Here is a 576,716-nt window from a genome sequence, read left to right on the forward strand (position 1 = left end):
GGCTTCTGATGTGAGAACCTAACACTCTGATACCAATTGTTTCAAATATAAGGTAGGCTAGGTTAATAAGAGGAGAGGGGTGAATTAGGAACCAATAAACTTTAAACCCTATTCACTGATTAATCCTTCATATATTATTCTAATCTAATTGCATACATGAAAAAATGAAAGCAATAACATTCATAACACTTTGACACAAGATATGGTGACCTAGAAACATTCCAAATAGAAAGTAAAACTAGGGCGGGGATGATACTCACTAGCTTTAGTACTGTGGTATAAAGTTGGCCTGTTAAGGATTATAATTAACCACTTCTAGTGATTTGTCCTGTTAGGAGCAATAAAGACTATTAGGTCCACCTTGTTGAAGAATTTACAAACATACAATGAAGTATGCACTCTCTTAGGAGATTTAGGAAAAGAATGTTAAGTCCACCTGGTTAAAGGATTTTGTTGGGACAACTCATTGGCTAATCTTTGATCTATAACCTTTATTTGTTGAATGAGATTCCTTGAATTGCAATGATCACCTTACTATAATAGATAAGTCTCTATTATACCATATATTTCTTGTAGCCTTCTTCAATTTGCACGTCTTCCTTCTTCACATACTCATACTTGATTACTTCTTGGATATGATACAATACATTACATATATACCAATCCACTCAATTACTTACTAGAGTCGGCTATAATACCAAATTCATCATAATTCACGAAGTCGACCCATTTCTATAACTTCAATTCTAAAGAAAAACTTGATGATGTTGTAACACTCGACAAACACTGTCAACATTCAACAAACTTTGGCTCTTGGTTGAAGTTGAATCTTGGTCCATACTAATCACTTTGAGTAGCATTAACTTAGTTATCATTGTATGACTCGGTGAACATTAAGAAACTTAGTAGATACCGAATTACTTAGTTGACACTACATGGCTCGGTCAACATTGAATTCACTTTGTTAACACTACGAGCTTGGTAGATATTGATATACTTGGTTAACACTACGAAGCTCAGTTAACACTAAGATCTTCATCACTTGTACTAGAAAGCTTGATAGACTCTACTACACTTAGGTAACACTATGCTTTGCCTTTGAAGCTCGATAGACATTGTAGAACTCAACAAGCATTACAATCTGATTGTTTAGCTCGGTAAAAATTGAAACACTTGGTTATCACTATTAGATGAATGATAAGATCAGTAGTGACTATAGAGCTTGGTAGCAATGAAACCAACTGACAAAGTATCAAGTCACCAATGGACAAATTGACCTTAATTGTCAACATAAGCATCCTCAATGAAATCAGTCTTCAACATATCAACCTCATCTTGGATATTGAATCTCAAACCATTAATGCATCAAGCTACCTTCTCCTTTAACCATTCTCTATGCCCAGATTGAATAGTGAACCCCTCGAAATATTCTTTCACAGTCATATCTTTCTGTTTTAGATTTTACAACCTCTTAAACAACTCAAGTTCATAATTAGCAAGAATGAACTTAGCCTTCAATTTAGTTAGCATCAACCTCCATATAGTGATCTTCATTCCACCTTTCTCCTCTCTACCACTTTGTAGTTCTTTCCACCAAAGAGCATCATGTCCTTTCAACTTAGTTTGTGCCAACCTCACTCTGAGTGGATCTCCAATATCGTCTAACTTAAAGTAGTCTTCCAATTCACCAATCCAATCAATCAAGTCTTCACGATTCAATGTACCTAAAAAATTAGAAGCCTCCATCTTATGCTTCAGCTTCAATTGAGATCTAGGTCTAGTAAACTGACCAATTCTATCTCCCATAGGTCTCTCCACATCATCAGTTCAATCCTTACCACTTGATCCAACAGCTTCAAAGTCTTCAACAATTTCCTCATAACCATCTTTAGTAACTACATGTTAAGGTACACTACCTATAACACTTATGATCTCAGCTATCGTATCACTCTTCATCAATGCGATCTTCTCTAAGAGCCTCACTTATACAACATCACGGAGATCATCAATCACCCTGGGGTCTAATCTTCTTGGAGTCATCTTCTGAGATTCTTTGCAATCCCAAAGCAGTAAATCCACAAGTCCAGAAGATCAATCAGCTCTACAAGATCAACCTTCTCTTCCAACCTTCACCCAATTCCTAGTGCAAACTGCCTCAAGTTTGATGCTCAGTCTACACACTCAGGAACAACTATGCTCTAATACCATCTGATGTAATAAGAATCTGAGGTACCCCTATTGGAGGTAATTTGGATCCCTGCAAATAACCAAATAATGAAAATACAACACAAGATACATAATCTGATACCAAATGTAACTCTTTAATAATAAAAATAATTGCTTACACGCAATGTGCTCGACTGTAAGGCCTTTCAAGTTTTGTCCAAATAGAACAACATTTACAAAAATAATTCTACAAGATACCCCAAGATCTAATCCCAACACTAGCTACTCTAGATCCATACTAATAGAAACCTTTGAGGAAGATCTAAACTTGCGCTCACAAGCTCACCAAGCAATCTCCTTGCTTCCCAAGCCTCAACTACTAGCCCCTCTCAAAATTCACTCTTTAGCCCCATCCTCTTCACCAAGCTGGATGAATCACCCTTAAGACTCCACAAGGCACTCCTATTTATACTAGCCCATTACAAATTTAAATAACCTTTACATCAAATATATGCATAAGCCATAAGTTAGCTACAATACTCATTAAATACCTACAACCCAAATTAAATTCCAAATAGTTGACTCACAAATAACTCAGGCAATATAAAAACCAAGACATAGTCGAGTGTCAAAAACCACCATCAAGCATCAACAAATCCTCAAGCATAATCAAGCTCCTTCATTGACTGAGTCACTCGATCAACACAAAAACTGAACCAATAGAGCTCCCCAGTATATGTTGAGTTCCTTCTTTAGTGACCGAGTCCCTTAAATGATCGAGCTACTCAGTCAACACTACAACCAAGCATCACTGAGCTCCCAGTGCATGTTGTGTGCCTCTTACAATCGAGCACCTCCTCCTTCTTTGACCGAGTCCTCCAACTCCAAGGTCAAACCACACCATCCTACAAGATTGCTAACCAACCAAGGATGCTCTTGGATCATACTCTCCCCCATTGATATCAATGAAAAAGGCATCATTATGTCAAATCACTAAAATTAGTTCCCCCAGATTCCAATTGCTACTTGACTCGTCATTCTTTTTATGATCTTCATTTTGGCCTCCATAAGATCATCTGTTGGATCTTCAACCATGACCTCTTTGACCTTGCTTGCTTTCAAACTTCTTGTTTAACTTCTCTTCCACCCTTAAAGAAAAATAATACACCTCTTCAATATTGGTCATTCTAACCAAGCTTAGTTCTTCTTCAATACTTAGCCTTAACCTATTAAGATAACATACAATTTTTTCCTTGTAAGCTTCCACATGCCAGATTCTAATGAGGACTCAATAGAAATCTTATGTATATTCCTGAACATATCTCCCTGCTTGCTTCAACCCTTACATTGTCTTAAGAAAATTAAGCTCATAATCAATGAGAATGATTTGGCTGCTTAATTTTCCACCATCTGATCCCATATTGTGATTTTCTCCTTTCCTCTTCTATTCATTTGTAATTAAATCTCCTACCACCAATTTTTTGCATGTCCTTTTAGTTTGGCATTCTTAAAGTTGACCCTTTTAGGATCTACACCATCTTCATACTCAAAACATCTTCTAAATTATTGTTCTAGTTGATTAGTTCTTCTAGGTTAAGATTTCCCAAAGATGTGAGACTTTGATCTTGAGTCTCTTTCTAATCCTAGGAATAACCCTAAGAACCTGTCCTTCGAAGGGTCCTCAACTACTTTTGGTGCTTCATGTTCGATTTGCTCTTCTTCTTCAAATTCCTCCACACTTCCATCTCTAAACATAATATTCATTTATCTAAGTAGCCCCTCTTGCAATTCTTGCACTTGCCTCTAAAGGGCTCTAAAACTCTCTTTTGTCGCACCCATAACTCTTCTACCATGATCCCTTTGTAGAGACATTTGTGCACTTATCACTCAAATATACAATGACAATCCTAGCATGTAAACTAAGTCACATTTGATAATCTATTTACACACTCTAGAACTTATGCTCTGATACCACTCAATGAAGGGCAATCCCCTTTTTAACACAAACACAAACAAAAAAGTAGAGAAATAATAATAACAAGAACAAGAAACTTGCTCTCTATTATCTCCAATGAAATAGAATCACAATACTCTGAAATACAACATACATAACCACATGGATGTTTCCTTACAATATTTTGCAAGCCAGAGTCATGATATACATCCCTTAGAACTATCCTAAACAACCCTAGGGACCTTCTTTATATAGGCAATTTTTGATTTCCCAAGAAGGCTCTAGAATTTTTAACTTTAAATTTTGACGTTGATCATCCCTAAAATATTATTATTCATATTCTATTACATTACAGTAGGCCCCAACAACTTTCAAAACTCAAAAAAAAAATCTAAAAAAAATTCATTTTCTTAAATTTCGGATAGCGCAACTTTAAGATACGATAACTTATCGCCTGTTGACTTGACAGGCTATTATAACTTGATTTAAAAATGGTGCAAATGACTCTATAACTGTTAATTTACATAACCTTTAACTAGTGAAGATTTGACCCCCTTTAGGAGTCTCTAAAGCCTTCAAAATTGAGTTTAAAGTTATTGTACCTTGCTGCCAACACCAAAAAAATTCATATCTTCGAAACTAGACTTGATCTTGCAATAAAACTTTACTAGCAGATTGATATATCCAAAGTGAACTTGTAGGTAAGAAATTAGAACATTATGAGTTCCAACAACTAACTTACCAAAATAATAAGTTTCTAGAAATAACAACTCTACATTGAGATAACCATTATTAACAAACTAGATTATTTTTGGGTGATGCATGATTGCCCTTACACCATAGATGCTTCTTGCATTAAATATAATGCAAAATTAGAAAAGAAAAAAAATAAATAACACACATATTTAGCATGGTTCACCTAATATGGGCTACATCCATTAGACAAATAGTTGTCTGCATATTTTTTTATTCAACAAATAACAAAATTAAAATCTGATGCTTTCATATCACACAATCACTTATTTATCAAGCCTTTAGAGGTGGTTTACAAAGTTAGTTAACAAAATTAACCCTAACCCAAAATGAATATTCTCTTAATATTTTCCTTGTACTTGTACACGTACTCATATTCTCTTATGTACAATAATTTGGAGCTCTTTAGGCCCTCATTATGGTGGTGCTTTGCACAGACATTATGACGACTATTTGGGATGACTCCTCTCAATGAGTGTATGATACTTACATGATCAGTTGCCACATACCAAAAATCTAGCACTTAGGGACTAGTTAGATTTGAAACCAACTATCATTCAAGATTCTTATCTTGATATTCTCTTTGAAGATTCTTATCTTAAAATAACATTCCAATGTAATATTTTTTGTTACATTAATGTATATATTTTTCAATTAAAAAAGTTTGTGAAAACCTTTGTAAGATTATTGTTTATACATAAGTTTGCACCCTTGCTTGAGGTATGACCCTCAAGTGACCTAGTGTAACATGGAAATGACCTCTAAGTTTGGGACTTGCACTCTGAGGTTGAATCTCTGGAAGGTTGACTTCCTTACAATCAGGAAGCATCTAACTACACTTTGAAGGAAAAGGGAGAAGGAGATGCAGGAAAGCAAACTACCTAGTCTAATCTAAAGGGGGTGATGCACCTAATTGAAATGGTTGCAACTCTATCCATGTATGCACAACACATCAATGAAAAGCCTAGATACACTAGTCTTGACTCTATTCTACTCTCCAAGAATTCATATGTAGGTTTAGAATTGATCAAGTGCTAAAAGGAAAGACATCTTCACAAACACAACAATCATCAATAGTTTGTACATAACATAAAAACTTCAGAAAATAGAAAGAAATATTCAAAACAAGGAAAAATACATGCACGAATAGAGAATGGCAAGAAGAGGTAAAGAAGGAAGCTATCTCATTAATGGAAGGAAAAGAATATGGTTACAAAGCTTAAGAATACTATAAGTAAACATGATAGAACAAGGAAGAACCCTTTACAAATATTTACAATTGCCTTTTATAGAGTTCAGGAATAAGTTTGATATTACATTGAGTTCAAACTCTAACTAGGTAGAATTGAGATTGTAGAGAAGAAATAATTGCTAATCAGAAGGAAATCTGATTAGGTGTACATTCCCATACAAAACATTTGATCCTTTATGTGCAAATATGGGTCTCACAAATAGAAGCGACAACCATTAGTGCTCTAAATGGGTAGATGGATAACCAGGTGGTGATGGAGAACATCAATAGGTGGTTACAACTAATCAAACGATCTGATTGCCATCGCTAAACTATTGTTTCATGTTTGCAACTATGCCAAGTAAGCCACATCATCAAGTCAACTGGATTGACCATCAATCTCGCCATGTAGACCAATGCCCTTGAAGTATCCTGCCATCTTATCCAACATCTATCTATTTGTTGACCATTGACTACTCTTATTCACTACTTTGCAATTGTTTTTTCTATTTGACTACTTGACCATGCGAAATTGTGATTGCCTCAATTTTTGTTGATCACTGCTTCGTGGTCTATCTTTTGTTTTTAGCCACTAAACATGTGACTGAGTGCCCATAAGATTTGACCTCGTATATGACTTCAATCACATGGTCACCGCATCTTACTAACATTTTTGATTGCAGGAATGCCCTTAATTTAGTAATTCATGCCTTTGCCTCTATGACCATGCAACCACCATAATTGTTGCTTCATAGTCAAAACCATGAGTGACATTTTAATCCCAACAACCAAGGGAACAAGGTTTACCTTAGGCAATCTTTATCATTTCGCTCAATCATGACTTATTCTCTGGCTGGCAAGAAATGTTGGTGACCTAGCGATGATGGGACTTAACTACATGAATTCCTTTGTTCTCCACTTCACAACTGTTTATCCTAACTGCAGACCAAACCCTATGAAGTTGTGACTATCACTTCTTAATCACGATCGCTTAGTCATGACTGCTAGCCTCGCATCCTCGCTAACCACTACAACTAGGCAAATCCCATTGACTAACTGCCATCATGCAGTTGTGACTTAACTTTTAATTGAGGCCTATTTCAATAGAATATAGCAATCTAATAGATATGCTTCATTCAATGAATTAATTTGAAAACCTTATTTGTCTTAACTACCAATTACCCATATGACAATGTGACTTCATACGCCCAACCCACCATGACACATGTCAGCACTTCACAATGAAAACCATGGGGCAACATTTAACCTTGTGACTATACCAAACCCGGAGTTAAGCTAAACCACTTGTGACTGAGTGAAAAAGGCATAAACTAAACTCCTGTGGTTAACTTCACATGGTCACAACTTGAAAATAGTTAGAGTTGAAACTACCCATGACCAAGCAATCAAAGGGGAACTAATTGTTTGAGATAGTTGTTTCGCACTATCATAGGCAAAATTGATGGTTTAGTTATAACCGTAGCGACAACGCGATGGAAGTAGTTACAAGGTCATGACGTAAAACCTTAAAAGGGTTATGCCATGAAATATAAAAGGTTTCGAAGGCCTAGGGACCTAGGGATATAAAAGATATAGCTAAGAATTTTATGTATCCCCCATTGGCCTGCATGGCAATAAATGAATAGTATAATGAATGCAGACATGGCTACCACCCCAATTTTCATGAGATTGGCAATATTTGGAAAATAAGAGGGGGCAAAAATGGTCAACATTTTTGGCAACTCAAAGGGGATGCTTGCCTGCTAAGCATGGACTAGTGGCCTTAAGCATTCCATTGGGCTATAGAGTCACAAAAAAAGGAATGTTGTCCTATAAATAACCAAAAATTATGTTATCTTTGCAACTACAAAATTTCAAAACTTTGTTATCTTAAGAGAGATGGCCCATGCTTGTGCACTTCTTGGAAAGATGGAAAAAATTGAAAAACACCCACCCTACTATATATAGAAATTTATAGAGAGAATATCAAAAAAACCCATTGACTGGCTTGTTGAAGTAGTTGTCCTTCCTCACAAGCTAATTTCTTCTCCCATGCACATGGGTAGCTGAAAACGACAACAAGTGTGACAAACACACTGCTACATGAAATGCCTCCTTCCCAATGTTGAAGACAATGAAACTCTCCAACATAGGGACACTGTGGACCTAAGCAAAACATGCTTGCTCTTCTTTGTGAAACTCTGCCTTGTGCTCTGTAATGATCATGACTAGGGGAAACTTGCTATTTTGTTGCAAAGCTAGATGCCGTATGGGGCATCCTCTTGATGGTATTGGGTCTTGGCAATCAACCTTGACTATGTTGATGTGCTTTGCAATGGTAGCATCCAACTGATTTGGAAGTGACTCCTCTTCTTGTGAAGAAAATAACTCCACCTCGTCTTCATGTTATTCATGAACCACCTCCTTTGGAGCTGCTACTATGGTGTGACTCTGCACTCGTTGCTGCTGCAACTCATGATCATTTGATGAAGGAGTAGATTGTTTCATGTCCAAGGATGAACAAAACATCTCTAGCTCATCCCAAAAAGTCTCCTTATCAAAATCCTCCTGCTTTGTTGCAGTAATATGCAGAGACCGAGGGACAACCTCATGCATATCAACATGTTCCTCCTCAAGGATAGAGCTATCCCTGAGGCTCTCTTTTCCATCCTCCACATCATGGAGGACTATCTACTGCAATGAATGATCTTCTTCCTCAGGTTGTAGCATATCCTCATTTTCTTCTAAAGGCTCAAAAGCCATGCCTTATTCCTTAAGAGAAGGAACAACCTTTTCTTCTTTTTCTTCCTCAAGAAAGGAGGGGAGCATTTCAAATAAGAGGATTGGATCCTCTTCTTTTACCTTAGTAGCTACTTCCTTGTTATCCTCAGTAGGTTGCAACTCCTCCCAAAACTTCATACTTGGGCCATCAGAAGTACATACATATGGTCCATCCTTAAAGAGTGGGATGAAAATAGGTTTGGGAGGCTCATGACCAGGCCATCTTTCTCACATGGGGAGTGGAGAAGTTATAGCAGAAGGCTCTTGTAATGGAGGGGGCTTTTTGAAGCTTAGAATGACATATTTTGGAGAAGGGTCCGCCTCTACTTCCTTGGTTTGAAAATGAGCTGACTGGAGCCTCGTTTCCTCTTCTCTTGTTGTAGCAACTTGCATAGCAAGTCTCTCCTCCTGATGTCTCTATTTCTCCCTCTCTTCTTCTTCTTGTTTCTTCTTTTCTTCTAATTGGAGAAAACCCTCTCGAGCCTTGTTGAAGATGTTATAGGTCTCCTGTACCATGTTGTAAATATGAGGATCATTTTCCCACATCTCCAAGTCACTACACATCACCTCCAACCAAAACATCATGAGGGGCCTCACATAATCAAAATACCCCATGAGTGAAAGCTCATAAGGATTATGAACTTCATCAAATGTTCTTCCCAGCTTAGAAAAATCACAACCCAAATCAAGGATATGGTTGCAGAGCTCAATAAACTTGAACTTGAGATCATTATAATGTTCTATGGGAGACTGGGAAGGCTATTCACAACCAAGTTGTGGCTAATATAGGAGTTGGGAGGGCTAAGGAATAGCCTCTTCATGATATGAGGGGGAATAGTAGCTATTTCTATGAAATGGGTCCATGGTTAAAGCTTCATAAAAAGTTACAATTTCATAGAAAATTTTGGAAATCACAAAAGATCAAAGATAATCTTTACATACTAGCATTGGATCTATTTAAAACCAATAGAAGTCTAGAGTTTCCATAGTGTTAGATTAATGCCTCCAAAGGTTGATGGCACCAAGAAAAATACCCAATTTCTCAGTGAATTAAAGATCAATTAGCTAACCAACGGACTTGTGTTGCTAAAAATATCTATCCCACCAGGTGTACCAAAAATTGTTGACACAAAAGTTTGCACCTTTGCTTGAGTTATGACCCTCAAGTGACCTTGCGTAACATAGAAATGACCTCCAAGTGTGGGACTTGCACTTTAAGGTTGAATCTTCAAAGAAGGTTGTCCTTACAATCAAGATGCACCTAACCACACTTTGAAAGAAAAGGGATAAGGAGATGCAGGAAAGAAAATTACCTAGTCTAATCTAAAGGGGGTGATGCACCCAAGTGAAATTCTTGCAACTCTGCCCATGTATGCACAACACATCAATGAAAAGCCCATATACCTTAGAATTGACTCTATTCTACTCTCCACGAATTCATATGCAAGTTTACAACTGATCAAGTGCTAAAAGGAAAGACAACTTCACAAATACAACAATCATCAACAATTTGGACACAACATACAAACTTTAGAAAAAATAGAAAGAAATGTACAAAACAAGGCAAAATACATGCACAAAAAGTGAATGAAAAGAAGAGGTAAAGAAGGGAGCTATTCCATTAATGGAAGGTAAAGAATACAGTTACAAAGCCTAAGACTATTGCAAAAAAAATGATAGAACATGGAAGAACCCTTTACAAATATTTACAACTGCCTTTTATAGAGTTTAGGCATAACTTTGATATTACATTGAGTTCAAACTCTAACCAGGCAAAGTTGAGATTGCATAGAAGTAATAACTGCTAATCAGAAAGAAATCTGATTAGGTACACATTCCCATACATGAGATCTGGTCCTTTACGCGCAAATATGGCTCTTACAAATAGAAGTAGCGACCATTAGTGCTTAGAATGGATAGATGGATAACCAAGCAATGATGGAGAACATCAATACATGGTTGCAATTGATCAAAGGATTTGATTGTCATCACTAAACTTTTGTTTCATGTTCGCAATTATGCCAAGTAAGAAAATCATCAAGTCAACTGGATCAACCAACAAACTCACCACATAGACCAATACCCTTGAAGTATCCTACCATCTTATCCAACATCCATTTGTTTGTTGACCACTAACTACCCTTACTCATGGCTTCACAACTATTTTTTTCTATTTGACTACCTAGCCATGTGAAACCGTAACTGCCTCATTTTAAGTTGATTGCTGCTTCGAGGTCTATCTTTTGTTTTTAACCACTAACCGTGCGATTGAGCACCCATATGATTTGACCTCATATATGACTTCAATCGTGCAATCACCACAGCTTACTAACATTTGAACTTAACATTTGCAATTGCGCGAATACCTTTTATTCATGAAGTCGTGACTTTGCACAACTTTATGCCTTTTAGGCCTTTACCTCTGCATCCATGCGACCACCATAATTGTCGCTTCATAGTCAAAACCATGGGTGACATTTAATCCCATCGACCAAGAAAACAAGGGTTACCTTAGCCGTTCTTTATTGCTTCACCCAGTTGTGACTTATTTTCTGGCTGGCAAGAAATGTTGGCGACCCAATAATGATGTGACTTAATTGCATGAAATCTTTTGTTCATCACTTCGCAACTGTCAATCCTAACTGTGGACCAAACCTTGTGAAGCTACGACCATCACTTCTTAACCGTAATTGCCTAGTCATGACTGCTAGCCTCACATCCTTACTAATTGCTGTGACAAAAAGAAGCCTACAGACTAATCGCCATCGCGCAATTGTGATTTAACTTTTAACTTAGCCTATTTTGATGGAATACATCGATCCAATAGATATGCTTCATTCGATGAATTACTTTGAAAACCTTACTTGTCTTAATTGCCAACTGCCCTTGTGATAATGTGATTGCATATGCTTGACCCACCATAACACATGTCACCACCTAATAGTCAAAACCATGGGTCAACATTTAAGCCTGCGACCATGCGTACAAGGGCATTTGCTGCTTCACTATCCAAATCTTGAGTTAAGCTTAACCACCTATGACTGAGCAAAAAGGCATAAACTAAACTGTTGTGGTTAACTTCGTGTGGTCGTGGCTTGAAAACACTTAGAGCTAAAAGTGCCCACGACTAAGTGATCAAAGGGGAACTAACTGTTGAGATAGCTATTTCACATTGTTGTAGGCAAAATTGATGGTTTAGCTATAATCGCAGTAACAAGGCGATGAAAGTAGTCACAGGGTCACAACGTAAAACTTTAAAAGGGTTATGCCATGAAATATAAAAGGTTTTGAAGGCCTAGGGACCTAGGGATGTAAAAGATATGGCTAAGAATTTTACATATCCCCCATTGGCCTAAATGACAATAAATGAATAGTATAATGGATGTAGACATGGCTACCACCCTAATTTTCATGAGATTGACAATATTTGAAAAACAATGGGGGGCAAAAATGGTCAACAATTATTAATCCTATAATTTTCTAAAATCTACATTTCATATAGTGAAGAAATACTAACATAAACATATGTTTTGCTAATACATAATTTAAATGATAAGTTTACAATATAAATTGATATTTTAAATAGATCCATAATTAATATATGATGTTTGTCGAGAAAAAAAACTGTAGAACAATCTATATTATTAATTGATTTAATTTACAAAAGACATCTTAAATTCAAAACTAATAACATTTATGATTTCACAACTCATAAAAATATACAAAAAAGCGTAACATATAAGTCTAAGAGCATCTCTCTCATCATTGAGAACATTTTTGTAAAATGCTAATTAAAACAAGGTTGCAACTAAGTTCCTCCCCAAAAAAATTTAAAATATGAGTTTGTGAAATTAAAAATTATACATATTTTTAAAATAGATAATATATATTTTTAAAAATAATTTGAATTAGTCATAGTAAAGACTATATTTTAGTTCTTGAATATTTAAAATTAAAAAATATTAATATCTTTTAAAAAGTTAAATTTAAAACTTAAATTTATAATTTAAATAAATTCATCACTATTTAATATACAATTGTTGACTTCAATTCTATAATATAAAAAATATATTATGAACTTTTACATTTAAATATATTCAATCTTCAAATACGATATAGTTTTTATAATAACAAATTTAAAGCGTAATGTAACAGAAAAATAAAATTATTGGACCACTGCAATAATTTTCAAAATAATAATAATAGTTAAATTTTAGTGGTAAACTTTAGGATGACTGAGAAATTTGCCATTATCTTCAAAATAATAATAATAGTTAAATTTTAGTGGTAAACTTTAGGATGACTGAGAAATTCGCCGTTATCGCCTTATTAGCCGAGAGGCTCCTTCAGTGATATAAAGGACCTCTGATCTGTGAAGGATCAGAAATTCGTGTAACATCTGAATCAGAAATCTTTGTAACATTTGAAAATATACTAACTATTAAAAACTATTTAATGTACTCCACACAAAATTTATTTAAGTTGTTATCAAACCGTTGCAGATAACTTCTTTTGAAAACCACCGAACAGATTATTTATTTGGTTTTCATTTAATAACCGTCACTCTTGTAATCTCTTGAATTTAGAAATTTGCTTCTTGCTTTGGAAAATTTGATTTGTGTTCAGAAGATTTGAGGTACATAAAGTTTTCTGATGTTTCTTATAACATTTGATCATATCTATTGAATTTAAAGTTAATGGTTTTCTATTTTGGTTGTGAATGTGATTTCTTGGTTCAGAAGACTAGCATAGACGAAAAGAGCATCCAAGACTGTAAGAACCTGAAAGATAAACAAGGTTAGTTTTTCTTCACAATAACTTTATTTGTGCTTGTCCAAATTTGTAATATTGCTTACCAAAATCTGATACAGATAAAAATTTCTTATACGTTCAATGCTTCCAAACAAAATTTTCAAAAAAAAAATTACCTAAGAGAACAATGAAAACCTAGAACATTTAGAATGCAATTTATACTTTTTTATAAATTAAAGCTTTGATATCTCTCGACTTTCTCTATATATATTATATAAATATATAATATGTATATAGCTAGTTTTTTAAACCAACTAGATTGATAAGAAATTTTCTTGTAAATTAATAATTTTAAATAATTTGCATGTCACTAACATCAAAATCTAAAGTTGTAAAAAATATTAATGAATTTGAATTGGTCAAAGTTTTAAAGTTTAATCACTAGTTAGATTTGCTTGTTGCCTATAGTTCTTTAACCTACGACACAAACTAAAAAACAAAAAATTGCTCGCAACTCTCAACATTAATTGAAAGTAAATTAGTAAAATACCAATCTGAAAGTAAGTTTATAAAGTTAAATTTAAAACTTCAATTTATAATTTAAATAAATTCATCACTATTTAAAATACAATTGTTGACTTCAATTCTATAATATAAAAAATATATTATGAACTTTTACATTTAAATATATTCAATCTTCAAATACGATATAGTTTTTATAATAACAAATTTAAAGAGTAATGTAACAGAAAAATAAAATTATTGGACCACTGCAATAATTTTCAAAATAATAATAATAGTTAAATTTTAGTGGTAAACTTTAGGATGACTGAGAAATTTGCTGTTATCGCCTTATGTTTTAAACCAACTAGATTGATAAGAAATTTTCTTGTAAATTAATAATTTTAAATAATTTGCATGTCGCTAACATTAAAATCTAAAATGCTGAAACTGAGGTTATTCAACAATTTGTGGATGACACCTTCCTATTTGGAGAATCTTCAATCATGGAGGTTGAAGCTTGGAAAATGATTTTACATAATTATGAAGAAAGCTCAGGGCAAAGGGTGAACTATCATAAAAGCAAGATTTATTTCTTTAACATTGATCCTTCACTTCAAAGAAGGATTAGGAAAATCTTGGATTACCAATCCACTTGCCTCCCAGACACCTATTTAGGCCTCCCCCTCACTACCAAGGAGGTGTCTAATGAATTTTGGAATTCGATAGTGGAGAGAATTCAAAAGAAGCTTGTAGGTTAGAAAGGGAAGATACTAAGCAATGCTGGAAAACTTCAACTGATTGCTGCTGCCTTTCAGGGAATCCCTATTTATTTCCTATCCATATTTAAGATTAATCTTAATATGGCCGAGAAAATTGAGAGAATTCAAAGGAATTTCCTGTGGTCAGGGATTGAAGAGAAAAATAAATTGAATCTGGTCAACTGGGAGGAAGTGTGTAAACCAAAAGCTAAGGGGGGGCTTGGGATTAGAAGAATGAAAGACCTTAATAAAGCTCTCCTTACAAAAATTGGATGGAGACTGGTAGAAGGAAACATGGGGTGGGGAAATATTATGAAAGGTAAATATTTGTCTAATACCTGCTTTCGATGGAACTTGTATAATAATAACCTCCTGAGTGGTTCAAAGATCTGGTAGAACATTGTTAGAAATAGAGGATTGCTAAGAGAAGGATTGAGGTGGATTATGGGCAATGGCTTCAATATAAGGTTTTGGGAAGACAGGTGGACGGAGGGGAAACCGCTGGCTTTGAGTAAATTTAGTGGTTTAAAGGAACTTCTTAAAGAGGACATAGGGTTTAGAGTGGGAGACTACATTGATCAAGGGAGGAGATGGAAGAAGCTGTTGAAGGAGGATTATCTGTGTGAGATAGGTATTCTCATAGAGGAACTGGAAGAACTAATAAAGGAACAGAGGATCCTAATGCTGCCACAAGAAGACATTTTAGCTTGGGATTTAACTCCGACTGGGAACTTCACTGTCAAATCTGCTTATACCCTAATGTTCAGTAAGGAACTATGCCCAACTACGTGGAGTAAGGTATGGATCAGTAACCTTATACCTAAGATTAATTTTTTTTGGTGGACGGTTCAACATGGAAAAATCCTAACAATCGATAATTTGAAAAAAAGGGGATTCTACATAACAAACCGTTGTTGCCTTTGTGAACAAAAGGAAGAAAGTATTTACCACCTATTCATTGAATGTCAGTTTGCGGTTGACATCTGGACTAAGGTTTGGGAAAGATTGGGGGTGGTATGGGTCATGAAAGATAACTTGGGACAGTTTGTGGATAATTGGGATTGCCCATTCCATCATCCAAGACTAATCCTCTTATGGAAGTTTATCCCACCATATGTATGCTGGCACACATGGAAAGAAAGGAATAACAAGATATTTAGGGGAGAAAATAGGACGGTTGAAGTGGTTTTTGGAGTGATGAACAAACTGTTGAAGGAAAATATAAGAGTAGCTAAATACAAGATGCCAAAGGAGGAACCCAGAAGACTTGAAGGCATTGTGGCTGAGAATTGGGGTTGTCAAGAGGACTTCTTCCTTTTTGATAGCTCTGTTAGGAGGAGGAGACAACAGACAATATGGATACCACCCACCATCACACAGTATAAATTGAATTTTGATGGAGCTGCGAAAGGAGGATAGGGAGCGGTTGGTGGTGTGCTGAGAGACATGAATGGTGATGTTCTATTGGTTTATGCAGGGCAGGTGGGGATTGGTAGCAATAATGTGGCAGAAGCTATGACATTATTATGGGGTCTACAACTCTCTAGGGAAAGAAACATTTTAGAGTTAACTATAGAAGAGGACTCCAAATTGGTGATCGACTGGGTAAAGGGGGAGGCAAAATTGGGATAGAAGATTAGAAATATCATCTTGGATATTAAAAATATATTGGAGGAAATGAGAATGGTCCACCTGCAACATATCTACAGGGAGGGTAATCAAGTGGCAGATGCTGCAGCTGCTATGGGGTTAAATGTTAGGGCAATCACGTGCTGGAAAAATTTAGTTGATATCAACAAAAATCTAAGGATGTTGATATTCAAGGAAAAAGGCGACAGAATTCAAAATGATGATTACTAAATTTAAAAGTAAGGCCAATTTTGGCGAGATGGAGAACTTTGTCGCTAAATTTAACTTTAGTGTTTTGGAAATAAGAGATAGACATGGCCGTACAAATGACAAGTGGAGTAATTATGAATTAAGAAATTTGTCTTTTCGCAATTATGGTAACTCGGGGCAAGCTTGGAATCACTTCCCAAATGGAAGTATGATAGATATGATGGATTGGGATGTTAGAAATCGACGGGGAGAGAAAATTAGGTTTTTTAATACCCACGAATCTCATAATAAGATGTTATGGGATTTTGGTGCTCATCATACACGGGTCTGTAATTTCGATCCCTATTCCCCCAAAGGATTAAAGCAAGAGAGCAACCACAGAGAATTGGAAAGCAATAAAGTTCTGATGCGTATTTCTGAGGAAGAGCGGCAGGATAGTGGAGAAATTAATATGGGAGGTGATATGAATTGGTTGGAACCAACAAGACTTGAGAACTTCAAGGACAGGATGGCGACCTGGTATCTCCTGAAGGAAGGGGGTTTTTTGCCATATATGTTGTCCATGGCTGGGCACGATGAAAATTGTGTATTATAGTTTGTGAATAATTGGGATGATAGGAAGGTCACAATCAATGACATTACTTTTCAAGTCACGAAGGAGGTTATTGCCATGGTAACATGACTCACAATGAAGGGAAAAAAGTGGAAGAAAGTCACCAAAGTCTCGGATGAGAATAGCATGAAAAACTTCTTTGCAGAGAATGAGGAGTCGATTTGCTACAGAGGAGGGTTTAAAAGGGATAAGCTACCTGAGCCCTGGGATGATGTGTGTCTGGTCCTGATGAAGTATCTCACCCTGGAAGGTAGGTTTGGAGTGTGCTATTACTATCATTTTCCCTTGTTGAATCATTTTAGAAATAGGGATTTCATTTCCATTCCATTTTTTCTTCTACATTCGCTTGAGGATATGATTAAGGATGTTAAGGAAAAAAAAAGTGAAGGCCTAAACTTCACCATTATTCATCAGGGGTTAATTTTTCGTCTGTATTAGTTCCACTTAGCTTTATGTCCCCCTAGAGAGGTTGTTGTGAAAAACCCTCGCCATAGTAGGATTTCCCCCCCGAGCTCCAATAAGGGGACAAAAATCCATACTCCTAGGCCATCTCCTAGTAAGGATACTAAGAAAAAGAAAAAACTTGACATAGCCATAGAACAAAAGGGAAACAAGAAATTAAAAGTTGATAAGGTGGTAGAGGTCGTTGGAGAGGATTCTAGTGAAGATATTGGGGGAAAAGCAAGAAGAAGGTCTGGTAGGCTAGCTCAGTCCCAGGCTAGGGGTAAGCAGAAGTCTATTAGATACCCTGTTGAGGAAGTTGAAGAAGATAGCTTTGACAATAACAATGACAGAAGGGAGGAGGAAAGCATTTCCAACTCTAAAAAGGATGATGGTAATGAGGAGGGGGAAAAAAGTTTCAATTCTGGGAGCATTTTCATGGATGACACTCAAACTCAAGTGTCAGACGACAAAGAAAGGAATACTGAGACAACCCATGTTTCTGCTAGCTTCTCACTTAAACCCCTTACTTTTTGTGATGAGACGAGCAAAAGGGATAATTCCCCAATTACCATTTCTTCCCCTGTTAAGGAAAATTCGAAGATTTCTTCTAACCCACGGGTGCTGCAGGATAAACCAAAGGGACAAAAAATGAAGGAGGTTGCTGCTACAAAGGTCGAGGAGCATAAAGAGGAGACGATGACGATGGAGGAGCATTACAGAAACCTGGAGGAAAGAGTCAAAGCTTTGGAGGAGGGGTTTTTCACCTTCTCCAAGTTTGGACTTAAAGTTACTCATGCTGCTGCAACTACCCTCCAATTGCTGGCACAGGAGAAGGAGGAAGCTGGCTTGGACATGGAGGACAATAAATTACTCTTTAAGTTCCTTGTTGACGACTGGGCCCAAATTCTTCTTCATGCAAGAGGAAAAGGGAAAAAAAAAATCAAAGTCTTTTTTAATTTCTGTTCAGTTATGAGGTCCATGGATCCAAAGACTTTATATACTATTATGACAGTTATAGTTTTGCTGGTTATCAGCTGTAATTATGTTTTTATTAGGCCTACGTGCCTCGTTGGACTTTGGTTAGTTGCTAGGGTTCCTTTCTAGTTCTAGCTCTCTTGTTTTAGGTTCTTATCTCTGACTGCTGGTTCTCCTGTTCTTGTTGTCTGTTTTTGCTACTGGTTGGTAATGTGCTGGTTACCAGCCTTTTGACTGTTAAGGGCCGACCCCCTTGCTTTTGGTCGCTTTTAATTTCAAAAACATTAAAATCTAAAATTGTAAAAAATATTAATGAATTTGAATTGGTCAAAGTTTTAAAGTTTAATCACTAGTTAGATTTGGTTGTTGCCTATAGTTCTTTAACCTACGACACGAACTAACAAACAAAAAATTGCTCGTAACTCTCAACATTAATTGAAAGTAAATTAGTAAAATACCAATATGAAAGTAAGTTTATACCATTTATAAGTTTATACCATTCAAATTGAATAAAAAACTGCTCTAATTCAACTCTCAACTTATACCATTAAAATTGAATAAAAAACTGCTCTAATTCAACTCTCAACATTAATTGAAAGTAAATTAGTAAAATACCAATATGAGAGTAAGTTTATACCATTCAAATCGAATAAAAAACTGCTCCAACTCAAAAACATTTTCTTTAGAGTTGTGCAAACAAATGAATACAAAAAGACTAAAAGGGCGCTCCCTTCTCCCACCAAAATAATATATTAAAAATAGAAATTCTTCTCTTCCCTCGCCCGCCCACTTCATATTTGTCTGAACTCAATTACTGTTGACATTCAAACCCCGATGCAAACCTAATGCTAATACTACCGAATGCAATGTGGGTGCGCCTCTCTTAATAAACGAACTGGATTCCGAGGACGCCCAAATGTTGGAATGAAGATTTGTTTGAAAAGGAATTTAAATCTGTAAGTTTAATCGAGACCCACACGTTCAATTTGATCTGAACTTTGGTTTCAATCTATAATTCATTTATTCTCTCGTCCATTTACCTTTTACATTCTAAGGAAGTTTAAATGTTGCAAAGGAAGCTTTTGCCAAAAAGGCAGCGGAATATATAAGTTTGATCAATACCCACGCGCCCAATTTCATCTGAATTTAGTCTCAATCATATGTTATGTTCGTTCATTCATCTATTAGCCTATTTGAATTCTAAAGACCCAAATGCTTAAAGGGAGGTATTCTGCAAAAGGCAATAAATTCTGTTAGTTTAATTAACAATCACATGCTCAAGTTCATCTACATTCAGTTTAGCTAAACAGTATGTTTATTTGCTGAAATTTTCACCTATTAAATTCAAGGGACATCCAAGTGATTTGAAGAAGATCTTTTAAGAATTCATCAACGTGTGCAAGTTTAATTGAATACTCAAAATTCAACTCTATTTGCACTTAGTTATAATATGGAATCTGTTTATTCTTTCTCATATGCATCTGTCAAATTCCAAGGGCATTTATACATTTTAAAAACGGGTTCTTGCTATATGCAACAATATCTTTATGTCAAATAAATATCTACATGCTCAGTTTCATCTACATTTTGTTTTAATTATCTATGTAATCATCTTGCTTATTTATACAGCTGCTCATTGTAATTTCTCGCAATGGAAATAAATATTTGTTATCTAAAGAAATGTTCACATTTTTAGTTTCTTCTATTTTCGGTTTAACCATTCATCCTCCCTGCTTGTCTGTTTATCTGAAAGTATACATGATAAAGTCGTAGTCAATCAATTGGCATGGAAGAGGCACACACAGAATTAAACATACCAGTTATGATATGAAGTCAATCATCAGGTTTACCCAATTTCAGATTACATTGGGACTGTGGGTGTTTCCAAAACTAGATGTCAAGTTTCTGGAGATGTGATATTTCACATTTAATATCCTACTCAAGATCTTCTCTGTGTTTTTCGTATACACATTGGATACTGTAACTTCGTTGATGTTACTATTTGTTTGTACATAAATTAAATTTTTATTAGATTATTCTATCTGGAGAAGAGAGCTCAGCATAATGTGACTAATGGTGTCAAGAGTTATATTTCTGAGGGATCAAGCACAATGCAAAGATTGATTGAAGAGCTATAGCATTAGGACACACCATCAACTTCATGAAGATGGTTTAGGATTTTGAACTAGACAATCCAGCAATGGGGAGGTTGTTAGATGATTTCTATTTGAAGAAGGTTGACACACCTATCTAGTAAGGAGTTTTATATGACACCAGAATATTCACAAGAGGTAGATGGAAGATGGAACGGGATTGGGACTTCACTTAAATACCTAAATTTTAAGTGTACTGTCGTTGGTGTTTCTGTAGCCGACGAGATGATTGTTGTCGGTGTTTTTGTAGCCGACGGGGTGATTGTCGTCAGTGTTTCTATATTCTGTAGCCGACGGGTAAATAGTTTGTAGCGGACATAATGTTTGTGGCCAACGGACTCCTTCGAGAAGGTTTGGCGGATAGTATTTATATCCCGTCTGGGTACATTGTAAATCATCTTATCACCAGTTATGTAATCTGTTGGCATATGCGAATAATCTAAAGAATTTTGCTGTTCGTGTTTCCATTATCTGTATGCATTGATTTAATTTACCCGTACGGTAAACAATTGGCGCCGTTGCCTTATGAACTTGGAAGGTGGGAGGAATCAAGATTAATGCCAAATCAACTTAACAAGGATCGAAATAAGGTCAAGGGAAAAGATGGAATCTGTACTGCGCAAGAGAATTTAATTCTGGCACAGCAAGCCGAACGCTGACGGAGATTTCAGAAGAGTGCCGATGAAAACCGGAGCACGGAAGATTTGTTGGAGGAAACTCAACAGCGGGTGGAATTGGTGGAAAAAGCACGGGAGGAGTTTTTGAATTTGTGTTCGCTGAGGGAAGAGAATCTAGACGGAAGAGCATTGACTCGCACGGCTCGGAGTGCCGATGAAGCAAGAGCATGGAGTGAACTCTTTGTCCGGGATATACTTCCGTAGGAAACAACTTCACAACACCCTTCTTCACCAAGGTTCATAGCTGTTGAGTGTGACGGTATAGGAAAACAGTCCGCCGGTGTGGGAGACCAGTCTGCCGGTGTGGGAGTGCAGTCCGCTGGTGTGAGAGACCAGTTCGCCGGTGTGGGAGACCAGTCTGCCGGTGTGGGAGTGCAGTCCGCCGGTGTGAGAGACCAGTCTGCCGGTGTGGGAGTGCAGACCGCCGGTGTGGGAGTGCAGACCGCCAGTGTTGTAGGATCGAGCAATGCCTGTTTACAAAAACCAATTGTGATGGCAGGACCAAAAGAGAAACTGCCGAAGTTCAATGGCGATGGTACGGCCGATCCTATTCGACATTGCAAAACATGTGAAACGATCTAGAAGGCGAATGGGATAACTGATGAAGACGACTGGATGAGGCAATTTCCAGCCACCCTACAAGGCGTAGCAATTGATTGGTTCACTGATACAGATCCACAAAAGCTAAACAGTTGGGATAACATTAAAAAGGAGTTTTTGGCAGAATTTAAACTGCTGTAGGATGATAATGAAATTGTAGCAGAGATCTTCAATACTAAGCAGGGGAAGAACGAAATCATCCGCGTTTACGCCAGGAAATTAAAAGACTTGATAAACAAAATGGAAAGTAAGCCAGCAGACGGACTTGAAAAAAGATGGTTCGTGGAAGGCCTACGCTCGAAGCTGCGGAGGAAAATGAAAATTGTGCCACCGTCGTCATATACAGAAGCTTATAACAGAGCATTGGACCTCGAAAGTGAGTTGAAGACAAAGAAGAAGACGAAGACTAGCTCATTTGATTCGGATGACGACGAGCCTGTCGGAGGTGATAGCAGCGACGATGAAGGCAACAGTAAGAAGGTTCGTGCCCTACAGAAGGACATGATCCGCATGATGAAGGAGTTTAAAAACATGCAGAAGGAGCCAAAAGGCAGTGACCTGTGGTGCATGGAGTGTAAGACCGACGGTCATACTAAAGGATTGTGTCCAAAGAACTAATTTTGTGACATTTGTCAGATTATGGGCCATTCGACAAAAGAGTGCCTCTTTAACATGAAGACAAGAGGATCTCCACAGGTGCTTATACAGGAGGCTTCCCCGTCGGGCAGTAGCAAAAATACGAATAGCGTAGGTGCCACATCCGGAGGGTATAGGAATAATAACAGAGGGCAAAATAATAACAACAATGCAAACAATAACAATAATAATGGGAGCCGAAGTCGAACTCAGTATGATGCAAATGGACGGCCGATCGTTCAATGCCGAGCATGTAATTTGTGGGGTCATTTTGCGCGGAATTGTACAGTGGCAAACACACCGAAATTATTATGCAGATGGTGTGGACCCGGCGACCATGAAGATGCCAAGTGCCCAAAGTCTGGTGTAAACTTGATCATTGTCGGCACGAATGAAGAGGAGGTTTTGGCAATTACGCGGAGGCAAGCAAAATTGCCAGCGGAGGAAAAAAGAAAATTGGGGAAAGCGTAGGCTGAAATTGGAAAGGCATCGTTGGCAGGGACATCTCAGTTGAAGGACATCACTGGCACCTTGGCAAGGAACTTCGCAGAACAAAACATTGTACGACAGATCTTACAAGCGGAGATACCGATCAAGATAAGTGACCTCCTCACAATACCCCAGTTACGGACGACCATTCTGAATCATACACCATTTTCGAAAGCAACAGAGGACACAGGAAGGGACAGTAGTCCAACGACGGCAACAGACCTAATACTGCTGGCACTCACATCTGGACGGCATCCGGCGGTCGTCGAGATGGGGATTTTGGGAAATGTTCTGACAGACACAATTGTCGATGGAGGGTCCGGTGTGAATGTGTTGCCGGAGGATACTTGGAAGAAGTTGGGAAAGCCGACGCTGTGGCCACCTACATTCCAGTTGCCCATGGCGGACCAGCACGGGATCAAACTGTTAGGAACCTTGAGGGCGCAACCGATAACCATTGGGACGCAACCATTTTTATTGGATTTTGTGGTCATTCCATTAAAAAGAAAAGTATATGATGCTATTCTCGGATGGACTTGGTTGGTGCAAGCAAAGGTAAAACATGATTGGAAACGAAATACCCTATCAATGGAGCGTGGAGGCAAAAGATTCATAATTGACCTATACACACAAATGGTAGGTGAGGAGGCAGCATCGTCAAACTCAGAAGGTGAAGGCGACAGTGACGATGAAAGAAATGACGATGAAGGAAAGAGGAGAATGGAACCGAACGACGAAGGAGTATTGACACTAGAAGGAGGATCAAATGATGACGACCTAGACTCGGTGAATGGCCTTTACCACTAGCAGATAAAAGACTACGAATTATTTCTGAGTTGTAATATGCTAAGGGTCGACGAAGGTGAGAAAAAAGAGGAAAATGAGTGTCTGAAGGAATATAGAGCAGCAGAAGAAGGAAAAGCGGTTACGCCTGAAGCTGAGGGGAAGAACATACAGTCCAAACCCAGAAAAAAGAAAGATCCCACCATTCGGTACACGGTGAACGGACCACACAAGAAGAAAAGAATGCATCGCACCATAAAATTACTTGAAGGGTACTGACAGCAAGGAAATAAGCTACATGCGCGACGACCGCAGGCACAGTGGGCGATGGAGGTGACACAGAACAGGCATAAGGCATGGCATGACAAACTCAACAGGTTTTAGCTAGGGCAGTTGGTATTCAAGTACGACAATCAAAATGAAAGCAAACAGGAAAGGTTTAAGACAAGATGGGTTGGACCATACCAGATCCGAGAAGTTGGCGACAATGGAGCAATTAAATTGTCAACCTTGGATGGGGAAGAGATCCCTCAGGCGGTGAACGGGTCCAAATTGAAAACATACCGCACGTGGAAGATTTCAGCACCGTCGTTGTTGCCGTCGAAGAAGTCGCTGCGGAAGGATCTGACGCTGTTGCCGTCGCTGAAGAAGTCGTCGCCGAATGATCTGAGGGCTCCTTCGTCGTCGTCGTTGCAGAATGGCGATGCCTGGAGGCAAAATTGAGGTGCTGTTCATTTTTTTGTTTAAAAAAAAAAAGGAAAAAAAGAAGAAAAGATTTTTAAAAAAAAAATTTGAAAAAGAAAAAGAAAAAAAAGCACTGCGGGAGGTGCTCCGCGGGCACCTATCCGCGGCAGCTTGTCCGCGGAGTTCTCTGAGTCACGCGAAGATTCTTTTGTAACAGGGCCGCGGAAGCTTCCAGCCATCATAAAAACAGAGAATAGACTTCGCGATCTTTAAGAAGAAGTTAACCCAAGCAAAGGTTAACGTCTGTGGTACTATCATTGTCAAGTTCTTTCTCATCGGGTCCATTGCAAAGATTGGCGGAGAAGACGTGAAGTCGACGGAATAGCTCCCGCGAATGTCAAACAATCTTCCTGCGGAGCCCCTTAACTAGCCGCAGAACCTTTTTTCACTGTTTTTTCCCGCGGGATCACTATTCGGTGACTGTGTTATATGCTCAGCGAGGGTACGACGGGCCCGCAAGGGATTTTGAACAGAATTTCTCTGCGATTTGGCCATTGGCAGCGTCGATTCAAAGGCAAATCGTGCCTTTTCTGTTGAAGATCTTTCCTCAAAGACCTGCGAATTCATCCATTGTTCGATCCTCCTCGTGGGAAGCCTCTGATCGCATGATTCTGAATTCTTCCGTGGTTTGTGACTCGAATGAAGACTTGGTGATCTTTTCAAAAGGATTCAAGGTTGCTACGATTGGAGTCGAGTTTGTGCTGCCAGTACTGAAGGTGTTAAGAGGTCGTGGTGATTGGATGGGATAAATCAGAGTTCGAACAATTTATGAATGCAAGAAATTGGCATCTTGCCAAGAGAGAGGGCAGACGGAAGCAGTTAGAAGAAGAGGCCAGGGTTTGGAGAAAAAAAAAGACGATAAATCAAGAATGCTCAGAATAAGTAAGGAGGATGCCAATGGGAAGGGGAAGTATCAGTGGTTGCCAGAAAGAGTGTAGAATCGGTAGAAAATGACAGAAATAGTGTGTTCTCCGTGCAATTTTGTGTGGGTTCCGGAGTGCTAATTTGGTCTTGGTGGCGAGGGGCGCTGCCCCTCGACCTCGAGCGCACCTGAGGCGCTGCCCCTCGACCCTGTCGGGGGCGTTGCCCCTTGGACTCTCAGTCATTGCGGATATCAGTCATGGGAGTCTGACCAGTTGAGAAGACTTGAAGCTATTGCAAGCAGAGAGTGTTTGTGTACCAGAGGCACTAGGAGTAGGTGTTGGCCAAGAGGCTGTCTTGGTGGATGCATAGAGAGCTTGGAAGGAGTGGGTCATCGAGAAGGTAGTACAGCGACACTTAGCTCAGTGGACCCAGTGTTGGAAGCAGAGAAAGCAGCACGGGTGGCTATCAAGGTCAGCTTGAGGAGACAGTATTGTGTTAGCAGAGGCTACAGATGTAACTGGATGAATGTGGAAGTGATGTGATAGAAGTAGCTTTTTTGCTGTAGTCACTCTGTTAATGTATTTTGGTTGTTAATTCATCTCAGATATTTTGTAATTGTTGTTCGGAGACGACTTTTTCTTTTGGGGGGATGATGTCGGTGTTTCTGTAGCCGACGGGTAAATAGTTTGTAGCGGACATAATGTTCGTGGCCGACAGGCTCCTTCGGGAAGGCTCGGCGGATAGTATTTATATCCCGTCTGGGTACATTGTAAATCATCTTATCACCAGTTATGTAATCTGTTGGCATATGCTAATAATCTAAGGAGTTCTGCTGATCGTGTTCCATTGTCTGTATGCGTTCATTTATTTTATCTGTACGGTAAACATGTACCAAAGCTTTTGAAATAATGAAAAGATTTGATCCGCAATAGATGCTGAATTAGGGAGCTTGTGGGGGAGGGATTTGTTGGTATAATGATGAAGTTGGAAAGATTGTTGGCATTAGAAAGCATGAAGTATCAAAGTAGTGTTGTCATTACTGGCAACAAAGCATTATGGAGGTGATGAATCAGCCATACCACTAGAAGATTGGATTGGATAGATGAATTTACTAAGTATTCAGTGTACTAGTGATAGGATATTGAATTTACCAAGTATGTAGTGTACTGGTGACATGATAGCTAGTTATGGATAAATAATCAGTGATGGAGATTTTGGATGTTTTAGAGTGCGTAATTGATATGAAACCATCATCAACGTCATATCAATGTATGCCTTGAGTCGCATCAGCCAATTTGCAGTATAGGCAGGGATTTGATGAGGTAAATTGGTAACAATAGTTAAAACAAAGTATTGACATGGTTAGTTGTCTTGAATCAGAAATTTGGTGGAGTCAAAGTCAAAGTATGGATTATTTTCTTGGTGAATTGTTTTGGGCCGACATCTAAGAAGTTGAATGCGCTCGCCCGTAAAGTTGAATTACTTTTGGAGCTGACTTTGTTAACATATTTAGGGTTTTCCACTGACATGAAAAGTTGTATAAATAGAGTTGTAAATCGAATTGTGGTATGTTGCGAAGTGTTGTGATGAATTGTGATGCGTGAAAGTGTTAGGGCAAGAGTCTAAATGTATTGTGGAAGCAATTCAGATTAGAGCAATCAAGTAGAAGTGCATTGGATCTATCAAGCAAGAGAGTGCTAATATCAGTTCACTTTACTTGTTGAATCTTAATAGATTAGCAAGCTAAATCCCTTAACAGGGTCACTCTTAATTGAGTGAGTACGACCAAAAATAGGTTTGGAGATCAAATCCGCTAACAAGGTGACTATGGAGTTTCAAATCCCTTATTTGGGTAGATCCTAACAGGTCTTTTTGTAATAGGTTTTAATTGGGCTATAGATACTCTTAATCGAGTATGCCCTTAACAGGGTGATGTAATGCTCCTAGCAAGACAATTTTATTACTGCAGTAGCAAAATTTGTGGGTACAAATTCCCACCACAATTTTCTCTTCGACCAAGGGTTTCCATCTGAAAAATCTTGGTGTTCTTCTGTTGCATGTCTTGGATGTTTGAATTACTTTTCTTTTATGTTTTAGTTTCTATTGCATGTTGGTTATTATGGTAGTTAATTGTAAAAGGTTATAGATGTGTGCTTGTACTGATTCACCCCCCTCTTAGTGCCTTACAAGATTAACAATTGGTATCAGAGCCAAGTTCACTTGGAGAAGCCTAACATCTTGGGGAAGATCCTTAAGGTAGATATGGAGGGATCAACGAGATATCTGAGACAACTTGAGACCAACTTGCAGAAGATTTGGATTTTATCGTGAGGTTGAAAGAACAACTCAAGATCTAAGAGAAAAGAGGAAAGAACTTTGTGATCAACTAATAGAGTATAGCAATAGTGAATTTGAGGAATTTGAAGCCTTGGAGGCTATGTCATAAGAGAATGAGCAGCTGCACAAAGAAAAGAAGGATATCAAGAGAGAGTTAGAAGGTTTGTCCATAAAGATGGGTGAAGAGATGGAATCAATTAAGCTGCAAAGAAGTCCTAAAAGCTAAGGAACAAGCCCTAAAGGCTAAGGTAGATGAGCTTTTAAACTAAACAAGAGGATGGTACTTTGCCTACACACCTCCATGAAACCAATGAAGAGAAGCAAGAACTTCAAATGGATATTGAAAATTTGACACAAAGCAATGAGAGTGTGTTGAAGGAGAATGAAAGACTGCAAGGTGAGCTAAAGGCTGCAAATGATCTATTGAACAAATTCAATAAAAGTTCTGCAAAGCTTGATGAGCAATTCAGAAATCAAAGGATGCATGGAGAGAGCATTTCCCACCTAACTCAAAAGAATACATTTTGAAGATGACATTGCAGAAATAATTGCCTTATTACTCTGGGTAGTCAGAAATGTCAGTTTTGAGTAATTTGAGTTCCGGATGTGTTGCTTCATTTTAAGGCTTGTTTCGTTGATAGAATATAATTTTAGAATTGGCATTTGGAATTTTGGATGTGGGATTCTAGAACTTGAAATCTAGATTACGGTTTTGATAATTTGGTTTGGGACCATTTGGTTCACCAAGAATTCATTATGAGAATACACATTTTCTCCGTTTGGTTGCACATTTCTAGAAGTGGAATATCGCCTCTGCTCATTGTTTATTTTCTCAGGTTTATCGTGTTGGACTTATTATTGATAGATTGGATTGGATGTTGATGATCTTTTGATGCTGCCAATAGTTGAAGCTTTGTCTACTGTCCAAAGACTATGTAGAGGAATACAATGGTAATGAATACAATTTCGCCCAATTTGAATCCCAATTTGACATGGTTTGCTGGATTGTCGAGGGTTTTGATGTATACGTAGGTCAACTTTGATGTCTTGAATATACCAGTGAGTGATTAGACGTGACTAATGTGCTCACACAAATTGGATGTGCTTGTAGCATTTGGATGCAAACCCATGATTGGTGGGTTGTCTAGTCAACATTGTGGAAGGAGATCCGCTATCAGAGTATGTTAGATCAGAAGGCTTGATGCTTGAAGAATGAAGAGCCCACGGTGAGAAGGATTGGGGCGCTCACAAGAAAGGTTGTACTGATCAGTCTCTACCCGTCAAAGGTGATGTCACTGCACAAGGAAAATCCACTTCATGACTTGATTGTATCAGGGCACAAGACAGGAAAATACGATTAACCCGAGAAAATAAAAAATGAGCAGCGAGAAGAGAAAATATAAGTAGAAGTAGCAACGACAAAAAGACCCCATGTTGCGAAAGTGAGCGCCAAACTGAGCGGATGTCAAAAAATAATTTTATTTCAATAATTTGAAATGCTTGTTTTTGGAAAAATGGAATTAGAATGGGTATTTGGGCAATAAGACTTATTTAGATGGAAGACCAAATTATGGTTTTGGGGAATAAATGAGGATATTGGATTCTATTGTTTTTGAATTCCCATTCTCATTTGGCAGACCGAAACAGTGGATTTGGGAATTTTGAGAATTCCATATTCTAATTCCCGGTCAAATTCGCAATCCAACTGGGCCCTAATTGTATGTGGTAAGCAAGATGTCATTGACTAAGCGAACATGATTAGTTTTGATATTAATGAGCAATTAAGGGATTTTTCGAAAACTATGGTTTTCAATTGTGCTCTGTCCCTGTTTACATTTTAGCTAACCAAGAGAGTTCATGGTATCAATTGGAAATCCAAGAGCTCTCAACCTCTCATATGCCTATGTATAACAAGTTCCAATAACTCACTATAAAAAGAGGAATACAATATTATTCTTGCGTTAGTAACACCTTTTTGATGGAAATTGGTAGGAGACTAGAGGGTAACTCTCATATAAGAATTTCTGAGGAAGTCGCTGGCTTGGTGAAGAATTAGGGAGCTTTTATTCTCGGTTTGATAAGTTTACATATTTGAGGATAGGAGATTTTGAGAAGGTCGCACTCAAGCTCCCTCATTTTTTCTACTATTTTCTTAGTGCTTTTGAAGTTATTTTGCCAGATGGCTGTAGTAAATATCAAATATTTGGATAAGGGAAAGATGGGATATTTTATTTCCTTGTCTACATCTTTCTTCACCTGTAAAACCCCTACTGCCGCAAAGGGAGAACAAATTTTTAAGCAATTTCCATTTCCAAAGTCTTCTTGAGAGGGTGGATTTTGACTGTAAAGGGTATGCAAGGCAAGACTTGTATGGAGCCAAAAGTTATATGCACAAGCCTAAACATTGAAAATTGCTAAAGGATTGTTTAGATGAAATTGAGGTTTTCAAAAAGAGTTTTATGAGACTCTCCCTACAACAAATAATCACTTTTGGGATCTCTAATGAAGTAGAGGAGGATAAAGTCATTATAGATACCAAATATCACTCTTATTTTATATAAGACTCCTCCTAGGGTTGATTGGTTTGGGAAGCAAATGTTTGATCTGATGGTCCGTATGACCCCTATGCTAAGAAAAACATTAGATTGGTTGAACGAAAAATTGAAACAAATGGATGATTCTACCCATATTTAGAAATCTTTAAGAACAAAAGAACAAAGAATGAGTTCTATTGGTTTGACCAATGTACCAATGGTTAGCTCAACTATGAACATAGCAGGCCAAAATTTACAAGTTGGAGATGATGGTGATTAGCCAAATAAAAATAAGGCCAAACTTGCAATTTGCCAACAGGATGATGTAGCTACCCCTACCAAGGGAAATGCAACTCTGATTGATTTTCTAATTATATATCAACAGATAATGGATGCTACTCCATTTCCCTCATTCCTTGATTCCCTCTTCTTCTGTGCAAAATGCTCGTGTCAACCCAGTTAATGGAACAAGGGATGATGAAATTGCTGATAAAAGTACAAAAACTAAGTTAACATCCATTGCATGGATAAGGAAGGAAGTTGAAAAGAACAGAATAAATTTCACCCCTTCTATAACAAAGATTGGCATTGTCGCTTTGATGTTCCAAAGCTCTTGCAATCCCAAAAGGATAAGGTGCATGTCACGAATCATAACCGATCCAACCTCAGGGCACGATTTAGTGGAGATAGAAGACCCCACAAAAGAGATGAGATAGAATGAGATAATGAGGCTGATTATAAGATTAGTCATTTCGACATGGGCCCTTTCAATTTAGAAGGAGAAGCATACCATGCTAATTTTTTAGTCAATGCTTTGATTAAAAGAGCTAGAGAATTGAACAAGAAGAATCTTGAGATAAAAGATCAAATGCAACCTCGAGGGATTTTGTGTCATCGATTGTGAGCTCTGTCATGGGAGAAGTATTCAAGTTCTAGCCAGCAAAAGATTGATTCCAACACCCTCAACAAAGTTAAAGGCAACATAGGAAGTGCTCAAGCTGTCTATAAATGGGCGGATAGTTTTTATCAATGCTGTCTTAGTTATATCAAGGTCGCCATAGATGTAACTAACGAGAGGAAGGAATTGGTCACAAAGCTACAACAAATGAGTAAAGAGCAAGGGAGAACATTCATACTTTCAAGGGAAGTTGCAGATATCTTGGCTATGAATCACATGATACTGGTAGCAGAGAAGATAATAGAAAATCCCAGATGTTTACCGTATGGGGTAAATAGTTTAATGCATACAGACAATAGAAAAGAACATGTAACACAACAGTACTCCTTTTATTATTCGCATATATGCCAAAGAGATTACATAGTGCTTCCCATGATGAATACAACAATGATCCAAAGTTGTACATATACCATTCCGAAGAACCTTCCCGAAGGGGCCCATCGGCTACATAACAATTACCGACTACATGCTAATCTACTCGTCAGCTGTTTTATAATTTTACCGACAACACTAGAGAGCTTAATATTGCTTGCCAGGACTTTGTAGATAGGAAGTTGTCCATTTATGATGACTATTTAGATTATATCAACAAAATCCTAGAGCGATATTTTAGAAATCTGGTTGATTTGAAGGGAAATTTCAGCATTCTTGAGGTGAATCTAACTGATGGATTCAAAGAAAACATCAGGCAGTTTCATGAAATAAAGAAGTAATATGAAGAAGTTTTCAATGAAGAATAGGAAATCGTCAAGACTTTACCCTAGATACATTTATTAGGTTAAAAAATTTGCAGGTGATTATGAGGACATTCGAAGCTGAATTTAATAATATCACTATAGCTTCTATTGAGGCTGGCATAGAACTTGCTAAGTGGAAAGCCAGGCTGCAATTCATTACGATACTAGGAAGCAAAGTTGTTACCATAGTTGTCATCAAGTATAGGGAATACCTCAAGAAACTTAAAGCGCTGGAGGCTGCAAAGGACCAAGAAGAGGTGGAGGTAGTGGAAGTTTGAAGGAATGAAGATGAGGAGGCTAAATAAGTTCATTATGAGTTTAATTTCATTTTTACTGATTTTTCCTCTAGTTTGTTTAAGTATACTTGGTTTTAAAAATGATTGTTTTCAAGAAACCGTTTCTTTAATGTTATGTAGATAGTTGGACTTAAGTTAGTTTTAGGATCTTTTGGGCAAGCCTTTTTCTCCCTTAAGAGCAAAACTTTCTCTTGTTCAGTTTTAAGTAATTTTCAGTTTTATTCAAGACATATGGTGGTGGTTTTTAGATATGCATCAGCTTTGAATTATGATATTTGAATTCCTTATGTTTATGTTGAATGATTGACAACAAATGTTTTATATTGGAATGGTGTATCTTCAGTTATTTTGTTACCGTGGAAGAATTATCCATGAATAATAAGGTTTTTATGATGATGATTCAAAATTTAATAGTTTCTCTCAGTTCTATTTTAGTTTACTGTTCATGACTTTCTAAGCTCTTTGGTTAAAAGTGTTAGAAAGTAAAGTCCACCAACACAAGTGAGAGGGGTAGGGCGTGAATCAGTTGCATGCCAATTATAACTTAAATCCAACATATTAAATCCGACTTTAAATACCAAAACAGTGAGCAATGCCAAGAGATAAAACATACACTGACACAATGATTTGTTGACTAGGGAAATCCTTGATAAGAGGGAAAACCCCGGTGGGGATGAATCCCACAATATGATGTACTGATATAAAAGTTCCTTGAGAAAGGATGTGACCTTGTTAGGAGCCAACTTCAATACAATCAGTACATTAGTCCCTATTAGGAGACTTTGAATCCCTGCCAGAAGATTCTAGCCCTGTTAGGAGCAATAAGGAAGACAACTGAACACATAGTCCAAATTGCTTCAGTGACTGTCATACAACTATTCTTCAAGATAACAAATCCAAGTAGTGACCTAACCAAATCTGCAACTCAATTACCAATGCAGGTCTTTTGAAGTTCTCAAATCAACATCAACATAATCCTCTGCTTTTCTTTGATCAAATTCACATCCTCAACATCCGAACATAGCATCACATACAATATCACAATCTCAAACCAAGGAACACATCTTTCTTGTAGACCTTGTCCTAACAACTAATTAGGTTGGCCTTTTGAGCTTCCCCAATGTACAATTAATTACATCAGACCACATTAAGATATTAAATTAAAGTTACACACACTATATTACACTTTAGAACTTCCAAAATAATTCTGAATATAAGAGTCGGCCTAACAATGAACATATTAAATGTTATACTTCAGCGACCTCATAATGATCTTCAAGATGTGCTAACATGGACATATCATGAGGAAAATGTCTTTGTCATGTCCCCATTTTAGCGACACAATTCCTACAGTAGATTTGCCTATCATCGACTCTCGTAGGCAAATGATTTTGGAGAGAGAGTCATCTCGTCGCTAGAAGATTGCATTTTGCTACATCCAGTAAATGGGGCCTACATGTTCTAATGTTGAATTAAAATTGCACTTTTAATTTAATAAAGTTATTTAATTTTTATAAAGTTATTTGATAATAAAAGTGCATTATAATAAGATATTATAAAAGACGATTCTGGAAGCTTCCAGTGACTTCTCAAAAAAGTGAATAAATAGAGGACAAGAGGCACCCATTTGCACAGGCAGTTTTGTGGATTCGACTTCTATTCTTGTGGAGCAATTTGTAGTCACTCGGTCTGCAAATTCTCAAATTATATCTGGGAACGAAAACTCCCATTGATAAGCAATTTTGAGGGTGTGGAATATCACTCGAATTATTGCAAATTGGAGGTGACGTTATAGTCATTTCATTAGGGCGGAAATCAAAGCTTAAGACAAATTTATGGATTATTACATTGAACCTGTTAGCAGCGAAGAAAAGCATTAAAACAAGGAAATCAGGGCTTGCAGAGGAAATCCCTCATACCAACTCGTGACAGTAGAGGCACCCTTAGTTTTGGTTGCTGAGCATCGATTTGCTCTGAAGATTGTGACGCAATATCAATGAAGACAGGTCGAGGGAATTAAAAGGAAACAGAGATCAGTAAGTGGTCTGGATAAATTCGCATGGCTTGATTTTGGACTTTAGAATTCAAGTCGGAAGGCATACTCCAACTGATCCAAATCACATATGATTTGAAATATCATCCTCCTTGACACCAGGCGGGTTCAGTTTAAATCAATTCGGGTTCCATCCTGTAGGTTGCAATCTACAATAACTATCCGCATTTATCCAGCAGTAAAGATAGACGGGTCAAGGACGCAGCGGAAGGATATAGCCCCGATTTATTGGCTCAAACCGCACAGTAGTGGAGTCTTAGCTGGATTAAGGAGGGCAGACAGATTCCACCAGTTTCAGCAGCGGAATTACATTCAAACAAGGAGAGTGCCATCCTGAGAAATCTGTGCTTACGGCATCAAAAAATCAAAGGTTCTTGATAATAATTTCATTGAAATCAAGTACGAAATTAATTATACCAGGCGTCGTTATTTATTTGCAAATGGTTACAAATATTGTAAGAGCTTGTTATTGTTATCTGAGCCTGTAACAGATTGATTAATGCAAATAACGATAAGTTTCTTATCTCTGAATATTGTTGGTGTTTTCAATTAGCATTGCATTTGTCATAACCATCTTAGGTGATGAAGTTATTTGAAACATTACATTCCCATCTAATAGTGGCATATCAAATACTTGATAAACTGTCATAGTTCAATTTTTAGTTAATCTCATTTGGTTTATAGTAAGGACCATCTCAGTGGTATCAGAGCAGTGTTCCTGCCATCCTGTTGGGTAGAACATCTTATGCAACCTTATTCCAGATATTATATTCGCAGAAGAGCAACACTTAAGGGCAAACCGAAATTCAGAGATATGGGTGAGAGACAGTCACAGAGTCCACCTAGATTTCCCAGAGTTGATGATGATGAAACTAGAGAGTTTTATAGAATCATGACTACTGGACAGCAAGAAATAGCCCAGTCACTACAAGCTTTGACTACCATAATGGAGAGAGTTGTTCAGCCCAGGATTCAGGAACAAGGTAGAGGTACACCTGATCATGATAATAGAAGTGTGGCAGGCTCATAGGGTGCTCCTAGGCGCAGATCATGGACAGCAAATAGGCCTACTCGTCCCACCTTCCTAAGGGAGGAGGCTCAGGAGATAGGAGAAGACGATTTACCGGATGATTTTCAGGATGATCTTAGAGCTGCTACTGCAGAATGGTAGGCATTACCACCACATGTGCGTGAACTATTGAATTTTGATCGCTATTTGAACCAGAGGAGAGAGCATATGAGGAGTAGCCGTCAGAATAAGAGGCCTAGAGGAGGTCATGATAGCGAGTTGCAGCGAGCTGCCGGCAAACTCACTTTACCATCATTTGATGGTAGTGGTTAGATGACAGCGCAGGCATGGATTCATAAGTTAGACACCTTCCTAGCATTAAGGCCTATGTCTGAGATAGATGCCATCAGGTACGCCACCTTGCATTTGGAAGGCGCAGCTCATGATTGGTGGTCACATGAGATGGTTACTTTGCAGCACAATTAGGTGACATCCTACCAAGACTTTGTGGATAGATTGGTTGAGCGTTTTGATAAGAAGGATCCAGAGATTTATTTTCGCGACCTCGCACAGTTGAGATAGTCGGGCAATTTGGAGGTTTATATTAGTGAATTTCAGAGGTTGTCAGTTATGGTACAGGATGTATCTAAGAGACGGTTGGTTATCTTATTCACAGAAGGATTGTCTGAACCCCTCAAGGGGTGGATTAAGGCATTTGATCCACCAACACTTCAGGAGGCGATGAGGAAAGCATGGAGTATGGAGCTTACAGCACCTGCTAGCAGGTTCACTTCCAGAAGTACTACTTCTTTCAGAGACAATAAGAAGTTTGATAAGAATAAAGGAAAGAACATTGATACCAAAGGAAAATCTACTACACCCCTAGATGCAGAAGCATGAAACGACTTGCGCAGGAAGAAACTATGCTTCTATTGCAAAGGCCCATATGACAGGGACCATGATTGTCCTTTGAGACCTAAGGGAAAGGCCAATAGAGTTATGTGGGCATATTACGAAGGGTTAGATTCCGACAGTACATCAAATGAGGATGATCACAGTGATTCAGAGCCTGAGGGAGAAACAGGAAATTCAGAGCAAAAAGAGGAACCTGAGTTACATTTACAGCAGGGGCGTTTGTCTAGTATTCAGCAGGAGGGATCCTTTAGGTTACATGGTGTTTTAGCAGGACAGAAGGTGATTACATTGGTTGATACTGGTGCCACGCACAACTTCATTGATGCACGTCTGGTTGAGCGCCGTGGAATTAAGACAGAGGAGTTTGAGGGTCTCTGAGTACAGGTTGCTGATGGATACACTCTTAAGTGTAATAGAATGGTTAGAGACATGCCTTTACGTTTGAATAATTATGAGTTCAGAGCAGATTACCATGTGGTCAATATGGGCGACTTGGATATCGTCTTGGGTATGACATGGTTGCGTTTATTGGGTGAAGTCACTTTTCGACTCAAGGACATGGAGATCAAGTTTGAGGTAGATGGGAAGCAGCATGTGTTGAGAGCTATCAGGAATAGTGACATCCGGACTATTTCTCTCAGACGATTGGAAAGATTGGTGAGGCATAATGATATTGAATGGGCAGCCATGTGTACTCTCATGCCCACAAAGGAGGAACAACAAAAGACAGAATATCATCCAGACATCCAGATATTGAGGGAAAAGTATAGTAAGGTATTCAACGATATTCCACCTGGTACACCACCTGATAGAGGGATTGAGCACATCATTGAGTTAGAAGAGGGTGCTAAACCAGTTATGATTACTCCATACAGGCATCCAAAGAGGCTCAAAGATGAAATAGAAAAAAACCATCAAGGAACTTCTCGCAATGGGACAAATTAGACCTAGTAAGTCTCCTTTTGCTTCTTCAGTAGTTTTGGTAAAGAAGAAAGATGGTTCTTTTTGGATGTGCATTGATTACAGAGTGCTGAATAAGAAAACCATTAAGAATAGATATCCTATTCCACAGATTGATGAGATGATAGATGAACTACATGGGGCATGCTACTTTAGTAAGATAGACTTGAGATCCGGTTACCACCAGATTAGAGTCAGAGAACAGGACATAGAGAAGACTGCCTTCAGATGTCATTGTGGGCACTTTGAATTTGTCGTGATGCCATTCGGGTTGACCAATGCACCAGCTACTTTCCAATCCACCATGAATAAGGTCTTCCATCATCAGCTGAGGAAGTTTGTGTTGGTTTTCTTTGATGATATCTTGGTATACAGTCGGACATGGCGTGAGCATATGGAGCATTTAGAGATAGTATTGAATACCTTGCAAGAAGAGTCCTTGTATGCCAAAGAGTCCAAATGTGATTTGGGCATGACCGAGTTATTATACTTAGGTCATATTATCAGTAGCGAAGGAGTATGGATGGATCCTGATAAGATTCGTGGTATTGTGGAGTAGCCTATTCCTGAGAACTTGACCCAGCTGAGAGGATTCCTTGGTTTATGTGGTTTCTATCGCAAATTTGTTTGCGGATATTCGTGACACGCGGCTCCTATGACAGATTTGCTAAAAAAGGGAGCTTTTGTTTGGACTTCAAAGGCACAGGCTTGTTTTGACAGATTTAAGGAGATCATGACCTCATGTCCGGTACTAGCATTGCCCGATTTCTCGAAGCCATTTGAACTTCAGTGTGACGCCTCAGGATATGGTATTGGGGCTGTTCTGATGCAGGACAAACACCCTATTGCATATGAGAGCAGGAAACTCCGTGGGCCAGAGAGATCATTCAACATTTACGACAAGGAGATGTTAGCTATTATGCACGCATTAGCTAAATTCAGGCAGTATCTAGTAGGAGGTAAGTTTTGTATTAAAACTGACCACAACAGTTTGAGACATTTCCTTGGACAGAGAGATCTCAATGATAGACAGCAGAAATGGGTGAGTAAGCTGCAGGCCTACGACTTTGATAGAACATACGTTAGGGGGACTCAGAATGTGGTAGCAAACGCTTTGTCACGTAGGCCACATCTTAGTGCAATGATTGAGATCTCTGAGGATTGGAAGCATTTGATTGTTGCAGAGTATGCTAGCGACTCTTGGGCATTTGGGATAGTTGATGGGACAATTGTTGATACTAGGTATACACTCGTGGAAGAATTGATTATTTACAAGAATAGGATATTTTTAGTCCCAGGATCCAAGATGAAGCGGGCTATTTTGGGGGCTCTTCATGATTCACCTATAGCTGGTCATCCCGGGTACTTTAAAACATATAGACAGGTGCGCGAACGGTTTACATGGAAAGGACTCAAGACGAATGTGTTACAGTATGTACGTGAGTGTCCTGTTTGTCAGCAGAATAAACAAGAGCACACCTTCCCAGCAGGACTCCTACGGCCACTTCCTATTCCAGATAAAAAATGGGAATGCATATCCATGGATTTCATTACAGGGTTGCCTAAGGCTCAGGGACGCGATTACATTTATGTGGTGGTGGACACACTAATGAAGTATGCTCACTTCTTTCCCATCACCACTACTTACATCGCAGTACAGGTAGCTGAGGTATTCTTCAAAGAGATTTTCAGGTTACATGGGATACCCCGAAGTATTGTAAGCGACAGGGATAGTAGATTCTTGAGTCATTTTTGGAAGGAAGTGTTTCGATTATGTGGCACTGAGCTCACACCCAGTACTAGTTATCACCCGCAGACTGATGGACAAACGGAAATAGTGAACAAATGGGTGGAAGGCTACTTGAGGAATTACGTGGCTGATCAGCAGAAGGCATGGGTAAGATGGATTTATTTGTGTGAATATTGTTATAACACCACTTTTCACATGTCTATTCAGATGACACCTTTTCGAGCGTTATATGGGTATGATGCACCGAGCTTTATTGACTTGCTGATGGGTGATGTCCGGGTTCCACGAGCCGGGGGTCTGATTCAAGAGAGTAAGGACATTATTAATGCTCTTCGGGATAACATAGCTCGGGCACAGAATCAGTATAAGCAGTATGCAAATCAGAAGAGAACTGAGAGAAGCTTTGAGGTTGGTGACATGGTTTACCTCATGCTTCAACATTTTCGGCAATCTACACTCAAAAGGGGTGGGTCAGAAAAGCTTAAGCCTAGGTATTATGGGCCTTTCAGGATCACTAGGCGAATAGGGGAATTGGCTTATGAGCTTGAGCTTCCCGCGAATAGCAAAGTGTACAATGTGTTCCATGTGTTGCGTCTCAAAAAGGCGTTGGGACAGAATGTGGTACCTTCCATGGTGTTACCTCCCTTGGATGATGAAGGGAAATTGATCTTAGTGCCGGAATTGATTTTGGAAACTAGGGAAAGGCAGCTCCGCAGAAGGATGATCAAAGAATATTTGGTTAAATGGAGAGATCTACCAGTTGAAGATGCCATTTGGGAAAATGAAACAATTTTGCAGCATCTAGCTTTGAGATTGCTTGAGGGCAAGCAATTTCAGGAAGGGCGGATTGTTATGTCCCCTTTTTAGCGACACAATTTCTACAGTAGACTTGCCTATCATTGACTCTCGTAGGCAAATGATTTTGGAGAGAGAGTCATCTTGTCGCCAGAAGATTGCATTTTGCTACATCTAGTAAATGGGGCCTACATGTTCTAATGTTGAATTAAGATTGCACTTTTAATTTAATAAAGTTATTTAATTTTTATAAAGTTATTTGATAATAAAAGTGCATTATAATAAGATATTGTAAAAGACGATTTTGGAAGCTTCCAGTGACTTCTCAAAAAAGTGAACAAATAGAGGACAAGAGGCACCCATTTGCACAGGCAGTTTTGTGGATTCGACTTCTATTCTTGTGGAGCAATTTGTAGTCACTCGGTCTGCAAATTCTCAAATTATCTCTGGGAACGAAAACTCCCATTGAGAAGCAATTTTGAGGGTGTGGAATATCACCCGAATTATTGCAAATTGGAGGTGACGTTACAGTCATTTCATTAGGGCGGAAATCGAAGCTTAAGACAGATTTATGGATTATTACATTGAACCTGTTAGCAGTGAAGAAAAGCATTAAAACAAGGAAATCAGGGCTTGCAGAGGAAATCCCTCATACCAACTTGTGACAGTAGAGGCACCCTTAGTTTTGGTTGCTGAGCATCGATTTGCTCTGAAGATTGTGACGCAATATCAATGAAGACTGGTCGAGGGAATTAAAAGGAAACAGAGATCAGTAAGTGGTCTGGATAAATTCGCGTGGCTTGATTTTGGACTTCAGAATTCGGAGTCGGGAGGCATATTCCAACTGATCCAAATCACATACGATTTGAAATATCATCCTCCTTGATGCCAGGCGGGTTTAGTTTAAATCAATTCGGGTTCCATCCTGTAGGTTGCAATCTACAATAACTATCCGCATTTATCCAGCAGTAAAGATAGATGGGTCAAGGACGCAGCGGAAGGATACAGCCCCGATTTATTGGCTCAAACCGCACAGTAGTGGAGTCTTAGCTGGATTAAGGAGGGCAGATAGATTCCTCCAGTTTCAGCAGTGGAATTACATTCAAACAAGGAGAGCGCCATCCTGAGAAATTTGTGCTTACGGCATCAAAAAATCAAAGGTTCTTGATAATAATTTCATTGAAATCAAGTACGAAATTAATTATACCAGGCGTTGTTATTTATTTGCAAATGGTTACAAATATTGTAAGAGCTTGTTATTGTTATCTGAGCCTATGACAGATCGATTAATGCAAATAACGATAAGTTTGTTATCTCTAAATATTGTTGGTGTTTTCAATTAGCATTGCATTTGTCATAACCATCTTAGATGATGAAGTTATTTGAAACATTACATTCCCATCTAACAGTGGCATATCAAATACTTGATAAACTGTCATAGTTCAGTTTTTAGTTAATCTCAGTTGGTTTATAGTAAGGACCATCTCAGTCTTCAACCACGATCTAAGCTTGCTCACCTTAATTCCATCTCGCTTATCAAATACAATCACAATATCAGCAACCTGTATCCTGCACGTTGGTATGCTAATGTTTTTCACATGATGATCTGTAACTTATTCGTTTCTCCATATAAACATACGTGAACACAGATGTAGTATTTGAGCACATTCTCGAACATGAGTCTAAGTTCGCTTATCATTTATATCCCAACTTTGTTGATCAATCCAACCTTTGCGATTAATAGAATCTCTTTCTATCATAAACACAAACATATATATGTTGACATCAATGACAAACCTGTCATTAGTGCAACACACAGACATGCTAGCCAAGTGCCAACCACTTAACAGTCTTCCCTTAATCCTATCAATCTCTCCCTTTGTCATTGATGGCAACATATGATGAAAAACCATCAACCCAAAAATAAATTTTGCTTTTTGGACATTCTTCCCAAAATTAATCAACTGATCTAAATATCTTCAACATATTTTATGCATATTCTTGTAATGTTCCCGTTATAAAATAAATTTTTAATTAAGTTTTTGTAATTGGGCCGATTGATTTAATATATCTGTGTAATGACTTTGCTCAAATCTGATTGAAAACTTTTGATTGAAGGCTTAAGAAATTTGGTCAAAAATTTTGCATACAAGGGTCATATGACTGATATAACTTTTCAGTTTGCTAAAATGACTCTTTTCTTCAATTTGCATCAATAAGAATGCTTGTAAGAAGACTACAGATTGCCTAAACAATGACCTAACATGAATGTGCAACTAATTTTGACAATATTCAATGCATATATATGATCTAAGCATGAGAAATGAACACTTACAGCCAACTGACATTTTTAGAAATAGTTGGTATGCAAACTAACGAGCTAATAATAAATGATATTGAATTGCTCAAATGACACTAGCAACTATTATCTCCTTAATTGCAATAAAATTTCTAATACAATCCTCATGAAATATGGCCAAGACTCTTGGCATTTACATGGATTACAAAATATGATAATGTTGGTATAATACACACCTACAGTTGAAACTTATAACACCTAAAATGCAATGCTAACATGAATGATAAACAAAGGAACTTGGAGAAATGATGATGCCTTAGAAAAGAGCCTGACGAAAGAATCAAGTTTCAAGCAAAATGAACTTCTCTTAGGCCCAATCGATGCTTTCACACAGCCGCCCCTGTTCTTGCCTGGCAATACTTTAGAAAAATAAATTCAGCCTCTAAGCTCCTTGAATTTGTCCTTGAAATGATTGTCTCGACGATAGAAATTGAATGCAACAATACTTAGAACCATCGGATACCTCTAAGTGAAGATATGAACAAAAATATGTTTCCAATGATGCCCTAGCAGCAGTATATCAGACTTCTAAATAAATTGTAGATGCTGCAAATCACCTCCTGAATGCAAATTCGTTGAAGACTATGAACTCCAAAAAGTCTCCAAAGCAAACACCAATCAATATCATACAAAACTTGGCCAAAGGCCCCAAAGTTTTAACCAATGAAGCACAAATGAAAGTCTGAAGTAACTTTCTCCCTAGCTGCAATAATTCAAGTGATATTTCACACCCTCAAAATTGCCTACCAATTGAGAGTTTTCGTTTTCAATGGCCAATTGTGACTACTGTAGAAACCCTAGGCTCCACAACCATCAAACATCAACATCAACAACAACAAATCTGCCTGGTGAGAATGAAGCCTAGGATGCCTATTTATTCTTTTTCTCCACTTTCTCCAGAAACTTGTACAACATTATTTTATTTTATTTATTAAATGATTTTATAAGATGTTTTATAATTCAAGTCACTTTATTAAATTAATTAAATATAAAGTTATCTTTTAATATTTATTTATTTGATAACTTTATAAATAATTAACTTAATACCACTTATTTATTTAATTAAAATAATTAATTAGTCATCCTAATAAAATATTCATTATTTTGGACAACTTAATTAATTAAATTAACTAAACCAAAATACCTCCAAAACGGGGACATTACAATCTCAGACCCATTTTTATTTTGTTTCTGTAGTTTGTGTTGTCGGCTCTCTTTGTACATCTTTGGAAAGTTTTCCCCTATGGGTATTTTAAGGACAGCTTGTAGGTCGTCTTTAGGGTATGCATTTTGGATTATTTTCTTTGTACTGCGAATTTCTGTTGGGATTCTTGTTGTTTTCCATTTCAAAAGTGAAAGACCTTCCTTATTTAGTTTTGTTCGGTTTTGGTGGAATTCAACCCTCATCCTATTCTGTCACTTGTAACACTTCGCTTAGACCTAGCAAGTTAGAGCACCATCATATTGCGAATATTCATTGTGTTTAATTTGATCTACTCTCTTGTCTTCTGTAATTCCATTTATTGATTGTTTGCATTAAATCTTGCTGTTTGTTTACACTATCTTTTGGTTTGCAATCACTCTCCTATATCACCCATACGCACTCTTGCCATCCATTTCCCAGTCACAACAATACACCGTACAAGTGCAATCTTAAGCTCACCGTACGACCTTGACATCTGCAACCATATGGCTACTACTCCATTGTACGACTTCCATTCTCCATCGTATGACCTCCATAATTGTCCTGTATGACAATCCTGAACACCTTCCCGTCGCACGATCACACACATCACTCTGTACGACCTTGTTGCTCCCCACCGTACGGCTCCACTGCCCCTGTACGAACTCTCCTGTGCATCCCTCCTTGATACCAGACGGCGTCCGCAAACACACATAAGAGGTCTGTACACCATTATTTCAACTATTTCCTCTCTAAAGGGGGAACGAGAACATTACAATGGTATCAGAGCTTCGATCTTGCTAGCCTGTGGACAGTGAATGAGAGTTTATAGCCAGAAGAGAAAAAGAAGCCATTCCATTGATATAATGGCTGAACTGGAACCCATAGCTGCTGAACTCGTGGCACTGCTAAGAGAACTTGTGAAGAATTAGACATAGATAAATGATACTCAGCGACTCATGGAAGAGACTCTTAAGAAGTTGTTAGACAATAAAATATTTGGAGAACAAAATGGTCACAGCACGAACTCGGTGTCAGGTAAAGCAAACCCCCATCCAACACGCTCTCGACCTTCCATGCCGTCTTTTCCCTCACGGATGGAGACACCACCTAAAGGGAAGCAACCAACCTTTGAAGAAATGCAAAAACAACTGAGAGAAGACTGGAAGAATGTGAATTTTGAGGAAGATATATCCTACAAAGATTATGCAGATTTGAGAATGAGATATTCGGGAGGCGAGAACAGAGGATATTTTAATGATGATCTCAAGAGGAAGTTGAGTAAAGTAAATTTGTCTCCATTTGACGGATCCATATCCATATCTACGCAAACATGGGTAATGAAGGCTGATACTTACTTCCAGCTTAATCCCATGCCAGAAGAAGAAGCAATTAAATTTCCAGCATTGCACTTGGAGGGAGTCGTGCATGAATGGTGGCATCACGACACCATCACACTAGGGCATGATCAAATAAATACTTATGCAGAATTCACAAAGAGATTGATAGATTGATTTGATGGTAAAGATCCGGAACTCAATTTCAGAAGCTCTCTATTCTGGTCACGGACATTTCTAAAAGAAGATGGATAGTGCTCTTCATGGACGGACTGACAGAATCACTAAAAGGTTGGGTAAAGGGGTTCAATCTTGCTACCCTGTTGGAGGCCATTAAGAAGGCACGGAGTATGGCATCATCATTGACATCATCCTCGCAAAGTTACTCACATTCCAAACACTAGTGTTTCCATGGGACAAAGATAATAAATCTCCACCCAAGAAGCCACCGTTGGACAAAGCCACTAGACAGGAGCTCCGAAGGAAGATATTATGTTTCAATTGCAAGTGACCTTGGGAAGCTGACCACAGATACCTCAAAAAAGGAAAGATCCATTACATTGAGGTCGTGTCCGATGATGAGGACGAACAAGAAGAAATACCCTCCAAAGACAACCAACATCATGAGGACACCAACATGGTTAGTTTGAACCGTATGGAAAGAAGTGCAGCATTGGTACGGCACGGGGGAACTATTGCCCTTACCGGTAGCTCGAGGTGCACAATATTTTGTGTACGGAGAACCCTTCAAGGACAAAGGGTTATGGTGATGCTCGATAACAGAGCCACTCTAAACTTCATAAACTCATTTTTGGTGAAGCGAAGAGGTCTACCTATGGAGACACACAGAAGATTTTAGGTCAAGGTTGCCGGAGGGACTCTTTGGCCTTTACACACACCTTGTTCCTCAACTAAGTATCACAATGGCGAATCACACGGTAACCGAGGATTTCTTCATAGTGGACCTTGATGATATGGAGGGTATTCTAGGGATACAGTGGATGGAGACACTTGATGAATACACTTAGAGCATCAAATAGATGGACTTCACTTTTGTTGTCAATGGAAAGAAGGTTGTTCTTCGTGGAATGGCAAATGAAGGTCTGGAGGAAGTTTTTGCACATTGGATGGAGGCAATTTTTCGGTGTGATGACGTTGCTTGTGCTGCACATTGTTTTGTCTCGGTGGAACCTATAAAAGGGCAACAAGAACCTCCCTAGGATGATGATCTCTGGAATATTTTGAGTGAACATGATAAAGTTTTTGACATTCCTACCGACATGCCACCTCATCGATGGTTTGAACATACTATCGAGTTGGAAGCTGGAGCCAAGCCGGTCATAACCACACCCTATTGCCATCTCAAGAAATTCAAAGATGAGATCGAAAAGACTATTCAGGAACTGTTGGAGAGGATGGATTCATCCCAGTTCTAGCCCCTTTGCGTCATTAGTGGTATTGGTCAAAAAGAAGGACGGGACAATGTGCATGTGTGTGGACTACCGTGCATTGAACAAAAAAACAATAAAGAATAGATATCCCATTCCAAAGATAGATGAGTTGCTGGATGAATTACATGGTGCAGTCTATTTTTCGAAAATAGATCTCCGTTCCGAATACCATTAGATCTACATGAGGGAGGAAGACGTGGAAAAAACGGCCTTACGTTGTCACTACGGGCATTATGAGTTCCTGGTCATGTCGTTCGGATTAACAAATGCACTTGCTATATTCCAATCATGCATGAATCATATCTTCAACAAACAATTCCGTAAGTACTTACTAGTATTTTTTGATGATATTCTTATTTATAACAGGACATGGGAAGAGCACCTGAATCATCTAGACAAAGTCCTATGGATCATGAAAGATCAATCTTTGTTCACCAAGCGATCCAAGTGTGAATTCGGTATGACAAAAATATTGTACTTGGGGCATGTTGTCGGTAAATATGGAGTTCAAGTCCATCAAGAGAATATTTAGGCTATCCTTGATTGGCCTCCCCCAAAATCACTTATGGAGTTGCGAGGATTTTTTGGATTGTGTAGTTATTATCGAAGGTTTGTAAAAGGATTCTCTCAGCTCAACGCCCCATTAACACATCCAACAAGAAAGGTTTCCTTCTAGTGGAATGAAAAACACAAGTCACTTTTGATAAGTTAAAAGAAGAATTGAGTACTTGTTCCGTACTTGCATTGCCTGATTTCGCTCGACCTTTCATTCTAGAGTGCAATGCATCCGAAGAAGGCATTGGCGCAATATTGATGCAAGATAGACACCCCATAGCCTATGAGAGCAAGAAGCTTACGCAAACAAAACACTTATATTCCATTTATGACAAAGAGATGTTGGCCATCGTACATGCACCAACCAAGTTCCGGTAGTATCTGGTGGGTGGCAAGTTTGTTGTTTGTATGGATCACAATAGTCTGAGATTTTTTTTGGAGCAATAGGACTTGAATGAGAGGCAACAAAAATGGGTAAGCAAGGTGTAGGCTTTTGATTTTGACATTGAATATGTGAAAGGAAAGAACAATGTGGTTGCAGATGCTTTGTCCAGAAAACTTGCTATCTGCTCACTGACCCAAATTTCAGCTGACTGGAAAGCACATTTGTTAGTAGAATATTCCAAAAACACATTTGCTTGTGAGCTAAAGGATGGGAACACCTAGGATGATCGGTACAAAGTGGTGGATGACATCATTTACTATAAGAATCGGATATTTTTAGTGCTAGAGTCCCAATTGAAACAAAATTTTTTGAAGGAAGTCGACGACTCATCTTTGGCAGGACACCCAGGCTTCCTCAAAATTTACAGATGTCTCAGGGAGAGGTTCTCATGGGTCTTAAAGGAGATGTATTGCAGTATGTAAAAGAGTGTGCGTTCTGCTAGCTGAACAAATACAAACATGCTCTACCTGCCGAGTTACTACAACCTCTGCCAATTCTAGAACAGAAGTGGAAAATTATCTCAATGGATTTCATTACTAGACTTCCCAAGGTGAACAAAAAGGGTTGTATCTTTGTGGTGGTTGGAAGACTGACAAAGTATGCACATTTTTTTGTCATCCCCTTAGAATTTCAGGCCGCACAAGTTGCCGATCTGTTTTTTAGAGAAGACTTTCGTCTGCACGGGTTACCCCGAAACATTGTCAATGATCGGGATGGGCGATCTATCTGTATCTTTTGGATAGAACTATTTTAGTTGGCAGGGACAAAATTGTCACCAAGTGCTAGTTACCAGCCTTAGATGGACAAACGAAGATTGTGAACAAGTGGCTCGAAGGATACCTTCGGAATTACGTTTCGGCATAGCAACGGGCATGGATCAAATGGATGCACCTAGGGGAATACTGTTACAATACCACTTACCACATATCCATCGGGATGGCACCGTTCAAAGCACTTTACGGGTATGAACCCTTTTCCTTCATCGACATAGTTTTGGGTGACAGTCGTGCACCGAATAGAGAGAAGTTTCAAAGTAGGAGATTTGGTCTACCTTAGGCTCCACCCATACCGACAATCCTCATTGAAGGAAAAGGGAAAAGAAAAACTAAAGCCACAATTTTATGGGCCTTATCGTGTGGTTCGCCGCATCGGTGAAGTTGCCTACGAGTTGGAACTTCTAGAGGAGACTCGTATTCATAATGTTTTTCATGTTTCCTACTTGAAGAAAGCCATGGGACAGAATGTCATGGTAGCTACAAACCTACCACCGCTCAATGAAGAAGGAAAGCTCATATTGGAACCAACCGAGATTATTGAAGTATGTTAGAAGACCTTGTAGAACTGAATGGTGAAGGAATATTTGGTACGCTGGAAACACTTGCTGTTGGACGATGCAACTTGGGAAGACAAGCGCATTCTACAACATCCGGCATTGCATTTGCTTGAGGACAAGCAAAATTTGGGATGGGAAGATTGTAATGTTCCCGTTATAAAATAAATTTTTATTTAAGCTTTTGTAATTGGGCCGATTGATTTAATATATCTCGGACCCATTTTTATTTTGTTTCTGTAGTTTGTGTTGCCGTCGGCTATCTTTGTACACCCCCGGAAAGTTTTCCCCAACGGGTATCTCAGCACAGCTTGTGAGTTGCCTTTAGGGTATTCATTTTGGATTATTTTCTTTGTACTGCGAATTCCTATTGGGGTTCTTGTTGTTCGCCATTTTGGAATTGAAAGACCTTTCCTATTTGGTTTTGTTCAGTTTCGGTGGGATTCAACCCTCACCCTATTTTGTCGCCTGTAACATTTTGCTCAGATCTGGCAAGTCAGAGTACCATCATATTGCGAATATTCATTGTGTTTAATTTGATCTACTCTCTTGTCTTGTGTAATTCCATTTACTGTTTGTCTGCATTAAATCTCGCTATTTGTTCACACTATCTTTTGGTTTGCAATTACTCTCCGTATATCACCTTTACACAATCCTGCCATCCATTTCTTAGCCACAACAATACACCGTACAAGTGCAGTCCTAAGCTCACCGAACGACCCTCACAACTGCAACCATACGGCTACTACTACTCCATCGTACGATTTCCATTCTCCATCATACAACCTCTTTAATTCTGCTGTACGACATTCCTGAACACCTTCCCACCATACGGCCACACACATCACTCCTGCTCACTACCGTACGGCTCTACTGCCATCATACGAGTCGTGTGCATCCCTTCTTGATACCATATGGCGTCTGTAGACACACATCAGAGGTCCGTACACCATTGTTTTGACTATTTCCTCTCTGGAGGGGGAATGAGAACATTACAGTTCTCCTTCGTAGATGTTACTATCTTTCATATCTTTGCTCTAAATTATTCTCCCTCATTTCATATATGAGTTTTTTATGTGTATTTCTCCTCCATTGACATCAATAAAAAAGGCTTCAATATGCCAATCTAAGATTTTGAAGAGCTCTCATTATTATACCTGCATTGGATTATCTAGATCTACCAATTGCCAACAAACACTGTTATACCAACATTACTCAAGAGTTCTTTTGTAACATCCAATTTTTCCTTAACCCTAAATTCCCTTATATTTTATCAATCAAATAAGCTATAAATCATGTTCACATGCATGGGGTTAACAGTTATCATAGATTAACCGATTCTCGTGAAATGTCTTAACTAAAAAATGAAGATTGCTTTCTTTTTTTGATTACAAATACAAATAAATAGTGAGAAAGAGAGATCATTAACTAACTGAAACATTAACTATCACTTCATATAGCTAGAAGGAGTAAATGAAATTGCACATCTATATTTACATATATCTAGCTGATCTTGAAAAGAAGTATAAAGGAAAAGTAAATACCAGCTAAGTCCGAACCATATCAGAATAAGAAAATGCCATCTGAATTGTCTTGTGCAAGTCTTGGCTTTGAAGGAGAGAAGCATTGTCAGAGGCTTAACTTCCTACCCACAGACCTAGTGTTTCCCCTTGCACTCTCAACTGTGAATGACCCTACTTTGCATGGGAACACCATTTCGTCCTGCCACCTGAGCATCCTGGTGTTAGAGTGTCAACTATACAACTGACTAGATTGTGGAATCCTTCCATGAGCCCATCCATCCACTGGTAAGCTATCGTGGCCTCTAGTGATCATAACAGCAACATTCACAACTAAACCTACCTTGACTAGGGATTTACGTGGACACTATGTGCTCGATCACCCATCGCTCAACTAGACAACAAGACTATACCCTATTGCCCACCATGAGCTGACTTGGTTTACAAATTTAGTTCTTATGTTTTCTTTAATGCTTAATTGCTCATTGATTTGACTTCTTGACTTGCAGGGATATTCCACATCTCATTGTTCTCAGCCTACACCTTTCATCTTGACCTTGCTTGGTCATTCTTGTTGATCCTTGGTGTGATTGTCCATTTTTCATGAATAATTCTTCACAAATAATAAGTTCTTTGCCCAATTAGGGTCGTATATTGATATTAAGGAAATAGCATGGCTTACAAGTATATCATTATCATACTGCATTGGTACTTCATCTTGTCTTAGAGACATATAATGCTACACCTTTGTACAAGAGCGTACAACTTGTGTCGTTCTCAGATTGTTTAAAATCTAGAAAGAGAGATTTGTATTAAAAATCAATAGAAAACATATATTTCACCTTTGTGCCGGACAAATTGCATGCATTCTCAATCATTCAAGTTTGGCCATAAAATCCATCAGGCTGAAATGCTTATGAAAATATTTGGAAATAAACATTCATGGATTTAATTCCAACCAGCAGAGATCTCAAATATATTTAAGTAATATCATTCATAATTGGCTCGATTACAGAGCTGTATAATCATGAGCTTGAAATGGGAAATGCATTAGAGAATATGGCCTAGCAAGCTCTTGGTGTAAGAAGGTGCGTCTAAATCCCCAAATTGCAGACTGTAGTCGTCGATTACTGGCCTTGGATGACAGCTCTTAGAGTGTGTTGCAAAATATTTACTTTCACTGGTTATGTTTGTCGAGCATAGAAGGAAAAAAATGGAGATTCTTAAGCGATTGTACAAATTTTCTTTTTCGAGCAATGTCTGTTTAAAGTTATAATGCTGTCCAAGAGGAGTTACGTGCATGGGCAACTTGACAGGTAGCGGCATGAGTTACAATCTTGATTTGTAAAAGCAAGGGTCTAAAATGAAAGGCCGATGAACTCTATGCATTAAATTCATTTTTGACATAAGGAAAAAGAATATAAAGTCATTCCCATGATTCTTTATAATAATGCTTATATTATTTACACATGTTTGTACGTGTTAATTGCATATATGCGTACATACACATTATATTTCAAATGTGCATATTTTGCACATATGTTATAATTAAATATATGCATACATACATATACATAGATGTAACACATACAAATGTGCGTAAATAATGATGGGTGTCATTATAATAAATCATGTCCCTGGGTTAGGTTGTCCTTCCCTAGCTTCCTTCGTTGGAAGAAGCATCTCTTTACCTTGAGTAGTGCAAGTCCCTCAACTCCTCCCTTCGGGCCTCCTTGAAGCACTTTTGGTGCATTCTCTTCCCTTGCCACTCCGCCTTTCCGCCTGAATTGGATTTCAGCTCCCCCATCTCCTACATTGTCACCCTTTATGACATCCTTTGTAAGTCTCCCCCATGCATCGCCCCCCCCTCCACTACCACCTTTTACTATTCCCACTATTGTTGAGGCCGTTAGATCCATGTGTTGTTGCAAGGTTGTAGATGAGAAAGGGTTCTAGGCAGAGCTCTTCAAGTTGGGGATTTCTATTCTGGGTTCGTATCTTGCTGATCTCTTAATTAGAGTGGTGTGTACTGGTTTTACGTCGTTTTGGTCTCACCATATTATTCACCTGATCCACAAGGTTTGGCCAAACAATTGGACTACAAGACTATTATGATTGGGTGTAGCTTTGCCAAACTTTATGCCATAGTTTTGCACATTATTCTCACGAGACAGCTGGATAGATTAGCTTGCAGGGCCAGAGGCTAGGTTGGTTTTAGAACAGATTTTCAGACTACTGACCACATTTTCTCTTAGGGCCATTATTGAGTAGGTTTGACATAGCTTGGCAAAAGTCCATTGTTGCTCTGTAGACTTTCACAAAGCCTTTGATTCTATTCTCGCTTGGTGTTATTTCAGAGACTTGGGGATATTGGGTTTTCCGAGGTTTCGCTCGTGGCCATCATGAGACTTGACAAGAGGGTTGTTGGTCGTATTAGGACTCCTCTGGCTTCTCTGATTTTATTCATAGTTCTATTGGGGTCAAGCAAGGCTACCCACTTTTTCCTACATTATTTGGTATTCACATTGATGAGCTTCAGACCTGTCTGAGGAGTTTCTCACTTGCTGAGGGGAGTTATCTTCAGCAGGTCTTGATTTCCATCCTTCTCTTTTGTGACGTCGTGGTGCTTTTGTCTTCCTCCCTTGATGGATTACAATGTCTTTTTGATAGGTTGGTCTCCTTTTGTGATTCTCGACAGCTAGTAGTTAACTTGGGCAAGACACGGGTTATGGTTTTCAATTGCTCGAAACCTCTCATTTCCATTTCTTCTTTAGAGGAATTGAGATTGAGATAACTTCCAGCTACAACTATTTGGGCATCAGGTTTTTTTGGCCGCATTTCAGTTTGAAATCGAGCATGATGCTGTGGCTCAGCAAGGGGTTGGGTTCACTTGCTTTACTTGAAAGATAGCGCTTTGGACACCATTTCCAAGATATTATGTCTAAGATGTATTCCTGGTTAGACCTATTGTCCTTTATGGCTCGACTGTTTGGGGGCCCTCCATGTTGGCCATTGATTGGGCTTCGATGGAGAGGGTGCAGACTCTTCTTCGACACCTCAGTTGTCAACCAACTACTCTTATTTAATAACCTTGTCTGGTTATAGCTAAATCAAGCATCATTTTCTTTCATATTTCAATGGTTTGACATTATGTCAAACACTTAGCAAGCAGTCAACTATGATGTATTTGTTTTAATTATTTTTCCCTAATAACGTCTATATGAAAACAAATATATTCCAAGACAAGTATTACAATACACTATGATTCTTGACTTGTTAACTTGAATCAGAATTCCATTTCAGATTGGCGATAGACCAACAAATTACTAAAACATAGTTGCATTTACAACATCACATTTTCCAGCAATCAATATATCAGAAAATTACAAGAACTTGGAAATGAATTTGCTCCCAGCATAGTTGGAATGGTAATAGTTACCAGCCGCACTCCTTACAAATTAAACATTTGATGCGCAGATATGAAATGCAAACCCAAATAACTGATCGCAGGTTCTTAATTAACCATTGTAGGCCCTTATGGTTGTCTGCCAAGCATTCAACAAGGTTTTGCAATAAATTGCAGGCTCAAGAAATCTGACCACAAGGCTTTGACATTACTCACAGGCCTTAGAAATTGCAACTCAGGCCCTCAAAATTGTATCACAGCCTCTCTAAAATGAACACACCCTTGTACATGACAAATTGCTGCCTTGGAATATAATAACAGCTCCAAATCAAACCAAATCGAACTCCCAAAATGCAGATTGGAAGGTAACTAAATCTCCTTCAGCAAGCCAGTCGCTTCTCAGCCACAGTAGACACAGTATGAGAAGTCTCTTAAATTTAGATTGAAAATTAAATCAATACCACATTACCTCAGCAGTGGATTGATGCACAACTCAGTCTCAAACCCTTATACTTTAGCAAGGGCACAAAATCACAGGCTCAGAATTGTTACAAAGACAACAAGCAAATAGATAAACAAATAATCAAATGCTTTTCTCTTCAAATGTCCTCATATTTATAATCTCCAAAAACACCGGTTTCCCAAAAGAACTCCACTGAAGAAGCTTGCTCTACACAACATTAGAATATATTAAAGTGTCATTAATATAATTTATTAATTGCTTTTGGCTCCAGAAAATGACCTTTTCCACCATAACCTAAAATTTTGACATGCAAGGCTACTGTTTCTTGTTACCACAATTTAAAACTTTTCGTCCTGGTTCCAACGAGCTTTGATACTGAGGCGACCAACAAACAACACCAACAAAAATAGCAACCTTAGCTTATTTAGATGAATAATAATAATAATTCACTCGTCTTGCAAAAACAACTGAAGGAGCATCAAATTCAAAATCTAACAACACCAAAGTGTTCCTGATGATGGAAGACGATGAACGAACTTGATGGGGTGACTTACTATAAATAGATGCTCCCTCCAAGATTCTTGGAGCCCAAACCGGAAGCTCGAAATAAAAACCGAGAGCATCACCCAACTCCTCCAACTCTACTAAGCTCATCAGAACGAACAATTTGACTTACTATAAATAGTAAGTCCGTCAAATGGAGCCAAAACACACCATAGGTTGTTAGAAAGCCTTTAACCACATAATCGAGACCCTCAAATCCTATTGCTAGTGTATGAGGGTCTGGTGAACTAACCTAGCCAACTGTAGGAAGCTGCTAATAAAAGCGGACATTACATCCTACCAGTATTATCTTGGCCGAGTTCAATGCTCATCCCTTCAGACTTTGTACGATCTTTGATCTTTTTTGGTTACTTCACAGGCTGAAGGGGTTTTATGGACTCTGTTGATGGCTGATATCATTTTTTCCTACTTGACCTACTACTCTGCTTCAATTGCAGCTTCAGACCCTACTAGTCGTGATTGGTGCTAGTATGCTCAGACTCCAGTCTCCTCAGCTCTGTGGGAATCGATATTGATCGCCTTCCTCCCTTTCAATATTCCTTCGACACTCTCGCTCATCTCCTCTCCCTATAGTCGTAGTTGAGTGAGATTACCAAGATGAACAGCTATAGGAAGTTTATTCATGCGACTTGGGTCGACTTGCTGGGGTGCCTTCGCTCGCATATGGCCTTCTATATGGAGCACTATATTGACATTTAGGATGGTATTATTGTTCGACCTTACTACTCTCCTGGTGGTGGCCTCATGCCCTATGGATTCAATTAGGATCCTTTAGAGTTGGCTCTCACCAGCTCCGCATCCAGACAGATCACCAGACCAGCTGACATGAGTAGTTTTGTCAATGTTGTGACATGGTTGTGGTTGAGACTTAGATCTATTTCCTATTCTATCGTCCGATCTACTATGAGATTTGTGGGAGGTTCCATTGCTTATTCAGAGATTGCAAGTCCCTATCCTCCTTTAGGTATGATGATCAGTGGTGCCTTGCACTCTATCTCCAAGAGGCCTTCCACCTTCGAGATCTCACCATTCGTGAGTCTTCCCCCTCTGGGTTTGCATCCCTTCATTGGCTTATCACTTCCTTCTTCACTCTGGTTACATCTCCTAGAGGAACCAAGTGATGCGGGAGTTCGTCTGCTGCTACTCACATCAGATCGGTGAGACTGTGCAAAGATCACACAGCATGCACCACCAGCGACAATGGTCCACCACTCTCCGACGATGGGTTTAGACTTCTTTGCACATGGATAGTTATCCTTCATAGTTGAGCTACGTTTTGACGACTATAGACCGCTAGTTGTTTGGCAGTTTCGTAGTCTCCCTTTTTTAGGGTTGTTTCTCTTTGTTTGTTCCTTGCTCTGTTGGTTTCCTTTTTCTCAGACACCGTTTGGTGGTCCTATTGCCTTATGGCTTTTGTTTGTAGTTTTAGTCTCTTAGGCCCATTTGTGGTCTCTTGTTGGACATTAATATTTTATCTTATATTATCTTATCTTATGTCCATGTACTAAGAAGAATTGCAAAGTGTTCCAATTCACAATCAAGGTAACAATTGTTTTTACTTCGCTTTAATGTTGAAGTGAATATTTATGTATATTATTAAATGTGACGACCTAGTTAGCTCATGATGGACACCTGGTATACCGTTGTTTGCCTAGCCCACTTTCCCATGACCATGGTGGTTTGAATTCATACCTGTTGGCTTAGTGGTAGGTTGGTGCCCTCGTGCTCTATTCCCTCTTTGGCAATGCTTCTCCCCTTTGACACGTTCGTGTAAGAAGAATTAGCATGGTGAAAACATACATCGTTCAAAGAAAATCTAGTTATCAAAGATAATAACCAATTTGATTAACCATTTCCAAATCATGTAATAGCATAATAGACTAACCAACATCTTCCATTTCACATGCACATAACAAATAATCAATATTCCCATTCATATGAAATCAAAATGATTAACAAATTTTAACCAACCATTTTTGGTTAGCTTGAAACATTAACAACTAGATCAAATTTTCAAAATCACAAAATAGGGGATGTAACATATTGAATTAACTCTGTCGAAAGCAACTATTCCCCCCATTGGAAAAGCATCAAACATCTAGTCTAGAATGAATGGTGCTTTGATTTTACTAGATTGATGCAATCCTTGCCTCAATTAATTTGAATCAGGTGGGGACATTACGATAAGCATACCTCTAAGGTGATGAAATGTATCCATAGCCAATGGTTTAGTAAAGATATTTGTTATCCGCTCTTTAGTTTGACACATTCCAATTTAATTTCCTTCTCTACTACCTTCTCTCTCGGAAAACGATACTTTATAGCAAGGTGTTTTGCCTTTGAATGTAAAACAAGATTCTTTGACATGCTTACTATACTTGAGTTATCACAATGAATAATAATAGGTTCTGGAAACTCTAACTATTTCTTTCAACATTTGTTTCATCCATATGATCTGATTACAACTGTTTGCTGCTCCACATACTCTGCTTCTACTGTAGATTGTGAAATGCAATCCTATTTCCTTCTTAGCCAAGAAACCTATCTTCCTCCTATAAAGGATGCACCACCACTAGTACTCTTTCAATCATCCACATTACCTGTCCAATCAACATCAATATATACATATAGAGTGAAATTACATGATGTGTCATACCATAACCTCAAATCTGATGTTCCCTTCAAATATCTAAATATTCTCTTTATTGTTGCTAAATGTGTCTCTTTAGGGTTTGCTTGAAATCTTGCAACAATTCCAATTGCATTTGCTATGTCTGGCCTTCGGTGAGTTAGATAGTGCAATCCTCCTATCATTGATCGGTACCTTATTTGCATTGCACTAATGGATTCATCCTTGATCATTTGCATCCTATAATCATAGGTGTTCCAATTGGCTTACAGTGCAATCCAAATCTTGTCAAAAGATCTTTAAGATAATTGGTCCGTGATATGAAAATTCTCCTTATTCTGAGTTATTTGCAATCCCAAGAAATATTTCATTTCACCAATCTTCATTTCTTCAGAGAATTTCTCACTAGCCTAATTATTGCCTCCAAATATAATGTCATCAACATATGCTACAATGATCAGTAATCCATTTGAATTTTCCCTTAAGTACACCTTACTATTTGTATTACCTTTCTTGAATCCCAAACTTAGTAAGAGCTTATCAAACCTCGCATACCATGCTCTAAGTACTTGTTTCAGTCCGTATAATGCCTTCTTCAATCTGCAAACTATGCCTTTGTCTTTAGTGAGTGGAAAACTATCATGTTGTTCAATGTAGACTTCTTCCTCAATTTCATCATTGAAAAATGTTGACTTAACATCCATCTGATATACCTTGAAGTTTTTGTTTGATGCATATACTAAGAACATTCCTACTCCTTCCAATCTTGCAACAGGGGCAAAGATTTTTTCAAAACCAATTCCTTCTTGTTGTGAGTATCCTTTGCACACCAATCTTGCTTTGTTTCTTACTACTTCACCTTGCTCATTCATCTTGTTCCTAAATACCCATTTTGTGCCAATTACATTCTTATTTTTTAGCTCTAGAGACTAGCTCTCAAGTCTTGTTCTTCTCTATCTATTCAAGTTCTTCTCTCATAGCCTTTATCCAATATTCATCTTTGCATGCTCCATCTGTAGTCTTAGGTTTAACTTGTGATATCAAACAAACTTCTTCTCTTACCTGATTTCTTGTCAATACTCCTTTGTTTGCACTGCCAGTTATCTATTTGTCAGGGTGATTCCTTGCAACATGTTTTGGCGTCCTTTGCTCTTCTCTAGGTTTTTCTTTAGGCTCTTCTCGAGGCTCCTCAATTTGCACTTGTATATCATTATCCATCTTGAAGAATTGTTCCTATTTCGCATTCAGATTATTTGGTCTCTGATTTGTACTAGCTTCATTGTTTGAATCATAATCCAAAATTCTTTCTTGAGTCTTGAACTTTTTATCAACTTTCACATTAGCACTCTCAACTATTGTTCGCAATCTCTGATTATAACATGTATATGGTTTTCTTTTCAAAGAATATCCAAGAAATATACCCTCATCACTTCTAGGATCAAATTTCCCTATGTCATCTTCTCTTTTGATATAACATTTGCTTCCAAATATTCTAAAGTATTTCACAGTAGGTGTATGTCCAAACCAACGTCCATAAGGTGTCTTACTAGTTTCTTGTCTAATTTGAATTCTGTTCATAGTGTATACTGTTGTAGTAACTACTTTTCTCCAATAGATATGTTGCACATTCCCTTAAAGCATCATTGCTCTAGTTGCTTCAGTTACTAACCTTTTGTTTCTTTCCGCTATCCCATTCTGTTGTGGTCTTTTAGGAGCTGAAAGTTGTCTTTTGATTCCATTGTCTTCACAAAAGTTATTTAACTGATTTGATGTAAACTCTCCTCCTTTATCAGATCTTAAACATTTGATTCTCAATCTAAATTTATTTTCAGCTTTAGCCATGAATATCTTAAACTTATCAAAAGCTTCTAATTTTTCTTTTAGAAATGCTACCCACATCATTCTTGTAAAATCATCAATGAAAAGAATGAAATACCTTTCACCATAGAATGCTCTTGTCTTTGTAGGTCCAGACAATTATGTAGGAACAATCTCCAACTTTTCTGGTGTAGTGAATATTTTGTTTGGAAATGAGCTCTTCTTTTCTTTAGCCATCACACATTCCTTGCATACCATGTTAGAAGATTTCATATATTTGGTAAATATCTTACTGCATTACTCTTACTTATCTTCATAATGTTATCAAAGTTCATACGAAAAAAGTTTTTGTGCCACAACCAACTGTCATCAACTCTAGCAACCAAACAACTTATCTCAGTAGGATTCAGTTGGAAGACATTACCTTTGGTTCTTGTATCTGTTCTAATTAGTTTACCATTTCTGTCCTTGATTATACATGTCTTCTTAGTGAATTGCAAAAGATATCGCTTATCAACAAGCTGTGCAACACTCAACAAGTTATGTTTTAATCCATCAATAAAATAAACAAACTCAGTGTGTGTTTGTTTTTTGATAGATAAAAGGCCATAAGGCCCAAGATTGTGTTTAGACTTAAAAGATTTATAGGTATCCTTGGTATAGCCCTAACATAAATATCTTAGAGTGATTTATCCAATCTTAGCGCTTTTTTTGATTTCTGAATTTATAACATTGCTCTTGATACTTGTGAATATAACTTAAAAATTAAACTTGGTTATGATCAAGGTGTTAGAACGAAAAAATGTATGCTTCATAACAAAAATGAAACTTTTCTCCTATTAGCTTTAATTTTAAAATCAGATGATATATAAAAAAGTTTTGAATAACTAAATATATGTCACTTATTAAACATATTTATTTTGACAGTAACAATTCTAAACCAATCTTGCTTCAAGAATAAGTGTCTAAATTATACTTATCATATTAGCTTGTCTTATTAGAATCTCTTCTCCATTTGCTTCTTTGCTACTGAGATTATTTGCTTCTTTATTACCTTCTCTATAAATATGTTTTATGATTGTTTCTTCAAATTGATCCATGATGGCTAGGGCAAATTCAAGTCTAGAATTAAGGATCCAATTTGGGGTTTTTCTTTTGCTTAATGCATTTAGTATAATTTGCGAGTCTCCTTCAATAACTAATTTGTTAATACCTATCTCTCTACTTAAAGTTAAGTCTTCTATCAGAGCCTCTAATTCTGCTAAATTATTAGACATTACCCCTAAAGGTTTGGCGCGTTTAGTTAGGCATGAACCATTAGTTGAAAAAATAATATAGCCTAAGCCTGTTGGACCTGGATTACCTCTAGAGGCCCTATCAGAATTTAACTTTGACCATCTTGCAGGAGGAGGTACCCATTTACATTCTTTCCTAGCAATCTTGTTGGATTTCTAGTATATCATTGGTGGCTCGTTTAGCTTAAACCAATGTTTATGATTATATGCATCCCATTTTGAGAAGGAACCTTCCTCCTTATATGCGTTTTTTAGATTATTATTAGCTGCCTCAATAATACAAGCCTCCAATTTAAAAAAAAGGATGTTAGATCCATCTTTTCATTACAAAAAATTCTTTTATTCCTTTCTTTCCATAATTCCTGCAGGAGCATGGAAGGGAATATTTTCCATAAATTACTATAAACCTTAGAACAACCATGTCTTGGCCAACTTTAAAAAATAAAAATCAATATGTTATCAAGGAATACAGTTTGCCAATTTAAATTCTTACATAACCAATACCAATATTTCTTAGCAAATGGACAGTCATAAAGTAAGTGTTCAGATGTTTCAGATTCATTTTTGCAAAATGGGCATCTAGATGGTCCCTCAAAACCCATCTTGGTGAACTATCAACTATTAGAATTCTATTTTGAAGAGCTGTCCAAAGGGAGATACCTGCTTTTGGAAGACATATTGGATTACAACATAGCTTTAGAGGGATGTCAATCTTATCCCATTGTTGAGAATTTATGATCTTTTCATACTCTAGTTTGACTTTATTATTTCTGTCTTTTGAGGATCCCCAAATTAATTTATCTTCCTTATCTTTATGATTTGCCTGTCTATTTCTTAAAAATTGATCAAAAATATTTTTTTTCAGTGATGAAAAAGGAATGTCGTCCAGGGATTTCCATTGTGATCCTCCATACTGATTATCGTTGACTTTAATTTTATAATCACTTACATATTTACCCCACAAAGCTGAAAGTGTATTTTTATTATTTATAGGTAGATTCACACTATCTGGAGATGGGAGTCCATCCCATGAATCTTCCCAAAATAAAGAATCCTTCCCTAAATTGATATGTCAAGTTAATTTAGCTATTAATGGGCAGCAATTCAACATAAAGTTCTAAATTTTTGAACCTTTTGGAGGATTTTTAGTTCTGAACAAAGACAAAGGATGATTATTGTTTAAATATTTATGATATAATTTTTAGCCCATTTACTATTTTGTTTTGTATACTTTCTCCAAATAACTTTTGCCCCTAACGCCTCATTTTGTCAACTAAGATATTTTATGCCTAGGCCTACAAATTCTTTAGCTCTACATATTTTTTCCCATTTTATCAAAGCTTCTTTTTTCTTATCTTCAATTCCTTGCTAGAAAAAGTTTTTAAGTTTAGAGTCTAACTTCCATACTTAGTCTTAGTTTTACCATCAATTTTAATAGATCCTTTTCTCTTGATAGGACATCGAGCATTATTACCAACTCTGATACTCTATCATAGATTTGAAGTTCAACAAACTTTTCTCTGTCACTAGTCATATGATGGGAACATCCACTATCTATAGTCCAATCAAACTTTTTCTTTTCTACAATGCTTTCTTCTCTTTAACAAGACTTTCTTCCTTAATAGCAACAAATCCTATCTTATCTTCATCATCATTGTCTAAGAAGTTTATCTATTTTAAATCAAACTCATCATTACTAGCATAAAAACAATCTTTTGGAAATTTTGACTTGTAAGGCTTTCTAGGTTTCACTTTCTTTTGCTCTTAGGACATTCATATGAAAAATGATCAAATTGTTTGCATTGCCAACAAGCAAAACCTTTCTTACCTTTAGGTCCTCTCTTCACAACCAATGATACAACTACATCAATCTTCTTGTCGTCTTCCTACATTTCTGCCCATTCTCTTGCATAATCACCACTAGTACTCGAACTTTTGGTTAGTATTCTCTTATCCTCATGCACACTAGTTCTAAATGTTAGGAATAAGGTGTCTCAACCTTGTCTAATTCCTATTCTTATTATTATTTGTTTTGTAAAATGTATTTTTGCAAATAATATGTAAATGTGAGTGGACATGTCTAGTTGGCATGTTGATCACTTACATGTGTCGGCATTTTGAAGTGTGTGAAGGAGATCATGGCTGAAATGGTTATGATGGATTTCTATAACGCGTAAGAGCTATTTAAGGAATGAGCTATGACAGGTGTAAGAGCATCTTATGACATGGGGCCTATTCGTGCGCCCAAGAATGAGTGGTTGGTGTGTGTAAGAGAATATGCCAAAAATAGGTTGGTATAACGGATTCCCTTACACTTCTCTTGTGATCGCTATTTTTGGTAGATTCTATGACAAGCTGTCATTGCCTATTCAAGGGATGGACGCCCTTTTCTTGGTATTGCATGTACATGTGGCATTGTGCATGGTTCTTGGTGGTTGAGCCATGAAAAACGCCCAACTCCTTTGTGGGCATTTTGTTGGGTCTTAAGATGTTTATAAAAGCAATATTGCATGTTGTCAATGCAAGCGAGAGGAAGAGGAGAGTGTGCAGGTACTGAGGTGCTACTGGAGTCTTCTATTGTTGCTGTTAAACTTGCATTGCAAGTGTATTGTAACCTTGTGTTAAAGATAATACATTGTGCAGGTTTTGAAGGGGTGGGGTTGTTTTACCAAAAGGTTTTTTCCCACCGACAAATCTTTGTGTTATGTGTTTCTTTCTCTGTCTATTTTCTGTATGCATGGTTGGCTGCAATATTGTTGTTTATATGATATCAAATTTGTAAGTGAAAAGATTTTAATAGGATTTGCACTATACTTCTCTTAAGAGATTAGTGTAGGAAGCTGTTTTTGCAACTGAGTTTCTTTACAAGTAGTATCAGACCTTGATCAACTGTTGATCCTAGTTGTTGGGTAGGGTTTTTTGAGCTAATCTCAAGTTGAGTGGGAGTCTTGTGCAGAGCATCTTGAATATTATTTGCAGATTGAGATGGCGAGTTCATCATATGGAAGAATGGAGGTGGAGAAATTTAATGGCACTAATTTCGAGCTGTGGAAACTCAAGATGGAGGACATGTTGGAAGATCGTGACCTATGGGAAGCGACTTCAAATGCTACGAGACCAACAACTGTAGCTCAAGCAGATTGGGATATCAAAGATCGTAAAGCTAAGGGTCTCATAAGACTCTGTTTAATCGATGCAGTTCTTCTGAATGTTCTAGATGAGAAAACCGCATATAGTTTGTGGGAAAGACTTGGGGCCGTGTATCAGGCCAAATCTTTGGTGAACAAGTTGTTCCTGAGGAAGAAGTTGTATTCTCTGCGAATGGAGGAAGGTGGATCCTTAACGGATCATTTAAATGCATTTAATCTGTTGGCTGCACAGTTGACATCATCTGGTGTCAAGTTAGAGGAGGAGGATCGTTGCTACACACTTTTGTGTTCTTTACCGGATTCATGGGACCATCTTGTGATTGCTCTCGGAAGCACGTTAGTCACTTTCAAAATGGATGATGTGGTGTCTTCGCTACTATCAGAGGAGATGCGGAGAAAGGCTTCCGTTTCGGAAAAAGATGCCCTTCTGTTCGTGGGAGATCCATGGAAAGAGGGAAGAAAAATGACAATAAGTCTGACAATAAGGGTAGATCCAAATACCATGGGAAGTCAAAGACTTCCAATAAGTCCAAGGCAAAATGTTGGAACTGTGATAAACCTGGGCACTTCCGTAAAGATTGCAAAGAGCCCAAGAAGAAGAAGAAAGGTTCAGATTCAGCTTCAGAAAGATCTCAAGAAGATGGCGATGCATTCATCGTAGCTTTGGCAGCCCATGCATCTGATGATGTGTGGTTGGTTGACTCAGGTGCATCTTTTCACATGACCTCTCATCAAAACTGGTTCTCAAAATATGAAGAGTTCGATGGTGGAAAGGTGTACTTGGGTGATGATTCTCACCTAAAGATAGTTGGACGCGGAAGGGTCACTATGAAATTTCTTGATGGACGAGTAAAGGGAATCAATGGAGTTATGCACATTCCAAGTTTGGCACGAAACCTATTATCTGTAAGTATGCTGAATGATGTAGGTGTGCAAGTTGTTTTTTTGAAAGAAGGATGCAAGATGATGAGAGGATCGATAGTGCTTGCAAGGGGTACTAGGAGAGGTACCTTATTTCAGCTAGATGCATGTATTCCTCTATGTAATAATTCTTCATCCTCACCATCGGAACGAGCAGTGAAGAATACTGTGGTTATTGGTCCTGATGGCAATGCAAACACTTTGGAAGGTAAGCTTCCTGCAGAAAAGACAATGTTGTGGCATTTGAGATTTGGTCACATTGGTGAAAAGGGTGTCAGAACCCTGAAAAAAAAAATCTCGTTGAGGGGTTAAATGATTGCAATCTCGAGTTCGACTTCTGTGAACACTGTGTCTATGGTAAACAAAATCGTGTTTTGTTTTACTCTAGTTCTCACAAATCTTCTAATGTTTTGGATCTTATTCATTTTGATGTATTTGGTCTTGTAAAAGTTCCTTCAATCTCCAAGTCTGTATTTTTTGTATCTTTCGTAGATGATTACAGTAGAAGGACATGGATTTATTTCCTTAGAAGTAAGACACAAGTCTTTAGTCGATTCAAGGAATTTAAAGCCCTTGTAGAGAATCAGACTAGTAAGAAGATTAAGTGTGTGAGAACTGACAATGGTGGTGAGTTTTGCTCAGCAGAGTTTGAACAATTCTATAAAGAACAAGGTATCGAGAGGCATAAGACAACTCCTTATACCCCACAGCAAAATGGAGTTGCAGAGAGAATGAACAAGACACTGATGGAGAAGGCTAGGAGTATGCTTAGTGGAGCTGGTTTAGAACAAAGGTTTTGGGTCGAAGCTATGGCCACTGCTTGCTATTTGGTTAATAGATCTCCATACATCAGCCCTTGTTGTTAAGACACCCATGGAGGTGTGGTCTGGTAAGAAGCCTTCAATTAGACATCTTCGTGTTTTTGGTTGTGAAGCTTATGCATATATTCCAAAGGAGAAAAGATCTAAGTTGGAAAACAAAGCTGTTAAATGTATTTTCATCAGGTACAGTGCTGGTGTGAAAGGGTACAAGCTTTGGGATCCTGTGACTAGTAAGGTGTTGTATAGTAGAAATGTTATTTTTAGAGAGCTAACATCTCCTATTGTGCTACAACCAGATAAAAAAGAAAAGGAAAAAGATGGTCAGTTGCCTTCTACCCCTGAGAAGACTGAACAGAGAGACCATGTTGGGTATAATGATGAGGAGAGCTCTAGCAGCTTTGATAGTTCAGAAGAAGAGGAAGAACAACCTCAACCTCAGCCCTTGAGGAGATCCACGAGAGAAAGAAAGCAACCAGAAAGGTTTAGTTATTCTATGTTAGATTCCAGTTGTGCTTTTTCTTTGATTACTAACACTGATGAGCCTAGATTTGTGAAAGAGGCTTTGGGCATGGAAGATGCAGCTTCCTGGATTGAGGCTATGGATGATGAGATGGCTTCATTAGAGAAAAACAAAACTTGGGACCTTGTACCTTTCCCTAAAGGGAGAAAATCCGTTGGTTGTAAATGGGTGTTGAAGAAGAAATTCTGTGCAGATGGCAGTGTTGAAAGGTACAAAGCTAGGTTGGTTGCAAAGGGGTATTCACAGGTGGAGGGAATAGATTATGGTGAAATATTCTCTCCTGTTGCAAAGTTGACATCCATTAGATTTCTGTTATCTCTTGCCGCATCATATGATTTAGAGATAGAACAGATGGATGTGAAGACAACTTTCCTTCATGGTGATTTGGAGGAAGAGATTTATATGTCACAGCCTGAGCACTACATTGTTAAAGGTAAAGAATCCTTAGTTTGCAGATTAAAGAAATCTCTATATGGTTTGAAGCAGTCTCCTAGGATGTGGTACCTTAAGTTTGATGCTTTTGTGTTGTCAATTGGATTTGTCAGTTGTCAGCACAATTTGAGATGAAAGATCTTGGGGTAGCTAGGTACATCTTGGGTATGGAAATCAGTAGAGATAGGTCTAACAGAAAACTTTGGTTGAGTCAGAGTAAGTATGTGAAGTCTGTGTTGGATAGGTTCAGCATGGCAGATTGTAGACCAGTATGTGTTCCTATTTCTGTGGGAACAAAGTTATTTGTAGATGATTGTCCAAAATCTCCTACTGAGATGGAGGACATGAGTAGAGTACCTTATGCTAGTGTAGTTGGCAGTCTTATGTATGCTATGGTCTGTACTAGATCAGACATTGCCCAAGCAGTGGGAGTCTTGAGTCGTTTTATGGCTAATCCTGGACGGGTACATTGGGATGCAGTTAAGCGAGTATTCAGATATTTGAGGGGTATATCAGATTACTCCATATGTTATCATGGTAACTCTTCTGGATCTCCGCATTCAGTTTGTATTCATGGGTTTGTGGATTCAGATTGGGCAGGTGATATTGGCCGCAGGAGATCCACCAGTGCTTATGTGTTCACTATGTTTGGTGGTGCCATCAGTTGAATGAGCAAGCGACAACCTGTGGTTGTTTTGTCCACTACAGAAGCTGAGTACATGGCTGCTACTCATGCTTGTAAGGAAGCCATTTGGCTTAAGAGATTGTGTTCTGATGTTAGTGTTGATGCAGAACAGATTACTATTTGGTGTGACAATCAGAGTGCTATTTGCCTTGCAAAGAATCCAACTTTCCATGCCACAACGAAGCACATTGATGTGCAGTTTCACTTTGTGAGAGATATGGTGGAAGATGGAAAGGTAAATTTGGAGAAGGTGGATACCGCAAAGAATGTTGCAGATGCATTGACGAAACCAATGGGCACTGAGAAGTTCAGATGGTGTTCGGAGTCTATGGGCCTTTGGCCTATAGCGGTTAGTTCCTGTGATGTTGCTGCTGCTCTTACAAGGTGTTTGACAAGTGGGAGAATGTTAGGAATAAGGTGTCTCAACCTTGTCTAATTCCTATTCTTATTATTATTTGTTTTGTAAAATGTATTTTTGCAAATAATATGTAAATGTGAGTGTACATGTCTAGTTGGCATATTGATCACTTACATGTGTCGGCATCTTGAAGTGTGTGAAGGAGATCATGGCTGAAATGGTTATGACGGATTCCTATGATGCGTAAGAGCTATTTAAGGAATGAGCTATGACAGGTGTAAGAGCATCTTATGACTTGGGGCCTATTTGGGCGCCCAAGAATGAGTGGTTGGTGTGTGTAAGAGAATATGCCAAAAATAGGTTGGTATGACGGATTCCTTTACACTTCTCTTGTGACCGCTATTTTTGGCAGATTCTATGACAATCTGTCATTGCATATTCAAGAGATGGACGCCCTTTTCTTGGTATTGCATGTACATGTGGCATTGTGCATGGTTCTTGGTGGTTGAGCCATGAAAAACGCCCAACTCCTTTGTGGGCATTTTGTTGGGTCTTAAGATGTTTATAAAAGCAATATTGCATGTTGTAAATGCAAGCGAGAGGAAGAGGAGAGTGTGCAGGTACTAAGGTGCTGCTGGAGTCTTCTATTGTTGCTGTTAAACTTGCATTGCAAGTGTATTGTAACCTTGTGTTGAAGATAATACATTGTGTAGGTTTTGAAGGGGTGGGGTTGTTTTACCAAAAGGTTTTTCCCCACCTTGCAAATCTTTGCGTTATGTGTTTCTTTCTCTGTCTATTTTCTGTATGCATGGTTGGCTGCAATATTGTTGTTTATATGATATCAAATTTGTAAGTGAAAAGATTTTAATAGGATTTGCACCATACTTCTTTTAAGAGATTAGTGTAGGAAGTTGTTTCCGCACCTGAGTTTCCTTACAGTAAAAACAGTCTTAGATCTAGGTAGATTAGGCTTCATTCTAGATTGAAATGCTTGCAACTCTCTAATCAAAGTTTCTCTATTAAAATCTTGCATAATTGGAATGACTTCTTCTATAGCAATCACCTTTGTTTCATAAGCAGGAGTTAGTGACCCCCAAATTTTGTAACCTACCTCATCTTTTGTTATAGTTCCACTACAACCTTTAATGCTTGCAACGATCTCATTGATCCTTGGAGCATATGACCTAACTAATTTATCTTATTGCATCTTTGCATTCTCTTTTCAATTCTGTAATCTAGATTTCTTCACATATTAATCTCCTTCATATAGTGCTTCTAACCTTTTCCAAATATCATAAGGAAGTTGTGGACCTTTTACCTCAATAGATTTTGGTTTTGGAAGTGCAAAGTTTTGTGCCTCTCTAGCATATATGTTGTGCATAAATACCTCTTTCTTTTTAGTAGTAGAGGAAGCAGATCCTTTTCTTCTTTCACAGTGTATTGAGTCTTTGTAACCATGTAGTAATCAATGCCCATGTAGATCAAGTGAGTTCTTAGCTTGTCCTTCCAATTGTCATAGTTATCTCCATCAAACTTTAGACTTTCCTTTGTGAATGCTATGGATCTTGTCAAACTACAAAGTTTCTTTATCAACAAGGACTTGATGCTCTGATACCAATTGTTAGATAGGAAAGTCCAATTGGGTGGATATTTTGCAACTGATAGTTTGGGTAAAATTCAGTCACAAAATAGGTAGACCATCCATAGCGTGTGATACAAAGTGTCTCCCACCTTAAAGGGAAGGCTCCCCCTTCTCACCGTTTCTTGGATCAACTCAAGGTAAGCAAGAAGTTGAAAGATTTGAAAGGGTATTACCAATATTATTTTCTCTTCTCTTTCAGAAAAGAATCCTCTTAGATGAAACCTCTAGCTACACTTTTAGTTTTATCTAAAGTTGTAAACGGTGATATCGATAAAAAGACACTAATACAAAGGCTAGTTGAAAGCGTGCCAGTTTGACTAAGTTCGGTCTTAATCTATGCTATAAGAATAACCTTTACTATTGGGGCATAAAGATTTCCAATTTTAACTATTTTTGTTAATTAAGAAAGAGTTACAAGCTACAGTCAAAGCTCCTAGTCTATGTATCACCACAACCGCTCCTAGTCAAAGCTTCGGCTTCGATTGCTTCCTAACTCTTTATACTCAATTTTCAAGAACACAAAAAACACATGAATCAAAGATAACAAATGTAAATCACAGTCAAAGCTTTCAATTTACACTAATCACAATTGCACTCAATCAAAGTTCAGCTCCAATTGTTTCTTTGTATTCACTTCTCGTTCAAAATAGTACTACACAATCAAAGTTATGTTTGCACACTTCTCCAAAGTTTTCTTGCATACAATAAAAGATGATGTTTACAATGAGGGGGCACTGCTTTATATAGGCAAAGGAGTTGAGAAAAAGGAGGAGGAAAAGTGGGAGTAACTCAACCAACTTTGACCTAGTCTAACTAACGAGAGAAATTATTGGATTACATGTCATAAGGACATGCAAATCATATTACATGTAATGACACAATTTCATGCAATACATCCTCTCTAACTACATGCATGAAAATAAAGAGAGAAGATGAAAGTAGAGTGAATAATCTTAAGGATTATTTTGAAGTGCCTTGTATTTGGCGATGTAGTCATTTACTGTAGGAAGATTTGAGATCTCCATTAATTTTGATATGGCCTCATACCTGACTATATCGGTGTATGCTGATCTTACAATCTTGTAATTTGCTGCAATCAAATCCTGTAGATGCTTTGCCATTGATTTATATGTTGTAAATCTATTCATCGTATATGAGCCGACAGAATCAAGTTCAACATTGACTCTGTTTGTGTATTCTAAAATCATTTCTTCTGTTGAGACCAAATTGTCATGTTTAGTGAGAACAATGTGTCCTATTTGTTCCAAGTTGCATATAAGATCTGTTTCAAATGTCTGACAGTCTTCCAAGGCTGCCCATAACTTGGTCAGTAGTTTTTCCAGTGTCTCTTCCTTGTGTCCCATGAGACCTTGGCATTTGTAAAACGTCTTTGAAGATGGAATGACTTCACATGCCACCATGCCATCGAAATCCGTATTGGCTATCTCTTCCCAATCTACCAAAAGTTCTTTTAGAGTGCTAGCTTCTTGATTCATAGAAATATTCAAGTCGTGTATACTTTCTTCAATTTCTCTAATGCGTTCAAGAACTTTGACCACATCTTTGATGCCATGCACTCCTTTTGAGCTTTCTGAGACAACTTCTCCAAACCAAGTTTTGGCTACTTCAATCAATTTTTAATTCTTCGCTGTATGAGAAGTAGTAGCTGTAGGTTGTGATGATTGTTGTCGAATAACCTCATTTAGGCGAGTGACTTCTTCCTTAAGCTGATTTTTCTTTTCCCAAAGCTCATGATTGCTTCTAGACACATTAGCGAGTGCGTCTTGAGCATCTTGCAAAAATCCCAGCTGTGTTTGTTTACCAAGATCAATCCTGGTGATCTTATAATCTGAACAATTAAGTTCCTCAGTTGGTTTCTCTACAAGGGCTCTGCAACTTCAGCATATTTGGTTTTCTCAGAGCAAACCACAATTCATGAAACAATCTTGTCTTTCAAAAATTTGGATTTGGTCTTCTTGATAGGTAGATTGTCCAAAGGCAGCACTACTTTCCTCCTTTTCATAGTAATTTTTCCAACCATGCAGGCAAGCTAAAACCCTCATCAGCTAAAATAGGAATAGTGGCTATAGTAGACATTGATCTTGATTGTATTTTTGTTGTGACTGTGCATACCTTAGTTTGTACAGTTGAGTCCATAGGTGCTTTTTGAGATGATTCCATCATGAACATATCATAACCAGCTACTGAAGTGTCAAGTTGGGAAACTTGTCCTTCTATGAGGTATGGGAAATCCTCAAAAACATCTCCCAAGGTTTCACACTGTTTTGCCATGAGAATGGGAGGAGTTGCGGAAGAGATAGGGAAAGCTGACATGTTCACTTCTGAGATAGATGTAAAGACAGTGGAGAATGAATCCACGTTTTTTGTAATGGACACCTACTGGTTATAACTTCGTGAAACACTTTGCAAGCAAGCTCTCTGATACCACTGTAATGGACACCTAGGAATGCCCAAAAGCTGAACCAATGCTGAAAATTATATGAATGCTAAAAATACTGCAATCAAGTACAAAGAGATGTATTCCAAAGGCCAAACCCTAAGGGAATGACGTCTAGAATGTTACAACAGAGAATGAACGTCTCTATTGCCAAAAAAGAGTGTGATTCACACATCCAAGCTCTTATCAAATGCAAGTTATAATCATCCGATACAGTAATCCCATGCTAAACAATGAGACTCTCACCCCTATTTATCCTATTCCTTCACCCTTCTAGAAAGAACTAAAACATTAATTAATTGCAAGTGCTAGAAGCTTCCCCCTTCCAATAATTAATGCACTCTTTAGAAACTCCTCTCTTGCAATAATTAATTGTGCTTCTAGAGGCTTCCACCTTTCCAATAATTAATACACACTCTAGAAGCATCTCCTTTGTAATACAATAATTAATTAAATTAATTAAATGTAAAGCCACCTTTTAATTTTAATTTATTTAATGGCTTTATAAGAAATTAATTTAATTGCTAAAGTGGGAACATTACATTTTCTACATTATCCAATAGGGGTTCATCTTGAGTATGCGATTTTTGAGCATTTGGTGGCCTTGGAGGAGAAATTATCATGTTTTCTCCTTCTTCCTCTTCATCAGATTCTTCTTCAGATGTAGATTCTTCTTCAACTTCTTCTTCCTGAATTGGTGCTTGAGGGGGTTCTTGAGATGACTTCAACCCTTTTCCACCTTTGAGCTTAATCTTGAGAGATTTCTTAGGCATTGAAGAAGATGCACCATCTTGGATTGTAATCTCCACCTTAGATCTCCTTCCAACTAGTCCAGAACTGTTGTAATCTAATCCAAGCTTAGGATATACCTTGCTGAGGCGATTGATCTTTAGCCATTTGTTGGCATTTGCCAAGATGGACTGGAATCTATCAAATATAGAGACACATTCTTTGTGTTCCCAATTGAAGGGAAATGGACAACGCTTGTCAAAGCTTGCCTGATGGTATTCCGGATCTAGAATACTGTCATAGTCTCTTGCCTAGAAATTGGGTGGAATCTCAACCATGTTGAGATCAATGATTTTCTTCAAGGTGAGCCTATAGCAATCCATCTTCATAGTATCTAGCTCCATGCGCATATCAATCCATACATCCTCCATGTGATGAACATGAGTGAATGCTCTCTTGATTTTTGGATTCAAACCTCGATAATGAAAACCATTCCTAGGGTTGAACTTCTTCATGGTAATTAGTTGAGGTTCTATCTCCATGTCGTTTGCCTTGTATACCGAGTTGAACATATATTGCCTAATTACCAAAGGTTTAGCGTTAGTGATACTGAAACTTGGCTTATGTAGAGTATTTTGATATGATTGTACCTCCATAAATTGCCTGGCTAACTCCATTAGAATGATCCTGTTAGTAGGATACCTTGGTAGTGTATATGGTTCTCCTTTTAAGTAACCAATCCTTTGATAAGTGAAAGTTAGAAATTGTAGAAAGATGCAACCAAACTTATTCAACTTGTTCCAAGCTTCATTGGATACCCTCCTGATCACTAACTCCTTATCAAATTGACATATGAAATGTCCAAAGAATACATCTTGGACTCTCCTATAATGTACCGTACTCTATGTCAATGTGATTTGTTCATAGTGATTCCAAATGGGAACCGGGTTGCGATCTCCCTTGGTGGATAAACCTGAAAAAGATCCCATATTTGCATCTATGTAAACCAGGTATGAATTCATATAGAATGCCGTTGAAGTTTCCATGTTAAGAAACTGTTCACACCAAGCCGTAGTGATGAGCAATCCCCAAAAGATGGGTTCTTCATTATCATAGATTTAGAAAATGAATTTGAGCATCCATGAATCAAATTCTCTACATTTTTTAAGGCCACACACCCTGCTGAGAAGAGTAATCAAGTCTTTATATTCAAGCTTAAAGTAAGATCTGTGTAAAGTCTTTGGCCATGTAGAAAAGTTGATTCTTTTCATAGTCAAGTAATATGCATTCATATACTTTTGGTAATCTAGGTTTTTTTGGTTCCACAAGTAGAGAGCTGTATGCTTTGATAAGTCTGCACATTCTGCACTTTGAGGGACTTTGAAATTCTTTTCAATCACCTCTGGATCTAGATTGATCATAACTTTTCTATCTGCATTTTTAATCGTTTTGGATTTAGGATTGAAATGGCAGGCGCATCCTAAGATGAACATAGGTTCTAGGACAGCCATAGGGAAAGTAGATACAAGGTGCATGTTACTTCTCTTATTTGCCTTATTACTTTGCTTGAAGGATTTTCGACCCTTTGTAGGAATTCAGCAATGTCCACATGTCCAATCTTTGTATCAGAAACATTATCTAAGGTAGAAGAAACCTGAGATGTAGTTGCATGTGCCAACTCCTTGTCATATTGACACTTCATCTTTCCTTTTGACTTTGAAGATGGGGGCATGTCTTGTACTGCAACATGAAGATTCCAAGTGTGAAGACATCGTCAGAAGATATGGATATTGACTCTATGAGGATATTGGCAAAGACAGATCTTGAGAAAAAATGAATTGAGAGTATGAGTTAGATACTCATGGAAAGTATGCAATGAGTTGGATGCGTGTAATAGGCTTCCCTAAAACTAACCACTGAATTTAGTTCTAGAACTGAGATATTTTATCAAACAATTGTCATGCAACCTTATTTCTTTAGTATATAAATATTCTGTTAAACCAGTGCCACTTTCTTGATTTAAGAACTAAGAATGGATAAGATTAACCAGTAATGGTGCTCTGGAAAAACCACCGCGCACAATCAGATTGAACTTAGCATTTAATATTCATATCAAAACTGATGTTAGTAGAACAATACACCTCCAATTGTTTTCAGAAGCAAACTAAGAATCTAACAATAATGGCAGTTCTAATTAAAATTGCAGGAGGGCAAATAGATAATAGCAGACCCGTGGTGAAGATGTGACTTGGGAATTGCTGATGACTGTGACAACCTACAGCCACTGCCGTTACTCCCTTAAGATTCTGTGAACTGCATTAATGAACGCCATCCTGACTAGAGAAGTGCTCCCTAATCCGTGAATGAAGAGGATGAGCTTGGACGTGGTCATTGCGTATGGTGTGAGGAGTTCTGTGACACATCCACTCGTGTACACCCCAGTCACCACCTGTGTATTCCGACCAATTATAGAAATGTTACTCAGCAATCTCCAATCCCGTGATTGCTCTGTCAATTGCGGCCTCTAACTATGCTGGCTTCCGTGCTCTGTACTGAAGGATGCTTCCTTACACAACATAGAATGAGACTTAGTATCTCCCCCTTCTACCAAACTGTCGACTGTAACCTCAGACCATGCTTTCATTGCATAAGTTCACCCATGGCTCCTTGTGATGTTAAAACCTGCGATTTTCTTGTAATGTAAAGACTGTACCTCCTCTGAATCAGACTCTTTCCAAACGCAAATGCTAGATGATAACCAACAAACACATAACCACGTGAGCTTCAACAAAATGCAGAGGTTAAAGAAAATCTGTAAGCTGTACCAACTTGATTATACTTGAACTGAACTGGGCAAACTTAAAGACCTTTCAATAACTCTGAGATTTCTCAAAAAGAACCTCCAATGAGCCGAATATTGACGTCAATCTATAGAACTGGGGCTACATCCAGCTTCTAGCTCTCAAGGGTTTTCGTTCTTGAGATAACCCAGTCACATTTAAGCAACCAATAGTCTGGATATTGTGTTTATGAATTTTTGTGTGTAAATCCCAATGCAAGCTCTTCTTTTATAACCTCGAAGTGAGGGAAACAACAATGAAACAAAGAAGTGGGATAAAACACAATTTTGTCCTGTAGTCACTTAAGTCACTTTATAAGATAAATGACTTTATAACATAAAGTAACTTTACCCACACACACTTTAATAAATAACTGAAGTACATAATATAAAATCTCCAATGTGATTGGCAGGCATTTTGATAGCTAATACCGTTAATCTATTCGGATGTGGAGATAGATTAACCTGACACCAAAACACTAGTGCGGAGAAGGGGACATGACAATGTGATATGGAAAGTATGTGTGGAGGGCTAAAATGGGACTTAGGAAGTTGGATAACATGTAAATGTATTTGTGTTTTCATGTAAATGCTCTTTGGAATGCAAGTTAAGCTCATGGGAGTGCAAATGACAAAGCTGATTTTGGTATTTAAAGGGTGAACTGCCAAAAACGGGTTCTCTAGATGTAATTACATATAAAGTGATTTACACGTAATCATGACTTGATGTATTCATGTAATTAGGTTCGAAGGATGAGATTACATGTAAACACATATGAAGGATGGAGAGTGAGATTATATGTAATTGCAGATGGAGAGTGAGATTACATGTAAATACTCACAATATGTAATTGAATATGAAAGGAATGGATGTAAATATGTTTTGACATGTATTGGTAGAATACGGATACTTGCATGAAATGGTGTGATATGCTCTTGCATTCTTCGAAAAGAATGCTTAACTTTTCCGAGAGAAGGAAATCAAAACAACAAGCAATCCAAAAATGAAAATATGTAGAACATGAAACATACCTTTGGTATTTGACTCAAACATGAGAACCATCAAGTTGGCTTCCTATATGCAAATTTCGAATTTGGATTTTTTCCAAAATCCAAGTGTGTGAAAATGAAGGTTACCATCTTATCTAAGGAATTTTGCACAATACATGGCGTGCCTTTGAACAAGTGTGCAATAACAAGCCATAAAATGCAACAAAGTAGCAAGATAAGCATGAATTGACAAGCAAAGTTGAATTTGTCTACTTGGACATCAATGAGCCAAATATGAAGGAGAAAGAAGTTGCAATGAAAGACTTCTCTCCAACTTTGAATCTTTCAAACCAAATTTTGACCTTTTCAAACCTTGCAATAATGAATCCGAAATGAGCAACAGATGAGGTGTTTAGAAGCCAAAAATGTGCCCTCAAATCCCCAATATGCAAGAGATTTTTGCAAGAAACCAATTATTTGGGAAGTTTTTGACCAAAAACATGGTCTTAATATGTCATTACATGAATTGGTTTTGTGTAATGTTCCCGTTATAAAATAAATAATAATTTAATCTTTGTAACGGGCCGATTTATTTATTTTATATTGGACCCATTTTTATTTTTGTTATTGTAATTTGTGTCACCGTTGTCTATCTTTGTACACGCTCGAAAAGGTTTTCCGATGGGTATTTAAGTACGGCTTGTAGGAAGTTTGGGGTCATGGTTTGGATTATATTTTCTCTGTACTGCGGATTCTTGTTGGAATTCAGGATTGTTTGCTATTTCAGAAGTGAAAGATCTTCCCTATTTGGCTCGTGTAGTTTCGGTGGGATTCAACCCTCACCCTACTTCGTCACTGCATGTATTACTTGTTTGGATCTGGCAAATTGGAGTGCCCTCTCTTGGCAAACATATATAGAAGAATTTGTGTGTTCAAATCTTTATTATTGTATTTGCAATTCTTCTAATCTTTTGTGTTTGTATAGCACTCACCGTTTGTGGTATAATACCTATCCGTACACTTCCTGCCATTTCTATATCGCCTCATCTAGGGCCAAACGGCCTTTGCTTGTTCTTGGCTCAATACTATCAAAGACCCCTCTGCTCTTTCCTTACTGTACACCCTCACTCCTGTCTCTGATCGAACACTTGCCCTTACCGTACGACTTCTATCTTTTTGCCACCCTCATCACTGTACGACTTTCTTATCATTGTACGACATACCACCGTACGACACCAGTAACCCAAAGATACTATACGGTTTCCTGCATACCGTACGACATTCTCCACTATCTGTACGACCTTCCCTCATAACCGTACAGTCTGCTACAATATCGTACGACCCTCTTTTTGCGATCACAGATTGATTTGTCTAGTGTTCACCTCCACATTTGTTTTGTCCACCATACGACTATCACAGAAGGCATCCTTGCAATTGTATGAACATCTTGTAGGGGCATATTCGCATCCAATTTAGAAACACAAGTTTGAAGAATCTCGCCATTGTTAGCCCGGATCATTATAGTGGTATTAGAGTGCTTCGATCATGCCAGACAGTGAATGAGAGTTTATAGCCGGAAAAAGACACATTTTGTTGATCGAATGGCAGACGAAAGAGAACCAACTGTTGCCGAATTTGTGGCTCTTCTGAGGGAACTTTCCAGGAATCAGGCACAGATCACTGATACACAGCGACTCATGGAAGAAACTCTCAAGAAGTTGGTTGAGAACAAAATATTTGGAGAACAAAATGGTCACAGCAGGCACTCGGTGACGGATAAATCAGACCCTCAGCCAGCATGCTCTCGGCCTTCCGTGTTGACTTTTCCACCACGGACGGAGACACAACACGAAGGGAGATTATCAACTTTTGAAGAGATAAAGAGGGGACTGGAGGAATGCGAACCTTGAAGAAGACATTTCCTACAAAGATTATGCAGATTTGAGAATGAGATACTCGGGAGGCGGAAACAAAGGAGGATACTTTAATGATGATCTGAGGAGAAAATTGAGTAAGGTGAATCTGTCTCCATTTGACGGATCAGGTTCCATTTCAGCACAAGCGTGGGTGATGAAAGCCGATACCTACTTCTAGCTGAATCCTATGCCAGAAGAAGCTATCAAATTTGCCGCATTGCACTTGGAGGGAGTTGTACACGAATGGTGGCACCACGACACCATCACATTAGGGCATGATCAAATAAAGACCTATGCGGAATTTACGGAGAGATTAATAGAACGATTTGACGGGAAAGACCCTGAGCTCAATTTCAAAGATTTGGCGTAGTTGAGGCAAATTGGATCGGTAGATTAGTTCATTGCGCAATTTCAGAGGCTTTTTGTGTTGGTCACGGACATCTCCGAAAGAAGGTGGGTCATGCTCTTTATGGATGGACTGGAAGAACCACTAAAGGGTTGGGTGAAGGGATTTAATTTGTCTAAACTGTCAGAAGCAATCAGTAAGGCACAAAGTATGGCATCAACCTCATCCTCTCGAAGTCACTCACATCCAAAACCGCTGACGTTTTTGAGGGACAAACCTCTTCCCAAGAAGCCGTCATTGGATGAAGCTACCCGACAGGAACTTCGAAGGAAGAAATTGTGTTTCAATTACAAGGGCCCTTGGGAGCCTGGCCGCCGATGCCTCAGGAAGGGAAAGATCCATTACATCGAGGTGGTGTTCGATGATGAGGACGAACACGAAGAAGAAGAAATGCCGATTGAAGATGACCAACCTAACATTGACACCAACATTTGTACAGAGAGGATTGCCCCCTTGGTACAGTGCGGAGGATCCATTGCATTGCTTGGCAGTCCAAGGTGCATAGTTTTTCATGTGCGGGGTACCCTTCAAGGACAAAGGGTTACGATGATGTTGGATAGCGGAGCTACTTTGAATTTCATAAACTCATCCTTGGTAAAGCGAAGAAGTCTCCCTACAAAAGCATGTGCAGGCTTTCAGGTCAAGGTTGCCGGAGGGACTTTCCTGCCCTGCACGCACCTTGTTCCTTAGCTGAGCATCACAATGGTGAATCACACGGTGACAAAGGACTTTTTCATAGTGGACCTTGCTGACAAGAAGTCATTCTTGGCATACAGTGGATGGAGACCCTTGATGAGTACACTCAGAGTTTCAAATGGATGGACTTCACTTTTGTGGTTGACAAAAAGAAGGTTGTCCTCCGAGGGATAGCAAATAAAGGGTCGAAGGAAGTTTTCGCGCATCGGATGGAAGCAATCTTGCGGCACGATGACGTTGCGTGGGTTGCACATTGTCTTATCTCGGCGAAACCTATAAAGGGGCACCGAACACCTCCATAGGATGATGAATTCCAGGATATCTTAAGTAGGCATGAAAAAGTTTTCATGGGTATTCCTCCTGGCATACCACCTCATTGGGGGTCTTAACACGCAATCGAGTTGGAATCAGGGGCAAAACTAGTCATAACCACACTGTATCGCCACCCCAAGAAATTCAAGGATGAGATCGAACAGACGATTCAGGAATTGGTTGAGAAAGGATGGATCGGTCCCAATTCTAGCTAGTTCGTGTCATCCATGGTGTTGGTCAAAACGAAGGACAAAATGATGCGCATGTGTGTGGACCATTGCGCGCTGAACAAAAAAAAAAAAAGAACAGGTATCCCATCCCATAGATAGATGAGTTGTTGGATGAACTACATGGCACGGTCTATTTTTCAAAAATAGATCTTCGTTTTAGATACTATCAGATCTGAATGAGGGAAGAAAATGTAGAGAAAACGGCTTTCCACTGCCACTACGGACACTATGAGTTCCTGGTCATGCTGTTCGGATTGACCAACACACCTACTACATTTCAATCATGCATGAACCGCATCTTCAACAAACAGTTGCGTAAGTATCTCTTGGTATGGGAGGAGCACCTGAACATCTGAATGAAGTTCTGAGTATCATGGAGGGAACAGTCCCTGTTTGCCAAGCAGTCCAAATGTGAGTTTGGTATGACAGAGATATTGTACGTAGGGCATGTTGTTAGTAAATACGGGGTTAAAGTGCATCACGAGAAAATTCAGGCTATGCTCGACTGGCCTCCTCCAAAATCACTCACGAATCTGCGAGGATTCTTCGGATTGTGCAGTTACTATAGGAGATTTGTCAAAGGATTTTCTCAGCTTAGCGCACCTTTAATGGATCTGACGAAGAAGGGGGCTTTCCAGTAAAACGAAGAAGCACAACTCACCTTTGACAAGCTAAAAGAGGCCATGAGCACTTGCCCGGTTCTTGCACTGCCTGACTTCACCCGACCGTTCATTTTGGAATGCGACGTGTTCGGGGAGGGCATTGGAGTAGTTTTGATGCAGGATAGACACCCCATCGCCTATGAGAGCACGAAGCTTACACCAACAGAATGCCTATATTCCATTTACGACAAAGAAATGTTGGCCATCGTACATGCACTAACCAGTTCCAGCAGTATCTGGTAGGTGCCAAGTTTGTCGTCTGTACGGAACACAAAAGTCTGAAATATTTCCTGGAGCAATGGGACTTGAATGAACGACAACAAAAATGGGTAAGCAAAGTTCAGTCTTTTGATTTCAACACTGAATATGTAAAAGGGAAGAACAATGTTGTTGCAGATGCTTTATCCAGAAAACCCATCATCTGCTTGCTAGACCAGATCTCAGCTGATTGGAGGGCACAACTATTAGTAGAATATTCCAAGAATACATTTGTCTATGAAATAATGGATGGCCACACCCACGATGATCGGTACAGAGTGGTGGATGATATCATCTACTATAAAGATCGGATATACCTGGTGCCAGAATCCAAACTAAAGCAGAAGATTCTAAAAGAAGTACACAACTCACCTCTGGTTGGACACCCCGCCTTCCTTAAAACTTACAGAAGCATTCGGGAGAGATTTTCATGGAAGGGACTGAAAGGGGACGTGTTGCAGCATGTAAGAGAATGTACGGTTTGCCAGCAGAACAAATCTGAACACACTCTTCCTGCTGGGCTGCTACAGCCTTTGCCTATTCCTAAACATAAGTGGGAAAGTATAACCATGGACTTCATAACAAGTCTTCCCAAGGTGAACGAAAAGGACTGCATCTTCGTGGTGGTTGACAGATTGACAAAGTATGCTCACTTCTTCGTCATCCCCTCAGACCTTAAGGTTGCACAAGTTGCTGATCTGTTTTTCAGAGAAGTCTTTCGCCTGCACGGGTTACCCTGAAACATCGTCAGTGATCGGGATGGACGATTCGTCAGTATTTTTTGGACAGAACTGTTTCGAATGGCAGGGACAAAATTATCACCGAGCATGAGTTACCACCTGTAGACAGACGGTCAAACTGAGATTGTGAACAAATGGCTCGAAGGCTACCTTCAGAACTACGTCTCGGCACAACAATGAGCGTGGGTAAAATGGATCCATCTCGGGGAGTATTGCTACAATACCACATATCAAATGTCTATCGGGATGGCGCCATTCAAAGCTCTGTACGGGCATGGACCTCTCTCCTTCATCAACACAGTTTTGGGTGACAGTCGCGCTCCAAGGGCGAAGGATTGGCTTCAAGAGGGACAGGACATACCGAGGAGCTTGAAAGAGAACCTGTAGCAGGCACAAAATCGACAGGTGTACGCCGACAGACACCGGATAGAGAAGAGTTTCGAAGTGGGGGATTTGGTCTATCTCTGGCTTCAGCCATATTGACAGTCTTCATTAAAAGGAACAGGTAAGGAGAAATTGAAACCACGCTTTTATGGTCCCTATCGCGTGATCCGTCGCATTGGTGAGGTAGTGTACGAACTGGAACTTCCAGAGGGTAGCTGCATTCACAATGTCTTCCATGTTTCATTTCTGAAGAAGGCTATAGGGCAAAACGTCATAGTCACTATTGACCTTTTGCCACTCAACGAGGAAGGGAAGCTCATTCTGGAACTTGTTGAGATTCTCGAAGTGCATGAAAAGGCCCTACGGAACCGCACTGTGAAGGAATACTTGGTATGTTGGCGACACCTACCGTTGGATGACGCAACGTGGGAAGGCGAGTACATCCTCCAGCACCGGGCATTGCACTTGCTTGAGGACAAGCAAATTTTGGGACGGGAGGACTGTAATGTTCCCGTTATAAAATAAATAATAATTTAACCTTTGTAATGGGCCGATTGATTTATTCTATCTCGGACCCATTTTTATTTTTGTTTTCGTAGTTTGTGTCGCCGTCGGCTATTTTTGGACACCCTCGAAAAGGTTTTCCAATGGGTATTTAAAAACGGCTTGTAGGAAGTTTGGGGTCATGCTTTGGATTATATTTTCTCTGTATTGCAGATTCTTGTTGGAGTTCGAGATTGTTTGCCATTTCGGAAGTGAAAGATCTTCCCTATTTGGCTCACGCGGTTTCGGTGGGATTCAACCCTCACCCTACTCCGTCACTGCATGTATTACTTGTTCGGATTTGGCAAATTGGAGTGCCCTCTCTTGGCAAACATATATGGAAGAATTTGTGTGTTCAAATCTTTATTATTGTATTTGGAATTCTTCTAATCTTTTGTGTTCATATAGCACTCATTGTTTGTGTTCTAATACCTATTCGTACACTTCCTGCCATTTCTATATCGCCTCATCCAAGGCCGTATGGCCTTTGCCTGTTTCCGGGTCAATATTGTCAAAAACCCCTTTGCTCTTTCCTTATTGTACACCCTCACTCCTGTCTCTGATCGAACACTTGCCCTCACCGTACAGCTTCTATCTTTTCTGCGAGCCCCCCATCACTGTATGACTTTCTTATCATTGTACGACATACCACCGTATGACACCAATAACCCAGAGACACTGTACGACTTCCTGCATATCATACGACATTCTCCACTATCCGTACGACCTTTCCTTATAACCGTATGGCCTACTACAATATTGTACGGCCCTTTTTTGCGATTGTACAGACTGATTTGTCTATTGTTCACCTCTGCATTTGTTTTCTTGACCGTATGGCTATCACAGAAAGCCTCCCTACAACTGTATGGACATCTTGTAGGGGCATATTCGCATCCAATTTAGAAACACAAGTTTGAAAAATCTCGCCATTTTTAGCCCGGATCATTACATTTTGGCTTTAAGAGGCAAAAACATGATCACCAACAACAATAACAAGGATGAAAACCCCAAAAGGACCTCTCCTTGAGCAAAAATGTGAGCTTTAACAGTCCAAATCTGGGCCTTTTTTTTTATTAAAACGACCCTCAAAACAACATGAAATTAATCGTTTTTGATTAGGAATCAAACGCCTAATGCATGAGAATGCATGAAGATGCAAAAAAGACCCTAGTTGGAGAGATTTCACACCATGGAAAGGGAAAATCCAGAGTTTTCAAGCAAAAACGTGTTCTTCAAGGGCATGAGCATGGACGTTTTGCCCTTGGAGAACAAAAACGTGGTCTCAAGATGCTAAAACATGTATTGGGGGTCCAAACACACTCTTGGAGAGGCATTTTATGTTTTAAATGACATGAGATGTGATCCTTTATGGAAAACGAACTCTCTTGGGGAGTTTGCATGTTTTAAATAACATAAAAAGTGGTCTTTTATGCGAAATGCACTCTTGGAGTGCTTTTGCATATTTTAAAATTTGTCAAAATGATGCAAGTAGTGCAAAATCACACTCTTCAAGGATCTTTGCATATTTTGAAACTTGGATGTAAATGCCAATTCTTCGTAAATGTACTCTTGAGAAGGCATTACATATTTTAAAAATATGCAATATGTAACATGTTTTTGACAATTTTGACTTTTGAAAGCCAAAATGTAGACTCAAGATGCAATTACATTGAAAGTGGATTACATGCAAAGGAGGTTTTTAAGCAAAATGGACTCTAGGAAATTCATTGCATGCATTTTTTGTGCAAAATGCACTCTTAGATGTCCATTACATGTAAACATGTAAATGGGTTCAAAGTTGCCTTTACATAACATAAATGATCAATTAAGCAAATCTCTGATTGATTTTTGAGGAAATATCACTTAATTGGGTCAAAATAACATTTACACTATATAGTTTAATTACCAAAAGTTAATATTTACTTAGATGTTTGAAATTAAAACATAAAGTAACTCAAAAATTAAATCAAACTATATAGTTAATAAAGTCACTTGAATGAATAATTTAAAAAACAGCTCAACATTAAAATATAACATAGAGTGCACTATAGTTGGTTAAGTGATCAAGTAACTTAAAAACATAACATAAAGTGAATTTATGTTATTTTTTTCAAAAATTGAATGTCAACATCAAAATATAACATGATATTTTAAAATATGCAATTGCATCTGGAGGCAACACTTTTTTGGCACCTAAATTGTCATATCTTTTGGCTGTCAAACCCGATTAAGCCCTAAGATATACCGAATCGAAGGGCAAACCGAAAGCAAGGGTTTGAGCAAAACTAAAAGACCAAAATTAGTTAAATTCACACTCGAAAACGCGAAAAAGGACATTCAAGGCTGAAAAAATCAAGCATAGGCTTAAGAAAAAGAAAAAACCTACAAGACTTGACGAAAGCCTTCAGTAAAAGAGTTGATTATATGAATTGGAGTCGATTGAGTGATCAATACTAACCATTTAAATAACAAACTAATGTTAGAGAAATGCGAAACTAAGTTGAAAAAGTTTTGTACTGTTACCTATATTTTGTGGTGACAAAATGCAGGACAAACAAGTCCACCAACACAACTGAGAGGCGGGGGCGGGGGGGAGGGCGGTGGGAGTGGGCTGAATTAGTTGTGTGCCATTTATAGCTTAAATCCAATTTTAAATACCAAATCAGTGAGCAATGCCAATTAAAACATACACAATGACACTATGATTTGTTCACTAGGGAAACCCTTGATTAGAGGGAAAACCTTGGTGAGGATGGAACTTGCAATACAATGTACTAATATAAAAGCTCCTCATAGGAGCCAATTACAATACAATCTATACATTAATTGCTATTAGGAGACTTTGAATCCTTGTCACAAAATTCTAGCCTTGTTAGGAGCAATAAGGAAGACAACTGAACCCACTGTTCAAATTGCTTCAGCAACTGTCATACAAAAGATCTTCAGGATAATAAATCCAAGTAGTGAACTAACCATATCTGCAACTCAATTGCCAATACAATTCCTTTGAAGTTCTCAAATCAACATCACCATAATCCTCTTGTCCGCTCTAATCAAATTTGCATCCTCGGCATCCAAACATAACATCACATACAATATCACACTTTCAAACCAAGGAAAACATCTTTCCTTTATACTTTGTCCTAACATTTAATTAGGTCGGCCATTTGAGCTTCCCTAATGTATAATTAATTACACAAGACCTCATTAAAATATTTCATTAAAGTTCCTCACGCTATATTACACTTTACAACTTCCAAAATAATTCCCAATATAAGAGTCGACCTGATGGTGAACATATTACATGTTACACTTCAACGACCTTCCTAGAATGATCTTCATGATGTACTAACACGAACATATCATCACGAAGATGTCTTCAACTCCAATCTAAGCTCGCTCACCTTAATCCTCTTGCTCATCAGATACAATCAAACTATTAGCAACTTGTTTGGTGCACATTGGTTTGCTACTAGTCTTCATAGAATGATCTTTAACTTATTCATTTCTCCATATAGACCTATGCAAACATAGACGTAGTATCTGAATACATTCCCGAAAATGATTCTAAGCTTGCTTAACTTAATCTTTTATATCCCAACTTCGCTGTTCAATCCAACCTCTGCAATGTATAGAATCTCTTTTTGTCATAAACACAAACATATATTCGTTGACATCAATGACAAACCTGTCATAAATGCAACACATAGACATGCTATCCAGGTGCCAACCACTTAACAATCTCCCCTCAATGCTAACAAAAAGCCCATCCTCGTTTCGCTTTCTGGTAAAAAATAATCATGAGTAGCTAGTAATTGATTGGGAAAGTTCTATCCGTTTTCTTTCTGGGAATGATTGTGTATGTTTTTTTGTCATCATTCCTAGAAAATTGATAGAACATTTTACATGGATTGTGGAAATTTGAAAGCTTTAATTAATTGAGAATCTGATGAAGGTAGCCGCAAGCCTTTAAAATAAGTAGAGAATCAATTATGAAATGACTTTTGAAATTGGTTCAACTGTGGTTACATTTGTCACCTTTGTGGGTGTTAGAATATAGGGTTGGGTGATAAATTTGGTAGCCAACAAACTTTTGGTGACTCTGTTGGGGATATAGTCCTTTGTATTATGATGCCTTTTTTCAGTTCTTGGTAATGGCTCTGCGAAAGGATATAGGCATCGTTTTACAACCTAGTATAGATTGGCTTATTTATAATCAAAAAATAGTTGAAGCTCTTCGAGAACTCACTTGGCAACAAAGAAGGTCTAATCGTGAATTTCATCATGTTAGTGAAGTGTTGGATAAAGTAGACGAATTAGTAGAAAATATTGCAAGAGCCCCTATAAATAATTAAATCTTCTGCTGTAAGTAGAAGTTGATGACTCTGAGCCTTGTTTCTTATTTGAGTTTTGGATTCCAAAAGATATAACAAGGGTGAGAGGAGAAGGTAATAGATATAGATTTTGATCTTCTAGAGTCATTTATTTTTTCAACCTTTCCTCCTAGGAGAAAGGTTAAATCTTCTAGCATACCATCTTTGCCTCCTAAGGTTTAGTAGACCCCCTCTTGGAAATTCGAATCCATCTTGTCAAGCTCTTGTTTTGCTTGATACCATATTACCTTTGCAAATTAATTTCCCTATAAACTCTTGTAACTATGGCCCAATCCGTTCCATGGGGTGGTGTGATAGGCCCTTTTTCTTTTGGAGTAGGTTTGCAACTTCATGACTTACTGAGAGGTTCTGGGAATGATCAAACCCAAGTTTAATGGGAATGGTAAGGTCTCTTTGGATGAGGCATGAAAACCTTATTTGCTGTTTCCTCTATTCTAGTAATATAACACTCAAATGTGGCTATGGTTGTTTCCAGAATCTCCAATAGCTCTAAAGGCGTCTAGTTTTACTCCCTTCCTGCCGGTTCTTTTAAAATTTGGGATGCTTTGAGAACCATGTTTGAAAATAGGTTCGAAACAGTAGAAGATGATTCAATCTCGATCACCCAATCGGGGTCCATGAAAAAGGAAGTGCATGAGACCATGAGGGACTTTGTGGCTGAATTCAACAAATCGTCTAATAAGATTTTTTACAAACATGAGGCTTGGACTTGGACTTGACTTCATTGAAGGCCATGCTTGTTAATACCTTGCCTCCTGATATAAGTTTCACCCTAAAGAGGGGCAACAACTTTGGATCTTTGCCCAATCCATTGCAATAACAATTGAAGATGATTTGATAGTTGCATGGAAATGGAAAAGAGAACTGCAGACTCGCAAACTTTTGCTGGTAAACTCAGTTGACCCTTGATTGAGAGGTCAGCCAATGACATTATTACCCCAAAGAGACAAATATCTAAAGGCTCATTGGCTTCTTATCTAGATATTTCAAGAAGGGGTTATGGTCACCATGGAGCGCACAGTAAGGCATTGTCCATAACTCACCCCAATCAAAAGGTTGGATATTGAAGGGACTTCCTCTTCTTCGAGCACTAGTAATCGTTGCAGCTTTCATGCGACTTCTGACCATGATGGAGCTACCTACCCGAAGATGCTCACGTTTACATAGATGTTGCTTAGTGAACATATTACTGAACCACTTGTAGAGGAGCCAAGCACGCTCAAAGATGCTAGTATGATTTTATTTTTTTGAATATTTTTCATTTATAGATAATATAGAGGATGATTTGGTACCAGGAGACAAGATGAATTGTGCTGTGCTTACTAGGACTCAAAATGTGAAGGCGAATCAAGTAATTCATCAACTAACCCTAAGTATTTGTTAATGAAGCACAACAAGTTTGAGTAGAGATCTAAGATGTCACGAAGAGAGGTAACACCTAGTTTCTCTCCCTCTCCTCTCGTTTCAGAGACCAGTTCTTTTCATATTGTTGAATCTTTTAAGAATAATAAAATTCAAAATTTCACAAGCTGAGTATTTGAGATTGTATCCTACCGAACTTGATAGATTGCTCAAATTTGTTAGAGGAGAAGTACCTTCATCCCAAAACCATGCGTAGTTGTTGTTTGAAGAAGACAATTGTGTTAAAGAACCTTCTTCTCTGTTAGAAGAAAGGAACTTTCCCATTTAAATGTTATTGCTAAACTTGAGCCCTTCTATGTATTCCTATTCATTGTTAGTTTTAGAATAAGCAATTGTATAATTGACTCTTGTGCCTAAGAAAATGTAATACCCACTCAAGTTGCTCATTCCCTAGGGCTATCTATTATATCTTCCTAAGGTACATGTTATTCCATGGATGGTTCAAAAGTCCTTATTATAGGTCAAATCACATATGCTTAAATGGCTCGGTCAACCTTTCCAAAGAAGAGATTGAAATTGATGGTTCTTGTTGTTGATATCCTAGCCACTTATGGAGTGTTACTAAGTAGAAGATTTTGCAAAGACTTGGGAGGGTAGATCAAAATGGATTGATCTCATGCATTGATTCCAATAGATGGGAAAATGTAGTTTAAACTCCGAGTCCAAAGCTAAATTCACTGTGTTCAAGTCCAAAGACCCTAGAGAAAACATCCTATTTGTTGATACTGGTTCATCTTAAGCTAGATGTAGCAAATGAAATACAAATATTAGAATTTGATGGAAGTTTTGCTAACGCTGGCTCTAGAGCAAGAATAGTGTTAACAATTTGGAGTACCTAAGAAGCTAATGACTGGCAATGCCAGTTATTTCTCTTCCAGTGAAATCATTGTTTTCTTTTATGAGAATAATATAAACATTCTCCATCCCTCATATTATTATCCTTCGGGAAACAACCAAGCATAATCCAACAATAAAAACTTAGTTGTTATTGTCAGTGGGATCGGTACAAGAAGTTGCATGATGCACATAGGGCTGGTAGAATGACTTACGAAAGAGCTATCGGCCCAACACCATTTTAGTTGGTATATGGAGTGGACATTGTTTTGCCACTACTGCTAGCACTCGCAACACTCAATCTATAAAAGGCAATAGAGTATGAGCAATTTTAGTTAGCAATTAAGAAAATAGTTATGTATTTGAATAAACTAGAGGCGAAAAGAGATAGAGTAAGTGATACACTCGACCGACATCAGCAAATGGTGAAGATGATATTTGGCAGAAGAGTCGAGTAGAGAGACTTATTAGTTGGAGTTTTGGTTATCTTTTAGGATAAGAGAAGACAACCAAAGGGTGCGCATAAGAAATTCAACTCATTGTGAAAGGGGCCTTTCAAAATTGGTGGTAACTCCTTCTTGGCCTATCCAGATGCTACTCCTATGTCTCTTGCTTATAATGGGCAAGATTTAAAATTAGTCTGCTAGGCTTTTGTTTAGTCCCTTATTGATGCAGGAGCATCTTGGGTGCAAGGGCAATCTTGCATCAGCCAAAAATATTTTATTTTCAGTCTTTTCCACTTTAATAAGGACTAGTAGATAGGTTGGTTACTATTTATGGGAACTTACTATTTTTAGTAAGTTTGTCATACGAGCTCAAAATGTTCTCATTTTCTACAGGAAGGTTTATTTTAGAGTCGTAAGCCTACCATAAAAATCTCATTGCTCAAGCATTAGTATCAGAGAAGTTGTTGTGGATTTTCGGTGGAAAATTTGCAGAAAATTTTTCAGGCTCACCATTGGAGGCCTTAGAGTGCCCAGATGAGGTCTAAAAACTTGATGGAAGGGCGCTAGCGCCGTTTCGAGCTTGCAGATCAAGAGCTGGCATTTTCGAAAAGTGGTTATAATAACCAATTGGAGCAACGGTTTGTGAGTTATGGCCTTCAGAAGTTGGGCTACCGAAATTTCTAAAATAATTTGTCAAAGATGTATTTGGCCGACTCTATGTGTATTGTTAGGGTCTGTCAGCCCTAGGTATTAAGTTTGAGCATCTAGAACCTTCCTGAGTGGCATAAAACTATTTATTTAAGAAAGGCCCAAACATTGTCTAGGACAACTTTGGGTGATAGTTTGTAGCATTGTCTTGTAGATTACTGTAATGAAGGTACCCATTTGGGTTAGCATGTTGTAATTGAGAATTCTGTAATTCCGCATTTGCAGTGATAATAAGAAGTCCATATTTTGTTCTTGCATTTGCTGTTGTTTCTTTGTTTTTGTTATGAGTTTATGGTATTAAGGGGAGCTCCCTACATCACTTATACAAAGTCTGTTTTTGGTTGTGTTGATTTTCTTTTGTTTTGTTTTGTCAGTTTGCTCTTTGTTGCCTAACAAATAAGGCTTTTGCCAAGATCCTTTTGGATTCTTTGCGGCCTAGCAATTCTTGTACCTCCTCATAGCCAATGTTATCCTTAATTTTGGAACTTTTGAAGTCTTTTCTTAGTTAAGGCTTTGACAAGTGTTCATGTAGGCAACAATTATGCCAGGAATAGTTAAATAAGAGTTTTGTTAGTTAATGTAATAAAACATTGTTCCAAAGGGGTGTCAATTGTGTCGTCAGTTAGTGATGGTTGGAGACTTAACTAACCATGTCGAGTCTATTTGTATGGAGTTCTGAACAAGTAGAAGTTGTGGTTAATGTTGGAATGATGATGCTATGAAAGATATATCATTCTGTTATTTATGGTGTAATGTGATTCTATGTTATTCGATGCTATTGTTGTATTTCATATATCTCTGGTATTATGCAATCCTATGCAATCCATCTCAATTTTGGCATATGAACACTTCCATATTTGGCATGTAAACACTTCCATATGTGGCATATAAACATTTCCATATTTGGTGGGTAAATACTTCCACACTTGGCACGTAACATTTTTGGATTCGTTACTTAGTATGAACGTGGAGGTCTTAAGGTGACAGGCGAAAGATGGAAGTCTAATGGGTTGTCCTTTTGACCAGCAATTGTTGATCACAAACAGTGACGTCGAGGAAGAGGAAGTGACTCGGGAGAATCAACTGACATAGGACCTTGTTCAGGCGTGGGATATAGAGGTAGACCAGTAAGTTTGGTGGGAGGCAGATCAGAGGGCTTTCCCCATTGGTACAGTACGATCTGAACTCACAGTCAACGAAGCCATGTATGACCTCCTGGAGATTCTTCCAAGGTTATTGGCACATAGGTTGGTGGAAGTAGGAGAGTGAGAGACCATACAAAGAGAGCAACAAAGGCAACAAATACTGCAATGATTCTATGAAAGGAACTAAAGAGAAGAGGTACCTAGGGACCCAAACCAATGTCATACACTCAGCAACCCCAAAAATTAGTGCCCCTTTTACCGAATAAGAATAGGAGGCATCATAAGGAGACACACCTAGAGGAAAGCGAGGCCGAAGTGAGACAATCCTTACGAGTAGAACAACATATAGAAAGATGACGAAGATTGTGGAACCTTGCTGAAGGAGACCATAGTCCTTGATGGAACTCAAATTTTTTGCAAAATTTTTGGTCTCCATTTAGGCAATAATCTTGGAGATTTGATGAAGCCTTGTCATTGATCCATGTTAAGATGCTAAAGCACATTGAGAAACTTGTCAAAGAGTATATGATTGTGTACGTGATGGATCATATTAGAGCCAATCAATTTCATTGTCTCATCTTAGTCAGTTGAGCCTTGAGATTCAAAGAGGAATATAGTACTGCATGTTAACAAGGTGCCGGGAATTCATATCTCATTTTCTAATTATTAAGAAGACAATGTATTTCAAGCACAACATTAGATATCTCCTGCAATGATATGAATCAAATTCTGAAAGTGCATGATTCAGACATAATTCAGAAGATAATATTTTGAATGTTTCATGTGTTACAACTTGATAATTGAGAGTCCAGACAAAGGGATATGCAATTAGATGCAGCCATGAAATCATATAGAGAAGATTGTTTTCAAAAAGAGTTAAGTACAGATATCAACTGGAAGACTTTGCAGATCTGACAAGAAAAATATGAACAAGTATGGGATGTTATCTTTAGGAGATGGCTGTATCAGTCAATTGTGCCAAGTGAAATATTTTATGTTGAAGCATCTGCCATCAGTGCTAGCAAATACAGTTGTATATACTGGTCTATGTATCTTCGCTAAAGCCCCTTCTTGAAGCAATGATATGGAGTTTTGAAAACTAAAGATATGCAAACATCAGAATGAAAAGCCTTTGATCAATTATACATCAGTTGATGGAATAAAAGCAATGGTATTAAAAGGATATTAGAAAGGGGAAACAAGTACTTCAGTAATATAGAGCATTTAGAAAAGATTAAAAGCATCAGGCATCTGCAATTGAGTGTGCTATATAGTCTCAAAGACTAAGTTCAATGTGATGGTCAGTGAAGCAGTCTCAAAATAAAGCAATGAATCTGCAGAAATAATAAGAAAAACTTGTCGAGAACAAATCAAGTGCTTTACGTCCAGCCTCTACAAAATGATGAAGTGGTGTTTGTAAGCACAAAAAGGAAGACAATGGGTTATAGTCACACTTGCAAACACCAAAAGAAGTTGGATATAGATGTACAAGAAGGTCTGACGAACTTGAAAGCTATGATAGTATACCTACAGCCATGCTGTGAAATAACTCATCGCTTTGACTTATTCGTGTTTATGATTTCATAGAGGGTCACTCATGAATTAATCTCCCAAATTATCCCAAAAAACTGTGTTTACGGCATAGATTAATTAAGGATTGCACATAGATAATGAACACGAACATGAACAGCAGAACTCTTCTTATTATTATTTGCATATGCCAAACAGTACATTATGCTTGTATGATCTCATGAATACAATGCTTCCCGAAGGGGTTATAAATACTTTTCGAAGAACTTTCCCGAAGGAGTCCGTCGGCCACATACAACATGTCGCTACATAACTATTTACCCGTCGGCTACATAACATGAACTTTTCCGAAGGGACCCGTCGGCTGATACACAATTTCCTTTCCGAAGGGACCCATCGGTTGATACACAATTTCCTTTCCGAAGGGACTCGTCGGCCAATACACAATTTCTACCGACGACAAACTGGTGTGTTTGATACGACCCAGAATTGGTTTGAACGAGTGCTACCAAATTCTGTTTCAATCTTTCCAACCTCGTGCCTTGGTCCATTACTGCCCCTGCATCCATGTTATTCCGATTGTATTGAAGTATTGGTATAATCTCTGAGACAAATCAACAACCAAAATACATTGACTGATTAACTCGTCTTCAACACTGTCACCTTAGCCGATCTGACATCTGACCTTGATAGCCACTTGTATCGCTTTCTGCCTTCCAATTCCGAGTACACTGAACCAAGTGTCGCTGCACTGCCTCCAACTGGATGATCAGCTCCTCCCGAGCTCTCTACACGTCCACCAAGACAGCCTCACGGCCAACACCTACTCTCAGTGCCTCTGGTACACAGATACTCCATACCTGCAGCAACTCCAAGTCTTCTTAACTGGTCAGACTCCCATGAATAATACCTGCAACGACTGGGGGTCTAGGGGGCAATGCCCCGGGTGGTGTCGAGGGGCAGCGCCCCAGGTGCGCTCCCTGCCAAGACCAAATTAGCACTCCCAAACCCACGGAAAAATGCACGGAACACACCGTTTCCATCATGTTCTGCCGATTCTACACTCTTTCTAGCAACCGCTAGTTCTTCCTCTACCCTGTGGCATCATCTGTTACTCATTCTGAGCATTCTTGATTTGTCGACGTTTTTTTTTGTTTTTTTTTTAGAAAACCTCCTGCCACCCTCTGCCATGTTACGCCAATTCCTTATGCAATAACTTGAAATGCCATTCAAAATCTGAATGCAATAACAGGTAGAAGCCATACGCCATATTTATCATTTATGCAAAACTCGTACACCATATTAAACTGAAAAATCTGTACATTGGCTGCTTCGGAAAATCCATACGGTGACCATGTTGGAAAATTCGTATGATGGCTGTTTAAAAAATCCACACTGAGACTCCCGAATTCCGTACAACAAATAACATATATATGAGAAAATCCGTACAACAAGCTTTTTAACAAAGTTGTACGGTAACTCAACCTCCAAAATTCGTACGATGACTGGCTCTCGAAATTCGTACAATGACTGGCTCCCAAATCCGTGCGCAGCCTTGCAAAGAAATTCCAAATCTGTACGGTGCCTATTTGATTGCATTTGGAAAATCCGTACAGCTACACTGCATCTGAAAAGTCTGTATGGTGATAGGGACTCAAAAGCCATACAGTGACTGCATAAAACCCGTACATAGCCTACCTGCTAAACACCGTACGACAACCTTTTAAAATCCGTACACTGCATCTTCATTAGAAAATCTGTACGGTGAGCAATTACAAGCCGTACAATGACTTTAGAAAAGTCGTACGGTTACCTGAGACATCCGTATGGTGACTTCTCACACTTTTTTTTTTCTCCACTTTTCTTCTTATTTAAAATTTTTTAAAAATTTTTATTCAATAGCAAAGTTAATTTCCCTTCGCCCGTCGGCATTGTCGGTCTGCAACGACGAAGGGGTTGCTCGAAGGCCATTCTCTAATGCAGAAGTCTTCCGACCGTGGTATACCTTCAGCTTCGAGCCATTCACCACCTGAGGCACTTCCTGTCCATCCAAAGTCCATAATTCTATTGCTCCATTGTCCTCTATTTTCCGAATTTGATACGGCCCGACCCACTTAACTTTGAACTTGCCTGGTTTGATCTCATTCCACTGTCCGAGTTGAAACCTGCTACGCCTGTTCTGTGTCATCTCCATATCGCCCAGTTTGTTCCCGAAGTTCGCTACCATGGACTCCATCAGCTGCCCCTTCTGTCTGTCAATAACACATTCACTCTGTACTGCTACAACTTTTATTGAACCCTTCCTCTTTGTTGCCTGTGCAGACCGTATCATGTCTTCCTTGCTGCTGGTACCTTTCTGCTATATTTGTGGTTCGACGTAATACTTTATTCCGGCGCAGTCGTACAGTAGAATCTTTCCTTAGATTAGGTTCGTACTATATGTTCTGTCCTTCAGCTTCAGTCATACCCGCGTTTCCTTCTTCGGCTTCTCTGTGTTGCTTCGAACATTCATTTCCTCGTTCAGCTTCTCCATGTTCCTTCAAACATTCATTTCCTTCGTCGGCTTCTCTGTGTTCCTTCGGACATTTATTTCCTTCTTCTTTCTTACCTTCGTCGATCCTTACCATATTACAACTTGCAAAGAGCTCATAATTCTCTATGTGCCATTGGTAAAGACCATTTACTGAATCCAGATCGTCATCTCCTTCCAATCGTAGGACTCCCTCTTGATCGGGTTCCATAGTCTGCCTCCTCTCATCTTCTTCTCCTTCAGAATCCGACGATAGAGCTTCTTCTCCAACCATCTGAGTGTGTAGATCGATGGCATACTTGCGGCCTTTGATTTCAAGTGATAAAGTATTTTTCTTCCAATTGTGTTTTGCCTTGGCTTGTATCAACCACCCTCGGCCCAGAATGGCATCATATCCTCTTCGCTTTTGTGGGATCACGATGAAATCCAACAAGAATGGTTGTGTTCCAATCGTCACTGGTTGTGCTGTCAGGACTCCCAATGGCTTGATTCCATGTTGATCGACTGTTAACAACTGGAAGGTAGGTGGCCACAGTGTTGGCTGTCCCAACTTTTTCCAGGTATCCTCTGGCAGCACATTGATACCAGACCCTCCGTCCACGATCGTGTCTGTTAGCAGTCTCGAGAATGCCCATTTCAACAACCGTCGGATAGCATCCGGATGAAAGAGCTAACAGCATCGGATCTTCTGCACTTGCGCCACTTTCCTTCTCATTTTTGTCCACTGTACTTGCTCCACTTTCCCGCTTCCTTCCATGTTCTCCTGGTAGTTGAGCAGCGGGAACGATGTTTGTGAGTGCCGATCGGAGCTGAGGCATAGTGAGCAACAGAGCACTTATCTCGACAGGTATCTCGACTTGCAATATTTTCTGTACAATGTTCTGTTCTGCGCAGTTCTGTACAAAGGTACTTGGCGTGTCCTTCAGGTGTGCCATTTCTATCTGCGTTGCTCTTTGGATCTCTGCCCGTGCTTCCTCCAGGCTCTTCTTTTCGTCCGTTGGATCAGGGTATAGCTTTGCTTGCTTCCGAGTGATTGCCAAAACTTCTTCCTCGTTCGTCCTGACGGTAATCAAGTTTACTCCAGACTTTGGGCACTTAGCATCGTCATGATTGCCAGGTTCACACCATCGGTCTAACAACTTCGGTGTGTTCGTCATTGTGCACTCTCGGGCAAAGTGACCCCACAGATTGCATGCGCGGCATTGAACAATTGGCCGACCATTCGCATCATATTGAATTCGACTCCTTCCGCCATTATTGTTGTTGCTGCTATTGTTGTTTTGATCGTGTCAGTTGTTTCTGTATCCGCTTGATGTGGCCTGTTCCGTACTGGTGTTCCCATTCCCTCCTGACGGGGATGCCTCCTGCGTGAGGAACACCTGCTGTGGTGTTCTTGATTTCAGGTTAAAAGGACATTCCTTTACCGAGTGTCCTAGAATCTGGCAAATCTCACAAAATTGATCTTTTGGGCAGGATCCCTTCGTATGGCCTTTTTCTTGCACTCTGTGCACCATAGGTCATTGCCTTTAGTCTCTTTGTTCATGTTCTTGAACTCCATCATCTGAATCATGTCCTTTTGAAGAGCACGGACTTTTTTGCTGCTGCCTTCATCGTCGCTACTATCTTCTCCTGAAGGCTCGTTGTCATCTGAATCCGATGAGCTGGTCTTCTTCTTCTTCTTCTTTGTCTTCTGGTCACTTTCAAGGTTCAATGCCCGATTGTATGCTTCAGTATATGTCGATGGTGGCACGATCTTCATCTTTTTCCGTGGCTTCGGGTGAAGGCCTTCAATGAACCATCTTTTCTGGAGCCCATTTGCTGGCTTATTCTCCATTTTACTGATTAAGTCCTTCAACCTCCTGAAGAAGATCCGTACTGTTTCATTCTTCTTTTGCTTGGTATTGAATATCTTTGCTACAATTTTATTATCGTCGCGTAGAAGTTGAAATTCTGCGATGAACTCCTTAATGTTATCCCAATTGTTTAACTTTTGTGGATCAGTATCAGTAAACCAATCAATCGCAACACCCCGTAGGGTAGCGGGAAATTGTCGGATCCATTCGTTTGTATCTGTTATGCCATTTGCCCTCCATATCGTTTCACATGTTTTACAATGTTGAATGGGATCAGCTGCTTCATCACCATCAAATTTAGGTAACTTTTCCTTTGGACCTGCCATTATCACTGTATGTTGAGGGTTTTGTTGTGTACCTGTGCTGTTTTGCACTCTCGCGCTGTTTTGAGCACCCGCGCTGTTCTGAGTTCCCGCGCTGTTTTGAACACCCGCGCTGTTCTGCACACCCGCGCTGTTTTCAACACCTGCGCTGTTATGGACACTCGCGTTGTTTTGCACACCCGCACTGTTTTCGGCTTTCGCGCTATTTTCAACACCAGCGCTGTTGTCAACACCCGCGCTGTTTTCGACTTCCGCACTGTTTGGTGAAGAAGAGGGTTGATCAACCGAAGCTGTTCGTTCCGGAAGTATATCTCGGGCGAAGAGGTCACTCCACGCTCGTGCTCCCTCGGCACTCCGAGCCGCGCGAGTCGATCTCCTTCTGTCAGGATTCTCTTCCCCTGGCGTATGCAGGTTCAGAAACTCCTCCCTCGCTTCTTCCACCAACTCAAGCCGTTGTAAAGTCTCCTTCAACAATCCTTCTACACTCCTGTTTCCGTCGGCAATCTTCTGAAATCTCCTTCGGCGCTCTGTCTGCTGAGCCAGAATTAAATTTTCCTGCACACCGCGTATGTCATCATTTTCGTTCAGCTTATTCTTATCTTTGTTCAACTAATTCGGCATTATATTCATATCTGCTTGCCTGCGTACCAGGTCCATCGGGCAACAACGCCAAATGTTTAAAACATAGATTAATTAAGGATTGCACATAGATAATGAACACGAACACGAACAACATAACTCTTATTATTATTATTTGCATATGCCAAACAGTACATTATGCTTGTATGATCTCATGAATACAATGCTTCCCGAATGGGTTATAAATACTTTTTGAAGAATTTTCCCGAAGGAGTCCGTCGGCCACATACATGTCGCTACATAACTATTTACTCGTCGGCTACATAACAAGAACTTTTCCGAAGGGACCTGTCGGCTGATACACAATTTCCTTTCTGAAGGGACCTGTCGGCTAATACACAATTTCCTTTCCGAAGGGACCCGTTGGCCGATACACAATTTCTACCGATGACAAACTGTTGTGTTTGATACGACCCAGAATTGGTTTGAACGAGTGCTACCAAATTCTGTTTCAATCTTTCCAACCTCGTGCCTTGGTCCATTATTGCCCCTGCATCCATGTTATTTCGATTGTATTGAAGTATTGGTATAATCGTTTGTATACAAATATCTGATGGCATTTTGTGTTTATGCAGGTTTGGACATATGGATGTGGCAATAGTGTATGAAGTTGCATCTGCATGTTGGGCATTAGTGTTACCACCGATATTCAGCAATGGGAAAGGCGTATCCAGTACTCATGCCATTTCTGTGTTGAGATAATCAAATTCTTTATTGGAAGCCTTAGTCTATGGGCGTGTGTAATCAAAGATGAACTCGAGAAAATTACGGATATGGAGTTTCAAATATATTTATACTTTTAAGCAAACCTTTAAAAATTAATCCTAATCCCAGTTGAGGGTTAAAGAGGCATTAGATCATCGAAATATTGGTTATTTTTATAAAAAGTTATATCATTTGTTAGGAAGAGGTGCGGTGCTTGAAAAAGCAACCAATGTCTCTTCATCCTCTATAAATATATGATGAAAATCAAAGCAATAAACAATTTTATTTTTCTACAAGTTTTTACATATATATGCACTTTGATATATATTTTTCTTTTATTAGTAAAGAAATGATTTTTTGAACTAAGCCCGTGGATTATTGAATAAATTCTTATGCGATTCTGGAATCAAATTATAGTGGATGGATCATCTTTAAGGAGTGTCTCCAGTGCAATTTTATTTCCAGCATGATCATCAAGAAGTATATAATTTATTTGCATGAAGCTTTAGAGTTAAGATATTATATAGTTTCGTCCTTTATAATTATTATTTTAATTTTATAAATAATTTATATGATAGATAAGTGGACAGGATCAATTATAGCATTTTAAAATCAAACATCATAGATATTGAGAAATATGTAATTGTTTTCGAATCTATGTTTGGTTATCTATCGTATCTTGATTACTAAATTGTTTATAATTAATGTGCATAGAATTTTATAAAGTTGTATGTTTTAAACTTATAATACTGACTCTATCGCCCTTTGGCACTGGTCCTTATATATTTCATAATTCGCAATCCATATGCTGGCAATTGTTTCATCTCTTTTCTTTGAAGAGTTAATATATTCATTTGTTGCATTAATCTATACTTATCCTTTTTTTGAAAACATTCATATATTCATTTATTATTAGTAATTCATTATTTGCAAGTTTAAAGTTTTCGATAATTCTTGCCATTTTGGAAGTTTTCAATACATTCGTGTTCTAATCAATCTGTTATAAGCGTCTTGGATCTAAGTGTTTTGTCCAGGATCAGGTACACCTGCCTTAGTTTTGTAGATCTAGAAGTGCAGGGGATTTGGATCATATTGATCAATCTTGTCAAGTTGGCCATAACTGGTTGGATATCCCAGCATCGAGTTGGCAAGACTTGTAGAATTCCAATCTGCAGTTTTGGGAACCAACAGTCCTCACAAACCCAATGAGAACCAAAGAGGAGGGCCATCGATTGGTAGCATTATTGAGGGGAAGGGTGATTAATATTCGGTACAATGCGGAAGGAGGTAGATACAGATAGTTGGGGAAGCGAGTCAGGTAAAACAGAGCAGTTAGGTGGAATAGAGCCATCTAATGAGTAAAGAAGTTTGGAAGGAGAGGTAGAGAACTTATTCGAGAGTATGGTATGACGAACAAAAGGGCTCACCATCTCCGACGAAGTAAGAATAGGGCAAACAAAGCTAGAGAGCCCAGGGAGGAGGGAGTATTAGTACTACTAATGTGTATATGGAGATGATGGGAGAAGGCAAGACTCACAACTTGATTGTATGGGAGAAGTGCTAGGTGGCATGGAGGAATCACTGATCCGCCTTATTTCTAGAACACAAGAGGTTAAGGAAGAAAAATGCCAAACACCCAAGACAAACAAAAACTTCCCAAGTTTAATGGAAAAGGGTCAAGGGACCCAACTTTACATTGTGAGACATGAGTGACCATTTGGGAGGCCACCGTGCAAGAAGATGAGGAATATTGGGTAAGAGCTTTTTTGGTCACCCTATGAGGCATAGCCATTAATTGGTACACTGACCTTCCAGCCACCTAGCAGGCAACCTGGAGCAATTTGAAGAAAGTCGTTGAGGTAAAAGTTACGTTGTTGTGGGATGACGATGAGGCAGTAGTAGAGATATACAACATGCGCTAAGGAAAGAGCAAGAATGTTTGGGTCTCCCATTAGAGGTTGAAGGAGCTAATAGGTAAGTTGGAGAATAAACCAGTGGATAAATTGAAAAAGAGGCAGTTCATAGAGGGTCTAACTCTCTCCATTTGGAAGAAAATGAACGTGGTGCCTCCCTCCATATAAAAGTAGGCATGTGATCGGGTAATGCATATTGAAAGCAAGAAGAAAATGTCAAGTCACAAAAACGAAGTAAGTGATGATAGCAAGACGAAGACAACAATGAGAAATCCCAAACAATCCAAGCACTCCATAAGGATATGATGTGGATGATGAAGCAAATGATGGGGGAAAAAGAGGTCAAGGAAAATGAAGAACTACGGTGTACAAAATACATAAATGAGGGGCATACAAGAGCCAATTGTTCGAAAAAATCATTGTGCGACATCTGTCAAGTACTGGGTGGCTTGCTTAAAGAGTGCCTGTACAATTCAAAAGTAAGGAGTACCCAAGTAATCCTAACAATCTTATAGGCCACGTTGCCTACCACTCCACCAAGAGCCACTATCTGGAATGCCTCCCCAGGAAGCTACTAGAACAATAGGCATAGAGGCAACAATGACAACACGCCACAAAGTCGCATTGAGTATGGCGTGAAGGGACGACCAATAATACAATGCAGGAGATACAGTGAATGGGGCCACTTGCATGGGAATGTCAAAGCAATAAAGGTGGCAACAATATGTTGTGGAAATGATGTAGGCCGGGGAACCATGAGGGTGCTAGCTGTTCGAAGGGGAAGGCTGTGAATTTAATAGCACTAACAAAACTAGAGGAGGAAATAATGGCTATTACTAGACTTCAAGCAAAGAAAGTTTCATACTCAGATCCCCAAATTGAAAAGGAAAGGTTGAAGGAAGCACAATTGGCTATGAGAAAAGAACACATAAACCCATGAGGCCACAAGTACCCCGATTCGGTAAACATTTGAGGCTAACATCATAAAATAGATGTTGCAGGCCATTGTACCAATACGGGTGGTAAACCTACTAGAAACATTGCCGCAATTGAAACCGGCAATCTTCAACATGGAAGACACCAAGGGTGGCTAGGTGAAAGACAAGAACATGGATCACGAAGGTGTGAGGAGAAACGTCCAAGAGGACCCTGTACTTGCGGAACCAATGTTGCTCACAGTTGGTGTAGGAAGGACCCTTGCTATAGTAGAAATGGAAATCATGGGACAAACTCACCAATACCATTGTAGATGGAGGATGAAGAGTAAATGTACTCTCGAAAGAGAAATGGAAGTCATTGGGAAAACTGACACTTTGGCCGCCAACATTCCAATTGGTAGGAGCGGGCCAACATGGCATAAAGCCACCAGAGACACTCATGGCACAAAAAGTGATTATGGGAACATGACAATTTTTTCTTGACTTTGTGGTCATGACTTTGGAGAAGAAGGGATACAACACCCTCCTCGACAAAGGTTTAACCATAGTTGGAAAAAGAACACACTATCTATTGAGCGCGAAGGGAAGAAATACATAATTGACTTCAAGCCAAAAAATAAACCAAGAGTTGGCATCCAACTTTGAATTAGAATAGGGGGAGTATGACGAAAATAGAGGGATGGAGCCAGATGACGGGAGCATCCTAAGATTGGGAAGTTGCTTTAAAGATGAAACCAGTTTGCTTAAGAGGTTGTTCTACTGGCAGGTGGATGATAATGAGATATTCCAACTCAGTTTCCACATGTCAGAAATAACAAAGATGGAGGAGTCATACTTGGGCACCAACATATGACAACATGTGTCAGAGGTAAAGTACTGGAGTCATGAGAAAAAAATGGAAATAAGAAGAGTTGCGGGAGGGGCCCACAAGACACTAAAGAAAAATAAGGAACGAGGTGTAAAGTACTTCAAAACATGTAAAGGGAGTGAGTTGATGGCTAAAAAGAAAAAGAAAAAATCTCTATGGCGCAAGGAAAAATAAGACAAATGATATAGGAAACATGAAAGAAAGGAGAAAGGAAATATATTTCAAAGTTACAAAAGTAACCTAAACCTAGGAAAAGGCCATTATAAGCACACATAAATTTAACCAAATGACATAATTGAGGGCATGCACAGAGGAAGTCTGAGCAAGCACGAGAAGGTAGGAAACTATACAACAGGGGGTCATGCGAAGCACGAGGGTGAAAGGAGGAAGAATGATCTTGCACGTGTACAAAAGATGACACTAATAGCCCATACCCATAAAAGGAAAACAACTGTCGTATGTTGAAGAAGGAATATCGTACAAACAAGAAATGTACGAGGGTCTAGGCACTTTGTAGTCGTACCGTAACAACTTGGCCTATACACCTTGTAGAATAACCCACATGCCTGTTTGGAGATCATGCACATATGCGGGAGGGAGGAAGGAATAGAATCTATACGTAGACCTTATGCAAAAAGGCATAGGCCGTACGACAGAAGAGCAATAGGGAGCCTCGTATGACACTAGCATTGCCTTTGTTGGGAGCAATTCAAGTCTTGTGGAGGACGATTATAGAAGAGGCCTGTATAAGAGGAATCCGTACGGTTAGCAAAGTTCGTACAAGAGGAGCTCGTACACAGTACAATACTAGTACAACTGAAGCCCACACAACTAGGAGGGAAGGTCATAAATTAATGGAAAAGATTGGCATACTTGGGAGGAAGCAAAGAGAGGTGGCAATTGGTAGTTTGATGAACGTTGGTAGAGGATAGATGATATCGGAAAAAAAACAAGAAGATAATGTGCGCCATGGAGATTTGTGTGGTTTTGAAGGTGATAATTTGGTCTTGGTGGCGAGGGCATTGCCCTCCAACCTCGCGAGGGGTGGTTCTCCTCGACCCCGCTAGTGGCGCTACCCCCAGAGCACCCTTTTGTTTTTGAACTACACTACGACTTTGAGTTTGTGCAATGCAAGTGATTATCTACATTGTTGTCATTAATTTTCCTTAATATTACTTGATGTATACTTGTTTGGAAGATGACTTTTTCTTTTTTTGGGGCATGATCTAGGTGGCAATCATGCCTAGATTAGTTAGAAAAGACTTTTATTAGTTAATGTAATAAAACATTGTTCTAAAGGGGTGTCAATTGTGTCATCAGTTGGTGGCGGGTGGAGACTCGATTATGCCATGAAAGATATATCATTCTGTCATTTATGGTGTAATGTGATTCTATGTTATTCCATGTTATTGTTCTATTTCATTTAACTTTGGCAGATAAACATTTGTCATATCTGGCATTTAATTGCTTCCATATTTGGTGGGTAAACACTTCCACACTTGACACACAACAATTCATCTTTAACTCACTTGACCTTATTTCATTATGTTAGATGTGCAAGTCGTGAATTTGGGTCATTTTCATACATGGTCATTGCCAAGACCTATTTTCCAACATAGTTGTGGATTTGTAAGTTTTCAAATGCAACTAGTATCTTGATCACACTATAGGTTCGATTGTTCGGTTGTAGGTTTTCAAAAGTCTAGAAGTCCTTGATATTGAGTTGCAAGTTTGTGTTCTTCAACAATAGTGTGATTAGTAGGTTTTACTGCAGTTCCACTATTGCATCACCACTTTTCCAGATCATTTGTACAGACTAATTTTTGTTTTTCCTTGTAAATAGCTTTACGGAGGGTAATGCACTATTTCTGAGGAGCTAATATAGGCAACATTAATTGCATGTCTTATAAAAATAAATATGAGTGGGGTGGCAAATGTATTACATATTTGTTTAGCGTCTCATATACTCTATCATTTTTCTTTCACCATTTCGAACTCATGCAAAGGGGAATTCAAAATCAATTTTTTCGGGGTGAATGACTCTGAAATTGAGCAGTGTAATTTTGGGAATTTTCTTGAGAAGATTGAGAATACAACTCCTTTGCAGGACCAACTCTTGCATAGTAGCTTGGTGCATGCAAGGGGTCTCCCTACTGCTATTTTCTGTGTAGAATTTATCTTTTCATGCTTGATGAGGTATATTCGTAAGCATGAGATATTCAAACCATTGACAGGAAAGTGATTGTGTGAATGACCCAAAGAGTGCTGCTTAAGCCTTGTATATCATGAGAAGAGAAGCAACAAAGAAAATGTTTGTAAATGTTGGGGGATTACTTTAAAACACATATAGATTGGTGTAGGAACTGCATAGCCAAATCTTGGTTAAAATATGAAAACAGACGTAAGTCTCAATTACCCACTAGACGTAATACATTATAAAGATGAAATTGCAGTAATAATTGTCTTATTACATCGAGTTGTTAGAAATGTCAGCTCTGAGTATTTTGAGTTTTGGATGTGTCACTTCATTCTAATTGTATCTGTTAAGCAAGGTGTCTAATTTCGATCAAGGGTGCTCCCCTTAATACCACAAACACATAATAGAAACAACGAAATAACACTAATTGGCAAGAATAAAATATAGGCTTCTTATTATCGCCGCAAATGTAGAATTACAGAATTTTGAAATTCAATATGTAAACCGACATGGGCACCTTCCTTACAATAATTTGCAACACAAAGCTACGAACTATCATCCAGAGCTGCCCTAGACAATGTACAAGCCCTACTTAAATAGGCAATTTTGTGTTGCTCAGGAAGATACTAGATACTCAAACTTAATACCTAGGGCCAACAGAACCTAATAATTCATATAGAGTCCACCAAATACACTTTTGACATTTATTTTGGAAGTTTTGGTCAGCGCAACTTCAAGAGGCCATAACTTTCGAACCATAGCTCCAATTGGCTATTATAACCACTTTTTGGAATCCTCAGCTTTTGATCTATAGGCTCGGATGCGCGCCCATCTGACAAGTTTTTAGGCCTCATCCGAGCACGTTTAGGCCTTCAACTGTGAGCTTGAAGTTTTATACCAAAATTGCACACCAAAAATTTGCAATAAATCCATGAGTATTCATGATATGACACCGAGCCTCAACTGGTAGGTTGATATATCCAAGATAAACATCCACCTCCAAAATTAGGACATTTTGATCTCGTATGACTAACATACTAAGTAGTAAGCCTCCACAGACAACAACTCTGCATTAAGACAACCCTTATTCAAACAACTAAAATGAAATATTTTTGGTTGATGCAGGATTGCTTTTACACCCAGGAAGCTCCTGCATCAGACACCCGGGGTAATTTGAGAAGTGACCTTGTCATGTCTTAAGTGTTCAGAGAAAAACCAAGACGGTTAACCTCCTCCCTTGCTAGCCATGATGAATCTCCCTTTCCATTTGACTAGGTATTCTTCATAAGTTTTGTTCCTTGTACTTTTTCCATTTTGACCTTACAGTATCTCCTCAGTCTCCTTTGTAGCCGAACTAGTTGCTGGGATAATCCACTGCACTTCTAGAACTTCATCTCCATCACCTCCTTCATAATACTTTGTCAAATCTGAAATGTTAAATATTGGTGAAATATTCAATTCTCCATTCTTCTTTGGTGCTAATACTGCTGGTACAACACATGGATTTAAAGTCTTTCGAATCAACCCCTTCTGCAACAACTCATGAAGTTGTTTGTTCAACTCTTCACTTTCTGCTGGTGTCGTTCTATGCATTGCCTTGTTTGACAAACTTGCTCTTGGAATCAAATCCATTTGGTGATTGATCTTCCTCATTGTGGGTATAAATCCATTAGGTACATTATTTGACACAATATCAGGAAGCTCTCCCAACAAATCTGCAACTTGTGCAGGTACCTCCTCTAATTCTTCTTTACCATCTTTTGGGATTACAACAAAACACATATGCTCATGCTTTATTCCTTCTAGGAACTTCTTTCCCTCAACAAAACTGACTCTAGCAACACTATATACCTTTTCATCTTTATCCTTCAATGGCTTTAGCTTTATGTTTCATTCCATTCTTTGTCAAAGTGTAGGTATTTGCATGCCCATCATGTACAACATGCCTGTCAAACTGCCATGACCTACCCAACAACATGACACATGTCCATCGGTATGATATCATACAACACCTCATTTTGGTAGCTTCCAATCTTGAACTTCAGTGAGCATTGCTCGCTCACCATGACCTTGAGGTCATCTTGCACCCAGGCAATATGGTATGGACGCAAGTGTTTTTGCCTCTTCAACTTCAACAATATGACCATCTTTTCTGACACCAGATTATCAGTGCTTTCACCATCAATGATCACATCACAACACTTATCTTCGCATTTGCACCTAGTGTGAAAAAAATTCCTCATTTGATTAGGTTCATTTTCTCCACTCAGCAAGACTCTCCTATTAACTAGGTCTTCTCCTCTTTCAACATCTTCAGAATGGAATGATTTGACATCTTCATCAACATGCACAACTCCTGCCTAGCCTTTGGTTCTCCGATTTGTCCTTCCTTCGCACTAGGAACACTCAAATGCTCCATGCTCTTCTTTTGCGCAGTGAACATTTTCCACGAAAACCTCCTCTTCCAGATCCTTGCCCTCTTCCTCTTCTGCTCTGATCTCTATTGTTTTGATCATGGAAATGGTCGGAATTGTTTCCACTCTAGTTTTGACTGCTACTGCTTGCCTCATCCTTGTTCTTTTGATTACCATTTTGGCCTCCATAAGATCGTCCTCCAGATCTTCTAGTGTGACCTCTTCCACTATTCTTGTTATCAAACTTCTTGTTTAGCTTTTACTCAACTCTTAGGGCAAACCGGTATACCTCTTCAATACTGGTCATTCGAACCAGACTCAACTCCTCTTGAATGCTTGGGCTCAACCCATTATGACAACGGGCGACTTTCTCCTTATCAACTTCCGCATGGCCGGTTATGATGGGAACTCGGCATAACTCCTTGGTATAATCCTGAGCAGATCTTTCCGCTTGCTTCAACCCTTGCATTTTCTCTAGCAGATCAAGCTCATAATCCACGAGGATGAATTATTGCTTCAATTTAGCTATCATCCGATCCCATTCGGTGATTTTGTCCTTTCCTTTTCTATTTCGCTCCAATTGAATCTCTTGCTACGAGATCTTCGCATGTCCCTTCATTTTTGCCTTTGCAAACTTGAACCTATCAGGATCCTCAATGTCTTCATACTCAAAGTATTCCTCCAATTCATTGATCCAATCAATCAATTCCTTTGGGTTAAGATTTCTTGAAAATGTAGGAACATCAAACTTAGGTCTTTTTACAATCTTGGAGATGGCCTTAAAAAGTTTTTCTTCTTTTATGTTCAAAACCACTTCTACTTCAACATTTTCTTCTTCTTCGCTTACATCTTCGCTTTCATCACTTATAGCAAGATTTATTCCTCTTCGCATTTGTTCTTCCAATGCTTGCTATCTTTGGAGTGCTCAAAAACCCTCAGGTGTAACACCTACAACTCTTTCACCACGCTCTCTTTGTGGAGGCATTTTTCCGTGCTTCTGCTAAAACCCTAGTGCAAATTGCCTCACAATTGGTGATTTGTATATATGCTCAACCCAAACCACGGTCTTGGTGCGAACTACCTCACAGTTGGCAATTTGTCCACACACTTAGGAACTCTAGCTTTGATACCACTTGATGAAGGGTGCTCCCCTTAATACCACAAGAACATAACAGAAAGAAAGAAATAACAGTAATTAATGAGAACAAAATATGGGCTTCTTTTTATTGCTGCAAATGCGGAATTATAGAATTTTGAAATACAATATGTAAACCCACAGAGGCGCCTTCCTTACAATAATTTGCAACACAGAGCTACAAGCTATCACCCAGAGCTATCCTAGACAATCTACGAGCCTTTCTTAAATAGTCAATTTTATGCCACCGGAGCAGGTTATAAATACTCAAACTTAATAGCTAGGGCCGATAGACCCTAATAATATATATAGAGTCGGCCAAAGACACTTTTGACATTTATTTTGGAAGCTTTGGTCGGCCAACTTCGGAAGACCATAACTTTTGAACTGTTGCCTTGATTGCCTATTATAACCACTTTCTAGAATCCTCAGCTAGTGATCTACAGGCTCTGAATTGTGCCAGTGCCCATCCAACAAGTTTCTAGGCCTTATTCAGGCACATTTAGGTCTTCAATGGTGAGCTTGAAGATTTTATACCAAAATTGCATACCAAAAATCTGCAATAAATCCATGCATACTCATGATATGACACTGAGCCTCAACTAGTAGGCTGATATTTCCAAGATAAACATCCACTTCTAAAATTAGGGCATTCCAAGCTTATATGACTGACTAACTAAGCAACAAGACTCCACAAACAACAACTCTGCATAAAGACAATCCTTATTCAAACAATTGAAATGAAATATTTTTGGTTGATGCAAGGTTGCTCTTACACCCAAGATGCTCTTGCATCAGATTGGGTCACCATTATTAGTTCTCATATTAATGAGCATTTAAGGGATTTTCCAAAAACTATGGTCTTCAATTTGTGCTCTGTCCTTGTTTATATTTTTGCTAATTATGAGAAATCATAGTATGGACTAGAAGCCCAAGAGTCCCCAACTTCTCATGTGCCTGTCTATAAGAAGTTCCCACAACTCACTGTAAAAAGAGGAATGCAAATATTTCTCATGGCGGCGACATGAAAACTTTTAGGAGGCTGGAGGGAAACCCTAATATAAGAATTTCTTAGGAAGCTTCTAGCTTGGTGAAAGAATTTGGGAGCTTTTACACTCAATTTGAAAGCTTACGTAGAGGATAGTAGGTTTTCAAAATGCCTCACTTAAGCTCCCTCGTTGACCTACTGATTTCTTGGTGTTTTTGGAGGTATTTTGCCAAATAACTGTAGTAAATGTCAAATATTTGCATATGGGAAAGAAGGGATTTTCTTTTCCCTTGTCTATGACTTTTCTCACCTGTAAAACCCCTAGTACCGCAATGGGAGTTGACAAACTTTGAAGTAATTCCCATTTCCAAAGTCTTTTAGAGAGTGTCAGTTTTGATGGTAAAGGGTATGTAAGGCAGGAGTTGTATGGAGCCAAAAGTTAAATGCACAAGTTGGACATTGAAGATTTTAGAGACCCCCTACAACAAATAAGGGCCTTTGGGATCTCTTTCAACATCCTAGATGATATAGAGGAGGACGAAGTTATTATGGTTCCTAAATATCACTCTCTTTTGGATAAGACTACTCCCAGGGTTGATTGATCTGAGAGAGAAAGCTTTGATTTGATTGTCTACACAACCACTGTGCTAAGAAGAACATCAGATTGGTTGAACGGAAAATGAAAATAGAGGGGTGATCTTGCATAGATTTATAAACCTTTAGCAACAAAAAGATGAGTTCTGTTGTTGCGACCAATGTATCAGTTGTTAGCTATACTATTAACATATCAGGCCAAAATTCACAGGCTGGAGGTGATGGCGATTAGCTAGACAAAAATAAGGCCGAGCTTAAAGCAACTTGTGAATAGGATGATGAAGCTACCCTTGCCAAGGATGAAGCTATTCTAACTGATTCTTTAATTATATCAGTAGATTATGGATGACACTCCATTTCTGTCATTCTAGGAGATTCCCTCTTTTCCTGTGCAAAATACCCTTGTGTCAACCTAGTCAATGGAAATAGCAAGGGATGATGAAACTACTGATGAAAGTACATAAACTGAGATGACCTTCCTTGCATGGTTAAGTAAGAAATCGAAAAGAAGAGAAGAAATTCCACCCCTTCTACAAGAAAGATTGACATTATTGCTTTGATGTTCCAAATCTCACGCAAACCTTAAAGGGAAAGGTGAATGTCGCGAATCATCACTAATCGTATCCGAGGGCACAATTTACTAGAAATAGTAGACCCCTTAAAAGAGGCGAGTGAGAATGATATAATATAGGTTGATTATAGGATCAATCATATTGACATGGGTCCTTTCAATTCGGATGGAGAAGCATACCATGCTGATTCTTTAGTTAGTACATTGATTAAAAGAGCTAGAGAATTGAAGAATAAGAATCTTGAGATGCAAGCTCAAATGCATCCTCTTAGTGGTTTTGTGTCAGTGATTATGAGCTTTGCCATGGGAGAAGCCTCAAGTTTTAGCTAGTAGAAGATTGATTCCGACAACCTCAACAAAGTTAAAGGCAACATAGGCAGTGGTCAAGCTGTTCATAAATGGGTGGATATTTTTTACAATTGCAGTCTTAGTTATATCGACAATTCAAAAAACTTAACATAGATATAACTAACAAGAGGAAGGAATTGGTTGCAAAGATACAACAAATGAGGAAAAAGTAAGGGAGCACATTCGTACTCTCAAGGAAAAATTAAAATACATCTTGGCTATGAACACATGCTACTGGTAATAGAGAAGATTGTAGAAAAACCCTAGAGAGCTTGATATAGCTAGGCTGAACTTTTTAGACAGGAAGTTGTCAATTTATGATCGTTGGTATTTTATATTGATGTGCAAGTTGTTTTGCCTTAGTCAGTGTTCCTATTGAATTGACTTTATCACATTTATTGGATTGTTTGATATCGATTTTAGCAGACTATTATAACATTTATGGGTTTGGCATCATTGTGCTAGGCAAAGTTTTCTTTTTGTCTTTTGTGTGAGTAGATTTCACTCACGTGGTCTCTGTAGGCAGCAATTATGCTAGGAATAGTTAAATAAAACTTTTATTAGTTAATGTAATAAAACATCATTATGAAGGGGTGTCAGTTGTGTCGTCAGTTGGTAACAATTGGAGAGACAACCAACCGTGTCAAGTCTATTCGTCTGGAGTCTAGAGCAAGTGGAAGGTGTGTAAATGTGGGAACGACTATGCTATGAAAGATATATCATTCCATTAATTATGGCGTAATGTGATTCTATTTTATTCCATTTCATCTATGTCTGGTATAACACAATCCTGTGCAATCCGTATAGAAAACAAATTCGAAATGTGAATGATGGGTGAGTTGTCTTATTTCCTTGGGCTGCAAATTCGTCAATCAGTAGAAGGTATTTTCATTTCTCAATCTAAATATGTTTAGAAGGCTACTAAAAAAGTTTCAAATGGAAGATTGTAATCTGGTTAGCTCTCCTATGGAAACCGGGTGGAAGTTAAGTAAAGAGTCCCTTAGTGTTGATCAAACTTACTATAGGTCTATGGTAGGAAGTTTGTTATTTGTTATAGCTACTAGATCTGATATCATGCAAGCTGTTGATTATGTTGCACCTTTTGTAAAAACCCCTAGCCGGCTACAAACTTAACTAACACCTAATTCTCGTTCAGATGTTCTATCAAACACTTAGAATGCATCAGACTGCCCTTTATTTCCAATGACAGGTGTTTGTAGTAATGGTGGTTGAATAAATGTCCAAACTAAACAATGCCAGTATAGAAAATATATTCGAACTTGTTCAAATATATACTTCACATATGATATCAGAAATAATGAATAACATTTATCTATTGGAGAGAGTGCAATATTGGTATTCAGATATAAATTTGAACCTGGTAGTGACTCTAGTAATTAAATCAATGCTGGTCCCCCAGAACATAATCTCAGCACTTCCAAGACAAGGTTGATCTCCCAGCATGAATTATGATCCCAAAAGTTATGTGAAGCCCCTGCCAAAATTATCGCAGGCCCTATGGTATTGTTGCTCTCCACTCAAACACTGGGCGATGATTAATTAGAACCCTTCACGAAATTCCGACACTGATTGCAGACCCTAAACTCTAGACTTGAGCTTGAAATGGAAATTGTAGGCCACATTTAATCACACGCAAGTTTTGAATATAGATTGGCCAACTCTTAAAACACCAAACGGCTCCCTAGGCAAATCACAGATGCAAATTTCTCAGTTACAATCACAATTTCGGGTCTGTCTAATGCAATTACAGCCGCCCCATGGTAGGTACCTCAGAATGTAACCAAATCGCTGTTAGGAAAGGGGAGAAACCTCCTTCAAATGCATAATGAGTGACTCCCAAATGCAATCACAGATCTTCAAGACAGTTCTCAGCCAACAAATTGCTTCCAATTTGGCATACAATTAAGAACCTAGAAAAAACCACAAAGACACAAAACCAAATATATAATCAAGCGCGCTTTTCCCAATGAAATGAGCTCTCATATATAAGCTTTCATTGACAAAAGTTTCCCAGAAACTCCACTTCAGAAAACATGGAAGTTTCTCGAAAGAACTCAACACTAGAGACTTTCCAACTTGCTTTCTAGAAATATCTCTTAAAGTCATTATAATAATAATATAAACATTATTATAATAATGCAACTCAATGAATAATAAATAAATAAGAGCTCATGCAATTATTAATCTAATCAACTGCAGGTGATGACCAATTGCCAAGCCATCCATTGCGCTGCTGAAAATAACAACTGCCCATAATAGACTTACTAAAAATAGTAAGTAATCAACTGAGACCCCCAAAACACTTTGTCAACTTGCAAGGGTCGCTATGATGAGCTAACTCTATCAACCACACAAACTGGCCAAAAACAGGGACATTACACCTGTTCAAGCCATACCAAATCAAACTCGTGAAAGCTGTAAAGAGGGTCTTTAAGTACCTAAGAGGGACTGTTGACTATGGTTTATGGTTTCCTACATATTCTGATTTTACTTTAGCAACCTATATAGATGCACATTGGGGAGGTTATAAGAAGAGCATGAGTGATAGTGCATTTTTTCTTGGTGGTTGTCTCGTTTCTTGGTTTAGCAAGAAAGAAACCTGCACTTCTCTATCTACAACTGAAGTGGAATATATTGCAGCTATATCTGTTTACCGCATAGATTCATTGATTAATGCACATAGACAATGAATAAGAACAACAACCACAATACTTTTTTTATCAATCGCATATGCCAAGAGATTACATACAGAGCATAAGATAAGATGATTTACAATGATCCTAGACGGAGTATAAATACTTCTTGAAGGGGTCTGTCGGCTATATGACAATCCTAATCTACCCGTCGGCTATAAAATCTTTATCGACAACATAAACCTGTCGGCTACACAATTCCTACCGACAACATCATCCCCCTCGAAAGAAAAGTCGTCTCTTGGTGACTTCAAAACAAACAAAAACAGGAGACCACACAATACAATAGAGAAAGAATATACGCTAGAGAGAAAATTGTGATCCTGAAGAATGCTGTTGCTGGCGCAATTCATAGACTTGCTCCGTCTGAATGCTCAAATCCTTCTGAATCCGTGTGTTAACCTCTACGGCTTCTTTCAGGAGCAGCGCTGCATCCATAGCCTGAGTCTTTGCTAATTGCAATTTCTGCTTAGCTGCTTCCTTATCCCGTAACAGTGCTGCACGCTCAGCTGCCCATGTTGCTTGCTGGCTGGCCAAATCTACATTTACCTTTTCCCTAGCCTCCTTTGCTGCCAGAGACCTCTCCGCTGCGACCTTGTCTGCCTCCGCACGATTGTGAGCATAGTAGACTTCTTTGTACAATCCTACTATCTCGTGCGCCAGCTTCTCCATGGAAGTGTTGCACAAACCCAACTTCAGCTCGGTGGCCCAATCCACCATCTTCGGTGTCTCAACTGCTGGCCATCCTCTGTCCTCAAAACATGAACGGAACTGCTACGGACAAATCCCCTTGATATAAGCCCGAACCAAATGCCGCTCTCTCCGCCGAGTCATAGACTGCAATGCTACATTGTGTCCCTTCTGCACCGCATCCCGCATAACCCTAACGTAATCTCTGCATCTGTCCTCATTTGACCCATAATCATCCTTCAACACATCATCCATGGTCCATTTCCCATCACTGCCCGTCTTTGCCACTCCTGTGATAACCATGCCCCCATCTGGTGGCACCTCCTCCTTCTTGGGAGCACCCTCCGACTGTGGAATTGCCACCTCCTGTGGCTCTGATATGGCTACTAGTGCTGGAGGACTCCTCCATGACTGGGGGACTGAATGGACGGTCTGACCTTGACAGGAATGAGCCGGAACTGTTGCGTCAGAAATTCGCTCGCTTTATCACCTCCATTCTCTTGGGTTGCTCTGACTGTGCCTCCATCAATGAGGAAGATGAAATAGTGACCACAGCATCTGAACCAACCACATCAAAACGAACCTGGGGTATAGACTGGTGCTAGCAACTCTATCAACTCTGGCTCTTCTGGTGCAACAAGGTCTGGCATATAATCCTAGGAATGCAAGTCCTTGGTCAAAGCTATAGGAGACACAACATCTGTCGCGGCCATGGAGAAAGCAACATTTGGAGTGGTCGCCGGTGCAACATCTGTCGTCAGTGGGACACCCTCAGCTACTGCCCGTGGGACATCTGTTACTGTCCGTGGGACCACATCTGCCACCGTTGGTGGGGTCATAATGACCGGTGCATGATGCTGACCAAACAGGGGAATGTTTCGAAGTGGTGGAGGGTAAGTGCGCTGAAGTTGACACCTGTGGTGGGGTGAAAAATGTGGGCTCACTAACTGCTGGTTCGCTGCCAACTACCGCAGAAGTACTCTCTTCCTCGTACTCAGCCCCGTTGCTCTCTGAAGTCTCCTTCCGTTCGCTGTCGGTGTCCCCGTGAGCCTGCAATGCCCAAAATACCTTCTTCTGCCCCGCTACTGCCCCACCCGTGTCCAAATATCTCCAATAAAATATTGGAGGCTCTCATTGTGCCAACTTTTCCCGTGGTGGAGCCTCAAAATCATCCATTGGTATCTGATTAACTGTTGCGTCCAGAAACAAGCCAATTGCATGGTGCGGCATAAAGAATGTGCGATGCTGGAGTGTCATGAACTCCTCCATCTTGTCAGCAAGAACTGTAGCCCAATCATACACCGTGTCGTTCATGATGCCATTCATGAATACAATCTGTGACAATGCTATATCTGAAGCCCGAGTTGCCCCTGTCAACGTGCTCTTGATGACATCCATAATGCACCTCTAGTGGCCCTCCCGAATAAGATCTTGTCGAAGCCCTCTACATTTAGACCCCTTTATCACTGACTCCATCTCCTTGGGCGTAAGATCGTGGCCTACTAATCGTATCCAATGTTCTTTCCGTTCCTGAGAGAGCTTGTGGTTCTTGATTTCCACCTTCTTACCACCTGGGCTAGGGATGCCAAAAACCCTAGTAAAATCTTTAGATTTAAAAGAAATCGTCATCCGATGTTTTTTGTACATAAATGTACTGGTTTTGCTGTGTCGATTATATGCTTCTATCATGGTTCGCAAAATTGATTCAAATAATTGGATGGAAAAAATTGGAAGCTGGATAGCCCAATGCACCTGTGCTCGAATCAAAATCTGCTTAATTAGCTCTGTATTCAAAGTTTCCTGTAATGTCCCCATTTTAGCAGTTGACCAAGTGTGTGTGCGTTAGCCTTGTTCTGCATGGTCCCGAGGGCTAACGAAGGGTTTAATGCTATGTTCCATGGAGTTTCCGGGACGGGGACGTTTTAGGGGACGGGGACGTGTTTCCGGTACGGGTATGGGTCGAAGCCAAAATTTAGGGGACGGGACATCAGGGGACGGCGATTAAAAACATAGGGGATTTTTTTTAATATAGAGACAAAATTCAAATATGTATATCATAACATTGATAAACCATTCACCATAGACATTTTAGAAGATAAATACATGGAATATTATCAAATGGCAAATACTAAGTGCTTCCATTATAACAATATCACATACATATATAGCAAAAATTAAAATGCCTAAAGGCTTCAAGTATCATGCTGAAATTAGAATGAAATAAAGAGAAGTCCAACTAAAATAGTTAGTAAATAGTAAATATCGAACGCAGTCTTGCCTCACTAAACACAATCTTTGCTCATTGCTGCTACTGCTCTTATGTTTTCTTCCTTCCTCTTAGCAAGTATGTTAAATCGAAAAATGAGTAGAAGAGTTAGTGTTTTAATGGACCAAATATGGGTTGCATATTGTTATTATGTCTTTAAGATGACTAGGGGCCACACGAACAACAAATATTAGGAAAAAATATTTTTTGGGGGATGGTTTGCCTTTACCAGATTGACTGGAAAAAAGGGGACGGCCAGCAGTTTCGGGGACGGATAGGGGACGGCAAAACTGTCCCCGATATTGCTGGCCATCCCCAAGTTTCCTGCCCAAAAAAATTTGCCGTTTCGGGGACGTTTCTGAATTTTTCAAAAAAGGGACGTCGTAGGGTACGGCCAAAATCCGTTCCCGCATCCCCGTTTCGTACCCGGTACGGGTACTAGGGTACAGAGGCAGGGGACGCGTCCCCGTGGAGCATAGGTTTAATGGGATCCTGGAGTGTCTTGGCCTAGTCATTTCCAGTTTGGGCCAAAACGAAGTTGATTTACTCAGTTTCAGGCATACTTACTATTTTTAGTAAGTCGGCAAGACACAATGCAGGTCAATTTTGGTGATTGGATTCGATACTCCTCGGTGAGAGCTTTTCGATGAGCTATCACTCGCATTATTCGAAGTCCGATTGCTAATACATTTTAATGCCTGAAGTTTTATTAAAGTAACGTCTAATTTAATTGTAAAATATTAAAGTGTTACTTTAATATTTATTTTTTGGTGATGTGTACCCAAGGGAGACATAAGGGGTATTTTAATATATGTTTTATATATTACACATCTTTTATCCCACATTGCCCATATGAGTTGAGCGGACCCTTGGAAATAGAATAAAAGGAAGCATTTGTGGCTTCATTAGACAAGGTTGAATATGAGAAGAAATTGGTGTGTGAGTTGCACCTCCGTTCTTGGCATTTGAGGACGTTTATCCTCTTTTGTAACATTCTAGACGTCATTCCCTTGGGGTTTGGCCTTTGGAATTCTTTGTTATCGGCTTCATTATCAAGCAGTTTAGTTGCATTTCCGGCTACAGGCAGATTTGGTATTTTGCTCATATCTTCTTCACTACTTGTCTGACGCTTGTGCCGCTTTGAGGGAATGATATTACGAAGGTAGTGGACTGATTGAAGGACAAAGTACTGTAGCAGCAAGTTCGAAAGCATGGGCTGGAGTATTATGTCAATAATGCTGAAGTAATTAGTGAGTTGGTAAATCTGCCATGTATTTGGTTTTATGAATTCTGAAAATAACATTTTATTGGCTGTAGTTCATTTCCACTTTGCATATTATTGTAGTTTCTTTCTTGTTTATGTTGTATGATACCAATTCCATGCACAAAACACAACAAACAAATAAACATTTGATTTCTGGAGTTATAAGGGGTTTAAAACATTAAACGGAGAAATAAAAGGTTGAATGCAAACTATTTGACATAATTCCTTTCAGCAATTTGGTTTAGTTTTTGGGACATCCAGGGGTGCCCATTACATTTCCTGCCACCATCTTCGGCATTCGGTGCCATTGAGTCCCTCAAACTGAACAGTAAGATGTGTGAGTTTGGCTCTTACTTTTTGCTTTTTGCTAGCCTTGCAACCCATATTCTAGAAGCTAAAACCCTGGCATTCTTCTCCATACTTGCCTTCAGCTGGTTCTTCCACTGCTTCTGTTTTCCTGCCGATTCAATATAATAACAACTTCTTTCTTGCCTTTATAGTATAGGGTTTCCCCGGTGATTCTCTTTTTAGTTGTTGCCTTTGCCGAAGTGAACACTACCCGCGGAGAAACTAGAGTTTAAGCCATGATATCTTTAGTAAGAAAAATCAAGAGGAAAACGTAAGCCGCCTGAACATGCAAAGCTTGCCTTCGATCATTCTCCCAAGATTTGAACCACAACCTTCCCTAGATGCTCCGCCCCTTGGTTGTTGTTACCTCGGCCGATGAAACTTGTATCCCTGGAGTAGACTGGAGCCGCGGGGTAAAAGAATGAAATCACTGTGGAAGAAACAAAGTGTTGCAACCGACGGGGATATAACCTGCTAACAAAAATCTACTACGGAAGAGGAAAACAAAGGCGCAGCGACATGAATTGGCCTCGGGATGAAGTCCACGGAACTAGTTGTGGAGAAGGAAGTTGGAGCCATAGACTAAGAACAAAACCGCCATCCTTGAATCAACCTGCGGAAGCATAATATCATTCGCTTGAAAAAGAGTGCCTCACTACGGAAAAAGAAATGAAGGCGCTGCAAAAAGACTACCAGCGACTGCTCTTTACTCACCAAACAACTTGCTTCGTCCATGGGGTAGAAAAATAGCTATTTTGAGGAACAAGATACAACCGCAAGAACAAGACCGCAGAAGGCAAGACGTGGGGGATAAAGGTCATGCGCTTGCGGAAGGAAAAAAAGCCGAGGAGATGAAAGACATGCCGTCCGCAAGGCTCAAAGCCATGCCGTCCGTGAGGAAGTTATCCAAGACAATAGATGTTCGTGGGAAACATTAAGTACACGGCATCCGTGGGGAACAAGACACCCACGGGGTGTCCGCGATACCACTTGCGGGACAGGTGTTCACAAGACAACCTACTCCGAGAGCAGTAGTCTGCGGATGTGCCTGCGGGCACACTTCGGTTCTTTTTTTTTTTTTTTTGCAAATAAAAAAAATACAACTCCTCAATTTTGCCTCCACACTTCACTATTCTGCAACGATGGGGAAGTCGTTCCAACTGCATTCTGTGATGACGAGGGAGTTGTTGGGTCTTTGTCATGAGCAGTAGTCCGCGGATGTGCCCGCGGGCACACTTTGGTTCTTTTTTTTTATATTTCAAATAAAAAAATACAACTCAATTTTCCCTCCACACTTCACCATTCTGCAACAGTGGGGAAGTCGTTCCAACTGCATTCTGTGATGACAAGGGAGTTGTTGGGTCTTTGTCATTCTGCGACGATGCGGGAGTCTTCTTGGCATAGTACCTCTTCAGCTTCGACCCGTTCACTGTCTAAAGTCCACAATTTTATTGCTCCATTGTCTCCTACCTCCCAGATCTAGTATGGCCTGACCCATCTGACCTTGAACTTTCCTGGTTCGATCTCTTTTCGTCCATCATACTTCAACACCAACCCGACTGGAACTTGTTCAGCTTCAGATGTTTATCATGCCACGCCTTGCACCTGTTCTGTGTCACCTCCGTCGCCCATTGTGCTAGTAGCCGCTTCTCTTCGAGCTTATTCATATTATGCAACCATTCCCTCAGGCTTTCCATGTGGTCCAACTTATTTTCTAGCGCGATCTTTAGGCTTGGTATCATGAACTCTGCTGGTACCACTGCTTCCTGCCCGAATATCAGCTGGAACTGATGCAAGAGCATCCTGGGTTGCCTTGTTATCTTGCTCATTTTGTTCACTCTTCATTAACTGAGTTACCCAGTGTATGCCAAGTGACTCTTCATTAACCAAGTTACCCAGTGTACGCCAAGTGACTCTTCATTAACCTAGTTACCCAGTGTATGCCAAATGACTCTACATTAACCGAGTTACCCAGTGTACGCCAAGTACTCTTCATTAACCGAGTTACCTAGTGTATGCCAAGTGACTCTTCATTAACCTAGTTACCCAGTGTTCGCTAAGTGACTCTTCATTAACCGATTTACCCAGTGTATGCCAGGTGACTCTTCATTAATCGAGTTACCCAGTGTACGCCAAGCGACTCTTCATTCGTCGAGTTACCCAGTGTTCACCGAGCGTCAACATTTGGACGTGATTTCTGCGAGCCGACTTGCGGGATTTATTTTGTTTGCGACAATTATGTTAAGATATTTTCTTGGGATGTGTCCAGATTGTTGTTGGGTCGGTCTTCCTCTTATGTAATGTTCTAGAATAATCTGTAAGCCATTTTGGCAAATATATATAGAGTGTTTAGGCTTAGAGTTAGGCAAGTTTTTGAGAAGAAGATTAGAGAGCGGAATTGAAAGTGCGAATTTGTAGTTGGATCTTTGAATGTGAATGTATTTGTAATTGAAGATATTTTGATGAATCAATAAAAGTATTTTACTCTTCTTCCTCCTGTGGTTGCTGTTTTTTGAGTTCGCTTCCGTTGTGTTAACTCTTGCAAGGTGGTTTGGATAGCTGGGTGAGCCTTTGGCCCTAGTTATTCACCCTTTGCTTGCATCAGGAACGGTGTATGCTCCGTTGTCACCTTGTACGCCGTGTGGTATACCCACAAAGCAGAGGGTAGTTTTTCCTCCCAATCTTCACCTTTGACCGCACATGACTTGTAGATAATTGATATCAGGATCTTGTTTGTAGCTTCGGCCTGTTCATTTGCTCTCGGATAGTATGGGCTCGATAATGAATGATAAATTTTGAATTCAATGGTAAGCAATCTGATAACATGGTTAACAAAGTGTCCCACCCTATCACTTGTTAATTGTAACGGAATCTCGCACTTGGTAATAATCTGTTCTTAAATAAATCATGCTGTGCTGATAGCTGAGTTATCCGATAGTGCGCGTGCCTCCACCCACTTGGTCAGGTACTCCGTTGCAATAGCAATGTATCGGCACCATCTGGTCTTGCTCACCTTCAGAGGTCCGATGAAATCCAATCCCCACCGTTCGAAGAGTTCTTGGGCGTGTGAGGGGTTAAGCGGCATAAAGTCTCTCTTCAGCGGCTTCCCAACTCATTGGCAAGTGTCATAATCGACGACCCATTCTTGCGCGTCGTTGTACACCGTTGGCCCCCACAATCCTGCCAGTAGTATCTTCCTCGCCGTGGTGTCGGCTCCCATATGTCCACCTACTGGTCCCTCATGTGCTTCCTTCAATACTTTCGATATTTCCTCCTCCAATACACCGTCTAAGGATATGATCCTGCCCTATTTTATACAGCAATCCATTAATCCACTGAAATGTATGTCTCCTTAATACCAATTTCCATCTTTCATTCTGTGGCATCTCCCTCGGTGGCTGTCCCGTGGACAAGTTCTCCCCAATACTGGTATACCATTTTGGTAGTACTACAATTTGGAATAGCTGTGCATCAAGGAAGTCATCATTCACACCTCCATCCGCTAGTTCACCTATTTTGATCTACGACAAACGGTCCGCACTGACATGCTTCTTCTCGGCCCGTACAACGATTTTGAAGTTGAATTCCTGTAGTAAAAGGAGCCATCGACTGATTCTTCCTTGAATGACCGGTTTATTTACCAGATACAATAAAGCTTGATGGTCCACATAGAATACAAATGGTGTCGCCAGCAAGTAGTGTCGGAACTTCTGTACTACGTAAACCATGCCCAATGCTTCCCATTCCGCTGTGTTGTAGTTCTGTTCTGCTTTTGATAATAGTCGGCTGGCAAAGTATATCGGGTGATCCAACCCGTGGCTGCCTGTCTACGCCAAGGTTGCTCCGATCGCATAGTTGGATGTGTCGACATGAACATGGAATTCCTTTTCCCGATCCGGATATGCCAAGATGGGTGCCATAGCCAATCGTACCTTCAACGCTTTAAATGCTTCATCATGTTCCTTCTCCCATCTGAATGATTCTCCTTTGTGCGTTAACCTGTCTAGTTGGTATGATACCTTGGCAAAATTTTTTGATGAACCTTATGTAGTAACCTATGTGTCCCAGGAAATTTTTTACCTCCATTACGTTGGTGGACTACTGCATCTCCAATATGACTTACTTTGTCTAGATCCGTCTTCAATCCTTCCTTACAGACTATGTGTCCGAGCAACCATCCCTGCGGAACCATAAACCTGCACTTCTTCGGATTCAGGGCTAGGCGCGCTTGTCGACATCTCTCCATACATTCGCCCAGTACTGCCAGATGTTTGTACTCGGCACTGGATACAGACCAATCATCCAAGAGCGCTTTGAAGTTTCCCACGGACATTTGATCAAAGATATGCAGTATGATCCGCTGGAATGTAGCTGGCGCGTTGCACAGGTCGAATGGCATCCGGTTATATGCGTACACTCCATTTTCTACAACAAATGTCGTCTTCAGTTTGTCCTCTGCTATTGAAATCTGATTGTATCTAAAGAACCCGTCCATAAAGGAATAGATTTCATGCCCAACGACTTCTTCCAACATACTGTCCGTAAATGGAATTGGGAAGGGATTCTTGATTGTGACTGCATTCAGGCATCTGAAATCAACGCATATCCCAATCTGGGTGGTGTCCTTCTTCAGTGAGATGACTATGGGTGACATCCATTCACTTGTCTGCACTTTGAAAATAATACCAGCTTCCAGCATTCGGTTGATCTCTTTTGTAACCCGTGCCGTGTAGTTCTTGTTCATCCTGTAGGGTCGCTTCCGTACAGGGACTACACCTTCGACCAATGAGATGCGGTGTACACACAACTCCGACGGTACTCCTTTCAGATCTTTGTATGTCCACGCAAATATGTCTTTGTATTCCAAAAATATCTTGAATGACATCGCTTTCAGTACTGGATCCCAGTTATCTCCTACCAGTATGTTCTTTGGTTCGGCCTCATCTCCCAAATTCATCGTTTGTAGCATGGCTTTGTTGTATTTGATTGGCTCCCCCTCAGTGAATGCATGGGCGGGTGTCTCATCCAGCAGCGCATCCCCCTCTTTCATTTCTTTGAATTCTCGTGGAAATTCATCTCCATAGTGGCCTTCGTCTATTGTCAGTACGTTGCAACTCTAGAACAGCTCATAGTCCTCTATCTGCCAGTGGTAAAGACCGTTGACAGAATCCAAATCGTCGTCTGTTGATCCTCCTTCCAACCGTAGGACTCCCTCCTGATCTGTTTCCATACGCTGCCTTCCTTCATCTTTTTCTTCATAATCTGATGATAGAGCTTCTTCTCCCACCATCTGGCTGTGCAAATCAATGACGAATTTCCTCCCTTTGCTTTCAAGTGATAAAGTGTTTTTGTTCCAGTCATGTTTAACTCTGGCTTAAATAAGCCATCTGTGGCCCAAAATGGCGTCATATCCTTTTCTCTTCATGGGATCACGACAAAGTCAAGCAGGAACTACTGTGTGCCAATCATCACTGGTTGTGCCATTTGGACGCCGAGAGGTTTAATGCCATGTTGGTCCGCTGTGAACAACTGGAATGTTGGTGGCCACAACGTCGGCTGTCCCAACCTCTTCTAGGTATCCTCGAGTAAGACATTCACGTTGGACCCTCCGTCGACGATTGTGTCTGTCAGCACATTCTCGAGAATCCCCATCTCGACGACCGCCGGATGTCGTCCGGATGTGAGGCATAACAACATTAGGTCTTCTATGTCGGCAGCAATTTCCTTCCCTCTTTCTGGTTCTTCTGGTAACTTAGCAGTTGGTGCGATATTTGTGAGTTTCGATCAGAGCTGAGGCATTGTGATCAACAGATCATTGATTTTGATGGCTACTTCCATTTGTAGTATTTGCCGTACAATGTTCTGTTCCACGTAGTTCCTTGGTAAGGTGCCTATCGTGTCCTTCAACTGAGATGTCTCCGCCTGTGTTGCTTTCTCAATTTCCTTTTGTACTTCATCCAGCCTCTTCTTTTCTTCCGCCATGTTGGGGTATAGTTTTGCTTGTTTTCATGTGATGGCCAAAACCTCCTCTTCGTCCGTCCTGATGGTGATCAAATTTACTCCTGACTTCGGGCACTTGGCATTGTCATGGTCGCCAGGTCTGCACCATCTGCATAATAATTTTGGTGTGTTTGCTGTTGTACAATTCTGGGCAAAGTGGGCCCACAAATTACATGCTCGGCATTAAACGATCGGCCGTCCGTTCGCATCGTACTGAATTCGACTCCGGTTTCCATTGTTGTTGTTGCCGTCGTCGTTGTTTTCACCTCGCTGATTATTTCTACAACCTCTTGTTGTGGCACCCTCCGTACTGGTGTTCTCGCTCCCTCTTGACGCGGAAGCCTCCTATGTCAGGAACACTTGTTGAGGATCTCATGCTTTCAGATTGAATGGGCATTCCTTTGTGGAATGTTCCATGATCTGGCAAATCTCGCAAAATTGGTCCTTCGGACACAATCCCTTTGTATGGTCTTCTTTCTTGCACTCGGTGCACCAGAGCTCATTTCCCTTGGTCTCCTTCTGCATGTTTTTGAATTCTTTCATCATCCGAATCATATCCTTTTGGAGGGTGCAGACCTTCTTGCTGTCCCTTTCGTCATCATTGCTCTCCTCTTCTGAAGATGTATGTCATCTGAATCAGACGAACTACTTTTCTTCTTCTTCATCTTTGGCTCACTTTCTAGGTTTATTGCCCGGTTGTATGCTTCAGTGTATGACGACGGCGGCACAATCTTCATCTTCCTCCGCACCTTCGGGCGTAGACCATCAACGAACCATCTTTTTATTTATCAAGTCTTTTAATTTCCTGGCGTATACTCGGACCGTTTCATTCTTCCCTTGCTTTGTGTTGTATATTTCTGCCACGATCTCATTGTCATTGCGGAGTAGTTGAAATTCGGCGGTAAACTCCTTAAGGTTGTCCCAAGTGGTTAAGTTTTGGGGATCTGCATCGACGAACCAATCAATTGCCACACCCCATAGGGTTGTTGGAAATTGCCAGACCCATTCGTTTGTATCTGTTATGCCATTCGCCTTCCAAATCGTTTCGCATATTTTACAGTGTCGGATCGGATCGGCCGTACCATCGCCATCAAACTTTGGCAACTTTTCCTTTAGTCTCGCCATCACTATTGGATTTTGTGTATGGGCGTTGTTCGGTCCTGCAACACTGGCGTTGTTCGCTCCCACACTGGTGCTTTGCACTCTCACACCGTGGCTTTGCACTCCCACGCTGGTGATCTACACTCCCACACTGGCGATCTGCACTCCCACATCGGCGGTCTGCACTCCAACACCGGCGCTTTCTCCAACAGTTATCTCCAATAGTTGTGTTCTCTGGTGAAGAAGGGTCTTCCCATTCCGGAAGTGTATCGCGGACGAAGAGTTCACTCCATGCTCGTGCTCCCTCGATACTCCGAGCCATGCGAGTTAATTCCCTTTTGTCTGGATTCTCTTTCCTCGACGAATACATGTTCAAAAATTCCTCCCTGACTTCTTCCACCGATTCCACCCGCTGTAGAGTCTCCTTCAACAATTCTTTAGCGCTTCGGTGTCCGTCGACAATCTTTTGAAACCTCCATCTGCGTTCGGCTTGCTGCGCCAAAATTAAATTTCCTTGAGTTGTGCAGATTTCGTCTTTGTCCTTCAGCTTATTTTTATTTTTGTTTAACTGATTCGGCATCGGTCTTCATTCCAGCCTTTGTGCCAGGTCCATCAGGCAACGGCGCCAAATGTTTACCGCATAGATTAATTGATTAATGCACACAAACAATGAACAAGAACAACAACTGTAATACTTTGTTTATCATTCGCATATGCCAAGAGATTACATACAGAGCATAAGATAAGATGATTTAAAATGATCCCAGACGGGGTAAAAATACTTCCCGAAGAATCTTCCTGAAGGGGTCTGTCGGTTACATGACAATCTTAATCTACCCGTCGGCTACAAAATCTTTACCAACAACATGAACTCGTCGGCTAGACAGTTTCTACCGACGACAATATCATCTTGCACCCAAGTGATTTGGACGAAGAATACCTTGTTAGATTTTAAGCTCCAGTTTGTTGATCCTATTTCCATTTATTCTGATAACACTAGTGTGATTGATATTTCTAAATGTCCTGTTATGCGTTCTTGCACTAAGAATATTCCAATTAAATATAATTACTTGAAAGAACATGTTGCTAATCATGTCGTCAAGCTGGAATATAGTGGCTGACATCTTGACAAAACCACTACCCTGGGAATGCTCTGAATATCAGGAGCAAATTCGGTGTTCTTCTACCTCACTAGGTGACATGTTCAAGAGGAGCAGTTCATTGCAATATCTTTCTCACAAATTAGTTTAGTTTGTTTCAAATTTAATAATTATTGATGTCAAAGGGGGAGTTGTATGTCTGCAAATTGTGTAAAAAAAAATTCAGTTGAGGTTGTCATTAATGAAAAATAGGGGGAGATTGTTGGTTTTTTACATTGATGTGCAAGCTGTTTGGCCTTAGTCAGTATTCCTATTGAATTGGCTTTATCACATCTATTGGCTTGTCTGATTCAGCAGATCGCTAGAACATTTTGTTAAATATAGCTCTGGTTCATATACACATTGTAATGAACCCAATTTGGACTCACACCAACAGCTCCTGGAAAATTATGAATTCCTAAAGAGTTTTACTTCAATATCTAGTTCTAGGAATAATGCAAACTTTGATTTTAATTTTTATCCAAGATACTAAATGATGCCAAAATGATATTTACTTCCCACTTATTTCATTTGAGCACAATATCAGAATAAAAATAAAAATTGATGAGTATATTCTACTTTCAATTCTGCCCTTTAAGTTTGCATATCTAATTCTGAAAATGTAACTCTCCTCGACAATGCAATTCAATTGAAAACTGAAATGAACAAGTGACGCCAATTACCAATCATTTAATTATTTGATATTTTGCCTATGCATGGAGAATTACTAAGTAATATAACATGGAACCTGATGACATATGCAGACCGATTTGGCTGAATGCTGAGATCACAGTCTATTTGAATAGCCACCTCCCTGTAATTAAATCACAGCCTTTAGATGATTCACAGCCTGTAATTGAATACGAAACGTGGCCTTTGAATTCAGTATTACAGGCCTTGAACACCAACCGCAGGCCAATTCTGGTACAGGGCTCATGAATGATAATTAGCAGGGCCTGAACATTTAAATGCAGGTCTAGTACATAAATCACAGGCCTGCCACAAGTAAACGCATGACCTGAAATTAATGTCCACTGTAATGTCCCCTTTTTAGCATTCATAACATGATGTTGTCGTTAGCCTATTTCCCCACGGTCCCGTAGGTTAACCAGGACATTAAAGAGACTTAGAGGCCATTTGGCCTAGATAGTTTCAGTTGTAGGTCTTTCTGAGGGGTTTGAGGCAAGTTTGGGCATACTTACTATTTATAGTAAGTCATCTTAGACATGGTCGGACATCCAGTGGCAGCTGTATGTCGATGGTAATTGTTTAAAATCGACAAGAAGACTTGTTTATCATTGATAAGATTTGTTATGCATTAATAAAGCTATTTTATAAAGTTAAATTTAAATATTTAACTTTATTAATGCATAGAGTATAGTTTGTGGGAAATATTTAAATTAAAAGAGTCCCCTTTATTTTTATAACACATTGGAGACATAAGTTACATAAAGGGAGTTATGTTTTATTCCACATTGAGAAAACGAAGGATTGAGCTCTTGTGAGAACACTATAAAAGAAATGGAAGAGCTTCTTTTAAGTATGCTTGGATGAAGATTAATGTTATGTTGCTGGATATCTGATTATTGGGCTTGGAGGATAGAATCTGACAGGAACACAACTCAAGCACAGAATAGACACAACAGGAAAGAGAAATTTTATTAACTTTGTAAATAAGCTAATACAATCAGTACAGAGAAAATAGACTTCAAAACATGCCCTGTGGGCTTACAAGAGCATAAATCTGGAGATAATATCTCCTTTTAGTACCTCCTCTCAAACTCCACTCCGAACTGCCTTTTACAATGCCAGAAATGTCCTTAAATAGACCTCGGAGGGTTAAGGATTAGGAATACATTCTAAAAAGTGCTAGTAGGCATCCACCGACCAAGTAGAAGGCTCCAGAAGCCGCGTCAGAAGTTGGTGTGCAATGTCCCCATTTTAGCAGTTGACCAAGTGTGTGTGCGTTAGCCTTGTTCTACATGGTCTCGAGGGCTAACGAAGGGTTTAATGGGATCCTGGAGTGTTTTGGCCTAATCATTTCCAGTTTGGGCCAAAACGAAGCTGATTTACTCAGTTTCAGGGATACTTACTATTTTTATTAAGTCGGCAGGACACAGTGCAAGTCAATTTGAGTGATTGGATTTGATACTCTTCGGTGTGAGCTTTCCGATGAGCTATCACTCGCATTATTCGGAGTTCGATTGCTAATACATTTTAATGCCTGAAGTTTTATTAAAGTAACGTCTAATTTAATTGTAAAATATTAAAGTGTTACTTTAATATTTATTTTATGGGGATGTGAACCCAAGGGAGACATAAGGGGTATTTTAATATATGTTTTATATATTACACATCTTTTATCCCACATTGCCCATATGAGTTGAGCGGACCCTTGGAAATAGAATAAAAGGAAGCATTTGTGGCTTCATTAGACAAGGTTGAATATGAGAAGAAATTGGTGTGTGAGTTGCACCTCCGTTCTTGGCATTGGAGGACGTTTATCCTCTCTTGTAACATTCTAGACGTCATTCCCTTGGGGTTTGGCCTTTGGAATTCTTTGTTATCGGCTTAAGTATCAGGGAGTTTAGTTGCATTTTCGGCTACAGGCAGATTTGGTATTTTGCTCATAACTTCTTCACTACTTGTCTGACGCTTATGCCACTTTGAGGGAATGATATTACGAAAGTAGTGGACTGATTGAAGGACAAAGTACTGTAGCAGCAAGTTCGAAAGCATGGGCTGGAGTATTATGTCAATAATGCTGAAATAATTAGTGAGTTGATAAATTTGCCATGTATTTGATTTTATGAATTCTGAAAATAACATTTTATTTGCAGCAGTTCATTTCCACTTTGCATATTATTGTAGTTTCTTTCTTGTTTATGTTGTATGATACCAATTCCATGCACAAAACACAACAAACAAATAAACGTTTGATTTCTGGAGTTATAAGAGGTTTAAAGCATTAAACGGAGAAATAAGAGGTTGAATGCAAACTGTTTGACATAATTCCTTTCAGCAATTTGGTTTAGTTTTTGAGACATTCAGGGTTGCCCAGTACATGGTGCAAATCTAGAAGAATCCAAAAACGGTAACCGAATTTCCGAGAGGCATAACTTTTGAACTGTAGCTCCGATTGACGAACCGTTTACATTTTCGGAAAGCTCTCGAAGCGCTCTATAGCCTTATTGACCAGCTTCGCTCGTCCCCCATTTTTCAGCTCAGTTCGAGGTCATTTAATGCCCCTAACCTGACTTTGAAGCGGTCTTAGGAGGTTTCCAAAAATTGAAAAATTGCAATAACTTTCAAATCGTGGGGCCTTTTGACCTGATTTTTTTTCTGGAATGCTCTAAATTTCAATTATATTCATCCGACCAATTTACATCTTCTAGTTCACCAAAATGATGGCTTAATTACATACTCCTATTTTTTCGACATTTACACGTATGCCAAGGTGTTCAAATACTCTATCCTAGAACATTGATAGTGGAACTGTGAGAGTTGAAACCTTTATTTGACCCAAATGGGTATCCAGAAATGAAAACACATGAAATAGAAACTAAGTCTAAGTATATTTTTTTTGTTGACACAGGATTGCCTTTACACCTTTGGATCCTCCCGCATCAAACACCCAGGGTAGATTGAAAAGTGACCCTGTCACTTTATGAATGGTAGAGGAAATCCCAAATGGGAAACCTCAGTTGCTGAAATCCAAGTTGAGTCCTCTATCGGCCGTCCTTTCCACTTAACCAAATACTCTTCATACTGCCTATGCCTGGTACTCCTACCCACACGATGATCAAAAATGTCTTCTATCTCCTCCTCAGAATTAGGAATTGGACATGGCTCTAACATCAGCTCCTCTTCTGCACCATCATCATGATACCCTGTCAAGTTTGCAATGTTGAAAATAGGAGAAATGTGAATTCCATCTGGTAACTCCACCTCATATGCATTTCCTGAGTCGTTTCTGCAGAATTTTGCAGGGGCTAAATTTCTTCATTTTCAGCTTGTTGTAAGTACCGGCTGGAAATCTTTCTTTTCGTAAGTGCACCATGATTAGATCCCCTACTTGGAATTCCTTATGTCTTCTCCTTTGATCAGCCCTAGCTTTATACTCCTGATTCATCTTGGTAATGTGTGCCTGAATCTCCTCATGTAGACGCTTGATATGTTCAGCAAATTGTTCAGCTTCAGCATTCGTCCTCTCCCATTGCTCTATCTTCCTCAATTCTGGTGCAGTCCTTGGGCTACTTCCATATAGAATTTGGAATGGTGATTTACCAGTACTCCTGTTTATAGAGTTATTGTAAGCAAACTCTGCCTGTGGTAGAATCAAATCCCACCCCTTAGGCTTATCCGCAACTAAACATCTCAGCAAATTGCCCAGACTTCTGTTTACCACTTCTATTTGGCCGTTAGTCTGCGGGTGATGTGTGGAACTGAATTTCAAGTTTGTTCTCAACTTCTTCCACAATGTTCTCCAGAAATACCCCACAAATTTAGTATCTCTGTCAGAAACTATACTCCTTGGGAAACCATGAAGTCTCACCACCTCTCTGAAAAACAAGTCTTCAATATGGACAGCATCATGGGTTTTGTGGCATGGAATGAAATGTGCCATTTTGGAAAACCGATCAACCACCACAAATACTGAGTCATTACCCGTTTGTGTCCTCGGCAATCCAAGAACAAAATCCATACTTATGTCCTCCCATGGCTTTGATGGAACAGGCAATGGCTGATATAGTCCAGTATTGTGACTAAATCCCTTGGTAACTTGATAAATCTGACAACATTGTACAAGCTTCTTTACATCCTGTGACATTTGAGGCCAAAAATAATGTTCTTTGAGAATGACAATGGTCTTATCTCAACCAAAATGTCCTGCCATCCCTCCACTATGTTTCTCCTTAATTAGATTTTCCCTCATGGAACTCCTTGGAATGCATAATTGACTGCCTTTGAATAACATACCATCCTGAATCAGATAGTCTAACCACTTAGTTCTATCTACAGCAACAGGCTCTTTACAAGCTTTCCACGCTTCAGCAAAATCAGGATCCTCAGGGTACAGATTCTTGAGTTCATCAAACCGAACTACTTCAACCTGCATTACTGTAAGCATCAATTGTCTCCTACTTAGTGCATCTGCAACCCTGTTAGACTTTCCACTTCTATGCTTCAACACAAATGTATAGCTCTGCAAGAAGTTTACCCACTTCATATGCCTTTGATTCAATTTATCTTGTCTATTTAGGTACTGTAATGCCTGATGATCAGTATATAAAACAAATTCCTTTGGCAATAAATAATGCCTTCATTTCTTTAAGGCTTGAACTATTGCATAGAACTCTTGATCATAAACAGAATACTTCTCTTTTGCATCATTCAATTTTTCAGTAAAATATGCAATAGCCTTACCTTCTTGGCTTAATACAGCTTCGATAGCACTGCCACTAGCATCATAATCCACCTGGAACACCTTTCTAAAATCTTGAAGCGCCAACACAGGCTGTTCTGTCACCTTCTTCTTTAGCAATTCAAAACTTCTCGCAGCTGCTGCAGTCCATTTGAACTCTTTTCTATCCCCTCTTATTGTGTTAGTCAGGGGTGCACATATGCCACTGAAATTCTTAATGAACTTCCTGTAAAAACTAACCAGATCATGAAATGATCTTACCTCAGTAGCAGACCTTGGAGTAGGCCATTCCAAGATGGCTTTTACCTTCTCTAGAGCCATTTTAAGACCTTCAGGTGATATAACAAACCCCAAGTAGACTAACTCCCTTTTTGCAAAGATACACTTCTTCAAATTAGTTAATAGTTTCTCTTCCCTCAACCTCTCAAGAACACTACGAATATGCAATAAATGTTCTTCCAAAGTCTTGCTGAAAATTAAAATATCATCCAAATAAACAATAACAAATTTTTCCAAGAACTTCTTAAGTACCTCATTCATGAGCCGCATGAAGGTGCTTGGGGCGTTCGTCAATCCAAAGGGCATGATTAACCACTCATAAAGACCCTCCTTGGTCTTGAAGGCTGTTTTCCACTCATCTCCTTCTTGTATCCGTATCTGATGATAGCGGCTCTTGAGATCTATCTTTGTGAAGTACTGAACTCCACTCAAGCAGTCCATAAGATCATCCATTCTTGTCAAAAGAAATCGATACTTGATGGTTATCCTGTTTATAGCTCGAGAGTCTATACACATTCTCTACTCTCCATCCTTCTTTGGTGCCAATACTGCAGGTACTGCACATGGACTCAGGCTCTCCCGAATCAAGCCCTTCCTCAATAGCTCCTGCACCTGTCTGTTTAGCTCCTCAGTTTCAGTAGGAGTCATCTTGTGAGCAGCCTTGTTAGGCAAACTAGCTCCTGGGATTAAATCTATCTGATGACTGATTTGTCTTACTGGTGGCAATCTTTCTGGAACATTATCAGAGATGATATCTCCAAACTCACCTAGTAAATTTGAAACTTCAAGTGGTATTTTACTACTACCTTCTTTATCTTTCCTAGGAATCAAAGCATAACACATACGCTGATGTTTCATGCCATCTAAAAACTTCCTTCCATCAACAAGACAAGTTCTAGCACTTCATTCTTTGTTAGAGAGTATGTGTTTGCATGACCGTCATGTACTGCATGTCTATCAAACTGCCACGGTCTTCCCAACAATAGATGACAAACATCCATTAGAATAACATCACAAAGAACTTCATCATGGTAACTCCCAATTTTGAATTTCACTAAACATTGTTCACTTACCAGGACTTTATGATCATCTTTCACCCAAGCAATCCGATAGGGCTGGGGGTGTTTCTCCTTTTTGATCTTCAGCTTAGAGACCATCTCCTCTGATGCTAAGTTATCAGTACTACCACCATCAATGATTACATCACAACATTTATCCTCACACTTGCACCTGGTACGAAATAAACTCCTCCTTTGTCCTGGTTCAATCTCATGGCTTAGTAGGACCCTTTCATTTACTAAAGTCTCTCCTCTTTCTACATCTTCTGAATGTGATGATTGTGCATCCTCATCCACATGAGCAACCCTAGCTTGACCCTCAGCTCTCCTATCTGTCCTTCCTTGTCGTTGAGGGCATTCAAAGGCACGATGACCTTCTTCATTGCAATGGAAACAGGTACCATGGAAGCCTCCTCTTCCTTATCTACGTCCTCTACCTCTTCCTCTCTGATTTCCAAACTCTTGATCACGGTAGCGGTTGAAACCCTCATTCCTCTGGTTCTTGCTAGTACCCACATCTTCATTTTTCTTTTGGGTTTCATTTCGGCCTCTAGATGACCTACCACTACCCCTTCCTTGTTGACTGCGCCCTCTTTGTTTTCCTTCAAACATTTTATTTAGCTTTTCTTCAACTCATAGGGCAAACTGGTATGCCTCTTCAACGCTGGTCATTCTTACCAGACTTAATTCCTCTTGGATGCTAGGTCGCAACCCACTGATATAACGAGCAACCTTCTCGTTATTTGCTTCTGCATGCCTTGCTCTAATCAAGAGTCGGTAAAACTCCTCTGTATATTCTTGGACTGATCTTCTTGCTTGCTTTAACCCATGCATCTTTTTAAACAAATCAAGTTCATAATCAATAGGAATGAACTGCTTCTTCAGTTTGTCCACCATACGATCCCAGCTTGTGATCTTATCCTTTCTTCTTCTATTTCGTTCCAATTGAACCTCTTGCCACCAAATTTTGGCATGGCCTTTTAGTTTGGCCTTTGCAAACTTAACCCTATCTGGATCCCTGATATTCTCATGCTCAAAGTACTCTTCCAATTCATTAATCCAATCGATCAACTCATCTGGTTTCAAATTTCTTGAAAATACACCCACTTCAATTGTAGGTCTTTTCCCAAACTTAGTAATGGCCCTAAAAAGCCTTTCCTTTGCCTAATTCAGAACTTCCCTGTCAAATTTCTGTTCTGGTCCAATTTCTTCTTCTTCATTGTCATCCTCACTTTCGTTAATTGCAGCAACATTTGTTCCCCTACGGAGCTCCTCTTGCAATGCTTGGACCTGCCTTTGGAGGGCTCTAACCTCCTCAGGATTAATAGCTCTGGCCCTTCCGCCACGCTCTCTTCGTGGAGGCATTTTCTTAACTCGAACCCACAACCACACAGTCTTGGTGCAAACTGCCTCACAATCGGCGCTCTGTCTACAGACTCTACACACTCACAAAAACTAGCTCTGATACCACTTGATGGGGACACAACTCAAGCACAGAATAGACACAACAGGAAAGAGAAATTTTATTAACTTTGTAAATAAGCTAATACATTTAGTACAGAGAAAATAGACTTCAAAACATGCCCTATGGGCTTACAATAGCATAAATCTGGAGATAATTTTTCCTTTCAGTACCTCCTCTCAAACTCCACTCCAAATTGCCTTTTACAATGCCAGAAATGTCTTTAAATAGACCTCGGAGAGTTAAGGATTAGGAATACATTCTAGAAAGTGCTAGTAGGCACCCACCGACCAAGTAGAAGGCTCCAGAAGCCGTGTTAGAAGTTGGTGCAAATTTAGAAGAATCCAAAAAGGGTAACCAAACTTCCGGGAGGCATAACTTTTGAACCGTAGCTCCGATTGACGAACCGTTTGCATTTCCAAAAAGCGCTCGAAGCGCTCTATAGCCCTATGGACCAGCTTCGCTCGTCCCCCATTTTTCGGCCTAGTTTGAGGTCATTTAATGCCCCTAAACTAACTTTGAAGCAGTCTTAGGAGGTCTCCAAAAACCAAAAAACTGCAATAACTTTCAAACCGTGGGGCCTTTTGACCTGATTCTTTTTCTGGAATGCTCTAAATTTCAATTACATTCATCCGACCAATTTACACCTTCTATTTCACCAAAATGATGGCTCAATTACATACTCTGATTTTTCCGACATTTACAAGTATCCCAAGGTGTTCAAATACTCTATCCTAGAACACTGATAGCGGAACTGTGAGAGTTGGAACTTTTATTTAACCCAAATGGGCATCCAAAAATGAAAACACATGAAACAGAGACCAAGTCTAAGTACATTTTTTTTGGTTGACACAGGATTGCCTTTACACCTTTGGATGCTCCTGCATCAGAATCCCTCTTTGCTAGCATTCTCTTCACTATTGAAAGACACAGTTAGGAGGATTAACTGTGTTTCCAAATATACTGGGTATTATTTAATGTTTTGCTGCAGTACGGATGAATAGTGTTTTGATACAGTGCGCGTGAATAGTGTTTTGCTACAGTGCGCGTGAATTGTGTTTTGCTACAGTGCGGATGAATAGTGAATTTGCTACAGTGCGTGAACAGTATTTGCAATAAGTTTATTGTTTATTCTTGTCGATTTGAGGGTCTGGAAGGTTGCCAACTACATCTGCAAAAATACTACAGCAACTAATTCCAGGTTTCTTCTGTCAAATTTTAATACTTTGCATTGTAGTTGTTGAATACGAGACTGATACTTGTTACAGCATGTTAAACAATTGTATGAGCACATTTACATGGCAAAAAAAAATTAATATTTAATTAGCAAGTAAGAAGTTTTAAATTTTCCTATATATTGTAGTATGTGTGCCAAGTGTTTGACAAAAATGCTATGTTGAGTTATTAAACAAATCAATTGATATCATAAAGTAGCTTGCAAGTTTCTTTATTTGGGAAAAAATAGGGGAGGATATTATAGTGGTATCAGAGCTTGTTTATCCTCCCATCCTAGTGGGTACAAACACAATGAATAGGTGGTGATATGACATATTGGAGTGTTCAACCTTTAACTTATCACTATAATTTAAGAAGAACCAGGGCTCGTCTAAACATAGGACAAGAGGAACAGGGAAATCTAGAGGATCATATTCATACAGGTGAACAAGTTATTGGCAATATGGGAGACAGGAATGCTCGTGATCCTAGAGAGGAAAGATTCTTACAGTTATTAGAGACCTTGGCACAAGGACAGGGATTAGCAGAACAGAGGGCACAGGAACAAAATCAGAGAATGGAGCTTATGATGCAGATGATGGCTCGTCAAATGGGGTTGAATGCTAACATGGGTGGAGGAAATAATCAGAATGGTAATAATCAAAATGGTAACAATCAGAATGGGACACATAATGGAGGTGAACAAGTTGGGAACAATTTCGGTCATGCACCCCAACAGGCTAGGACAGTGAGTTCAAGGCCCATGATTCCCACATTTCCTCCTAGAGCCCCAGAGCAGCCCGTACCAGAGCCCCAAATCACTGATATACAGGAGCAGTTGAGGAGAGATTGGGAAACCGGAGGTCCAGATTTTACTGCTGCAATTACCTTTAGGGAGTATATGGATGTGCGGATGAAACATATGCCACGTGGACATGACAGGAACCAGAGCTATGAACTACGGAAAAAAGTAGGGAAACTTCAGTTACCATATTATGATGGCTCGGGGAAGTCTACAGCAAGAGCTTGGGTTCAAAAGCTTGACACATACTTTCAATTGAACTCTATGCCTGAGGAAGAAGCTATTAAGTATGCAGCAATTCATCTGGATGGGTTAGCACACGAGTGGTGGCATCATGGTATGGTCACTATGGGTCATGCACACATTACCTCATATGTGGAGTTTACGGAGAGACTGATTGAACATTTTGATAGGAAGGATCGAGAACTCCATTTCAAGGAGTTAGCTCAGCTTAAACAATGGGGATCATTGGAAACATACATTTCAGAATTTCAGAAACTTGTAGTGTTAGTAACAGATGTATCTGAACGGAGGATACTGAATCTATTTATGGATGGGTTAGCTGATCCGTTGAGAGGGTGGATTAAAGCTCTCAACCCTCCCACTTTGCAGGAAGCCATTAAGAAAGCTCGTGACATGGATTCCTCTTCAGCTTCTAAAAATAAATTCCAGGCAAAGAGTTTCCTTCCGAGGAAAGATAAGGACAGTAAACCTTTTCATAGAGAGGCTCAGCCACCTAAGGAGGAAAGTAAGAGGTTGGACAATGAGACACTTAATGATCTTAGGAAGAAGAAGCTTTGTTTTCATTGCAGGGAGCCTTGGGATTTATCACATAAGTGTCTATTGAAAGAAAAAGCTAAGTAGATGGAGTACTTTTCAGCCGAAGAGTCAGTGGATGGAGATTCAGAGCAATCATCAAAATCAAATGGAGATGATGATAATTCTTCACATGAGGAAGCACGCAGTGATAGCACGATAGCTCAGCTGTCCAGTATGCAGGAGGCCGTCACTTTCAGAGTTAGGGGAACTTTGGATGGACAAAAGATTTGTGGCACTCATTGATACAGGGGCAACACATAACTTCATTGATGAGAAGTTTGTGTCACGCAGAGGGCTACATACAGAGGAGCATAGGGGATTTAAGGTGATGGTTGTCGATGGCTTCAAAATCAATTGTACCAAGAAAATCTCCAACTTGCAGCTTCGTTTGGGAGATTATGATATGGTGGGAGATTTCTTTGTGGTCAACATTGGTGATCAGGATATGGTGCTTGGGATGAATTGGATGAAATCTCTGGAAGAGTTTACATTTAACCTCCAGAAAATGGAAATGAGGTTTGAGGCAAATGGTAAGAAGATAGTGCTCAGAGGTCTGTCAGATGGGAGACTACGAGTGGTGTCACTCAAGCGGATGCAGAGTTTCTTCAGACACGACCAGGTGCAGTGGACAGCAGAGTTCAGAGTAATGCCTGAGGTGATAGAGCAGCATAAATAGGAGTATCCACCTGACGTACAAAAAATAATAACCAAACATACTAAGGTGTTTGGTGAGATACCTCCAGGGAGACCCTCGGATAGGGGAATCGAGCATGTTATTGAGTTAGAGGAAGGGGCTAAGCCAGTCATCATCACACCCTACCGCCACCCAAAAAGATATAAGGATGAAATAGAAAAGGCAATCAAGGAGTTGATTGACATGGGGCACATACGACCAAGCAAGAGCGCTTTCGCTTCTTCAGTGGTATTGGTGAAGAAGGATGGTACAAGGAGGATGTGCATTGATTATAGGGAGCTAAACAAGAAGACAATCAAGAACCGGTACCCTATTGCGCGCATCGATGAGCTTATTGATGAATTGCACGGTGCATGCTACTTCTCTAAGATTGATTTGAGATCCGGCTACCACCAGATACAGGTTAGAGAGGTGGATGTGGAGAAGACAACTTTTAGATGCCACTACGAACATTTTGAGTTCTTAGTCATGCCCTTTGGGTTGACTAATGGCCCCGCCACTTTCCAGTCCTGTATGAATAGAGTATTCAGAGATCAGTTGAGGAAGTTTGTGTTGATTTTTGTTGATGATATACTAATATACAGCCGTACTTGGGAGGAACATTTGAAGCATATTGATGCAGTGCTCAACATTCTAGAGAGGGAGTCATTATATGCCAAGATGAGTAAATGCGAGTTCAGGATGACAGAGTTGTTCTATCTACGGCATATTATTAGTGCAGGAAGTGTTCGAGTTGACCCAGACAAGATCAGGGCCATTCTGGATTGGCTGCTGCCGAGGAACACTTCACAACTAAAAGGATTTCTTGGGCTTTGCGGGTTCTACCACAACTTTGTGAAGGGATTTTCACAGATAGCAGCACCACTTACAGATTTGACACGGAGAGAGAGTTTCAAGTGGTCAGAGAGGGCTCAGGATTGTTTTGACAGGTTCAAGGAGCTGATGAGTACATGTCTTGTTTTAGCCATTCTAGATTTCACCAGGCCTTTTGAGCTACAGTGTGATGCCTCGAGAGAGGGCGTAGGAGTTGTCCTCATGCAGGACAAGCATCCCATCGCATATGAGAGCAGGAAATTACGAGGTGTTGAGAGAACTTACAGCATCTATGACAAAGAAATGCTAGCAATCATGCATGCGCTAGCTAAGTTCAGGCAATACTTAGCAGGGAACCGATTTACAGTAAAAACAGATCATAATAGCTTGAAACATTTCCTTGGACAGAAGGATCTTAATGACAGGCAACAAAAATAGGTGAGTAAGTTACAGGCCTATGATTTTGACATAGTCTATGTCATAGGGAAGAAAAATATTATTGCAAATGCTTTATCCAGAAGGCCTCATTTGCTTGCTGTTGGGATAGTCATGGATGATTGGAGAGAGTTGATCTTGACAGAGTATGCCAAGGATAGTTGGGCATCTAGTGTTATTGAAGGAGCTATTCAGGATAGTCGATACACTGTTGTAAATAATTTGATCATTTACAAGGTAAGGATTTATTTGGTACCTGGGTCTGCCATGAAGCAAAAGATCTTGAGAGCATTTCGTGATTCACCATTAGTAGGACATCCAGGATTTTTTAAGACATATCGACAGGTGAGAGAGTGCTTCACTTGGAAGGGGCTTAAATTAGAAGTGCTACAGTTCGTTAGGGAGTGCTCAGTGTGTCAGCAGAACAAACAGGAACATTCCTTTCTAGGCGGTTTACTACAGCCCCTACCTATACCCGAGAAGAAGTGGGATAGCATTTCTATGGATTTTATCACAGGCCTTCCAAAAGCACAATGTCGGGATTGTATTTTTGTTGTGGTAGACAGATTGACAAAATTTGCACATTTCTTTGCGATTTCGTCCACATATTCAGCAGTACAGACAACAGAGCTATTCTTTCGAGAGGTATTTAGATTACATGGGATGCCACGAAGCATAGTCAGCGACAGGGATAGTAGGTTTATGAGCCACTTTTGGCAGGAGTTGTTCAGGTTGTGTGGAACAGAGCTAACTCCGAGTACCAGTTACCACCCCCAAACTGATGGGCAGACAGAGATAGTGAATAAATGGGTTGAGGGGTACCTTCGAAACTACATTGCAGGAGAGCAGAAGGCTTGGGTGAAGTGGCTACATCTAGGGGAGTACTGCTATAATACCTCTTTCCATATGTCTATTCAAATGTCTCCTTTCATGGCACTGTACAGGTATGATGCTCCTAATTTTTTTGATTTGTTATTTGGGGACAGTAGGGTGCCTAAGGCGAAGGAAATTTTGCAGGAGTGTCAGGACATTATGCGATCCTTGAAAGAAAATTTGCAAATGGCACAAAATTAGTAGAAGTAATATGCTGATCAGCACAGGGTTGAGAGGTCTTTCGAGGTAGGAGACATGGTGTACCTCATGTTACAACCGTATAGATAGTCCTCTCTCAAGAAGAGTGGAGCAGAGAAATTGAAACCACGCTACTATGGACCATTCAAAGTAATTAGGAGAGTGGGCGAAGTAGCTTATGAGTTGGAGTTGCCTGCAGACAGTAAAGTGCATAATGTGTTCCATGTGTTACGCCTTAAGAAGGCATTGGGCCACAATGTGGTGCCTTCAATAGTATTGCCACCTCTTGATGATAAGGGAAAGCTTATCTTGGTTCCCGAGGCTATACTTGACTCTAGGAAGAGGGTGCTTCGCAGGCGGATCATCAAGGAGTACTTGGTCAAGTGGAGGAATCTACTAGTGGAGGATGCTACTTGGGAAAATGAGCAGATATTACAGCATCCAGAGTTGAAATTGCTTGAGGACAAGCAATTTTGGGAAGGGCGGATTGTAATGTCCCCTTTTTAGCATTCATAGCATGATGTTGTCATTCGCCTATTTCCCCACGGTCCCGTAGGCTAACCAGGACATTAAAGGGACTTAGAGGCCATTTGGCCTAGATAGTTTCAGTTGCAAGTCTTTTTGAGGGGTTTGAGGCAAGTTTTGGCATACTTACTATTTATAGTAAGTCATCTTATACATGGTCGGAGATCCAGTGGCAGCGGTATGTCGATGGTAATTGTTTAAAATCGACAAGAAGACTTGTTTATCATTGATAAGATTTGTTATGCATTAATAAGGCTATTTTATAAAGTTAAATTTAAATATTTAACTTTATTAATGCATAGACTATAGTTTGTGGGAAATATTTAAATTAAAAGAGTCCCCTTTATTTTATAACACATTGGAGACATAAGTTACATAAAGGGAGTTATGTTTTATCCCACATTGAGAAAACGAAGGATTGAGCTCTTGTGAGAACACTATAAAAGAAATGGAAGAGCTTCTTTTAAGTATGCTTGGATGAAGATTAATGTTATGTTGCTAGATATCTGATTATCGGGCTTGGAAGACGGAATCCCTCTTTGCTAGCATTCTCTTCGCTGTTGAAAGACACAATCAAGAGGATTAATGGTGTTTCCAAACACACTGGGTATTATTTAATATTTTGCTACAGTACGGATGAATAGTGTTTTGCTACAGTGCGCATGAATAGTGTTTTGCTACAGTGCGCGTGAATAGTGTTTTTGCTACAGTGCGTGTGAATAGTGTTTTTGCTACAGTGCGCTTGAATAGTGTTTTGCTACAGTGCGGATGAATAGTGAATTTGCTACAGTGCGTGAACATTATTTTCAATAAATTTATTGTTTATTCTTGCTGATTTGAGGATTTGGAAGGCTGCCAACTACATCTGCAAAAATACTTCAGCAACTAATTCCAGGTTTCTTCTGTCAAATTTTAATACTTTGCATTGTAGTTGTTGAATACGAGACTGATATTTGTTGCAGCATGTTAAACAATTGTATGAGCACATTTACATGGCCAAAAAAAAAATTAATATTTAATTAGTAAGTAAGAAGTTTCAGATTTTCCTATATATTGTAGTATGTGTGCCAAGTGTTTGACAAAAATGCTATGTTGAGTTATTAAGCAAATCAATTGATATCATAAAGTAGCTTGCAAGTTTCTTTATTTGGGAAAAAATAGGGGAGGATATTACAACCACAGCCCCAATAATTCAGATATTGAACTTGAAACAAATCGCAACCCTCTAGATATGATACGCTGGCATCCAAAGCTTGAAACAACAGTGCTGGGAATGAATGCAGCCTGTAGAAAATATATAGTCAACCTTCCAGAAATGACACCTCAGTCCAGGTGTTAATTGTAGAGAACTTGGTGCCCAAACGTGGCCTCCAGGTGATACTATTAGCAAACAATGCCCAGATCAAAACCTCTCAAATGTAGTTGCAGATTGATAATAATTCTTCTATAAATCCTCACAATCACTTCCAGTAGAAATAGATATCCTTAGACACAAATAATCGCAGTACAGAGGACTCGGCAAACTGTATACAATAGCACAGCTTGCAATGGAATTACCAGAACAAATCCCAAGACTCGGAATTCTCAGAATTATAAAACTAATCTCCTAGTCACAGAAAATCATAGATAGGAGATTTAACTCGTGAAACCACTATACATCAGCAGTAACTTCAAACAATCTTCAGAAACTTAGAAGCCCTTATACTTCAGCAAGAGCTCACAATTCATAATTAAAAAAAAAACCACAATGACAACAAAAAGAAAATATATATTCAAGCGTGCTTTCCTCAACAAATGGGCTTGTATTTATAATCTCTAGATTTCGTTTTGTTGCTAGAATGTAACTTCACTCAAGAAGCTATCATTTCTCCATGTGACCAAATGCACTTTTCAAAAATAGAGAGGGTCCATCTCGATTAACACTTACTTACCACAAATAGTAAGTACACAAAACTAAGCCCAAACCAAGTCCGATTTGAGCCAAATGAAGACCAACTTGTAGCTTATTGAGATGTGGAGAAGATAAGACCCTCCCTAGCCAAGCCACTACCACAAAAGAGCCTCTATACACAATAATTAGTCTACGGGGATCACAATAATAGGCTCATCCCTGAAACTCCAATGCTGGGAAAAATTGTAATAACCCGAACAGGTTATAACTTCTTCAAACGCCAAAAATCTTTATACTTCAGTTGTTTGACGTTTCGTCAAACACTTTGCAAGCAAGCTCTGATATCACTGTAATAATCTTGCTCAATTCCGACCTTAAAATGCTGATTGAAGGCTCGAAGAATTTTGTCAAACACTTTGCATACAAGGGATCATATGACTGATATAACTTTTCAGATTGCTGCAATAACTCTTGTTTTGATTTGCATCAAAGAGAATGCTTACAAAAAAGACTCCAGATTGTCTAAACAATGATCTAACATGAATGTGCAACTAATTTTGGCAATATTCAACACAAATATGTGACTTAAACTACTTGCAATATGCAGCTACAGCAATTAATAATTATGACAAATACTTTGGATACAAGCTAGGATGGCATTAATGCACTTACAACCAAGTGGCATTAATATAAACACTTAGTATGTAAAATTATAACATTATTTATGCCAAAAATAGAACTTACAGCCAATTGACATTTTGTCAAACAATTGGCATGCAAACTAATAAGCTGATCATCAAACTCTAGGCCTGCAATATAGATAGTCTAAAAATTACAATGCTCTTTCAATTGCAAAATCCTAGCCTTCCTTTGATACCAATAACGCCAAATGGCAAACAAAGACAAGTACAATATGAAATAGTGAAGTGCTGAAGCTATATTTGGTACTCAACTGAAAACCTACATTTCTCAGTAAATATGCCAAATGAGAATTGAGAACCTAATTGTAGATGACTGTAATAATTTTCTACAATGTTGCCCCCTTCTGCTTTGCTTTTTTTCGATCTGCTTTTTCCTCTTTCTTTTCCGGATTTGCTTTTTCTGTTTTTGCTTTTTCGAACTGCTTTTTCGGATTGCTTTTTTCGGAGCTGCTTTTTCGGACTGCTTTTTCCGCCAGCTTTTTTCTGGTTTGCTTTTTCGGCCTGCTTTTTTTCTCGGACTGCTTTTTTTTCGGCCTACTTTAAAATGGCTTCCCATAATTTCAGACGTGCTAGAAATGACCTCCAATAATTTCGGCTTTGCTAAGATTGCCTTTGAAATGCTGAAATGCTGAAAATGGCCTTAGGCCCAATGATGCCCTAGCTGAAGTTACTGAAGTATCACCTCCAAATGTGCAACCCTTCAGAAGATATTTCACTTCCTTAGTTATGCTAATCCAAGGGAGTTTTCGTTCCCAAAGATCAATTGACTATCTGAAACCACTTGGCTCCACAATAGACTATGTGACTGAATCACAATTTGATGTCAAGAGAGAAATAAACAATTGGATGCTTAGAATGAAGCCCGGGGTGCCTATCTATTTTTTTTTCTCCACTTTCTCCAGAAGCTTCTAGAACATTATTTTATTTTATCTATTAAGTGACTTTATAAAATATTTTATAATTCAAGTTACTTTATTAAATTAATTAAATATAAAGTTACCTTTTAATATTTATTTATTTGATAACTTTATAAATAATTAACTTAATACCACTTATTTATTTAATTAAAATAATTAATTAGTCATCCTCATAAAATATTCATTATTTTGGATAACCTAATTAATTAAATTAATTAGTCATCCTCATAAAATATTCATTATTTTGGATAACCTAATTAATTAAATTAATTAAATGAAATTGCCTCCAAAATGGGGACATGACAAAAATGGGGACATTACACACATTGGCAGAGGCGACTGCATATTTGTTATATTGTTTTAGTAAAGGATAGTTTTGGTTAAAATTGGAAGTGCAAATTATGTGTTGAAGCATACTGTGTACATCCTCTCCACAAGTTTGTCATGACATGTTTGACTTTGCCTGGCCTGCACCTGCACGTCTATGGTGGAAGGGAGTGGCATTGTTCTACTGTGCAGAGCTTTCTTTTTGTCTTTTGTGTGAGTAGATTTCACTTACATGGTCTCCTTAAGTTTGGCGGATATGTTCGTTTTTTCTACAACTGATTCGCTAGAAGAAGTGATTACATAACACACATGCACATGTGTCTCATTCACTCATCTCCATCTTTGGCATGATTCAAACAATTTGGTGGAAGTTAGTAAATTTGCTATGCGTATGACAAAGTTTGTAATGTCTGAGGTTAAAATATCTATGTTTTGAGTACTTGAATAATTGCCTGAGTAATATCCCGTGTGTCTATGATAACAAAATGTTGTTGTGAGGTAATTATGTGACGATTTTGGGAGAAGTTCTTGCAAGAGTCTTGTCCTACTATTCTATTTGCATTGCATCTAGTGAAGAAACAACATTTGTTTATTCTTCTTATATCCTGTTTCGGCACCTTGCGATGACCAAGTGGATTCTTTTTGTGGTTTCGCATGGGAAGTTCTATTTTTGGAAAACATGTGCGTTTGCTAAACATTATTACTTGATTCGATTAAGTTGAAAAACATGAAAATGCGAGGATTGGGCAGTTCAAATTGAGATACCAAATGATTGGTTATAAAAATGCTGTTTTAAAATGTGAAGATTGCTAACATAAGGGTTGGTTGGTTGAATGTTGTTTTCAACAATTTTTTTGAGATATATAGCTAGTTAAAAGAGGTTGAGAAGAACTCTTTTTGAAGAGCAAGAAGCGGAACACAAGCGGAGGGTGCTGCATTGAATTTCTGAAAAAGTTTTAGAAGGGCATGTTTCTGAGAAAAAACAAAGTTACTGGTTTTACTACTACAGTCGAAGTATCTATTGATACGAAGTTCTTTGAAGGGTGTTGCCAGACTTTCAACCCAATTTAAGCCATCGACCTAGAGGAAAATCAATTAATTCTATGGCACATTGTTCAAGTCTAGGTCGCTATTGGTGGCTTCTCTTCTCATTATGTGTCTTTTCTCAGCCCATGTAGGATTTATGGTTTCCCTTGCCCTGCCTTCTTCTCGACCCTTTGTTATGAAATTATCAAATCTGATATATATTTTGGTCTTAGGTGATTTAGGAATGGAGGAGAGTGTGTTCGAGTGTTGTTTCCTGATGAGAAGGAAGCCAAGAATTTGTTCAATCAACACATAATTATTCATTATTGACCCCTTTGGGATTTCGCACATCTGTCTTCTCTTGGTCGAAGAAGCAGCTCATGTAACGAGTTCCCGATGCAAGGAGAAAGGGTGGCCAAAGAAGTAAGATATGAGGTTTTTCGAGGCAATGATGTGCAGGACAATAGATGCACAGAAAATGAGTCTCTGCAATCACATAAGTAATGTTGAGTTGCCCGTCTTCCTGCGAAGTCAAAGTTTCACCTATTCAACTACTTTCCCCTGCAAAGGAGCAATTAGGAACCTCGTTTTTCGACGGAAGGAAATAGTTGTGTTTAGGCCAATGGAAATATGAGAGTTGGTCATTAGAGGTTCTGAGTTACCATGTCTAATCAAAAGAAATTACTCACAACCTCAGAGGAATACAACATTAAAAGTGTTCAGCACAAGCAAAGAATGATGATTTGCAGTGTGCTGGTGCACCCACGACTCCAACTTCTCGAAGGAGCTTATTGAGGCTGGTTCCTCATATATGAATATGAGGGAGATACGTTTTTAAGGAATAACTAATGATGTTCGGGTTAGATGGGCTTTTAGAACGGTTAATTTGGAGTAAATCCTTGCCATATTGGAAATACACCAGTTCAGCTACTCCTCTGCTGAAGAGCACATCTGAAGCCATTTCTCCGACAATAGGGATTTGAAGTATAAATGACTTGTCCAAGTGGAACATGCGCTTGAAGATTCTCAGGATATGCTACGCCAAAAGGAAGAATACTTAAGTATTATGGCCTTTATTAGAAAAGTAAGAATGAGCTTCTCCAACTTGGAAATACACTCGATATGCTGTAACAAGTGTGGCGGAAAATATGTAACGGGTTTCTTCCTAGTATTAAGCAAGCAAAGTCTTTTCCTAGAGGCGGAAACTCAGCTTGGAAGCTACAACCCCAAAAGCTAATACAAACAAGCAGATGTGGAAAAGTGCTTTTTCATCTACATCTCAGCTTAAAGACCAAAATTAGTTTTATGACTCCACTTTAATGGCGGATTTGATATAGAAAGGAGCAGTTAGCAAACTAAATTTATTACAAATCTGATTGTTACCAAATCTAGGGTGGAATCTAAGCTTGGCACCGTTATCCACATGTGTGATATGGGCAGCCCAATGCCCAAAGATCGGGATTTGAATTCAATAAGATGGAATTCATGATCACTTCATTTCTCCACCATGCTAGAAGTGCTTTCTAATGCTAAATGTTCTTGCAATACACTGAGATTATATATAGGTGATGGCGGGAAGAATAGGGGGAAGTGATCATTTGCTTGGTTTAAGGAGTGAACTAAAGAACTATACTGATACATCATTCAAGTTCTATATGCTCAAAGACCTATATAGGAGGTTCAACGCATAGCCAATCCATCCAATTACTTGGAAATTGAAAGAGAGTGGTTTGATAGAGGCTGCTGGTTTTCCGATGGCTATACAAGCACTAGAGTTTGTTCGATAATGCATATCTAGATATGATCCAGGGACAAAGCGGATTGTGATGCTTGATAATTTTGTATTGCTCTCATTCAATAGAGAGCTAATGCAAGTAGCATTCGGAGTTCCCGAGAGGGAGTAGTTTTGTGACATTGATTTTAGCTCGTCGGCCTCCATGTTTACTAAGAAGAAAACTCTTAGGAGAGGCGACATTATGAATGCTTGGTTTCAGAGTCCTAGGAGCAAAAAGAGTAAAACTCCAAAGGTCCTCTTCGAAACTAGTTTGAAGAGGGAGATTGTTAATATATTGGCTTTGTTATTAAGATTGAAGGGAGCTGAACAGGTGCTGAATTTTATGGAGCACCACTTCTTCTTGGTGCAAGCTATCTGTGTGGACGCTCAGTATATAGATTGGGCATAAATTATATTTGATGAGCTTACCACTTGGATGAATTCAACGAAGGCATTCAAGCAATTTACATGTCATCATACCTCGTCTACATCCTGGCAATGCTTCATCTTTGGCCCGGTTTGCCAAGTATTCAAGATTATGACGAGAATACAAAGGTTTACAACTTTTATCCCTGTCCACAACATGACAAGAGTTATCAAGACAATGTGAAGGTGAATGACGCCTTCACCATGAGGCTTTGCAAAGAATTGCAAGGGTGCTTGGAGAGGAGATTTTCACTAGAGGCAATTTTGGTTGTTAGCTAGTTCGGCTGTTGTTTTATACAGTTCCCTGCTTGCTCCTACATTTGAATTGGTGCTTTTGATGGTTTACTGAAGAGATTGCCCAGATATCCAGAAGATAAGGTGGTGCTAATTGAGCTTTGCAGGAAAATTAAAGAAGTGAACACCTTGTGCTCTACTACTAAGAAGGTGGGAATTTCTTTTCCAATTATAGTAGGATCATATTCTTGCGCATCCAGGTCAGATGCCAAGAACCTAGTCGAGGCTTTCGAGAGCAAGGTCAAGTTGATAGATTATGAAGGCATAAGGCCACTATATGATCTGGTTAAATTTGTTAAAGATCATCTTCAACTCGGCTCTAGTTACAAGCATGTATTAGATATAGAAGACTACTGGGCCAATTGCTACAATAAGCTTCAGACTAGAGAAAAGTTTTGGCCCAGGCTTACTATTGAATAAGATAAATTGTATAATGTAAACATTGATGTGAGTGACATTGAGGATGAGGTCCTCTACCTATGAGAGAGAAATCAAGGACACTCCCATAGTGTCAACTCCATCAGAAGGTCCCATGGTGGATAGGATGGAAATTCTAATGAATGGTATCACCAAACGAACCGGTAAATGTGTGGAGTGGACAAAGGCCAAGAGGAAGAGAACAAGAGCCAGGGGCTCAACTAGTGGAGATGCATCAAGAGTTGCCCAATTCACACCAGCAACTGCCTCTACCTCTGCAACTTGAGCCTCCACATCAATAGGACCATCACAATCCGTGGGAGGTGGAGGAGACAAGCCTCCAAAGGACAAGAACATTCCAATCTCTCCAACATATGGAGGAGGTTCTCTACTAGATACGGGCAAAGTTGGAGACTGTAATGTTTTGATGGTAGTTTCTACTCCTGAAAATTGTCCTGATAGTGTACGGATTTGGAGATTTACCTGGCAACCTAACCAAGTGATTGTATGGTGCATAGGGGTAGGAATCCAGTTGGTCGTACGGTATCTATGATAAGTGGTGACCATGCTATTAGAGGGGGTAATGGACCAGATTGGCCGTACAATATTCCTGGCCATACGGTGATGTGATGACAATAGCTTGGCCGTATGGTAACTTGGACGTACAGTATGGAGCATAAACAATGCATACAATATGGTGGCTGTATAATAAACTAGCCGTACGGTAGCAAGGAGAGTTAATGTCATACAATGATGGAATAGGTATGGTGGCCATATGGTAGTAGAGGGAGACAATGCTGTACAGTGGTGGAATAGGGAGACAATGTTGTACAGAATGAAGACCAAGTGAATAATGTTCGGATGGAGGGGGAATGTCCAGTAATGCCACTATAAACTTAAAGATTAAAATTCATTAGATAGAACCAAACAAGAATGGAGATTAGAACACAAATAACCTTCAATTAGCATTTGCCAAAAGGTGGTGCTCCGATTTGCCAGATTTTAGCGAAGCATTACATGCAACAACAAAATAGGGTGAGGGTTGAATCCCACTGAAACTGCATGAGCCAAATAGGGAAGATCTTTCACTTCGGAAATGGTGAACAATCTAGAACTCCAACAAGAATTCACAATACCAAGAAATAAATCCAAAATGCATACCTACGACTATCTACAAGCCGTGCTTAAATACTCGTCGGGGAAAACTTTCCGAGGGTGTACAAAGATTGCCGACGGCTACACAACTACGGAAACAAAACAAAAAAAGGTCCGAGATATAGTATATCAGTTGACCCAATAACAATAGTTTGATTAATGATTTATTTTATAACGGGAACATTACAGAGACATAGAGGCAAAAAAGGACAAGGAGAAGGAAAAGGAAAAAGAGCAATCCCTAACCAAGGATTCTCTTGCAGTACAAATTATCAATCTTGATGGTGATAGTAATCAGCTTGAGGAGAACCCCCTTGATGAAGATGGAGATGGCCAAGTCCAAATCACTCCTCAGTTACCAACTGTTCCAGAACAAGGTAATGTTCCAACTCATTCTGTTACTAAGAAATGTTACCTTTCCTTTCTCTAGTAGGAAGAAGCAGACGACACCTGTTGCGAGGAAGTTGTTCGATCCTTTGGCCCTGCAATCAACTCTTAATGTCTTCTCAACAGAATCTTCGTTGGAGGAGACTATTGAGAAGAAGAAGAGGAGAGTAGAGGAAAGCATTCCACCAAAGAACCTAATTGCACAGGCCATGCAACCTTAACCATCAGCTCAGAAGACCAAGAAACAAAAGATACTTGCGACCTTAGCTACTTATATGAATAGCGGACACATGGATGTGGAAATAGTTGAACCGTAGAAGGAAAGATCCATGATTTGGCTCCAAGTGATTTCCAGATGAAGACAATTAATATGGGACCAGCCACACATGAGACCGAGGTCATCATATGGAAATCTACTAATATGAGGATCAGAGATAGGTTAAAAGATTTGAAGTTTGCAAAGGTGGCACTGAAGGCCTCAAACAAGGAATTAACAGAGTACATTAGGGCAATGCTTGGCCCACTTGCAATTGTGCCGGTTGGTAGTGCTCCCACAAGTACATTCGATCCAACAACTGAAGAAAGTAAGAATTTGTTGACAAAATTGCAACAAGAAAGGCATTTTGGGCAAATTGGCTGTGCTTGGATAGAAGATATAAAGAACTGAGGCCTTCCTATAATTGAGAACCTTGGTAGTTTATTTTTGGATACTGATAGGCTAAAGAAGTAGCTGCACATGAAGGTTTGATCCAGGTGGATGTGCACAAGTTTACTGAAGACTTGGTGTTGCTATAGGAAGTTATGGATATTAAAATTGATGTTGCCATAGGGCATGGGCTCCTGAGGTCAGGAAATGAACCACTACATCATTGGAGGAAGTCCATGGAATTCAAAAAGCAGAGCCTATGTAAGTCTGAGCATGAACTGAAAAGTGTGTACGAGGATGCAAAGAAAATTATGGAGAAGGTCATAGTATATTTGAAGGACTTGCATACTGAATCCCACGTAGCTCCAAACAAGAAGCTAGTGGATAATGAGCACATGAAGGCAAAGTTCGTGGAATTCACTGAGGAGACCACTGACACTACCAATTACTAGGATTCCAAAATCCTAGAGTTGACTTCCATTAATAGTGTATTGAAGTGAGCATCCGACAAACTGCATTCCAAAGTCGCCAAGGTGGAGGAATTAACTAAGCGTCATGATTATTGGGCGATCAGAGTAGACAACGTTTTTGTCCCAGGTACTAAGGAGCTCAAGGTGGTGTTAGATGCTATGAAAGCGCTCAAAGCCAAATTAGTAACGCCAAAGAAGAAGAACTGATTGCTTAGAGGCATTATATTCTAATGAATCTGCAATGATTTTTGACAAATGGCTCCCTCTCTGTCCATCTCACCTACTCTCACTCATTGTAGCCACTTTTGGCAATTCTCCTAATTACGATGAGCTTTGTAACAGATGACTTGCAGTACATCCTAAGTTTGGGCAATGCTTCTGAAATGTAGTGATGAATGTAACTGGCCAAACTGTAATATGAGTCTACATATGTAATTTTGAATGAATGAATAAAGATTGATAAACTTTTGGTGTGAATTAGCGGAGTAGCTGTGTCTTCCTAATTGACTACGGAGGTTTTGTCATTCAATTTTCTTTGTTGCTTGATCAGTCTTCCTCGAATCTGGAATACAGTTATATGTGATGCTGTTGATTTCTTGTCAATCTGGGTGTTGATTGAATATTGGTAGTAAATGTAAACTGTGTCTTGCACTCACATATGATTATGTTTCTATTGCTCGGTTGCATTTCATCTCAATAAGTGCATATATATTCTAAGTAGTTACGGGGTGGAGTAGCTTGTTAGGAAGCTGATCAAATTTTTATGGTTTGACAGGGTGGGCTTTGTCTCATCACCCTATGAAATCATGTTCTATACCCTTGAGATTAGTTGCATTAGCATAATACAACTCGCATCATTGCATTTAGATAGCAATAGAAGTAGAGTAAAATTAAAGAACCGAAAGATAGTTCATATCAGCCATATCTGTGGGTGCTATGGGCTGTCCAAATCAACATACATATGCATGGATTGCTCATGTCTACAAGTAATCTCGTTCTTACCTCTACTCGTCTCTGGTTAAGAGCATATCCTTGAATCCCTCATCTATCAAAGACAATGCTTATTGCAAATCTTTACACATAAGGGAGCTGTACCTTTTAATTCAAAGGGCAGTGATATCAATTATATACTGACCCATCTGTTGGTAACATCCTTTTGTTTCTCCCCCATTGGGCTAATTCAAGAGTCAAGGTATAAACCAATATAGTAGAACAAACTATTATGCAACAAATGGGTAGTCAATGCCACAACTAGTGGTGTTTGTAATTCAAAAATAATCGTTTCCTTATGGTAGCTACGAATTGTACCTATATTGGTTGAAGCCATACAATTAGTAAGAGTTGTAGCTCTTGGAAAGGTTTGAAGCTGTAATTGCTTTGTGAAGGTTGAAGCTTTGATGTACTGGGTTGAAGCCCATTTTTGTGTGATTAGTAAATAGTGGTTTTTACCCAGCAGGGTTTCCACGCGACACAATTTCTGTGTGTCATTGGCCCTTTATGTGTGTTCCAGCTCAATTAAATCTTAAAATATTGATTCACCCCCTCTCCTTTCAGTATTTTTGTGTTTTCAATGATGGCTATTTAGGTTATATCAACAGAACCCTAGAGCAATATTTCAGAAACCTAGTCGATTTGAAGAGAAGTTTCAGCATTCTGGAGGTGGATCTAACAGATGGATTTGAAGAAACATTAGAATTCCAAGAAATAAGAAGCAATATGAAGAAGTTCTTAATGAAGAGATGGGAAATTTTCAAGATTTTACCCTAGATTCATTTATTAGGTCATTTAATTTGCAGTTGTCTATGAGGACATTTGAAGCTGAGTTTAATAATATCACTAAAGCTTCTATTGAGGCTGACAAGGAAGTCACTAAGTGGAAAACCAAGCTGCAATAGCTACAATACCAGTGAGCAAAGGCATTACCATTGTTTTCACCAAGTACAAGAAATACCTCAAGAAACTGAACAATGAGAGGTGGAGGTGGTGGAAGTTCAAAGGACTGAAGATGAGATGGCTAAATAAGCTCATTATGAGTTTATTTTAATTTTTATTGATATTTCTCTAGTTCGTTTCAAAATACTTGGTTTAAAAAATGGTTGTTTTCAAGAAATGATTTCTTTAATGTTGTTTAAATAGTTGGACTGAAGCTAGTATTAGGATCTTTGGGAAAACTTTGTTGTCCTCTTAAGAATAAAACTTTCTGTTTTAAGTAATTTTCAGTTTCAATACAAGATAATATGCTGGTGGTTGTCAAATATGCATGATCTTTGAATTATGATATATGAATTCCTTCTGTTTATGCTGAATGGTTGGCAACAAACCTTTTATATTAGAATGGTGTATCTTCAATTATTTTGTTAGTGAGGAAGAATTACCTGTGAATAAGGCTTTTATGCTGATCATCCTAAATTTAATAGTTTCTCAGTACAGTTCTAGTTCTCTGTTCTTGCCTGCCTAAGCTTTTCGATTAAAAGCCCATCCTTGTTTTGCCTTGTAATTAAAAGCAAACATGAGTAGTTAGTAATTAATTGAGAATCTGATGAAGGTAGCTGCCACCTGCAGAGAATCAATTATGAAATGGCTATTTTTGAAATTGGTTGGCTATTTTTGAAATTGGTTCAATTGTGGTTACATTTGTCACCTTTGTAGGTGTAAGATTATAGAGTTGGGTGATAAATCTGTCAACGAAAAATTGTCAATTACACAAGTTCATACGTAAATAAAAATTTGTAGTTCTAAGGAATTTAAGGTACTGTCCCATAATCCCTATGTTACCCTAGGTTTCTAGGACAAGCGGACGGGGGGATGGGGAAACGGGTTTCCGGGACGATTTGTTTTTTCTTTTTCTTGGAGCAGGGAACCGTAGGGGATGGCAGTGGGAACAATTATATCAAAAACAGAAAAAAATAAAAATGTATAGGGAAATTTGAAATATCCATATAAAAACATGGATAAAGCATTCTTGTATGAATTAATGAACCTTAATATCTAATGTTTTTGTTAAATAATTTAACTTTAGAGTTCGCGAGTGGAAATCAAGCAAATTATCAAAATTGAAATATTAATTTTATGGGACAGCCAAGGGAAAGGTTTCCAGAAGTTTCTGAGTTTCCAGTGTGAAAAATTTAACTATTGCAGTCACTGATTATTAATCTCCTATCATAAACGATTATTAAACTGCTGAAAATAAATTCCCAGCTAATATCGAAAAATAACACAACTGCAACTTCACATATAAAATATGGAAAGAAATGCGCAACACAATGAACACAATATTTTCGGACAAAATGTCTCTGGAAAAACCCCTAAGGGAAAACTAGTTCTACAGATGAGGAATTATATTAAACTTCAGCAAATCAAGAGATACAAAATTCTTTGCCTCTCACTGGCAAAACTCCGACAACCTCCTAATTTTTCCCGCTGATATTCCCCACTGCTATCCCCACGCTAACACTGCGCCCTTGCTAACACTGCAAGACAATTTGCTATCACTGCAAAATGCTTCTCCCAAACTTCATCTCCAAATGACCCAATGACCCCTTTTTATACTACCTTATTGGAAAAACCAACGACCGAGATTAAATCAAACCAACGGCTGAGATTAAGACAACTCGACAGCCAATAATAGAATTGGTTGCAAGGTGTCCAAAAGGGAATCACTAAAATTAGTAAATAATTATTCTTGCAATAACCATTTACTAATTCTTGGCAAGTGGACAAACAGCTGTCCAAACTACCCATAACTAATGCTGCTATACATAGATAAGGACGAACAGCTGTCCAAGCTACCCATAAATACTACTGCTATTTCCGGGTCAGAAATAACAGCTGTCCAACTAACAATAATTAACATCCAGGACGTCCCAAAAATAGGGATGGGTCAAATTTAGCCGGAAACCAAAAGGGAACATTAAAACCTTCTTAAAAACCTTCACATTATGACCATTATTTGCAAAAACTACTGAAGTAATCCATGTCCCGGAAATAGGCATGGGGCAAATTTAGCTGGAAACCAAAAGGGAACATTAAAACCTTAAAAACTTCACATTATGACCATTATTTGCAAAAAATACTGAAGTAATCCACGTCCCGGAAATAGGCATGGGTCAAATTTACCTGGAGACCAAAAGGGAACATTAAAACCTTCTTAAAAATCTTCACATTAGGACCATTATTTACAAAAAATACTGAAGTAATCCTGAGCCATTGTTGCCATATGAATATTTCCTGGTAACATCCAATGCTGATCACGAACTTCCAAATTTTTAAATAACAAGGCACAAACAAACAAATTTACAGATTTAAGCATGCTACTAACAATTGTCCAGTGACTGGATGCCAAGAGTACCGTTTACCAAAGTTGCAGCATTCAAATGATAACTTTTAGAGCCACTTGGAAGAGTCTTAGACATCTATGCAGTTCCAATTAGAAGTTGGTTTTTCAACTTTCCCATTATCCATCTATGACTTCAGTTAGGGCAGAGATCACGTTTTGGCAGGATGTACATCAGTGATGAAGGTGACTGTCAATTCACCAGAACCTTGGATCTGCATGAAACTCGGAACGCTTACAAACATTTTAAAACTAATGATATATTTTTTGCATAGGAACCTTCCATTTAATGCATAATTGATTTAAAGAAAACATGATATTCGCTTAGATGTCTTACAGTAGATTAAAATATAAAATTTTAGATTTAGTATTTGTCTAGAGGAAGGTTTATTTCAACTTATCACAAGGTGGGTAAATTCTTGAAAGAAATTTGCTAATTCCTATGTTACTGATACTTATTATCACAAAGTGACTGGTCAGGTGAAACAAAGGACCATGAGATGGAGTCCAGTGACTTGATGTTAGAGAATGGATGTACAGAAGACATGAGTAGTGTGATTGCACTCCCCTCAGGCATAGATAGTAGGCGTTACAGCCGGCCTAAGCTTGCAAAGCGTATGAAAAATGTTCCTCAGACACGTGGGTCTAACATATGTAGTAAGAATATTTTTTAATCTCATACTGTGACTTTTTTCTGCTTGATGCTGTCACTATTGTTTTTAAGTATGTTTTTATCAAGCGTCAACTGAAAATTTTGTCCAGAGTTTTCAATTCTATGATGCAAATCATTTCCCCCTTGTTAACTTATTTTCTTTTTCTTCTTTCAGATTATCCTTTGGGCAAAGCTCCCACTTCCATCAGTAGTTGTCGCTATGATAGTTCGCTAGGTAATTTCACTCATATATGAGGTTAGGTATGTAGTTTCTTTATATGTCGCTAAAGGAGATATGATTTTGTCAAATTATTTCACAAAGATGGCTATTTTATTGGATCAGGTTTGCTAACAAAGAAATTCATCAATCTGGTCAAGCAAGCTGATGATGGTATTCTCGATCTCAACAAGGCTGCTGATACTTTGGAAGTATGATATGTCTTGTGTCTTGATTTACCTAAGGATGGGTGTTAAGTTGTATCTTTCTTTTAGAATTTATTGTTGTTTTCATGTCCAAGATTTTCATTTGCAGTCGAATAGAGTTTCATCTCCATTTTTGAAGCTGGTTATCTATTGGTTAACAGGTTCAAAAACGCAGAATATATGACATAACAAATGTGCTTGAAGGCATAGGTCTTATTGAGAAAAAGCTGAAAAACAGAATTTGCTGGAAGTAATCTTCATTTGATGTTTTCTTCTTCTTTTATTTTATCCAACAAACTTTTCCTTGCTGGAATAAATTTTTGAATTATTACACCTGAGACTCTGATATCTTATGCCTGTAATAGGGGCCTTCGTGCATCAGGACCTGGAGATGTTGAACATGACATGACAATTCTTCAGGTACTTTTTAAAGTGCAAGTTATTAATTGATCCCACATGTAGGTATTCCCCTGTTAGATATGCTGTATTATGATTTCATTATGTTGAAAATTCTTAAACCTGACATAGTGAACCTTTCTTTTTTGTTGTCTTGTTTTTTGCTCTTTCTATGTCATTTCATTCACTGTGTGATATGTCTGTCCTAGCATCAATCATCTTCTCCATTCTTTCTGGTCAAGTTGCTTTGTGACACCTCAGTTAAAGTGCTTGGTTCTTTAGAGTTGTTCAGAGCATGACTTAATTGACATGAATGGGAGCAAGGTCACTGCTAGAACCTTAAGGTAGAACTCCATGGCACAAGTGCTGGTCCAACATACAATTTTGTAGTGAGCTTGTCACTGAAAAGTTGGTAAAATTTTTGAGGATATAGAAAATTCAGAACTTTGCTATTGAAATGCTCTGATCTTGTTTATTTTGTTTAGTACACATCCCTTTCTTTTGACAGTTGAGATAAGAAAGTACCTTTCAATATCACAATTAAGTGAACAAATTTTCTATTTAATTCGGCATTTACTTTTGTCAACATGACAGGGTCCAGTTAAAAAAGTCGTTTGTTCAAATGTATCTGTTGTCAAGTCAATTGAGGTTGTAAAAATGCTCAAACACTTTATTCAATACCTTAATTTTTGCTGATGTCAGCAGTGATATCTATGGCCTTTTTCACTTGTCCTCTTTCACCTCAAAACTGGCACAGGGAAAAATGAAAGTTTGCTATTGACACATTAGTGAAGGTGATTAATTTTACATTTTTCGATTATATGGGATTCTACTTAGATTAGTTTGAAACTCATCGTGGTTAGTGCTAGCACTAGATAGAAACTCAGGTCAGAGAAAGAAAGAAGTAGGGAAGTTTTTAGTCAGAAACTAGTAAGGACATTTGCTGATGGCATTAATAGAATGTTAGCAATGGAAATGTTGATGTCATTTAATGTTTCTTTCATATAAATATCATTTTTGGTTTTCATGTCCCACACTGTCTAGTTTTGGAATGTATGGTTAAACACTTCCCCTTGAAAATTGAATTGAACGTCTATTTGAGGCTGCAAGAGTTGATAAATGTAAACATGAAAAAGTCAAGAACATGTATTCCAACAATTAAGGAGAAACTTATCCAAGAATTAAGCACAATATTCTCTCCATCCTATGGGAGTTATATCATTACACATATTATTTGAAATCTCTTTATTAGATGAGCAGTAGCAGAGGGGTTAGATCCCTATATTAAAATTAGAAAAACACAAAATTACATAACCTTACTAGTGGTAAACAAAGCCAATACCAGCTTGTAGGATCCCCAACGGGTCTTGTTGTCTAGCATTTTGTCACCACAAAATGTAGGTAATAATACGAAACTTTTTCAACTTAGTTTCGTTTTTTATCTAAGTTAGTTCTTATTTAATTAGATAACATTGACCAATCAATCGACTCCAATAGATATAATGAATCCTTTTAGTCAAGGTTTTCGTCAAGTATTTTCAGTTTTTCTGTTTGTTGAGCCTATGCTTGATTTTTGAAGCCTTCAATGTCCGTTTCGTTGTTTTTGAGCGTGTGTTTGTTAGTTTTTGGTGTTTTGGTTTTGTTCAAATTATTTTTTTCGGTTTTCCCTTCGATTTTATCTATCTCAGGGCTTAATTGGAGTTGGCAATCAAAAGATATGATCATTTTAGTGCCAAAAAGTGGACTCTCCAAGTGCAACTGCGTGATTTAAAAAATCATGTTATATTTTAATGTTGACATTCACTTTTTGAAAAATGTAACTTAAAATCACTTTATGTTATGTTTTTAAGTTACTTTATCATTTAAAATTTATCACTTAAAAGTAACTATTATGCACTTTATGTTATATTTTTAAGTTGAGCTACTTTTTAATTTTTCACTTAAGTGACTATATTAACTATATAGTTTGACTTATTTTTGGGTAATTTTACATTTTTATTTAAAATATATAACTTAAATATTACTTTTTGAAATGATATTTGCTTATAATATGTTAATTTTATTATGGAAATGCTACTTTTGATCCGTTTAGGTGATATTTCCTCGAAAATCAATTAGACATGTGCTTAATTGATTACTTAAGTTGTTCATTTACATGTAAATATGCAAACACCTCTAGAGACCACGATTTTGAACTAAAAAAGGCATTTTTTAAACACTTAAACATGTAAATGCATGAATTTTGAAATGTTTTAAAACTAAGCAATGACCTTTAGAGAGTGCGATCTTGCACTAAAGGCTTAATTTGTTAAGGTTTTAAAATATGCAATGATCTCCCAAGAGTGCGATTTGCACTTAGAGACCAAATGCATGTAATTTGAAATATGCCAATACACTCCTAGAGTGCGTTTTGCATGAAGAGTCCAATGCATCTTATTTAAAATATGCACTGCCCTTCCTAGAGTGGATTTTGCATGAATCTTCGTGCATTGACAAAGATAGAACCCAAATTTGAAGATTCAAGGGCAAAAAACTTCATGTTTTCTTCCTCCAAGAACATGTTTTTCACCAAAAACGCCTAGATCTGCCCATGTAATGGCTTGAAATATCCAAGATCAAGGTCGTTTTTGCTTCCTTCGGCATTTCCATGCATTAAACGTTGGAATTGACGCAAATATCGCTGCTTTTTGTGTTATTTTAAGACCACGTTTGGATCACGTTTTTTACTAAGGGTCGTTTTGGAGTTTCAATCCATATCTATGCCATTAATGAACACGTTTTTGTAATCCAAGAGCAAAAATGCCTCATTTCATAGCATTTTAAGATCACGTTTTTTTGTAACAAACTTCCAAACAATTGATTTTTTGCAAAAACGTCTCATATATTGAGGAAGAGGAAGCATTTTTTGGCATTCTCATGCTAAAATCGACCATTAAATACTCATTTATCACCCATTACTTGCAAGTGTGGAGGAAGTCAAATAGTTGTTTGTGGATTCAAATTTGGAGGTGAATTTGTCTCCAAACCTATCAATCTTGCTATTTTGGCTCTTTGATCTTTAAGTAAGCGGACATTTTCAGTCTTGCTCATTAATTCATGCTTATCTTGCTATTTCGTTGTATATTTTAGCTTGATTTTGCACACTTGTTCAAAGGTATGCCATGAAAAGTGCATTTTTCTTTTAAATGTGATGAGAACTTTCATTTTCACCTATTTGGATTTTCCCCAAACTCTAAATTCGAATTTGCACTTGAAAGCAACTTGCTTGTTGGGATGTTTGAGTCTAAGACTAAAGCTATATGTTTGTTTTGTGCTTGTTTTTGTTGTTTGCTTGCTTGCTTTCTCGTTTTTCTTCTTTTAGAAGAGGTTGAAAGTTCTTTCCCAAGAACTTTAGTACATTTCACTTTACTTCACTTGTCACCTTTTCATGCAAGTGCATCATTTCATTCTACATCCATCGATAAATGCCATAGCACTTTGCATCTCATTCTCCATATGCGATTACATGTAATCTCATCCTCCATTCACACTTCCATATAATCTTATTTTTCATTCCCACTTACATGCATTTCCATCCTCCAAATCCAATTGCATATCATGATTACATGTAAATCACTTGATGTGTAATAGCACCCTAATAACCCGTTTTTGACTGACTGTAATGTCCCCATTTTAGCAGTTGACCAAGTGTGTGTGCGTTAGCCTTGTTCTACATGGTCCTGAGGGCTAACGAAGGGTTTAATGGGATCTTGGAGTGTTTTGGCCTAGTCATTTCCAGTTTGGGCCAAAACGAAGTTGATTTACGAAGTTTGATTTCCGGAGTTATAAGGGGTTTAAAACATTAAACGGAGAAATAAGAAGTTGAATGCAAACTGTTTGACATAATTCCTTTCAGCAATTTGGTTTAGTTTTTTTTGGGACATCCAGGGGTGTCCATTTCACTGAAGGTCACACTTTTAAAGTCAAAAGTTAACATTTGCACACGTTCCCATGCATCTAACTTTCATTCCTCAAAGCATTTATATAAGTACTCATCCTTCACCTCCATGTTTCCATTTCCCTAAATCGCATTTCAGCCTTTCCATATGCCTTTCATGATCATTAAACAAGATCTTTGAGTATTTGATCCATACTCTGAGCATTTTGCCCTTTATGGATCCTTTGTTGCTGATCCAGAATTGACGTCTTTATGGAGTCAATATCATTTGATAATGTGCTCACATTTTGGAATTTTCATGTTGCAGCACAAGATCTGCCCTCATCCTCGAAATCCAAAGGAAAGATGAAGTACTAATACGATAAAGAGGTAGCTCATGCGACTATGTCTCAAGTTTCATCACCTCTTGATAATATTTCTGACACAGATATCGACCATGTTGACATGGCTGATTTCATACAAAGGGTTGAATCTCCTTTGACTCATGAAATGAAACACATCAAGAAGAGTAATATTCATTTGGTGTCTACTTTCCCGATGGCTGCCTTGGAACCATAATTTGGCTTGGGTATTGCATGAATTTTCAGTCCAAAGACCAACACAATAAAAAATGCAGATGGAAAGGTCATCATTAGCCTTGACCAAGAGGTTATTGAACGAATCTTTAAAGTTCCTCAAAATCCAGAGTGCATAGAATTATCAAAGGATACGTCTTTGGAGGTATGGAATGAAAAGAGGGCGTTTTATTAGAAATATATAAGTGCATATTGGTTAAAGGTTAGAAGAAGCAATTTTTTAAGATGGCCTAAAACCATTCATAGGTAAATCTTCAATCCAAAATGCAAGGACTTGATAACTCTTCTTAGTAGGATATGCAGTCTTAAAAATTCTAGTGACTTTGAGCCTTGGATGTACAAATTGATCTTATAGATCTTTGACAATGAAGATCCAATCTTCTGCGTGAGCTTATCAGTACTGCTATTTGTGAACAGTTGCTTAATGTAGGAACCTCAACGCCATTCTACATGAACTCCTACCTCGTTAGCTGCATCCATGGGATCTTTCTCAAGTCTTTCCACCAAAGGGGATCAATTACTTGTTCCTATCTAGGGACTACTATGATCAAATCACCTTGTCACATAGCAAATCTCACTACAGGAGAGTCGAAGATGCATTTTTTGGATATTTCTGGTGTTTGTTTTATAAACAGCTGGTAATTAGGTGAGTGTTAGATGAAGCCTGGAATAGGGTTAATCAATTTGGTGCTATCTTTCTATAGTTTCCAACTTTCACTTATTTGAGAGTTGGCTATTTCAAAGGAGAGCCATATACTTTGCCAAGATATGCTATAGATAAGATCACATTGATGGAATTAGCCAGACACCTCATAGAAGTGCAATCATATCAAAATGTTCAACGTAGGCCAGGATTTCGTATCACTACAGCCAAACCCTTGGTAATTGGTCAATATATGATCAATTCAGTCTACAAGGCGAAGAATATGGAGGCAAAACTTCAACTTGTCACATTAAAGAGGTTCAAGGCTAGATATGATTTTGATTATTGAGGAATGCGCTCAATAATCAAAAGAGTGTTCACCCATGTTCATCGCATAGATGACATATGGATTGACCTACGCACAGAGCTGGACATCATGAGGATGGATTACTGCCGACTCACTTTGTTGTAGATCATTGATTTTAACATGCTTTAAATCCCATCCAATCTCCATATTGAAGATGATGGCAATATTCTTGATCCAAAATCATTGTGTTGGTTTTGACAAGTAATGTACTTTTCCTATACAATGGCAACAGAAAGAAGGCGCATCCATTTTTGATAGATTTTAATCTATCTTGGTAAATACCAATAAATGGTTAAAAATCAAAGGCCTAAAAAGGGTTAACCCTAAGCGGTAGACTGTGGTAGTTTTGAACCTCTTGGAAGGAAATCTCAATTAGAAATTTCAAGCAAAGGTGGTGTGTCTTCTTCCATTCCGGCTAAATCCCTCAAGTTTAAGTTGTAAGGTGGAAAGGGGTCTAAATCTTATTGAGAGCCTTCACAAGCAACAACGCAAACCCAAAAACCTGATGAGGAGGAACCTGGGAGAACCTGATGAGGAGGATGAAGAGGAAGAAGGAGGTTATGATCATATCTCCTCCACAACCAATAAATCAGCAAGGTCCATTTGTCAGCTGATTGAATGGTTCGGGCGGTGTTTCTGTAGTCGACGGAATGATTGTCATCGGTGTTTTGTATTTTGTAGCCAACGGGTAAATAGTTTGTAGTGGACATAATATTTGTGGCCGACAGACTCCTTCGGGAAGGTTCGGCCGATAATATTTATATCCCATCTGGGATCATTGTAAATCATTAATCATGAATCATCTACTATTACTCATTATTATGAAGCATAATGTATGTTTGGCATATGCGAATATAATTTTGCTATTCTGTTCCATTATCTGTATGTGTTGATTTCTTTACCAGTACGGTAAACATTTGGCCCCGTTGCCTTATGAATTTGGAAGGTGGGATGAATAAAGATTAATGCCAAATCAGCTTAACAAGGATCGGAATAAGGTCAAGGGAAAAGATGGAATCTGTATTGCGCAAGAGAATTTAATTCTGGCACAGCAAGCCAAACGCCGACAGAGATTTCAGAAGATTGCGGACGGAAATCGGAGCGCCGAAGAATTGTTGGAGGAGACTCGGTAGCGGGTGGAATTGGTGGAAGAAGCACGGGAGGAGTTCTTGAATTTGTTTTCGCCGAGGGAAGAAAATTCAAACAGAAGAGCATCAACTCGCACGGCTCGCAGTGCCGAGGGAGCACGAGCGTGGAGTGACCTCTTCGTCCGGGATACACTTCCACGGGAGACAACTTCAGAAGATCCTTTTTCTTCACCAAGGTTCGCAGCTGTTGAGACCTCTGGTGTGGGAGTTCAGACCTCTGGTGTAGGAGTTCAAACCACCGGTGTGGGAGTGCAGACCTCCGGTGTAGGAGTTTAGACCGCCGGTGTGGGAGTACAGACCTCCGGTGTAGGAGTTCAGACCACCAGTGTGGGAGTGCAGACCTCCGGTGTGGGAGTGTAGATCGCCGGTGCGGGAGTGCAGACCTCCGGTGTTGGAGTAAATAGCGCCAGTGTTGCAGGACCCAGTAAAGCCTCTCTACCAAATTCAGTTGTGATGGCGGGACCCAAAGAAAAGCTATCGAAGTTTGAGGGCGATGGTACAATCGACCCCATCTGACATTGTAAGACATGTGAGACGATCTAGCAGGCAAATGGAATCATAGATGCCAATGAATGGGTCAGGCAATTTCCGACAACCCTACGGGGTGTGGCGATTGATTGGTTTTTGGATACGGATCCAAAAAAGCTAAATAGCTGGGATAACATTAAAAAGGAGTTCCTGGCGGAATTTAAACTCTTGCGGGATGATAACGAAATCGTAGCAGAGATTTTCAATACCAAACAGGAGAAGCACGAAACTGTCCGTGTCTACGCCAGGAGATTAAAAGACTTAATAAACAAAATGGAAAGCAAGCCGGTGGATGGATTGCAGAAAAGATGGTTCGTGGACGGCCTACGCTCGAAATTGCGAAGGAAAATGAAAATTGTGCCACCATTGTCATATGTGGATGCGTATAACAGAGCACTGGACCTTGAAAGTGAGCAGAAGACAAAGAAGAAGAAAACTAGCTCCTCTGATTCTGATGACGACGAGCCTGTCAGAGATGATAGCAGTGACGACGAAGGCAGCAACAAGAAGGTTCGTGCCCTACAGAAGGATATGGTTCGCATGATGGAGTTCAAAAACATGCAGAAGGAGCCAAAAGGCAGTGAACTGTGGTGTACGAAGTGTAAGACCGACGGTCATACTAAAGGATCGTGTCCAAAGAACCAATTTTGTGACATTTGTCAGGTCATGGGCCATTCGACAAAAGAATGCCCCCTTTAACATGAAGACAAGAGGATCTCCGCAAGTGTTTCTTACACAGGAGGCTTCCTCGTCGGGTAGTAGCGAAAATACGAATAGTGCAGGTGCCACATCCGGAAGATACAGGAATAATAGCAGAGGGAAAAATAACAACAATACAAATAATAACAATAATAATGGGAGCCAAAGTCGAACGCAGTTATGATGCAAACAGATGGCTGATCGTTCAATGCCGAGCATGTAATTTGTGGGATCATTTTGCGCGAGATTGTACAACGGCAAACACACCAAAATTATTATGCAGATGGTGCGGACCCGACGATCACGAAGATTCCAAGTGTCCAAAGTCTAGAGTAAACTTGATCACTGTCGGCACGGATGTAGAGGAGGTTCTGGCAATTACACGGAGGCAAGCGAAGGAAAAGAGAAAATTGGGGGAAGCGCAGGCGGAAATTGCAAAGGCATTGTCGGTGGGGACATCTTAGTTGAAGGACATCATCAACACCTTGGCAAGGAACTTCATAGAACAAAACATTGTACGACAGATCTTACAAACGGAGATACTGGTCAAGATAAGTGACCTTCTCACAATGCCCCAGTTACGGACGGCCATTCTGAATCATGCACCGGTTTCGAAAGCAACGGAGGACATAGGAAGGAACAGTAGGGAAGTGATGATAACAGACCCAATGCTGCTAGCACTCACATCTGAACGGCATCCGGCAGTCGTCGAGATGGGGATTTTGGGAAACGTTCTGACAGAGACAATTGTCGACGGAGGGTTCGGCGTGAATGTGTTGCCGGAGGATACTTGGAAAAAGTTGGGAAAGCTGACGCTGTGGCGACCTACATTCCAGTTGCTGACGACACACCAGCACGGGATCAAACCGTTGGGAACCTTAAGGGCGCAACGGGTAACCATTGGTATGCAAGCATTTTTATTGGATTTTGTGGTCATTCCGTTGAAAAGACAAGGATATGATGCTATTCTGGGACAGGATTGGTTGGTGCAAGCAAAAGTAAAACATGATTGAAAACGAAATACCCTATCAATGGAGCGCGGAGGCAAAAGATTCATAATTGACTTGCACACACAAATGGTAGGTGAGGAGGCATCATCGTCAGACTCAAAAGGTGAAGGCGTCAGTGACGACGAAAGTAATGACGATGAAGGAAAGAGGAGAATGGAACCGGACGACGAAGGAGTATTGACATTAGAAGGAGGATTGAATGACAATGCCTAGACTCGGTGAATGGCCTTTACCACTGGCAAATAGAAGACTACGAACTCTTTCCGAGTTGTAATATGTTGAGGGTTGATGAAGGTGAGAAAACAGAAGAAAATGAATGTCCAAAGGAATACAGAGAAGCAGAAGAAGGAAAGGCGAGTACGGCTGAAGTTGAGGAGAAGAACATACAGTCCAAACCCAGAAAAAAGAAAGATTCCACCATTTGGTACACGGTGAACGGACCGCACAGGAGGAAAAGAACGCATTGCACCATAAAATTACTTGAAGGGTACCAATAGCAAGGAAATAAGCTAGATGCGCGACGACTGTAGGCATAGTGGGCGACGAAGGTAACACAGAATAGACATAAGGTGTGGCATGACAAACTCAGTAGGTTTCAGCCGGGGCAGTTGGTACTCAAGTACGACGGTCGGGATGAAATGAAACAGGAAAGGTTTAAGGCAAGATGGGTTGGACCAGATCAGACCCGAGAGGTCGGCGACAATCGGGTGATAAAATTGGAGACATTGGATGAGCAAGAGGTGCCTCCGGTAGTCAACGGATTTAAATTGCAAATATATGGTGTTTGTCGTACAGGTAAAGGAATCAACGCATATAGACAATGGAATAGAATAGGAGAATTATATTCTCATATGCTAGAACATACATTATGCTTGATAGGATTTGCAATAGTAGATGAATGATGCTTTACAATGATCCCAGACGGGCTATAAATACTACTGCCGAACCTTCCCGAAGGAGTCCGTCGGCCACAATATTACATCCGCTACAAACTATTTACCCGTCGGCTACAAATTAGAAAACATCGCCGGAACCATCCAGTCGGCTAACACCCCATCCCCCCCAAAAAAAGTCGTCTCCTGACGACTAACAAAATTAGGAGACAACTTATAGACCACAGAAGAAATACTAGAGAGAAGGGGGCATCCCAGAAGTGTGTTGCTGGCGACGTAACTCGTACACCTGCTCCGCCCTAATGCGGAGATCAGTCTGGATCTGAGAATTAACTTCGACGGCCTTCTTTAGAAGAAGCGCCGCATCCATAGCTTGCCTCCTAGCTAACTGCATCTTGTGCTCAGCCGCATCCTTATCTCGAACCGCTGCCTCCGTACCTTTCTTAGCGACGTCCCTCTCCTGCACCACTGCTGCCAAATCTGTCAGTAGTGCTACCTGCTCTACGGCCCATGCTGCCTGCTGGTCGGCCAAGTCGGCAGCTAGCTTCTGTCTAGCCTCAGTCTCAGCTGCCAATGATCTCTCTGCTGCAACCTTGTCCGCCTCCGCACGCCGACGACCATAGTAAACATCTTTGTATAGTCCCACAATCTCATGTGCCAGCTTCATCATAGGGGTGTCACTGGGTCCCAACTCTACCTCAGTGGCCCAATCTGCCAACATCTCATCTGTCTCCATCGCCGGCCAGCCCCTGTCTACAAAGCAAGTTTGAAATCGCCGAGGACAAATCCCATGGATATATGCTCTGATCAAGTGCCACTCCCTCCACCGAGTCAGGGCTTGAATTGCCACATCGTGTCCCTTTTTCAATGTAGACTTCATAGTCCTGAGGTAATCCCAGCACCTGTCCTCATCCGACCCATAGTCCTCCTTGGCGAAGGCCTCCAATGACCATTCCGCATCACTATTCTCCTCTTCATTAGCGGGAGCCATGCCCACATCCGATGCCGCCTTCTCTGCTGTTGGCGCAACCACGGCATGTGGCATTCCCTACTCTTGAAGCTGAGGCTCTGGTACTGTTGGTGATGTTCCTGGACGCCTAGGAGACTGAATGGACGGACCCCGCTTGGCAGGAGTGAGTCAGAACTGCTGCCTCAAAAACTCACTAGCTCTATCCATCACCTCCGGTTGGTCAAACTGCGCAAGCTCCATGTTCACCCCCGGTACTGGCTGGGCTGACTCGGCCTCTGCTAAAAAGGATGATGAAACGGTGACCACTGCATCACAATCAATGACCTCCAACCGAACCTGCGACTCAGACTCTGGCGGTGGCAACTGTGCTCTCGGTGAGATTGCGATGGTGACATCTGTTGGTACAATTGGAATCACCTCCGCTACAGCTGTCGGCAATAACTCGGCAACTATCTATGGGACAACATCTGTCATTGCCTGTGGGACCACCTCCGTCACTGTCCGTGGGACATCTGCCTCCGCTGGAGGAGTCATAAGGACCGGGGCATGGCGCTGACCAAACGCCGGAATGACTGTCGAAAAGGTAGTCAAGTGCGCCGAAGTTGACAGCTGAGGAGGGGTAAAGAATGTGGGCCCCCTACCCGCTGCCTCACCATCAACTTCTGCCGATGTGTTCACCTCTTCTTCCACGGACTCAGCCCCGTCACTCATCGAAGTGCCCTCCTGTCCGCTATCTGTCTCTCCGGAAGCAGCCAATCCGCGAAGTACTTTCTTGTGACCTGCTGCTGATCCCCCTGTATCTAAGTGTCGCCAGTAGAATATGGGAGGTTTCCCGTCTGCCATCTTGCCCCTTGGAGGAGCCTCAAAGTCATCCATTGGAATTTGGCTAGCTGTAGCCTCTAGAAACAGCTCGATGGCATGGTGCGGCATAAAAAATGTTCGATGCTGAAGCGTCATGAATTCCTCCATCCTGCCGGCAAGCACTGAGGCCCAATCATATACCACTCCCTGTGTGATACCATTCATAAACACAATTTGCGGCAATGCAATATCTGAGGCTCGGGTGGCGCCTGTCAACCTGCTCTTGATGACGTCCATGATACACCGCCAATGACCCTCCTAAATAAAGTCTCTGCGAAGCCCTCTACATTTTGTCCCCTGAACCGTTGTCTCCCTCTCCACGGGTGTAAGGTCCCTGCACACTAGATCTATCCAATGCTCTTTCCGTTCCCGTGACAGTTTATGATTCTTGATTTCCACTTTCCTCCTATCGGGGCCAGGGATGCTGAAAACCCTAGTGAAATCCCTAGGTTTAAAAGACACTGCCATCTGATGCTGCTTGTACAGGAATGTACTCGTTCTGGTCCGGGCGCTATATGTCTTTATCATAGTGCGCAATACTGATTCTGCCTCAGGGGTCTCCTGCCACCACTTCCAGCATTCGCTTCCACTAAGACTCTCAAACTGGACAGTGAGGTAGGTGAGTTCCTCCTTGGTCTTCTGTTTCTTGGTACTTGAATCGGAGGGGCCTGCAACTCGAATTCTCGATGCCAAAACTCTTGAATTCTTTTCCATATTAGCTGCCAACTGACTCTTCCACGACTTCTGCTTGCTCGCTGACTCCATGCAAAAATGGTTTATTTTTCCTTATATTTGTTTCCTCCGACCGCTACAAAAATGTCACTGTGGGTGTGTTCAAGTCACCTTTCCCACGGACCGTTACTGTAGCAGAGGTAACTACTGGAGGCAATTGTTGGGGTAGTGAAAACAATCAAAACGTCCCCTCCTTCGAATTTCCTTCCTGCTTCAACAGGTGAAACTCATCCTACGGACGAGATCTAGTGCGGGGCAGACACAACTGTGGAGGAATGTGTGAGTCGCTCGCAGGAAGCAAATGCGTGCAATGACAAATTTCGTGGGTCGTCCACCTCCAACATCAGGAGCCAGAGGCAGTAATTGGCATCGTTTTTGCAGACTTGAATAAAAAGACTTTCGAGGCCCTTTGTATCCTGTCTACTGCCAAATATATGGACATCGAGCAATTTGCCACGACATCATACAGGCGCAATTCGTTGATGGATGCAACGTTTGGTGCCTGCCTTGACTTTTGTCTACCCGCAGAGAAGTGTGCTACGCCGGGCCGGAGGCCAAAGTTTGAAGTCTGACGAAAATTGCTTGTTTTTCTTGTATATCCGCGGGCCTTTCCTTTTACCGGCGGAGAGAGTTATACGTTTTAGCGGAATAATTTTAAGTCCGCAGGTCAATCTTTTGCGGAGAACTCTAAGTTTTATGCCTGCGGACAGCTGCCCGCGGGGCTTTGAACAACCCGTGGACAGACTGTCTGCGGGGACATTCCTTTCACTCCCGCGGACAGGCTGCTGCCCGTGGGGTCTTTGACTCTGCCCGCGGGGCCCCCAAATTTTTTTTTTTTTTTTTTTGATTTTTAAATTTTTTTTGATTTTTATTTATTTATTTTTTAAAATTTTTTACAAGAAAAAAAAAATCAAATAACAGAGGTACCTCCAGATGGCGTCACCGCGAGAGAATTCGGTAATGACGATGACGGAGGATTCAACGACGGCGAGAACTTTCTTGCGCGATATAATTTCAACTTAGATCCGTTAACTGACTGAGCCATCTCCTGTCCGTCCAAGGTCGTTAGTTTGATTGCTCCAGTGTCGCCAATCTCTTGGATCTGATATGGTCCAACCACCTTGAATTTTTCCGGCTTGATTTCATTACGACCATCATACTTCAATACTAACTGTCCCAGCTGGAATCTGCTACGTTTCAGATGCTTATCATGCCAGAGCTTGCGTCTGTTCTGTGCCACTTCCGTTGCCCACTGTGCCAACAACCATTTCTCCTCCAGTTTATTCAAATTATTCAATCGCTCTTGTAAGCTTCCGTCATCATCCAATTTGTTTTCCAACGCTATTTGGAGACTGGGAATCATGAATTCTGCGAGAACCACTGCTTCCTGTCCAAACATTAACTGGAATGGTGTGTGCCTTGTCGTCACCTTGTACGCCGTGCGGTAAGCCCACAGGCCAGCGGGTAAGTTTTCCTCCCAATCGGCACCTTCCACCACGCAGGATTTGTAGATGATGGATACTAGAATTTTATTGGTGGCCTCTACTTGTCCGTTTGCTCTTGGATTGTACGAACTTGATAGTGAATGATAAATCTTGAACTGAGTGGTGAGCAGGCGAATAACATGATTAACAAAATGACCTCCCCTATCACTTGTTAATTGTAATGGAATTCCATGCCTTGTGATGATCTGTTCATAAATAAATTTTGTGGTGCTGGCGGCTGAATTATCTGGTAACGCATGTGCCTCCACCCACTTGGTCAAGTACTCAGCTGCAACAATGATGTACCGGCACCGTCGAGTCTTGCTCACCCTCAGTGGTCCAATGAAATCTAGTCCCTATCTCTCAAAAAGTTCCTGCGCATGAGAGGGTTGAAGTGGCATGAAATCTCTCTTCAGCGGCTTCCCGGCCCGTTGGCAAGTGTCACATCCGACGACCCATTCCCGTGCACCATTGTACACCGTTGGCCACCAGAGTCCTGCGAGTAATATCTTCCGTGCAATGGTGTCGGGTCCCACGTGTCCTCCCGCGGGACCCTCGTGTGCTTCTTTTAACACCTGCGGTATCTCCTCTTCCAATACACACCGCCGAAGAATATGATCTGGCCCCATTTTGTAGAGCAACCCATTGATCAATTGAAATGTACGACTCCTGATTATCAACTTGCGCCTATCATTCGGTGACATCCTCGTGGGAAACTGTCCTGTTGACAGGTACTCGCCAATACTCCTGTACCATTCCGGCAGTACCCCAATCTGAAAAAGCTGTGCGTCAAGGAAGTCGTCATTCACACCATCCGCTGGTTTCCCTGTTTTGATCCGCGACAGGTGGTCGGCACTGACATGTTTCTTTCCTGGACGGAAAATGATTTTGAAAGTGAATTCCTGCAACAGTAGTAGCCATCTGCTGATCCTCCCTTGGATGACGGGTTTATTAATCATGTACAACAGGGCTTGGTGATCAACATAAAACACAAACGGTGTAGCAAGCAAATAATGACAGAATTTTTGCACAGCATATACCATTCCCAACGCTTCTCTTTTAGTCGTGCTGTAGAGAGCAACCGGCTAGCAAAGTATATTGGATGATCCAGTCTGTGATTACCAGTCTGTGCCAGGGTCGCACTGATCGCATAGTTGGAGGCATCCACATGAACATGAAACTCCTTATTCCAGTCCGGATATGCCAGGATGGGTGCCGTAGCTAGTCGTATCTTTAGCCCTTCAAATGCTTCATCTTGCTCTTTATCCCATCTAAATGATTCCTCCTTGCAGGTTAGCTTATCTAACAGTTGGGACACCTTGGCAAAATTTTTAATAAATCTCCTGTAATAACCTATATGCCAGAGAAAAGACTTTACCTCCGTCACATTAGTAGATGGCTGCATTTCAAGAATGACTCTCACCTTGTCGGGATCCGTCTTTAACCCTTCCTTACAGACAATGTATCCAAGTAGTCTTCCGTGCGGAACCATGAATCTGCACTTATTGGGATTCAATGCTAGTCGGGCTCTGCGACATCTCTCCATACATTCACTAAGTGCTGCCAGGTGTCCATCCTCCGTGCTAAATATTGACCAATCATCCAAGAAGGCTTTGAAATTTCCCACAGACATCCTGTCGAAGATATGCAGTATAATCCGTTGGAATGTGGCCGGCGCATTACACAACCCAAAAGGCATCCGGTTATATGCGTAGACCCCATCTTCGACAACAAACGTTGTCTTCAACTTATCCTCCTCCGTTATAGAAATTTGATTGTATCCGGAGAACCCGTCCATAAAAGAGTAGATTTCATGTCCTGCGACCTCCTCTAGAATGCTATCTGTGAATGGAATCAGAAAAGGATCTTTGATCGTCACTGCATTCAGGCATCTGAAATCAACGCATATCCGGATCTGAATAGTATCCTTCTTGAATGAAATGACTATCGGTGACACCCATTCGCTGGTCTGTGAAGATAATGCCAACTTCCAGCATCCGGTTGATTTCCTCCAAAACCCGTGTGGCATAGTTCTTGTTCATCCTGCAGGGTCGCTTCCGTACAGGTACAACTCCTTCCACCAGCGGGATGCGGTGCACACACAATTCCAGCGGTACTCCTTTGAGGTCCTTGTATGTCCATGCAAACACATCCTTGTAGTCCATAAATATCTTGAATGCCGCGGCCTTGAGTACTAGATCCCAATTATCTCCGACTAGTATGTTCTTCGGCTCTGCCTCGTCCCCCAAATTCATCGTTTGCAGCGTAGCTGCATTATACTTGATTGTCTCTCCTTCACTGAATGCATGGGCGGGTGTAACATCCAACGGTGCCTCCACCTCCTTTACTTCACTAAACTCCTTCGGATATTCGTTCTCAATTGACAGAACATTGTAGCTGTGAAATAATTCATAGTCCTTCATTTGCCAATTATAGAGACCGTTGACGGAATGCAAGTCATCATCCGTTGTTCCCCCGTCCAATCGGAGGACGCCCTCCTGATTCGGTTCCATCCGTCGTCTACCTTCGTCCTCCTCTCCCTCAGAATCTCCGTTTTCAGGGCCTCTTCCCCTACCATTTGGGTATGCAGATCAATGACGAATCGACAGCCTTTACTTTCCAGGGATAAAGTGTTCTTCTTCCAGTCGTGTCGAGCTCTTGCTTCGATAAGCCACCCATGGCTCAGGATGGCGTCATAGCCTTTCCTTTCCAACGGAATCACCACGAAATCCATCAGGAACGGCTGGGTGCCAATGGTTACCGGCTGTGCCGTGAGAATACCCAGTGGTTTAATGCCATGTTGATCGACAGTCAACAGCTGAAATCTTGGAGGCCACAATGTCGACTGTCCAAGTTTCCTCCAAGTTTCTTCTGGCAATACATTTACGCCGGACCCTCCGTCAACTATGGTGTTTGTGAGAACATGTCCAAGTATCCTTCTCGAGGCTTGATTCTCCTGCCATATTTGAAAGAGCAGATCGAAGTTGAGGCATGGTGAGAAGCAAATCACTTACCTTTACTTGCACCTCCGTTTGCAAAATTTGTCGTACTATGTTTTGTTCTGCGGAATTCCTTGCTGAAGTGCCGGCGGTGTCCGGAGGTGTTACTGCTTGAGATACTTTTCCAACCTTCGCTCGCGCTACCGCAAATTTCTTCTTTTCTTCGGCGAGGTCCGAGTATTCTTTTGCTTGTTGTCACGTAATTGCCAAAACTTCTTCCTCATTCGCTCCAACAGTGATCAAGTTCACTCCGGATTTTGGACATTTTGAGTCGTGATTGTCGGGTCCGCACCATCAGCACAATATTTGAGGTGTATTTGTTGTTGGACACTCCTGTGCAAAATGCCCCCACAAGTTACATGCTCAGCACTGAATAATCGGCCGTCCGTTTGCATCGTACTGGATCCGGCTTTTGCTCGTATTGGTATTGTTATTGTTGTTATTTTGTCCACGCCGATTATTCCTGTATCCTCCAGATGTAGCGTTGACGACATTCGTGTTTCCGTTACTACCTGACGGGGAAACCTCCTGTGTGAGAAGCACCTGTGGAGATCCTCTTGTTTTCATGTTAAAGGGGCAGTCTTTTGTCGAATGGCCCATGATCTGACAGATGTCACAGAATTGGTTCTTCGAACACGATCCTTTAGTATGACCATCGATCTTACATTCCGTGCACCACAATTCACTACCTTTTGGCTCCTTTTGCATATTTTAAAACTCCATCATTCGAACCATATCCTTCTGTAAGGCACGAACCTTTTTGCTACTACCTTCGTCCTCGCTGCTATCATCTCCAGCAGATTCGTCGTCATCAGAGTCAGAGGAGCTAGTTTTCTTCTTCTCTGTCTTGTGCGCACTTTCAAGGTCCAGTGCTCTGTTATAAGCATCCACATATGACGACGGTGGCACAATTTTCATTTTCCTCCGCAACTGCGAGCGTAGGCCGTCCACAAACCACCTTTTTTGCAATCCGTCCGCCGGCTTGCTTTCCCTTTTGTTTATTAAGTCTTTTAATCTCCTGGCGTAGATGCGGACAGTTTCGTGCTTCCCCTGTTTCGTATTGAAAATCTCTTCTACGATTTCATTATCGTCCCGCAAGAATTTAAATTCCGCTAGGAACTCCTTTTTAATCTTATCCCAGGTATCCAGCTTTTGCGGATCCATATCCGAAAACCAATCAATCGCGACACCCCGTAGGGTTGCCAGAAATTGCCTGGCCCATTCGTCGGCATCTGTGATTCCTTTTGCCCGCCATATCGTCTCACATGTCTTATAATGTCAGATGGGGTCGGCTGTACCATCGCCTTCAAATTTCGGCAGCTTTTCTTTGGGTCCCGCCATCACCACACTAGAGGTCCGCACTGTCACATCGGAGGTCTGCACTGTCACACCGGAGGTTTGCACTCCTACACCGACACTTTGAACTCCCACACTGGCGGTCTGCACTCCCACACCGGCAGTCTGAACTCCCGCACCGACAGTCTGAACTCCCGCACCGGTGGTCTGCACTCCCGCACTGGAGGTGTCGACAGCTGCGAACCTTGGTGAAGAAGAAGGATCCTCTGAAATTGTTTCCCGCGGAAGTCTATCTCGGACGAAGAGGTCACTCCACGCTCGTGCTCCCTCGGCACTGCGAGCCGTCCGAGTTGATGCTCTTCTGTTTGAATTTTCTTCCCTCGGCGAACACAAATTTAAGAACTCCTCCTGTGCCTCTTCCACCAATTCCACCCGCTGCTGAGTCTCATCCAACAATTCCTCCGTGCTTCGGTTTCCGTCGGCAATCTTTTGAAATCTTCGTCGGCGTTTGGCTTGCTGTGCCAGAATTAAATTCTCCTGCGCAGTACGGATTCCATCTTTTCCCTTCTCCTTATTTCGATCCTTGTTAAGCTGATTTGGCATTAATCTTCATTCATCCCACCTTTCAGATTCATACGGTAACGGCGCCAAATGTTTGTCGTACAGGTAAAGGAATCAACGCATATAGACAATGGAACAAAATAGCAGAATTATATTCACATATGTCAGAACATACATTATGCTTGATAGGATTTGCAATAGTAGATGAATGATGCTTTACAATGATCCCAAACGGGTGATAAATACTACCGCCGAACCTTCCCGAAGGAGTCCGTCGGCCACAATATTACATCCGCTACAAACTATTTACCCGTCGGCTACAAATTAGAAAACACCGCCGGAACCATCCAGTCGGCTAACATATGGTGCTAGGAAGACTCCGTTGCTGTCACAGAGTGGCCAGCTGACTCTGTCGTCGTTGTAGAATGGCGATGCCTGGAGGCAAAATTGAGCTGCTGTCTTTCTATTTTAATTTATTTTTGTCCAAAAAAAAAAAAAAAAAAAGCTTGTCCGGGAGGTGTTACGCGGGCACCTGTCCAGAGGTTGACGGGAGGTGTCTTGCGGGCACCTGTCCGGAGGTTGACGGGGGGTGTCTCGCGGGCACTTGTCCGGAGGTCTGCGGGAGGTGTTTTGCGGGCACCTGTCCGGAGGTTCGCGGGAGGTGTTCCGCAGGCACCTATCCGGAGGTGCTTCGCGGGCACCTGTCCGGAGGTCCGTGGGAGGTTCTCTGCGGCAACCTGTCTAGAGGTCCTCTTCCCGCTGGGTATTCACGTGCCTTGCGAAGACCTCTTTCCAGTCTGTGGATGGGTGAATGTTCATAGTTTCAGTTGTTGTAAGCTTCCATGGGAGAAAAAGAAAGATTAAGCCAGAGGTATTGTCGGTGTTCCGCATAGAACATGGCCGAGTAAAACAAAAACGATTGAAGGAGGAACTTGTAGAGAGTCGGAACAACAACAAACAAACAAAAGCAGGAGGGGTTGCTTTAAAAAAAACGAAGACAGAATCAAATTGTTCAAAATGAGTTACAGATGATGCCAAAGGGAAGTGAAAGCATCAGTGGCTGCTAGAAAGAGTGTAGAATTGGCAAAAAATGGCAGAAATGGTGTGTTCCGTGCAGTTTTGTGTCGTTGCGGATATCAATCGTGGGAGTCTGACCAGTTGAGAAGAGTTGAAGTTGCTGCAGGCATGGACTTTCTATGTACCAGAGGCACTGGGAGTAGGTGTTGGCCGGGAGGCTGTCTTGGTGGATGCGTAGAGAGTTCAGGAGGAGCTAATCATCCAGTTGGAGGCAGTGCAACGACACTTGGCTCAGGGTACCGGAGAATTGAAAACAGAGAAAGCAGCACAGGTGGCTATCAAGATCAACTTCATTGAGGAGGCAGAGTGTTGTGTTAGCAGAGGCTACAGGCATGGGACAAAGTGACAGTGATGTGTCAGAAGCAGATTTATCTTGTTGTAATTAGTTCGTGTATTTTGTTTGTTAATTTGTTTCGAATATTTTGTAATTGTCGTTCGGAGATGACTTTTCTTTTTGGGGGGGATGGTGTTAGTCGACTGGATGGTTCCGATGATGTTTCTATAGCCGACAGAATGATTGTTGTCGGTGTTTTGTATTTTGTAGCTGACGAGTAAATAGTTTGTAGCGGACATAATGTTTGTGGTCGACAGACTCCTTCGGGAAGGTTCAACGGATACTATTTATATCCCGTTTGGGATCATTGTAAATCATTAATCATGATTCATCTACTATTACTCATTATTATGAATCATAATGTATGTCTGGCATATGCGAATATAATTCTGCTATTCTGTTCCATTATCTGTATGTGTTGATTTCTTTTATGTCTGGCATATGCGAATATAATTCTGCTATTCTGTTCCATTATCTGTATGTGTTGATTTCTTTAATAGTACGGTAAACACCATCCATTTAGGAAGCACTTTTTCTAGATGTCATAGATGATGACGTGGATTTATTCTTTGTTGTTTTTGTTAATGCATGTAGCTTCAGTTTGACATTACTATGGTAAGCACATACGTATGTATATATGTACAACATCATGATGCACATCCTATTATACATATATGCATAGGTACATGCTGTTGTATCTTCCACAATCTGAAACCGATGAGATATATATGTTCCGAGATCATTAAGGCACGATCAAGATTATTTTTGGTTCCTTTGATGTTTGGATCATGATCGATCTATCCTTTATATTGGGCCGCAGATGTAATGATTGGGTATACATTTGATCACTGTGTTTATGACAGTAACTAATCATGAGTATTAGTTAATAATGAACGAGTGTGAGAATGAATGTGCATGTCTTCAATTAGAGACATGGCCATTCATCTCCACACCCCTTCCATTGATATTTATCTAATTTGCTTGATGTAATCTTGGCACGGAAATCTATTAATGCAAGCACTCCAAAAGGATCGAAGATAATTCTGATTTTGATAATACTTCATTTCTATTATTACTGCACTAATGTTTGCAGATTTTGGAAGCGATTCAAAACATTGGTGTTATTGTTTATACCTGCAACAAAAATTCTGCAATCAATTTAAATTTGGTAATAAACTTTTCATAGTATCAAAGCTTGGCTAAGGAAATATCACAGTAAGTTTATAAGGATCAGATTTTACTTCAAATAACAATCCTCCCTCTCTCTACAAAGATGACAAACACAATGAGATTTGAACATCACCTTGGAAGTGCTGATAACTTCGAATCTTGGAAACTTCAATTAATGATGTTGTTAAAAGAAAACAAATTGGAATCATTTGTAAGAGAGGACAAAGAGGAACTTAAAGATGATCCTAAGAAATCAGAATAGATTGAGAAAAATGAAAAGGCTATGAAGATAATTATGGATGTTGTTCGAGACCACATAGTACCTATTGTGGCAAAACATACCACAACATATCATATGTTTCGAGCTCTTGAAAACACATTTATAATCAATAATACGGGCATAAAACTTGCTTTTAAAAGGCAAATGAATAATGTAAGCATGAATAAAGGAGAAACTATAAATGCTTTCTTTATGAGAATCACAGATTTGAGAGATCAATTATCTGCACTTGGTTATGAGATTAAAAAACAAGAATTATCCTTAATAGCATGAGGAGGATTTCCAAACTCCTGGGAATCCTTTGTACAAGGTATAAGTGCTAGGTCTAAAATCCCTAAACTAGATCGTTTAAGATCAGATTGTCTTCAAGAAGAATCGAGATTAATGATTAAGGGAAAACACAAAACCCAAGATGAAGATGTTCAAGTTCTTAATACAAATGCTCGTAAGAAGGGAAAGAGGAAAAACAACACAAGGAATTTTCTTGTTATGGAAAAGGACAATCCAAATAGTAGAAATACTTGTCCAAAATCCAATGCTTTAGATGTGATCTATATGGACATTATGCAATACATTATCCCGATAGGTCTAAACCTCAAGCATCTTTTGCAAAATTTGAGAAGTCAAATGAAGGCAATGAATATGAGAAATATGCCTTCTATTCAGCATTATCTAGCTAGATATCAACTAAAAGGAATTGGGACCTGGACCATAAAATTGAAATTTGGAAATTCTATTCAACTTTCCAGAGTTCTTAATGTACCAAGTATTAAGAGGAATTTAATATCTATATTTGCACTTGAAGATGATGGTTTTAGAATTGCATTCATGGGAGGGAAAGTACTAGCATGGCCTAAAAATTCAATCATTAAAAGAGCTCTAACAATAGGAGTAAGACAAGGACTTTTATATGAGCTATGTAGTAAGACAAACCTTGCACTTGTGCATGAGACCTCAGATTCAAATGAAATATGGCATAGAAGGCTAGGTCATATCAACTTCCGTGCCCTAATATCAATGGAGAAGGTAGTAACCGGAATGCCCGAGTTCAACCATATTCACAATGAATCATGCAAAAGTTGTACCTCAGGGAAAAACACTAAAAAGCCATTTCCTAATAATTTGAGCAAAACTATAGAAGTGTTGGAACTAGTACATTCTGATCTATGTGAGTCTATCTCTATACCTTCTATAGGAGGATTCTTGTACTATTTGATATTTGTTGATGATTTTTCAAGGAAGACATGGATATTCTTCCTTAAATGTAAAGAATCTGAAGAGATTCTCTCTAAGTTTAAACAATTCAAAACTATCACTGAGAATTCCGGTAAGAACATTAAAGTTCTGTGAACAAATAATGGGAAGGAGTATACTTCTGAAATATTCAAAGAGTTCTGCAAACTCACTGGGATTAAGAGGGAGTTCACAGTCTCCTATATCCTCAACAAAATGGGGTTGCTGAAAGGAAGAACAAAACTATTGTAGAAGCTGCCCGGTCTATGATTTTTGATCAAAAATTGAGTATGTCCTTCAAGGCTGAAGCATCCAACACAGTAGTCTATATTCAGAATAGATGTCCTCACTCACATTTGGACAATAAGACTCCTGAAGAAGCATTTTTTGGAAAGAAATCTGACATCAGTCACCTAAGGATATTTGGATGTCCTATGTATGTTCATGTACCTAAGGAGAGGAGGACTAAGTTAGAACCTTCTGGAAGAAAGGGTATTCTCATTGGTTTTAGTGAAATAGTAAAAGGATACAGAGTCTACATACCTAGATAGAAACAAATAGAACTAAGCAGAGATGTCATCATTGAGGAGGACATTGCTTTCAAAAGGGCCAAAACCTCCGATTAACTAGATTCATTTGATGCATCTCCAGAAGAGACTCCTACTTCTGAGATTCAGAGGGAGTTCCCTTAAGAGACTTCAACGGAAACTGAAATCCTTCCAGGGACTCAAGAAGAGAGTCTCAATCACTCTAAAAGGCCACTTTGGGCAAGAAAAATAATACAGAAAGGAGATGGATTCGCAGCCCCTTCCAAAACCTTCTGAGAAAGCAAGAGACCTAGAAAATTGACATATAATGCTTTCTTGTGTGAGAGCTCGAATCTTGAACCTTCTAGTACTTCTGAAGCACTTAAACATCAAGCTTGGAAAGATGCCATGGTGGAAGAATACCAGTCTATACTCAAAAATGATGTTTGGGATATAGTTTTGAGATGTAAGGAAAAATCTTTCGTGTCTTCAAAATGGCTCTTCAAAGTTAAGTATGTTGCAGATGATAGCATTGAAAAACATAAAGCTCATTTTGTGGCTAGAGGTTTTTCTCAAAAATAATGAATTGACTTTGAAGAAACCTTTGCACCAGTTGCTAGGTACACTTCTATTAGAGCTATAATAGCCATCGCTGTAGCCAAATGCTGGAAAATCCATCAAATGGATGTAAAAATTGCTTTTCTTAATGGAAAAATAGAGGAAGAAGTATACCTCGAACAACCAGAAGGGTTTGTAACTCATGATGCTGCCTCTCATGTTTGTAAATTGAAGAGGGCTCTATATGGACTCAAACACGCTCCTCGGGCCTAGTATGAAAGGATTGACAAATACCTTTTAAGTCTTAGATTCACCATGAACATGGCTGATTTAAATCTCTACTTCAAGGTAACTAAAGCTGATATGCTATTTCTAATTCTTTATATAGATGATCTTTTGATTACAGGGGAAGAACATCTCAGTAAGAAAGATTTGGCTTCTGAATTCGAAATGAAGGATTTAGAAATTCTTCATTACTTTTTTGGTTTGGAAGTACGTTAGAAGTCTGGTAATATCTTTCTACATCAAAAGAAGTATACTATTGTTATTTTGAAAAGATTTGGAATGTGGGACTATTGACCTATGTCTACACTAATTGAAACCAACCTTCACAAGCTAAAGGAAGCAAGTGCTAAATCCAGACTAATTGATCCCACCTTATACAAACAAATAATTAGGTCCTTGATATATCTTGTAAATACTTGACCTGATAGCTGCTATGTAGTAAATGCATCAAGTTAGTTCATGTGTGAACTTTGTGAGACTCATCTTGTTGCTTTGAAGGATATATTGAGGTATCTCCAAGGTACTATTGGGTATGAACTTAAATATGAGAATACCAGCTTGGAGTTACATGGATATACTAATTCCGATTGGGCCAAAAGTGTAAAAGTCCAAAAAAGCACATCAGGATGTTGTTTCAGTTTAGGATCAGCTATGATTTCTTGGATCTGCAGAAAGCAAGATTCTGCTATGCAAAGTTCTGCTGAGGCAAAGTTTATTGCAGTAGCTATGGGAGCTAGAGAAGCAGTGTGGCTTCGGAAGTTGCTTTCTAACTTGTTTGGTGAACCTATGAAACCTACCACTATTTGCTCTAATAACCAAAGTTGCATCAGGTTATTTGTGAATCCGATATTTCATGATAGATCTAAGCATATAGAAATTCCTTACCACTACGTAAGAGACATGGTGGAAAAAAGAGCTATTCAATTAGAATATATTAATATAGGTGATCAAACAACTGACATTCTCACCAAGGCTCTCCCTAAAGTGAAGGTTGATCATTTCAGTAAGAAACTTGGCTTGATTGAAATGTAAGTTTATGAGATTAAGTCTCAACTTTGTAAATTTTTAATATTTAAATAAACATGTTTAAAGTGTAAAAACTTTTGTCATATGTGTGACTTGGTGACTCATGGGCCTACCCTATGTAAATTATTTATGGTGATAATCTTTTATAATGAAATATTGGTTCTGATAATAGAAGGTGACAACTTTATAATTATTAGATTACTATCATGATGAATATCATGTGACTTGATAGTCAAGGAAAAATCATGATAGTTAAAAGAGCATGTTGATGGATATCATGTGACTTGATATTTGTTGAAGATCAACATGTTCAAATTCATGGTGGATATAATGTGACTTAATATCTATGGATGTACCATGATCTTTTATGGTGGATATCATGTGATTTGATCTCTGTATACACACCATAACTAGAAAGAATATCATGAGACTTGATTTTCTTATATATATCTTGAGGATATTACTTTTCATATAAAGAACTTATATATATGCACTTTGTTTTCCCTAGCGAAGAGGGAGTGGTAATGCATGTAGCTTTGGTCTGACATTACTGTGGTAAGCACATACGTATGTATATATGTACAACAGCATGATACACACGCTGTTATACATATATGCATACGTACATGCTGCTATATCTTCCACAGTCTGAAACCGATGATATGTATATGTTCGGAGATCATTAAGGCATGATCGAGATTATTTTTGGTTCCTTTAATGTTTAGATCATGATCAATCTATCCTTTATATTGGTCCCCAGATGTAATGATTGGTTTATACATTTAATCACTATGTTTATGACAATAACTAATCATGAGTATTAGTTAATAGTGAATGGGTGTGAGTATGAATGTCCATGTCTCCAATTGGAGATATGGCCATTCATCTCCACACCCCTTTCGTTAATATTTATCCAATCCACCCGATATAATCTTGGCTTTGAAATCTAGTAATACAAGCACTCCAAAAGGATCGAAGATAATTCTGAGTTTGATAATACTTCATTTCTGTTATTACTGCACTAATGTTTGCAGATTTTGGAAGCGATTCAAAACATTGGTGTTATTGTTTGTACCTGCGACAAAAAATCTGCAATCAATTTAAATTTGGTAATAAACTTTTCAGTTTTCACATCTACCGTCGTTGCCTCGAAGGTGAACACATTGGCGCTTCCTATCTCTTCAGCAACTCCTATTCTCATAGTTGAGTAGTGTGAGAATTTGGGGAATATGTTTGAAGATTTCTCGATATTCACCGAAGGTCAAGTTTCCCAGCTTGATACTTCAGTAATTGGTTTTGAAGCATTCATGATAGAATCTTCTCATCAGGTACCTCTCAGTGCAACCTTACAAACTGAAGCATCCTTAGTCACCACAAAAATACAATCAAGATCATTGTCGATGGTTGGTACTGTCGCTGATTCATCAAGTGAAAGTTTTAGTTTCCTTGCTTGGTTGGGCAAGATCACCATGAAGAGAAGGAAGGTTGTGCTGCCCTAAGATAATCCTCCTATTAAGAAAATCAATTCGAAATCTTTGAAAGATAAGATTGTTTCAAGGATCGTATTTGATTCTAATAAGACTAAGTTTGTAGAGGCTGCTAAACCATTGGTGGACAAATCAGCTGAAGAACTTAAACTTTCCAATTACAAGTTCACCAAAATCGAACTTGGTAAGCAATCACGGTTGGTTTGTCTACAAGATGCTCATGGTGCACTTGCCAGTGTTCAAAAAGCAATCACGAGTTGCGGGAGAAGAAAAATCAGCTCAAGCAGGAGGTTGTTCGCCTAAATGAGGTTATTCAACAATAGTCTTTGCAACATGCAGTCACATCTCAAACTCCTCGAGAGAAACAAATTATGGAAGCAAAAACTTGGTTTGGAGAGGTTGTCTCTTAAGGAGTTCAGGCTATCACAGATGTGATCAGAATCCTTGAATATATCAGAAGTATTGAAGAGATGTTGCATGATTTGATTGCATCTCTAAATCAGGAAGCTAACACCTTTAAGAAAATTCTGTATGATTGGGATAAAATCGCCAATTCTGATTAGGATGGCCTGGTTGCTTGTGATGTTGTCCCATCTTGCGAAATGTTCTATAGGTGTCACGGACTCATGGGATATAAGGAAGAGACATTGAGGAAGCTTGTAACAAAGTTGCAGGCAACCTTAGAAGATTGTCAGTCAATTGAAAATGAGTTAATGTGTGATCTAGAACAAATGGGATGTCAAGTTCTTACTGAGCATGACAACTTGATTACAATAGACGATGTGACTTCATAATTTACAATCGGAGTTAATGTCGATCTTGATTCTGAAGATTTCGGTTCTCACATAATGAATAAGTTTGTTTTGTACAAATCTTTAGCAAAGCACCTACAGGATTCTCTCGTGACAAATTGTAAAGATGTAAAATCAGCATATGCCGACACAGTGAGAATAAAAGCTATATCAAAGACAATGGAGATCTCATATCTTCTTAGAGTGCATAATACCATCATTAAGTTCAAGGCACTTAAGAATAATACTTAGGATTGTTTCACTTCTCTTCCATCTTCTTTCCTCTCTTTTTCATGTTTGTAGATTGAAGAGGATGTATTGTATGAAATTGTGTAATTACATGTAATACGATTTGCATGTCCTTATGACATTTAATCCAATAATTTCTCTTGTTAGTTAGACTGGGTCAAATTTGGTTGAGTTGCTCCCATTTTTTCCTCCCTTTTCTTAACTCCTTTGCCTATATAAAAGAGTGCCCTCTCATTGTAAAAATCATCTTTTTCTTGTATGCAAGAGAGCTCTGGAGAAATCATGCAAGCATAACTTTGATTGTGTAGTGCAATTTTGAAAGAAAAGTGAATACAAAGAGACAAGTGAAGCTGTAGTTGATTGAATACAATTGTGACATGTGCAAGTTGCAAGCTTTGGCTGTGATTTGCATTTGTTATCTTTGATTCATGTGTTTTTGCATTCTTGATAATTGAGTATAAAGATTTAGGAAGCAATCAGAGCTTGAAGCTTTGACTGGGAGCAGTTGTGGAGATATATAGACTAGGAGTTTTGACTGTTTCTTGTATCTCTTTCTTAATTCAGAAAAATTGTTAGAATTCTTTACTTTTGTAAGTCTTTGTGCCCCAATAGTAAAGGTTATTCTTATAACATTAATATCGGACTTAGAGCTTATTTGGTACGCTTTCAGCTAGCCTTTGAGTTAGTGTTGGTTTATCGGTATTACCGTTTACAACTTTAGATAGAAGTGTAGTTCAAGGTTTCATCTTGCCCATTACTCACTCCGCGGGTAAGTAGATTCTTTTCTGAAAGATAAGAGGAAAGAATATTGGTATTAACTTTTTAAATATCTCAATTTCTTGCTTACCTTGAGTTGATCAAAGGAATGGTTAGAAGGGGGAGCCTTCCCTTTAAGGTAGGACACGCTTTGTCTGGTCTAACTATTTGTGACTGAATTTTACCCAAATTGTCAGTTGCAAAACATTCACCCAACAAGTCTAATCACTGATTTTCTATGCAAATGATATGTTCTTTAAATGTTTTCAGTGTTACATGAGTTTTTTTCTTTAATTTTCAAATATATTTTCAGGTCATGCATAAACTAAATGATATGTCATAATGGGAAAGCACAAATAATATTGACAACACTGAAGTAAATTCACAAATAAAGTTGGAATATAAACAACTTGCAGCAAAGAAAATATAAATGTTCCTTGATTGTTTTCAAAGTCCAAACATCCAATTGCATACCTGGAGACTGATATTGATTATGACATGTAATTTTGCAAGTGTCCAGAGCAATGTTCAAGCCTGGTAATTTATCTAACTGCTGCCTGCTATAATTTTTCACCTTGAGTAACCACACAAAGCCCTTTTCTAAACTAGTCACCCAATAAGCAAGAATTGGTGCTAGAGGAAATATGCCAGGCCCTAGTGCTGGTGCAACTGTTAAGTAGCAGGCTGTACAGTGTTAGAAAAATGTGCCAGATAGGTGGTAAATGCAGCTCATTAGCTGTTAGTCTTCCACACAAAAAACTGAACAAACATCGTTAATGAAACCCTCAAGCTGATATGAAAACCTTGTAAATTTATCAATTTTTCTGTTCATATGTTACTCTAGCTGCAAACTCCATGCTTGAAATCTCATACAAGTTGCAGTCAGTGATGAATACTTGGGACTGCAATTAATGGACCTTCAATCTTCTTTCAATGTTTGATGTGCTTCTCGATTTGAATTACAAATAAAATTTCTATAAGGAGCTCTACTCAAGCAACAATTCGGTTGATCTCTCACAACCTCAGAACTGCAATAATAACGAACAATTATTGTCTTTCAATGCTGAAAATATTAGAAATAATAGGTTTCTTGGTTCAATTCCCAATAACTTCCATCAACAAAACCAAATAGACAATAGCATAATGAATCCCTTTCTTCTCTTTGTAAGAGCTCTGCTGGCTCACACTACAATGCTGGAGAATGGTTTCTTTTGCTTTTGGTTTCTGCAATTTCTTTTTTCTTTTGGAATAGATGATGATTTTTCAAATTTTCAAATACATATAAAATGCTGAAATGAACAATTAGAGACAACTACCTATCATTCCAGTAGTAAACATGAAATTGCAATCTTGTTACTTGCAATTTTATTACAAATAATAATCTTATAATTCATGAAATAAAATAGGAACCTGTACATGAATGACATCCAAATTAGTTGCAGCAGACCCAAAGAATGCAATGCGAAAGATGGTGTTGAAAAGATAAGGAGTTGACATTATTTTGCAGCAGTATTTGATCACCTCTTAAGTCAATAAATGCCACAATTTCTAACCCAAACGATGCTATAAAATTCAGATAATCACAGCCTCAAGAACGTCTAACAGGGGTGTCTAATAGCAGTAGCCAATTGCCTTAATCGTTCACCAAATTCTGGCCACTTATAATTTCTGTGTTTGCAGGCTGAAAGACCAATATGCAGGACCAAATCACCTTCAAAGTCATAGAATGCAACAGTTATGAAGGGAAGCTAAAACTACACCAAACCTGATATGAGTTGCAGCTCTTCTTGGTCATAAAAAATGCCTAGCAATGGCATTCCCAATCAGCTACTAACTCACACCAAGAAGAGGAAATGGCTTGTGTCTAAACCCCAAATTAATCTTCAGCAAAACCTAATAAATTTGGTATACAACAACACCAAGATTACCATCAATACAATCAGAATTAATAACCAGATAATCAAAGCACAATTCACCACAATATTTCAGCGATTCAAAGTGCCAGCAGAGAGGAATTAGTCCTCAAACCCTTGTTGAAACCATTTCAGCAAATTCACAAAATAGAGAAGTCAATAAGCAAGAGAATGATCAATCTTCATAAGGATGTCTTTTTTATAATATAAAATGAAGTGTAGCTTTATCCACAATCCAAATGCCCAAGAGCTTTACTAATACACTTTTCACTTATATCCCTTTTGCTTTATACTTGGGCACACATTTCAATAATATAATCTGTTAACTACCTTTGGCTCCAAAAATGACATTTTTATCAAAATCATGATATTCTGACACACAAGGTCATTGTTTCCTGTGCCCAAGATTAAAAGCTTTCCAAACCAGTTGCAACGAGCTGTGACACTAAGGTTGCCAATATACAATACAAACAAAAATAGCAACCTTAGTTTATTTAATTAAATAATAATTGTAATTCACATGTCTTGCAAAAATGATTAAAGAACATAATCAAAATTTGACAATGTGTGAGTGATCCTGATGAAGAAAGGTGATGAATGAACTTGACGGGGTGATTTGTAAAAAATAGATGCACCCTCCAAGATTCTTGGAGCCTAAACCAAAAGCTAGAAATAAAAACCAAGAGCACCACCTAACTCCTCTAACTCATTTGAGCTCATTAGAATCAACTTTTGGCCCACTATAAATAGTAAATTCCTCAAAACAGAGCCAAAACTCACCATTGGTCATTGGAGAACCTAATGAATCTACAACAAAGTCCTCTAAATACTAGTATCAACCTACAAGGACCGAATGATAGACAAAATCTGTCAACTCAGTCGCAATTCTAAATTGGAGACATTACACTCTCTAGCTTTTATAATATATCATGAAATTTGATCTTTGAATCTTCTCCCAAAAGTCAGCTTAATGACTTAAATTTATTTGCTTTTGTTGCATAGTTGAATTTTTTAATAAAAATAATAAACTCTTTAGTCTTGGCCTCCGATTTTAATAATTCATTGAATCTTAATAATGCCTTTTTGGCCCTACTGCCTGAATTAAATTAATAAAAAGCCTTTGTAATTGCTCGTGTTGACCATAGGTTATGTCATAATAAAGACATACTTTTCATTAAATATAATGGCCCCTCACTTGATAATAGTTTTATAATGTTAAAAAAGAATAACTTTATAATATAACTTTATAAATAACCTTATTAATACCATTATATTTTTAATATCTCGTTGATTATCCATCATCTATCTGTCCCATCTAAACTTGTAAGTCAACAACGACTTCCATTGTGCAACCAATTTCCTTACTAAAAACAAGGGTCCATCACTATCAACCCCTTACTATAATAAGCAAATCCTTGAATACGTGATTAAATAAGATGCCAAGGGTCAATATTGCAATTGAAGCCAATCTAGGTGCCTTGTGAAAATAGAAACTACACAAAACTTACTATAAATGGCAAGTCCTTGAATAGCTGCTAAAGCCAAGGATGCTAAATCCCAATATTGCAACACAACATGTTCAGGCACTCTATTAAAGATAAAAATGCTGACTTTCCTCAAATAGACACTATAATAGTAAGTGCGCTAAACTGAGCCAAATGAAGAGCAATCCTGAACTCCCTTGTCCTCTAGAATGGGAATTGGCCTTCGATTCTAGCAATTGAGATCCCCAAAACTTTTAAATTTAGCCTACAAGGGCCACCGATAGGCTAATCCAAACCACAAACTATGGTGAGCTAGAAAGTGGACATTTCACAACTACAATATTGACCACTTTACGGATGTCACCTAGAGACAATAGTACATTGTTAGCATTGAAAAATGCCGATAAATCCTCTATATTGTTCTTCTTTTCCATTCCTTTCTTGTAAAGACTATGCCTTCTGCATCTTGATCTTCTTACTATTAAGATAGAAAATCCCAATGAATATCTTAGAATCACAGACGACTAGAAGGCTATCAACAACCATCCAAATCATATTGTTATTTTCTTCATGGATGATCTTACGAACAATTTCCACAACCCCATAAACAGTCTCTGAATAGTTTAACATGTATAAAAAAGCGATCATATATGGCCTTGTTGTGGACATGACCATGATCTCACAAGTCAAGACTAACAACATTAACAATGTTATTTTGAGCCTCTCTTCCCTAGAGACCTTAAAAATGGCATTGAATTGATCATCATGGGTCCTAGTCTTGCACCTACAATCTATCCTGAACCAAGATGCCATTATGCCAACACCTCAAATCCTTAGAACAAAGATGAGAAAAGCAAGCACTAATCAACAATATAAATACAACATTACGACCATTCTCCTTACTAACATCTCATGTGCAAATGGAAGTTTCCATATTGGGTAAACACAATTCCATCAGGAAAAGCTGACAACCAAGTTGTCAAATTTGAAAATTATGAAAAATAACATAGATAGAGAGACAAGGAATGAAGTAATATCTTTTGTGGCCTGAAAATTGAGGTCACCAAAAACTACCATCGCATATATACACACCTGGACAAAATAGGCCTGGAAGACCAGTTAAAGTGCTCAAATAAACCTTGGCTCAGTTATCCACACCAATCAACAATAGAGAAAATTGGACTATTTTGTAAGAAGGGTTTTCAGGAATGAGTCCGAAGAGATCAGAGCTTAACATATTATACATTGCACAATAATCATTGCCAAGGGACACTTATTGATTGTTCATAACCTCAAAATTATTTTCGTGAGGTTAGGCAATATACCATAGCAATCACCCATCATTTTAGTACCCTCCTATGTAACCTCCAAATCAGCTAATATATCAATGACATAATTTTCCTCCCAATAGATTTTTGAGATAGAAAAGTAATCCAAATTCTCAGGACTTTTCTGAACAATAGCAACCCATTGTTTTAGTTTCTAATATTGGACCTGATCCTTGCTTACTGCATTTATAGACGGCTGCCAATCCCTTGAATCACAATTTCTTTTAGACCTGCTAGCTCATACATTCAAAGTCCTCTTGCAAGTGCCTCCATCAAGTTTGATCACTACTTGGTTGCTCATGGTTTTCAACACAGCCCTTATGATAATAATCTGTATATCAAATACTATGGTGATGATGTTCTGTAATGTCCTCAATATTATTAACTAATAATATTTTGTATGTGGCCGAGAATCAATGTTTTTTAAATCTCTCGCGCCCACTTTTTATTTTTTTTAGTACTTGTTAGCTTATTGCAATTTTGTAATCCTTCGGGAAGTTTCCCCGAAGCCCTTTATGAAGCCTTCTTGTCAGTTGTTTTAGGCATGAGATTTGGATTATTTCTTTGTTTTGCGAATTCCTGTTGGAGTTTTGGATTGTTCGCCATTTCGGAAGTGAAAGATCTTCCCTATTTGGTCATTATGGTTTCGGTGGGATTCAACCCTCACCCTATTCCGTGGTGTACTTCTCAGCTTGGATCTAGCAAATTGGAGCATTATTTGTATGTGAAAATATCATTACTATTCTGTAACAAGTCTGTATCTATTCCAACTCTGGTTTCTGCAAGTTATTTGTGTTTAATATATTGCATTTGCTATCTAAGCGGCTTTGTCAAATTCCTCTGCATTGCCCCTTGCCGTGTTAACCTTAACCTTTCCGTACACCCTCTTGCTATACCATCGTACGGACACCTTGGTCTTCATATAACATCCAACCATCACTGTAGTGCTTGCAGCCTATATCGTACGACCAACAATCATTCCCGTACGAACTTGCAATAGATATTGTACGACATGAACCCTTTGTACGGCTTACATTGACCCTTGTACAGACTCCTGCTTGTGTCCACACATGACACTATTCTCCCCTCACTGTAGGGCCCCTAATTTGCCTCTTTCATACAACCATCTTCACTACCCACCATACGACCATTTGTTTCACCACTGTACGACTCGCTCCAGGCCTCCAGTTTGCTTCCTCCCTTCCGTATAGTTTGATCCTCTGTATTTCGAAACATTACAGTGATATCAGAGTTGGTGATCTTGCCAGCTTGTTGGTGACATTGGATGCTGCCAAGATCTCGATTTGTAGGAAGAATGGGTGAATCAAGCACTGAGACGATGCAACTTTTAAGGGAGCTAACAAGAGGACAACAACTCAGTGAAACCTTGTTAAATGGACAACGACAACTCAGTGAGATCTTGGCAAAGGGGCAAAGATAAGATTGGTGAGACCCTCTGGCTTTTGGCACAGGGAAGGTCAAATGGAGGACACAATGGGCATGGTCATAATTCTGTCAATGAAAGGCTTTACAGAGCGATCTCACACATGACCAATGATGTTGACATTTCCCCAACGGTTGGAACAACCTAGGGAACAAGAGCCTACTTTCCTTGGGATGCAAGATCAATTCCGTCAAGACTAGTTTGATGCCGGATTTGGTGCAAAATTGTCCTTCAAGGATTATGTCGATTTGTGGATGAGATATTCTAGGAGGAAGGGCAATTATAATGATGACATTAGATGAAAGATTGGAAAGATAAACTTATCATGCTTTGATGGATGGGTATACATCAGCACGAGCATGGGTTCAAAAGGTTGATACATACTTCCAGCTCAACCCCATGCTTCAAGAAGAGGCAATCAAGTTTGCAACACTTCACTTGGAGGGAATCACCCATCAATGGTGGCACATGGGATGGTCACCCTTAGTCATGATTGAATCACTTCATATGCCAATTGAGAGACTTATTGACCGCTTTGACGGAAAGGATCTAGAGCTCAACTTCAAGGAGTCGGCACAACTAAAGCAAATTGGAGCAGTAGAGAGCTAGATTACAAAATTTTAGAGGCTATTAGTACTAGTGACAGACATTTTAGAGAGAAGACGTTGTTTTATTCATGGATGGGTTGACCGAACCCTTAAAGGGTTGGGTGAAGGGTTTTAACCCTGAGACACTTGTGGCAGCAATTAAGAAGGTACAGGAGATGGCAACATCCATTTCTTCTTCAAAAAGTTATTCACATGCCAGGCCACCCATCACTCCGAAGGAGAAAGACAACAAGCCCCCTCCAAAGAAGCAGTCAATAGATGAAGCTACGAGACTAGATTTGAGGAGGAGGAAGCTATGTTTTAATTGTAAGGAATCATGGGAACTAGGACACCGATGCTTAGGAAAGGGGAAGATCCATTACATAGAGGTGATGTCAGATAGTGAAGAGGATGAGGAACCGGAAGTCAAAGAAGATGATCAAAAAATTACGAAAGAGGATAACATAAATCATGCAAAGACGATTGCTGTACTAGTACATCGAGGAGGAACCATTGCTCTTGCGGGCACTTTGAGGTGTACTATCTTTTGAGTACAAGGAACTCTCCAAGGACAATGGGTCATAGTCATGTTGGACAGTGGGGCCACACTTAATTTCATTAATTCATCACTTGTGCAACGAAGAGGTTTAACTACGGAGACACGTGCAGGATTCCAAGTGAAGGTAGCAGGAGGAAACCTCCTATCATATACCCATTTGGTCCCACAACTTAGCATTACCATGGGAAACCATACGGTGACTGAGATTTCTTTGTAGTAGATCTAGATGACATGGAAGTTATTCTTGGCATCTAGTGGATGGAAAACGAGTACACACAAAGCTTCAAACAAATGGAGTTTTCATTCAAAGTGGATGGAAAGAAGGTGGTTCTTAGGGGAATGTCAAATGGAGGGCCGCAGGAAATCTCAACACAACAGATGGAAGCCATTCTTCGACATGATGACATTGTTTGGGCAGCATAATGTTTGATATCAACAAAACTGATGAAAGGAAAACAGATCGACTACCAGGATGATGAGCTTCACACAGTTGGATAAGCATGGTACAGTCTTCGTCAACATCCCTTCGGGCATCCCTCCACACAGAGGATTTGAGCACACCATTGAGTTGGAGGAAGGAGCTAAACCCGTCATCACTAAACCTTACCACCATCCTAAAAGGTTTAAGGATGAGATAGAGCAAACGATCCAAGAACTCCTAGAGAAAGGATGGATTAGGCCTAGTTCCAATCTCTTTGCATCGTCAGTAGTTTTGGTTAAGAAGGATGGAAACCTCCGAATGTGTGTGGACTATCGTGCATTGAACAAGGAAACCATTAAAAATAGGTACCCCATTCCCAGGATCAATGGACAATTGGATGAGTTACATGGTGCACTCTATTTTTCCAAAATAGATCTTCATTGTAATGTTCTGTTCGATGAACTCAGCCTATAGGTGATCTCAATCCGTAGGCAATTATTTAGGTAGCCTTGTCGTGTGCTCCCAGTAGGAAATGCTTCAGGTAGTTCTCCCTCCATGCTTCGGGTAGTTCTCCTCCATGCCTCGGGTAATTCTCCTCTGTGCCTCAAGTAGTCTTTCTAGTGCCTTCGATAGTTCTCCTCCGTGCCTCGGGTAGTCACTGCATTAGGTACGGTGGAATTATGAGGCGGAAGGGGTGAACGTACGGTCGAAGAAGGATGTCCGTATGGTGATGGGTGAAGTCGTATGGTAGTCTAGAATAGGTCGTATGGTAGTCTGGGATAGGCTGTACGGTAGTAGTAGGGTTGTACGGTGGGCCTTGGGTAGCCGTTTGGTAAGTAAACGAAAAGTTGTATGGTGCGGGGCAGAGAAGGAAATCACAGAGAATAGAGTGAGGGAGGTCCTACGCCACAGTTAGTGAGTTAATATGATTCTTGGTAATCAACAATATTTGACAAGTAATTTAGATATACAAACAAGAGATACCAACAAAGTCGCTCTACAAGATATATCGATATTTGCCAGAATCAAATCAAGAAATACACAGACAGAATAGGGTGAGGGTTAAGTCCCACCGAAACCGCGCAAGCCAAATAGGGAAGATCTTTCACTTCCGAAATGGGGAACGATCCATAACTCCAACAGGAATTTGCAGTACATAGAAAATAATCCAAAAGCATACTAAACTACAATCTACATGCTGTGCTTAAATACCCTTTAGATAAACATCCCGAGGGTGTACAAAGATAGTCGATGGTCAACACCTACGGAACAATTAGTTAAAAATGGGTCCGAGATATACTAAATCAATTGAAACCCACCAATACAAACATTAATAACTTGGGCCCCAAATTAATTAAGATTGGGAATATTACAAATCCTCGCCGCCCAAAAATTGCTTGTCCTCAAGCAATTCACAACTCCAAGATCCCAAACCATACGTGGAGGTCGATAGTTGTATCTTCTGAAGTCTTCATGTAGCATTATGATCACATACACACACTTAGGAAAGGAGAATAAATATTCATCAAACTTTTGCTGTGCCACTCTGATATAAACATTGTTGTGTCCTGAGTCGCCAGGATCCCAAGGATGCCAATTATAACATACATCGCTGTCATATTGTTCATCAATCTCTTTGAGTATGGTCATACACACAGACGCTGATGTTGGTGCAAACCTAACAATTCTAGATTGAGATAAAACCTTGGTAGCACACAGAACCCTAGTTGAAACCTCAACGATGGATAGAGCCTTGACAATGAGCAATGTCTCAACGGTTGTAGCTGCACTGGCAGACACACGATGATAACATGGATGACCACGACAACGATGATAGGCACAAGCTCGATGACGGGCACAGACTCGGTGTCGATAACAGACACAATGACATTGACTAACACAACAATGGTGACAGACACAACGACGACGACGAATACGACGGTAATGATGGTGATGGATACAATGATGACGATGGATACAAACTCGACGAGGGTGACAAACACAACGACAAAGACAGACACGGCGGTGGTGGACATAACAGTGACTGACATAAACTCGACGACAATGATGGACACAACGGCGGTGACAGACATGATGGTGACGAACATGGTGGGGGACTTTGCAATAGACATGGTGACAATGATAGACATGGCGATGGCCATGGTGACGGTGACCAAAACAAACACAACTATGGTGATGGATACAACCACAGTGACGAACATGCAACTTTGGTGACGGACATGACCACGGTGATGGACATAGCTTCGGTGACAGACACACAATCTCTGCAACAACCTTGGTAATGGACATAACTTGATTTGTACATGTCTTCACAAGATCTATGCAAGCAACCTCTTTAGTTTTTTGGTGTTCTCCCCAGGTTGGTGTAGAAGAAAGATTTAACAATTCCTCTTGGAGCAGCCCTGTAATAATGCCTTCCCTCTGGTGTAATGCATCGTCCTTATTACTGCCATCTATTTTCTCCCACTTGTGCAAATGAGATATTAGTTTTTCTTCACAATGATTGAAAATATGACTGACCAATCTACATGCAGCTATAGAGGGGACACATTCAAAATTATGAATAGCCCATCACATAGATGTGATGGGTTGGGATGTTTCATCCATCTCCTCAATGCACAAAATCATAAGTCTCTCCATAGCAACTGAAACCTTAGTATCATGATCTTCCTTGATGGTGGCCAAAAAGTGATGAAACATGTCGTCAACTAGATTTTGCAATTCGAGATCTAAGAGGAGGTTACCCATTTTAACATTTGCACAATTCTCCAAGATTGTAGATTTTCTGCAAAGTGATCAGCACTAATGTCATCTAGACTCTGAAAGCTGTCAACAATCAAATGTAGGATCTCTATCATGGTGTTATCATCATATGGTGTTCTAGGAGCCGATATTCTCAAGATCTCACTAAGACATGCTGCAACTGCCAACCTTTTCCCCTTGTCATGGTGTCTTAAAAGCCTAGGTTGACTTAAGGCATCTTTAATCGGTTAGAGGATTCTTTGTATAAATCTTGAAGGTAATTGGTTAACCTTACACAAACATACTTCCAACAAATCTAATGGAAGATCAACACCTTCATTGAGCTCCTTGCCAATCCCATGTAGTGTCTTCAACCACCACTCTCCATCGCTGCTTGGCACCATAACGATATCCCAATCCCAAAATCTCTCAATCATCCCAACAGGTTGGCAAGATCACTAGCTTTGGTACCACTGTAATGTTCCGTTTGGTGAACTTGGCCTGTAGGTGATCTCGATCCCTAGGCAATTACTTAGGTAGCCTTGTCATGTGCTCCCAGTAGGAAATGCTTCAGGTAGTTCTCCCTCCGTGCTTCGGGTAGTCTTTCCAGTGCCTCAGGTAGTTCTCCTCCGTGCCTCGGGTAGTCTTTCCAGTGCCTCCGATAGTTCTTCGTGCCTCGGGTAGTCACTGCATCAGGTATAGTGGAATCAGGAGGCGAAAGGGGTGAACGTACGGTCCAAGAAGGATGTCTGTATGGTGATGGGTGAAGCTGTATGGTAGTTCGGGATAGGTTATATGGTAGTCTGGGACAAGCCATATGGTAGTAGTAGGGCTGTACAATGGTGCTTGGGTAGCTATACGGTAAGTAAACAAAAAGTTGTATGGTGTGGGGCAGAGAAGGAAATCGCAAAGAATGGAGTGAGGGAGGTCCTGCGCCACAGTTAGTTACATACCATTCCCAGTAATCAACAATATTTGACAAGTAATTCAGATATACAAACAAGAGACCAACAAAGTCCCTCCACAAAATATATCGATATTTGCTAGAATCAAATCAAGAAATACACAGATGAAATAGAGTGAGGGTTAAATCCCACCGAAACCGCGCAAGCCAAATAGGGAAGATCTTTCACTTCCGAAATGGCGAACAATCCAAAACTTCAACAGGAATTCACGGTACATAGAAAATAATCCAAAAGCATACTTACTAGAATCTATATGCTGTGCTTAAATACCCTTTGGATAAACATCTCGAGGGTGTACAAAGATAACTGACAGTCAACACCTATGGAACAATTAATTAAAAATGGGTCCGAGCTATACTAAATAAATCAAAACCCACCAATACAAACATTAATAACTTGGGCCCCAAATTAATTAAAATTGGGAACATTACATTCGTTCGGGATACCATCAGATCCGCATGAGGGATGAAGATGTGGAGAAGATTGCCTTCTATTGCCACTAAGGACATTATGAGTTCTTATTTATGCCATTTGGTCTAACCAATGCTCCAACTACTTTCTAGTCATGCATGAACCACATCTTAAACAAGCAACTGCGAAAGTACCTATTGGTATTTTTTGATGACATAGTTATTTACAGTAAGACATGGGAGGAACATATAAGGCATTTGGATGAAGTACTTAGAATTATGGAGTCACAATCACTATTTGCCAAGAGGTCTAGATGTGAGTTTGGAATGGCACAAATATTGTATCTGGGGCATATAATCAGTGCTCAAGGGGTTCAGGTACACCAGGAAAAGATTCAAGCCATCTTGGATTGGCCGCCTCCCAAGACTCTCTGATCTACGTGGATTCCTTGGATTGTGTAGTTATTATAGAAGGTTCGTGAAGGGGTTCTTACAACTTAGTGCACCACTGATAGACGTGAAAAAAAAGGATCTTTTTGTTGGGATATGAAGGCACAACACACTTTTGACAAGTTGAAGGAAGTCACGAGTTCATGCCCGGTGTTGGCACTACCCGATTTCAAGATGCCCTTTATTTTGGAGTGTGATGCTTTAGGATAAGGTATTGGGGCGGTGTTGATGCAAAGTCATCACCCCGTTGCGTTTGAGAGTCGAAAACTCTCAGAAGCAGAATGACTTTACTCCATCTATAATAAAGAGATGCTCGCAATTATGCATGCACTAACAAAGTTTTGGCAGTATCTTGTTGGAGCAAAATTTGTGGTGCGCACGGATCACAACAGCCTGAGATTTTTTTAGAGCAGAAAGATTTAAATGAATGACAACAAAAGTGGGTGAGCAAAATCCAAGCTTTTGACTATGATATTGAGTACGTGAAGGGAAAACATAATGTAGTGGCTGATGCTCTATCAAGAAGGCCTACAATACGCTTGTTGTCTAAAATATCAGCAAATTGGAAGGAACACCTATTGGTTGAATACTCCAAGAACATATTTGCCTGCCAGTTGATGGATGGTCAAGTACAAGATGATAGGTATAAGGTGGTAGATGATATTATCTACTACAAGGACAAGATTTATTTGGTGCCCGCGTCCAAAATGAAGGAAAGAATTCTGAAGGAGATGCACGATTCACCGTTGGCTCGACACCCAGGATACCTGAAAATCTACAGGCAGATCCGAGAATGTTTTGCATGGAAGGGCCTCAAGAATGACGTCTTATAGTATGTACAAGAATACTCTACTTGTCAGCAAAATAAATCTGAGCACATCTTACCTGTGGGACTTCTCCAACCATTGCTAATCCTTGATCAAAAGTGGGAAAGTATTTCAATGGATTTCATCATTGGGCTACCCAAAGTTTAGGGGAAGGATTGCATTTTTGTCGTGGTTGATTGTTTGACCAAGTATGTCCATTTCTTTTCCATTTCCATCGGGTACCAAGCATCACAAGTGGCCGAGTTGTTCTTCTATGAGGTTTTCCGTTTACATGGTCTCCCAAAAAATATAGTAAGTTACAGAGATAGTCATTTCCTTAGCATTTTTAGCATGGAGTTATTTAGGCTAGCGGGAACGAAGTTGTCACCAAGTACGAGCTACCATCCACAGCCAGATGGATAGATAGAGATTGTGAACAAATGGTTGGAGGGCTATCTGAGGAATTATGTTTCAGCGCAACAGAAGGCATGGGTGCGTTGGTTGCGTTGGTCGCATTTGGGTGAGCATTGTTACAACACTACCTATCACATGTTAATAGGCATGCCACCCTTCAAAGCATTGTATGGTTATGAACCTTCATTATTCATAGATTTGGCATTGGGAGATAGTCGTGCACTGAGGGCTAAAGATTGGCTACATGAGAGTTTAGATATCATGAGATCTCTCAAAGAAAATCTACAAAGGGCTCAAAATCAATAGAAGATATTTGTAGACTGACATTGAATTGAGAGAAGTTTTGAGGTGGGTGATTTGGTATACCTTTGACTTCAACCATATAAACAATCCTCCTTGAAGTCATTTGGTAAGGAGAAACTAAAACCACGCCTCTACGAACCACAAAGTGGTTCAAAAGGTAGGAGAAGTTGCCTATGAATTGGAGCTTCCTGAAGGGAGTCGAATCCACAATGTTTTTCACGTGTCATCACTAAAGAAGGCTATTGGACAACGTGTCATAATGTCAAAGGAATTGCCTCCCATTGATGAAGAAGGGAAATTAATTGTAGAGCTAGTAGAGATCATAGATGTCCGAGAGGAGAAACTCAGGTTTTGTACCATTAAGGAGTTTCTTGTGCAATGGAAGGATCTTCCTGTCGAGGATGCCACCTGGGAAGGCAAGCAAATTCTAGAGCATCCAAGTTTGCAATTGCTTGAGGGCAAGCAATTTTTGGGCACAGAGGACTATAATTTCCCCAATATTGTTGACTAATAATTTTTTGTATGTGGCCGAGAATCAATGTCTTTTAAATCTCTCGGGCTCACTCTTTATTTTTGTTTAGTATTTGTCGACTTATTGCCATTTTGTAATCTTTCGTGAAGTTTCCCCAAAGCCCTTTATAAGGCCTTCTTGTAAGTTGTTTAAGGCATGAGATTTGGATTATTTCTTTGTTCTGCGAATTCTTGTTGGAGTTCTGGATTGTTTGCCATTTCAGAAGTGAAAGATCTTCCCTATTTGGTCATTTTGGTTTCGGTGGGATTTAACCCTTAGCCTATTCCGTGGTGTACTTCTTAGCTCGGATCTGGCAAATTGGAGCATTATTTGTATGTGGAAATATCATTACTATTCTGTAACAAGTGTGTACCTATTCTAACTTTGGTTTCTGCAAGTTATTTGTGTTTAATATATTGCATTTGCTATCTAAGTGGCTTTGTCGAATTCAGCACACTTCTTGGAGGAGTTGGAAGGGATGAAGAGATGGAGAGATGGAAGACATCCCAGGTAGTATAGATGTACATGGGGCAGCCATCCCATATACATAAATTAGCACAAATGGAGGCAACATTTAGAACCACTTTCATGGAGCTACAACAGGTAGAAAGGAAGGTTACAAAGATCAAAGGAGAATGAGCCCTCTTGGAAATAAAAATACTAAAAATAGAAACAAAGTGGGAATTGGAGAAATTTGTACAAGTGGAAAAACTAGCTATGATAAAGAAAGATAGGATGGATGCTTTGACCTTACTACAGATAGCATGGGCAAGGAGTTAGCTAGAGAAAGGGACCCAAGAGTTCTGAGACAGCAACAGCGAGTCACCAATCCAGGGACCTCCTCGCACCCTTCCTCTTAGCAGAATTTGTGAATTGGTCAGCTAATTTTTGTCTTAGTCGTCTAGAAGACAGCTATTTCTCTTTTTTAGGGGGGGGGGAATAAGGTAGGTCGCTAATAAATCATTAGTATACTTATTCTTAAAAGTTGTTAGTAGGGAAATTGGATAGTTAATTGGAGTGAAGGGATGCGCCCGTTGATTTACTTAACCAACAAGAATATTCTATAAGGATTGATCCAAGTAATGAAAGGACAGAATTCGTATTGACTATTTTGGATTCAATATAAGAAATCTTTTTCTTTGCATTGCACGGTACTATGGTATTGTATCTGTTGTAAATTGCATTTAATTCAGATTGTTGGTATAGCAAATAGAAGTACTGTTTAAAATGGTAGCTTTTAACCAATCTAGAAATGGCTTGATTGAAAATTAGGTGTCGTGGTTTTACCCCAAACCACTAGGTTTCCTATCTAGAAGGGCATTTACTTATATGAGGAATCCTTGTGACATTCCACGAACAATTTTTTTGTAGCAAGGCGAACCCTGCATTTGACAGAAACTCGATCAAATTCTAACATTTGCCTCCAAATTGTTTTTGGCCCTAGTAAATATTTCCTTTGGTAACACTTTTGATAATCCATCGCGACCAACATTCTTGCATATGTAAATTGACTCATAATGTAGTTCAAATTTGGCATTGTGATACAATTACCAATTGAATATCCTTTGAAAGAGAGGCACTCTTTATTCCAAAACTAAAGAGGAAGGTTTGGGAGTCTAACCCGTAGAGGAGAAACAAAGCTGGTCTTGGTAGTAGGATTAAATTCAGTATACTAGGGTTTCATTCCTAACTAGCCTTATTTGAAAACCATTGGCCCCCTTGAAGAAGAGCATCACTATGTGATTGGGATTCACAGTTCACGAAAAGTAGCCCTTCACACAAGGACAAATTGCAATGCCAATTTGTGAAAGGGGCTTCTAGTTGTGTGACATCCTTGTTGGTGTGACATTATGAAACTTGACCAAAAGTTTTAAACTTACATATTAAAGTTACCTTCTTTAGCCCTTTTTTGGTTTAAATATTTAATTACTTTCTCCCTGAAGTCTATACTCTTAATCTTGGCTTGGGAACTAGTTTTTACCATTGTAGATAGAGAGGTAATCCTAGAGAAACACGTGAAGAGGAGATTGTTCAACCAACTTGGGTCATTTCTTGGATTTGTCATTAGTACTGTGGGCTGTCAATGCCTCCAGAGCTTCAGGTTCATTCTAGTAAAACTGTAGTTTATACAGATTTATTTAAATATAGTAATTAGAATGCTCCTATAGTTTTTTTGAAAAGTTTTGCTCATTGATTTATATTTTATGGAGGTCCATATTCCATTTTGTAGGATCATGTCCTACACTGCTGTGTTATGGGAAGCCAAAACTTTGGCATTTATATATGGAAAGTCATTCATGTAGGTGATCAGGTCTGGGTTGGCTGACAGGATTCTATTTTCAGCACTTAAGGCATATAAAGAGATGAAAATAAACCATCATGATTATTCCCAAATGTTTTCCTCCAGATTTCTTCTTTGCATAAATGGCCTAAAATTTCCTAGCTGAAATTCCCACATGGTCGTGTTGCAGTTCATAATTATAATGCCTCTTTACAATTGCAATTTCTTGATTGAGTCAAAAACAAAAAAAGTGAGGAATTAAGTTACGGAGAATAATCGTTAGAATTTTTTGCAGACTGATGTTGACAATCTCTATGTTGAAGAATGCAATTTAGATGAACGTATCAGGTACATTTGTCATTTTTTTAATGAGAATAGAGTTTTTTTATGATGCACATGATTGCATATGACACATCAAAGTTCTCTAGAGACACCATGTTTGGTATAATCATTTAGGTACTTGTTAATGCTTTCCAAATGCATAAAATATATTTGAATTATTGTTTTCAGAGAAATGCAGGAACGACTAAGGAGTTTGAGTGAGAATGAGAGTAATAGAAGGTATGTACTAAATGAAAAGAAATAGTTCATTCATTAATTTCATCATTGCTTCTGCATATATTCAAGTTTGCAACAACAGCAGTATGAAGCCTTTCGTCTGATCACTGTAGTCTTATTCAATAAAAGATGCAGATAGCAATAACCACAACTATTTATTTGTAGCATGTTTGCTTTGTTGGAAATTAATATCAAGTTTCCTTGGTAGATGGCTTTATGTTACAGATGAAGACATTAAGAACTTACCTTGCTTTAAGGTTAGTTACCGCATGTTTCTTTTCCTTATAGTTGAATGCATTTGCAGAAATGCTGGTCACTTACTTCTGACTGTATGGACAGAATGAAACATTAATCGCAATTAAAGCACCTCATGGAACCACTCTTGAAGTACCAGATCCTGACGAGGTTAGATTCGTGTTGTTGATTTACATGATAAATTATTGCTTATGATTAAAAACATATTCACATCTTGAAAGATGTCCTCTGTCAATACTACCTGCAGGTTGTAGAGTATCCACAAAGGCGTTATCAGATTCTTTTGCGAAGTAGTATGGGTCCAATTGATGTATATCTTGTAAGGTATACATATGATTTAGATTGTTTGTTTATTTGACTAAGTGCTAGGCATTTAGTTGTCTCTACTGATATTTTGTATTTAGAAACACAAAACATCTTTGTTGCTAGGAAGGTGGTTATCTTGTGCAGCAATTATCTTGCTTATGTATTATAAGTTTTGTTCCACCAATTTCTGGAATGGGGGGACATGTTTCGGGGATGGGATTTTCTTAATCTTTTTTTGGGGACAACAGGGGATGGCTATATATATTTGATACCAAGGTCAAATCTTAATACATTTGTTCAATCAATACATCATTGATGTTCACCATCATGCCTTACCAATTTCACATTGGTTGACCATTAATTGGATATTATTAGCATGCAGTGTTCTAACTGAGATACCTATTATATCCTCTGTTTCCAATAGTTGTGTCTTGTAGAACGTATCTTCTCTGCCTTTATTTCTTAATGCAGAAACTTTTAGGCCTTTCTCTGTGCAGGGTGGATATTTTGCAACCGACAGTTTTGTGAAATTCTAGTTGCAAAATAGGATGACCGGCCACAACATATGACACAAAGTCTCTTTTACCTTAAAGGGAAGGCTACCCCTTCTCATCGTTCCTTGGATCAACTCAAGGTAAGCAAGAAGTTGAGAGATTCGTAAGGGGTGTTACCAATATTCATTCATCTTAATTTTTAGGAAAGAATTTGCTTACCTGCGGAGCAAGTAATGGGCAAGATGAGATGTTTGACTACACTTCTATTCAATAGCTGGAAACGGTGATACCAATAAACCAACACCAAATCAAAAGGCTAATTGAAAGCATACCGGTTTGGCTCTAAATTGTAATGGGCACCTCTGAATGTCACAAAAAACTAAACCAAATTGCTGAAAGGAATTATGTCAAACAGTTTGCATTCAACCTCTTATTTCTCCGTTTAATGTTTTAAACCCCTTATAACTCCGGAAATCAAACCTTTAGTTGTTTGTTGTGTTTTTTGCATGGAATTGGTATCATACAACATAAACAAGAAAGAAACTACAATAATATGCAAAGTGGAAATGAACTGCTGCCAATAGAATATTATTTTCAGAATTCATAAAACCAAATACATGGCAAGTTTATCAACTCACTAATTACTTCAGCATTATTGACATAATACTCCAGCCCATGCTTTCGAACTTGTTGCTACAGTGCTTTGTCCTTCAATTAGTCCACTACCTTCGTAATATCATTCCCTCAAAGCGGCATAAGCGTCGGACAAGTAGTGAAGAAAATATGAGCAAAATACCAAATCCGCCTGTAGCTGGAAATGCAACTAAATTGCCTAATAATGAAGCCGATAACAAAGAATTCCAAAGGCAAAACCCCAAAGGAATGACGTCTAGAATGTTACAAGAGAGGATAAACGTCCTCAAATGCCAAGAACGGAGCTGCAACTCACACACCAATTCCTTCTCATATTCAACATGTCTAATGAAGCCACAAATGCTTCCTTTTATTCTATTTCCAAGGGTCCGCTCAACTCATATCGGCAATGTGGGATAAAAGATGTGTAATATATAAAACATATATTAAAATACCCCTTATGTCTCCCTTCGGTACACATCTCCATAAAATAAATATTAAACTAACACTTTAATATTTTACAATTAAATTAGGCGTTACTTTAATAAAACTTCAAGCATTAAAATGGATTAGCAATCGGACTCCGAATAATGCGAGTGATAGCTCATCGGAAAGCTCTCACCAAGGAGTATCAAATCCAATCACCAAAATTGACCTGCACTGTGTCCGATCGACTTACTAAAAATAGTAAGTATGCCTGAAACTGAGTAAATCAACTTCGTTTTGGCCCAAACTGGAAATGACAAGGCCAAAACACTCCAGGATCCCATTAAACCCTTCGTTAGCCCTCGGGACCATGTAGAACAAGGCTAACGCACACACACTTGGTCAACTGCTAAAATGGGGACATTACAATCCGCCCCCCTTGAAATTGCTTGTCCTCAAGCAATCTCAGTCCAGCCTGTTGAATAACCTGCTCACTCTCCCATGTAGAATCTTCCTCTGGCAGGTCTTTCCATCTGACCAAATACTCCTTCACTATCCTGTTTCTAAGCTTCCTCTCTTTGGTGTCCAGAATAGTCTCGGGTACTAACACAAGCTTCCCCCCCTCATCCAAAGGGGGTAAATCTGCAGAAGGCACTACACTTTGACCAATGGCTTTCTTAAGCCTAGACACATGAAACACATTGTGCACTTGATTACCCTCTGGAAGCTCAAGCTCATAGGAGACTTTGCCCACTTTGCGAATCACCCTGTAGGGACCATAAAATCTAGGTTTCAACTTTTCAGCTCCGCTCTTCTTGAGCGATGATTGTCTATATGGTTGTAGCCTCAAGTAATCCATATCCCCTACCTCAAAGCTACGCTCTATTCGGTGCTGATCAACATACAATTTCTGTTGATTCTGAGCCTGTTGTATATTCTCTTTGAGCACTTTCAGGATGTCCTGACTATCCTGCAATAAGTTTTTGGCTTTGGGCACTCTACTGTCCCCCAAAACTAAATCCATGAAGCTAGGTGCTTCATAACCATAGAGTGACATGAAAGGAGTCATCTTGATGGACATATGATAAGTGGTGTTATAACAATACTCTCCCATATGCAATAATCTGATCCAAGCCTTTTGTTGTGCAGTTACATAGTTCCTCAAATATCCTTTCACCCATTTATTCACAATCTCTGTTTGCACATCTGTTTGCGGATGATAACTAGTGCTAGGTGTAAGATCTGTACCACACAACCTAAACAACTCTTGCCAAAAAACACTCATAAACTTACTATCTCGGTCGCTGACAATGAATCTGGGCAGCCCATGTAACCTAAATATCTCTCTAAAGAAAAGATCTGCCACCTGTGCTGCTGTGTAAGTGGACGGAATAGCAAAGAAGTGAGCAAACTTCGTCAAGTGGTCTACCACCACATAGATGCAATCCCTTCCCTGCACTTGTGGTAAACTAGTGATAAAGTCCATCGAAATACTTTCCCATTTCCTATCAGGCATGGGCAAGGGCTGTAATAAACTTGCAGGAAATGTGTGCTCTCCCTTATTCCGTTGACAAACCACATACTCCCTGACATACCTCTAAACGTCATCCTTGAGCCCTTTCCATGAAAACCACTCTCGGATCTGCCCGTAGGTCTTGAAGACCCTCAGATGATAAGTTGTGGGTGCATCATGAAATGCCTTCAGTATCGCGTCTCTCAAATGTGATGACGGAATCAAATAAACCCTGTCCTGAACTCTGATCAATCCACCTATCACCTCATAGCGATCATCCTGTATGGTACCTGAAATCAATCTAGAAGCCCAAGCATCTACGACATACTATGCTATAATCCGATCTCTCCAATCTCCTGAAATATCTGCCAAAGCACATAAGTGAGGTCTTCGAGATAAGGCATCAGCCACCACATTTTTCTTACCTTTGACAAACTCTATGTCAAAGTCATAAGCCTGCAATTTCGTCACCCATTTTTGTTGCTGGTCATTAAGATCACGCTGGCTCATGAAGTATTTAATACTGTTGTGATTAGTCTTGATCACAAAACGTCCACCTACCAAATATGATCAAAATTTGGCCAATGCATGCATTATGGCCAACATCTCCCGATCATAGACAGAATAACTAATCTCAACTCCCTAGAGCTTCCTACTCTCGAATGCAATGGGATGCTTCTCCTGCATCAATACTACTCCAATCCCATCACCTGATGCATCAAAATGAAATTCAAAAGGCTTCGTAAAATCCGGTAGAGCTAGAACTGGACATGAAGACATTACCTGCTTGAAATGCTCCAAACACCTCTGTGCTGCCCCTGTCCACACGAAGGCTCCTTTCCTGGTAAGATCTGTCAAGGGTGTAGCAATCTGTGAGAATCCCTTAAACCTCCTATAAAAACCACATAAACCAAAGAATCCCTTAAGCTGTGTAAGGTTTGTGGGAGTAGGCCACTCTACAATAGCTCTAATCTTTTCGGGATCAACCCGAACGCCATCTGCACTAATGATATGCACAAGGTAAAGGAGCTCAGTCATGCCAAACTCACATTTAGATTCCTTGGCATACAATGACTCTCTCTCCAGAATAGATAACACCTCCTCCAGATGATGTAAGTGCTCCTCCCAAGTCTTACTGAAGACCAAGATGTCATCAAAGAAGATCAAGACAAATCTCCTCAGCTGCTTCCTAAATACCTGGTTCATACAACTTTGAAATGTAGCGGGTGCATTGGTTAGACCAAATGGCATAACTATGAACTCAAAGTGGCCATAGTGACATCGGAAGACTGTTTTCAGATTGTCCTTTGCTCTCATCCTGATCTGATGGTATCCGGATCGCAAATCAATTTTGGTGAAGAAGCATGCCCCATGCAACTCATCAATCAGCTCATCAATCCTAGGAATGGGATACCTGTTTTTAATTGTTTTCTTATTCAGTGCCCTGTAATCGATGCACATGCGCATCGTCCCATCCTTCTTCTTTACCAATACTACTGCTGAAGCAAAGGGGCTCTTATTGGGCCTGATATGCCCCATCTCCAACAAATCCTTAATCGCCTTCTCTATCTCATGCTTGTGTTTCTTAGGATGACGATAGAGAGTAATCATAACTGGTTTGGCTCTCTCCTCGAGCTCAATAACATGTTCCATCCCTCTGTTAGGAGGAACCCCATGAGGAATATCGCTAAATACTTTAGCGTGTCTATCAAGTATCTTCTGGATATCTGGTGGATGACTCTTTTCTTGTGGCTCTGGTGAAGTTGGCATAATGTAGCACTCTGCTGCCCACTCTATGTCATCATGAGGAAAAAGTCTCTGCATTCTCGTCAAGGACACTACTCTGCAACCTCCATCTGAAAGTCCTCTAAGTACCACAGTTTTGCCCTCATGCTGGAATCTCATCTCCAATTTCGCTAGGTTGAGTGTGAACTCAACTAGTGAAGCCATCCATGTCATGCTGAGGATGACATCATAATCTCCCATGTCCACAACATAGAACTCATCCTCTAACTCGTAGCCATCTCCAAGCTTGATGCGAAGATTAGATATCTTCCGAGTGCATAATAATTTATCACCGTTAGCCTTCATTACTCTAAACCCATCATGCTCCTCTGTCTGTAACCCTATCTTGGCTACCAACTGTGCATCTATGAAGTTATGTATAGCCCCAGTGTCAATAAGAGATATCAGTTTCTGCCCCTAGATAGTACCCCTGACCTTAAATGTGATTGCCTTTTGGGCCCCTGTCAAGCGTGCCAACGATCTATCATCCTTAGGAATGCTACCCTCCTCTATAGTGTTACCCTCATCTGAATCGGAGTGCTGATCCTCCCCTTCTGACTCTAAATCTTCTGCTGAAAAATACTCCATTTGATTTACCTTAGCCTTGAGAGAACATTTATGAGATAAGTCCCAAGGGTCTCTACAATGGAAGCACAACTTCTTTTTTCGAAGTTCATTCAAGGTTTCATTGTCTAGTCCTTTTGATCCTTCTTTGGGTTTGCTATACTCTTTCTGAAACAGTTTTTTGTCTTTGTCCTTGCGGTAGGAAGAATCTATTGAATGGTTTTTTCCTTTGTATACCGAAGGAGCTAAATCTCGTGCCTTTTTAGTTGCTTCAGCTAAGGTGAGTGGATCATGTCCCTTCACCCAACCTCGTAATGGATCAGCAAGACTATCACAAAATAACATCACCAATCTCCTAGGAGAGATATCAGTAACAAGTACAGACAAGCGCTGAAACTCGGCAATGTAAGCATCCACAGAACTTGACTGTTTTAACTGTGCTAGCTCCTTGAAATGTAACTCGGGATCCCTAGTGTCAAATCTCTCAATTAGTGTTTCGATGAATTCCTCATAGGATGTAATCTGATTATGCCCCAAAGTCACCATGTGATGATGCCACCATTCATGTGCAATGCCATCCAAGTGCATAGCTGCATACTTGATAGCCTCCTCCTCAGGCATAGGATCTAGCTGCAAGTATGTATCTACCTTCTGCACCCAAGCTCGTGCAGTCATCTTCCCTGAAGCATCATAATAAGGTAAGGAAAGTTTTCCAACTTTCTTTCTTAGCTCAAAGTTTTGATTCCTCCCTCCTGCTCTAGGCATGTGTCTCATCCTCATGTCCATATAATCTTTGAGGGAAATATCCGCATGAAACTCCGGTCCACTAGCCTCCCAGTCCCTCCTGAACTGATCCTGTAACTCGGTAATTTGTGGTTCATTTATTGGTTGAACCGGATCCCTGGATGGGAAAGTGGGTAGAAGAGGTCTCGAGCTCGCAGTCCTCGCTGGGCGTGCAACGTGTGTAAAGTTATCATCACCTGGATTAATATTGGCATCCATCTGTCTAGCCACGAGCTGCAATATCATGCCCATTCGCCTATTCTGCTCCTGTTGCATACGCTGCCCCTGCTCTAATGTATCTAGTAACTGTCTGAACATTACCTCCTCCTGATCTAGACCAGCATTCCTGCCTCCGCCTAATCCTGTATTCCTGTCATCTCGATCACCCATATTGTTGTCCTGATCAAAGAATATCTCCTTTGTGTCTATATGGCTGGATTCAATGTTCACTTGCACGGATGTACTAGACTGTTTGCTTTGCAAGTCTGAAATCCTATTTTGTCTTGCTCTGGTATCGCGGAAATTATAAGGCCCCTCTCGCATGCTCAAACATAAATGCTTAGCTTGTGTTTTTTATTTATTTTTGATTTTAGTGTTTTGACATTTCATCAAACACTTTTCCCTCTATCCGGCTGTTCCAAATTCCGTATAAGACCTCCACAGGATGGCAGGAACTAGGCTCTGATACCACTGTAATGGGCACTCCTGAATGTCCCAAAAAACTAAACCAAATTGCTGAAAGGAATTATGTCAAACAGTTTGCATTCAACCTCTTATTTTTCCGTTTAATGTTTTAAACCCCTTATAACTCCGGAAATCAAACATTTATTTGTTTGTTGTGTTTTGTGCATGGAATTGGTATCATACAACATAAACAAGAAAGAAACTACAATAATATGCAAAGTGGAAATGAACTGCTGCCAATAAAATATTATTTTCAGAATTCATAAAACCAAATACATGGCAAGTTTATCAATTCACTAATTACTTCAGCATTATTGACATAATACTCCAGCCCATGCTTTCGAACTTGCTGCTACAGTGCTTTGTTCTTCAATCAGTCCACTTCCTTCGTAATATCATTCCCTGAAAGCAGCATAAGTGTCGGACAAGTAGTGAAGAAAATATGAGCAAAATACCAAATACGCCTGTAGCTGGAAATGCAACTAAACTGCCTAATAATGAAGCCGATAACAAAGAATTCCAAAGGCCAAACCCCAAGGGAATGACGTTTAGAATGTTACAAGAGAGGATAAACGTCCTTAAATGCCAAGAACGGAGCTGCAACTCACACACCAATTTCTTTTCATATTCAACCTGTCTAATGAAGCCACAAATGCTTCCTTTTATTCTATTTCCAAGGGTCCGCTCAACTCATATCGGCAATGTGGGATAAAAGATGTGTAATATATAAAACATATATTAAAATACCCCTTATGTCTCCCTTGGGTACACATCTCCATAAAATAAATATTAAAGTAACACTTTAATATTTTACAATTAAATTAGGCGTTACTTTAATAAAACTTCGAGTATTAAAATGTATTAGTAATTGGACTCTGAATAATGCAAGTGATAGCTCATCGGAAAGCTATCATCAAGGAGTATCAAATCCAATCACCAAAATTGACCTGCACTGTGTCTGACCGACTTACTAAAAATAGTAAGTATGCTTGAATCTAAGTAAATCAACTTTGTTTTGGCCCAAACTGGAAATGACTAGGCCAGAACACTCCAGGATCCCATTAAACCCTTCGTTAGCCCTCGGGACCATGTAGAACAAGGCTAACGCACACAAACTTGGTCAACTGCTAAAATGGGGACATTACATAAATCCTGTTTGTCTAATTTATTAGAAAAATCACTACCATTGGGGCGCAAAGACTTGTAGAAGTAGATGATCTCTATTCTATAAGTTATTTTTAGTTTTAATCTATTTTAGAAGAAAATCCGCTATGATTGGGGCCAAAGAATTCTAGAAGTAGGGAAGTTCTAACTATTTTTCGTGAATTTGAGAGGGTAACACAAGCTACAGTAAAAGATTTTAGTATATGTATTACCACAATTGCGCTCAGTTAAAGCTTCGACTTCGATTCCTTCTTAACTCACTATGCTCTATTATTGAACACACGATATTAATATGAATCAAAGACAATAGGCACAAACTACAATCAAAGCTTCTAATTTGCTCTATCACAATTTGTTTCTAGTCAAAGTTTTGAATTCAATTGCTTCTTTAATTTACTTTTCTCCCAAATTCGTATTACACAATCAAAGATATGCTTGCACAAGTTTGGCTTAGCTTTCTTATGTACAACAAAAGATAGATTTTTACAATAAGAGGGCACTCCTTTATATAGGCAAAGGAGTTGAGAAAAAAGTATTGGAAAAAAAGGGAGCAACTCAACCAACTTTGACCCAATCAAACTAAGTGAGAAGAATGATTGGATTACATGTGATTACATGCATTTGAGTTACATGCGATTGGATTACATGCAATCCATCTTCTGCATCTACAAAGTTGGAAAACACTTGAAGAGAATGTTGAAACTGTTGATTCTCAATGAATCAATCCTGCAGACTATCAACAAAAGCCTTGCACTCCGTGATGATTATGGTATCATGAACTCTTGTATTTTGTGCCACTGCATTCTCTTTGATGAGTTTCTAGTTGTTATTTTGAAAACTTGATGTGATCAAGCTTTTCCTCGTTCGACAATTTTTGTGGATCTCCTTTGTAGATTAGCACATTTTGGAGTCTTCGACACTTTGAACACCTCTATGATGTCCGAATGTAAACTTGGAATGTAATGTCCCCATTTTAGCAGTTGACCAAGTGTGTGTGCATTAGCCTTGTTCTAGATGGTCCCGAGGGCTAACGAAGGGTTTAATGGGATCCTGGAGTGTTTTGGCTTAGTCATTTCCAGTTTGGGCCAAAACTAAGTTGATTTACTCAGTTTTAGGCATACTTACTATTTTTAGTAAGTCAGCAGGACACAGTGCAGGTCAATTTTGGTGATTGGATTTGATACTCCTTGGTGAGAGCTTTTCGATGAGCTATCACTCGCATTATTCGGAGTCCGATTGCTAATACATTTTAATGCCTGAAGTTTTATTAAAGTAACGTCTAATTTAATTGTAAAATATTAAAGTGTTACTTTAATATTTATTTTATGGGGATGTGTACCCAAGGGAGACATAAGGGGTATTTTAATATATGTTTTATATACTACACATCTTTTATCTCACATTGCCCATATGAGTTGAGCGGACCCTTGGAAAGAGAATAAAAGGAACCATTTGTGGCTTCATTAGCCAGGTTGAATATGAGAAGAAATTGGTGTGTGAGTTTGCAGCTCCGTTCTTGGCATTTGAGGACGTCTATCCTCTCTTGTAACATTCTAGACGTCATTCCCTTGGGGTTTGGCCTTTGGAATTCTTTGTTATTGGCTTCATTATCAGGCAATTTAGTTGCATTTCCAGCTACAGGAAGATTTGGTATTTTGCTCATATCTTCTTCACTACTTTTCTGAAGCTTATGCCGCTTTGAGGGAATGATATTACGCAGGTAGTGGACTGATTGAAGGACAAAGCACTGTAGCAGCAAGTTCGAAAGCATGGGCTGGAGTATTATGTCAATACTGCTGAAGTAATTAGTGAGTTGATAAATCTGCCATGTATTTGGTTTTATGAATTCCGAAAATAACATTTTATTAGCAGCAGTTCATTTCCACTTTGCATATTATTGTATTTTCTTTCTTGTTTATGTTGTATGATACCAATTCCATGCACAAAACACAACAAACAAATAAACATTTGATTTCCGGAGTTATAAGGGGTTTAAAACATTAAACGGAGAAATAAGAGGTTGAATGCAAACTGTTTGACAAAATTCCTTTCAGCAAATTGGTTTAGTTTTTTGGGACATCCAAGGGTGCCCATTACAGTGGTATCAGAGCTATAAGTCCTGCCATCCTGTGGAGGTCTTATAGGGAATTTGGAACAGCTGGATAGAGGGAAAAGTGTTTGACGAAATGTCAAAACACTAAAATCAGAAATAAAAAAAAACATAGGCTAAGCATTTATGTTTGAGCATGCGATAAGGGCCTTATAATTTTCGTGATACCAGAGCAAGACAAAATAGGATTTCAGACTTGCAAAGCAAACAGTCTAGTACATCTGTGCAGGGGGACATTGAATCCAGCCATACAGACACAGAGGAGATATTCTTTCATTAGGACAACAATATGGGTGATCGAGATGACTGGAATACAGGATTAGGCGGAGGCGGGAATGCCGGTCCAGATCAGAGGGACGTAATGTTCAGAAAATTACTGGATACATTAGAGCAGGGGCCGCGTATGCAGCAGGAGCAGAATAGGCGAATGGACATGATGTTGCAGCTCATGGCTAGACAGATGGGTGTCAATATTAATCCAGGTGATGCCAACAACAGAAACAATAATAGAGAGGGAAACAATAACAATGGGGGAAACAATAACCATGGAGGGCAAGGCGACAACAATGGTCCTGAGAATAACATTAATGGTAATAATGGACAAGGCAACAATGGGAATGAGGCTGATAACTTTAGACACGTTGCATGCCCAACGCGAACTGTGAGCTCGAGACCTCTTCTACCCACCTTCCCACCCAGAGATCCGGTTCAACAAGTAAATGAACCGCAGATTACCGAGTTACAGGATCAGTTTAGGAGGGACTGGGAGGCTAGTGGACCGGAGTTTTAGGCAGATATTTCCCTCAGAGATTATATGGACTTGAGCATGAGACACATGCCTAGAGTAGGAGGGAGGAATCAAAACTTTGAGCTGAGAAAGAAAGTTGGAAAACTTTCCTTACCTTATTATGATGCTTCAGGGAAGATGACTGCATGAGCTTGGGTGCAGAAGGTAGATACATACTTGCAGCTAAATCCTATGCCTGAGGAGGAGGCTATCAAGTATGCGGCAATGCACTTGGATGGCGTTGCACATGAATAGTGGCATCATGGCATGGTGACTTTGGGGCATAATCAGATTACATCTTATGAGGAATTCACCGAAACATTGATTGAGAGATTTGACACTAGGGATTCCGAGTTACATTTCAAGGAACTAGCACAGTTAAAACAGTCAGGTTCTGTGGATGCTTACATTGCCGAGTTTTAGCGCTTGTCTGTAGTTGTTACTGATATCTCTCCTAGGGGATTGGTGGTGTTATTTTGTGATGGTCTTGCTGATCCATTACGAGGTTGGGTGAAGGGACATGATCCACTCACCTTAGCTGAAGCAACTAAAAAGGCACGAGATTTAGCCCCTTCAGTATACAAAGGAAAAAACCATTCAACAGATTCTTCCTACCGCAAGGACAAAGACAAAAAACAGTTTCAGGAAAGAGTATAGCAAACCCAAGGAAGGATCAAAAGGACTAGACAATGAAACCTTTAATGAACTTCGAAAGAAGAAGCTGTTCTTCCATTGTAGAGAGCCTTGGGACTTATCTCATAAATGTTCTCTCAAGGCTAAGGTAAATCAAATGGAGTATTTTTCAGCAGAAGATTCAGAGTCAGAGGGGGAGGATCAACACTCCGATTCAGATGAGGGTAACACTATAGAGGAAAGCAGCATTCCTAAGGATGATAGATCATTGGCACGCTTGATAGGGGCCCAAAAGGCAATCACATTTAAGGTCAGGGGTACTATCCAGGGGCAGAAAGTGATATCTCTTATTGACACTGGGGCTACACATAACTTCATAGATGCACAGTTGGTAGTCAGGAGAGGGTTACAGACAGAGGAGCATGATGGGTTTAGAGTCATGGTGGCTAACAGTGATAAATTGTTATGCACTCGGAAGATATCTAATCTTCACATCAAGTTTGGAGATGGCTACGAGTTGAAGGATGAGTTGTATGTTGTGGACATGGGAGATTATGATGTCATCCTCGGCATGACATGGATGGCTTCACTAGTGGAGTTCACACTCAACCTAGCGAAATTGGAGATGAGATTCCAGCATGAGGGCAGAACTGTGGTACTTAGAGGTCTTTCAGATGGAGGTTGCAGAGTAGTGTCCTTGAGGAGAATGCAGAGACTTTTTCGTCATGATGACATAGAGTGGGCGGCAGAGTGCTACATTATGCCAACTTCACCAGAGCCACAAGAAAAGAGTCATCCACCAGATATCCAGAAGATACTTGATAGACACGCTAAAGTATTTAGCGATATTCCTCATGGGGTTCCTCCTAACAGAGGGATGGAACATGTTATTGAGCTCGAGGAGGGAGCCAAACTAGTTATGATTACTCCCTATCGTCATCCTAAGAAACACAAGCATGAGATAGAGAAGGCGATTAAAGATTTGTTGGAGATGGGGCATATCAGGGCCAGTAAGAGCCCCTTTGCTTCAGCAGTAGTATTGGTAAAGAAGAAGGATGAGACGATGCGAATGTGCATCGATTACAGGGCACTGAATAAGAAAACAATTAAAAACAGGTATCCCATTCCTAGGATTGATGAGCTGATTGATGAGTTGCATGGGGCATGCTTCTTCACCAAAATTGATTTGCAATCCGGATACCATCAGATCAGGATGAGAGCAAAGGACATTGAGAAAACAGCCTTCCGATGTCACTATGGCCACTTTGAGTTCATGGTTATGCCATTTGGTCTAACCAATGCACCCGCTACATTTCAAAGTTGTATGAACCAGGTATTCAGGAAGCAGCTGAGGAGATTTGTCTTGATCTTCTTTGATGACATCTTAGTCTTTAGTAAGACTTTAGAGGAGCACTTACATCATCTGGAGGAGGTGTTATCTATTCTAGAGAGAGAGTCATTGTATGCCAAGGAATCTAAATGTGAGTTTGGCATGACTGAGCTCCTTTACCTTGGGCATATCATTAGTGCAGATGGCGTTCGGGTTGATCCCGAAAAGATTAGTGCTATTGTAGAGTGGCCTACTCCCACAAACCTTACACAGCTTAAGGGATTCTTTGGTTTATGTAGTTTTTATAGGAGGTTTGTTAAGGGATTCTCACAGATTGGTACAACCTTGACAAATCTTACCAGGAAAGGAGCCTGCGTGTGGACAGGGGCAGCACAGAGGTGTTTTGAACATTTCAAGCAGGTAATGTCTTCATGTCCAGTTCTAGCTCTACCGGATTTCACGAAGCCTTTTGAGCTTCATTGTGATGCATCAGGTGATGGAATTGGAGCAGTATTGATGCAGGAGAAGCATCCCATTGCATTCGAGAGTAGGAAGCTCCGGGGAGTTGAGAAGAGTTATTCATTCTATGAACGGGAGATGTTGGCCATAATGCATGCATTGGCCAAATTTCGATCATATTTGGTAGGTGGACGTTTTGTGATCGACTGATCACAACAGTATTAAATACTTCATGAGCCAGCGTGATCTTAATGAACGGCAACAAAAATGGGTGACTAAATTGCAGGCTTATGACTTTGACATAGAGTTTGTCAAAGGTAAGAAAAATGTGGTGGCTGATGCCTTATCTCGGAGACCTCAGTTATGTGCTCAGGCAGAGATTTCAGGAGATTAGAGAGATCGGATTATAGCAAAGTATGTCGGAGATGCTTGGGCTTCTGGATTGATTTTAGGTACCATACAGGATGATCGCTATGAGGTGATAGATGGATTGATCAGAGTTCAGGACAGGGTTTATTTGATCCCGTCATCACATTTGAGAGAGGCGATACTGAAGGCATTTCATGATGCACCCACAGCTGGACATCTGGGGTTCTTCAAGACCTACAGGTAGATCCGAGAGCGGTTTTCATGGAAAGGGCTCAAGGATGATGTTCAGAGGTATGTCAGGGAGTGTGTGGTTTGTCAACAGAATAAGGGAGAGCACACATTTCCTGCAGGTTTATTACAGCCCTTGCCCATTCCTGATAGGAAATGGGAAAGTATTTCGATAAACTTCATCATTGGTTTACCACGAGTGTAGGGAAGAGATTGCATCTATGTGGTGGTGCACCGCTTGACGAAGTTTGCTCACTTCTTTGCTATTCTGTCCACTTACACAGCAGCACAGGTGGTAGATCTTTTCTTTAGAGAGATATTCAGGTTACATGGGCTGCCCAGATTCATTGTCAGTGATCGGGATAGTAAGTTTGAGTGTTTTTTGGCGAGAGTTGTTTAGGTTGTGTGGTACAGATCTTACACCTAGCACTAGTTATCATCCACAAACAGATGGGCAAACAGAGATTGTGAATAAATGGGTGAAAGGATATTTGAGGAACTATGTAACTGCACAACAAAAGGCTTGGATCAGATGGTTGCATGTGGGAGAGTATTGTTATAACACCACTCATCATATGTCCATCAAGATGACTCCTTTCATGGCACTCTATGGTTATGAAGCACCTAGCTTCATGGATTTAGTTTTGGGGGACAGTAGAGTGCCCAAAGCCAAAAACTTATTGCAGGATAGTCAGGACATCCTGAAAGTGTTCAAAGAGAATATACAACAGGCCCAGAATCAACAAAAATTGTATGGTGATCAGCACCGAATAGAGCGTAGCTTCGAGGTAGGGGATATGGTTTAGTTGAGGCTACAACCATATAGACAGTCATCGCTCAAGAAGAGCAGAGCTAAAAAGTTGAAACCTAGATTTTATGGTCCCTACAGGGTGATTCGCAAAGTGGGCAAAGTCGCCTATGAGCTTGAGCTTCCAGAGGGCAATCGAGTGCACAATGTGTTTCATGTGTCTAGGCTTAAGAAAGCCATTGGTCAGAATGTAGTGCCTTCCGCAGATTTACCCCCTTTGGATGAGGAGGGGAAGCTTGTGTTAGTACCCCAGGCTATTCTGGACACGAGAGAGAGGAAGCTTAGAAACAGGATAGTGAAGGAGTATTTGGTCAGATGGAGAGACCTGCCGGAGGAAGATTCTACATGGGAGAGTGAGTAGGTTATTCAGCAGGCTGGACTGAGATTGCTTGAGGACAAGCAATTTCAAGGGGGGCGGACTGTAATGTCCCCATTTTAGCAGTTAACCAAGTGTGTGTGCGTTAGCCTTTTTCTACATGGTCCCGAGGAGTAACGAAGGGTTTAATGGGATCCTGGAGTGTTTTGGCCTAGTCATTTCCAGTTTGGGCCAAAATGAATTTGATTTACTAAGTTTCAGGCATACTTACTCTTTCTAGTAAGTCAGCAGGACACAGTGCAGGTCAGTTTTGGTGATTGGATTTGATACTCCTTGGTGAGAGCTTTCCGATGAGCTATCACTCGCATTATTCGGAGTCCGATTGCTAATACATTTTAATGCCTGAAGTTTTATTAAAGTAACGTCTAATTTAATTGTAAAATATTAAAGTGTTACTTTAATATTTATTTTATGGGGATGTGTACCCAAGGGAGACATAAGGGGTATTTTAATATATGTTTTATATACTACACATCTTTTATCCCACATTGCCCATATGAGTTGAGTGGACCCTTGGAAAGAGAATAAAAGGAAGCATTTGTGGCTTCATTAGCCAGGTTGAATATGAGAAGAAATTGGTGTATGAGTTGCAGCTCCGTTCATGGCATTTGAGGACGTCTATCCTCTCTTGTAACATTCTAGACGTCATTCCCTTGGGGTTTGGCCTTTGGAATTCTTTGTTATTGGCTTCATTATCAGGCAATTTAGTTGCATTTCCAGCTACAGGAAGATTTGGTATTTTGCTCATATCTTCTTCACTACTTTTCCGACGCTTATGCCGCTTTGAGGGAATGATATTACGAAGGTAGTAGACTGATTGAAAGACAAAGCACTGTAGCAGCAAGTTCGAAAGCATGGGCTAGAGTATTATGTCAATACTGCTGAAGTAATTAGTGAGTTGATAAATCTGCCATGTATTTGGTTTTATGAATTCCAAAAATAACATTTTATTAGCAGCAGTTCATTTCCACTTTGCATATTATTGTACTTTCTTTCTTGTTTATGTTGTATGATACCAATTCCATGCACAAAACACAACAAACAAATAAACGTTTGATTTCCGGAGTTATAAGGGGTTTAAAACATTAAACGGAGAAATAAGAGGTTGAATGCAAACTGTTTGACAAAATTCTTTTCAGCAAATTGGTTTAGTTTTTTGGGACATCCAGGGGTGCCCATTACATGGAAGAATTGAACACCTCTATGATGTCCGAATGTAAACTTGGAACAACTTTCCCACCAACATCTACAACTTCTTTTTTTCTTTATGGAGCAAAGTGCATTTCCACATGAACTCAAGTCTTGGGCATCCATTGAAAAATGGAGAGCAAATGAATTACCGCTTCTTTTAATTCGAAGCATGTCTTCTTGACGAGATTTTTGTGTTCTTTGAAGAAATTTTGACATATCTTGAAGAGTGCATTGCAACATGAAGATGGAAACATCTTCCAGTGAAATTGGATCCATGGAAACTTTGCTCCAAAAAGAAAAAAAGAAGTTGTAGATGTTGGAGGGAAAGTTGTTCCAAGTTTACATTCAAACATCATAGAGGTGTTCAAAGTGTCGAAGACTCCAAAATGTGCTAATCTACAAAGGAGAATTCACACAACTGTCGAATGAGAAAAAGCTTGATCGCATCAAGTTTTCAAAATAACAACTAGAAACTCATCAAAGAGAATTGAGTGGTGCAAAATACAATAATTCAAGATACCACAATCATCATGGAGTGGAAGGCTTTTGTTGAAAGTCTACGGGATGGATTCATTCAGAATCAACGGTTTCAACATTCTCTTCAAGTGTTTTCCAACTTTGTAGATGCAGAAGATGGATTGCATGTAATCCAATCGCATGTAACTCAAATGCATGTAGTCACATGTTATCCAATAATTCTTCTCACTTAGTTTTACTGGGTCAAAGTTGATTGAGTTGCTCGCTATTTTTCCTCTACATTTTTCTCAACTCCTTTGGTTATATAAAGGAGTGCCCTCTCATTGTAAAAAGCTATTTGAGTTACAATGACAATCCATGAGGGATGAATGTTATAAGTATGAATTAAATACTTATGGAACACATATGATGGGTGAAAATGAATTGGAAAACATATGTATTTGGGTGAAAAAGGTCAAAATCAGACTCTCAAGGGTGGATTGCATGTGGGCAAAGATGGGCTTTTGTGAGTATGGCCAAGGATGCAAGTTGGGATGGATATGGATGTGCAAATGATGACTTTGGTGTTTAAAGAGTGTCCTACTAAAGTCAGATTCTCTTGATGCAATTGCATGTAAAGTGATTTACATGTAATAATGACTTGATGTAATCATGTAATTAGGTTCGAAGTTGAGATTACATGTAAGTGGGTTTGAAAAATGGATTTATATGTAAATGCATATGAAGGATGAAATTATATGTAATTGAGGATGGAGAATGAGATTACATTTAATTGCTCTCAATATGTAATTGCATATGAAGGAAATGGATGCAATATACTTTGACATGAATTGGTGGGATACAAAAAGATATGATGCATTTGCATGGAAAGGTGTAAAGTGAAATGGATGCAATATGCACTTGCATTCTTGCCAAAATTTCTTCAACTTTCTTCCAAAACAAGCAAGCAAACAAACAAGCAAAACAAAAACACACCCTTGGCTTTGACTCAAATTTGACAAACATCTTCTACATGAAATTTCGATTTTGGAGTTGGGAGGTTTTTCGAGCATTTTCAATGAGAAGATTTCAACTTATTTAAAGAAAAAATGCAAAAGATATGGCATGCCTTTGAACAATTGGACAAAGATGAGCCAAATGTGGAAGAAAGAGAAGTTGAAATGAAAAAGTCTTTCAAAATCTAATTGTCCAAGTCTATTTGCATACAACAAGTCACAAATCCTCCAAAATGCAGAACATTTTTGCATGTATATTGTTCTTGAGGTATTTTCAATTAAAAATGTCCCTCCTTACTGCTCAAATATGAGTCGTTTTTGCAAGAATAGGGAAAAAAAGTGATTTTCATCAAGCAAATCATGCATCAAAAAACCAAAATGCTTCCTCCAAATGAATATTCATGGACTGGAAACATTGATTTCTGGGCATTTTTAATAAAAACATGCCCTTTTCAGGCAAAGATCTGAATCATTTTTGACTTGTGTATGTAGAAACATGATCCCTAAATGCCAAAACATGGATCCAAACGCAAAAATGTGGCTTTGCAATGCCAAATTGTGGATGAAAAATGCAGATTTCTGGGCTTTTTTGACAAAAAATTGACTTTTTCAAGAAAAAATCTGGCTTGTTTTTGGCTTGGATATGCAAAATGATGGGCCCCAAATGCATGTGTATGCATTAAAACTCAAAAACGCCCTCCTTGCGATGGATTTCATAACTGAAATGGAGAAATCTGGGCATTTTTCTTCAAAAACATGCCCTATCATTGCATGAGCATGAGTGTTTTTTTGTTCTTGGAGCAAAATCGTGGTCTTAAGGAACAAATGCATGAGATGGAATGCAAAAATGCACTCTATAAGAGGCTTTGCATGTTTTAAAATGCAAGTTATTTGCTCCTCTATGCAAAATACACTCTCCAAGTGCTTTTGCATGTTTTAAATAACATGTATAAGGAGCCAAGAGGCAAAATACACTCTCCAAGCCACATTACATTTTTAAAATTGCATGTAAGAGCCAATCTATGCAAAACACACTCTAGAAGCTTCATTACATGTTTTAAAATTATGCCTTTAGAGGTTGAGTAAGCAAAACATACTCTCAAGGCCTCATTACATTTTTTAAAACTTGCAACATGGGCAAACAATGCAAAACACACTCTGGGATCCTCATTACATATTTTATAGATATGCAACATGTAACATGCATTTGACAAATTTGAGCTTGGAGGGCAAAAATATGGACTCTAGATGCAATTACATGTAAAATGGATTACATGTAAATTAGGTTTTTTATGCAAAATGGGCTCTAGGAAGTCCACTGCATGCATTTTTAGTGCAAAACACACTTTTGGAGGTCCATTGCATGTAAACATGTAATTGGGTTGAAAATTGTTTTTACACAACTTAAATGATCAATTAAGCACATGTTGAATTAATTTTTGAGTAAATATCACTTAATTGGGTCGAAAATAATATTTACACCATATTTTAATAATTCATGTGCAAATATCATGCTAAAAGTAATATTAACTTAGATGTTTTGAATTAAAATATAAAATAACTCCAAAAATAAATCAAATATACAGTTAATAAAGTCACTTAAGTGAAAATTTAAAAAATTACTCAACATGAAAATATAACGTAAAGTGCTCTATAGTCACCTAAGTGATAAAGTTACTTAAAAACATAACATAAAGTCAATTTATGTTATATTTTTTAAAAAGTGAATGTCAACATTAAAATATAACATGATATATTAAATATGCAATTGCATCTTGAGGTAACACTTTTTGGGCACCTAAATTGTCATATCTTTTGACTACCAAGCTTGATTAAGCCCTAAGATAGACCCCTTTTTGGGCACCTAAATTGTCATATGTTTTGACTGCCAACTCCGATTAAGCCCTAAGATATACTGAATCAAAGGGAAAACCAAAACCAAGGGTTTGAACAAAACTTAAAGACCAAAAGCATCAAAACTCACACTTGAAAATGCGAAAAAGGACATTGAAGGCTTCATAAATCAAGCAAATGCTTAATTAAACAAAAAACAAAAAAGACTTGATGAAAGCCTTTAGTAAAAGGGATCATTATATGAATTGGAGTCGATTGATTGATCAATATTAGTTAATTAAATAATGGACTATCTTAGAAATGTAAAACTAATTGAAAAAGTTTCGTACTGTTACCTACTTTTTGTGGTGACAAAATGCATGCCAATACACTGCCATCAATGTATCTTATGTCAGCTTCTACAACACCATATAATTCTTATAGGTCTTAAAATATAGTAAGTAGGGGACCCTTGTGTGTTTATGTGACATAATTTTTTAAGAGACTTTATTGTCATTGGAGATGATGGGAACTTTTCATTGTTCCTTAGGTGTTTTTGATTTACTTTCAAGTGAATTTAATCTATTTTACAAAAGTCATATAAAAGATGCTTAAAACTTTGGGAAATTTTTAGACCATTTACGCTATAGATTTTATCATTAATATATACTTAAAGGCAAAATATCAATGGACTCTCAAGAACAGAGAAGAGCATATATTTCAACATAGACTATTGGATGCAATGCTACAAAAATGAAAAATATCTCACTTTTATTTGTCTGCAAATTTTGAATTGACACATGCTAACCTATTAGAGGGGCGTGGGTACCACAATGTGCAAAAAACAATTATATCTTAAAGTTCTGATTTTAAAAAAGTAAACTAAATCACGTTAGAAATGAGGGGACAGGCCAGTTGTGCTCACCCTGTTTTGATACAAATCTATTTTTTGAGGGACAATTGAGAAAGATCCACAAGCCAACCCTTGCCTTGGGATGTTTTGAGTGTGGGGATGGGCTAAAAAGCTCAAGGGCGCATCCTCGTGCTTTCCTCATTCTAAGAAAAGTTGCTGTATACTTCCCCCCACCTACCTGGATATATGAATTGAGGCAACAAATATAGATACAATATGGAGACTGCATGCAAATGTATCTACTTATGTTCCTATATTTGATTCATAACCATTATGTCAAGATCTAAGTTGCAAGTTCGGGTTTGGGGGACAAATTCAAGTTTGAGTGTCCAATTTGTGGATTTGTGAATTTTTTTTGCCCATTATGATTCGTAAGTGTATGTATATATATGTATATGTGTGTATATCAAAGTAACAAGAATCAGAATCGGATCGGAATCGGCAAGGCCGAATTGAATCGTGAATCGGCAATGAATCGGCAATGAATCGGCGATGAATCGACAAATTTGAAAAAACCCTTTAAATTTAAAGATTTTAACAATTTAAAACTTATTTCATGCACCCTTTATTGAATATAACTTAAACACACTATAACATCATCAAATAGAAGTTAAAACTTAACATACATAAACATGGAACATAAAATCCATCACATATGTAACTATGTTATCTAAAATGTAAATTGTAGGCTAGCTGAAGTAAATAGAAATCAAATGATCACAATGATTTAAATCATAGAATGTATGTAAGATGATCCATAAGACATCAAATCATAAATGTATGTAAGAATCTAAGATGAAGATCCATGAAAGTTTGAAACATGTCTATCAATGATTCAGTATCAATATCTGTAAACAAAATATAAAAACAAGGCTCCAGCTCAAGCCTCAGACTCATAGTCATCATCATCATCCTCAACATCATCCTGAAGCTCGGCTACAGCCTCAGCCTCAGCCTCTGAGTATCCAGTCTGCCTAGTAGCAAGGCGTCTAATGTAGGTCCTAGAGGACTGCCGAGCCATATCTCCCGCATGTAAGATGGGCTCATGAACGTCGCTAGGGCCTGTGCCTGTGCGTGCACGTGTGCGTCTACCAATGCCTGAAGAACGTGCTCTAGCTGCCTCAGCCTCTATATCCACCTGGTCAACCCACACACGGTCTTCCTCAGTGAAGACTGGATCCACAACCTCTGTGAGCCACTCTGATTCTGGATCAATCTCCTCTAGAATGATCGGAGAGGAGTTAGTGCCCAAAATCTATCTGATCCTAAGACGGAGGTTGTAATGAACAAAGACAATATCATTCAACTTCTGCACTGTCAACCTGTTTCTCCTCTTCGAATGGATGTGCTCGAACATGGACCAACTGCGCTCACATCCAGAAGCGCTGCTTGGCTGACTCAGAATACGAATGGCAATTTTTTGAAGTTTTGGGGTTGTGGCCCCAAACATTTGCCATCATCTATCTGCAATAAGGGAAAAATTGAAAATAGAAACAATTAGTCTCATTTACAAATTACAAGTTAACTCTAAAATTACATAATCAACTTTAAGATTAGAATCTAGATTCATGAACATTGAATATATTATTTAATTTTTACCTGGCTGTAGTGTTGTCTGAGCATTTATGGCCATCCTGCTAGAGAAAAGTGGCCCCTCTTTATTGTTGAACTGGTCTAGCTCAACAATCGCAGCAGCGCTATCTTCATCGCTACTCAACCTCTGAATCACTGTGTATAAGCCAGTGAGAACCTCCGCATCCGCCTTGAACTCAGGACGGAAACGATATGCCGGATTCAGAAAGTAAGCTGCTGCATGGATGGGTCGATGGAGCTGATTCTGCCATCTCCTATCGATGATGTCCCAAATAGGGCCATACCTCTCCTGCACTCCTGCATATTGGGCTCTGATGGCCTCCTTGGCCCTATCCATGCCCTCATAAATGTAGCCCATAGAGGGCTTCTCCCCATCAGCAGTTTGTAGCAAAGCTACAAGGGGCTCAGTGACCTACATATAAAGTAAAACAAAAAATTTGAGTCAAAACTTAAATATAAAATAATATAACTTAAAGTAAAAGTAAAATACTAAATGTTAAATTGCAATAAATTTACCTGCAGGATTTCTCTAGCGGGTTTCCAAAAACCATCCTCATCAAATATGCAATCCGCCACATCTATCCCTACAGTGGTCGTAGCATAGGAAGAGGAAATCCACTCCCGCCCAACAAACATGCTCCTCAATTCATCCCTTGATGTCAACAAGGACTGCAAGGTGATGAAATTCGAGGCAAACCTCGTGATACCTGGGCGAGCTAACTCTTTGCCTTCTGTGTACTTCCTCATTGTGCTAAGGACAAATGAATGATTATAAATGAATTTGCATATGTTTTTTGCCCTTTCCACACATGACTTGACAAATTCAAGTTTGCCAATTTCCTCCAACATGAGGTCAATGCAATGTGCCGCACAAGGGGACCAAAATATGGTGGGGTGCCTCTCCATCAAAAGTTTACCTACAACAATTTTAAGTCAATTAGAAATTCAAATTTCAAAATTCAAATAAATTTATTTTCAAAACTTGAAAAGTTAAAAGTTTACTTGCAGCAACATAACTTGCTGCATTATCCGTCACCACCTGGATCACATTTTGTTCTCCCACCTCTGCTATGACTTCCTCAATAGCCTCACATTAGTATGTGGCATTTTTTACATGTGCGGAAGCATCAATGGATTTGATGAACATGGTATATCCTACAAGTAACAAAACAACGAATTAGAATATTAAAATTAAATGGATCATCAACAAATTAGCATTCAACAAATCAAAATTTACAATTATGTATGTAGGAAAGTAGAATGATCAATTACCTCCATAGGATACAAGAAAATTGAGGAGTGTTCTATTCCTCCTATCTGTCCAACCATCAGTCATGATGGTGCAACCCTTTGCAATCCACTCCTTTCGGTTCTCCTCGAGCTCAGCCCTCATGTCCTCTACCATATCATCCAAGAGGTATCCGCTCAACTCAGCCTCAGTTGGGGCTTTAAACCCCGGACCACAAATAGCAACCGCGTCTATCATGTTCTGCCAATAAGGAGCCCTGTCACAAATAAAAATTTAGATGTGAAAGACTCAAATTATAAAACAAGTAAATATAATTAAAGTTTTACTTTTACTTTTAATTTTAACTTTAAAGAAAACAACGAAAAAAGAATCAATTACCTGGCTGCAATAAATTGAATGTTGCAAAAGTACCAAAATTTGCATATCTCCTTTCTGGCAGCATCATGAATTTCCTTGTTCAAACCCATGCCCTCAAGCGTGGGTTGGGAACTAGGAGTAGTGCGGGGCACAAAGTAACTATCCATTCTGTTTTTCTGCACTCTAGGCTGCAATAGGTTGGTGTGGGACTCTGTCTCAGTATGTGACCGACTAGCACTAGTACGAGCAGAAGAACTAGGATAAAAAGGAGGCCTAAAAGAACCCTCTCCAACACAACCTACAGATGCAGAAGCTGATGCAGATGCAGATGTGGATGCGGCTGCAGATGCGGATGCGGGAACATGGGAGCCAATACCCCTTAACCCTTCAAGTTGCATTTTCCTATTGGCTTTGTCTTTTTCAATTTTTTCTAATGCCATTAAGCAAGTGCGTTTTGCCTCAGGAGTTTGGTGAGTGCAAATTGTAACATCGTGTTCAGGTATAGCAGCAATGTGGTATTTCAATCTATAAATACCCCCAGAAGTTATTTTTTCTTTACAAAAAATACATTTTGTTTGATATTTGGTTCTTCCAGGAAACTCTTCGTTATATTTCCAACATTCATCTTTTCTACCCATTGCGAATTTGCAAAAAATGAAAGCAAAGGCTGCTGCAATAAAAATTTATATGTAAAATATCAAAGTTTGAAGCTAATAAAAGCTACAAAACAACAAACCCTAGTTTGCAACTTAGTAAAAATAAAGAACATTCAAGATCTAAACTAAAAATCTTGAAAACTATAAAAATTTAACAAAAAATGTATAATACACTAACATGCAAAAAAAAAAAGAGCACTTACCTCTTGCAAATGAGTTGAGGAGTGTTGAGATTGGCTCCCTAATGCTCCCAATGCAATTGATGGCCTCCCCAAATGGATTGCTGATCTCTTTTGTGCTCTTTCTTCTTGCCGGTTAGAAACCTATGGCTTTTCTTTTCTCTTCTTCTCTCTCACTTTTCCTCTCTTCTACTCATGTTAAATAAATAGAAGGCCCTTTAGGGTTATAACAAAGAGAAATGGTCAAAAACGAAGTAAAAAAACCAAGCAATTTTTTAAAATTTTACAACTCTATACTTTATTGGCCGCGGGCGATTCCTGCCGATTTTTCCAGGCGATTCATGCGATTTTTTGCCTGAATCGCCTGAATCGGCGATTCAGGCGATTCACTTGAAGAAATTGGCAATGGCGATTTCCGACTCCAAAAAAATCGCCATTGCTGAATCTAATCGCCGAATCGCCGATTCAGGCGATTTTATGGCGATTCTTGTTACTCTGGTGTATATGCATTCTATATTAAAAAAAAGATAAATATACATTATTGTAAAATTAAATCATTTCATAGTATGAATCTATGATGCCTGATCATTGATCAAATCCAAATGTTGAAGATAAACATTATGATTCAAAAGAAAATCATCACATTGAATTACTAAATTACAAAATGAAGATTCAAAGTATACTGATAGTTTAATAATGTTTGGAACATAATTCAATATTCACCTCGCTTCAAACTTGCAAGATGGAGAGAGCAAATGAGTGATGAAATGTGTTTGTGAAGACAAAGTAAGTGTCGTTTTAGGGTTAGCCAAAAGAAAACAATAAAAAATTTGAGTTTTACAAGTTTTGGGTCTACATCTTATGTTTTTCTTCTTGGTTCTGTGGTGATTCTTGATCAGTCTAGGCTAGATTTGCGCTGGTTTTGGGTATGACCTTGTGGGTCCCCTTGGATTCATGGTTCGAGGATCTGGACGAACCCATAGGATCAAATGCAGATGTGAGATGTACTGGTTAGCGAATTTGAACCGGTCCAAACTCGAATTCGGTTAGCAAATTAGACACAAAATGCGATAACATAGGTCTAGATACAACATCAATAGATTTGGTGCCATTTCTAGTTTAGCATTATGATAACTAATTTGAAAGAGCAATGAAAAGGAAATGTTATAGTTGAGTTTATATATACATATACATACATATATATATGTATGTATAAACTCAACTATAACATAATAAACTTTATATATATGCATGTATGTTTGTGAAGTTTACTTGTATCTTCTTTGCCTTTAAATGTGTGCACAATGATATAGATTTACATTTTTATAATTGCATTTTTGTGTCAAGGGGTCTTGCAGTTTTGCCACATGTATCCATATTTGATAGTGTGTCATTTTTTGTGTTACTCTCAAGTGTTTATTAATTAAGAAACACTGTTTTACCACATTTATATAAGGGGTCTTGTGATTTTGCCACATTTGTTAATGTTACATTATTCATATTGGATATTGTAACCTTTTCCATGCAACTTTGACTTTTATCAATAAAGAAATATTGTTATGCCACATCCGTATGAAGGGGTCCTGCGATTTGTGCCATAGCTGTATATGTTATTGTAATTTCATTGATCTTGGATGACAATTGGTGGGTTTGTGTGGAACCTATCATGTCTATGCTTCGGTTTGCTGCTGCAAATGAACTATTCTTGGGGGATGTCTATGATAGCATGGACATAATGTTGGAAGAAATAGAAGTGGTAATACAAAAGAGAAAGAATGATCTTGAAGATACCTTTTACAGAAGGGTTGAAGTGATTGTTCTTCCTTGTTGGAATGAGTTCTTTCTATCCTAGGGAGAGTACCACCATATAGAGATTTTTTACTATTGTGTACAAGCGGTCATTTTGTAGACTCTTCAAACATCTAGAGTTGGGGACAAGTGTTAGAAAAGAATTTGGATTTTTTGCCTTAGGAAATAAACATACCCCTTGTGCTGTCAATGACCAATTCAAAATGGATTCTATTACATGGTGGTATCTCCATGGTCAAGTGTTTATTCACCTCCAACCCCTTGCAATCAAGATCCTGTAAGGATGAAATTTTTGTTCTATTTTTTGCCACTGTATCGTAAAAATTAACACTAAACATATTTGAATTTATCTTTCATTTTTTATCATTGTTGGTTTTAAATGTCCAAGATCTTCTGTCATTGAACAGAATTGGAGTACATACTCCTTTATCCACTCAGTGAAGCGTAATTGGTTGGCTGTATAAATAGCTGAAGACTTGGTGTATCTTCATTCCAATTTGCATCTTCTGTCATGTAAGGTCTCCCAATACAAGTAGGGAAGAGTGAAGCTTTGGGATTTGGGATGTAGTACCCAAGTCTGACAACTTGGATGCAACCATTTAGGGTCTTGCTAGAGCCACTGTAGATGATGTGGATGGCACACCACATGGTGCATCTAGTGTGAGTGGAACTGCTTTGGGTTCAAATGATGATAATGTTCTTGAACTTGAACTTCTACTCGCCGATTAATTTTTTGATAATCTTTTTGATGATTGATGAACATTGAATCATATTTTATGAACTACATTTGTAATTTAGTAATTGTAATGATTGCCATTGCAATTGTGAACATAAACATATATGATATCATTGATATGGCTTATTTGAATTTTTTTAACTATCAATTGCCATTTTATATTTATCTTTGGCGTTTGGCATTGATCAGTGATCCAGTATCATACTATGAAATAATTTAATTTTACAATTATGTATATTTCTCTTTTTTTTTGTATATATAATATAGATATGTATTCATAGTAATATACACACATACCCATATGCACCCAAAGGTCCCTAAACTAAACAAATTTTAATGCAACTACATACCGAGATTTCAATACTTGCATTTGTCCTCACACTCGAACCCGTAACTTATGTTTTATGACACCAAGTTGTCTAGATCATTTTGAAACTCTTATACAACCTTCTATTGAATTTTGCATTGTCTATCATATCTTGCGGTTGGCAAAATATTTCATATTAGAAGGATTTTGAGTCATCGAATAGTAGTTATTTCGATCATATTTAAAACTTGGACTTGGCAATTATTGACTGGCTGAAAAAATAATAAGGGATAAAACTCAACAACAACTTAGCAATTGACTGCATTTGTCCTCGCACCCGAATGGGTAACTTATTTTTTATGACACCAAGTTGTCCAAATCATTTTGGAACTCTTATACAACCTTCTATTGAATTTTGCATTGCCTATCATATCTTGTGGTTGGCAAAACATTTCATTTCAGAAGGATTTTGAGTCATCGATTCTTAGTTATTTCGACCATATTTAAAATGTGGACTTGGCAATTATTGACTGGTTGAAAAGAAATGAGGGATAAAACTCAACAATAACCTGGCAATTTATTGAATATTGAAAATTACATTAATTTATAAAAGTATTCTTTAAAGTTAGAGAAAGGGAGTAATCTAGTACTGAATAACTATTTTTAAAGTAGAGAGAAAAAAGAAACATGTTCAATTCATATTGTTAAAAGACTGAAAAGTTGAAACTATAGAAAGATATATTGTAGCATATCAAATATTATTTAAGAAAGGAACTTAATAATTGTATCTAAAACAAATCGTGAACATTTTGGAAATACTTGGGCAAATAAACTGTGTAGAAGAAGAGTAGAAAATAAAAATAAATTCTTGAGGTTTTAGAAACCTCTTATAGTATTGGATATAAATCCTTTCAAGAAGGCATTGCATGTGTTCACATCTAGTTTGATATATTTCACATAATCGTTCATAGGAAGTCAACTATGTTTCTACAATATATTTTTAATCACATTATACCCGTCAATTGGGTTTTTGTAGATGAAATGAAATATGAACTCATGATGGCTTCTGAGTAAATAATACATATAGATTGAAGAGTTTAAAACCCTTCTTGCAAGTGGTCAAGAAATGGATGATTTTGTTTGAGGGACATCTACCTAAAAATTTAGTTTGTTAGCAATTCTTGGTATCTCCAAGAGGTAATTTCAATTAGTTTCAAATTTTACGATAACCATCACTCTTGTTCTTTTCCTTTGTCGAAGAGTTTTTCAAGAAAATACGTGTGGAAAAATAAAAATGTTGTCACTTTTAGCTTTTAGACTTCAAAAATTTAGCCAAATTTTCTCCAAATGAAGATTTTTGATGATATTTCTTTGATCGTTGGCAATTTTTAGTAAATAATTGGTGCTAAGTTTTACCTTTGGTTACTTGTTTACTATTTCTCCATGTAAGTACTCATGAGAGCTTTTTAAACTACAATTTCCGACTATTTTGGTAGATTAGTGGCCTACTTAACCTAATTCAACTTGCTTCATTATCCAACTTCTGTCACAACATGATTAGGGGTTTTTATCACTTAAAGACTGGAATGGTTACTGAGGTGTGGGAACTATTTTGTTGTTTCCTTTATTGTATGACACTTGGCTTAGCTTACCAATTGTAACTTGAATCTCAGTTTCTAAATTTCTTGCTCTTTTCTCTAACTCTATGAGCTTTAGGCACAAGACCAACAAAGTAACACATTTTTCTTAATTTCATCTTAATATGTCTTTATATAAGGTAGTGGAATATGAAAGCAGTGGTGCTTGCTTGTTGAAAAATCTGTAAGTAGACCATAACTAAGTGGTTTTAGCTTTTTTGATTTGCCTAAGTTTATCTACTATACCTTGTACCTTCTTTGCAACATTTGATCAACTCTATAATGATTGCGTATTTTTTTGATAGGTAATGGATCGTAAGCTAGATTAATTATTATTATTTGGTGAGATTAATTATTATTATGTGTTAAGCTTGAGTAGACTTGAATCCAAGACCTCACACATTTGATCAACTCTATGATGATTGTGCATTTTTTTGATAGAGAATGGACCATAACCTATATTAATTATTATTATTTGGTGAGATTAATTATTTTTATGTGTTACGCTCGAGTAGACTTGAATCCAAGACCTCCCACATGAGAATCTCACAAGTTACCTTTGTGCTATACTCTCGTGCCTTATGATGATTGTATTTTTCTTTTATCTAACTTGTAGGGCTTGTCTCTAGGGATGTTAGATTTGGGTTCAATTCAAACCTAGTTTGGTTCCTTTGCTGGTTTCAAAAGGGTGCATTTTTTTTGCACCTAGTTTGTTCTGGGTTAACCTAGGCGATCCAAGGGTGAAGGTTGGATGCCCAACCAACATTAACAAAAAGAAAATTGCAGTTTTAAAATATTCTTTGGAGTCCAGTTTGACTTAAACACCTTGGGAACCCTAAAGGTGACCATTAAAACGCTAGGAATACCTAAAGGCCCTCATTTTTACTCATTGACTTTGCAAAAGAAGGAAAAAAAAAAAAACATCCATCCTATAGATTGAGAATTTTTTTGCTTGTAGTATCGACATAGGGATTTCAAGATCGATTATGGAAGTTTCATAAAGCATTGCACTCTGGCCGTAAGAGTTTCCATTTTTTCGTAGATTTTTGTTTTACAAACATGAACTAATTATATTCTTAGTTTATTTAGTTTGAAACGTTCTTTTATTTTTCCTTTGAATTTGTTTACGAAATTTCTTTGCATAGGAATTAGAATGGCAACTAGTTCCAGGCAATCCAAGGGTGAAAGTTGGATGCCCAACCAGCATTAACTAAAAGAAAAATGCAGTTCTTAAATATTCTTTGGAGTTAGTTTGACTCAAACACCTTGGGAACCCTAAAAGTGACCATTAAAATGCTAGGAATACCTAAAGGCCCCCATTTTTACTCATTCATTTTGTGAAAAAAACAAAAAAAAAACATATCCATCCTATAGATTGAGATTTTTATTGCTTGTAGTATCAACATAGGGATTTGAAGATCGATTATTGAAGTTTCATTAAGCATTGCACCCTAGCCACAAGAGTTTCCATTTTTTCGTACATTTTTGTTCTACAAACATGAACTAATTAAATTATTAGTTTATTTAGTTTTATACATTCTTTTGTTTTTCCTTTGAATTTGTTTACCAAATTTCTTTGCATATGAATTAGAATGGCAACTTGTTCTTTGTATACAAAAGTTAGCAACCAATATTCAAAACTGATTTAAATTCTCCTCTACAGAATTATGTTGTGACTAGGTCCAAGAGGTGGGGGATACATTTGTAAATGCAGTGTATGTGTACAATGTTTTAGTTCTTAGTTTTTGGTGAAAGCTCATTTGTGTGTAACACCTAAACAAGGCATCAACAATTGCCTTGGAAGAAAGATGGTGTACCTATGCCACAAGTGACAATGTTAATATATATAAGGGAGAAAGGTGAAACAAGTGAAAAAGAAGCCTATAGATTGAATTAGATCATTCCGAAAGAATGAAAAGGAATGCAACCCCCATTGAATCCTATTGATGTGGTAGAAAACCACCCATTTTTAATGGTAGGTGATGTTGAAACTAAAAGTGAACAACTCATTTTGCACAAAAGATCAAAGAGACCATTGGATATTGCATTTTAAAATGAGGGTCAAGACATTGTTGACCAACATATACTAGGTTGATTTGTGCAAATGGATTTTTCAATGTTGCTCATTCCTGATATTGGAAAGAGATGTTGAAGTTTTTTAATGAAGCCCCAAAAGGGTATAGGGGCTCGATTATGAGGTGCTTGGCACCTTGTGGGAAAGAGAGGTAAAGGGGGTTGAAGATGCATTGAAACCCATTAGGGATTCACAAATTAAGTGTGTTTATTGTTTTCGATGGGTGGAAAGATTAAAAAAACCATCTATTGATCAATGTCACAACAAAGCCCTTTATACGAGCAAAGTTTTTGAGAGTCATGGATTTTGAGGGGTAAGTAAAAGATAGACAATTGAGGGACTTCGTATTGTTGTTCAAGTCATACTCAACAGGGTAAAGAATTGTCAAGCTGCTGGTTTGTTTGTTAAAGAATGATATCAACGTGTCTCTTGGATACCTTGTGTGGTTCACTCACTAAATCTTATGTTATGAAGATTGGGAATAAACTTCAGCGGATCAAAGAGGTATATGTAGAAAGATTGCGAGAATGAATTGTGTTAAACCAAGGAGAGGAATATTGCATACATAAGAGACTATAGATCTTTCTATAATGAAAATAATAGAGAGCAAAAGCAAGAATCGAAAGCTATTAAAACTTAACTAGACGGACCTCAAAATAGAATGCTACCAAAAACTAATTAAATCCCTTCCATGACCTATATAAGCTAATATAATGATATTGCTTCAGTACTCTCCCTTAATGATTATTCTATTGACTACCATGTTGAAGATTTGACATGTTTTGCTAGATTTTGGCCATTAATGAATAGACAATTGAGTCCTCTGAATTCTTTGAAACTTGAGCCTTTTGTTGAGACCTACCCTAGTTAGATTTTTGATCAGCAAACCACTTTCTGCAGTCTTTCTTAGTATGACCAAGTTGATCACAATAATGACATTTGGTGAAATCCTCAGTTTCCATGTTTTGTAATTCATGTCCTTGAGCCTTTGGGTCCCTTCCAACGTGATGTTGAATAACAAAACCATCCCTCCTGCTATCTAGGACAAAAAATGAGATAAAATTCACCTTCGTAAATACCTTTGATTATTTTAAAAAATTGGCAAAACTTTGAACCCCATGATTTGTTTAAAATGATTATGCAAAATTTTTGAAATCCATAATTTGATTTTAAAGAGTTGTAAGAAATACTTGTTGAAGCAAACCTAGGTTTGACAAAAGATTAAAAAATTTACAAACACTCTTGTGTGCCTTAGAAGCCCTAGTTGCACAGAACAAGATTTTAGGAAAAATCATCAAGAGCTAGGCCAGAAAGCCTCGATTGCTTTGGAGAAAAACAACACCAATAATTTTATAAGTAAATCGTACAAATTTGAGTACTTTTAGAAACTTCATTCATCTTAGAAACCTTTAGGCATTACTTAGAAAAACGTTGACCTAGGTGCAGCTTTGAGAAATTGTCATGTCCCCAAATTTGATGTAATAATTAAATTTCTGGCAAATCAGAGCACCATCTTTTGACAAATATTAATTGAAGGATTTCACGTGTTCAATCTTCAATCTTGTTTGGATTTATGAATTCGGATCTATGTGTCTTGGTTACAGAACTTAGCATTCTCTTTCTGTTAGTACACTATCCGTTATTGTGGCGTAGCAACCTCACCATATACTTGCCCAACACCATTCCATACGGCTATCTGGGCCTATTGTACGACCACCCAAGACAACCGTACTACTTGGCTTTACTGTACGACCTCCTTCCATACTGCAACTATTCCATTGTATGGTCATTTTCCCTCCCATCCAACACTGAAGCCATCACCATACGAACGTAGCCATACACCACTCCTAGTTTCATACGGACCTATTCTTGACACTGTACGGCCATTCCCCTACGACCTCTTTGTAAGCTGTCATGGTACGGCTTTCTTGTTGTGCCTTCTTTGTCACTGTACAACCTTCCTGTGTAGCTTCCCAGTACCGTACAAACTTGGATACCGCACGACTGTAGCATCACCAGTTCGGAATACTTGAAGCACTGGTCACCCGAAGCATTGAGGGAGAACTACCTGAAGCACTGGCCACGCGAAGCTCTAAGGGAGAACTACTTGAAGCATACACCCGAAACACTGAGGGATACTACCTGGAGCACACAACCAGACTACCTGAAGCATACGACAAGATTACCTGAAGCATACTATGGGACTTCATAAGACAACTTTAGAATGGAACATTACAGTGGTATCAGAGCAAAAACCATTCGAGAGCATCTCCAAAACTTTCGGGAACATTACCGAAACTGTTCGAGAACATTACAGTGGTATCAGAGCTGGTGATTCTGCTAGCTTGTTGGGAGAATGGAGAGCTTTGACTTGGATAACACTATGGCTCATTTTCCAACCGATTGGAGGGCGCATCTGTTAGTCGAATACTCCAAGAACACTTTTGTGTGCCAACTATTGGATGGTCAAGTACAAGATGACAGATACCAAGTGGTTGGTGAAATCATTTACCACAAGACAGAATTTACTTGGTACCTAAGATCAAGATGAAGGAAATTCTAGAGGAAGGTACTTGCACAAATATCATTGAACCAATGTTCGATGATCAACTTAATGGAAATTTGGGTTCTACTAGTGACCCTTCGAATAAACGAGCTCTACCGGTAGTTGTTCAGCCTCCTGATGATGGGGATTTGATCGAGGATTATTTGCAGGAGCAATCTTTACAATTGGTTGATTATGAAGTCTATTCCCTAGCGACAATCATGATGGATTACATAGGAATTTCATGTTTGGGATCTTGGCAACTTCGGACGAGACAATATTTATATTAGAGTGGTGTAGCAAAAGTTTGATGGCAATGTGGTGTTGTGGAGGATTGATGTCCTTTCTCTTGTCTCGCCTGCGCGTTTGATTTGGGACCTTAGAGTTGGTGTTTTGTTTGATGACAGATTGCTTGAGGGCAAGCAATCTTTGGGCAATGAGGATTTGTAATGTCTCCAATTTTAATGTAATAATTAAATTAAATTAGTTAATTTAATTGGTCCTAGAATTTAAATAATATAATAATTGGACCTTTAATTATGCGGATTTGATCGAGGATTATTTGCAGGAGCAATCTTTACAATTGGTTGATTATGAAGTCTATTCCCTAGCAACAATCATGATGGATTACACAGGAATTTCAAGTTTGGGATCTTGGCAACTTCGGACAAGACAATATTTATATTAGAGTGGTGTAGCAAAAGTTTGATGGCAATGTGGTGTTGTGGAGGATTGATGTCCTTTCTCTTGTCTCGCCTGCGCGTTTGATTTGGGACCCTAGAGTTGGTGTTTTGTTTGATGATAGATTGCTTGAGGGCAAGCAATCTTTGGGCAATGAGGATTTGTAATGTCCCCAATTTTAATATAATAATTAAATTAAATTAGTTAATTTAATTGGTCCCAAAATTTAAATAATATAATAAAAGGACCTTTAATTAGTTACTTTAATTAATTAATATGGGGCCCAAGTTAATATTTGTATTTGTGGTTCTAATTGGTTTAATATATCTTGGACCTATTTTTATTTTAGTTTCCGTTGGTAAGTGTTGCTGTGAGCTATCCGTCACTATTGTGTCTGTCACCATCGTGTCCATCACTGTCATGTCCACCATCGATGCCAAGTTCGTGTCCATCGTCGAGTTTCTATCCGTCACTGACGTCGAGTTTTTCTTCAAGTTTGTGTTCGTCACCGTTGTTTTTGTCACCATCGTGTCCGTCATTGATGAGTTCGTGTCCATTATCGTTGTGTCCATCAACGCTGAGTTCGTGTCCCTTGTCGAGTTCATATCTGTCACAGTCGTGTTCATCACCGACACCGAGTCCGTGTTCGTGTCCGTCATCGTCATTGTGTCCTTTGTTGTCACCGTCACCATATCCATCACCACCATTGTGTTCGTTGTCATCACCGTCGCCTTGTCTATTTCCATGTCTGACACCGTCGTTGTCATCATGTATGTCATCTTCATTGTGTCCATTGTCGTCATTGCAGCTGTGTCTATTGCCAAGTCCATCATCATGTTTGTCACCGTTGTTGCGTCTGCCAAAGTTGTGTCCATCTCTGATGTCAAGTCTCTATCCGTCATCAAGGGTGTGTCCGTTGCTGTAGTTGTATTCATTGACGACGTCATGGTTGTCTCCGTCATCATTGTGTGTCCATCATTGTGGTTGCATCGATCGCAATAACTACGTTTGTCACCATTGAGACGTTGCTCGCTGTCAAGGCTCTATCTATCATTGAGGCTTCAATCGAGGTTTTGCGTGTCATTGAGATTTTATCTATAGCTAAAATTTTTTTTGTCGCTAAGATACTCTTCGTTGAGGTTTTTTCTGCTAAGGTTCCTTTTATTGAGGTACTCTTTGCTGAGGCTCCCATCATCACGACACCCTTCACTGAAGCTCTTGTCGCCAAGGTTCTCACAACCTAGGCCCCCTTTGTTGACATTCTCACCATTGAAGCTCTCTTCGTCAAGGTTTCATCCGTCAGGAATATAATAGTGATCGTTGTGGTTGTGTTAGTGGGTAAGTTTGTGCCAGCATCAACATCTATGTGCATGACCATACCCAAAGAGATTTTTGAACATAATGACATGAAAAATTTCGTCAATTTGTCTCATTGAGATCTTGGCAAAGGCTACAACAATGTTTATATCAGAGTGGCGCAACAGATGCTTAATTTCAATGTGCTGCAAGGGAGGTTTGATGACAATTAACTCATTTCGCCCACGTGTTTGATTTGGGACCCTAGAGCTGTTGATGTTTCATCAGATGACGGATTGCTTGAAGGCAAGCGATCTTTGGGCAGCGAAGATTTGTCATGTCTCCAAATTTTAATGTAATAATTAAATTAAATTAATTAATTAACTGGTCCCAGAATTTAAATAATATAAGGACCTTTAATTAGTTACTTTAATTAGTTAAGATGGGGCCCAAGTTAATATTTGTATTTGTGGTTGCGATTGATTTAATATATCTCAGACCTATTTCTATTTTAGTTTCCGTTGGTAAGTGTTGCCGTCGGCTATCTTTGTACACCCTTGGAAAGGTTTTCCCCGACATGTAATTAAGCATTGCTTGTAGGTAGTCATAGGTATGCATTCTAATTATTTCTTTTATACTTCGAATTCGCATTGGGATTCTTCGTTGTGTGCCCTTTCGGAAGTGAAAGATCTTCCCTATTGGGCGCTTGTGGTTTCGGTGGGATTCAACCGTCACCCTATTCTGTTGCTTGTAATACTTCGCTTGGATTTGGCAAATCAGAGCACCATCTTTTGGCAAATATTAAGTGAAGGATTTCATGTGTTCAATCTTCAATCTTGTTTGCATTTATGAATTCAAATCTATAAGTGTCTTGGTTACAGAACTTAGCATTCTCTTTCTATCCGTACAGTATCCGTCACTGTGGCATAGCAACCTCACCATACACCTGCCCAACACCATTCTATACAGCTATTTGGGCCTACCGTACGACCACCCAAGACAACCGTACTACCTGGCTGTTTCACTGTACGACCTTCCATATTGCACCTACTCCACCGTATGGTCATTTTCCCTCCCATCCAACATTGAAGCCATCACGGTACAGACGTAGTTGTGTTTACTGTATGGGGTAAAATGAATTAATGCATACAGACAATGAATAAGAACATGTAACAACAATACTTCTTTTATTATTTGCATATGCCAAAGACATTACATTATGCTTATGATGATTACAATCCATCTCGGATGGTGTATATATACTTATCGAAGGGCCTTTTGAAAGGTTCCCGAAGGGACCCATTGGCTACATAACATTTACTGACGACATCATCCCCCCAAAAGAAAAAAGTCATCTCCAAACGACAATTACAAAATATCCGAGATAGATTAACAAAATAGAGTACATTAACTAACTACAACAAGATAGATTTGTTTCCATCACACCACTTTCACATTCGTCCTGTGCCTGCACCAACCTGGTCTCCAAACCACGCTGCATAAGTAGCCTTTGCTAACACAATACTGTCTCCTTAGCTGACCTTGATAGCCACCCATGCCGCTTTCTCTACTACCAACTCCTGGGTACATGAGCCAAGTGTCGAGGTATTGCCTTCAACTAGATGATCAGCTCCTCCCGAGCTCTCTATGCTTCCACCAAGACAACTTTTTGTCCAACACCTACTCCAAGTGCCTCAAAGTGTATCACCCCTCTCGAAAGGCTTGTTTGTTGTTCTCTCCACCTCTGGTACATAGACACTCCATGCCTGCAACAGCTCTAGGTCTCATCAACTAGTCACACTCCCACTATTGATAACTGCACTGACTAGGGGTCTAGGGGGCATTGCTCGCAATGGGGTTGAGGGGCAACATCCCGCGGGGTCCTGAGGCAGAGCCCCAGGCCCGCTCCCTGTCGCAATACAGGGCGAGGTCGACGGGCAGGGCCCCCACCGCCAAGACCAAATTAGCACTCTCAAACCCACACAAAACTCCATGGAACACACTATTTTTGTGATTTTCTTCTAATTCCACATTTCTGGCAACTGCTTATGTTTTCTCTTTTGTTCCACAAAACCCTTTTGCCCAATGGCTGAGTCTAAGTGTCTCCACTGCATGATAGGAGGTTCTCCGAGAGTTAATGGTCCAGGTTTTGCCTTCGACTTGTCTTCTGGAATCATCTGTGCTGTAGCATCGACGAAGAGACCTATGGCATAATGTGGCATATAAAATGTCTTATGCTGGAGAGTCATGATTCATGCATACGTTCAGCCAGCACAGATGCCCAATCATACACCTTCCCATTCATTATGCCATTCATCATAGATACCTGCGGAAAGGTGATATCGGATGCCCTACTTGATCCCGTAAGTCTGCTCTTGACTAAATCCATCAGGCATCGCCAAGGTCCCTCTTGGATGTTTGTTTTTTTTAATCCCCTTCCTTTTGATGTCTCAGCCAACGCTTCCTATTTTGTTTTAGCCATGTCTCTGCATACCAGCTTGATCAAAAACATTTTTACCTCCTTGGAAATTTTCTTAGGCTGAACCTTCTTGCCCTGTGGCCCTGGTATGCCAAACACTTGCGTGAAATCCACTGCCTTGAATGAAACTACCAGGTTTTTGCCCAAGTACTGAAATGTGCTCTTCCGAGAGCCCCTACCATAAGTCTCGATCATGGGGCATAGGAAACCCTCGTAATCTTGGATGCAAAAAATAGGCATCCGAATCACACATTCCACCTGTACCCTTCTGATGCTGGCTTTTACTGCATGGTCGTTAGGAGTTTCCTGCCACCACTTTCTAAGTCCATTCCGCTAAATCCTTCAAATGCTATATTTTGTGGTGTGATCTCAGTGGTTGCAGGTGTTGAAGGCTTACGTTTCTGCTTGTTGCTGCTACTAGTGCCTTCATTCTGGTTACCTGCGGTCGACATTTTCTTGCTCTTCTCAGCTGTAGATTCTTCTAATCGCTTTTTCCATTTTGTCTTACCTGCAGAGTCCATTTATTCTTTTATTTGGTTAGGTCACTTCTCTCTTTGTACAAATTTCTTTGCTTCCTAGGCGGCCGTACGACCCTATTAGTTGCTATGCATGAAGCATACCACTTGATTTGCCTTACTAGGTGAATGCTACACGCCGTGTGGTCTCAAATGGGTTGCTATATAGAGCCGTACATTGTATGGCCTTGCTCTGCCTTATGCTTTCTTCTATTTCATCAGACAAGCATTTTGCCATACAGTGGTGCAACTGCCGTCATCTCCAACTCTAATTCACCAAATATAGACAGGGCTAGGGTTCCTAGCGGTGGAATGTATCGTAGCGCTGCTCCAGGATAGGAATGAATGATATGAATCGGTGTTTGAAGGATGCATAACAATTTGTGAATTCAGAGCCCCCCCTCTCGTATGGTGTTTCCATAGAAGAAATTAACAATAAAACAAGGGGGTTGTACGGTGTTTACATACTATACGGATACTATACGTGCAATGAAAAGGTAAAATCCGTACGAATCATATATTGAGAGTATTGTTTTTGCACCTGCTGAAGATGCCGTACGGTTTCTGTGGTCTTCTATAGCTGAACATCAAATGGGGTTGATGCATTCCTCCACCCCTCCAATTTCTATATGCTGCAAGGTTTCCTTGGTCTTGATTGGCCGTATGGCGACCCATTGCCCAACATTGTTTTATAAGCCCAAGCTACGCTTTGACTGTACGGTGCTTTTAAGATTACATGTCCCTTTTTAAAGTCTGTACGGTGGAAAATATAACCTTTGCTTGCTTTCCCGTACAGGTGAGTCTTTAGAAAGGCCATACGGTGATAGAAGGAGAGCTGTACGGTGACTATGCCGTATGGTTCCTATGCCATATGGTTCCCTTCAGCTTGACTTAAGCCACTGTACGGTGACTTTCTTTCTCTCTTTTTCTTTTTCATTTATTTATTTATTTATTTTTTTGCCAATTTTTAAAAATCAATTCTCCTTTCGAGTTTCCTCATTCTGTGACGACGAGAGAGTCGTTCTAGCATGGTACATCTTTAGCTTTGAACCGTTGACTGCCTTTGGAATTTCTTGTCCATCTAATGTCCACAATTTTATTGCTCTATTGTCGCTTACTTCCTGAATTTGGTATGGCCCAACCCATCTGACTTTAAACTTGCCTGGTTTGATTTCATTCTGTCCATCATACTTCAACACCCACTGCCCCGGTTGGAATTTGTTCAATTTCAGGTGTTTATCATGCCATACTTTGCACTTGTTCTATGTCACCTTCGTGGCCCATTGTGCCAATAGCTGCTTCTCCTCGAGCTTGTTCAGATTATGCAACCTTTCCCTCAGGCTTTCCATGTCACCTTACTTATTTTTCAGCGTGATCCTTGGGCTCGGTATCATGAATTTTGCTGGTACCACTGCCTCCAGTCCGAACATCGACTGGAATGGTGTGTGTCCCGTTGTCACCTTGTACGCCATGCGGTATGCCCAAAGGGCCGAGGGCAGTTTTTCCTCCCAGTCTTCACCTTCAACCGTACATGACTTGTAGATGATTGCTACCAAGATTTTGTTCGTGGCTTTCGCTTGTCTGTTGGCTCCCGGAGAGTATGGGCTCGACAATGAATGATAGATCTTAAATTCAGTAGTGAGTAGTCGGATAACATGGTTAATGAAGTGTCCTCCCCTATCACTGGTTAACTGCAGCGGAATCCCGTACCTGGTAATTATTTTCTCATAAATAAATCTTGTTGTGCTTACTGCCGAGTTATCTGGTAGTGCACGTGCCTCTGCCCACTTGGTTAGATACTCTGTCGCTACGACAATGTATCGACACCTTCTAGTTCTGCTTGCCTTCAGAGGTATGATGAAGTCCAATCCCTATCTTTCAAAGAGTTCCTGTGTGTGTGAGGGGTTAAGTGGCATGAAGTCTCTCTTTAGCGGCTTGCCGAACCTTTGGCAAGTGTCACACCCAACGACCCATTCGTGCACGTCGTTGTACACTTTTGGCCACCATAGTCCTACTAGTAATATTTTTCGTGCTGTGGTATTAGGTCCCATATGTCCTCCTGTTGGACCCTCATGTGCTTCCTTCAACACCCTTGGTATTTCCTCCTCTAACATACACCATCGTAGAATGTGATCAGGCCCCATCTTGTACAGTAATCCATTGATCAATTGAAATGTACAGCTCTTGATTACCAATTTTTGCCTTTCATTTTGTGGCATCTCACTTGGGAACTGTCCTGTCGAAAGGTATTCTCTAATGCTTGTGTACCATTTTGGCAGTACTGCAATTTGAAATAACTGTGCATTAGGAAAATCAATGTTCACTCCTTCCATCGGTTCTCATGTTTTGAGATGCGACAGATGGTCTGCGCTGACATGTTTCTTCGTAGGCCGTACAATGATCTTGAAGGTGAACTCCTGCAACAAAAGTAACCATCGATTGATTCTTCCCTGGTTGATAGGTTTATTGACCAGATACAACAGAGCCTGATGGTCAACATAAAATACGAATGGTGTCACTAGCAAGTAATGACGAAACTTCTGCAGGGTGTAGACTATTCCTAAGGCTTCCCGTTCTGTTGTACTATAATTCTATTCTGCTTTTGATAACAGTTAGCTAGCAAAATATATTGGGTGATCTATCCCATGGCTACCTGTCTGTGCCAAAGTTGCTCCAATTGCATAGTTGGATGCATCTACATGAACATGAAATTCCTTGTTCCAATCTGGGTACGCCAAAATTGGTGCTGTAGCCAATTGTACCTTCAACCCTTCAAATGACTCATCCTGTTCTTTCTCCCATTTGAATGGTTCCCCTTTGCATGTTAACCTGTCCAGCGGGTATGATACTTTGGCAAAATTTTTGATGAACCTTCTATAATAGCCTATGTGTCTTAGGAAAGACTTTATCACCATTACATTTGTGGATGGCTGCATTTCCATTATGACTCTGACTTTGTCCGGATCTGTTTTCAGTCCCTCCTTACAGACTATATGTCCAAACAATCTTCCCTACAGAACCATGAATCTGCATTTCTTTGGATTCAAGGCTATTCGCGCTCTTTGACATCTTTCCATACATTCGGCCAATGCTGCCAGATGTTTTCTTCGGTGCTGAATACAGACTAGTCATCCAGGAATGCCTTGAAGTTTCTGACAAACATTTTGTTGAATATGTGCAGTATGATCCGCTAGAACGTAGTTAGCGCGTTGCACAGGCCGAATGGCCTTCGGTTGTATCCTTACACCCCACCTTCTACAACAAATGTCGTTTTTAGTTTGTCCTCCTTTGCTATGGAAATTTGATTATATCCCGAAAACCTGTCCATAAAGGAATAAATCTCATGTTCCGCTACTTTCTCCAATATAATGTTTGTGAATGGAATCGGGAAGGGATCCTTGATTGTTACTGCATTAAGGCATCTAAAGTTGACGCATATCCGGATTTGGGTGGTATCCTTCTTCAGTGAGATTACTATGGGTGACACCCATTCACTTATCTGAACCTTAAAAATAATATCCGCTTCTAGCATTCGATTGATTTCTTCTGTAACTTGTGCCACGTAGTTCTTATTCATCGTGTAAGGTCACTTCCGTACAGGTACTGCACCTTCGACCAGCGAAACGCGATGAACACACAGCTCCAGCGGAACTCTCTTCAAATCCTTATATGTCTATGCGAATACATCTTTGTATTCCTAAAATATTTTAAATGCCGTTGCTTTCAATACTGGATCCTAGTTATCCCCCACCAGTATGGTTTTTGGTTCGGCCTCATCTCCCAAATTCATGGTTTGCAGTGTGGCTTCCTTATATTTGATTAGCTTTCTCTCACCAAATACGTGTTTCATCTAGTAGTACATCCCCTTCTTTTATTTCCTTGAACTTTTTTGGAAATCTGCCCTCCGCTATGCCCTTCCTCTATCGTTAGTATGTTGCATCTCTAAAATAGCTCATAATCCTCCATCTGCCAGTGAAATAGTTTGTTTACCGAAGCCAAATCATCGTCCATGGATCCACATTCCAACCGTTGGACTTCCTCCTGATCCGGTTCCATTCACTACTTCCCTTCATCTTCGTCTTCAGAGTCAGATGGTAGAGCTTCTTCGCCCACCATTTGCGTGTGTAAATCAATGATGAATTTGTGTCCTTTACTTTCCAGTGAGAGAGTATTCTTCTTCCAGTCGTGCTTCACTTTTGCTTGTATGAGCCATCCTCGGCCCAAAATGGCATCGTATCCTCTCCTCTTTAGCGGGATGATGACGAAGTCGAGCAGGAACGACTGTGTTTCAATAGTCACTGCCTGTGCCATCAGGACTCCCAATGGTTTGATCCTGTGCTGGTTCACCGTTAATAATTGGAACGTAGATGGCCACAACGTCGGCTGTCCCAACCTCTTCCAGGTGTCTTCTAGTAAGACATTCACGCCTGACTTGCCGTCCACAATTGTGTCTGTCAGGACAGTTCACAAAATTCCCATCTCAACGATTGTCGAATGCCATCCGGATGAGAGGGCTAGCAGCATTGGATCCTCTACACTTGCGCTTCTTTCCTTCTCCCTTGTTCTTCTGGCAATTTAGCAGTTGGAGCGATGTTTGTGTGCGCCGATCGAAGTTTAGGCATTGTGAGTAGCAGATTGTTTATTTTGACTGGTACTTTAGTTTGTAATATTTGCCGTATGATGTTTTGTTCTGTGCAGTTCCTTGCTGCGGTACCGGCAGTGTCCTTCAAGTGTGCTTTCTCCACCTGCGTTGCTTTCTAAATTTTCGCCTGTGCTTCCTCCAATCTCTTCTTTTCTTTTGTCGGGTTTGGGTATAGTTTTTCTTGTTTTTGTGTGATTGCCATAACCTCCTCTTCATTCGTCTCGATGGTGATCAAATTCACGCCTAACATCGGGCACTTGGCATTTTCATGATCTCCAGGACTGCACCATCGGCATAATAACTTTGGTGCGTTTGCCGTTGTACAATCTCGGGCAAAGTGGGCCCACAAATTGCATGCTCAGCATTGAACTATCGAGCGGCCATTTGCATCGTACTGAATTCGGCCGCGGCTCCCATTATTATTGTTGGCATTGTTGTTGTTTTGCCAAAAATAGATCTCCGTTCCAGATACCATCAGATCTCAATGAGGGAAGAAGATGTGGACAAAATGGCTTTCCGCTGCCACTACGGACATTATGAGTTTCTGGTCATGCCGTTCAGATTGACCAACGCACCTGCCACATTTCAATCGTGCATGAACCGCATCTTCAACAAACAGTTGCGTAAGTATCTATTGGTATTCTTTTATGATCTTATTTATAGCAGGACATGGGAGGAGCACCTGAAGCATATGAATGAAGTTTTGAGTATCATGGAAGAATAGTCCCTGTTCGCCAAGCAGTCCAAATGTGAGTTTGGTATGACAGAGATATTATACTTGGGGCATGTCATCAGTCAATACGGTGTTCAAGTGCATCAGGAGATGATTCAGGCTATCCTCGACTAGCCTCCCCCAAAATCACTCACGGATCTGTGAGGGTTCTTCGGATTATGCAGTTACTATAGGAGATTTGTCAAAGTTTTTTCTCAGCTCAGTGCACCCTTAATGGATTTGACAAAGAAGGGGGCTTTCTAGTGGAACGAAGAAGCACAACTCACATTTTATAAGCTAAAAGAGGCCATGAGCACTTGCCCGACCCTTGCACTGCCTGACTTCACCTGACCGTTGATTTTGGAATGCGACGCGTTCGGGGAGGGCATTGGAGTGGTTCTGATGCAGGATAGACACCCCATCGCCTATGAGATTAGGAAGCTTACACCAGCAGAACACTTGTATTCTATTTACGATAAAGAAATGTTGGCCATCATACATGCACTAACCAAGTTCTGACAGTATCTAGTTGGTGCAAAGTTTGTTGTCCGTACAGATCACAACAGCCTGAGATATTTTTTGGATTAGTGGGACTTGAACGAATGGCAACAAAAATGGGTAAGCAAAGTTCAGTCTTTTGATTTCGATACTGAATATGTAAAAGGGAAGAATAATGTTGTTGCAGATGCCTTGTCCCGAAAACCCACCATCTGCGCGCTAGAACAGATCTCAGCTGACTGGAAGGCACAACTGTTGGTAGATTATTCCAAGAATACGTTTGCTTGTCAGATAATGGATGACCGGTCACATCCACGATGATCGGTACAAGGTAGTGGATGATATCATCTATTATAAAGATCGGATCTACCTAGTGCCAGAATCTAAACTGAAGAAGAAGATCCTCAAGGAAGTGCACGACTCCCCTCTAGCTGGACATCCCGGCTTCCTTAAGACTTACAGAAGTATGCGGGAGAGATTTTCATGGAAGGGACTGAAAGGGGGACGTGTTGCAACATGTGAGAGAATGTACGATTTGCCAACAAAACAAATCCGAACACACTCTTCTTGCCGGATTGTTATAGCCTTTGCCGATTCCCAAACATAAGTGGGAAAGTATATCAATGGACTTCATAATAGGTCTTCCGAAGGTGAATGGAAAGGACTACATCTTTGTGGTGGTTGACAGATTGACAAAGTATGCTCACTTCTTCGCCATCCCCTCAGACCTTCAGGCTGCACAAGTCACCCTACTGTTTTTCAGAGAAGTCTTTTGCCTACATGGGTTACTCTGAAACATCGTCAGTGATCGGAATGGACGATTCGTCAGTATCTTCTGGACAGAGCTGTTTCGGATGGCAAGGACAAAATTATCACCGAGTAGGAGTTACCACCTGCAGATAGATGGCCAAACTGAAATTGTGAACAAATGGCTTGAAGGCTACCTTCGGAACTACGTCTCAACATAACAACACGCGTGGGTAAAATGGATCCATCTCGGAGAGTATTGCTACAATATCTCGTATCACATGTCGATCGGGATGGAGCTGTTCGATGCTCTGTACGAGCACAAACCCCTCTCCTTCATCGACACAGTTTTGGGCGAAAGTCGCGCTCCAAGGGAAAAGGATTGGCTTCAGGATGGACAGGACATACTGAGGAGCTTGAAAGAAAACTTGCAGCAGGTACGAAATCGATAGGTGTATGCCGACAGACACCGGATAGAGAGGAGTTTTGAAGTGGGGGATTTGGTCTATATCTAGCTTCAGTCATACCGACAGTCTTCATTAAAGGGAATAGGAAAGGAGAAACTAAAGCCATGTTTTTATGGTCCCTATCGCGTGATTTGACGCATTGGTGAGGTAGTGTACGAACTGGAACTGTCGGAGGGTAGTCGCATTCACAATGTCTTCCATGTTTCCTGTCTGAAGAAGGCTATAGGGTAGAACATCGCTGTCACTACTGACCTTTCGCCACTCAATGAGGAAGGAAAGCTCATTTTGGAACCTGCTAAGATTCTCGAAGTGTGTGAAAAGGTCCTATGGAACCGCACTGTGAGGGAGCACTTGATACGCTGGCGGCACCTACCATTGGATGACGCAACGTGGGAAGGCGAGCACATCCTCCAGCACTCGGCATTGCACTTGCTTGAGGACAAGAAAATTTTGGGACGGGAGGACTGTAATGTCCTTGTTATAAATTAAACAATTATTTAGTCTTTGTAACGGGCCGATTGATTTATTTTATCTCGGACCCATTTTTATTTCTTTGTTTTTGTAGATTGTGTCGCCGTCGGCTAACTTTGTACACCCTCGGAAAGCTTTTTCCCGACAGGTATTTAAGCACGGCTCGTAGGTAGTTTGTAGGCATGCTTTTGGATTATATCTCTCTGTATTGCAGATTCCTGTTGGAGTTCGGCATTGTTCGCCATTTCGGAAGTGAAAGACCTTCCCTATTTGGCTTGCACGATTTCAGTGGGACTCAACCCTCACCCTATTCCATTGGTGTTCAACTGGTTTGTATCTGGCAAATTGGAGTGCTCTCATTATTTGCAATTCTTATCAATCTGGTGAATGTTCTTTCATACTTGTTTGAGCATTGTTTTATGTGATTGCCATTGGTTTGATAATATTCTGTATTCTGTATTTGTGCAACATTGTGTTTCCACGCTGCTTCCATCCATCCCTTCGTATTATCTTCTCTCACCTTCTATCCATCCGTACGGTGCTGAAATTTCTTTCTCAATCAACGTACGGTCTCCTTTATTAACCGTACGACCTTCCTAAGCCACCGTACGACTTTCCTTGGCCGCACTTTTCCCTGTACGAACTATATACCATACGATAGGCTCAGACTTGCACCATATAGACTGTTTTAGTCATTGTACGGTCTCTTTTCCCCACCGTACGACATCCAAAACTCCCTCCCATACAGACCGGTGCATCACCGTATTGTTCCTGTTGGCGACATACACACCGTACGGTCATCTCATCTCCGTACGCCATATTCCTGTACACTACCGTACGACTATCATAGAGACCCCTCCCTACGCCGTACGGACATCTTGCACGACCATAATTGCATTCATTTTCGAAACCCCAGTTGGTCATTGCTAGCCTGGATCATTACATATAAATCATTCATAAGAATGGTTTATGAATATAATTAAATAGTTATAATTCACAAATATAATACAAAGCTTACCTTCCTTTGGATCAAGATAAAATTAATTTCATTCTATCTTACACCTATCATATGTTTTCCTAAGGAAAGGTCATTTCCCATAAGAATATTTTATCATAGGCCAATGATATGGCCATATGCTTAGGTGAGGTGACACTTTCCAATTCATTCGTGTGACATGGCTTGTGGGCCCCAATGCACGTACTAGGTTTAAACCATCTTACTCTCCTCCCCACACTTCCTTCCTGGTGGCATTCATTGTAAATTTGTCCTTTTCCAGTGGGTCACACGCACCCATTCAAACCTCCTCCTATCTCGCTGGTTGGAGTGTTAAATGCCTTGTTCGATGCTCTAGCACTTCAATGCCTCTCCATACTTATAGTACGTGTCATGCTCAAGCCAACATCCACATTGTTATTTAGGAATAGTTTAGGGGTAAAGAAGTATAGTGTATAAATATTATTATATTTATTGACAAGTAAGATGATTATATTTTATTGGTTATATAGTATTATTTATTTGTTTAATCATAATTGTAATAATTATTCGATTAACTTGATTTATTATTCAATATATTTTCTATTAGTTACGAATATGAATATTAACATTAGATTTTATCTCCTGGAGGAGATATTACAAAGTACCCTTCATCAAGCAGGATTAGAGCGACCCTATATTAGGTGGCACCAAAGCAGGAGTTCTAGAGTGTGTAGATAGATTTTCGACTGGGAGGTAGTTTGCACTAGACGATGGTTGTGGGTTTGAGCGATAAGTGCAAAAATGCCCTCACAAAGGGAATGTGACAGAAGAACTAGAGGTTTGACAGTCAAGGGAGAATCCTCCATAGACAAGTGCAAGCATTGCAAGAGGAGATTTATAGATGAATGGATATTGCAGGGAGAGATGAAAGGGAGAATGAATTTGAAGAAGGGAATGTTGAATAGGAAGGAGCAAAAGCAGCTAGGGATCTTGAGGATGATAGGTTTCTTATAGCTATTTCTAGGATTAGAAAAAAACCCAAGATTGAAGTCCCCACATTTTCAGGAAATCTTAACCTAGAGGAGCTGATCGACTAGCCTAATGATTTGGAAGAATATTTTGAGTATGACGGAATCAAAGATCCTAAGAGAGTCAATTTTGCGAAGGCCAAATTGAAAGGGCACGCAAAAACTCGGTGTCAGGAGATGTAGTAGGAGCAAATAGACGAGGAACGGAGAAAATCACACGATGGGCTCGAACGATGGACAAATTGAAGTGACAATTCTTTCATGTCGATTATGAGCTTGATTTGCTGAAGAAAATACAAGGGTTGAAGCAAGTGGGAAGATTTGTTTAGGAGTATACAAAAGTGTTCTACCGAGTCCTCATCAGAACAAGCCATGCAGAAACTAACAAGGAGAAAGTCGCCTGTTACCTTATTGGGTTGAGCCCAAGCATTCTGGAAGACTTAAGTTTGGTTAGAATGACCAATATTGAAGAGGCACAGTAGTTTGCCTTAAGAGTAGAGGAAAAGCTGAACTAAAGTTTGAGAGTAGGAAAAGTAGAAGAGGATGTGGTGGAAGAACTAGTAGACGATCTTGTGGAGGCTAAAATGAAGATTAAATTAAGAGTGGAAACAATTTTAATCATTTCTGTGATTAAAATAATAGGGATCAAAGAGGAAGAGGACAAGGAGCTGGAAGAGGAGCTTTTCGTGGAACACGTTTTCATTGCATAGAAGAAGGTTATAGAGTTTGTGAATGTCCTTAATGCCAAAGAAGACAGATAGAAGTGTTGAAGGCCAGACAAGAGTTGCACACGTAGATGAAGATGCCAAGTCATCTTATTCTAAAGATGCTGAAAGAGAATTCCTAGTTAGAAGAGTTTTGCTGAGTGATGAGAAAGAACCTAAATAAAGGAGGAGCTTGTTTTGTCCTAGGTGCAAGTGTGAGGATAAGTGTTATGATGTGATTATTTATAGTGGGAGCACTGACAATTTTGTGTCAGAGAAGATGGTCTCAAAGTTAAAGCTCAAGAGAGAGACAATCGCGTCCATACTAGATTGTCTGGGTGCAGGATGACCACACGGTCTTGGTCTATGAACAATGCGTAATAAAGTTCAAGATTGGGAGCTACCATGATAAGGTATAATGTCACATCATGCTCATGGATGCATGTCATATGTTGCTGGGAAGGTTGTAGCAGTTTGACAGACATGTTTTACATGATGGTCGTGAGAAAACCTATTCCTTGGTAAAGAATGGAGTGAGACAAGCTAGAGCCATTGAAGGACATAGAAGAAAATGTATGTAGTAAAGTTAGAATATGTTTAGTTGATGGAAGAAAGTTCCTAGAAGGTATGTGGCATGAGCATATGTGTTTTACTTTAATTCCAATAACAGGTAAAGAAGAAGTATGAAATGTCCCTGCAAAAGTCAAAGATTTGTTGGATGATTTTCAAGATATTCTATTTGATAATGTGCCTAATGGATTACCACCAGTGAGAAAGATTAGTCATCAGATGGACTTAATTCCAAGAGTCAGTTTGCCAAATAAGGGCGAACATAAAATGATACCAATAGAAAGTAAAGAGTTGAACAATTAAGTACAAGAGTTGTTGTAGAAGCGATTGATTCAATAGAGTTTAAGTCCACGTGTTGTACTAACAGTATTAGCACCAAAGAAAAACAAAGAATGGAGGATGTGTATAGATTTTACAGTTATCAATAAGATCACAATCAAGTACAAATTTCCCTTGCCAAGGATGGATGATATTATGGACTATTCGAGCGGATTTGTGTATTTCGCTAACATAGATCTGTAGAGTGGATATCACCAAATCCATATCAGAGAAGGAGATGAGAGGAAGATTGCCTTCAAGACAAAGAAGGGGTTGTATGAGTGGTAGCCATGCCTTTGGGGCTAACCAATGCACTGAGCATATTCATGTGACTCATGAATGAGATACTAAAATAACTTCTGGGTAAGTCTTTCATTATTTACCTAGATGATATTTTGATCTTCAATAAGACATTGAAAGAGCATGCAATGCATATTCTTAGGGTGTTTGAGAAGTTAAGGGAGTAGAAATTGTTGATTAATTTGAAGAAGTGCAATTTTGTGAAGAAAGAGTTAGTGGATATGGAATTTGTAGTTTCAGCAGAAGGTCTAAAAATGGACCCAAACAAGGTGAAGACTATCCTTGAATGATTAACTCCAAGAAGTGTGACCGAGGTGCGATATTTTCATGGTTTGGCTAGCTTTCACAGAAAGTTTATCAGAAGTTTTAGTAGTGTCACTGGACCCTTGACTAAAACAATGAGAGGGGATAGGAAGGAGTTTAAGTGGACTACAAGAGCGGATAAGAGTTTTAAATTGCTAAAGCAGGAAGTTACATATCAACCTGTTTTAGTACTTCTAGATTTTAATAAGGTGTTTCAAGTGGACTATAATGCTAGTGGTAATGCAATAGGAGTTGTTTTGATCCAAGGAGAAAGACCTATTGCTTACTTCAGTGAGAAGTCAGATGATGCCAAGATAAAATATTCTATTTAAATATGATTAAGAGTTTTATGCTTTAGTTCAGGCATTGAAGAAGTGCAGACATAATCTTCTTCCTAACGAGTTTGTTTTATATGTTGATCACCAAGCTTTGCAATATTTGAATGGTCAAGAAAAGTTGAATTAGAGGCATTTGAAATGGGTTGAGTTTTTGCAGAGTTATACATTTGTTTTGAAACACTGGAGCGGGAAGTCTAATAGAGTTGTAGATGCTCTTAGCAGGAGACAAATTTTGTTGACAAAGATACAAATTGAGGTAGTTGGGTTCAAGGAACTCAAGAGTTTGTATCCAAAGGATCCCGATTTTGGTAAAGCTTGGAAAGCTTATACAAAACTTGTTACCCTGGACAAAATCATGTGGTTGGATTTCATAATCCAGGATATTATGCTATTTAGAGAAAATCAATTGTGCATTCAAAGGAGTTGTACTAGAGAGAAAATCATTAAGGAGGACAACACTGGAGGGTTAGCTGGACATTTTGGCCATGATAAAACCATTGCTCAAGTTAGTGATAATTATTATTGGCCACAGTTGCAATAAGATGTCAAGAAGTTTGTACAAAGTTGTAGGGTATGTCAAATGATAAAAGGAGAAAAGAAGAATATAGGGTTGTATCGGCCATTACTTGTACCGGAGAAGCCATGTGAGGATATCAGTATGGACTTTGTTCTTGGTTTACCAAAGACTCAACTAGGGCATGATTCACTTTTGTGGTGGTTGACAGGTTTTCCAAGATGACACATTTCATTCCCTGCAAGAAGATTACTGATGTTGTTAATCTGACATAATTGCTTTTTAGAGAAATGAGACTACATGGTCTACCAAAGAGCATAGTTTTAGATCGAGACACAAAGTTTGTTGGGTAATTTTCATTGTGGAAGACGTTAAGGACAGATTTAAAGTTCAGCCCATCACATCATCCACAAATTGATGGATATATAGAAGTGGTGAATAAGAGTTTAGGAAATTTGCTGAGACGTTTTATTGGAGATGATGTTTGGTAGCTTCTGTTCGATAAACCTATATATGATTTTATATGAGATATAATATATACATATATAAGTTTATTGTTATATGAGAGAAATTAGTATTTTATATATATATATAATATAACAATGATTAAATGTTTATTAAATTAATTATCTAATTAACAAATGGACATATCCCATTCATTGGACATGCCTCTTCATGTCTTATTCTCAATTTAAATAAGAGGTTGCTGCCATGTTCTCTTGAAGGTCGTACAATAGTGTAAGTGACCGTACGGTGGATGCCTCAAGGTTGTACGGTTCTCCCTTGGAGGTCATACGGTAGTGTGGTGGTCATACGGTGGAATGCCACTATGGCCATACGGGATCGAGGTGCAACAGTCATATGGTGTGGGGAGAAGACAAGTCGTACGGCATGATAGCAGCAATATAGTTACGGAGTTGTCCAAGTCGTACTACTTGAAGCATTAGCCAACTGAAGCACTAAAGGAGAACTACCTGAAGCACTGGCCACCCGAAGCACTAAAGGATACTACCTGGAGCACACAACCAGACTACCTAAAGCACACGACAAAACTACCTAAAGCATACTACGAGACTTCATAAGGAAACTCTAGAACGAAACATTACAGTGGTATCAAAGCATACTATGAGACTTCATAAGCAGACTTTTCGTTCTAACATTACAGTGGTATTAAATTTGCCGATTCGTAGTTGGTTCGATTCAGCTTCATGGCCGATTCATGATTCGATTCGGCCTTGCCGATTCTGATTCTAATTACTTTGTTTATTACACACACAAACATATATATATATATATATATATATATATATATATATATATATATATATATATATATATATATATATATATATATATATATATATATATATATATATAAATAAAGAAACATATGTTTTAGTACAAACAAACCTGAGCCCACCCCTCAAAAATATTGAACAAATTTTGAATCTGAATCTCAAACCCAAGTCCGAACAGGTAACTTAGTTTTTTGCAATCAGAATTCTTTTATTGGATCTTGGTGCTTCCCTCATTGTACTTTGGCGGGTTTCATTAATAAAATTGGCAATAAAGGAGAGCTGATTCCGGATATTCAATTTCTTGCCTTTAAAGAATCTGTATGCTGCTGTTACATATATTTCAGATCTTGGGATTCAAAATCAAGTTCTTTAAATATTTGACAATTGGATTCAAAGCGTTCTTATATGCAAATTATTTCATAGTTATTTTCTCTCTTTTTTCATTCACATAAAAAATGAAAAATACCAATAAAAATCAGATAAATAGCATCAAAACAAACATAAATAAATATGGATAAACTCCCTTGATTCGCTGGTCAAAGGCAAATCAAGAAACCAAAATCAGACAGTTTGAGATCAGAATTCAAGAAGTGACCTTTCATTTTCATACAATATAGCTAAAAGAAGTGTTGATGCGAGTTTTGTATCACTTACATAACATATTAGCAATTGAACATTTGATACAGAGTATCAAATATACAATTCCTCTGTTGAAAATTTATTGCTCATGGGACATGAGTATAACTCCAATGTTCCTTACACCGTTGGATACTCGCTCAATTTTATCGATGTGATTCGCTGGTAATCACGTAGGTGGCCTTACACAATATTGTTGAGGATGACTTGGACTTTGATGGGATGAAGGTGATGGTGGCTCGGTTTGTGAAATATGTGGGTGGCAGATAATGTTGATGGTAGTGATGATGAAGGGTGTGTCTGCTGATGATGATGTTGATGGAAAGAGGTGGTGGTGGAAGGTGAATGGGTGAGTTGATATTCAACTTCTTTAACTTCTCTCTCTAAACTTCGACTACCCAACTACTCACTATCTTACTCCTACTCCTATGAATGGAAGGTTCGCAGATGGACGGGGATCGAACCTAATGAGAGCTGACCAGCGACCTCACTTCCACATGTGCAATGATTCAAAGGAATAATAAACTAGTTTACCACACAAGGCTTCCCAACCAGCCGCTAGGATGCTAGTGGTCTAGTATTGATCCCGATCAAACAATTACCAATGCTACCATACAACTATCCATCTACTTCACTCCTACTTAGCAACTTGAAATGAAATTCACTTCAACAATTTGAAAAGAAATCTAACTATGTGGAAGTAGAAAACATGCAATAACACCCAATGTTCTTAATCAACATGCAAATTGCAACAATGAAAAAGAGAGCATTTTTGGTATTATCTTCGCAACAATTTCTCCAACACTTTACAAATGAGAGCAAATGGCCTTATATAGGGGCCTAAAATACAACAGATGGTGGAGATCAAAAAAAGATCAACGATTTAGATTGGATCCTCAAAACCCTAATTAAGGTTGCCACCCCATCAACCAATGAGAATCTGCCACCTCATCAATGGACCAATGAAAAAAGTGCAAAAAGTGGCAACCAATGAGAAGGCACCAAAATAGTGGCCAATCAAAAATAGACACTTGTCCTATTCTAGAAGAAAGGGAAATTGCCACATGGGCTTACATCAAATGATCTTCTAATATAAATCTTCCCTTTTTTTTCATTTTCTTAGCTAAGGCAATGAACTTAGCGAACCTAGGGAAAAAAATGCAGCTTCTTGCAAAAATCATAATTTTATCTCCCACAAAATTCGGCTCCCACAAATTTCAACCTCCACAAAATTTGGCTCCCACAAAATTCGGCTCCCACAAATTTAGCCCTCCACAAAATTCACCAAGCAAGAAGAGTGCAGATCTGCTCTTGCAAAATCACCAACGCCTTGAGAAGGAGAAGTGAGAAGTGAGGAGGAAATGGGAGAGAGGCCTCTTCTTATACCCAACTTTCTTACTCCCTCCAAGCTAGCCGACTTGGACCCTGGGAGAAAGAAAAAACAAATAATTAATGCAAAATTATGATCCATAATTAAATACTTAGCTAAATATTAATTTTGCCAAAATGAAAATTGCTTTTTAAAAATTGCCAATTAGTTTCAATTTGCAAAAAGAAATTAAACAATGCGTTGAAGATGTTAAATGCTTCCATTTAATGAGGATTTAGTAATTAATACGTCATAAAATTGGATTTTGGCTAATCAAAAGCCATTTTTTCAATATTAAATTACCAATTTCATTAAATAGCAAAAAAGTTTTCAAGGCAATTTAATCCATTTAAAGCCAAATTTTGCAATTTTAATTCAAATCAATTTTGCTAAGCAATTTTAGCATTTTAACACATAAAATTATTTCTCTAGAGCCTAAAAGTTGATTTTGCAATTTGACTTCACCATGACAAAAATTAATTTTCTTCACCAAGAAATAATTAAGATTTTCCAAAAGACCAAATTTAACAAAAATTTCATTTTTTGAAAATTATCCAAATTTTCAAAAGAAAATGTCGAAGTACAAAATTCACAATTTTATCCTGCCAAGTTGGAATTAACTTTGAAATTTGTTCGGCCTAAGGATAGAATTGGTGGCTTTAGAAAATCAAGATAAAAAAAATTGGGTGAAAATAAGTTAAGTCTCTTCCATTGGCCTAAAAGTGTCCAAGGCTCAAAATTCTCGAAAAATCAAAATTGTTGGACAATCCAAAAATTTGCCGAGGCGATAAAAAAAAAAGAGGGGTCCCCAAAATTTTGGGGCGATGGTGTGAAAACCTCACAACAAGAAGTCTATGCACTTTCTATCAAATATTGTCCATTCATAGTATTCTTCAGCTCCAACCATTCCTACCCAATGTTGTAGCTTTGTACATGGCGCTAGTAGGGCTTTGTATAACTTTTATGACAAAATTCGCCAATCATGTACAAAACTTCTAGCAATAGATTTGTACCATTCTATAGAAAACTAAGACCACATACAAGCACTAATATACATTGCGCTTGTGAGAAGGCATTGTCACATGGGCGTAAAGATAGGCTTAAACAAAGTTTTAAAACTTGGACTCGAAGTAGACTTGGTAGCCCAAAATAGGGCTTGAACTTGAGACCTGGCATAAAACTCAAGTTGGACTCGACAAAAGAAGATAACCATAGTTTTACCAAAATAAAATAAATAAATAATGCATTTAGAGAATATAAGAGCCATAATTTAAACATTATACATGTCATATGATCTTCAAACACTATAGTTGAAATTTCATCATTCTTAGTGTCAAAGTTTTAAATGTATAACATCATAAGTTTATAAATTTATATAATTTACATTTAACTATATATCCAAATGAGAAAGACAACTGAATGAAATCTAAATCTTCCTCTTTCCTTTTGTAATGCAATGTAATTCTTGAGGCCTCAGACTAGTAGGTGGTACTATATCTAAATGATGAGAGTTATTTCTTCTTAAAAATCAAGACTATCTTTGTCCTCCTCCATTGCATCGAATTCTGCTAGTTCCACTTTGTCTATTTCTCCTCTCTCCAATTCTGCAAGATCATATTCATTAAGGACACCATCATCATTTTGTTCATTGACAGTCCATGCACCATATTGGTCAAAATCATTCAAGTCGATGGACTTATGTAAGATGCCCTCCACCTTTCTACTTCAATGGCAAAGGTTGTTCTAGATAAAGATGAGATCATTCAGGTGCTGCATTTCTCTTCTTTGTGTGAAGGAAAATGGAAAACTGTTTGTGAGCATTTCCCCTTACTTTCAATATTGTTTTTGATTTTAAATAGAAGAAAACATAGAAAGGAGGAAAAAAATCAGTTGACCCTGTTTTCAATCTTTGATCTCGTGTGCTCATCTTCTTTAGACCCTACTTCACAATGCAAACTTGTATTGGGTACCAACGAACAAAATGAAATGAGAGAAAGCCCAAAAATGTGTATTTTTAAAGTAGATGGGCATTTAACGGCCAGGCATGAGTCCTAGGTTAGGGCTCACGAGCCAAACCTTGAGACTCTTGGAGTCTCACTCCATAACTCCCAAATTTTAGGAGTGAGTCGATTTGGCAAGCAAACACACTCACGAGTCACAATGAGTCTAACCAGCTTTAAAGTTTTCCAGTTTGGTCTCAAATGTCTCGATAGGATATGACCAAATGTTTAAATAATTCGTATTTTTCTTTTTGCTACATTTCCAATATTAAGTCATCAAGGATGTCTTGACGTCCCTAGTACTATCGAGAGAATTTGGAGATGATAGGGCTTTGTGTTTCTAGGGATGTCCTTGAGAAAGATATCTAAATTGAGGGGATGTTCCCATTTTTAGTCACATTTAAGGGAAGTTTCATCGGCATTTAGGGATTGGGAGGGGAAGTTTCATCCGCATTTGTGGGCTCGTGAAATGCTTCCATCTTTAGGGACATGCTAAAAACCTTCGAGACATAGACTTTGTATTTATTACACTAACACTCAATAGATCATATCAACCCTGCAAGCTTCTCTTATGTTTCAACATGGCTTTTTTCACTTCTAAAATTGTTGGACAATTGAATCCTAATGTACAAGAAACGGTATAATATCCTTTATAAACAATTTTCAACAAGAATAACAAAATACTTGATGCCTCCAAAAATTGAATTTTCATCAAATCACATTGTACTCATTGCCATAGTTTGCACCAAAGAAGCAATGATTTGGAAAAAATCACATTTATATTTGATTGATTGCTTGGAGCTAGTTGATATTTTTCCTGAATTTTTTTTGATTTGCGGAAAAATTATTGATCTAGTTTTTAAAGATTTTGTTAAAATTCTTTAAAAATGACAAAATTAAAAACATAAAAAATTGTTGCAAGATCTCAAAACCCTAGAAAATCTCATAAAATTACCAAATCACTCAAGATAGAGCTGATTCCAAAATGAAATCAAAGTCACTGCGGAATTAGTGGGGAAACAAGTTTTTCTTTTGTCCCTTAGTTTTCTTTTTGACCTCTGGAAACCCCCAAACAAACGAGCTGGAAGAGCAATTTCAGTCATCTACCTGTTGTGAGGTTTTCAGACCATTGTCCCATTGCAAATGCCCACTCCCACCCCCTGGGCCACCTTTTTGCTTTGGTGGTAGTAGCAGTCTTAGGTTGAGGTAGTTTTCAAGTCTCCAAGCTTGAGAGATGAGTTTGAGCAACTTTGTCTTGATGGGCAGTCAAGTCAATCATGGGGTGTGAACAAGAGCTGGGCTAAGCTAGTCAAGGAAGTGAGACTGGAATCAAGGAATTTATGATGAAATAGTTGAAACCTGTTGAAAATTCTTGTTCCAATATCAATTTCATCTTAGAAAGTTAGGTTAGGCTATGAGAGTTAACACCGATAGAGATGTGTTGAATCCTCAAATTCGGCTAAGTCTAGATTTTTAGGAAACTCCCAATATCTAAAATGTTAATTATAACTCCTATACGCCTGAAACCACTCTCAAACATCTTGACAGTAGTTATATAAAATATAGCTTAAAGTATAAAAAACTAAATAATCTTATACTTAAATGCTATATTTTATATAAATGATAAATCATTTTGCCCTCCAAGCTGAAAAAATTGAAGTGATAAGTTGGGAATTTCAGTATGCAAAATCAGGTTGGAATTCCCAAGTCAGAAATCAGAAATATGAATACAAACATCAAAAATCTATTTTCTATTAAGCTTTAATCTCTATGCTATGGAAATTCCTTAAGTTTAAAAAACGTAGTTTGTATCTTGTTATACGATTTTTTACATTTTTCTTAAATCCGATTTTAACCCCTTTTTAGATAACCTTACACGTCAACTAGATTCCTACCAGTAGCTAGAACACTGTTTTGATAAAATTCGATCTTAGTTGCTTCATAAACTTAGCTAATATTGGATCTCCGGCTTAGACAAGTATTTGGTGACTGTCCTCTTAAAAATTCTGATGAATGCTAATCTCAGTTACTCCATAGACTTGGCTAGCTAATATTTGATCTGACTCAGATAACTATTTGGTGACCGTCCTCTTAAAAAGGTAACCGATAATCAGCAATATGAATATGAACGACAAAATTCTATTTTCTATAATTCATGGGTTAAATTCCTACATATATTGCTCTCTATATTTTTATACTATCAAAATGCCCTTCAGCTTAAAAAAAAAATAGTCTTCGCGTGGTTTTGAAAATTTGATTTTTCCACAAAATCTTTTACTTTTTGGTTTGCCGTTTTCCCTCTCAAATGATTCTTCTGCTATGGTTTGCACAATGATGTTTGCTTGTTAAACAAGCTTCACACTCTCCTCTATTTTCTTGAACATCGCTAACAATCCACAGACGGCAATATTTTTATTTAATAGGCTCAAGATATAAGTAGTTCGAGTTCTATACCTTTGGTATCAAATTTGTTTAATTGGGCTGGTATGAGATGGAAAAGCATGTTGTTTTTCAGCCAGTTCTTGAAATTTGTATAGATTACTCCTCTTAGAAATTTGTATCATAATATTATTAGATCTCATCTCCTCTCTATCTCTATCCCCCCCCCCAATATAGATACACACACATATTCAGCAATTTGAGTACTAAAGTAGCTTGTCCATTAGATTAAGTGCATACAGCACATTTCAAATTGTTTAAAACTTCCTCATGAAAATTTCATAGGAATACCCACTTTTCTTTATGAGTTGAATCACATGTTCAAGTGCTATGCATTCATTATTACTTCTGCCTGTTGGATTTTAACTCAGAAATCAGATAAACAGCAATAAAGAATAACCAGAAAAGATGCGAAACACACAGAAATATCCTGGGAAGACCCTTCGAGAATGAAGGGAAAAACCCAGCCACACACAACAAAAGATCATATTATTGATAATGAAATTCAAATTGTACAATCCCTTGAAGCAATATATATAACCTATAGAGAGACACTTCACATTCTAACCAAAGGTATCTTCAATTTCCTAAAACATGATTTTATTTTCTAAAACATCTCTTCGTATTTCCATGCTTCAATGCATGCCGAACGAAACATCATTATATTTAATGTTACAATTTTATCATAAAGTGTCCTCTTCAGCTGAAGGTGACCATTAATAATGTCCATATTTCTAGAGATAAAGATCTCTATCGCAGCGACAATCTCCAACACTGCCGAGTTTGGAAACACTTATTTTCTGTGTAATAGTTTAGTAAATCCAGAATCAGGTAACTACATTGATTTTCATATACATTCATTAAAAGTCGGAATCTTTTTCTTCATTATTTTCTGCAAACCTATTTTGTGGGGTCTTCCATTTCATCCAGAAGAGACAAAAATGCAATAATTCATTCTTCATTCAAACCTAGCTTATAAAGTACAATCATTTAAAGCATTAACTGCATTATGATAGAGAGTGGGAGAAAGAAATGGAAGCAGCTGTTATATGTGTCTACATGTAGCTTTCATTTGTGTTGCTTGCATCTTCAACCTGTTTTTTTCTGCTTAATACCCAAATGGGATGTGTCCTTTGGAGTTGCGCTATTGGCATTGGGCTATGGCTTGTGCTTGAAACAATGTTTTAGTTCAGTGGAAAGTACTAGATGCCCTTGTCTGCAGATCATTCTGCAGTTTTTTTGTATGCTAGAAGAAATTGGAATGTACCAAAGTAGTCTTCAGAAAAATGTGACTACTTTTATGAAAGTTTAAAGTCAATTAATGAACTCTTATAGAAAAGAGAGTGGGACCTTGATAACTGAGACAGTTAATTTAGAAGGCAATATTTCTAAACCCATAGACAAACATTATTAATTTAGAAGGCAATATTTCTAAAACCATAGACAAACATTATTAAAATGCGCTTTCCAATTTCCTGCATTTGTCAGCATCTTCGTACCAAACAATACTATGTGTGCATGTCTAAAATAGCTGTCTGAACTTCTCCTCATGAATTGTTGGAAATAGATCTTAAGAAATTTGTAAAAGATCATTGCATCAATAACTTAGGAAAGAAATGTATTTTTTCCTGTTTGAAACAGCATTTATGCAAGTTATTTTGTTAATTACGGGGATTTCTAGAATTTGATTATGATTGAATGGATTGTCATTACAAGGATGGTGACTGAAACGGGCATCTCTCATATTTGGAAAGAAGATTGTATGTTATAACTGGCTAAAAATTGTAGTTACTATAATACTCTTTTGACTTTTCTAATATTGCCTGAATGCATAGCCAATTTGAGGAGAAATTCGAAGAGATGAATCCAGTTGACATACCAGTTGGATCTGTTCCATTGAGAACTGGGCCTGCTGAAGATTCACCTATAACCATTCTGCGAGGAAGTTCTATTTCTGTTGATTCAGAGCAACAAGGTCATGAAACGCAGAAATTGCCTTCAGAATTAAATATCCACCAGGATTTTGGAAGTGGAATTATGAGAATAATTCCATCAGATCTTCATGTGAGTATTTGCTCGTAACGAGTTTGGCTATTTGAGTAACAATTGAAACCTGTACTGTATTTAAAAATCCTTTGCTGACAATGCAGATTGATACTGATTATTGGCTACGCTCTGATCCTGGAGTTGGCATAACAGACATGTGGAGAACTGAATGTATCCTTTTCATGTATTTGTCATTATTAGCCTATGGGTAAATGGTATTTCTTTTCATGTGAATTTCTTAACTCTACAAAGCTAAATCTACTTGGGATGAGATGATTGAACTTAATTCAACAGACTTTGGTATTGACAACTGTTCTTGTCCCCAGACTCCTCCAAGCAGTAGCGTATCCTAGATTCCAGAGATTTTTGTTATGGGGCATGCTGAATGCGCAAGCATTGAATCAACTTTATCACCACAGTTGTATTAGCAAGATTACAACAGGCAATTTGGAGATTTGGAACAGACTTTTGATGAGTCAAGGATAGGAAAAGTCCTATTCATGTTCTGAGGACATATGAGGCAAAACATAGTTGTATTATTCTCATTAATTACCAACACTATGTTGAGCAGTTTCTGTAAAATGAAAACTAAAGAGTTGTACTTTTGTTGTAATTAAATTATTTGTTCTGATAATCAATGGATGTTGAATCCATGGGCCTGGTAAGTACCCATGGTATTCAACTTTGGATGAGTCTCTGTATGTGTGAGTTCAATTATGACTGTTGTCTATATAGCGGCAGCATTCCCTCAGCACCATGCCTATGATCCAATCAGAGTGTTACATCTGTTGGACCAACACAGGTCTTTGTAAAGTAGTTTCATCCCATCTTACACAATGTTTTATAGCAAATTAAGCAGTTTGAGTTAAATGTGTGTCATCTCTCAAAACTCAGCTTCTTTAACAAGTCAGTCATAAATACAAAGAGCATTCGATGCATAATGTTATACCTCAATAATTTTTTCTTTGTTTCCATTGCTGCACGTCAAGATTTGTTTCACTGAGTTTTCATGTTGCAGAACCAAACCAATTTTAGCAATCTTGTCCCTTTCTAGCACTTCTATGGTTGACTGCACGACATAAAACAAAACTATAATAAGATGAATAATACTCATCTGTTTTTTGTGTTAAGTTTTATTTTGCTAAGGTGATCTATTCTATCCATTTTCAAACATTTAATCTTGTTGCTTCAGACAGTATAAGGTTAGTAAGAGCTCCTAGCGAGAGTTTTTTTAAAGAGAATTTTCAGAATGTGTTGTTTTCTTAGCTTCCAACAGGTGACACGTGGATTAATTATAACCTGAAATGCAGATATCGCTTTATCCATATTTATAGCCTTAGGTTCTTAGTTAGGAAATGGATGTGGAAGGGTACAAGTAATGTCCATTAGTGAGCAAAAACAATGTAAATAACAAGGTTGCATGAAGGAAATACAAAGAAACAAAGCTAACAAGGATTTCATAAGACAACAGGGGTCTGAGGAGGTGGAATGATCATGATTCACAACTACTCATAATAATGAAAAGAAACTGGTTATCACACTGGAAAAAGTATTACAATTATTTTTGCTTCCTCAAGATTAAATACAGCATGTGAATATAAGAAAGGTGAATTGCAATTGAGTTAGGTTAGAAAATTTTCTGGTTTTTATTGTAATCAATAGTTTACAATACAACTTCCTTAACACACATGATTGACTTTCTTGCAAATTTTTGAGCCCTTCCCCATAGGTTGATGTTATTGGCACATAATAGTATTTTGAAATGATGCGGTATCAAGTGAGTTTGGGGTATTAACGTGCTAGGTTAATCTACAATTGGCATTGGAGGATGTAGTGCACAGATGACTTAGGTTGCCTCTAGAGCATTTGAGAATCAATGGCACTTGTTATGTAATGAGTTGTTGGAGAAGGTTGTGCATAGACGACTTAGGTTCCCCCTAGAACATTTAAGCAGTGACACTTGTTTGTTGCGATTTGTTGGAAGATGTAGTGCATAGATGAATTAGGCTGCCTTTAGAACATTGTGAAGCAATGGCAGTTGTTGTGAAGTGATTTGCTTGAACTTAGTTCAAAGTTATTAGAGGTTGCACCATGTATAGCATGATTTGCAATCTATCTAATATTGACAACTCTTGAGTCATTGACATGGTAGTCATGAGTGCATATGATAGTGGTCTCTATAATCTACTCTTATAAGAAATGGTTGAAGATGGTGAGAGCCAGGTTTAAAGGATTTGGGACTACACTCAGGTAAAGGTGGAAAACATGGCTTGAGGTGGCTTCAGAAGCTTTACATTGAACATTGGACAAAAATTCAAGTAATTGCACATGTTTTTTTGTTTTCTTTTGCTTTTTTATAAATTCAAAGCACACTTTGGAAGGCAAAACCATGGGGGTTTAGTTGATAAACATACATCAAAATCAATTGTAAAGAATAAAATATTGCCTTAGTTTCATTGCTATCTTTTAATGACATACTTAAAATGCCCCTCCTAAAGTACCTTTTTTTGGATACAAATTGATGGGGAGTTTCTCTCACAGAGTCTTTTTGCTCTTATTAAGGCTTTTCCTTAGCCTTCTTAGGGTTACTTCTTGATACCCTAACTTAGAGGATATTTTCCCAGTCCTCTCCAACCTAGAAACTCACCTATCAATTTGATTTACGCTCCCATCTATCCTAAACCCAACTAAGCAACTTTACGCTTAGTAGGCAAACAAACTCACGAAGGACCCCCATAATGACAAATACACCTTTTGAACACTCTCATGTTCTTGTTCTTTCTCCAACCTTTCTGCAACATCCATTCAAACCCAACTCTTCAAAATCACCAAATTGCTCTTTTAGGCCTTGTAGCCCTATGAGCCCCAATTAGACCTACAAACAAGGAAGCTGAAATTAATTTAAAAACTCCTTAATAAGCCCTATTGGTGTCTAATAGACTTTGTTTCACAACAACCTAGACTCAAAGATTTTCTAGGTTTCAGACTCCCATGGTGTCCATACAACACTTTTCTAGAAAATCCTATTTTTGAGCGTTTCTAGCGCAATGTTAGCAAATACCTCACAATATGTTGAGTTCTCTCTCTCAAGCCTTCTCTAGCCTATGGGTCCTTTACTTCTACTACTACATTGCCCCAATCAAGTTTTGCTCTTCCCTATCGAGCAAACACACTCCTCTCCTGCAAGCTTCTTGTTTCCTAGCCAAACAACTCCAGGCTTGCCTAGGACTTGCTTGCAATAATAGAAAACTTGCTCTTCCAACCTCCAAATCCTATATTTACAATATATACAGAGGTTACTTCTTGAATCCCAAAGGCCATTAGGCTTTAACTATGGGCATTCAAGTTATAGACATTTTATTCCATACTGCTATTTACAGACCATCAAGAAACAAAAAACAAGATAATTAGCAAAACCTATTAAAATGAATCCAAACTTCTCCAACAAGTACACACAGATTAGTCACATGGTATGAGGCAACTAATACATGCAAAACAACAAGAGAATCAATCCAAAATAATAAGTCTTCAAGCCAAAAACATGTTTTTTGTCTATTAATATCCCACTTCACACGAACAGTCTGCACAATCCAACTTCCAACCATTCGAAAATGATCAATCTGTCCTTTTATACCTTATTTCTAAATGTCCTCACCCTTGGTTCGAATTGCAAACCCCTTTAGTGCCAATTCCTAAATTTGAGGAAAAGTTATCATGACAACTTTGCAAAGTTGTTATGACTAACTTTTGCAATTTTTGCAAAAATGACCTTGTAATCCCTCAAACCTATCTAGTTGGACTCAAAACCATCCAAATTTATCCAAAAACATCTATGGACCCCATATTTACCACAATTTCTCAATTTTGAGACATTTAGCAACTTTGACCATAGTTGATCCTAATAGGACTTTGTGGGACTAACTGGGTTTTAACAACTACAACATGACCAATACTTACACTCAACCCTCTAACACCTTCTCCAACACACCTTGGGACTTCATACCTTGTCCATATTTGGTCAATGGTTGGCTAAGCCATTTACAAGCCAAAAATCTCTATTAGGGTTTGCTTTTCCCCTAAGGTGCTCTTGCACCATACTCCCCTGCAAGGAAAAGACTAAGTTACTTGTGGAGAGAGGAATTCCATTCTGATTCCATGCTTCTTGAAGTCACTTGTGATGTCCCCAAATTTTAATGTAATTTTTAAATTAAATTAATTAATTAACTGGTCCTCGAATTTAAATAATAGAAGGACCTTTAATTAGTTACTTTAATTAATATGGGACCCAAGGTAATATTTGTATTTGTGGTTCCGATTGATTTAATATATCTCAGACTATTGGTGAACAAATTTGTCTTCGCATAGAATGCTTATAAAATAACTCAAAAATGCCCAGACTTGAAGACAAACTAGGACCAACAATTGGATCGTGTTGCAATGGAATTGTCCAAGCGTCCTTTGAATTTTGTAGGGTACATCTCCCCGATTGAATATGCAATGAATGAATTTTAAAGGTGATTTTAATGAGAAAGCGAAGGCTTCCCTCACTATTCTTGGATAGAGGGAGAGTTATTACAACTGAAATAGAAAGGAAGGACTTAGCATACAACAATGGAAGCATACAATCTTCTCATCCATGTATGCGGTCGAAAAGAAAAAGGATTAAACAAATAACAAATAGCCCCTACAATAAATGAATGCAACAATATAACTCGATTCCATTATTCAGTCCCGATTCATACATGAATCAAGAGTGAGAACAATCTGAAGTGCACAATCTTCAAAATAATGAAATCCTTATTCAACTCAAAAACACTACTATTCCTGAATGCTACTGACGATCAAATATTTGCAAAAAATTAGAGAAGAAAATTAAATTAAGAACATTTTTGATCACCATAAAAAACTATCCTACATTCTATGTTTCCCTTCAAAATGCAACATGTAGTTTGCTTGATTTGAGAAGAAGAACCCCAATCACCCCTGCAACACAAAGTCTGTAGAAAGGAAAAAGCCTCTCCCTGCCGAGAAAGAACCCTTTCAAAAGTTAATTTTCCACCTTAAATAGAACTCTGGTAAGTTCCCTTTCAGATTTTGTAATTGATAGACAGTTGTGATAACTGATTCTCAAGGCTTACCGATCTAACTCCTACTTTTCATCTCCTCTTGATAGCTTTATTTCTTTGGCTTTTATGACATTCACCTCTTAAAGATTTCTTTTACTTAATTTAAATATCATTTCCCGAAAACCTCAAGAATACAATTCATGAAAATAAATATAGGCACTAATACGAGTGATTGAGCAACATAGGTGAAATGTGTTGTGTTTGAAAGGTCGACATGCATTTGACAAGTGGCATGTGAAGAAAGAGACAACTGTGTCATTTTCCAGACTCTTGCACATGGGTGACATCTTTTTAACAGGTTGAAGGAGTTGGGTCTTGGGCCTATGTATTTTGTCAAGCAATTGGAGCCCATTCTTCTTATGTTCACCATGCGTTCTCCATGGAATTAAGGCTCGAAACTTGTCACGCCAGTGCTTTTATGAACTAGACATTTTGTCAAATAGTTCATGATCAGTTCCTGTGGCTAATAAAGAGTTTCGCCTTTCTTGTTTGAGTGCTCCACCTGTCTTCATTCTTTTATGGAAGCAACTCACATATCGGGTTCAATAGACGTGTCCGTCTTATTGCATTTGGGGAGTTAAACAAGGAAGAAGCATCATGTTTGACTCGAAGGCGTTCATGACTTCTATCTAGGGGTGCTCCATTGAGGAACCACTGTAAAACCAGAAGAGACAGAGATATGCCAGTCCTCGTACCAGTTGAGAAGTATTTCTTGATTTGTGACAATGCTTATTGTCAAATGAGTAGAATTTAGAGGAGGAAACATGCTCTTAAGCTACTCGTAGGCCTCCTTTACATAACTGTAGACTCCTACTTCTTGATTAGGAATGTATCCTCTATCAGTCTACAACCGGACAGTCAACATATATCAAAAATTTACCTGTGCTATGTGTGCTCCCACAAAAAGTCGACCACAATGTATCATAATGAGTTCTCGGGTAGACCTTTTACATCATACATATTGAGTGCCTTCCAATCTCATAGGAGTTGGGGAATGTGGATATTCTACCATGTGGAAGCCTCCCTTTTCTCAAATCTCGTGACTCCATCTTCTGTGTACGAGGTCTCAATGCCCAGCATTAGCGACAAACAAAATCTACTTAACAAAAAACAACTCTTGAGGGGTTCTCGCTTCGTTGTAGAGGAGGATTTAACTATGAGATAGCAAGTAGAAAGAAGAATGGAAATGGAAAAAACTAGAACAGCTAGAAATGAAGGCAAAAGAGCTTGGATGTTCAAGGGAAAAGCAATTATTGCTCATTTTGGCCACCGCTCCAATGAAGGGCAACAAGAAGGCAACAAAGATGTGAGAACAAACACATTAGCATGCAGCGATACAACAAGATCAGCAATCACGCTTAGCGATAATAACTCAACTTCGAGTCTTTCACATCAAAACAAATAGCAATCAAGCTTAACCCAGGCGTCCTTAAGTTTAGTTTGTTGGAATTGCAGAGGTTATCCATGGAGACGTGGGCCTGGGTTAGGACCTATTGCGGAAGGCAAAGACATTATTTGTCTCATAGAGACACATGAGCATGAGGGATGTAAGACCCCATTGTTTGAAGGCTACTAGAAGATGGTAGTGTGGAATGAGGTAGTGGGAAATGGTAAAGGTCATGGAGGTATAATGGTTCTAGTAAAAGAAAGGGAAGGTTGTGCCATTCAGTTGGAAAAGACTAATTCTAATAAACAATTTACATGGCTCAAAATCGTGGAAAATAACACTCTTATTAGGATTGCAGCATGTTACTTTGCTCCACAAGTATCTAAAACTTATAAAAAGTGTGGCTTAGATCACAATGACCCCTATGCTACGTTAAAGAAAGATGTTGCTATTTTTTCGCAACGTGGGGATGTTCTTCTTGCTGGAGATTTCAATGCTAGGACAACAAATTGGCAAGCAAGTATTTTCAGCTCCAAAGTAAATGATAACCCTATTTGGCTCACAGAAGAAAGAAATCATCAATGGGAAAGAATATCCGAAGATGCTAAAGGCTGCAATCATTTTGGGGAAGAATTGATCACTCTATGTGGCACATTTGATCTCATAATTTGTAATGGTTTGGTTAGATGGGCTAAGTCAGGCACTTTCACTTGCAACACATACAACGGGGCAAGTGTGGTAGATTATGTAATTTGTTCGCAGAATTTGTATGAAAATATTGAAGAAGTTGAAATTGGAGAGCACATTTGGGATCTCAAATCAGATCATAGACCGCTGTACGTAAATTTGTATTGGGCAAAGGATAGGCGGATTGGAGTAAAAACCCAAGGCCCTCAATACCCCCTTCTCAAGGCAGAATTTTGTTAACTTCAGAAAACAGTAACACTTTCAGAGATACTCTTAAGGATCTTTGTATGGGACACCCTGTGTATAAACATGGTGTTAACAGTTATGATTTATCAAATCTGATTCATAAGGCTCTGTCAAAAAGCAAGAGAGCAAAAAATAGAAAATCTGAAACTAATTGTTTTCCAGCCAATGCTTGGTTTGATAAGGAATGCAAGAGGGCTAGGAGAAACCTTAGGGAGTCAAATAAAACTAACCTTGACATTCAGGCCTACAAACGGATCCTAAAGAAGAAAAAAATTGATTTTATGTTCACAAGGAGAGAGGAGCTAATTTTCTTGGGCAGAAATAATCCCAAACATTTTTGGAAAGAACTCCAACCAAGGAGAAAACAAACTGAAAATAATAATATTACTGCCACCCAATGGTTTGAATATGCTAAGAAACTTTATGAACAAGAGGGTGGAGTGGGACAGCCACCTTTGGTCAATGATGATACAAATCTTTTCACTGTGCAAGAGATAGAGGCAGGGATTGAGAAGTTAGGTGGAGGTAAGGCAAAAGACCTTGTTGTGCTGCAAGAAGAATATCTGAAGTGGGGTATGAAAACTCTTGCACCGCACATCACTGAAATTTTCAACAAAATTTGCCAGGAAGGGTTTTCGAAAGATTGGACAATCAACCTTGCAATACCACTTTTTAAGAGTGGTGATGTTAATAATCCCTCCAACTACAGGGCTATAATGATCAATCCCCTCTTTGCTAAACTTTTTGGTAGCATGATAGAAACTAGGATTAGCAAATGGGCAGAAGAAAACCATAAACATGCTAAAGGGCAAGCTGGTTTTAGGCCAAAACACTCGACAGTCGATCACTGTGTCACTTTGAGACACATTATTGAAAAGGAGTGGGAGAAAAAGGAAGAGGTATTTTTTTGCTTTGTCGACTTTAAAAAGGCTTTTGACACCGTTCCAAGAGACAAGCTTTGGTTTAGGATGGAAGAATTGGGGATTCCTATGCATCTCAGAGCTGCTGTTCATAGGATGTATGAAGAGGTGAAAGTTAAAATCAGAACTTCAGATGGCATTTCAGAATGTTTTAGGAGTGATATTGGGGTCAAACAGGGCTACCCTTTATCTCCTACTTTGTTTGGTTTATATATTGACAAACTGGAAGAGTGGTTAAACATGCAAAATGGTGAAGGCATTCAGCTAGGTGAATTTGTTATAAAGCTGCTCCTATATGTGGACGATCTCATTTTAATTGCCAAATCTGCCTGTGGTTTGCAAGATCATCTATCTTCTCTTGCGCGCTTTTGCAGAATGGTGGGGATGCAGGTCAATATCAGCAAGACTAAGGTTATGATTTTCTTTAATAATAAAAAAACAACACCAACATGAATTTTATTACAATGGAAGTGTTCTTGAAGAAGTTGCGGAGTATAAATACCTTGGCATCGATTTCAACAAAAAGCTAAGCTGGTCTAGCTGCAGGTATAAAAGGATATTAGGTGGGTGGAAGGCTTTTTATGCTCTTTAGAATAGGTGCTGTGAAGCAGAGTTGTGGGATTGGAAAACTATTCAAACCTTGTTCGGTCTTCTTGTGCTGCCAGTTGTTCTTTACGGGTGTGAATTATGGGCCAACAACACTATAGCACAATGGAAACAAATCGAAGGAATCCAAAAGTGCTTGATCACAAGCAAGTTTAAAATCAAAAGCACTGTTCCATATGATATCATGCTAAGTGAAATGGGGGCTGCTCTTATTGAGGCACTTGCTATGGTTCGCCTTCTAAGCTATCTAAAAAGAATCGAAAAAATGGAAGAGGATAGATGGCCTAAAGTGGTCTTTAGTGACACACTATGTAAGCGAAAAAGGACATGGATGCAAAAAAAAATCAAATGGATGAGTAAATGGAATATTCAATTCAATATGTGCCCCACAAATAATAAAGAAATAAAGGTCTTTGTCATGGAAAAATTTTACAAGAGAAATTGGGGAAGCGAGATCGGAAGGAGGAAATTATATTATATAAATAAGTTCAACCCCGCTTGTGATCAACTCCAAAAAGCATACATAGGAGCCAACATTTCTTGGAGGGCTAAAATTCTTATTGCTCGGTTGAGAACCAACTCTCACCAACTTCGTTGTGAGATCGGGCATTGGAAGAGGCCAAAGGAGGCTTGGGAAGAGAGAATTTGCAGATTCTGCAATTTTGGGAAAGTGGAAACTGAACAACACTTTATTTTAGAATGTGAAGCCTACAAGAGTAGTAGAGATAAATTTGTAGACACTATATGTGATAGTTCTTGGCATAACCTATTCAACGAAGAGTACATTGAGCAATTGGGTGGACTCATCATCATCCTGCACAAGCAGCGAACATTGCTACTTAAATTTGCTTGAGTTGTCTTGCTGTCCCATAGGCTATTTTTAGTCTCGTGGACGTTAAATTTTTATCTATCTATCTATCTGTGCTTCACCCAAATTTGATGCCTACTAAGGTTGAGATGCTCTCTTTTCTCCTTTTTTGTGAACTCAGAGTCTTCAGGTGTGTATGCAGGTGTCAACCAAGGATATTATTCATGGCATGTTTCCCGTGAGTTCATAGTCCGACCTTGGAGCTATTGGTAGTGTTGATCTCACCTATTAGAATGGAAATATCTAAGGGATCTATTGGGTTTTTCATGACATCTGTAATGAGCAGAAATGCATTATCTCCACGACGTCTCTTGTGTGATTCTCTCATGCATGTGTTAATGTTGAGCACCTCTTCTTTTGACTATGGTATATTGTCAAATAGTTCACGTACATGTGTGAATGTTTTGTGCTTTAAGATGTAACTACAAGCCCTCTTCATTCTTTTCACCTTCTCATTGACATGAGATGAGGTTCGGGTTCCGTCATGTTGGTGCCAAATCAAGCCACTGTAGCTTTCAAAGCTTCCAACATTATCATATGACTTGATGCCTTTATTTGAAGTATGAGTCTCATGAAGACTTCAATGATTCATGCCAAGAGGGGATAGCCTTAACATAAGCTGTATGTATGCTCATATCAATTACCAAACTTTTTCCACAAACAAGATTCTAGATTTTTGCTTCTTTAGTAGAATTTGGAAAACCTTTGACTGGCCCAGAGTCAATAGAACAAAAAAAAAACCTGCACATGCCAAGTTTTTGGGTCATCTCCATCTGAAACCCATAGATGAGGGTCACAATCAGGACTATCCATTGTTGGGTTGCATATCCATGACATTCGATTCAATTTGATAAGGGTATCATCATACCATCTAGCAATACTTTTAAAATGTCTACCAATATTAATCCATTCTGTTGCTTTTCACCAGTGTTGCTCAAAATTTGTAAGCACATCATATGCAACAGGACCTTCTAGTTTACAGTGCATATCATGCCAGGGCTCCCTAGGGGCACCTCTGTCAATTGTTCCTGCAAATGTATGATTGTGATAGTCATCTTTATGGTAAGTCTTCAGTGTCTTGAATAATGAATGCCTTGGTGTATCATAACGACCATCACACTTGTCTAGCCCACCCACAACTACTTGTTTAAACCAATTCAACTTACTACTACCATACCAAGGTGCAAGCACACAATGAACAGAGGAATGTTTGAAGAATTTTCAAGTTTCTTCATCATGGGTTTGCATAATTGCTTATTAGTCATAAGATCAACTCTGAAATCTAGGGTCTCAATATTACAAGACATATGAGATGCAAGTATTGGATTGATGAATAGGGTCATCTTAGTATCTGATCAGTGACTTTGATGTCTGCTCAATCATATGATTTGAATCAAATTCTCTGCTTTGAGTGGGTGAATATAGAACTTGATGATGTTATGTTATAATGTTACCATGCTTGTTGCCTTTATTTTTCTATAGGATGTTTGAGTTATTCAGTGGTCTCTGGGTGATTTCTTTTGAGTAACCAAATGAGTTTGATTCCCATCTCTATTAGACTTCTAAGAGACTAATTATATCCTTGAGACATGGCATCAATTTGAGACTTCTTAATCAAAGAACTGCATATGTGAACTTAAAAATAGAACCCCCAAAACTGAAATTGGCATTTTGAAATGATGAACACCACCTCGAAACCTTGAATTTGAACCTGAGAACTAAACTCAGTTTTGAAATGATAAATCTGCATCTTGAATTTACATTCCTAGTTTGACAAAAATGTGCATTTGAAAATGAAGCTGGAACTTGGGCTTTGCAAACTCAAACTTTGAACCATCGAATCACTAAACCTTGTTCAACAAGTATTAAGTGGTTTAGAAATGCTTCGTACCTTTTGAACTTGTTTTCTTGATCTCAAGTTTGGCACATGTGTCTCTTGTTTTGTTGTTATAACAACCGGTCTGAATATTGCCTTCTTGAAACAAGATTCCATAAAGCATTTTTCAACACAGATTGGGTGAGACTGAAGGGAAAAATATGAAAAAGTTATCAAGGGGATCAATTTACTAAGTTTTAAAATTGGAATTAAAACACCAACACAAATCTATTTTTATTTTAGTTCCTATTGGTAAGTGTTTTTGTCGACTATCTTTGTACACCCTCGGAAAGGTTTTCCTCGTCGAGTATTTAAGCACGGCTTGTAGGTAGCTGTAGATATGCATTCTAATTATTTATTTTTGTACTGCTAATTTCCATTGAGATTCTCTATTGTTTGCCATTTCAAAAGTGAAATATCTTCCCTACTTGGCTTGTTCGGTTTTGGTGGGATTCAACCCTCACCCTATTCTGTTGCATGTAATAATTTGCTTGGATTTGGAAAATCAGAGCACCATCTTATTGCAAATATTAATTGAAGGATATTCGTTTTCGATATCCATTCTTGTTTGGTTTATTGATGAATTCAGATCTATAAATTTATGGTTGCATAATTTTGCATTCCTCCTCTATTCGTACACCATCCATCCCTCACATCATGAAGTGCATCTTCTGTACTACAACCGTACAACTTAGACAAATCTGTAACTATACTGTTGCTATCATACCGTACAACTTGTCTTCTCCCCACACTGTATGACTGTTACACCTCCATCCCATATGACCATAGTGGCATTCCACCGTATGACCACCACACTACCATATGACCTCCAAGGGAGAATCGTACAACCTTCAGGCATCCATCATATGGTCACTTACACTACTGTACAACCTTCAAGAGAACACTGTACCACCTTCAGGCCTACACCAAATGACCATACACTCTACCATATGATCATCAAGATAATATTGTACTACTTGAAGCACTAGCCACCCGAAGCATTGAGGGAGAACTACCTGAAGCATTGGCCAACCAAAGCACTGAGGGAGAACTACTTGAAGCACTAACCTGAAGCACTGGCCACTTGAAGCACTGAGGGATACTACCTAGAGCACACAACTAGACTGCCTATAGCACATGACAAGACTACCTAAAGCATACTATGAGACTTCATAAGGAAACTCTAGAATGAAACATTACAGTGGTATTTCGATCATACTATAGTGTGAGACAACGATGAAGAGTGGTGGTTGAAGGCACTACAAAAGATTAGTAAAGAGCTTAGCAAGGGTGTTGATCTTTCATTAGATTTATTGGAAGTATGTTTTTGTTAGGTGGACCAATTACTATCAAGATTTATATAGAGAATCCTCTCGCCAATTAAGGATGCCTTAAGTCAACCCAAGTTTTTGAGACACCATGACAAAGATAAAAGATTGGCAGTTGCAACATGTCTTAGTGATGTCTTGAGAATTTTGGCTCCTAAAGCAACGTATGATGATAACACCATGATAGAGATATTGCAATTGATAGTTGTTAGCTTTCAGAGTCTTGATGACTTTAGTAGTGACCCTTTTGGTAGGAGATCTACAATAATGAAGAATTGTGCAAATGTCAAAGTAAGTAATCTTCTGTTAGATTGCAAATTGAAAAATTTGGTCCATGATATGTTTCATTACTTCTTGGTAACCATTAAGAAAGATCATGATACTAAGATTCCAGTTACTATGGAGAGTCTTATGATTTCATGCATTGAAGAGATGGGTGAGATATCCCAACTCATTACATCTATGTTATGGGTTGTTCGTAATCTAGAATGTATCCCTTCTATAGCAGCATATAGATCAGTGTAGTATGAGCTCTCTCAAATCTATCTCATCAATCATAGAAGATATCTTGTGACATCTCCTACTTAAGGAATTTATGACTACATTTTCCTTTTCCTAAATGTAATATACACCAAAATCATACTCACATTAGAACTCCATCCACCTCCTTTTTCAGGCATTCAGGTTTGGTTGTGTGAAAATGTACTGCAAACTTTGGTGATTTGAATGAAGCTCAAAGTGGTGTCCTAGAAGGAAGTGGTGCCATCTTGCCAAGGCATGAACTACTACTACAAGCTCCAAATCATGGGTGGGATAGTTGATCTCATGAGTCTTGAGTTTCCTAGACTCATATGCTATGACATGACCATTCTACATGAGAATGGCTCCAATACCATCCAGTGAAGCATCTATACATACCACAAAATTTGATGAAGGATCAGGAATTGCTAAGATTGGTGCGCTAGTGAGTTCCCTCTTGAGTTCTTGGAAAGCCCTCTTGCACTTGTCTGTCCATTTAAACTTCTTCCCTTTTCTCTAAAGGGAGCTGATAGGCTGAGCTACTTTGGAAAATCCTACCACAAACTGCCTATAATACCCTTCTAATCCCATGAAACTGCTAACTTCTAAAACATTAGTCAGTGCTGGCCAATCTGCAATGTCCTAGATCTTGGATGGATCCATTGTAATTCCATCTTCTGATATCACATGCCCTAAATAGTGCACTTCCTTCTTGAAGAAGGCACACTTGGACAAACTACTATATAGCTGATTTTCCCTTAAGCATTGCAATACCTGTCTCAAGTGTTCTTTGTGTTCCCTCTCATCATGTGAATATATTAATATGTCATTGAGGAACACTACTAAAAAATTATCTAGAAATGTATGGAACACCCCATTCATAAGACTCATGAATACTGCTAGGGCATTTGTAAGACCAAATGGTACCACTGTGAACTCTAGTGGCCATACCTTGTACATAATGTTGTCTTATGAATGCCACTTTTCATAATTCATTGTTTATGATATCCCAACTTCAAATCTATCTTGGAGAATACTCAGGCACCCTGTAACTAATCCAACAGGTCATTGATTCTAAGAAGTGGGTATTGATTCTTGATCATTACCTTATCCAATTATTGATAGTCAATACACAATCTGAGTGATCCATCTTTCTTCTTCGCAAAGATCATCAGTGCACCTCAATGTGATACACTAGGGTATATATGCCCCTTCTCCAAGAGTTCCTCCAACTCAATCTTATGTTCATTGAGTTCATGTGTAGCCATCCTATATGGAGATCTCAGAATGGGATCCGCTCTTGGCACCAAATCTATGTGGAAATCAACTGCCCTAGGTGGTGGCATACTAGGAAGCTCTAAGGAAAACACATCCTTAAATTCTTGTAATACCAGATAGTCATCTAAGGGAGGTTCCCTCTCATCTTCGTCCTCTCTGTTACTGATAGATACTGCAAATAACTAACATCCCTTTCATAGACACCACTTAAACTAGATGGCATAGATCATATTAAGAGACACTAGCCTTTGCACCCCTGAAATCACCATAGGAGTACCACAATCATCAAAAAACTCAACCTTCTTTTGTCTACAGTCCATCTTAGCATTGTGTGCACATAGCGAATCTATGCCAAGGACTACATCATACAATCCTAGGGGGGTAACTCAAAGATCTGAGGTCATGCTCAAGTTTCCAATTTGAATCTAACAATTATGAATAAGGGAATTAACTATCATCTTAGCCCCAGATGCCAAATCAACTTCCCAATCATCATTCTACCTAGTTGCTACTAGCCCACAATGCTCCACTATGAAAGGAGATACAAAAGAATTGGTGGCTCTAGAATTAAACAATATAGAAACCTTAATACCTCTAATCATACCTGTAGCCTCAATAATTGTAGCCTGATGCTTGGCTTAGCAGTTATCAACTACTGCAAATACCCTATGGTACCTGCCCATGTTCCCTACTGTAGGCTCTGAAGTGGCTCCCTGCTGATTACTGGTTGCCAATCCCTAAGGGTACTCTCTAGCTATGTGACCCATACCACTGCAAGCATAACAAGGCCAACGAGTCTGAATCTAAATGCCCTGTGGCCTAAGCTACTACTGACCACCTATCCTATTGGATCCACTATAACCACCACACGAGGACTCATGTATCCTAGCTAGCTATGCATATGGAGCTTGTAGCCTTCGATCTTGTCGGGATCCCTGATACCCCTATGCAAACTTTTGTACTTTATCCAGTTGTGACTTTTGTTGTACTTACGAGGACTTAGAAGACTCTGCTAAATGACTTTGATTACCCTTCCATGAGGGTTTATGTTGTCCTAACTGATGGGAATAATTTTGATTGTGGGACTAATCTCAAGATTCCTATTTGTTATAGAGATCTTTCACAACCAACACTGTCTCAACTGCCTCCCTAAAAGTGCTTAGAAAAGCTGGGCGTACTGAATTCTAAAGAGACAAATTAAGACCCTTGGTAAATTGATAGATCTGTAGCTTCTCATCCTTCATGTACTTGACATAAGGAAGGAGCTATAAAAATTTGTTCTCATACTGTGCTATAGTAAGGCCCCTATATTGGAGGTCACGGAACTCCTCAATCTAACTCTATCTAAAATTCTCTGAATGATACCTATCTCTAAAACTAGCCACAAATGCATCCCAGGTAAGTGTGTCCACTCTAACTCTTCTTATGGTCTCCTCTTGTTTCCACCAATTGGAAGAATTTTCTCATAATAAATGTATAACAAGTTAGGCCTTCAAATTGCTCTCATATGGCTGCAATCTTAAGCACCTTTCTAAGCTTTGTAACCATGCCTCTACCTGAGTACCATCTGTGGTTCCAATGAAAAGAGGTGTTTTGAGTTGGATTATATCCATAATATCATTCCCTATGTCTTTGGGTGCTCTCACTACTGCTAGTGGTTCTATGACTAGTGGTGAATCAATCTGATGAACTGAGACCTCTACCTGGTCACCTTGCTCCTCTGCATCTCTAGGTGGGGATTCCTGCTTCTTTTCTTATTATCTAATCTATATTCCCCTATCCCTTGCTGTTCAAGATGTGGGATTATAGGTGGCATTCTCTCCTACACTACTTTGATAAGATTCTAAATGGTTGTAAAGAGTTGATTAAGATTTTGAGGCTGCTTGGGTGGAGGTTCAACATTTCCATGTCCAACCCCTCCAGATGCCACTCGTGCACCTCTATGGTCTCTAGCCCTCCAACATCCATTACTAGTAATGATAGACATCCTACACAAGTTTTAGTTTTTAATGAGTTAAGCGTAATGGATTACGCTCTACTATTGTAATAATTCCTTTGATACCAGAATGTCTTGCCCTAAATTTACGAGGCACAAACACAACCAATTTTTTTTTTGAAAATGTATTACAAATTTTATGTGTAGGTCTATACTTGTTACAAATGTTCTATTGAACAATGAGTAGTCCAAATAACATTTAATGTTTCCTTGAGGGTGTTGGAAGTTTATTAATTAGATCATTGAGTTTTAGGAGATATTAAGGTTAGTTGATGTAACAAAATTGGCTCCATTCAAAACCCAGGGTTTCAAGCCTTTCATGAGAGGTCACCTGGTTGTCTAGCATGGATAGAAATACTAAGTTATAATGACAACATTAGATGTTGTTATTGTTATAAACCTTTCACCTTCCACACTCCAATTAAGACACTCTGCAAATGCACGTAAGGTTTCATTTCTATTTTAATGTAGTTGCAATGGTTTTAGGGGTTGTGAACACGGAGGTGTTCTATATTTGTCCTAATTGTTTTTGAATACAAGTTGTCCTACCACATACATATCCTTCCCATTTACCTTCCATTTCCATTTAATTACATATGTATATCCCTTTAATGAATTCCTTATTTCTTTTTCTTTTTGTCTCCCTCGACCATTTTTAATTAGATGTTACTAACTAGGTATCAATTATTAATCATTTATTTAGTTATTATTATTATTTTGTTTAATTTACTAATTTAACTCCTACCATTCCATGTCTAAATCTATTAACCTATATTTAGCTTTAATACTTCCCATACTAACTTAATTATTTATGCAACTATTTACACAACACCTTACACACCTATTAATTCCACTAATCTCTCCTTAATAACAATTTTCTTTTTAATATCCTAACAATTAATAAAATACATAATAAATTTCCTCCTTTACTAACCATAACTTGATTCCTTATATTTACTAACTAATGATTCCCGTGTCCCAACCTTGACCACTAACTTAACCTACACTTAACATGGAATGAAAAAACAATTAAATAACATAAACATACTTTAATGCCCCACTAACTTTTTACATCATAAATTCTACACTTTTTCCTCCCAAGAAAATTCCTTAAGTCCCATACCCCTATACTCATGTGCTTCATACTCTCTCCAAATGGATTAGACAAGATAACTTTTATCTCCCCCCCGTAATACCTATTTGTAAGTTCTAGGCATTAAGGATCCCAAGATGTCCTAAAACATATTCCCACCAACTAATTACTCCTTCCCACTTTTCCCAACACATGGCTTCTTCTTCCTAGGCGCAGTGGAAGGAAGAGGGTATATTTGATATCTTCCAAGTTTTTAAAAACTTATTAAGCACCTAGGAAGGGATGAAGGCTTATGTCATGTCAGAGAAAGGTACTCATCATTACCACTTCACATGTTTTCAAAGGGTGACAAGCCAAGTATGCCTAGTGGGGACCACAACCCATTTTCCCCATCTTTGCACATGGTAATTCCTGCAATAAGGGTAACGCCTAGGTTTGATAAGCATCACCATTGCTTTAATTTTGTTTATGAAGATATTAGTATTTTGGAATTGGGTTCATGTGTTAAATTCTATTTTTTTTTTCTTGTACCATTTTTGATTTGTAAATTTATTTATGTCACTTTTAGAAGTATGGTGACTTTGGAAATTGACTTATGAGATCTAGTGTTAAGCGGTAGGTGTTATAGTTTTGACATAGTCTCAACATATAAATATAGATTTATTTGAGAAGGATGTGACAACAGTCATGTGTGTCATTGATTTTTCAATTGTTTATAAGTTAAAAGTTTATTATTTATGGAATTCTATATTCTAATGCCCTAGTTTTTAAAAAAAAAATTGTTTTAAGTATTGGATCCTCAAGGGAATATTCTCTTCAATATTTTATTGCTCTATATTATGGGGATAGAATTACTTTTCCTTCCCATGCATTTTCTAGAGAGGAAATGTGTGCCTACAACAAGTCTTCTCATAGGTTTGGGCTATGTATTTTCCTTTCCCAAGCTAATTTCCTCTTAAATCGACCATAGCATTTTAGTAAACATATGTAAAATGATGTGATGATGTTATCTAACTTAGGAAGTTATTAGATATTAAACCAAATGATCTAATTTCATACACACAAAATGGACTATCAAATACAACAATTATCTTCCATTATATTGCAAACATAACATACAAATTTTACAATGCAATCATCAAAATTAAATTCACTATATCAAGAGAAAACATAATGATTACAATTATTTTCCACCAACTGGGTTATGAGAAGAAGCGTCTCATTTACATGATCCTCCATATTACATAAGGTAAAATTTTCAATGACTACTTCCTTATAAGAACTATATACATATCCTCAATCTATCCTTACACCAGTTCAACAATATACAATAATATGAAAATTTCATTTTACATCACATTGAAAGAAAAAAAAGACTTAATATCACAACACATTTTGTGGTTGCATGGGAAACTTGGCCTCTCTACACACTTGATCTTTCTACATTGTCAAGGGTGAAACCCTAATATCTTCAAGGAATCCATCTTCATAAAACTTGCATACATACACAAATTAGGAACCATGGAGGCTCACCTCCCATCCTAGACTTCTATGAAGCCACCCATTGAGCAGGGCAAACAAGATCCAAACGGGTTACATACATACATCACTTGCCATTGTATGAAGACAACACATAACACATAATAAATTCCTCCCATGGCTTGCACATTGATTCACCATTAGAATCATTTAACATTGGGTGAAGGTGGGGTCTTCAAAGAGGAGATTCCATAACCAACATAAACATCATATTGCAATTACATTTTGCCTCTCAAAGCCATCATATCAATCTCTTCCTTCTTACATGCAAAACCCCTTGTAACTCCCAAATAATAAAGGTATATGGCTTCAATTGAGCCCATACTCCATGAAAGAAAAACAACTCCTCATCATGAGGTAAACTTTCTCAACTACAATGTTAAGCCCAACTAATCCCTTCACCCAAGAATTCTCTTCCCTCCCAAGGGTGAGTGAAGCCTTCACACCCATGATCACATTCAACATTCAAATCAAAACAAGAAAATCAAGAAGGAAAAGCCAAGAAATCTCCAAGAACACAATACACATTCACATTTTCCACAACACAATACCAAAATCCACAATGCAAAGATTCGCCATACAATGCATGCTCCATTGACAACTTCTCCATACTTGCAGATTTATTTTTCCTTACTAAAAGAAAGAAAAAGAAAAATGGTTTGAAATGTCAACCTTGGTCCAAGATAAAGGAAATGATAGTTGTTGTAGATCTCCCTTAATCTACCTCCAAATATCCTAATTGTCTCTAAACTTAGAGACTGGGTGAACAACCCACTAATTTGACCAGACTCTCTAATAAAGCCTTCTCACTAACTATTTTAGAAAAGACACCTAGCCACTTCCTCTTACAAACTTGTCTCCTCTAAATTTTCTATATTTGACTTAGTGGGAACATGGGAGAAAACACATGTGACAAGTCCAAATTCGAATTGATGGAAGAATACATGGGTAAAGGGGCCCCCTAGGCTGTCTAGGCACTCACATGGTCAAAATTAGGTCCCTAACTTGATATAATATCATATGGGTAACTTATTTGATCATAAAAGACACCTTGGGACCACCTAATGACCCCTCAAAACCCTAGTCAAGTCCAAATTCAAATTTCCTTTTATTGTGACCCATCCTACCCCTTATCAAGTGGGTTTACTTACTCATTAACATGGTAATTAGTTTCAGGGTAAATTGCAATCATGATCAAAAGCCCAAATGACATGTCGATTTCACACAAAGTCAACAAGTGTCAAGTGACATAAAAACACATTCCACATCACCATGACATGTCCCTAATGATTCTTTATGATTAAACATTTCCTCATACAAGAAAACTTACATCACGAAAAAAAATACTTTCACAATGAAGCTTTTGAATCTTACAAAGATTCACCTTGGTTAAACTATGCTCACATAGGTTTGGAACTTGTTTCCCCCAAGAGATTTCCATGGTTCCACTTCTTACACATTAAAGCTGAGCATCAGTAGTCCAAGGGGGTCATATAAAAAGTATATCATAAATGCATAATTTCAAATTTATGAAATCCATGTTAACATAATTCAAATTTAATTCCCTTTTCTAGTCATTTCAATTAAATCATTCAAGTTGTAAAAATCTCAAATCTGCATACCATAAACCATCATAATAAATTTAACATCCATCTTCATATAGTAGATGATCATAATTAATTTAACATTCATTTGCATATCATAAATCATCACACTCCAATTAACATTTTCATTGCATTATAATCTAATAGTGTCATGTCATAAAATTGCATCCATATATGTTTGATCATTTCATACACAATATCAGGTTCTTAGTGCATATCATAAATTTAAAACACTATTGAAGTATCAAAATCAATAGATAAAACAATCCACTATCCATCTAAATCTCGAATAGTTGTCAAAATATCAAAGTCTCAAATATCAAAATGTAAATAAAATATCTATGCTATGATGGGTCGGGGTGAGGCCTCACATGAAGTTAAGATTGAAAGAAGATTAAGTAAGAAAAGTGTTTGCCTAGCCTTGCCAAGAAGTTAGTGCAAGCTAAGAAGAAATTAATAGAAGCTGAGTGAAAATCAAGAGGTGCTAAGAAAATATGAAAAATAGTGCAAGGTGAGTGATTGTTAGTATATGTTGAGCATCAATAAACTTTAGTATTTGTCGAGTGAACTAGTGTTGGCCAAGTGACAGAACAATATAGTTTTCAAGTGACAACAAACAATGTTAAATTGAATATTTGATGAATTTGAGTTGACTATTTTGTTTTCTTGAATTATGTGAAGTATGTGAAAGATAACTATGATGAGCTGGTGGCATAGAATCCAAGGTAAACTATTTTGAGGTGAATTCAAGGAAGATTGTAGAAGAAGTTTCTAGAGGAACAAAATGAAAAAGTGGGTAGATTCATTGTATCCTACCTGATCCTACCTATGTTGATCTTAGATTGGTTTGGAATAGTGAGTGTCCACACACTTAAGCCATTTACTTAGTTCATGCCAAACTAGTAAGACATGCCAAGAACAACATGTAAATATTAGACCATGTTGAGTTGCAATGAGTGCTGAGTCACTCATGTGCCAAGTCACTCAAGTGCTGATCATTTAGACCATGCTCAGTGACTCAATAGCCAAATATATACATTGGATGCCAAGTAATACAGGTGCCGAGTAACTATATAAAAATTAGTGCATGCCGAACATCAGAGACTTCATATGCCGAGTGACACAGTTTTGACATATTTGTTTGTAATGGTAAACGAAACTATGTAAATTGCTTTTGAGTTGACTTAAGATTTTGATTTTGATATTTTGGAGATAAGGAAAAATCTATATTTGGATTCCCTATGCAATTAAATGCAACCAAATAAAAAATGAAAAGGATTAAGTGGCAAGATGAATGAATCTCAATTGTAGATTCATACCTAACCCTAAGCCACCTAAGTCTTCTTAAGGAGGTTGAAGCCCTAAACTCTTTATGGGTGAATGAGAGAGGAGAATGTGTGTAAACGAAATTGAAGGAGTAAACAAGATAGTTTGCATGCAGAGGATTCAAGGTGACTTAGAAGAAAGAGTGAATTATAGAATTAGTTAGAGAAGAATAGAGGATAGAGTAAAGGATACAACATTGAGACGTCTGATCATGAAGGATCAAGAAGATATTGTGCAAAGGTGATCTGTTATTAGGAAAGCAAGTGCCAATCATAGAATCTATGCTAAGACATTTTAATAGGTGATTTTAGTTAAATCTCTTAATAGAGTAGTCCTAACAAGTTGTATGAAATCCTTTAATAGGGTGCTTACTTAGTTGTAAGTTGAAGTCCTTTAATAAGGCACACTTCTAACAGAGTGTTGAAATCCTCTAACAAGGTGAGACCTAATAGTCTTTGTAAGCCTTTAACAGGGTAGACCTTTCATAAGGTAGATCATGTTTCATGGTAAAATCATTGAACCTTCATTAGATACACTTTATTATTGCAGTAGTGAAGATTTGTGGGTGTCATCCCCACTCTAGTTTTACCTTCTTACTTTGAGGGTTTCTAGGTAATCATAGTTGATGTTATGTGTGTGAATGCTTACATGGTTATATGATTTAGATGCATATGCTTTACATGTTATTTGAGCTTAATTATTGAAAGTATATGATGAATCTATGGTGAAAGTTTTATGGGTCCAAGTTTAAACTAATGATTCACCTATTCTCTAAAAGGGAAGCTTTGTAGCTTTGAGGAAAGATCTTGAAATGGAAGTCTACTAGTTGGAAAAAACTACCTAAAAAATTAGGAGATTGAAATACATCTCATACTACATAACTTGAATGAAGCAAGAGAGAAACTAAATAAATCCTTTAAGAGAAGGAAAGAGATTGCTATTGCAGAGAATGTCACACTATACAAAGAGATAGACACTACCAAGCTATTTGCAGATGGTGACTCCAATGAATTTGATGCAATAGTTGTAGATCTATTGGAAAACAATAGAGTCCAAGCTAAGGAAATCATAAATCTCAAGATAGAACAAGAATCACAAGCTATACTATTATGTGAGGTGACTAAACAAAAGAAGAAAGTTGTGGAAGACGAGGTCATGATTGATGAAGAGAAAAGAATTCTGGCCAACAGATTGGAAGAGAAGTCAACAGAGCTAACCAAGATTTCCAACATGCAAGTAGATACCCTTAGTCAAATGACGAATGCCAATTATGAACTAAATGTCAAGGACATTGAGATAACTAAATTGAAGTTGTAGAATGAATAACTGTAGAATGACCTAAAGAGAGAAAATAAATTTGCTAAAAGCTTCAACAACCTAAATGAAGCCATCAAATTGATCTGATGGACGGATCTAGACTAATTGCAGTATTGAATGCTTAAATAAAATCGAATTAGCAGAAGTCTTAATACATTTAACATAAATAAAATTAAGCATCACAAACTCAAAAGCTTGAGGTGAAATAAGTAGAATTGAGAGAGAGAAGAAGATAGAAAGTGCAAACAAAGTTTGATTTCGGAGTTCGCCACAAACGTGACTACATCTCCGGGTCGGCTCCTATAGAGTACGACCGATCTGATTAATCTCTAGAAATCAATTACAAATATACACCAAAGAAGACCATTTCTTCTAGCACTTCGATAGCATAACAATACTCTGAAGTACAAAAATGGCTCCAAAAAATCTCCTAGAAAAATCTCCCTTTTCCTCTAAAAAAACTTCACCAAGAGCAATTTTTCTTAAGTCTCCCTTAATTTCTGTTGCCTCCAAATGACATCCTACCACCCTTTATATAAAAAATAATTTGCTTAAATTGGCTCAAAACCAATTAATTTAATAATAGGGAATAAAACAAAACACCTCCCCTCAAAAATCTCCTTTGCCATTTTTACATTATGGCATTTATTCAATTTTGGTGGTTAAATAATTAACCAAAAAAAGGCTATTTTAAGGTGGGCACTACATTTGGTTATAGGTTAAATAAAACATTTGCTATCAATATTTTAACCTACATAAGTGGCATGTCGGCACATGTTTATTTTAGAATCCACGGGGTCAGGGTTTCAAACCCCATGGGCGGCCATTTAAAAAGTCTTTGGCGGCATGCATGGTTGAAATAAAAAGTTTGACAAATGTATTTTGAATACTACTCTGCATGGCCTAACGATAAAGTCTTATTTTGGTGGAAGGGTGGTTGGGAGTTTGACCCCCACTGACCCAAGTCCTCCATCTACTTGCCAATGATGTGTAAATGCCACCATGACATCATCAGAATTCAAAATGATATTTTTTACCTCAAAAATTCAAATTGCCATAACTTTTACATATGAAGTCCGTTTTTGACGAAATGAATGTCGTCAGAAAGATTGTGACGAGATCTTTAATTTGAAACCCATTGTTGACCACTTTTGAGGTGGTTTGATTTCACCCCTTATCTAGCCCTCTGGTCTACCTATTGACCAAAACTTTGACGAAGCGTAACTTGCACAAACGGACTCCTTTTTGCTTCGTTCAAGTTGCATTGGAATCAGGATGCTGAGATCTTTTTGATGGTGCAAAAATCTAGATATTTGAAGACAATTCAATTTTCACTGAAATTATCCACTAGATCAGGCCTCCCCATCGAAGAGCTTTTGGACCTCCAAAAGTGACATTTACTCTGACATAAAGTGAGGACTTGGCCTCCCCACTTGTCTTGTATCATCTGTACATCTGAATACCTGGCTCACAAGCACAATGAAGACTGCAACAACATTGTTGATCATAAACATTATTCTATCACTTTCATAAGCATCTACATCAATTGTCGTAGCCACTAACCAACAAACATTGACTAGCATCAAGCTAAACAATAATGCAAAAATGAAAGAGAATAAATCAACAACATATCGATCCTTCACAACAGGAACATTTTTACCCAAGGAACCATCAATTCTTTCAATCATCATTCCCTCATGTTGTACTACGGGTACATCCTACAACATCTGACCCTGGTTAGCTACTCCAAGTTCAAGTGTAGAACCACCTGTACTAATAGACATAAGAGTTAACTCTTTACTTGCATTAATTACCCTCTTTAATTCCCCTATGTTTGCAAAAGAATGATTAGTCTTAATCCTGTGAGAATGTACAATATACTAAATGCCATCTTTAAACAACTGATAATGATTCTTTTCCCTATAGAAAATTGCTTTTCTATCATAAAGATAAGGGCTACCAAGCACTATCCCACAAATATCCAGTGGAACCACATCAAACTGTACTTTATCCACAAACTTACTAGTGATTGCAAATCTTAAGGTGCATTGTCTTGTTACTTGCAACTTATCATTTTCACAAATCCAACCTAGTGGATAAGGTTTCTTATGTAATGTGATTTTTAATCCCAAGTTTCTCACAATTCTCTCAGAAATCAAGTTCACTTGAGAAACACTATCTATGAGTGCATCAATTTTAGTGTTCTTAGCAACAACCCTTAAATGAAAAAACTCATTCCTTTTCTTGTCTTTAGAGAAATCATTAATTGTAGAAGTAGAAGCACAACTAGTAATAGAAACACTAGAGATAGAAGCTTTACCTTTCAAACCCATAGCTGTTACCGTAGTCTCATCATCTGAATCTGAACCAAGATCCATAACAATATTTGCTACTTTCTCCTTACCTTTCTGTTTCTGATCATATTTCTGAGCCCACTTAGGCTTCAATTTGGGATGCAACTTCCAAAAATGTACTTCATCATGACCCTTCTTGTCACAATGAGTGCAAGACAATTTCTCATTATTCTGGACTGAAGCTGCCTTCTTTCCTTTCTCTGTCTCTGCATTTTTAGAAGATTTCTTTACATCATTATCAAACTTATCAATAAATGATCCTTTACCCCTTAACTCTAAGTGTGTAGCTTGAACAGACACTTCTTCCAAATTATAAGGGTTCAATACAAAAATAGAATGTCTAAGGTAGGAACGAAGACCTCCTATGTACTTCAACAAAGTATCTTGGGTGTACAAAGGAACATTCAAAGCAATAGCCCTTTTCCTAAATTCATGGGTGTACTCTTGAATAGTTTGATCTTTCCCTTGCCTAAACATTTTCCAATCCATCATTAACTATTGCATATGTCCTAGGGGATAAAATTGATTCTTAAGAGCATTTACAAACTCTGCCCATGTTAAATTGACTCTACCATGTTGTGAAACTTCTACCTTAGTCTTACTCTCCCACCAGGTTAAAGCTATACCTCCTAATCGAAGAGTAGCCAATTGAATCCTATCAACATCATCTAATAGGTTCTAGACTTTACAGTAGACTTCTACTTGTTGAATCCAATCATCCAATTTTTCAGCATTAAGTTCACCACAATACTTAGACAAGTCAAATTTTACATCCAGTTTGATCTTAGGCTTATACCCACTCTTGAAAGGATTAGAAGAAGTAGAATGAGGAGAAGATGGAGAAGAAGGAGAAGAGGGAGGAGAAGAAGAAGAGGATGGATCTTGTTGCTTATCACCATCTCCATGATGTTTCCCTATCTTGTCTTCACGGTCTCCTTGCTTTGATGAACCTCTTTCACGTTCCTTTTTTTCTTGTCTCTCTTGAAAAAGAATGTCCACCTTAGCCTTCATCTCAAGGAATTCTCTTTGAAATTTCTGCTTGCTAATCTCATCAGGAACCTCCATTCCAGAAATAGACATCTTCAAAAAAGTCGTATGCTTCTCGATCACAGGATTAAATTCTTCAAGCTTGCCTTCACCCTTTTGAATCCTGGATCTTGTTAGCATTCAAGAAAACAATTGCAATAATAGTCAACTAAGCTCTAATACCACTTGATCTAATGGACAGATCTAGACTAATTGCAGTATTGAATGCTTAAATAAAATTGAATTAGCGAAAGTCTTAATACATTTAACATAAATGAAATTAAGCATCACAAACTCAAAAGCTTGAGGTGAAATAAATAGAATTGAGAGAGAGAAGAAGATAGAAAGTGCAAACAAAGTTTTATTTTCAAGTTCGCCACAAACGTGACTACATCTTCGGGTCGGCTCCAATAGAGTACGACCGATCTGATTAATCTCCAGAAATCAATTACAAATATGCACCAAAGAAGATCATTTCTTCTAGCACTTCGATAGCATAACAATACTTTGAAGTATGAAAATGGCTTCAAAAAATCTCCTAGAAAAAATCTCCCTTTTCCTCTAAGAAAACTTCACCAAGAGCAATTTCTCTCAAGTCTCCCTTAATTTTCGTTGCCTCCAAATGACATCCTACCACCCTTTTTATAAAAAATAATTTTCTTAAATTGGCTCAAAACCAATTAATTTAATAATAGGGAATAAAAAAAAACACCCCCCCTCAAAAATCTCCTTTGCCATTTTTACATTTTGGCATTTATACAATTTTGGTGGTTAAATAATTAACCAAAAAAAGGATATTTTAAGGTGGGTACGACATTTGGTTATAGGTTAAATAAAACATTTGCTATCAATATTTTAACTTGCATAAGTGGCGTGTCGGCACATGTTTATTTTAGAATCCATGGGGTCGGGGTTTCAAACCCCATGGGCGGCCATTTAAAAAGTCTTTGGCGGCATGCATGGTTGAAATAGAAAGTTTGACAAATGTATTTTGAATACTTTGCATGGCCTAATGGCAAAGTCTTATTTTGGTAGAAGGGTGGTTGGGAGTTCGACCCCCACTGACCCAAGTCCTCCATCCACTTGCCAATGATGTATAAATGCCACCATGATGTCATGATGATGTCATCATTGTTCAAAATGATATTTTTTACCTCCAAAATTCAAATTGCCATAACTTTTACATATGAAGTCTATTTTTGATGAAATGAATGCCATCAAAAAGCTTGTGACAAGATCTTTAATTTGAAACCCATTGTTGACCACTTTTGAGCTGGTTTGATTTCACCCCTTATCTAGCCCTCTAGTCTACTTGTTGACCAAAACTTTGACTGAGCGTAACTTGCACAAACAGACTCCTTTTTGCTCCATTCAAGTTGCACTGGAATCAGGATGCTGAGATCTTTTTGATGGTGCAAAAATTTAGAGATTTGAAGACACTTCAATTTTCACTAAAATTATCCACCAAATCACAAATACTTTAAGCAATTATTGAGATTCCCTAGATCTAACAATGATACATTAGGACTAGGTTACACAAACACTAAAGAAGGAGAATAATCCAAAGTTGCAGAAGAAAGGAACATAGAAAATAAGAACTCCAAATCTTCTTGTCATAATTATGGTAAGAAAGGACATACTACTAATATGTGTAGGAGCAAGAGTACAAATCAAAATGCCAAATCTAAAAACATGACTCATTGTCATAAGTGCAACAAGCAAGGTCATCAAGCACATTAATGTAGAACTAGGACCATGCATACACACAGATTTGAATGATATTGCTACAATTGTTAGAAATATGTACATAAAGCTTTTGAATGCATATCTAAATCCATGTGGTCATCAAACAAGCCAACAAAGGTAACAAGTAATGGGAACTCTTACAATTGGGATTACAATACAAGATTTAGCTATCATTATTGTCAAGAATATGGACATATTCCTAAAAATTGTATTAGGGCATACTTCAGTGGCAATAACAAAAGATGGTTGAGTTAAACTACATGTTTTAGCTGTTTGAAGACTAGTCACATTAGTAAATATTGTCCAACTAGGTCAAAGGCACCAAGTTGTGAATATGATAAAGGTAAAGGCAAGGAAGATGTTGAACACATTAGAGATGAGATGAACAAGACATGGAAGAAGAAAGGTGTTTGTAGCACATCAAATTGAGAAGGGATCACTTCACCCAATGGGTCAGGTGATCACATCTCATCAAACTAGGAAAACAAGAGGTATGTGGGACTGATATTTAAAGGTTATATCATGCATCAATTCCAAAAAGGAGATGGCACTAAAAAGAATATATTAACATGAATAAAGATGCATGATGTTATCAGAAATTCAAGACAAATTTCTAAGTTTTTCATGTTGTTGTTGAGTATGAAAAGTTTCTTGTATGTGTTGAGTGGAATGTTAATTGATGTCGAGCTGTCAAACTAGTTAGTGGATGCTAAGCTCATAGTAGCTATTGAGTGATGGAAAATATCAATGGATGTCGAATGAACTCAAAATTGGTTACTGCTGAGCTTATAGCTGTGTAAGCACTTAGCATTAAATGCAAGGTTTTCAAAGGGTATATGATTGATTTGAGCTCATTTTTCATCATTTCAAAATTGAGAAAGAGCGAGAAGAGCTAGAAGTGACTCAAAATCTATTAGAAGTGATTATAGAAGATTTGTGTAGAGATTCATCACTAGTTCATCAAATTTCCAAGGTGTTTATCAGAAGTTGAGCTACGCAGTTTAAATTTTCATAAACCCTAGCCTGTCACAATGGCATCAAGTTCAAAAAATGTTGAAGGGGAAGAAGTTTTAAATGTTCAACTAGTTAGTAATTAAGTTAAGTATCCTGTATTTAAATCCATTCCTCACATTGCCTATAAACAATACCCTTCTAGCGCATTGTCTATGATCCCACCAAATGTGATAATGGTGCAAGATGTGAGGAAATTCTACAATTGCAAGATAGGAAGCATTGGTGACATGGAGATAAGAGGTGCATATAATAGATTATGTGAAAATGGTGTCTTGAACGAGGAATTCAAATTGTTGAGAAAAAGGGTTTAACATGAGCCCTAGATTTTTTAAATGTATTTAAAATTGAGTGGATAAAAATTGTGGTGAGCCAAATTCATGATGATTCCTTGTGACTGGAAGGAGAACCAATTAAAATAACTAAGAGAATAATTCATAGGGTTACTAGTTATCCAACCCTAGATTGGCCCAAGACACTTAAAAGTGATTCCAAGGAAGTGATTGAGAAGAATACTAGAGCAGTTTGGAATAAGAGAGGTATGACTATAGATACAATCATAGATACTCTTATCAATTTTTTTGTAAGGGTAATCTCACATAAATTCTATCAATCCAGTAGATTGAATAGTGTACCATGCATAGCTATGGATGTTGGTTATAAGATTGTTAAGAAAGATCATACATATGATCTAGTAGAACTTTAGCTACAATAGCTTATGGAGAACCTTTGAGTGATAAGGAAAACCAAGAGTGCACAATGCAAGTTTAGTTCTATACTAGTTTGTATAGTCTTTTATGTACAAAACACATTTCCCTCATTTGGAAAATTAGGATGGAAGACAAATAGATTTTTTGCAGTATAGATTAATGATTACATTGAGCAACTAGGAGAAAACATTGAATCCATAATGACTAGTTACTTTGAAGATTTCAAGAAGTCAATGAAGAAAAGACTTAGAATTCCAATTTCTTTAGTTGAGAAACATTATAATGATGTATGTTTTCTTGTTGATGTTGACTACACATTTGTGCAAGCTGCCACACCAATAGTAAGATGGTTGAGACCCTTAGGTTATGTGGTAAATGTAGATGAATCCTTAGTAGCCATAATAGCCCTACTTACATAAGAAGTTGATAAGACTACAAAAATCTTTGGAAATTATGAGATGGTGAAGTCAAAGATTGCCATGTAACTAAAGATTTCCTCCACAATCAAGAAAAAGGACAAGCTAGTTAAGAAGTTAAAAGAAAAATTTGGAGATGCTACTGAGGAGGAGGAAGAAGAAGAAGAAGAGAATGAAGAGGAAGAACAAACACAAGCTCAAGATCCTCTATCCTTAACTCAAGGATTGGTAGAAGACAAAGAAGTGGAGGAGACTAAAGGTGCCAAGGGAGAAGAAGCCAAGGAAGCACCTACTCTTGTCGAGTCAAAGAAGAGGAAGGCAAAGGCACAACCCATGGAAAGGGCAAAAAAATTTGTAAAACCAAGTCAGCCAAATCCTGCAATACCTAACACAAGGGCCACCAAAAAAGAAAATACCCCAAAGGCCAAAGAAAAATCAAAGCCAACAAATAAAGGTGGATAGGAGAAGAATAGATAGAGAAGAAAGTATGTGGCTCAACTAGATTCTGATGAAGAAAAGATAGAATCAGATGATAATAGTCAATTCAAGGGGGTAAGTCATAGTTCTCTCTCTGATCTTGAGAACTTATGTGAAAATGTTAAAAACAATGCTGATTTATCAAGTTTTAGACATATTGATTTTGACAAATTAAGTAAAGAAGAGAAAACTCAAGTGGAAGAGGCATTGTATGCCATGATGTCAAAGTTCAAGAACACACCATTGGAATTTGCCAACTCAATACCTAAAAGTCTATATGACTTAGTTGAGCAAAAATGGCATTATTTTTTGAATATGGAAAGATAAATCAGGAAGACAACTTTAGCCCAAGTAATGCCAAAGTTGAAAAAGGGAAAAATTGCTAAGGCAATGAAGAAATATGTAGTTAGTTTCACACCTAAATATAGAGCCTTTAGCATTCTCCAAAATAATATTGAGTTTGTGGTTAAGAAATCAACTTACATATGGAAACTTATTTATGCGTTAAGCACTATGAAGAAAAGAGAAGCCGATCCTTTAGAGGGTAAAGATGATGATAAAGATGATGAAAAAGATGATGATAGAGATAATATAGTTGGAGGAGAGACAAAAAAGCAAAATGATGACAAGGCAACAATTGAGCAGCAGCAAGAAGAACAGAGTGTGCATGACACACAATTGTTGAGAGTCAGTCCTCCCAATGACACAAAAAAAACCACTGAAACCATAATTGTTAAGGATTTCTCTGATCCATTAGCTTAGAACATCAATCCTCTCACTACAAAAGATTTAAAGAATATTTTAGATCAATCTACTTTGTAAGCATAACTATGTGGTAATCATGTTTTGGTTAGTGTAGAAGAATTACAAAAGGCAGTAACTAATGTTACAAGGGAAAAGGTGAATCCACAAGAACCACCTTCCATCATCCCTTCAGGTATGCTTGTACAACCTTTGACCCAAATAATAGTAGATATATATACTAAGGTTGATACAGTTGAAGAAATTAGAAGAGAAAGATACAACTACAAGATAATAGCAAGAAACATGACAGATAGATTCATCTGTACCTACAACACAAGAATAAGGTGTAAGCCAAGTCATAGTTATAGACTAGGGCAAGCCTGAAGAGATAGAACCAAAAGTGAAGGAACAAGTGGCCATGCAAGCACTGGTAGCCTGATGTAATGGATGGTGGTGGGAAGAAGGTCCAAACAACAACAATAAGGAATACATAAGATTCATAATGTTCCAATGTAATGTAATGACCTACAAGCCTCCAATGCCTAAGATGATTAACCAAGACCTATGCCCTATTCCAAGGTGATTGAATGGTCTTAAAAAATCAAACATAAGATGATTAAACTAGTTTTACCTTTCCTAAAACTTGCTTTGGTCACAAATTGAACAATGCGTATTCTAGGCCTAGTAGCCTTACTGATTAGGTCTCCAACAATATTTAAAATTCCATAACTCTTCAAACTTCCAAAATACCAAGGAAATAAATTATATTTTTAGATACCCTTTATTGAGTACTTCAACATATCAAAAGGGTAGGTATGGTTCCTTTAGAGAATATTCCTTATTCCAATGTCTGATCAACAATTTATGCTTGCAAAAGGATGGTTTTCCAAAGAAAATTTGTCTTAAACTTACTCCTAGACTCCAAGACTCTTAGCAGTCTCATAAAATGGATCCAATTAGAAGAATCGACAACCAATTTCAATGTATAGTCTTAGCAAACACAAAAACCCCAATCATGCCCTCAAACCCTCAAAATCTAGGGCTTTGTCAATCTCTAAACACCTTGTCTTTGATATGTATGGATGAAATCCAACACAAAACAACCCCTCCTTAGGGCCAAACTCCTACTGCCACAACATACTAAGAAAATTCAATGCAAAATGCTTCCAAATAGCATGGTGATCACCAAAAATCTATCTCCTTCCTTCACAATAGCATGTTGATGGGTTATTAAGATATAATACAGATGTAGTTAGTGTTATTCCATGAGAACTAGGCATACATTCATGGAATGACCATTCTTTTGAGGGTTTTGTCAAGATTTCTTGAGGAAAATCTGAAAATGCTATTACAATCAGCACTGAAGAGTGCAAGAACACTTGAAAAGCTTCAAACCAAGTGTGAAATGAAGTGTGGAAACATAAAACAATTTCCTTGATTCATCCAAGTTCTAATGGATTTCAAACAACACACAAACCAAGGAGTAAACTCAGGAAAATGGAGATTTTCCTTATCAAATGTATGTGTAGTCTGTACAACCACTTCCCCTATCCATTCAAAGGACTTCTCCACTGTATATAATATTCCATATAACCTTCCTAACCACCTTTGGTCAGTATAGGAATGATTAAGAGCCTAAAACATAAAGAAAACAAATTTCCCTCCTAAATCCAATTAAGCATTGTATTTCAAAAATTTGAATTTACAACATTACAAATTTTGGATTTTGAAAGCATTTAAACTAATCTAACCTTGCCAAATGACTTAGATAGTCTTATTAAGCATTGCTAAATACTAACCTCTCCCATTATTATCCCTTTTACATCCTAATGACCATTTAGTCTCTTTTTGAGCCTTCAAGACCTAGGATTTACATATTTTGCAATTTTATGCCATGATAGGCTTTAAAAATTCCTAGTTGATTCCACCATGATCTAAGTGGTTCATCTTTATTCTTGGAGTCCTCTAGTTGTCCTTGTTTCCCTAAAGTACCTTTGCACCATACTCCCCACCTTTAAAATTATTCTTGTCCCTAGAATGAGACTTGCCAAAGTGGTATTACCTTCTATGGTACTATTGTTTTGATGGCTGCATGAAATCTCCCAAAGTCATAGGCCTCTTCCTCTAGCCTAAATACAACTTATCAATACAATAATCAACATGGTTATGTTTGTTATTTACCCCTAGAACAATGGAGTGCATAACTATTGCCATTGTTGTTCGTGTCCTTGGCTAATTTTTGTGCCATTTCTTCTACCCTCTAGACATCTACAACTTCTTCCCCTAATCAGTATATCTATGCCCAATGATTGGATAATAGATGGTATCTACCTTTATGTACTTTTTATCTTCAAAACTTTTTTTTAGAATTCCCAAGGTGTTTTGATTTCTAGGATAGTTTGCACCAAGATTTTGATTTATCTACCAAATAGTGTCATTCTTGTCTCTATGCTAACCTTGCAATGGTATCTTATCAAAAAAATACATAATTATGGGTTTCTAGCTTCTGTAAGTAGATGGTTGTAACTTATACTTCTCCTTTCCCTACTGCACAATGTATGTGTTAAAATATCCATCATATAAGGTTCTCCTAGAAATTTGCCAAGGCCTTCCTAATATCATATGTCCATAATTTGTTGACATGACATCACACCAAACCTAATCTTGATATGGACCAATTGAAAAATTTACAAGAGCCCTTTGACTAACCTTTAAATTCAACTCTTGATTTACCCAAGTGGCACTGTAAGGGTTAGGGTGTTCTACTAATGTCAAGCCCAAACCATATCAATTGAAACTAGATTACAATGAGCCCTTGAATCAATGATGAAAGTACATGCTTTACCTTTTCCCAAACATCTAGATCTGAATATACCTTCTTGTGTTGGTGGTAATGTTGATCCTCCATTCCTCATAAGAAGACATTCCCCTTCCTCAGGTAGTATTATGGTAGATTCATTTTCTTCTTCTTCCTTTGTTAGGTTTACTTTCCTTTCTTTGCCTTTATCTGGATCAATCCATTTAGGACACCTAAATGATTGATGGCCCACTTCATTACAATGGAAACATCTCCTTGTGAAGCCTCCACTTCCTCTTCCACCTCTAAATATTCCTCCTCTATAACCTCCTCTTGTCTTAGATGTAGAACCTTTGTCTTTGTCTTGATTACTTGAATTATCAGCTTGATTTCTTCCTCCTCTTCCTTGCATGGAAGATCCTCCTCTATTATCTTGCCTCTCACTCTTCCTTTTCAACTTATCCTCTACCCTAATGGCTAATTGGAAACATTCCCTAAGTGTCATAGGAATGTTTAAACCAATCTCATCTTGAATGTTCAACTTTAGTCCACTCATATACCTTGTAACTTTTCCATCCTCTTCTTCAACTCCTCCCCTTATGCTTAGGGTATGAAACTTGTCAGTGTAGGACATGACATCCATGTCTCTCTGCTTCAAGTTATTCCTTCTCATCTTTATTTGTATAGCCAAGTCTAATGGTAAAAACTAACTTCTTACTATTGTCTTCATTCTATCCCAATTTGAAATCTTATTTAGGCCTCTAGCCACTCTTTCATTCTATAAACTTGCCCACCAAGTAAGGGTTGTTACCCTTAACTTTTCCTTTGCCACTTTCACTTTCTTATCCTCTTCTATGTCCTCTAGATCAAAATAATTTTCAAGTGCCTCTATTCATGATAGATGGGTAAATCTATTCCTATCATAAATCCAATACCTTGTACAACCTTTGTCAACTTTAAAAATCTTCTTTCATCAGGATCATTTGCTGTTTCATGATCTTCTTGCTCTTATCTTGCATCATGATTCCCTTCTTCATTATTGTTCTCTCCAAGTTCTTCTGCATGGATCGCTTCCTTTCTAGGTTCATGTCTATCCTTCTCCAAGGCTTAAATCCTTCCAATCAGTTGCAATCTTTCTCTTCTTAACTACCTTTCTTCCCTCTCTTTGCATGCTTCTAGTTCCCTCTTCTCTCTTCTTTCCCTTTCCAATTCTTGTCTCAACTCTTCCATCTCCCTAGCCATTTGTACCTTAGGAGGAATGTTTGAAACTAGTTTTTCTCCCTACTCAAGGACTTAATAATTGGTTCTCTGATACTGCTTGATGCAATGGATGGTGGTGGGAAGAAGTTCCAAACAACAACAGTAAGGAATACACAAGATTCACAATGTTCCAATGTAATGTAATGACCTACAAGCCTCCAATGCCTAAGATGATTAACCAAGATCTATGCCCTATTCCAAGGTGATTTAATGGTCTTAAAACATCAAACATAAGATGATTAAACTAGTTTTACCTTTCCTTAAACTTTCTTTGGTCACAAACTGAACAATGCATATTCTAGGCCTAGTAGCCCTACTGATAAGGTCTCCAGCCACCTTTAAAATTTCATAGCTCTTCAAACTTCCAAAACACCAAGGAAAAAATTACATTTTTAGATACCCTTTATTGATTACTTCAACATATCAAAAGGGTAGGTATAGTTCCTTTGGAGAATATTCCTTATTCCAACGTCTAATCAATAATTTATGCTTGCAAAAAGATGGTTTTCCAAAGAAACTTTGTCTTAAACTTACTCCTAGACTCTATGATTCTCAATATTATCATAAAATGGATCCAATTAGAAGAATCTACAATTAATTTCAATGTATAGTCTCAGCAAACATAAATACCCCAAATCGTGCCCTCAAACCCTCAAAATCTAAAGCTTTGCCAATCTCTACTCTTCTAATGACTTCTTCAAGAAGTAAAGGTTGCAAAACCTTATATTTTACATGTATAAATTAAATCCAACACAAAACTAGCCCCTCCTTAAGCCAAACTCCTACTGCTGCAGCATACCAAGAAAATTCAATGCAAAATGCTTCCAAACAACATGGTGATCACCAAGTATCTATCTCCTTCCTTCAAAATAGCATGTTGATAAGTTAGTAATATATAATATAGATGTAGTTAGTTTCACTCCATGAGAACTAGACATACATTCATGGAATGACCATTCTTTTAAGGGTTTTGTCAAGATTTCTTGAGGAAAACCTAAAAATGTTGTTACAATCATCACTGAAGAATGAAATAACACTAGAAAACCTTCAAACAAAGTGTGAAATGAAGTGTGGAAAAATTAAAAAATGTCTTTTATTCATCCAAGGTCTAATGGATTTAAAACAACACACATAACAAAGAGTAAACTCATGAAAATGGATATTTTTCTTATCAAATCTATGTGCAGTCCAAACAATCACTTCCCCTGTCCATACACATGACTTCTCCACTATATATAATACTACATATAACCTTCCTAACTACCTTTTGTCAATATAGGAATTATTAATAACCTAAAACACAAAGAAAGAAATTTTCCCTCCTAAACCCAACTAACTGTTGTAATTCAAAAATTTGAATTTACAACATTACAAATTTTGGATTTTGAAAGCATTTAAACTAATCTAACCTTGCCAAATGACTTAGATAGTCTTATTAAGCATTCCTAAATACTAACATATCCTATTATGATCCATTTTACATATTGATGACCATTTAGTCTCTTTTTGAGCCTTTAGGACCTAGGATTTACATATTTTGCAAATTTATGCCATGATAGGCTTTAAAACTTCCTAGTTGATTCCACCATGATATAAGTGATTCATCTTCATGATTGGAGTCCTCTGGTTGTCCTTGTTTATCTGAAGTGTCTCTACACCATAGCCTTACTAGCACCTACCACTCCCTCTCCACAAACTCTTTAGAGGTCGAGCACAAATGTTACCCCATTGCAAATCTTAGTGCCAAGCCCTAGCTCATCAAAGGTTGAAAAGGTAATATTTACATTTTGGAGACATAAGAATTGATGAAGAAATTGTTGTTCCAAAGTATGACTATGTAACTATGACATTGGAGAAAATAGGCATTTTACAACAAGCCTTAGAAAGTAAAAAGCATCAAAAAATTCTTAGGAGAGAACACAAGCAGAAGAAAGCACTTCAAGATATAAAGGACATCTTTTAAGATGCACTTAGCCTACCAACTCTTGATGAGACCAAGCCACTAATAGAAAAATTGATAGATATAGTGGAGAAGGTTAGTAATGAAGACCTTGATACAAATGCAAAACTATTAGAATGGTTTGAAAAGAAGTTTCAAGTCAAGGTAAATGAGAAAATATCTAGTGAGATAGCACTACAAAAAGTTTCCTTAGCAACCAATGTTGAGGATGTGAAGAAGGTACTTGAGAATATATTCTCACTGTACACAAAGCTATGTAATCCTACACTCTTCACCCAAGAGACTAGAAGTCACATTCTGAGCCTAGAAAGAAAAATATAAGCATCAGGTGCAAGCCTAACTACAAATCTAGCTTAGAGTGAGAAGCATTTTAGAACATTGCTTCAAACACAAAGTTAGTTGTATTAACAATAGATGAGGCTAACATTAGTGCTAAACTAACAAGTATTCAGACTACCCTCACCTGACATATGGAAATAATGCACAAGGAGCTAGGCTATAATGTTGAAACTCTATTGAATAAAGACCTTAATCTTTCTACTTTAGATGGTCTAGTACACCTTGTTCTTGAGCTTGCAATCCAAATTAAGTCATTGGATGTTGCATGTGATAATTAAGATGCAACTCTAAGGATAATCTTTGATGTCCACAAATCCTTTTTGGACAAACACACAATAAGTGTGTAGCTCATTTGATATAAGTGTCAAAAAGGGGGAGAAATGTAGTATAGGGGAAGATATATTTTTGGGGAGAAATATGATATATATGGGGGATTATGAAAAAAAGGGAGAGAAATAATAAAGGAGGAGCATAGCAACAAGGATAACACAATAGAGTAGAGATATATCAAAGGGGGAGATATACATTTTAAAAGAGAAAGCAACAAAAAGTGACAGATATCAGCTAAGAGAAAGCATATCAGATGAAAGAGTATCATATACAATGTATTGAAGTCAAAGGGAGCACATATTTTAGATACAAATTAGACACATTAAATCAGGAGGAGTTATACAATTTTTGAGGTATGCAAGGTAGTGCACAATTTTAAAATGTTGAAACTTTGTATATAAGCCGAGTCATGGCTATGTTATGCTTGAGAAGATTATGAATCATACTACATATTCAAGTGTTTTTGACACTCATGTCAAAGGGGGAGATTGTTTATCTTAGATTGGTTTTGATGAGTGAGTGTCAACACACTTAAGCCATTTACATAGTTCATGCTAAACTAGTAATACATGTCGAGCACAACATGTAAATATTAGACCATGCCGAGTTACAATGAGTGCCGAATCACTCATGTGTCAAGTCACTCATGTGCCAAGTCACTCAAGTGCTGAGTAGATAGACCATGTTGAGTTATTTAGGAGCCAAGTAAATAGTGGATGTTGATTAATGAAAGTGCTGAGTAATAGTATAAAGATTAGTGCATGCTAAACATCAAAGACTTCATATGCCGAGTGACACAATTTTGACATATTTTTTTGTAATGGAATAGACAACCATGTAAACCACTTTTGAGCTGACTCAAGATTATATTTTGAAATTTTGGAGATAAGGAAAAATCTATATTTGGATTCCCTATGCAATTACATACAACTAATTAGAAAATGGAAAGGATTAAGCAGAAAAATGGATGAATCTCAGCCTTAGATTCATACCTAACCCCAAGCAACCTAAACCTTCTTAAGGAGGATGAAGACCTATACTCTTTATGGGTGAATGAGAGAGGAGAATGTGTGTGTGTAAGGAATTGAAGGAGTGAATGAGATAGTTTGCATGCAGAGCATTCAAGGTGACTTAGAAGAAAGAGTGAATTAAAAAATCAGTTAGAGAAGAATAGAGGATAGAGTAAAGGATACAACATTGAGACATCTGATCGTGAAGGATCAAGAAGATATTTTGTAGAGGTGATTTGTTATCTAGAAAGCAAGTTCCAATCGTAGGATCTATGTTGAGACATTTTAATAGATGATTCTAGTTAAATCTCTTAATAGAGTAGTCCTAATAGGTTGTACGAAATCCTTTAATAGGGTGCTTACTTAGTTGTAAGTTGAAGTCCTCTAACAAGGCATACTTCTAACATGGATTTGAAATCCTCTAACAAGGTGAGACCTAATAGTCTTTGTAAGCCTTTAATAGGGCAAACATTTCACAGGGTAGATCATGTTTCATGGTTAAATCATTGTAATCTTCATTGGATGCACTTTATTACTATAGTAGTGAAGATTTGTGGGTGTCATCCCCACCCCTATTTTACCTTCTCACTTCAAGGGTTTCTAGGTAATTATATCTAGTGTTATGCGTGTGAATGCTTACATGGTTATATGATTTAGATGCATATGCTTTACATGTTATTTGAGCTTAGTTATTTAATGTATGTGATGATGTATGGTGAATGTTTTATGGGTCCAAGTTTAAACTAATGATTCACCTCCCCCCCCCCCAAACTTTACTTTTCCTCTTGTAATTCTAACAACCTAACCCTAAAATGGATGATTGTGGTTAAGCGAAAAAATATCTTTATTATCTATTTATAGAGATAGCTAGTTAGAAGAAAATATTTTCATGTGTGAGAACCCAAGGAAGACAAGTAATCTAGGGTATTGTTTCATTCAGTGGCTGAACATAAGTGACTACAATTGGCATGCAAAACAAGAAGGCTTAAGAGTATGAATTTTTGAAGGGTGAACAAGCTATCACAACTGAAGTGTGTGAAGGACAAAAAGAATGGAGGACTAAAACAAAGATCTATAATCTACAAGTGAGTTGTAAATTGTTATCAGATCAAGCCTTACAATTACTTTCTAATCATTGTATCAGTCTAGGGTAAATCATTTAGATTAAGGTTGACCAAACAATCATTTACAAATCCTTTAATTGGGTGACATTCTAATGGAATGGTCTAAAGTCCTCTAATAAGGATTTCTCCTAACAAGGTGATTGAAATTCTTGAACTAGGTCACATTTAATAGTGTGTATTGTAACCTTTAACAGGGTTGGCCTTTCATAGGGCATCACTTCAAAAGAGTGAGAATTAGTAGCATGTTATTGGTGGTTTTTTCCAAATTGGGTCTCCATGTAAAATACTTGTGTAAAATGTGTTATTGAATCTATTATGTTTCATGTTTACATTTCTATAAAGTTGTTTTGACCTATGACAATAACTTACAAAGTTTAAGTATTGTATGATCTAATGGATGGATGCATGATAAGGTTTTATGGATATGGGTCTACTAAGTATGGAAAAGTTTTATTTTTACATTTGGACCTTGGATAATTAATTTAATCCCTCTCAATTATTCTAAAGAATTCAAAAAATTGGTATTAGAGTGTGATAGTGCTTAAGTGAACTAGTTTGAAGGTACTAAAAGCAAAAGATCAAGATGTCCAAAAGAGAGGTACCCAAGATCAACAAGGAGAATTTCCCTGCATGGAAAAGTTTGATGAAGCTACACCTAGGAGGTCTTGGAGACAATGTACAATCTACCATCATTACTAAGAATGTTGACATTGCTAGAGCCTTAACTATCGAGGATCTAAAAAGAAGAAATAACACAATTAGGCTATGTTAGAGATTGTATATGCCCTAAGCTACACTTAGTTTGATGACATCAAGGAATGTGATAATATTGAGAACATGTGGGATGCTATAGATAAAATCTATGGAGGGGGAAAAAATGTACTAAGAGCCAAAACTAAAAGCCTAAGAGGTAAGTTTGATGATATGAGAATGCAAGAAGGTGATAACATAACTCAATATAGTACCAAAGTAAAAGTAGTCAATGCTATTAAAGGAGCCACTAGTAATATTGAAGATGAGACTATGATTAGGAAAGTACTAAGAACCCTATTTCCCATCTATGCTATTAGTCTCTACCATACAAGAACAGAGGTGCACACCTGGTAATGATCCGACACTTGAAGGATTGATAAGTAGACTCACTACTTTTGAACTTTCTAATTTCAATAATTTCAAATATGATAATGTTGAATCTTCTTTTAAAGCTAAATTTTCATTAAATGAATCTAAAGAGAAGAAGAAAAAGGTCAAATATGTTTCTAGTGATAGTGATATAGATGAGGAAGATGTAGAACAACTTGAAGCACTACTAGCAAGGAGATTTAATAGAGGCAAAGGAAAATTAAAAGGTAAGTTACCTATCATGTGTTTTAATTGCAATGAGGTTGGTTATAGTGCTGCTAGATTCCAAAGAAGAAGAAGAAGAATAGAGGTGGAGAAAAATACAAAAGTAAAAGAGATGAGAACATAAAAGATTACAAAGATAAAGGAAAGAAGTCTTGCTACACTTGAAGAGGAAACCAAAAATGGATCTGATGACCATGATGATAAAGTGGTGTATGTTGCAATGAAGGATGATTTTGATGGGAATGAGGCAACTGCACCTGTATCTTATGTGAACAATAGTGAAAAATAGATCATTGATAGTGGGTGTTCACACCACATGACTAGATATAAAAGTAAGTTCATTACCCTTGATTATTATGATGGAAATAGTGTAAGGTTTGGTAATGATGCACCCTATTTGATAAAAGGAAAAGGATCTATGAAACTCATAGAAAAGATCATGTGTGACAATGCTTATTATGTAGGACTTAGCTATAATTTGTTGAGTGTGTCACAACTAAATATTTTAGGATGCAAAGTTGAGTTTGAGAACAAGATAGAAAATATCTATGACACTGATGGGAAACTAATTGGAAAAGGTGATCAAACTAGAGGTCATTTATTTTATCTTGATATGAATGATGCTACTTGTATTGTTGTAGAATTTGATGATATGTGGTTATGGCACAAGAGGTTATTGTTGGAAATCTGATTGAAAAAACTCATTCTTGTTGAAGATCAAAGAAGGAAGATTGTTGTAAAAGAATATTTTCAATCATTGTTTTGTCATTGATGTCAAACCTACTATTTGTAGGGAAGATATTTTCTTATAAGATCCAAGTACTATTACTTAGTTGATTGATGAAGAGGATTTGATCAACAAGATGTAAGTAGAGCACCTAAGGGAAAAGGTTGAGTTATGATGTTGTAAAGAAGTGCAAGGATTAGTTAAGACAATGGTTAAGTAATGTATTGATGACATACTCAAAGATATAGAGGTTGGTCACACTTAAAATTATTGGAGGAAGAAGTTGCAACAAGGTTGACTACAAAGCTTAAACTAAGATCATAAGGGGTGTTGAGCAAGTTAGTTGAGGCCGAGAAAATTTTCAGTAGAAGCCAAGTAACAAAAATTTCTAGTGTGTGCCGAGTGATCTTCATGTACTGAGTGAAGATTAGGTGTCGAGCATCAGAAATTTTTTTGTTGGTGCCGAGTGATCTTCAGGTGCTAAGCATCAGGAAAATATAGTTGATGTCGAGTAACAAAGTATGTGCCAAGCACTAGTATTTCAATAGTGCCAAGCTTCTGCATTATTTCAAAAGATGAAGATTCACCAAATCAAAGATGACATAATGGTTACATTGAATTTTGTGAATGGGCTGAAAGATAAGGATGATGAGTTGGTGGCACAGAATCCTATGTAAACCATTTTTGGGCAAATTCTAAAGGATTATTCAAGAAGTTTCTAGAGGAAATAGAATATGGGTTAGATGCAATGAATCCTACCTAATCCATGCAAATTGAAATTGAAAAATGGAAGAATCGAGTAGGAAAAAGGTACTCCAAGACTTCTATTTAAGAAGTCATAGACCAAGAAGCAAAGAGCTGCTGATACTATTGTTGCTGAAGAGCCAAAATCTATGAAGTAGTTAGAAGGGTGTCAAGGAGGTGACATCTAGGAGAAGGAAGAGCAAAGAGGCTCTACTTCTACAAGTGGTCATGAAGAGATGATTGCATTGGTACATTGAGTGTGGTGACTCAAGGAGACAAAGCTTAAAAGAAGGGCAAGCTATCAAGAGTTGTAGAGATTGAAGACTAGGCAAGGGTATGATCTGAGAAGTGATTTGAGATCTGCAAGATAAGTTGTATGTTGTAGTCAGGTTAAGATTTTCTAATACTCTCTAGCAATTGTATTAGATCTGAAAATCCTATGGACTTAGGTTGGCCTAACAACTATTTTTAAATCTTTTAACATGGTGACATGCCAAGTGAATGTTCTAAAGTCCTCTAACTAGACCCACTTCTAACAGGGTGGTTAAATCCTCTAGCAAGGTCACATTTAACAGTGTGTTGTAAGCCTTTAACAAGGTAGGCCTTTTACAGGACATCACTTCAGAAGAGTGAGAATTGAGTAGCATGTTATTGGTGGTTTTTCCCAAATTGGGTTTCGATGTAAATCACTGTGTCATGTGTTGATTTTTTATGTGTTATGCTTCCATGTTGATTTATAGTAACTTGCTGATTAGATAAGTTAAAGCTTGGATGAATGAATGGTTGAATGGATCCACTATATCTAGTGAAAGTTTGAATAGGAAATCTAGACCTTGAATAACTGATTCACTCCCCCTCCTCTTAGTTATTCTAAAGCATTTTTAACAGTTATGGCATGTTAACTTTGATATATTGGTAAGTATCAGTAATATGAAAAGAGTCAAAGGTTCACCTAAACTAAAGAAACTTGACACTACGATATGCAAACAATGCCAATTAGCCAAGATGGTAAAATCTAGTTTTAAAAGTAAGGCTCATACCTCTAAAGAAATTTTGGAGATTGTTCATATTGATTGTGTGGACCAATTGATGTGCAAAGCTACAAAGTTGATGAGTACATTATCCTATTTGTTGATGATTATTCTAGGATGATGACATTTATATTTTTGAAATAGAAATTTGACATTTTCCAAATGTTTAAGTAGTACTTAGCTAGAGTTGAAATAGAGATAAGAAAAATCTTGAAATGTCTAAGGTGGAGAATTTACACAGAATGAGTTTGAGATGTTCTATAATAATAGAGGAATCAAAAGATAGAATTCTGTACCTAGGACCCCTCCACAAAATAGAATTTTTAAAAGGAGGAACAGATTTGTAATGGACTGTGCTAGGACACTCATGATGGAGAAGAATTTTTCTTTGAAATACATGAGAGAGTTTGTAATTATATTTTTCTATACCTTGAACCATGTGCAAGTCAAGAAAGGTGCTCATTCAACACCTTTTGAATTATGGTATGGATACTCACCCAATATAAAATATTTTATGATATTTGAAAGCAAGTATTGCATTCTAAAGGATTTCAAGAATGGAAAATTAGACGCTAAAATTGAAGAAGGTACATTCCTTGGTTATTCCATAAGAAGTAAAGCTTATAAGTGCTTAAATACTAACACTAAAAAAGTTGTAGAAAGTGCAAATGTGAAGTTTGATGAATATATAGAGGTACATGAAGCTGAACCTATGAAGGAACCTAAAGAGTAAAAATAATTTGTATGATTTTATGAAGGTATGCCTATTGATGAAGATGTTGTAAACCAAATTGTTAATAAAAAAAAAAGTTTCAATGACTTCCAAGTCACATACAATGAATTTTGAGTTGTATTCAAGAACCAAACTATAGTCGGGAGCTGAGTTATAGATAGGAAGTTGAGGCACATTTTGATTTTGAGATAAGTGGACATAAAAGAAATGCTGAATTACCTGATAGAGAAGTACATAGTGATTCAGACGTTGATAGACCTATCGAAGAAATAAGAGTAAAACCAAGATTGTCAAAGTATGTCAAGGGACATCACCTTGCCGAACAAATTATTGGAGATAAAGATGCTAGATCAATGACAAGAAACAAGTTAAGAAGTGATACATGTTTTTTGACATGCATGAGCCTAAGATAGTGAAAGATGCCTTAGAAAATGAGGACTAGAGTAATACCATGAAAGAAGAGATTGTGTAGATTGAGAAGAACAAGACATGGACTCTAATTCCCAGACCAGAGGACAAGAATGTGATTGTTACCAAGTGGGTGTACAAAAACAAGTTAGATGAAAATGTGAAGTCACAAGAAATAAGGCAAGATTAGTTTGCAAAGGGTATGCACAAGAAGGAATAGACTATGCAGAAACATTTACCCCTATTGCAAGATTGGAAGGAGTAAGAACTCTACTTGCTTACTATGCATACAAAGGTTTCAAAGTTTATCAAATGGATGTGAAACCAACATTTCTGAATGGTATATTAGAAGAAGAGGTTCATATAGAAAAAATAGAAGGATTTTTTGATGCTAACAACAAGAATATGGTATGTAGACTACAAAAAGATTTATATGGTTTAAAGAAAGCCCCAAGAGCGTGGTATGAAAGGCTTCACAATTATCTTGTGAAGATTGGTTTTGAGAAGACTGATGATAATAACAATATGTACTTGAAGATAGAAGGAGGTTAAGGTATTTTACTAGCTGAAATTTTTGTGAATGATATCATATTTGGAGATCAAGATAATTTAAGTAAGACATTTGCAAATGAAATAAAAATAAAAATTGAGATGTCTATTTTTGGAGAGATCAAGTTCTTTGTTGGTTTACAAGTATATCAAATGAAATATGGTATATACATCACTTAGTCTAAGTATGTGAAGGAAATATTGATTTTTTTTGGATTGGATGATTTCAAACTAGTTAGCACACCTATGGTGATAGGACACATGTTTTCAAAGAATGATGATTTAGATGATGTGAATCAAATATTGTACAAGTCTATGATTGGCAAGTTGAAATATGTAGTGCATAGAAGACCTGACATTGCATTATTTGTTGGCACAGTTGCAAGATTCTCTACTAACCGTAAGGAGAATCATTTGATGACCATGAGAGAGAATAATGAGATATCTAAAAGGAATAAAAGACTATGGTCTATACTAAAATAAAAATAAAAAATTTGAGTTAAGAGCCTACATTGATGCTGATTGGGCTAAAAACATTGATGACAGAAAGAGCACAAGCACTAGAGAATTTTTCTTAGGAAAGAGGTTGGTCACCTGAACTAACAAGAAACAAAATTGCATATCTCAATCTATTGTTGAAGTTGAATATGTGGCTACTACATTAAATTGTATAAATGTGGTATGGATCAAACAACTACTCAAAGGTATGAATAAGGAAATCACTAAACCTGTGGTACTTTATTATGATAATACAAGTGTTATAAATATATCAAAGAACCCTGTGATGTACACAAATACTAAGCAAATTTCAATCATGTGTCATTACTTGAGAGAGTTAGTTCAAGAAAAAGAAGTGAGAATGGAATATTTGAATACAAAAGAATAGATAGTTGATATCTTCACAAAAGCTTTACCAAAGGATTCTCATGAGTATCTAAGAGGTAACCTAGGGGTGATACCCCTATCGAAAGCTACTTAGAAGCATAAGTAGTTCCCTACATCAACTGAGATGAATGTTGTATCTTGCAACTTGATGTAGTGGATCTTACTTAAGGAGCTTCCTTTAGTAATGAAGGAGCTGAATTAGGAGATTTATAGTCACATGAAAGGTGATAGAGGGAGAATCTAAATTGATTATATCTACATATAAAGATGACAAGTATTTGGCATTGTTGTTAAAGAGGGAGATAGTGTACTTGAATTACTAGAGGGAAATGATTACTAGAGGGAGATAGTGTACCTAAAAAAAAAGTTTGAGGGAGAAATGAGAAATGACTACAGATACACATATACCTAGTAAGAGAGAGAAATAATCTAAAAGAGAAGAGTAGACAAAGATGGATACAATTGAATACTAGAAAAAGGGAGAGATTCTATAAAGAGGGAGATATAAGTTAGAGGGAGAAGACACAGTAAAGGAACTTGACAAAGCTCAAATTACCCTAGATAGAGGAAGGACATATACTACACTGATAGAGGGATAAATTTCAAAGATTTATTTTCTTTTTGGTATTATTGTTGGTATTGGTTTTCTATCAATGCTAAAGAGGAAGATTGTTGATATAAGATTGTTTTGAAGTAAAGCACATGCAATGGAAGATTCATTATTTTTTCAGTGATATTAAACCTGCTACTTGCTAGTGAGACAATTGTTTTTTGGTTTGAAAGCTATCATTTAGTTTATTGATGGAGATAATTTGAAAAGAGGAGATAATAATAGCACCTAAAGAAAGGTTGAGTTATTTGGTATGTAAATGAAGCACTAAGACCAAGTAAGACATTGATACTATAGTGTATTTTTTATCTACTTAAAGTCTAAAATGAAAGATTACTCAAGTTAAGACTAGAAAAAGGTTAAGTAAGAAAAGTGTTTGCCTAGCCTTGTCAAGTAGTTAGTGCAAGCTGAGAAGAAATTAAAGTCGAGTGAAAATCAAGAGGTGCCAAGAAAAGATGAAAAATAGTGCAAGATAACTAATTGTTAGTATATGTTGAGTAAATTATAGTTGATCTTAGACATTAGTAAACTTTAGTATTTTCTTAGTGAACTAGTGTTGGCCAAGCGACAGAATAGTATAGTTGTTGAGTGAGAACAAATAATGTTAAATCAAAGATTTGACAAATATGAGCTAACTATTTTGTTTTCTTGAATTATGTGAAGCATGTGGAAGATAACTATGATGAGCCAGTGGCACATAATTCAAGGTAAACTATTTTAAGGCAAATTCAAAGAAGATTGTAGAAGAAGTTTCTAGAGGAACCAAATGAAAAAGTGGGTATATTCATTGTATCCTACCTAATCCTACCTAACCCTAAAATGGACGATTGTGGTTAAGAAACAAAAGATCTTAATTCTCTATTTATAGAGATAGTAGGTTAGAAGCAAAGGTTTTCATGTATAGGAACCTAAGAAAGACAAGGAGTTTAGGGTATTGCTTCATTTAGTGGTTGAACAAAAGTAATTGCAAGTGGCATGCAAAGCAAGAAGGTTTAAGAGTATGAATGCTTGAAGGGTGAACAAACTATCAAAGCTGAAGTGTATGAAAGCTATGTAGAATGGAGGACTAAAATAGAGATCTATAATTTGCAAGTGAGTTGTAATTTGTTATCATATCAAACCTTACTATAACTTTCTAATCATTGTATCAGTCTAGGGTAAATCCTTTGGATTAAGATTGACCTAGTAGTCATTTTAAGTCCTTCAACTAGATGAAATTATAATGGAATGGTCTAAAGCCCTCTAACAAGGCTCACTCCTAACAAGGTGATTGAAATCCTTTCACTAGCTCATGTTTAATAGTGTGTATTGTAACCTTTAATAGGGCTGACCTTTCACAAGGCATCACTGTAAGGCCCCTTCCTAGTACCCTATTATGAATCTTAATATCCCAAATATGGTCAAAGATAGGTAGTGAAAGGATATAAGATGTTAGGTTTTTTCTCTGGTGTATTGAATGTGAATCATATACTATGACCATACACCTTAAGATAGAGCAATGTTAAGAAGGTTCTAGGATTTGAGTATGCAATGATTGGCATTTTCCTTATCAAAATGAACTAGAGATCTTATTGAGACTAATATAGTTATTGTTGTGCTATGTGCCCTATTTGAAATTACATTAGGTTGATAAGCGGAGACCCTATGAAATAAAATCTCAAGATGTAATAAATTAGAAACTATGACGATGGTTCGTGATATTTTATGATCTATTAGGATAATTAAATTAGATGGCTAGTATGGAAAGATGAATTGAAACCCACTCTTGTGAATAATGTTGAGAGTCATAAAATGAAAATTTTTATCAAATTTGGATAAAGGTCTACATGGTAGAATTTGATATGATGCAATGTGATAAGTTAATTAGGTGGATATGTTGGTATTTATAAGGAAAGATTTTATGAACCAATAAAATATAATCGATTTATTATATGTTGGATTTTGAAACTATGTAACATGACTATGAAAACATCCTATTTACCTAACATAATTGATACACTTTATAATTATCTCATAATGATAATGGGATATTGTTGGCAACCAAATTATATTTAACTAAATCAAAGGATATTAGTTGAGCTAGCTACATTTTGATAATTTTGACCTAAAATATGTATTTCAAACTAATTTTCATGTTAGCTGATTTAATAGTATAGATTCAATTTTTCATTAATATGATAAAAAATGGATTATTATGTGGTTTAGAATGTTAGTTGGGTCATTGACTAGATAGTAATATTGATATACAGATTCTAATATTTTAATGTTTTAGATGCTTAATATGAAAATAATTAGAAAACAAATTTGATTAGATAATTGAGTATGTTAATGTGAATTATTCAATATAAAAAATTTCATGCACCTATATACATGCATTTTATATGATTTTTCATTGGGCTACTAATGTACAATTTATTGTGTAGGCAATAGAGCCATGGAATTTTATTGGGGAAACAAGGCTCGAACTTATGTGGACACAATATAGCCAAGGAAAATCTTTTGAAGATTCAAAGCCTTGTCATTTATTTTGTAAATGTAAGTTGCATGTGTGTAATAAATATATATTTATGAATAAAATAGGGACATGTCATTATGATGTGTAATGTGTTTTACTATGTCACTTGATGCTTGTAAATTTTTTATGCATTGATGACATGTCACCTAGGGTTTAGTCATGGTAGCACTCAACCTTAAACTAATTACCTTTGATAATATTAAGTAAAACCACTTGGAGAAAGGATAGGATGTGTCACCATCAAAGGAAATTCGAATGCAAACTTTAAAGGATTTTAAAGGTTGATATGTTTTCCCAAAGTATCATTTTTTGTAAAAATAAGCTATCCATATGTTAACATAACATGTTCGGGGCCTAAATTTGACCATTTCAATGCTTAGCTAACCTAGGGGACCCTTTACAAATGCATTCTTCCACCAATTCAAAATTTGATTTGTCACATGACTTTAACCTTTCTTTACACTTGGTCGAGGTCCTATGTTTAGAAGGGACACTAGTGTAAGGGAAAGTGGGCTTCATGGTTTGCCTAATAGAGATGAGGGATAGAGATATTTTTAAGAGAGTTTGGGCAAACTAGTGGGTGTTCACCCACTCTCTAAGTTTAGAGACATTTAGGGTTTGGAGAGGGTGATAAGGAAATAGTGAGCTCTTCAACAACTTTCCTTGCCATTAACTTGGACAAAGGTTGGTGCCCATTCCACAATCCTCATTGCACTTGTTCATTATGTAGAAATACTTGTTTATATTGTGAATAGAAATATGTAATGTATGTGGTGTTGTATTTGTTGTTGTGTGTAAATGTTGTGATGAATTTCTCTTGATTTTGTGTATGAAAGATTGTATGGGTGTGAAGGCTTCACTCACCCTTGGGAGGCAAGAGATGCCTTGGATGAAGGGGTTAGTTGGGCTCAACATTGAAGTTGAGAGATTTTCCTGTTGGAGAGGGTTTTTTTGTTCACGGAGTATGGGCTCCATTGAAGCCATATGCCTTGTTTGATAGCCTTGAAGAGGCATTTGTATTGTGGGAGGTATAAGTGTATTGATGTGATGAGGAGGATGTATTTGATAGCCTTGAAGAGGCATTATGCAATTAAAAATGTATAGGTGCATATGGATATGGAAATCTCCTCTTTGGAGAGCCCACCTTCACCCATTGTTTCATGATTCCAATGGTGAATCATTGTGTTAAAACTTGGAGGGTTTTGTAAATGTATTGTGAGACTGAGTTTTGCATGAATTGGGACATGTTTGAGTGTAAACCATTTGAGTCTTGTTTCCCCTACTTGATGGGTCGCCTAGGATGGGAGGTGAGCCTCCATGGTTCCTATTTTGTGTTCTTTTTGAGGGTTGTGAAGATGTTACCTATGAAGAAGTTAGGGTTTCCCCTTGGAATTGCTAGAGAATCAAGTTTGTGTTGATGTGTCATGTAGTTGAAGGAATCCATCTTTCTCATGTCATTTTGAAGTGTTTTGTGATGGAAAAATCTCCATTATGGTTTGTGTATTGTGAGAGGGATTTACACCCTATTTATATTAATATAAATGAGTAAACTGAGATTGGATGTAATGCACATAAATGGAATTGTGGGAAAGATAATATTATATCCATAATTGTTTAAGTAGGAAATAATTAGTTCATGTGTAAAGGAGATATTCATGGTTGTGAAGATTATGTTGAGGTCATGTAGTTGATTTACTTCTCCTCATGTAGGTTCATGTATCAATCCATAGTTAAATTTTATAGATTGTTTACATGAGAGAAAACATTGTATTAGTTATTCAAGTTAAATGTAAGTGACTCCATTATTTTGATCCAATGAAAATAAAGATTTCTTTTGCATGTTTTAAAGTAAAAAGCAAGTACACATATGAGACTATCTATCTTTTGACTCATATATATGATATTTTTTAAAATTCATTTCAAGTGTTATTTTTATTTCTTAACGTGTTATATATGATATTTTTTAAAATTCATTTCAAGTGTTATTTTTATTTCTTAACGTGTTATTAACAAGCATAAACTCCTGAGAGAAAATGGGTCTGTATATGCACTTTCCACTCTCTGGAAAATGTATGGGAAGTGAAAATAATCCACTCCCCAATTACAGGATAATAAAATAATCAAAGAACATTCCTAAGAATCTTCTAGTTAGTAAAATAATAATATAAGGGTCATATCCTAAATTAGGCATCAGCCTATAAAATAATCTAAGCAGACTAATCCATAAGGTGCCTGTGACTAGGGTTTGTGAAAAAGGGTCTTAATCATAAAAAATACACACACACACACACACACACACACACACACACACACACACACACACACACACACACACACACACACACACACACACACACACACACACACACACACACACACACACACACATCTCTTTAAAAGTGTTCAAGTACCATATTAACTATTGCCTATATCTATGGGAAGAAGGGACCTAAAATTAAATTTAAAAAAAAAAAACAAATACAAAACTCCAAATAAGAAAAAGGGCGTGTATTATGAAACTATGCAATTAAAGCATACGATTTGGTTTTGGGGAAAGGGAATCACGTGATTCCCTCCATTTCCCCCCTTCCTCTTCCCTAGGCACCATAAGAGCCACCCAAGGACATGGGTTGGTCCACCGATTAGATCACTTACATCTCCACCTTGGTTTCTTAAGGTTTAATAAACTTGAAAATTTGTTGGGGAAGGTGATACATAGGGTCACAATTTTATGGGTAGTAGTGCATAATGCTTAGGTGTTAAGGATTATGCATTGTTAAGTGAGCTTAGGTGGTGACTAGGGATAGGAACTTAGTAAGTTTAAGTTAGTTAATAAAATTAGTGAGTATATTGTAGGTGAGTATTAGTTTAGATAGATTGTTAGGAATTCTAAATAATATATTAACTTTATATAGTTAAATTATTTTATAATTGATAATAATATATAGAATATTTCAACTAGTAGTAGGTAAAGTGTGAATAATAGTAATAGAGTAATGTTGAATATTTTCCTACCAATAATTTTAAATCAAGTGGTTAGTAATAAATTGATTGTTAGAGCATGATTAGATGATAATATGTAAATTTACAAGAAGTAATAAATTTCCTTATAAAACCAAGTGATGAAAAAGCTAGTACCATGTAGTTGGCCATTAGAACACTAACTTTAATATTGCTTAGCTTACATATAGTGAAATTGAGCAATTATGATGAATATATATATGCAAAGATTAAGGATTACTATATATTTGATAAGTACCTATGTGTACTTGTATGTAAATCTATACGAAGAGATTAATTTTATATAGTTTAGTAGGAAATGAAGGGAGTACTATTTAATGAATTGTGAACCATCCACTAGCATAGATAAAACAACCAACCAATAAGGAATGTGTAGTGATTAAGTAGATGTTAGGAGTAATCAAAACAAGGTTAATAGTCATATGCTAAACTAGGGTTATATATTAATTTTTGTCACAATGAAATGCTTAATCTACCACCCAATTCATTATGCTATTTTTGCATCCAATACTATATATGCTAATAAAGTGTAACTTGCCTAGCTTGAAAAGCAAGACTTCATTTCAATGTCTATCATAGGAAAGGGAAGTTGGAATAGGAAGGTAATGAATCAAGGGAGATATATAAATGTTGGAAGTCCATTCCATAACACAATATGTATTAGATCAAATATGCATATCCACTTAGGGTGATTCAATTATGGAATAGTATGAACTCAGGCCGTCCATGGATTTATGGATGTTAGGATACTAAGTTATCGGAACAAGTGAACCATTGGATAGTGTCTCCAAAATAGGGTTATACATTCTAATGACTACATCCTATAAGTACACGATACATAATTATTTAATATATAAGACTTAGTTAGAAATATTATTGCATACTGGAATTGTTATCTATTTTCCCTATGCCAATCAATGACTTAAGAATCACTTTCAATTTGATCGAGGTATGTACAACTCTTCAGACATAACTATTAGGTACTTGAAATCTTGGCCCTTCATTAACCAAGTTGATAGCATATAGTTCTTGATGTGATATATATATATATATATATATATATATATATATATATATATATATATATATATATATATATATATATATATATATATATATATATATATATATATATATATATATATTTGTTGTGTTTTTTCCCTATAAAGTTTGGGCATGAAAGTCACTTTAGAAGAGTGCAAACTAATAGCATATTATTGGTGGTTTTCCCAAATTGGGTTTCCATGTAAAATCCTTATATCAAATGTGTTATTTAATTTGTTATGTTTCATGTTTAAATTTTTGCAAAGTTTTTTGATGTAGGACAATAACCTACAAAGTTTAAGTATTGTATGATCTAATTGATGCATGAATTTTAAGGTTTTATGGATATGGGTCTACTAAGCATTGAAAACTTTTATTTGTACATTTGGATCTTGGATAACTAATTCACCCCCTCTCAATTATTTTAAATAATTCCAACAATAAATTACCTCTCTTGATATAAAATTTTCTACAAAATCTTTGAAGTAATTCACACTATGAGTGTGACCATACCTTAATTCATAGGGTGTCCTACCATTTCCTTTCTTAATGTATAGTTGGTTCAATGCATAAATTGTAGTGTTTCTATTAGAAATGTTTAGAATAATTGAGAGGGGGGTGAATCAATTACCCAAGGTCCATATGTACCATTTGAACAATTGAACATAAACATTCATTGTTCTTCTTATATTGTTGTTGCAAGGTCTCTACTATAATGATAAAATTACTACCTTAAACATAACATGCTTTGCTTAATGAAAACACCATCAAATGTAAAAAAATATAAAGAATTCAACATAGGTTTGACACTAGAATTTTACATGGAAATCCAAGTTGATAATTTTACATGTCACCACTTTTTCACTCTTTCGATGTGAGCTCTATTAGGAGACAACCATGTTAAAGGATTTACACAAGACTATTAAGTCTTGCAAATGACTATCAGTTCAACCTCTATTAAAAGGATTTCAATACAAATTGTTTACAATAATTAGAAAGAAAATAGTAGAGTTTGATCTATATGATTAAAACTCACTTTGCAAGTTCAAATCACTATTGGGTTTATGTGTTGAATCACTGATAAGCTCTCCATTGTCATCTTTGTTATTGATTCTCTTGGAAACCCTTCAAGAAATTAGTCTTCTCCTTCAACAACACTTAAGAATTCTTCTCATATTCACTTGTCAATATCAACAACATCTACATAAGCAATCTTATTTAGCTTCACATCCACTCATGCACGTGTGCATCTCTGATTAACCTTCTTTTGTACTTGCCTCACACATTAACACATGCATTTACACTCACACTCATATTGGAACTCACACTCACACACCTTTCATTCATTTATATACCTCTTTAGATAGGAAATTCTTGCTTTACCATTTTCTAAAATTAGTGTAGATCTTAGGGTTTAGAATCAGGTTCAAAATGATTCATTGTATCTGTAATCTTCTTGATCTTCCTTTAGAAACTTCTCTAGACTTTGTCTATTTGGTCTTTACCTAATCCTAACTTTGAATTTAATGATCCAACTCATCAATCGTATCTTCAAAATGATTTATGTCTCCCAAACAATCAATTGAGTTGGCTAGGAATCATGATTTCCTCAAATTCATTCTCAGCATTGTCACTCGACAATCACTAAGTTCTGACACTCGATCATCACTTAACACTCGGTCACTGTAAAAACTTCTAGCTTGGCATTGACTAACTTTATCTATCAATACTAATGATCGATCAACACTAGATTTTCTTGAAACTTACTGTGGCTCAATTGAAACTAGTATCACTTGCCATTCTTTAGCCATTTAATCTATTACTTGTCCTAGCTTAAATTTCTTGATATAAACAATCACTTTGTCTCATCAAAGTCTATCTAATCAAATGTCCATTGTAGCTTCCTTTTCGTAACTCAACCTTTCCTCTAGGTGCTATTTTTATGAGAAATTTTTCAAATCCTCTTCATTAATCAAATAGATATGACATTTAGATTAGGTAGAAATATGTCTTACCAATAGATTTGACATCAATGACAAAAAAAAAATTTGTCCCAATTATAGGTTTCTAACAATATCCCTCTTTGGCATTGATCAATCCAAGTTTCAAACAATCCAAAAGATTTCACTCTCATGAGTGATCAATATCCTTAGTTTCATTTTGATTCTCTTTTCTGATTTTCTCCCTTTGAAATAATAGGTCTCCCTCTTTTTTTATATTTTCCTTCTCTAAATTTTGTATATCTCCCTCTTTGTCTTCTTATTTATCTCATTATCTCTCCCTCTTTGACAGTAATGGCAAAGACACTTAACTTCCATAGCTTCAATCTCTTCACACATCTGAATTATGTAGATTTGGCATGTCTGGCTGATTTTTGTTATCTATTTATGATTGATTTGTTATGTTTTACTAGACTATCTACCTTAGGAATTTTCCAAAGTAGAACTATGTTGCATGAATGTGTAAGATATTCTGATTAGCACATTTGATGGAATGCACCTTGCCTCCTTAAGTAGATTTATTTAGGGGAATCACCCCTAATTTACCTCTAAGATATTCATGAGCATCTTTAGGTAAGGATTTTGTCAATATGTTAGCTATCTATTCTTTGGTGTGCACATATTCTAGCTTCACTTCTTTGTTTTGAACTAATTCCCTTAAGTAGTGATAATTGATAGCAATGTGCCTTGTCTTAGTGTGCATCACTGGATTCTTTGAAATGCCGATAGCACCTATATTATTACAATAGATAACTATGGATTTGATGCTTCTTCCTTCATACCTTTTAGTAATTTATTTATGCACATGATATTTGAACAATTCACTACAACTGCCACATACTCAACTTCAGTTGTTGATTGGGAAATACAATTCTACTTCTTGCTTGTCTATGATGCCAATCTCTTTCCTAGAAATAATGCACCTCCACCAGTGTTTTTTCTATCATTAATATTTTCTACCCAATCTATGTCAGTGAATACCTTTAGTTAAAATCTATCACTTTTCTTGTAATATAATCCAAAGTCTTTTTAACCTTTTAGATATCTCATTATCCTTTTCATTACCATCATGTGATTCTCTTTAGGATTTTATGAAAATCTAGCAACTATACCAACTGCTAAAGCATTATTTAGTTTGTTATGAACAACATATTTTAATTTTTCAATCATGGATCTATATAAGGTCCAGTTCACTTTAGAAGAATCATCATTCTTAGATAGTCCTATAGACATAGGTCTTCTCACTGGCTTTGAATGTTCCATACCAAAATTCTTTAGTATCTCCTTGATGTATTTGGATTGAGTAATAAAAATACCAAAGTATCTGGATTGAGTAATAAAAATACCAAACTTCATTTGGCATACTTATAATCCAACAAAGAATTTGATTTCACCAAACATAGACATTTCAAATTTCTTCTTCATTTCATCAACAAATGATTTGCATAATGCTTCTCTTCCTCCAAATATAATATCATCAATAGATATTTTAGATAATAGTACTTTATTGTTCTTACCACTCTTCAAATATAGATTATTGTTATCATTTTCCCTTTCAAAACCAATTTTTACTAAATAATTATTTAATCTTTCATACCATGCTCTTGGGGCTTGTTTCAATCCATAAAGGGCATTGTTTAGTTTACATACCATGTTCTTCTTGTCTAGATCTACAAATCCTTTAGGTTTTTCAATGTACACTTCTTCCTCAAGTATACCATTTAAAAATGTAGATTTGACATCCATTTAATATACCTTGAAATTCTTGTAGGTTGAATATGCAAGAAGAGTTCTGACTCCCTCAAGTATTTCCACAAGAGAAAAAGTTTCTCCATAATCAACTCCTTCTTCTTGAGAATAACCTTTGCATACTAGTCTTGCCTTATTTCTTGTTACTTCACCATTTTCATTGATTTTTTTCCTAAGAACCCTCTTTATTCATAAAATATTTTTGTCTTTAGGTATCAGCACTAAAGTCCAAGTATCATTCTTCTCAATCTGGTTAATTTCTGCATTCATTGTCTGAATCCAATATTCATTGTCTAAATCATCTTTTACTAATTTGATCTCAAATTCAAAAAGTAAGAACATGTCATCTTTGAGTATTTTCCTTATCATAACACTTATTCAACATCACCAATGATTTGTTCAGGTTTGTGATGTCTTCTCACATACTTTGCTAACACAAATAGTTTTTGACCTGATGGTCAAATCATTTTTTAGTTAGTGATTAAAAAATTAATCAGTTTGATTAGTTATATTTCTTTGAAGCTTCACAAAGTCTACTGAGATCATCAATGTAAACTAAGCTTTTTAGTGTTAATTAAGCTTATCATTATCTACTGAGCTAGTCCTGTTAACCAAGTAGAAGGAAGGTAGTGTTGATTGAGCTATAGTGTCAATCGATCCCTTCAATGTCTATCAAGTTCTCCAGTGTTTGCTGAGTCACCAAATACCAATTGAGTTCATGCCTACTCTTGCGTGATCAATGTGGACATACACCAGTGTTAATTGAGTGACAAATCTTTTCAAGTTGATAGTGTTGTTGAGTGTCAGAATATCACCCAAGTGGTCTTTAGAACCCGAGTATTAGTAGTAAGCCAACTTAGTGAAGATTTTTTGGATTTTGTGTTGTAGTCAACTCTAGAAAGTAATTAATTGGATTGGTAATACATATTTTCATATCTAAGTGTGAATGAGTAACAAGTAAGAAGAAGAATGAATGTGAATTAGAAGACAAAGGCTACAAGCAGTATAAGGAAAAGAAAAGTCTCATCCATCACATAAAGGTGATCATTTTACATCAAAGAAATCTCATACATCAAACCAAGTTGCAGAATAAAGATCAACTATTGGTTCATCCTAATAGGTGCATCAATCAAATCCTCTAACAAGGTGGACTTAACAACCTTATGTTGAATCTCCTAACCAAGTGCATACTTAATTATATTGTATAAATCATTTCACAAGGTGGATCTAATAGTCCTTATTGCTCCTAATAGGGAAGATCACCAGAAGTGATCAATTGTAAGCCTTAACAGGCCAACATTATGCTACAATTATAAAGCTTGTGGGTATCATCCCCACCCTAGTTTTACTTTCTATTTGGAAGTTTTATGGGTTAGCAAATATTGTGTCAACTCTTATGAATTTTTGATTTCTTGTAGTCTTTCATGCATGAAATTAGATTAAAATAGCTTATGAAGGATTATTTGATGAATAGAAGTTAAAGTTTTATTGGTTTTTGATTCACCCCCCCCTCTCAATCACCTAGGCCCACACACATTTCCAACAATAGTTTCCTTCTTTTATCTTCTATAGGTTCATCTTAAAAAATAATCTCAAGCTCATTTGCTCTATCTTCTTTAGGTCTAGGTTCATGTTTTGCATGCTTGACATTTTCTATCTGACAATTGACATTGCTTGTCTATAACTTAGCTTCTTTAGTTTGTTGCTTGCCACCCACTCTTTGTTGCTCAACAATTTGCGGGTAAGTGCACCAAGTTGTGGTGCCAAAAGGGGGGTATAAGTGGACACCTTTTTCCTGAAATCTGTAAATTTTTAATTTCAACAAGAATTTGAAGATAGTTACACTCAAAATTTTAAGATATGACAAAAACAAAAGTCATAGTCCTTTAAATCTAGTTTCTAAACTACTAATTCTTTTTCAAAATGGTTTAGTTTTAGGTCCTCAAAAAAGGAGGCCATAAAAAGTGGTACTATTTATTCCAAAAAAACATAACACAATACAAAGTGTGGCCCCCCTAAAATTTTAACTTTTTTTTTGAAATTCTTTAATTGCTCTAGTCAAAAGTTACTTAACACTATGAAGTTTGTCCTAGATTTTTTGAGTAATTTTATAATGTGTCATTTTTTTTAATGAATTTTTTAACTAGACACATCCCAAAAATGTGAAATATCTATGTGCTCCCCTAGAAATAATTGAAAACTAATCTAAAATCAAAAAATTTTCTTTTCAAAGTGTGTAGAATGGAGTCTAGTTTCTAAAAAATTAAGTTGCTGCAAAATTCGATAAATGAGCTAAAATCTATAGCCCAATTAGTACATGGTGGTTTTTGACAAAAAATGAACATACATTCAAAAGAAATTATAGATGAAAGGCTTGAAATAGTTCAAATTAAAAATAAATTATATGGTTAGATAGCTAACATAAAGACCTATAATGATATGTAACCTAATCTTATCGATACCCAACCATGAAGAATCTTGAAGGGGAGCACAAAAGAAAAATTAATCATTTTTGGTATGTTTGCTAGAAAACACGTCTCAGACCTATTTATAAACTTCAAACCTTTGGGTTGGATCTACAAGGAAAAACCAAGCCTTAGGCTTGGGTTTAATGCAAAGCTTTCAATAGCGTGCATACACTATTGGAAGCATTGAATTCTCAGTAGCGCATGCACGCTATAGGGTGCATGCACTATTGAGGCCTAAATTGCAAACCAAGAACAAAAGAGAGCTGGGTGGGGGGGGGTGCATGGGAATGGTTATGTGTATGTGTTAGAGAGACAAAGAGATAGAGATAAAGAGAGTAGGTGGTGGGAGATAGAGTGGGAGAGGAAGAGCGAGAGAGAGGTGGATGGGAGTGCATGTGTGTGAAAGAGAGAGAGTATGGAATAGGAGAGGGGGAAGACAAAGTAGCTCGAGAGAGTGTAGGGGATGGAAGAGAGAGTAGGTGATGGGAGAGGGAGAGAGAGTGAGGATAGAAATGTGTGTAAGAGAGAAAGAGAGAGAGAGTAGGGGATAGGAGAGAGTGTGAAAATGTAAGAGAGAGTAGGAGGTAGCAAAGATAGAGAGAGTAGAGAGGGAGAGAGTGAGAGAGAGAGAGAGTAGGGAGGGAGGGAGGGAGGGAGGGAGGGAGAGAGAGAGAGAGAGAGAGAGAGAGAGAGAGAGAGAGAGAGAGAGAGAGAGTAGGCAGTGGGAGAGGGAGAGCGAGTGACAAAAAAGTAAGGGATGGGAGAGGAGAGAGGGGGGATGGGTGTGTGTGTGTGAAATAGAGAGAGTAGGGAATGAGAGAGGGGAGAGAGAGATAGAGAGAGCTGGAAATGGTAGAGAGATGGGAGAGAGAGAGATAGAGAGAGCAGGCAATGGTAGAGAGATGGGAGAGAGAGGGAGAGAGTGAGAGTGAGTGAGAGAGAGAGATAGTAGGTGGTGGGAGAGGAAGTGGGAGGGGGAGAGAGGTGGAATGGAAGTGTGTAAGATAGATAGAGTAGGGTACGGGAGAGAGTAGGCAGTGGGAGAGGGACTGCAAGAGAGAGAGAGAGGGAGGGAATGAGAATGTGTATTTATTCATAAGAGAGATAAAGTAGGGGGTGGGAGAGAGTGTGAGAGTTTCAGAGAGAGTAGGAGGTGGTAGAGAGAGCTCGTATGAGATGGGGGCAAGAGAGAGAAGGGGATGGGAGAGAGTGTGAGAGAGAGTAGGGGATGGAAGAGAGAGAGTGAGAGTAGGGGATGGGAGAGAGAAAGTAGAGAGGGAGAGAGAGATAACTTAGGTAGTTCAAGAGGGAGTGGGAGAGGGAGAGAGAGGGGGGATGGGAGTGTGTGTGACAAATCTAGAGAGTAGGGGATGGGAGAGGAGAGAGAGAGGGGGGGATGGGAGTGTGTGTGTAAGAGAGATAGAGTAGGGGATGGGAGAGAGTGTGAGAGAGAGTAGGTGGTGGTAGAGAGAGCTCGTACAGGATGGGAGAGAGAGAGAGTGAGATTAGGGGATGGGAGAGTGTGAGAGAGAGTAGGGGATGGGAGAGAGAGAGTGAGAGTAAGGTATGGGAGAGAGAGAGAGTAGAGAAGAAGAGAGAGAACTTGAGAGAGAGAGATAGTAGGTGGTAGGAGAGGGAGTGGGAGAGGGAGAGGGAGAGAGATAGGTGGGATGGGAGTGTGTGTGATAGATGTAGAGAGTAGGGGGTGGGAGAGAAGAAGGGGGGGATAAGAGTCTGTGTATCTATGAAAGAGAGAGAATAGGGGATGAGAGAGAGAGTGTGAGAGTGTGAGAGAGAGTAGGGGATGGCAGAGAGTGTGAGAGTGTGAGAGAGAGCAGGGGTGGAAGAGAGAGAGTACGACAATGGGGGAGAGAAAGTATGCAGTGGGAGAGGGAGAGAGAGAGGGGAGATGGGAGTGTGTGTAAGAGAGATAGAGTAGGGGATGGGAGAGAGTGTGAGAGTGTGAGAGAGTATGGGATGGGAGAGGAGAGAGAGAGTAGGGGATGGGGGAGAGAAAGTAGGTGGTGGGAGAGGGAATGGGAGAGGGAGAGAGAGGGGGGGGATGGGAGTGTGTGCATAAGAGAGACAAAGTAGGGGATGGGAGAGAGTGAGTAGGTGATGGCAGAGAGAGCTCGTACAAGATGGGAGAAAGAGAGAGTAGAGAGGGAGAGAGAGAACTTGAGAGAGAGAGAGTAGGCAGTAGGAGAGGGAGTGGAAGAGGGAGAGGGAGAGATATTGAGGGGATGGGAGAGAAGAGAGTGGGGGGATAAGAGTGTGTGTATCTATGAAAGAGAGAGAGTAGGGGATGGGAGAGAGTGTGAGTGAGAGAGAGAGAGTAGGGTGTGGCAGAGAGAGTACAGAAATGGGGGAGAGAAAGTAGGCAGTGGGAGAGGAAGAGAGAGAGGGGGAATGGGAATGTGTGTAAGAGAGACAAAGTAGGGGATGGGATAGAGTATGAGAGTGTGAGAGTAGGGGATGGGAGAGGAGAGAGAGAGTAGGGTATGGGGGAGAGAAAGTGGGTGGTGGAAGAGGGAGTGGGAGAGGGAGAGAGGGGGGATGGGAGTGTATGCGTAAGAGAGACGGAGTAGGTGATGGGAGAGAGAGTGTGAGAGTGAGTAGGTGGTGGTAGAGAGAGCTCGTATGGGATGGGAGAGAGAGAGTGAGAATAGGGGATGGGAGAGTGTGAGAGAGAGTGAGAGTAAGGGATGGGAGAGAGAGAGAGTAGAGAGGGAGAGAGCTAACTTGAGAGAGAGAGATAGTAGGCGGTAGGAGAGGGAGAGGGAAAGAGATGGGGGGATGGGAGTGTGCGTGACAGATGTAGAGAGTAAGAGATCAGGGAGAAGAGAGCAAGGGGATAAGAGTGTGTGTGAGAGATCTAAAGAGTAGGGGATGGGAGAGGAGAGAGGGTGAGAGAGGTAGAGAGAGTAGGTGGTGGGAGAGGGAGAGCAAGAGAGAGAGTAAAGGATGGGAGAGGGGAGAGAGAGAGTGTAAGGGATGGGAGAGGGGAGAGAGAGTAGGAAGAGATAGAGGGTAGGGGATGGGAGAGAGAGTAGGGAGGATAGAGAGTAGGGAAGATTGAGAGTGATGTGTTTCCACATAGTGTGTACGTGCTTTATAGTGCATACACACTATGTGAAATCACCTAAAAATGGACAAAAAGCAAATTTGGGGCCCATTTCATCCATTCTCTACTTTTGGTCTATTATGCACTCTGTTATTTCGACAGAAATCACGGGTTTCAACATAGCAAACACTATTTCAACACTTTTGGAAGCTAGCAAACACCAAATTCAATCATTGGATACATGATTTGAAGACTTTTTGAATATTCCTTGTATAGAAAAGGTTAGTGCAATATTTTTTAAATATTGTTTGTTAATATATAGATACAAATTTGATTATAATTTGACATGTTGTTTAATATATAGTGAATTCATTGAAATTTGTATGTTTGAATGAAATGTTATTTTGAAATGGTTAAAAATTTGACAAGTCGTTTGATATATATTGTGTATTCATTCAAATAATTATAATTTTTATATGTATTTGAATAATTTGTAATTTACACATTTTAAGTAATTTAGATGTTTGAATAATTTGACATGTAGAAATCATCATCATGCCAAGGAAGAAACCAAAAACTCAAACAAATGAAGATAGAGAGAGAGAGAGATTTGGAAATTAAAAGAGATAAAATAAAATTACTACATGAGCAAAAAAAATTTCAAAGCAATAATAAAAAATTGACTTTTGAAGAGGATCAAGAACCACCGGTACAAAGAAACAAAGAGGAAGAATTGGAAAGACAAAGAGAATGAATGAGACTGTTACGCTCAAGAAGACAATTGAATTGTGAATCTACACCATCTTCCAATGTTGGAGTCATATCATCCACTACACCATCTTCAAATGTTGGAGTTATATTGTCTGCTACACCATCTTCCAATGTTGGAGTCATATCGTCCGCTACACCATCTTCCAATGTTGGAGTCATATTGTCCACTACACCATCTTCCAATATTGAAGTCATATCATCCTTTCATGTTGAAGAGACACTAATTTGTAGATCTGATGATATACACACTCCATCATGTCATGTTGAAGGCACAACATCAACACATCAAGTATGTGATATTCCATCTTTTGCATCTTATTGTCAAGGCACATCATCTTCAGTTCAAGGTATGCAATACACTTGACCTTATGTTGATATTCAAAATATTGAGAGAATGGAAGAGATTATAACACCTTCTAGAATTCATTTTAGAAGATCAAAATATTTGATTGATATTGATATTAACATTTTGAAATCAATGCCTGACAAGATTAGCAAGCGTACTTGTCAAAGAAAAGTTAATCATATGTGGAGATTATTTTTTGAAGAATTGAATATTACAGGTCAATGTCAATTATTTGTTGAAATGATGAGAAATTTGAAATTTAGGCCTATCATGAAGATTCTTGGGCTAAGAATGATGCATGATTCAAATGAAAAAAATATTGTAAAGAATCTAATGAGTGATTATGACAAAGTGAGTTCTAAATCACACACCAAAGATAGTAATATCACAAGACAAGTACTTACATTGACAATAGTAAGTAGCCAAATGAAGAAAGCTCGACTCATGAGAAAGATAAGCAAAACATTAAAAATTGGTAGAGGTACTCTAAGGAGATCCATGCTAAGGCATGAGGGATTGGAAGATCCAACAAAAAATGAGTTATGGACATTTAGCAGTGGCCTACTACAAAAGGATAAATAAATCGGTGAAGCCTTGAAATCATTGATTGAAATTTTTTGAAAAAATAACACACGTGTTTCCCCTAATCAAAGAGATGTTGTAAGAAGGAGGATTGGTAGCCAAAATCGTGACCCACATGTGAAACATCTTTTGGACTCAACTCAGACACAATTTTTTGCAAAATTTATTGATATGTATCCTCAAATTTGAATAAGTCAAAGATTTTTTGAGATGGGTAAACCTTTTTATGTGAAGATAAATCACACATGCACAACTTGTTGTTGTAGGATACATATTGAATTTTCTAACCATTTTGATGTTTTTAGGCATGTATGCATAGTTTTGCATTCTTAGTTTGTTTTGTAGGATTGTGACATGAATGAGCCACCAAGATCTTCCAAAGAATTCATATCCAACATTTTATGTGAAATAGGGAATGACCAAAAATTTTACAAGACATCATGCTTGGATGGTATGTGCTTATTTTGTGGTTCTTTGCAACTTTTATCAACTTGTCAACATATTGATAGTACACATGCAATTAGAAATGAATTAGTAGATTACGAAAAATTTAAGATAGTGACATATGCTCTAAAAGATGGGAAACATGGTAAAAGTTGTGATTTAGTCATTGAAAAGATTCTAGTGTATGAGTTCATGAAGATTTTTGTGAAAAGATTATTTACGAGTATGCAAGGCATACCCATAGAGCTAGATGGTTGAATTTGCAATTCAAGTTGTGCAAGGATACATTTCCACTAGATACCATTGTTTCAGTTGTAGATTTCACAGAGAACTACACACTACAACCATAAAATGAGGTGCAAGCAAAGTATTATACTTCTCAATAGGTTTTCATATTTGTTCACATAACATTCATGCATTCACCTACAAGTACAGAGGATGACAAAAATATTTTGAGGGAGTACCATTTTTACATCAGCAATGATCAATCACATTCTACGGAGTTCATACATGGTTGTTTTCAACTATTTTATGGAGATTTGGCTAACAAGGGCATAACATATCGTTAGCACATTATTTGGTCAGACAATTGCACATCTCAATTCAAGAATGCACAGATGTTCTATTGGTTGATCAAGATGCACATGTTGTGTATAGTTCAATATATGTAAAATTACACAGAGGCTGGTAATGGTAAGGGAGAGCACAATGGTGTAGGTGCATGCATTAAAAGAGCCTTGGCTAATGAAGAACTAAAGTACAAAGATGGAGCAATATTGATAGATGCAAAATCCATCATCCAATGGTGTAATGCTACAATGGGTCCAAGTAAGGAAGGTGAGTCTACAGTTCGTAAATTTTTTTGGTTGATAGATAATACTAACATTGCACCCTATCAGGATTGTTGCACACTAACAAGATCTAGTGAGTTACACTCTTTTAGAGGCTCTAATGCAGGTTCATGAAGTATCCACACACAAAAATTGGCATGCTATTGTCCATCATGTGCAGAGGAAAATTGGGATGACAATGAGTCAACTGAATGGATGGACAAATGGGATATATGGGCTTTGGACCCAATTGACACCTATCATCCCCCACAAGCACTAGAAATGGTAGAGATGGATTCGTCTATTGACTTTGACCACTTTTTAGATCTAGTGCAACCTGGTAATATATATATATATATATATCTTTGTAATTTCAATATGTAACTTTATAACTTTTACCCGAGTATTTTTTGAATTAATGACCATATTTTGTACATTTGTCATTGTAGGCCATGTTTTTGCTATTATTGCACCTAAAGACAATGAAGAAGGGACATATTATTATTTGTGTCATTGTGTTGAAGCCAAACAAAAATTGGATCACTTGGTTATAGATGGTGAAGGTTTAGAGTACCATGTCAGTGCAGTGGTTGTAACAGGCACATGACTTAGATGATATTCTATGAAGAACCCTAACTTGTGGTTATTCAAGGATTAGCAAACACAGAGGAAGATTCTTCATTATTCAAACTTTGTTGTTGCATCAAATGTATACTTGATAAAATATGGTGAAAAAAAACATAATAAGATTCTTTGAAAAGTTCACAAGTTAGACTATGAGGCAATACTTGAGAGATTAAAATGTTGAGCAGATCCAGTTGGCTCATTAGATTGCATAGGGAGAGAGGGAGAGAGAAAGAGTGATCAATTGGATCCAAATACAATGTTACAACCTCTTCCAAAGAGTACCCACATGACTAAGGTGGACCGTATTGTTATGATGTGTAAGTGATGAGATTTAGTTTTGATTTTTTTAGAATCTAGATACATTATTTGAATTTATATTAGATTCTTTAATAGGACCCATTTTTAGATTACTCATTTGAATAAGTGAAAGTTTAGAATTTGTTGTTTAGATCAAAATGTAATGAAAGAACATGAATATTGTTAGAATGTGAATGCTTTATGATGTAAAGTCATGATTGTGTGCATGTAACTAGAAACTTCAAACTGGCAAAAGCAAGGATACAATGGGAGAAGTTTTCAATACTCATCAAGCAAGGGTTATCATATAACTCAGAAAGCAAGGATTTCTATAAATGGATAATTCTTAATGACAAGCCAAATTCAAGTTTTTTCATTCTCTAATTTTAGTGGATTAATCTTATCTTAGGTTTTTTACTATGCTAATTCTTCATTTGCAGGTCACCAAAGAATAGGGCTAATAAAGTTGACGCACAAGTGATAAAGGGTGAGATGCCAAAATTATCTACGAAATGGTATTATCAATTCAAATCCTCAATATTTATTAGTGTTCTTTGTTCAAGTACTGATGGGGACACAACCCAAGAACAAAATGGACACAACAGAAAAGGGGAAATTATATTAACTGAGAATATAAGCTAGTACAAATAGTACAGAGAAAATAAACTTCAAAACATGCCCTAAGGGCTTACAATAGCATAAATCTGGAGATAATTTCTCCTTTCAGTACCTCCTCTAAAACTCCACTCTGAACTTCCTTTTACAATGCCAAAAATCTCCTTAAATAGACCCCAGAGGGTTAAGGACTAGGAGTACATTCTAGAAAGTGCTAGTAGGCATCCACCGACCAAATAGAAGGTTCCAAAAGCTGTATTAGAAGTCGGTGCAGATCTAGAAGAATCCAAAAATGGTAATCAAACTTTCGGGAGGCATAACTTTTGAACCGTAGCTTCGATTGACGAACCATTTATATTTTCAGAAAGCTCTCGAAGCGCTCTATAGCCCTATGGACTAGCTTCACTCGTCCCCCATTTTTTGGCCCTTTTTGAGGTCATTTAATGCCCCTAACCTGACTTTGAAGCATTCTTAGGAGGTCTCCAAAACCCAAAAAACTGCAATAACTTTCAAACCGTGGGGCCTTTCGACTTGATTCTTTTTCTGGAATGCTCTAAATCACAATTACATTCATCTGGACAATTTGCACCTTCTAGGTCACCAAAATGATGGCCAAATTTCATGCTCCTATTTTTTTGGGATTTTCTAGCACACTAATAGTGGAACTGTGAGAGTTGGAACCTTTATTTGACCCAAATGGGTATCCAAAAATAAAAACTCATGAAACAGAAACTAAGTCTAAGTACATTTTTTTTGGGTGACACAGGATTGCCCTTATACCTCTAGATGCTCCTGCATCAAGTACCATTGTATGTTAATCATCTTATGCTTGGATTGCAAAGGATCACAATCATAAAAAATTAAGAAGGAAAATAGGTCTCGATCTAATGATAATGGGGTAGTAACAGATATAGTTCTCTCTAAGGATAATGTTGATCAGCTGATGACCATTTCCCCCTATTTTGTAGTCCTTTTTCATAACACTATTTATAACATGGTTTTGTTCAAGTTCATGAATGATCACAATATTTGTGACTATACAACAAGTGTGTGTGTTTGATGCAAAGCCCTCCTATATTCCCCTAGGAACCACAACTCAACTTTGGGATTCTCTTGTTTTCTTGGAATCTACCCAAGGAATTAGACTTTACTAGGGTTCTAGAGGAGGCATTTGACTTGGTAATATCTTCCTACAACCATCTCTAAGAGGTTATAACCCAAATCTTCAGTTTGTCTTCTAAACACTCACATTGTTCACCATGCACCTAGTGTACCCTAGTGCCTCCAACATACCAAAACTCGTCCTTGGATTCATACCATGGCCCCAACACCTTCAATCATCTCAAAAAATCCCATCTAACATGTTCCAACTCCTTGCACTCTCAGCAACTCAGCTCTTACACTTTCTCAATTTTGCCTCTTCTAGGCTTGTTCCAACTAGCCCTTGCCAGTCACTAATTTGTTGTTTTCTCCAAACTTTCCCACAAAAATTACTAAAATATTGGGTGATTAAAATATCCTTTTCCTCACTCTAAAATATACTCCAAAACCAACTACAATTTTTTTTGTAAAATATCACTCAAAACTGGCTATTTCAGTCTACCAACTAGGCCTAGTTTAAGGCCATTTACAAAGCAACTCACAATCCCTTGACTTTTGGAACTCCCATGACCAAAAATAGTCTTAATATATGAATCAAATGCAAGGATTCTTCTATTTTTTTGGTCTCATGATCAACTTTGCGATGGTTTTTACAAAGCCCTCCTTTCTAGCCCCTTTACCCTAGGGTTTTCTAGAAATCTTACTTTGCAACATCTCTAGAACCCCAAAATGGTTGAAACACCTTCAATTTGGTTATATTAGATTAATTCCAACATAAAATGCAACTCTTGTTTGGAGAAAACACTAAATCCACCTTTGGAGCATTCACATACCCCTTTTTATGCACTCAAATTTTAGGGAAAACTATACATTCATTGCTCAAACTTCAAAACTCTTACATTATCAATCAATTTTGACCATCCAAACTTTTTTTTAGGCTTTAATAGGTTTTTTCTAGCCTATCTAGCATGTTCTCATCAACACCTTTCAGTTTCCATACCTTGCAAGCCAAAATGCATAATTCACCCAAATGTTGTCAATGCATTTTCACAAGTCTGTGATAGCAGCAAGACAAAATGATGGATAAATTTTGATTTTTTTCAAATGAATCCTTGAATAAATGAACTTTCCAAACACCCTTCATCCTTTTCTAAAACATATGAAAGACTTAGATGCAACTCCCTTAGAAAATATCTGAGATTCTACACACTGCCCCTATTTTCATCAATGAAGCAATAGTGCATTTACAAAGCAACATATAGAAATACTCAATGTATGGAATTAAAACATTGCATAGGCTCCTAAAATGACTTCAATTAGAAAAATCCACTCTCAATTTTAGTCTATGGGTTCCTTAACCCCAAAAGCCCCAATTCACCTTCTCAAAACCCTTGTTCCTAAGGCATCACCAATCTCACACGTGCTAAGCCTTCTTGGACTAATTCAAAATTCAAACATCTATGTTTTATCACCATAAACATTAATCGACTCACAAAAACTACCCTCTTTAAGAAAAATATCTTTCTAATTGACTGTCCCCTCCAAATAACCCGTGCTTTCACAACTTTATTTGATGTGGTGGCCACCAATCTCAAGTTAGATCTTCATTTCATGGTTAGAAATATTTTTAGAAGTTAGATAAATGGAATTCCATGAAGAAACAATGAGCATTTCATGGAACGACCATAATTAGATGCAAAAAACTGTCAAAATGCTTAGAAATAAGACTGCTACAACCAACAGTATAGAAATTTGATGAACAAAACTTCAAGTTTGAATGCTAAACTAAGTAAAGAATCTCAAAACATGTCTACTAAGATGTTACCAATAATTCAAACATGTGAAAGTACTTAGAAAGCAAAGAGATCTTCAAATTACTCTTGAAACCAAGCACTTACCTTCTATTTTTCTGAGACAGTCCGTACAATCTGTGTTTACAATCCATACAAAAAAAATATTTATAGACTTGGGAGATAGAAACTAACCCCCTTAACCAAATCCAACCAGTTTCAATTCCTATTCCTTCATAAAATTTAAACTAAGGAGTTTCCCTCCAAAATGCCCATGTAGCCATTACATTCAAGATATATTTTTTTAAAACTATTAAACTATGTTTTTAAAGACGTTTTTGAAATTTTTAACTTATCAAATGACATGCTAAGGTTATGATAACCTATAGGACCCTATCAAAGGACTCTCCTACCCTATGAAATCCCTAGATCCTATTCAATGGCTCAATTACAACTTTTCCAACATTGAAATCCATCAAGACATCATACAACATTATGACTTTTTTATGCTTTCAAATGCCATGATTGGTTGAAGGATTTCCAATTGACTCTAGGAGATTCTCCATGACCTCTGTGATGAATTGGATCTCCAATGTGACTATGATAAGCATATGATTCTCTTGCATCATAACCTAAGCTTCTCTTGAAAAAAATTTTATAGTTCTTAATTTCAAAATAGATACGACTTTTTCATTGTAACATGTAGGCACAAATCTCATAATTTTACTCATGTTCATCATCATCGCTTAATGGTGTAGGGGCACCAAGGTCATTCTATGAAGATAAATTCATTGAAGACACCAAGGACTAATGATCCAATGGACTTCTAATATAGGGAGACTCTACCTTGCAAGTGGACTCCACTTCACAAGCCCAACCCTCAAACTTAGGGTACTCAAACAACTTGGATCAACACTAATAAACTCCTTGCCACAAATAGGCCTACAAAGGAATACTTCTTAAATGGTTTCAACACTTGAATTTTCAGATGGAAATGGTTATTATAGACTCAAACCAACAAGAAAAATCTCAAATTTGAGGTTTCTCAACACTCAACAATCAAATTTCAAAACTGTTACCAACACTTCCTACTAGGACAATTTCTAGTTTTAATGGTCAAACTCCCAAACCATGAAAATGACCCCCTACTATTTTTACATTTTTAAACACTCTTCAACATCTCCTAAGAGATTCCAAAAGATTAACCAACAACTCGGCTCCAACATCAACTTATGCCCACTTTGTGTCACAGTCCTAAATGGCCAATTTAGGTTGGGTTACAAGGAAAACATAAATAAATGGGTTAAAAACTTGGTTCAACCCCTTGTATCTTTGCTATATATCAAAATTGTCCTTCTAAATCCTTCACTTAGGCCATATTAATTAGTTTAGGAGCCCGATCCTTCTTTTTCCTTCAAATCTAGACTAGACATAAGATAATGTTCAGTCTAGGGCTTGCTAATAAAAATAGATGCCATGCTCCTATAGCCCTGAATCTATTCCATCTCAAATAACCCTCTCCTAACTTTTATTCCATAAAGCAACATTGAAATCCCACAATGGGTTTGCAAGTTAGGATTCCATCTTGCTGAAACTCTAAAATTTGGAGTAAATCTGACCTACCTACACTAAAACTGATATAACTTTTTTTGTATACAAGATAAAGACCTCAAACCAATTGAAATGGAATCTTGACTCAGCCCTCTATCCAACCATATAAGACTTGTACCACCAAAAATCCTTACAGACCATACATAATTGAAAAAAAGTAAAAAAGGCATAAAATCTAAGTTTTTTATTGACCAATGCTGTCCACCATCTGTATATGGCCGCAATCTTTGACGTGGAATATCTCGGAGCTCATACAAGGTATGGATGAAATTATAGTTCCTAAAAGAACATGTTGTAGATACCTACAATAACCTCTCTCACTTTTTGGATATCACACTCCATTTTTATTTTACATTGCCATCTTGGGTGATGCTAAAACTTGCAGTGTTGGCTAGTACAAAGTTGCCAACTGGAAAATATCTCTCACCTTTCATCATGGGATCAAACTATCTACTCTGTTAGCTCTAGGTGGCTAGGTAAACTCTATCACCAACCTCATCCTATCCCCTTCAGCACTTGAACATTCTCGGGCATGCTGAACCGAAATGTTCCTAAGGGTCACTAAATGCCATAGGGCTGTGATCTTTGACGAGGCATATCTTGGAGCTCGTGCAAGGTATGGATGCAATTCTAGTTCCTACAAGACTATGTTATGGAGACCTACAATAATCTCTCTCACTTTTTGGAGATCACACTCCATTTTTATTTTACAATGCCATCTTGGGTGATGCTAAAACTTGCAGTATTGGCCAATACAAAGTTGCCAACTACCAAATCTCTCTCACCTTTCGTCGTGGGATCAAACTGTCTACTCCGTTAGCTCTGGGTGTCTAGGTAAACCCTATCCCCAAAATTTTCCTATCCTCTTTAGTGCTTGAATGTTCTCAGGTACGCTGAATCGGAATGTCCCTAAGGGTCACTAAATGCCATAGGGCTGCGATCTTTGATGGGGCATATCGCGGAGCTCGTGCAAGGCATGGATGAAATTCTAGTTCCTACAGGACTATGTTGCAGAGACCTACAATAACCTCTCTCACTTTTTGGAGATCACACTCCATTTTTATTTTACATTGCCATCTCAGGTGATGTTGAAACTTGCAATATTGGCCAGTACAAAGTTGCCAACTGCCAAATCTCTCTCACCTTTCGTCGTGGGATCAAATTGTTTACTACATTAGCTCTGAGTGGCTAGGTAAAACCTATCCCCAAACTCATCTTGTCCCCTTTTGATTTAGATGAAAGTATGATGAGCCCTTTAAACAACCCAAAATGAGAAAAAGTGTAGAAGTGTTCCGAGAGACTCTTCTAGGTCTTGATGGGAAAAATCTACAAATAGTCAACTCTAGGAGGTTTCAAGGCATTGATAGGTTTATTTTGGCATATATAACTTGTTCCAATCAATACCTTTTAGTTTCAATACATTCTAAGCCAAAATGCTCAATGTACCAAAATGTGTCAATGCAAGTTTTTCCAATTTTGTGACAATAGCAAGACAAATTGATCAATAACTTTTGTTTTTTTGAAAATACTCTTTGAATAAATGGATGTTTTGGATACCCTTTATGCTCGCAAAAAACATATATAAAACTTAGATACCCTTCCTTTGGAAAATATCAGAGATCCTTCATGATGCTCCTGTTTCCAACAATGTAAGCATGATGCAATTACAAAGCAACTAATAGGAAGACTTAAGATCTGGTATGTTGATATCAAAGGTAAATTTGGGGCCATTCTCCTATATAAAGTTAACTAAAGGAATCCTATCACTTCATATGTACTTACGAAGAATATCATACATATAAATTGATATAGTGGTAAAATCCATTGAGCCAAGAGTTTGATTGAGGATTGAGTTAAAGAACTTTTGAGCCAAGAGTTTGATTGAGGAATTGTTAGAATTCCAAAGCTTGTGATGCCCTTTATCAAGCTATAACCCACTACACTAATTACAAACACTTTCAAGTTGTTTAGGAGTCTTTAAGACCTTCAAAATTGACTTGTAACTTTTTATGCCAAATTCAAAAACAAGAAATTTTATTACATTAAATCTAGGCATTATCTTTCAACAAAAATTTATTAGCATTCTTATTTAGCCCCATCCAAAGTTTTGAGAAAGGTCTAGGAATAATTTGTGCTGAAATCTAAACTTAATTTAAATAGTAACCTTATGCAAATTCAAGGTTGACATTGTCCATAAAAAAATCATTGCTCAATCAACCTTGTCCTCTCCAATTTGGAGTTCTCCCTTATCTACCAAATTAGTCTACAAAAAAACTCAAAAAATCCTAATCATTCTCAAATTTATTATGTTTGAGAAGGGTACATTGCACTCACCTTCAAGGTGTGAATCTCTTTGTAATGATAACATTTCTCTCACAAAAGCCATAATATTGAAACCCAATGAATGCATGAAAATACCACATTGTAGGTCATGTGTCTAATGCCTTCTTGTTTACTCATTTTTTATATATTAATTACACATCCAAATTGTCACCAACTCTATAACTCTCTATCCTCCACTAAACATCAAATTGCTAGAGGCAACTCATTGTTTTGTGTTTTTTGTCATGACTAGGGATGATAAGAGTATGAGTAGATATAAAATATTTTCTACAAAATATAAATATATTCCTATGTGACAATGGATAATACATATTGACTAACTTTAAAGATGTTAAGAAAAGGGAAAATTTAGTTAAAATCATTGGAAATTTAGTTAAAAACATTGATAAATTGTTAATGAAGATAAAATATTGAATGGACTTATATCAAAGGTAGTGATTTAAAAATAGAATATATGAGTCAAAGGGGGAGAAATAAACTATTGGTGAATGCTACTCAGGGAGAGAAGTGTTATAGTTAAGATTTGAGTCAAGCGGAGACATGAAGTAGAGAAGTGTTGCAAGGAGGAGATGAAGGGTTTATTAGTTCTATGGGTATTTTCATAAGGGGGAATATATAATAGAAAAAAGTGGAAACATTATTGTGTTTCATCATAATTTTAAGATGATAAGTATTGGTGAGTAGAGGAGGTCTAAGGCCATGCACCAATTATCTAGTAATTACTTTGAAAACCAAACCTAGTGTGACCTTATTAGGTCTATGTACTTTACAAGGGTTAGGTGCTACAAGAATGGAATTGGGAATCTAGGCTTTGGAGTCTTAAATAAATTTCAAAAGGGTGTCTGAATCTACCCATAAAATAGTTAGATTTCAACCTAAGAGGAATTTATGTCCAGAAAATCAGAGTAGGACACCTACAAGGAATTCTACGATAGTCAACATTTTTTATTGTATGACAATTAGAGGGTTAAACCAAGAGTTGATTCTTAGTCAGTTCAACATAAGGAAGGTCTCCCAATAGAAACTTGGGGTTGGTGAAGCCATTAGTGAAGAGTTATAGTTATTGGCTTGGAATAGGGCTAGTATCCCTAAAACAAAAAGGTGCAAGATCTTGATTGGAGAATTACTCACGTTGGAGGCATTTACAAATGACCCTATCACTTTGGATAGGCCACAAAAATGATATCTTAAAGGAGTAAGATATTAGGAAGGCCACAAGTTTAGTTTGGTGGATTAGGAAGAAGAAAGTGCTTAAACCTCACTTCTTGCTCAACATCTCTACATTAGTGAAGGGGAGATGAAGAGGATAGATGGCTACATAGATATGGAAAAAATAGAAATATAAAGAGCGGGGGGAGGGGGGGAAATAAGAGAGAGTGAGATACAAGATAGAGTGAGATACAATGATAACATGAGTCAAAACTACCAAATTGCAGTGCTTGAATCCTTCATTAGAAAATTGACACCCAAATTTGAATATGAGTCTACAAAGCAACATGTTCCTTCCACTTGTCATACTCTTTTATTTCCTTTTAAATATGCTCTATGATTTTCCATAACATGCATTGTAAATTCATTAAGAAGTATAGCCCCCTCTTACAAGTATCTTATGTGTCATCTTAGATTCGTCCCCCTCTCATGTGAGATATCTCTCTTTCTTATACATCACAACTATTTATTGAAGCTCAACAAGCTAATTGTGTTTTTTCTTCTTGTCTATATTTTTTTTGTAACAATGATTTTTTCTTCTACACAAACTTTGTGACCACTTGTGATCAAATTTTTATCTTATTTTTAACATAAATGTTTAGAGAACTTTTGATCTAATTTTGTTGGATAGAGTAATTTCAAACTACTGATTTCTTTCATGGAGTTCCTAATAAATCTCAAGGTTCTCATTTAGGTGACTAATTGCTAGGAGGTCCATGAATATTGCCTAATAAAGTGTATTTCCAAGAGGTCCTAATCAATCTTGACTGATAAAGTTTATTGCCAATCAATATTGTATCGAAAATTCAAACTAATTATGTATTGAATTAAACTTGATAAACAAATGATATAGAAGGAAAAGTTTAAACATGAACAAGATCATAAATCATATGATGATTGCATATTGCAAATGATTAACTTATGCTTAAACAATGATAAAGTTTATTGTTAATCAATATTCTATCAAAGTTTTGAACAAATTAGGTATTGAATTTAATGTCATACATAAACCTATCTAATTTAATGTCATACATGTACATATCTAATTTAATGTCATACATGAACATATCTAATTTAATGTCATACATGAACAAACATATAATATAAAATGATAACCAATAATGTTGTATATGAAAAAACATATCATATATTAACCAATAATGTTGTATATGAACAAACATATCATATATTAACCAATAATGTCATAAGTTGAATAATGTCATACATCAAATAAATGTCATACATCAAATATGGAATGTCATATACATCAAATGTGTATCGAATATGTCCACTGATGCCTATATATATACATTTCTAAATCAACTATATCTTTTCCTTCCCACGAGGGGAAGGAAACAAATCTCTCAACGTCTTCTATCGTCGTGTGGAGGGAGATGGTGGAGATGACGTGATCCTCCTAACACGCTCGCTCGTCCTCTTGTCGAGGCTCTTCTCCAACTCAAGCTGATACAAAAAAAGTAGATATGAATCAATATTTATTATACATTGAAATCAAATACATGTACACACAAAATCAATTATTTTCTTACCACCGTCAAATAGCCACTTTGTAAGTCCACCTCAAAGGCTCATGGATGATTAGGCATGATGAGACCTTACAAAAATTCAATAAATATAATCACTTATAAATAACATTAGAAATTTTGAGACTAAATATTATAAAAAACTAAAATGAAGAAAATTCTTTCATACCTTAGTCAATGGCTGTGAGCTAGCCATAGCTGTGGCCAGTCCACGATCAACAGACTGTCAAAGATGAGGAGGTGTTTCTGACGTCATGAGATGTATGTCATACAATGCATGTTACATGTAACATGAAACATGAAATAAATATAATCAAATGAACTAAATTAACATGAAACAATTGTACTTGTATGAAGCTCGTACGATGTCTATGCTCTGAGTTTGTAGTAAAGGTTGAGGGTCTTGTGGAGAACTAATGCACATGCATAATATTTTTGTCAATCCTTAATATGATTACGTAATATATATATATATATATATATATATATATATATATATATATGTATGTATGTATGTATGTATGTATGTATGTATGTATGTATGTATGTATGTATGTATGTATGTATGTATGTATGTATGTATGTATGTATGTATGTATGTATGTATGTATGTATATATGTATGTATTAAAATGATTAAATTGATACATACCTCTGGACTCATGGAGGGGATAAAAAATGGGCCTGGAGGATCGTTGGTAGGCCCAACAACACTCTGATCCTAAATTTTGAACAATATCAATAGATGCTAATTAATTAATCATTCACTATATGTATGAAATGTCATTAGATTAGTAAATTATAATTGTAATTTACCTGTGTGTCAATAGCCAAATGTGTCATTCAGGAACTCATTAGTGATGAGCCCATCATCCTCACCATCTCCAGTATGAGTGCCAAATGTGCATAGGGATCCACATGAAGTGCACATGTGACCATGACGCACAGAAGGCTCCCCCTCAACTAATGGGCTTGTGGAATGGATGAGGGTCTGAGTTAAAGCATTAATGGTCCCTAGAGCACTGGCCTCTACATGTTCCTTCACAACTGAAAGAATAGTCACATGCTTGCATTGTGGCTTTACCACAGGTGCCCTAACTACATTAGGGTCATGACGTGCTCCCAGCCTCTCAAATGATGACCCCCCACCTCAACCCTAGGAGTCTAATATATCAAAATAATTGGTGATCTCCCCAAGGACAAACTCACAATATAATTTCTTCAAAAAATACATGGGGACCTCGTGATTGTTGCAAGGAGGGGCATCAAAAACCATCCACCATCTATCTCAAAAATTATTTCTAATAGCATCGTGTATGCACTAATGGATGGGGAATCATCTCTTTAACAATATTTTGCTCACCAAGTTTTCTAAATAATGCACATATACTACCTTTTGGTATTTCTTTTTTTGTAACATCTTCATATGACAATTTATTTGCATAAAATATTTTTTGTTCATCCCTCTTAACCCTCCAAATATCTAATAGACCACTAACTAAGGCTATTTGGGTCTTAATGGATTCGAGGGATGATGCCAATTGAGCCCTCATTGGATTGGTTTGTCCAGATTCTTTCAACCGAGCAATGAGACCTTCTAATTCAATTTTGCCTCTCTCTATTTCATTTATTATATTTTCTTGTGTGCTTGGTAGAGGTCTTGCAATTGGTTCAGGTTGTGGAATTTGTTATTCTTCTTGAGGAGGGTTTTGGTTTTGAGGTTGTTGAGGGTTTTGAGGTTCTTGTGGATTTTCCAGTTGATTATGGACATTTCCTAATAAAAATCAATTGAAATCCAAATAAATAAACAAATCTAAATGAAAATTGTAAAAACCCTACAAAACAACATGAAAAACATATCAAACAATGCAAAGTTAAGTTTAGATCATATATGACATCAACGTGGGTGCACTTGTAATCTCATATTTTGTCGGTGAGGAGGCATATTGGCAATGGATAGTGCAAAAATGTTAAAACTCCAACCCGCATACATGCTGCTCTATAGGAAAAGGGCAAAAACATTGATGGAAATGATGGGTTGCGGGTGTGCAGCCCATCATATAATTTTTTTTTATTTTGCTAATAGCACGTACGCACTATAGTGTGTACGTGCTATTGAAAATAGAGAAAAAAAAAAGTTGGCACCTTTTTGGCACCACAACTCAGTGCATATGCCCTGTATTTGCACTTCATAATTTCTTATCTATTGAGAGATTGCAGCTTGGTTTTCTAGGCATTCTTGGAGCATCATCATCCACAGAGATAAATGCATTGTAATATTTAGGTTCTTTTTTGTGTGCAATGTTACTTCTTTTTGAAAACTCATCGATTTTCACATTTGCACTTTCCACAACTTTGTTGGTGTTAGAGTTCAAACACTTGTAAGCTTTTCTCTTGGTGGAATATCCTAGGAATATACCTTCACTATTTGTATCAAGTTTTCCATTCCTATTATTTTTAAGTATATAGCATCTACTTCCAAAGATTTTGAAATATTTCACATTAGGAGCATATCTATACCATAGTTCAAATGGTGTAGCATTTGTACCTTTCTCGACTTATACTCTATTTGGGGTATAGATTGTAGTACTAACAACTTCTCTCCAATACTTCTTTGATACACTCTTCTCCATTATTTATGTTATTTCTCAATCGATTATTAATATATTTCTCCTTTTAGCTATCTCATTCTGAGGAGGGGTCCTTGGTTTTGACATCTATCTTTTGAATCCTCTATCATTATAGAATGTAGTGAACTCATTTGAAATGAATTCACCACCTCTATCAAATCTTGATCACTTCAGGCTCTTCCTTGTTTCTTTTTCAACTTTGGCTATGTTGGTCTGACTTTTTGTGTAGTAGAAGTTTTCTATTAAATCATAGAAAAGTCAAATGTTCTATTCCTAAGTGAAGCATAAGGTTTTGGATAATTCATCCATAAGAAATAATCATCATGTAAACCCTATATCATCTCTATTCATAAATTGTCGGGTGCGAAATTTTAAATTTTCAAAAGAGACGAATATGCTGACATATTCCTTTTCCTTTCCGCCCGGGTTACATTTTCTTCCTATTTGTCCCAACCGTCAGATCCAACTAGATCTACCATTGTCGTTACCTCGCTATGACAAGTTGCATGCTTATTAAGTATGGCGAGGTAACGAGTGTTGAGTATTTTAAGAGGCAGGACCGTAAAGTGAAGATACGGCGATCAGAGATTTGCTTATTAAATGATTTATTGTGCAGGTACACTTTGCAAGTTACCGTCCAAAAAGGATAGGGACCCACTAGAATATCTAACATCAGAGCTGGAATGATGGCTTTTTCGGACGTTCTGCCACCTTGCTATCGGAAAAATCAGGCACTTCGCCATTAGCGAGTTAGCGAGGCCATGTGAAAACCTAAAGATGATGACATTGCATCTTGCTTATATCATAATTACACCAGGTGGCATGACCAGTCATAAATACCATTGTCAGCATCAGTTTTAATTGACAGAGGTGATTACTGGGTAACCCTTGCATTTTCTGGCACGGAATCCTTTTAAGTGCCAGAGCTCACTACCTCGCTATCGAAAAATTCAGGTGCTTCACCGTTAGCGAGTTAGCGAGGCCCTGTAAAATGGTAAAAGATCGGTAAGATCTTTGGTGATGTGGAATGACAAATGACTATGGTAAATTTTGACATGTGCCAACTATGCAGAGATTCGATTCTCATTAATGCCTATCTGACTGAATGTACAAAAAATCCTAAACGTCAGCTTGAAGTGGATCAACGGAGCTCGCTACCTCGCTATGACAAGTTGCATGCTTGTTAAGCCATGCGACATAGCAAATATAAATCAGGAGATCTTGTGTTTCTTCTTCACCTCTGATTTGGTAAGTGATCAACGGCTGTCATCTCCTCGCTATGAAGAGTTGCAAGGGAGATAATTATAGCGACATAGCGAGTTGGGCCCGCCGCCTTCCTTCTTAAGAAGCCCTGTAGCATATCTTTCGATCATTTTTGGATCAGATCAATAATTGTCGCCGCTTCGCTATGGCAAGGTGCTCGTTCTTTATGCATAACAAAGTAGCGACATGCTGACACGTGTTCTCAATCGTCAGTGGGTCCAAATATAAGTGCCATCAAAGAAAGAATTTTGTACGTGGCAAGTTCTTATTGGGAAAAATAACTGACATGGCAAATATAACTCCTAGTTGTTTCTCTCTGTACCACATGATCGTAGGATCTTTGAAGATCGACAATGCAGTTTTAAATGAAAAATGTAGTGCCACTCGCTGTATTAATTAGACAAGAAAGCTTTGTCTGTGAGGAAAACAAAGTATAATACAGAGAGATTTCATTAGTTTCATTTCACGCGAGAAAAGATTTGGAGCCATTCTTGTGCAGAAGCCATTACTGAAAGAAAAGCGTGCCAAGGTTTGATAAAAATTGTCAAGTTGTCTGTTCGCGGAAAATTTGCAGGAATATAGAGGAAAACAGAGATAGAATTCAAGTAAGTAATACTACCATAATCTTCGTGAGCTTTTAAGTTCTAAAAAGATAGCCCAAGATGCCCGAAGAAGGGATTTTTAGGTGCAATAAACTACTTGGATAGAAATGTGCATGATGATTTGCTTGAGTTGCTTCCTGAGTCTACTGTAGAAACGGTGCAAGTTAAGAGGTTAACCTCACTGAACCCTAGGCTAAGGATAGCTGATGGATTATATGATAAGGGTAATTGGGTTCAGGATGCTCAAACTTCTCAAACTGGTTTGAGTTTATTCAAAAAATGGTTTGCGGAAAGGAAGTTATATGCCCCTCATGCCAATATATAGAAATTTGATCTTGGAAAGCTTGTTGTCCCCAATGTGTTTATGGATTTTGACCTGCTTGAAGCTATAGCGAAAAATTATGACCAAGCTACTAAGGTAGTGAGAAGAATGGATGGTGAGGCTTTAGTTACCATCAGTCCCGAGGAGATTAGGAAGGTTTTCAGTCTGGGACCTCTCACTATGTATCATGTGCCCATTAATTTGATAGAGTTAGAAAAAGAATATATATCCAAAAGAGATGTAGTTAGACAAGGTGCACTCAAAGCCCACATAGGCCGGATTGGAGGCCTCCCAACCATAACATCGTCTTCTAAAGAACCATTCAAGAAATCATGCTTTACTGCCAAGGCAGTAGAGATATATAGGACCCTGTGCAGAGTCTTCGGAGAGGGCGAAGAAGATTTTATTCCGGTGAGCTTCATGTATATGATCACCCAAATCTCCTCTTTTGGTGTGGAAATAATTTTTGATTTTGCATCTTACTTGGCTAATGAGATTCACCAGGGATTGGTGGGGATTGCAAAGGGCAAGGTGGAAAAGGTTTGGGGTCAGTACTCCCTATTGATGCATATGTTTCTTTTTAAAGGGGCCACTTATTTTGGTAAAGAAATGGTTTTAAATAGGGAACAAGAGGGGGAGGCACTGCCAGTCCAATTATGGAGTGCAGACATGACTTGGGAAGTAGAAAATACTAGCTTTGTTAGATTTGATAGGCACTTTGGCTCCAAACTAAGATGCCTCATATTGAGTGATAATCCCGGAATTCCTAAGGCACTAATGCATCTTGTTAGGCCTATGGACAAACCCCATAATCTAAAATTTTCACATAATTGGGGAGATATTATCCCATATTCAGTCTCAACTGTCATTAGGGTCTATGGATTCAAAGGAACACCCCATGTACTACCCTATCAGGTACCTTTAAAGGTAGGGATAGCTGAATTTTTGTGGCAGTTGGGAGGAGTGGAGGAGGCCTTTTTGCACAAAAGGGGGACAGGATCAATTTTTCCTACTTACACTATAGCCCACCAGTTTGTGATAACTAAAGAAGGGTGGATCTTTCTCCACAAAATTTTGGATCAATATAAGATGGCAGTGTCTCATGCTCATTTTTGTGATACAGAAGGTTTCTTTAATTCTGCTCTTAGACTTAGAATCAAGCTTCGTCCAGTTCAGCATGAATTCTATTTTCCTAAAGATATAATAAGAAATGAATATTCTCTCCATGAGCAAGAAATAAAGAAAGAAAAATGGAGAGTCTATTCAAAAGTTTTGGAATTCATTAATTGTTTTGACAAAGATTACAGTCCTCTTAGTAATGCTGCAACCAATGCAGATAAGATAAATAAGCTCATGAGTACTTTCTCTGAGATAATGGAAGTAATGAATGAGAAGAAACAACATTTTATTGATTCTTTTCCAGATAAAGTCAGAGAGGTTATGAGAAAATTGGGTTTCACCCCCAACATTGGAATGGGTCCACTAGTGGTACGAAAGAAGACAGGATATACTATTGTTCGGCAGCAGATGCCCATTGTACACAAAGAAAAATAGGTAGTTGAATCTACCAGTACTGTCTTGGAAGAAAGACCCCCTGAACCTTCTCCCAAGAGAAGAAAAATAATAAGGGAAGAAGAATCCCCTGATGAAGGTTACTCACCTTCTCAAACTCCAATGAGAATTGAGGAAGAGCAGCTCACCAATGAGCAATTTGAAAAAATGGGGTCACAAGGAGAAATTTTTGTTACACAAGCAGAAATTGATGAAGGGAACCCCCAGGAACCTCCTGTGCCAAGTTTTGAATTAACTATAGCAGATTTTAGAGGAAGGGAATTGAACCCTATTTTGGAACAAGCCAGTCAACATTTTTTGTCTGATAACAATTTTGTAAGATCTAGGGCTTTCCATCAGTTTGCATGGAGGGTAAACATGCACATTTTTGAGCAAAGATGTAAGAATATGAAAATAGAACATCTAGAAATGGATGAGGCCTCCATTCAAAATCAAATAAAGGAACAAATGATGCAAGAGTTCCAAAATATAACCCTTGATGAGGGTAGACAGATGGTAAAAAATGCAAATGTTTTATTATTGCCCAATTGGTATATTGCTGATGCATTAATCTTTAATTCTGTATCAAATAATTTAGGACTCCAAGATCCAAATAAAGAGGAATTCTTGGGTACAACATTCAGCAATGATCAAGCTGCCCTTTTTATGTGGTCCCTGAGAAGAGGATCCAGGACTACTTCATCACAGCCTGATGATTCAGGACTAACAGGGAGTATCATTGTAAGGAGAGTTGCTGATACTTCAAATGTATAGGCAGCCCACATGAATGTGGATTATTCTAAATTTGCCTTGGCCACTGCAAAAAGAGAAGAGAAGGAAATGATTGATATGCACAGTAAATATGAAATAGTGGTGGATGCTTATAATCAAGAGGTAAAAAGGAGAATTGATCTGGAAAACAGGGTATCTCAATTGGAGAAGATACTTGGAAAAAGGAAAGTGGGAGAATCCAGTACACTGAGAATTGCATATCCTCCACAGTCATCTGTGGGATTAACCCCTATCATTGAAATACCTGACACCCCTGAAAGACCCCAATTCTATACTGCAGAGGAATTTGAAGCAGAAAAAACCAAATTACATGAGTGGCAGATAGAATTTAGAAATCAGCAGGAAGAAAAATGGAAGCAGGGTGTGACATATTTGAGGGATAAAATACAATGGTCGACTTTTTATGATCAGTTGACAAGGATTGTAACCCTCATGGATGAGTTGAATAAAGAAAAGGATGGACTAGATTCTCTTGCACAGAAATGGAGACAGAGAAATAATGATGTTACAATTATATGTATATCTACAGTCCAAATGCCTTATCATCAAGTTGAAAAGATTTTTGATTTATTGAATAAGTTAGAAAATTTTGAAAATGAAAGAGATTCTTTACAGAAAAGATTAATACTCTGTATTTCAAAATATCTTGCTGAAAAATTCACCCTATTTCCTTGTGCTTTAGAATCTGTTGATACAGTAAAGGAAAAAGAAAAATGGAAAAAGGAAATGGATGAATTATTTGATAACAGAATAATAAACATCATCAGTGAGACTGGCCATTGGTTTTGGGTAAAGACAAACGAGGAGTTGGTAAAAGTAAAATTTTACTATACTACTATGATAAAAGAATTTGATGATTTAGAGAAAAATGCAAATTTTTTAATAAAGATACAAAGAGAAACTCTAAGTTTTGATTGGCCAGATGATGATACTTATAATGAGTGGAAAAATCAGTTTAGTGAACAGATGTCAGGAGACAATGAGGAAGAAGATGCAAAAGTAATAGTTACCCTTGTAATCAGCAATGATGACATGGAAAATCCCTAGGTTAAAGTGAGTTTGCAGGTAACAGAAGATGATACATCACTTACAGGCCTTATGGGTATGTACTCCGAAAGTGAAGAATGACTGCAAGGTCAGATCGTGCTCTTGTCTCAACAATTCAGAAGCATAACAGAAAGGGACCCGCCAAGAAATGTTGTTAATCTTTTTGTTATTTTTTTTTTTGTCTTTCTTTTGAAAGGACACTTGTCACCTTCTTTAGCCTAAAGCTTGTTGCATCTCACACTATTTAAGTGAGATCCCAAGGCTAAAGAAAGGGTCTGAATTATGTTTTTACTAAGTATTGAGCTTAGTCCTATTTTTGGTCCAAACATTTGGAAAGCAAGTTTGTAGCATACTTTTCTGTCAAAATTTCTGAGAATACATGAATGTAGAAAGAACTGTGGTTCTTTTCTGAAGGTCTTTCTGGGTCTATTGTAAAGGATATACCATTTTCAAAAGAAATGAATACAAATTATGAATTGTCCCCATATCAGTTCTTTTTGAATTTTGTCTCCTTTTAAATACTTAGCTACCTTGATGTTGTGTGAGTAAAAGCTTATGCAATTGATTGCAATCTAGTAGGGTTGTACATCCATTTGTTATTGCTGTTAATTCAATGGATTAAATAAAGGCTCTGATGAATGTGATGAGATTGCTTAGGTATTGAAAAGGATTTTTGAATGATAAATTCTGATAAGAATTGCTGATAAGAATTTGTTGCAAAGCAACAAATTAGATCTAAGAATTTACTATAGACTCTGAACCCTAATGGATTAGGCACTGATCGAAAGTTATTTCAGCCAAAAGAGAAGTATATTATGATTGGTTTTTTTAAAATACATCATAAAATCAAATTTTACTTTTATTTCCTATAAGATATTCAAAGTTGGCCAGCACTTGCCTGCATGGAATGTTTTAGCCTCATTTAGCTATTACTGTTGAAAACATATGCAGATCTATAGAAGATTTCTTGGCCATATCTGTTCAAGGGATGTGTTTACCAATTTGGTAAGAGTTATGTACATGTTTGAAGATTTAGAAATGAGAATCAAAATGAAACTAAGAATAATTCTCATATAATTGTTCCTTTTTTGAACCATCCCCGGGTACACCCGCCCTGGTCTTTACAGAGCCAAAAGAGTAGAAAATCGTCTGAGGTTTTGTTGAAGTTGGGTCCTAGTACTTTGCATAGGCAAGTGACAATGAGAATTGGCTATTCTTTAGGTTGTGTATGTACTGATATCTAGGTATTAAGCCTTTTGTCGCTTAGTAGTTTTAGCACTGTTTTAACATTTTCAAACACCAACAGGCTAAATACCACTAAATAACTAAAAAGAATTAGATTTAGCTTTAAGAAATATCACATTCATCATCCTAGAGTAATCATCAACAAATAGAATGAAATAATTATCTCCACAGTAGCTTTGAACATCAATGGGTCAACATAGTTCAATATGAACCAATTCCAAAATATCATTAACAATGTATGTTTTGCTCTTAAAACTAGACTTGGTCAATTTTCCCAATTGACATTGTTTACACATGGCATTGATAGGATTCTTCATTTTAGGTAACCCTCTTACTTTCTTCATCTTACTAATGTTCACCAAATTCTCAAAGTTTACATGACATAGTATTTTGTGCCAACCAAACCTCTTCTTGTTGTGAAAACAAACTAGTCTCATTTGATAAGTCTAGATAGAACAAGTTACCTCTTGTTTGATCACCAGTTCCAATCAATTTTCCATAAAAATCATGTATCTTGACCTTCCTATTATAAAATTCAACTCCTTAACTTGATTTGTTCAGCTTTGAAACAATCAAGAAATTATAGTTAAGTCCTTCAACCTAGTAAACATTGTCACATTTTATCTTGTTATTTAGTTGAATAGTACCTTTACCTTTTACAACACATGGGATATTATTACCAAATTTAACACATCCACCTTTGTATGGACCAATATCATCAAATTTATATTTATCACTAGTCATATGATTTAAGCATCCACTATCAATTATCCATTTGTCACGTCTTTTTACATACGAGATTAATGTAGTTTTCTCATCCTCATTAGAATATTCTTTCATAGCAACATAGAAAACTTCATCATCATTACTCTCAGATTCATTATCAATTTCTTCTTCAGCAATATAACAAGATTTCTTACCTTTTTCATCCTTGTTTCTCTTGTAGTCTTTGTCAACTCTTCTTCCTTTGTACTTTCTTTCATTAATTTCATCCTTATCCTCTCTGTCAGCACACCTAGCAGCAATATGACCAACCTTGTTGCATGGGAAACAAATAATAAGAAATTTACCTTTTTCTCTTCCAAATCATTTTGCAATGAGGGCTTCAAGTTCATCAATCTCATCATCATAACTATCACTATCACTCTTCACATGTTTACCTTTCCTTTTTTTAAGAACTAATTGTGACTTGAAGGTAGATTCAATATTAGCAAGTATGCAGTTATCAAAGTTAGGCATCTCAATAGTAGTAAGTCTACCAATTACAACTTTTAAGGTCAAAGTGTAACTGATGTGCATCTCAGATCTTGGATTGAAGAAAATCTAATGGCATATTTAGGGAGAAAGGTCCTTAATACCTTGCTTATTACTGTTTCATCTTTTATTTCTCCATTTACACCATGAATAGCATTAACAACTTCTTTAACTCTTGTGCATTTTTACACTATATTCTCAACTTCGATCATTCTCATGTCATCAAATTTTCCTCTCAAGTTTTCTAATTTGGCTCTCAAGGCATTGTCACCACCTCAATATATGGTTTTCAATTTGTCCCAAATTTTATTTGCACTATCACAATCTTTTAAGTCATCAAACTTGTCATAGCTTAGGACTGAGCCAATCTCCACCATTGCTTGATTGTGTTCTTTCTTTTTCTTCAATTGTTAAGCTATCAAAGGAATAGTTGTTACCTTCACATACTCATTGTCCAATAAGTTTATTGAAACATCACTAATACTAGATATGTACAACCTCATCAAGGTATGTCATGTAGGAAAGTTCTCCTTGTTCATCTTTGGTACATCTCTCTTATGAATCATAATCTTTGGCTTTAAGTACCTTTAAACTTTTCTCTATAAGCACTGTGCTCTTATACCAATTGTTAGAAATGTTTAGAATAAGTGGGAGGGGGAGTTGAATTAGTTAATCAAGGTCCATATGTACCATTTGAATAATTAAACATAAACATTCGTTGTTTTTCTTATCTTGTCATTGCTCAGTCTCTAGTGTAATGATAAAATTATTGTCTTGAAGATAAAATGATTTTCTTAATGAAAATAGCATCAAGTGTAAAAACTTATAAACCATTCAAAACATGTTTAACACTAGGATTTTAATTTGGAAACCCAATTTAGGAAAAACCACCATCAACATGTCATCATTTTTTCACTCTTTTGAAGTGAGCTCTATTAGGAGCCAACCCTGTGAAAGGTTACAATGCACTTTGTTAAATGTGAATTGGTTAGAGGATTTAATCACCTTGTTAAGAGTGGCCTTGTCAAAGGACTTTGGTCATTCCATTTAGAATTTCACCCTATTAAAGGATTTACATAGATTGTCAAGTCTTCCAAATGACTATTAGGTTAGTCTCTAGTAAAAGGATTTTGATACAAATTGTATACAATGATTAGAAAGAAAATAGTAGGTTTTGATCTATATGATTAAAACTCACTTTGAAAGTTCAAATCACTATTTGGTTCATGTGTCAAGTCACTGATAAGCTATCCATTTCCATCTTTGTTCTTTATTCTCTTAGCAACCCTTCAAGAAATTAGTCTTCCCCTTCAATAACACTTAAGCCTTCTACTCATATTCACTTATCAATATTATCAAAATTCGCATGAGAAATCTCCTTTAGCTTCACATTCACTCATGCACTTGTGCATCTTATCAACCTTCTTTTGTACTTGACTCACACTTTAGCACATGCACTAGCACTCACACTTGCACTTGCACTCACACTCGCATGCTTTCCATTCATTTCTATACCTCTTTATATAGGGAACTCTTAATTTACCATTTTCCATAATCACCATAGATCTTAGGTTTTACAATTAGGTTCAACATGATTCATTGTATTTGTCCATCTTCTTGATTTTCCTCTAGAAACTTCTCTAGAATTCTTTTGTTAGGTCTTTACCTAATCCTCACCTTGAATTTAATGATCCAACTCATCAGTCCTATCTTAAACATGGTTTACATATCCTAAGAAATCAATTGAGTCAGCTGGGAGTCATGATTTCCTCAAATTTATTCTCAAAACTATTATTCAACAATTACTAAGTTCTGACACTCGATCATCACTTAACAATTGGTCACTGTAAAAATGTCTAGCTTGGCTTTGAATAACTTGCTCGATTGATACTAATGCTTAGTTGACACTAGATTTTCTTGGCACTTACTATGGCTCGATTGAAACTAGCATCACTCACCATTCCTTAGCTATTTATTCTATTTCTCACGTTAGCTTAATTTTCTTGATATAAACAATCACTTTGCCCCATCAAAGTATATCTAATCAAATGTCCATTATAGCTTCCTTTTCATAACTCAACCTTTCCTCTAGGTGCTATTGTTATGAGTAATTTCTCAAATCCTCTTCATTAATCAAATAGATATGACATTTAGATTAGGTAGCAATATGTCTTACCAATAGATTTTACATTAATGAAAAAACAAGAATTGTCTTAATTTTAAGTTTCCAATAGTGTCTAGCTTCTCTCCAAAACATCTTTAAAATATTTCCTTGAAACAACATTATTCTTACAGGATCAACAATTATTGCATTCCCCCTTTTGGTTATATCATTTCATTTAGGATTCCTTTGAGGTGACACATGTCTCTTTATCCTATTCCTATCACAATTATAAACAAACTCCCAAAAATTATGCTCACCACCTCTGTCAAATCTTAAACACTTGAGATTCTTTCCACTTTTCTTTTCAACCAAAGCTTTACATATTTTAAACTTGTGAAGAACTTTTGATTTTTTGCAGAAGGTAAGTCACATCATTCTAGAATAGTCATCAACAAATGACATGAAGTAATTATCACCATGATAACTTCTAGCTCTTTTTGGTCCACAAATATTAGTATACACAAACTAAAATGTTCTGAGATGAAAAGGACTTGCTACTAAAGTAGTGCTTGTCAACTTACCCAATTGACATTCTTTCCACATAAAATTATTTGTTTTAACTATGAAATGCAATCCTCTAACTAAATTAGTCTTTCTTATATTTATCAAACCATAAAAGTTGACATGGAAACATCTTTTATGTCATAACCAATCATCAACCTTTGAAACCAAACAAAATTTAATTACTCAAATAGAATAAGTTTCCTTTTGTATGTCTCTCACTAGTAATCAAATCTCCTTATATTCCTATAATCATACACACACCTCCTTTTAACTCTAAATATTATTCTTTATCATTAATTTGACCAACATTGATTAAATTATGCTTTAGGCCTTCAAAAAATAGACATCATCAACATCACTCTTGCCATTCAAAGAAATCAATCATTTTCTTTTCACCATATAACAAGTATTCTTGCCAAATGTTACAATACCACCATGAAACTCTTCAATCTTGATGAACTTTCTTCTATCAATATTGATAATGTTGTGTGAACAACCATTTTCAATCACCCACTTATAATTAGGTTCAACATGAGAAATAATAGCTTACTTACCATCAATAAAATCTTCCTTTACTGTAAGAAAGAAAAATTCTTCAACATTATTTTTATCATATCCATCATTATCAATCTCATCTTCATCAAATGAAATAATGCATTATGTCTTCCATTTCTCCTTAAATCTTGTCATTTTTTCTTTCTAATATACACTAGGAGAACTTGCAACAATATGACCAATCTCCTTGCATGAGAAACAAACCAATGGTAATTTTACTTTATACTTATTGGTACCTCTAGTTAATCTTTTCACAAGAAAAAAACCTCAAAATTATTGTGTTTCCTTTCCTCATCAAAAAATGCATCAAGATCACTAAGAATAGAATAAATAGCAATACTCTTACTTTTAATTCATAAATTCAATGATAAGGAGGTTTTGAAATAAGCTTCAACCTAAGGAGAACTATTCATCTCAAAAGAAGTAATCTTTCCAATCAGCCCATAAATAGAATCTGAATCTTTCTCAAAAGTCCTTAGCTCATGAATTGTAGAAACTTTGATTGGATAAATAGGTAGAAACGTTTTCAACATTTTACTCACCAAAGCATTATATTCAATAGTTCCACCAATTTTTTTGATTTTAGTAGCTACCTATTTCAATCTTAATCATATTGAACATAATTTGTACATTCTAGCACCTTTATGTCATCATACTTTCCTTTCAAGATTTCAACCCTAGCCTTTTGAACATGAACATCTTCACCATAGACTAAGTTGAACCCAAACATTATATGCACTATATAGAGTACTTATATTTGTATTAGAGGTTTGTATGCTTTCTATCTCCACGTTGAATGCATATGCACTTAGAGTCCTATTGGATCTTATATACTTGGTTTCCACATGTGTCTAGTATTGTAGCCCCATTCCTTTTATTAAAATCTCCATCCTATCATATTAAAATGAGAATTTATCCTTAGAGAATTTTGGACATTCCTTGTTCATTATATTGATATTTTCCTCAAGTTATTAGGAATTCCACAAAGATGACTGAATCTCTAATACTAATTGCTAATATATTCAAGAAGGGTGAATTAGTAACCCACTAAATTTAAACTTTAATAAAAAATTTACAAAATTGGTTAAACAATACCATACCTAACATCTAATCGTTCATCCATTAATTCCATGTTAACTTGGGAAACTAACCATAAAACAACTCATAAATGTATCCATACAAATAACATGATTACACCATTATTTTTATCATGAAAACCCTTGGTTAGAGGAAAAAATACAATAGGAATTGCTACACACAAGTATTTTGCACTATCTATCAGGAGCAACCTTGTAAAATAATGTTCTATCTCAAATTAATGAGCCACCCTATTAAAGGAGCACACTTCATATCCTACTCACCCTGTTAGAAGTGACCTTGTTAGAGGCTTTTATCTTGACAACCTAGTAGGATTAACCAAGATGAGTGATCACCAATATTATTTGAATGGATCCTTTTTAGTTTATCATTTGCATATCCTTTCAAATATTTAGCTACCATCTTGATCACACAAAACTTGTCTTTCACATACATTCTCACCGATCCACTTGAAAAATAACATTTAATAATATAAATATACCTCTCAACTTTAAGTCAATCCATCAACTTAACCTAAAAGTGTTACACATAAAATTAACCATATAAGCTTGATAAAAACCTATTATCAAAACCCAATTCATCATTAATTGGTATCATACAATCAATCATGCATTGATTTAACAAAGAACATTTGTCCTTGTTAGTTTTTCAAATAAGTATATACACTTCCAATAATTTTAATCATAGCTAACAATGTATAATTGATCCATCAAAACATATTGATTCCACATCATTTCCACATCATCAAACAACTCACCACCATGAATGATCTACCAAAAATGGCCTACATGTAACCAATTCAAGGTCAAACATAAACATTCAACATGTTCTTCATTTTTATTCCTGAGATTCCTTTAATCAATCCAAAATAGGTCTTCCTATGAACCAAATCAAACACAACTTTGACCATGATCCAACAACTCATTGAAAATCATAAATCCTAAATTTATTGGTTAAAAAATATAAGTTTGATAAACCAATCAAATTATTCATTACCTATCATAAACTAATCTACTTTGCTAAACTATCTCACTCCAATCAAACATAACTCACTCGATACTTATGTGTAGTACATGAAATTATATATTCAGCAAGTAGAAACATATTTGATGCTACCATATCAATCATCTACTCTAATTCATCACACAAATCATCCACAACTTGATTTTTCAGCTACACCATAAGTAACTAAGCTTTCCAATAAATAATTCATAACCAACATTCAAGTTAACATCAATGAAAATATAATAATAGATTTAATAACCATAAAACATGTGCTTCAAGAAAATTGGATCAGTTATGACAAGTCCAACCTTGCACCAAGAATATGCAATAGCAGAAATGCCCAAACAAAATAACAAGAAATGAACACAATTAGAAGAAGCATCACTACATTATCATCAAATTGGCCTACAAATGCATAGATTACATCTCCATTTTTCAATATACAACTACTACATCTCCCTCAAATTCTCAAAAACCCTACAAACATGCATTATATTCTCCTCCAATGTCTTACTAAAGATCAAAATATCATCTAGTTAAACAATGAAAAACTTACCCAAAAATTCCTTCAGTACCACATTCTTGAGACACATGAAAGTGCTTAGTGCAATGGTTAGCTCAAAAGGCATGACCAAACACTTGTACAATTCTTCCTTTTTCTTGAAGGTAATCTTCCATTAATCTCCTTTTCTAATATAAACATGATGATGTCCTCTCTTTAGATCTATCTTTGTAAAATACACAACTCCGCTCAAACAAACCATAATGTCATCCTTTTGTGGAAATTGAAATCTATATTCTTTTGTGATCTTGTTGATAGCCCTTGAATCTGTACACATCCTCCATTATTAATTCTTCTTGAGTGTTGATGTTATTGATACATTACATGGACTCAGACCCTCTCAAATCAACCCCTTTTGTAACAAATCAAGTACTTGTCTATTCAACTCTTCACTTTCTATTGGTTTCATTCTATGTGCTACTTTTAAAAAAACTAGATGTAAGAATCAATTCTATCTGATGATTGATCTTCCTTAGAAATGGTAATCCATTAGGAACATAATTGGATAAAATATTCTAAAATTCATTCAAAAAAATGCAACTTTTGCAAGAACATCTTCTACTTCTTCTTTTCCTTCTCTTGAATTTATAGAAAAACACACATTCTCATGGTTATACCTTCTAGGTGTATGTGATAAAATTAGTGTCCTAAGAATACAAAGAATGAACCAAACATTCATAGACTAATAAAAAATAAAACAAATAGATTGACCAAGAAGGAAACCAAATAATAGAATATGCAAATCTTGTATCTCCACAACTTCCTTGATATGTAGATATAGTCATGATTATGGATGTGTGCTCAATTATACGCTCGATGCTTCAAAAATAGATGATCATGGATGGATGCATGAAAATCTAAATATTGCCAAATAGAACTTTGAAAGTATTTAGCTCTCAAAAAGGTATAATAATTCTACTTAGAAGGTGGATGATTTGTGAGGAGCAAAGGGTTCAATTTATAGGCAATTGGGTGATGAGGAGATGAGAATTCTTGATGTATAGTTAATTGAGTGAGGTTTGAGATAGGATTTAGTTGATTGAGATAGGTGGAGGAGATGGACTTCTGTGTTTAGAGATGGATGAGGGAGATGTGGCATAAGAATGGACTTGGGGCTCGAGTTAGAGGGAATAAATCATGCCTTAATTTATACAAGTGATCTCAAGAGAAATTTTAGACATGGAAGAGGAGCTGATGTGTTTCAGTTAAGGTGGGTGAGGTGGATCAGTTAACTAGAGGATGTGGGAGGTGGATGGACTTGTTAGAGAAAAAGGTTGGTGGGTGAGCTTAGTTAAATAAATAAATAATTTAATTAAAAGAGTAATATTTGGTGCATAAGATTTAATTAGATAAATGAATTATTTAATTAAAAAATAAATTATTGGAGCACGATGTTTAATTAAATAAATGAATTATTTAATTAAATAGAGAGGATTTTTGGAGATTAAATCAAATGTGTTTTGCATTTATTTAAATTTAATAGAGGAAGGGGGATTTTATTAATAAATTAGACAATTGATTGTCTGTTAATTTATTAATTGGCTATAATTGATTAATTAGAGGATAACACTAAAATAAATTTTTTATTTAGTACTTAATTAAAATATTCTTTAGAAGATGATTAAATTTGATTACAAATTTATGTGATCAAATTTAGGTGTCTGCATTTTTCCCCTCTTTGATATAGTGTTGGTACAACATTATTTTGAAGATGTTTTTAAATAATAAATGACATGAAGAAGGTTTTAAAGCAACTAGGTTGCCACAGTCTTGAAGAAAGACTATATTGTATGATGCCCCCTCGAGAAGGCAACAATGAAAAAAAATGAGACTAGACGATATCTCAAAAACTAAGGAAATTGGGGTGAGATAGAGGATGCACAAAGGATGAAAGAGGTCTAAAAGTGGCTCATACTCTCACTATGGGAGTATGAGACAAGGGGAGATCAGTTGTACAAATCAAACAAAATTGTGAGATAGGATAGAGGACATGAGGGGTGAATAGGGGATTTTTCTTTTTAAATTGAATCATTAGGATGTGATGGATGAGTGTGTGGGATTTTGCAAACTTTGTAGGATTTTTCTAGGGTTTTTGGATAGGTTTCAAGATAGGATAAGGATTTAGGATAGATGTTGATAGGATAAAAATGAAATCTTTTTGGTGTTTCCTTTTTGTGAATGGGGGGATGAGATGGAATCCATTTGAAGTTTGAGCACGGGATTCTCAATAAAGAGAACCACTATGTAGTTGAGAACTTAATTTAATATAGAAATATCAAGGATTGGCCAAGGTTACCAAGAACATCAAGGCCTTGTCATAATTTGCATAGGATCGACTCAAACTAAACATGCAAGGATTTCCCTAGTATCACACATGAAACCCAATAAGAATCAGAGTTTAAATAACACTGGGTAACCCACAAACAAGAAAAATTTACCAAATGCATCATGTAATCTTAAATGATCATATATTTGGATATGCAAGGGTTATACTCAACTAACTCATAGGTGGAAAAGAAAAATATGAAAGAAAGGTCAAGATCTGTCTCGCTGATTTCTCCATTTGTAGCACCTTCAGGAGGGGATAACCAAATTTCTTGGAAAAGATAATATAGAACCAAAATTATAATCCAATATTAAAATAAAGAGTAAATCAATAAAGAGTAATCATGTACTAAAGAGATTGGTAGGACTTGATACTAACTAACCCAAGTCTGACAAGAGGAAAGATGTATCCTACAATTACTTATCAATAACACCTAGCACCTATATTCAATAGTGAATGGAAATTCTAAGGACAAAACTTTAGTGACAGAGGATATTACATAAGGACTTTCTGAAGCACAAAGTGGTAAGAGATAGAGGACTTGATCTGATATGAATTGACATGAGACTGGGTTACAATGGTATTGGTTACTGATGAGCTAATGATTAAGGACTAACAACTAAGGATTGAAAATGGATGATTGACAAGTGGCAACTAGTGACAACTAATTGAGGATGATATGTATAATTAAATTGATTGATATATTTACAAGGATGACACTGTAGAGGAGCTATTTATAGGGGATGGTGAGGATATGTTGGTGGTATAAAGAAATGCATGATGGTGTCCCAGTGAATTTAACAATCCAAGATGGATTGATGATGGATAGGATGATTTGGATAATGGGAATGATATATCTCAAAAAAAGGTAAGGATTGGCAAGGATGCATCCCAATGATGATGATTGCATTTTGATCAAGGCTTTCTATAAGGCTAGAAAAAAGACTAAGGATGTGATGTGATAGTTTTATTGATGCATAATTTTAGATATATAGAGGGGGAGGATAGGATGGGGCATGTGATTGTAGATTTATAGGAGAATTATGATATGAATGGATGACATTGGATTGCATGGGGATAGTATAGAGATAGATACCAATAACAAGGGATATGTTAGGTGATGAAAATATGGATGAGATATTGGGAGGTAGGAGGATGTAAGAAAAAGGTTTTGTGAATAGGAAGATTAGGATATAGGAATGTGGAAAGATAGGGATTGGAAGATGAAGATGGAAATGGAACCAGAATAGTGAGATGGAAGGTGGGAAGATAGGGATTGGAAGATGAAGATGGAAATGGAACAAGAACAAGGAGATGGAAGGTGGGAAGATAAGGATTGGAAGATGAAGATGGAAATAGAACAACAAAAGGGATATGGAAGATGGGTAGGATAGGGTCTCTAAGGAATACAATACCCCCAATTATAATATGTCATCCATGAGGAGGCTTTAAGAGAGGTATGGTAGGATGGAAGATGGGGTATTAACAATATGAGGGAGGTAGATAAATGATAACTAAGATGGGTGGATGGAGCTAAGGGAAAGGAGGAGGATGGATTATATGGAAGGAGAATGGATGGATAAAGTATAGGTGGATATACATTGTGATGGGAGAATGAGTGTCAAAAGTGACCAAAAAGATGCATGTATAGTGGTGGCCTTTATTTTTTACTTTATCAAGATCTAGAGGATGGAGGAGGTGAAATGGATAAGATGTGGTAGGTATGGTAGGAAGATGGGATGGGTATATGGTGGGTAGAAGAACTTGGCCCCAATTGTGTAGATAAATTAGATGGAAGGATTACACATGATGCTTATTTTCTAAGTTTTTATTATAGTACTTATCCAAGGTGCTTGTTTGCCAAGTTTTCACCATTGGATGATTTATTTTAAAAAAATTAGTGTTGGATTTTTATTTATATATTTTGGTAAGATGGGTGGATAAGGAAGTATGAAAATATTGGATTAAATTAGTGGAATTATTTGTGGGAGTTTGTAGATAATGGATGGGAAAATGAAAGACTTGTAGATAAATGGATGAGAAAATTGGAAAGATCATCATTGGTGCACACTCTAAAGGGTGATGAAATAGTTGGAAAGATGATATTGAATGAGATTAAGGAGAAAATGGACGAGGAATATAAAGACCAAAAGTAAAGTTGGAAGATGGAGGTTTGGCAATGTAGGATAAGAAGAATAAGGACTAAGAATGAATTGGGGGGATGGAGGATGTGCATATGGAGATTTGGATAAATTATGAACTAATGAGGATTTTTGAGTAGTAGGAATGGATGCCATTTGAGATTTTTCTTTGAGATGAATTTCTTTTATGAGTATCTTGGGTATCCACATGATTTTTGACTTTCTCATTTTGGGCCTTTGTGGCCTTTTAAATTTTTCTTTATTTTGGATCACATGTTTCTATTCTTGAACATGTATTTTAGATGGGACATGTTAATATTTGGATTTTTGTGGATTTTTGGATTTATGATTTTTTTATTTTGGCATCCAATTTTCTTCCGTTAGCCATGGTATGAGAACAAGATCATGGAGGATATGGAGAGATTATGGATAGAATGATAAAGGTTGAGGGTTGGTAAGAATTCAAGGATGAGTGCCTCTAATATATAGCTTGTGGATTTGAGGGGATGGAGTGATGGATTGCAATACATGATATGGATGCATGTAATTTCTCAAAATGGATGGAAGAAATGAAGGATAAGTACCTAAAATAGAGGGACACAGGGAAGGAATAGGATCCAAAATAGATGGAAAGGGTAAATGATTTAGATAAGGGAAATAGAAACAAAAATGGAGCATTGGAAGGAAGTAGTAGGATAAGAGCCCAAAATGGATGTGGAATAAGATAGATGGGAACTTTGGGGTGAAGATGGAAGAACTTGGGATTGTGAAGGGATACCAATAGCTAGAAATAAATTTTTATTTCTTTCTTCAATATGGTCTTCATTAGTGAGTCTGTTAGTAGGAGGAGTAGAAGTCTTGAGTACGATAGTTATTTATTCTTGTGGAGATCTATTACCACAGATGATAAGAGATGTACCATGAAGAAGAGGGGGATGGGAATAGATTATTTTTATTTAAATTGATGGATGGAAATGGATCTTGACCTAGAAGGATGAATGAAACAATAGTATGTTGAAGTGAAGTGGCAGATGAAAGGGTAGGATCTTGATATGGAGGGGATGGTGATTTCTCTTTAGATGAAGTAGATGGTAAAAATGGACCATGTAGGGAAATAAGTGGGATTGGACAATCTTGAGACAAAGTAAGTAGAATTCTAGGATTGTAATTTATGCAAATGAATATTTCAACTTTCTTTTGGACAAGATCATGACATGATCGGTCAGGAGTGGATGGTCTGATAGGATACATATGAGTAAACTCCTTAGATGGGGCTAATGAGAGGACATGAGTTTTTCCAATAGGGATGGGTAGATGGAGGATGGACTCATGAGGTTCATTATATGGGGTTTGGATAATTTTAGGAGGAGGAGATGTGGATAGGAATTAAAGGGATTCAATGGATGGGAGGCTTTCAATGATGGTAGGAGATAGAAGGGGATCTATATGTGGGGTAGATGAAAGCAGGATGATAAGTGGGGGAGATGGTAGAGGAATGATGAGTGTGAGAAATGAAAAGGACTTATCACTAACCTCATGTGATGGAATTAGATGACATGACTCATGAAACATAGGAGATGTAGTTTTTATTACATTCCTTGTAAAATTTCTTAGAGACTTGGGTCTTAGATTTTGAGGTGGAGGATTGGCAGAAGTAGATGGTGGAAAGCTATATAACTATGGGGTGGAATTTTGTAGGTTTGGCTGAATGAGTGGAGGTTTAGAAATGGATGTATGAGATGACATGATTAGATAGTGCACATAATGGGTTGCCCCCAATTGTTGTAGTTGTGATGGTAGAATGGTTTGGCTACCTCTATGAGGAAGCATTATTAGGTTATTGGTGATGGGTAGTTTTATTTCTAGTGGAGGAGGTGTGGTAGATTAGGGTATGGAATATGTGGTGAGTTTAGGGGTGTAGGTTGATGAGAGCCACTTTTGACTTATTTTTTAACATATTTTTACCCATTTATGTACTGTCACATCCACTTCCATCTTCTATTTCTATTCCATTTCACCCCATTTTTCTCTTTTGTGTTGCATATGGATTAATGTATGTAAGTAACATTTAATCAATTTTTCAGATAAAATAATGTATAAATGAAATTGATTGTATTTACTAATATCTATTGTATGTCAAGTATATCTAGTTGTCCACGTGCTTCTTGACATATTATTCCACATGTTAAAGAAGATTAAGCATGTCATTTCTATCATGTGATTGGTCTATTAAGAAACCATTCTCCAACACTAAAAAATAATGACTACTAAGGGAAATTGTGAGGCCTCACCCCGACCCATCATAGCATAGTGATACATTACTATTATTTTGATATTCATGACTCGAGATGTCGAGACATTATCTGATGCTTAGAACATACTATATTATTTCATGTTGTGTGATGTTACTTTCAGATATATTTGATGATTGTCATTTAATGTTTCATGTATATATATGTTGATGAAATTAGTAAATGTAGGATTGAGACTTTGATTTAAGAGATTTTAAATGGTTAAGAATTAAGCAGGATGAAGAAACCCTTATTGATGTATGTTTCAGTTTATGTAAATTTTTGATACGTATACATATATGTACATGTGATTTTGCAGGACTACTGATGTGTGCAATGAGTGTGCAGATATTTTAGATGAGAAACCCTATGGAGGAACAAAACTAATCTCTATGTGCTAATTTTGGAAACCTTGTTGTTCGTAATTCACGTATTGTATTGTGAGATGTATGTATGTATCTTTCTACGTTCAGTGAATGTTAGTGTTTGTAATTATGTTCTGTTAGTGTTGCTTGACACTCGTAAATTGGTTATGTTCTTCAGTATGCTGATTAGGGTTAGTTGTGTAACCTTTGGACCCAAGTTGGTTTAAGTTAGTGTTAGTTTTCTAATTGGGTTCTTAATTGAGGTTAGTCATCCCTTAATTCGGATTAGTGCTTAATCTACAATGTTAGAGTAGTTAGATGGTCCTATTTTATTCCTAGATTTTGTTTGACTCTAAACCTTTTTCCTAAGGCTTAAAACATGAAATAATTATACCCAATGGGTATTGTATATGTGAAAATGTGGCCTATGCTAACACACACACTTCAACATGGTCATTGCATACAGATTCATCTCGAAATGAACATTGGATTGTTCATCCAAAAATTGACCTACAAAGTGACCTGTTGCCTTCTATCTAAAGAGATTTTTCCTGTTAATATCCTCAAAATCAAGGTGCAGGCAACCAGACCCTCTAAGAACGAAGGATTTGACAATGAAATTAAGCTAAGAATGAGTATGCAGATTAATCTAGAATGAACGATGCAATGTAATCTAAGAACAAATAAAGAAAACTAGATTAAGCATATGCATGATTAAACTAAGAATGAGAATGTATGCAAGAAATGTAAGTAAATGTGAGCATGAATTTCAGCAGTGATTCGATATTTAATTCCATAGTACATTAGCCTTAGGATATAATTTAATTTAATTAAAGTATAAATACTTAATAATTAAATTATAATTAAATCAAATAGGTTTAATGCGACTAATATGAGTACGTACTATAGGAATTAAATAAAGAGTATGATGAATGCAGATTTGGGTTTTCTGCATCTGACAATTAAGTCAAGTAGCGGGTAGCAAAATAAGAATTGTCTATTAGAATAGGACTTAAAAATTATCAAAAATAGACCAAAATTGGTTGAGATGGCAATGAGCCAATTTTGGGATATTATAGGTATGGGTATGGGTTAGGGGTCTTTTCCAACCCCTAAGCCCCTTTTTATTGACTTTTGAGGCCACTCAAAAAGTCTCATTTTGCCTTTGTGCAAAAATTGACTATGGCTATCATGAGTTGCCTCACCTCACCTCTATTTAGTGTTTAACCATAGTGTGGGTTGAGTTAGGAGCTTCTAGATTTGTAGGTGGGTGGATGCAGTTATTGATCCCTTTGGTGGTTGAGTTTGAGGCTTATTTAGAGGCCCTTCTTGGACTAGTTGAGGTTGTTACCCAATCTCTACATTTAGAGAGGAGTCTTGGAAGATTGGAGCAAGGAAGGGAAAAGCTCTACTCAAACTTGTTCATTGCCATTACCTCTTTGTGAAGGTATGAATTCTCATCTCCCTTGTTCAGTTTTCATGTTTGTTTCATGCTTATGCTACCTTGTTGTTGTTTCAATGTTTGTATGTTTGTGGGTATGTTGGGAAGCTTTCAAAACCATGTTATTTTGGATGATTTCCTTTCATGTTTATGTTTGCAATTTTGAGATTTTTCTTGCATGGGTGTTTTGGTATTACTCACCCTTGGATAGGGTAGAAGTGACCAATTTTGGAAAAGGTCCGTTTAGTTGGACTCCAACCACTGTAGAGTCTCTTCTCAAGATGAGAAGAGGGAGAGAGGGTAGGGTGTTATGGGCCCCTACCCATCAGTACAAACCTCGTATGAGTATGGCATGTTTAAATGGAAGAACAGAAGTTCTTGGTTAATAGCCCTAATTGGGCATCTGATTTGGTGTTGTGCTTGACTTCTCCTGTTGGAAGAATCCACCTTTCCCTAGTGTTGATTCATTGTGAATCATATTGTGATAACCTTGTATGTATATGCATGTTTGAATTGTTCTTGGTCATGCTTTTGGTCACCTGATCAGATTCTGTTCCCTCCATGGTTCTAGAAATGTGTTGCAGAAAACATTATAAATCCCTTGATGAGGGTCATGAAGAAAATTCAATTAAATTGTTGAAATTTGGGATTGATATCCTATGTTATTTGTATTTTAAACTTTGTTGTAAATGGCAACGAAGCCGACTTTTCTTCCTGGTTCTTTCCTAGTTGAGCCTTTGAATCAGGTTTGCTAATAAAATTGGTGTTTGAGTATAATTGGTTATCATGTGATTTAATCACAATTTAAATTTAGATGGATGCATATCAAAAATAGGATGGAATTGATGTTGATTTAATTTGGCAAAATTTCAAGTTTTCTTATATGTTGAAAATGAAAATTACGATCATGCATGTAGATTCAATTTTCATGATTATTAGAATCAAACAATTATTGCATTATTGAACAAAATGAATAATTCAAATTCTTGGTATGTTAAGGTTGTAACAAGTCTTTATAGATTTTTCTTAAAAATAAATAATGACAAAGGTCGAATTATTCCAATTTAAGTCATATAGGAGATCAATTGATTTTGGTGTCATTGTGACTCAAGCTATGGTATAAATGTTTTAAATCTATTCAAAAAATAAACCTTAACATATAGACCAAAAAAGAATATAAATATAATTTTCCTTGTAATCTATACTTAGAAAAAAAAAAATTCAAAAAAAATACACTCCTAGGAGCAAAATTGCTCACTGGAATTTGTATGGGAGACCATTTTAATTTGAAATGGAACAACAGAGAATATTCCTTTAATTATCCTTTTTATTTAATTTTTGAAATTAAACAATAATAAGGGAAAACATTGATATACTTGTTAAATTTACAAAGAAAATTCAAAAATATATATATAGCATCATATATCTAAATGTCCTATTATTACCAAATTAACTTTCTAATTTAATGCTTACCCCCCCCCCTTGGACTCTATCTACCCTGTTCTCCCTAGGTGATTGATTTGATAGTGTCATCATGTATACTGATGACATCACCTATCCCCATAATCTTTTTCCCCATCTTCTTTATTTTTTTCTTGAGCGCTCAAATGAAGTTGGTTTTGTGCTTTGGGGGGGGACAAGACTTGTTGACGAGACCCTTGGATCTAACGCCTAGGAGTCTCCCCTTCCAATGAGCCTTGTCACGTCCTAGGGTTGGGGATGTGCACAAATCCCTTGTGCAGCACGCCCAACCTTTGGGAAGCGCTCATTTGGGGGGGTCAAGTCAACTTGGCTAGCGGCTAAGTGGCATGGTTAGGTGTAGGGTAGTTGGTAGAGTAGGGTTATGTTAGTATAGGATAGAGTTAGATAGGGTAGTTAGTTTAGGTGTTAGTGTTAGTGGCTAGTTTAAACTTAGTTAGTTGTAATTAGATTTGTTTATTAATTTTTAGTTCTAGTTAAATTTGTTTAAGTGGTTAGCATTATTTTATTTGAAGTATGTATAAGAATTATTTAAGTATTATTTAGTTTTATTTTGGTAATTGTTATTATTAATGGAAATATCTTAATTAAGTTAGATTGCCAATTTAAATGTAATTATATCTTTATGACTAATTTTACAATAGACGTTGATCTTTAATAGTTAATTACTTTAACTTTAGGAAGTTCTTTTTAATCTCTAATGAAGTATAGTTTTACGCAATATCGTAGTTAGTATGTTTTATTTCTTTATTTAATAATGTTAGTATGGTTTGATTTTAATAGATTACAAAGTTAATTGATATTTCTATTTAGAAATAAAGTTTAAGTTTGTTATGATATTTAAGAATAGATTTAAATAATATTGAAATCTTAATCTGAGTTAATCGTGGATAAAATGTTATTTTAATCAGATGATATCTTTTTAGTGCAAAAGTTTCAAAATAATTAGACCTTGAATTATAATTGTTATCCAATTGATTTAAGGGTATTAATCCTTATTTCTATTTTAATCATTATTTTTATCCTTTAATGTAAATGAAACATCAAGTGTTAAAACTTTCATAAATTGAATTTGGATTTGTTTAAATTAATTAATCGACTAAACTATGAAAGTTTTAATTTTGATGATCTAATCATACCCATTGATTTTAAACTCAACCTTATCGAACTTAGAGCATTTTAATTATTAATTTAAAAAAAAAAAAAAGTGTGTTCTTGCCTTGTAGTTTGGGCATGACAGAAATATATATCTTATGATGGAACCAAGGAAGGAGAACCATTCAATAATATTTACAAAGGAAATGACTCAAGGAGGATTTGACAATATGTAAGAATTTTCAATGATAAATTACTATCATTCAATTCAACCAAATCCATTGGGTCTACTACTGCAATCTCATTTGAGAAGATATGTTAGTTGGTGAGAATATGGGCAATAAATATGTAACCAACCTATTTCATATTTTTATAAGTTTTTATAACTCAGGAGGACTATATTGGAACACATGTATTACAATATATATGAACTTTAAACTGACCAATATCTACCATTTATTTTGTTTCCATGATATGATGATCTTTAGCCATGCAAGGGAAACCATAGAAAATAACCAAGACAAAATTATGTGGTATATACTCACATGGGAAATTTTTTTGGTATTCAGTGTCCTATTTGTACATGTAGTTGTAAAATATAAATTGTGCGGCATTGTTCTATTATGTCTTCTTGGTTGTGAGCCATCTATTGGAAATATTGAAGACTATGTTAAGTTACTGAGAGGGGAGGGGTGAATCAGTAACTTCTAAAACTTCTAGCAATTTCAATTCTTAATCCAATAAACCAATTAGCATTTAACTCATCATATCTGATCTAATTACATACATGAGAAATTGAAAATATAAAAGCATCGACAACACTTGAACACAGAGATTTAGTAACCCAGAAACCTCCCAAATAGAAAGTAAAATTGGGGTGGTGATTATATCCAAAAAATTTAGTATTGTAGCATAAAGTTGGCTGGTTAAGGCTTACATTGATCACTTATGATGATCTACCCTATTAGGAGCAAATAGGACTATTAGGTCCACCTTGTGAGAGGATTTACAAACATATGTATAATGAAGTATGCACTCGGTAAAGAGATTTAGAAAAGACTATTAGGTCTACCTTGTGAAAGGATTTTGACTGGTTCACCTATTAGGATGAAGCAATAGATCTTTGACTTGCAATTGAGTTTTCTGATAGAGATTCCTTGGTGTGTTGATCACCTTCTCTGATAGATTTTTGTTACTGCTACTCCTTGTACTGATATAGCCTTCATAAATCTTTATCTGCTACTTATACATATGCTCATATTCACATTCTTGTTTTTTCATTACATTACATTGTCACATTGGATATGGCAGAATACATCACATATATATACCAATCCAATTTACAAAATTACAAAGTCGTCCATTTCACAAGTTAACACAAATATTACAAAGTCGGCCATATCACAAGTTAACACAAATATTACAAAGTTGGCCATGTGAATATACTTGGGTTTTGAAGACTAACTTAATGAGGTTCTGATACTTGACATCCATTGTCATTGCTTGGAATTTTCATGTTCTTGGTAGATGTAGAAGCTTAGTCCATACTAATCATTTTCATGTAGTCTTAAACTCGGTTTGCACTAGTGACTTGGTAGATATTGTGCAACTCAAAAAACATCGAATCACTTGGTTACCATGAAGTGACTTGGTTAATACTATCTTCACATCGCATGTACTAAGAGATCAGTAGACACTGCAATGCTCAATAACCACTGGCTTCACTTCACATGAACTGAAAACTTGGTAACAACTGATAAACTTGGTATATACTAAACTAATCGATTTGAACTACTGAACTTCACACTAACTAAATCTTCTTGGTAACCACTGGAGTTGGTCTAAAAGACTTGGTAGCAATTATAAAATCTTGGTGGTGTTGGAATTTACTAGTGAGAAGATTTACTTCTGAGGGGGGGGGGGGGGGGGGGTGGGTGGGTTGAATTAGAAGTAACTAACTTTAACCTTTAAAACTTTTAACTGAGATCATTCACATGCATCTACCATATCTAATTAGCATAAAAGTAAAGACATATATGAAAATAAAGAACACAAGATTTTGGTTACCCAAAAACCCTCCAAAATGAGAAGGTAAAACTGGTGTGGTGATGACACCCAAAAATTATCACTACAACAATATATAACTATTTAAGGTTACAAAATTTGACTTCCAATGGTTTGCCCTATGAAAGGCCTGCCCTATTAAAGACATTACACTCTGTTAAAAGTGACCTAGTTATAGGATTTACAAACACTCACTTAGAATGTTACTTTGTTAAAGGATTTAACACCTTGTTGAAAGGCTTGCAACATGGCTATTAAACCAACCTATCATCATAGGATTTTCATTCCTAATACAATGGCTAGAGAGTATTACAATGTGTTGACCTAATGACTTCAAATCTTTAATTGTTGATTCCAGATCCTTATTCTGCTCAATTTGATCTGATCCTTCCTAATCTGATATATCTTTGATCAAAGTGCTAATGCTCTTTTCCAACCAACTGAATTCTACAATGCTACTCTCTCTTCTCTAAGTCCTTATACCCCTCTAAAATTTGCTAGCATTCTCCCATACAACTTTCACTCATGCAAAAATGTGGGGTTTCATCCTCCTTTTTAAAGGCTTCAAAGACTTAGGGTTAGGTATGAATCTACGATCAATATTCATCCATCTTTTCCCACTCAATTCTTTCACTTTCCTATTGGTTGCATGCATTCTCCATTTTTATGATTGGCTACATGTTGATTAGATAGGGAATGCAAAAGATTCAATTTTATCTTTTAGATCCTTCAAGATTCATCTTAAGTCGGCTCAAAAATGGTTTACATCTGAGTTTGTGAAGGCACAAACTCATATGTTGATTCTGTGTTACTTGACACTTACTGATTGCTAATGCTCAACACATATAGGAATTTTTTCTTGCTTGGATCCTATAGTAATTCTATCTCACTTAGCATCTATACTTTTCTTGGCACCTATAGTGACTCGGCATCACTTATCACTTGACACTTGAATCTTACTTGGCACCTGTTGAATCTTTGGCTCGACACATACTATAGCTTGGCATCATCTTATAAAATTGGTTAAGTGTGTTGACATTCAATTGTCAAAAAAATTTTGAGACCAACAATCTCCCCCTTTGACATTAGTGTCAAAAACACTTAACTATTCATTATGAATCTGATCTCTATGAATATGATGTGTATCTTATTCAACATATGTTCAAAACTTCAAAAAAAACTTATTTCAAAATTTTGTAGAAGAATATATACCTCAAAAACTTGTAACTCTCCCTAAGCTAATGTGCCATTTCTATATCCAAAATTCCTTAAGCTGGATTTTTTTCATGATGTTTCCATTATCTGCCTTATTTTTGTTTGTTGTTCCTATTTACTCTTTTTCTATTCTATGTCTGATCCCCCTTCCACACATCTCCTTGTAGTTTTTTTTATCCTTTTGGTTGTATCTCCTTATTTCTCCTCAAAACTCAAAAATGTTATTATTTCCCCCAAATTATTATATCTCTCCCTATTGGGTAGCTCCCCTTTGGGTTTATCTTATCTCAAAATTTCTTTCTCCCCCATATCTACATAATGTATTATCTCCTATATTTATTATATCTCCCCCTTTTTGACACTTATGTCAAAGGGTCCTAAGAATGAATGGAATACTTAGCCAAAAAGGTTTTATTTACCTCCATGATAATCTTCAGAACAACATCCTAATTGTCCAATGCTATTTCCAGTGCTTTGTGCTAAATGGCTATCTCTACTGCAAGGTGTACAAGGCCTTCTGATGTAGAAAGATTAGGATCTTTCTTTAAAACATTCTCTACAAATGCCATCTCTTTATGCAATACTTCCATGTGTGGGGTTATTGTAGACTATATCTGTATCAATTTGGTCTTAGTATTAGCCTCTTCTACTGCTAATACAACTAACTCTTTTTGAGTGTGAAGCGTTGTGGAAAAATGCTTCTCACTTTGAGCTAGATCTTTGGGTAGCTGTGTGCTAGATATTTTAAGGTTCCTCTCCAAGCTCAATATTCTCTGGTTAGTCTCTTGTGTGAAATATGAAGATTCACATAGTTTGGAGTACAATGAGAATATGTTCTCAAGTACTATTTTCACCTTTTCAACTTTCTTAGCTAGTTCAACTTGTGATAGTGCCATCTCACCAGATATTAAGAATGTATGCACATTGGTAGCCATTTATTTTTTAAATTAGAGGAGAAAATTAATAGTCCCCTAACGATCACAGTGCTTACACTCCTAGATATATCAGAAGTGAGAATACTATCATGAATAACAAGGATATTGGGAAATAAGTCATCACTGATGGGTCCTTACCTTGGTGGATACTTTCTTTTGAAATTTCTTCTTAGACCATTTCAATAATTTAACATTGGTATCAAGGTCTTCATTTTGTACCTAGTCCACTATGTTGGATAGTTGCTCCATAATGGGCTTTGTTTCATTAGGTACTAGCAAGCTAAATGCATCAAGGAAGATGTCTTTGATTTCTATTAGTGTTTGCCTCTACCTATACTCATTCCTGAGTATCTCTTGCTTCTTCCTCTCAAGTGCCTCTTGCACTTCATTGATTTGTGCTATGTTCATTGTTTTGTAGTCATAACTTGGTATGACTATTTCTTCATCAAGTTTAGGATCTCCATAATGAAGTACCCTTGATACTTTGGTAGAGCTTGAGTTTAGTGCCAAAATTTGTAGTGGTACTGCATCAGTGCTCAGCTACTTAGTAGGAGTCCCTATGGTAGGAAAATTGAATAGAGTTTTTATTGCCTCTTGTTCTCTCTTATTAGGGGTTTTCTCCTCCTCCTTATCTTCTTCACTTCTACCTTGATCAATTATGGTGATTGGAGGAGGTGCACCTTGGATTTTTGTTGTAGGAGTAGAGGTATCCTTCTATCCTATCTTCTCCTTATCTTGCTCCTCAACAGTTACTGTGACTGTAGTGTCAACCTTAGAAAATGCATCCTGTGTTGCTTTCTCTTTTGGTTGATCACTTGTAGCTATAGGAGATTGTGAAGATGGTTCTTGTGTATTCACCTTCTCCTTGGTTATTTCATCTATTTTCTTTTGTAACTCTTCTACACTCACCAAAACTAGATTTGTGCATAATTGTGATTGCAGGGTTGTTTGATGAAGGATCTTTCTAAGATCCTCTGAAGTTAATGGATTGATGTTCTGACCAAAGTTATCAAAAACATCTTTTACAATTACAATTTCTATAGATGTAGGTGCTGCATGTGGAGGACTAAGTGGTGGCAATTATGTGTCTTGGATACTCTATTCCTATTGCTATTCTTTAGCTATTTCTTCATCACCTTTTTGTGCTGTTTCCTTCTCCACTGTCAATTCTTCCTTTTCTTTCTCTCCTTATTCCTCCTTTTCCTCTTCCTCCTCATCATTATTTCTTCCCTCAAAGGGGTCTTCTTGGCCTTCCTTTAGTGTAGTCAACCCATAAATTAATTTCCACATTTGTGTGGACTTTTGCACAACATCTTCAATCTCATTTTGTAAAATGTTGAAGGCTTTGTATTTGGGTGCAAATTTGCTTCCATGTTTCTTGCTAGCCTTTTTTATTTGACCTTTAGTGAGGTCAGGAATTATGTTAGCCAACGTTGACTCTCTTGTTTATTTCTCCATGTTTAGGCAATAATGCCATTTATTTTCAACAATTTAACTTAGCTCCTTAGGCATAGAATTATCAAGTTCAAGCATAGTAGTCTTGAACTTGGCCATCATAGTGTAGATAGATTCTTTGACTATGTTATGCTCCTCTCTACTTAACTTATTAAAATCAATATCTTTTAATCCTGATAGTTCTGCATTATCCCTAATATTATCACAAATATTTTCCAAGTTAGATTTGGTGGAGTGTCTTACCACTTTGAATTGCTCATTGTCAGATTATGTCCTCTCTTCATCTGACTTTGGGGGTACCACATATTTTCTTCTCTTCTTCTCTACTGGCCCTCCTTTCTCTATGGATTTCTTATTTTCCTATTCCTTTTCCACTTTGGTTGCTTCCCTTGTATCTACCCTTGTGGTAGGCTGGGTTGGGCTTGGCTTAGCTACTTTCTTCTTCCCTTTGGGTTGTGCAATAGGTTGTTTTTGTGCCTTCCTCTTCTTGGGCTCTACCTTTGGTGCTTCCTGCTTGGCACCTTCTTCTTCCTTAGCATCCTAACCCATGCCTTGGGTTAATGTAGGTGGTCCTTGACCTTGTTCATATTCATCATCATCTACCTCTTCATCTTCTTCTACCTCCTTTGCCTCTGCTATGCCTTGTCCAAATTTGGCCTTTAGCTTCTTTACTAGCTTGTCCTTTTTCTCCAATGTAGAAGTTGTCTTTAACTCCATGTCTACCTTTTATCTTATGACATCATAAGTTTGAAAGTGTGGTGCACTCTTATCCACTTCCTCTGCTAGTAACATTGTTATAGCTACAGATGCCTCATCTATGTTGATTTCATAGCCAAGAGATCTTAGCCATCTAACCCTTGGTATGGCTACCTAGATGTAGTTATAATAAATATCTACAAGAAAACATACATCATTTACATGTTGCTCAACCAATGAAATAGATATCCTTAGTCTTTGTTTCATGGATTTCTTGAAATCCTCAAAATAACTTGTCATAAGAGTTTCAAAATTAGCTCCCATTTGTTCAATATATTCATTTACTTGAGCAACAATGGACCTATTTTCTTCCAATTGACTTTACCAAAGGATGGGAATTCATTCTATACATAGAAATTATGCAAATCAAAATTGCACCAAATTTGCATTGGGTTCCCTTGGTTCTCCTTATAGCTCCTAGGTTCTCATTGATTTGTTGCAATTGCAATTTAGCAAGATCATAGATGATCCTTCTTAACTAGCTTGTAGCCAACATCCACTTTTATGCAAGGCATACTATTGAGTCTACTAGATTGGTAAAATTCGTGTGAAATGATTCTAATAGAAAAGTCAACAAGAGGATATTGAATGGTATCTATAGTCATTCCTCTCTTGTTCCATTTGGCTCCTATATTTTTCTTAATTGCTTCCTTGGAGTCACTCTTGAGGGTCTTTGGCCAATCTAGGGTTGGATACCCTATTACTCTATGTACAATCCTCTTTTTAATTTTTTATTGGGTCATCTTCTAGCCACAAACTTCCATCATGAATCCTACTAAGCACAATTCTAATCCATTTAATCTTGAAGACAATGGGGAACTCTAGGGCATGAGTTAAACCCATCTTCTCAAAAATTTGGTATTCTTCCTTCAAGACTCTATTTACATATAATCTATCATATGCTTCCCTTATCTCCATACCTCCTATGGATCCAATCTTACAATTGTAACATCTGCTAACATCCTAGACCATAACTACCTTTGGAGGAATTACAGATAGGGCTCTAACTGGGTCATTTTTATATGCAACTTTAGGGATAGGCCAGAAATCTAGTTGCTTGACCTCATTTGATACTAATTGAACCTCAAATGACTCTTTCTCCTAAGGTTTCCTAGAACTTGAGGCCTTTTCTACTTTCTAGGGTTTAAACATGAAGAAATTGTGAAATTGTGTAACTTGGCACAAGTATAAATACCTTAGAATTGATGAAACTATGTTGAATCACTATAGAAATTTGCTCAAATGTTGGATTCTCTACTTGGAAATCATTCCACACTCTTCTTCATCTTTTCTCTTTGTTTGCGATGAGGAAAAAATGATTCAAAATGTGATCATATACCCTTATTTTGTAGCATTTAATGCTTAGTGCATTTACACCTATCCACTCAAGCTCTTAAGCATTTCTACATAACTTGGCTTCCATTAGGTTTCAAGCACTCGACATACACTGGAGTTTTCTTTACTTAGCTTCCACTACTAACTCAACTACAACTAACCATTTGGCTTCTACTAACTTTTGCAATCAACTCGGCATGTACTGGGATTTTACTCGGCATTTGAAGGCAACTTTTCTTTACTCAGTAATACTAGTGAAAACTTCAAGTTTTAACTTTTCATCTCTATTCATGTTGATCTCTTATTTTTAGTACTTGCTTGTCTTGGAACTGATGTATGATAAAGCTTTGTATATCAGTTCCTCATGTCTTCTTTTGCTCAGTTGGATGAAGTGTGATGACTTGACCTTTTAGGTGAAGTAATCCCTTCATTGGATTTGCTACTTCCATATTTCTTCTTCCAAGTCTTATTCATTTCTCCTCTGATGTGTTCAACATCTACCTTCCCTTTTCCTTTATTGAACTTTGAGTTGGGTGCTTTTGACCTTGTTGGGCAATTCCTATTTATGACTAGTTTCAAACAACTAAAGCATGTGGTTTGGCTCAACCATCTACTGTAGTTTCCATTGAAATGTGTTCTTATGTAGTTTTCAGGGACCTATCCATATTTTTGATAGTAGTGATAGCTATGTCTGGTGTTGTAATCCTAATTGTAGTTATGTCCATGATTTTTTTCTCTTGTTGGTTGAATGGGTGTCTACATAGGCTTTGATCTGTACTCAAAAGCTCTATGTCCATACTTCTTGCAATTGTAGCAGTGACCTTCAAATCTTGGTGTTTTAATGGTTCTAACCCTACATTCATGTGCTTGATGTCCTTGCTTGTTGCATTTGTGACAGTGACCAATATTTTTAGGTTTGTCATGTTGATGGGCATTCTTGCTCCTATACACATTAGAGGTATGTCCATTTTTACCACAAAAATGACAAGTGGGTTTAGTGTTCTTACCTTTGTCACTTATTTCTTCTATAGTCTTGGATGATTCTCCCTTTTCAGTGCTGGTGTATCCTAGTCCTAAAGTATCATTGCTAGCTCTTGGTGATTTTAGTAGCTATTCAAAGTACTTGATGTGCTCATTGGGTTTGTTGAAGCTCTCTGCCATCTCCTTCTCTCTTTTCAAATCATTTTTCAATCGTTCATTTTACATCTTCAGTGTGGATATCTCAATATCCTTGACATTTAGTTCATGATGTGCATTCATTATCTAACTTAGGGTGTCCAGCTACATGTTGGAAATTCTTGCAAGTTCAATTAACTTTTCCTCCAATCTGTTGGCAAGGTTTCTCTTGTCCTCTTCTAGCATATCCTTATTTTCAATGGCTATTTTCTTCTATTTAGTTACTTCACAAATCATCATGGCTTGTATTCTTGTTCAAGCTTGAGTGTTCTGATCTCTTTTGCTTGAGCTCTATTTTTCTCCATCAAGTCTGCTATTGTTGCATCAAACTCTTTGGAGTCTCCATTTGCAAACACTTTTGAGGTGTTAATCTCCTTGTATTGTGTATCATTCTTGGTTATGGCAATGTCTCTTCTTCTCTTTAAGGATTTTATCAGTTCTTCTCTGGCTTCTTCCAAAGTGTGTAGAGCAAGTTGTACATCAATCACCTAATTTTCTATGATCTTCCCATGTTTGTAGACTTCCATTTCTAGATCTTTTCTTTAAGCTGCAAGGCTTCTTCTTGTGAGAACCAATGCTCTTATATCAATTGTTGGAATTTATAGGTGGAAATATTTACTTCTAAGAGGGGGGGTGAATCAAAAGTAACTAACTTAAACCTTTAAAACTTTTAACTAAGATCATTCGCATGCATCTACCATATCTAATTAGCATAAAAGTAAAGACATGCATGAAAATGGAGAACACAAGATTTTGGTCACCCAGAAACCATCCAAAATGATAAGGTAAAACTAGGGTGGGGATGACACCCATAAATTATCACTGCAACAATATGTAACTATTTAAGATTACAAAATTTGACCACTTCCAATGGTCTATGCTATGAAAGGCCTACCCTATTAAATACTTTACACTCTGTTAAAAGTGACCTTGTTATAAGATTGACAAACACTCGGTTAGAATGTTACCCTATTAAAGGATTTATCACCTTATTGAAAGGCTTACAACATGGCTATTAAATGAACCTATCATCATAGGATTTTCATTCCTAATAGAATGGCTAGAGAGTATTAGAATGTGTTGACCTGATGACTTACAATCTTTAATTACTGATTCTAGATCCTTGTTTTTCTCAATCTGATCTAAACCTTCCTGATCTGATATATCTTTGATTGAAGTGCTAATTCTTTTTTCCAACCAACTGATTTTTGCAATGCTACTCTTTCTTCTCTAAGTCCTTATACCCCTCTAAACTTCACTAGCATTCTCCCATACAACTTTCACTCATGCACGAATGTGGGGTTTCTTCCTCCTTTTTAAAGGCTTCGAAGACTAAGGGTTAGGTATGAATCTACGATCAATATTCATCCATCTTTTCTCAATCAATTATTTCACTTTTCCTATTGGTTGCATGCCTTCTCCATTTTTTTGATTGGCTGCATGTTGATTACATAGGGAATGTAATAGATTCAATCTTATCTTTTAGATCCTTCAAGATTCATCTTAAGTAGGCTCAAAAATGGTTTACATTTGAGTTTTTGAAGGCACAAACTCATATGTTAATTCTGTGTTACTTGGCACTTACTGATTGCTGATGCTTGGCACATATAGGAATTTTGTCTTGCTTGGCTCCTATAATAATTCTATCTCACTCGACATCTATACTTTTCTTAGCACCTATAGTGACTTGACATCACTTATCACTCAGCACTTGAATCTTGCTTAACACCTGAAGTTCACTCAACGCCTATTGAATCTCTAGCTTAGCACATACTATAGCTTAACATTTGTACTATACTTGACATCATCTTAGAAAATTGGTAAGTGTGTTCATACTCAATTGTCAAAACCATTATGAGACCAACAAGTGGCTACTAAATTACATGGAAAACATTGTAAACTATTCAATGAGCTCGGTAGCTATACAAAATCTGAATAAGTGTGCATCACTAATAACAAACTTGATTGTTATGTCAAAAATCACCCCTTCTGAAATTAGTGACAAAAACACTTATTAGCCCAAAACTTAAATACCTTGAATTCATCACCATGTGATACTAGCTCAGTCTATTTTTGAGATTTTTCAAAATTGATCTTTGTAAGATATATACAAAGTATATCTACATCATAGCATATATCTCCCCCATACTATGTGATCTATTATGTAAATGTAACTTTTCTCTTGTATACATATCTCCCCTTGTAACTCTTCTCTTCTCATATCTCATCTCCCTCTTTAACTATTCTCTTCTCCCCCTTTTTGACAGTAATGCCAAAGATTTATTCTAACATATTTACATGGAGACACCAAAATGAGATAAGAATTTAGAGTGTACCTTGAGGGTAATTGCCAATGTTTTGTCCTAGTTCTCTTGAAGTACCTTGCATGTATGAATGACAATTTGTGCTTCAACTGACAGTTCAATAATGTGGTCAGCAAAAGAGAAGTTGTTGTCCTGAATCAGGGTTTTTGAATATAAAATGTGCTTCTACATACAATCCATGACATGAAGGATCATATTTTGGATATCAACTAGTGTTGATTGGATCCTTGCTTCTTCTCTTAATAACTCTACTTGCATATCTAACAAAAATCTAATCTTTTGAAAATGTACAGAGCTTCAACTAGGGTCAAATTACAGCTACTGAGTGTTTTCCTTAAGATCATTATCAATTTTGGATAATTTTTCCTTAACTTCTTTGGCATACTCAGTGACATCACATAGCTTTGCAAAATTGATGACACATTAGAACAAGATGCATCAAGATTGAACAAAATTGTTGATAACTTAACTTGATAAATAGCAATGTGCTCTAGCACTTTATTATTGAACTTCTTTCTAGCTTTTTCAACCAGTTTCTCTTGTCCTTCTATGTCCTCATTGAACTTTTGGATTGCCTCACCAAGCTAAAACAAAATAGGTTGAGAAGAATCAATCTCAATTCCAATAGCCTTAGATAAAATGTTCTTAGCATTATCTAATATCTTGTATTCTTTATCTCTTTCTTCTCTCAATCTTTGTTGCTTGGCCTTTTTCTGAAGAAGTTCACCAACTATGTGCATTTTGTCTACAGAAAGATTTTAGAAATCCCATTTGAGAATTTATATTTCCTCATCTAAATCTAAATATTCTTCTATCTCTTTTCCTTTCAAAAATTTTGTACTCGGTTGAGTCTTAGGCTCAATTGTCCTTGCACTTATTACCTTAGTACCTAAAATAGAAATGATGGTAGACATACTTAGGCTTACAGTAAAAATTGATATAGCATTGACTAATGGAATACTTATAGAGATGCTACAAGAATCCAAAATTGATGAAGTTAAAACTATAGTATTCAAAATTGAAGTTCTTACCATAGATGAGCTCAAAACTAAAGAAGTCAAAATTGGAGAGGTGATGACTGAAGAACTTAACTCGACAAATGAAGAGGGAGTCTATAGCTCGATTGATGATATGCTGAGTTGTGTTGTTGCAAAGAGTGGTTGGACATTTGATGTGTTTGAAGTAGTCACAACTAAACTTGTTGAAGGTGCCTCCATACTTAATGTTGTCAAAGGTTTGCTCAAGAAGTGAGGAAGTGAGGCAATGACTGCAACTACTATCTTTACTAGGTCAGTCTCCTCATCATCTTCCTTATCATCCTCGATAGCTTCTACACCTAGCTCCTCTTCTTCTTCCTCATAATCAAAATGAGTTACTTCTTCAACATTTTCTTCCTCATCTTTCCCCTCTTCTTCATCAACATCCTTTACTTCAATTGGATATTCACTTGGCTTATGAAGATGATAAATGTTTTTCCAAGTATTTGTGGGATTCTTAACTACATGTTCTACATCCTTAATCAAAATTAAACAAGTATTAAATCGTAGAGTCATTTTCTCTTCATTTTTCTTTAAAGTCTCTTTTACCTCAGCACTTGTTATGCTTAGTAGTAACTGCCTCAGGGTTTGTGCATATATATCTTTTATTATTTTCATGGAAAAGTCCCATCTTGGCTTTATTTTCTCCAACAATTCATTAGAAATTTGAGAGGCAATCTTATTTGGTGAATACTTCCATTTTCCCATTTCAGTCAGCACCAATTCTTCAACTTGTTTCTGCTCTACCTTTGTCCTTGTCTCATACTTCAAAGATTTGAAATTTTTAATTCTAGCTCCTTCCATTTGCTTCAATTTCTCTTGGAAGGTGGGTGGAGGTCTACTAAGAACAATGTCACTTCCTTTCTTTCATGACCTCCTTGTGAAGACTGTAGTGGATGCCTTTACAAGCTTGGTGATGATCACCTTGCCCTTTTTCTTCAAAGGTTCTTCTTCTTCTTCTAATTCTTCTTCATCCTCTACCTACTCTTCATCTTCACCTTTTCCCTTGGTTAACATGAAAGGTGCACAAGATTTTAATTTGGCTATCCTCCTATTTCTTTTGTTAACCACTTGAGGGAGCTTTATTTCGAGCTCTATTCTTGCCTTAGCCTCTTCATAGATACCAAAATAAGGGGCCTTAAATACATCAAAGTAATTGTCCATGATGCTTCCATAATTCTCTCCCATTTCTGCAATATATTCATTTACTTGGTATAATACAAGCACATCTTTTCTCCATACTACTGTGCCTTTGGAAGGGAAAAACTTTTGAACATAGAAGAACAAACATGTTAACAGAGAACCAAATTTGCACAAGTTATTCTTGGAGGTTCTAATACTTTCCATATTTTTATTGAATTGCCTCAATAATAACTTGGAGAGGTTATAAGATAGGTTATTCTTCATCACTTTATACACAAAATCTATAGCTTCACATGACACATTTTTTAGATGGCTTGAACTATATGTCTTGTGGGCTATAACATGAATACCAAACTTCAATTGCATTTGTAACACTACTTATCTTCATGCCTCTACCATCCCACTTAGCTAGGGTTTAATTTTCTAACTTTTCTTGGCCTAGGATTTTGGTGGTTTTGGCTTTGGTGAGCACAGGAAGGCCAGTGATTCGATGAATCATCTTCTTAGTTATCAATATTGGCTGCTCCAACCATAATTGACCATTGTACACCTGGCTAAGGATATACCTAATCCATTTTATTTGAAACACTTGGGGTATATGAGGAATGTGAGTTAAACTTTTTACTTCCAAATGTTAATGCTCGAGTTTCAGTGCTCCATCAACACACAACTAAGCTAGGGCATCATCCATCTCAAGAGTACCAATTTATTGAATTGTACATTTAAAATGAATTGTATATCAAGGAGATACTAAAGAAGTTTGGAATGGAAGATTCAAGACAAGTTGGAACCCCTATGTCTACTGGACATAAGCTCTCCAAGAATCATGATTCCAAAGAAGTAGATCAGACCACGTATAGATCAATAATTGGAAAATTGTAGTATGTAGTGCATACAAAGCCTAATATTGCATTAGAAATTGGTATGGTGGCAATATTCTTAGTAAATTCAAGAGAAAATCACATGATGGAAATCAAGAGAATCATGAGACATCTAAAAGGTACTGAAGACTATGGCTTATGGTATTATTGAGCTCTCATTATGCATAATGCTTAATTACTGGAATCTGCTCAGTTGAAGATAAATGTGAGTATTCATGAGGAGTCCTTTGTTGGTCCTATTAGCATTGGATAAGACATAAAAAAAATTTGCTACTTCAAAATAGTAAACACAAAAAAAGAACTATATTTTTCTATTTTTCAATCAATGCAATCTAATAATGTAACTAATATGAATTCCTAATTTGACAAGGGGTTAGTGGAGAAAATAACAAAGATGAGGTAACAAGAAGTTTAAGAAAATACATGAAATTAAAATCCTAATAGACATAAACTATGGAAACAATGTGATGGGGACACAACCCAACAACCAGAATAGACACAATAGAAAGGGGAAATTATATTATCTGACAAAATAAGCTGGTACAAACAGTGCAGAGAAAATAAACTCAAAACATGCCCTGCGGGCTTACAATAGCATAAATCTGGAGAATATTTCTCCTTTTAGCACCTCCTCTCAAGCTCCAATCCCAACTGCCTTTTACAATGCTAGAAATCTCCTTAAATAGACCCCAGAGGGTTAAGGACTAGGAGTACATTCTAGAAAGTGCTAGTAGGCATCCACCGACAAAATAGAAGGTTCCAGAAGCTGCGTTAGAAGTCGGTGCAATTCTAGAAGAATCCAGAAACGGTAGCCGAACTTTCGGGAGGCATAACTTTTGAACCGTAACTCCGATTGACGAACCGTTTACATTTTCGGAAAGCTCTCGAAGCGCTCTATAGCCCTATGGACAAGCTTCACTCGTCCCCCATTTTTCGACCCTTTTCAAGGTCATTTAATGCCCCAAAACTGACTTTGAAGCATTCTTAGGGGGTCTCCAAAACCCGAAAAACTGCAATAACTTTCAAACCGTGGGGCCTTTTGACCTGATTCTTTTTCTGGAATGCTCTAAATCTCGATTACATTCATCTGGCCAAGTCACACCTTCTAGGTCACCAAAATGATGGTCAAATTGCATGCTCCTATTTTTTCGGGATTTTTAAATGCACTGATAGTTGAACTATGAGAGTTGGAACCTTTATTTGAGCCAAATGGGTATCCAAAAATGTAAAGACATAAAATAGAAACTAAGTCTAAGTACATTTTTTTTGGGTGACACAGGATTGCCCTTATACCTCTGGATGCTCCTGCATCACAATGTGTCTGTGAGTTAAGCCCTCGAAGAAATTGGTGGGTAACCAATGAAAATAAGAGCAACGCTTCCTTAATTCTAGTGATGTAATCATTGATGGAGAATTCAGTAACCGTATGATGTTTCACTTTTGATCAAATTGCAAGGCCACAAAAAGTGCACTCATGCAAGACAAAAAAGTTATGAAGGATCAGAAGTGGTGATCTCTTCTCAAACTAGATACGTCAGTGGAATTTGTAAAACTATAGCAAACCCCAAAATTAAAAGATTGCACAACTAGAAATAATGCAATAAACTTTTGGCTCAATTAAATTCCATGAACATTCATCCACAAAATATAAAATGCTTAGGCAAGAATAACTACACTCCAAATGCAAGTACCAAAAGCATATATTATTGCAAAATTACAGTGGCCTAGAATACATATTACAATCCCATATTTATAAGAAATCATCTCCTCATTTTTTGTTGAGAGTGAGAGATATCTTTATGCAATCATATGCTTCTAAATTAATAAAGAAAAACTAATTATATACAAATTGACTCTCTAACTAGTGCTAAATAGGACTCCATCCATTTTTATATCATCAATTGGATGCATGAGCCTTTACATGTCTTAAAATAAAGAAAACATAAGAAAATAAGAAGAAAAGAGCCTTTAGTTGATGTAGGAGTGTCTGGAAGTGCCAAAAATAGAAGCTATATCTTCATGAGGCATCCATAGGAGTTGAACTATTGTCAAAATGCATTTTCGCTACATGGAAAGCTATAATTTTGGAGCTAGTAGTTAACTTTCAGTGCACCTCTGAATTCTTCAAAATCTTTAGAAAACACTTTTCAAAGCATGCACCAACACACCTATACACCTAGTGCACTTGGCACACAAGGCACAGCAACACATCTTGAAGGCCAAAAAATGCAAAATTTCACCAAGTGTCAAAACTAAAATTCTGGATTCTGGGCTTTGTTTTCCTTAATACCAGAGCTATGTTTGGATATTTCCCCTTGAATTTCTCAATTATCTTAGTGACTCTAGATGTATCCAATAAATCTAAGGCATTATATTTATCCTTTACTTTCTACCTATAATTATACACGTTTATACGAGTTTCTACAAAATCCTTGAGTTTTGTATCAAGGTCTAATAAAGCTTCCTCTATTCTAAATACCTACTATATATCTTCATCATTGGAAACTTCATCAAAAAATTTCCAAAATCTCTAAAATATTATCTCTACTGGTATTAGTTTTTCTCATGCATCATCCTCAAAAATGTCCAGACATGCATCACTATAATGTTTCTTAGCTTCCAAAATTTGCTCTTGGGCTTGGTCCTTGAGCCTGTGAATGTCCACTGTAATGACTCCATTACTTTATTTCTATCTGCAATCTTCTCAATCCAATAATCTATTAAATCTAGTTCAGCTACTATATATACATCCATGATCATCTGATACCTCTATCATTTGATTGCCTATGATGCCTACAAGTCTTTTCCCTACGTATGTACTTCATCCATTAAACCAAAATCTTGATTCCAAATTGCCACTAACTTATTTGCATTCTCCTACATGACATGTAATAACTTTAAATTCCCTTGAATGATTAATAACCTTTTTTCCTCAAAACTTTCCCACCATTACTAACAGGCATTCAAAAATGGGTCCAACTGTACTTCTCCCCTATCCCTTCTCTGAATTGTTGCATTTAGAGTTTCTTCGAGGTTAGAGGGATCCAAGGGGCCAACAAATTTGCTCAAATATCCTTTAAGGATTTCATTTTTCACTGAAGTATTATTAATTTTCCCCATCCTATTCTAGGCTCCTAAACACCTGCTTCATCCCTATCGTAACCATCAACTTTGCAGTTTCCAAGGTTGTCTTTCCAAGCATAACTTCCCAAATCTGATAATCCCTTGGAATCAATTCCTCAAAATTTTATTACAAAGGAGGAAGAGCTAAATGAGAAAAAAGGTCTTTATTCTAATCACTCATAATGAAGGCTAATGGTTGTGCATCATTAGGAGGTGAATCAAGTTTCCTTAGCACTTCTATCTATTCCATCCTATCCTCCTCTTCAGTAGTGAATTGTTGATTCTTATTTCTTATCACTTCTTCCATGAGCCACATTGAAATGCATTCTAAAGGAGATTTGTTCTTTGAATAAGAAGGGGTCTATTCTGTAATGCTCCTCCCTTTATCACTCCTTTCTGGAGTCTTTTCTTTCTATGAGAGATCCACACCAGGAGTCTCTATATCTATGGAGCCAATAGTTCTCACCTTGGTGTCTTTGGAATTTTGTTGTGGTTGTTCACTCATCTATCCTTCTTTTGATACTTCTCCAATGGATACTTATTCTACTTGTCCCTCTTGTTGTTCTGCTTGGACCTATTTGGCTTCTATACTAGGAGGTAGAGGGGTTGTTGATCCCTTGTCTACACAAAATGTGACCTATATTTAGGTTGATGAAACTAACTCAGGTCCTTGTGATTTGGGGGGCATCTAACTCCAATCCTCTTGTTGAGGTTGATTGGTTGGTGTGTCTCTGATCTTATCCCTAACCAACTCACTACCATGGGCATAAAGTCAAAATCTAACATCTTAAATATATTAGTGCCCTCCACATCTTGCTCATCTATCCATTGTTGCATTTCATCTTTTGATGTAGTGGTTTGCATGGGTTCATCAAGGATAGATGGTGGTTTGCTCATGGAACTTATCCTTTGTGCATCCTCTATGGCTTTGGCTAACTAAGTCCTCTAACTCAAAGGTATATCATCCTTTTCATCCTCATTTCCCTACTCTTCTTCAACTTCTTCTGGGATAGGTTTGGGGATTGATGGAAAAGGGATCACTTTCTTGATCACTTTTTCTCTTCTTTTCACTAGAGTCCTAATTTTCCTTCTCTTAGGCAATGAGGGGGAGGCTTGTTCTACCTATCAAGGCAAGGAAACCTCTTATACTTCTATTTATGTTTGGTCTTGTGCAATTGGAAGAACTTGAGGATCACCTTGGGCTTATTTGGCTTCTACATTTTCTAGCCCTTGTATGTTTTCCTCTCCTTGATGTGGAGGTGCCAAAATTTCTCCCTCTTTAGGTTTGGCTCGTTGAGGAAAAATCCTCTTTCTCTTGGTCTTACCCTTCCCCTTTTGAGCTCAATGATAGCCAACCAGGCTATCAAGTTAGTGCACCATTTCTGCCCTTACTAGTGACTGAGTTGTAAACATAGGGATGCTAAGCCTTTTCCCTCTCCCTTTGGCTAGATGGGCTTGTGCATGGAAGATCACAGTCTCAAGAATTTGATCAAGTTTGAATGGTTTCTTGATCCAATCCTACATCAATTTGATGGCATGCCTTACCCTATGGTTGATTTTTGAGTTTTCTTCCCTATCAACCTTAGCATTCATAATAGGCCATTCACCAATCTTATCCCTATTAAACAAAGGATCACACAACTCTTTTGTGTCTTGTTGCACAATCTTCAATGAAATATTTATCTTCAAGGCCTTCTCTTCTAGATACAAAGTCATCCTATAATAATCCCTTATATGGACATCATAGTCATTTGTTGTATTCATCCAATGATCTTCAATGGCTTCTTCATGTTTAAATGTTATGCCAGCTAAGTACTGCACTCTCTCAATATTGTCAAAATATAGTACAAAGAATTAGACTCTTCTAAGAGATATTGATCCCATTCACATTCAAAAGAGGGGATATCTTGCCTCTGGTCTACCTAAAAAATTGCTATACTCATAGGCTAGGTCCAACATGTTTTACGTTATTTTCTAACTCTCTCATATGCAGACAAGAGTTGTCAGAAGATCTACAAGACAATAAGCCTATCATAGGATACCTAGGGAGCTTCTTAGGGTTGAGATTTGTTCCTTCTACCCTTAGAGATGTGAATGTATGAATCCAGATATAATATGCTCTAACTAGGGATATCTGTGCAACTGCCTCCTCTAATATTCCTTTTGCATAATCTCCTTCTATAAATTGAATTATGGAATATATGAGAGCATCATTCAAAATTCTATATTTTTTCTTTGCTCTAAAAGCCTTTTCTTCACCAACTAAGGGTATACAATATATGGCCATGCATTGGCATCCTGCATGCTACCCCTTCTATAAAGCCCTAAATAATCCATCACCCTTACAAATAACAAGTACACCAAGTACGATGTCATGTAGAATTTCCTATTGTTCTTTGCCACCACCAACTGTTCACCCAAGTTCTAACTAAGAGTAGAAGCTCAATCCAATGGCATCTCTACTTTATTGTTTCAATAAAATGCACCATGAAAATATTTAGGTGTCTGGCTATCGGCAAACCCATTACTTAAGAGTATGATTGAGTACCCAATGTCTTCCTTCATGTACCCTCTTTTCATGTCCACTTTTCTAGTTTTCTTTCCCATAGGAGTCTTCTCTATAAGGTATGAGGACTGGATAATCTCAAATACTTCATCAATGTGTTCTTGGTATCATCTCTTTACTTGCTCATAGGTTAGCTGAATGAATGTGCTACCCGTGGGAGATGGAACACCTTTTCAATGTTCTTTGGTTGGAGATCTAGAATGATCTCTCACATTATGCTCTTAACAAGCCTCTCTTCAAGAACAAAATGCTATGCTAGTATCATGATTAGTTCTGAAGACTATACTGACACTAGGTGTGATGTTGCATTGATGAGCCCTGATTGAATCAATGTAGAGACCAGCTGAGACCTCTTAGTTGGCTTTTTCAATATCTTTAAAAATTCTCTCAAATTTGTGTGTCTCAAATCAATATCTCGGATTTTTGAGTTGTCATCTTGAAAGCATGATTTTTTTGGAATACCCTAGAACTTAAACACTACTAGTTTTGGTGTCATTTTCTTGCCAAGGGAGGATGAGGAAGATACCATTGTATTTGCAAAAAAAGACATCCATTAACTCAAATTTTTAAAAAAATGGATTAACGAAGCACTAGATTATCATGATAAAAACCCTAAAAAACTTGACGGTCAAAAAAAATGAAAAAACCTAATTTAACACCTTGAATGCAGGATAGAACAAAAAAAACATAAATTAAGTTATGGGGTGTCCATCAGCACACCAAATGGGGTGTGCTGATGCACACCTCATTTCTTAATAGGCACTTTTCTTTTTTTAGGTTATTTAACATAAAATAGGTGTACATCACCACACTTGAGAAGGTGTGCTGATGTGCACCTATTTTTTGAAATGTGCTCATATGTCAAGTATTTCTTGCAATGTTTGAAGTAGATGCACATTAGCGCACTTGGGTAGGTGCACTGGTGTACACTTGCTTTAAAGGTTTTAAATTTTTTTAAAAGTTTTTTTTGGTTTTCTCAATACTTTGTTTTTGGTTTTCGGATGAAGATGGTGTGTATCATTGCACCTAACGAGTTGCACTAATGCACACCATTTTAGTGTTTTGTGTAGGGTGAAGAAAAGCATGAAGGGTGCATCTAGATAGGTGTGCAAGTGCAGTTGGAAAGCTTGATGATGTTAGTGTGCAAGTGCATCCAATAGTCATATACTATGACAAGACTAGTGCAATCAATATATCAAAGAATCTAGTGATGCATACCAAAACAAAGCACATTGCTATAAAATATCACTTCTTAAGAGAATTCGTATAGGATAAAGAAGTCAGATTGGAATGTGTAAATACAAGAGAATAGATTGTAGAAATTTTTACCAAGCCATTACCTAAGGATACATTTTTTTATCTAAGAGGTAAGCTAGGGGTCATTCCCCTATCTGAAGCTCACTAAATGAAGTTTAGTGATGCATCAACTAGAGAAAGCTAAAGATCAATCAATTGGTGCATTATTGACAAGGGCATATTGCAAATGAATTAGTACTTAAGGTACATTAATATCAATAGAATTATTATCTTTTGCATGTGTTGTCAAAGAGAGAGATTTTTACTATCATATTTCATAGAAAAAATTTTTATTACAAAGAGAAGAATTTTTCTATGATAGAGATGTCTATGATGGAGAATGAACTTGGTACAAGTTGTTGCAGACAGAGGGAGAAACTAAAGAAAGAAAGATCTCAAACTAACAAAGGGATTTCTCATGGATAAAACTAAGGATATGTTCCTTACTTTATTCTTGTTCCAAAATTTCATGGTGTTATGACATGTTGTGTTGCCATCAATGCCAAAGAAGGATATTGTTGGATACAATTGATTAATTTTGTATTGTCTTTGATGTTACACAAATGCCATATCATTATCAATAAATGTATGTCAAGCTCACTTAGGCAATGAAGATATTTTTTTGTGTCTACTGAGCATTTCTATGTTTGCCTAGTTCAGAAGGCAGTGTCTACTGAGTTTACTTGGGCATTAAAGAAAAGTCTATAGAAGATGAGTGTTAATTGAGATCACTTGATTAATGAAGAAAATGTTGGATGGAACCAATATTAACCAAGCTCACTTAGTTACCAAAGAATCTTTGCAATTTTACATTGTTAACCAAGCTTCTTTTGATTAACACAGGAAGTTATTTCTGAGTTAGTATCTACTGAGTTGGGTTGGCTAACAAAAGATTTTCTTAATTTGGCATATTGAGTTTAATTGATTTATCTATTGGCTCTAGCTGGATGAGGAGATGAATATTAATTATTCCAAGTTGTATACGAGTTGACTTGATAATATGAATGATATAAGTATAAGGTCAAGTTGAGAATTTGAAAGTGTATGTAAGAGTGTGAATGCATGGATGATTTTGAAGACCTAATGATGCAATAAGATAGTGAATTAGAAGGATAAGAAGAATATCCTTGTGTAGTAAAAAAGATATATTTGATCAAGAAGTATCAAGTAAAGCTAGAATCAATATTTGTAATTAGCAATTTAGTTGCATTCAAATTAGGTCATCTCATTGTTACTCTCTAACCATTATAGAAGTGATCTAAATCTCTTAACAGAGTTGGCTTAACAACTATTTTAAAAACCTCAAACAAGATGATATTTCTGTTGAATTATCAAAAGACCTCTAACAAGGCCACTCCTAATAGGGTGATTAAATCCTCTAATAGGCTCACACCTAACAGTGTGTTTTGTAACCTTTAACAAGGTTGGCTCCTAATAGAGCTCACTTCAAAAGAGGGAAAATAGTTTTTCCCAAATCGGGTTTTCACATTAAATTCTAGTGTCAAATATATTCATGCCACTTACTTTTATGTGTTTGCATATATGTTAAGATAATGGTAATCATAGATAACATCTAATATTTTAATGTTAAGTACTTGTCGAACATATTTAGTATTTATCGAGTTACAACATTTTATGTGTGTTTGTCGAGCATCAATAGTATTTAGTTTTCAAAGTTTATTTTGTATTGAAATCTAAGAGATCTAGGATTTATTTTATTAGTAATTGATTCATACCTCCCCTCTCAGTTACTCCTCTTATATTTCCAACAACACATAATATCTAGATCAACATTATTTAAGTAATTGGTTCAATTTCGCATTCACATTATCCTATTAAGGGCCAAAGAGTACATGTCCTTGTATTTCATTCCCCTTTATAATTCAAATTTAGCATTGGCACCCTTATTTCTTTTGGTTTTAGCTAATATAATTTGGATCATAAGTGGAATCATATTTGGAAATTCCCTTCTTTTCTTTTCATGCATATTTGAATGGCTTAGTGGCCTTGTAAAGTAGAGATCTATAACCCTATTTAAAGTGTCTCCCCTTTACCCCTTAACAATACCTAAACTAAATTCATTTTCATATTAATGTCATTTGAAATTCCATTTAGATAAATATTGAATTCAGATTTTATGGATACTTTAGAGGGCTTTATAATGTTCCTAGAGTGTTTTTTTAGTGTGAATAACTTCCCTATATGATAGTACTATGAGTTAGGGCTTTTTTTTTTACCTCCTTAATGCATAAATAACTTTTTATGACCCTTGTAATATTCCAATTTCCAAAAGTTACGAAAATGGAAATGGTCATAAACAACTTTCCTTCTTATCCACACACTTGGTTGAATTTGCATTCATGAGGGGAGACTTGGTTGTTCACCCACTCTCTAATTTTAGAGACATCTAGGAATTTTGGAGATTACACAAGCTAGGGAAAGGAAAGGGGCTCTTCTCAAATTTCATTTGTCATTTCCTTTGGAGAAAGGTTGGTGTTCTCTCCATGAAAGTGACCTATGCATGTTGTTAATTTATTTTTTTATTGTATAATGAAACTGCAGTAGTTGCATATTTATTATGTAAATTGTTCTTTTTGTAGTATTGGGTATGATTGGTTTTCAATATTTTCTTCTTCTTTGTGATTTTGAAGGCTTGTTTTTAATGGTTGTGAAAGGACATCACTCACCATTGGGAGGGAAGCAGTGGCCTTGGGTGAACGGATTAGTTGGGCCAACCTTGAGTGTAAAAGTCTCTTCCCTAGAAGGAAGAGGGATAAAGCATGAAGCATGAGCTTCATGTGTCAAATCAATATTCTATGCTTGGGATGATAAGAAGAGAAATTTTGAGAAGAATGATATATATATATATATTATGAGCCTTGATAAGACATGGTTTTGGTATTTATTTTTGTAGCCTTGTGAAGACATGTTATTTCTTATATTTGGATTCTCCTCTTGGGCTTGGAACACCTTCACCCTCATTCATGAGTTCCTTGGGTGACCCATTGTAATTCTCAAAATAATGAGAGTTTATTTTTGTATATATAATTATATGCATTATTATTTTGTTTATGTGTGCAACCCATTTATTCTTGGTTCTCCAAGCTCAAGGGTGGTCTTGAATGAGACCTGGGATGAGAGGTGAGATCTCCATACTCATGCATATTATTTTATAGGTTTTATGTGGATAAAAATGGTACAAAATTTTTTGGATTTATTTGCCATATTGGTGCATTGTAAAGGACAAAATTGAATGTATTGTAAAGTTTCATTGTAAAGGAGGAATCTTTATTTTGTTCATTCTCCTTGAATTTCTATGATGCAAAGTTTCTAATAGATGAAAGGTATCCAATTTTATTTGTAAAATATTGTGTAGGACAAAAGTGTAAATGTATCTTCAATATGAATGAGGTTTTGAATTCCTTGTGGAAATTGATTTGTAATGAAATGAAGCATGCTTACAAGATTGATTCAATATATTTCAAATAGCTATTGAAAATGTATAAGTATGTGTTGGAATTATAGATGGAGTAACTGAGAGGGGGGGTGAATTAGTTACCACAAAAACAAATCCATAGATCCCTTCAATGTCAAACAAGTTATTTACTATTGTCACTCGGTAAAAATTCACAAAAATGTTGTAACTCGATAGATTAACTTGTTATTGATCTTTAAGCATCCATAATTATTAACATGCATGCAAAAGTAAATAACATGAGCACAAGAGACACCATATTTAACGTGGAAACCCAATATGGGAAAAACCACCAAGTAACTAGCTACCAATTTTCACTCTTCTAAAGTGAGCCCTATTAGGAGCCAACCTTATTAAAGGTTATAAAACACATTGTTAGGTGTGACCCTGTTAGAGGATTTAATCACCCTACTAGGAGTGGCCTTGCTAGAGGTCTTTAGAACAATTCAAAGGAACTGTCCACCATGTTAGAGGATTTACAAAATGGTTGTTAAACCAACTCTGTTAAGAGATTTAGGAAATATTGTTACAATGGTGAGAAAGTAACAATAAGTGACCTGAATGAGATCCAACTGAACTTTGCTGATACAGATCTTTGCTTTGCTTCAATAGATCCTCGATGATCAAATACAACTCTTCTTCTCCTCAAGGATATCTAATCCTTCTTCAAAATTCACTTACACGATCTCTTCACATAATCAACTCATTGCATACTCATTCCTTACAATTAGAATCCACAACTTGACCTTTTATTTATACATTACAAATTGTCAAGTTGGATCAATTACAAGTTACATTTAATAATAAACCATACATCAGTCGGCTTCAAATATTAATTAAACAAATAAACTTTATTTCCCAAAACAATGAAATCCTTCATTGGCCAACCCTTCTCGATAAACACTACTCCAGAAACAATTTCTTGAGCTAACTATCTCAACTCAGTTAACATTGCAAATTCTTTGAAATCATTTGGCTGCCGAGTGAACTTGGTAAAAACCGAATTTCCTTTGTTGACCCTGAGAGCTTAGTAACAACTGTTCTCTACCAAATTTTAATTTGATGATTGAGTAAGCTCAGTAGACATTGAATTTCCTTTGCTAACCTTGAAAGCTTGATAAAACTGTTTGCACAAGGTAAAGTTTGAGAATGCTCGGTAGATGTTGTAAATCTTTGCTAACCTTTTGAGCTTGATAGACTATGTCTTTTGCCTTGCTAACTAATTAAGCTTGGTAGACTAACTAATAACTGATATGACATTTGTGTAACATCAAAAATAACACACAATTGAACAATTATATCCAACAATCTCCCTCTTTGGCATTGATGGCAACACAACATGTCATAGCATAATGAAATTTGAGAACAAGTCTTTTTTGACAGAATGCTTCTCCCTTTTATATTTCATTTCATAAAACTCCTCAAGTACAAAAATCTCCCTCTTTCATAGTAATCTCTCCCTCTTGCATAAACTCTCTTTTTCTTGCAAATTTCAAAAAGATATGAGAGTAAACTCTCCATCTTTGACAACACATGCCAAAGACAACACAACTCAAATGAATTCCAATGTACCTTAAGTACTGATTCATATGCAATGTCTTCATTACTTTGCTACATCAATTGATAGATCTTCAATTTTGTTCATGTTGATGCATCACTAAAACTATATTTTAGTGAGCTTCAAATAGAGGAATGGACCCTAACTTACCTCTTAGATACAAGAATGCATCCTTAGGTAAAGGTTTTGTGAATATGTTAGCAATTTGTTCTTTTGTATGGACATATTCCAATCTGACCTCCTTATCCTGCACCAATTCTCTAACAAAGTGATACTTTATAGCAATATGCTTGGTTTTTTAATGCATCATTGGATTTTTGGATATATTAATTGCACTTGTATTGTCACAAAACATGACAACTAGTTCTTTAATCTCTACCTTCATGCCTTCCAATAATTGTTTAAACCAAACAATGTTTGAATAGTTTATTATTGTTGCAGCATATTCTACCTCTGTTGTGGATTGGGATGTACAATTTTGCTTTTTACTTGTCCAAGAAACCAACCTCTTTCCAAGAAAGAAAGCTTCTCCACTTGTAGTCTTTCTATCATCAATATTTCCCGCCCAATCTACATCAGTAAGCACTTTTAAATCTAGATTTCCTCCAAGTTTATACCATAATACATAATCTTTAGTGCCTTTCAAATATCTCATGATCCTTTTGATTTCCATCATGTGATTTTCTCTTGGTTTTGCTAAAAATCTTGCTACAATTCCTACTGCAAGGGCAATGTCTGGTCTTGTATGCACTACATACTGTAACTTTCTAATCATAGATCTATACAATGTATGATCCACTTCTTTTGATTCATCATCCTTGGTAAGTTTCAATCTAGTACACATTGGAGTCCCATTTAGTTTGTAGCCTTCCATACCAAACTTTTTCAGTATCTCCTTGATGTATCTTGATTGAGTGATATTAATATCCTTCTTATTCTTCTAAATTTGAAGACCAACAAAGAATTTGATCTCACCAAACATTGACATTTCAAATTCCTTGTTCATTTGTTCTAAAAAATATTTGAAAAGATCATCATTTCCTATGAACAAAGTATCATCTACAAATATTTCTACCAAAACAATCTTATTATCTAGTCCTTCCTTGATATGCAAGCTACTATTATCATTAGTTCTTTGAAAACCAATTTGAATAAGATAGTTATGTAATCTTTCATACTATGCTCTAGGGGTTTATTTCAGACCATACAATGTTTTATGTAATTTGCAGACCATGTCCTTCTTGTCTGGAACAACAAAACCTTTAGGCTATTCAATGTAAACCTCTTCATCTAGTATAACATTGAGAAATGCTAACTTGAAATCCATCTAATAAACTTTGAATCCTTTGTATGTAGCATATGCAAGTAAGTTTTTGACACCTTCCAATCTTGCAATAGGAGAAAAATTTTCTCCATAGTCTATACCTTCTTCTTGAGAGTATCCTTTGCATAATAATCTAGCTTTGTTTCTTGACACCTTACCAACTTCATTTAGCTTATTTTTGAATACCCACTTAGTTCCAATCACATTTTTGTCTTTAGGCCTAGGTACAAGAGTCCATGTTTTATTTGTCTCCATCTGCTCTATCTCTTCATTCATAGCCTCAATCTAGCTTTCATTTTCTAATGCATCTTTGACACTTCTAGGTTCAAATTCAGCAAGTAAACAAGTACCTTTCAACTTACTTCTTGTCATAGTTCCTTCAGATTTATCTCCAATGATCTGATCTAGTGCATGATGTTTCTTGACATACTTGGCTAACACAGGCTCCTTGCCTTTTGAATGACTTGCATTGTTATTTTTTTGTGTTTCAACTTTTGATTCTAGTTGCTCGGGCTCGGTAGCTATTGATTTGGTAACTTCTATTTTCAACTTGGGTCCTTGCAACTCAATAGGCATTAGCTCGGTTTGAACTTCCTGCAACTCGATTACAGAAGACTCTGGAGTAGAAGATTTTTGATTGACAGGTGTACCTGGCACTGTATCAAGTTCAATTAAAATAAATCTCCTTAGTCTTCTAGTTCCCTTTGCTTTCTTCTTTAGTTCTTTCTGCAAACTCATCAACTTTTACATGTGCATTTTCTATGACTTTGTGAGTAGACAAATTCAAACATCTATATGCTTTACTCTTGCAAGAATATCCCAAAAATATTCCTTCATCACTCTTCACATCAAATTTACTTTTTCTAGATTCTTTCAAAATGTAACATTTTCTTCCAAATACTTTTAGCTAACTTACATTGGCTTTGTAGCCATACCATAACTCATAGGGGGTTTTGAATGAGTCCTTCTTCAGCTGTACTTGGTTCAAGGTATGAACTGTAGTGCTGATAGCTTCCTTCCAGTATTTGATAGCAATATTTTTTTCAATTATTAAGGTTCTTGCATAGTACATGATAGATCTGGTCCTTCTTTCAACTATTCCATTTTGTTTAGGAGTTCTAGGTGCTGAAACCTACCTTTTGATTCCCCTTTCAATGCAAAAGTTATTGAACTCATATGAAATGAATTTGCCACCTTTTTTTGACCTCAAGCATTTCAATCTTTTATTTGTTTCCTTCTCTACTCTGGCCAAATACCATTTGAACTTCTCAAATGATTTTGATTTCTCTCTTAGGTACATGACAGTCATCATTCTTGAGTAACCATCAACAAAGAGAATGAAGAAATTTTCACCAGTATAACTTTCAATTCCAATAGGTCCACACAAATTAGTATGCACAATTTCTAAACTTCTTCAGACTAATAGTTCTTACTTTTAAAGCTAGTCTTTCTCATCTTGCCAATTTGACAATTCTTGCGTAGACCAACCTCAGGTTTCTTTATGTTAGGAATGCCTCTTACTTTCCTAAATTTACTTATTTTCACCATGTTATCAAAGTTCACATGACACAACCTCCTATGTCATAACCAACTTTCTTCAACTTAAGCAATAAAACATGAACATTCACCAAGTTCAAGATAAAACAAGTTACCTTTTTTTTGAGTGCCTAATCCAATCAGCTTTCCTTTGTCTTCCAACAGTATTGGTTTTCCATGCATGAATTCCACTTTGAATCCATTATTAAGTAGATGTTCCACACTCAACAGATTGTGCTTTAGTCCTTCTACCCAATATGCATTATCACATATAAGTTCTTTGGTTAGTGAGATTCTTCCTTTTCCTTTTATGTAACAAGGTTCATTATTACCAAACCTCACACTACCACCATCACAGTCTTCAAAATGTTCAAACTTAGTTTTATCACTAGTCATGTATGAGAACAACCACTATCTATAATACATGTATCATTTTTCCTCACATGAGAAATAAGTGTCATTTCCTCATCATTATCATATTCATTCTTTATAGCAATGTAAACAATTTCATCTTCTTCTTCATCATCAAAATCATTAGAATCCTTAGCCATGAAATATGTTTTGTTACCTTTGTCGTTGAATGATTTGAAGTCTTTCTTGCCATTGCACTTGTGACCTTTCTTCTCATCCTTGTTCTGGTCATTTAGGCACCTAGCAGAAATATGTCCAATTTATTCACAAGAAAAATAGATTAGAGGAACCTTACCTTTGTATTTCCCTTTGCCTCTTGAATATTTCCTTGCTAGCAGAGCTTCAACCACGTCAAGATCACTACTAGAACTTTGTTCTAATTCTTCTTCACTATCTGACTGGGGATCCTTTATCTTCTTGTCTTTCTCCTTGAGTGAAATCTTGGCTTCAAATGTTGATTCAATGTTCTTGGTAGTTGGAACATAATTATCATAGTTATCTAGCTTGAATGCAGTCAATCTTCCAACTATGGCCTCTAAATTTATCTTATAATTTGCTTCACATCTTCTTTCTTGAATTGTAGAAACTCTGATTGCATAAATGGGGAGTAATGTTCTAAGAACTTTACTTATAACTATTTCCTCCTTGATATCTCTTCTAGATGCTTTGATTGCACTGACACTTGCTTTGACTCTTTCAACATATTTTTCTATGTTTTCATCCTCTCTCATCCTCATCTGATCAAATTGACCTCTTAAACTTTTTGCTTTGGCTCTTCTCACATTATCATTTCCTCCATAGATTTCCTTTATCTTGTTCCACATTGCAAAAGTAGTTTTTCAATCTTTGATATCGTCAAATTCTTCATAACTTAGGGCAAATACAATATCTATCATCATGTTGTTGTGAGTCTTCTTTTTAGAAATATCATTGATAGATAATGTGCCAGTAGGCTCTACATATGCTTCATCTAAATATTTCAATCCTATATCTCCAATCAAAGTCAAATGAAGTCTCATCAATCCCTGTCATGCTGAGAATTTGTCCCTGTTAAGTCTTGGAATTTTTCTCTTGTAAGACATCCTAATCTTTAGCTTAGATCCTTGAAATCTTTTCTTGCAAGCACCGAAAGCTCTAATACCAATTGTTAGAATTATAGATGGAGTAACTGAGAGGGGGGGTGAATCAGTTACCACAAAAACAAATCCACAGATCCCTTAGATGTCAAATAAGTTATTTACTATTGTCACTCGGTAAATATTCACAAAAATTTTGTAACTCGGTAGATTAACTTGTTACTGATCTTTAAGCATTCATAATTATTAACATGCATGCAAAAGTAAATATCATGACCACAAGAGACACCATATTTAACGTGGAAACCCAATATGGGAAAAACCACCAAGTAACTAACTACCAATTTTCACTCTTCTAAAGTAAGCCCTACTAGGAACCAACCTTATTAAAGGTTATAAACACACTGTTAGGTGTGACCCTGTTAGAGAATTTAATCACCCTGCTAGGAGTGGCCTTGCTAGAGGTCTTTAGAAAAATTCAACTAAACTGTCCACCTTGTTAGAGGATTTACAAAATGGTTGTTAAACCAACTCTATTAAGAGATTTAGAAAATATTTTTACAATGGTGAGAAAGTAACAATAAATGACCTGAATGAGATGCAAGTGAACTTTACTAATACAAATCTCTATTTTGCTTCAATAGATCCTTGCTGATCAAATACAACTCTGCTTCTCCTCAAGGATATCTAATCCTTCTTCAAAATTTGCATACACTACCTCTTCACACAATCAGCTCATTGCATACTCATTCCTTACAATTAGAATCCACAACTTGACCTTTTATTTATACATTACAAATTGTCAAGTCAGCTTAATTACAAGTTACATTTACCAATAAACCATACATCATTTGGCTTCAAATATTACAGTAAACAAATAAACTTTATTTTCCAAAACAATTAAATCCTTCATTGGCCGACCCTGCTTGGTAAACACTGCTCCAAAAACAATTTCCTAAGCTAACCATCTCAACTCAGTTAATACTGCAAATTCTGCAAAATCTTTTGGCTGTCAAGTGAACTCGGTAAAAATTGAATTTCCTTTGTTGATCATGAGAGCTTGGTAAGAACTATTCTCTACATATTTTCCTTTGATGACCAAGTAAGCTCGATATACACTAAATTTCCTTTGCGAACCTTGAAAGCTTGGTAACAACTGTCTGCACAAGGTAAAGTCTGAGAACACTCGGTAGACATAGTAAATCTTATTTGCCAACCTTCTAAGCTCGGTAGACTCTATCTTTTGCCTTGTTGACCAACTGAGATCAATAGACTCTGACTAATAACTGATATGACATTTGTGTAACATCAAAGACAACACATAATTGAACAATTGTATCCAACAATATGTTTTCCAATTCATTGTTAGATCTAGAATTATAAATGATATGCTTGAATACATGTTTTTCTTGTAATAGTGAAAGGAGTATTTTTTAATAGGAAAGGATGCATAAAAAATTATTCAAGTAAATTTTATTAGAGAGAAAATGAAGTTTTAAAATAATAGCTATTTTACATTCTAACAATTTTCATTTGCAAATTTGAAATAAGTAAAGCATTACATTCAATTAGATCAATTAATTTCAAAAGTTATACTAACGTTATTAAAAGATATCATTGGATTAATTCTTACTTATAAATAATAACCATATGTTGGTTAATTTAATAGAGTTAGAAAATTGAAGTGTAAAACTCAAGAGAAAACACAAAGAAAATTAAAATGCAATTATAGGTCTTGGGAGAATGTATGGGAAAGAAAAATATTCTATAGTCCAAGAATTTACATCGAGAATTAAATTATATTCCTAAATAGTCTCCTAAATAAATCCTATAAAAAAGGTAAAGTAAATGAGTCAAAACAAACAAAAATATAAGAGAGGAAGTTTAAAAGTATTGGGAACTCCAAGGAAATATTCTCATTCTCACATTCTAAAAATAGAAAATAATAAATTACTTTTATTTGAAAATCTTCTCCTCTTGTATTATAGGATTAATGTGATAATTTTAAAATATAGATCAACATTGTATTGCTATTTATTTATTTATTTTTAAAACTATATATATCATAACCTTGTTTTAAAAAAAATGCATTTATGGGGGTGTGGTACGCAAGCAGGGCCCACACATCCATGTCATATATGTCTGGCACAAAATTTTATTCAATTATTTGGAAAAGAAAAAAAATCACCCACTTAAGTTGAATGAGACTGAAGTCCCTTGGCAGTGGTCCCGCAACTACCATAAAGGCAAGCACTCATGAACTTCCCACTACCCTCCATTTATAAGGAGATCAATAGTGGATGTAAAAGGTAAGTTAGTTTATTTTTTAGATTGTATTTTATATTAGTGTTTTATTTTAAGTTTTATATAATATTATAAATTATTTATAAATATATTAAATATTATTTAATATATTTATAATTTAATATAGAACATATATAATATAATTAATTTAATATATATAATATTTAAATATAAATGATTTGATTTATATAATATTTAAATGGAAAATTTATGTCATTCTTTATATATAAATATTAAATATTAAATATATATATATTATAAATTATATCATATTTAATTATTATTATTTAAAATATATGTTATTCGATTATTTTAACATATATAATCTAATATATGAATTGCATTATACATATAACATATAGAAGTTTTTTGATGACTCGTGTGGGCCAAATAAAATAAATTATGAATCATAACACATGAAACCTTTTAATCTAGAACTTTGATCAACCATAGACTCTAATTGTGTCTCTTTGGGGATATAGAACATAAACATGATTTCAGTCAACTAGAAACTCGAAAGAGATTTTGGAAACCTAGAACATCACCTGAAACATTTAGTTACTAAACTTCAAAAATAGTAAATTGAAAACCAAAACACAATCATTTTAAACATCCAACTTCAACTATCAAATTATTTATCAATATAGTTGTAATTCAACTCACTTAAGTAGTCAATTAACCTAGTTTCAAACCTATTAGAATAATTTTTGTGTTTTGTCCAAATTTTGGGCATGACATTTTGATATCAAAGCCAAGTTTATCAAGACTAGAAGCCTAGACCCATTATGTTTCAACTTATGTAAACTTAAACTTTTATGTAGGATGCCTATTGTTACATGAGCTGGATGATAGGATAGAGGCCCTAGAGGAGCACATGCACCACATGTTGCAGTAGAGTAGGAGGTCAAGGTTGAGGTTTCTAAAGGGGAATAGGTACCCCCACCTGAGCCACCTCTGGACCCCAACTAGGAGATTCTAGATTCCCTCCAAACTTTGATTGGAGTAGTTCATCTAAGGTTGTCACCCGTACCTCCATAGTTAGTAGTAGATTATGGATAGCCATAGGATAGTGGTCAAGGAGAGGAGTAGGAGTCCTCCACCTAGTTGTGTTGATGGTTAGGATAAACATGAGGTGGAGTTAGTTCATTAGATAGAGCCACATCTTGACCCAGTGGTATGTATAGTGAAGAGAGCTCATAGAGATATAGGAGATGAGATTAGAGAGTTAATGCAACTCTAGACACCCATATTTAAGGGAGAGAAAGATGGTGTAGGAGTAGAGGTGTGGTTACAAGGTTTTTAGTGATGCTTTGATTGCGCCCTTTTGAGATGAATCTAAAGGCATAATTTATCATTCATATTATTTGAGACTCAACCTTTATGTGGTGGAAACAGGAAGAGGCTTTGGATGAGGTGAATGTTGATACACTCACATGGGATGCATTGCTGAGAAGATGTAGGGATAGGTAGTACCTCTTAGAGAACTTTAGAAAAATAAAGTTAGAGGCCTTCCATGATCTTTAGAAGACAAGACTCATGGTGATGTAGTATGAGCATAGGTTTCTTGAGATTCTTCCTTATGTTGAGTACATGAAGGATGATAAACTATAGATTCATTATCTTGCTAAGGGTCTTAATGCACCTCTTCAAGACTTAGTCCATTTAGAACCTCACTACTTTTAGGGAGGTAGTTGAGACAATCTTGGTTTTAGAGGATATCCATAAGCTAGGACATAATCATTTTCAAAATTGAAATGCCTCAACTCAATCACTAGGACATTAGAGGCACACTTGGAAAGGGAATCGTAATTATTCAAAAGGGTCCTTTAAGGTTCCATCATAGGTTTATAGGGGCTCTAAGCCTAAGTAGTGGAAGTTTTAGCACCCTAGATGGGATCATAGGACACATACCCTACATGTACAACTAGCTAGGACTTAGCAATCCTATAGGGGTGGTCATAATGGATGCACACGGATTGGAGGTCCACAACAGACTAGATCATAGGGGGTGCATATTCAAACTAGGGTACCATGTTATACTTGTGGTGGCATGGACCACATAGTGAGGGATTATCCTTAGGGTCTAGCAATAGGTTTTCAAATAAGGGTTGCTTAAGAGCCCATAATAGGATATATGGGTAGGTCCCACAAGGTTTATGCAACAAGTGATAACCTCTAGGAAGAGCACCAAGCTATGGTCATTGTGGCCATAGGTATGATTCAAGGTAGTAGAGTTACCATTTTATTTGATTCAGGAGCTACTAACTCTTTTATATTTCCATTTTTGGTGGAGCATTGTGGGCTAGTGGCACATAGGCATGATATCAATTCGGAGGTAGAGTTGGCCTTAAGAGCTAGAGTTTTAGTTAGTTCTATGGTCCATAGTTGTGATATTCAAATTGGAGACATGAACACCATGACTAATCTTCACATTACCCCTCTAGGTTCATATGATGTATTTCTTGGCATGGATTGGTTATATGCCCACAATGCCATGAAGGATTATTGCAAAAGAGGGTAGAGTGTGTGGGTAGTCATAGCACTCTCATAGTGATTTTAGGAGTACATAGACATGTATCTCTTCATATGATTTCCATTACACATATCAATTGGTACATGCAAAATGGATGTTAGTTATTTTCCATCACCATTAGGTTAGAGAGGAGGATGCCAACAGGATGGCTTCTCTACATGATTTTCATATCTTGCTAGAGTTCACAGATGTTTTTTCATTTGAGCTTCCTAGTATGCCACCACCTAGAGTGGCTTATTTTCACATAGATCTTTTACCAGGAGATGAGCCTATATCTAGACCACCATATAGGATGATCACACATGAGCTCAATAAGAACAATATTAAGTTAGAGGAGCTCTTAGAGAAGGGCATATTCATCCTAAAGTGTCACCTTGGGGTGCACCAACGATCTTCATGAAGAAGAATGATGAGTAATTTAGGTTGTGTATTGATTATCAGTAGATATAAAAAGTAACTATTAAGAACTAATACCCACTTTGTAGGATTGATGTCCAATTTGATCAGTTATAGGGTGCCCGTGTATTCTCAAAGATAAATCCAAAGTTAGGTTATCATCAGTTGAGGATTATGGCACTATGAGTTCACTATAGTAACATTTGGCCTCACAAATGCTCTAGATATATTCATGAATCTCATGAATGGTGTATTTCATATTATTTTGGATAAATTTATGGTTGTGTCTTTGATGATGTATTTGATAAAATCTCATGATGAGAAGGATCATGAGGATCACTTGAGATAGGTATTGTAGATTCTAAGGGAGAATTAGTTGTATGGCAGCTTGTCAAAGTGTTCTTTCTTCATACTTGAGGTACATTCTTTGGCTCATGTTATATCAGGTGATAGAATCATAGTTGACCCATCAAATATTAGAGCCATCGTGGATTGGCTTGCACCTACTAGTGTCATCAAGGTGAGGAGTTTTATTGGATTAGTGGGCTACTACAAATTCTTTGTAGTAGGATTCTCTAGATTGGCACATCCAATCACATCTCTTTAGAGGAAGGTAAAGAAATTTGAGTGGATAGAGAAGTGTGAGAGATATTTTCAGGAGCTCAAGAGAGCTCTCACTAGGGCAGCTGATCTTGTAGTGCTTGATCCTTCATCATATTTTTTTGTGTGCATAGATGCTTCTTTGGTTGTTATAACAGTAGTCCTTTTGCAAGATGATCAAGTTATAGTGTATGATTCTATGAATTTAAAGACTCACGAGCTTAATTATCCTATCATGACCTAAAGTTTACAATGGTGGTACATGCCTTAGTGAGATGGCAATATTTTCTTTTAGGCCACCAATTTCAACTTCATTCAGACTATCAAAGTTTGTAGTATATCTTTTCATAGCTAGATCTTAATGTCAGGTAGAGGACATGGATGTAGTTCTTATGTGAGTAGGATTTTGATGTTCATTACATCAAGGGGAAGGAGAATGTAGTTGCAGATGCCTTGAGTAGGAGGAAACATGTATTATCATCCATAACTTCTACTATAGATTTGAGAGAGCATATTTTGTACCATTTTCCAAAGGATTGGTTATATGTGATAGTTTTTTATCTATTTTTTTGTCACAGATCCCTAGAAGGGAAGTGTTTTGATTATGACTTGGATTCTGATGGGGTTTTACATCATAGAGGATGCATCTATGTACCTTCTACCAATAATTTGTATGATTTTGAAATGTCCCTTTTCTGAATTTATATGATATTTCAAGCCTCTAATCAGATCTTTAAGATCAAACAACCAATATGTTAGATTGTGGTGACTGATCAGGAAAGTACTGTACATACTTCATAAATAGTGGGGTTCAGGGCATCGCCAACCACACACACTAGTGAATGTTAGACGGTCAACAAGGCCAATTAGACCTCCACAAAGGTTTTCTCCCTCTTTGTATTCTATTTTACTTACTGATGCTGGTGAACCTGAAAGTTATGATGAAGCTGTGAAGGTGGATACTAAGATTCAGTGGGAGTCTGCAATGAAAGATGAAATGGACTCTTTGCTGAAAAATAAGACATGGGATTTGTGCAAGTTGCCTGCAGGTAAAAAGGCTTTACAGAATAAATGGGTTTATAGGTTGAAAGAAGAGGAAGGAGGTAAGAAAAGATTTAAGGCCAGGTTAGGGTTAAAAGGATTTGCACAGAAAAGGGGAATTGATTTTGATGAGATATTTTCTCCTGTTGTTAAAATGACTTCTATTCGTACTGTTTTAAGTCTTGTGGCTACTGAAGATTTGCATTTAGAGCAAATGGATGTTAAAACAGCCTTTCTTCATGGTGATTTGGATGAAGAAATATATATGGCTCAGCCACAGGGTTTTGAGGTCAAAGGTAAGGAGAACTTAGTGTGCAAATTGAAGAAAAGTTTATATGGCTTGAAGCAAGCACCTCGGCAATGATATCTGAAATTTGACAGTTTTATGCATGAGCATGGATATAATAGGTGTCATTCAGATTACTGTGTTTATTTTAAGAGGTTGGATGATGATAGCTACATTATTTTATGTTTATATGTTGATGATATGCTTGTAGCTGGGTCTAACATGGATCATATTAAGGGGCTGAAATGCCAATTAGCACATGCATTTGCTATGAAGGATTTGGGGGCAGCAAAACAAATCCTTGGTATGAAGATTTGCAGAGATAGGAAGAACAGAACATTGACGCTATCTCAAGCTGATTATGTTGAGAAGGTGCTGCAACGTTTCTCTATGGAGAATGCTAAAGCTGTCAGCACACCTTTACCTGGTCATTTGAAATTGACTAAGGAGATGTGTCCCAAGACACAGGAAGAGGAGGATAAGATGTCCAAGGTACCCTATGCTTTAGTTGTAGGAAGTTTGATGTATGCTATGGTATGCACTAGGCCAAATATTGCACATGTAGTGGGAGTCGTTAGCAGGTATATGAGTCATCCAGGTTTTGAGCATTGGAATGTTGTCAAGTGGATTCTCAGATATTTGAGAGGAACATCCAATAAGTGTTTACACTTTGGGGGCTCTACTACTGATTTATAGAGCTATGTTGACTCAAATTTGGCTGGGGATATTGATACCAGGTGGAGTACTATAGGTTATGTCTTTACTATTGGTGGGGCAGCCGTGAGCTGGGTTTCTAGGCTACAGAAGATTAATGCTCTCTCCACTACAGAGGCAGAGTATGTTGCTGCTACAGAGGCAGCCAAAGAGATGATATGGCTTTAGTTCTTCTTGGAAGAATTGGGACATCCTCAGAAGGATAATTATTTGTTCACAGATAGTCAGAGTGCCATTCATCTTGCTAAGAATTCAGCTCTGCATTCTAAGACCAAACACATACAGTTGCGGTACCATTTCATTCGGTCAGTTTTGGAGGATGGACAGTTAAAGCTGGAGAAGATACATACCAATGAAAATCTAGCAGATATGTTGACAAAGGTTGTAACAAGGGAGAAGATGAACTCCTTTTCAGCTTCAGTTGGTCTTTTAGACTAAATGTGAATAAAAGAACAGCAAAGTCCAGGGTGGTTTGATCCAGTGGGAGCCCTATGCGGTAGTTGTATTGCTACAGGATCAGTCTCCAAGTGGGAGATTGTTGTTTAGTGTGGAGCCTGATCAGTCCCCAAGTGGGAGATTGTTAGATTGTGGTGACTGATCAGGAAAGTACTATACATACTTCATAAATAGTGGGGTTCGGGGCATCGCCCCGAAAAAAAAATATTTGGAAGTAGCCGACATGGTAGCCGACATATTATGGCCGACATATGGCCGACATGTTATAACCCTAAAGCGGTTTAATACTTGTATAAAAAGGGCTTAGGGTTGGGTATTTTTTATATGTGGTGATATGAAATTGGTTCTTGCAATGGTATTGGGCTGTAAGGGATTACGGATTGTAATTAGGTTGTAATCACTGGATTGTAATAAGATCGGACTTGCTGTTTGGTGGACGTAGCCCATGGATTGGGTGAACCACGTTAAATCTTGGTGCCTTGTGTTCATTTTTGTGTGTTCTATTATTTTCTGTTATTGGTTATATTTGCATGTAGTTTTTATTTCTGTCTGTGGTTTATCCTAACACAATATTTCAAAGATTCACCAATTTCTCAATAAACCCCAAATCGGGTATGCCGAAAATAGTGCCAAAAACTTCACAACTTCACATATTATTAATAAATCTGAAAGTGGAAATTTTTTATAAAAATTTCAGCAACATAACAGCCTCCAAAATGAGATTTCTATATCTATATAATATTTACACAACAGCTCCCAAGTGGAGGATAAAAATAATGCTCATCGGGCTCCCGAAAACAACACAAAACAGCCCAAAAACACCACAAAAACACTAATAATCTATCACAAAAGTATAATCATGACCAAATAAATATATTCAACTTTATTTTAACATCTAAATGTCTGATATATAGCAGCAAACCAAACTGATCTAAAATACTCAACCGAAAACACCAAACTCTTACAAAAAACACACTCGAAAACTCACAAATCTGCACTGTTCAGCACAAAGGCAAACTCTGCATGAGCATGCACATGGAATGGCTTCAAACTCCCATCCTTAGCCTTCTTTTAAACCTAAAAACTCTCATTCTTGGGTCTCCTTCTCCACAGTTTTGGCAGCCTCTGAAGAACAACAAAGCAATGCGCAAAAATCAAGTTTTGGAATGAGCCCAAAATGCCTCCAAACTCCTTTAAAAAGGGCATAAACCTAACTCACGTACAATAGGGGTTAATAAAATATATTTTAATAATAATTTTCATTTATTAGTCCATTAGCTTCCAAAGATTATCCCCTTTTTCCAAAACTTCACCTTTTTGGGCCTACCTGCCTTAGAAAAGATTATTATTTCTAATTTTTTTGAAAAGGGGACATGATAGATTTTATTGTACTCGAGGCTCATGAAGCACCTTATGTTGTACATCATGGAGTTAAGAAGTTTTATTTTGTGGTGGCTGATCAAGGAAGTACTGTACATACTTCATAATTCTTTGGAGCTTAGGGCATCACCCCAAAAAAAATTGGGCCATATTTTATCAAGATTTTGGGCTGACATGTAATAATTAATTATAGCCCTAAAGTGGTAAAAATAGTTGTATAAAAGAGCTTAGGGTTAGGGGTTTTACATAGTTTGGGTGATTTGTAAATTGATTCTTGCAGAGATATTGAGCTATAAGGGATTACAAATTGTAATTAGGTTGTAATCATTAAATTGTAATAATATTGGACTTGTTGTTTGGTCGACGTAGCTCAAGGTTTGGGTGAACCACATTAAATATTGGTGTCTTGTGCTCTCTTCTATGCAATTTACTATTTTCTAATATTATTTATATTTGCATGTAATTGTTATTTCTATCTAACTTAATCCTAACAAGTGGTATTAGAGCAAGGTTATTTTTCAATCATCCTCTGTAAGAAAGTCTCATAGTTGAGTGGAAGTCTCATGATTGACTGGGAGAGATGGCAGATGAGGGTAAGCTGAGAGTTGACAACTTTAATGGAAAAAAATTTCAATAATGGAAGATACAAATGGAGGACTATCTCTATCAAAAGGATTTATGGAAGTCGTTGAAAGGAAAAACTAAAAACCAGAGAACTATGGAAAATGAGGAATGGGAGATTTTAGATAGAAAGGCACTTGGAAGAATTTGATTATGCCTAGCACCATCAGTGACATTTAACATTACAAAAGAAAAGAAGATGGAAGATTTGATGAACCCTAGCGAAATTGTATGAAAATCCCTCTACTTCAAATAAGGTATTTCCTATGAAGTGTTTATTTAATATGAAAATTGTAGAAGATTGATTTTTTGCAGATCATTTAAACAATTTTAATACTGATACTAGTCAGTTATCTTCCATGGGTATTAATTTTGATGAAGAAATTAGGGCTCTCTTGATTTTGTGTTCTTTGCCTAAAAGTTGGAATGGCTTGGTAATGGCTATAAGTAGTTCTATTTCTAGATCTAATATCCTAAAATATGATGATGCAATTGGTGTTATTTTGAGTAAGAAAACTCGTAGGAAAATCTCAAGTGGATCTACATTAGGAAGTATTTTGAATGCACAAAGCAGAGGCAGAATGACTGAGAGAGGAAACAATTCTCAAAATTGTGGGAAATCAGAAGGAAAAGTCAAAGGGAAGAGGTCTCAATTGAGAGGACCAAATGACTACTAGTACTATGGGAGACTAGGGCATAAAAATAAACATTTTTGGACTCAAAATAAAAATGAAGGAGGAAAGCAAGATGGAGACAAGGAGGAAAATGTACTAAGTAACAAATTCGAAGAGGATGATTTGCTTCTTTGTTTAGAAAGTGTTGATGATTCATGAGTTTTAGATTATGGTGATTCATTTCATGCTACACCTCATAGAGGTTATTTTATTGATTATGTTGAAGGAGATTTTGGACTTGTTTATTTGGGAGATAATGAACCCTGTCAAATCACTAGAAAGGGAAAAGTTAAGATTAACTTACAGAATGGGAATCATTGGCTACAACATGAGGTAAAACATGTTCCAAGGCTAATTAAGAATTCAATTTCATTAGGTCAACTCAATGAGGAGGGTTTTGTAGTTACTTTTAATGATAAAAATTGAAAGGTTTCAAAAGGTTCCCTTTTAGTAGAAAAAGGTGTGAAAGTAGGCACCTTATATCTTTGCACAGGTCATATTGTTCCTTCTACTTTGATTGTTTCAGAGAAAAATGAATGTTTAGGAATAGTTGCTACAGTTGAGTAGGGAAATATGATTAGTTTCTCTAGATTATGCTATAGCATTGTGGCACAACAAACTTGGGTAGATGAGTGAGAAAGGTATGAAATTACTTCATTCAAAAAAAGTTTTACCAGGTCTAAAATGTGTCAATATGGATTTTTGTGAAAGTTGTGTGTATGGAAAATAAAGGAGTGTCAGTTTATAAAGATTGAGAAGGAAAATAAAAGTGAGAGATTAGAGCTTGTGCATACAAATGTATGGGGATCATATTAGGTATCTTCCCTTGGTGGCTTTCATTATTATGCTACATTTAATGATGATGCAACTAGAAAAGTATGGGTTTATTTTCTTAGATAGAAATTTGATGTATTTCAAACTTTTAAGAAATGAAAATACTTGGTTGAAAATGAGACTAGAAAGAAATTAAAATATCTCAGATTTGATAATGGTGATGAGTATTGCAGTCATAAATTTGAATATTATTGCTCTACTAATGGTATTTATAGACAAAAATCTGTTCCAAGGACTCCACAAGAAAATGGAGTGGTTGAACGCATGAGTAGGACTATAATGGAGCATGTAAGAAGCATGAGGTTTCATGTAGGGTTGCCTTTAAACATATGGATAGAGGCTATTAATACTATTGTATATTTGATTAATAGAGGTCCCTCTACTCCATTGGGTTGTGGTATTCCAGAGGAAGCATGGATTGGTAAGAAGGTGAGTTATTCTTTTCTCAAAGTATTTGGTTGTGAAGCATTTGCTCATATAGATTCTGAAAATAGAAGCAAGTTGGAAGCTAAGTCAAAGAAATGTGTATTTTTGGATATGGCATTAATGAATTTGGTTATAGGCTTTAGAATTTTGAAAATCATAAAATTGTGTGGGATTCCATATTCAATGAGAAAGTGTTGTATAAAGATCTTTTATAGCAACATGAGAATAAAGAAGATGATTGTGTAGTGCTAGATGATACTCCAAAAGTAGATGCTTCAGCAATTCCTCATGATCTGCAACAACCACAACAAAAAATACCACACGCCCCAATGAATGTTAGATGATCAATAAAGCTAAGTAGACCTCCACAAAAAATTGCTCCTTCATTGTATTCTATTTTACTTACTAATCTTGGTGAACCTTAATGTTATAATGAAGTTGTGTAGGTGGATACTAAGATTCAGTGGGAGTCTGCAATGAAAGAAGAATTGGACTCTTTGCTGAAAAATAAGACATGGTATTTATGCAAGTTGCTTGTAGGTAAAAGGGCTTTATAGAATAAATGGGTTTATAAGTTGAAAGAAGGGGATGGAGGTAAAAAATGATTTAAAGCTAGGTTAGTTGTAAAACAATTTGCACAAAAAAAGGGCATTAATTTTGATGAGATATTCTCTCCTATTGTTAAAATGACTTATATTCCCACTGTATTAAGTATTATGGCTACTGAAAATTTGCATTTGGAGCAACTTGATGTTAAAATAGTCTTCCTTCTTGATGATTTAGATGAAGAGATATATATGGCACAACCATAGGGATTTAAGGTCAAAGGTAAGGAGAACTTAGTGTGCAGATTGAAGAAAATTTCATATGGCTTGAAGCAAGCACCTTGACAACAGTATTTGAAAATGGATAGGTTTATGCATGAGCATGGATATACCAGGTATCATTTAGATCATTTTTTTTACTTTAAGAGGTTGGATGATGATAGCTACATTATTTTATGTTTATATGTTGATGATATGCTTGTAGCTAGGTCTAACATGGATCATATAAAGAGGCTAAAATGCCAGTTAGCACATGCATTCGCTATGAAGGATTTGGGAGCAGCAAAACAAATTCTTGGTATGAAGATTTGCAGAGATAGAAAGAATAGGAAATTGGCATTAGCTTAGGGGCTAATTATATTGAAAAAATGTTGCAACATTTCTCTATGGAGAATGCTAAAGTTGTTAGCACACCTTTACCTGGTCATTTAAAGTTGATTAAAGAGATTTGTCCAAAGACACAAAAATAGGAGGACAAGATGTTTAAGATACCTTATGCTTCAGTTGTAGGAAGCTTGATGTATGTTATGGTATGTATAAGGCCAGATATTGCACATGCAATGGGAGTCATTAGCCAGTATATGATTCATCCAAGAATTAAGCATTGGACTATAGTAAAATGGATTCTCAGATATTTAAGAGGTACATCCAGTAAGTGCTTACACTTTGGCCGGTCTTCTATTGATTTATAGGGATATGTTGACTCAGATTTAATAAGGGATATTGATACCAAGCAGAGTATTATAGGTTATGTATTTACTATTTTAGGGTAGCTATGAGCTAGATTTCCAGGTTACAGAAGGTCAATGCTTTATCCACTATAGAGGTAGAGTATTTTTCTACTACAGAGGTAGCCAAGGAGATGATATGGCTTCAATTCTTCTTGAAAAAATTGGGACACCCTCAGAGGAATAATTATTTGTTTACAAATAATCAGAGTGTCATTCATCTTGCAAAGAATTTAGTTTTGCATTTAAAGATAAAACACATTCAGTTGTGGTACCATTTCATTCGGTTAGTTTTGGATGATGAAATGTTAAAGCTAGACAAGATACACATAAATGAAAATCTGGTAGATATGTTTATAAAGGTAGTGACAAGGGAGAAGTTAAACTCCTCTTTAGCTTCAATTGGTCTTCTAGATTGAATAAGAATAATAGAACAGTAGATTCCAAGGTGGTTTGATCCAATGGGAGCCCCATGAGTGTGTTGGGATTAACCTAAGACAGAAATAATAGCTACATGAAAATATAATCAATACCAAAAAATAGTAGATCACATAAAAGAGAACACAAGACAACAAGATTTAACATGGTTCACCCAATCCCTAAGCTAAGTCCACCAACAACAAGTCTAATATTATTATTATCTAGTGATTACAACCTAATTACAATCTGTAATCCCTTACAACTCAATACCACCACAAGAAGTTACAATATCACCATTCATTACAAAATCCCTACCCCTAAGCCTTTTTATATAAGCATTTGTCACTTACAAAATTAGGGCTAGAATAATAGAAAAATAGGAACTAGCACCTTTTACAATATAAGGTCATTTTTGGCTTCAGGGGTGCTACCCCCAAAAATTTTAACCCCACCCTATACTATGATAGGGAGTGCACCTGGGGTGCTTCCCAGGACCTCACAGGGGCACTACCCCTTGACCTCATCTTGGGGGTGCTACCCCCAAATTCTCATATAAATAATCTATAGGGAAATGGTGTCAGATAAACCTCTGAGTTTGATTAGGCTCCATGTCACAATAAGTGGAAGATTTTTGTCTAATATAGAGCCTAATCAGTCCCTAAGTGGGAGATTGTTAGTTTGTGGTGACTGATCAGGGAAGTACTATACATACTTCATAATTCTTTGGGGCTTAGGGCATCACCTTGAAAACAAAAAAAAATGGGCCTTATTTTATCAAGATTTTGGACTGACATGTAATAATTAATTATATCCCTAAAGTGATAAAAATACTTGTATAAAAGTGCTTATGGTTAGGGGTTTTTCATAGTGTGCGTGATGCAAAAATTGCTTCTTGTGGTAGTATTGAGTTGTAAGGGATTACATATTGTAATAATTAGATCATAATTATATTGGACTTGTTGTTTGGTGGACATAGCCTAGGGTTTTGGTGAACCACATTAAATCTTAGTGTCTTGTGTTCCCTTCTGTGCAATTTACCATTTTTTGATATTATTTATAGTTGCATCTAATTACTATTTCTATTTGATCTTAATCCTAACAAAAAGTTATAAGTTGATTTGAGATAGTTGTATCATTGGTTAGGAATGAGATTCAAAATTACTAGTATTGTTGTTAGATGCCTAGAGTGCCTGAGAGTGAAGGTAGAGCATAGTCATCCAAGTGGACTCCAATAGCCACATGAGATACCCAAGTGGAAGTGGGATGTGATCTCTATGAATTTTATTGTTGGTATTCCTATGTCTTCTTACTATTATGATGCTATCTTGGTGATAGTTGATGCATTGACCAAACTTTCCCACTTCTTACCTATTCATATCACTTTTATCGTACCATTTGTTGCATAAGTGTTCTTGCGAGATATTGTTAGACTCCCTGGAATTCCTCATAAGATCATTTCAGATAGGTATTTCTTTTTCACATCTTATTTTTAGAGTGAGCTTTAGAAAACCTTGGGCACTAGGCTCAATATCAGTGCAACATATCACCTTGGATAGATAGACAAATAAAGAGAGTTAATTCAATGTTAGAGGATATGTTGCATATGTATGTGATAGATCATCAAGTCAAGTGGGAAGATTACCTTCACCTTTTTGACTTTTCCTATAATGGGCATCATTCATCTATAGGCATGCCACCTTATTAGGCCTTATATTGTAAACCTTGTAGGATAGCTTGAGTTGGTATAGGATTGTGGACACGGTATCTATTGCATATTAGTTAGTTAGAGATATGGAGTAGCAAGTGTATGCACCCTAAAATGGTTGCCTATTCTATGGGCCCCCATTATTCAATTTATCAAATTTATTGAATCAATGGTTTGCAATGTTTTATTATATCAATTCAAATCAATTTCTTTGATCAAATTGTAACTAATTCAATTATTTCAACATTTCCTAAAGTTTGATCATTTTATCCTAAGTCTTATTTAATTAAAAGAAAATCTCTCTTTTAATTAAATAATTAATCTATATTTAATTAATTAAGAGAAAAATCCCTCTTTTAATTTAATTAAATATTTCCTATTTAATTAAAAGAACTTGCTCCCTTTTAAATTAAATGAAATCCCACTTGAAAAAGGAAATAAAATTTAAATAAATTAAATAAATTCTTTTTTCCTCTACTCTTAAATGCACATATTTCTAAGTGAGATTCCATTTAATTTTCCTCATCTTTTCTCATTGGTGGAATTTTGTCTCGCGGATCATTATTTCTCCACCCTTGATTAAATCTTATTGCCTCTTAATCTTAATCTTCCATTCTTCTTTATAAGGGAGATCCTCTTCTCATTTTTGACATCCACAATTATACTATTGTTATGCTGCAAGTTTGGAGAGAGATTTTTGGAGAAGGGGTTTCAGCATTAAAGCTTTTTGTGAAGAACATATATCTTCTTGTCTTCTTCTCTCATGCATCCATGGCTTTCACCATCATGATTCATCCTTGCATTTTCATATTAGTTTAGATCCATATTTTCTTTTATAGATTAATCTTGCATTGTTATTTCATTTCATAAATTAGATTTTCTTTCTTGTATTACTTTGCATTGTTATTATTTAGATTAGCTTGCATCTTCATTTGTGTGCATATTTTGATCTTTGAATCTCTCATTTTATTTTGTACTTACATGGGCACAAACTAGGTCAAATGGAGGGCCTCCATAACAAGCCCTTGTACTCCATGAATAGAGAGCTATGAGCTACCATTCGAGACCTAATTCTTGAGCAATCATGAATATAATGACTCATAAAAGTATGCTCACATTTTTAGGCATACATCTTTGGTGTCCACCTTGGGGCAACCCACCTTTACTTGTTGGTTTTAGATATTTTTGGAGCTAACCCCCTTATGCAGATTTGTTTGGAGACAAAAATCTTAGATCTTCAAGATTTGATCATATCTCCCAAATGGCTTAGTTTTTTTATCAAAAATATTTTTTGTAGGTTGGTGACATATCAGAGAAGCTTCAGTGAAATTTTTCAAATTTTTCTAAAAATTTTCTATTTTTTTATAATTTTTTCTTGAGTTTTTATAAAAAAAAAGTTTTAGAGAAAAGATTAGAATTTTTTTTTTAAAAGTCTACATTTTTAAAAATTTCTATAAATTATAAATAGGGCTGGTTCTTTATATTTTGAATTTAGAGATCATATTAAGGCTCAATAATTTGATCTGCAAAAACTAGTTTGTTTTGACAAAATGGATCCTTAGGGCACAAATGAAAATATCTTTTCAAAATTCTAACATTTTTAAAAATCTCTCTAATTTTTGATAGGGGTCTCTTTTTTGTATTTAGGGTTTTGGATCCAAATTCATATCATATAGGTCCAATCTTGTTGACTAGATCAAACATTAGTATTTAAAAAGGAGGCATTTAATGAAGAGCTTGCATTTAATTTTCACATGGATCAATTCATGATGTGAGCTTTCATTTAGGTTATTTTCTGGTTATTATCACTCTTAAAAATTGTATTTTAAGATCTAACCCTAGTTTTACATAAATTGGATATATATTGCATATCTTGTGTTTGCTTGTTTTGCTTGTTGCTTTGTTCATTGCAAGTGAGTGTTCAAGTGTAAATGAAAGGTACAATAGAGAAAAGATGCATTACAAGCATTACCAGGTATTTTTTTAGATCTCTATAATATTTGTATTTGGAAATGAAATGAACCCTCTCATGTGTTTGGCTTGAGTACTTTTACATGCTTTCATAGATTCACACTTCATTTGGTGCTCTAAATTTGGATCTATATTTACTTTCATGCATATGTGTTTCACATAGAAATTAGGCCCTATGAACACTATTTGTGAAGTTCTTGATGGAATGTATTTCATTCACTTGTCTTATGCTTGTGCAAACAATGGTATCAGAAACCCAAAATAATGGACCGCTTAATTCAGGATTGGAGACCCCAAATGATTCCTAATGTACTATTTAGTCTCATTTAATTATTGACTAGGGAGGCAAACTTGGAATGGCATATGCAAATTATATGCTTCAAACCTCCTCTTCTAAGTCTATTTAAGGAATTTAAATGCTTATGCTTTAGGAAAATTAAACTAAAACTGATAAGCAAATGTATTCTAATCAAAGTAGGAAATTAAATTTGGGAACTACTCCAACTAACTGTGCTATAGGAACAAGCTACTGATTTTGGTATTAGTGGCTATAGGAATGGTAGAGTTTTAAAACATATAAATGAATAGGAAACAAACTTTGCACTAACAAAGCAATTCACTCATCAAGTGGTCCCCCCTCGAATGAGTGAATGGAAAGTACAATCAAGATGAATGTTGCAAACTCGAACTAAACATTTTATTCAACCATAAAAATGATTACACTTGATTGAAATAGTATGCAAGAGTTCTCTATTAAGAACCAACTTGTTCGACTAACTCCAAAAGAGTCACAATAGTCAATTATTTAAAACAAAACTACTCCTGACTTACTAAACTTACGATTGCTTCATAATGAGGATCAGTTACAACTCATAAAGTTTCATAATAAAAACATTATTAACCATGAATAATCCCATAATATAGCACATGCTAAATCTGTGCATTCCATGCAATAAGAAGCATTGACTTACTTTGCGAAGATTCTATAAGCATGGTTGGCTTTGATGACTCTTTTGCTAGTATGTCGATCCTTGAATATCCATGTTCAACTCCTGCAAGATAATTAATGCACACACATCCAACCATATACATATATATCCACATCATCAATATTAGGAAAAGATGTTAGTCTTAATTATCACTCTTGCAAACCTACAACTACAGGGGGTAACTACCCAAAATATAGCTTAGGAGAGAAAGCATCCATTAACATGTATAACTATTATATTCACCATTCTTGCCCATGAAATTAGGTAGATATTATGTCTTTACAGATATCCACGTTCCATCTTATGTTCACACACATATATAATCATATACATAGAAACCATAAGTTCATATGCTTAAAACCATAAATGTATGTCTATGTGCAATCAAATGTCTTAGAAAGAGGGTAAAAAGTGGTGAGAAAGATGGCTAATTTAGGAGCCCATCATACCCCCCAACTAAACCATTTTTGGTCCCTAGCAATCATAAAGTTCTATATATTGGCATGGACCCTCAAATAATTAGTTGTTCTCTACCTTAGCTCATTAGGAATATAATCAAAGTATCCATGAGTCTCATTGAGTCTTTCCCAATTTTGGACTTTAGAAGCCATGTCATAATCTACTACATTGTCATTCATTACCAAAAATGGTTGAAAGAAGAGTGGTGACTAAAATCTTAATGGAACCCAACATAGTATACCAGGGAACTCTCCTTGTGGTAAGAGTTAGATTCTAAGGTGAGTGAGGTTCCATTCTCTTTAGATCTTGTGACATCCTTATCCACCTCTACCTAGAGGCATTAATTACTACAACAACATCCTAAGAGGAATGTTGGTCCCAATCTATGAAGGCTTGTTCTCTCACTGGATAGATCTTATTGGCTCTACTAGTGTTTTTTGTGACAAAGATCTAGTCAAAATATTTTCTTCTGGAGTGCTATACCTCAGGCCTCATCATTAAAGGAACTAACATTTCTTTCTCCCTATTGGTGTTCATGACTTATCTCATTCTGTATCCATGACATAACTTCTTTGTGTTGTACATCTCCTACATAGAGGAGTGAATTCCACTCTATGTCATCATGAACTACAAGGCTATGCAAGTACAATTCACACCAAAAAAAATCAAAGTCATTGGGGTAGACTAAAAGGCATAGTAAAATTCATTGGGAGTTGATATGAATGGATTCAGGCCTTCTACAATCCTTGTTAATTTGAAATTAACAAGTTGCTCTTGAAGGAATATTGCATACACTAGTGAGGGTGATCAGTATTCCATCAGTTGTAGAATTAACCCAGTAATCTGATCAATTCTTCATTTCAATACCTCAATCTCATCTGATTTCTACTCCAATTAAGAATTTTTCTCATTAATGACTCATTTCAATTTTTCTTTGTCTACATTCCATTGTGTCTTTTCCCATAACAAATGTTGGTACAAACTTATTCCTGCTACAAGAGGTGTAGACAAATCTAGTGGGGGTAAAGGTTCCTAATTGAGTATGTCCACCCATACAGAGGGAAAGTGAGGAATTTTAACTATTTCTTTAGGTGCAGAGAACTTACCCTTCCACACATTAATTGTCATGATCGAATTGGTTTCTTCACTAACATTAGTTGCCATCTTAGCCAGCATTACAAACTTTTCCTGACTACCTTGTTGGGGTACTTCTTCAATGATTTTAGTCCCAAAGTTAGGCATTTTCTCTGAGTTCATACTAACATCTGGGTGGGTGAAATTATATACATATTCCTCTGTGTCTTCAAAGTCTTCAAATTCTTGGTCACTATCTATTAGTATGTACTTAACCCTAGGGCTAACCTCTATTTCTAGACTTTGCTCTTGCATTATTGTGTCACTACTTACAGGTTGATTATTCAATTCCTTGGAAGAGGAATTGTTCAAAGGTTCATTTCCTACAAATTCAAAAGAATCAATTTTAATAATAGGAATAGATGCTTCAACATCTTTCTCAAAAATTATTTTACTTCACCTCATAGGGAGTGTGCATGAGCTCAAAGGACTCTTCCATTTATTTTTCTTCTTAATGACCCCCTCCTCTGCCATATCTTTAGGAAGTTTTTTAGCATTATCTTCCCTAGGGTTCTTGGAATTCTCTTCAAGAGGATTCTCAAAATTCTCTTCAAGAGGTTTTTTAGAATGTTCTTCCCTAGGGGAAGGTAGGGTTCTTCCATATTATCAGCATTGTCACTAGGCTAAGGTTCTAATGTTTCCCCTTCTAGTTCCATTATTTTACCCTTATTCCTCTAAAATGAAGACCTTATCCTTTTGGATGGTGAAGTTTTTGGAATATTAGGAGCTTCTACACTTTTTTTTTCCTTCCTTTGAGAAGTAGAGGCTCCAGAATTAGAAATTCTTTTTCTAGGTGACTTAGAAATGGAAGGAGAGGCTTCTTGATCATTCTCAATTCTTTGAATAGTTTTGTGAACTTGAGAAGATGTTTCTTCTCTCTCACCAACACCATGACCTCTAAGGCCAACTATTCTAGGTTTAAACCCATTCATTTGCAAGAATTCTTCCCATGTCACAACCTTTTGTCTATTCAATTCACTTTCCACCATTAATTTTATTAGGAAATAGTGTGAAATGGACTGGTTGCTTCCTGAATGGACTATAAAAGATTAATTTTTCACAAAATTAAATAAGAAGCTGGGAAGATTTACTAGTTAGTCATCATGGTGGAGATGAATGAGAATTTTGAAGTGCAAAGCATGCATTTATTTGTAGTGTCCCTCGCAAGTGAAGTACTGAATAACAAATGTGGCTAGTTGAATAAACTCTAGGGGAAAAGATAATCACCTAGTTCCTTGCTTCTTGTCAATATCCAACTAAGCATCACCATGAAAAGTGAATTGTGCTTTTGTTGATCATAGGTCAAAATATTTCACCCATGGTTCACCTCCCTAAGACAACATTGTCACCTCAATAACTACATCTCTTGTTAACTTAATTTTGAAACCTTTAACTTCTACAACCTCATCTTTCAAGGTGGAGATAAATTTAAAAGCAACTTCCTCATTAAACCCCTTAAGGCTTAAATAATAATCCATCTACCCTCTTCTTCTAAACATTTCATAGGTGGGTGCATCATTTAACAAAACTGTGTGGTTCACTGGTTCATGTCTTTGGAGGTCACCTCCCATTGCTTTTCTCAGACAAATTTCTAACTTGTAGAACACAATTCTCACAGAATTCAGTGATGGAAAGTCATAGACCTCAATGCATTACAAAAAAAAGTGCTAAAGAAGAAGATTTCATACAAATGGAAACTTGATTCATAAAATTAAAGATTTATTTGCATGAAATCTAATGATATGAGTTTTACATAACATCTCATAAAAGCTCACATGTGCCAAGGCTACCACCATGAACATGTTGTAGCACATCATTAAAAATCAAGATCATCTTTTAATATATTTAATTCATTTTTATTGTGATGATACAATCATAAAAGGATAGACATCATGTCATGTGGCAAACAAATTTTGAAAATAGAATAGTTCCCTCCCCCCTCCCAAACTAAGTAATGGCATGGGTCCCAACAAGCCAAGCTAAGAAAGAGTGAAAAAAATAAAATGACACAAAAACATAAAAATTAATGAATAGAAATAATATATGTATGAGTATATGTGGCACTAACCTGAAGGTGCTACAAGAAGAGTGGTCCAAAAACTACACCTACATATGTGAAGTGATAGGATGGGGTGGATGGGTGGAAAGAGAGAAGGTGAGATGAAAAATTATTTCATAAAATGTGAAATTTTTATTATAGTGGTCCTAAATGGAATTAGGAATTAGCAGAATCGTGGGTGGAAGACCCAGATTCTTTGGCTACAGGAACTGTTGCTTCAACTGTGCTTTAGAACTACTTGAGGAACTCATCATGGCTTATAGGTTTGTGGTAATGTTTCAATCAATGCCCATTGACAAGTAATTTGAATTAAACAGGATCTATTATTGAAAGTTGTACAACACCATTGTTAAATATTGATATGATCTCATAAGGCCCAAGCCATTTGGTATGAAATTTCCCTAGTGTATGTTGGTATCGTGAATCATATAACAATGCCCAATCTCCAATAGAAACTTTCTTATCATAGATGAACTTATCATGCCACTTTTTCTGTTGATGTTGTATCAATTATGTATTGTGTAGAGCAAAATTCATGTATTCATCCAATCCACTTAATTGCAATAACTAGTCTTACTGTGCTTTGGTGATATCTATATCCAAATCTAAAGCAGTGTGAAGTATTTTATGCTAGAACTCAATCGACATAGAGACAAATTTTCCATATACTAACTTAAAAGGAGTAAACCCTACAGTGGTTTTCCATGTGGTATGGTAAGCCCATGTGGCTTCAAGAAGGCAAGTAGCCCAATCCTTTTTATGCATAGCTACTATTTTAGTGAGAATAGATTCTATCTCCTAGTTTGTAATTTCAGCCTGACCATTGGCCTAAGGGTGATAGAGTGAAGACTTTCCATGATGCACCATGTATTCTCACATCAACTTAGTGATGAGTTTAGATGTGAATTGTGACCCTTAATCTATGAGAATCTCCCTTGGTACTCCAAATCTGGTGAATATGCATTCATAAAGAAACTTATCAACCTTGTGATCTCTGGCATGTCTCATAGCTTTGGCTTTAACTCATTTTTTTGCATAATATATACATACTAAGATGTAAGACTTTCCATGAGAAGAGGGCTCAATAGGTCCAACAAATTCAATACCCCACTTGTCAAAGGGTGTGACAACTACTTGTGGCTGTAGAGGTATTTCATCAGTCTTTTTGGTACATCCCATACATTGACACCTATCACAATATTGAGTATGCTTTGTTGCATCCTTATGCAAAGTAGGCTAGTAGTACCTAGTTGTCAAGATTTTATAGGCCATCCTATTTGCAAAAAAGTTTCCTCCACATGGCTCATCATGGCATGTGCGAAGGATGTCATAAGTTTCATCTTCTCGAATACATCTCCTTGTGACCTAGTCTGGTCCTATATAAAACATAAAGCCTGAGATTCAAGAGAAGTTAAAACTCTTCTAAACTAACAGACAATGTTGTTTAGGAGAAAAGTGAGGTGGCATTCTCTCTATAGAAAGGTAGTTTTCCAAGTTTGCATACCATGGGTTAAAAGAATCAATAGAAAACAAGTGCTCATCAAGAAAACTATCATCAATTGCTATAGGATCATCTAGCACTTGCAATCACAACAAGAAATTGGCCACTACATTAGCCTTGCCTAGTTTGTCTATGATCTTTACATCAAACTCCTACATGAGGAGTAACCAGTGTGCTAGTCTAACACTGATGGCAAGTTTATTCATTAAGTATTTTATGGCTAAATGATCAACATACACAAATACTTCATGGCTTGTAATGTAGTGCCTAAATTTGTTTAGAGCATAAACAACTGCTAACAACTCTTTTTCTATAATAGTATAATTCAATTTCTACTCCTTGCAAATTTATACTAATATAGTGAATTGCATTTTAATAATACCTTCCTTTTGTCTCAGAACTACTCCAATAGCATAATCAAATGAATCTATGGGGATATAGAATGGAAGCTTCCAATCATGTCCTTTGAGAATAGGTGTTGTTGTCAGAGCATCCTTCAACTTCTGCAATGATGCTTCACATTCTTCTGTCCATGCAAATTCAGTTTCTTTCTTCAAAAAATTGTACAATGGTGTTGCAAGTTGGATAAAATCTTTTATAAACCTTCTATAGTAACCAACATGGTCGAGGAAACTTCAGACATCCTTCTACTTAGGCAGGGTGGGAAGTGTGTTTATAACTATAATTTTTGCAAGATCAACCTGAATTCCAATAGATGAAAGAATCATGTAGAACTTTTCACTAGTAAGAGAGAAATTATAATCTTGACATCTCTTAAGAACCTTTTCCAAGTTAGCTTGTGGTTCTTCAAATATTGCTTCATAATTTTTAAAGTTGTCCATATAGATTTAAACACAATTAGCAACAATGTCAAAGAAATTACCCAACACTGCTCTTTGGAAAGTAGCAGGGGCATTATATAATCCAAATGGCAAGACTGAATAAACAAAGGCTGCCTAAGAATAGGTAAATGTTGTTTTGTCCTAATCTTCTAGTGATATTTGTGTCTGATTATACCCACTGGAGCCATCTAGAAATGAGAAGTACTTTTTACCCACCATATTATCAAGCACTTGGTCAATGAAAGGTAGTGGAAAATGATTCTTCTTAGTGGCTTTGCTAAGTTCTCTATATTCAACACAAACTCTCCAATTTCCTCCTTTCTTTGAAACAATGACAAGAGGAGAAACTCACTAACTATCAAAGATAGGATAAAAAAATCTGCACTAAAAAGCTTTTGCAACTCAGTCTTGACTATGTCTCTCAAAGTAAGATTTATTCTTCTTTGACCTTTCCTTATTGGTTTTTATTTTGGGCTTATATATATTCTATAAGTATAGAGTTTAGGATCTAGGCCTATCATGTCAGTGTAATCCCATGCAAAAGCTTGCTGGCTATCTTGTAAAAGCTTGAGAAGACTAGACATCTGAGACTCGGTGAGGTTTTTATAAATATTCAATTCCTTTCCTAGAGCAATTTCAACTCTCTCAACTTTGTCTAACATCAACACTTCTACTATGGATGGAGACTTTATCTCATGAGGTAGAAAAGTGTGAATGTAATGAGGGGTTGTAGGAAACTAAAATATGGTTTGCTTGGGTAGTATTGTTTGAAGGGAACAATTTAGATCATCACAAGATGACTCCTCAGAACCATACTAGTCAGTAAGGATTGTTGCAAGAATGTCATCTTATTCTTGGGATACCATGAACAGATTTCTCTCAATGACCATAAGTTTTTGTCTAGGGCTTACTTCAAGAGCAGCATCTCCTAAGTCAGGCCAGACAACTTTATCAAGTTCACTTTGGGGTTTTGCTGGAGAATATAGATTTAACTTCTTGGTATTTATTCCATCTAAAATGGTCATCTTTCCTGAATGGTATGCAATACAAGCATTAGTTGTAGCTAACCAAGGCCTTCTTAGGATTAATGGGTAACCTCCAAGAGTGTTTTTGGGTGATAAGACTATAAAATCTGAAGGGTACTCTAAAGAATCTAGAGTAAAACAATATCCTTAACCATACCATCAAGCTTGACTGTCGAATTCTAAACTAACTGCAATATTGTTAGTATGTCCCACAAACCAATGATACTAAGCTTCAATAGAATTTCTTGTCATAACATTAATTGATGCTCCCATGTCAATTAAAATATTCTAAATGTAGGATTTTGGCAAAAGCGCACAACAAATCCACAAAGCCCAAGAAAACTTATATGCAGAAAACCTATCACGGAGAAGAAAAAGACAAGAAGAGGCAAGGGTTTGATCTAAAAAACTCAAACAAATAAAATATTATTGAATGGATCTTCATAATAAAAAATATAAAGAGATCAATCCTTATAAAAGGAGATCAAAACCCAAAAAGGGTAACCTAAATCCTAAAAAAGCTAGGTTGCACAATATAATTAATAAAATATTAATTATATGCACCTACAAGATAGCTTGAGCAAACTATAGTAATAGGAAACTTATTTAATTCAATCAAAGTGATTTAATTAATAAGTGAAAACAACTAATTAATCTAACACCCCCCCTTAAGCGAAGCTCAGGAGGTAAGCTAACCTAGCACAGTTATGAAAGCAAAAAAGTGAGTCCCAACAACAAGGCCTGATTAGGTACCCAATACAAGGAAATCTTTATAAACTAGAGACAAAGGAGATAACCCAATGGAAAAAACCCCTCTCCAAAAAGAGATAGCAAAGAATGTTCCATAAGGAGGAACAAAGAGAGATCATGAAGAGAACCACTAATTCATGAAAAGCCACAAAACTCTATCAAAAGGTGTTGATCTGTAGAACCTCCACAGAAATAGAAGGCACAAACCAAGTGTGTCTATATGGTAGATGATCCATCTCACCGAAATGCATAGGTAGCCAGCCAATACAATCACCTAGTATGTAGGATTAGGTACTAAATACATAGCTCACACTAATGAACCATCAAACCAAGGAAGCATTAGAACCAACAATATAACCCCCCCTTAATGTAGATGAGGTGAGGTGACAAGCAACTAAAAAGATGGGCCCAAAATCTCCTACAACACAGGAACCAAACACATCAAGAGTGAGGTACAGACACCTATAAAGGCACGTGTCATCGACACATCATGGGGCTAATGTCATGGAAGGGACACTCACTTGACAAAGGAAGAGGGCCAAAATGGCAATCAACTATCCCCCCATGGCACTTTATAAAATAGTGCGAGTACAACAAATCACAATGATGAAAAGGATCTCGAAACGCAAGAAAAATTATTTTATTTTTAATAAAATAATAATAATAAACAAAAAAAGGCACCACCCCTGCACCACCGGTGGAGTAGTGACCCAGGTGGCGGGAGCACGGAGGGCTGTCACGGGGTAGAGCTAGGGCAAGGTTATGGCGGGAGCCATTGGTGGAGCCGTTGCAGGTCGCTCACGGTGACTGCAGTAGTTAACCACTAGCGGTTCTGTCGTGATTAACTAACCACCACGAGCTGAAAAATTCCTGTGCGTATTTTTTTGCAATTTTTAAAAAAAAATTGTGCCTCGAAGTGCATGTAGTGGTCGTACGACCCTGTACGACAAAAAAAATTTGCCTTCCAAATCAACATTGTCCAAATTGAACAAATTTTATATCAAAATGAGGGTTTTGACACCTTCTGAATCCATCTGTGATGTCTGTTTGGCCTCAAAATACTTTGAAAATTAGTGACCCCCCTATTTTCTTAGAAAAAGCCCAAAAAAACACTAGATCTGATCTGCCAAACACTTGTTCTCCCTTTTTCTTGAAACATCAAACAAGCTACAGCAGATCTAGCTCTAATACCATGTAGGATTTGAGTAAAAGTGCACAAAAAATCACGAAGCCCAAGAAAACCTGCATGCAGAAAACCTATCACAAAGAAGAAAAAGACAAGAAGAGGAAAGGGTTTGATCTAAAAAACTCAGATGAAGAAAACATTATTCAATGGATCTTCATAATAAAAAATACAAAGAGATCAATCCTTATAAAAGGAGATTGAAACCCAAAAAGGTTAACCTAAAGCCTAAAAAAGCTAGGTTGCACAATATAATTAATAAAATATTAATTAAATGCACCTACAAGATAGCTTAAGAAAACTAGAGTAATAAGAAACTTATTTAATTAAATCAAAGTGATTTAATTAATAAGTGAAAACAACTAATTACTCTAACACTAAATTTGGGTACCATTAATGAAGATGGTTACAACTGGACTTCTTGGGTCTAAGTACTTAGGCATGAAAACTTTACTTATTATGAGATCAAAGAGCTAGCCTAAGACATGGATAGTATTAGGGTCTTTCTTTTTCCTTCCATGCTACTTGATACAAGCTTCTTTAATTGCTTTAGTATAGACTAGGATTTCTTTAAGTGCATCTAACAAGGGAATATGCACTGTCATTTGTTTGAGTTGATCAATCAAATTAGTGGCGATAAGATTTTCTTTTGGAGGAACAACCTAAGACAATCTCTACAGATAAGAAGGATTCTTAGACACTGGTGTAGTTTGAGCAATAGGTGGAACATTAATAGGCTAGCTCATAGGTATATCCTTAGTATCAGCAACTTCGGTTATTATTAGCTCTTTCAGTGTAGGTAGTGAACTTCCTAATCTAAGATGGATATCATTTATATACAAGGAATAGGCCTACTACTTATTATTATGATTTAGAGTTGGTTGAGCTGGAAGTTGAGTTGGCTTTTGAGGAGTGCTATTTGCTACAAGAGGTGGTGGCATAATAGGTTGTTGCTAAGGTGGAGGCATTAGTGTTGGTTACTGATTAGGTTGATTAGGCCCCTATTAAGGTTGTGGTTGCCAATTACCCTAAGGTGGGCATTGGTTATTCTATTGTGGCTACTGATATGAGTTATATTGTTTTTTATATGGGTTAAATGGTGGTTACTACTGATAGGCTTGGTTATAGTATGGCTATTGATTGCACCAATTTTGATTCCAATTTTGACCTTGAGGAGTAGAAAATTTTGGGGGTTTTGGTTTGGCCAGTAGTTGCTATTATTATTATAACCAAAATCATTTAGTGGGTCTGAAGGCATACCTTGTCTCTGAGCCCATAGATGCCTTTGAGCAACATAGAAAACTTCTCCATTCTCCTTGTCTATAGCTTGAACTTGGTGGGCATTGAGTTAATGTCCACAGATGCAACTATCTTACATTTAAAATTTATTTTCCTCTCTCTACAATGAGAATAGAACTTAGCAAGTACAGCATCTAACTCTTCCTTCTTCCTCCTTGCTTAAATACTATCTAGCTGAGTGGTAACATCATTAATGATCTCCTACTTAAAATTAGATAGTAGATTAGATAGCTCCATTTTAGATACTCCAGTACCATTGTTGGACTTATGTGGTAGGTTTCTAAGTCCCCTACCCTTCTTCAAAGTGGCCCTTGAGTAATTTTCACATATATTCTTTATGTCAACCCATGCTTTTTGTGTAATATCACCTCCTGCCATCAAGCCTAGAGCCTCAATACTTCCATAATTCACACCTTTTAAGAAAAAGTGCTTCTAATATGCCTCATTTAGGTGGTGTTGAGGATCACACTATAGGTTAAACATGAATTTGGATACATAATCCTCCAACATTTCATCCTCCTTCTGGGACATTTTAAAAATGTCATCACCTTTCAAATCTTGACTCTACAGTACTCTTTGTACTTTGTAAGAAAAATTTTACACATGGCATCCCAATCTGCTACAACATTAACACCCAACCCCATGAACCATCTCAAAGTAGCTTCTTTTAGAGTTGATGGGAACAACTTTAGCTTGTGGACATCTATGATATAGTCATAACTCTGGCAAAGAATATCAAATTGAAAGAGAAAGGTTTTAGGGTCTTCTGTTAGGAGCCATAAATTTTGGGAAGTGTATTAGTAGGTATATTTTTCAGATTTTGGTTGTCTTGCTATTGAGGTATAGGAAAAGGAAAAGGAGCTTGAGCAATGATTCTGAGAGGAGGACCTTGTAGTGATCGCTAATATACAACAAGAGCAAGTGGATTATCTTGATATTTAGGTTCAACAAATAGGTCATTCAAATGTAGTGATTCTTTAGATGATGAAGAGGATATGTGTTCTTGAGCATTAGCAAATGGATTTTCAAGGGTTTCTTCTTCTTTTTTCTCACTTTTTGATTATTCAATTTGAGAATTAAATAAATCAAATGGTTCTCCTTGATAGGTATGGGGAAGAAATCTCTTGAGGTAGTCTCTTCTTCTATGCATAAAAGTACTTACTAAAGTACTAAATTAAAACTAAGACTACAACTACTAGGATTAGTTTGAATTGACACCATCCCCAGCAAAAAATCCTAGAAATTCTTGGCCAAACAATGTTATGAGAAACCCAAAGCAATGGACTACTTAATTTAGGATTGGATACCCCAAATGATTCCTAATGCACTATTTAATCTCATTTAATTATCGACTAGGGACATAAAATTGAAATGGAATCTACAAAGTATATGCTTCAAACCTCCTCTTCTAAGTCTATTTAAGGAATTTAAATGCTTATGCTTTAGGAAAACTAAACTAAAACTGATAAGAAAATGTATTCTAATCAAAGTAGGAAATTATAGTTAGGAACTACTCCAAATGTATGTGTTGTAGGAATAGGCTACTAATTTAGGTATCATTGGCTATAGGAACAGCAGATTTCTAAAACATATAAATGAATAGGAAATGAACTCTACACTAACAAAGAAATTTATTCATCAAGTGGGCCCCCCTTGAATGAGTGAATGGAAAGTACAATCAAGATGAAATTTACAAACTCGAACTGAACATTCTATCCATCCATAAAAATGATTACACCTGATTGAAATAGTATGCAAGAGTTCTCTATTAAGAACCAACTTGTTCGACTAACTCCAAAAGAGTCACAACAATTGATTATTTAAAAGGAAACTACTACTAACTTCCTAAACCTACAATCACTTCATAATGAGGATTGGTTACAACTTATAAAGTTTCATAATAGAAACATTATTGACCATGAACAATCCAAAAATATAGCGTACACTAAATCTATGCATTGCATGCAATAGGAAGCATTGACTTGCTTTGTGAAGATTTTGTAATCACAGTTGCCTTTGATGACTCTTGTGCTAGTATGTTGGTCCTTGAACATCCATGTTCAACTCCTAAAAGATAATTAATGCATACACATCCAACCATATACATATATATCCATATCATCAATATTAAAAAAATATGTTAGTCTTAATTATCATTCTTGCAAACCTATGGCTACAGGAGATAACCATCCAAAACATGGCTTAGGAGAGAAAGCATCCATTAACATGTATAACTATTATATTCACCATTCTTGTCCATGAAATTAGGCAAATATTATGTCTTTAGAGATATCCACATTCCATTTTATGTTTAAACACATATATAATCATATACATAGAAACCATAAGTTCATATGCTTAAAACCAAATATTATGTTAAGCATCCATTAACATTTATAACTATTCTGCTTGGGTTTGTCCTCAACATCCATTGGTTCTTTCTCTTTTGTGATTGGTGGTGTTTTTTGTTGGCTTTTTCAAAAAAATTGTGAGCTGATTTCAAATTAGCATGTCAAAGAATCTTGTTTGCTATGTTTGGGTAAGGTGAAGAGGCTAGAGGAGTATGCTTTGTTCCCTTTTGGGTACATCAGAAACTTGGAACCCTTGAACCTAAACCAAGTCCCTATGTGGTACAACTTTGTGAGTCTTCCTTGATTAGAGAGGGTTAACCATAGTGGACATTCTCTTTATTGAGTCAACTACATGGATAGAACCTCAAGTGGTAATAGCCATTTTTGATGTGGTAGTAGCAACCACTATATAAATGTCCTTGTGGGGGAAATCCTCATGGGTGTAGTCTTTTTTTGGGTTGCTAGATCTCCTCAATATCTTTGATTGATTAAATTCTTAGAATATGTTAAAACCATGGTGTGTCGAGATTAGATTTTTCCCACTCTACATTGCAAAATCTATAGAGTTGAACATTACTAAGAACCATAGTGCTGCCAAATTTTTCTTTTCTAGGACTATGTGCGTGATTGGAAAACATTTTGAGAACATACACAATGGCGGTTCTATGGATTAGACTGATACTATGACATTATTCGTGTTCATGTGCAAGGTTTCTTTGTCCCTTGTTCATTGTTTGAAGATATTTGCTTGAAATTCCTAATTTTTGTCTTGTGTGAATGGTTCATGATTCAAAATTTATCACACCTATTTGGATATTTAAAACAAATAAAATCTAAGTTCTTGAGTCCAGACTATGATCAAATTGCTTTTCTATCCTATTATTTTCAATCTCCCTAGGTTGATCCAGTTTAAAATAGGCTACTTACCCTATTGTTAGAAGCTTATTTTCACCTTGGGTTATTGTGTTTTGACCCCTTGAATTAGTGATCTTTGATTTCACAAGTGACCTTGTTTGGAGTCGGTAAGTTAGAGATCATCCTTATTGAGAAAGATATACCTTTGGATTCTTTGATATTATGCTTGTAGGCTTAGTAATCTCTTGTCCATCTAGTTTCATAAAATTCAATTTTAATTATTTATAATTTGGGTAAATTATCCTCCTAGTCCATATGTGCTAGGGTATTCACCCAAAGTTGTGGGCACCTCTGTGGCAGTGTTAGTTTATGCCTATTACAAAATTCTATCTTATCTCATCTCTTTTGGACAAGTGAGTGCTTTTACTATCCTAGTTTGGTACCAACATTTTTTAGGGTTATCCTATCACCTATTACCTTTTCTTTCATGTTGATTACAACAAGATATCAAGTAGATCAAGGAAAGTGACCTCAAGTCATCTATAAAAAATTCCATTTAGTTCAAACTCGTCAAAGACGTAAGGGAAAAGAACCTACATTTTTTCAACCGCTTGAGAATATTCCAGAAGCTTTGTTTGATCCTAGTAGTGACCTTATTGAGTTGAATACACCCTTAGCATCACCTCACTCAGATATGGATATGAATTTTACAATGGCTCCACAAAAGAAGAATCGAAGTGGTGAATACTATGTTGACCTTTTGAGTGGTGATCCCACTCATGAAAATAGACCAACCTCACCCCATATTGAGGATAGATATTTGGATGCACACCAAAGGGCTGAGAAAGGTAAGCATTATACCTATCAAGAAGAGAAATCCTAATATGATGATCAAATTAGTGAGCCTTCTAGCACTCATGTGAATGCAACATTTATTGGTAACTAGTTTAGATAGTCAAGACCATGTACACCTCTCATGAGACCTTTAGGTTATGTGAGTGACAAACTTAAAGTACATGAGCATGAGAGAAAAGCCCTTCTAGAGGAAGAAGCTAAGAAGGAAGAAAAATTTAGATGCATAGAGGAAGAAAGACAAGTTATGATTGAAATAGAAAAGAAAGCCTGTTAAGAAGTACAAGACCTTCTCATGTCTCTATAACTTGACAATAAATTCAACAGTGTGCACATTCATGGTGGAAACAACTCTCCTCCATTCATTCTTCCTGAGACTTCATGAAATAGAAAACATTGGAGAACACCTTCACCATCTCCTAGTTCTAGAGGAAGGAGAGCTTCAAGACATGATTATTATAGGAGATCAACACATCCTAGACTTTTAACACAATCTTCACAACATGTTCATCATGGTTCAAAATATGGAGGTCTTTTCTCAAATTTTAACTACAATTCTTATGATTTGATGGCTATGCAACAAGACCCACATTTTCAGCAACATATGGAAGCATATATGGAAATAAACAGAGATGCATGCTTTCAAAATTTAATCAACAGGGGTGCTAAGGTCCCTTACAACTTTGATGTAGACAAAAAGATTCAAAAGCACGATCCCTTTATGAAAGAAGAAATTGAGCAATTGAAGAAATAGCTGAAGAAAATATCAACACCCAAGAGTTTTTTTTCACTTGATTCAGATTTTCCTAATCCTTTTGATAAGAGTGTTGACATGAAATATTTTTCCTAGAAAAATTGAGATCCCCCAATATGAAAAATATGATGGACATGGCGATCTAAATGATCGTGTGCATCAGTTCTATATTATGAGTTTTGAGTTTCATCATGAGGACTCATACCTTATGAGATTATTTCCAAGGAGTCTTAAGGGTCAAGCAATGGAATAGTTTACCAATATAACTCCTCTTGTTAAGACATTCCCTAAGTTAATTTAGATATTTGTTCAACACTTTGCATACAATCTTTCACAATCTATCTTGCTATTGGACTTATGTCACACAAAGAAAAATAAAGGAGAATCATTTGTTACATTCTTGCAAAGATGGAGATGACAGTGCTCTCACTATTCTAGGACTATTCTTGAGAAAGAAAAGATTGAAATCATCATTAGTAACATACTTTCTGAGATGAAGTATGAAGTTAAGAATATGGTTTTTGAGTCCTTTGACACCATGGTTGAAACACATTTAGAATTGAGTATGTTTTGAGAGAGCAAGGTATTTTGATAAAAAAATGGAAACAACAACAACAATGGTCAGAATAACAACAACAATAACAAGGATAAAGGAAAGAACACATATTGGAATAAGAACAAATTAGTAGTTAATGATGGATTTGTGTATTCCTCTAAGCCTAAAGACCAAGTTGTTCTCACTTTGGCTAGTGTCAATGAACAAAGTAACAAGCCAATATATCAAGAAAGGCCAAAAGGAGAGAAACATAACTTTACACAATTGGGTGAGTCATATGAGATATTCATGAAGCTCCTCGCTCATAATATTTTGCACCTTTATGATGCACAAATTTCCACATACCTAAAGTTAAGCCATGGTGGTGGGATGAGAAGGCCTATTGCAAAATTCATAATGGCATTGGACACGATATTGAAAAATATGGGAGATTTAAGCACATTGTTCAAGATCTTATTGAGAATGGAAAACTTGAAATAGATGGATTAAATACCAAGGCTAATCACATAGCATTCAAAGAGCCTTTGCCCAAGTATGGGAAAGGGGAAGTTTCCCAACCTAATAATAGCAAGGCTTCAATCAATTACACTTATGCAAATGTAGAAATTGTTGTCAATATGCTTGAGTTTGTAGAAGAAAGTGTCAACATGATGGAAGATCTAAAGATCCCAGTGGTTATGATTTAAAGTTGAGCTCTCCTGTCCTTGGTGAAAACCCTATTTTGGTGCTAAGGGGTGCTTACTCTAGAGATTCATATCAATTCCCCCTTGTCATTAGAGGACCCAATTCAAACCAGTCAAGTAAACCTATGAAAGTGTCTTCCCAAAGTCTCAATGTTGTTACGTGAAGTCAAGGTCCCCTTGTTATCAAAGGACCTAGTTCAAACCAACCAAGCTAGCCAAAACAAGTGCAATCCAAGTATGTTCATTCAAAACTAGTGGTTAATCCTAGGTCAAATTATAATCTTATTGATCAATTTCAAAGAAATCCTACTCAAATTTCAATCTTTGAGCTTTTAGAGTTGTCTCTAAGACACAAACAAGTCCTTGAGAATTTTTTTCACATGGAGAATGTCCCCAACAATTTAGATGTCAATCAATTCCAAAACATGGTTAATCATATTGCTAGCCCTCATTACCCTTCCTTTTTAGAAGTACATGATAAATCTTTGAGCCATCCGCACAATCTTGCCCTTCATATTGAGGTCATGATCCATAGAACCCATGTTAGTCATGTGGTGATAAATAGGGGTGTTGGGCTTAATATTTGTTCTTTGAGTATTTTAAAGACATTATGTTATTCTAAACAAGTTATTGATACTAGAAGGAAGATTACTATGAAATCCTATGATGAGGAAGAGAGAAGTTCAAAGGGGTCAGTTGTTCTTCCTGTTAGGATTGGTCCTGTTGAAAAAGATATTTTATTCCAAATAGTTGATGTTGGATCCCTTGTGACAATATTTTACTTGGTAGACCATGGATTAATGATATGAAAATAGTGTCATCTACCTATCATCAGTGTGTTAAGTTCCCTTACAACAAAGCAGAGACTTGTATACCTAGGGATAATACTTTGTCTATTAACTCAATTTTAGTGAGTACTCATGTTTCACTCAATAGAGAAGCGGATGATTTTTATGCAACTTTAGTTGAATGTAAAGACAATTTCAAATCCATAGACCTTGGCATGGGGGGATATCAACTCAACTCCCTCTTAGCATTACTAGTTTCACCTAGGTCTTATGGTAAACCTTTACAAGAGATGAAACCTTCCTCTTCAGCTATGACATTATTTGACACATTTATACAATTGTCAGTGCCTATTCAAGATGAGAAAGAAGATGTAGTTGTTAGAGATTGGATTTATCAAGAAGAGAAGTATATGCACAATGAGAACTTCACTCCCTCTCCTAAAGCATATGGGTTGTCCTGGACATGGTCGTCTTAGTAATAGATTGGATGCTAGAGCCGAACCTCTTGATCATGGTCTTTTTAGAGGCAAGTCTAAGAAGCTGGTTGGCCTGGGATATGTGAATCACAATAAGAATGTTACTTCTATCCTTGATAAGTTAGATAATGAAGAAGAACAAGAGTACATACCTAATTTGGAAAATCAACAAGATATGTGTGAAGATTGGGTCCCTTCTACTAATATCCTTTGGGGAGATTCAAATAGTCCAGTATCTCATGAGATAGTTGCAAATTTAGAACAAGAGAGTGTGACCCTTGATGATATCGAGGCTTCCACATCCAAGTGTCCCAAGCCTTCATGGTGTAAGCATACTAGTCAAGATTCAGAAACAAATTCCAATGAGTATGAATGGGACTCCCTCCCAGAGCCTTTTGTAGTTGATATGGATATTGATGTTGTTCATACATATAGTTCTCAACTCAAGTTATTTGATGATTCATGTGTAGTATTAGATGATTTGAACTCACATGTTACCTTAGTAGATGATACTTTTCTTGTTAGGACGAATCCTAATTTGGGTAGTTTAGGAATTTACTTGATGGACTCAAACTCTTTGGTCACCAGAGACACCATCCATATTCATAACCTTGAACCAGTCATTGATTTACCCCTTGTTCATTCTAATTTGATTGATTGGTCCCAATGCAACCATGAACCTGAACTTTTAATGTTTCAAAATGACTATGAGATAGCCTGTTATTTGAATGGCATTGAACCCCTAGTCTCTTCCACTAGTGAACTAGATACCAACATGGTAGATCCAGACATCAAGTACCTTAGTCACAAAATAAAAAGAAAATAAAATAAAAAGAATAGGAGTTCTGACAATGAAAACCACTATGTAGCAGTGCCAAAACTGAAAAAAGTAAAAAGAAAGGACGTATCCAAGGGTGAAAACCTCTTTGAGGCACCTAAGGATGAGGTACTTGATTTTTTCCCTAGTTATTTTCAAGATAGATCTTTAGTGCTTATTGAACCAACACAAGCAGTCAATTTGGGTATGGATGAAGCTCCACAAATGGTACATTTGGCTCAGTCTTTATCATCACAAGAAAAATAAGCCTACACTAACTTCTTACGAGAAAATAAGATCAATTTTGCATTGATTTATTCAGATATGCTAGGGTTGGACACTAATCTTATTATGAATCACTTATCCATAGCTCTAGGTGTTAAAACAGTTAAGCAAAAATTGAGAAATATGCATCCTCACATAGCTCTCCTAGCCAAGGTAGAATTAGAGAAACTCCTTGGTGCAAAATTCATAAGAGTTATTGACTATGCTAAATGGATATCAAACATTGTACCAGTTTCAAAACATGACAAAATCATTTGAGTTTGCAGAGATTTTAGTGATGTTAATAGAGCATGCCCAAAGGATGATTTTTTACTTCCTAATATAGACATGATAGTGGATATGACTATGGGTTATGAGATTTATTCCTTAATAGATGGTTTTTTCAGATATAATCAAATTAAAGTAGCTCCTAAAGATCAAGAAAAGATTGCATTTACTTGTGCATGGGGTACCTATTGTTGGAATAATATGCCTTTTGGATTAAAAAATGTTGGAGCCACCTATCAATTAGCTATGACATCTATTTTTCATATCTATTTTTCATAATATGATGCATAAAAACATGGAAGATTATGTGGATGAAACCTTAGCTAAGTCTAAGAAAAGAGATACACACTTAGATGATTTAGAAGTCGTTCTAGATCACATAGAACAATTTCAGCTAAGGTTAAATCCTAAAAAGTGTACATTTGGAGTCACCTTTGGAAAATTACTAGGATTCATTATTTCAACAAAAGGAATAGAGGTGGATCCTAAAAAAGATCAAGCAATTATGGATATCCCACCTCCTAAAAATATTAGTTAAATAAGGAGTCTTCAAGGGCGTCTTCAATCTATAAGGAGGTATATTTCATAGTTGGTAGATAGAGCTCAACCTTCAAACAAGAACTTATGTAAAGGAGTCAAATATGTATGGAATGAAGAGTGTCAAAAGAGCATAGATCAAATTAAGAAATACTTGGCAAATCCTCCTATTTTAATGCCTCCTATCCAAAGGAAACCACTTATTCTATACATTTCAGCGATAGAATCTTCCTTAGGGGCATTATTGGCTCAATTGGATGAACATGGGAAAGAAAGAGCAATATACTACATTAGTCATACTCTTGTTTCATATGAGGTTAATTACACCAGTATTGAGAAAGCTTGTCTCACATTTGTGTTTGCTTCCCAAAAGTTGTGACATTATATGCTTGCACACAATATACACCTCATAGAAAAAATTGATCCACTCAAGTATTTACTAGGTAAGATTTCCCTCATAGGTAGGCTTGCTAAATGGATGATGATCCTTTCAAAGTTTGACATAGAGTGCATTGAGAATAAAGCAATTAAAGGGCAAGCCATAGCAGATCAATTGATTGATTTCGCACTACAAGATGATGCACCTATTCAAGTTGATTTTTGAAATGATTGTCCCATGTATATGACTAAAAGAACATGGAAGATGTTCTTTGATGAATCCTTTATGCAAAATGGTTCCAGAGCTGGTGTGTTGTTTGTTTCTCCTCATTGGTACATGATTTCTAAATCTTACAAGTTATTATTTCCATGTAAAAATACCACTTTTGAGTATGAAGCTTTAACAAATGGACTTAAGATGGCTATAGAATGGAGAATCACAAAGTTGCACATCTATGGGGATTCACAATTGATAATCAACCAAGTCAATGATGATTATTTAATAAAAAATGAGAAATTGGTACCTTAGAAGCAAATGGTTGATTCCTTGAGACACTACTTCACATTTGTCTCATTTTAGAAAATCCATAGAGCAAAAAAAAAAGCAGTTGATGCTATGGCTACACTTACCTCACTTCTTCAATTAGAGAAACATGAATCAAGATTTGAATTCCTGATAGAAGAGATACATCACCTTATCTATGATTCCCATGAAAGTCATGTTATTTGTACCCTTTTTGATTGTGAGTCATCCTATTACAGTGCCATTTATTCATACCTTCACAATGGAATTATACCTGAAACCTTTAACCAATATGAATGTAAAAACCTTATTTGAAATGTCTCTCATCATTCCATTATCTTTGGTGATTTATATAGGAAGGGCCTAGATGGAACACTTCTTAGATGCTTAGAAAAGGAAGAATCCAATCAAGCATTAGTTGACATCCATGAAGGCATTTATAGGGGACATTCCAATGGTTTTTCCATGGCTCAAAGGTTGCTTAGGGTGGGGTACTATTGGCCCATGATGCAAATTGATGCAATAGCTTTTGCAAGACATGTAAAAAGTGTCTAAAGCATGGTAACTTGATACATGCTCTAGGCAGGGAACTCATTCCTTCTATCTCTCATTGGTAGTTTCAGCATTGGGTCTTTGATCTTGTTAGGTAGATTCATCCCAACTCATCATGTGGACACAAGTTTATTATCACTACTACTAATTACTTCACTAAAGGGGTAGAAGTTGTCCCACTTTCTGTTGCCTCAATCAAGATAGTTTCTCTATTTATTCTGAATCATATTATCTGTAGATATGGAGTTCCTTCTGAGATTATCACTAAAAATAGAGGCTAGTTTAAAAATAAGGACCTTAAACATCTTTATAAGAAATTCAAGATAAAACAACATTGGTCCTCCATTTACTTCTCACAAGGAAATGGTTAAGAAGAAGCATCAAATAAAACCATTCCCAAAATCTTACATAGTATAGTTCACAAGAATGGTAGAGATTGACACTTATAGATAAATATGGCTTTGTGGGCCTATAGAATGAGTATTTGTACTCCTACTGGGGCTACTCCTTTTGCCCTTACATATGGTGCTAAATCAGTGTTACCTTTAGAGGTTGGGATTCTTTCACTCAGAGTTTTCCTCAAAGGTTTGGTTATAGATGAAGACTACCGCACCATGAGACTTCAAGAGTTATAACTTCTATATGAGAAATGCCAAGCATCATTTGACCATATGAGGGTCTATCAAAAGTGCATGTCAAAAGAATTCAATAGAAAGGTTCACCCTAGAGAATTCTAGGTGAGAGATCGTGCCCTACATGAAAATCCTAAGAATCAATAGAATAGAGATCAAAAGGGTAAACTTGAACCTAATTAGCTTAGACCTTACATCATCACAGCAACTTTTGGGTCTAATGCCTATATATTATTAATAGCAAAGGGAGAGTAGCTCCCTGATCCTATCAATGTCTTGCACCTGAAGAAGTTCTATCCATGATGCTCATTCTATCTAGGGGAATTTTGTACATATTTATTGATCCTGAAAAATTCAAAAAAAAAATGATATATTTCAAAAATCCAAAAAAATGATATACTAACAAAATTCTAAAAATTGGAAAATGCCCTGAAAAAATAATCATCTTAGTAATAAGTGTTTTAATGTATCTCCAAAAAAAAAATCCCAAAATAAAAAATCCAAGTGGTGAAAACCTTGAAATGGGCGCTACTTGAGGCCTTTGCACCCCTATTTCTTAGCACGTGTCTATGACACTTAGCCTTTCTCTATCATTCCTTGTCCTTGTTTCCTTAGTATGGAATTGGTCTTTGTCTTTGTCTAGGGGGCATAACTATGTTAGCTTTGATCTCTTGGACACATTAGTCTTTAAGACACCTCACAAATGGTGATTTTCAACACCACCCCAACTGTATTTTTCAACACTTATTGGTTTGATCTTACCTAGTTTCATCATGTGATCTTACGTGCTTGCAAGCATTTGATCCTTATCCTTGAAACTTAGTATTAGTAAACACACTTAAATTTTTTAACACAAACACTTAATGCTTGACCTATGTCATAATCTTTTCTTTTTGTGTTGACTATTATTGATTTTCATTTAGTGTCCTTATCTTATAAGTCTCTCTGGGATGTATAGCTAGAGGACTTGGGGCATGGGGCATGTTTTAATTTTTTTTCTACTTATGGGTGTGGTCTTGAAACTCTAGAGTGTCTCTTGTTGTCCCCTTGAAATACTTAGGAGATTTGAAGCATCATCCTTTACTACTTTTGCACAACTACTCTTATGGTCATCCTAGCACTTATGCTTTGATGTGAGCATGGTTTTACTACATTAAAATGGGTAAGCTAACATCGAGGTCATCTTGACCTTTATGTCTTTGATGCTTATGTTAGAATCTTTACACATTCCTATCTGATATAAATCACATTCATATCTTCATAGTTGTTCTTGTAATTAGTGATGATTGTGTGATTTTTCTATGTCCATTATAATGGCCCAATGATGAAAATAAGTTCTTTTACATTCTCTAATGAATGATGAACATAAAATCCTATGTTACAGTTGCTCCATTGCAAGTACACCTTTGCATTTTCATGTAGCTTTTATTATTAGACTTCATGTTAGTTTGCATTTTTAGGTTGCATTATGAGTTTGAGAGGGTTTTGGCTTCATCTTTCTTGTGGAATTTTAATCAATTATGGTCATGTTGCATTATGAGTTTGAGAGGGTTTTTCCTTCATCTTTCTTGTGAAATTTTAATCAATTATGGTCATGTTTTGATCTTCATTTCCTTATCTTCTTTCATGATCTCAATCAAAATTTCTATCTTAAACAGTTGATTGATTTTGGGGCATTCTATTTTTTACAAAAAAAAATATTTTCTTCTTTTTGTTTCTTTCAATATCTTCCAAATTTCTACCTTCCATTCACTTTCACCCCACTTCTTTTCTTATAATTCACCTTTGGGGCATAATATTTCATGCTTGATGATCTACCTTGGTTCTGTGATTCTTATGTCTTTCATCTTACATCAAAAATTTTATCTTTTGTTTGATTTGATCAAATTTATCAATTTTCTATTTCTCCTCTAGCTCATTTCAATTTCAATCATGAGGGGGCAGTACCTATCAACTTTAATCCTTGATTTAGTTTTATCAAATTTATCCTCAACTTTTTTAAGTCAAAATTTATTTGTATTCATTTTCCTAATGTGTTCCCGAATTGACCACACATTTGGATTGTTTTGTGATCCCAAATCGATCTCACACTTCAATTTCTTTCTTTGACTACATGTGTTCTAAAATCGATCACATATTAGTCAAAGAGGGGCAAATGTATGCATCCTAAAATGATCATCTAGACTATGGGCCCCCATTATTCAATTTATCAAATTTCTTGAATCAATGGTTTGCAATATTTTATTAAATCAATGCAAATCAATTTCTTGGATCAAATTGTAATTAATTCAATTATTTCAACATTTCCTAAGGTTTGATCATTTTATCCTAAGTCTTATTCAATTAAAAGAAAACCTATCTTTTAATCAAATAACTAATCCATATTTAATTAATTAAGAGAAGAAAACCTTTTTTAATTTAATTAAATATTTCCTATTTAATTAAAAGAACTTGCTCCCTTTTAAATTAAATAAAATCTCACTTGGAAAAGGAAATAAAAAGTAAATAAATTATTTTTTCCTCTACACTTAAATGCACATATTTCTAAGTAGGATTACATTTAATTTTCCTCTTCTTTTCTCATTGGTTGAATTTTCTCTCACACAAATCATTCTTTATCCACCCTTGATTAAATCTTATTGCCTCTTAATCTTAATCGTCCATTCTTCTTTATAAGGAAGAGCCCTCTCCTCACTTTTGACATCCATGATTATGCTGTTATTATGCTGCAAGTTTTGAAAGTGATTTTTGGAGAAGTGGTTTGAGCATTAACACTTTTTGTGGAGATCTTCTATTTTCCTGTCTTCTTCTCTCATGCATCCATGACTTCCATCATCATGATCCATCCTTGTATTTAATATTATCTTAGATCCATATTTGCTTTCATAGATTAATCTTGCATTGTTATTTCCTTTCATAGATTAGATTTCCTTCCTTGCATTGCTTTGCATTGTTGTCATTTAGATTATCTTGCATCTTCATTTGCATGCATATCTTGATCTTTGAATCTCTTATTTTATGGTGTACTTGCATGGGCACAAACTAGGTCAAACTAAGGACCTCCATTACAAACCCTTGCACTCCATGAATAGAGAGCTATGAGACACCATTCGAGACCTCATTCTTGAGAAATCTTGCATATAATGGCTCATAGAAGTGTGCTCACATTTTAGGCATACATCAAGTAGCCTTGATTAGACAATGCCTTAGAGAGGTTCAAGATAGATAAAAAAAATGTGTAGATTTGAAGAGAGATGATAGAGTGTACATAGTCGAAGATAGATTTTTCTTGAGAGTACATCCGCACAAGATTTTGTTCCATTCTAGAAAAGGATCTAAGTTGGCACCTCATTTTTTTGGACCTTTTGAGATTTTTGAGAGGATAGGACTAGTTGCTTATCTTCTTTCCTTGCCACCTATGCTATCATGCATCCATGTGTGTTTCATGTTTTTGTATTCTAGGATTATATTTATGACGAGTCTCATATTATAGATTGGGATGCCTTGTATGTGGAGTCAAATGAGAACATAGCTTTGGAGCCCATTAACATTTTGGACCAACTAACCCTCACACTTTGATGCAGAGATCTAGACTAGGTTAGGGACCAATATGATTGTTATGAAGAGGTCACAAATTCATAAGAGGATGCAATTTAGATGAGATCACAATAGCCATACCTTTTTGATGAACTCTACTAGGAGGTTCGTGCCTAAGGGGGAGGATGTAAGGCCTCACCCTGACCCATCATAGCATAGCTATTTCATTTACATTTTGATAATTTATATTTTGAGACTTTGATACACTATTGACAGATTTAGATAGTGATTCATATCATTTGATACTACATGATGATTCACTTTGTCATGATTTTACCTATTATGATTAGGACCTACTTATTATGCTTGATTATTATTTATATATGCACTCGATTGTTCATTTTATTGATGGAAATTTAACCATGATTAAATACTAATGTTAGATGAATAATATTTAAAAAATTAAGAAGAATGTTTTGATTAAGTAAAATAGGTTTTAAAGGACCCGAAACCTTTTGCATAATATTACGTAGAATAAGCATAGAAATCCTAAAAGAAACTATGCATCAACACCAAAAAACTAAGCAAACTAAGACAAGAATCCTTAATACATTAAACAAGAAAAGCCAACAAAAAGCCAGCAAAAAGATAGCACCAGGACAGCTACAAATTCTTTAGTAAATCAATAGCCTGATCTGCAAGGATATTCATGTTCACAACAGAGGCCTTCAGCTCATCAATTTCTTGCTCTTCCAGCACCTAAGTCTTCTTTAAATTAGATTTCGTGCATTTACTAGGGCCTTGATCCTCTTTCATGTCCTTGAGACCTTGAATTCTCCCAATCCAGTTTGTCCAATAGAGTTTCAATTTTATCTGCAATAGTCTTCATGATGGAGTAACTTTGGTCTACAAGTTTTTTAACTACATTCTTCATTCTATCAACTCTATTGCCCATGAAATCCATTTTTTTTGCATATCCTTCATCATTTGTTCCATATCTCTATTCTTCGCTTCTAGTGGTGAGATTCTCTTCATTAAATTCTTGACTTCTTCCACATTTCCAATAACCTCATAGAGTCTATCCAGATGTTGACTAAGAGTCCTCTCACCTCTAGTGGTCCTCCTTAGCTGATCAAAATCCCTCTTAATATCATACATTTGTTCCTTCATACTGCTAATATCCCTTTTCATCACACCCAAGGATGCCCATCATATACCCCTATTTATCATAGTCCTTTCTCTTATTTAGGTTTTTCTCATCCATATCCATAGTGTCTCTTTTAGTATCTACCTCCTTGGTGCCTATTTCATCAACCTTTCCTTAAGATAGCACTTTCTTATCTCTCATCTCCTTTTTTATTATCAGAGGCTCATCATCTGAGGGAATGTTCATAACTCTATTGATCTTCTTCCCCTTGGTTTTAGTAACCATACCAATTGTTTCCCTTGGTTGTTTTCCCTATAACCTCCTCACTAACCTCATTAGATTTCATCTCCATCTCATAATCCACATTCTAATTCTTCCTTTTCTTAGCAGACGAGATCCATCACTAAGAATGGTGTTAATGATTATATCATAATGATTTTTTCATGCAAGTATTTTATATGCACATTATTTTAGAAGTGAAAAGGTTATTGGAAATTGGTTGGAGAAATGTTAAATGTTGAAATTCAATTATGTAATGTAGACTTGATTTATATATATGTGATTTTTCCTTGGACTGTTAATATGCAGATTTGAGTGTGTAGGAAAATAACTATGGTATGAAGTCAAAGAACCATGAATAAACCTATGTTTAAGTTGTAAGAGCTTTTAATCTATTGAAAAGATTCAAACCTTGTTTTTATGTATTTTATTGTAAAAGTAATATGAATGTATTTTGTTAGATTAAATTATTATTTTTAAATGGATATGCTACTTTCAATGTTGTTTTATGGTGTCACTTGAAACTTGTAATGTTTATGTGTATCGTGACATTTGAATTAGGATGTTGGAAAGAGACGCCTAACTTGAGACTAAACCAAATAGAATACTTAAGTTATATTCATTTTCATATTAATGTCATGTAAAATTATAATCAAATGAATATTGAATTAAGATTTTATGGAGACTTTAGATGGCTTTAAAATGGTCATAAAGAGTTTTCTAGTGAAAATAACTTACCTATATGATAGTACTATAAGTTAGGACTTTAATTCTGACCTCTTTAATGCATAAATCACTTTCTTGACCCTTGAAATGTTCCAATTTCCAAAAGTTACGAAAATAGAAATGGTCATAACCAATTTTCCTTCTTATCCACACACTTGGTTGAATTGGCACTCATGAGAGGAGACTTAGGTAGAAGAAATATGCTCTTAGTTATTCTTCACATTTATGTGGAGTAGTAGAGTAGGAATTTGGAGGATTTTTAGAGGATTTTTTAAACTTACTTTTTGTTCACCACTCTATAGTTTTAGAAAAATCTTGGGATTTTGGAGATTGCACAAGCTAAGGAAAGGAAAGGGGTTCTTAAATTTCATTTTCCATTTTCTTTGAAGCAAGGTTGGTGTTCTTTCCATAGAAGAGACCTATGCATGTTGTTAATTTATCTTTGTTATTGTAGAATGAAATTGTACTAGTTACATATTTTTTATGTAAATTATTATTTTTGTAGTATTGGGTATAAATGGTTTTCAATATTTTCTTCTTCATTGTTATTTTGAAGTCTTGTTGTTAATGGATGTGAAATGACATCACTCACCATTGGGAGGGAAGCAGTGGCCTTAGATGAAGGGGTTAGTTAGGACAACCTTTGAGTGTAGAGTCTCTTCCCTAGAAGAAAGAGGGTTAAAGCATGAAGTATGGGCTTCATGTGCCAAATTAGTATTCCACACCTGGGGTGATAAGGGGAGAAATTTTGAGAATAATGATATATTTATTGTGAGTCTTGAGAAGAAATAGTTTTGGTATTAATTTTTGTAGCCTTGTAAAAGAATGTTATTTCTAGTATTTGGCTTCTCCTCTTGGGTTTGGCACACCTTCAATCTCATTCATGGGTTGCTTGGGTGATCCGTTAATGCTCAAAATAATGAGAGTTCATTAGTGTATTTATGATTTTATGCATTGTGAGTTTTTGTGTGTGTAACCAATTTAGTCTTGGTTCTCCAAGCTCAAGGGTGGTCTCAAATGAGACCTAGGCTGGGAGGTGAGCTCTCCATGGTTGTACTTATTTTGTAGGCTTTATGTGAATTAAAGTTGTGGAAAAGGATTTTGAGTTATTTTCCATATTGGTGTTATTGTGAAGGAAGAAATTTGATGTGTTGTGAAGTTTCATTCTAAAGGAGAAATCTTCATTTTGTTGATTCTCCTTGAATTGCTATGATGCAAAGTTTGTAATGGATGAAAGGTGTCAAATTTTACTTATAAAATATTGTGTAGTGCAAAAGTATAAATTTATTTTCAAAATGAATGAAGTTTTGAATTCCTTGTTAAATTTGTTTCATGATAAAATATAGTATGCTTAAAAGTTTGGTTCAATGTGTTTCAAATGGATATTGAAAATGAATAAATATTTTCAAATTCATTGTTAGATCTCAAATTATAAATGATATGCTTGGAAACCTAGAACATCAACTGAAACATTTAATTAGTGAACTTCAAAAATAAGAAACTAAAAATCAAAACATGATTCTTTTAAACATACAACTTAAACTATCAAATCATTTATCAATATAGTTGTAGTTCAACTTAGTTAAGTGACTAGTTAACTGAGGCTTAAACCTATTAGAAAAAAATTAATATTGTTCTTTGTCCAAATTTTGGGCATGATAGTAGGAGATTCAATTGGAAAGAAATAGAAGAGGGAAAGATAAGATCACAAGTTGCAATTAGATGATAGATAAGTTAAAGCAAAAATTCATTCCAATGGATTATGAACTGGATCTGCTAAAGAAAATACAAGGGTTAAAGATAATGGGAAGATTTTCTCAGGAATATATACAAGAGTTATATCAAATTCTCATCAGAATATGCCATGCAAAAGTTGAAAAGGAAAAAGTTACATGTAATCTTAATGGGTTGAGGCCAAGCATTCAAGAGAGATTGAGTTTAGTTTGAATAAACAACATTGAAGAGGAATATCAATTTTCCCTAAGAGTTGTTGAAAAGTTGAGCAATAAGTTTGAGAACAAGAAAAGTGGAAGAGGTTGCAGTGGCAGATTTGGCAGATGGTCTTATGGAGGTCAAAATGAAGACCAAAAGAAGAAGGATTAGGGTAACAATAGAAATACAAATTAAAGAGGAAATAATTTTAATTATTTTTCTCATCAAAATAATAGAGATCAATGAGGAAGAGGAAGAGGGAAAGGATCAAGAAGAGGAGGTTTTTGTCGAACATGTTTTCACTATGGAGAAGAAGGGCATAGGGCATTTGAATGTTCTTAGTGTCAAGGAAGGACATATAGGATAAACAAAGGCTAGGCTAGAGTTGCACATGTAGATAAAGATGCCAAATCATCAAATTTAGAAGGTGATGAAAGAGGAGAAGTCCTCATTAATAGAAGAGTCATGCTAAGTAGTGATAATGAAACTGATCAAAAGAGGGGCTTGTTTCACACAAGGTTAAATTGTGAAGACAAGTGTTGTGATGTGATCATTGATGATGAGATAATTGAAATCTGGTGTCAGAAAATATGGGCATGAAGTTAAACTCAAGAGGAAAAAACACCTACATCTATACTATATTACACGAGTGCAAGATGACCACAAGGTCATAGTCAATAAATAGTGCCTAGTAAAGTTCAAGATTGGGAGCTACTAGGTGAGGTGTTTTGTAATATCACACCTATGGACATATTTCATATGTTGTTGGGAAGGTTATGGCAATTTGATAGGCACATTGTAATTGATGGTCATGTGAATACCTACACACTGACAAAGGATGTAGTGAAATATAATTTGATTCCATTGAAGGACACATATAAAATGGTAGTTAGTGCTTCTAGATTATGTTTTGTTGATGGAAAGTAGTTCTTAGAGGGTATGAGGTGTGAGCATATGTTTCTTGATATAATTTAAAAATATGGTAAAGAAAGAAGTAGAAGAGGTACCTGTAGAAGTTGTAAATATGTTGGAAGAGTTTTTAGATATTGTATCTAATAATATGCCTGATGGATTACCACCAGTGAGGAAGATTAGTCACTAGATGGAATTGATTCCAGGAGCTAGTTTTTCAAACAAGGAAATGCATATAATGACACCAACAAAAAGTGAAGATTTGAATAGTCAAGTGCATGAGTCTTTGCAAAAGGGTTTGATTCAAGAGAGTCTAAGTCCATGTGTTGTAGAAATAGTATTATAACCAAAGAAGAATGGAGGATGGAGGATGTGTGCATATTCTCAAGATATCAATAAGATCATAAACAAGTATATATTTATTTTCCCGTAGATGGATGATATCATGGACTATTTGAGTGGAGCTATATATTTCACAAAGATAGATCTAAAGAGTGGGAACCATCATATTCAAATCAAAGAAGGAGATAAATGGAATGCTTCCTTCAAGACAAGCTAACTAATGTATTGAGAACTTTTATCTGGCTCATGAATAAGGTATTGAAGAAATTTCTAAGTTTATCATTATTTAACTAGATGATGTTTTGATCTTTATTAAGATGCTAGAGGAGAATATAATGCATATTTGTAAGGTGTTTAGGAAGATGAGGGGATAAGATTTTCTAATAAATATAAAGAAATGTAGTTTTATGAAAGAGTTGGTGTATTTGGGGTTTGTAGTATCAATAGGAGTTCTAAAATGGACCCTAATAAAGTGAAGTCTATCATCGAGTGGCCTACTCCAAGGAGTTTTTTGGAGGTAAGATCATTTCATGGACTAGCTAGGTTTTACAGAAAGTTTATTCAAGGTTTTAGCAATATTTATGGACCCTTGACTGAAACAATGAGAGGGAAAAGGAAATAATTTAAGTGGACTATAGGAGCTGATAAGAGTTTCAATTTAGTGAAATAGAAAGTTACAAGACAACCTACTTTAACACTTCCAAATTTGAATAAGGCATTTCAAGTAGATTGCGATGCTAGTGGTACTACAATAGGAATTTATTTCAGCCAAGAAGGTAGATCCATTGCTTATTTTAGTGAGAAGTTGAATGATGCCAAAAGAAAGTATTATGTTTATGATTAGGAATTTTATTCTATAGTTTAGGAATTTGAGAAGTGGAGACACTATCTTCTTCCTAAGGATTTTTTTTTGTATACTAATTAATTGTAATACCCCTCCTTTACTATCATTGTAGGCTTTGTTATTAAAATTCATTCTGACTCTTTTGTGGACATGTTAGTCCTTAACTGATATTTGAAATACAATACTTTTTTATGTAGGGTAATAGATTATATCATATAATAATGGTTACTTACTTGCAATGGTGATGCTCTAGTTTCTCTTAATTAGTGAATATAACCACCTTCATAATGATGTCATATGATGTTTACCATATCTTCATGATGATGAGTGATGTATGTAAGAATATGATGATATTTATAGTCATTCCCCATACTTGCATGTGTATGGTGTGTGTGTTTGTTGTACATTTCTATTTGATGTGCCTGATGTGGTTAAGGGAGGGAGTCGTAGTCACTTGCGAGTCAGGATCTACATGATGTACTACTCTCCTTTATTGCATTTTTAGTTTACATATATATGCACATGCACATGCCCATATTTTATGTAGGTTTTAGGTATCAAGGATTGACTTTCTTGAATTTTCAAGATGGGTGTACCCTATCGCAATAACTCAATGGTAAGAATGGGGAGATAATGTTATGGTCTAATCCCAACCAAAACCTAATTACTTATCCTGAGAAGGAGCACATTCATATAACTACCTATCCTTTTGTAACCTATGAGTCTTTCTTTGCGTGTATTGTTTAACTTTGACTTTCATCAATTTTTCTTGTGTTGCTTTTATGTGGGTTTGACTATGTGATTTTCTTGATAAATGGTTTAATTATGATGCTTAGATTAATCTTACGATATTTGAATTATTAAGAATTATTTGATTTAAAAAGGAAATTATTGAAATATGATAATATGTAATTAATTAATCTAATTGTCTTCTCACTCATCGCAACCTCGCAACCCAGAAGATCTTCAATGCCTACTAACTTGTGACATTGTGATAACTACTGGACTAATTGCTTTATGTCATTCACAACTACCCAACTATATTTATTTATTGACCATGTTGACCTACAAAGCTATGAAAATCTCCTTAAATTGTTGATCACTTTTTCATGGCTACCTATTGTTTCATGCCACTAACTACTATGAAGCAATGATAACAATTAAGGTTAACTGCTTCACACTGTCACAGCCTTGAAACCTTAATCCTAGGTTTCCTTTAACTCCATGTGATTTTTCAGCAAAAAATCATTCACTACTTCATAGCCCAAGCCATGGGGTTAGCCTTAATAATGTGCAATGATGTGAAACACTAGATTTGACTGTGCCTTTTTGAATTTTGCATCTTCGCAACTTGAATCTTAGAGCTCATTTCAATAGAGTGTATCAATTGAATCTTTCTACTTTATTCAACAAATACCTCCTTCAAAAACAAATTGCACTAACTATCAACTAACCCTTGCGACAATGTGATGAAGAGACTTTCATGCATCTAGTCCCACCAAGATGCTTACTATGTCATTTTCCCACATTGACTAAACTTTATGAAACTTTGAAAAGTGGGAAAGCAACAAGCATTGATCAACTGAGATCTAACAGAAAAGAAGATTATGGGTCCTTGTGACATTCTTAAGCCAGAAATGGTCTGTGATGTTGTGACTATCTACTTCCACTCCTTCACAGCATGAAATTAAATGCTAGAACTAACCGCTGTGAAGTTGTGTTAACTATGAACTTGACTATCTCACATCTTCTTGCCCCATCTAATAGTTAAGACATAAACTAGAGTGATAAGGTGATGAAAGAAGGTCGCAAGATCACAACTTGAAATACCCATGACAAAATTGTCATGCAAATAAGAAAATATAAAGACTTAGGGATATAAGGAGGAGACCTAAGACTACTATTTTGTGTATCCCTCTCATGTATGCATGGTAATTATGAATATTACAAGAATTTAGAACATGACTATTACCTTGAGTATTTTCACAAAGGTGGCAACACTTTAGAAGTGAAACACATGCATACATTGTCTCTTTTCACAGGCACCTAGCTAGGAATAACTAGCAACAACTCTACCAATCTGCACAGTGGTAAAAATTGGTAACATCTTTGGCAACTTCTACTATATGGCTACCTATTAGACATCAAACTAGTAGCCTTAACTATTCATTGGGCCATAAAGTCAATTCAAGGGTGTGAAATATGAGTAATTATTTTGCTCGACTCTTCAGAAGCTTGGGAACTCTTTATTGAAAACAAGAAAATTAAACTAAAGGAAGCATGTGTTGGAACAACAATTAGGGAACACAAAATAGAAAACTAGTGTAGCAGCACTTATTGGAAGCACAAACCTAACCTATTTACATACAAAGGTGATACTAATAGATCATACCACCAAGATAGGAAAAACATCTCCATTCATTGTTGAAATTTGGAACATGTTATGCTCTTTTCACTCTATTATGGTGAATGGAACCCTCCAGAAACCATCAAACTTGGATTGTTTACCCAACATACTCTTGAACTTATCCCATTTGAGCACTAGATCCCCAACTTTGAAAAGTCTTGACTTTTTCCTTTCATCAAAAATCCTCTTAGTCTGCAGTTGTTGGTACTCCATGTTTTGCATTTCTCTATTTCTGATTTCTTCTAACTCCAAAAGTTGGGCATGTCTTACTACCATAAGATCACTTGACTCAAATAGGACCAACTAGCTAGCAAGATCCAATGCTAGTAGCTCACTAGATATTGGTAGTCGTGCTTCTCTCCCATATACGAGCATGTAAGGAGAATTCTCAATCACTCTTTTAGGGGTGATCCTATCAGCCCATAAAGAAGTCTTCAACTTTGAATACCAATCTCATTGATTATCCTACAAAATTTCTTTAATGATCCTTATCAGATTCTTATTGGTAGATTTTGCCAATTCATTCCCTTGAGGTTAGTAATTGGAGGAAGTATTGAGGTAAATACCATTTTTTACTACCCAATTACCTACCTTCAACTCCATAAAAGCAAGGCAATTATCTGAGATAACAGAATCAGGTACTCCAAATCTGCAAATAATGTCTTCATAAAAACTGAGCATAGTTGATTCATTTGCCTCCTTCAAGGCTATCACTTTTGTCCAGTGGGTAAAATAATATGTACTAGCTAGGATCCACTTATTTCCTACACTTGAGGGCACATTAATTGTTTTAATGAAATCTATTCCATAAAGGGTTTTTGAATCTGGATGGGTTACAATGGAAAAGTTGGCAACCTTTCTTTACCAATGAACATGGCACATTTAATACATTTTCTTACCCAAGCACGGGCATCGTTGAAAAAACTTGGTCAATAATAGCCAACCCTAATAAACTTAAATGTTGTGGTTTTAGATAAATAGTGACCTCCTAAAGGTTTGTTATGGAACTCAAATAGGATCTTGTCAAAGTGATCATTATCTATGCATCTTAACAACATATTATTATAAACCTCCCTAAATCAAATATTGTCAATCAACACATAAGGAATAGATTGAAGTCTAAAATACCTTCTCTTGGCTCTATCCAGATTAGGTGGGCACTCTCCAGTTTGCAAAAAGTGAGCAGTCTCCTTCATCCAACTTGTTTATTGATCATTTTTAGCTAGTCCATAGATAACTAGATTTTTTTCTACTATTTCCATATATTCTATAATAGTTACATCAAAAATCTACTCACAAAGGCTCTTTCCTCTAATCAATTTGGTAATCTGGATATCCATGTCATATCCCATCACTTTAGTTATCTACCCTGCTCTCTTTTCAATTAAATCCTTGTTGAGTAAGAACTACTTGACACTAGTATGGGCTACCATGATATGTACCTTGCTATGGCACAACATGTGTCTAAATTTCTTCAAACCTTTTACGACATCCAACACATGCTTCTCAACAAAGCTATACTTTTTCTCATAATCTTCCTGTCCTTTACCAAAAAAAGAAATAGGTTGTTCAAAACCTTTTGAATTTTGATGTACTAAAACTATCAAAATAACATCATCGCTTTCATATGCATATAATATGAAGTCTCTCTTGAAGTTAGGATTTACCAGTGTTGGTGTTGATGTTAAAGCCTCTTTTATTGCCTAAAAAATTCTCCTTCCTTCCTTACTCCAACTGAAAACTGCATTCTTCTTCAACATTGTCATTAGTGGCTTCAAAAGAGTGGCTATATTAGGAAGCATCTAAAAAAAATATTCTTCCTATGAAACTTTGTAGACCTCTGTTATGATGAGGTAACGGCAGCTCCAAGATAGTTGCAACTCATTCTAATTCTATTGTTATGCCTTTCTTCTTTACCATATAGCCCAATAACTTACCTTCATGGACATCAAATACACACTTCTTAGGATTAAGGGATATACTAAACTCTTTGCATCTTTGAAAAAATTGTGTAAGATGGCCAATACGATCTGCAACATTTTTTGAATAAATTGTGATATTATCAAGATAAATAGCACAAATTTTTACATCAGATTATGAAAGGCCATGTCCATTTCCTTTTGGAACATTTCTTCTGCATTGGATAATCCAAAAGGCATCCTTCTATATTCCATTGTACCCCATTTTTTTGGTAAATACAATCTTAATTTGATCTTCTTCTTTAACCAAAACTTGGTTATATCCTAAATAACCATCAAGGAGTGAAAAATGCTCTAAACTAGAAACAAATTGGTGTATCTACTCCATGGATGGTAGAGTGTGACAATCCTTCAATGATGCTCTATTGAGATCTCTGAAATTAACACACAACCTTATTTCCCCATTCTTTCTTCTAATTGGAACAAGATTTGATACCCAGTTAGTATGTTTAATAGGAAAAATTATTCCACTTCCAATAAGTTTGAACACTTCTTTTCGCATTAAAGGTTCAAGTTTTGGATTGACTAGTCTTTGCTTTTTTCTTATAGGTTTCGAGTTTGGCTCTAAATCAATGGTGTGTTGGGCAAGTTGTGGATCAAACCCCTTAAGATTTGCATACTCCCATGCAAAGATATCATTGTATTCTTGAAAAATTTGAATGTAAGATTGCCTTTCTTCAATAGCAATTACTTTTCCAAACTTTAAGTTTTTTCCCTTTGCAATTTCAAGATCCTCATAATGATCTTGTTGGACCAGCAAGCTAGCTTTGTTCTTTCTAACTTGATCATCCATGTTGAAGATTGATTCAAGAGTAACCAATCCCTTTGGCAGCTTATTTGAATTTAGCTATATAATTTGATCACCATATTGTTGCTTTAGCTTATGCTAGTTGGATGTTGCAAACACGTCCTCTTCAAGAAAGAAATTCAAAATTTTATCATCACTCTCAAACACTTGCCAGTTAACATCATTATTAGGTATAGAAGGCCTAACTACAATTTTGATATTTTGTTTTACATTTTCCTTATTAATATTTTCAGCTATATCAAATTGTGCTCCTATAGCAACCAACCTATCAGCATGTTGATTTAATTTTCTAGGGATAGCAATAAGGTTAAAAGATTCAAATTTTTAAATTTTATACCAAACTCTATGTTTGTAGCTTTTTAATGTATCATTTTTGGTCATATGTAGCTCTCTAACCTAATTGAAAATTAATTCACTATCTCCAAATAATTTCAAGCATTTGACACCTCTCATTCTAGCACATTCTGGCCCCTGAATTAAACCCTCATATTCAGTTATGTTATTTGTACATGCAAAATTGAAATGAAAAGTTGCATAGTATTTACCTCCTTGAGGAGATACCAACATGACTCCTCCACCTAAACCATTCTTTCTTCTACAACCATCAAAGTACAACTCCTAGACCTTATCTTTCTCACCATCAATCTCAATTTTCCTTTTAACAAGGTTTGGTATAACTAAACCAACTTCCTAGAATATATAATTTCCTAAAGCAGCATCTAAAATAGGTTTTCTTGACTTCTCAAAGCATTTTTTGTTGTCCACTCATCAAGGAGTATATCAAGATTTTTTTCTACTTGGGTCCTTGCCTCTAAGATAGCAAGGTTTTCATCTTGATCAAAATGTAACACAATTTGCATTGATTACCTTGGGGATATACGACTCAATGTGGTCCTTTACAAGCCCCTCTGATTTGATGGTTACTTTGGTCCCATAATGGGTTCTAAACAGCATGTGAGACCAATCTGGGGGAAGATATCCCCCTATTTTTCCTTTCAATTCTCTTGACAAAAAAAGGGAAAAGTATGGAGGAAGGTCAATTACAGAAATATCTTGAGGGATGGAGAAGTTGGGACATGCATGGAGAGTTAAACTAGCATCCTCAATAACTCCTAAGGTGTTTATAGTGGAACCATCTAGCTGTACCATCCCCTTCTCTAAAGATTGATAAACCAAACCTAGCTAATTAGCTATTTTCTTTGGCATTGCAGAACTAGTAGCTCTGCTATCTACCATACATTTATGCACTAACTTATCTCCAATTATTAAAGATACATAAAAGGAGGTAGCTTCACATTCTTATCTTGAACAATTTTACTATTTGGAGAAGTAACTTCTAGAACAACATTTGTTAGGACCACCTTGGGGTTGTCATAAGCCATTTGTGTAGAATCCTTCTCCTCAAACAAAGATTTCTTCAACAAATCAGTCTACTCTAGGATTGCCAAATAATTCTACATAGGAATTGTGGCATTCATCATGTTCATGTTGTCCACTATGTTGTAAGGCATAGATGGAGGTGTCTTGGGATGTGCCTTGACCTTAACTTGATTTGATTGTGGTTGTGGTTTCTCTTTAGCTAGCTTTGTAGAATTTCCTCATGACACATGTTCTTGAGTGGATAGTGGCTCATTAATTGTAGGCTATTTACCCTTATTTATAGCCTATTGTGTTTCTAAAGATCTTTTCTTAACTCTAGTATAAGCTACAGTTGGAGTATCATTATTCACCCCACAAAACTCCTCCCTTTTCCAATTCATGAAAGTAATGTCGACTAGACTTGGATCATGTTGTTCACTTGCATCTCTAGCTACTTCTAGTTGTGCAATTGCAGCATTTTGGAGCATCAATGCTTGATTGATGACTCCATTAGAGCATGTTGCCTGATTATTTGGTTGGTTACATAGATAGCACCATTCATATTCATTAGGTAAATTATTTTGAGTTGGTACCATGTCTTTTATGGCATTCAAAGGTACTGATGCATATGTTTGAAAAGGCCTTGGATTCATATTCTACATATTTCATTGATAGTTATTCTGATAGGGTGGCCTCACACCTTGATTTATTTATTTTTTGTAGTCCCCCTATTTGTTGTTGGTAATATGGATTTCCACCTTGATTTTGATGTTGGTAAGGCAGTTTTCCTTGGTATTGTTGCTTCTTGATGCTTACCAAATCATTTCCTATAGTTTGTAAGATATTCTCCATCTTCTGCTGACTACTGTTAATCTCTTGTAGTTCATGTGATGGTCCAATTGTAGCTAAATGACTTGTTCTAGAAATCTATATGGCTAGAATGGAAATTAATGGTGCAAAATGAGGAATTATTAGGGGCATATTTGACTAGATGTCTAGAAATATAGGCATTAGAGGCCTTGGTGCTATTTTTCTAACTTGATTTGGGCAATTTTCTACCCTTACAACTAAGTTATATGATCGTGGTACTGAGACTCCTCCAATAGACTAGATTAAGACTGATATATCACTGTTTAGGTTTCTTAAATAATACAAAAAGGCATGTTATACAAAGGGTTTGACCTGGATTGGAATTCTAGTCCAAGTCCTTCAGAATTTCATGTTGAAATCGATCATTTGTTCTTGGGGGGGCCTCTTGATGGTAGTTAATTGCTCCACCAAGGATAAATAATTTGACTTATCTTCTCAAAGCATCTCCTAGGTCATTCCATTAGGTGATAGCGCCCATGTTTAGTCCTCTAAACCATTGAAGTTTGTTTCCTCTCAAAGAGGTAGCAAGTAACCCTATAGATACATTATCTTGTGTGACAGGATGAGCATAACATAGGGTTGCCACATCTCTAATATGCTCCAAAATTGTGGTTTTCCCTTCTCCCATATATTCTAGTAAATATTTTAGTGTTGTAAGGGGAATATCATCATGTTGAGCAAGACTTAAGGGGTTGCCTTAATTAAAAGGCACAAAGGAAAATTGCCTCACAATTCTCGTTGGTGGTAGAGGTATCTGTTGATTTGGAATTGCCCCAATAGCACTTTTTGAATGTGTAATAGATTGTGTTGCTTTAAATGGTGTAGAAAATAAAGACAAAGATCCTATCTTGAAAGATGTTGAGGTCAAGTTCCTCTTAACCTCTATGTTTGAAGGCTTGCTTCTCCTTCTGCTAGACAACAACGATCTATCTCCTGTGGTAGGTGGTGTATATTGGTTTCTCTCTAAAGGAGGGGTTCTTTGAAGTATTCTTCCCCTTCTTTTTCATGAAGAAAGCTTTAAATATTCAAAAGACTTTGAGCTTCTAGTCTCAATTCTTCTCATATAGCAGTACTCTTCAAAACCATGAGACTAAGTTGCCAAATATGCATCAAAATAACCTCTAAATAGCTTTTTTTTTACTGACAACATATTAGAATCAACAAAATATCAATAAAATCTCTTGCAAAGGTTAGTTCCAAAGGAACTTAGTCAAGAGAGTTCCACCAGGCATGCCAAAATTATTATCTCTAAAAGTTGTACCCTGAATGAATTCTAGGATTTAGTCACTTCAAGTAACATGGAAACGCTCCTAGGTAGTGGGTGTACTAGGATTAGGAGTGAATCTTCAAGTTCTAGGATAATTCCTTATGATGCTTCACCTACTTTTTCTTCAAACATGAACTTTAAAACTTAGGAGAGAAAGGGATAGAAGGATTACTTGTATGAAATGTAAATACTAAAAAGTAAAATTGATTGAACTTAAGGTGGTGCACTAAACATTAAAATGAGAAGATTGTTGACCTAACACAATGAATCTTTTATAAATGGTTAAAGGTTGGCACAATATTGACCTCAAAAGACTCATACATAAATATTTTACAAGAAGGATAGACTTTAAACAAGATGCTAATAGGAATAATAATATTCAATTTAACAACTTTAAAGAAGCACAATCTCATGACTTATAACCTGTATGAATATTCCAAAACTCACTTGTAGATAAAATTGAGACACAAACTCAGCAATTAAAAATAAATCACAAGATTTATATCATATCAGAGGCTTATAGAGCAAGATGAACACAAGAAGGGCTTTTTAAATTGTTCCTTTATTCAAGCTTCTAAGGTAGTTCAACAACATTCCTCAAAGTGTCTATAGAGTAATCTACAGAAAAATATCATGAAGGAATCTTGAGAGATCATGACAAAATGGCTTTTTTCAAAGAACTCTGAACCCCTACTCCACATCTCAAAAATCCCATTATAGAGAACGATTACAAAAAACCTAAGATGGGAGGATACATGTCAAAATCTAATTGAAAAGAATCCCTACAAAGATGTCGATGATGTTGCATTTTAAACATTCTTTGTATCTAGACAAAAGCAGGGCAATGGCTACAAAATCGACATGGTGACACATGCTATAGGAGTTTTTCATTAATTATGCTCATTCTCTATTGCCTTGGCTATCAAGATCTTCAACTACTTCTATTGCCGAATCTTGCATCTCTCTAATCAGCCTCCAAGACATTTACTTCCCTCTTGATGGGTCATTCAACATATCCGATTTCATCTAAGTTTCCTACTATCATATTCCATCTAAAGATCGGATCCCCAACATGTTGTGTAGCTTGAGCACCAATGCTCATGGTTATTCAATGTTGACTTGTCCCTTGCAATCTGAACCTACATAGTATTTCCACCACCTTAATAGAAATGCCCATAACTTATCTAGCTGTGCATGCTTGGCACCCTTCTTGAATTTCATTGGTTAAGGGCCTTCTATTGCTTCATACCTTCTTATGATTTTCTAATGATAGCTTATGCAAGATTGGGGGCACTGAACGTCATATCATATTTATAACTACAACCTTGCAAGATAGGTCATTTCAACTACTTTGCAACTATTTCTCATTATTGTTTGCTTGAACTTGCAAACTAAAACCACTTTCTTTTATGCTTTATTGTTGCTTTATAGCTTGAAATCACCTTTGCTCACAAACTGTTGTGACCTTGCAATGATCATGAAACTGACTACTTCGCATCCTTGGAACTGCTAGGGCTTAATACTTCTTTAACCATACGACGTTGTGATGCATATATCTTTAACCATGTCGCCCCATTGGAAGTGCTAGTCATGAAGACTACTTGGAACATGTGACATTGTGCCAATAAGTAGCTAATTGTTTCATACTTCATATCACAACTTTGTGACTTTTGACTTACTAACATTGCGAGAGTGGGACAAAGGAAATCACCACTTTTTAGCTCAAACCCTGGTCAATTCTTAACCAAGTGTGATGGTGTAAACAAGGTATTTTGCAAAATCGCCACCCTAATCTAGGGTTAGTCTTAACTTCCAGAGAAGATGTGATGAAGGATTTCATCAATTGGGGTCCACTAAGACATGTGTTCACTACTCATATTCCTACTTTGGCTAAACTTCATACATTTTTAGAAAGCAAGAATACACCAGTCATCAGTCTACTAAAAATCTAACACTTGTGATTGATAATTATTAATTCCTTTGACTGCTTCAATATTCCTTGTTCATAGCTTCATAGCCTAAAAACTTTGTTAATGGCTTAACTATGCAATGATGCGTTGACCATCAATCTTACTATCTTCTCACTCATCGCAACCTCCCAACCCTAATGATCTTTAATTCCTATTGACCTGTGACATTGGGATAACTGTTGGACTGATCGCTTCATGTCATTCATAACTTTGCAACTATATTTATTTATTGACCACTTTGACTTGCAAATTTATGAAGATCCCATTAAACTGTTGATCACTCCATCGCAGGTGCTTACTATTTCATGCCACTAACTATTGTGAAGTGGCAATAACCATTAAGGTTAACTACTTTATGCTATCACAACCTCGCAACCTTAATCTTGGGTTTCCTTTAACTCCATGCGACATTGTGACAAAAAAAAATTTGTTACTTCATAGCCCAAGCCATGGGTTAGCCTTAACGATGTGTGACGATGAGAAACATTGGATTTGACAGTGGTTGTTTGACTTTTGCATCTTCACAACTTAAAGCCTAGAACTCATTTTGATGGAATGTAACAATTGAATCTATCTTCTTTATTTGAAAAATAAATCCTTCGAAAATAAATTGTACTAACTATCAACTGACCCTTGTGACAATGTGATGAAGAGACTTTCATGCACCTAGTCCCACCAAGACATGCATCACTATGTAATTTTCCTGCATTAACTAAACTTTATGCAACTTTGAAAAGCAGGAAAGAGACAAGTGTTGATCAACTAAGATCTAATGGTCAAGAAGATTATGGGTCCTTGAGACATTCTTAAGTCAGAAATGGTCTGCAATGTTGTGACTAGCTACTTCTACTCCTTTGCAACATGAAATTGAATGTTAGCACTAACCATTGTGAATCCATGCTAACTATGGACTTGAATGTCTCATATATTTGTAGATCATCTTATAGTTAAGACTTAAACTAGAGGGACAAGGTGATGAAAGGCAGTCGCAAGATCACAACTTGAAATACCCATGAGAAAATTGTCATACAAATAAGAAAATATAAAGACTTATGGATATAAGGAGAAGACCTAAGACCAAGATTTTATGTATCCCTCTCGTGTGTGTGTGGAAATTATGAATAGTATAAGAACATAGAACATGACTATCACCTTGAGTATTTTCACGAAGGTGGCAACACTTAATAAGTGAAACACATGCATACACTATCTCTTTTCACAAGAACCTAGCTAGGAATAACTAGTAATAGTTCTACCAATTTGCACAATGGTAACAATAAATGTTTTTTTAAATGTTTAGTAAAGCATTGTAACATAGTAGGTTAATATCTATGTTTCTTGAGTGAGGTGTGACACTAATCATCAAGCTTTGCAATATTTGAATACTCAAGGAAAAATGAACTAAAGGAATTTTAAATGGGTTGAGTTTTTGCAGAGTTTTATTTTGAAACATAGGAGTGGGAAGTCTAATAGAGTTGTGAATTCTCTTAGGAGGAGATAACTTTTTTTGACATGAATGTAGATTGAGGTAGTTGGGTTCAAGGAACTCAAGAATTTGTATCCAAAGGATCTTGATTTTGGTGAAGCTTGGAAAGCTTGTAGAAAGCCTGTTACAATGGATAGGATAAAGTGGTTGGATTTCATAATCCAGGATGGTATGTTGTTCAAAGGAAGTCATTTGTGCATTCCAAGAAGTTCTATGAGGGAGAATCTCATTAAAGAGAAGCATAGTGGAGGATTTTTTGTGCATTTTGGTAGAGATAAACTATTGCTTTTGTTAATGAGAATTACTACTAGCTATAATTACAACAAGATGTCAAAAAGTTTGTACAAAGTTGCAGAGTATGTGAGATGGACAAAAGAGTGAAGAAAAAAATAGGGTTGTATCAATCATTATTTTTACTAGAGAAGTTGTGGAATGATGTTAGCATGGGTTTTGTTCTTAGTTTACCAAGAATTTAATGAGGGTATGATTTAATATTTATAGTGGTTGACAGTATTTCAAAGATGGTACATTTCATTCCTTGTGAGAAGACTAGTGATTTTTTATCATGTAGGAGAGTTGTTTTTTAGTGAAGTGGTGAGACTACATGGTCTTCCAAAGATTATAGTTTTAGATCAAGATACCAAGTTTTCTAGGTATTTTCGGTGTGTTAGCCCCAATTGATGATTTATCTAAGAATGTTATAAATGTATGTTAAAAGAGTCATCAGTTGTTATGTTTTCATTGATATCAAAGTCTTAGTTGGCTAGACATTAGGCTAATTCAATAGAGTGCCATATCATTTGATTTATGAAGAGGATTTGAAGAAAGTATGATGATAATAAAGTTGATGAGTATGGTATTCAATGGGCACTTGAATGAGTTGGATAGTGATAATGTAATATTGGTTTGGGTTTTTTATAATCATATAATCATGTAATGATGAAGTCTATGTATTCAATGAGTTATACAAGCTACACAGAGTGAAGAGGTTAAAGGAGTGCAGTATTAACTGAGTGTTTGGAAAAGACAAGTTGAAGTTTAGTGTTAATCGAGTGATGTATTGCCTGAGTGAAATGTAATATTCACCAAGTCTAAGCTAGAGGAACAAATTAAGAAAGATGGAATCTGAGACTGACTTATGGTAAACATAAAGAATGTTTGATAACTTCAAAGGCTAAAGTTAAAGTTTGTTACAAGATCTATGACTACAAAAATGCAATGAAGACCTAATGATAGAGATTTAAGTGAGATAAGGATGAGCATAGAGTTCAATGAAAGTTTTATTTTCTAAGTGACTAAATCCATTGAATCTTAGATCAATGGATGTGATTAAGTAGAAAAACCTAGAAAAATATAGAAGCGGAGAGTTTAATGTTTAAGGAGATCTTAAAACAAGCTCTTGGTTGTTGGTCAATATTATTGAGTTGAACATTTGTGCAAATCAAGGACAATGGAAGAAGCAAAGTAAATCAAGAAGAGTTGAAAGAATATCAAGCAAATTTAGAGAAAAGTGAAAGTGTGAAGAAGTGAATTAGCTAAACAAAGATCAAAAGAGGAACAAGACATATCAAAATAGAGATTTGAACAAGCAAGGTATTGCTAAATCTTACATATGATTTGATTGTTACTTTCTTTCTATTGCAATAGAAAAATCTCTTAACTGAGTGGACCTAACAAGTCTATGAAATCCTATATGGTAGCTATTACTCCAATAGATTATCATGTTGCCAAATAGTGATAAAAAGTCAAGTGGAAATATGCATAGTATTTGAGTCACCACTTTTCCTAAACAATGGAGGAGATGAAAGAGAACTATAGTTATATCTAAGCTTGTTATTTACCTAGTGGCTATATACCTACCGAGCTAAATAGTGTACACCAAGTAAAGAAAACACTGAACAAGTCAAAGGTCACCGAGAAAATATTACACTGAGTGACAACATGTAAGAAATTTGTATTTACCAGGTAATACTAAGGCTATATAAAAGTTTGAATTTTCACAATATATGATGTGTCACAAACATACCAAATAGGAAAAAAGGTTTACGCTATTTCAAGTAAAGATTTTGTAAGATTCTCTTGAGAAATATGAATTGATTGTTGATGATTACAAGGTTGGAATAATCAATGATGATAAAGGATGAAAAAGGAATGGAATGACAAATAATTCTTACCGTTGATAATGATCAAAGGAAAATCTAGAAATTTCTAAAACCCTAATTAGGTTAGACAATGAAAAGGAAAAGGAAAAACATATAAAGAAATTTCATGAAAAGTTTAAAGCTGTTGTTGGTATGGTTAAGGTTATTTGTGAAGAAGTGGATGTTGTTGAATGAAGTATTGAAGCAAGAAAGAGAGACTAGAGATTAGTACAAAGATTAGAGATCAGAGACAAAGATAGTATAGAAAGGAATTGCAAATGTATCTTAGGAAGGTGATAATTAGTGAGAAGAAGAGGGATCTAATCAAGAAAAGTAAGTTTCTATTTCAAAGATCATTTGTTACTTTCTAATCACTGTAGTAGTTTCCTAAAGCCTTTCAAAGGAAGGACTTAATAGTCTTATATGTAAATATATTAATCGAGGACAGACTTGAAGAGTGTTATAAAATCTTTGTAAAAGGTAGATCCTTGCAGATATTATTGTATACTCCAAAACGAGTAAGGCACCATCAGTGACAAAACATTGTATCCCTAATAAGGTAAACTCTTACTACAGTAGTGATAGATTTTTGGGTACCATCCCCACCATAGTTTTCCCTCTAACCAAGGGTTTCTACAATACCAAATGATTGTGTTATGTGTTATGTTTCATGATCTTATGTGTGTATAATTGGTTAATGTTGAATTAGTTGTTTTACTTTCATTTACAATAAATCTGGCACATGTTTATTGTTTACAAAGTAATAGAGGAAGTAAAAAGAGTACTAATTTTATTAAACGGTCAAATTTTTAGAGGATACTGATTCATCCCACCCCCCACCCCCCCCCACCAATCTCAACATCCTATCTATCTAGTATTCCAATATTTGGTAGTAGAGCACAGTTCTCTTGATTGAAGGTTTTACAACCTAAGAGTAAAATATTAGAGTCATGAAAAAGTATAGGTTGGATAGGACTATTGAGAATTAGACACTAGAATTGAGGATGACCATGAATCAAATCAATGTTCACTAAAGAACAACTTGAAGCAGTCCTTGAATAGGAGGAAATAAATTGCCCAGCAAAAAAATTAGACAACCTACCAAGAGCAAGTTATTGAAGAATTGTTTGATGGAAACATGTTTGATGAATATGATGTTGCTCTAGCTGATCTACTAGAGAAAAACCATAGTCTTACTAAGCAAGTCAAATTAGTAAAAAGGGAACAAGAATTGTAGTGTACAAGGATGTGTAAAGTAATGTAACAAAAGAGAATGGTTGAGGATGAAAAACAAATGATGGAAGAAGAAAAGAGACAAATAATTGCAAGGATGGATGCCAAAGATGAATGATTTCAAGATTTACATAGAACCACTTTGACATAACAAACCAGCTACATTGTGCAAATCATGAAATTGGTAGGAAGATGGAAGAAATTATTGAGCTAAGAATTGAAAATGAAAGACTAAAGAGTGAGCTAAAATATGAGAGAAAACTAAATGGAAAAATGAAGAAATTACAAGATAGTATCAAAATACTAAATGAACAACTTAGAGGATAGAGGAGACCAAGAGATACATCTAGCTTACACTATACTGAGCACTCTACAATAATAAAATAAAATTGAGAAAAGAAATTTGAACACCAGTCTAAATCCAAAGAAACCTACATGTTATCATTGTGGAAAGTCTAGACACACAACAAATGTATGGAGGAGTAAAAATGGTAAGAGAAATGTTACTCCAAAATTTGATTATTATTTTTATCATTGTAATAAGTATGGACATAAAGAATTTGAGCGTAGATCCAAGTTTAGTAAGTCACCTAAGAAGTATGCATTTTATGGTTACTGCTATACATGCAATAAGTTTGGACACGAGTCACAAGAATGTTGATCATTGATGAAGTCCAACTGGAAATTGAGGAAGAAAGGTAATGCAATCAATTGAGATTAAAACACATCGTATTCATGTACTACATGTGGAAAATATGGTCATATTTATAAAAATTGTATGAGATTACATTTTGGAGGAAGATCTGGTGATTGGAGGAATTTTGGAATGGCTTGCTATCATTGTCACAAGGTTGATCATCTAAGAAAGAACTATAGAAATTGAGTGTCAAGACCAAAGGAATTAGATTCAAGAGGTAGAGGCAAGATAAGTGTGGATGAAATATGTAAACAAATGATTAAGACATGGAAAAGGAAGTCAAAAGAAAATGAGACATCAAGTGCCAAAAATGGTGATACCTCATCCAATGGATTTGGTGTAACCACCAACTCCAACTAAGCCAAGAAAGGAACTATATTACTAAATGTTTATCCTACACTATTTCTTAGAATTCAATGGAAGGAGGTCCATATCTGTGTGTGATATGATGCACAAGGACAATCTATGGAGTGTGAGAATTTAATATAATTTACTAGGTTCATCGGTAATTGAAGACTGAGTACTAACCAAGAAAGTAATGTTTTAATTTGAGTTAGTGTGGTTACCAAGTTAATAATATTACAGTATTAACTAAATAAATTAAGGAACGAGGCTTAGCCAAGTTGTGAGTTGATTTAGTGCAAGGCAGGAGAATCCCCAATTAGGTGTCTTAACCCCTAGAAAATAACCACACAGTAGAATATAAATAATAACATAGATATTTAGATCCAAAATAACACCAATTATTGGAATAGAATCATAATATTTACATCCAACATGCTTGGCTATAAGGCTTTCTAGGTTTTGGTTAAATACAAAGAAATTGCAATAACAGTTCTGCAAGACCTTGCAAGATCCAAGCTCTAGCTAGCTTAGACTCACAATCTACTAGAAAACCCCAAGAAGAATCTAAATTTATACTTGCAAGCCACCAAGTAACCTTCTTATTTTCCAAGCCCACATTTAGCTACTAGCTATGCTAAACTTCTCTCATCTTAGCTATTGCATGATGAAATACGTGTTAAATCATGAATCCCTCTAGACTCCACAAGACCCTCTACTTATAATAAACGAAGCCATAGGTTGGCCTATCATGTTACATTAAATAAATCCTCAAGCCATAAGTTGGTTTGGTAACAAACATTAAATACATGAAATAACTAAATACTTAGGATAGGCCCCAAGTTTACAAAGCATAACTAACTCAAATGACAACATGAAAGTATGCACCTTTAATCATAGGTCCACATGCTATCCAACTATCCAAATCCTAGAGTGTACATGCCAACTCCCTCACATCAAAGTTCTCAAAAAAATCTCCAAGGTTTGCTAGTAAATCAAGAACACATTACTAGTAACCACAAAAATGTCTATAACTGCACACTTAGGACAAGGTTTCCAAATGTGTCTCGAACATGTCCCCAACTATATGAACTATAAGTCAATAAATTTGAGATCAATTCTCCTAAATACATGATTGATGACTATCCAAAGATTTCCATGTGTCAGACACCCCAAGTGCAAAGAAAAAATGTTCTCAATAGCTGGAAGAATATTTTTTAGGGTTTAGCACACAAACCCCAAACTAGTTCTTTGCATACATATCTTCCAAGTTATCAATTTGTACTCTCTTTCCTTTGTTCCACATTTTCAATTCCTTTCCAGCAACTATCATCTTCACATCTATCTTTGGTGTGCCACAAGTTTGTTTCCCATGCCGATCTCTAACCCTTTGAGAATCCTTCAACTCAATTCGACTACCAAAACTAAGGTTCCTCCTAAGTTTTACATTCTACAAAGAAATTAGGGAATCCTTCCTACCACCCTTCTCAATAGTAAACACATTCTTGACACAACTATGCACTTCCCTACAATCATACTACCAAGGTCTACTAAGTAATATGTGACAACTGGTCATGTCCAAAATATCACACAACACTTGATCAACATATTGTCCAATCTAAAAATTAACAAGAAATTCCCCCTCACTTCCAAAGTATGTTCATCTTACAACCAAATGATCCTATAAGGATGAGGATGTCTCATTCTCTTCAAACCGAGTTTCTAAACCATCTCCTCAACAATAAGGTTATCAGTACTACTACCATCCATAATTACATTTCACCAATTACCTCCAAAATTGCAATGAGTTCTAAACAAATTCCTCCTTTGACAAGTTCCCAACACCTTTGTGCCAAGCAACACCCACCAAACTAGCAAGTTCTCCTCCACCTCAAGATCATTAACTAAATCCACATTCTCATTCAGCACAACAATTTTTCTATCACCATCCTTCCTGTCAATATTAGGAAAATCAAAATATCTATGTCCTTCACCACACTTGAAACAAGTACCTTTAAAAGAACCTTTACATATTCTCCTCTTCTTCTCAATAGGTTATGGTTCATCCTCAATAAATTTTTTATCCTTTACCTACTTTTTCTTCCCTTGGGAATTACCTTGATGTCTCCTCTTCAATATATCTTCTTCCCTAAGAGCTACTGATAAGAATCCTTAATTGAATCAATCTTTTGCATACCAATCTCATCCTGGATATTGAGTCTTAGAGAATTAATATATCTACCTTTTCTTAGATAATTTTCTATGTCTAGATCCAATATTTACTTGTAGAACTCCTTAGTATAGTCCTTCATAGTCAAATCCTTTTGTTTCAAATTATACAACCTCTTAAATAACTCAAGTTCATAATTAGTAGGAATGAACTTAGCCTTAAGGAATAATCTTCATTTAATTGTCCTCTTATCTCTTTGCAATTCTTTCCACCATAAAGAAGTGTGTCCTTTCAACTTAGCTTGTGCCAACCTCACTCTGAGTTGATCACCAATATCCTCTAACTTAAAGTAGTATTCCAACTCACCAATATTATCAATCAGGTCTTTTGATGCAATACAAGGTACGATAATCCCTAAAGGAGATGTCCAAGCCCCCAGCAATTAACTACATAGTCGAAACACATCACAAGATATAAGATGTGATACCAAACACAACTCTTTATTCATAAATCAACTAGTTACATACAATGTGTCAGGCTATAAGGTCTTCCCAGTTATGACTAAATACAAAGAAAGTAATAGTTTTGCAAGATCCAACAAAAAACCCTAGATAGTCCAGATCTGCAGCACAATAGCACTCTAGTAGAAACCTCAAGTGAGATCCAAACTTGTACTCACAAGCCACCAAGAAATCTCTTTATTTCCCAAGCCATAACTATTAGTTCTTCTGAACTTCACTCCTCTTAGCTACTCCATGTTGAATTAATACGATTCAAGAATCCACAAAACCCCCTACTTATACCTAACTAAGCCACAAGTCGACCTAGAAAGTTATGAATTAAATAAACCCTTACATTAAATACAAAATGTCTTTATCGGATTCCAACACCCATTAAATGCACCTAAGATAAAGATCCAAGGCCCAAATAAGTCCATACACATCTCTAGATCAATCCACATCATGATCACACGCATTAAACATGCCAAGTTGGTTGATCCAATGTACAAGAACTCCATCTTGCAAGCCACACTATCAAGCATCAGCAAAAACCACAAGCATCACCAAGAAACAGTATATGTCAAGCACCCAACACATGTCAAGCAATACAGTAGAGACCAAGAAATGCAATATAAGTCAAGCTACATAGGGTATGTCAAGCTCCTTCAGGAAATAAGCAACTTTAGTGACTGACCTCCTTGGTCAATACTACATCCAAGAACTACCCAATAATGACTGAGAATCACCTCTTCTTCAACTAAGTCCTCCAACTCCAAGGTCAAAACAAATCCAACATGCAGGATTTCCAACTTCTCCAAGATGCGCCTCCATTAGACACCCCAGGTGCAAAAAGATGTTCTTAATAGCTAGAAGAACATCTTGTGGGATTCAACACATAAATCATGAACTGGTTCTTCAAATGCATATCCTCCAAGTCTTCAACTTTTACACTCTTTCCTTCATTCCACTTCTATCAATCATTTTCATCAATAGTCACATGGTTTCTTTTCTTCTACACATCACTTCTTGGTGTAGCACAAATCTATTTTTGTGCTAGTCTATAACCCTCTCAAAATCCTTTAGCTCAACTTGACTCCCAAAGCTCGGGTTCCTTCTACTCAACTCTTCAATATACAAAAGAATCAGTGAAAACTTCCTTCCAACTTTCTTAAGTGTAAATACATTCTTAACATAGTCATGCGTAGCTCTGCAATCATACTACTAATGTCTACCAAGAAAGATGTGACAACTACTCATGTCCACAATATCACACAACACTTGATACTTATACTACCCAATTTGAAAATCAACAAGACATTGATCCCTCACCTCCAAAGCATGTTCATCTTGTAGCCAACCAATCCTATAAGGACAAGGATGTACCATCCTCTTCAAATCAAGTTTCTCAACCATCTCCTCAATAATAAGGTTATTTGTACTATTGTCATCCATAATCACATTGCAGATTTTACCGCCAAACTTACAATGAGTCCTAAACAAATTACTTCTTTGACAAGGTTCTGGTTCCCTCTTTACAAATAGTACTTGTTGAGCCAACAAATTCTTCCCTTCCTGCTCAGGTTCATTGATACAATCTTCAACTTCATTTACCATAGTAGCTCTCATATCACTAGCTTTCTGTGAACACTCAAAAGCTATGTGACCTTATTCACCACATTTGTAGCAAGTACCCTTAAATGCACCTCTACCTATCCTTCTCTTCTACTCGACAAGTTTTGGTTCATCTTTTGCAGTCAGTTTATTCTTTGCTAAGTGATCTTGCTTCTCTTTTCCATGGGAATTACTTTGATGTCTTCTCTTCAACTTCTCTTCTACCCTCAAAGCATATTGATAAGCATCTTCAACTAAAGCAATATTCAACATACCAATATCATCCTAAATTTGAATCTCAAGCTATTAATGTATTGAGCCACCTTCTCCTTAGAAAGCTCTCAATGTCTAGATTGAATAGTTGACTTGTAGAACTCCTTGGTATAATTCTTCACAGTCATAACCTTTTATTTCAGATTCTACAACATCTTAAACAACTCAAATTCATAATTAGAAGGAATGAACTTAGCCTTCAACTTAGTCACCATCAATCTCCACCTAGTTATCTTCATTTCACTCTCCTCTTCTTTATCTCTTTATAATTCTTTCCACCAAAGAGCAGCATGTACTTTCAATTTCATATGTGTCAACCTCACTCTAAGCATATCACCAATATCCTCTAAGTCAAAGTAGTCTTCCATCTCACCAATCCAATCAATTAAGTAATCATGATTCAAAGTACCTGAGAAATTAGAAACACCCATCTTATGCTTCAGCTATAATTGATTGTCAATTCTATCTGGTCAACCAGATATATCTTCCATAGATCAACCTAGTTTGTGCCAACCTCACTCTCAGCGGATCGCCAATATCCTCTAACTCAAAGTACTCTTCTAGCTCACCAATCCAATCAATCGGATATCCAAGATTTAAAGTACCTGTAAGTTAGAAATATCCATCATTTGCTTCAACTTCAACTGAACTCCAGATCTACCCAATTGACCAGCTCTTTCTTTCTCAAGTCTCTCCATCTAATCAATTATATCTTCTCCACTAGATCTAGTAATCTTAAATTCTTCAAAAAATTCTTCATATCCATATTTAGTACACACATTCCTACGTACACCAGCTATAGCTTTCATGATCTCAACACTCGTGTTCTTTTTTATAAACTCCATATCAGATCTGAAATCTAATCTAATCTTCTTTGTAATCCTCAGTTCTGCAACATCATAGAGATGCGCAATTTCTCTAGAGTCCAATCTTCCTGGAGGCATCTTCCAAGATCTTCACAAACCCAAGAAACAAATTCACGAGATCAACCAGCTCCAAGAGAATCCCTAAAGGAGATGTCTTAGCCCCCAGTAAATAACCACACATCAAAATACAAACAATAAGACAAAGATTTAGATCTCAACACTCGTGTTCTTTTTTATAAACTCCATATCAGATCTGAAATCTAATCTAATCTTCTTTGTAATCCTCAGTTCTGCAACATCATAGAGATGCGCAATTTCTCTAGAGTCCAATCTTCCTGGAGGCATCTTCCAAGATCTTCACAAACCCAAGAAACAAATTCACGAGATCAACCAGCTCCAAGAGAATCCCTAAAGGAGATGTCTTAGCCCCCAGTAAATAACCACACATCAAAATACAAACAATAAGACAAAGATTTAGATCCATTATAACACCAATTATCATAATAGAATCGTAAGATTTACATCCAACATGTCTGACTATAAGGCCTTTTGGGTTTTGGCCAAATACAAAGAAATTACAATAATAATTATTTAAGACCTTGTAAGATCCAAACTCTAGCTAGCCTAGACTCACAATGTGGTAGAAAACCCCAAGAATAATCTAAACGTGTGCTTGCAGCCACCAAGAAACCTTTGTGTTTTTTAAGCTCACACTTAGCTACTAGCTCTACTAAACTTCACTCCACTCAACTACTCCAAGATGAACTCCATGTTGAATCACGAATCCTTCTAGACTTCATAAGACCCTCTACTTATACCAAACCAAGCCACATGTCATCCTAGAAAGATACATTAAATAAACCCTCAAGCCACAAGTCAACTTGGCAACAAAAATTAAACACATGAAATAACTAAATAGTTAGGACATGCCTTAAGTTTACAAAGCATAACAAACTCAAATGACAACATGAAAGTGTGTTCCCTTATCCATAGGTAAATGTGCTATCCAACTATCTAAATCCAAGAGTGCATATTCCAACTCCTTTCGATTGAAGCTCACAAAAACAATCTCCAAGGTGTGTCAATAAATCAAGAACATGTTACCAAGAACCACCGAAACGGATCTAACTCCAACACAATTAGTCCAAACTTTATGCCCACTTAGGAAAATGTTCCCAAATGTGCCTCGAACACATACCCAATTGTGTGAACCATAAGTCCACAAATCCAATCTTGATTCTCCTGCATATAGGATTGTTGACTATCCCAAGATGTTCCTGCATTAGACTTCTTATTTCCCAAGCCCACACTTGGCTACTAGTTGTGTCAAACTCCGCTCCCCATAGCTACTCTATGCTAAACTAAATAACTCATAACTTCACTAGCCCCTCTACTTATACTAAAAAAGTCACAAGTTGGCCTAGCAAGTTACATTAAATGCGCACTCAAACCACAAGTTGGCTTGGCAAAAAACTTTAAATACATGAGATGAATATTCTTAGGACAAGCCCCAAGTTTAACATGCATAGCTAACTTATATGACAACATGAAAGTGTGCACCATTAGGAATAGGTCCACATGTTATCCAACTATCCAAATCCAAGAGCACACATGCCAACTCCTTCAGATTGAAGTTGGCAAAAACAATCTTCAGGGTCTACTAGTAAATTAGGTTACTAGAAGCCACCAAAATGGCTCTAACTCCAACACAATTACTCTCATATAATTAGCCGAGTTGTGATTGGTAACTGAGTTCATTAAAGAAGGCAGAATATGGGGTTAGGAACATTTATTATGCCCTAATGCATTGTCATAGGTAACTTTTTTGCATACTTAATGGGAAAATGTAATTCATTTCATTTACCCTGCATTCAAAGAACAAAGAGTGAATCTGAGTGATTTGTGAGAACTAGTGAATTCAAAGATTTGTGTGTATGAAATTAAGCTGAAATTTGAAGTGCAAAAAGGAAATTGTCGAGTTGAGTGAAGTGTGTAAATCTACTTTTGTTGAAACCCTAAATTATGTCAATGGCTTCAAGGTCTACATTTGTCAATAAGATTTTGAAGAAAAGCTCAGACAAGCTGATTAGGAATGAAGCCTCTGTGGAACCCAACTATAAGTTATACCCTTAGAGTATTGTACAAACCAACAAGGTGGGAGCCCTATCTTCGATTCCACCTAAGGTTTTACTTGTTAACGATAATTGTTCATTCTACTACTACAAAATAGAAAAAGTTGGAGATTATGAGTTGCATGAGGTGTATAGTAAAATGTATGTTAATGGAAAGTTGAAGGAAGAACATAAACTCTTAGAAGTGATAGGTCTCATCCATGCCCTACATTTTCCCAAATATTTTAAGAAAAATTTGATTCAGATGATAGTGAGAAGAGTGCATGACATGCATATGTGGCTAGAAAAGCCAATAAAAATCACGAGGGATGTTATTCGCATGGTCACTGACTATCCTATTATAGGAAAGGTAAAATCAATTCCTATTGCATCAAATTATGAAATTAAAGAGAATACTAAAGCATAATGGGACAAAAGAGATCTAAAGGTGGAACCCATAATTGACTTGGAGATAAAATTTAGACTGTATGCAATTGCATACAAAATGTTTCAATCAAGTCAACCTAACAATGTACTGTGTATAACTATCAACCTAGGTTACAAAATTGTGAATAAAGGACACAAGTATGACATTGTCAAGCTACAATCACGCTAGTTAGCTTATACTATGAGAACAATTCGAGTGGCACTATCCAATACATACAAATTTTGTTCTATACTGGTATGTATTTTCTTTTATATATTGAATTATTTCCCCAGCATTGGCCCTGTCAATTGGAGAATAGATACTCAAATTATTTATCAAATTAATGATTATATTCAAACACAAAAATAATTGTTATACTGTCATGAATAAGTACTTTGATAATTTTAAAGAGAGAATTAATCAAATATTTAGGATTCCCTCGATTCTAGTTGAAAAGTATCATGATGATGTTTGTGTTTTGGTTGATAAAGACAATACTATTGTGAAGGCTACCAAACCTAGGGTTGCATGGTTGGAACCTTTATATTATAAGATTAACATAGATCAGGCCACAAAGGCTATTGAAGCATTGTTAAATGAACTAGTTAACCCAGGTGAGCAAAGGCATAATCCTTCTAGTTAGAAGGCAACAGGTCATTGTGTTAGACTTTTCGAATCAACAATACAATGTTTATTTTGGGATGATCTCACAGGTAATGACCATGTTGAAGTGTATGCGAGGATCAAAGGCCCCCAATTTCGCATATACAGATAGAATTGGCAGTCAATGGAAGTATGCCTTAAGAACAAAGAAGGAAATGAGAGGAAGAACGTTGGCTTCTCTCAAGCCCAATTTTGGACTACAGACATAATTAAGGCACTGGAGAAATATAAAAATAGATTTGTTCAAAAGCATAGAGCTATTTATCTTCTAACTGGTAATTTGAAATTAGTTGATGAAGATTCTAAGATGATTTGGAAACAATTTTACAACATTAAAGATCCACATGAAACCATTAAAATTGATTATGTTGGAATTGAGCATAATGTTGAACTTGAAAATCAAGATGATGAGTTTGATATTACTACTCCTCAAGACATTAGAGGCCGAGTATGTGAGATGGTCGGTGATATTATTGGGAAACAAAATACAATTACTATTGAAGATATCCCTGAAGAGGACCCTACCAAGAAATTAAAGAAAAATGAAGATATCACAATGTCTATTGAGTCGAACACCAAGGGAACATCATTTATTGAATCTGCACATGCACCCATACCTAGATTTGTGTTAGTCATTCAACAAATCAAAGAGTTTCCCAAGCCAAAGGAACAAAATTTCAATGATATACTTATTGGTTCATTGCACATTTTAGCAGACACCATTCCTCTAGATACCAAAGGACAACAAGCTGATGTAGAAACCAAGCAATAGGCTCAAAAAGCATAAGGGGGGCAAGAAGGAGAAAATAATGGAGATGAGAAAATAGATATTGAACATGCTCAAACTAGAGGAGACTCCACAGAACATAATGCAAACATTTTTGTTACAAGAGATGAAGCACTAGTCCTCAGACCTCTGAGTGAGGGAACAATTGGGAAAGGTCAATTAATTGTTTCCAAGGAACAAAATTCAAGAGGAATTACTTTTCTAGGTTCATTATCAAGTTTTACCATTGATCCAATGTTTTGCAAATGATAGTTCTGAGATTACCTGAAGTTAAATTATAGGAGCCACCTAGTGAGGAACCACATAAAGAAGAGGTATAAAGTCACAAGTCGACTATGGAACTAGTACCATTTGTTCCACCAATTGATGTAACTACTATAGAACCTTTGAACAAGGAAGGTGAACCACAAAAAGAATCTAGAGCTACAATGGAAAATCTAGAAATTCAAGTTCCTATGTCACATATTTCACCAAGCACCAGTAAAGGCAAGAAGCTAAAGAGAAAGAAGACATATTCACAAGTAGAAAGGTCAAACCCAGTCACACTAGAGGAGGAATTATCATACCAAACTAGGATCCAAACACATTAGATGATGAATGTATTGCAATCTATACCACACTATGTGAGAGAAAGGAGCAAGCAAGATTGACAAGAGAACACAAACAAAAGCAAACACTGCATGAGGTAAAAGATATCTTGCTAGAAGTCATTCTAGACATTGTTTTAAATGAGAAGGCCCCCATATTGGATCAACTGGTACAAATTGTTGAAAAGCTAAATGATCCAAATATAGACACACAATCATTGTTATTGGAGAGGAATGAAAAGAAATTTGAAAATTTGGTATTGGAGAAAGTCTCCACTAGTATTGCAATCAAGCAAGTAGCATTGTCTACTTCTATTACCAAATTGGAGAGAATCAAACAAATTGTTTCATTATTCTTTTAGAATTTGTGTGATATATTGTTTCTTACAAGTGGAGTTAAGACACAGTTACAAAAGGTCAATGAAGATATGAAGGCCAATGTAGAAGAATTGAAGACTAACCCAAGTACATCTTCTATGCACTATTCCCAAGTAAGATATTTATCAGGTTTACAACATGAATGTCTACAAGAATAAAGAAAAATTAAGGATCGAGATCAATAAAAATAAATCTTTATTGTTACCACATCTTGAGGTCATACAGACGCATCTCAAAATTGTTAAAGAACTTGTTGCTACCCTGAGCTTATCAATAGGTAATCATATGATAGATCTGGCTACAAAACTATTAATTAAAGTGCAAGAAATTGAATTGATGAAAACAAATTGGGATAGCATGATGGTAATATTGAAGACATGCCATAAGGATTTTCTTGATCATTATGGATTGCACCCATAGTAAGTCTTTTTCATGTATTACGCCATGTTGACATAAATATCAAAAAAGCGGGGACTATTTGTGTGTGTGTGTGTGTGTGTGTGTGTGTGTGTGTGTGTGTCTGTGTCTGTGTCTGTGTCTGTGTCTGTGTTTGTGTCTATGTGTCTATCTGTGTGTGTCCGTGTGTGGCTGTGTGTCTCAGTGTTTGTGTATCTACCTGTGTGTGTGTGTGTGTGTGTGTGTGTGTGTGTGTGTGTGTTTGTTTGTCTCTGTATATGTATATGTATATGTATGTCTTTACAAAGTTATAGGGAGTTGGTGTAATTCATAAAACAAAAGAATTTTGAATGTGTGTGTTTGTGTCTATCTACCGAGCAAGTATATGTATGGGGGGAGCTATAATTACTCTGTACATATATTTTTTGCCACTAATGTCGAAGGGCGAGAATGTTACTCCCATAGATTATCATGTTGCCAATTAGTGACAAAAAGTCAACTGGAAGTATGCATAGTTTCCAAGTCACCACTTTGCCCGAGTAATGAAGGAGGAGATGAAAGAGAACTATAGTTATACCCAAGCTCAATATTTACCAAGTGACTATATACCTATCAAGTTGAACATTATACACCAAGTAAAGGCAACATTGACCAAGTTAGAGGTCATTGAGCAAAGATTACACTAAGTGACAGCATGTAAGAATACCATATTTACCGAGTGACATTGAGGCTATATCAGAGTCTGAATTGGCACAAAATCTAATGTGTCATGAACATATCGAACAGGAAAAATGGTTTACACTAATCGTGGTAAATATTTAGTAAGATTATCTTGAATAATGTGACAGATGATTACAAGGTTGGAAGAACCAATAATGATAAAGGATGAAAGAGGAACGAAATGACAAATAACTCTTAACCATTGATTATGATCAAAAGATAATCTAGAAAATTCTAAAACCCTGATTATGTTAGACAACAAAAAGGAAAAAGAAAAATATATAAGGACATGTCATGAACAATTTAAAATTGTTTTTGGTATGGCAAAGATTATTTGTGAAGAAGTGGATGTTGTTGAATGAAGTATTGAAGTGAGAAAGAGATTAGAGATCAGTACAGAGGTTTTTAACCGAGGATACACTTGAAGAGTGTTGTAAAATCCTTGTGAAAGGTAGATCCGTATAGGTATTGTTGTTTTTCATTATCATTATTTAGAAATATTATAGTTATGATATGTTCCCAACTAAAGTATGGAGGTGTGTGTCATTACATAACTCATCATGCAAACATGTCTTTGAGAAGTGTCCTTAAAATGAACTTGTAAATATTTAACAAAAAACATAATAATAGAATCCCTAATAGTTGAACAAAAATATACCATTTGTTTATTAGAATATCATTTTTATTTGAAACACAACCTCTATGCAACTTAAATTATCTAAACACTTTCAATAACCATGAATCTCTTTATCTTTAACTTTTGTATCCAACATGAATGTCTCAATAACCATAAATCTCATTATCTTTACTTTTACATCCAACATAAATGATTCAATAGTGGACACAAAATACTATTTATTTTTATAAAAACACCATATTTTTTAGTTTAAAATACTTATATATTTAACTGTAAATAACCATAAAACTTTTTGACATTCTTTTACAAGTCATAATAAATAAAGCTACTTATTGTGCTTATCTTATATGTCATTGATCAAACATATAATATTAGGTACTCCAATGTATGTGGATTGCCACCCTAGTACTTGTACACAACAATATTTATCATCATAATGCTTTCCTTTTTTAAAACTACTAGACTTAATATAAATAGCTACAATATTTTATATAAAGCAAGAGCATAATTATTACACTTGTTAATAATTTCTTTATAATTTTCTAATCTTTCATTCATAATTATTGTGTTTCTTTGAGGATTTGCCTTCACAAATATTAGACAATTGTTGTTTATATTAAAAATAGCCAAAAACAAGGGGGTTGACCCATAACAAAAGCAAGGGTTGTCAACAAATTCACGGCCATCAATAACATGCAGTTAGCGCAACAATTACCAACAAGAATCACAGGACTTAACAAAAATAAAGCACAAAAGCTTTTGCCTAAACAAAGTGGGTCCAACTCACACCACAAGGAAAAAAGGTCAAGAGTTCTTTCCACATTTTCAGACAACTATCAAGGCAATACTATCCTTAGGCTCCCCAACAATATAAGCCTGGTGTAGAGTAGCGGCAAAAGTAAAGGGAGTAGATATGTCCATATGGCCAGAGGCCAAAACCCCATCAAAATTAGGAACAACAACATGAGTAACAGTTGGAGCAAGACGTGCAGCATCCACATAAGTTTGGACACAATCTACAGTAGGGGATTTGACAAGATTATCAACGAGGATTTCCAGTTTGTCAACATCATGTGACTACTTCAAGGACTCAAAAAGAGTCAACAACATGGGCTATCACGTGGTCATTACTTGTAGCCTTCGACCGAGTAGTTGCACCTGGCATTGAAGAGCACAATTAGTGGCCATGTGACCAGTAGAAAAGAAACATCAACAACAAAAATGAAGGCCCTCATAATCCAGCACTTAGGTCCATGGCCTGTCCCCAACCATGAACACCATGTCCCCAATAAGTGATAGAGAAACATCCATATCAACCAAAATTTGGGTGAAAGTAGTATGACCCAGAGTAGTTGTGACTATGTTACTCCTTCAAGAACCGGCCATGGGAGTTCCCAATAGCCTCAAAGCAAAACATCTCCCAAAAATGGAGTGGGAGATTTGGAGATAGATCGACATTGACTACACATTAAGAGGTTCAATAAGAGGGTTGTAAGAAGTCAATTGACCACGGTTTGGTAGAAAGGGAATTATTTTCCCAAACCCACAACTTGTTCAGAATCAGGTCACAAACTTGAGAAGAAGAAAATGAAGCAAGAAAAAATCCCTTGGCACCTGGATAGATCTCAATATCACTTGAGACAAGAGATTGCCAAGAGCTTAAAATCCAACCATGCAGGTCCGCAAGAGAGGGTCAAAGGCTTGCAAACCTACCAACCAACCCACGTTAGTAGTAAAAATCAACATTTTCCACCACTTCAAGGCTACAAACAACCATTGGTGACATATTGGCACAAGCAATGGGACGAACTTTCAGCTTAGATGGGATCGTAGTTGAAGATTTAGTCGCCAAAGCATAACTCTTTCCACTCACAATAGCAATTTTATGAGGTAAGACCACTCCCCTAAAAGCATCAATAGTGATACCTAGAGAGTGTCCACAACCAGGGGGAGGACCAAGACCCTAGACCCATCGGCTAGCAAAGACACACCAAGAGAATAGAGCTTGAAGAGGTAGAGAAAAATCTCACCGCCCACCAACCCCACCTCCCCCACCCCCCTCCTTCCCCGAACACCAATAAATGCCAACAAGGCAACGAATGAGCAAGGAAGGGGAGCATTAGCAGTGTTCACCATCTTGCCCAGCAATGGCAATTGAGACAACACCACGCAACCCCAATCCAAATGAGGAAGGATTCCCCGTAGTCATGAGACCCAGTACAGCAACGGGAGGCATAGGGGTGGCTCTAGTAACAAAGAAAGGCTTGGGAGATTTTGTAATTGCAGAGTGGGTAGCGAAGCCCTTTGCCATGTTGAAGTTACAAAATATTCTATCCAATTTGTTGATTTACATTAGAAAAAGTATTAACAATTTTATGGTATAAATATGTTATAAGACTAAATCCCATAACCAAGAGGATTATACCAACAATAAGACCTTTCCCAACTATTGGCCCATCCCTAACCCTAATAAGCTCAATTGGATACAAACAAGAAAGAAAGGATGGATTGCTTTTGTCATTTAACAATAGTAGATTTCCACAATCCATTTGTAAAATAGTGTTTTCTAGATTCGATTGTGTGCATTTTTTTATCATCAACATTTCGGATCACACTACATGATCCATCATCAGGATGAGAAAGTGCAGGATAGTGAAGATATGCAGACTAGACCTTTCTCAAGAACTATAAGAAGAGAAGGGGAAAAACATACAAAACAATGCAGAGAATAAAAGAATACAAGTTGAAAAGTGCAACACCCAAAAAAAAGAAAAATGAGAGATAAAAGATTAAGGGTACAAAGAATTAAAAACTTTAAAGGAACAACCCCAAAAAATTGATCCAAGGAGACAAAAACATGAATGGAGAAAGAACACAAATCAAAAACAAGAAAAACACAAAACATTTAATTAAAACAATATAAAAATGAATAGATACAAACTATATACATGCATGCCAGTATATATATGAATATAAATGTATATATAAGTATAATGGTATATATGTAGATATATAAATATATAGCTACACACACACACACACACACACACACACACACACACACACACGTCGTGTGTGTGTGTGTGTGTGTGTGTGTGTGTGTGTGTGTGTGTCTACAATAGAGACAAGAATACGAATATATATTAACTACCAATCTATGATTATATGCATATTATCTCCCTATATGTCTAAAAAAGGTCAATACTAGAAAGTAACACGAACAATAGCAACATAAGCAAAATAAGCATTATCAATTTTTAGAAACATAAGCAAGACAAGAATAAAGAATGAAAATGATGGAAGACCACCCAAAAGAGATGAACGAGGGAAGAACTTATGTAATTGAGACAGCATTGCCAATTTTTAAGCAACATAAGTCGGACAAAAATGAAAGATGCAAAAAGATTGAAGACCACCCAAAAGAGTTGAACGAGGGAAGAACTTATGTAATTGAGACTAGAGGTCCTTAATTAGGAGCATGATAAACATAAAGAGAATCGCATTTGAGAACTGAGGATAAAGCATGCAAAATAAAACAATCTACGAGTGTTTAAGAGGCCCCATAAACGAGGAGACTCAACACATATGAAGGAGCTATCAGCAATGGCAGCTAGAATGTGTTGGGTAAGGTGAAGAGACCAAGATCAACAAAATCACGGTTATATCATGGAATGCATGAGGAATCAATGCCCCTCCAAAGAGATAAAGCTAGAGTATGGTCATTTGAGAGAAAAACATCATGTGATCATACAAGAAACCAAGTTGAGCCTTGAGGAATTGAACTCAAAAAACTTTGAAGTCTGGAGACCGGAAGTTACACTTGAGTCAAGTTCAAACAGGGGCTTAAAAATCCTTTAGACTCCAGAATTTCCAAGTCTGGATTCTACTAGACGGGTGAAAGTGCCAAATTAATCATTTTCAAGTAATGATAAGAGCAATGCTAGAAAATGGTTTAGTACAGTATTCCATCATTTTTGTGTTCATCACTATAAGTATAAATTAGGTGGAATTTCATCCTATTTTCCAGTAACTCCACTATTTACATGCATACATCACTATCATTGTGTCCCTAACACAATTATTTTCCAGCGCCATGAATAAACATTTTTATCCTAACACCTTTGTATTTCAGGTTTTTATTATCCAATCCAATTTCAGAGTAGTCAATGACCAATCCTAAGATTAAACTTGCCAATTCTTCTTATTGATGAGGCCAAGATATACAATTTAATTTTCTCTCTAAATCAATTATCTAGTGCATATCGGCCAGAACAAGGATTTTGTTTGCCAATGCCATTTAAGGTGACAAATATTCAAACAATAAATATGCTGCAGACAAGTTAAAGTTATGCAGATGTAAAAGCTGCCTGTGCAAAGCTATCCAAGCAATCAGGATATGATATAATAATGTTTGCTTCAATGAGATTTTTCTTGTTAGTTCTTTTACATGTTAATATCAGAAAGCCATGAAGATGCATGCTCCAAAGTATCCCCATATGAAGGAAAAAAATCAATTGTCACCATCCACGAGAACTAAGATATGCAATCATAGAACCCAAGCTTTTGTCAACAGCAATATTCCAAGCATGTGCGAGTTCCGCACAAGTCTTCTTACTAAATAATGGTTCTGGAATCTACACAAGATGCAGTTTGCAAATATCAGAACCATATTCTGTTTCCAAGAACAAAAAGCAAAGTAAACAACAAATTATTGCAAACAAGATTTTTCCTGAAAGGAAGCTATTACATTTGAATCATATGGTGCTTCTATGTATATTAGCCAGAACACAGAATAGCGTACAAAGAAAAGTTATTTGAAATAACTAGCAACATCTTCAATCTTCCAAAACCCCAAACTAGAGAACATTGGTCAAGATAAAATTGGTGGCCATCAATATCCAATACAGAAGCTTGACAAAATGATCATATGCTCATCCATAGGCTGAGACTTGCCCAGACTTGTGACTCCTAGTGTGATGCTGAGGCACCCTAGGCCAGTCTATGGATTAAATTCACAGGTCTCTCAGTCCTCAGCCTGGACTCGGTGAGACTGCAAGGCCATCAATCACAAAAGAGAACAGGTCATTCTTGGCCCTTAAATGGCTAACACTTAAAAAGTGTTTTACCACTCAATAAACCATTTTGAGCTTATTTTCACTTGTCCATTTGCCTTCAAACTCATTTCCCCCAAGACACATGTAAACAGATACAGTATTCCAGATTTGGCAATTTTTTAAAAATTCCCATATTCTATATTAATTGTGTCTACGTACATACACACATACACATACAGTCATACATAAATACAGACATACAGACATACACACACATACATACATACATTCATACATACACTGTACACACATACAGATAGTCAGACAGACAGACAGACATACACACACACATACATACATGCACATGCATACATATACACACAAATGCATACATACACAGACACGCACACACACATACAGACAGACATACATTAACACATAGGCGCAGAGACACATACATATATACATACACGCACGCATGCACACACATATTAATTAAGGTCTTTGTATCCTCAAATGCACCAGAGGCACTGCTCCTTGGCCTCACTGGTGGAAGCCACCCCCAAACCCCACCTCCAGTTCTTTTCTTTTTTTTTTAAATGTTTTGGGCAGCACTAACTGGAAGAGTATCAAATTTATTTCTGAGTAATTGGATTCCATTTATATTTGGTTGGCCCAGTAAATCTTGATTCCAAGGAATGCTCTGATGACTTCGAAGTTATTTTGATATGAGATGCAAGTTTATAATTTCTTCCCTATTTTCCAATGACATTTAGTATATTTGATGAGGTTTGTCCCTATGCCTGAGTATGAGTCAAAGATCAGCTGCCAGATCATAGAAAGTCCAAGTCCCCATACCATGCAGTTCATCCCTTGCTCCTTGTATGGATAATTCTTCATAGCTGAAACAAATTATATACTAAGCAAATCCTCCATGCAAACAAAATGGTTACCTTTATCAACATATAAGAAAGTACAATGAGTTATAGAATAATGGCATGGTTTATGATGCTGACATTATATTTCTGACCAGACGAGATATGAAATAGTTATGAATGTAGCATTGGAATCTTGAAAACCAGGACAGATGAATCCTCTTTTTTATCAAAACCTGGTTATTTTCACCAACATGCAGACATATACAGTGAGCTACAAATTTTGTACTTCTTTTAGATTCCAATGTTAATAATTGTGAACAAGAGGTATACAATTACTAGGAACAAGGGTGTAGAGGTCCTTTCACCTGTAAATGAAAAGCCAACTAGAGTCTCTTGCAGAGGCACTCACTGTCATTTGGCTTACTTTTAAATGTAACATTGCAAATGTAGAATGTTATAGTAAGCACATCAATGTGCGTGTAGAAAACCTAATAATTGGTTAGGGAGAGACTGCATAGTTCACAAAAGAATTATCAGAAGATAATGACAACCATGTATTAACAGTAACTCAACAATCAGAGACTTCAAGCTCTGCAATCCATGTTTATGTAAGCTCCATAGTTTGCAAACTGTCCAAGTATTCCCCGAGTTGCTCAGTACTCTCTACATTTTTTGCTGGACAAGTACCCACAAGTTTAACTCTCATGTTTAGACACAAAAAACCATGGCTAAAAGTGTCAATGCAGGTAAAATGATGGTTAAAATGTGTTTTTCACATGCTGTTTTTCCATGCATTTCTCTTTTAAGATGCCAATTTTTAATTTCATACATTTTATACTTTGAATATAACCAAAAAAAACATGCTTCTTTAAGGGATTTAAATTTTAAGTTCTTTCTAAGTTGCCATGTTTTCATCGAGTTTTTGCCAGATTGAAAATTTTGAGCTCTCCGAGTCCAAGTCTGCAAACTACGGATGCAACTACGAAATTGCTTTCAAAAAACATTGTGTGCAAAAGAATTACTTATCTAGGATGATGAGCAAGAATTCCATTGGGAGTTCCTTATATAAATAGCTCTATTTACAACAGTGGCCCAAAACATCAATCTAATTCTTCTGTGCAATTTTCTCAGCAGTTGCATGCAGAATTGGATCATTCAAGGTACATATACTTGATGTTAATATTTACCTTTCCATCATATGTAAATATTATGTTACATAATATAAAGCTAAGGCCCCAGAAAAGCATTCCGCAGATTTTTTTGGTCTATAATGGCACAAAGCCTGTCAACACAGCAGTAAGTCCAGAAATGCTACCCAAAGACTAAAGCAAAGACACCAGCATGAAGATTAGATAACCTTTCAAATGGACTTTACCCTCAATAAATGGGCAAAGTAAGATTTAGCAGTCTCTACTACGAAACTCTTCAAAGCATATGGACATTGCTAAATTTACATCCAAAACAAAATTTTAACATGTAGGCAAATAGAGTTAGCGCCTGTTTCCCTAGTTGAAGCAAGCAGACATTACAGTCAATTCTAGCTTTTGTTGCCATTTTGTTGAAAGTGAAAATAGTACCGTGAATAGTATAAACCTCCTTGTCAGTATGGCATACATGATTGCAAGCACTGTTTGTCATTTAGAGATTCATGTTGCTCTTCAACCATGTTTTTGTTATTTTCCAGACACACAGGTACATTGTTGTTTGCAGTGAAGAGCTCTACTTTTCACACCCAGAGCATTCCAGAATGAGATTAGTGGCAAAGTCTGTAGCGATAAAGATTGAACAATGACAACTTGTTTTAACCTTATAAAGTTACCACTGATTGAAATTTTCCAAAAATAGGTTGGTCAGTTCTGTGGTCATTAATGATAACGTTTTATAAATTGTTGTTAGTAGCCAATTGAAACTATACTAAGTTTTTCTAGTATTACGAAAATTTTGTGAAACTCTTTTCCTCAAGAAGATTTTCAGAAAGATCAAGACTAGGATTACTCCAACTCAAGCACACTTAACCACGGAGTTTTCCTCAAAAGCTCAAGTCCACTTAGTTTCCACCCCACTTGTAAAACCTTCAACAAGCGTTGTGACTTAAGAAACATTCATTTATCCATTATAGATCTCTTCAGTTTATTCATTATCAAGTAGGTGGTGTTTCTGTAGTGTCAAATTATGTGATGTTTCATCAAAGTTCAACATTGCAGTCTGCACGTCAAACTAGTTGACCATATTTTTCAATTGTGGAAACTTGCTCACTATAATTGACCATATTTCATGAGTAGTTGTTGACAAAAGCTCATCTCCCATGAGTGTGACTCTATAGTTGAGAAAAGGGAGAGATGACTCGTGCCACACATGTTAAGAATGCTAAGAATGTTAGCATGTGTGAAATTGAATCTATATTCTTTAATCTATACTCAATCTAATATTACATAATTGATAAGTAGGAGATGATTTCCACAGCTAGTCAAATTGTGATGTGAATATCAGGATTTAACTGTGTGATTTTGAGTCAAACTCGATGACTCATGTTTCATGAGTAGTGATTCAACATGAATCCATCTCTCATGAGAATAAGTGGAACACTTAGCACTCATTGGATCTAGGTGATGCTCACAGGGGTGAAGCACCGGGACTTCCCGGGAGGTCATCCATCCCAGTACTACTCCAGCCTAAGCGCGCTTAACTACGGAGTTTCCTCCACAGTTAAACCCAAAGCTTGCCACCCCATTTGCAAAACCTTCACCAAGTGTTGTGCCTTATGAACCATTCATTAGAAAGCCCCTTAAGCGCTTTCAGGTTAACTGTGGAGAAAACTCCGTAGTTAAGCACGCTCAGGCTGGAGTAGTACTGGGATGGGTGACCTCCTGGGAAGTCCTGGTGCTTCACCCCTGTGAGCATCACCTAAATCCAATGAGTGCTAAGTGTTCCATTTATTCTCATGAGAGATGGATTCATGTTGAATCACTACTCATGAAACATGAGTCATTGAGTTTGACTCAAAATCACACAGTTAAATCCTGATATTCACATCACAATTACATAATTGATTCATTAATTATATAAATATAATAGTATATATGTGTGTATGTATAAGATTATATTGAATCCAATAATGTAATATTCCTTGTATAGTTTCTCGTAGCCGATTGTAATCTATAATCACATAGAGGCTGTTGACAATGTATTGTCATTGACTGTTGATAATGTATTATCATCGGCTGTTGATAATATCTTTGTCTTATTGTTATCGGCAGTTTATTATATTATTGCCGACTAAGGTTATTGCTATCGACAGCAATTATATTATTTGTTAGCGGCAAATAATAATGCTGCATTGATCTTTGTTGTTAAACAACCATTGTGACTTTTGATTGTAAATGGTCACCGTGTGTGTTCACTCCCTCATCCGATTATATAAAATGATAGACTACGATGGAGAGTAGACCAATAACAACGACATACTCTCTCATCGCAGTCTACTATATATATCTGTTACATATACATTTATTATTCCACTTCAGTACATTATTTCATTCATCAATAACATCAAGTGATAAGAACATAACAGTACCACTGAAATTCAAGTTCTGCATTATCTAGTCATATTGAAATTGAGATTTACACCAATCAAGACCTCAGCATATTAAAACTTTACATGGTATCAGAGCCAAATTGGTAGAGAAATCTCAATTTTGAAGGAAGAAATAATGGCAAATAACGTCAAAGTGGAAGACAGACTTGAAGGTGCATCAAATTTCTTCTCTTGGAAAACCTGTATCATTACGATTCTGGAAGAATTGGAACTTGAAGACTACATTGAAAAAGATATCCCAATACCTCAAGATGAAACCGAAAACTCACCAGAAAAGACGTAATAATAAAGCAAGGAAAATCATTGTTGATTCAGTTAAAGATCACATCCTTCCTTCCATATCAGAGATCAAAAGTGCATATGAAGTATTCAAGACCATAAAAAATACATTTGAGATAAATAACTCAAGTAGACTAATCACCTTAAAATCTCAATTACTAAATACTAAAATGGAAAAAGAAGATTCTATTCACTCTTACTTTGAGAAAATTTCTGAAACGAAGAAACAATTATCTTCCATTGGAAACAAAATAGAAGATCAAGAACTTTCATTAATAGCTTTGAGAGGGCTTCCAATGTCTTGGGATACCTTCATACAAGCAGTAAGTAGATCTGCAATTCCTACGTTTGATCAGTTGAAAAATGAATGCATAGCAGAAGAATCAAGGTTAATCTCCAGAGGGATCACTTCAAATCAAGAGGGAGAGAATCAAGCTCTTCACACTGTCTCGAATAAACAAAAGAGAAAATTCAATAAAAGAAAATTCAATAATAAAAAAAAGAATTTTAATAAAGATCATTCTCATGTTAAGCGTTATAAGTGTGAGAAGATAGGACACACCTTCAGAAATTGTCCAGAAAGAGAGAAAATTCTAGCCTCCCTTGCTGAAACAAAGGAAGATGAAAATCAACTATACTATTCTGCACTTTCAAGTGAAGTAAATTCAAATAAAGAAGCTTGGATCGTAGACAATGGTGCATCCCATCACATCTCTCGATTCAGAGATATGTTTGATACATTTGGAACTTATATCACTGAAGGAGTTACAATTGGAGACAATTCTACCTATCCTGTAAAAGGTATTGGGATATGTTCTATAAAATTAAAAGATGGAACTACACTTAATCTTAAAGATGTTTTATGTGTACCAAGCATAAAAAGGAACCTAATTTCTATCTCAAGTCTAACCGATGATGGATATCATGTCACCTTCAACAAAGACAAAGTACTATATTGGCCTAATAACTCAAATATGAAAAGTGTGTTGTTGGGAAATAATGTAACGGGATGTACCCATCGGGATAACGGGATGTTCCTGACGGGGTATCGGGAGGTTCCCGACAGTGTATCAAGAGCTTCCTGACAAGGTATCGGGAGTTTCCCGACGATGTATCAGGATGTTCCCGACGGGGTATCGGGAGGTTCCCGACGATGTATCAGGAGGTTTCTGTTAGTGTATCAGGATGTGTGCCGTCAAGCCGACATGTATCGGGATGTATCCAGAAAGTTCTATTATTGTAGTTGACATGTATGTGGCCGACGGATACCTTCGAGAAGGTTCCTCGGACAGTATTTAAATCTCCCTTCGAGATCATTGTATTCATCAAATCTTATCAAGCATAATGGACTTTGGATGGACAAGAAGTGCCTCAGGCGGTGAATGGCTCGAAGCTGAAGGTATACCACGGCCGAAAGACTTCTGCGTCACAGAATGACCTTCAGGCGACCCCTTCATCGTTGCACACTGACGATGATGACGGTCGAAGGGAAAATTGACTTTGCTGTGTATATCAAAAAATAATAATAATAATAATAATTTAAAAAAATTAAAAAATTTTGAAAAAAAAAATAATAATAATAAATGAAAAGAAAAAAAACCTGTACGGATTCTTAACTGTTCACCGTACGGTTGTTGGAGGAAGAGTACGATTTTTGCATATTATAAAGTCTGAGTGTACGGCTTTCCCTGTACGGATTTACCAATCAAGAGTACAGTTTTTGTGCAATACAGATTTCACCAGGTTTAGCATCTTGTTACGAATTTTTTTTGCATAAGTCTGAGAGCGTACAGCTTTTCCTGTATGGATTTTCCAATCAAGTGTACAAATTTTTGTGCTGTACGGATTTCACCAAGTTTCTACATCCGTACGGCATACGGATTTTGGAAGAAGCTGAAGTAAAGACAATGTACAGATTTTCTGGAGCTCTAAACAGTACGGATTTTAATATGTGATGTACGGATTTTATAACAATAATGCAGTATACAGTTTCTTAGAAGGATGTCGTACGGATTTTGCATTTTTCAGCACCGGAACTACCGATCACAAGATTACAGGAGTGCAACGATTCATCTAAGAATAAGAACAACTGTATGGGTTTTACACATGATAGCAGGCATTGCGTCTATCAATTTGGCACATTGGTGAACAAATTTGGGCCCCTAAAGCGCACAAACACATGTACTTGAAGGTCTCTGCGAATGATGAACAAAGTATTAAAAGCAAGAACCCCAGCCGTGTTTAGTTCTTGAAGCAAGTGGAGATGCCACCGTACAGGTTCCAAATTGATTCAACTGCACACCTTGCAACCCGTCGTACAACCACCGTACGGATTTGTGGAGGAAAACTGTTGTACGGATTTGTGATCTTTTTGGTGTACAGTTTTGTTATTTGATTTTTCTTCTAACTTCTTCAGCGTACGGATTTTCAATCTCCTCCTACGGGTACGGACTGTGAAAATCATTTCAGGGGTTGCAATTCACCGTACACGTTTTTGAAAGAATTCTCCACCGTACAAATTTGGAAGACTGTTAGGAAAAGACAAAGATATAACTGATGAAGTCTGCAGGTAAACGACAGTGGAAAAAATAATTAGCGCAGTCTAAAGTTGTGGAGGGCAGGAACATGGCAGGTGCAAGTAACCAGAATGAAGGCTCGAGTAGCAGCAAAGAGAAGCGTAAGACTACAGCACCTCCAACAGCTGAAGTCACGCCACAGACTATACAATTTGAAGGGTTGAGTGGAACAGATTGCCAGAAATGGTGGCAAGAAACCCCTAATGATCATCCAATAAAAGCAAGCATCAAAAGAGCACAGGTTGAATGGGCCATTCAGATGCTTGTTTTTTGCATTCGAGATTATGAAGGGAATCTGTGTGCCATGATTGAGACATATGGCAGAGCTTCTTGGAGGAGCACATTTCAGTATCTGGGCAAGAACTTGGTGGTCTCATTCAAGGCAGCCGATTTCACACGTGTTTTTGGCATTCCAGGGCCGCAGGGCAAAAAGATTCAGCCGAAGAAAATTCCTAAGGATGGAAAGTTATTTTTAATCAGATTAGTATGTGGAGATTTGACTGAAGCAGAGCAGGCGGCATTAGCTGAGACATCGAAGGGAAGGGGTTTAAAGAAAACCGACGTTTAGGAGGGGCCATGGCGATGTCTGATGGACTTGGTCAAGAGCAGGCTCACAGGATCCTCTAGGGCATCCGATATCTCATTTTTGCAGGTGTCCATGATGAATGGAATAATGACTGGAAAAGTGTACGATTGGGCGTCTGTGCTGGCTGAGCGGATGCATGAGTTTATGACTCTCTAGCACAAGACCTATATGCTCCACTACGCGATTGGTCTCTTCCTCGATGCTGTAGCACGAATAATCCCAACGGATGAGTTAGAGGCAAAGCCTAGACCACTTGCTCCGGGAGAACCTCCTATCATGCAGTGGAAGCACTTGGATATAACCACTGGGCAGAAGGGTTCCACAGGCCAAAAGAGGCCTCGGATGGACATGGCAGGTGAGACGGACAGCGGCCAACAGGAGACATCTTCTGAGGAGGACAATGTGGAGAAAGAAGAAGGGGATGTTTATCGCATAGGTTAATTAAGAATTGCACACAGATAATGAACACGAACACGAACAGCATAACTCTTCTTATTATTATTCGCATTACAATGCTTCCCGAAGGGGGTATAAATACTTTCCGAGGAACCTTCCCGAAGGTATCCGTCGGCCACATACCATGTCGGCTACAATAATATCTTTTCGAAGGGACCCATCGGCTACATAACAAAAAACCTTTCCGAAGGGACCCGTCGGCTGATACACAATTTCTACCGACGACATCATCCCCTCCAAAAAAGAAAAGTCGTCTCCTGACGACTAAGAAAATTAGGAGACAATCCACAACAATAAAAGAAATACTAGAGAGGAGGAGGTGTCCCAGAAGAGTGTTGCTGAAGACGTAACTCATACACCTGGTCTGTCCAGATGCGCAGATCTGTCTGAATCTGTGAATTAACCTCTACGACCTCCTTAGTAGAAGCGTGGCATCCATAGCGTGTCTCCTGGCCAACTGCAACTCATGCTCCGTCGCATCTTTATCCCGGATAGCCGCATCCTTATCCTGTACAACTGTTGCCATATCCTTCAATAGTGTTGCCCGCTCTGCTGCCCATGCTGCCTGCTGGTCAGCCAAGTCGGTGGCTAACTTTTCTCTTGCCTCTTTCTCAACCGTTAGGGATCTCTGAGCTGCAACACTGACTGCTGCCCTATCTGCCTCCGCACGCTGCTGAGCATAGTAAACCTCTTTGTACAATCCCACGATCTCATGTGCCAGCTTCATCAGCAGAGTGTCACTCGGTCCCAACTCTGGCTAAGTGGCCCAATCTGCCAACATCTCTGGTGTCTCAACCATCGGCCAACCTCTATCCACAAAACAAGTCTGAAATCGCTGAGGACGAACCCCATGAATAGACACTCGGATCAAATGCCACTCCCTCCGCCGAGTCAGAGCCTGAATCGCCACATCATGCCCCTTCTTCAACGCGGACTTCATAGTCCTAAGGTAGTCCCGGCACCTATCCTCATCCGACCCATAATCCTCCTTGGCGAAGCCTTCCAATGACCATTCTGCATCACTATTCGCCTCGTCATCAACGGAACCCATGCCCACAGCCGATGTGGCCTCCTTTGCTGATGGCGCAACCACGGCCTGTGGCATTCCCTGCTCCTGAGGCTGAGGCTCTAGTACTGCAGGTGCTACTCCGAAATAGCTGGGAGATTGAATGGATGGGCCACGCCTGTCAGGAACGAGTCAGAACTGTTGCCTCAGAAAAACACTAGCTCTATCCATCACCTTCGGTTGTTCGGACTGCGCTAGGTCCGTACACACCTGCATTCCTCCGCTTGGTACGTTCTCTACTGAAAGTTCTTGAACTTCTGCGAACCGTGCTACGATAACTACTACTGCTGGCTGAATTATAGCAGGTGCCATGGGTGCTCCTACCGGAAGTGCTTCAGTAGGGGCTGAAGAAGTCTCTCGGGTGACGAGTGCTGTCAGCTGAGCAAAGCCTACAGCAAATCCAACTCCCGGCCAGACAGGAGAAGGCCGTACCCTGTGTTGCCACGGTGCGGCTAGTGTGACTGCCTGGGATACACTATTCATCAATATCGATCACTGTGTCTGTCCAAACCCAAGAATGTGAGCCATGTGTAGACCTCCTGACACCAACCCAGAAGTCACAAGAACTGTAGTGCGCGGAAACAACAAGGGGGTAGCCGTGACAATCTGAACCTCCTCATCATCCTCGCCTTCCCCTGTCGCCGGTAGAAATTGTGTATCAGCCAACAGGTCCCTTCGGAAAGGTTTTTTGTTATGTAGCCAATGGGTCCCTTCGGAAAGATATTATTGTAGCCGACATGGTATGTGGCCGACGGATACCTTCAAGAAGGTTCCTCGGAAAGTATTTATACCCCCTTCGGGAAGCATTGTAATGATCATTAAAGCATAATGTACTGTTTGGCATATGCGAATAATAAGAAGAGTTCTGCTATTCGTGTTCGTGTTCATTGTCTGTGTGCAATTCTTAATTAATCTATGCGGTAAACATTTGGCGTCGTTGCCCGATGGACCTGGAACAAAGGTTGGAATGAAATTTGATGCCGAATCAACTAAATAAAATTAAGAACACGGTGAAGGACAAGGATGAAACATGCACAGCTCAGGATAATCTAATTCTGGCACAACAGGCAGAGCGCCGAAGAAGATTCCAGAAGATTGCCGACGAAAACAAGAGCGTGGAAGGATTGTTGAAGGAGACTCGACAACAAATTGATTTGGTGGAAGAAGTGAGGGAGGAGTTTCTGAACCTGCATACGCCACAGGAAGAGAATCCTAACGGAAGGAGATCAACTCGCACGGCTCAAAGTGCCGAAGGAACACGAGCGTGGAGTGACCTCTTCGTCCGAGATATACTTCTAGAATGAATAGCTTCGGTTGACGAAACCTCTTCTTCACCAAATAGCGCAGAAGTCGAAAACAGCACGGGTGTAGAAAACAGCGCAGGTGTGCAAAACAACGCGAGTGTTCAAAACAGCGCAGGTGTGCAGAGCAGTGCGGGTGTTCAAAACAGCGCGGGAGCTCAGAACAGCGCAGGTGTTCAAACAACGCAAGTACACAACAAAACCCTCAACATACAGTGATAATGGCAGGTCCAAAAGAAAAGTTGCCTAAATTTGATGGTGAAGGAGCCGCAAATCCGATTCGACATTATAAAACATGTGAAACGATCTAGAGAGAAAATGGCATAACAAATACGAACAAATGGGTCCGACAGTTTCCAGCCACCCTACGGGGTGTTGCGATTGATTGGTTTACAGACACAGATTCGCAAAAGTTAAACACTTGGGATAATATTAAGGAGTTTTGCGCAGAATTTCAAATATTGCGCGACAATAATGAAATCATCGGCGAGATATTCAATACCAAGCAAAAGAAGAATGAAACAGTACGAGTCTTTGCTAGGAGGTTGAAAGACTTAATCAGTAAAATGGAGAATAAGCCGACAGATGGGCTCCAGAAAAGATGGTTCATTGAAGGCCTTCACCCCAAGCTGCGGAAAAAGATGAAGATCGTGCCACCATCGACATATATTGAAGCATACAATCGGGCATTGAACCTCGAAAGTGAATAGAAGACAAAGAAGAAGAAGACCAGCTCATCTGATTCAGATGACGACGAACCTTCAAAAGAAGATAGCAGCGACGATGAAGGCAGCAGCAAGAAAGTCTGTGCTCTTCAAAAGGACATGCTGTGGATGATGGAGTTCAAAAACATGAAGGAGACTAAGGGCAATGACCTATGGTGCACAGAGTGCAAAAAAGAAGGCCATATGAAGGGATCCTACCCGAAAGAGCAATATTGTGAGATCTGCTAGATTATGGGACACTCGGTAAAGGAATGCCCTTTCAATCTAAAAACAAGAACATCGCAGCAAGTGTTCCTGACACAGGAAGCGTCCGCATCCGGAGGGAGCGGGAACAACAATACAGAGGACGCCACGTCAAGAGGATATAGAAATAATCGGCGCGGCCAAAACAACAACAATGGCAACAACAATAATGATGGGAGGAGTCGAATCCAGTATGATGCGAATGGTCGACCGATAGTCCAATGCCATGCATGCAATCTATGGGCTCACTTCGCTCAAGAGTGCACAACGGCGAACACACCAAAGTTGCTATGCCGATGGTGTGGACCTGGCGATCATGACGATGCTAAATGGCCTAAGTCTGGAGTAAACTTGATTACCGTCGGGATGGACGAGGAAGAAGTCCTGGCAATCACTAGGAAACAAGCGAAGCTCTACCCTGATCCAACAGAAGAAAAGAAGAGACTGGAGGATGCACGGGCAGAGATCTAGAGAGCGATGCAGGCAGAAACGACACACCTGAAGGACACGCCTAGTACCTCCGTACGGAACTGCACAGAACAGAACATCGTACGAAAAATATTGCAGGCCGAGGTACCCGTCAAAATAAATGATCTGTTGCTCACTATGCCTCAACTCCGTACGGCACTCACGAATAGTCCCGATTGCTAAGCAACCAGTAGAGCGAGAAAAGGAGAAATAGGGGGGCACAAGTGCAGAAGACCCCATGCTCTTAGCTCTTTCATCTAGACGCTATCCGACGGTTGTCGAAATGGGCATTCTCGGAACTGTGTTAACAGACACGATCGTCGACGGAGGGTCTGGTGTCAATGTGCTGCCAGAGGATACCTGGAGGAAGTTGGGACAGCCCACATTGTGGCCACCTACCTTCCAGTTGTTAACAGCTGATCAACATGGAATCAAGCCATTGAGAATACTCACAACGCAACCAATGACGATTGGGACACAGCCATTCTTGTTGGATTTCGTCGTGATTCCATTGAAGCGAAGAGGATATGATGCCATTCTGGGCCGAGGGTGGTTGATACAAGCCAAAGCAAAACACGATTGGAAGAAAAATACTTTATCACTTGAAAGCAAAGGCCAGAAATATGTCATCGATCTACACACTAAGATGGTTGGAGAAGAAGCTCTATCGTCGGACTCCGAAGGAGAAGAGGATGAGAGGAGGCAGAGTATGGAACCCAATCAGGAGGGAGTCCTACGATTGGAAGGAGATGACGATTTGGATTCAGTAAACAGTCTTTACCACTGGCAGATGGAGGATTACGAGCTCTTTCCGAGTTGTAATATGCTAAAGATCGACGGAGGTAAGAAAGAAGGAAATGAATGTTCGAAGGAACAAAGAGAAGCCGACAAAGGAAATGAATGTCTAAAAAAACACAGACAAGCTGAAGAAGGAAAGGCGGGTATGACTGAAGCTGAAGGAAAGAACATACAGTACGAACCCAAAAGAAGGAAAGATTCCACTATACGACTGCATAGGAAGAAAGTATTACATCGAATCACAGATATAGCAAAAAGGTACTAGCAGCAAGGAAGACACACGATACGGTCTGCACAAGCAACAAAGAGGAAGGGTTCAATAAAAGTTGTAGCAGTACAGAGTGAATGTGTTATTGACGGACAGAAGGGGCAGTTGACGGAGTCCATGGTAGCGAGCTTTGAGAACAAACTGGGTGATATGGAGATGACACAGAACAAGCGCAAAAGGTATCAACTCGGACAGTGGGTGTTGAAGTACGACGACTGGAATGAGATCAAACCAAGCAAGTTCATAATTAAATGGGTCGGGTTGTACCAGATCCGGGAAGTGGGTGATAACGGAGCAATAAAACCATGGATACTAGATGGAAAGGAGGTGGCCAATGCAATGAATAGGTGGAAGTTGAATGCCTACCATGAAAGAAGTAACGCACCTCCATCGATGAACAACTGAGACAAGAACAACTGTAAGTATTGTATATATGTAAATATTGTACAGAGTTATCTGCTAAAATAAATAAATAAATAAATAAGAGAAAAAAAAAGAGAGAGAGAAGAGCATCGTATGGTCAAGTGACCGTACGGCATTGTGAAGAACAGTAGACACCGTACGGTGGAAAGGTTGCATCACCGTACGGTATCATCTTATATCACCATTCGGCTTGGAATGAGAACATAAAGGCAAGTTGAAAGCATTCATCACTGTACGGACTAAGTAAGAGTCCAAATGGCCATCGTACGGTGTTCCTAGTCACTCACCGTACGGTTTCTAAAATCATATCACCGTACGGCTTGGAATTGAAAAATGAATCCCATACGGTTTCCAATCTGTCCAACAAGTCATTTCTTCCTAAAGCACTGAAGGCATTCGCCACCGTACGAACACAACTGGAGTACAAGTTGTACATCGTACGGCTTCGAGAGGTGTCCACATTGAGCTGTACAGCTTCTTTCTAGACAACAGCATTCAGCATTGAAAGTGGTAATCCCGAACGGCATATTCAAGTTGTATCACCGTACAGTAGCGCATGTTGGAAAATTAAAGAAAGAATCGAGGCGCATCAGCCATACAGCGATGCAAAAGGACCGAAGCACAGTAGTTGTATATTGGCAGTGCAGAATAATGATGATAGGAGGTTTTCAAAAAAAAAAAAAAAAAGTCGACAAATCAAGAATGCTCAAAATAAATATCAGATGATGCCTTAGGGAAGGGGAAGTACCAACGATTGCCAGAAAGAGTGTGGGATTAGGAGAAATTGCAGAAATAGTGTGTTTTGTGCACCTGGGGCGCTGCCCCTCAACCCCACCGGCGGCGTTGCCCCCTGGACCCCCAGTCGTTGCAGATATCAGTCGTGGAAAGTGTGACCAGTTGATGAGACCTGAAGCTACTGCAAGCATGGAGTAGATGTTGGACGTGAGGCTATCTTGGTGGATGCATAGAGAGCTTGGGAGGAGCTGATCATCCAGTTGGAGGTAGTACAGCGGCGCTTGGCTCAGTGTACCTAGGAGTTGGAAGCAGACTAAGCAGCACGGGTGGCTATCAAGGCAGCTAAGGAGACAGCTTTTGTTGTCTAGTCATCGAGAGACGACTTTTCTTTTTGGGGGGGATGATGTCGTCAGGAAATAATGTAACAGGATGTACCCGTCAAGGTATCGGGAGGTTCCCAACGGTGTATCAGGAGCTTCCTGACGGGGTATCGGGAGGTTCTCGACGATGTATCAGGATGTTCCCGACGGGGTATCGAGAGGTTCCCAACGGTGTATCGGGAGGTTTCTGTCAGTGTATCGAGATGTGTGTCGTCAAGCCGACATGTATCAAGATGTATCCAGAAGGTTTTATTATTGTAGTTGACATGTATGTGGCCGACGGATACCTTCGAGAAGGTTCCTCGGACAGTATTTATATCTCCCTTCAAGATCATTGTATTCATCAAATCTTATCAAGCATAATGTACTATTTGGCATATGCGAATAATAATAAGAGTTCTGCTGTTCGTGTTCGTGTTCATTGTCTGTGCAATTCTTAATTAACCTATGCAGTAAACAAAGTGCTATTATCATAGGGTCCAGATTTGGAACATTATATAGATTAAGCAATTTCAAACTCAAACTCTTAGTCTTGAAACATCCAATGTTAATGAATTATGGCATAGACGACTTGGGCACATTGGGTTTAGTTCACTTCCTAATTTAGATAAGATAACTTCTGGTACTCCTAAACTAGACTCATCTCATATAGGAACTTGCAAAGGGTGTGCTCTAGGGAAAATCATAAAAAAACCTTTTCCCTCTAGTGAACATAAGTCAAAATCAGTCTTGGAACTAGTCCACTCAAACCTCTGTGGACCCATGCCCACACCTTTTCTAGGAGGTTTCCTTTATTACATATCCTTCATTGATGATTTTTCTAGAAAGACCTGGATCTATTTCTTGAAAGTCAAAGAATCAAATGAAGTTCTATCAAAATTCAAAACCTTCAGAACATTAGTAGAAAATCAGACAAGTAAAAGGATTAAAACATTAAGATCAAACAATGGAGGAGAATATACATCTGATATCTTCAAAAGTTTTTTGTAATTCTGTTGGGATTAAGAGGGAGTATACAGAACCTTATAATCCTCAACAAAATGGAGTCGCAGAAAGGAAAAATAGAACCATCATTGAAGCTGCAAAAGCTATGTTACATGATCAAAATATGCATGCATCATTTTGGGCAGAAACTTCTAAGACCACTGTATATATTCAAAACAGATGTACACATTCATTTCTAAAGAATACCACACCTGAAGAAGTCTTCTCAAGGACCAAACCAGATCTAAGTCATCTTAGAATATTCCGATGTCCAGTATAATTCACATACCCAAAAAAAAGAGGACTAAACTTGAACCTTCTAGGAAGAGAGGTATATTTATAGGATATAGTGAAAATTCCAAGGGTTATAGAATTTATATTCCTGGACAAAGATCAGTTGAAATAAGTAGAGATGTAATTTTTGAAGAGGATTCTGCCTTAAAAATTTCAACCGGCATAGAAGATGAACCAATCTCAAATGATGAGGAAATTAGACAAACTGAAAATCAGAGGGAGCACACACCTAGAGAGAGAGAACCAGATATAACTAATGGGCAGAAAAGACCATTATGGGGAAGGAAGATGGTTGAAGAAAACAATGTGGAACCAGATGAGATCTCAAAAGAAAACAAGAGAACTCGAAATCAATCATGCTATATTGCCCTTATAACTGAGCTAAACAAAACTGAACCATCAATAGCTGAAGAGGCCCTAAAGTCACAAGAGTGGAAAGATGCCATGGTAGAAGAATACAACTCCATAATTCAGAATGATGTTTGGGATAATGTAACTAGGCCTAAAGACAAAATAGTTGCATCTTCAAAATGGTTATACAAAATCAAATACGCCGATGATGGAAGCATCGAAAAACACAAAGCTAGATTTGTTGCTCGTGGATTCTCTCAAAAAGTTGGCATTGACTATGAAGAAACATTTGCTCCAGTAGCTCGTTACACCTCTGTAAGAACAATTATTGCTATCGCAGCATCAAAAGGATGGAAGATTCATCAAATGGATGTAAAAACTGCATTCCTAAATGGAGTCATTAATGAAGAAGTCTACATAGAACAACCTGAAGGGTTCACCATAAAAGTTAAAAAATTGTATGTACGTAAACTCAAGAAAGCACTCTATGGTCTTAAACAGGCTCCTCGAGCTTGGTATGAAAGAATAGACAACTACCTATCCAAACTTGGACACTCAAAAAATGAAGCTGACTCTAACATATACTTCAAAATCACAAATGATGAAATGGTAATACTTGTTCTATATGTTGATGACTTGCTGATAACAGGTGATGATAAATTAATTGAAAAATGTAAACAAGATCTAATAGCTGAATTTGAAATGAAAGATTTAGGGTTACTACAATACTTCTTGGGATTAGAAGTTAATCAGAAAAAAGACTACATTTTCCTACATCAAGGAAAGTACACTCAAGATATTCTGACCAGATTTGGAATGATGGATAGTAAGCCTTTATCTACTCTGATGGAAACAAACTTACACAAGTTAAAGGAAGAAGCATCAAAATCTGAAGACATTGATCCCACTCTCTTCAGACAAATAATTGGATCACTTATGTATCTTGTAAATTCCAGACCCAACATATGCTATGCTACAAATGTCCTTAGTCATTTTATGTGTAACTCTAAGAAGATTCATCTTATGGCTGCAAAACATATATTAAGATATTTACGAGGATCTATTGGCTTCGGATTAAAATATGAAAATGTTGAGATAAAGTTGGAAGGATATACTGACTCCGATTGGGCAGGTTGTTCCTCTAACCGCAAAAGCACTACAGGTTGTTGCTTCAATCTTGGGTCAACAACGATATCTTGGTTCAGCAGAAAACAACCAGTTGTTGCCTTGAGTTCTACTGAAGCTGAGTATGTAGCCGCTTCCATGGGAGCACGTGAAGCAGTTTGGTTAAGGAAACTACTATTTGGACTATTTGGAAAATCTCTAAAACCAACAGTGATCCATTGTGATAATCAAAGTTGTATCAAGCTGTCAAAAAATCTAGTCTTCCACAATTGATCTAAGCATATTGAGACTCCCTATCACTACATAAGAGACATGGTCGGAAGAGATATCATTAAATTAAGTTATATCTGTACAAATGAACAGAATGTTGATATTTTCACCAAACCTCTTGCAAAGTTGAAAATTGTGTACTTCAGAGGTAAACTTGGTATGACATTATTGTAAATGCATTTATTACCTAATATATTCATGAATACAATTTATTTTTGCTTGCAAGCTTGTATTGTGAAAAGTGACGACTTTTCTTGTGAAAGGTGACGACCTTTCGTGTGTTCTGATCCTATTATAAAATGACAACTTTATTTTAGTTGATCTATCTTCAAACAATGGTTGAATTTGGTGTTATCTTTGGGCCGGATTTTGCCAGACATATTGATAATGATAACCTTCATGGGTCTTTGGGCGATAGCCGGACACCACGAAAACCCATTGTTTTGAAAGTTTGGGTTATTCTTGTTCTTTGGGCTGGATTTTGCCGAACACATTGATAACCTTCATGGGTCTTTGGGCGATAGCCGGACACCATGAAAATCCATTATGTTTTCTTTCTTTTTTCTCTCTCTTAGTTTAAAAACATAATGATGATTACAACTGATTGTGTAAGTTAACCTTATTTCAATTTCCCTTGCTAAAGAGGGAGTGTTAAGAATGTTAAGAATGTTAGCATGTGTGAAATTGAATCTATATTCTTTAATCTATACTCAATCTAATATTACATAATTGATTCATTAATTATATACATATAATAGTATATATATATATGTTTATCTCTTATCATTTATATGTGTGTGTGTGTGTGTGTGTGTGTGTGTGTGTGTGTGTGTGTAAGATTATATTGAATCCAATAATGTAATATTCCTTGTATAGTTTCTCATAGCTGATTGTAATCTATAATCACGTAGAGGCTGTTGACAATGTATTGTCATCGACTGTTGATAATGTATTATCATTGGCTGTTGATAATATCTTTGTCTTATTGTTATCGGCAGTTTATTATATTATTGCCGACTAAGGTTATTGCTATCGACAGCGATTATATTATTTGTTCACGGCAGATAATAATGCTGCATTGATCTCTGTTGTTAAACAACCATCGTGACTTTTGATTGTAAAAGTTCACCGTGTCTGTTCACTCCCTCACCCGATTATATAAAATGATAGACTGCGATGGAGAGTAGACCAATAACAACGGCAGTCATACTCTCTCATCGCAGTCTACTATATATATCTGTTACATATAAATTTATTCTTCCACTTCAGTACATTATTTCATTTATCAATAACATCAAGTGATAAGAATATAACAGTACCACTGAAATTCAACTTCTGCATTAACTAGTCATATTGAAATTGAGATTTACACCAATCAAGACCTCAGCATATTAAAACTTTACAACACATACATATGTGGCTGTGCATATCACTTGCATGACACATGTTTTTAAACCACCCCTCCCTGCAGGGGAGAGATAAATCATTACCTCCATATGAGGTCCTGCAACCAATATTTCATCTTCAGGTTGTAAGCCTCCGACTCAAGGTACTTTAGGAGGGTCAAGCAACACTGGGCACCAATACTCACAAAGAAAAATACTCTGTGAGTTGATTACTGAAAAACATGGCTACAAATTTTTCAATAAATTGTGTTGATTTATCCTGCAAAAAACTCACCAGATCACGTGTGTTTTCTGTTAAAATGTGTTGGTGAATTAGTCAACTGATAAAAGGGTTTTGAAATTACTTTCAACTGTGCAATAGTGAGGGTTTACAACTGGCAAAAAAAGATCTCACAACTGAGAGCCGACATGGAGTCAGGGCTCGACAGTGGCACAGTAGTGACAGCTTACAGGTAGTGCGAACTGTGACCACACCCATCTATAAAATTTTCTTTCTTCCTTTACCTTTGCTTCATGATAGGATTCATTCTATATAGATGCCTCCTGATAAGCTTAATTCAATCTCCATTGTTACCAAAGACTCCAACTTTTGTTTTTTTCAAATCTGAAGGAAACAAGTGAAAAACAGAACCATATTCTTTGTGACTTCATCTTGGATCCAATTATCTCCACTCGTAGCCAACTTTTTTAGCTTCATTCCCAACATTCATCATTAATCTTGAATAGTTAAGAAATTCTAAACCTTTTCTTTATTTATGTCTTGAGTATCCTTCAAGTCTTGATCTCCTTCAATGTGAATGCTCAAATTGCACACATCATCCTTTAATGCCTCTGTGCTTGAACTTGCTTCAGCTCTCTTACTAGATTCACCTCTGCAATTTTGACCAGATTTTGCTTTCCTTTTCATGATGCAAAATTGGCTCAAAAACGCATTTCATTTAAGTTTTCTGTGCACACTGCACATAGTGCCCATGTTGGATAGTTTGCCTGTCACTTTGTATGCTTTGGATTCCACACATATCTATTTAGCATACACCGACAGCTCTTAGATATTAGTTTGCAGCAGATTTCATATGTAATGTGACTCCAAGCATCACATCCAAATGTCTACTAATATACAGTTACAGAACTCTGATATTCAATCCTCTCAAGTGCAAGCCATAGATATTATTGACTCCTATCAAAATCTGAAGGATAAGCCTTCTCAGAATCTCAAGCATTTGTCCCTTAAGTTGAAGATCCGTTTTTGTCCCAATATCACCATACAAACCTATTAGCCCCAAGAATGTTTCCAGCTTCCACTATGATGATTTAATACAAGACATTGTTTCAGGTTTGGAAACCAAATGCTTTCCATAATTGAATGTTGTAATATCTTATCCTAATGTATACTCCATTAGTACCACTTATATTCATTTCATTGGAAACGATTGATTAAAATTAATAAAAAGAAATATAAAAATCATTTATATACTCAAAAAAGAGTTGTTAATTTTTATGTTGTCTCCCTTTTTCTAGGTTCCATTCCTATTCCTCTTAAGGAAAATGGCTGCAGCAAGTAAAACTGATGGCAGACAAATGAATCCTTGCTGGAAACATAGGACATCAGGTGGAGTGCGAGGAGAGATAATTTGTATCCATTGTGGTATGTCTATGAATGGTGGCATAAATCGACTCAAATATCACCTCACTAGTATCATTTGCCGAGATGCTAAGCTGTGTGAAACATGTACTGAAAAAGTTAATGGGGAGGCAATAGCAATGCTTGCAACATATGACCAAAGGAAGACAAATAAAAAGAGAACAGAAGAGACAATAGCAGCCCCATCCCAGAATTCAATTCTACAGGGTCACAAGGCAATATGTGGCCTCTTCTTCCATTGGGCCAGGGATACAAGGATCAATGTGTGTGCGGCCATATTTCATTTTACTTTGTTCGCCATGACACTCCTAGCATACAACCTAGATTGCAATGTACTACATGGAATAAAGAATTGCAACATGAGGCAAAGTAGGTAGGTATGTGCAAAATTTTGGTATTACAATAATATTCCATTCAATGTTGCTGCTAATCCATATGGAGAACAACTAGCCACTGTATTGACCATGGCTGGTAAGGGGTTCAAGGCCCCAAGTTGTCAGGGTCATTATTGCAAAATGAGGTCCAAAACACCCATTGACAAGTGTAAGAACAAAAGAGAATTTGGGAGAAGGAAAGCTGCACCATTTTATCTAATGGGTAGATGGATCATAGAAATAGAACACTCTCAACTTTTTAGTGGCTTCAACAGGGCAGTGGGAATTTTCTAAAAAATAGCGAAATGAGAAAGCAACACAACTACTACAAGACCTGCAAAATATGAATAACAATATCAACAATCTTCGACCCAACCAATGGAAAAGATGTCATCTCTAATCATTCTGAAAATAATAATAGAGGCCCATCAGGGTAAACACCAAGAATACTAGACCCCCCTTCATACTTAAAGAAGGTCAACAAAAGAAGAAGAAGAAATCAATACACCAACCATAACCTGGAGGAACTTGTCAAATCATATTCAATGCATGACCTAAAATTAGGAGAAACAATCCATTTAGGGAATTTTGTGAGGCTGGAACAAGAACTAGCCCCAGAAAAGAGGAGTCAATCTAATAAAACTTATAAGACTACAATGCTTACTAGTTATATTTTATTTATTTAGTCTGTTCTGTTAAGGTTTAGCCCAGAAACAAATATAAACAGCAATATGGAAGAACAAAATAGATACAAGAGACACATGATTATCTGGGGAACTATTAGATTGTGGTGACTGATCAGGAAAGTACTGTACATACTTCATAAATAGTGGGGTAAAAAAAATTTTGGGAAGTAGCCGACATGGTAGCCAACATATTATGGCCGACATATGGCCAACATGTTATAACCCTAAAGCGGTTTAATACTTGTATAAAAAGGGCTTAGGGTTGGGTATTTTTTATGTGTGGTGATACGAAATTGATTCTTGCAGCGGTATTGAGCTGTAAGGGATTACGGATTGTAATCAGGTTGTAATCACTAGATTGTAATAAGATCGGACTTGCTGTTTGGTGGACATAGCCCAGGGATTGGGTGAACCACGTTAAATCTTGGTGCTTTGTGTTCATTTCTGTGTGTTCTATTATTTTCTGTTATTGGTTATATTTTCATGTAGTTTTTTATTTCTGTCCGTGGTTTATCCTAACAGGAACACCCTTCCACTTGAAGGGAAAAACCCAGCCACACAACAAAAATATTACTTTTATTGATCAAGAAAATGTTTGAGTACAATGTTTTTGCTTGAAGTGATACCCACACACAAAGTAATCATAAATATATAGAGTTTGAAAGACTCTTCACATCACAACTGAAGATCTCTTCAAATTCCCAAAACAACTCTCTTCATATTTCCAAATGCATGCCTCTATGCATGACGTATGACACACGTCATTATATTTAATATTATCTCAATTATTATCATAGGTGTCTTCTTCAGCTAAAGATGACCATAACAAGTTACAACAGTCATATTTCTAAAAATTAGAGATAAAGATCTCCATCACAGCTACAATCTTCAACATGTTTAAGCACACTCCAGTGGTTAAGCCTGCAGATTTTGCTAAATTGGTGGAGATCTTGGTTCTGGTTTGAGATTTGACTATGGCTCATCATCCCTCTTCAAACACCTTGCACAAAGATTAAGTATAACTTTTGTTGGAATTGTTATGCCACACTTATATAGAGATGGGAGGTGAATCAAATAAGATAATATTTTATTTATTAAACTTAAATAATCACAATGAAGCAATCATAAACATCCACATACTGAGAGATGCAGGATTTTACATACAAATCCTTTCAGAAAAAACACGGTGACTAGCTGCTTGGATCTATTGTTCAGATGCAGCTGCGGCAAAATAAAACCTTCTTTACATAGCTTTGTAGGCACCAACCCATAAGAGATGCCAAACCCCTAAAACTAGGCACCAACCCAAAAATAGACACCAATCTCTTTAGTTAGAGGCACCCGCATCTTGATCTCCTAAGATAGGAGGCACCAACCTCCGAATAACAATATGATAATTACTTGGAGCTTCTTGGATCAACTCTAATTCTACTCCGTAATCTGCTCTAAGAATGCTTTTAATTTTTTATCACTAAAACGCTAGAGCCAGAATATATTATATTAAAATATAAAAGTTTAAAATAAACATAAACATTAACAGAGTATAAAAGCTTATGTAAAAGCCTGTGGAGAAACTCTACTTCATGTAATTCCGAAAAAACAAGACAATAAAGTCTGAACAAAAAGCCATAGCAAAAACCTATTCTAAATTTCAGATTCGAATTCAAAAAGATCAAAAACCACAAGCTTCAGAGCTAATGAGGAGTAACTAGCCTCCACTGAGTTGTTTTCTTCCTTTTCCATGCCCTTGCCTACTCCCTCTTTCGCTTCTGCATCAGAATCAACTGTCCTCTACAAATGGGCAATCAACATACTTCTCCTGGCCTGAACTAGCCCATATTCATGTGGGGTTCACATCACTACATGCTCTGCACACCAGTCTGAATTTCATGGTTCAATGTCCTGTGAAGGGGGGGCCTTGAGCGTCGAAAATTGTCAATATAGCAGCTTCCATTTTTCTCATCCTTTGGGCTCCTCCATTCTCTGCTACCAGATTATGAAATATCAGGAAGTCCCTGACCCAAGTAGGCCCTTCGTTGAGTCAGAACTCACATTATTTCATCAGGAAGTCAATACCATCCAATATCTAGTGATTTTAAGTACTACTGTGCCATTTTCTTTGAATTGATTCGAAATCACAAATTAATTCAACTATCATTTAGTATCAAGCTTCTCTTTGATAAATCGAAATGAATCTCAATTCATGTCACCTTCTCTTGATAAAATAAATTGAATCTGCTAGTTAAATATGCATTATCCTGATCATCAGACCATCAGCTCCTAAATTAGATAATCTATTTGCTGTCATATAGCCCTCTCTATAAATGTGATTAAAAGTAGTGTTGCTAAAAGATTCTAAGAGCTTAAAGCCTGTGAAAGAAGTGACTTAAGCCTCCAGATAATGGACTGTCTAGTTCTGAGAGCAATGATGACTATGGCTGAGTCCTATTCTATCTCCACTTTCATGAGTCCTAATTCCTTGCTGTAATCTCCCCGTTTTTGGCATGCTTCTGAAGATGATTGAGTCAGTTCATTATGGCGACCCTTCTGAGTGGACAGGGTGATTAGGGGGTTTCCGTTGCAGACTTACTATTTTTAGTAAATCTATTTTTGGCAGTTTCTATTTTTGACAGTGCAGTGGGTGGTTTTGGCAGTTCGTCATCACCTGTAGTGAATGTGGTTATTAATTGCATGAGCTCTTATTTATTAGTTAATTATTAAAGTCGTATTATTATAATAATAATATTTTATTATAATAATGATATTTAGAAATTACTAAAAGAGTTGTGTTGGAAAGTTTCAAGAGCTGAGTTCTTTTGGGAAACTTTCACAGTTTCTGAAGTTTGAGTTCTTATGGGAAACTTTTGTCAACAAGTGATTATAAATATAAGCTCATTTCATTGGAAAAAGAAAGATTCAATATTTATTTGCTTTTGTTGCCTTTGTGGCTTTTCTGAGGTTCTGAATTTTGTTGCCCTTGCTTAAGTATGAGGGTTGAGTCTAAGATTCTGACAAGCGCTTGGCAATTCACAATTGAGGTATTGTAAATTATTTGATCTGAATTATATCTCTCCTACTGTATTCTCTGTGGCCAAGGAGAAGCTTGCTGCTGGTGATTGTGTTTAGATTTGTGAAGGGATTCATTAGTGTTTTCTTATATCAATCTGAAACTACATTCTGGAGGTTCGATCTAGCTTTCAGATTTATTTGTGAGACCACGTTTGGCATCCTAGACTCTTGCAATTATAGTAACAGCTTGGACGTCATTCTGGAGGAGCAATCTGTGGTGAATTTTGTTTGCCATTACCAATTCTGGCAGGGTCACATCAACTGCAACTAGGGAACGGCAGTTTGGAAGTCACGTGAGGCATTGAGGGGCTGGGGAAGCATTATACAGACCCAGCTATCATCTAAAAAGGGCTGTAATCTGGCTAAAACAACCTGCAACTTACCTGTTAGTGGCTGCGTTTAGTATCTTGACCTGCGATTTGGGAATTAGGGGCTGTATTTTTTAATCTGGAGGTGTGTTTGACTTATATCTGCAAACAATAGTATTGGCCTGCAGTTGTGCACAGATTCAGGCCTGCATTTTGTGAACTGGGGCGTAGAATACCTCCAGAGCTAAGTCCAGATTGGCCTGCCATTGGAATTCAGGCTAGTGATCACTGGGAATTTTGAATTCCAGATTCTTTTGAATAAATTATATAAATATCAGTTTACATTTGCAAGAAGATTTTCAATTTCAAAGATAGCTATTTCAATTCCAGTTGTTGTTTTCCAGTTTTCCCTCTGTGTGATTCATTTACATTTTTTCCAAAGATTATACATATCAAAAATACAAAAAAAAGCAAATATTCCAAAAATCACAAAAAAACAGAAAAAAAATCATTACACTTGCATAAGATCGGTCCCTCGACCAAGGCTTTAAATTCTGCAGCATTATTAGTGTCTTTTTCCAAAGGCTCGGCCAACTCTGCAATAATTAGCCCCTTGTCAAAATGAATGACACGTCCAGCACCTGAAATATTTGGGTTACCTCTTGAGGCTCCATCAAAATTCAACTTGACCCAGCCCTACCTAGGTAGATTCCAGCAACATTCAACTCTATTCTTGCTATTGTTTAACGTTCTAGTACCAAACGTGGGAATCTACAGTCCAAACCAACATCTTGTCATCAAGTCAACCCACATCATGTGCTTCAAATGATTAGCTTTAACATTTTTAGTTTTGAAGTTTGCCACTTCTACTATATTTGCTTCCAACTTGTTAATCCATTGATTCCATTCCAGTTTTTTACTTTGAAAATTTCTGTGATTTCTTTTTTCATGATTCCCAAATCAATAAAGAAGATGATACTACACAAACTTGCAAATATACTATTAGGAAAAAGCTTTGGCCATCCTTTAAATAATAACAATATGTCTTTTGGTATAGCTGAATACCACCTTAACCTGGCACAGAGCCAATACCATCCTTTCACTGCAAAGGGAAAATGGGCAAGAATATGATTTATCAATTCTTCCTCATTTTCACATAATACACACATTAAAGGACTTTGGAATCTTATTTTCCTAAACAATTCAGCTATCAAAATTTACCCTGGAGGGTTGCCCAAATGAAATTCCTACTTTGGGTAAGCATGACTTGTTCCAACATAAGTGAGTAGGAATCTCAGTTTTCTGCAAACCATTCTGCTTAACCAATGTATTATACCCATCCTTCGCATTATAAACGCCTGACTTAGAGCCATTCCAAATGATCTCATCTTCTTTTCTAAAAGCTACCAATCTATTCTCCAAGATTTTTTTCAATTGCTCTACAGCCTCATGTACTAGACGCAATTGTTCCCAAGGTTTCCACTGTCATTTAGTAGGATTCTCATTATCTAAGATTACACAATCCTGGAGACATTGTCCCCACAAAGGCAATATCTATAATGTTGCTTGTGTCCATTAGGTTTTGAATAGCCGAATAACCTATCTCGAGCCCTTTCAAAGAAGAAATTGATTCCCATTAGCAACATCCCGCATTATTTGGTCCACGATTACTTTTCTACATGATAGGACAAAATTCCAGATGCGAGAACCCCTAAGAAAAGAACCTTGTTTGAAGATTTATGAGTCTACCTAAGGAAAGTACTTGTTTTTTATTATTCTAAACAAGTGTAGGCTAGGATGCTTGAAAGGCTTTCAAAACAATTTTGTCCCCGACACTTTATTTTACCATAATTGGTTTTTTACCCCCACACCAGCACCTTCTACAGGTTTGCAAATTTCAATCATCATAAATTTCTTTTCAATTTCAATCCCTTGCTCTCAACTTTTTGATCAGCTTTCCATATGCCTCTCTAGATGAAGAAAGACAAGACATTAGATAAATTGGTATGGCTAATAATATTACTTACAACATTGTAACTCTTCCTGCCCAAGATAACCATTTTTATTTCCACTAGTCCAGTTTCTTGTCCATCATTTCTCCTATTCCATCCCAGATTTTATAATATTTGTCTAATGGAAAGTCCAGATAGGAGAGTGGTAATTTTCCTTCATGAAAACCCAGAGTCAATTAAAAAAAATATTTTGGTTTTCACAGAAAAAAGAAAACATTTGATTTTTCCCAGTTTATATTATGTCCAAAAGCCCCAGAGTAGGTATTCATGACACCCTTGATAGCCCTAGCTTCCCCTCTATTACCTTTACCAAAAAGCATATTATCATCCACAAATTGTTGATGAACTATTGGTGCAATTGAGGTAGTTATTCTGATCCCTGTGATACTCCCTACCACCTGAGCTTGTTGTAGACTTCTACCTAAAGCTTCTGGGATAATGATGAATGAAAAAGTGGAGAGAGAGGAACCCCCTGTCAAATACCTCTCTAGCATTCAAAAAAACCTTGTGGTGAGCCATTGACTAGTACTGAAAACATCAGACTTGATATGCAATGAAAGATAAGATTAATCCAGGCTTGGTTGAACTTGAATGCTTCCATATACTTCCATTAAAATCTCCAATCAACTTTATCATAAGCCAATGTAATGTCCAATTTAATAATCACGCTCCCCTCTTTTGACCTTTGGACATAATGGATTCCTCCTTGTGCTATATCAACTCCACCAAAAATTGATCTACCTGGTATAAAACATATTTGTTCTTCAAAAATAATAATTGGTAGGAAGCACTTAAGTCTATTTGCTTACTTTGGCCAGGACTATATAAATCATATTGCATGAGGAAATGGGCCTAAAGTCATCTAGCCTCAATGCTTTCTCCTTCTTTGGAACTAATACTATGAATGTGGTGTTGATTTCTTTCAAGAATCTACCTCCATTCCTAGTCGCCTCCAATGCTTTTCTAAGATTTCATCCCACTATATGCCAATACATTTGGAAGAAAGCAGCAAGAAAGCCATCAAGACCTGGGACTTTGTCCAGATGAAGCTAAAAAAGAGCTTTTTTAACTTGATGTTCACCTATTTTCAAGTTCAAATAGTTATTCTGGGTGGTTGTAATATTTCTTGCTATTCCTACAAGCATTAGTCTTTAAGCTTGAAGATCTGCACCATATACACTATTCAAGATGTCTTGAAAATATTGGACAGCTTTGGCATTGATTCTTGTTCAATATTCTATGGTGATATTATTTTCAATGTTTTGTTTTTGTATTTTGTTAATGGTCCTCTTTTTTGGGCTATTGTGAAAGAACTATGTGTTTCAATCACCATCTTCTAGCCAAACTTCTCTTGATTTCTGTCTCCAAAAAGTTTTGTCCTTAGCTATAACCTCTTCATAATCCTTCACAGCTCTTTCTCTTTATAAACCTATTGGAATCCATACCATATTGAATGACCTCCTCATTGAGTTTTCTTAAACTGTCCACAATAATAGACTTAAAGGTAAAAATATTTCTAAAGTCCTCCCTATTTCATTTTAATAATTTTTTCTCGATCAATTTAAGTTTATTAACAAAACAAAAAAACATAGAACCTTCAAACTCCCTTTCCGAGCACAGTTCCCGTATGAGTCTTAAGAAGTCTTCATGTTGCATCCACATATTCTCAAACTCAAAGGAACAGCCAACGGGTCTTACATCATCCAAAATCTCTAATAGTATAGGAAAATGATCTGAACCCAAAATTGGCATTATAAAAGAATTTAGCTTGAATGGGAAAAGCACTAAATCAGCCTTAAAGAAAAACCTGTCTAAATTTTTTGCCATTTGACTAAAACCTTCCCTTCTATTGTTCCAAGCGACAACTCCATTGTCTATTACTATGTCGAAAAGATTGCTATCGGTGACCCAATTTCTGAGATCCACCTGTGTTTGTGTCTCCTTTTGAATACCCCCTCTATTTTCCGAAAGTTGTACAATTACATTAAAATCCTCTCCAGAAATGATTGTTTCTTCCTTATGATTCTATAAAAAGGAGGTTAAGTCTTTCCATAGTTCCAGTTTTCCCTTTGTCGGAATGGCTCCATACACATTTACAATTATGTATTTGATACTATTGTTGTAGCTAGATACACTGCCCCATTGCCAGTTTCGATTCCTGCTATTTTTGAACAATAAATCTGCTTAATTTTCAAATTATTGCCAATCCTCCCGAATTACATTCAGCTTCCACTGCTGCTATTATTTGAACAATAAATCTGCTTAAATTTCAAATTATTGCCAATCCTCCCAAATTACCTTCAGCTTCCACTGCCCCCCAAATCCAATTTTATTCTTAGATTCAGTTCATTGTCCTGATTGTAGTTTTGTTTCTTGTAAAAAAATAATCAGCTTTAGTGGAGAAAATACAAGATTTGACTTTATGTTGTTTTTTAGGGGCGCTCATGCCCCTAACATTCCAATAAATAAGCTTCATTTCACCTTGGGATAGAGCTTTCATTTACCTACATAATGTTGTCTGCTGGATTGAATTAAGCAATGCCTATTCATCTCTACCCTCCCTACTTTTCCCTCTATAGAAATAACAAACTCTGCATACAAATTGGTACAATCCCTTGTCCCACCCCTAAAATGTGTAGTAAGAACCTTTGCAGGAGGAGACTTACTGATGTGAGTTTTGTTACACTACAACATGCAGAATCAAACAAACAATGTTTTGGAGTGAAACATCAAATCTCCACCTATCTCTTGAATAAGGTCGCTTCACATGCTATGCTTGCAAAGTAAGATCATGAAATGACTTCAAGGTTCCCTTCAATTGTGGATACTCACTCACTGAAATAATGTGATTTGCCAATAATACATTTGGTTTCACAATGTGCAATGAAAACATATTTGGTTTTCCAATTTCCACTTCAACTCAAACTTGAACTCTGCTAACTTTGACTACTTCTACTCCTAACTATGAATGCAAGAAGTATGGATGAACTTGAAATCTACTTGATCAATCCTTTGGTGATGGGAAAATATCTCTTGATACTCAACATTGCCAAGCCTTCGATAGTGATGGCATATTCCCAAATTCATAGGTGAACAAGAAAGAAACATATAATAACTTATCAAAGCAAAATACTATTCATTAATCATATACTTCCGTACGTAACAGAAATGTTCCATACCATGATGCCAAATACATAAGTGAAAATCACATTTATAATATCCGATACGATGCTAATGAAACGACACAACCGTGTCTACACCGTTAACCGTCTAACTACCCAGTTTGTCAGACAACATCATCCCCCCCAAAAAAGAAAAGTCGTCTCCTGGCGACTCAAAACTGACAAAATTAGGAGACAACATACAAACATAGAAACCACATAGACTAGGGAGGAGGTTGCTTCCCTGGAGTATTCAGCTACTGGCGCAACTCATAAACCTGATCAATACATATTCATAAGTCCTTTTGCGTCCGTGTGTTAACTTCCACTACCTCCTTCAGGAGAAGTGCTACCTTCAACAGACCTACGAAGTCCAGTCCCCAATGTTCAAACAACTCCTAAGCGTGGGATGGGTTTAATGGCATGAAGTCCCTCTTGAGTGGTTTGCCGGCTCTCTAGCATGTATCACAGCATAACACCCATTCCCATGCATCGTTGTAAATTGTGGGCCATAATCCTACAAGCAGAACCATCTGGGCTGTTGTGTCGGGTCCCATGTGGCTACTACCAGACCTTCATGTGCTTCCCTCATAACACTCTGCACTTCCTCTTCCATCACACATCGCCTTAGCACTTGGTCTGGGCCCATCTTACATAGGAGACCATTTATCAATTGGAAAGTTCAGCTTCTTAACACTAGCTTCCACCATTCACCTGGCGACATCTCCCTCGAAAATTGAGACGTAGATAGATATTCCCCAATAGACTTGTACCATCCTAGAAGAATGGCGATCCTAAACAATTGTGCATCCAGAAAATCATCATTGACCCCCTTCAATGGCTCTCCGAACCTGATTCGAGAGAGTTGGTCTGCAATGACATGACTCTTCCCAGGTCGTACAATAATGGTGAAGGTGAATTCCTGTAGTAGTAACAACCATCTACTAATCCTACCTTGGATAATTGGTTTGTTCACCAAGTACATCAATGCCTGGTGGTCCACGCAAAAGGTGAATGGTGTAGCCAAGAGGTAATGTCAAAATTTTTGTACGGAGTACACCATCACAAGGGCCTCCCTTTTAGTGGTGTTGTAATTCTTCTCAGCCTTTGAAAGTTGTCGGCTTGCGAAATATACTAGGTGATCCAAGCATGGTCGTCAGTTTGCGCCAACGTTGCACCTATGGCGAAGTTAGAAGCATCCACATGGACGTGGAACTCCTTGTCCCAATTTGGGTATGCCAAGATGAGCGCCCCCAACAATCTATTCTTCAACTCTATAAAGGCACTCTCTTGCTCAGAGCTCTAGACGTATGGTTTTCCCTTCCGTGTCAACTTGTCCAAGGGAAGAGCAATTTGGGCGTAGTTCTTTATGAACCGTCTATAGTATCCAATGTGCCCAAGAAAAGACTTGACTCCAATTACCTCTGTCAAGGCTTCCATTTCCACAATCACCCTTACTTTGTTTAGGCCGGTCTTCAATCCTAACTTGCAAACAATGTGCCCAAGTAGTTTGCCTTGAGGAACCATGAACCAATACTTTTTAGGATTCAATGCCAACCTTGCCCACTCACACCTCTCCATAGATTCCTAGAGTGCCTTCAAGTGGTTGTCCTATCCACTGAAGATGGACCAATCGTCCAAAAATGCTCGGAAGTTGCCTACTGACATTTTGTCAAATATGTGTAAAATAATCCTCTAAAACATAGCAGGTGCATTACACAATCTGAAGGGCATTCAGTTGTAAGAATATACTCCATCCTCCACCACAAAAGTAGTTTTCAGTTTATCTTCTTCAGCAATGGAGATCTGGTTATAGCCAGAGAATCCATCCATGAAGGAATACATCTCATGTATTGCCACTTCTTCTAGAATTGTGTCGATAAATGGGATTGGGAAGGGATCTTTTATCGTGACTGCATTCAAGCACCGAAAGTCCACAAATATTCGGATTTGGATCTATCTTTCTTAATGGATATCACGATTAGTGACACCAACTCGCTTGTTTGGACCTTGAATATTATGTTGGCTTCTAGCATTCGTTGTATTTCCTCATCTACGTGTGTTGTGTAGTTCTTGTTCATTCTATACGGTCGCTTTCGCACAAGTATGGCTCTGGGTATCAAAGATATGCAGTGGACGCACATCTCTGGCAAGACCCCTTTTAAATCCTTGTAAGTCCAAGAAAATACATCTTTATACTGCATAAAGATTTTAAATGTTGTCGCCTTGAGTATGGGGTTCCAGTCGTCTCCAATAAGTATGTTCCTCAAATTCTCTGCGTCACCAAGATTGGTAGCCTCCACTGACGACTCTTTGTATCTAATGGCTTTCCCTTCAAAGTAATGAGCGCGACTCTCGTTGATCTCCGCATTGCCTTCTTTATATTCCCCAAACTCTGGTGGAAATACCTCCTTCTCATCTTTAGGTTCCTCGATGCCAAGCATGTAAGAATGAAAGAGCTCAGTCTTCCATCTACCAATGGAAAAGTCCATTCATTCAACTGGTCTCATCTCCCAAACATTCCTCTAATTCCAAAACGCCTTTGTCGTTCAAATCCATATGGGTTCTTCCCTCATCCATTTGATGGTCCCCGTCCGACTCGAGCTTCGATTACGATGCAATTTCTTCACTTACCATCTGAGTTCAGAGATCAATGGCAAACTTCCACCCTCCACTTTCCATCGACAAAATATTTTTCTTCCAATTGTGATTCACCTTGGCTGCCATGAGCCATCCTCTTCCAAAAATGGCATCGTATCCCTTTTTCTTCAAGGGAATCACCACAAAATCGAGCACAAATGGCTGTGTCCCGATGGTTACCTGTTGAGCCACCAGGGTCCCTAGGGGCTTTACCCCTACTAGTTGGCGCCTAGCAAGCTGAATGTGGGCGGCCACAGGGTAGGCTTGCCAATTTTCTTCAATGTCTCCTCTGGGAGAATGTTCACCTTGGACCCACCATCCATGTTGGTGTCTGTCAGGATGGTTCCGAGGATTCCCATCTCCACCACCACTGGGTGACGGCCATTGCTTACTGTCAGCAACATGGGATCTATGGCCAACCCTCCTAGCAAAGTTGGTTGTTCCTTTATCTCCAATGGGTTTGTGCAGGCATTCAATAATGTCATCCTTAATTGTGGTACCGTTTGTAAGAGGTCTTGAAGTCTAATGGGTACCTCTATTTGCGGTATTTGGTTCACCAAGTTGTTCTCCCCCTTGGATCATTCAAGAGTAGTACCTTTGATACCTTTTGTATCCTTCATTGCCCTTTCTATTTTTTGCCATGCCTCCCGCAGTCTCTACTTCTCAGTGTGGGGATCAAGATACATTGCCTGCTTGGCCTAGTTGCAAGTGAGAACAAGAATTTTCTCCTTGTCAATGTTAAGGAGGTTCACTTGTTTTGGGCAATTGGTGTCTTCATGGTCCTGTGGACCATCAACACAATTTTTGAGTGTCATTCTTCAGACAATCTCTAGCAAAGTGGCCTCATTGACTACATGCACGGCATTTGATTATTGGCCTTCCCTTGGAATCATATTGTATCCAATTCCTGTTGTCATTTCTGCCCCATCCCCCTCGGCAATTGTTTCTGTAGGCGCCAGATGTGGCATTGTTGTTGCCCTGAGTCTCATTAGTAGTGCCAGAGGTGGATGGTTGTTCCTATGTGAACAGTATTTGTTGGCTTCTTGTCTTCATGTTGAACGGGCACTCCTTCGTAGAATGACCCAAGACCTGACAAATATCGCACATTGCCTTATTAAAGCACGCTCCCTTTATGTGTCCTTTCTCTTTACAATTCATACACCAGATTTCTCCCTCCTTTGTACGGCTAGTGGTTCCCTTCATGGACTTGAACTCCTTCCTCACCTGTTCTAAGTCTTTTTGGAGGGCTTGTACTTTCTTGCTGGGTTCCTCATCACTATCTGCATTGCTTTTCTCTTTAGAGGACTCATCGCTCTCAAAGGAGGATGAGGTTTACTTTTCTTCTTTTTTTCTTTGTCGTCTTGCCCTCACTTTCTAATTTCATGGCACGGTCATAGGCATCTGTGTATGACGTGGGTGGGACTATCTTCATCTTCCTTCTCAGTGCCCCACGGAGTCCTACAAACCATCATTTCTTTAGTTCATCGGCAAGTCGAGTACCCATCCTGCTGAGCAGATCCTTGAGCCTTCAATTGTAGGCTCAAACGGTTTCCTTTTTCCCTTGTTTACAGTTGTAGTCTGCGACAACCTCGCTGTCGTCCTGTAGCAGTCGAAATTCTGTTTGAAATTCTTTCTTTGGATCGTCCCATGTGGTGATCTTCGCCTTGTCCATATCAGAGAACCAATCCACCACCACTCCCTGTAGATTGGCTGGAAACTGGTTCAACCACTCATTTGCGTCAGTAATCGAGTTGGCAGTCCATATGGTTTCGCATGTATGGCAATGTTGTACAGCGTCTTCCTTGCCATTGACTGTGAACTTCGGGAGTTTTTGCTTCTAAGACAATGTGTTTCTCGTCCTTTGATGACCACTCAATCGTGTCCCGAAACTATTAGGAGTTGGTCCCGGCAGGTTACTCTGACCAACGTACAATGTCCCTACGACACTTTCTTGTGCCCTAGTGTCTTTTGATGGCCTCGCCTCCTTTCCTACTTCATAGGTTTTGTTACATTCCAAAATTTTGACCTAATTTTAAATTTGTTCATAACCATTAGATTTAACGGAATATCCTGTCATGATAATGTGAAATAGGTAGTTATTTATATACGTTGTATTAACTGTTAATGAAGATGGTCATTAACTATTAACTATTATTAGATGATTAGCACTTGCTTGATTTAAAATAACGATTATTATGTTTTTATGAATTATTATTATGGCAGAAATGTTTTTATGGGTAATTGCAAGAGAAGATAAAGAGGAGGAGAAGCATTGCTAAACGAGATCATCGGAATGGGATGTTCGCTTAGTTCAGTCATCAGGATTGGCAGGTATGACCTTAAACTTCTTAAAAAAGGACGCAACAACTTGATCACAGGATACATTTTTGGGACCTGCATGAGCTATTAAGAAAATAATCTAAGAAAACATAAAACAATATAATTTAAAATATAAAACATACCTCAAGAGATTTTTAATTGATCTTCAACATATTATTATAATAAATATTTACATATGTACATATAAATATAAAAATGAAATGGCACCAATAAATTATAATAATGTAATTTAATGATGTCACCCCATTGATATACTTACATAAACGTATATAAGTATATATTATAACAATTGAAATTATAATCTTCCAACTCTTCTTTCCAACTTTTTATTTTATTTTTCTTTCCCTCTCTTTTCATAATTGATTTAATACTTGGAAATTTGAATGGTTTATAGTCTTTTAACCGATGGAAGCCAAGAAGTCATGGATAGACTTTTAAATGAGAGCCGTGAGAGGAGTCGGGGGCATTCATTTCCTCACTTGGCCACATATCTTACTCTCTCTGCCACCTTTAGCACTGGCTACACACCATTCCATGAGCTGGAAGTCCCTTCATTTTACCAATCTCATCGTCCATTGCAAGCAACATCCCTGCCGAATACATCCAGTCATATCTGCAGTAGATACATCGGCAATGTATTAAGGAGAACAAACTTCCAAATCGGATGCAAAGTTTTCAAAGTTCATTGCCTCCTCACACCCATCATATCTTCCATATCGTCCATTAGAGCCTTGTCAAGTAGTTCAAATCTCTGCTCCTTGCCGTGCAAATAATCTAGCTAAAGATCTATGACCAGCGAGGACCAAACAAAGTTCGAGTTCTTCAAATCAATATCAAATATTTAATAGGTCATGAATTAACCTTCCAAGTTTTTAAATGCAAAACTACAGCAGTTGACTAGGATCAGAACTTCTTATGTCTATATTCATGATTATTTTTAACTTGCTGAATAACCTTGAAGATTTATGAAGAACTTCTTAATTTCTTTATATCCAATTGAGTAGAATCCCATAAAGAAGAGTGTCTAAATACAACAAGAACTTGTATGATTGTTGTTGTTTTCAAGAATAATATGTCACAACTCATGATGGAAGATATCAAGGGCAAAATGCTAATAATCTTTTAATACACCTGGGATTCACCGGCAATGTAGCCAAGAACGGTGAAGAGGTGTGAAAGGGCAGAGTGCTCATAATCTTTTAATACACTTGGGAATCACCGGTTGTGTAGCCATGAATGGTGAAGAGGTGGAATAACTCTGCAAGAAAACAAAAGAGAAATCAGACATGAATAACTTAAATGAAATATACATAATAGTTCATGCTCATCCCTGTAATGAAACCTGTTGTCAAGTCAAGCGGTGGTGATCGGGTCGTTGAACCCATTGGAAATCCTTGGCCAAGGTCGTTTATAAGCATGTTTGCCATCTAATGATCACTTGATGTCTATAGTGCTAGTTATGTAAGCAAGTCCATTTCATAACTAAGTGGACATTCAAAACACCAAGATGCTCAGGTGGCTGGACTTAAGAACATCCCAAGCTCGATCCCAAGGTAGGGAGGGCCTTCCTAATTTAATAGAATGTGTGGGGATACGTAATGTCCGAGGTTGGGAGGTTAAGCCTATGTCAATGCTTCTCCTTTCACCAAAGCTGAGGCTTGCACAACCAGCTAAAGATCCTTTGTTGATTCTTGTATGTTCCATTCTTTCTTTTCTTGTTAAGCATTTACTTTACTTGTTAATCAGTTGATCATGAATATAGTTATGCTAGTTAATCGTAAATCTATTTATTTCAATTGATCATGAATACAGTTGTGAATAGCTAATCGTTGATCTAATTATTCAATTGAATATGATTACAGTTATTTTCTGTTTATTGTTAAAAGCAGTTAATGTCATGTGAAAAGGATTCAGTTATCTATTTACAAATGCTGGAAGTTTTTAGTTTAAACCGTCTTAGATTTAGATATGAAAATCTGTTTGTTACAGGTTCCCTCTCGTAGTGGTGTACGGGATGAATGCAAAAATTGTTCCCTTGTCTCCTCGAGCATAGTTAATCCATCATGTTTCCTCGAGCAACTCCGCATTACTCTATATTCGCCATTCCAGTGAACTATGGCACCCTTCGGTGGTTCCTGCGCCTCTCGCGCAGTCGCCTTCTACCACACTCAGTGATTCCTCTAATTGCCCCACAGTCCATTCTTCGGCAAGTTGTCTTAGTCGCCGCCTTCGTTTGGCTTGGATTGAATCTCCCCACACAGATTGTAATTCATCAACATCCTCCCTCAAGTTTGTATTTTTATATAAGAGATTGGGCATTTGACATATATCGTTATATAAAATAGAACAAAACACTCTTATTTATTTAATCTGTATACATCATATGTCAACTCATGCGACAGTTATAGACTCTTGAGTGCTCTTGAAAACATGGCTCAAAAGCTCATGGTTCAATTTTGCGACACTGTGTGTCTCTCTCATATAAATTTTTGAGGGTTTCTTGACGGCACTCCTCTTGCTCCACTTCTTCCCTACATCTCTTTTGTGCCAGGTATGCTTGTGCAATTAGATGGGGAAGTTGGTCTAAGAATCTGCTCATGGTTCGGCTTGCATGCATAGCATCCGACACATTGCTTGGTGTAACCTCGTTCTTCGTGGCTTCTCTCGATACAAAGGTTTCGAGGCTTACGCGGCACGGGATGTGGAAGTTCTGGATTGCTTTGTGCTCGCCTTCCAAGATTTCTATTTCATCGTCTCATTCATTTTTTTGTTTTTCTGGTACAGTTATTCCCATTTATCCTCAACCTTCCATTCGCTACTACTATGGATTCGAACTAGCAATAGTGCCAAATCTTCAGCCCATAGGTGAATAGGAAAGAAACATATAATAACTTATCAAAGTAAAATACTATTCATTAATCAAATGCTTTCGTACATAACAGTAATGTTCCATACCATGATGCCAAATATATAAGTGAAAGCCACATTTATAATATCCGATACCATGCTAATGAAACAACACAACCGTGTCTGCACTGGTAACCATCTAACTACCCAGTTTGCCAAACAACAATTGCTTCATCTTTTCAACCCTCCATCTTCATTTTCAAGTCCTCTAATGGCTCTATTGGCGTTTTGGACTACCAAGTATTCTAAACCCAATATCAGGATGCAAAAGATGAAAACAAGCCTAAGGACTAGCTAGGTCCCATATTCAGCAAGATTAATCTCAGCTCTGAACTAACTTCAATAGAGTACACTAGACTCTCTACTCTTTAGGCTTTGCAGGACCAAGGCGGGTGCACCTTAGGGATATGAATGTGACTGGTTATTTTGATTTTCTCTTCAAACACTTGCTCACTAATACTTCTTTTTTCAAACCTATCCCCTATAGCAGATATTGGTCACAATTTCTTCTTAGATTTGCAACAAGCTCCTTGATCACAATAGCAAGTTATAACCAGAAGGAAAGCTATCACAAATAAGTGTTGACCAGCAACTTTAGTTCTTCATTACATAATGGAAAATTGATTTTTGACTGATATATGTATTTTGCAACCATATGAACCACCAACTTGCAACTGAAATTAACTGATCAATGCCTTATCCATTGTCATATAGAGTCAAAACCAGCAACTTTAGAGCTATTTAATTGACTTGCAATGAAATTTGTCAACAATGAACTCTGAATTTCATTCTTATCATATCCCTTTCATATACCCACAACCCTTTCAATTATTGAAAGCAATTACATAACTCTTTGAATTAAAAGCAATCAATAAGAGACATACAATTCATCCAACTTGCATTAAACTGAAAGAACTTTGTTCACTTCAATTCCAAGATCACAGATACACAAGGAGACAAAACTCAGATACACATATAAGCAGAACTTCTTTTTGTATTAATTTCCTTTGAAAACGAATACAATACTGATATAGACTCAAAATATAACTCAAAACTTGACAACTTGATCATTCATATTCATTGTATCTTCAAGTTTACAAGATTGAATGCATTCATACAATTAACAAAATTGGACGGACTGTGAATGACATAAAAATAGAAATTTCTACAAACTTCCGACCTCTACTCCACATCTTGGAAATCCTTATATAAGAGGATTGCAACAAGCTTCAGATGGGAGGAGGACACATGTCATAACCCTAATGGAAAAGAAAGGTGGCAAGACATGTACAAAAAGTTATAATTAAGACATTCCTCTGCACTTGAACCAAAAATAGGAAGTAGTTGTAAAGTCGGCAGGTGACTATTTATTGTTGGAGCTTTAACTTTAATCTTTTTGTCTTCTACTGTCTTCAGCAAGTAAAACTTCAACTACCTCCCGCCGGTAGAGCTTTAATCTCTTCCACCACTTCCCAATCATAGATCTTTGTTTTGGTGGGCCACTCAGTTGATTTAACTTCTTCTAAGTCCTTTGTGGCTTTAATCCACCTAGCATCAGCTATGGCTTTTGACTCCACTGAAAACTTATTTAAATCTATTTCAGCTCTGAACAAGGAGTCAATCAAATTGTTGAATGGGACATCACTATTATCTTCCACAATTGTTGTTGTGGTTTCCTGAGTTAATACTACATTGAAGGAATCAAACCACTCCTGCCAATCTCTCGATTGGCTACTTGCATCCAAAATGGGTGGAATACAAGGCTCAATTCCCTAAGATAAAACTTTCACTTGTCCTTGTATTATTTGCAATTTTCCAATAAAGAAACCAATTAATTCCTTTATTGTCTCTAGGCCCTCCTTTACTATAATAATCTTATCAGGCAAATCTCGCTTTTTAGCCATCAACATGATGCATGAGCATCTTGCATGGAAAAATTATTGGGAATAAAAAAATAAAAAAAATTTGTGGAGGAGAGAGAAAGTGACGAAAATTAGAGGAGAAATAATAAAAAAATAAAAAAGGGAAAAAGGAGAAAAGAAAGGAAAAGGTGATTTCTATTTTCGAGGTGCATAGGTGGCATAATAGAAAAAAATAAAAAAATAAATGGTTGTCATTTCATTTATCAAGGTGTGGGTAGAATTCTAGAAAGTTATGAATATTGTAGAAAGTTGTGGATATTGTAGAAGGTTGTGAAGGAATTCTAGAAGCTTGTGGATAAGTCATGCATGGGGTGGTAAGTGCCTATTTAAGCAAGGCATATGAGCATTTCTAAATCAAGCTCAAGAAGGAGCTCAAAAAATAGAAGCTCAAGGAGTAGCTTGAGAAGTGGAAGCTTGAGGAGGAGTAGCTTGAGAAGGAGAAAGTGAAGAGTGAGTTTTCCTGAGTTTGTGGACAGAGCGCCGAATGTGAGGCAGTTTACAGCAGGATTGTGGTGGAGTTGTGAGTATAGACAGAGCGCCGAATGTGAGGCAGTTTACACTTGGATCTTGGATAAAGTTGAAGAAGAGCTAGTGATTGCAGTTTAGAAACAAGGAGGTTGCTTGGTGGCTTGCGAGCACAAGTTGAGATCTCAGAGGTTTCTACCAGAGTGTGGATCTGGACTAGCTTGGGTTTGGATTGGATCTTGAGAGATCTTGGAAAAATGTTATTGTAATTGCTATTGAATTTTCAGGTATAATAAAATTGTCTTCATATTGTTGCATTATTGGTTGTGAGTTGGTAAGGGTGGTGTGGCCCTTCGTCAGTGGTATCAGAGCCGTATCTACATTAGTGGTATCAGAGTAGGAGTTCCTGAGTGTACAAGCAGATCGCCGAAGTGTGAGGCAGTTTGTACCAAGACCTTGGTTGGGTAAAGTTTATCAGAGCTTATGGATTGCAGATCCGTTGTCCTAGACTTGTGATGTGGTTCTTGATTGTTCGTGCGAGGTGGCAGGTTGTGATCTGACTTGCAAACAATTTGGTTGTCACAAGGAGCGTGGGAAGGATTTGTTGCAGAGGGTTTACGAAGATCTTGGAAGATGGCTCCAAGAGGATTGGACCCTAAGATGATTGCCAAAATCCATGATATAGTGGAGAGGAATTTTTCTAAGATGATTTCTCGGTTGGATGATAGATTGGCTGATCAAGTTAAGGAGGTTCGTGAGAGAAGATGGCATCACAAGGTTGAGGTGGAAGAGGATGGTTTTGCTGATCAGTTTGTGGAGCCTGATGTAGAACCTGTAGAGCAAATAGAGGTTGTTGCTGAGGATATTCCTAACCTTGCTAATGTTGGGATGGAGGTTGGTTTTCATGATCAATTGGTTGAATCTGACATGGAGATTATGGAGCACTTGGAGGTGGATGATCCGGTTGTTGGAGGTGAGTTATGTATTGCAGAGCATCTTGTTGTGAGCAATGAGGTTGTTGGTGTTGAGAGTTTGGCATGTATTGATGGAGATCTACATGTTGGTGCTGATATGGAGTTTGTTGTTGCTAATGCGGGATTTGTTGTTGCTGGTGTGGATTCACTAGTTGTTGATGTGGATGAGAGTTTTCTCTTGAAGCATTATGTTCAGTTTGTTCCTGGGAATGAGCATTGGATGGTTGAGATGCTAGTGTGGAGGATTTGCATGATGGTTTTGTTGTCCCTATTGAGGTGGAAACCTTTGGTGAAGATGAAGATGGTGGTAGATCTTTCTTTTGGCGTCAAAGTGTGGGACACCCTTTTCTATCTACCGGGGGAGTCTGATGCAGGAGCATCTTGCATGGAAAAATTATTGGGAAAAAAAAAAAAAAAAAAAAAAATTGTGGAGGAGAGAGAAAGTGACGAAAATTAAAGGAGAAATAATAAAAAAAATTTAAAAAGGGAAAAAGGAGAAAAGAAAGGAAAAGGTGATTTCTATTTTCGAGGTGCATAGGTGGCATAATAGAAAAAAATAAAAAAATAAATGGTTGTCATTTCATTTATCAAGGTGTGTGGGTAGAATTCTAGAAAGTTATGAATATTGTAGAAAGTTGTTGATATTGTAGAAGGTTGTGGAGGAATTCTAGAAGCTTGTGGATAAGTCATGCATGGGGTGGTAAGTGCCTATTTAAGCAAGGCATATGAGCATTTCTAAATCAAGCTCAAGAAGGAGCTCAAGAAATAGAAGCTCAAGGAGTAGCTTGAGAAGTGGAAGCTTGAGGAGGAGTAGCTTGAGAAGGAGAAAGTGAAGAGTGAGTTTTCCTGAGTTTGTGGACAGAGCGCCGAATGTGAGGCAGTTTACACTTGGATCTTGGATAAAGTTGAAGAAGAGCTAGTGATTGCAGTTTAGAAACAAGGAGGTTGCTTGGTGGCTTGCGAGCACAAGTTGAGATCTCAGAGGTTTCTACCAGAGTGTGGATCTGGACTAGCTTGGGTTTGGATTGGATCTTGAGAGATCTTGGAAAAATGTTATTGTAATTGCTATTGAATTTTCAGGTATAATAAAATTGTCTTCATATTGTTGCATTATTGGTTGTGAGTTGGTAAGGGTGGTGTGGCCCTTCGTCAGTGGTATCAGAGCGTATCTACATTAGTGGTATCAGAGCCGTATCTACATTACAACATAATAAGTCTCTCTAAGAATTGAATGTATGGCCCTCAAAGATTAAATCTGGGTGACAGCCATGCAAGTGCTTCACTGCAAACCTGCTCAGCATCTTGTAAAGAAACATAGAATATATGGACCTGTTGAGACATATTCTTTAGAGTTTCAACCTTGTGGCTTATCATACATCTAAGGACAGTTGTCCTTACCTCATTACCTTGTTGTGTTGGTGGAGCATCCATGCTCATTCTTCTAGGCTCTGTATCATCTGCTTCCAGCTCATATGTCTATGTAGTTATCTCTGTTGTGACCTTGGATGGTTGTTCCTGAACATCCTATTCCCTGCTCTGTTCTGCAATGGCAACCTATTCTGCATTGGATAGTTGCTCTATGAGAGATGCAACTTCAGCTTCTAACACTTGAACCTTAGCCTCAAGTTCTTCATTTTTCTCCTTGTGAACATGGCTCATCCTAACCTCATCCTCATAGAGCTTCCTGACATCAATGTAGTCATGGAAGGATTTGGCTAACCTTGTCTCTATCTCTTCCACTTTTGCCTCATTCATAAAAGAGAAGTGTTTTAAGGCCTTGGAGATCTCTGTACCAAAGGTACCCTGTAAGGTCCATACAATCATGTTGTCCTATTCTATGCTCTCCACATCCATTAGCTTGGGCTTGTTTCATGCAGGAGCCATGCTCCACACTACTAGGGCTTTGGTATCAATATTAAATCCAGATCCTCTTTGCAGTCCACCAGCACCATATGCCTCATATGAGATGGCACTCTCTTGTCTTCTGATTTGGTCAAGCATAAATACTTGTTCCAAATCCCAACCAGGCACTAATAGTATCCCACTCCTCCGCACTAAATCCCTTGCCTCCTCAGGAGTCATTGCTTCACTTTTAGGATCATAAGCATGCAGTTTCTCAATTAGCTCAAATTCTTTTCATCCAACTCCCCTAGTTTCATTTTTAACACCACTTCACTCTATTTGATTTTATACAAGAAGCTCTTAAAATTCAGCAGATTTGATGAATTCATCATCTTCTATGAATTGTTGGGCTTGGATGATCCTGTCATCCAACCTTGTTGTTGCTAGCTCCAAGTCAATCAATGTATTTTCAGCTGCAATGACTCTGTCTTGGATGTAACTTCGTCTTAAGTCAGCAAAGTACTAAATTTTGCCAAGCAAGATCTGTTGAGTTCTCTGTTTTACTTTCTCAGGGATGTGCACAACCTTCTGCCTCTTATTTCCCTTGGTGACCCATGATGCCTCAGCAGGCTCATCCTCTTCTATTTCTAAAGTTACATCAGGCTCAGGGCTATCAGGGTTCACCGTCTCTTCTTCTCCAAGTGGTTCCTCTGGCATCTGTGTCATAATCTCAGCATGGTTGGTAACCATCTTCCTTATCCTCTGTAGGTAAGGGACATCCAAGTAAAAACCTTTAAAGTTGGGATCTATTATCTTAGCTCCCTCTCTACCCTCAACACATCATCAAACTTAGACAATTACTCAGTCACTTCCCCCTCAACAACAATATTGGGAATGAGGTCTTCATGGGGCAATTCTTTGGTACTTGGTACTACATAGTTTCTGATTTCCTTGAGGGTGTTCCTCATCCAAATATCAGGGTCATACATCCTATATGGGCCAGTTGACAGACTATAATGGTGGAGGAAAGAATGAATTTAATCTAGGGATTCTTTTCCAATTGAGAAAACCCCTACCCTAAAACACCTACATAAGAATGTGCCTCAATGCACCTTTGGTCCTAGATACTCCCTATTTACCATGAATAACCACCACATGAATTCAATGATGACCAGTCTAGGGAAAATGAATTTTGGCAATATATGGGGTGATTGTAGACAACCATAAACTCTTGTAAGGGAAAAAGGTTGGAAACGGAAAGATATCTCCCCAATTGTGATCTAATCTTTTATTTTTTGGGAGCAAGGTTGGTCTCAAAAGACTCTTCAATACCTTAGGTGCCCTAAAATAGCCTGGGTCTAACATTTTCAATATGACTGTACTGAAATTATTGAAAAATGAAATAGAATCATAGTAATGGTAGGAACTATCCCATACCCGTGTCCACAGTTGAACTGGCAAATCTCCATTTGCATCAGATGTGTGATCAATGAAATTTGGGCTTATGTACCCCATGTTCTTGTACAAGATCGGGTGCATCAGCAATGAGTAATGATGGAATTTGAAGTTTCCCATATTTCCACTTTGTTACATCCCAAATTTTTGACCTAAATTTTTATTTTGATCATAGTTGTTGGTTTAACGAATTATTATCATGTTAAGTTAGTTAATTATAGACGTTGCATCAATTTAATTCTTCCTGATCATGTGAAGTGAGTTAGTTAATTATAGCTGTTGTATCAATTTATTTCTTCCTGATCATGTGGAGTTAGTTAATTATAGCCGTTGTATCACTTTATTTCTTCCTATCATGTGAAATGAGTTAGTTATTTAGACATTGATGAAATCTCTAACAGTCACTAGATGATCGACAATGGTTTTGAATTAACAATTAAATATATCTTGAATTAATTTCTTGGCAAGAATGTTTGTTTGAATGATTGCAAGAAGAAGATTGAAGAGAGGGGAAGCATTGCTAAACGGGATCATCGGAAGGGGATGGTCGAATAGTCCAGTCATCTGAATCAACAGGTTTGACCTAAGACTACCCTGGCAAGGATACTAAGATTTGACAACATGTTGCATTATGGATCCGCATGAGCTATTAAAGGAACAATATAATGATCAATAAAAATCAAAGCTATAATTCATACATTTGAAGAAATTATTAATGAATTCATTATTTAATCATTATTATTCACACTCAAATATGAACATATGTATATAAAAATAAGGTGACACCAATAAATTATAGGCAATAATCTAATGATGCCACTTTATCAATACTTACACATGAATGTAAATAAGAATGAACAATAATAATAAAATAATAAGATCAACTTTTCAACTTCTTATTCTTTCCCTCTATTCTCTTTCTTTTCAAAAATTCGATTAATTTGCATTCGAAAAGTCTCTTTGTAACCGATGGCAACCGAAGAGCCAAACAAATTCTTTTTATAGAGTCTCATGATCGTGTCTCAACACATCTTTTATTTTTTCTTCCTTCTATGCTATCGGGCTCTCTGTTCTCTACGTTTACGTGGAGTAAAACCCGACTAAAACCATTGCATTTCTGTATTACCTTCACCTTTTGTATTCGTGGAATACTAAGCAAGGAGTAGAGTCCATTCTCCCGACCACAGTGAATCCAAACAAAGGTGTCACATAAGATGTTGCCAATCTATGCTCCTTTATTTCTTTATATTCTTTCTTAGTTCTAAGTCTATCATGATTCAAGCAAAGACCAAGTTCAGATGCCGTCAACCTTGCTTGTATATCTTTCATGACATTGCACCAGTCGTGTAACCTTTTGTGCATAGAATTCAAAAATACTGATGTCTATTACAGACTGATCCAAGGGAATATTAAATAGAATTTAGAACATGGAATCTGTCAGTTATTTCATTTAAGTTATATAATCATGATAGTGTATCATTCATGCATTTATTACATTCATTTATATCACATAGAGATGAAATATTATCATGGAATCCAACACCGAGGAATTCACCGGCAATATTGCCATTATAGGTGAAGAGGTGTAAAGCAAATATAGTGGATACAACTCGAGAGCACCTAGGAATCACCGGCATGGAAGCCTGAGAAGGTGAGGAGGTGTAGAGAGTGCACAAACAAAAAAATGGAATCAGAACAAATGAATAATAATAAACAAAACTACAATAGCTCATGCATGTTCCAATTATGAAATGTGTTGTCAAGTTGAGTGGTGGAGATCAGGTTTGCAGACCCAACTTGAAATCTTTGGCCAGGGTAGAAATTACGCAGATTTGCCGAACATGTGATCTTTGTTGTTTGTCCAAACGCTTCAGTTATTTTGGAGAATAATTGTTGGGACACTCAACCCACCTGATTACTCAGATGGCTGGGCTTATGAACATCCCAAGCCTGATTCCGAGGTAGAGAGGGTCGTTCTATTAATTTAGGATGAGTGGGGATATGTAATGGTCCGCGATTGGGAGGTTAAGCCTATGTCAATGCTTCTCTCACCAATGCCGAGGCTTGGACAACAAATAAAAGGATTCTATGTTAATACTGTATGTTCTTTTACTTTTAACCCATAGAAGAATAGATAAATTTTTTTCAAAACATTTACTTTTATGTTGAATAAGCATTTCAGATGATATAATTAGTCGTTACTTATTTCTAGTTGAATATGTTAGAAGTGGTTAAATTGTTAGCAATGCAATATATATATATATATATATATATATATATATATATATATATATATATATATATATATATATATATATATATATATATATATATATATATTTCCTTTTACTTTTCATGAATTCAGCTGAATATGATTAATATGAGATTAAAATTGGTTATGAAAATTCGTATGTTACACACTTTGTGCCAATCCAATATTATCCTTCATTTTTTCCAAAATATACTCAACATAGTCATTCTCCACCACGGCAAGAGTCTTGCACATCTCTGGCAATGATAATTTGGCTCCATAAACCATGTCAGTTCCATCTATGCCAACTACCCTGTGGACACCATACACTGTTTTCAGAAAGTAGTTCTTGAACTTGTCCAAAGACATCTTCTTGTCCACCTTTTTAGAGTAATCATCCACTTGCTTTAGGTCCATGGGAATATGTTGTGGCATAGATTTCCCTGTGTAAGCTTTGGTGTTTGTTTCAAATTTATCTTGTAGGTCAACCAGGTCTACTGGTTCACTCATAGCACCATCCAATCAAAATGCTTCAATAAAAGAGGCACGGTCCAATGTGCATAAAATGGTTTCATCTCGCCTGTGGAATGATTTAGTGACCGGGTTGTATGATTTGATTAGGGCCTTTACCAAATCAACGTCCACAAGGACCTCTGGAAAGATACGTTTAGCCAGGTTCTTCTTCCAAGGATTGCAAATAGGGATCTTCTCTACTCAGTTGTGATAGAAGTATCTGAACAATTCATAACCAGTGACTCTAGGGCATGTAGCATCTTTGAAAAATGTATAAGGATCTTTGAGATCATGGTCATTTGCACCAATGGCATTGGAGGATTCCAAGAACAACTTGATCCATTCTTCAACAAACCTATTAGGTTTCTTCTGCCTGGTTTTCCCTCCCTTGGAAGTTGAAGTTTCTGCAACTTCCATGTCTGAAGCTTGTATCTCTTCTAGTTCTTTGTCAGACATATTGGGAGTAGACTGAAAAAACTAGAAACCTTTTGTAACTCTGAAAACAATAATCTACTCACACTGAAAAATTCTGCAACTGCTCAGAAATCTCCTCTGCGAATGGTAATAGATTACTGGATTATGGAATGTTTTATGTTGTGCGTACTTTCATCAACCTTCTCTATGCATTGATATTATGCATGCTTGAGCTTTAAATTCAGTGTTGTCTGTCATCTCAAATGGAGCATCCACATAACTATCCAGCTCGAGAATTTTTTTACTTTACTCAAATTTCATTGGCCACGGGCATTCTGTTTTTATTCCAAATCAGAAAAGTGAAGTTCACTTTTTCATATCAAACTAGGGTTTACGATCTTATGATACACTATGAAGGAGGAGCTCTTCGTATCATCTTAGGTGAGGAAATTTGGCTCTACGATCTTATTATCCTTTGAATTCAAATCTTTATCTTATTATCATAAGCCTTGAAAATGGCTTTCGCGATCCTACAATAAACCATTTATCGTGTCTTCGGAGCTCACCCTTAAGCCTCTTACAATCTTACGAGACACAATTTATAAACCTTGTTGCAGCATCTTATCTTGCCTTCACTTGCCTTACGATCTTATGGTCATGGTTTACTGGACCACTTTGTAACTTTGGCAATTACCTTTCTAACACTTACAATGTTACGAGCACAACTTTGGCGTAACATCGTATCTGCACTTTTAGTTCCTTACGACCTCCCAATCACAGCCACTAAACTAACTTCGTAACATTAGGGGTTACCTTTAGCTGCTATCATTGCCCAATGATCACATGACGACGATTATCCTTTCTTTATCATAGCCTTGGAAGCATCGATTTTCATCTTCACGATCTCATGATCAGCATTGCTTCGTAAAGCCTTTGAATTGTCCTTGAGATCTTACGATCTACTACCTCTTGTAGCATCGGAAGATATGAACTGCCACGTGTCTCAAAACTTTATGTAAATGAGCTTGGCCCCACCTTGCTTTATCATTTCGCTCTTACGATCTTACGATTGCTTCCTTATCGTGTCATCGGACACCTCGTATTTTGCTCTCACAATCTCACGATCATAAGCTTTGATAGGATTAAACCACGGACAGAAATAACAATTACATGCAAATATAACCAATAACAAAAAATAATAGATCACACAGAAAAGAGCACAAGACACCAAGATTTAATGTGGTTCACCCAATCCCTAGGCTACGTCCACCAAACAGCAAGTCTGATATTATTACGATCCAGTGATTATAACCTGATTACAATTCGTAATCCCTTACAGCTCAATACCGCTGCAAGAACCAATTTTGAATCACTACTTTAAAACAACCCTAACCCTAAGCCCTTTTTATACAAGTATTAAACCGCTTTAGGGTTACTACATGTCGGCCATAAATTGGCAAATATTAGCCATTACTTTAGTGGCGAATCTATGAATAGTACCCAAAAAAAAAAAAATCGGGGCAATGCCCGAGCCCCAAAGAATTTATGAAGTATGTACAGTATTTTCGTAATCAATCACCACAAACTAACAATCTCCCACTTGGAGACTGATCCTGTAGCGATGTCGCTACTCCATGACGCTCCCACTAAATCAAACCACCCTGGACTCTACTATTCTTTTAGTCATGTTCAGTCTAGAAGACCAACCAAAGCTGAAGAGGAGTTCAGCTTCTCCCCTGTTACTACCTTTGGCAACATGTCTGTTGGAGTGTCATTTGTATGTATCTTCTCCAACTTTAACTGTCCATCCTCCAAAACTGACCGAATGAAATGGTACCGTAACTGTATGTGTTTTGTCTTTGAATGTAGAGTTGAATTCTTCGCAAGATGAATGGCACTCTAACTATCTGTAAACAAATAATTATCCTTCTAAGGATGTCCCAATTCTTCCAAGAAGAACTAAAGCCATATCATCTCCTTGGCTGCCTCTGTAGCAGCAACATACTCTGCCTCTGTAATGGATAGAGCATTAATCTTCTGTAACCTAGAAACCCAGCTCACGGCTGCCCCACCAACAGTAAAAACATAACCTGTAGTACTCCGCCTAGTATCAATATCCCCTATAAAATCTAAGTCAACATAGCCTTGTAAATCAGTAGTAGAGCCCCCAAAGTGTAAACACTTATTGGATGTTCTTCTCAAATATCTGAAAATCCATTTGACTGCATTCTAGTGCTCAATTCTTGGATGACTCATATACCTGCTAACAACACCCACTGCATGTGCAATATCTGGCCTGGTACATACCATAGCATACATCAAGCTTCCTACCGCTGAAGCATAGGGTACTTTGGACATCTTATCCTCCTCTTTTTGTGTCTTAGGACACATCTCCTTAGTCAACTTCAAATGACCAGGTAAAGGTGTGCTGACAGCTTTAGCATTCTCCATAGAGAAATGTTGCAACACCTTCTCCACATAATCAACCTGAGATAGCATCAATGTTTTGTTCTTCCTATCTCTGCGAATCTTCATACCAAGGATTTGTTTTGCTGCCCCCAAATCCTTCATAGCAAATGCATGTGCTAATTGGCATTTCAGCCCCTTAATGTGATCCATGTTAGACCCAACTACAAGCATATCATCAACATATAAACATAAAATAATGTAGCTATCATCATCCAACCTCTTAAAGTAGACACAATGATCTGAATAACACTTACTATATCCATGCTCATGCATAAAACTGTCAAATTTCAGATACCATTGTTAAGGTGCTTGCTTCAAGCCATATAAACTTTTCTTCGATTTGCACACTAAGTTCTCCTTACCTTTGACCGCAAATCACTGTGGCTGAGCCATATATATCTCTTCATCCAAATCACCATGAAGGAAGGTTGTTTGAACATCAAGCTACTCTAAATGCAAATCTTCAGTAGCCACAAGACTTAAAACAGTACAGATAGAAGTCCTCTTAACAACAAGAGAAAATATTTCATCAAAATCAATGCCCTTTTCTGTGCAAATCCTTTTACAACTAACCTGGCTTTAAATCTTTTCCTGTAAACCCACTTATTCTATAAAGCTATTTTACCTGCAGGCAACTTGCACAAATCCCATGTCTTATTCTTCAACAAAGAGTCAATTTCATCTTTCATTGCAGACTCCTACTGAATCTTAGTATCCACTTGCACAACTTCATCATAACTTTCAGGTTCACCAGCATCAGTAAGTAAAATAGAATACAAAGAGGGAGAAAATATTTGTGGAGGTCTAATTTGCCTTGTTGACCGTCTAACATTCACCGGTGTGTGCGGTATTTGTTGTTGCGGTTGTTGCACATCATGAGGAATGGTTGGAACATCATCTTGTGGAGTATCATCCAACACTACATAATCATCTTCTTTCTTCTCATGTTGTTGTAACAGATCTTTGTACAACACATTCTCATGGAATATGACATCCCTGCTTCTTACAATTTTCTGATTTTCAAAATCCCAAAGCCTATAACCAAATTCATTAATGCCATATCCAACAAATACACATTTCTTTGACTTAGCTTCTAGCTTAGTTCTATTTTCAGAATCTATGTGAGCAAATGCTTCACAACCAAAGGTTTTGAGAAAAGAATAACTCACCTTCTTACCAGTCCATGCTTCCTCACGAATACCACAACCCAAAGGAGTAGAGGGACCTCTATTAATCAAATAAAAAGCAATATTGACAGCCTCCACCCACATGTGTAAGGGCAACCCAGCATGCAACCTCATGCTCCTTGCGCGCTCCATTATAGTCCTGTTCATGCGTTCAACCACTCCATTCAGAGGTCTCCTTGAAAGCCTTTAGAATGTCTCAATCTCCCCTTTTTTGTAAGATCGGAATTCTCCACAACCCTTTGCACTTTTATGTCCTTGCGATCTTACAATCACCTTATCCTCGTATGGTCGTGAGCCTCCATTTCTGCCTTTAAGATCCCACAATCACCTATTTGTCATAACATCATACATCTTGATTTTACAAAATATTTTCCTTCAAACACTTAAGATGACATGACACAAGGGGAGTCATAAGATCGGAGACCTCATTTTGAAAACTTGCGATGCTACGAACTATAACATATCTTAAGATCAGGAGACTCAATAAATTACCCCTATGATCCTCCGCTAACCCTTACATCATAACATTAGAGAGGGAAAATTTAAGATTATGACTAGATGCCTAAACCCCGATCATAAGATCATATCACATGATTTGAATGACATACAATCTCTCACTTGAAAGAAAACCTAGGGTATGGGTAAAAATGATTGCGGGTTTTAATGATTTTTTTTAGACGCCTAAACCTCGATCGTAAGATCGTATCACATGATTTGAATGACATACAATCTCTCGCTTGAAAGAAAACCTAGGGTAAGGGTAAAAATGATTACGGGTTTTAATGATTTTTTTCATGACGATAGTGAAAACACAACCTTATATCACATTATTTCACTAGGGCAAGATTTTCAACATTGGGCTCAGGCAAAATAACCAAGTTAGGGTTGTTTTATAAGAACTAATAACAAATTAAGAACAAACCCTAACAATACAACAGAGTTCAAAGTATTTTCACAATAAACTTTCAAATTTTTGGCACAGTGAAAATAAGGGCTATCAGGCTCATGGCTTGAACTTGCACTTGCATCTTCGTAAACTTGTAACTTGGTGTCTCTTTCAATTCTTCTTGAAGTGATGAAATCTTCCATGTAGCTAGATCCCTTCAAGATGAATTTGGATTTCTAGAGAAACTTCAAGTTAATAAAAGTTCTCTAATTTTCTTTCTTCTTGATTTTCCTTTCATATACTGATTTTAATCTTTCTTCTCATTTGGATTCCTCGAGCTTGAAGTCTTTCTTCCCATAGCATGCTTGGAGTTTTGACACCGCTACTTGAAGTCTTGAGCATGTCCTAGCTCCTCTTGAACAATCCACCTTGCAAACAAGAGGAAAAGCATTAAGTTCATGGGATGATAAGCAAACATGTAGGGAATCTTAAAATTTTGTGAAAAGAAATAAAAATTTCAAGAAAAGTAACTACATCACCACCCAACAAGAATGGACTTAACCGTGGACTATTTCAAACTTAAAGTCAAAATCCTCCATCTCTTGCAAAACTTCAGTTCTGATTTTTGACAAAATGATCTTGTTATTGCAATCTGAAATGAAATCCTTCAAAATCAGGAGCTTTGAATGAGTTTTGGGCACAGTATCATGCCCAGATTCCATCCTTACAACCACCCTTCATCCCTAATTTTAGAGGAAAATAATCCTCCTTTATAATCCTCTGTGACCTCCCAAGTTATTTCACCACCTTGAGGGGACAATTCGCTGCTATTCTTATGAAGAAAATCACTGTACCTTAGATGCAATTTGCTGCTACACAGAGACAGAATCGCTTATGGTTTGGTGTTAAAATGGATTTAATTTTCTCTTTCTTTATAAAAGCAAACTAAAATTTGATGAAAGTGATCTAATTTATATATAAGCAATCTAGCATTTGAAGAGGCCCAACCCTCTAGGTAGGTGGATTTCACTCCTCTTCCTCGATTAGAATCGTTTTAATTAATTTAATTTCCTGCTCTTTTAGGCAGACTTTGAGAAGGAGATGGTGATTTTTTAATATGTTTGATCCTTCCCAAACAAGGGCCGATGCTTATTAGTTCATGACCGTGCCTTATCTTAGAGAGGCTAAAATTACATATGAGGATTTTATCCTCGGAGACAGCAGAATTTCGCTATCCCTAAGGAATCTTTTCTCAAAAAATGGTCTTCCTTCAAAACATTCTAATCTGATCGCCACCTCTTTGCTACTTCAAATTTCTATCATAATCTTGAATGTCTCACCACAACACTTCGAAACATCAAGGCAGACTTTAGAAGGGCCCAAGGATATTGTCGTTGATAGCCAGAAATTATGTCATTGTGAGGATTAAAATCCTCAGCAGGGAGGGCGGATTCTGCCCCTGCCTGAGGATTTTTGCAAGATTCAACTTTTTCATCTTAATGATTTTCACTTAGCTCCTCAATTTACCTCCTGTTGATGTGAGTTTTGGTCCACTACAACATGCAAAATCAAATACTTAATGTTTCAAGGAGAAACATCAAACACTCAATCCTCTCTTGATATAAGGTCATCTCTCATGCTAAGCTTGCAAAGTAAGATCATGAAATGACTTCAAGGTTCCTTCTTAATCGTGGACTTCACTTAGTTATATGATGTGATATGCTGATTATCACAAAAGGACTTATGTTATTCATTCAATGGATATCAACTCTTGCACTTCTAAAGATTTGGCTCTACAATGCAATGAAAATATAAGTTCTAACTTCCCAATTCTCCACTCCAACTTAAACTTCTAACCTCTACTCCTACTTCTACTATGAATGCAAGGAATAATGGATGAACTTGGACTCTACTAGATGTAAGCTCACCAGTGTCTCCACCCATCTAGTGCAAGCTTTTAAGGAATACACAAATGGTATTCCTCTCTCCAATCACACCATCTAGAAGCAAACTAAAACTTGAACATCAATTGAAATTAATTATTCTCATTGGCTTACCATGCAAGGCACCCTTACCATCGGCAAGAGGCTAGTGTCACGGATTTGTTCGAGTCAAACAAGAAAACATCCATAATAACTTCCATTAAACTAAACTACTTCAACATGAATAGAAATCTACTTCAAGTGAAAGATTAAGGAAACCATGCAGCACTTCAAAGCAATAACAAGTAATCCAAATTGAAGAACCAACAATGAATTATCAATTACTTGACAAGTATTACAGCAACAACTTCATCAAGTCTCTCCCTTAGCTACCCTACTCTACTCTAGCTCTCTAGTACCTCTAAAAGCAATAACAATTAATCCACCATGAAGAACCAACAATGAATTATCAATTATTTTGACAAGTATTGTAGCAACAACTTCATCAAGTCTCTCCCTTAGCTACCCTACTCTACTTTAGCTCTGTACTACCTCTAATCTCTAAGCTAATCTCCTAAACTCCTCCCATCTAACCCCTTACAAATGAGAAAGCCTTGGCCTTTTATAGTAGCTCAATTACAATGAAGGGCCAAGATCAATTCAAGATCAAGGGTCGAGATTTCATCCCACAAATCCTAATTAGGGTTTCCCAATTTACAACCAATTACATGAAGGCACCAGTTTATGGCCTAATAAGAATATTACAATGATTTTGATAGCCAATGAGAAAATAGGACACTTGGCATGTTGCAATTGATTGTGCTTGAAACTGAAATTTTTCAATTGGAGGAGGCAAACAATTGTCACCTCATCATCCTTATCCTGTGCTTCGAGTCTTGGCCTGTAAAGTATCCCCAACATTTGTGATTTTCTCCATCCTTCAAAATTTCCTCATAGACTTGAATCACTTGCATCTTTGTGAACCCGTGAATTTGATCTTTCTTACTTCCATCTTGAGTTTGTGGGTTGATAGCTTGATCATGAATCTTCCCTTCTCACTTGAATCCTCAAGCTTGGGCCATCTCCTGGCAGTATCCACTTCAAGTTTTGAGGCCTTGATCATCACCTTGCCCTCTAGCTTCTCCTTCCTGTAGCTGTGACATTGGAGGGTATGTGCACCAACAACGCCCTGATCTTCAAATTTGTTCCAAGAATGAATTTCCATTCAACCCTTCTCCTTCTTGAATTCACCTTGCAAAACAAAGGAGAAACGCATTAAGTTTGTGAAAATTTTGAAAATAAAATCACTTCAATAAACAAGATTCATCCCATTTTGTATTAAAATTTATTTCTCTCGCAACTTTGCCCATTTTATTGGTCTTGAAGTAATTCAGATTTCCCTTTAGATTATCCAAAGTTAGGCATCTTAGTGGTGATAACACCCAAATTTTTAAATTTAATTGCTAAAATAAAACCACCGCCCTTGGAGCTAAGGTCACCTTAACACCATCAATCTTGAATTTTCACAATTAGGTGGCAAGATACTTCCCCTTAAACAATTTTAGTGCATGGTAGTAGATGGGAAGGGGTGAGAGAAATTTCGGAAGATACGAAATTTCCGCCAAAGGGGAGATTTTGGAAGATGTGAAATTTCCACCAAGGGGAGATTTCGGAAGATCCCAAATTTCCACCATGGGGGAGATTTCAGAAGAATTTTGACAAAAGAGGAGATTTTGGAAGATCTGAAATTTCCACCAAAAGGGGAGATTTCGGAATATCCAAATTTTCCACCACAATGGAGATTTCAAAAGATCTGAAATTTCCACCAAGACTTGGTGCTCTTAAGGTTTCTTCATTCCAACGCTCCTTGGCAATTCCCTACTCTATTCTTGATCATGATGTTGCCTTCATGCCATAAACCGATTTTCTAATGCCTTAAAGGATGGCGGAACTTGGGAGACTCAATGTGAGGAAAATTTCGGAAGATGCAAATTTTCCATGGGGGAGATTTTGGAAGATCCGAAATTTCCACCAAGACTTGGTGTTCTTAAGGTTTCTTTATTCTAACGCTCCTTGGCGATTCCCTGCTCTATTCTTGCTTGTGATATTGCCTTCATGACACAAACGAATTTTCTAATACCTTAGAGGATGGTGGAACTTGGGAGACTCGATGTGGGGGAAATTTTGGGAGATGCAAAATTTCCACCGGTGGAAAATTCCAAACTTGCGAAATTTCCACTGAAGGGAAAAATCCTTTGGAAAAATTATCAATTTCTTCCCCTCATCATTCTAATATTACAATCATTAAGTTGCCACCAAATATTGTCAAGATGTTTGAGATAGGTTTCCGCTTCATAGGAGTTATAATAAAGATTCTAGATTTTGGGGGTTCCCAAAAAATTCCAAACTTAGCCAGACTTAGCCAAATTTTAGGATTCAACAGACCTTCAACATTCTAACCTCTCATAACCTTTGCCGGCTTCCTAACGTCAAATTACAGCTAGAACAAGGATTTTCAAAAGGAACTCATTTCATCACAAATCACTTGGTTTAAACTCCACATCCTTGACTAGCCTAGTCCAACTATCACTCACATCCTAGATAGACCTAACTTCCCAGCAAGCCAAAATTGTTCAAACTTATCTCTTCAGCTTCGAGACTTGAAAATTGCTACAAGACCACCTAAAAGCATCTAAGACCACTACTCCTACGACTAAAGCAAAAAAAGGGGGTCCCCGTTTGCAATGGGGCGATGGTGTGAAAACCTCACAACAAGACTCATGGTTTATGAGAAGGGGGGTCCCTACATGCCTCCCACTTACATTAATCAATTTTTGTTCTATATCTAAAATGTTTCAAATGGAGGGTAGAATGGATTTATCTCATTGGTATTTGTTAGAAAACATCTATTCAGCTTCCTCTACTCATTAAATCTCAAAATCAAAGTCCACCAGCACCATTGTTAGAAATGGAAAAAGAAATCTGTAAATAAACAATACCAGGAAAGAATCTAAGTGAGTAAATGCATGAAAAGGTATTACCATAAAATAGGAGAGAGAAAGCTTCAAGCTCCAACACCATGAGACAAGATATTTGAAAAGGGGAAAGCAAATAAAACCCCTTGTGATATTATGAATGAGGCATGAAAAGCCTAAGAAGGAAGAGAGAGAGAGAGAGCAATGCTCATACAATAATTGAGAAGAGGAAGAAACCTCATTGTTGTTTAATGAGAGAGGAGGGTCATCTCTTAAATAGAGATGAGAGAGAGGAGTTAGAATGTAAAGGGGCAAAAACAGGAGATGGCTTAAAATTTGGGTCAACCATAAGTATAAATAAAATAAATATTTTTTAAGCTATTGGTCAATCCCTGCAGTGTAGCACCCATTTTTGTAAACATTTAATATAAGTTAAATATATTTTTGAGGGTTGACCTCTCTTGAATGGGTTACCTATTTTGGGAGAGTCACATCCCTTGGGCAAAGGGATATGTTCGATTGATTATTAAACAAGGGAGGAGGAGATGTATTTGACAAGAAAATATTGAATACAATACCTATTTTAGTACAGGTCTAGATCAGACCTTAGAGCAGATCTAAGGTGCACTTATGATCAGATTTTAAAGCGAATTATTGCAGGTCTATGAGCAGATCTTAACTTTCAATTATTGCAAATCTATGTTAGGATCTTCAATATTTTCTGCTTATGGATCTGCAATGTTTCGCCTTAAGATCCTAACATAGATTTGCAATAATTGAAAGTTAAGATCTGCTCATAGACCTGCAATAATTTGCTTTAAAATCTGATCATAAGTGCACCTTAGATCTGCTCTAAGGTCTGATCTAGACCTGTATTAAAATAGGTATTGTATTCAATATTTTCTTGTCAAATACATCTCCTCCTCCCTTGTTTAATAATCAATCGAACATATCCCTTTGCCCAAGGGATGTGACTCTCCCAAAATAGGTAACCCATTCAAGAGAGGTCAACCCTCAAAAATATATTTAACTTATATTAAATGTTTACAAAAATGGGTGCTACACTGCAGGGATTGACCAATAGCTTAAAAAATATTTATTTTATTTATACTTATGGTTGACCCAAATTTTAAGCCATCTCCTGTTTTTGCCCCTTTACATCAATGACAATAATTGTCCAACAGGACTATTTGATTTCCAACTTCTTAAATGTATCCAAATGCTCTACACTCCAGCATAAATTGTTTTGTTTGATTTTAATCAAGCTGATTGTAATAGCAATTTTAATTCAGTATTGTTCTGAACACAGTTATAATAAAATGTTAATAATTGTAATTGTCAAGGGAGGCTTTCTTCATAATCATGAGCTAATATAAAGTTTCATTTGAAATGCTCGTGTTTCTTACTTTTTCTTATGTTGGTTTGATCTATGGTAAGCAGTAAATCATGGGGGAAAATTATCTTTTGTTATCAAACTGCATGAAAAAACTATAAGGTATAGCAAGTGAAGATCCAAAAACATCTCGAGAGTAAGGGTCTTATGCCCTTTCACTAGGAATTTTGGCGAATTTGGTGATTTTTTAACTTTAGTTGAACTTTTTTTTTGCTCCAAAATGATCTATCCATCCCCAACCCTAAAATACAAAACAGCAATAGCAAACTCATTTTTCATATTGTCAATGAAAAGAAAACATTTTTTTCCTCCATTGCTAAACTTATTTTATCGTTTGCCATTGCACGAATAGAGTTGAAGATTGATTGTTAAATGCTCCAAGCTAGTTGTTCTATTCATACAAATTTGCAAGTATTCCTACATTTTTTATACAAATGAACTCACTTGTTTTATTTTGAAGTTTTTGGTTTGTTTTCATTCTTCTAGGTATCTATAGACATGCTTATTTTATTGAAATGAGTTCACTATTAAGTTGTCATCTAAGTTGCAAAATGCACACCCCACTAAAGCACGCCAGATGTGCAACTTGCACATCTTGGTGCATTCACAGCTTGTGGCATGCATGTGGAACACATCCGAAGCGTGTTCAAGCACGTGCACGAGCAACTCACAAAAAGTGACTTAAAAAACTCAATTAAAACAACCCTTTATAAGGCCATAAAATGATGTGCATCATGGAATTCTATGTGCTTTGAAGATCTTAATTTGGTCTTGGCAACAAGGGTTTTGCCCCTCGATCTCGCCTTTTATTATGACAAGGAGCATGCCATAGGTGTTGCCCTAGGACCCTACAAGGGGCACTATGTTAGATTATGGTGACTGATCAAGAAAGTACTGTACATACTTCATAAATAGTGGGGTTCGGAGCATCGCCCCAAAAAAAATTTTTGGCCGTGGTCGACATGGTAGCCGATATATTATGGCCGACATGTTGTAACCCTAAAACGGATTAAATACTTGTATAAAAGGGTTTAAGGTTAGGTATTTTTTCATTATGTTGTGATGCGAAATTGGTTCTTGCGGCGGTATTGAGCTGTAAGGGATTACGGATTGTAATCAGGTTGTAATCACTGGATTGCAATAAGATCGGACTTGCTGTTTAGTGGACGTAGCCCAGGGATTGGGTGAACCACGTTAAATCTTGGTGCCTTGTGTTTATTTCTGTGTGATCTATTATTTTCTGTTATTGGTTATATTTGCATGTAGTTTTCATTTCTGTCTGTGGTTTATCCTAACACACTACCCCAGACTCCACAAAAGACGCTACCCCTAACCCCAATGGGAACGCTATCCCCAAACCCCTGCAAGGGTCGCTGCCCCTTGACCCCCTTGGAAAGCATTGCTCCCAAACCCCTTTGATTTTTGAAGTACAATACAATCTTGAATTTGCATAGTACATCTATTGAATGATGTTATTGTCTTTAAGGTTTACTCAATTGGCATTTAATATTTATCTTTGACATTTGGTATTGATCGTTGATGAAGTATCATACTATCAAATGATTTAGTTTCACAGTTTTGTATATGTCTTCAATATATAATATACACAAACACATACCCAAAGCCCAAAAAAGGTTTGCATGTACCCATGTACTAGGTCCTCATACTCATAGCCAAATTGGCAACTTTGGTCGTCACATTTTTGCAATGAAACCCAGGGACTCGCACTCAGCCCACAACCCAAGAGTACCCAATGTGGGGATGTCCTCAGGACAAGTACATGGAGCACCCAAGTACTCCTACTGCCTCCCAAGCGTCGTCGCACCACACCCTCATCCGCCACCCCCGCGTGGATGCTTCAAAATGTCAAGGGTACTTGGGTACTTGTGTGCTTGTGTGCTTTATCCACTTTGTTAAGTTGAACAAAAATACCTCTAAGAGAGCAGGGAAGCTAGTTGTTGTGCAGAATGTCTTGCATATCATAAATTGCAAGACACACACGTACAAAGAGATCCCAACAACACGATGGGATGTAGAGCCAGAGGATCCATCTCATATTGATGAGGATGAGTTTGCAACAAAAACAGATGTAGGGTTGGTTGGTATTCCTTTGCCAAAACTTGAGCATCAGGAGTCCAATAGTTCTAGTGATGAGAACTTTGGCTTAGGGAGATGATTAGAGGCTTCCCATCACTACATTTTATCATTTTGACATAATTTTGTATTGTTTTGATATTGATTGTGATTCATATCATGCATGATGCTACTCATTGTAATCATCTTTATGATATAATTGATATTTGATAGAATTAATATAAATCCTATTTATCGATAATTTGAATTTCTATTTGAATTTTGATATTTTAATGTTACTATTGGGTATGTACTATGCTGAATGTTCAATGGTTCTGGTTCATGTTGCAATTTTGCTATGTGCAAGTATTTCAATTTGGTATGTTATACTAAAACATAAATTTATAACTAGCATTTCATGTGCTATATGTATAGTATGTTGCACCGCTGCCCTCCCCCCTCCACTCCTGCCTCCTGCCATCATCCCCTTTGTTAAGAAGTAAAGTCCACACGCAACTATGAGGGGGGATGAATCAATTGTGACAAATTAACCTTTGATCCAAACTTATAAATCTCAACTCCAACAATCAAAACAATAGAGAAAATCATACACCATAACACAATGGTTTGTTGACAAAGGAAACCCTTGATCAGAGGGAAAACCTCGGTGGGGATGGTACATGCAAGATAGTGTACTAAAACATGAGTTCCTTGTGAAAGGATGTGACCCTTTTAGGAGCCAATTACAGTGCATCCAGTACAACAATCCTTGTTAGAGGACATATCCCTGTTAAAAGACCTTGAACCCTTGTTAGAAGGTTCTAACCCTATTAAAGGTTTATGAAGAAACAAATAGACCCACTACCTAAGTGTTCCAGAAACTGTGAACATCAAACTTCAAGATAACAAATCCAAATCAAGTGAACTAACTGATATGCAACTTACTTGCCAAAATATTTCCTTTGAAGCTCAACACAATCAACCAACTTAATCTCTACTCTGCTCTGATCGTCTAGCATTCAAGCTTGCATCAACTGACCAAATACATTACATACATAATGACTCCCAACCAAGGAAGACATCTTTCCTTTATACTCTCACAAATAATTAATTAGGTTGGCTTGTTAAAGCTTCCCCAATGTACAATTAATTACATAGGTCCATGCTAAGGCATACATGTCTTCATAAGCATCATTACAAAAACTAAATTGAGGTTCCCACATGTTACAATACAAATATTACAATTCCCAATGATAACCAATACATTTCCTCAACCTAGTCGACTGCCAATAAAACATACTGCATGTTTCACAACAAAGACCATTCCAAAATATTCCTCAAGCCTTGCTATCATGAACATAGCTTCACGAACAAGTCTTCTACCACGGTCCAAGCTCGCTGACATTAATTCCACCTCACTAATAAGATACAGCAAATATGCTACCGTCTCTAACATTATTTCCAGTACACTAGTTTGCTACCAATCTTCACCAAACATATTGTAACTTATCTAGAACTCAACATAAGATCCAGCGAACATATATATGATATCTATACTCATCCTTCTAAACAAACCTAAGCTTACATAGCTTAACCTATTATGTGCCAACAATCACTATGCGATATACAGAATCTTTGTCTATAATGATCACATAAACATATATTGTCATCAATGACAAAACCTGTCATCAATACAACACATAAACAGTACATCCAAGTGCCAACCAAACCTCTATTTCTAACACCCCTGTTGTTCCCCTGCCATCCCCAAATTGAGGCCCTTTTTTCCCAATCCTGGAAACTTGTCCTGGTGTCCTCCCGTGCCAATGTCACACTGCATTTTTGTCTTCAAATTTTATTTATTTTAATTCTTTGAATATGTTGTTTGATATTGTTGTCTTAGGTAATATGATGGTGATTGTTTCCAGCTCCATGAAACAACCCCGCTTCAAATTAAACACAAACTCTCCCCTTTGGAAATATGTCAAACTCATAGTTATGCTTGGACTTGTGGTCATTGTAAAGTTGAATATTTGATCTCATGCAATCGCATGAAAGTCTGTCTATGCAAGATCCCTGGACAAAGCACCATTTGTTTCCAAGTGAAGATGATAAGGCCTTCCAAATGTACAAATCTTGCTATATATTGAAGAACAAGAAAAGAAGACCAACAATCAAGTCGTAAATCAAATCATTCTTTGCTAAAGAAAGTATTTCAGGGGACGAAGCTCCCTAGACTACCTTCTAATTGTGAACTTGCAGAGAGCCATACATTTTTGTTCGTACTTTAAGAAATGCGACATCTACAGATAAGAGATTAAAGGGGCAGTTCAAAATGGCATTTCAGAATGAGTCAAGAAAGTTCTTTTATTTTTAGGCGGTTCAATAAACTTGATTAGAAACATAAGCATTTAAGTTTTGGCTGAAATTATTTAAGTCAATGGTCCCACTACTTGTTCGAAAACTGCAATGGTGCATCACAACATCATAAATATAAAATATAAAATATAACATAGCATCCAAAAGTTTACCCTGATCCCCTAAACTGGGGCATTGTCTATGGTGCCACGAGAATGCATCGCATGCAACGTAAATACAACAGAGTTAGACTAAATACACTGCATATGGGTGCATTTATGTTGCCCCATAGCCACTGGCCTAAACTGGTGGATGAAATTTCCCAGGGTTTAATCTACATTTGATTAGATGTTCAACTGGTAACAAAATACAATCAAGTTCCATTTCGGTATTAATTCATACCGCCCACAAAGTATTCTCCAAGAACATCCAAATTACATTCAAGATTGATGAACCTTTGATTTCTCTGCATCTGCAGTCAAATAACGGATGCCCTCCTAGGTCTATATACATTGTAATCAATCGACTCTAACGAATAAACACCATAAAGAAAAATACCAACATTTGATTCTAATCGTAAATGTGTAAATAATGTAACTACATAAATTTCATATCGTATCTGTAAAAGAAGCACCGTGATGAATACCCAGAGTCAAAAATCTGATCAGATATCATACAGGCAAAACTGCTACTAGTCCTGAATGGGTACAAGTGAAATTTATAAACCTCAACTCACAGGCCAAGAATAAAGGCTTGTCATAAACAAGACGAGTAATTTTTGATCAGACGCCTTACCTTCTGTTTCTATTTTACTTTATCTAGTATCACTAGTTTTTAAATTCTATAGCTATACATAAGATTTGTTGCTACCTGAGGCGCAGATGGAGCTACCGGGCGTCCAGAGATTGATTCAAATGAACGCGCAGCTGACCTGTAAATAAGTTTCTGTTCATACAGAACAGTGGCTGCTGCGAATCCAGCTCCCATGGCGGCTCCCAGGATACGTTCCTGCAATGCATACACATTTTTCTTAATCACTAACTTTGAAGAACAAAAATATACCGTGGAATGAATCCAATCAGACGCAAAAGAATGCACAGAATTGAGCACCTGAACCAATATAGAAACCATGGTTCCACCACAACAGCACAATTTTTTCCTCGCTTGTTTTTGTCGTCGACACCTAACCAATTTAAGTGTGCGGTTCGTCTCTTCCCTAATACTTCTAAACGTTGCCTCGTATAGAACAATTACATTTTCAAACTCGTTATTTTTCCACACTCGATCAATTAATAACTTCAAAATTTTGAGATTGATTTTTTTTTAATCGATATTTTGGATAGGATTCTATGACTCAAAAGGTTGATCTAAATAAGAAAATGCAATCAGCTTCATAAGCTAGCTTTGAGATTATTAATTATATTTGTTATTAGATTTAATTAAATAATAAAATAATATTATGTTTTGAGTAGTGTTTCATAGAATATAATTGTTTTCTTGTGTTTCTTGCATGAATAAATAGGGGAAAGAATTCAATGTTAAGTGACAAATAAATTTGTTACAAAATTGCCTCATGTCATGCAGCAGGTCCTTCATAGACATGAACTTTTATTTGTGCTCATTATTGTTTTCTTACATATTCAACAAGAAATAGAATCAGCGCTCAAAATTTACATTATTTCCTTCAGAATGACACCCATGCACCAATGAGGATATTGTCATTCTATCGCACTCATATACATTTTACTATCTTTAATTTGTGCTTCCATTTGAAAACATCATCCTCTCATAAGCCTTACAACTACAAAATGTAAAATTACTCTAATAGCATCATTCATGTTGATCTCATAACATTAACCATGGATACAATTCCATATTTATAACACATATGCTTGGACCAGTTTTACACCCTTTAGTATAAGTTGACAATCATGATCAATATGACAATCTTTGGATAAACATTTGCCCATTTTCCACTTTTGACTTAATAAAATTACAGTAGTCATTATTTAAATCAAGATGATTTGAATGATAAGACGCATTACTTCTTATGAGGGGCAATATTCTAACAAGTCAAGTCGGGTCACAAGGTGGCTCGACTAAAAAAATCCAAGCTCAAGCACCCGAACTACCAAGAAATCACTAGGAAACATCCCCAAATTGGTTTTGTTCAACCTTGACCACTTGTTGATTGTTTAACAAGCATTTTTTTACCGTTTAACAAGCATTTTTTTATCTTCTTTGAAAATTATCATTTTTGTGTCGAGGAGCCCTAGAATTGGCTTTAAGAACTAACAAGATCACATGACTAAGCCTTGAAACTTTGCATTTGTGTTCTCTGGTCCACATACTTTCACCTTGCAAGATTTCATCCCATAATGACATCAGGGTTGAAAGTAATGAACTGTCGAAGTTTCCTACTTCAAATTGTCATGCAAGTGAACAAGTTAGAAACAAATAGTTGCATTTGATTTTGACTTTGAAAATTAATCAAATGATCACTTAGGGGAAACGAAACTTGGGATATAGGTACACTTTGATATAGAGAATATAAGTATGTTCTTTGGGATCATGATGAATAAATGGATGCAATAGGAAATCATGCAAAGTTAGCTTCCAAAACTTGCAGAACTGGGTAGGATGGTAAAATAATGATGTTTACATATGGAATGGATCTGGGAAAGTATGCAAACATATTTGTGAAAAGTTGCAAATTGACATACTTGAAGCATTTTTATTGTAGAATCTAGGAGTACAATTAGTTTATCTTCATCTATCATGAATTTAAATATATAACATCCTGAATAGGGCTGCCAATCAATTTGCAAATCAGATCTCAATCACAAAGTTAAAAATTACAAATGAAATCACATTCGAAAACTAATTAAATAGATTCATCAAGGGCTCAAACTTGAGACATAGGATGCCATGTATGACTACAATTCAGTGATATGACTATTTATTCAAAATACTTAATGGGTCACAAAATATTCACTGTCAAACAAGGCTTCCCAAATTAATGTACAAAGTGGAAAAATATGACAATAGTAAACAACCAACTTTGAGGAACTCAAAACCCTATCAAAATGGCTTGAAATTTGAAAAATAGGTTGTCTGATATGCATGCTAAACATTCCAAAGTGGTAGGTCAGGAAACCTAACCAAGTGCAAGATATTCAAATACAAACTAGCCCTCTGAACATTATTTGACATTTTGGCAAAAATGCAAATTTTTCAAATGCTCCAAATTACACCTCACGAAATGATTTAGAATTGTAACCTAATGACTTGAGATGCATGTATATACCAAATGCAATGTGTGGAACACGTAAAACACATCATAGGCTTCAAAACGATAGCCGAGTACATATACATGAAAATCATTTATAGGGGTACCTTTAGAAAAGTTTCCAAATATGGTACTCAAAATTCTTTTGCATTTTTGAGTCCCAACAGAGCCAAGTACACAAGTGATCAAGGTTTGAATATTGCAGAGCCAAGAGAAGGAACATCATGATTTCAAATTTATTAAAAGAGCTAAAGAAGGATCTATTCCAAGCTAAGCATAATAGTTATTTGTTAGATCATTCTATGTTGTTTAGTTACCTTTGCAATAGTAAATCATGATGAGGGTGGAACCTAATAGGTTCTTTGTATAAATTCTTTAACAAGATGATACATCAACTTGTGTTCTAAAGTCCTTTAACTAGGTTTCTCCTAAAAGGGCAATACTTTAATAGGTCTTATCAAAATCCCTTAACCAAGTGACACCTAACAATGTCTTTGTAATCTCCTAATAGGGATAAGCTCTTGATTGGGTGCACTCATGAAGAGTGAAAGATTTGTGAGGATCAACTCACACACCATGGTTTCTACCCTATTTTGCTTTCCATGAGATAAAGATTGTGTTATGTGTTGTTATTTCCATGCTCATTGTTTTTGCTTAATCTTGATCAATTAAGTTATAGCCAACATAAACCCATAAATTAGTGTTTAGTGTGATCTAGTGAAAAAAATTGCATCTAGTGAGTATACTGGTTCAACCCTCCCTCTTAATATACTAACCTATGGTTGGACTAAAAAAATGAAATGACAATACACGTGGCTAAGGGAAATCAGGCCATGTATATAAAAAATGAATTATATTTTACTGGTTTTGTCAATGCATAAAATAATTGCAGCATTCAAGCTTTATAATGGATGGACAGTAGTAATTTTATCCTTTATTTTGGGCAAATAGAAATTAATGGTTTTGGGACCTTGTATGTATTGATATGCATCCTTAGTTTTAATTTGGGTTGTGTTTTTGAAATAGCTTAATAATGTTATTATGGGAAAATTGATTTAGAAAGAAAAGTGTTAACAATTCAATCCAAGAAAAGTTGATTCAAGCAATGGGGGATTCTTTGCCATGCAATCATAATGATTGTGTTGTGTATTGAGTAAATTAGTTTCATTCAAATTTATAATTGTAAGATGTGTATGTGAGTTGTCAGATGTTGTAATTTGTTTTGCAAAGTTTGAAAGTCAAATTGACAGTGATTTGAGGAGTAGAAATAGGTCTCAGTGCAGAGACCATAAAGTATTTTTTTAATGAATAGTCCCTTCTCTATTAATTAAATAGTAAAGTTACATATTCACAAAAAAAAGGGTTGGGGGATGTATATGAGAAATATGTTAGCAAGTAATACTAATCTATTAAGAAAACAAAGCATTAACTAGCATAAAAGACATAACATATATGAGAGACAAAGCGAAACCCTCAAATGAGAATATGAGTCATGGAATGGCTCTCCCAATGAGAATAGTCACTTGATTTAGGGATGAGTCTATTTGATAGGATTTGGGATGCATGCTCAAGCTTCAAGCTAGCTTCAATGGAGATTTTTGGGATTTTTGGTGTGGATGCATGCAAAAGTATGGATTTGGCTTCAAAATGGCATTATAACTTTACTTGATGGATTGTGATTGAAATGGCTTGGGAGAGGATTCAATTTATAGGCTAGAGGCTTGAGGGATGGAGGGCTAAGATGGAAGGAAAGATGAAAGCTTAAGGAGGGCTAGGATGCACTCAAAAGGGAGCACATGGATTGTGCTTGTTTAGCACCAATCAGGGAGTGACACATGTCACAAGGTGAGTGGATGGAGGAAAGGGGAAGGATGAGTCAACAAAGGAGGCTCAAAGGATAATATCTTCATAAAGACCCTTCATTATGGCTTGTAAGAGCTTGTAAGAGTCTTTATGGCTTTTGTAAGAGCATTCATTGTTGGGTGGTTGGGATATTTTGAGGGGAGTTGAGATTGTTGACTTTCTTTGGCTTAAGAAAGTCTTAAGCTTGTTTAGGGAATGTGACAACATTAAGGGGTGGATTAGGCTTGGGTTTAGGATTAGATTAGGGATGTTAGAGACTTGCAAGTGGATGGCATTCATGAGGGTGGGTGAGTTAGTGACTAAGCTTAGTTAGTATGGGTGGATGGGGTGGATTAGGCTAAAAAGAGGGTTTAGGAATAAGTTAGGGGCTTTTAGATTTGAGGGTTTTATTTATCAAATAGGTTTATTTAATAAATGGGGATTTTGGAATTAGATAGAAGAATAGGATTTAATTGATAAATAATAGGTTATTTGATTTATCAATTAGGACTATAGATGATTAATTAAATTAATTAGCTAGGGGATGGCAAACGATTAATTAAATAAGCATTTAATTAACGATGCCTTTAGAGATAACTAAATAGGATTACCAAAGCAATGTAATCAAATTTAGGTGTCTACATTTTGCCCCTCTTTGACATAGTGTTGAGACAACACTATTTCAAAAAAGTTCGAATGAAGACGACACGAGGAAGATGTTTTAGCAAGGAGGTTGCCCCAGTCTCGGATAAGAAGAGGAGAAACTAGACTTAGATGATGCCCCCTCAAGAAGGTGGCGGGGAGAGAAATGAGGCTCGACGACTTCTTGAAAAGTACAAGAAATTGAGATGAGCTAAGACACAGGTTGGCAAAGAGAAGGGGCTGAATTAGCTCAAACTCTCACTACGAGAGGATGATAAAGGGAAATCAGGGGTACAAGAGGAAATAAGCTTAAGACTTTTGGGATTGGGGGGAGGATGAAGGAGCAGCGTGCTATAAAAGGAATTCAGGATGGAGAGATGGATGAGGGGATTAAAAGGCTAATGCAACATGATTTCAAAGAGTCAGATTGGCGGAAGATGGGTTTTCGGAGATCCCTAGGACTAGGATTGTGGATCTCAAAAGATGAGGCTTGGTGGATTGATTTGATTGGTGGATCCCTAAGACTAGGATTGTGGATCCCTAAAGCTAAGTGTGAGGAGCGATTCAAAGAGGTACTGATGCATAAGTTGGGGTAGGAGCGACAGATGCAGGATATGGATGGGGGATAATGGAGATGAAGGGAATCCATTGAAGCTTTTTGAGCGGGGGGATACTTCAAACAGAAGTACCACCATGTAGTTGAGCACTAGATTTTCTATAGGACTGTTGGTTAATTGCCAAGGTTACCAAGAACATCAAGGCCTTTTCACCAACCGTCCAGAGGACTGACGAACTGACTCAAAATAAACACGCAAGGATTGCCCCAGCATCACACATGAATCCTAGAGGAAGCAGTGTGAAACCGACACTGGGTAACCCACAAGCAGAAAAGAAAAACAAACGAAAGACTTGATCAAGACCTTACGCTCTAATTGCCCCATTCGCAGCATACCATGATATGGAAGATCGTGGCAACCTTTAGGAGGGAACAAGGAGATTGCTTGGAAAAGATACTTCAAGACCCAAAAGGGGAGATCCCAAATCGAAAGAAAGTGAAAATCCAAAAGAGAGTCATTTGCCAATGAGATGGGTAGGACGAGGTACTAATGGACCAAGATCAGACATGAGGAAAGCTATATCTTGCAAGGATCTATCAGAGAGAACCTAAGCTGATGGATCGAGCGATGCATCTGGCAAGCTGAACTAAGAAGGACAACACTTTGGTGACAAGAGATCTAGCTAAAGGATGCATTGGAATAGCTAACCAAGGGTTGTGCGATGTGTGCAAGATGTTGATCAAGGAAAAACTGACACGAACGTTGGATAGATATAATGGTACTAAGCTAAAGAGGATGTACAAGCTGACAGTCCAAGATATTTACAAGCTGAAGCTGACCAAGATAGTTACAAGCAGGCAAAAGCTCAGGATGATAGGATAGCGGGATGGTTCGATGTTGTGCAAGATGTGAAAGCTAAGGATGGGGTGATAGCGGAAGATATGGATTTAGGGAGGATGCATCCCAATGATGATGAGAGATTTTGTGACCAAGGATAGCTAGAGGAGCAGGATGAGATGGCTGGATAGGATGGTAGATAGCTAGGATTATGATGGATATAAAGAGATGACATTGGGTTTGCATGAGGATAGCCTAGAGCTAGATACCAATGACAAGGGAGGATGGACAAGACAAGATCTCCAAAGAATATAGTGCCCCCAATCAGAAGATAACATGCGGAAGGAGGTCTTATGATGGATGTGATAGGATTGAAGCTAGGATGGAAAAAGCTGAAGGGCTAGGGAGATGGATGATAGCTGTGATGGTTGGCAGAAGCTGTAGGAGATAAGTGGATGGTGTGAGATGGAAGATGGAGGGTGGAGGATAGTTGGATAGATTGGAAGATGGAGCTGGATGACAAGATGTGACCAAAAGCATGAGGATGATAGGCTAAGCTGGGGATGGCTGGATTACGCATGACGCTTGTTTGCCAAGTTTTCATCATGTTACTTGTCCAAGGCGCTTGAATTGCCAAGTTTTCACTAGTGGATGCTTTCTTTTTCTTTTTCTTTTTCTTTTTTTTGACTTCTAGACTTTGGACTTAGCTGGAATGATTTTGGCTTTCTTCAGCTATTTTTGGCTTTTTCCTTGGGATTTTTCACTAGCTATTAGAATGTTCAATTTTGTTGCTAGCTGTTGGTACACCGAATGTGTGATTTATGCAATAGATTGGATTATATGGGATTGACGGTAAGAGATGGAGGGATGAAAAGGATGAAAAGGAGCATGAGATGGGGATGCTTGCAGGATCAACATTGGCACATGTTGGGACAGGTGTGAAAAGAGCATATGGGGGATAGATGGTAGATGTGGGCTTGATGGTGGATTTTTGGGAGCGTGCTTGGGGATATAGGCACCCAAGATGGAGTTAGGAGATGGGGGATTAGCAATGGTGGATGCCATTATGCATTGGGTTTCAACTTTTTTCTTTGGGATCCACATGGTTTTGGATTTTCTTTTCATAGGCTTTTGCATTGTTTTGCATTCTTTGATTGGATTTTGCCTTTTTGGAGTATGTCTTTTAAAATAGACATATGATTGCCTAGGATGTGGATTTTTAGCTTTATGCTTTTTGAAGTTAGCATTCACATTACTATGGTAAGATTTGGGAAGATGGTTAGGAGAAGCTTTGTGAGATGGAGAGGGTATGTAAGAGCATGTAGGGGGATGATGATGGATGATGTGCCCTGATATGTGCCTTTGTTGATCTTGCATAGGAATGGAGGGAATGGGATTTGAATGATGGCTGATGGGAGGATGGAGGATGGTAGATTTTGGAACATAGGGACCCAAAATGGATTTAGCGGATGAAGGGGGGATATGGTAGGTTGTTTTCGGTTGCAAAGATGGTGGAGGGGGGATAATAAGATTTCTTGAAGGAGTGATGGGAGGCTGGCATGGTGGGCTTAGAGATAGGCTTGGTTTGGGGGTGTGGTGTACCAACACCTTTAGATGGTGAGCCTTTGGATACATATCCAAGACCATGAAATCCTGGATTCTTTTGTGCAATAATAGGCTTCATGATCCCTTGCTCTTGTGGTCCTAAACCTTGACCTTGATAATGCCATCGATTGAGCATTTGAACTAGCTGAGGATACTTTTTGTTTGCAGAAAATGGTGGAAGTGCTTTATCAGATGTACTGCAATGGGGAGATATTGTTCTTAATTCTTTTGCTGAGAGGAGGCCACCATGGATGAATGTAAGTGAACCAAGAGGGTAGATTATAGATGGTGGAATAGCTTGGATAGGTGGTAAGATGGAAGCATGGAGTGGAGGAGATGGTAGGATAGGATCTTGATTTGGCTGATGGGATGAAAAGATATCCTTCAGTAGAGGAGGTATGGCTTGAGTTTTTGGAGATGGAGGGGATGGTGACTGCACTATGGATGGAAGACATGATACGATGATATCTTCATTTATGCTTTGGGGGATGTCAACATGCTTTTGGGTAGGATCTTGATAGGATTGTTTTGGAGTGGATGGTGCGATAGGAGGTGAAGGGATGGACTCTTCAAAGGCAGTGGATGGATAGATGGGAGATTCAGTAGTGGAGATGGGTGAGTAGAAGATGGATGCATAAGGGTCATTACGGGAGATTTGGGAAATGCTTGGAGGTGATGTGGATAGGATTTTGAGGGATTTGGTAGGTGTTGGAATTTTGGTGTTTGCAGGAAGTGGAAAGATTTTAAGCAATTTGATGGATGGTATGGGGATGATAGTTATGGGAGATGGAGATGACATTATGGATGGGGAAGCTTCATCACTGACTACTTCACATGGTTGGATTAGATGACATGGCTTATCAATTGCTGGAGGCTGCTTTTCTTGTATTTTCTCCAGGAGATTCCTTGGAGACTTGTGTGTCAGAAGTGGAGGTGAATTGACAGGAATAGCTAGTGTGATGGGGGTGGGAGATTGGAAGCTCGGTTGATTGGGTGATGGAGAAGAAGCTGGGATATCAGATGGCATGACTAGATAGTTTGGAATAACTCTTGGATTTTGGGGGATGGTTGGTGGAATGTTTCTAAGGCTTTCAAGATACCCTTCATAGTCAACTAGATTTTCATCATCATTGGAATAGGAGGTGGTAGGAGCAAGGATGATACGACCAAACACATCATGATAGGATTGGTACTTCATGCTTTGACGATGAGTTTGATGGGGATGGGGTCTTGCATATGGATGAACATGAAAGCTCATGGTCGGATTTGGATTAAGCTCAGATTTTGGATTGGCTGATGAAAGATTTCCTAGGGAGAGTCAAAGCTGTATGACAGACCTAAGGAGGATTGGCTGGAGATTTTTGGCTTTCTTGTGGATGGAAGACTTCAAGGGCATGCTGTCAAAAAATGAGAGTTTTGCTTTCCTATGTGCAGGATTGGTGGAGATTGTGTCAACTTAAGGATAGACTAATGATCCTATGGGCATGACACGAGATTGACCACTTGTGGATCCCAACCTTTAGCTCAAGGTGATGAGGGATACAAGTGACAAAGCTGGGTTACCCTAGACAATACTCTATCAGAGGGATAACCTTGGTGAGATTGGTTGATTGGTAGGATTGATTGGATAGCAAAATTCTGGCAGAGTGACAACAACTCTCTAAAGGCTTGGGTGTGATTTTGGATTGGGTTGCTAGCTGGCTGGGGGGGGATGATTTGGATGGACTTTGGATTTGGGATTGTTCTAAAGCAAAGAACTAAGGGAGCTTGGATGATCTTCTGATGAGGCAGTGACTACGCTAAGTATGCCTTGAGCTAGGAGATTTCTGCTTTTCTGAGATTTTGACCAAAGTCGGCAAACATTCATTCAAAAGCTATGAACAAACAAGCAGACAAAATTTTGGAGCAAGCACGTCAAACACACCAACATCCTAGGAAGCTTTCTACAAGGATGAAATTTGGTTTAGCTAGGGAGTCCTCGATATACACAAGGTACGTGAGGCCCATATCCGTAGATGAAACCAAAAAGATGTCACACAGCCGAGAGGAGTGGTAACCCACTTCTCCTCTTTCACTTCTCAAGGGTATAAAGTTCCTTGAGGCTTAGCCGGAGTGACAAAATCTTGATTCCAAGAGAGGTGTCTTTCGATTCACCTCCCGATTTTTATACTCCGCTGGAACGCTGGAGTTGAGGTCGTCCCAAGGGGTGATGAAATCCCCAAGCAAGTCTCCTAAAACTAAAACCAAGGTTTTGGATCCTAGTCTTATGCACCCAAGATGGCCTGCAAAGGCGACAAGGGGAGAGAAGATTCAGATGACCTTGGGCTAAAAAGTAGAGTTCTTTTCCAATTGATGATTTAAATTTTGTAATCTATGATTGAAGACACTCGTGATTATGGCATACAATGTTCATTCCAACTTGATAGCATCGTCAACATCGAGAATTCATCAGCGTAAGAAATGTGAGTGTCATTGAGATGCGTCAAAACCATGCAATGTTCATTGATTATTAGGCATTCAAGATTGTGTTAGAGTGTTTTAAGCCCAAATTGGAAGTGTGAGATATTGCAATGGTTAATTGATCCTTGGCATTCAAGATTGGATTTGTTTTTTTAAGCATGCATTCCAATAAAAGGTTGATTTTAATCCATTGCATTCAAGAGTGTGTTTGAGCAACATTCATTCAAAGGAAAAATGTGTTTAAACATGCAAGTTCATTCTAAAAAAAACTTGCAAAAAATATGATTAGGTTAGTAGGACGCTCCAACCTGCAATAGCTACAAAAGAAAGTCAAGTTGATTAGTAATCTCAAAAATCTCAAAATTTGAAGCTTAACTATGGGAAAAATAAAATCAACTTTTTTTGTTGTTTTTCCTATGCGTAAAAATGCTTAAAATGGTCTAAATCCTACGAAACCACTAAAAGTCAAATTTTGATTTATACTTTTTTTTAAAAAAAACTACAAAGTGCAGAAATAAAGATTTTAAAACAGAAATGCAACATAAACAGGCGGAGATGACAGTCTATCAAGCGAAGACGCTAGACTACGGAGACGCTGAAATGAGGATACGCTAGTATTCGTAGACGACAGAGCAGAGATGACAGGTCAGATTTGCGACGCAAAAAATAGGTGACAAGAGGAGATGCCAATTTGCGCAAATGCAGATTTGGGTTGGCAGTGGCAGAGATGACAGAACAGTTGCGGAGATGACAGAGTAGCTGGCGGAGACGCAGATCTAAGGAGACGACAGTTGAGGATGCGCAGACGACAGTCTAGTGGTGGCGCCGACAACAGAAAACCAGGCGGAGACGCCAAACTGTAGAGACGTCGATTTGGTTGTGCAGACGACAAAGTAGCCGGCGAAGATGACAGTTTGCAGGCACAGACGCCAAACTGCGGAGACGACACTGCGCGAAAAAAGCTAAAAAATGCGAATTTTTTTCAGAATTTTAAATTTTTTTTGCTATTTTCGGATTTTTAGATGGTATTTCTTCTTCCTAAGTGTGTTCTTTAACCTGCAAAAATAAGCAAAACACCCTACAACACACTCAAACAACAACAAACATTAGATGGTTAGAAAAAACAACATATAGATGAAAATGGATGATTAAATGACCCATAGTGGGGTCCCACCGGGTGTGCCAAAATGTATATGAGAAATATGTTAGCAAGTAATACTAATCTATTAAGAAAACAAAGCATTAACTAGCATAAAAGACATAACATATATGAGAGACAAAGTGAAACCCTCAAATGAGAATATGAGCCATGGAATGGCTCTCCCAATGAGGATAGTCACTTGATTTAGGGATGAGTCTATTTGATAGGATTTGGGATGTATGCTCAAGCTTCAAGCTAGCTTCAATGGAGATTTTTGGGATTTTTGGTGTGGATGCATGCAAAAGTATGGATTTGGCTTCAAAATGGCATTATAACTTTACTTGATGGATTGTGATTGAAATGGCTTGGGAGAGGATTCAATTTATAGGCTAGAGGCTTGAGGGATGGAGGGCTAAGATGGAAGGAAAGATGAAAGCTTAAGGAGGGCTAGGATGCACTCAAAAGGGAGCACATGGATTGTGCTTGTTTAGCACCAATCAAGGAGTGACACATGTCACAAGGTGAGTGGATGGAGGAAAGGGGAAGGATGAGTCAACAAAGGAGGCTCAAAGGATAATATCTTCATAAAGACCCTTCATTATGGCTTGTAAGAGCTTATAAGAGTCTTTATGGCTTTTGTAAGAGCATTCATTGTTGGGTGGTTGGGATATTTTGAGGGGAGTTGAGATTGTTGACTTTCTTTGGCTTCAGAAAGTCTTAAGCTTGTTTAGGGAATGTGACAACATTAAGGGGTGGATTAGGCTTGGGTTTAGGATTAGATTAGGGATGTTAGAGATTTGCAAGTGGATGGCATTCATGAGGGTGGGTGAGTTAGTGACTAAACTTAGTTAGTATGGGTGGATGGGGTGGATTAGGCTAAAAAGAGGGTTTAGGAATAAGTTAGGGGCTTTTAGATTTGATGGTTTTATTTATCAAATAGGTTTATTTAATAAATGGAGATTTTGGAATTACATATAAGAATAGGATTTAATTGATAAATAATAGGTTATTTGATTTATCAATTAGGACTATAGATGATTAAATAAATTAATCAGCTAGGGGATGGCAAAGGATTAATTAAATAAGCATTTAATTAATGATGCCTTTAGAGATAACTAAATAGGATTACCAAAGCAATGCAATCAAATTTAGGTGTCTACAGGGGATACAAGATCACCCCATATAAGTTCAAATAGCCTAAGGCCAGAAACACATCTACTTCTCAAAAATACTTATAAAGCTCAGAGGTTGAAGTCCAAACACTAAAATAAAATAAGACAAAATAATAGCCCTCAAGTTGTAAGGGAGGAGGATCTTTATCATTAGAACACCGAGCATCAGAGGGGTTATTGGATGGCTCGAGAGGAGCCCACCCATCAATAGCAGCAACATCATTATTAACATCTTTTTCTCCTTCTAGCCTAGGAGGGGAAATAGCCAAGTCTAGTTGAGGGAAGGGCCATTTAGGGTCCCTACTTGCTGAAGGCCAGCCTGAATCAAGAGCAATTGGAGGAGCCAATGGGGACTAGTCCAAACCTAACCTCTGCAGAGGCGAGGTTGAGTGGTGATGACCACCAAATATGCCACTAGGAGAATGATGTGAAGGTTGCACCCTAGAGGTGTGTGAATGGTAGGCAGAGCTTCTATGACCACGTCAAATACCATGAGGTGGTATATGATCACTGAAGATATCATCAGGTGACACCCTAGCCACCATGTATAAAGCATTACCTTAGTGAGAAAGAAGCTCCTAGAGGTGGGCCACTTTGTCAGTTTGCACTTGAATATGCATCATTACATTATTATAAATACAGGCTTTAGTGTATATTGAAACATTTATATCAAGAAAGTTGTGAGAGAATAAAACAACATTTTGATCTTTCTAGAGAGTAAATAGAATTTCCATTCTCAAAGCATGATAGATCAGGGAATACTTAAAAGGGAGCCTAGGCAAGTCTCCAGGAATAATTATATGCCAAGAGAAGGCTTCTAGGTGGAAAAGCTTGAAGAAATCATGGATCTAGTGCCAATAACATTGTGCTTTCCTGCAAAACCAAAAATTATGTAGGAAACTTTCTTGTTGCCCACAAAAAAGGCATATGGTGTCAGGGACACCCAAATACTGAAGTCAAGGGCCCAAAGGTAGCCCTTGAAAAAGAATGCACTAGGCAAAGTGTGCAATCTTTAGCTCAATAATAGCTTTCCACATAGTGGAAAATTGAAGACTCCAAGTCTTGTGAGAGGACTGCAAAATGCCAATGTTGGTTGAGGACATCAACCATAGGCAGGTGGAGAACCAGCCACTAATAATCCAGCTTGGGTTTGTAGCTAGTCATAGGAGTGGTAGGATACCATTTCTAATCCTTTCACCATGGGTGAGAAGACTTAATACCAAGCTTGTGCAACATATGGGGAGACACCACATAAACTAGAAGATCAAATGTCAGATGATTTAGACAAATAAGCCTAAACCAAACCTGTATGTCTTCCCATGAGCAAAGGCTCATAGTGACTCTAGAGAAGATATTTTTGGGTATCTTGATTCCACATTTGAAGAAAAAAAGAGCACTAGCCCTTTGAACTTTAGCTAGAGGATCATCTTGAATGGCAAATAAGGGCAACCACCACAGGTTGTGTTGGTTCATGGAGAGCCCATCAACCACCAAATGAAGCCATGACTTAACTACCTCCCAAGATTTCCAAATACATTTAGCAACAAAATTACCTTGAATTTTCACAGGTTCATAGGTAACAAGAAGGGTTTGAAACCCAATCCCCTTCTAGGAAAGCCAGTTAATCAGGAAGCCTGAAGAAATGCAATATTGCAAAAGAATTTTCTAGGCCTCATTGTGAATGAGAGCCCAAATGACCCACTTCAAACAAAGTACAATACCTTGCTTTTGTGTAGAAAGCATCCCAAGACCACTAAAGCTATGGGAATTTCTCCCTTGGACTTAAATTACATCCCCCTATTTTAAGAGGAGCATAAAATTGCACTACAAAAATTATAGCGGCCTGAAGAAGTACAAATTTGCATCTACTTGATAAGAACGAGAAATTCTTGAAAATCCTAGTGGAAGCCTTAAGTTACAAAATTAAAACATCTTTGACCTACACATATGGCAGTTTTCTAGTACTATCGATCATTGAAAACCATAAAAAACCTTCATGAGGATCACCAACAATATAATGATTATATTCTAGTATTCTTAATCATTAACTACTCTAAAAACTAAATTAAGTTTTCATTGTAAATGTATGGAGATAGTAACCATTACCAGTGATAGGAACTCAACCCAAGAGTATGCTTTTACTCTAGCTCTTTCAACTACTTCCCTTTGCCCATCACTTATATTCACCAAGCTCATAAATGCTACACATGAACACTAAATGTCATACTTTGCATTAAAACCATGGAAGCACTTAAATGCATTAGCAGAGGTATTAGGAATAAACCATTCTTACTCTTTAAGTATTATGTACACTTGAGAAAAATTCTAGAATATGCATTTAGAATTTCCTAAGGAATCTCAAAAATTATTCAACAAATGCTTCATCTAATCAAAATAGGTTACAAGCCTAGTAGAGGCATAAACACCTCAGATACTTTCCACTTGAATAGTATTCATAATAACTTATGTTTCACAAAATAATAAAATATCCAACATCATGTTCTGAAACAATCATATCAAAGTTGATTATCTAGTAGACAAATAATTAAACTAAACAAACCACTAATTATTCAAATTCAAAAACACAATTCTTTCATAACTTTGGCATCACTAAGTGAAGAAATAGTTGAAACACTTCTTCAAAAATTAATTTAAAAAAATGTAGATGAATATATGCAGCGCGCGCATACTTCAAAATTGTAAAGCATTATATTTATGCTTCCTAGGGATACACCCCTTAACCAAGAATGACTCCCCTACAGAAGGAGACATTTTGGGATGTAGAAGTGGATAGGAAATATCCCCACCCCATCCCCTTAGTTTTTTAAATTATGGAAATGTTCCTTGGACATCAAAATGGTGTGTGACAACTAGGGGGTGCCCAGATGTGTAATGTAGCCATTCTACATTCTTTAGCAATGTAGCTATCATTGATTTTTTTGGTATGCGTCAACTTAATTTGTTGTAACCAATTATCTCTAATGGTTTAGATGAATCATCTGATGCTTTTAGATGTTATTTATGGTGTTAAGTTTGGACTTCAAGATTCTTGGAGTACTTTTAGTAAGCCACCTACTCAAGCAGTCAAATTTCAATCCTAATGCATTTTGATCATCGTCGCTAATCGGGTGTCTATTGAGCTATATTTAACTAATTTCACTAAGGTTGCCATTTTAATCAAAATAGTTCATCAAGCACCCCAGTGTTACAACTCCTTGGAAAGAGAACAAAACAAATTAAATGCTGAAACACTTGTGATTTTAAGTAACGAAAATGTATAAAAAGTAAATTAAATCACTTTTTTTAGTTAAAAGCCTTAAAATTAATAAAATGATTTTAAAAGTAAATTTCTACAATGTTCACTAAATAAGCCTATAAATTGGGGGATGGAGAGCTCATTTGGTATGTGGAGTTTATTGTTTATGTTGTTTATTTCTAAAAATTAAAAAACCCTACATAGTTTTGGAGTTAGACTTAATTCACCTCAAGCTTTGTTAGGACAAAAACCCTTGCAAGAAACATCTTATACATTGGTGAGAGATCCAATCTAGAAGATATAATTTTGGTTTTATTTAGGAACCACAATTGAGCTTATTTGTGGAGTTTCATATTTAGTTTTGCTAAATATTATTGCACATTAGACTTGTGGAGGTCAATTATCAGGAGATTTTAAGGAATCATCTATCATTTGTATCTTCCTTAACTGGTTGCACTATCCTTGAAGTTGGACATACCATTCTTGGGTGTCACATTGAGTCTTTGGAGCTTCCACCTAGGTTTTGATATTGATTGTTTGGCTTTGGGAGTGGTGCCTAGAGTTCCTATTACATTGCATTTTAGTTTTCTCAACAAAGGAAACTTTTTATGGATGTGGCATCCATTTTAGGGAGCTCACTGGATCCATTTGGTTGCAAGTACAATAAGTTATCAAGTTAATCAAATATTTGGGTATGCTTGAAATGTCCTTGTAATGTGATTTTACAATCTAGGTTTTTCATATTGTCATGAAACAAATCTGAAATTAATTCCCAAATAGATTCTGATTAAGAATTTCTTAAAAGAGTATTGATTGTAAACTTACCTATGTTATTTTAACTTCTAGAGTATATTATTATTGTGGAAACAACTTCTACATCTCTACCTATTTTTTTGAAAACTCAAATTGAAAGCAATATATTGCAAGAAAAGTGTTTGAAAAAATTATAATGAGTGTAAGAAGCACAAAACATTATAGCAGATGAAGATGCATACTATAAAACACCCCCCGTCCATCTTAGAGATAGCTAGGGTCTAGACATCCCCTACTGTACCCAAACAAAATTTCGTCACATTATATTAAACAAACCTACAAAGTTTCAATGCTTCTCTTGGTTTATCACATGTCTACCTAAATTTAGTAAAAAATACAAAAAATGGTGTGTGCTAACAAGGTATATTTGGTTTTTAAAGTCCTCATTTGGGCTTGGTGCTAAGCGTTGCCTCCAAACCCAACAAGGGGTGAAAAATACACACGCACACCAATCCCCCCACTAAATTCCAACTCAAAAGAGACTCTAATCTCTTTCAATGAGAGACACCAATCTCTCAACCTCTTAGAATAGAATGTTTTAACCTTCAAAATGCAACGTAATAATACCATTTTGTATCTGATCTTTGAAATCCCCTCACAACATTAACAAAATGACCTTTAAGACTTTGTTATTAAATTTGCAACATACTTCCACTCAAATATACAATACGATTTTCAATGAATGCTCTCAAGTATGTTTGATTTATTTTTAATTTCATTGATCTACTTCAATTTTTGTCAGAGGTATGTTCTTAAAGTAGGAATGATATTCAATGAATTAATGATCAAATGAACTTCAAGTGACCTCTGTGTAATATCTGGCTATGGGGATAACCACCCAAGATCTAGAGACCTAATGAAAAGCACAATAAAAAGAGAGTATCAACATGACAAAAATTGAATATTACAAAAGAGATCCCATGTTTAAGTAGGCCAAGACGATACGTAGGAAGGCATAAGATTATGACAAGTGGCTTAATCTTATAACATAATGCATAGAGTGATAACTTACATCCACCTAAGGTGGAAAGTGATAATGCAAAATGTCCATTAAAGGTGGCTCATTCTCCAAAGGTGGAAAAGTGAAAGTGGCACATGTCCACTAAAGGTGCATCACCCTTCAAAGGTGGAAAAGTAATAAAGTGACACGTCTGCCATGGGTGGAAGTCTCATTTATGATGAAAAAGTGATAATGTGATAAGACCACTAAAGGTGAGAAAAATTATATGTGCTCCCTCAATAAACTCAAGAAATATGTGTGTCTAGGACCTATGAGCATAACATGGTAGGTAAAACTCTTAAACACACCACCCCCCTTAAGTGCAACTTAGGGAGTGTACCCACAACTTTCAAGAATTGTCTTGGCTACTAGGCCATGTTAGGTACCCATGTAAAAATATAATGCAATATCTCACAAATGGAGATAAGGTGAAAACCTAGTAGAACAAAACTCTTCCCAAAAGAAATGAAAATACACAATGCTCTCAATGATGAATGAGATAAGGAAAACCCCATGCGATCAAAAAGTCCCCCCATGAGATAGAATGGAGAAGTAAAGTGACCCCCCTCAATGTAGAATCTCCTAATTGTTGAAGATGACCCAATGATATCAAACAATATTCCTCTCATTGGTAATAAATAGAGCTAATGTTGCATTAGGAAAGTCAAATCACCACTATAGAATTTTTCAATGAAGAACTAGTAAGTATTAGAATATTATAATGCTTTTTTAATGGTCATCATAGTTAGTCTTTAGTTTATTAGGTATTTTATTTCCATCTTTAGTTCATGATTGTTTCTTTTAGAAACATCATCTTTGCACATCTATACAAGGAGCTTTCATTTCCTTTGTTTAATACAACTACAACAACATTGATTTACTATAACATGGTATCAAAGCAAGTCGATGTGATTTTATAAAATTTGGTGGATTTTTTAAGAAAAATTTGAACCTCTTTTGATCTAGAATTTTTTTGTCCCAAAAATTTTCTGTTCATTTTCATAGAAATAAAAATCATTAGAGGTATTTTATAAAACTTTTACAGTTCCTCTTTGACAATTTTTGCTCAAAATTGCAAGCCTAGTTAAGGATTTTGATCCTATGATTTTTTGGTTGTAGTAAAAGTCTCTGATTAGTAGGGTTGCATATACTTTCATGTTGGTTCCATGTACTTGCATGTGTTGGTTTACCATGCGAAGTCTTGTGTTTTGTTGGCCTTATAAATTTCTAATAGTTTTTAACTTATTATAAAATTTTCTCTTAAAACGTTTTTGATGGGTTCTCATAATTTTTTCCCTCTTTTCAGTCTAAAACCATCTTCACCTTACGACATATGGAAAGACTGAAAGGGTCATACTTACCTCTCATGCCACTAAGAAAAACCAATGCCATATGATTTCAATTTTACTATATATCAATTTGTTCTAGGGGAAGAGCGACACTACTAACTTATTGTATTTCAAAAGAACTTTAGCATTGATATGATTAAGTTGTTAATTATGGACAGTGAAACTATTTTGAATGTAGGGATGGTTTTTTAGATATATCAATTCAATTTTAGGGGAAGAGAAACATCATTAAATATTGAAGGGTCAAAAAGTGGTCATTTCAAAGTATTGTTTGATACCCACTCAAAAATGCACCAACAACCATTCATTCAAATTTATTAGTGCTTGTGAACAAATGTCCCAGTAGTCATGCACATATGTCTTAATAAGGTTTCACAAAGGGTCAATTGCCAACCAAAAAAGCCAAAAAATGACCAGCTATTAGTACATGTATTATCATTTTTAGGAGTCCTAGAAAATTAGTAATTAGGGGGTCAAGTATGTGTGGAGTGTGTGCTTAGTAGAATGCGTTTGGTTACTAGTGATTTTCCCCTATGAGATGTTACATTCTTTTCTTTCAACTCTCTCATTTTGATGATGGATCATGGCACGTGATCCAAAACATTGATGCAAAAAATTATCCACACAGTTGAATTCAAAAACAAAAACATTAATGTTAAATTTCTTTTTTTTTTTCACTATAGTAGATTTGAACTAAGTACCTACCATCTATATAGGTCTCTATAGTGTTAATTTTGTCATTAAATCAAATACTCTTAGATTCAATACAGAGCAAAAATTCCATACAAGGGGTAAACATGTGCAATGAATTGATTTTTAATTATTATTATTCCTCCATTTAATTTGATCAATGAAAGAAGTTAGTTAAAGAGATTATAATTATGAAACTTGAAAATTATAGAAAATATTTTTTGATTATGAATAAGTTTAATCTAACATCTACCTTAAAGATTATTTTTATATTGTCAAATTATAATAAAGTGTGTTATTGTTAATCTTGTTTTGATTGGATAATATGGAATTAATAGTTGGTATAGGTGATATTTAACAATGGTATTATTGATAGGGAAAGGATCCCAATAGTTATGTGCCTACCTTAGCTTTGCACATTGTAAGCTTCTAAATAGTATCTCTAATTTGGGTCTTTTTATATGTAAAGTTATGAGCTTAAAGGTATTGTTCAACTTTTTGGTAGTTATGACGAACATGGGAGGATACATTCTACACATTAAGGTCAAAAAGTGGTCATTTCAAGATGATGTCATATACATGTTCTCCTTTGTCTCAATAAGAATTTGTCTACACCACCACAAAAAATACCAAAAGTCCATATTTATATTAATTTTTAACCCACACAGATATTTGATGGGTGAGAAGGATTTCCCTTTGTACTATTGTATTAATTTTTTTAATTTTTTTTAATGTTAAATTTTTAAGGGTGTGTTGTTCCATATTTCAATCATTGCATCAAAACCTTGAGTTGCCATGGACCATGCTAACCATTCAACTTGGTTAATTGTCATTTAGACTCATTTATGGGATGATTTGTAATGCCCACCTGTAGTTTGCTTTGAACTCTTTTAGGCCTATTTCATACATGTGTTAGTTTTAGAGATATATGGTACAATGTTATTTCATGACTTCAAAATATCATTTATTATTACATAGTTGATTATAGTTTATGTGTTGTCTAATGATTATGATTACTTACGTGTTAATGATGTTTTAATAGTAAATGTGATTGCTTTCATAATGATGTCAGATGGCATGTCTTTAATGATGATTGATTTACATTCATAGTAATACATTATTATATCTGAGTATTTGATGAGTTGACTCGCAATTCATAATGGTACTTACCCCATACTTGCATATGTATGGTGTGTGTGCCTATTTTACTTTTTTGTCTGACGTGTTTGATGTGGTTAAGGGAGAGAGTCATAGTCACCTACTAGTTAGGATCTACATGGTGTACCACTCCCAGCCATTGTTTGTTTAGATTAGATGTATTTATGCATGTGTACATGTTCATCTTTTATGCAAGATGTAGGTACCAGACATCAACTTCCCTAAATTGCCAGGATGAGCGTACCCTATCACAATAACTCAATGGTAAGAATGGGAAGAAATTATCTGGTCCAATCCGAGACATAGCCTAACACTTGTCTTACAAGGAGGACTCATATCTAACTCTCTGCCCATTTTAAACCTACGAGTTTATCTTTGAGTATGTTGTTTGAGTTTGGATTTTGAATGGTTTTGCTTATGTGGATTTGACTATGTTATTTATTTGGTAAAAGGTTTAATTATGATATTTAGATCTATCACATAATATTATAATTATTAAATATTATTTAAATAAAATGAAGAATCATAATATCAGGATATTTAATTAATTAGGAAATTAAATTAATTAAATATTTTTTTATTATTTAAAAGACTTGATTTAAAAAGTCTAAATGTAAAAGTTGAAAAAAGGATAAATTAAAATATTAATGACTAAATATTGATTGATTTATCATGAATACTTAATCAATGATAATAAAATTAGAGTTGTACATATTTAGTGATCTTTAATTATTATTCATGGTTAAACTAAGTATATGCAATTTAATTGCAGATTAATTAATAAAAATAAAGTAAAATTTTTGAGTGAGAAATAAGAAATTTAATTTAAAAGAAAGGATATCTATTTATTTTATTATAAACAAATAAATCTAAATTGTGAAAAGAAAGTAAATAAATAAAATTTATTTATTTATTTAATATTAAAAGAAAGGGAAAAGAAAGAAATGTTAGAAAGGTTAATCTTTCCTTGGATATATTAATTGGGATATTCCAAGGGTCCCTAAATGTAGTTTGTCCTCTTGTACACATGTGGAGGACATGTCATTGTTTTGTTCTTTATTCCACATGTAAGGACAACTCTTGTTTATTTCTTTATTTAGTTTATCCTCCTTAAGAGGATTGTGACACTTTGCACACACCTATTATGAATGTGGCATTCATAGAAATGGGAGTTACAAATGCAACTCCTCTCTCATCTCTATATAAGAGATGCTCCTCCTTCTTTCTTCAACACACTCTTAGCACTTGATGTTATCGTATTGAGCTACTTTTGCTCCAACACTCTCTCTCTCTCTTCTCTAGGCATTTGCCTTCATTCATAATACTCACAAGGGGTTTTCTTTGCTTTCCCCTTATAAATCCTTGTCTCCATTGTTGAACCATCTTGGTGTATGCTCTTGGAGTTTGCTTATCTTATGGTAACATTGTTTCACACTTAACTTACTTGGATTGTTTCTCGTTCCTTGCTCAACATTATCATTTCTTACAAGAAACTATGTATTTATTTTCTTTTTAAAAAAAAGTAAAGTGATTTTTTTTTAAATATAAGAGAAAGAAAAAATATTATTTATTTTACTTGAGTTACGTTTTTTGTAAGTTTACTCATTTCAGAAAATGTAGTTTTATTAGTTTTATTTATTTATTTTTCTTTATTAAGAGGTCATTTTGGACGTTTTTGAAAAAAAAAAAATGAAGAACAATAAGATAATTTAGAACAAAGATTTTAGAAGACAAGTTACAGGTTATACATTCAGATTTTGAAGTGAAAGAATTTTTTTAAAAGCTTGGGAGTGAAGTCTAGAATTGGGTTTTCTTCTTCTTAACAAATCAACTTGGTGTTTAAAGGTAGGGGTTTTAACATCTCTTTACAATTTTTGTTGGAAAGAAATTCTCTGTATATTCTTGATTGTGAATTTAGCTTTGAATTTGAATGAGGACCTTTAATTTTCTGATAGATAGAGATTAGTATAATTTTATTAAAAATTGTGCTTATGACATAATTGATATTTTGAGAAACTTTGTTTGGAAACCTTAGGAGAGAAGATTTAAGATAAATTATGGTGCTCGTATTTATAATCATTATTTTATTATTTTACATAAATTTAATTAAAATATATAGTTATATTCTTGATTATGAATAAATTTGGTAGGAGTTACTTATGTGAGACCAGTCCAAGGTAGCTCAATAGTTTGATCATGCGATCACACTCCCTAGTATGTAGCCAAAGTATCCTCAGTAGATTTTGTATTTTCTTGTAGTGGTGTAGTTATTGGTATTGTACTTATTGTTGGATGTATTTATCGTTGGTGTTTACTTTCTTTGATGGTCATTGGATATATTTATTATTCATGTTTACTTTCATTGATGGTGATTGGTGATTCATGGTGATTGTACTTTTGACACGTGTCTTTTGATTTGAGGAGGATATCTTTTGTGGACTTTATTTGTGATATTGGTACTCGATATATACTTGGTATATGTATGTTGACTTGGTGTATGGTGTTGGTATTTGATGAGTGTTCTTTCAACTTTGGTTGTCTTTTCTTCTTGAGTAGTTTGTGTTACCCTTGAGGTAGATTTAGCTATTAGGATTCATTTCCTAGGAATTTTTTATGGTTTGATTATTTATATGTGGATTATTCATTATCTTCTTTGCACGATGAGAGTGGAAGCTTGACTAGGTAACCATGTAGTCTGGCGGTAGTGACTTCTTACCATTTGGGTCCCCTTTAGATTTATAGGTGTTGGAAGGTCAATGATGTAGTTGTACTTTTTTTATTCATATCCCTACCTTGGAGACTTATATTCAGTTGATGTATTTATATGTTATCATGTATCTTGTATTTTGATGTACTTGTATCAATTATCACATACCTTGCGACATGTGTAGTGGATCCTATCCATTAGATGTATCAGTTGTATTTATTCATTTTCTTATGAGATTCATATGTAATATTTTTATGATTATGGACATTGCACTTCAAACTTAAATAATTAATAAATAAAAAATTAAAGTGACTCAATGTGAAGGAACCCTTGAGGAATGAAATCTACATTGTAATTGCATGTGTAAATATTTTGTTTGTGTATATTGCTTCTGCAGTGTTATTTTGATGTTGTATAAACTTTAGAAAAAAATTAGTTTAATAAACTTTGTAAAATATTAGGTTTATCTATTTTGGGTTCCCAAGTGGGGTGTTACATCTGATATCAGAGCCTAAGTTTCAACACTGGGAACTCTAGGTATATTGTGTGCCTTTAGTTAAACAATTAGTTAAACTTGTAATAAGATTAAACAACAAAAAATTATTGACATCAAACTTAGATCCAAACAATCGAACAACATACTTTGGAATGATAGAAATTTTGAATGTGAAACTTAGAAACTCATAACATCCATGTTCTAGAATCTTACTTTATGTCTATGCATTGTATCCTTACATTTTCTAATAGATTCTAAGATGTCGTTCTTGATTTTTGGTGCAATGGGAGAGATGGTTTCTTGGCATAGATTTTTTTATTTTATTTTTATAATTTTTATATAGATGAATGTGGATCAATATAGTTTTTAGTTTATTCTTAAACCATAATTATATTGCTTTTAGTGACTAAAAGTATATACATAGCTAATAATAGTTTTTGGATAATATGTTTTGACCTTTTGTTACCTAGTCAGAGTAGAAGGCTTCTAGAAGTAAGCCTAATTCAGGGGGGTGGATGTAATGCCCACCTGCAGTTTGCTTTATATTATATATGTTGAACTCTTTTAGGCCTATTTCATACATGTGTTAGTTTTAGAGATATATGATATGATATTATTTCATGACTTCAAAATATCATTTATGATTACACAGTTGATTATGTTTCACGTGTTGTCTAATGATTATGATTACTTATGTTTTAATCTTGCTTTAATGTTTCTTAGTTAGTAAATGTGATTGCTTTCATAACAATGTCTGATGATATGTCTTTAATGATGATTGGTTTAATTTCATAGCAATGCATTGTTATATATGAGTATTTGATGAGTTGACTTGTAATTCATTATGACACTCACCCCATACTTGCATGTGTATGGTGTATATGTCTGTTTTATTTTTTTGTTTGACATGTCTGATGTGGTTAAGGGAGTGAGTCGTAGTTCTAGACAACTAAATTTGATTACATCATTTAAGTAATCCTATTTAGTCATCTCCTAGGGCATCATTAATTAAGAATTTAATATTTAATTAATTCAATATCATCCCCTAGTTAATTAATCCATTTAATTAACTATAGTCCAATTGATAAATTTAAATGACAATCCAAAGTCTAATTATCAATTAAATCCCTATTAAATAATTGCACTATACCTATTTTATTTTATTTCGCATCCCCTTTTTATTAAATTAATCATTTAATAAATCAATCCCTAACCCCTAACTATTCTTAAATGCCTATCATTTGCTAAATCCAACCCATTCACCCATTTTAATCCTATTTAACCTACTAATTAAACCACTTGAGTACCTAACCCACTTACATCCCTCTAAAATGCCACTTGCATCCTAATTCCCCTCTAATCCAAGCCTAATTCTCACCCTAATCATGTTGCACAATTTTAATCCTAGATTAAGAGTTTCTAAGCCAAACCAAAGTCAAAAGCCCTCTTACACCCCCACCCACATGCATTAAATGATCTTACAAAGACGTAATGGCTTCTTACACATCCTTTACATGATATTACATCCCTCTTACATACACCATCCCCCTCATAACTCCTTTGTTCCCCCACTTTCCCTCCATTTCCCCCATCTTCTCACATCCTCTCTCCTTGTGACACTTATCACAAGGCTATGGATTTGAGAAAGCACAATCCATGTGCTTCCCTCTCCTTCCATCCTAGCCATTCCTTATCTTTTCATCTTGACCCTCCATCCTCATATCCTTGGCCTATAAATGAAACCCTCTCCCTTCACAATCCATATCCACTTTTCATGCTAATGCTATAATACTATTTTGAGATCCTAAAATCTACCAAAATACCCTTATAATGGCAAAATCTATCCACACTCACATTTCCATTCACCATCCATTGAAGGCATGAGGCACACTTGAGCACACTTCTCCATTACTTGGACAAATCTACACATCAAGGAGGCTTGTGGGAGTGTTCTACTTTGGTTTTCACACACTTTATTCACCTTCTTTGTTTAATCTATATGTGAGTAATGTCTTAGTTTTGTGAATATTGTATTCTTTCTAATGTTCTTTGCATGCTAACTTATTACACTCTACATTTTGGCACGCCCTATGGGACCCAACAATGGGTCATTCACTCATCAATTTCAATCTAGTTTGCTTGCATATTAATAATCTAACATTTGTTGTTGTTTGAGTGTATTGCAAGGTGTTTTTTTTGATTATGCAGGTTAGGAAACATGTTTGGGAGGAAAAAATACACTTTGGAGATCTAAAAAAATGCTTAAAACCTTTCATTCTTTCCAAGTGGATTTTTCCTAAGCTGTTTCAACGCATGTGCACATTCTACTAGCACATCCATCAAATCTTTAAGTGCATTTGCACTTTGTTATCATGCTTCTGCTATGTCCTATAGCACATCTGACTATTACAATAATGCATTTGACTACTAAAATAACATATTTAACATATTCTACAATGCATTTAAAATATTTTGTAGTGCATCAAATTATTTTTATAGTGCATCTTCTTAAACTCTAAATGTCCATCCTCTGTCTGCAATAGAAGATCTATGAATTGTTGTTATGCATTTACTAACTTTTTTGCGCATCTGATAGTTGTTTTAGCACTTTTGATAGTTGTTTTAGTGCATCTTCTAGGTGAATTAGCACTTTTGATAGTTGTTTTAGCACATTTGGTTAGTTAAATAATGCATTTGATTAAAACTAGTTGTAGTGCCTCGAGTTGTTTCTATAATGCTTTTTCTCTATCTTTTAGCACATTTACGTAGTTTCATAGTGTATATGATGATTTATGTAATGCATTTACAAAATTGCAAAATCTTTTGAATCTGATTATGAATTTCATCTTTTTGTAGGTTGAGGAGCATTGTACTAGTATTGGTTGCAAGTTTTTGGTTAAGTTTTTAAATTTGTTTAAAGAATTTGCTTACATGTTAAATAATGGAGTGAACTCACATCTCAAATTGGGCTTAACAATTTGATCAAATTAAAGCTTGAATGCTTAAAGGAAATCAACAAACAAATTTTTCAATGGAATGAATGATTAAGAAAAACACCATCTTGAATGCCAAGGATCAATGAACCATTGTTATAACTCACACTTCAATTTGGGCATAAAACACTTTAACTCAATCTCGAATGCCTAAAAATCAATGAACATTACAAATTGACACACTTCAATTTTGGGGCTTAAAAAGAATTCATTCAATCTCAAATTCTCTAAAGGAAAATTGCTTGTATTCCCTCTTTTCAAAGCTTTCATGTGTGATTTCTTATGTTGACTCATTTTCTTATGTTGAAGACACACTATTAAGTTCGAAAGAACCTTGCATGCTAATCATGAGTATCTTCAAGTCATAGGATAGAGAATTTAAATGCATCAAAAGGGGAAATAATCATGTGTCTTGTGTGTTTTTCAACACATCTTTGAGCTATCTTTCCTTTTTTGCAAAGTAGAACTCTTTAAATACATGACACATGTACCAAAAGTTGTTATCAAGATCATTCGCAACAACCTAAGAGTGCTTCTAGCAAGTTCATCATCTTCTGGATAGAACCTTAAACTGGTAAACCCCTCTGGACGGTATATAAATGAGAAGAAGGGAAAATTTTCTTCTCAATCTAGGACAAGTTTGGGTGATGCGTTTCTAATGGTTGTCTGA

The 576,716-nt window shown here is 37.1% G+C and overlaps 3 protein-coding genes, 1 long non-coding RNA gene and 1 pseudogene across 5 annotated transcripts; 1 reads left to right on the forward strand and 4 right to left on the reverse strand.

Annotated features, from left to right (window-relative positions):
• The first annotated feature begins 19,550 nt into the window (after positions 1–19,550).
• Positions 19,551–265,104, forward strand: LOC149528307 (transcription factor E2FB-like; annotated as a pseudogene). Its single transcript, XR_016358440.1, has 13 exons — positions 19,551–19,726; positions 155,955–156,142; positions 156,313–156,372; positions 156,481–156,566; positions 156,722–156,810; positions 156,926–156,980; positions 202,367–202,419; positions 202,582–202,632; positions 202,838–202,886; positions 202,969–203,208; positions 264,024–264,252; positions 264,339–264,405; positions 264,487–265,104. The product of XR_016358440.1 is annotated as a transcription factor E2FB-like (transcript).
• Positions 224,445–225,746, reverse strand: LOC149528308 (uncharacterized). Its single transcript, XM_089808623.1, has 2 exons — positions 225,345–225,746; positions 224,445–225,209 (listed from the first exon to the last, which is right to left on the reverse strand). Exons 1-2 carry the CDS (start codon positions 225,694–225,696, stop codon positions 225,202–225,204), a joined length of 360 nt encoding a protein of 119 aa, XP_089664749.1. The 5' UTR covers positions 225,697–225,746; the 3' UTR covers positions 224,445–225,201.
• On the reverse strand, positions 225,785–226,965 carry LOC149528309 (uncharacterized). The gene is made up of 3 exons (XR_016358441.1): positions 226,611–226,965; positions 226,356–226,493; positions 225,785–226,255 (listed from the first exon to the last, which is right to left on the reverse strand). It is a non-coding gene; the product is annotated as an uncharacterized LOC149528309 (long non-coding RNA).
• Positions 226,962–228,058, reverse strand: LOC149528310 (uncharacterized). The gene is made up of 2 exons (XM_089811120.1): positions 227,804–228,058; positions 226,962–227,611 (listed from the first exon to the last, which is right to left on the reverse strand). Exon 2 carries the CDS (start codon positions 227,580–227,582, stop codon positions 226,962–226,964), a length of 621 nt encoding a protein of 206 aa, XP_089667246.1. The 5' UTR covers positions 227,583–227,611; positions 227,804–228,058.
• A 218,613-nt stretch (positions 265,105–483,717) lies between the features above and the next one.
• On the reverse strand, positions 483,718–549,304 carry LOC149528311 (zinc finger, C3HC4 type family protein). Its single transcript, XM_089809132.1, has 3 exons — positions 549,150–549,304; positions 548,910–549,047; positions 483,718–484,174 (listed from the first exon to the last, which is right to left on the reverse strand). Exons 1-3 carry the CDS (start codon positions 549,168–549,170, stop codon positions 484,058–484,060), a joined length of 276 nt encoding a protein of 91 aa, XP_089665258.1. The 5' UTR covers positions 549,171–549,304; the 3' UTR covers positions 483,718–484,057.
• Positions 549,305–576,716: the final 27,412 nt, after the last annotated feature.

The sequence above is a fragment of the Cupressus sempervirens genome, chromosome 11 (genome assembly GCF_028749045.1).
Source record: "Cupressus sempervirens isolate cs-2001-9-10 chromosome 11, ASM2874904v1, whole genome shotgun sequence".
Lineage (NCBI taxonomy): Eukaryota > Viridiplantae > Streptophyta > Pinopsida > Cupressales > Cupressaceae > Cupressus > Cupressus sempervirens.

Excerpts from the sequence above, each read along its gene's own strand:
- LOC149528308 (XM_089808623.1), bottom strand. The coding sequence starts at position 225,696 with ATGGGCTACATTTATGAGGGCATGGATAGGGCCAAGGAGGCCATCAGA.
- LOC149528311 (XM_089809132.1), bottom strand. The coding sequence starts at position 549,170 with ATGGTTTCTATATTGGTTCAG. Across the intron at positions 549,048-549,149 it reads TGGTTTCTATATTGGTTCAG|GAACGTATCCTGGGAGCCGC; the intron begins GTGCTCAATTCT and ends TATGCATTGCAG. Across the intron at positions 484,175-548,909 it reads TAGCTCCATCTGCGCCTCAG|ATTCCAGAACCATTATTTAG; the intron begins GTAGCAACAAAT and ends CATCTTGTGTAG.
- LOC149528310 (XM_089811120.1), bottom strand. The coding sequence starts at position 227,582 with ATGGGTAGAAAAGATGAATGTTGGAAATATAACGAAGAGTTTCCTGGA.